Below are 576,716 nucleotides of genomic sequence, written 5' to 3'. Positions count from 1 at the left end.
GCGGCGGTCTGGCATTCAGGGTTTCAACGGGGGACAGAGGGGTTGCGATTCTAATCCGGAGAGGGCTCCCCTTTACCCTGGTTAAGGCATTCACAGACCCGCAAGGGCGCTATGTGGCGATATCTGGCCTGGTGGAAGGATGCCCTCTGAACATCCTGAACCTCTATGTCCCGCCTGCCCTCCTGTCCCCGACGCTTCGGTGCCTCACGCAGATTATTTCCTCCTTCCCACACGGTCTTACGGTGGTGGGCTGAGACTTCATCGCCGTCCTGCAGCCCCAGCGAGACGCGACTGGGACCCGGTCTGCGTCCCGAACCTCCTCTGCAGCGACCTTAACGAGCTGGGTTTCAGCTCTGGGGCTCTGCGATGTGTGGCGCGTCTGGAATCCTCGCACGTCACAGTACACCCACACGTCTGCTTCCCACCACACCCACTCCTGCATTGACCTTCTGCTCCTTCCGGCTACTGACTGCCATCTGGTCTCCGGTGCGACTATCCTGCCCAGGGGACTCTCCGATCATTCCCCTGTCTCCCTCCGCCTCGGATTTGCCCCGACGGCCCACGACCGATCTGGCGCCTTAACGCATGGTTCCTGCAAGACTCCGTACTGGTGGATACGTTGGAGCAGGAGCTCACCCATTACTTCGTCACCAATGAGGGATCGGTTTCCTCGCCTGGCACCCTATGGGAGGCTGGCAAGGCTGTGATACGTGGGGTGGCTAGGGGGCTTGTCCACGCCAAGCGGACGGACCGGCTGGTGGAGTTGGAGTCCCAAGCTGCCCAACTAGAGGCTGCGCTGGCTCTCGCTGGCCGTGAGGACCCCACTCACAAACTGGCGTTGATTCGAGAGGAGATCCGCCAAATCTCTCTGGACTCGGCCCAAATGCTGTGGCGCTCATCGGTGGCGCGAGTGTACGGCTGGGGTGATAAAAATGGCAAGCTCCTCCACAACCTGGTCTCCTACCCCAAGATCCATCGAATTATTCCAGAAATCCATGCCTCGAATGGCACCCTTAAGGTAACCTCCGCGGCCATAGCCGACGCCTTTGCGGCATTCTACGCTCGCCTCTACGCAAGGCGACCGGCTGAAGCGTCCCTAACTTCCCTCTTGGGTGGTGCTGATGTCCGCCTCCCCTCCCTCCCTCGCTCCTGAAGCTGCAGAGGCCCTGGAGAAGCCTTTCACCCTCGACGAAGTCCGAGAGGCTATCCCCCTCCTTCATTCCGGTAGGACACCAGGCCCGGATGGGTTTCCGCAGGAGTACTACGCCACCTTCCGAGATATCCTAGCCCCTCAACTGTTGAACCTGTTCCGACAGGCGGTAGACACTGGCTCCTTTCCCCCCAAATCGGATTTGGCCACGATCGTGGTCATCCCCAAGACCCAACCGCCTTCCACGAACTGTGCAGACTTTCGTCCCATCTCTCTTATCAACAATGAAATTAAACTCTTCGCCACAATGCAGGCCCAGAGGCTCAAAACCCACCTTCAAGACCTGGTCCTCCCGGACCAATGCGGCTTTATGCCGGCCAGAGGCACTCGCCATTGTATCAGCCGCCTTCACCTCGCCTTAGCCCACCGTGCCCGCCTAACCCCATACTTGGCCCTCCTCTTCATAGATTTCGAGAAGGCCTTTGACACGGTGGGGTGGGCATACTTACAAGACGTGTTGGAGGCGATGGGCTTCGGACCGATGTTCCGCCGATACATTGGGGTCCTTTATGCCCACCCTAGGGCCCGAGTGCTGGTCAATGGGGCGCTCTCGGAGGCATTCCCGATCTGTAGGGGTACGCACCAGGGGTGTCCTCTCTCCCCACTCATATTCGCATTAGCAATGGAGCCACTGGTGACGCTCATACGACAGGACCCCCTCGTCCAGGGCTGGGCCTGGAATGAAAGCCACGTAGACAAAATAGCTCTCTATGCTGACGACGTGCTCCTGTATCTCGCGGACCTGGCGACCTCGGGCCCCAAATGCCTGCACATCCTCATGGAATTAGAGAGGGTCTCTGGCCTTCGCCTCAACGCGGCCAAGTCCACCCTACTTCCGCTGCATCCTTCCCGTGACTGTTATGACTGGCAGTCGACCATCCCCCTCAGACATCATTCGGTGAAATACTTGGGGATCTGGGTGGCCCTGCTGCCGGAGCTGGAATGGGCACTGAATATTACCCCCCTGGTGACTCGGATGAGGTCAGACCTTAAAAGATGGCAAACCCTCCCCCTCAACCCCTTGGGCGTAGCGCATTGTTTAAAATGATGGTCCTCCCCCCGCTTCCCTTATGTCATGCAAAACGTTTCCAATCCCCTCTCCCACTCCTGGTTCCGTGAACTCGATGGGGCCCTGTCCCGATTCCTTTGGGGCAGCGGACGGCCGGGGATCTCCCTAGCACACACTCATTCCCTCCTTCGACGGAGGTTTGGGGGTGACTTATCTCTACCTTTACTACCTCGCCACCAAGCTGATAGTTATACACGACTAATACACGGGCGGCTGGTCCGACCCAGCGTACCGCGTGGAACTGGAGGATGTGGACTTCTCTCAGATCCAGGCATTCCTGTATGGTAGCCCGGTGCCCCAAACGATGGCACCCATCACCAGGGCGGTCCTCCTGGCATGGCGGGCCGCCTAGCGTCACACGGAATGGGACCGTAAACTTACTCGCCTGACGCCACTCTGGCACGGCACTTGGCTCCGAGAGGTGTCGTCCTTGGCCGGGTTTCGCCGATGGGACCCCATTGGGGTGTCGGTCCTTGGAGATGTCTGGGTGGGGGACCATATCCTTGCCTTTGATGACCTGCAACAGCGCCATGCCATCCCACATGCCCAACACTATCGATACCTGCAGCTGCGCCATGTCCTCCACTCGCACCTCCCCTCACCGACCACCCTCACAGAGTTTAGCCCGCTGGAAGTGCAGCTGATGATGGGGAATCTGGGTAGGGGGGGCGTCTCCCGCATATATCGCTCCCTTGTAAATAACGGCCCTGCGTCCTTGGACCAGCTTCGCACCCGGTGAAAGGGATGGGTGGGCCCCTTGGAAGAGGCAGACTGGAGGGACGCCCTGATGGCTCCACGCACTTTGACCACGTCCTCCAAACTGCGCCTAGTCCAGACATATTTTCTACATGTGGCTTACCTCACCCCGGAGCGCCTCTTCCGCGCTCGCCTGCGCCCTTCCCTGGATTGGCCGCGATGTGGCTTCTCCCCTGCTGACTTCTACCACATGACATGGCTGTGCCCGATACTGGAGAGGTTCTGGAGGGGGGTGGAGCGGTTACTCACACAAACCCTGGGATGGGAGGTGCCCCATGATCCACTGAGACTACTGCTGGGGATCTTTGACGGCCTGGATGGGTCAAGGATGGATAAACGTCTACTGGGAACGGTGGTGGCCGTGGCTAAGCGGGATATAGCGCACCAATGGTCCCGACCCGATGCTCCCACGGAGGGCAGGAGGAGGAGGGGGGTGGACTGGTGTGGCACCCAGGAGGAGGCCTTGTTCGAATCCAGAGGCTGCCCAGAAATGTTCCTCAAAATATGGGGGAAATGGTTCACTGTGACCCCGCCTTAGGTCCAGGGGTAATGACTGCCCTACGGTGCATTACCATTGTCGCACAAGATGAACTGCTAGACTGGAGTGGACTGATCCCATCTGTATGTGTCGATGCTTATGTACCATTGTCTTTATTGATTTGCGAGCTGCCCTTAATGTATTTCTTGCTGGTTTCTATGCCTAATAAAGTTGATTATCAAAAAAAAATCATGAAGAAATGCTTTTCTTCGTTTTGTTGATCCCGGTATGACCACCAATAAGAGACAAATGAAATACAGTAAAAAATATTCGGGCAGAATCAGCACCAAAGACAACTTTAGTATTCGTATCTTTACCAGTGTAGAACAAACACCCATCTATCAACAGAGAAACAAAAACAGAATTATAAAAAAAACTGTATTTTAGGAAAATTTGCATGTCAAAATGGATTACATTATCCGAGAACATGCCTTTTCGAAACAAGCCTTAACACATTGCAATGATAAATCAATACTCAGAAAATTATACTACCTTCAACTGTGAATTTTTTAGACAGTCTAAGCAAACCATGCTTCTGGACTTTACTGAAACCATCAGGATACACATTACGGCTTAAATAATCCAGAAGCTCTTGGTACTTAGTGGGATCCATTTCTATTGAAAATGAAGATAAACGGGCAAAAAAGTTAAAGGTATAGCATTATAGATGTAAAGAAATGTTTTTACATGCTCACATTCAATTACAAAGACAAAAATAACTATAAAGGTGTGTGAATACACAATTAGTAAAACAACTGTCACCCCCATCTTCACAGCTCAATATGTCAACAAACTTTAAGCGAGGAACAGAGAGTACAGTCCATAAAAAGGGAAGGGTAAGGCCTACCAAATGGATGCAATTTGAAAACATGGCAGTTTAAAAAAGGGCGCCCAGGCACTGCAGTGCAAGGCCCGACTTCTCTCTTTAGGGTTACTTGTGTGGGTGGCACAATTACTGCAGCAGGCCCACTAGTAGCATTTACATGAGCACCCCTGGTATACATAGTACACTTTACTATCAAGACTAACATATCAATCATGGACAAACAATTACCATTACACTTTCAAAAGGGAGCAATTGCACTTAAACACTGATCATGAAGTGGCGAAGTGTCCAAAACATCTATTTTGGCGAAAGCATGTCATAAAAAGATGTAGGACAGAAGTAAAAATGGTTAGGGAACCTAAGCCAAAGATCAGCCAAGTACAACACCATTGTACCAAGGTTACAATCCAGCAACTAAGCAGCCAACAGACAGGATTAAAAAACACAGGCATTAAATAGGCCACACTCTGGGACAAACAGAAAAGAGTAAGGAAATTAAGAAGATCCACAGGGCATAACCATGCAGGCGTGACGGTGAGGCACTACAAACAGTTGTCACAGATTAACGTACCACCTTTGAGCACAGGACTGGGGTCCCACAAATGCACAAATGCTTATTAATTATTATCAATTAAGACTATGCGACTCTCATGAAGCAAAACTTTCGTCGGACAACTAGACCACATTAAAAAAAAAAATAATAACTATAGGCCTCGTGAGGCAGCAAGAACTATTAAAAGTCACGGAAGGATTACGAGGGAGCACATATGATGAAGCACAAACCACGTGCCGCACAAAAATAAAGCACAACAGAGCTGGCAGGGCCATGTGATGCTAAATAAAAATATTACCATCAAGCACCCACAATGAATAAGAATAGAGGCCAAAGCACGTGGCGCACCAAAAAAAATGCGACACGGAAAATCATGCACGCACAATTTATAAGAAAAGAGACCTGGGAGGGCCCTGTGACGCAGAAGGAAATATTAGCATCATGCACGCACAATTTAAAACTAATTAAGGGCTGGGAGGGCCACGTGACGCAGAAAAAAAATATATTACCATCATGCATGCGCAATGTATAAGATTAGAGGCCAAAGCAGGTGGCACACCCAAAAAAATGACACAAATTCAGGCACGCACTATTTATAAGAAAAGAAGCCTTGGAGGGCCCCGTGAACCAGAAGGAACTATTACGATCATGCACGCACGATCTATAACAATAGAGGCCTGGGAAGGCCATGTGAGGCAGCAAAAAATATTTAAAGTCGCAGGAAGATTAGGAGGGAGCATATAAGATAAAGCACAAAGCATGTCGTGCACACAAAGAAAGCAAACCAAAGCTGGGAGGGCCACATGATGCAGCAAAAGATATTACCATCACGCACAATGAATAAAAATAGAGGCCGGGGCGTGGCCAAGATGGCGGCGGAGTAGGACGTGATTTTGAGTTCCTCTGGCGCCAAAGTCTCTAAGCCTTGTTCAGCACCCTCTTGGGACATCCATATACCCGCAATCTTCGCCGCTTAGTGTCCTGCGGCTACAGAGACGCGATTGGCGGTTCTACTTGGCCCGCCGGCTCCGGAATCCATTGCAGCTGGCTGGGACGCCTGCGGTGCGGCGGGGCCCGGAGGCCGGTGCGGGCCTTAACTGAAAGAGAGCCGATAGCGGAGAGGGCAGGGGGCGGTGGAGCTGCCAGCTAGGGCCATCGGAGCCGGTGCTCCAACTCTCGCTGAAACCAGAGCAAGTGCCAGGTGACACAGAGGCGGCGATCCCCAGCGCCCGTGAGTGCCAGTAGCGGGAGCCGGGCCTGGTGAGATGAAGTGCGGCGGCGTTGGAAATCTAGCTCTGGAATTCAGGGCCTGTGAGGGCCTACCACCCGGCTGTGGCACTTGGGCTCCCCCCGCATCGCTGATTTGGATTCAGGCTGACTGGGGATCGGAGCTAAGTGTGCGGCAGTAGAGAAGGGGACCCCGAGTAGGATCTTCGAGCCAATTGGTGACGCCAGTGGAGTGTGCTGCAGTCACCAAGAGCGGAGGCCCACGTTGGAGTAGTCTGTGGCCTAGTGCGGCCTAGGGTGGCCTGCTCAAGTGGAAGGAGATCAAGTCCGGCCTACGGAGGTGAGCGCCAGCCTACGGAGGTGAGCGCCAGCCTACGGAGGTGAGCGCCAGTGGGAACGGGCGAGCCTTGCGACCAGCGGAGGGGGAGTAGCTGGTGCCCCTATGCGTCCCACCTGGTGATACTGCCCCGCCTGTGCGTCTAGATTGGAGCGGGGCCTCTGGAGGACAAGCAACAAGACCTAGCTAAGTGGGGGCGGTGGGGTGCCGCGCGGCACCCCCCCGTCCGTGGGCACCCCCCTGCGTGGCTGGACCATCTGGGGGAGAGAGAGTTCCCCACATGTGCGGAGAGCGAACTTTACTGGAAGGAGCGCCCTGGCCTGCGGAATCCCCACCATATTGCCTTATTGCCTGACGGACAGCATTGACGAGCGGGCCCCAACCAGCACGACAGCGATGAAGCGCAGCGGAGCCACCGGGCGCGATAGGGTAGGCCCCTGAACCCTGCCTGCGGCGCCTGTTGTTGACCCTCAGTGGGGGAAGACATTGCCCAAGGCCCCCCCCCCCTCCCTGAGCCTCTGAGAGATGGCATAAGACCACAGGAATTGTGGCTTGTGGGCAAACAGCATTGACACAACCGTGGCATACAACAGGGTGCCTGTGCTAAAAATCTGACTTTGGGTGTGAGTGCCTGCAGTTAGAAATAGCTTTGGGGTGCGTGACGGCAATCATGGCGTCCAACAGGATGAAAAAGGATAAGCCTGGGAAGGATGGGATCCTGAAAGGAGCGGCGCAGTCTGCCTCGCCTATCCCCGACAAATCCCCAAAAAAGGGTGAGAATGAAGAACCCGCGACCAAGGCCTTTATGATTGAACTTTTCGCGGCCATTAAAGAAGACATATCGGAGCTGCGCCCACAACTGGCCTCGGACCTGCGCGAAGTGAGGAGAGATGTGGACGGTGTGGGGGAACGGGTCGCGACGCTGGAGGAGCACGACGTGGGAACAGCAGAGGACATTCACCGTCTTCAACAAGACGTGATTCGCCTGACGGAGCAAAACCTTGACCTGCAGGCCCATACAGAGGACTTGGAGAATAGGTCACGTCGCAACAATATTCGTATTCGCTCAGTGCCCTGGACAGGAGAGGGGGCGGACTTGCGTGAATATGTAGAGGCGCTATTCAAACACATCCTTGAGAAGGAGGACATCCAGACCATACGAATGGACCGAGTGCACCGTGTTGGACTGCCGCGAGGACCCCAAGCACCACCCCTGACATTCTGGTGTGTGTACATGATTTCCAGCTGAAGGAAAGGATCCTTAGGAAAGCACAAGATCTGGCTCCCCTCCAATTCTGGGATCATCGCCCCCTGCTGTATCAAGATTTAGCGGCTTCTACACTGCAAAAGCGCAGGGACTTTAAGCCCGTTACCACATACCTACAGGAGCAAAAAGTGCCCTATACCTGGGGGCACCCCTTCCGTCTCATCTTCCGTTGGCAGAACAAGTTGGTTCAGTTGCGTTCATTGGAGGTAGCAATGGATCTCCTGGGCTTGGAGCGCCAGGACCCGGCGTCCAGGGACAGCGGCTCAACTGGCAGGCGACGACGGCGCTCTGCAGAGTGGCAGAGAGTGGGCAAGCCTATGCAGGTGGGGGGGCCAGACCTGTCGGCAAGGATGCAAGAGCGGGGTGCAGCGGTCGCTTCTGTGGCCCAGGTCACTGACGCGGCAACGGATCACGGTGAGGCGGCCTCATGAAGCCATCTGCAGGCGCCGGAGGGGGCCACCACTGTGAGGTAACACTTGTGCTTTCTCTCCATGATCGTGAGGGTGCCCAACGACACGAACGAAGAAAAGTGACTGGTGCCATGTCCCCCTGTCCTTATGAATTCTCTTTTTTTGTTCTATGTACTGTGTTTTTCTTCTAGGGGCGTTGGGGAGGGGGGGGGTGGGAGGGGTGTGTTAGGGTGGGTAGTGGTGGTAGCAGGGGCATGCTCTTAGATCGGCTTCAGGGGTACTTACGAGCGGGATGGGTCGGCGCAGGAGAGGAGGGGAGGAGGGGAGTTCGTGGCGGGGAAGTCCTGCAAAGCGGGTTGGGCCTGACATGAGCGGGTGGTTGCATGCTACACCCGGGTCCTGGCGGGGAGCTGGGGTTAGGGTAATCGTTAACTCGGCCGCTCACCATGGTGGGCTGGGGCAGACGGCCTTTGCGGAGCTGTACCGTAGGAACTTCCAATGCTGCCTCTAACCTTAGGAACATGGAATGTTAAAGGGCTGAATTCTCCCCAGAAGTTCCAAAAGATCTGGAAGTATATCATTGATCATCATCTAGATATAGTGGGCCTTCAGGATACTCATCTGGCTAAAACGGAGGACTCACGCCTTAAGCACAAAATGTTCCCATTAATCTATAGATCCTCCGCCGCCACGAAACAGAGGGGTGTGGCCCTTATGTTCCGCTCGATCCTACAATTCCAACCCCTGGGTGTACAGAGTGATAGGGAGGGTCGATGGATCATGGTTAAGGGCCTCTTGCGGGGTAGACTGCACATTTCTTGTACTGTACGCACCTAACACTGGGCAAAATGCCTTTCTACATACCCTGCTGAGGACCGTTGTTGATTTTGTGGAGGGGCCGCTGATTGTCATGTGGGACTTTAATTTGGTGTGGCAGAAAGATCTAGATAGCGCGCACTCACAGAGGTCAGACATGGGCACGTTCTCCCCCGACAACAACAGATTTCTGACTTGGGCCTTTTTGATGCTTGGCGCTTCCTATACCCCCAGTCCAGAGATTTCACCTTCTTCTCCCACGTCCACCGCTCCTATTCCCAAATTGACCACTTCTTCCTGAGACAGTCCCTTCGGGGGGATCTACGGGAGGCCAAGATCTTCCCACTATCTGTTTCTGATCATAGCCTACTCGCAGTGGGTCTCCAATGCGGTGTGAAGAGTAGGGATAGTTTCAGGTGGTATTTCCCAGCTTCCCTGGTTCGGGACAAACCCTCTTGTACCAAATTGCGAGGCCTTATCACCGAGTTTGTCACACTCAATGATCCAGGGGACACCTCGGTCTTCACCACATGGGATGCCTTCAAGGCGTACCTTCGTGGACATTGCATAGCACTGAACGCTGCTCTTAATCGGCAGCGCGGTCGGGAGCGAGAGCAACTAGAGGGGGAGCTCTCCTCCTTAGAAAAGGTACATAAGGAGAACCCCTCCAGATTGGGACTAAAGCAGCTAACCGTCGTCAGAGGTAAACTCTGACCCCACTATAATAATAGGGCCGAATATACCCTGCTAAAACTGCGGCGCCTCTCTTACTCCCAGGGCAACAAGGTGGGGAGACACCTTGCCAGGCAGCTATGGGACAAAAGGGAGCGGAAGTACGTAGGGGGAATTCAAGATGCACAGGGAGGAGTGACACATCAAGACGAGGCGAAGGCTGAGCTATTTGGGGCCTTCTACAAGACCCTTTATACAGGGGATCACCTAGACGCTACCGCTCAAGCCGAATACCTACAAGGACTAACACTGCCCCAGGTCTCAGCGGAATGGAATGAGGTACTCTCTGCCCCCTTCGACAGGGAAGACGTGCTGGCTGCCATTAAAGCTCTAAAACCCCACGAGGCTCCGGGGGTAGATGGGTATACGGCCATCTTCTATAAAGCTTTCGCCTCTGAACTATGCCCATACCTAGTCCAGCTGTTTAACGGCATGGCGGAAGAGGGCGAGACTTCCCGCACAATGGCAGAGGCACTAATATCCATCATTCCCAAACCCGGTAAAGACTCTAGTAAATGCGCTTCCTATAGGCCGATTGCCCTCCTGAATTTAGGTGCGAAGCTCTACTCCTCCATCATCGCCCAGCGGCTCAATGACCTGATGCCGGCCCTCATAGATCCGGATCAGTCAGGGTTCATCCAAGGGCGCCAGACCCATGATAACACAAGGTGGGTGGTACACCTAATTGAGAAAGCCAATAAGTTTAAAATTCCAGCGGTTCTGGTAGGCCTGGATGCAGAGAAGGCGTTCCACAGGGTGGACTGGGGATTCCTGTTCCGCCCGCTGGCCGCCTTCGGCTCCTCATCCAAATTTTTAACAATGATTTGAGCGAATTACCTCTCCCCCCAATCCCCAGTGGCAGTGAATGGTCAGTTATCTCCCTTTTTTTTAGCATTCCCGGGGCACAAGGCAGGGATGCCCTCAGTCGCCGCTGCTGTTTGCCCTTAGCATTGAACCACTGGCGATAGCGGTGAGAGCCAACCCCGACATTCGCGGACTGCCTTTCACTGGGGAGTCCCACAAGATTACTCTCTTTGCAGACGATGTACTCCTCTCCCTCTCTGACCCGGCCCACTCTCTTCCTTATGTGCAAGCCACACTGGAGCGCTATGAAGCGGTGGCGGGGTTCAAAATTAACTATGACAAATCTTATGTCCTCAACCTCATGATCCCCCAGTCGGAACTTCCCCATCTTAAGTCGCTAACTCCTCTGCTGTGGACTGATTCCTCTATTCAATACCTGGGGATCCACCTGACCCCCACACTGGGGAAACTGTACTCAGCTAACTTCCCTCCACTCCTTGCTAGGATCCAGTCCGACCTGGCCCGATGGAAACCCATGTTAATTTCCTGGCTAGGGAGGATCCACGCGATCAAAATGACCCTCCTCCCCAAGCTCCTATACCTGTTCCAGGCCCTTCCTATAGATTTTGACGGAGAATTTTTCAGGCGAGTGAAGTCCATGATGCTGCGGTTCATCTGGCAGGGAGGCCGGGCACGCTTCTCCTTTGCCGTCCTACGCAAACCAAGGAAAGAGGGAGGCGTGGGGCTGCCTGACATTCATTTGTATTATAAAGCTGCACAACTCCGTATACTAGTTGAGTGGTCACAACAAGAATCAGAAAAACACTGGCTACATATGGATAGGAGCGTGGCTGGGAGAACGATTTAGGACTTGGTGTGGCGGTCTAAGTGCGATAGACCCAAGAATGCATATGTCAGTACCCCCACTGGCACCACCCTGAAGGTTTGGGACTCTGTCTCTAAAGATGACAGGTGGACCACCTTCCCCTCCCCCTTCACGCCCATACACTTCAACCCCGCCTTCCCCCCAGCGTCACTCGAGGGCCCCTTCAGGGCTTGGAAGGAAGGAGGTTGCTTAGCGCTCACACACCTATTTCAAAATTTTGACCCACTCTCCTTTGAAAACTGTAGGAGGGACTACCGGGTGCTGGAGAGTGAGCGATATCATCACGCTCAACTGCTACACTGGGCGCTCTCCCCCCAGGTGAGGGAGGCGGCAACTCGACCCCTCACGAAGTTCGAGGCCTTCTTGACCAGGACTTCCTCCATGAAAGGGGCCATCACTTTCATCTATGGGCTCCTAATACCACTGCAGTTTCCCCTAGGCCCCGGTATATGAATATGTGGGAAGGGATCCTCCAACAGGGCATCTCAGACGCCCAGTGGACTCACCTATGGTCCGATATTGCCAAGTTTAATCACTCAGTGGAGCTTAGGGAGGCACATATGAAGACCATGATGGACTGGTACCTACACCCAGCCAAGCTGAAACTGATTTTCCCGGGCACCTCCGACAGATGTTGGAGGGGATGTGGGCTCTTAGGGGACTTCCAGCACATCTGGTGGGACTGCCCCATTATCCGGCCGTTCCGGGAGGAAATTCTAGCCCAAATTAAGGAAATATTGGGATACCCTATTCCTACCTCGATGGCTTCCACTCTGTTGGGTCTCCGTGATCCTGGTCTCGAACACCAGACCAGGGCGGACAAGAGGATCATGTGGCTCAGCATTGGTGCGGCCAAAATTACTTTGGCTGCAGCGTGGAAGAAGAAAGATGCTCCGGCCACCTCTCTTTGGCACTTGAGTCTTTGGAAGTTGCTCAGTATGGAAAGGATGGCGGATATAAATCTAGATGATTTTAACAATTTTGAATTTCGCTGGGGCCCGCTGGTCTCATTCCTCTCCAAGGGCCTGCCATCCGTGGTCTGTCCACCTAGCGTTCAAGCTCTCCACTTGTTTCAACTCTGAATCCCTGCCGCTACACATCCGGTCCCCTGTCCTGTGCTTATTGCTACCACCACTGGGGAGGCCGGTGAGAGGGGTGGGGAGAGGAGGGGGGAAGGAGGGGGGGGGGTTGTTCGTTCTTCTTTGTTCGTTATGACATCTCTCTTAATGCTCAATTATAGAAATGCATGCCAAGCCACATGCCAGCAGAAGGGTCTATTAGCACTACAGCAAGCTGTTTGTGATCAATTTTCCGGGAGGATTAGCCATTTGAATGCATTGTTATGACTCTGTACAACCGAGACTCTTAGCTGGACTCTTCCTCCATTGCATACCGAATGATGGTTTACATGTTGGTTGAGCGGCACTTCCTAGGACACTATGCTATGTGTATGCGGCTTGATCACAGGGACCCTTCCCCAGTCTTCCATGTTGTCTTCAGGCGACTGCTCTGGCTACCCCCTGTGTGGGATGAAGTGCGGGATTGTTGCATGTCTATTTCTACTGTTTTTTAATAAACTATCAATAAAAATACTTTTGACAAAAAAAAATGTGGGCCAAAGCACCTTGTGCACCACAAAAATATGACACAGAAATTCATGAACGCACAATTAAGAAAAAAAGAGGCCTGGGAGGGCCCCGTGACGCAGAAAGAAATATTACCACCATGCACGCTCGATCTATAACAATAGAGGCCTGGGAAGGCCACGTGAGGCAGGAAAAAAAATCACGGAAGAATTGGGAGGGCACACATATGATGAAGCACAACCATCATACACTCACAATTTATAAGAATAGAGGCCTAAGCACGTGGTGCACACCAAAAAGGCGACACAGAGAGGCATGCACGCACAATTTAAAAGAAAAGAGGCCTGGGAGGGTCCCATGACGCAGAGGGAAATATTACGATCAATCACGCACGATCTATAAGAATACAGAGGCCTGGGAAGGCCACGTGAGGCAGCAAAAAATGATCAAAGTCACGGGAAGATTAGGAGGGAGCACATACGATGAAGCACAAAGAACATGGTGCACAAAAATAAAGTAAACCAAAGCTGGGAGGGCCACATGACGCAGCAAAAGATATTACCATCACGCACAATGAATAAGAATAGAGGCCAAAGCACGTGGCGCACCACAAACATACGACACAGAAATTCATGCACGCACAATTAATAAAAAAAGATGCCTGGGAGGGCACAGTGACGCAGAAGGAAATAATACCATCATGCACGCACGATCTATAACAATAAAGGCCTGGGAATGCCACGTGAGGCAGGAATTTTTTTTTTTTAAGTCACAGGAGGATTAGGAGAGAACACATACGATGAAGCACAACCATCATACACGCACAATTTATATGAATAGACGCCTAAGAACATGGCGCACACCAAAAATGCGACACAAAGTCATGCACGCACAATTTAAAAGAAAAGAGGCCTGGGAAGGCCCTGTGACGCAGAGGGAAATATTACGATCATACATGCACGATCTATAACAGAGGCCTGGGAAGGCCACGTGAGGCAGCAATAAATATTAAAGGTCACGGGAGGATTAGGAGGGGGCACATACGATGAAGCACAAAGCATGTGGTGCACAAAAATAAAGCAAACCAAAGCGGGGAGGGCCACATGACGCAGCAAAAAATATTACCATCATGCATGCACAATGAATAAGAATAGAGGCCAAAGTACGTGGCGCACCACAAAAATACGACACAGAAATTCATGCACGCACAATTAATAAAAAAAGAGGCCTGCGAGAGCTCCGTGACGCCGAAATAGATATTACCAGCATGCACACACAATGAAAAAAATTGAGGGCTGGTAGGGCCAAGTGACTCAGAAAAAAATATTACCATCATGCATGCACAATCTATAATAGAGGCCAAAGCACGCGGTGAACCCCAAAAATGTGACACAGAAGTTATTGCACGCACAATTTATGAGAAAAGAGGCCTGGGAGGGCCCCGTGACGCAGAAGGAAATATTAGCATCATGCACGCACAATTTAAAACAATTGAGGGCTGGAAGGGCCACATGACGCAGAAAAGAAATATTACCATCATGCACGCACAATGTATAAGAATAGAGGCCAAAGCAAGTGGCGCTCCAAAAAAATGCGACACAAATTCAGGCACGCACTATTTATAAGTAAAGAAGCCTGGGAGGGCCCCGTGACCCAAAAGGAAATTTTTCGATCATGCACGCACGATCTATAACAATAGAGGCCTGGGAAGGCCATGTGAGGCAGGAAAAAATATTTAAAGTCACAGGAAGATTAGGAGGGAGCACATAAGAAAGCACAAAGCACGTGGTGCACAAAAATAAGGCAAACCAAATCCGGGAGGGCCACATGACGCAGCAAAAGATATTACCATCATGCACAACGAATAAGAATAGAGGCCAAAGCACGTGGCGCACCACAAACATACGACACAGAAATTCATGCACGCACAATTAATAAAAAAAGAGGCCTGGGAGGGCCCCGAGACGCAGAAAGAAATATTACCACCATGCACACACGATCTATAACAATAGAGGCCTGGGAAGGCCACGTGAGACAGGAAAAAAAAATCAATGAAGGATTAGGAGGGAGCACATACGATGAAGCACAACCATCTTACACGGACAATTTATAAGAATAGAGGCCTAAGCACTTGGCGCACACCAAAAAGGCGACACAGAGAGTCATGCACGCACAATTATTAAAAAAAGAGGCCTGGGAGGGCAGTGTGACGCCGAAGGAAATAATACCACCATGCACGCACGATCTATAACAATAGAGGCCTGGGAAGGCCATGTGAGGCAGAAAAAAAAATTCACAGGAGGATTAGGAGGGAGCACATACGATGAAGCACAAAGCACGTAGCGCACAAAAAATAAAACAAAACAGAGCTTCATGCACGCGCAATTTGTAACAAGAGAGGCCTGGGAGAGCCTTGTGACGCAGGACAAAAACATAGTTACAGTATAGTCAGTAACAAAACCTATACAAATTTCTCACCTTGCAAGGACAGGAAAAAGATGAACTCAAAGTTATGCACACGATGAACAGGACGAATGAGGTATACACTCAAGGAATCAGTTATGCGCTCGATGAAGACAACAATTTAATATCAGCACTATTCGCAGGACTGTCACTGCTGAATAGAAGAAGTTCTAGAAGGATGCGAGGTTACTTATAGCTTTACTTGTACAAGGATGGGAGGTTACTTATAACTTTGGATGACAGTCATTGGTTGAGCAATACGTATGAGGTTTTCAGAGCTGTGATTGGTCAAGCGGGATGTCAGATTGATGGATGGCCTTTTCTCAAAACACACGCATGCGCACAGTGCAGTTTCTCAAAAATACACACATGCGCACAGTGAGTGAGAACCGTTGGGGTACACACACCCAGACGGGGGCGGATATGGCACCTGCGCACACTACATGCACCGAAACACGCAGGCGCAACGCATGCGCAAAGCGTGGGGGGTACACAGTTAGATAGGGTACACAGCTCGATAGAACACCGGCGCTCAGCCCCACGTACAGATGGTGAGCCCTTGCCCCCCCTTGCTGTAGTGACGGCATCGTGCGGTTTGCCGTGTTGTGCTTTGGCTTCGTTTGCTTGGGGAGCAGTTTGGGCTCCAACGCCTGGCCTATGCAGTGGGCAATGCGCTGGGATCTTGCCTTAGCAGCGTGCACATAGGGAGGGGGGGGCAAATCCTGCTCATCTTAGTTGTCTGGCATGAGAGCGCTACTACCTTGCATGGGCCAGGCACCCCCACCGTGCCCGGAGGCCCTTGCATAGGAGTCGCTGTCCTTGACATGCTATATACTTTGTTGAGGCAGATGCGATCATGATTTAATGGTTATCCTCTGGAAGGGTTGGAGGTAATGAAGTGATGAAGTGACCTGCCCCCTTCGCGTGGGTATGTGTTACCCCCAGTTTTACTGCCTGTCTCTGACGTGGAGTCATCGTATTGAAACTTACGACTTGGGGCACTTTACTGTAGCCTGCACGCTTGACTAAGTGACAGCGCCCTGATGAGCGGGGCTGTCGGGCCCATTTGGAGCTGTTTCCGGGTGTGCAGCGAAAATGTTCTGGGGTTGGGCAGGCTTTTGCGGTTTACAGCCTAGATCCCATATCAGGGGAGGACCGGTACCACGGCGCTCCCTCGTGGGAGTAGTTGATCCAAAGTGGAAGACTGAGCTGTACGGTGTACACTCCAGTGCAAACACCCAATTCAGATAGTTTTATTTGTCTTGAGCACCGCTTAGGGACGCACTGTACGTAGTGTCACTCCTCAGTGTTTTGGCTGAAAAACAACAGCAGGGTTCAAGGATCCGTTTCCGCTGCGGTCCTTCGGGTCCGCTTGAAATGCCCAGTCCAGTGCACCAAAAGGTGTCATGCTGCGAAGACGATTTTATGGGGTTTGCCTTCTCGTGTACAGTGTTCACTTAATGTGATGCCATACATTGATGTGTTGCTGCACTTGCCGCCATCTTGGGATCGGGGGCCGCACCTGCATCTTCGGCGGTGGCAAGGGTTGATATAACAGCATGGGGTGTTTCGTAACCGTGTAATTTTATAAACGTCCGTAAAGCAGATGTTGGTGTTTTACAGCTCTTTGGTCTTCTCAGTGCCCTCGTGTGATGTTTTCAGTCGTGTGCATGTGTTCGTTCACTTGTGTGGTTGTCTCGCTAGGAGGCTTGAGGTTCCGTGACGGTTCCGTGACGACTTGAACCCGTGTTTTCAAGTTTGTCGGAAATACATAAAATTAGTATCAGCGAACCGCAAATGATCCATTTAGTATATCCTAGTGTTTTCGCTACGCTACGAGCAAGAGCACTCCTTCCACTGACACATTTCTGATATACACACGGCATCCATCTTAGATCATGGTCGCCATTTTGTGTTTCCTTGCCCTCACATATGCAATAGCCTCTGATCATTTCATTCACTTCACTTTGATTAAGGACACGTAGCCTTAGCCGGAGATTCACCTCTTACATGACACGTGCACCTTAAACCAGATCACGCTGAAGCTGCATGACTCGACAAAGGCTGCCTCCTCTGCCCGAGGCCAGCCCACCTGAACTGGTTTTCCTGTCCATTGTACCTGATCATGATTAGGCGGCCGAAGCCGGTAGCCTTGCCCATTTACAACCCACAAACATCTCTTATCCCGCTTTTCTATCTTCTGCACCTGGCTCTGCTCCTTTCCTTCTGGGCCTTTATTAGGGGGAGGTAACGAACTTTACGATGAGGCGGTCTGGGTCTTGAATGCAATATTGACAAGGGATTGTGATGGACTGGTGGGAACCCCTCTTCGTGATGTTTGGTATCAGATATTATCGACAGTTCCTGTGTAACGCCAAATATTTATTGTTTAGAGACACAAAGGTTTGGGAATGTACCGACATGTGAAATATTTGCCTAGAGCACAATTTTTAGTATATAAGGAGCAACCCACTTTGTACAAATCGAACAGTCTCCTAGATTCTGCCCGTGTGTAGATTCTGTGACTTCTGTGTCCCTGCAGTAATAAACCTTTGGTCTTTGACGCCACCATCGAGAAGCCCGTGTTTCTGTTCATTTGTGCACCAAGGCAGGTGGGACTCCGGGGTCTTTGGGTGTTGTACCCTGACACCTCTGGACGGAACCAAAAAGTCCAGAACTCCAATTGGCGCCCAACGTGGGGCGACGTCATTCGGTACCGGTCCAAAAGCCTGAAGAGTTCGAGAAGCTTCGTGTGAAGATTCCTGAGGGAGGCGCCCCACTTCATCGATCCCGGCATATCGCAAAAGTGGCCCTGAAGTTCTCTTCCACGAGGGTTCCCGTTCAGGACGGCTGCAGTGGGCCGTTGCCTTGACCGTCGCCCTGTCTTGGACCCGAAGTGGTGCAGTCCTTAGTACGGCGAAACGTGACGGGTTTCTCCTTGGTGACGTCTTCAGTGCCTCAGTTAAGTATTTAGTGATAGCTAGCTGGTTACTTTTGTGAGGATTGTTAAAAATCCTTGATCGGTTCTTGGTTTGGTTTGGTTTTGTAAGATTATCATTGGTTGTTCTGGTTACGATAATCTATTTGGTTCAGTTTTGGGTATCGATACATCAGTTCGTTTTGGTAGGCCTAAGTTCTTGGTTCAAGTGCACAATTTGTTTCGTGTTTTGTTTGTTTTGTGTTCCGGACTGAGAATGGTAAGTCGGAAAATGTTGTCTTGTTTTAGTTGCAACAGTGACTCACAATTAGAGGATTCCTGTCTGGTTCCTCCGATTGGGACTCCCCTATATGACCTATATTGTAAGTATGGTGTGGGTCCTATAACTTATAATGAGATATGGGTCCGTTATTGTAAGAAGGATGGTGTCCTTAGTTGGCCACTGCATGGTAGTTTTGAACAAGAGATTCTCGACAATTTAGAAGCGAAATTGTTTAGGAAGAAAGCCCGGCCGGCAATGTTTGACTCTTTTCGTTATTGGCGGAAAGAATCCAAACAGAGAGAAATGAAAAGGTTGAAGAAAGAGCAAAAAGAACTAGAAGAGTTAACTCTAGAGCAAGCGACTAAACAGTTGCAGGCTGACGAGTGTGAGAAAGCCATAGATGTAGCCATTAGAGAGCGTAACTTAGCGATTGACAAGTGCTATCCTGCCTTGCCATCGAAAATGGCTAAGATACTGGAGGATTCCGAAAACGATCCTCTGCTATCTTATCTGTTACGGTCGCCTCCACCGTATGCACAAGGTGCTGCGGCTCCACTTATACCGGATGTTCAATTGCCGGTTGCTGGACAACCTGGTGTTCTTGTTCCTCAGAATCAAGTTCCTTTACTTCCTGTGGTGAATGTAAATGTTCCTACAGCTCCTCCTCTTCCTGCACTGCCCGCTCCTATACCTACCACTGTACCTATTGGTCCTCAAACTATTTTCCTCGATACTCCTACTGTTTCGTCATCTATTCCTACCTCTACTGCGTTCTCTATGTCTGCGAGTGTACTAACTCCACTTTCTGTTCGTCGAAGAATTACTGATTCTGTTACTAATATGCTGTCTCCTATATATAAAACCTTGATTAAGACTCCTACTCCTGACTCTGTTCAGAGACGGAGTCAGCTTCCAAGTACTGAGGAACGGGGAGTTTTAGACTCCACGGCTCTCAGATGGATTACAAAAGTTAGAAGATATAGTACGAGAGATGTGTTAGAGACATTTATGCAATGGGGAGAGCCAACGCAACGATACGTCTTCGACGAGATGTGCTCGTTGTTACGTGAAGAGATAGAAGAAGACGATGTCGAATCAGATTTGGAAGATTTAATTAGGGTTCAAAAGGAGTTTGCTGCTGGAATGATAGTGGGCGATAATATAAAGGAAGCGATGGAACTCATTTTGAGTTTTAGGAATGATCCATCTCTTCGTTCGCCGAGAGATTTAGAGAAAGGTAGAATGAAGCCAAGTCGCCAATATCCTATGAGGGAAGTTCCTCCAATTTGGCGCGAAGCAGTACAACGTGATGATAATGCGGGTATTGCAGCTGCTCCAGCACAGTTCCAAAGAGTATGGATACATATTCCGTGGAAGCGAGCAGAAGTGTTAGCAGTGAAACAGGCCTTGCCAGATCCACGTAAGAATCCAGCCGGATATTACAAGGAATTGACACAGACAGTTGAGGCTTGTATAATGAACTTAGCCGACATTGATATGTTGTTTGGTAATGTAGTTCCACAAACAGTGTGGGCTAAAATTCGTAGAGAGGATCATCAGGCTGCTTTAGGTGGTGATTGGGCAGCTATCACTGCAGCAGATGCTCAACAAATAGGTGGTGCGAAACCCGAACCCCTAATTGCTAATCTTCCTGGCAGAATAATAGATTTAATGAAGACTCTGATGCCAGCATTGCGTGTTAATTGGGATAAATTATCCGCATGCAAGCAGAAGAAAGACGAAAGTGTCTCCGACTTCTTCACGAGGTTCGAAGAGACTTTTGTAGACCATAGTGGTCAGGATATGAGCACTGAAGGAGGACAGAGATTGTTTGTCGATAAATTTGTGCATAATTTGTTACCCGAATTATGCAATAAATTGAAAGACTCAGAAAGTGCGTGGGCTGTATCTACGACAGCGCAAATACTTGCGACTGCGCAGTACTACGAAAATAGGGATAAAGAGGAAAAGGAGAAATCAGAGAAGAAAACGAAAGATTTAATTTTATTCACTTCTTCAGACTCTTATGTCTTTACATGTTGTTTGTTCTAATTTTCACCCAAGCAGCTCACTGTCCAATGACAGTAATCTATCTGTTGAATGCTATGAATGTTTATATACTTTCCGGAAGTGTAAATGTCGCAAACCAGTAATGTCTTGTAATATGTAAGTGTCTGATTGTTGAAATGCTCCTGTAAAGCTCTCTGACACCCTATGCGGGGTCATGTTCGCGCTGTACAAAACATTAAATAAATAAAAATACACTCTGACAAGTCAGTCACAGTTCTTCACCTCTGGTCGTCCCGCAGGACCCCTCCTCCTCTGCTTCCCGCCTAGTGTACTTGACCGCGACTCATAACGCTGCCTGTCGCAGTTCTAGCTTCCCCGTTGCTTCGTAGATGCTGTCAGGCCAGCGTAAGCTAGTGACAGTCAATTCACTTTCTCTATAGTTTGCTGTCTTATTCAGTCTCCTCTTAACTGTAGACTCCATTGATCATAAGTTTACTCGCTCAATAAATAGACCACGCAGTATGGCAGCGTAAAAGGCCATTTTATTAGACCAGGCTGCGTAATCTTTACATAACAATAAACATCAAGAGGTAAATAACACCAACCCCCACTCACACTTCACCCTTTCCACCTCATCACAAACCCCTACATGCCCCATACCATACCTTATTCATACCCAGCAATCACCTGTCATCCAGCCCGCCCTTTATGTCCTTCCAGTCATGCCTCTATCCGCCATTCGAACCCCCCCCCCCCCCCCCCCCCCCCCCCAGGGATGGGTGTGCCCGCTCTTGACCCCCCTGTCCCTTCAAAGAACCGCCAATCAGGGAACCCCCTGTAGGGCGGTTTCCTGCCCCACCCCACCACCCCCAGTTCTGTAGATCCGCACCAGGCACACCGTCCGCACTCACTCACTGCAACACCAGATCCTCATTCCACAACTTGCTCACCACATCTCTCATTTCCATCATGTAATAGGCATTTCCCAATTGTGACAGGTGCACTCTGTCGTCCCTAAAAACTAAAGTCTCCTCCAGTCGAATCCCTCCGTGTGAGATCACTTTGATGTCCTTGTCCCCCGCAGAAAATTCTCATCGCCCTATTGAGTTTCCTTCGTGCCTTTTCAATTGCCCCATGCTTCATCGCCTCTCTCCATACTTTCCTGGGGACCAACTCCGTCCAGGCAATGCAGGTCCCTGCAAGACTAGACTTCAACACCTCCAGGTCCCTCTGCATAAGCTGTAAAAGCGCCAAACCTGACAGCTGTACCAAGTCATTTTCTCCTAGATGTATTATCAACAAATCCAGGCATCCTCTTTGCGGAATCATCTTCGTGAGCCAGGGCAGTAGTGCCCCCCATCGCATGCCACCTTTGCCCCACCATTGTACCTCATGCAAGTGTCCTTTCAGTCCCAGGTTACGGCCGTAAACCTGTTGCTCCACATATTTGGACGGCCAATGCACAAAGGAGTGCCCAACAATCCATGTCCCCGGTCCACCCACGCAACCTATGAAGAAAAAGATGTTAGAACAAGAACAGCAAAATTCCACGAATCACTCAACCGCCTACCTGAGACCATCTCATTTCCTCACATACCTCTCACAACATCGTGACTTCCACCGCCCAATCCGCCTAATCCTGTCCCAGGACCACCCCAACCGGGCCGCAGCTGTCGCAGCCCCAATCCTAAAGGAGTGAGTCCGGAAGCCAGACGCATCCAGGCCCAATCGTCGCAAAGCCTTGCGCAACACCGCCAATAATTGGCCAGCAGTCATTCGCGCGCCTGATGCGTGACAAAAAATCTCACCTTCCGACACACTTGCCATCCCCAGGAAAGTCCGCCATTCAACCACCGGGCATACCGCCCCACCCTCCGTCTCATTCAGCCACACCCACTTACCCCTGCCCAACTGATCAGTCTTCGAGCAACGCAACCAAATACTCATGCGAGCTCCATCCACCCGAATCTCCTCAAACAACCTGCCAGCCACCCTCCTTGTACCCAACAATTCAGACACCCTAAACGCCCCAAAAAACATCCACACCATACACAAACTGAAAAGGCCAGCCTCAAAAAGGTCGTAACAACATTCCGGCAACACCCCAACCAGCCGGACCAATAACTCAAATGTAACTGCCTCCCGCAGCCTGTCCCCCCCCACTCCTACATTCCCTGCCCCAACCCCGCAGCATCCTGTTCACAATCACCTCTTTAGTTGGATCAAAACCCAGAAACAAAGCACAGTAAAAGGAGATCCCCGCCAATTTACCAGAAATCGTAGCCGCAGTCAAAGTAAACCCTTGTCAATACAATACAGCACAAAACATCTCACTCCCCGTTCCACCGCAGACTTATCACCCACGTCAAAATCCTGATTCCAACCCATGAAAGCACCAAATTCAGACCATGCCAGACGATACGTCCTCCTTGTGGTCTCTGCAACAGAACTCTCCACCAGGCCAATCATCCTCACTCCCCCAAGGCCCAGATGCCGGCCGGCAGCTCGGTCTTGCATGTATCCGCTCCCGGTGCCAGGTGCCGGAACCGCTGCCACTGCGAACGAGACAAAGCATCTGCAATGTCATTATTCGCCCCAGGGACATGCTTCGCCCGAAACACCACATTCAGCCGCAGACAAGCCAACATGAATCTCCGCAACAGCCGCAGCACTCTCAGGTCCCTAGCTCTCGGATGATTCACCAGCTCCACCACCGTCATGTTATCCACGTGGAAGAGCACTGACCTATTCCGAAATTCCTCCCCCCACACCTCCAGTGCCACCAGTAAAGGGAAGAATTCCAAGAAAGCAATGCTCCTCCCTTGTTTGAGCCAGTGAGCAGGCCAGCTTTCAGCGCACCACCTTCCGTCCCAGAAGAGCCGCGACGCTGCCTCCTGATCGGGGTAGCACGAGAGCCACGGGGCCATCGCCTCCACCCTAACCGGTGTAGGCGCCCTTCTGTCCAGGGTGGCCCAGCCCCTTGGCGTTCCTCCACTGTTCTGAGGGAGTGGCAAGTGTAAGGCACTGGGTGAGGGCATGTTTCCGGCTGCACTTCGAGCATTCATGCTTGAACTTGCAGGGGTACCTGGAGCAGTACCCTCTATTGTATCTCCAACAGGCTCCCGTGGAATATCCCCCTGACTTGTTTGGCTGACCTGAGACGATGGTGTTGGGCACCGCACCTCCCCCTGCCCTGCCTTGGGCGGGACGCGGCGGAAAGGACCGATACACTACCGGCAAGCCGCTGGCCGTGTGCGTGGATGTGGTGGAATGCGTGGACGCCATCCACTGTACCCAGAGTTCCTGATCCACTTCCCCCCAACTCTTCTCAGGATTCGCACTAACCCGGGCCCTGAACTCCTCGTCATAACTCAACCAGGCAAAGCCCCCGAACTGCATCTGAGCCTTGCGAATGATGTCCATGTACTTGAACAACGCAATTGCCCTATCCAAATACTTCTCGCAATAAATGCTGGCATAAATCAAAAACGTGGATGTCCAGTTCTCCATCGTCACTGGCACCCTGGGGCGCCTCGTCAGCTCCCACTCTTCCTGCTTAGAACCCTCTTTAGCCTGCACCTCCATGTGCAGCAACTTAAACACATCCACAAATTCTTGCCTCCAAATCCGTGCCCTGAGTTTCTCAGAAAGATGCGAACCCAGAGGCATCGCCAAACCCATATATGGCAGTTTCTTCTGAACTTTCAGCCCTTTCTCCTCCTTACCGTCTCCCTTGTCCGTCTGCACCCCCGTAGTCACCGACTTACCGTCCACCTTCTCACCATCCTCCAGTGGACTGCCCAATGGCTTCTCCGACTCCCGGACTGAACCATCCCCCACACCCACCGACCTGCAAGTCCTCTTACGCCCCCCTCAGGACCGTCATCCCAGGCTGCCCACCAGGAGCCCTCGCCTGTGGGTTCCGAAGTCCATCCCCTGGGCCGTCCGCTGGGTGCCGCCACCTGGACCGCCGCCGTCCCGGCCTTGGTCTTCGTCGCCGCCGGGGCCTGTAAGACACAAATGTCTCTGTTGTCCGCAGCGCCCCCTAAGCCCTCTGTGTCATCCCGCACCTCCCCTTCTTCCAGCTCATCACTCTCCTCACCATAGTCCAATTCAAGCACCGGTTCCAGATCCACCCGTGCACTCACCACCTCATTCACCGCCCTCTTCACACCCTTTTGCACACCCCCAGGCACACGCGTTCCAGACTCTACACGTGCCGCAGTAGCCCGAGCCCTCAGAGGAGGGACAGCCGCCGTTGACTGCCCTGCTGCTTCTGTCCTGCGTTTTGGAGCCGTCTTGCGCCCCGCCAGGCACCCCCGGGCTCTGCCGACAGCTGCCGGCTTGGATCCCCTCCCGCCCCTCAGGTCGCTCCAGCCTGAGCGGGCCCCAGCACCATTGGGCCTCAAAGCCGCCCTGGTCGTCCCTACACCTGCCATCCCTCTCTGGGGGGGGTCTTCTACGGCCTTCTTGGCCCTAACTCGCCTCTGCGCCTCTTCCAGCTCTGCCTCCTGTTCCTCCTCAGAGGTCGGGGTAGGAGGCCTCTCAATCTCCTGCCCCCACACCGCCCCCACTCTGGCCCTGGTCTGCTCGGCCCATCTGACCTCGCGGATCTGCTCTAGGATCCGCTCCTCCCTGGCCCTATCCTCCCAGGACAGGGAACCCCAAATCTGAGGGGGCGGGGCGGGCAGTAGCCACAAAACTCGGCCCCCGGGGGTAAGAAACCCCCATGGACAGGCCCAGGGACCCACCCTCCCCCACCACCCAGGGGGACAAGGACAGCCAACCCACCAGGGCCTACTGGATCCCCGGCCGCCTCCCGCCCCGCCAGGGCAGGGGTGGGCGCCCTGGAGCTTGTGGACAGGTCGATGGGGGCGTCCTCCCATTGCCCAGCGTCCACAATCGCAGCCCCCTCCCTGCAGTCCTTCCCAGAGGAGAGGTCCTCAACCTGTCTCCCTGCCTCAGGGTCCCCGGCCTCCCCACCAGCTCCAGAAGGAAGCAATGGGGCCACTACCTGGCTATCCCCCAGATCCGCCCCACCCTCCGCACCATCCAGCGCAAACTCGGACTCCCGCAGCTGGCCAGGGGGGCCGCGCCCCTCACTGCAGCCCCAGATGCCCCAGGCAGGAAACTGAGCGGAGGGAAGACTCGCAGGGGCAGGCTCTTGCGCTTCCCGCCCCTCGCCGAGTCTCTGGGCGCTCCGCCCCCCCTCCGCTCCGTCACCTGCCCATGCGTGCCTGGCTCGTCCTCCTGGCACACCACCACAGCAGCCTTCACTCCGGCCGTGGCCGCGCGCGTGCCCCTCGTGGCCCCCACCCACGCTTGCCTCAACACACCTGGCTGCAGCAGGTCCTCCCTGCCCGCGCGGGCCAACAACTGCAAGGCCGCCCGGACCTCCTCGGAAGAAACGCCCGAAATTGTGCCGAACCGCGCGCTTCTAGCGTATAACAACTCGGCTGCCGTTAAACAGCCCCCGACGCTGACCACCGCTCAAAAGCGCTAAGAAAAAACCTGAGCTAACTCTACTAATTTCGCCCTACGCTAAGCTCTCTTTCTTGCTACCCTCCCGATGGTGCCAGGCGCAGGAAGAGGAAGTTCCCTTCCTCCCCCGCGCCTTATACCCACCCCCTAAACTCCTCCCCTTCCCCTGCCTGTCCTATCCCTGCGCGAAAGACCCCGGGGGAAGACTAGTCTGCGACTGTGCTTTCCCCGGGGCCCGGCATTGTGGTGTCTGACTATATGGCCTTAAACTTAATTTTACAGCTACCATAGACCGTCTAGCTCCTTCGCGAGATGATGCTTAAGCGGCCGTGAACTCGGTTGCTCTGTCCGTGTTTGAAACAGATCTGACTTGTGTTTTGCTTTCTCTAAGAACTTATTACGCTATTTTATTTATTTTGCCTGCACGGCCAGTTACTGGGCCGGTTGATGGGCAATGCCATTGGGCCGCCGTAGGGCGCTGCTAGGGTGCATTGCTCTAATAAGATTGGCAAAGTGATTTAGGCTTTATGCACAGAAAACGAAATAAGACAACTGTTGTGGCAGTGAGGTATATCGCCGATAGCGTTGCCCATAGCCGAGTTTGTGATGGGGACAGAAATCAGGCTTAGATGCTAAATACGCCGGCAACCGTAGGGAGGAGCCTGGGTTCCAGGGCGGAGGTTGTCGGGAGAAAGGTGGCCTAAGGGTGTGAGCCGCCAGCTATGGCACTGAGGCCTTTTACTCGCGCCTGCTTAGCCCGATAGGCAAAGCGTCTGTTTATATCAGTAAGTCCTGTGTTCGATCCCTGGGTATTCAGGAAGCGCGCACTTGTTGATTGCCCGTCCTCGATCACGCAGCGTGTTCAGGTTTGACGGTTTGAAAGTAAGCCGGTTTGGGAGGTCCGCGCTTACTTTTTAAGTAATACATTGTGCCTGCTGCCTAGCGTAATTCGAGACTAGGGTGAATGGTCGATGTATGACCCAGCGCACATGGGACCCCCATCCTCCTCAGCCGGGAAAATGGCTCAATAGGATCCCAGAGCTTGCAGATTCCCAGGGGGATCCCTTTGGAGCGTGGTTTTGCCCCACTTTAAGACTTGACTTTATTTAACGAGGTTTGGCTGTCTGGCAGGGTGCCCAGTGAATAGGGCTTTACCATGCATGTTCTTGTGTGGCTGGGATTTGCTTCCTTGTGTATTTCATAGGGATGGTGTACCGGATGCGGGGGTGGGGCGGAACAGTCTAGTTCGGCAAGAGCGAATACTGGTCACTTGAACCGAGTTATCCTGCGATGGTGCCACAATGGTCTAAAGCCACTGGTGGCACTGCTGCTCACCTTGGCTAAAGAGGAGAGAGCCTGTTGGTATGGTCTTTTATTTTTTCTTGATCTATGCGTTTGGTGCTGTCTTTCATATAACTAATATTCATACCTCAGCGTGCAGCTGGGACAAGACAGCAGATCCTCCAAATACGGTCGCCAGCGCCTCATGGGGACAGTACGCCCGCAGGTACAGTGAAAGGGATAGTCAATCAGCCCCTTAGAGAACGCTGCTCCGGCCCCCTACTGATGCAGACAATGTTTACACTGGAACAGGAGCATTTTCAGAGCTGGCTCCAGAAACCTATTTGAGGGCCAGCTGTGCTGGTCGGTGACTGGTGCAGACATAGGCCAAGGCACACTTCCTTGGTGCCATTTGCCACAAGTGATATTGCTGGAAGAGAAGGGCTGTTAATTTATTGCAGGGGTCTCCAAACCGGTCCTGGAGGGCCGGACCCATGCCAGATTTTTAAAATTACTACATGTATCTCAATGGGGATATCCAAAAGATCTGGCATGGATCCGGCCCTCCAGGACCGGTTTGGAGACACCTGATTTATTACATCGATCAAATACATAGCTTCTTGGCCAAAACGGCCTTGTAACTCCAGTTCCTATTCTTGTTGTCCTTTCATTTACGTACTGGGGAAAGGCTGCTGACACTGGAGCAAAACGGTTGTCTGCTCTGGCCTGAGCCGGCAGGTATGGATTAACCTTTCTCACTAGACACGTGATCGGGAAATATAAAGGATGGGCTGGTCCTTTTTAGGCCTCGCCTGTCAATGTGCATGCACATTGAGCTTGCAAGAGATATTGGGGCTTAACCGGAGCTTAACTATCGGGCGATATCATGCAGTTCACATGAACACAAGGACGCGCATTCTCGCAACATGCACTTTTTTTAAGTTCTTTCATTGGCTCTTCACTTTAAGTCCTCCCACCCTCTCCATGTCCAGCGCGCGCCTCCCCCAGCATGCGCTCGGCCTCAGACAGGCATTTCTCCTCCACTAATTATTCACTTCACTTCGCGTTTCTCCTCCCCCCTCCCAACTTTCACTTTCACGGCCGCCAGGCCGTGTCTCGCGTTTTTCCTTTTATTTTTTTTAACTTGTTCCTATTAACCTAGCTGTTGACATGGGGGTGATCCGATTTGCTTGTCGATTTGCTTGTGTGCTCATAGTCAAGCCCATCCAGGAAACATGCAATTTGGCAGCGGACAAGGATCACAATTCTGTCCATTCCCTTAACCTTTCAAGACAAACGTACTTCACTTGGGCTTGCTTCCTTACTTCTATTCCTCCCATTTGTATGTCCCGTCTGTATTTAATTAATCATTTGTGCCATATTGTGAGTTCTGGTCCCTGGAACCCTTTTGTATTGTTAACTTTCTGTACGCACGCGCTTTTCCCCCCACAGGCACCATCTGCGTCCAAATCAAAGCAATCAGCCTCCCTCCCACTGGCTTCTGAAGCTTCCCCCAGCATGCGCTCGCTCGGGCTCGTGCATTTCTCCTCCCCTAATTATTCACTGCCCACGGCCGGCCAGCGGTACTTTCTGTCTCGCATTTCTCCCCCCCTCTCCCCTGCTTCAAAAGAACGCTTGTTCTCAAGGCTGTTTCTTGGTTGTCCAATAATATGTCCATGTCCGTAATGAAGGATGCACATAGAGAAGGTTGTTCCCGAAATCCATGCCATGCATCTTTGGCCTTAACATTTCTTTAAAATATTTACACCGTTTTACGTACACTGCTTCGTGTATTCTTCAATGTACTGCATCAAGGATATAAAGTAAAAATGTTCCCAAATTGTATCCGTTCTACACGTTTGCACTGTACCAATCTCTTCAACAAAAGCCAAACCTCTCGGCTTTGCTCGTTTGAAATGACCCCCCTCCTGACTGGATACTAAAATAATGGTGGGATGCCACCACACTAAAACAATATCTGAGACTTAAAAGGATTCCTAGAGGCCTAAGAGCTCACATTTTACCAAAATATGATGAATTAGATGATGACTTATTATTAAAATGGGAGGACTCTTTGAATATAAATTATTTACATTGATGGACATATTAATTGAATCCTCTGAAAGTAAGGTCATCAAGTTACAATCAGAAATAGGTATTGTAGAAACAGAAATTAAAGATCTTAACTTGAAAGAGGCCACAGAGAAAAACTATGTTATCCTAAAAGACATACTTACCGCCCATCAGAAAGAAATAAAAGAGAGAAAAGTGAGGCAACTAAAGAGGGATGAGGTTGATTACAAAACAGGCAGAGTGTTTACATATGCCAGAAAATATGATGCAGTGAGAGTAGTAAACCCCAAAACCAACAGAACTACACGAAGTGAGTCTGCTTCTGTCTCATCAAGCTGCTCTTCTCTTAACGTACCTACCTTAAGTGAAAGTGAGAATGAAGGTTCAGTAGGGACCAACCAAGTAAGGTCTAGTTTTTTTTCAAGAGGTCAAAACAGCCAGGAGAGGCAACCGGCGCATTGGTACAAACCCTTCAGGAGGTACAAGACCAGGAGAGGTAACAGGGGCGGTAAACGACAATTACAGACAGAAACTAAGATCGGGCAAAGGGATGATGAAGTAACCATTAGAACAGATGATGTACAGGTAGTAAATTTGTCATCGAAGACATTGACTGAAGACATGATTGTCTTCTTAGCAGGGGGTTGAGCTTCAATCCAACTGAGGATGGTGACTTATGTAACCTGAAAATAGACCTGTACAAATGTATTCATACTTTAAAACATAAAAAGCATTTCCTGTGCAATCCAATGAATAATAAAACAGTGTGCAACAAGAATCTGGGTGCTGTGTGTGATGTACCAACTATCCAGGATGTGGAAGCTACAAGGATACTATTGTCCATTACAGAAAGAGAAGAAACACCTCACATAATGTCCCAGTTACTAGGAGAACTTGACATTGACACGGACCTAACACTATCAAGCGGTTTTAGAAATAAATCTAAGTGGACACCCACATTACCGGGGGGGAATGCTATTGATGATTTTCACAAAAGAGTCTTGGAAGACTTAGAACACATAGCACACAATAGATCCACCAGCAAGAGATACACCCAATTTAATCTAAGTGCAGGAGAAAGAAAGGCCCTCACTGAATTAGCCAAAGACCACACAATCATTATCAGGGAGGCGGGTAAGGGGGGTTATGTAGTGGTGATGAATTTAACTGATTACAATACAGAGATTGTGTCCCAACTGAATGATAGGACTTGCTATGAAGAGATAGGACACAATCCTATGGGACCACTCTGCATAAAAATCAACACAGAATTGACCAAATGGCACATGCAAGGGATTCTGGATGATGACGAACTGTCATATCTTAAAACCACACGACCCACATACCCTATCCTTTACACACTCCCCAAGATTCACAAACATAAGCCTTTCCCACCAGGCAGACCTATTGTTGCAAGAAAAGATGGACCAACCGAAAGGCTTTCAGAATATGTAGACCTATTCATAGGCCCAATTGTATGAACCATGGCAAGCTATATTCAAGACTCCAAACATATATTGAGTATTTTAGAAGACTTACAATGGCAACCAAACTTACTTCTAGCAACTTTAGACGTAGTGTCTCTATACACAAGCATAGAGATCGACAAGGGATTGGCAGCAATCACTCGTCTACTCAGCAACAGACCGGCCACTCAATGGTTGCACAATGAAATGCTCATCGGAATGATGAATTAATTCTCAGGAACAATTTCTTTTTGTTTGACAACAAATGGTACAAACAAAACAAAGGGGTGGCAATGGGATCAAAATTTTCACCTTCGTTTGCCAACCTATACATGGGCTGCCTTGAAACAGAATATATATGGGGTAGTGAGGGCGCAGGCTGGATTGATCGAATTGTGTATTGGGATCGGTACATTGACGACTGTCTACTCATTTGGTCGGGCTCGACCAATGAATTAAATGAGTTTAAAGAGTATCTAAATAAAAACAAATATGGCATGCAGTTTACCATGGAACAGAGTACGGAGAGAATACATTTCTTAGATATAGAACTGTATGTGAAAGATAACAAACTGAACAGCAGACTCTTTAGAAAAGATACTTCATGCAATTCCATATTACACCCATCCCAAACACCAAATCAGATCAATACCATATGGGGAATATCTACGAGCCAAACGTACCTGTAGCAATGACCTAGACTACAAAAATTGTGTCAGAGAGATGGAACAAAGATTTAAGAACCGAGGATATGACAACGTCATATTGCCAAGAGCAGCCACAAAAATAACAAAAGTTACCAGAACAGAAACACTAAAAAGCAGTACTACAACTAAACGAGGTAACACCATAGTACGCATGATCACAGAATTCCATGGAATGAACCAAACATTAAGGAAAAGTCTCAACAAACATTGGGGGATCCTTAAACGAGATAACATTTTGTCACAAGAAATACCAGCACGTCCGTTAATCACATTTAGAAAAGGGAGGACTTTACGCAACAGGCTTAGTCCATCACTACCCAGAACACAACAAAACAACACATGGCTAACACCACACACTAAAGGTTTCTACAAATGTGGGTTCTGTAGTATTTGTAAATGGGCCCAACATAAAGTCAAAACTTTTAAAGGACCGAACAACCAATGCTATGAAATCAGACAAAACATCAATTGCACCACCAGATATGTGGTATATCTACTGGTATGCAAATGCAACAAACAGTATGTGGGTAGTACTATCAGACCCTTAAAAGAACGCATCACAGAACATGTAAGAGCCTTGAAAAATGGGGACCCAAGATATCCTGCAGCGATCCATGCTTCACTTTACCCTGCCCAAAACACCCATAAGGAAATCTCATTCTTTGGAATAGAAGTAATAGAACAGAACACTAGAGGTGGCAACAGGGAACTGAGATTACGTAGAACAGAGGACCTATGGATAATGCGCTTGGAATCGGTGAAACGAGGTCTCAATTGTGATTCTGAAATGCAATTTTTCTTGGGATAGAATGCGTAATTATGACACAATATGAACAGTACTATGGTATTGCAATGCATGTAACCAACAGAGACATGTACTTATTGTAAAATAGGTTGACATTGGAGAGATATCAGATCAATATGTAGCAAAATGTATGTGCTTGTATCGAATGTCACTCAAGCGGTCACTAAGAAAGCACATTGGGGTGAGGTAAACAATCTCAACACACAAGTAGGTCTAAAATAATCAACATTATTATTAGATCTTTAAGTCAAGTTGGGGAACATACGTGGTGCATTAATATGCAACACAACAAATAGTTCACTAATATTGAGAGATTTGGGCATTTCTTCTATACCCTTCGTATCCTCACACTTCACAGATATGAAACGTTTTTTTTGGTCGCTTATAATGTGATTGGGCGTTGGTCAGCCTCTGACTGTCACTTCAGAGAAGTTAATTTTCTTTTATCTGGAAATCATTAACATGAACATAATAATCAATGCGGATATTAGCGATGAGTCTGTTTTCCCATTTTGCCGCACATGGATTCATGGTGTACACACTTCCGGGGGTACTACTTTCAGAACACGGAAGTAATCACAACAATCTAGTCGTTAAAATAATGCGGAGGGAGTGCCCCTTCAATATATACGCGGGTTAGTTTTCATGCTGCATTCGAAATCGCCATCACTTAGAAACGCCGGACTCGCGGCTAGGCGGAACAGGAGGTAATGAAGTCTATTTTCATTTTCATTTTCATTCCATAGTTGGTACAGGAACCCTAGCAATCAGGCGGTGGATGTTAAGTCACAACTGACAATAAAGTTTCCCCTTTGGGTGAACTTGAAAGCAAACCACAGTTTTATACAAGACAACAAGAATTGACCTACATTCACAAATGTGGAGCAAATAATGAAAAACATGCAATAGTCATACAAAAAGAATGTACATTTTATTTCAGTAAGTTAAAAAACAGATTTTAGTAAACACATAATAATACATCAGTAATTCATTACACAGAAAATGGGACAATATAAAAGGAAAATAATTCCTATTAAAAAGGAGAAAAAGAACACCAATATCAATGGTTCAATAAGATATGCTCCATGAAGATATGTCAGATTTCACAGTCACATGAGCTTCTTATTTCTATTGCAAAATGTTTCTCCACAAAAAAGTGCATCAACGCGTTTCGGTTATGGCAAACAGATATTCAAAGCCAAAAACCTTCCTCAGGATTAAAATTGATATCCCACTTAAAACAATATCTGAAAATGAAAATACATAAAATAAGATATACACCATATGACTATAACAATACTACATTACAGCATGTGATTACAGAACTGCTCCTACATTAAACACTCACAACATGAAGACTGAATATTTATAAAATTTCATAGTTATTTACTATATTCGAAGTGTCAGCCATAAGCACTTAAGGACACTAGTTATACATACATATATGTTCCTTTATAGATGAATCATTTTAATGATTCATACTTATTATACCCAACATTCAATCTATTGTGGATATGGGAATCAGAGAGACTCATTTGTTAACCAATGGATTCTAAAATCTTGCTCTATTAGGTATGCAAATTCTTTACCTTGACAAAATTCAAGCAGTGTTGCTTACAGTCAATAGCATTACAATGATCGGCCACCTTCACAGTGTACCTACAAGGGTTGATAAATGGTTAGGGGTGTGTTCTATATATCAACAACCACCAAGATAGATTACTTGTCACATTTCAGGGGTGGACTGTGATTGGTCCACATCACATCTTTAGCTGTTTATTAAACTATGCAATAAGTGGTACAGAACAATTAATGCCTTAAATGCATTAGATATTAGTCCTGTAATGGTTATGGTGATTATAGTAAGTGTGCCATAACAGATGCTGTGCGCTGGTTCTGCTGTTATTAAAAAACCACATATACAGAGCCAAAGTAAAGCGCACTATATTGTAAAGACAATTAGAAATGTTGTGAGTCTTTGCCACCTTGGTACTTCCAATTCTAGACCTATAGGCAACATTAAATTATTCTCTTGTGTAGACATATATAGTCCAACTAATGGTAACCTGCCTACTTTGTACTATGTCTAGGATCAGTTAGAGAATTTTCAACAGTGTCGGCCGATGTACAGCCTCGCATCGTATTTATCAGCAAACTATTAAAGCATAATGCTAGGAAAGTTTTTCACTAATCTAAATTACCTTTAAAAGCATTCTCTTGTGCGTATAAATATATACTACACAGGTCCAAAGACGTCCTCAATCACGTCCTACAAACGAACACGCCACCGGACTGTAATTATTTCCGATAGTCAGACCGCCCGCAGCCTAAAAAACGTTAGACAGAACACGGAGTTAAAGTCACACAATTCCGTGTAACGTAGACCAAAAACCAACGGTTTTACTCTAATAACATACCTGCTAATGTGGCGCCGAGGGCCGTAGCGTGGGGTTCTATTTTCTGTCCTCCAAAGATATTTGGCAGCTATGAGGACCGATGTTTTTATACAGTTTATGCGCGCGTATTTGCCTAACTCGCATCCGGGTATGAGATGACTTCCGGGTGATACGGCGCCTTTGAAAAAATTTTCAAAGACGGACTAAACTTCTTACGATAGCGGACTCGAACTACAACACTGAAGTGTGTGGCATGTATATCAAGCTCCTCCATATTTAAACATGTCCCTATAGAAAGACAGAAAATGAATGCTGTCTCCATTTATGTATATATAAACATACTTCAATACTCTTTTCAATTGATGCACAATACAAAGAACTAGCAAAAATACGAGCGCTTTTCACAGAAAAAGATTTTTATATTCATTCGAAATACAAGGTTTGCATATATTTGCAATATACACAATAGCTGTACAGATGCATGCAGATATTTATAAATTCATATCATTATATTATTTTCAATAGCTGTAGAGATGTATATAGATATCTTCAAATTACATCCTTATGTATAACATCAAAGTTTTACATCATATTCAGCATCGTGTTTTATGCAATACGAAACAATATCATTTATATTAAAAAAAAAAACAAATATTCATAAATCTATTATTGTTCGTGTCACATAACAAACCCCCTGTATCTATTTTTCCTTATACACAGCATACAGGAAATCATGGCTCACTTCTACATGAAGCCCCCTATATACATATTTATTTTGCACCTCAAAAAAACATTCCCCTGACACAATCCTATAAATTTCATGGGAAGTATCACCATAACATTAGTGTGGTCACTATTAAACGCCTAGCCCTATTTAAAAATTTCTCATGATGGCTCCATTACCTAACATTTAGCTCCCGCAAAGGTACTAAAACAGTTCTTATTACATCATGGGTACCTCAACAGTTATGATAGGCTACGTGGACCCTCTATGTATATATTTATATACACAGACTCAATTTTAGAAGATACAGATCAACACCCCTCTATAATATCAGCTATCAGATAGCTCCAATTAAGCACTCCCACTCTTCTTTCGAGTTCAGACCTTTTCTTACAGTATTTAAGAATGAAATATGCCATTGTTCACATAATTTGCGTTTTGTTTGCATATTTCCTCCTCTTTTGCCAATAACTACTTTCTCAAGAATAAACCATGTGAAATCATTTTCACCATGGCCTTCTTTAAGAAAATGTTCCACTAGGGGCGCAGTTAATTTCTTAGTCTTAATGGCAGATCTATGTTCTTGGAAACGTGTTCTCGCTTCTCTGCCAGTCTCACCAACATAGCCCAATCCGCACGGGCATTGCAATAAGTATACTATATTTTTACTCCTACAGTTGGTAAGACTCTTGGATTTTAATACATGGCCATTGAAATTAATCTCCTTTGCCTGTATACATTGTGGACAGATATTACAAGTACCGCATTTGTAATTCCCTAGTACTATTGTATTATTCAGAGTCCTTTGACATGACTGTGGTGCCTCTCTATAGGTATGAACAAGAAGGTCACGTAAATTTTTATTCTTTTTGAACGCGAACATGGGTCTCTCAAGTTTGTTCATTTCATCGTGATTTAAAATGTGCCAGTTCTTGTTTACAGCGTTTTTAATTTGATTACTTAAATTGGAGAACTGACTGACAAAAACCACCTTTTTGAAAGGTTCCCTCTTTTTGTTGGCATCACCATTGTTCCTGACCAATACCTCCCGGTCATAGAATCTCGCCCTTTTTAGGGAATGGGTTAAAAGTTTTTTAGGGTAGCCTCTATCTATGAATTTCTTTTTTAGGATTTCATAATGTTTGTAAAAATCATCTAAGTTAGAACAGTTCCGTCTAAGTCTAAGAAACTGGCTAAAAGGAATAGACTCTCTCTGGCCTTTGGGATGAAAACTTGTAAAGTGTAAGAGGGTATTCTTGGCGGAAGGTTTTGAATAAAGTTCTACCTCCAGAAAACCATCTACATCTTTAATGGTAATATCCAAAAAATCCACTTTGGATCTGCTATATGATGATGTAAATCTCAGGTTGGGATCCCCAAGGTTCAACCAACTGAGAAAATCATCTAGCATATCAGTTTCGCCGTTCCAAACAAAAAAGATATCATCAATGTAGCGGTACCAACCCGCTACATTTTCAAAAAAAGGCGCTAACTCATTATAAATGTGTTTGGTCTCAAATGCCCCTACATACAGGCATGCCAGACTGGGGGCACATGTGGCCTCCATGCTGGTGCCCTTCAGTTGTTTGAAGAGATCTTCCTTGAACAAAAAAATATTGTTCATCAAGATGAGTTCAATACATCTCACAATGAATAGTTTACTAGCTCCACCCAAATCAATAGGTTCAAGTAATTCCTCAATGACACATACAGTGTCCCTTTGGGGGATGTTAGTGTAGAGAGACTCAATGTCCAGAGTCACCAGACACTGAGTCTCTCCACAGAACTCCTTACCTTCTATCAGCGAGATCATATGGGCAGAGTCTCTCACATAAGACTTCAGACCACAGACCATAGGTTTTAAAAAATGATCCACATACTTGCTGATAGGTTCAAGAAGGGAACCAATGCTACTTACTATTGGTCGCATTGGGGGATCCCCTGGATCTTATGGACCTTTGGTAGGCCATATATTGCTGGGATTTTAGGTTCAATATTGTTAAGGAATTTGAACTCTTCTTCGCATATCCAGTTGTTATTTTTTGCCTCATTAAGAAGATCAAGGCAGTCTTTAGATATTTTGGAGATGCTGCTGCCAGTAGTGCGTATATAGTGTTCTTTAACTTCAAGGAGTTCATACATCCTTCTATCATAATCCACAGTATTAAAAAGGACAATTCCTCCACCCTTATCTGCTGGTTTTACAGTAAGGGAATTGTCATCTTTCAAGGAATTAAGGGCAAGTCTCTCCTGTATACTAATGTTGTACATATTAGGTTTTTTTGATTTGCTCACTATGTTATGGATATCGCTCTCAACTGCCTTTTCGAAAGCTTCTATATTCTTGCCAACCATCGCTAAAGTCGGGGTAAAGGATGATTTGGGTTTGAGGCCCGAATGATTGCTGCGTTCTCTGGGGTCCCTATCTTCAAAAAAACATCTAAGTCTGACCTTCCGAAAAAAGGAACGCATATCCTTTTCTAATTGGAACTGATCTATATGAGCACAAGGGACAAAGCTTAAGCCTCTGCTTAAGACACTTATTTCTATCTCACTAAGTGTCTTATCTGATAAATTTATTATTGGTATTCGGCCGGTCTCCAATATCGCTTGTTCCTGGTGCTCATATATTCCTGTTGTTGCTGAGGGACCCGGTTGTACTGGCCCCTCCCCGAGTTCCCATTGTAACGTTGTCCCCTCTTTGGGCGTGATCCCAAAAAAGACCCCTGATCTTTCTGGAAATTCCTACCTATCTGTTCCTCTTTTTGTGGGCACTCATCCTCACTGCTACTTCCTGATTATTCTGAGAAAGTAACTTGTTTCCTACCTCCCCTATTGTATATTTGTTTGTTATATGGTCTATCCCAATTGGGATCATTTTTCTGTTGGTAATAGTTTTCTTGAAGAAAGGGATAAACTTTCTCGGCAGAGAATTTCTCTATATCTTTTTTCAATTTATTGGTTTTTTTATTGATTAGGTATTCACTATACCCTTCCACGTCTCTGTTGATATCCTCTAACTTTCTTTTAGCTTCTTCTAAGGCTGGACATTTTTTCAATTCATTTTCTAGTTTTTCAATTTCTTCTTTTTCTAATATAATTAAACCTTGGGCAGTTTCAATAATTAACAGCATCCAATCGCCGCTGCATCTATTGGATATCAAAGTCAAGGTCTCTAAAAACTTTTTGTTTTCCAAAAAGAGGCCAGGTTCGTTTCGTACCTGTAAGCCTATTGGAATAGTGCTTGATTTGACATATTCACAAAGAAAGTCAGCATGAGCTTCGGTACGTATGAGTTTCTTTTTCAGATTGAGGAGTTTTCCCCAATTCTCTCTTTTACCAGTGAGTACTGTGATCTTATTGCCACTTTTGGTACTAATAATTTTAGTTAGTTGATCATCGCTGAACCCAAAGGTTCTAAACTGATCCATTTTTCTATATAGAAATGAGAGAAACTCTCCAGCCACAGTGGCCGTGCAATATGTCTCTAACAAAAGAGAGGGACCCAAACAAACCAAAGGGGTAGGGTACCAAAAGACACAACTGTCAATAAAGTTTCCCCTTTGGGTGAACTTGAAAGCAAACCACAGTTTTATACAAGACAACAAGAATTGACCTACATTCACAAATGTGGAGCAAATAATGAAAAACATGCAATAGTCATACAAAAAGAATGTACATTTTATTTCAGTAAGTTAAAAAACAGATTTTAGTAAACACATAACAATACATCAGTAATTCATTACACAGAAAATAGGACAATATAAAAGGAAAATAATTCCTATTAAAAAGGAGAAAAAGAACACCAATATCAATGGTTCAATAAGATATGCTCCATGAAGATATGTCAGATTTCACAGTCACATGAGCTTCTTATTTCTATTGCAAAATGTTTCTCCACAAAAAAGTGCATCGACGCGTTTCGGTTATGGCAAACAGATATTCAAAGCCATAAACCTTCCTCAGGATTAAAATTGATATCCCACTTAAAACAATATCTGAAAATGAAAATACATAAAATAAGATATACACCATATGACTATAACAATACTACATTACAGCATGTGATTACAGAACTGCTCCTACATTAAACACTCACAACATGAAGACTGAATATTTATAAAATTTCATAGTTATTTACTATATTCGAAGTGTCAGCCATAAGCACTTAAGGACACTAGTTATACATACATATATGTTCCTTTATAGATGAATTATTTCAATGATTCATACTTATTATACCCAACATTCAATCTATTGTGGATATGGGAATCAGAGAGACTCATTTGTTAACCAATGGATTCTAAAATATTGCTCTATTAGGTATGCAAATTCTTTACCTTGACAAAATTCAAGCAGTGTTGCTTACAGTCAACAGCATTACAATGATCGGCCACCTTCACAGTGTACCTACAAGGGTTGATAAATGGTTAGGGGTGTGTTCTATATATCAACAACCACTAAGATAGATTACTTGTCACATTTCAGGGGTGGACTGTGATTGGTCCACATCACATCTTTAGCTGTTTATTAAACTATGCAATAAGTGGTACAGAACAATTAATGCCTTAAATGCATTAGATATTAGTCCTGTAATGGTTATGGTGATTATAGTAAGTGTGCCATAACAGATGCTGAGCGCTGGTTCTGCTGGTATTAAAAAACCACATATACAGAGCCAAAGTAAAGCGCACTATATTGTAAAGACAATTAGAAATTTTGTGAGTCTTTGCCACCTTGGTACTTCCAATTCTAGACCTATAGGCAACATTAAATTATTCTCTCGTGTAGACATATATAGTCCAACTAATGGTAACCTGCCTACTTTGTACTATGTCTAGGATCAGTTAGAGAATTTTCAACAGTGTCGGCCGATGTACAGCCTCGCATCGTATTTATCAGCAAACTATTAAAGCATAATGCTAGGAAAGTTTTTCACTAATCTAAATTACCTTTAAAAGCATTCTCTTGTGCGTATAAATATATACTACACAGGTCCAAAGACGTCCTCAATCACGTCCTACAAACGAACACGCCACCGGACTGTAATTATTTCCGATAGTCAGACCGCCCGCAGCCTAAAAAACGTTAGACAGAACACGGAGTTAAAGTCACACAATTCCGTGTAACGTAGACCGAAAACCAACGGTTTTACTCTAATAACATACCTGCTAATGTGGCGCCAAGGGCCGTAGCGTGGGGTTCTATTTTCTGTCCTCCAAAGATATTTGGCAGCTATGAGGACCGATGTTTTTATACAGTTTATGCGCGCGTATTTGCCTAACTCGCATCCGGGTATGAGATGACTTCCGGGTGATACGGCGCCTTTGAAAAAATGTTCAAAGACGGACTAAACTTCTTACGATAGCGGACTCGAACTACAACACTGAAGTGTGTGGCATGTATATCAAGCTCCTACATATTTAAACATGTCCCTATAGAAAGACAGAAAATGAATGCTGTCTCCATTTATGTATATATAAACATACTTCAATACTCTTTTCAATTGATGCACAATACAAAGAACTAGCAAAAATACGAGCGCTTTTCACAGAAAAAGATTTTTATATTCATTCGAAATACAAGGTTTGCATATATTTGCAATATACACAATAGCTGTACGGATGCATGCAGATATTTATAAATTCATATCATTATATTATTTTCAATAGCTGTAGAGATGTATATAGATATCTTCAAATTACATCCTTATGTATAACATCAAAGTTTTACATCATATTCAGCATCGTGTTTTATGCAATACGAAACAATATCATTTATATTAAAAAAAAAACAAATATTCATAAATCTATTATTGTTCGTGTCACATAACAACCCCCTGTATCTATTTTTCCTTATACACAGCATACAGGAAATCATGGCTCACTTCTACATGAGGCCCCCTATATACATATTTATTTTGCACCTCATAAAAACATTCCTCTGACACAATCCTATAAATTTCATGGGAAGTATCACCATAACATTAGTGAGGTCACTATTAAACGCCTAGCCCTATTTAAAAATTTCTCATGAGGGCTCCATTACCTAACATTTAGCTCCCGCAAAGGTACTAAAACAGTTCTTATTACATCATGGGTACCTCAACAGTTATGATAGGCTATGTGGACCCTCTATGTATATATTTATATACACAGACTCAATTTTAGAAGATACAGATCAACACCCCTCTATAATATCAGCTATCAGATAGCTCCAATTAAGCACTCCCACTCTTCTTTCGAGTTCAGACCTTTTCTTACAGTATTTAAGAATGAAATATGCCATTGTTCACGTAATTTGCGTTTTGTTTGCATATTTCCTCCTCTTTTGCCAATAACTACTTTCTCAAGAATAAACCATGTGAAATCATTTTCACCATGGCCTTCTTTAAGAAAATGTTCCTCTAGGGGCGCAGTTAATTTCTTAGTCTTAATGGCAGATCTATGTTCTTGGAAACGTGTTCTCGCTTCTCTGCCAGTCTCACCAACATAGCCCAATCCGCACGGGCATTGCAATAAGTACACTATATTTTTACTCCTACAGTTGGTAAGACTCTTGGATTTTAATACATGGCCATTGAAATTAATCTCCTTTGCCTGTATACATTGTGGACAGATATTACAAGTACCGCATTTGTAATTCCCTAGTACTATTGTATTATTCAGAGTCCTTTGACATGACTGTGGTGCCTCTCTATAGGTATGAACAAGAAGGTCACGTAAATTTTTATTCTTTTTGAACGCGAACATGGGTCTCTCAAGTTTGTTCATTTCATCGTGATTTAAAATGTGCCAGTTCTTGTTTACAGCGTTTTTAATTTGATTACTTAAATTGGAGAACTGACTGACAAAAACCACCTTTTTGAAAGGTTCCCTCTTTTTGTTGGCATCACCATTGTTCCTGACCAATACCTCCCGGTCATAGAATCTCGCCCTTTTTAGGGAATGGGTTAAAAGTTTTTTAGGGTAGCCTCTATCTATGAATTTCTTTTTTAGGATTTCAGAATGTTTGTAAAAATCATCTAAGTTAGAATAGTTCCGTCTAAGTCTAAGAAACTGGCTAAAAGGAATAGACTCTCTCTGGCTTTTGGGATGAAAACTTGTAAAGTGTAAGAGGGTATTCTTGGCGGAAGGTTTTGAATAAAGTTCTACCTCCAGAAACAAGTTACTTTCTCAGAATCATCAGGAAGTAGCAGTGAGGATGAGTGCCCACAAAGAGAGGAACAGATAGGTAGGAATTTCCAGAAAGATCAGGGGTCTTTTTTGGGATCACGCCCAAAGAGGGGCCAACATTACAATGGGAACTCGGGGAGGGGCCAGTACAACCGGGTCCCTCAGCAACAACAGGAATATATGAGCACCATGAACAAGCGATATTGGAGACCGGCCGAATACCAATAATAAATTTATCAGATAAGACACTTAGTGAGATAGAAATAAGTGTCTTAAGCAGAGGCTTAAGCTTTGTCCCTTGTGCTCATATAGATCAGTTCCAATTAGAAAAGGATATGCGTTCCTTTTTTCGGAAGGTCAGACTTAGATGTTTTTTTGAAGATAGGGACCCCAGAGAACGCAGCAATCATTCGGGCTTAAAACCCAAATCATGCTTTACCCCGACTTTAGCGATGGTTGGCAAGAATATAGAAGCTTTCGAAAAGGCAGTTGAGAGCGATATCCATAACATAGTGAGCAAATCAAAAAAACCTAATATGTACAACATTAGTATACAGGAGAGACTTGCCCTTAATTCCTTGAAAGATGACAATTCCCTTACTGTAAAACCAGCAGATAAGGGTGGAGGAATTGTCCTTTTTAATACTGTGGATTATGATAGAAGGATGTATGAACTCCTTGAAGTTAAAGAACACTATATACGCACTACTGGCAGCAGCATCTCCAAAATATCTAAAGGCTGCCTTGATCTTCTTAATGAGGCAAAAAATAACAACTGGATATGCGAAGAAGAGTTCAAATTCCTTAACAATATTGAACCTAAAATCCCAGCAATATATGGCCTACCAAAGATCCATAAGGATCTAGGGGATCCCCCAATGCGACCAATAGTAAGTAGCATTGGTTCCCTTCTTGAACCTATCAGCAAGTATGTGGATCATTTTTTAAAACCTATGGTCTGTGGTCTGAAGTCTTATGTGAGAGACTCTGCCCATATGATCTCGCTGATAGAAGGTAAGGAGTTCTGTGGAGAGACTCAGTGTCTGGTGACTCTGGACATTGAGTCTCTCTACACTAACATCCCCCAAAGGGACACTGTATGTGTCATTGAGGAATTACTTGAACCTATTGATTTGGGTGGAGCTAGTAAAATATTCATTGTGAGATGTATTGAACTCATCTTGATGAACAATATTTTTTTGTTCAAGGAAGATCTCTTCAAACAACTGAAGGGCACCAGCATGGGGGCCACATGTGCCCCCAGTCTGGCATGCCTGTATGTAGGGGCATTTGAGACCAAACACATTTATAATGAGTTAGCGCCTTTTTTTGAAAATGTAGCGGGCTGGTACCGCTACATTGATGATATCTTTTTTGTTTGGAACGGCGAAACTGATATGCTAGATGATTTTCTCAGTTGGTTGAACCTTGGGGATCCCAACCTGAGATTTACATCATCATATAGCAGATCCAAAGTGGATTTTTTGGATATTACCATTAAAGATGTAGATGGTTTTCTGGAGGTAGAACTTTATTCAAAACCTTCCGCCAAGAATACCCTCTTACACTTTACAAGTTTTCATCCCAAAAGCCAGAGAGAGTCTATTCCTTTTAGCCAGTTTCTTAGACTTAGACGGAACTGTTCTAACTTAGATGATTTTTACAAACATTCTGAAATCCTAAAAAAGAAATTCATAGATAGAGGCTACCCTAAAAAACTTTTAACCCATTCCCTAAAAAGGGCGAGATTCTATGACCGGGAGGTATTGGTCAGGAACAATGGTGATGCCAACTAAAAGAGGGAACCTTTCAAAAAGGTGGTTTTTGTCAGTCAGTTCTCCAATTTAAGTAATCAAATCAAAAACGCTGTAAACAAGAACTGGCACATTTTAAATCACGATGAAATGAACAAACTTGAGAGACCCATGTTCGCGTTCAAAAAGAATAAAAATTTACGTGACCTTCTTGTTCATACCTATAGAGAGGCACCACAGTCATGTCAAAGGACTCTGAATAATACAATAGTACTAGGGAATTACAAATGCGGTACTTGTAATATCTGTCCACAATGTATACAGGCAAAGGAGATTAATTTCAATGGCCATGTATTAAAATCCAAGAGTCTTACCAACTGTAGGAGTAAAAATATAGTGTACTTATTGCAATGCCCGTGCGGATTGGGCTATGTTGGTGAGACTGGCAGAGAAGCGAGAACACGTTTCCAAGAACATAGATCTGCCATTAAGACTAAGAAATTAACTGCGCCCCTAGTGGAACATTTTCTTAAAGAAGGCCATGGTGAAAATGATTTCACATGGTTTATTCTTGAGAAAGTAGTTATTGGCAAAAGAGGAGGAAATATGCAAACAAAACGCAAATTACGTGAACAATGGCATATTTCATTCTTAAATACTGTAAGAAAAGGTCTGAACTCGAAAGAAGAGTGGGAGTGCTTAATTGGAGCTATCTGATAGCTGATATTATAGAGGGGTGTTGATCTGTATCTTCTAAAATTGAGTCTGTGTATATAAATATATACATAGAGGGTCCACGTAGCCTATCATAACTGTTGAGGTACCCATGATGTAATAAGAACTGTTTTAGTACCTTTGCGGGAGCTAAATGTTAGGTAAAGGAGCCCTCATGAGAAATTTTTAAATAGGGCTAGGCGTTTAATAGTGACCACACTAATGTTATGGTGATACTTCCCATGAAATTTATAGGATTGTGTCAGGGGAATGTTTTTATGAGGTGCAAAATAAATATGTATATAGGGGGCCTCACGTAGAAGTGAGCCATGATTTCCTGTATGCTGTGTATAAGGAAAAATAGATACAGGGGGTTTGTTATGTGACACGAACAATAATAGATTTATGAATATTTGTTTTTTTTTTAATATAAATGATATTGTTTCGTATTGCATAAAACACGATGCTGAATATGATGTAAAACTTTGATGTTATACATAAGGATGTAATTTGAAGATATCTATATACATCTCTACAGCTATTGAAAATAATATAATGATATGAATTTATAAATATCTGCATGCATCTGTACAGCTATTGTGTATATTGCAAATATATGCAAACCTTGTATTTCGAATGAATATAAAAATCTTTTTCTGTGAAAAGTGCTCTTATTTTTGCTAGTTCTTTGTATTGTGCATCAATTGAAAAGAGTATTGAAGTATGTTTATATATACATAAATGGAGACAGCATTCATTTTCTGTCTTTCTATAGGGACATGTTTAAATATGGAGGAGCTTGATATACATGCCACACACTTCAGTGTTGTAGTTCGAGTCCGCTATCGTAAGAAGTTTAGTCCGTCTTTGAACATTTTTTCAAAGGCGCCGTATCACCCGGAAGTCATCTCATACCCGGATGCGAGTTAGGCAAATACGCGCGCATAAACTGTATAAAAACATCGGTCCTCATAGCTGCCAAATATCTTTGGAGGACAGAAAATAGAACCCCACGCTACGGCCCTCGGCGCCACATTAGCAGGTATGTTATTAGAGTAAAACCGTTGGTTTTCGGTCTACGTTACACGGAATTGTGTGACTTTAACTCCGTGTTCTGTCTAACGTTTTTTAGGCTGCGGGCGGTCTGACTATCGGAAATAATTACAGTCCGGTGGCGTGTTCGTTTGTAGGACGTGATTGAGGACGTCTTTGGACCTGTGTAGTATATATTTATACGCACAAGAGAATGCTTTTAAAGGTAATTTAGATTAGTGAAAAACTTTCCTAGCATTATGCTTTAATAGTTTGCTGATAAATACGATGCGAGGCTGTACATCGGCCGACACTGTTGAAAATTCTCTAACTGATCCTAGACATAGTACAAAGTAGGCAGGTTACCATTAGTTGGACTATATATGTCTACACGAGAGAATAATTTAATGTTGCCTATAGGTCTAGCATTGGAAGTACCAAGGTGGCAAAGACTCACAAAATTTCTAATTGTCTTTACAATATAGTGCGCTTTACTTTGGCTCTGTATATGTGGTTTTTTAATACCAGCAGAACCAGCGCACAGCATCTGTTATGGCACACTTACTATAATCACCATAACCATTACAGGACTAATATCTAATGCATTTAAGGCATTAATTGTTCTGTACCACTTATTGCATAGTTTAATAAACAGCTAAAGATGTGATGTGGACCAATCACAGTCCACCCCTGAAATGTGACAAGTAATCTATCTTGGTGGTTGTTGATATATAGAACACACCCCTAACCATTTATCAACCCTTGTAGGTACACTGTGAAGGTGGCCGATCATTGTAATGCTGTTGACTGTAAGCAACACTGCTTGAATTTTGTCAAGGTAAAGAATTTGCATACCTAATAGAGCAAGATTTTAGAATCCATTGGTTAACAAATGAGTCTCTCTGATTCCCATATCCACAATAGATTGAATGTTGGGTATAATAAGTATGAATCATTAAAATGATTCATCTATAAAGGAACATATATGTATGTATAACTAGTGTCCTTAAGTGCTTATGGCTGACACTTCGAATATAGTAAATAACTATGAAATTTTATAAATATTCAGTCTTCATGTTGTGAGTGTTTAATGTAGGAGCAGTTCTGTAATCACATGCTGTAATGTAGTATTGTTATAGTCATATGGTGTATATCTTATTTTATGTATTTTCATTTTCAGATATTGTTTTAAGTGGGATATCAATTTTAATCCTGAGGAAAGTTTTTGGCTTTGAATATCTGTTTGCCATAACCGAAACGCGTCGATGCACTTTTTTGTGGAGAAACATTTTGCAATAGAAATAAGAAGCTCATGTGACTGTGAAATCTGACATATCTTCATGGAGCATATCTTATTGAACCATTGATATTGGTGTTCTTTTTCTCCTTTTTAATAGGAATTATTTTCCTTTTATATTGTCCCATTTTCTGTGTAATGAATTACTGATGTATTATTATGTGTTTACTAAAATCTGTTTTTTAACTTACTGAAATAAAATGTACATTCTTTTTGTATGACTATTGCATGTTTTTCATTATTTGCTCCACATTTGTGAATGTAGGTCAATTCTTGTTGTCTTGTATAAAACTATGGTTTGCTTTCAAGTTCACCCAAAGGGGAAACTTTATTGACAGTTGTGTCTTTTGGTACCCTAGCCCTTTGGTTTTTTTGGGTCCCTCTCTTCTGTTAGAGGGTGGATGTTAAGTTACATTTGGTTAAATTACAGGTCCAGGTATATTCGGACATTTTACTATAAACACCACGGAAACCAACGTAGCACGGATTTGAGAATCGGAAACCGGACAAGACAATAGTAAGCATGAGAACCTTATCAGGGTGTTTCTCGTTGTTTAGAGTGAATGTGAGAGATAGTTAACGTACCACAATGTTAAGTTATTTTTACGTATTTCTCTAGGCATTGACTTTGGTACACATGGACTGTTCCTGTTCCGTTATCGCGCAATAATACGGCGCATAGAACACGTTAATTGTTTGTATACAGGTGAGCAGGTTTCATTAATGGTGAACAAGGAGGCGGTGATTTCTTTTATGATAAGACCAGGCATGTGGCTAGAAGTGCTCAAGTATAGAGAAAATTTTGTCATAAGATGTCAAAAGGATTGAGTAATTATACTTTCTGGCATACATGTGGTTGAGCAGACTCAGTCTAACAAACAGGATACAAAGGAATCGAGATTAAAAAATGATTTTATTGGAGGTGTATTATTGGGTAGATAAGTCCGTCGAAGTGTTGTGCACAGGTTTTCATAACACTTTTTCAGGAACGTGTATAATAATTTTTGAAGGTTGAACTGCATGGGTAGAGACATCTGCTTACTGGGCGTTTTTTTACTATTATTTGCATATACCACTGTGGGTTATATACTACGACGAAGAAGACTCATGGGAAGATCCATATTCATTTGAAACAGAAAAGATACCCTTAGCGGGTTGGAATTATCACCGGTCAAGTGGTAAGTGGCAACGCATAGTCGTCTATTGATAAGTCTAGCGGACAGTGTCGACTTTAATCGCATTTTAAAATCACTCTTTGGTATTAATTTTTAATAGGGACTACAATACACGCCATTATTACAAGAAAGGTATGAATATGCATGCCTAATACAAAACATCATTTTATCTACACAACTAAAACAGTGGTGCAGGGTCTTTCCTATTCTACCGCGTCGAAAAAGATAAGCTTCACATCTTTTGTCTTGTAACATTCTTTTCACTTTTTTGAAACCACATCTTCGCACGATATTGCAGTACAACCGCGTGCATGATTGATTTCAATTGTTTTCATGTTTTCGTCTACAATACAGAGATATACGAATGAAGATACGTCGTTTGAGCTAATTTATTAGAAACCTAGTCGTGTTTTGGTCACTCAATCACTTTTCCACTGCATGTGCATGTCACTTACACGAGTGAAATGTACAGGGAAAATATGATCAAAGTTCTCTGCCTCATTGAGTAAAAAGCATTGCTGTAACTAAGTTTTGTGTGAGGTTTACAGTGGGTCCTTTCTTTATGGAGACCTAACATTTCCCCCTTTGTCCACCCCGCCCCAATAACTAAACCCCCCCCCGCTCGCTGTTTTCAGGGACATATATATCACGTACATGTAACCATGCAAAGAAATGAGTAATTATTATTTATGGCCACTACTATGCAAAACCGTATTATGTATTAGATATTATAATACTCAGTACTTTGTATATTTTGTTTTAATTCCAGCCCTGAAGAGTCAGAGCGATCTGCACTCTGACGAAACACGTGTCGGCTGGCGTGGCATAGCTTGAGCAGTAAAAAGAAAAAATTGCTCAGTCAAGAAGAAGTGGACATTAATTTTTATGAGGATACTGACCGTACAGACTATTACACCACTCTGTGTCTGAATTTATGTTTATGTTTATTAAATTTGTATTGCGCACAAATACCCGAAGGTGTCTCAGCGCAGAGGATTATACATTGATTGAAATAAATGAAAGGTGAAATTATTGATCAAATAGCCATTTTTAATAGTGTGTGTGCATAGGAATTTGTTTTTCATTTGGATACTAAAATAATTCCTTGTTCTGCATTATCAAATCACTCGTTTCTTAGTTAAGTTGGTTCAATTTAAGCCTACAAAAACTGCAAGTCCCAGAATTCATTGATTTGTTTAATGCAACTCAGAGCACGTGGTATTATGCCCCAGTCATATTGTTCAGGCACCTTGCCATGGTTGGATTCCTGTGAATCCCGCACCTTTTAATGGGGGCAAGGGCTCTCCTTGTGTAAAGCCTCTCTCTATGCCTCCACGCTTGCCTTGCTAACATCAGATGACGTGTTACCAGACATCCACAGCAACGAGCATATTCTCTAATAGCAGCACGCAAGAGTAATTAACATCTAGGGATTTACCAGCTGATATCAGCCTGTACTTACACTTGCTTGTCTTTTTACCATCTGCTTACATCACTGTGCACCTTGCCAGGGATTCTATTTTAGCCCTTCAATGCTGGCTTCTGAGTAGAGTATTCATTTTTCCTATTAACCTGGCTGTTGACATGGGGGTCATCCGGTTTGCTTGTCGATTCGCTTGTGTGCTCATAGTCAAGCCCATCCACAAAACATGCAATTTGGCAGCAGACAAGGATCCCAATTCTGTCCATTCCCTTAACCTTTCAAGACAAACATACTTCACTTGGACTTGCTTCCTTACTTCTATTCCTCCCATTTGTATGTCCTGTGTGTATTTAATTCATATACTCTATTTGCTTTCATCAAAGTGGTTGGGTGCTTTTTCTCTACTTTTGTATCTCATTCGTGCCATATTGTGAGTTCTGGTCCCTGGAACCCTTTTGTGTTGTTAACTTTCTGTGTGCTGTACTTATGAGTCCATATGCCACCTGGAAAGTCCTCATTGAATTTCCATGCCCTCTGTTAGACTCGTTTTTTGTTCCTTTCTGCCCTCTGCATCACCACATCATCACTCAGCGCAACCACAGCATCACTCAGCACAACCACAGCATCACTCAGCACCACCACAGCACCACCACAGCACCACTCAGCACCACCACAGCACCACTTAGCACCAGCACAGCATCCCTCAGCACCAGCACAGCATCACTCAGCACCAGCACAGCATCATTCAGCAGCAGCACAGCATAACTCAGCAGCACCACTAACCGCAACCACAGCATCACTCCGCACAACCACAGCATCACTCAGCACCACCACAGCATCACTCAGCACCACCACAGCACCACTCAGCGCCAGCACAGCATCACTCAGCAGCACCACTCAGCACGACCACAGCATCACCCAGTGCAACCCCAACATCACTCAGCACCACCACAGCACCACTCAGCACCACCACATTATCACTCAGCACCACCACATTATCACTCAGCACCACCACAGCATCACTCAGTACCACCACAACACCACTCAGCACCACCACAGGACCACTCAGCACCACCACAGCACCACCACAGCACCACCACAGCACCACTCAGCACTACCACAGCACCACTCAGCACTACAACAGCATCACTCAGCACCACCACATTATCACTCGGCACCACCACAGCACCACTTGTTCTAATATGTTCTCTCAATGTTTCAAGCTTTATTACAAATGTCACAAAAAGATGTTAAATAATGCTATAGGTGTCACATTTGCAAATTCTATACATATTGGCATTTACAATAACAAAATGAATACATTTGCTATTATAAAAACATAAACATAACTTTAAAAATTATTACATTTACAAGACCAATAGCTCCAACTTTTCTAATGCGAGACCTATTGCCTTTCCAATGCTTGTATTTTAAGGACACGTAACATAATTGGTGCACAAGGTGTTTGGACCACCAGGTGGCTCTGCTGCACTGTCCCTTCCTGTGGCAGAGTTTTTCATGTTCCAGTTGCGAACACTGCGATTAGGGCCAAACCTTAGTTGGTATATTTGTCCCATTATATTCACTGGGTCCACACAGCATCTCGACCCGAGTGGTACGGCAACTGGTGGAAGTGGACTGAGAGTGATTTTGATATGGCATTGTTTGGATGGTGTGCCCTGCGGGACGACACTATCTGGGGTGGGCTGAGGCATACATGGGGTTCTTAGAGCTGATGCACAGTTAGCCCAGGGGGAAACTGCAGCAGGTTCTATTTGGCTTTTAATGGAAACTGGGGCAGTCGAATGCTTGGGTTCGAACTCTTCTTGTGGCATGCCACGGGGGCATACTGCCGGGGTAGGGGGAGTGTAGGCAGGTCTCTAGCACATTTAATGTGAATAGGTCTTTGGTTTCCTCCACTGGTCTGGGAGGTCAATAAATATAAACCTATGCTTAGACAAACCAATTAGTATTTTCCTCCTGTGGAGTTCGGGCCAGTTGGGCGGACACACCTCTAAACTTCAATTACAGCAGACTGGTTACTCAGCAGCAGTTGTGTCGCCATGCAGTTTAGTTTCAAACACTGTTCGTGCTAAGAGCATGGAGATGTGTTAGTTCAGTTGGTAGAGGGCAAATAGGGAAGGAGGTGTATACTTTCAATGCAAGTGTTTCAGGTGGTCAAGAGGGGTGTTAACTGTTGCAATGTCAGAAGAGTATCTAAGGGCACCAAAGCTTCCCCTGTGTTCCTCAGTCAAAGCCCAACTATGTCCGATGAAAAGCTCTGGCTTTTGTTTACTGCTCAGCATTAGCAATAAAAAGCTGCTAGATAAATGGGCAAACATTTATTTAAATGTCAATTTGTGTTAAAGAAAGGAAGTAACTAGTGAGCCCTGCTCTGCTCGACTTTAAGAACATCTTTAATTTTAAAGACCTCTTGCATTAAATGTGTAAAATATGATAGTCTCTTCCGAATTCATGGAGTATTTAATTAACTTGCAGAACTTTTCATCATAGTATATGAGTGCATTGACAAGTATTATTTAAAGTGAGGGTTTCAATGTTAATTTCCAAACATTCATTTTTCCCTCCTCTCTGACAATAAGATCAGTGGTGAGCAAGAGGTAAATCAGTTGATATGTGCACTCTTTGGTTGACCTGGGTTCCTATTATAAATGAACAACATTGTGTACAAGGTCATTTGTTTTGAGGTCCTCTTAATTGTGATAAGGGAGACAGAATGCCTATCATCGACAGTTCTGATGGCTTAGGGAGTGGCGAAGGCTTGGTCCGCTCGCATTGGCAGGCGATTTATGCGTGGGGTTAGGTTTGCATGCTACCCTGCAGTGGCTTTACTGACCAGGGTTAGGCAGTGGATAGTGTTGCACTCAGAGATGTATCTTTTGATGCTATTATTAATCTCAAACTCGGTCAGTGTACAGGCCAAGGAATGGTGGATGATTTGTTGGTTGGCAGAAATTAAAATCGACAAAATTAAAATTTAACGGAGCATTTCCACTGCTGGTGATGCACAGGGTGTGCAGTGTGAACCCCCCTCTAATTTAGGAAGGATCTAGCTTGGGGGTAAAGTAGGATTTAGTCTATCCTGGATTTGAGGTACCATATTGCAGACAGTGCCTACGGGGGTGGCTGGCTAAATTTGATGGGCCAGTCCGAAATGTTTCACAGCAACTGCACGTGTGAATGTTTCAATTACCAGTGCATAGTTCATTCGGATACACAGTAGCATGTTAAGTTAAATAAGCACTGTAGTTACAAGTAGCTGCCTGGGGAGTCTGGGTGCAGCACCCCAGAGTAAACTGAACAGACAACAGTCCGGCACGAAAGGAGGGATGATGAATTGGCTGCCCACTTAGCAGTACGACTTGCACAGGAAGATGGAGGGTGATTCAAGGGACACAGGTGGTGTGACAGCAACGCAAGACTGTCAGCTTCTGCTGGGTGGGAGGTTCCTCTTCACCAACTAGAAGGGCACCAAGTGGCGAAAACCAGTAAATAGGTGTTATATATGTGTCTCTGGCCTTATATAGCTATGGTAAGAATACAGTTCCCTCTTGGGAGGCCATTGCATTCCTACAGGTAGGGAGATAGCGGTACTTCCTGGAGAAAGAGAAATGGCTTCGTATGGTTCTCCTGGATGCTATTTGTATGGAGGGAGTCCTGCTGAATGGGATTGAGCAGCTCCCAACAGATTGGATCAGAGACTGGCTGGCTGGGGGGGGGGGGGGATGTTTCCCTAGCATCTTGGCGATCCACTTAGGAGGCAATGACCTCAGTGCCATAGGTAAGGGGGCGTACTTGCAAGCGAGGAAGGCTGACTTAGGTGAGATCAGCAAAGACATGGTTCAATATAAGCTCTGGTGGTCTGAGATGATCCCCGCAGAGGTAGCACGGAGCTAAGTCAGAGGAGGCAGTTGAACATCCATGTAAGAGTGAACAGTTCATGGTGTAAGTTCGCAGACCAGAGAGGTCTTTGTTTCATCAGACACAAACTGATTCAGGCTAATGTTAAAGGCTACTTTGATAAAGATGTGGTCCATTGTCACCATTGACATCCAGGCGCACGCCTAGGTTAGGTTGACAAACATGGGGTGCATTTGTCACAGGTGGGCATGGACACTTTGCACTGGACATGCACAAGGTACTAGAAAGCAGGTTGCAGGTAAAAAAAGGAGCTGTTTTGGTGGGGGGGCTCTGGCGGCGACGGGGGCCGCCTCCAGAGCTGTGGCGGAGTTACAGGGTGATCTAGAAGCAGACTGTTACAGTAAGGGTACCTCTGCGGCAGACTGGTACAGTAAGGGTACCTCTGCGCGGCACAGTAGGGGTGCCAGAGTCAAAGACCAGGAGTCTCAGGGCAGGTTCCTGGAAAACTGCGATGGTGTCCATTTAGTCCTTCGGGCGGTTGGGGGCCTGACCAACCGGGGGTTTGCCCTGCTGTGCTACGCCCTGAAAAGGGCGTGAGTAATAAGAGACCAGCGTGTCCTGTGATACGGAGGAGGATCAAAAAAGGTGTAGCACTGATTGGGTGTCCCACAGTGCTTGCTTATTAGCCTGGCAGGGAAGCATAGGTTGGTACAACCTATGCTTTCCCTTGGATCGCCCCTAAGATAACCCACCATATTGCATTCCTTCGCCTTGGTGCACTAGGCGCGTCACTTCCGGTGCACAGAGGTCGGGGGAGGGTACTTATACTTCCCCCCCACCTCTCTGGCATCCTCTTTGTGCCAGACACGCCGTCTCCCACCCTACCACTTACCCGGCGTGGGGTTGGCAGGCAATGTACGTAGAATGTTGTAATGTTTTCTTTTTTCGTTGCAGGCGGAGTTACCGGGCGTTCTGGAAGCAGACTGGTACAGTAAGGGTACCTCTGCAGCAGACAGGTACAGTAAGGGTACCTCTGCACGGCACAGTAGGGGTGCCAAAGCCGAAGATCAGGAGCCTAAGGGTAGATTCCTGGAAAACCGCAACGGCGCCTCATTAGTTCTTCAGGCGGTCGGGGCCTGACCAACCGGGGGTTTGTCCTGCTACGCTCCGCCCTGAAAAGGGTGTGAGTAATAAGAGACCAATGGGTCACGTGATCTGGAGGAGGATCACAAAAAGGTGTAGCTCTGATTGGGTGTACCACAGTGTTGGCTCATCAGACCTTTTGAAGAGCTAGCCCCTTAACTAGAGGTGACGATTGGCCTTCTGAAACAGCCCCAGGTAACCTCATTCCCATGGTTTAGCTTCTTGAGAGATCTACTCAGGAGGCTAGGGATAGAGGCGTATTGGTTTAATCCTGAAAGGCTGTCTCTAACACCAAAGACCAGGGTTAAAGCAATATACTGAGAAACAATAGTGGAGAAGGAGATGACCAAATCATGGGGTTCTTTGACTCAGGATTTTATAAATTTTAAATTGGCTCCATTTATGAGGAAGCTATTGATGAAATTGCCTCCATTTGGGACGTAAACTATTTATACAATTTCGATATAAGATTTTACCCACCAAATTTTTTTGTAACAAGTAGCGCCGAAATGTTTCCTCTGACTCCCGTTGTCCTTTTTGCAAAGCCAGTTCGGAATCTATAGTTCACTTGTTACGTTTATTGTGCCCATTACAAAATTTTGAGGGGCAAGTAGATTATCCCTTGTGTAAACAAATTTGTCATGGCCATTATCTTATGGAACTGAGAATGTTATCTACTGACTAGCAGCCCGTCCCGACCTTGTCCAGGAGCATCCAGGCTTCCCCCACCCCTGCCTCCCCCAACATTGCCCAGCAGCCCGTGCCCTTGCCCGCCCGACCCCCGCCTGCCCCAACATTGCCTTTCCTCAGCCGATCTGTTTTCCCGCCTGACCCGACCCCCGCCTGCCCAGACATTGCCTTTCCTCAGCCGATCTGTTTTCCTGCCTGGCCCGACCCCCGCCTGTTGTGAGTCAATGGAGGTCGGACAGTAGTACATGGAAAATGTTCCACCCGTCACCTTGTTAGTCCCCGTCCCCCGCCTGCCCCGACCCCCGCCTGACCCCAAATTGCCTTTCCTTAGCCGATCTGTTCTGTTGTAACTCCCCGTGGACAGTAGTACGTGCAAAATGTTCCACCCGTCACCTTGTTAGTCCCCGTCCCCTGCCTACCCCGACCCCCGCCTGCCCCGACATTGCCTTTCCTCAGCCGATCTGTTGTGTTAAAACTCCCCGTCCCCCGCCTGGCCCGACACCCACCTGCCCCGACATTGTCCCCGGAGCCTTACCTCAGCCGCCGCTCCTCAGTTCACCGCTCCTCACCGCCCTGCTCCTCACCGCCTGTCCGCATCCGCTCCTCCCCGCGCCATGTCCGCCTCTCCGCTGCTCGCACCGCCGCTGGCCTGTCTGCTGCTCCTCACTTCACCGCTCCTCCCCCGAGCCATGTCCGCCGCTCCTCGGACGCCACTCCTCCACATGCTCCTGACGTGAGCACGCACGTCGCGGCCGGCGCTACTTTGGAAGGACTACTTTTTTTTTTAAATATAAAGATTGTAAATAACGTTTATTTTTTATGTTTATATAGCCTATAACCATCAACACATCCTGACGATTTCAACGGTGTATCGGGTGTGTAGATTGGCGCCGTGGTTCTCGAGTTTACCCGCCTCAAAGCCTGAAAGTTCTACTTTATTATATTAGTATAGATACATGTAGGATAATAGTTTTTGGCTTGGCCAAATACTGGCATGCACTATGGATTAAACGCTCAAAATGTATTGTACGAATTTTGTATTTCCCAAACTGTATTTTATGGTAGCCTTGTGCTCTTTTATTAATGTTTTTTATATTGTCTTAAGCCGTTGCGTGCCTATGACGGAACCACGCCTTCATGAGCCAATGGCGTCGTGTGCTCATGATGGCGTGGTTCCGTCATGCATTTGCCGCTCCGCCCACGCGGCATTAATTCCCCACCTGTGCGGGTGAATTAATGAGCGGGCGGGGCAGTGACGGAACCACACCGTCATGAGCACACCCCGCCCATGACTCTTGTTGGCGTGGTTATGTCATGAGCACCGCAGCCCCGCGCTCACCCCCTAGCCCCCCCCCGCAGCGAAAGTCACGCCGCAGCGAAGGGGTTAAACTTGTGCTGTACTATGTACTTTTTAAGATCTTTGTGAACGAAAATAAAGTTATATATGATATGATGTGATATTTGTGAGAATGTAGCCAGTAAATAGTTCACATGTGCTGTGTTTTGTAGAAAGTCACATAGGCATGCATGTGCGCTTTACAAGTAAAAGCTTTTATATGTTTGCATGACACTGGACTTTTGTCCATGACAACTGACACTCATTATCTCCAATGGTATCTGCAACATCATTAGTTCCAGTAAGATGTGGTCATTTTGAATACTCACACATTGGTGAGATACACTACAATCTAAGGTTATTCTCAGGTATGGTAGTTGGAGGTTTGTGTTCCAAACTTCACTGAGTTCCATTGGTTGTACACTTTGCTGCTGCACAACACAGCAAGACTGCTAGCTGTGGGCTCTGCATTGCTCAAGTACAAGGAGAGAGTAATGATCAATTTGGAAATTGAAATGGGGCATGCCCGGCCTGTGCTTTTAATGCAGTACACTGCTTCACATAGTGTTTCTATATATGTGCAAATGATAGATGTGAGGCATTGGCCCATGTTGCTCAACAGGTTGGATGACATGATTGTTACATTTTGAGACCTACTTGTAGTTGATGAGATGTGGGTGAGTTGATGTTTACTGGGACTGTGACATAAACGCCTACACAAATAATGGATTCAAGCATTTATTTCCATATTGAACCTTCCTATTACGTTTGGGCATTCTGTCCATCAAAGTACATGTAATTTAAGAGAAGAAATCTTGAACAATGTGGGTGCGTTGCCTATTCCCAGCCACTGCATACTGAATTCCTACTCATCCTCCAACGAGTCCTGATCATTATGTTCCACGTCTCGCTGAACATTTGTCCGGACACGGATGTTGTGGAGAATGGCACATACTAGTATGATCTTGCAAACTATAGCATCTGGACCAAGACTTCAGCACACCAAAGGCTCTCTCCAAAATGTACCACGTCTTGGTCAGTGTAGTAAACTGGACTTTTTGCAGATGTCCCCCCACTTTGTGCTGTTAGATGCTGTGATAATTGATCTGAAAGTGTGCTGGGTAATACTAACCAGGCCCCAGAAGCAATGCTCTTTTCCTTAAATTGTAAATTGGAATTGGTACACCCAATTGACAAGAACAAGTATAAGGCTCTAGTCTATTGTACCAGTGGTACCCAGGGCAGGGATGTGAAAGGAGTACTAGAGCTGCATCACTTATTGTGCCACCCTTAGGGACCTGAGTAAAACCGAAGTCTGCACATTTATCATATCAGCCCTACCAGAGCAGCATGCCCGCTCAAGTTCAACGCTGCACACACCGTGTGTGACAGGGCCACCTCACTGCTCCCAATATATGTCAGTTCCCCTAAGGCAGGTCTCCTGTAGCCCAGGAGGCAGGGTGCATTATATTATATGTGTGGGAATATATGTGCAAGCATACATTGCCCTGTGATAGCATTCTAAACATATTTCTACAGAAAGTGACTGGTGGTCCATCGGATAAAGTGGGCTAGCATATGGGCATTACCCATATGTCCAGCTCCATGATGACCCGGCCGATTTCTTTCGTGTTTGGTGTCAAACACCATGCTTTTCAACCCCTAACACAATAGTGGTGTTGAAGTTTAACCAGCATGTAGCGAGGTGGCACTTTAGACCTTGTCCACTTTTTATCCCAGTGTTCTTGTGTCATGGCGGGCAGTTTGAAAGTATGTTGCCAAGACAGAAGTCTGACCTCAGGCTGGGGAGTCTGTGCCACTCCCAGAGGCCAGAGACAAAGACCTGTGTGAGCAGGAGGTGCTACCTCCGCACACACAGGATGGTCAGTGATTAGACCAGTGCAACTGTGAGCATCAAAGGCGTCACTGGCACCACTGGATAAAGGAACTTTTTCCCCTTTGGAGGGTAAAGCCTCCCCCTGCCTCCAGGCACTGTTTTTCACAGGCAGGCGGGAAATTAGCTATTCAGGAGGTGTCCACCATCTTGCCATTGCTGCCACTGAGCCAGGCCCATGCAAAAACAACAAGTGATGGACCGAATGTGGATCAATGTCACACATTCCCCCAGTCAAGAGATCTGGGCCCAAATCCATCGTTTTTTTGCACTCCACACCACCCTGGGTTAGACAATGGCGATATGCAAATCAGCTCTGATCCTGTTGCCCCATGGGAACAGTCCAGTCCGAACTACAAAAGCCATGTCCTTCCCAGAACGGAATCAAGCATCCGAGGACCGGACCGGTTTCGAGGTAACACCTCTTATCAGCCCGGCTAGCTTGACTCCGAGTGGTGTGGAGTGCCTGGGACCCACGCCAGGCCCAGACAACTGCAGCGGGAACTTCAACACACACATACATCTCCGACCCCTGATGTGTCAGTGGCACCCAGTGATGCAGCCCCATCACCTTCGTACCCTGATGTGTCAGTTGCACCCAGTGATGCAGCCATTACCCTGCCACACACACCGTACACCGAAGAAGTATCAGAGGAGTAAGATGCGGATGGGATTTACTGTGTGAGGAAGGAGGTAACAGCATCCATCCCCTCCAGATGGCCTGTTCCTGCCTGGTTCAGCCCTATGCATCATGCCCTAGGACAACACCTCCCACTGTCCCCCAGAATACTCTGCCACATCCAACCGGACCCGACATGGACTGCCACATCTACACTGCTTGGCAATCCTGCTGCTGACTGCACTTTCCCTCTTCCCAATCACTTTTCAATCTCCAAAGGACTCTGGTTGTCCCACCACTGGGCTCCCATGTTTTTTTGTGTGAAATATTTGTATTAATATTTTCATAAGAGAAACGCATTGCATGGTAAACCATTAAGATTGACTTCATTTTGTGCGTTGTTAAACATTGGGAATTACAGTCATTTCTCTGAATTGTCATCTGTCTATTACATAGTACAATCTCTACCATAAACAATATCACCCTGGTTCACATGTCCTTTCCTAGGAAGAAAGATATATGGAGGATACATCTCCTTCCTGTTGCGTGTTGGTGTTTTAACTACCAGTTACGGTGCTAAACTCAGAACTGGGGAGTAAAACTGGGGTGGTGATCGTGAGGTCTAGGATATGTGAGTCAGACAGGGAATCAGGGCTACTGTGCTGCCTAACTGTGGGTGTGGATAATTTCTGCAAATTGGGGCTTGTCCTACCGTTACCGTCTGTCTAGCTGTCCCAGATTGTGTGTGGTTATGTTGCCATGTGTTGTTGCACAGTTGGAGCAGTTGGAGAAATAGTGTGCATACTTTTGGTCTGGACCTGTGATTGCGGATCTGCCGGGACTTGCGATGAAGTGTCTGAGTCACCACGCATCGGTTGTTGTTTGAATTGGTGTAACAGTACGGTCCGCTCCATGGATATGAGGTGTTTGCGTGTCCCTTTCACTTCATCCTCCCAAAGTGTTTCCTCCCCCGCTGCTGTCCATTTGTGCACTGCTCCTACCCATGATGCTATTGGAGGTCCTGTAGGGGCTTGCCAGTGCATTGCTATTCCCTTTTTTGGCTAATAGTATTGCCAGTAATGCATACAGATTAATACTTTGTGCTGTTTCCACCTTCAGAAGATTCTGAGTGCACAGGCCTCCCATGTGTCCATGTTAGTTAGACCCGCGAGGTCCCTGACTGTCTCGTGGATAGTGTGCCAGTATGGCTGTATTGTAGGGCAATTCCAAAACATGTGATAAAAGTCTGTGTCTGGCGATTGACATCTAGGGCACAGGAACTGGGTGGCTGGGTAAAACAGCTGGAGACGTGCTGGCGTTTGATACGCTCTTTATAAGATATACAATTGTATGTTTTTGAAGCACGTCTTTCGGGACACCTTCTTGGGGTATTCGAGTGCTGTCTCCCATTCTTTGTCGTGTAGTTGGTGCCCCAGTTCTTCCTCCCATGTTACTCGCAGTGCATCGAGGGGTTTGTTGAAAACCTCTTGAATGGCTTTATATAGCCAAGTGACCAGGTGTCAACCCAGCCCCATGTGCATGACTCTGTGGATGACCGGATGGGTTGCTGGTTCTCCTTCCGACAAATCATTGTATGGATGATAGCTCTCTATAAATTGCCTATGGAGTAAAAATTGGCCAGGGGGAAGTGTGAAGTCTTCCATTATCTGGTGATACTACCTTAACTGTCCGTCCTCGAATAGGGACTCTATCTCGGTTAGAGAGTGTTCTGTCTATATGCGAAGCATGCCAGTTGTATAGTAGGCCTCTCGTCTGGACCAGGCCACCAGTGATAGCAGTGGAGAATACAACAGTGCCCCCACCGACATATGGTGTATCCTCTGTATACATTTACGAACCACCGACACCTGCATTGGGTATGTGCGCCGTGGCTTTGTTCCCTGCAGTAGCAGGAGGCAGATGTCCAAGAATCTGCCTGCTGTCCAGAAGGACAGCCACTGCAGCTGCGCCGCCAGAAAGTATGATTCGCAGGAAGGTGCGTCTAGCCCTCCCTGGGTGGTGGGCAATTGTAATTTTGCGAGCGACATTTTATGTCTGCCCCTTTCACAGATTAGTGAGCTAAGGAGGGAGTCTAGGTCCCGGAAGAATGCTCGGGTGGGATTACTGGTAAATTTGTAAAGTGATACAATACCCGTGGGACTATGACTATGAGACCCTGAGAAGTCTTCACTGGCTCCCAGTGAGGAACAGAATTAAATTTAAGACACTGTGTATTGTCTATAAGTCACTTCACCACCAAGCGCCGCAATTTTTGAAAGACCATCTTGTCCCATATACTCCCTCCCGGACACTACGTTCAGCAAAACAAAATGACCTGGTTGTGCCACGGACCAGGCTGGTCAATTGGGGAGACAGACGTTTCTTAGTGGTAGGCCCTAAACTGTGGAACACTGTCCCGCAATCCATACGATCTAGCCCAAATCTGATATCATTTAGGAAAAAACTGAAAACCTGGTTATTTAATCTTTAAAAATTCCCACTTATCCATGATACCTTATAGGAGAGCATACATCAGTACAGCGCCGAGACGCCTGCGGGCAATTGTTCGCGCTTAACAAATGCTAAAAATAAATAAATAAATAAATGATCACCTTGGCTAAAGCAACACGTCCTATCGGGGCCAATGGGAGGTTCTTCCAGAAACCCGCCGCCGAACAAATCCAGCTAGCGCTCTGCAGTGATTGCCCTCAAACATGTTGGACGGGGAGTGGTACAGGCGAACCCCGAGATATCAGGAAGCATCTGCGCTATACACTAAGCTCTGCTCGCCGATTCTAATGTCCTGGGGGGGGTAAGATTTGGGTGCAGTGGATAAACCGTGGATTTATCCCAGTTCACTCCATATGGACATCAGATCTGCGGTGATGTCCCGTACGTATATTAAAAGGTCATCCGCGTACAAGGAGATGCTATGTTTGACATCTGCTATGGGGATGCCCCAGTTTTCCCCCTCTTGGCGTAATTGCATGGCAGGGGCTCTACGGCTAGGGCAAAGAGCAGGGTTGAGAGTCACTGGGCTCCCATGCTATGTGGACTTGGATGACCATGTACAGCTCCTGCTCCATCATTCACCAGAATGTGAATAAAACATTCGAAGTCACAGAGATGGGTCATGAATATGTTCACTCATGTATGAAAGTATTTCTGGATGTAGGGACAATGATTGCACAAGAAGGTATCCCCTGGTGAATGACATCAACGCGAATGTTTATCCCCGAGACACATGGCCAATTGGATGACTGTGAAGATGGGTACTAGCTGTGTCCCCATTGCACATCAACAACTATCCCACAACCCCCCAACGTAGGCACACGTCCATGTATTGAATAGCGTTGTGTGTAAGAATTACCACATCAGTAGCAGGCCAGGAGTGGTGTCCTACATCACATGTGACAACAGAACATCACGTCGCATACCTGTTCACACACGTGTGTGGACACATTCTGTTGTGTTTAATGACATTGCTCAACATGGTCAGAGGTTGGACACCATACTCACATTGCTGAAGACACGTAAGTGCACTGGTCTGCCAGCAACTATCCCAAAAGAATGTCTGGCTCACAGAGGTGGAGCTGTCGAAAGAAACCCACCCACGTTGTACATGCATCAGTCAGACCTTCTCTGTGTAGGGACGATGCTCATTGTGGCACACAAGTGGTCCACCTAATCAACACTCATCACAGTTAGACACCAGTGAAGTTGTGTAGACTTTATTGGCTTGTGCGTGTCAGTACGGGCAAGGTAACGGTCATTGTAGGCAGGGACATGCTTATGGGACTTGCAAGCAGCATGGGAACCTTTTGAGGAGCAGGAAATGGGGGCAGAGCTGAACACCAATCATTACGGATGGCAACGGTCTCAGCCCACCTTGCCTTCCTGGACGAGTCATGTGTTATTTGGTGTCTGCCCATTGCCCCGTGTGAAGGGGCATGACTTACAGGCCATGGGGTCTGCAAAGTTCCCTGCCACCTGTCTGCGCAGACTGTCTGCTCTGCTGACAGTGATCAGGTGAAAGGATGCGACAAGGTCACATGCCGTGCTACACTGCCATGTGTGTGCTCTCCCCCCAGCAGTGTGTCCGAATTTGTAACGTTGCCAAACGACGCTGTGCTGCTCCGACCAGGGAACTGCATCACCTTGCACAGGTGTGTGTACACACGCGTAGTTCAGCCAGGATGTTAGCAAGATTAAAGGTTTGTTTACCTGTAAAACTGACTACGTAGTGTATGTCTTACAATGTACTTTCCATCTTCAATACATTGGGAGCACTAAGCTCCAGGTTTTCAACCGTATCTTGCAGCATCTTCGGGCAATTGTTAACTCCAATCCCAGCTACCCTGTGGCGCATCATTTTAAATTAGTGCATCAAAATAATCCCAGTGATTTGAGTTATTTTGTGATTGACGCAGTCCTATTTTCTAAAAGGGGTGGGGATAGAGAGAGGAAACTCAGGCAGTTGGAGAGCCAATATATTTTACTTCTGAATACTAAGATCCCGAATGGTCTGAACACAGGGGAAGATTTGTATAATTTTCCATAAATATTTAATATTCCTTTTAAGTATTTATATGATGTATTTGAGCTGTTTGATCTCGTTATGGGGCAGGCTTGTCCCTAACACTCCTTCAATGTGATATTTGTAACCGACCACTGAAACGCTCAATTTCGCTGTTATATATGATGAATTTTAAGCTCTTTTTTGTACTAATGAATTTTATCCGTGTCTTTTTATGTCTGGTTTTGTGTAGTATTTTAACTGGTTTTACTAGTTTTTTAGTTTTACTGGTTTTAGTTCGGTGGAGATGAGGTGTAGGGTCCGGGTAGCTATTTATTGGGCAAACGTTGGCCTATGGCACTTTATATGATTACTTGACGATTTGATTGAGCCCTTTTTAAGATTTTATTCTGGGCTCACCATAATAATGTAAATTCTTTGTTCTGTTGCACTGAAAATCTAACCGTACTTTCTCCCTGCTAGTATAGATATAATCTAGGTTATATATTTGTGCGGGGATTAGTTTTTTAGTTCACTTAAGATGAACTCTTTATTACATTTTTTAAACTATGCACATGCACTTTTTTTGCACTTTGGCATCCGCTTTTATGAAAGCTGAACGAATCCCTCATGTATTAATAGGTGACTTGACTACACTTTTGCACTTTTTATGATGCTTATGTTTGTTCACATTATACATGAACATCTGCCTTATTGGTGACTATTATACTCCTTTTTAGCAATGATTATGGTACCACTTCAGGGATTGCAGTTTATGGGCACTTGACCCTGATTGACTCATCTCTGCTTATGACTCAAATATTGTTATTTATTATATATGAATATTCATGTATATTTTGTTATATGCAGTATGTCCCCATTATCTTATTTTGCTACACTGTTAGCTTGAATATTATTGAAGTGGATACCAATGTTAATTTATATGTGAGTATTTTTTCACTGTTAATGCTAAAATGGGAGAAGTATATGTGAATATTTTAGCATAAACTCGCTGGTTTTTGGCCATGTCATGTGATCAAGACCGGGTTTACCCGGTCGAAACGCGTCATGCTGCCATCAATGGAGGAATAAAGCACTTTCACTCTTCATCTCACTCGAGTGGTCTGTACCTGAATCTTGCGTGATTTGCATCTCGTCAGGATTCCTGTTTACATGCGTAGTTCCACGCACATGCATTCACAGTCCAGACAAAGGCAGACATGTCCTCTGTTGTGGTGGGATATGTGAGCATTCCACACGATGCAACAAGGTGCTGTGGGGACAATCCGAAGTGGCTGCAGGAACGTAGTTACTCGTCCATAAATGCCAGCGCAGCCTTATGTGCAATGTGTTCCAATAGTACGTCGTTGTCAGGTTCAAGGAACACCAAGGTGAGCCAATCCATTAACTGGTCTGGGCAGATGTGTGCAGTCCATGCCGTTTCCCCAATCGGCAACACAGCCCAATAGGGTATCGGCTAGATGTGTTCACTGCACACGGGGAGTTGTGCAATCGCAATGCACAACTGCCACATACGCCAAAGATCAGGGCATACCATGCACGACTATCCCAGTGACACTCCTGTTTGTGGGCAACAGGGGGCGTACTGTCAGGTCATAATCCAATTTAGCTACCGTTGCGTTGGATAGGCAGACCTCCAAGGGGCACTCGAATGTGCATGATCAACATTGGAACCAGGGCTGGAAGTAGGTGACATAGGCAGGACGGAAACTCAGATGGAAACTGATTTGCAACACTGCAATTGGCAGATCTCCCAGCAGATGCAGCATTCGTTCATGTTACAGTTCGACGTGACAGGGGTTGTGCATGTGCCCCGGAATGCCTGCCATTACGTTTGCTGGGCTCGTGGCACCGGCACTCCTCAGACCGGCGGAAGTTCGGTGGAAGATATGCCACAGCTCTGGGCAATGAGTAGTATGTGTGTGTGACGTTTAGCCGTATGGGTATTCTTTAACTTGTGTCAAGGCCATTCCTTGCAGGTGTGGGTCGTGCAGGGACAAGTGTGTGTGGGGACATTGGTGTTTCCTTGGCGCAGTTCATGGTGTGGGAGTTGTCGAAGGCTGCTATGGTATCTCTCGCAGGGTTTGCCAGCCGCATTCAGGACCAAGGTCGGGGGTTCTGTTGACCTTCAGCCTTGTGTGTTGAGACAAAGGGGCTTCAATTCCTGATATCAGTCTGACTACTGCTTGCATTTCTTGAATGTGATGTGGACTTTGCGCTGACTTTGATGCCAGACCTATTATTTGGGGTGCACAGATTTCGAAACAAATGCAGCTGTTGGCATGTTTGCATGTGCCAAGGGCCCGATGGGCCTTGCACTCCTTGTTCAGTCTCTCTCTTTCTTTCTCTCTCTCTCGGTCCTTTGCTGAGTGCCTGACACACCTTCTTTTCTTGGATATTGTCTTGCAGCCTGTGAGTCACTGATTGTCCAGGGATGCCCCGCCATGACACTTCAAAATGGTTGTTTGTTGGCAAATTAGGATATGACATTTTGTTTGGTCTTTCAATGGTGAATGTATGAATCAGAATTTCAGTGCTCACATGTATGTTGATTGTTGCAATTGTGTGACATCAGGCGTGTTCCTTTGTTCATGTTTTCATGCACTTGATGTGCACTGTCTTTGGGGAAGGGTGGTGGGTGCTCGGAGTGTGGCCCCGAGGGGGGTGGCGGTGGGTGTGGCTGCCCTCTTGGGGCTCCAGGATGCATGTTCTGTGGCTCCATGTCCTCTGTTGTTCTTCGGGTGTGCCTTATTCCATGTTTTGTGATCTTATCGGTGATCTGTCTGGTCGTTGAGAATGTTGTGGTGTGGTGTCGCAGAAAGGCCTACTCTGCATCTCATTAGCGATAGTTGCTGGGGTCATCCTTGGCGATGTTTTTTGCGGCTGCTATCACTGGAAAACTGGTGATATGAGCTGTTTGCACCAGCTTGTGAATGGGGTGGTAAGTTTATCGCAAATTTGGCTGTGTTAAGGTGCCAATAACTCAGCGATAGCTCCTTGAAAATATGGCCCAGAGTATTTTAATTGGTATTATTGCAGAGTACTTTTTAAAAATTGGTATTAATGTATTGCACTTTTGCATTTTTTCTTTGCATTGTAAGTGATTGTTGATATTTTATCTTAATAATGGTGAGGTTTTTATGGAAAATGCATCTGTTTATATTTTATGATGTGCTTTTATGGTTTGTTTTTAAGCCGAATAAAGCTTCATTGAACTTGAACTTGACCCCGTCATGGGATTGGCAATATGCTAGATTCCTTGGTGGTGTGCCCTAGACCACAATCAGATCTCTTCCATGCAATGGAGGTGAGACTCCACTCTCCCTTGCTTGTTGACGCACCACATTGCAGTTATGTTATCTGTCAAGATCTGGACAGACTGACCCAGGATGGAGGGGAGGAAGGGCTTGAGTGCCAGCCGAATTGACAGCATTTCCAGCAGGCTGTGAAGGACCTGTTCTTCTAGAAACCAGGGGCACCTGATCTCCAGATGGGATCCTCTCCTTATGGTGGAGGCATACAGCGTTACCATAGTGAAGGAAGGTAGCTCTTTATGTGATATATCAATACGTTAATATACCGAGGGTTACCTTATGAGTGGATAGGGGCTTGCTATGCAATCCCAAAGTGCTCTATTAGGGGGTAGTGTGGTTGAGCAGTCAAAGGCCTAGCACAGAGGATTGCAGGACATTTGAAAAATACACACAATGATTAATAAATGACAATACGACTCAAGAAGGAGACCCACACCAATTTATAAAAAATACCAAGGACCTTTATACATGATCTGGCGTAAGAGAAAAATTGTTCAGGTAAGTATGTTTTTGAATATAAATTATGTTCACTTTAGAAAGTGGACAAAGTGCATTTTCGGAGTTCTTCATTGTTATCCAATGGAAGGAAGAACAAGTTACTGTACACCGACTTACAGGACCAATCTCCTGCAGTTAAGGTGAGTAGTGGGTAAGGTCCAAGGCAGCACCAACAGTACACCACCAGCGACACGAGGGCGGATGGGTGCAGGGTGCAAATCAGCGTTGGGAACTCAATGCATTTCAATGGGGATCGGTCACTGTAAAAACAGCGTGCAGGCTGTAGCTAGGAACCCAGATGGACTGAACCAGCAAGTGAGCTCAGGCCTTGTAATGCTCGGGGGTGGGTGGACACCTTTGGTCCTCTTATCCAAGGCTTAGGAGTGACAAGTGCAGGGGTGTCTTAGACCTACAGATTTTCCTTACTGGAGCAGTCGCAGTTGAGGAGGCCTGCATGCAGAGATTGGACTCCATAAGGGGCGAAACCATGATGGACTTGAACTCTGAAGAACTGGGGATCCTAGTTTTTTTTTTAAGTTAACACAGAATTGTATTTGGAAAAACAACAACATATATGATATTTAACACCGACTGGAAGTCGAGCAAGAAGGCAGACTTGGAGTACAATCAAACAGACACACATTTTGACATTCAACCCAATGACAAGGCGTAACATACATCTATTGGATTATACATAATACAGGCAAGTTAAGGAAAAGATCCAACCAACTTTGTAAGTTCAACTTAATTTTTTTATTTATATTTTTATTAAGACAGAGCAGTGAGATAAGCATTGCATTAATATTATGAAAAAAACGACAGTAGATCATTACAGTATAATGTTGGTTGACCTCCGCCCACCGGGTGCTATCGTGAAATCTATTTGCTTTCATAAGATCTGTTACAGCTTTTAATTAGTATCCGGGTTAGAATGGGGATGTATTATCCCTCCCATGGGGGCAGTGCATAGATTCCCTCTATACACATTCCATTTATCCCATATTTTCCCCCATTTCGTTGGGCACCCTCTGTTCACATAAACTGATTTTTCTGCCACAATACACCAGTTCATGTCTCTCTTACAGTCTTGAAGGGTTGGTGGGGCGACTGCTCCCCAATAACAGGCTACGTTATGTCTCGCTAACATTAGACTTAAGGTAATCCAGGTTTTTATCTACTCACCCCAGATCTGTATCTTCCCAAACATTAAGGAGACACCATTTAGCAGAGAGTGTTAGCGCCTCTCCAACTATCCCTGACATGCAGGACACACCAGCCCCCTTGTACATGCCCACAGGGTATGGTAGAACAACCCCTTCTCACCACAACGTCTGTAACAAAGAGCGTCTACATTTCTTCCCATTTTAACCAACTTGACACAGGAGATGTAGGCTCTATGGAGGATTTTAAGCTGGACCAGTCTGAAGCGGGTTCTAATGGCTACTTCTCTTGGGGAAGCCAGGGCTTCCGGCCATTCTTCGTCTTGTAGGTCTGTGATGTCATGTCCCCAGCTGTCCCTCAAGGATATGAGTGTTGGGGGAGTTGTTAATGAGTTTCAGATATGTGAGTATGTTCATACTATGGGTTAAGGGTTCTTCTAGGAGCCTGCATTTCAATGGTGACGATTCAGGTAGGGTCGACCTCCGGGGCACTGCTGCCTGTATGGCATGTCGGATCTGTAGATAACGGAAAGACTCAGAGTTGTCCAATTCCTAGGTTTTTTGTAACTGTTCAAATAGTATAATCACTCTTGTATGTAGGTCTCCTACTCGCGAGAATCCGATCAGATCCTATTTGTCAAAGCCTTTTCTATTTCCCATTGTACCTAGTTGTTGGGATTCCCATAATTGTGTTGCCTTGGTAATTTTGTTCTTCCATCCTAGTTTGGAAAGGGTTGAGTGCCATAAGCGGATAGTTAGTGCCCGTGGACTCCTCAGCTATAGGCACAGTGGATCTGTGTGGAGTGCTTGTAGGTTTCCCCTCGGCTGGAGAACCCGTAAATGCATCCGATATGCCGGTTCCGATAGTGGCTGGTGAACCCATTGATTTATAGTTGCAAGTTGAGCTGCCCTATACTAAGTTTGAATGTGGGGCAATGCAATTCCTCACTCGTATTAGCTACGGGTTAGTTTGCGGAGTGTGATTTGTGGGGAGGCCCCATCCCATAAGAGGGTTCGGACAGCACTATCTATTGAGTTAAAGTATGTATTTGGAATCTGAAATGGTGTATTTTGTAGAATGTAGAGAAATCGCGGAGGTGCCATCATTTTAAACAGTGCCACTCTACCCAGGAGGGAGAGCTCTGCAGTGTTGGACATAATTTTTAAGTCGTATCAGGGGGGCTTGTAGATTGCAGGCCTAAAAGTGAGCCTGGTCAGTTGTGACATAGATGCCAAGATATCGGAATCCCTCTGTAGCTATTTGCGCCTCACATTCTGTGGGCAGCGCGGGCCTCTGGCCGCAGAGGACAAACACTACAGATTTATACCAGTTAATTGTGTACCTAGAGTACCTGCTGAAAGTGGTAAAAATGTTTAGGTATTCTTGTGATAAAGGAACGGGGATAGCAACGACTGCTTTCAAACTGGAAGCCAAAAGATTCCTAATGAACAAATTCTTAGCTTAATTGGGCTAGGTTCACCTGCTCGAAGTCACTGATTCTAGAACCATTGCACCATCATTTAATGGGGCTCTTCTTTACTGCATAGGATGCCCCCCTTCGTTGCCCGCTATATACCTGTTTACTTTATTACTCTCCTTGATTAATGTGTTTTGTAATTACGCGACTATTCCTGTTTGTATTATTATTTGATGTCGATATTGCATTTATATCCTTCCTTCCATCCTTTTGTAAAGCGCTTGGATATCCTTTTGGATCTTGTTCACGCTATATAAAACTTTGTAAATAAATATCAATAAATACATGTATAAAAGAATATCAGTGCAATTTTGTCTTCCCAGTCCTCTGTTAATGTTAATGTTAATGTTAGTATGTATTTGTTAAGCGCTCGTACGCCCGGGGGCTTCTTGGCGCTATAGGGAGGAACGTAGCGCATAGGTCACAGTGGAGAGTAAGCAGCTCAGCAATGCGCCTGAGAGAAGAGCCAGGTTTTTAGGGTAGGGAAGACCTCGTATTAGTGGATCCCTTTGGATCTAGGTTGCCACCGGTTGCAACCTTAACACAAATATTAAGGGGGATAGGGGGCAACCCTGCCTCATGCCCCATTGTAATGGAAACACACATGATGTCCTCCAATTGACTACTACCTGTCCTAGGGGCTCTGTGTATAAGAGGCTGAGCCAAGACAGAAAGCATAGTCCGAAGCCCATTCGCATAAACACCGGGAACATATAGGGCCACCAAATGGTGTCAAAAGTCATAGGTGTGTCAAAGGATTGAACCTCTGCATCCCCTCGGATCCTGTGGGTACGTCCTAGCACCCCGTGGAGGCACCTACAGTTTGTCTGTACTGCACCCTGGCATAAAGCCAGATTGGTCCAGATGAATTAAGGGTGAAAAGCATTGGAAGAAGTCGTAGGGCTAATAGTTTTGCTAGAATTTTTCCTACTGCATTGAGCAATGAGATAGGTTAGTAGGAGCTACATTGGTACCTTGGATTCCCCTCTTTATGTATTACTACTACTACTACTATAGTGCTTAGCCTTTGATCTATCGGGAGCCTGCCAATGGTCCTGCTTTCATCAAACATTGCCAGCAGATGTGATACATTTGCGGGTGCTGTGAGCTTATATAGTTCTAATGGGATACCATTCGGACCCAATGCCTTGCCCGAATTTAAAGCTCTGATTGCCTGCATTATTTTATCCTCAGTGAGGTCGTGTCTAGCAGCTACCTTTTTTTCACAGTTAAGGCAAGGAGCGGGATATCTGTTAGGAACTCTAGAGAGTCCTGTTTCAAAGAAACCATCCCTGTGGAGTAGATCTCAGCGTAATGGTCTGCGAAGGCCTCACCAATCTCTAGGTGGTCTTGGAGGATTGCCCCAGTAGTTGCGGAGATAAATGCAATCCAACGAGTTGTTATCTCACGCTGGTCGAACCATGCCAGCAGTTTTCCTGCTTTGTCGCCAATTTCATATACTCAGTGTTGCGTTGCTGTAAGTTTGTTCCTGGCCTCTTCCGTCACCCAATCTCTATAGTCTTGTTTAAGTTTTAGTGTATGTTGTAAGTTCTCATAATCCTTTTTCACTAATTGAAGTTCGAGATCCAGAATGTCTTGCTCAAGCTCAGTCACTTATGCTCTCTTCTCTTGTTTGTGACCTGAAATCAGGGAGACGGCATGACCACTGACCATTGCCTTATATGCCTCCCAGAGTACCTGTGCAGATGAAACTGAATGTGTATTTTCTTGAAAGTAGTGTTTAGTGGCCTAAATAAGTCCTTTCTTTATTGCTGGCACTTTAACATACCAGGGGTTAATATTCTTCCTTGAGGGGAATCTCTGTGCCCCTTGACCCACTGTGTACCCTGCATACATTTTCTTGTAATGAAGTGGAGTACTATGCCCAATTTGATTTTATTTTTATTCCCTATACCGTTCACATTCGAGGCCATTAATTTAAGTTCAGCTGGAGATTGTCCTGTCATGTGGTGGCTAGTATCCTAACTGTTTTAGCCTGGTTTTGTGGCCCTTTTGTATCCTTCCCCCCGTGGGTCACTGTAAAAATATCAGTGATGCAATGCTTGGATCGTAGTATTGGAGGTCCACTGCTCGTCACATTAAACATGAAAAAATATACAGCAAATCTGCTAAGAGAATCTGTAACCATCCCCCTCCCTTCCCTATTCCACCCCCACTCCGCATCCTTGACGGTGCCCTAGCTGCCCACCCCCCCAACTCAGCAGAGAGCCTGTGGACCCATCCCAACTTAACGAACATGGGCAATGTAGGCTTACCCTCCAACTCCTACCCCCCCTTTCCCCACTTCAGCCCTAAGAATATTCCCTATACAGAAAGGATGGATTTTGTGCTGTCATAAATCAGTAAGTTTCTCCACTTTAAGGCCGGTTTAGGCTTGAGTCCATTATGCAGTTCAGGTAGAGTACGTGCCCCTTCTCATTGTAATAAATGCAGAGGAGGTCGAAGGGGCCAGAGTTACTTTGTATGGGAGTGTTCCAGTTGGTTGATGAGGGTGCACCCTCCCGACCCGACCCCCAGTGACAGTCCGTATATCGATCTCTGACACTGCTATGCTTCTTCCCCAAGGTGGGTGTCCTCTGTTAGTTGATCACCAGGCCCCATTGTTGTTTTGCTCGGTCTCCCACAGTGGGCCCTAGCACCAAGGCCTTCCACTGTCCTCCAGCGTCCAGCCTTCAAGCCATTCCCACGCTGCCTCTGGTGTTGTGAAGAACCAAACCTTCCCTTTTGATTCCACTCATAGGCGTGCCAGAAAGAGCATTGAGTACTTTGCTCGAGAACCATGTTGACATGGTTGACCCACTTCAACTCTGGCTGGAGGCAGCTGGTGAAGTGGTTGCTTCAGGTGTCAGGTTTTGGTGTTTCCAGAGGCCTCAGAGACTTCTCCTCTGGTGTTCTTTAGAGCAAGTCCGCTGTTCACTGGAAGTCTTGAATCCGTGTTGAAGGCAGGCAGTCCTCACCAATTTCTGGAGTCGCAGCTGCAGGACGGGTTGACTTTGGTGTTGTTTTCAACAAGGGATGCAGACAGACCAGCAGGATTGATACCAGGTCAGCTGCTTCTTATCTCTTCTTGGATTTTGCGGCTCTTGGAGTCCTCTCTCTTCTTAGGTCATCAGGATCGGCTTCTCTGGTGCCAGGGACTCACCTAAATACTTAATTTAGGGGCGTTTGGGGTGGGGGGGAAGTGTAGGGTAGGAGCCAATGCGCTATTGACCTCGGGGGTCACTAAGTCCCCTCTATAAGCACTTTCTATGGTAAGCGGGCATAACCCTGTCCCAGAATTCCTAAGTATGCCATCACAAAGGTGGCTACTTCTGAAAAATCATGTCAATCTCACGGTAGACCACCTTAGGGGTGGTACTAGCCTGGAGGTGGCATACCAACCTCCCTAGCTACTTGTCAAACCTGTCAAGGTGCCAAGAGGGTCCTGGACAAAGAGGCCAGCTTCCTCTCCTGTTAGGGGGAGCCAAATATGCATTTCAAAAGTGTCTGCCCTTTGATGTTTGCTACCCAAGAAAGGCTAATCAGCAGGTTATCCCGCAGGATGGGGTGTCACACCCTCTTACCGGACAATCAATCAATCAATCAATCAGTGACACTTATAAAGCGCGCTACATACCCGTAGGGTCTCAAGGCGCTGGGGGGGGGGGGGGGGGGGGGGGTGCCGCTACTGCTTGAACAGCCAGGTCTTCAGCTTCTTCCTGAAGGAGAGGTGGTCTTGGGTCAGGCGCAGGTCGGACGGGAGGGAGTTCCAGGTCTTGGCGGCCAGGTAGGAGAAGGACCTTCCTCCTGTAGTCGCTCTTCGGATGCGGGGGACGGCGGCGAGGGCGTGGTTGGCTGATCGGAGGTGGCGTTTGGGAGCGTAGAATTTGACTCGGCTGTTGAGGTAGCTCGGGCCTTGGTCGTGTAGGGCTTTGTGTGCGTGGGTGAGGAGGCGGAAGGTGATTCTCTTGTTGACGGGGAGCCAGTGAAGGTCTCTCAGATGTCCGGAGATGTGGCTTGATCGTGGGATGTCGAGGATGAGTCTGGCTGAGGCGTTTTGGATCCGCTGGAGTCTCTTCTGGAGCTTGGCGGTGGTACCGGCGTAGAGGGCGTTGCCGTAGTCCAGTCGGCTGGTGACGAGGGCCTGGGTGACGGTCTTCCTGGTCTCGGTGGGGATCCACCAGAAGATCTTTCGTAGCATGCGTAGGATGTTGAAGCACGCCGAGGAGACGTTGTTGACTTGCCTGGTCATGGAGAGGGAGGAGTCGAGGATGAAGCCCAGGTTTCGTGCATGTTCTGTCGGTTTGGGTGCGGTGCCCAGGGCGGGAGGCCACCAGGAGTCGTCCCAGGCGGAGGGAGAGGAGCCCAGGATGAGGACCTCCGTCTTGTCCGAGTTCAGTTTCAGGCGGCTGGTCGTCATCCACTCGGCTACCTCTTTCATCCCTTCGTGCAGGTTGGCTCTGGCGGCGGCGGGGTCGTTGGTCAGGGAGAGGATCAGCTGGGTGTCGTCGGCGTAGGAGATTATGCTGAGGTGGTGTTTGCGTACGATGGCCGCGAGGGGGCTCATGTAGACGTTGAAGAGGGTGGGGCTCAGGGATGATCCTTGGGGGACGCCGCAGATGACTTCGGAGGCCTCTGACTTGTACGGTGGTAGGCGGACTCTCTGTGTTCTTCCGTCGAGGAAGGAGATGATCCATTCCAGCGCCTTGTCCTGGATTCCGATGTTGCTGAGGCGCCGTACTAGGGTGCGGTGGCAGACCGTGTCGAATGCCGCGGAGAGGTCTAGGAGGATGAGGGCCGCTGTTTCTCCATTGTCCATCAGGGCTCGGATGTCATCGGTGGCGGCGATGAGGGCGGTCTCGGTGCTGTGTTTGGCTCGGAAGCCGGACTGTGAGGGGTCGAGGGATCCGTTCGTCTCGAGGAAGGCGGCCATCTGCTTGTTGACGGTCTTCTCGATGACTTTGGCTGGAAACGGGAGAAGCGAGATGGGGCGGTAATTCTTGAGGTCGGTGGGGTCCGCTGTTGGTTTCTTGAGTAGGGCGCTGAGTTCGGCGTGTTTCCAGCTCTCAGGGAAGATGGCGGTTTCGAAGGAGGTGTTGATGATGTCTCGCAGGTGGGGTGCGATGACAGCGTCGGCCCTGTTGAAGACGTGGTGAGGGCAGGGGTCGGTTGGTGATCCGGAGTGGATGGAGTTCATCGTGCGGATGGTGTCTTCGGTGCTGATCGGGGTCCAGGCGTGGAGGGTGGTGGTGGGGGGGGGGTGGTTGGTCGGTCATGGTGTGCGTTGGTTGGTTGTTGAAACTGCTGTGTATGTCCGTGATCTTGTTGTGGAAGTATGAGGCGAGGGAGTTGCAGAGGTCTTGCGATGGGGTGATGTCGTTGTTTTCTGCGCTGGGGTTGGAGAGCTCTTTCACGATGTTGAAGAGTTCCTTGCAGTTGTGTGCGTTGTTGTCCAACCGGTCCTTGAATGCTGTTTTCTTGGCGGCGCGGATCAGCTGGTGGTGTTTCCGGGTGGCAAGTTTGTAGGAGGTCCTGTTGTCCGGTGTCGGTTCCCTTTTCCAGACTTTCTCGAGGGCTCGGCAGTTCTTCTTGGAGCTCTTGAGTTCGTCGGTGAACCACGGGGCCTTCTTGCTGCCGGGTCTGCTAGGCGGGGTCCTCAGCGGGGCGAGTTCGTCCGCGCAGTTGCTGATCCACTTCGTGAGGTTGTCGGCGGCCTGGCTGGGGTTCGCTGAGCTGGCAGGAGGGTGCTGGCTCAGGGAGGTGGCGAGCTGGTCTGCTGTGATCTTGTTCCAGCTTCTGCGGGCGGTCTGTTGCTGGTGATGGTGGGTCGTCGTTCTCTTGAAGGTGAAGTGGACGCAGCTGTGGTCCGTCCATTGAAGCTCTGTGGCGTGGCTGAAGTCGATGTCTGTGCTGGATGAGAAGACGGCGTCGAGTGTGTGTCCGGCGAGGTGGGTGGGGGTGGACACCAGTTGCTTGAGTCCCAGGTTGGCGAGGTTGTCAAGCAGGGTGCTGGTGTTGTGGTCGTTGTTGTTCTCCAGATGGAAGTTGAGGTCTCCCAGGAGGATGTAGTCAGCGGAGGGGAGGGCATGCGGGCTGATGAAGTCGGCGATGTCCTCGCTGAATTGCGTGCGTGGTCCAGGGGGTCGGTAGATCAGGGTGCCTCTGAGGGTGGTGTTCGGGTTGGTGTGGATCTGGAAATGCAGGTGTTCGGCGCTGGTCAGGGTGTTGTCGGTGCTGGTCGTGAGGCGGATGGTGTTCCTGTGGATGATGGCGAGAGGGGAGGGCGGAGGGGAGGCGGATGGTGTTCCTGTGGATGATGGCGAGAGGGGAGGGCGGAGGGGAGGGCATGCGGGCTGATGAAGTCGGCGATGTCCTCGCTGAATTGCGTGCGTGGTCCAGGGGGTCGGTAGATCAGGGTGCCTCTGAGGGTGGTGTTCGGGTTGGTGTGGATCTGGAAATGCAGGTGTTCGGCGCTGGTCAGGGTGTTGTCGGTGCTGGTCGTGAGGCGGATGGTGTTCCTGTGGATGATGGCGATGCCTCCTCCCATCTGGTTGGGGTTTCGGTCCCTCCGGACGATCTTGTAGCCCTCTGGGATAGCGATGGCGATGTCGGGCGCTGAGGAGGCGTTCATCCAGGTCTCCGTGAGGAAGGCAACGTCAGGGGCTGTGGCGTCTAGAAGGTTCCAGAGTTCGATGGCGTGTCTGTGGACGGAGCGGGTGTTGAGCAGGATGCACTTGAGGTGGGTGCTGCTGGTGTTCGACTTGGCGGGTGCTGGTGCGGGGCTGGTCCGGATGCAGGAGAACTTGCAGGCGTGGCAGCTGAAAGGTCCGTGGGTGCGTCGTGGAGTGGCTTGGTGGCATTCTGGGAGTCGGCCGGTGTTGAGTGCGATGAGGGTGGCGGCGGAGTACGTCAGGCGGGTAGGTCGGGGTCTTCGTGGGCCAGGGGTCCTGGCGCTGGTCGCGTTCCGGTCGCGGACGGGCGCAGACGGGCTTACCTTTGGCGCGCCTTCGGCGCACAATCGGCGCGCCCGCTGCGCGTGACCGCTGCGCGTTCGCACGGTCGCCATTTAAGGCGAAGTGCGCGGAGCAGCTGGGAGGCGGGAGCGGGGAGGGTTACAGAAGGCAAAAAAGGGGCGGGGACAAGCGGCGGTGGCGGGAAGGGAGGGCGGGGGGCGGCGAGGTAGGCGGACAACAAGGAAGGAGAGCAGACACGGGAAAAAATGCAATTACAGTAAAAACAGGCACAAAAAAACGGTAAAACAGGGGAAAAACAGAGTTTAGACCAAACAAGCACAAAGTACCGTAAAAACAAGGGCAAAAACACTCGCAGCGGCGGCAGCCGGCACACGAGGCAGCAGCGAGGCAGAGGTCGGCAAGGGGCACACGCAGCAGCTGGTGGCCGTGCGGCGCGGGGGTGTCCCACAAGGTTTTTGTTCTGGTTCTCCTGAGAGCAGAGGCTCTGACCCAAGGAGGTCATAACAGCGTCTTGGGTGGCAGGCTGACAGAAACCAGTCAACAAGCACACCAGAGGCTGGTAGGATTTCAGGGGGCACCTCTAAGGTGCCCTTAGGGTGCATGTTTTAGTAAATTCAACACTGGCATCAGGTTGGGTTTACCAATAATAGATGTTTGATACCACCATCCCTATATTCAGTTTTATGTAGCAGGTGAACTTGTTTTTACCAGCGTCCAGCACATGTTTTTAAAATGGCTTCTCTGTCCACTTGCACTAGCAATAATAAACCTGCCCTGCACAGCGGCATCTCTACTCCTGCAGGCATGCCCTCACAGGTAATATTGTTAGGCCAACTGTAGGGGTGACTTACAAATATGACATGGTACACAGGGATGTGTGAAAAGTCTTTCACTTTTTTCAACACCAAGACATGCAGCCTGCAATAGCAGTCTTGAATGTGCTTGGTGAGGAGTCCCTTAGCGTGGCACAATTCGTGCTGCAGCCCTTGAGGCCCTCTTTAGTACCTCAGGTCCTATGTACCAAGGTACCACTTACTAGTGACTTAAAGAGGGGGCTAAAGGTTTTGCCATTTGGGGGAACAATTGTAAAGTTTTGGGAAAGAGCTTTGGCACTGGGGACCTGGGCAGCAGAAACCTTGTGAGGAAGCCATACCGCAGCCGGTAGGAACCGAAGACCTTACATTAGAACACTTGCCCCTTTATCTTTCTCCATGTCCTCTCCTTTATTCGCAGACACCCCCTGTGGAACAAGAACTGGGATATCCCTTTAAGAGACTCTCCTTATGGGAACAGCCGTCCGATCACGTGGAGTCATATGACACTTGCAGCATGAAAGAGGAAGATGGGTTATGCTGGGGGCGCGCATCGCGTGCTCCGACACCAGAAGAGGGAAACCCAGTGAGGAAAGAAGCAGTACGGACCTTCATCGTAGCACCTGGGAACCAAGACACAGTGGAAACTCCAGTCAAGGAAGACGCCATACCGGACCCCGAAGGAAGAGCCGATAATAGGAGGGAGCCGGACCCTACTCGGAGGGACCTGGCTAGACAAGGTACGGGGAGACCTGGGGATCCTGTGGGGAAAAGGGACGGGTCTCAAAGGAGACGCTGGGTGGAGGAGCAGAGGGCAGCGCTAAACAAAGCCTGTTTTGGTGTAAATGCGCATAACGGCTGTCACGTAGCATAGACACAGAGAGCACTGGTGTTGGCAAGGTGATACCTCCCCTCACTCCTTTCCCCTGTACAAAACCAAATGGGTCAAAGCACATCCTGACATTCTTTTTTGTTTTTGTTTTATGGTTTAGCTTTTTGCTGGATTGGTTTCGGAGAGCCTGGCGTACCGAGACAGAGCCAGAAGGAGGGCCCAACAAGACGTTCTCTGATGAAAGAGAAAGGACTTACAGCCACCTAGGACCGGTATAAGAGAGGCAGTATCCCTAACATTAAGCCCCCTATGAGAGACTTAATAAAAATCACTACTGTGAATTCAAACACAAGTCCCTGTTAGCTTCTCCACCGCGCCACACGTGGTTTCAGAAGTGGGATCTCCTCCATAGACTGTAGGTATGGAGAACCTCAAACAGCAGCTAATACGCGGCCAGGAGAAACTGGAATGGGCCGTGGAAAAACAAATATTCTCCACCCAAGCCGAAAGGGACATGTTTAAGGGCACAACGCGTAATCATGCGGAACACCTAGAGAAAGTTGCCGACGACAGGCAGCAGTTGGCTGCCCAGCTTAGGCACGGCCAGGGACAGGACCAAACGTGTCCTTACAGAAATACCTCCCAGGGGAAGCCCCGGACACGTTTTTATTGAACTTTGAGAGGGCTGCCAGAGCCTAGGGATGGCCAGAAGCCAAATGGCCTTTCTTTTTGGCACCTCCCTCACAGGAGAAGCACAAGCTGCCTATCAGGTGGCTAATGCAAATGGCAACGCCCCTTATAGCGACATAAGAGAAATCATCCTCGACCACCTCGAGATGGATGCAGAGGCCTATAGGGTACGGTTCAGGAGGGAAAGAGGGACCTCCGCGGACAATCCCAAGACCCTCTTCTTCAAACTAAAAGCTGCTGCGGACAAGTGGCTGAAGCCTCAAACGAACACCAAAGAAGAGATTATGTCTTTGATTTATTTGGAGCAGTTTATTGAGGCGTTACCCTTTCCCAAGCAGAGATTGTTGAAGCAACAGACGTCCTCTGACCGTGGAGCAAGCGGTAGAAGTGGCCACCTCCTTCCACCGTGATCAGCCACGTTCCCTCCCATGGGACCCAGATAAACTCACATGCCCTTCCAGTCTCCCCGCTAAAACAGAGAAAAACCAGCGAAACCCTTGCCTGACCCCATACGCTCTTGCCAGTTATACCCTGAACCCCCCCCCCCCCCAACCAGAGAGAACCCCCACAATTGGTAGTGCCACGATCCTTCAGGGAACAAGTTCTGTTTTTTGCCCACTCACTTATTGGCGGGACAAAGGGAAGTTAAAAAAACAACACAGATACTGTTACGACACTTCTATTGGCCAGTGGTCTTTTCTCACGTCACCAAGTGCTGCCAGGAGTGTGAGGTGTGCCAGAATAAAAATCCATACAAACCCCCTCCTGTTCCCCTACAGCCACTACCTATTCTCAGAAAGCCGTTCGAGAGGATAGGCATGGACCTCATTCAGCCTTACCTCGAACAAAGAAGGGAAATAAATATATGCCTTAGTCATAGTGGATTACGACACCGGGTATCCCGAGGCGTATCCCGTACTCACTTCCACCACTGTGAACATCAGCGATAAGTGGATGGAACTATTCTCCCGGGTTGGTTTTCCCGTGAAATCCTCACGGACCAAGGTACTCCTTTTGTTTCCAAGTTAATGGCACGACTCTGTAAAACACTCAACATCTCCTATATAAAAACATCCGTGTACCACCCACAAACCAATGGTTTGTCCGAGAGGTACAATGCCACCCTTAAGCTCATGTTAAAAAAACTGTTGAGTGTAGAAGGCAAGGAATGGCACATGCTCCTCCCTCTGGCACTTTACGTTATTCCAATACAGACACAGTCCCCGTTCAAACTCTTGTATGGTCGAGAACCCCGTAGCCTCCTAGAGATGACCAAGGAGGTATGGGAACAGGAAGAACAAGACGTTCCTTGACTACACCCAGTCCTTACGCAACCATCTCCATAAGTTAAGGGAGTTCGCTGACGCTAATTTAGAACAGGCCCAAGTCAAACAACAAACCTTCTACGACAGAGGAAAGAAGTGGAGACATCTCAGAGCAGGGACTGGGTCTTTGTCCGCCTGCCTTCCAGCCACTCCAAAGCGAATGCTGAATGGCAAGGGCCATGTAAAATCTCAGACAAAATCGGCTTAACCTCCTACTGTATACAGGTCACTCCCAAAAAGACATAGCTCTACCACGTTACCCTGCTTAAGAAGTGGTTAGGACCACTCCCCAGAGACCTCCACACAGCTGCCCCTGTCCAGGAAAACCCTTCTACTCTAAGCCAGCTACTGGTTAATCTCGAGCTCACCCCAGATCAAAACGAGTCTCTACAACACACACTCCTCCCCTTTTCTCCTCAGTTCTCTGATCTCCCAGGAAGAACCACCCTAGCAGAACACACCATTGCCACACAACCAGGGGTAGTGGTAAAGCAGAAACCCTATTGTATACCCGCTGCCTGCAGAGAGGCAATAAAACAAGAAGTGGAGAACATGCTTGGTCTAGGGGTCATAAAACCGTCCCAAAGCGAGAGGTCTTCACCGATCGTACTCGTCCCAAAACCAGACGGGTCTGTCCGGTTCTGCATTGACTTTAGGGCCGTCAATGCCATATCCAAGTGTGACTCTTATCCCCTCCCTCGTGTGAATGAGCTTATTGAAGAACTGGGTGATTCTCAATATATCACCACCCTCAACCTCACGAAGGGATACTGGCTGGTACCCCTAAGTCCAGAGGACCAAGAGAAGACCGCCTTTTCAACCCCCACAGGCTTATAAGATTTCACGGTCTTACCCTTTGGTCTACACATGCCACGTTCCAGAGACTTATGAACAGGGTAATGTTGAGTTATCAGACGTATTCATCCGCATAACTTGACAATATAGTCATATATATCGCTCCACATAGGAACAACCTCTCCATCACGGTCATCAGGTCCTACAAGCTCTTCAAACCGCAGGCTTACACATTAATACAAAAAAAGTCAAGGGTAGGTTTCCAAAAGTCAAATACCTGGGGTATCTCCTTGGGAATGGACGCACAAAACCGCAACAGGTGAAGATAAAAGCAATTCTACACACTGCTTTCCCAAGTACAAAAAAGGAAGTCAGGGCTTTCCGTGGCCTTCTTGGTTATTATCAGAGGTTTATCCCTCAATACTCCAAATTGGCCTCTCCCCTCACCGATCTGTTAAAAAAGGAGACCAAGACCAAAGACCTACTTCATCCCTTTCCCGAGGCACTCACAGCCTTCAACAACTTGAAAGGGGCCATTACATCCTCTTCCATTTTGCGTTTTGACTTTACCCTGTCAATTTTACACAAAACGGACTCTTCTGAAAAGGGGCTGAGGCTGTTTTGTCACAAACATCCGAAGACGGCACTGAAAATCTCATCGTATTCATTAGTCGTAAACTGTTTCCACAGGAGCAGCGTTATCCCATCATAGAAAAGGAGTGTCTTGCGATAAAGTGGGCCGTAGACAAACTCCGGTACTACCTTGAGGGGTCCCACTTCCTCCTGTACACTGATCACGCCCGCTATTGTGGATGACCCGGAACAAAGGAAACAACCCGCAGGTCTTGCAATGGTTTCTGTCCTTGCAACACTTCTCTTTTGAGGTCAGACATCGCAAGGGCGCTGACAATGGGAATGCAGACTTTCTTTCCCACATTTCCCTGTTCCCTGATCAGGAAGAGTCCGGGGTAAGGGTGTGTGAGGAAGTGATACCGCAACAAGTAGGAACCGAAGACCTCATGTCAGAATACTTCCCCCTTTATCTTTCTCCGTGTCCTCTCCTTTATTCGCTGACACCCCCTGTGGAACAAGAACTGGGATATCCCTTTAAGAGACTCTCCCTATGGGAACAGCCGTCCGATCACATGATGGAGTCATATGACACTTGCAGCGTGAAAGAGGAAGGCGGGTTCTGCTGGGGGTGCACATCGCGAGCTCCAACACCGGAAGAGGGAAACCCAGCGAGAAGAGAAGCAGTACGGACCTTCATCGTAGCACCTGGGACCCAAGACATGGTGGAAGCTCCAGAAAACATGCCAAAGACCCCGACATGGGCTTAACTACAGCACCTCCATCCGACCTGTCCATTTCGGACTAACTGGACAAGGTCTTAAAGACCATGCATCCGATCTTAAACATCGACCGCTGCGTCACAGGAAGCCACTATAGCTCCTTCAAATGCATCGCCATGCTCCAGTAACTGTTTGTAACCATGTAACTTTTACCAAACTACCTACCCCCTACCCCTCCCCGCTCTACTCCTCTCCACTTTCCTGCTACTGACCTCTGCCCTCACCTGTCCTGGCCCTAGTCCCCACCCTGTTTACCTGTGAATTTTCCCTCGTCATTTGAGATCTAGCTATTTTGTCTGATGCACGATGGAGCCACATGGTTTAGCTATAGGGGAGACAGGTCGGAGATTCCCTCCTTGGACGTCACCTACCCAGTCGGTCTTTAGCTAGACTTCCTTTCGTCTCTCCTGTTGTCTCTTCCTGCATCCTCCCTCTATTTATGTCTCTCCTTCTCTCCTCTCTCAATGTATTGAGACCGAACTATTTTGTCTGATGCCCGATGGAGCTACCTGGTTTAGCTATAGGGGAGATGGGATGTGGACTCCCTCCTTGGTGGTCACCTACCCAGTCGGCCTTTAGACAGACTTCATTTCGTCTCTTCCTCTATCTTCCCTTTCTCACCTTCCCTGTCCCCTCCCCTCTACTCTCCATTTATTTTGCCCTCCATGTTCTTTAAATGTTTCCCATTGAGACCTAGCTATTTGGCCAAAGCCCGATGGAGCTACCTGATAGCTATAGAGGAGATGGGTTTTGGGACTTCCCCCTAGACCGTCACCTACCCAGCCGGACTTTGGGCAGACTTTCCTTCGTCTTTCTGCCGTATCTCCCTCCCACCCCTTTACCCTTACTCCCTTCCCCTCTACTCTTCACTTATCTCGTTTTCTATGCTCTTGTAATTGTTTGTTTAGCAACTGATGTAAATTGGAACTGATGTAATCTTGTAATTTTGTGGAACCTCATGTAAAGTGCTCTGATACCTACGGGTCTAGCCAGCGCTATATAAAATGAATAAATAAATAAGTCAAGGAAGATGCCATACCGGACCCGAAGGAAGAGCTGACACCTGGAGGGAGCCAAAGAGGGAGCCGGACCCTACTCGCATCACGCAGATGCCAGCCACGTTCCCTGAGGGACGTGGCTAAACAAGGTACGGGGCCGTCTGGGGATTCTGTGGGGAAAAGGGACGGGAGTCTCAAAGCACACGCCGGGTGGAGGATGCGGAGGGCAGCGCTAAACAAAGCCTGTTTTGGTGTAAACTCGCATAACGGCTGTCACGTAGCGTAGACACCGAGAGCACTGGTGCTGGCAAGGTGATACCTCCCCTCACTCCTTTCCCCTGTACAAAACTAAATGGGTCAAAGCACATCCTGACATTCTTCTTTTTTGTTTTATTGTTTATCTATTTGCTGGATTTATTCCGGACAGCCTGGCGTACCGAGACAGAGCCAGAAGACAGAAGGAGGGCCCAACAAGACGTTCTCTGGCGAAAGAGAAAGGACTTAACTGCTACCTAGGACTGGCCATAGAGTATAAGAGAGACAGCATCCGTAACATTAAGCCCCCTGTGAGAGACATAATAAAAGTCACTACTGTGAATTCAAACACGAGTCCCTGTTTGCTTCTCCACCGTGCCACAAACCTAGTGCACTTTTTAGTCTAAATAATCATTCACAATGCAAAAAAGTGGGGGTGACCATGACTCCATCATCGCACCCCAACTCCGCGATGTCATCAACAGCTCCTTCGCTTCAGCCACCTTCCCAGAGAGCTGGAAACATGCCGAACTCAGCGCCCTCCTGAAAAAACCTACCGCGGAGCCCACGGACCTCAAGAACTTCCGACCCATCTCGCTCCTCCCGTTTCCCGCCAAAGTCATCGAGAAGACGGTCAACAAGCAACTCTCCGCCTTCCTCGAGACAAACGGATCCCTCGACCCGTCACAGTCCGGCTTCCGAGCCAACCACAGCACTGAGACCGCCCTCATCGCAGCTACCGACGATATCAGGTCCATGCTCGACAACGGGGAAACCACCGCACTCATCCTCCTGGATCTCTCAGCAGCCTTTGACACGGTATGCCCCGTTGCAGTATTGCAAGTTAGTCTGGAGGGATGGCGTGAGAATGAGAGACCAGGACCAACGGGAAAGCTGATCTGCCTAAGGTACATTGACGGTCAGATTCAACTTGCTGGTTTGCTCCGCTGGAAGCCCAGCAGCGAAATAAGGTGTGTTTGGAAAGTAACGTGACTTAGTATGTTGTAAATTAGTTAAGTGATAAAGTCAAGTACTTATCTGGCTGTAGGTACTTCTTTGAATAGTAGATTGTGATTTAAGCTAATAGGAATATGGATGTTTGTTGACACATTTGGGGCGTTCCTTGGGCTGGCTCCTACTTAAGTTATGTATGCATATATTTTACTTTACCGTAATTCTGACATATTTTACAGATTATTTTTACATAATAAATAACCAATCATTGTAAAGGATCAATCATCGTCTGGGTCTTCTGTTTTAGTGAACTAAGTTGGGGCTCTGCTTTATATATAACCTGTGCAGATAAGAGATACTCCAAGAAGGTTGTGTGACTCCCAAATTCCCAGTCTAAAGGAGGATAACTCATTAGGAATGAAAGTCACCTTCAGTTCCAAAGAGGGGATGATATGTATGTTATCTCTTGGGGCTAAGTTTAACTAGTTAGGTGTGCCCTAAAGCACAAGTTACTACTTGTGTAACGATATATCTGTAAGAGACATTAGTTAGTGATAGATTCCTTACCTTAGAATATCCCCAGGCGTCAGACTGGATCCGGAAATTTTTGCGTAGCAATACCCCTGCGCGCTGGTAGGCGTCGTCTGCGGCTCCGCGTCCGTCGTCGGCGTCGTGAGCGCCGGGATGACGTCATCGGAGTATATAGACGGCGCCCATGCGCGCTGACGTCAGTTCTGATAACACAGCTTTTCCGCGCCAGATACGCAGAGCCATGATAGAACTAACACTGGTGCCATTGAAACTAGGGCCCTGAAAGGGGATGACCTTAACCCTAAATATCGGTTCGCAGAACGGGGAGGATGGGAGGGCGGTAAGGAATCTATCACTAACTAATGTCTCTTACAGATATATCGTTACACAAGTAGTAACTTGTGCATCTGAAAGAGACACGTTAGTGATAGATTCCTTACCTTAGAATAGATACCCCAGCAATACCAACCCCGGTGGTGGGTCTGCGAACCAATATCACACCAGAAAGTCCTGGAGGACGGAACGGCCAAAGAAGCCATCCCTCCGGACTTGACTGTCCAGGCAGTAGTGTCTTGCGAACGTGTGCAGCGAGGCCCACGTGGCTGCCTGACAGATGTCCTGCAGGGGGACACCGCGGCCCAGGGCAGTTGTCGTTGCCGTGGCCCGAGTGGAGTGAGCCCGCAATCCAGCCGGGGGCTCCTTCCTCGCCATGGAGTAGCATGCTTGGATGCACAAGATGATCCACCTGGAGATGGTCCTCTTGTGTACAGCCTTTCCCTTCTTCGCGCCCACGTAACCAACGAAGAGTTGGTCATCCACCCGGAATTGGCGAGTGCGGTCTAGGTAGTAGGAGAGCGCACGTTTTGGATCCAGACGGTGGAGCCTCTCCTCCTCTTTCGAGGGATGCGGAGGCGGAAAGAAGGTGGGCAAGGTGATGGACTGCCCGATGTGGAAGGCCGTGACAACCTTGGGCAGAAAGGAAGGTCGTGTACGCAACACCACCTTATCAGGATGAACAGACAGGAAAGGCGGAGAAGAAGAAAGAGCCTGGAGCTCACTCACCCTCCTGGCAGAGGTGATGGCAACCAGGAAGGCCGTCTTCAGCGTAAGGAGACGAAGAGGACAGTTATGAAGTGGCTCAAAGGGAGCACACATCAGATAGGTGAGAACAAGATTCAAGTCCCACTGGGGCATCACGAAGGGAACAGGAGGGAACATGTGCGTGATGCCCTTCAGAAATCTACTCACTATAGGGGACTTGAACAAAGAAGGCTGATCTGGAAGCCTCAAGAAGGCTGAAAGAGCAGAAAGGTACCCTTTAAGAGTGCCCAGAGCAGAGCCCTGCTGGGCAAGGGAAAGAAGAAAGAGCAGCACTTCCGAAAGGGGTGCAGAGAGGGGATCCACAGCCTTTGCTGCACACCATGCCACAAATCTATTCCACCGGCAGGCGTATACCGACTTTGTGGAGGGACGCCTGGCTGCCAGAATGATGTCACAGACTTCGGGAGGCAAGTCAAATGGCCTCAACTGCCGCCGCTCAATCTCCAAGCTTGTAGGTAGAGACTGGACAGGTTCGGGTGCAGGACCGTCCCCTGCTGCTGCGACAGAAGGTCCTCCCGAAGAGGCAGACGAATCGGGGGATCGACTGACATGCTGAGTAGCTCGGGATACCAGTATCTTCGAGCCCAGTCCGGAGCCACAAGGATAACTTGGGCCCGGTCGCGCCTGATCTTCTTCAGCACTCTGGGCAGAAGTGGTATAGGCGGAAAGGCGTACAACAGGCCGCAGCTCCACTCGCGACGAAAAGCGTCTCCGAGCGAGTGCCGCCTTGGAAACTCCAACGCGCAGAACTGCTGACATTGCGCGTTCTCTTCTGTGGCGAATAGATCTAACCAAGGCTCTCCCCACTGTCGAAAGAGACCTTGCGCCACGTCCGAGTTCAGACGCCATTCGTGATCCATCATGCACCGGCGGCTGAGTTCGTCCGCCCTGGCATTCAGAGAACCTGCCAGGTGTTGAACCACCAGAGTCACGCCCTGATGTTCCAGCCACTGCCAGAGGCGCAGAGCCTCCTGGCAAAGGGTCCACGACCCCACACCGCCCTGTTTGTTGCAGTACCACATGGCGGTGGTGTTGTCGGTGAACACTTGCACCACGCTCCCCCTGACAGAGGGGAGGAATGCCTTCAGTGCAAGACGAATCGCCCGCAGCTCCAGAAGGTTGATGTGGAGCCGGGACTCCGCCGGAGACCAGAGGCCTCTGATCTCCGCCTCTCCCATGTGGCCTCCCCAGCCCTGGAGGGACGCGTCCGTCACAACTACGTGCTCCGGCTGGGGTAGAGAGAGGGGTCTGCCACTGACCCAGTCGCGGTCCGTGAGCCACCACTGCAGTTGCTTCGCAGTGCCCTCCGAGATCAGGACATGATCGGACAGGTTGCCCTGATGCTGGGCCCACTGAAACTTCAGGTCCCACTGCAGAGCCCGCATCCGCCACCTGGCGTGACGCACCAGAAGGATGCAGGAGGCCATCAGTCCCAGAAGCCGCAGCGTCAACCTGACCGAGACCCGGGATAACGGCCCGAAGATAGGAATCAGAGCCTGAATATCCCGAACCCGCTGCTCGGGTGGATAAACCCGAAACTGCGCCGAGTCGAGAACCGCTCCGATGAAGAGGAGCTTCTGAGAGGGACACAGGTGTGACTTCGGCACATTGATGGAGAACCCCAGCAAGTGCAGGAGGTCGGCCGTAGTCTGGAGGTGGCTGACGACTGTCTGGGGCGAGCCCGCCTTCAACAACCAGTCGTCGAGGTAGGGGAAGACTGATACCCCTTGCCTGCGCAGATGGGCTGCGACCACCGCCATCACCTTCGTGAACACCCGTGGGGCGCTGGTAAGGCCGAAGGGGAGCACGGTAAACTGAAAGTGCTCTTGGCCTACCGTGAACCGCAGGTAACGCCGGTGGGCCGGCAGGACGGGGATGTGGAAATAGGCGTCCTGCAAGTCCAACGCTACCATCCAGTCTCCTGGGTCCAGGGCAGCCAGGACCTGAGCCAAAGTGAGCATCTTGAACTTCTCCGTCCGGAGGAAGCCGTTGACGTTCCGTAGATCCAAGATAGGGCGTAGGCCCCCTTTGCCCTTCTTGGGTACCAGAAAGTAGTGGGAATAACAGCCACGTCCTACTTCTGGCCCAGGAACGCGCTCGATGGCCCTCTTGGCCAAGAGGGCCGAAACCTCCTCTTGCAGAAGTTGCAAGTGATCCCCCGACACACGGTGGTATTGAGGTGGCATGGATGGAGGGGAAGACTCGAAGGGGAGGGAGAAACCCCTTCGGACAATTTGCAGCACCCACCTGTCCGAAGTGACTGTATGCCAGTGGGAGAGGTGATGGCGAACCCTGCCTCCCACAGGCGTCACATGGGCCTGAAAGCTCGGACTAGGAAGGTTTTGAGGCGGGGGCTGCTGAGGGAGGTGTGGACTGGCCTCGCCGCTGGCCCCGACCACCGCCACGGCGGTTCCCACGGCCGCCACCGCGTTGCTGAACATTCTGCGGCGTGTGGCTGACGGTCCGTGGTGGGGCGCCCCTTCCGTGGCCACGAAAGGAGCGAAAGGCACCCGATTGCTGGCGTGGGGCCGCAAGGCCCAAGGACTTGGCCGTGGCCCTGGAGTCCTTAAAACGTTCCAGCGCATGGTCTGCCTTGTCGCCGAAGAGGCGACGGCCATCAAACGGCATGTCCAGGAGAGTGGCCTGGACATCGGCCGAGAAATTGGCGGACCTCAACCAGGCGTGGCGTCGAACCGCCACCGTCGTTGCCATCGCCCTGCCCAGTGAGTCCGTGGTATCCAGCCCACACCGGATGGAAAAGCGTGCCGCATCTCGGCCGTCCGCAAGGGTTTGGCTGAGTTTAGCCCTGACCTCCTCAGGGCATTGTGGCAGCACCTCCGCAACCGTGTCCCACAGAGTGTGGGTGTAGCGGCCCAAGAGACAGTTGGTGTTCACTGACCGGAGCCCTAGGCTCACAGACGAGAAGACCTTCTTCCCGAACTGCTCATATCTCTTGGATTCCCTGTCGGGCGGGGCCGACGGGAATGCGGTCTGGGAGGTGGAGGCCTGGATGACCAGGCTCTCGGGGGTGGGGTGGGTGGACAAAAAGCAAGGGTCGCCCGGTGCCGGGCGGTAGCGTCTGGCCACGTTCCTATCCACAGGGGGACCTGTGGCGGGCTTGGACCAAGTGCCCAGCAGAACGTCACACAAGGCCTCATTAAACGGCAGAAGGGGCTCCGCGGAGCCGGACTGCTGTTTGAGTACCTCAGTGAGGAGATTAGTCCTCACGGCCGCGACGGGGAGCTCAAGGTGTAGGGCCTTAGCTGCCTTCGTCAACACTACACTGTAAGCAGAACCCGCCTCCGAAGCCACAGTCGGGGGCGACGTAAATCCAGTGTCTGGCGAGGTGTCAATACCACTGGCCTCCCCAAGCTCATATGTCCAGTCCTGATGAGACTGGCAATCACGTGCCAGAGGGTCCTCGGACCCCTCCCATTGCTCCTCGTCACCCGGCTCCTGGAGACCAGGATTAACAGCCAGGGCCTCCTCGTGGAGATAGAACTCTCCGAAGGCCGACGGAATCGGCGCCCCTCCGACACCTGAGCAGGACCGTAGGAAGCATTGGGGTCGGCAACCACGTCGGCTGCCGGGGACGACACCTGAAGGGACGTCGCCGGCGAGGTCGTAAGGTCGACCGGCGAGGTCCCGGATCCGGAGCCGGATCCAGTGAGGTCGCGCGGCGCCGGGACCGAAGCACCCGACGTCGTCGGGGCCGAAGCGCCCGACCCGGAAGGACCTCCAGACGGAGCCGATCGGCCCGAAGGCGCCACGGGAACCGACTGAGGAGGGAGGGCCCTCATGGCCATGAGGTACCTCTCGACCTCCTCCTGCGACGCGCCGTGCCCAGGGACCCGAAGGTGTGGGGCAGGCGGCGACGCTTGCGACTCCCGCGGAGCCGCGTGGGCGGTGTCGCCCGAATCCCCGGTCGCATCGAGCGAGCGACGGGGCGGGTCGGAGGACCGATGGTGTCGCTCCGACCTCTCATGCCTCTTACCTGAGGACTTGGAACCAGACGATCGGTGTCCACTCCCGGAACGTCGATGACTCCGACCTCGCGACCTGTCCCTCGACCTCCCGTGGGACCGGGACCGGGACCTGGAGCGGCGCGGGGCCGACTGCCTCAGCTCGAGACGCTTGCGGGACCGCTCCCGCCTAGCCTTCGACGTCAGGGCCCGGCAGTCGGAGCAGGTTCGATCGTCGTGGTCGAGGCCTAAGCACTTCAGGCACCGGCGATGGGGGTCCGTGACCGACATGAGTCGGCCGCACTTCGAGCAAGGCTTGAACCCGGGCATCCCTGGCACCGATAGTCGAGAATCGACTAACTAGAGGATCAAAAAAGATCAAAAAAAGTTTTCAGTCAAAAAGTGACTGGGGGTAGAGCTTCTTCCGGATCTGCGCTAGCTGGCGCGGAAAAAAGAAGAACTGACGTCAGCGCGCATGGGCGCCGTCTATATACTCCGATGACGTCATCCCGGCGCTCACGACGCCGACGACGGACGCGGAGCCGCAGACGACGCCTACCAGCGCGCAGGGGTATTGCTACGCAAAAATTTCCGGATCCAGTCTGACGCCTGGGGATATTCTAAGGTAAGGAATCTATCACTAACGTGTCTCTTTCAGATGTGGGAGTTTCATGACACAAGCTTTCTAACCTCTTCTACATACAAGCAAGGAGGAGGAATCTCTGCAAAGGGTGGATCTCAGGCGTGTCATGCCCTGCTACATCGACTGTGCACAATAGGACAGTCTAAGACCAACTTTTGCGGACAGAGAAAGACAGTCTGCTAATTCCACCAAAACAAGGAGTGCTTCCACAACTGTTTTGAGAGGAGTCCTGGTTGCCCACATCTGCCAAGCAGCTTTGTGGTTATCACTGCATACTTTTGCAAAACACAACAGCATTACATTTCAGATACATCGTAATAGGATTTCTGCCCAAACTGAGTTCCATGATTTCGTTGGTTAACCAGAACTAATGAAATCCACTTCCAAGGGCAGTATTGCTTTGGATCTCATCCATAAGGTAAGCAATCTGCAGATAGCTGTTTCAATCAGAAGAAACAAAATGGTTACCTACCAGGAGTAGTTTTGCAGCTTGAAGAATTTTCTGGATTCACATGCTGTGCATTATTCCGCCATTTGGTGGTTGGGTCCGGAATAGTCTATTTTTTTTGGGTCGCTGTCAATCAATCAAGGAATTTGTAAAGCGCGCTACTCACCCGTTAGGGTCTCAAGGCGCTGGGGAGTGGGGGGACGCTACTGCTCGAACAGCCAGGTCTTGAGCTGCTTCCTGAAGGCGAGATGGTCCTGTGTCACCCGGAGGTGGGTGGGGAGGGAGTTCCATGTCTTGGCTGCCAGGTAGGAGAAGGATCTTCCTCCGGCGGTGGCTTTGCGAATGAGTGGGATGGTGGCTGGAGCGGAGCTGGCGGGTTGGCGTGTAGAATGAGAGGCGGTTGTTAAGGTACGTCGGGACCGCGTCATGGAGAGCCTTGTGTGCGTGGGTGAGGAGTCGGAATGTTACTCTCTTGCTGATGGGGAGCCAGTGCAGATTTCTCAGATGGGCAGAGATGTGGCTGTGGCATGGGATGTCCAGGATGAGCCTTGCTGAGGCGTTCTGTATGCGCTGTAATCTTTTCTGGAGCTTGGCTGTGGTTCCGGCGTAGAGGGTGTTTCCGTAGTCTAGGCGGCTGGTGACGAGGGCTTGGGTGACCGTTTTCCTGGTTGCGGTGGGGATCCATCGGAAGATTTTTCGGAGCATGCGCAGGGTGTTGAAACAGGAAGATGAGACGGCGTTGACTTGCTTGGTCATCGTGAGGGAGGAGTCCAAGATGAAGCCCAGGTTGCGTGCGTGGTCTGTGGGTTTGGGGTCGATGCCCAGGGCAGGTGGCCACCAGGATTCATCCCAGGCGGAGGGCGATGGTCCGAGGATGAGCACTTCCGTCTTGTCTGAGTTCAGCTTCAGACGGCTGAGCTTCATCCATTCCGCGACGTCCTTCATTCCTTCCTGGAGGATGGCTCTGGCGGTGGCCGGGTCGTTGGTGAGGGAGAGGATCAACTGTGTGTCGTCGGCGTAGGAGATGATGTTGAGGTTGTGTTTGCGTGTGGTGGCCGCGAGGGGGCTCATGTAGACGTTGAAGAGGGTGGGGCTGAGCGAGGATCCCTGTGGGACGCCGCAGATGACTTTGGTAGCCGCGGAGCAGAACAGTGGGAGGCGGACTCTCTGGGTCCTGCCGGCGAGGAACAAGATGATCCATTCTAAGGCCGCGCCTTGGATTCCGGTGTCGCTGAGGCGATGTATCAGGGTGCGGGGCATACCGTGTCAAAGGCTGCTGAGAGATCCAGGAGGATGAGTGCGGTGGTTTCCCCGTTGTCGAGCATGGACCTGATGTCGTCGGTAGCTGCGATGAGGGCGGTCTCAGTGCTGTGGTTGGCTCGGAAGCCGGACTGTGACGGGTCGAGGGATCCGTTTGTCTCGAGGAAGGCGGAGAGTTGCTTGTTGACCGTCTTCTCGATGACTTTGGCGGGAAACGGGAGGAGCGAGATGGGTCGGAAGTTCTTGAGGTCCGTGGGCTCCGCGGTAGGTTTTTTCAGGAGGGCGCTGAGTTCGGCATGTTTCCAGCTCTCTGGGAAGGTGGCTGAAGCGAAGGAGCTGTTGATGACATCGCGGAGTTGGGGTGCGATGATGGAGTCGGCTTTGTTGAAGATGTGGTGTGGGCATGGGTCGGTGGGGGAGCCGGAGTGGATGGTGCTCATGGTGCGGGCGGTGTCTTCGGTGCTGACCGGGTTCCAGGTGCAGAGGGTGGCGGTTGGGTGCGCTGGTTCGGTGGTTGGTCTGTGCGCCGAAGCTGTCGTGTATGTCGGCGATCTTGCGGTGAAAGAACGAGGCGAGGGAGTCGCAGAGGTCTTGTGAGGGTGTGATGTCGTTGTTGCAGGCGCTGGGGTTGGAGAGCTCTCTAACGATGCTGAAGAGTTCCTTGCTGTTGTGGGTGTTGTTGTCCAGGCGCTGTTTGTAAGTGGTTCTCTTGGTGGTACGGATCAGTTGGTGGTGCTTGCCGGTGGCGTTCTTGACGGCTGTCATGTTCTCTTTTATTTGGTTCTGGCGCCAGGTTTTCTCCAGGGAGCGGCAGGTTTTCTTGGAGTTTATGAGGTCGTCCATGAACCACGAGGCTTTCTTGCTGTGGGGCCTGCTGGGTGGCTTCTTCAGTGGTGCAAGTTCGTCGGCGCAGTCGGTGATCCATTGTGCGAGGTTGCGGGCTGCGTCGTTGGGGTCAGTCGTGATGGTGGGAGGGTTCTGGCTGAGGGAGGTGATGAGCTGGTTGGCGGCGATCTTGCTTCAGCTTCTGCGGGGGACCTGTTGGGGTGGTGGTGGGTTGTGGTTTTCTTGAAGGAGAAGTGTACGCAGCTGTGGTCTGTCCAGTGGAGTCCGGTGTCGACCACCATTTGGTGCCAGGTACGTCCCATCTGTGACGTCAGATGGTATCCTGGAGGTCAACGTGCGTGGGAGCCATCTTCGGATTCTTTTTTCTGTTTTGTAGTCCTTGAGATGGTTGTTAAATAACTTGTTTACTCATTTGCTTCCACATCTGTTTGTTTTCCATGTAGGGTGAGTCGCATGTGAATCCAGAAAATTCTTCAAGCTGCAAAACTACACCTACTGGTAAATAGCCATTTCGTTTTGCAGGGTGAATCCTTCTCTGGATTCACATGCTGTGCATTACATTATGTAGCAGTTTCTCCCGTGTTTGGGAGGCTGTGCTGAAAGGTCAATTTTGCAAACAGGTGTTGAAGCACCCTTTGTCCATTTTGAGCTTCCTTACTCGTCTAAAGGTCCACACAGTAATGCTTTGCCAACATGTGTGGTGATGCCCATGTTGCTGCTGCACAAATAGAGTCAATGGGTACATTTGCCATGAAAGCCAAGGTTGCTACCTTCTTTCTTGTGGAGTGAGCTGTTGGCTGAATTGTTCGTTTTGTTTCGCATTGGCATAACATGATTGGATGGTTTGTACTATCCATCTTGCACCGGTTGCCTTTGTGTCTGGTGATCCTGTGTTGGTATGTGAGTAGGGGACAAACAATTGTTTTGTTTTCCTGATCTGTTCTGTTTTTTTGCAAATAATACAGGAACGCTCTTCTTACGGGGTATGGAGGCTTCTTTCGCCTTTAGTTTTTGGATTTTTGAAGAAAACTGGTAGGATGATATTTTGACCCAAATGTTATTTAGATACCACCTTTGGTAAGAAGTGTGGGTTTGTCTTTAGGATTACGTTATCCTTGTGTATTAGTAAATATGGTTCTAGTATTGTTAGAGCTTGCAGCTCACTTACTCTTCGTAGCGATGTGATAGTGATGAGAAAGCCTGTCTTTAGAGTAATATGCTTGAGGTCCGATGTATGCATGGGCTCGAAGGGTTGTGTCATAAGTTGTGATAGTGGTGTATTTAGGCTCCATGTAGGTACTGGAGCTGCTCTCGGTGGAGCAATTCTTTTTGCCCCTTCTAGAAACCTTTTGATCACAGGCCTTTTAAAACAAATCTTACAAGTATTTCCTCTTGTGTAGGCTTCTATGGCCGCCAGGTGTACCTTTATGCTTGAGTAGTTGATGTTACTATCCAGGAGGTAAATCAGGTATGTAATTACTGGTCCTTGAGAGTCTATTGAACCGATCTTATTGTTAGAGGTGCACCAGGTGGTATATCACTTCCATTTTGATGTATAGCATTTTCTTGTGGACTGCTTTCTTGCCTCTTTTAGAATTTCCATTGCTGCCGCTCGCAGCAGTTTCCGGATTTGGATTGCCCGCAGTTTTCTATTTCTTACCCGGACCCTTGGTGCCACGGAGGATCGTTTGGAACTTTGGTGCCTTCGCATTGTGGTGGCCTACAGAGCGGGAGGTCGGGACTGCGAGGACCAGCATTCCCTAATCACCTGCAGCTGGTGCCTCTTCCCATTCTCTCCCCGCCTACCGGTACCTGCCTGCTTTTAACTGCTCGCGGCCCCCGCTTCGCGGGAGCCGCTCGCAGCAGTTTCCGGATTTGGATTGCCCGCAGGTTTCTATTTCTTACCCGGACCCTTGGTGCCATTGAGGATCGTTTGGAACTTTGGTGCCTTCGCATTGTGGTGGCCTACAGAGCGGGAGGTCGGGACTGCGAGGACCAGCATTTCCTAATCACCTGCAGCTGGTGCCTCTTCCCGTTCTCTTCCAGCCTACCTGTGGTACTTATTTACGCCCCCCCCCCGCTCCGGCCAAGGGCGGGCCCGTTTTAGCCCGTTCAAGGCCGGTTGAGACCGGAACGGGCCACCCCCCTTGGCCTTTGCACCGGGATATTGTAAACATCCTGGTAAAGTATGGCGTGCCGAGAAACCAGGAGTAAAGTTGCAAACTCTGCTGCCCATACAGTTGGTGCTATGGATAATTTCTTTGTCAGAGCTAATTCCCTTCTGACACATGAGATCGCTTCCCTTGGCTATGTGGCCAAGGGAAGCGATCTTCCCTTGGCCACATAGCAAAAGCCCTGACTCCCACTAGACAGCCAGTTCCTGTGGAGACAAATGTGATAATTAGTACTCCATCAAACCTGGGGAGTGCCGCAGCACCACTAAGGGACCCTTTGTTGAAAGTTTCTGTTATCCGGGAGTCGGTTCCAACCTCTAGTATTACAGTAGCTTCACCTGTAACTGAGAATGTCAGGCAACAAAATCGACTGTCCCAAGGGTATAGGGAAGGAGCAATCCCCAAAAGGAAGCGTGACCCACATATATCAGGGGGCAAGAAGGCGAAGGTTGCCAAGCACCGTAACCCTATAGAGAACAACAGGGGGAGGAACGATGTAGAACAAACACCTATAGATACTAGTGCTCAATATAGTACTCAGGCAGATCATCAGCCTGTACATCTAGTTAATTCACTATCAGCTAGTGGTCTCCGGGGTGGTGGGTGTAGTTGTAACAGAGCACAACAATTTGGCTAGCTTGTTGGAGTCCTTAATCCATCGGCTAGAATCTAGACTTGTTAAAATGGAGGTTAGGTTGGCCAAAATAGAAGAGGTAACAGGGGCCACTATAGATTACCTTAAGTCAGCTAACCTCCAACAGGGGAACACGGGTAACAACTATGTGTCTGCCAAACCAGTGGGGCCGTCACTTACAACAGTGCCCCCTCCCCCGAGTATGCCAGAAACCGGTCCCCGGAAGCTTGTCTCCTTCCCAGTATAAGAATTGGCTTGGTAGTTTGGTTTGCCCTGTTCCCATCATGCACTGGGACAGGAAACAGACTAATTTGCATGTAACCAGGTTCTGAGCTGGGATGGTGCAGTGAGCTAAAAAACGGTGATGGATCAAGCCCTGATCTCTTGACTGGGTAGGAGTATTCTGCATCATTCAGAAACTCTGTCCATCACCTTTTCCAAAATCCCTCCCCCGAGTATTCCATCCCCATCCACCCAGCCCCCACCTCCTGTTATTCCTCCCATTAATTCTGCCACTGGTACAAATAGGACCACGGAGATAGAGGGGCGTAACGCTTTGGAGGAAAAGGCTCAATACAATAAGCGAGCAATACACCTTCCCCCTGAAGCAGCCCCGTTTGTGGTTGTTCTAAGTGGGGTTCCAAAGCTTGTTGGTTCTGTGAACGAAACATTCTTATCTCTAAAAAACAAGGTCCTAAGCTGGTTTAATAAATATAGACCCCTCCCCCCTGGGATTAACAGTGAAATTATTTTAGTCAGACGAGTACCGTGGGTGGGTTCTACAAAGAAAAATACCACTGGCGATTGTGTCCTAATAAACTTCAGGGACCCGAGGACGGTGGCCCACATTTGTAACTGGCCCTTACTAACCCCAGACACCTCTATTCAAGCCTGGCCATGGTCCGCTTTCTACCCTGACAAACTTGAGCGGTTTGGGGGTGAGGCGGATGAGGGCTGGTCCTGGGTAATACCCAGAAGACCACGTAGAGAGAACTGGTCTAGGCCGCCACCTAGAGTTTGTGGGAGGGGTGATTGGAATATCCCCTATCGCTGTGGTCTGTACAACCAATTTTCACATCCCAATAGGTTCAGTTGTCTGGATATGGTTGATTGACATCACAACAGGGCTGGGGTAGATCAGTGGCGGTCTATTACTCCACCTGAGCCTAGCAGAAGTGTATACACAAGGACGCCCACCTGTAACAACTCGAGTAAAGGCAAGTCCTGAGATGCTAATAGTGAATCGTTCAATCAAATAGGGGTTTGTGAACGACCGCTTTCTAGGTCTAATGACAGGAGTACTCACCCATGTGGTCTGAACTGTCCCAAAGCATCCCAGGCGCTACAAGACTTGGATGCAGCTAGGCCAACCACTTGTATTATGAGTGATAAGGGGGATTTGGGCTCAATCTCCATTGTTTCCCGGAATTTGGCTGGGTTACCGAACAAACTTGAGTCCCCGGAATGGGGGTCATTTATAGACATGCAAGACGTATGCCTCTTCCAGGAAACATGGGCTAGGGAAGATTACTGGCGTACAGGTTTTGTCACTTTCTCAACCCAGCGAAATGGGGTGGGAAGGGTCGTCCGTCTGGTGGACTCCATATTTGGTTGGGCTGTCACTTAGGGTGTAAAGAAAGATCCCTTGAGACAAACTCCCTAGATGTTCAATGTGTATTATTGGAGTGGCCAAATGCTCTCAAATTGGCACTGGTCAATGTATACTCTAGACCGGTGGGTTTAGCTAATGTCTCAGCTGCCACTGAGGAATTAGCCTTGTTTCTGAGTACCATCCCGCAAGGCACCTCCTACGTGGTAGGGGGTGACTTCAACTGCCAATTTGAGCCGCTATCATCGTTTTCGGAGGGTGTAACCATGGAGGAAGAAGACCATTGGGTAATTCCTCCGTTGGCAGGCCCCCCAGTGAAGTCTTGGACACCACTAGCCACCCAAATTATGTCCCTGACCCTTATTAATGCTTTAAGGGCCTGTAACGGGCGGGCTAATGGAAATATCCCTCCAAAACCCACCTTTAACAAATTAGGGCATAAATCCCGGTTGGATTACATTTTAGTGGAGATGCGTGATTGGGCTAGAGTCATGGGTTTTAATGTAATCTCTCGAGATGAAAGCGACCATAATGCGCTAATCCTAAAATTTTCAGTGCCAGGTGTCACTATTGATTCTCAGTGGGTTGATGACCTCCCGGACCCTAGAGCGATCCTATCTAGTAATAGACGCAGAGTTAGGTGGGCAAAAATAATAGGAAATCCCAAAGATATTCAGCGGCTCTATGCCAAAATAGTTCCAGCCTTATAAAAAGTTGAAATATCACGCAATCTCTGAGTGAGGAGTATTATAATAAATTGGGGGATATTTATTTGGAACTATCTGGCGCCCTGGCAGAGGTACTGAACCCCGTAGTGCATAAAAAGAAAGGCAAAGGGACGAGAGCCTCATGGTACAACGCTGCCTGTAGGAAGGCCAAAGCTGGCCTCCTGGATGCCACGAAGCAACAGGATAACACTGCAGTGGTTAGGGCTAAGAGGAAGGAATAATGCCAAGATCGAATGGGACAATGACAACTGGACCGACATGATGGGCGCTCTAAAATTCAAAGACGCCCGTAAATTCTGGCAGATTGTTAAAACCGGTTCTGCTGACCCGACCCCAGCAGTCGAAGCTAATATCGCACCGAGTGTGTGGGAGGCTCATTTTCGATCCTTGTATGTTAAAGCAGCTATTTATCTGTCAGGGGACTCAGGTAGTCCAGTAGTAGACCCTCCCTCTATTCCCTCAATGGAGTGGGATGAATTTACTGTGATGGAGGTTGAGGCAGCTATTTCCAGACTCAGTAGAAAAAGCTCCGGGACTGGATAAACTACCAGGGGATTTGTTCAAGCATGAACCCACGGTTTGGGCCCCATACTTTCAGGTGATATTCAATGCAATCCTGGGAGGGATGGCGGTGCCTAGTACTTGGCTGGGGGCAGAGATTGTTCCCATCTTCAAGAAGGGTTCTTCTCTGCTCCCAGCCAACTACAGGCCTATTAGCCTAATCGATGTCCCACAAAAGATCTTTTCGAGGCTGATTCTGTTTCGCCTATCAGTATGGATGCTTGATCATTCTGTCCTGAGCCCATATCAAGCTGGGTTCAGGAACAGAGTTTCAACTATAGATCAAGTTTTCCGCCTGGCTCTTATATTTTGGAAAACGGTAAAGTTGGAGGGTGGCAGCCTCTACACCGTTTTCTTGGATTTACGGGCGGCCTTCGACCTTGTACCCCGCAGAAAACTCTGGTCTGTCCTTTCAAATTTGGGGGTTCCGCAACACCTACTAAATATAGTTATAAGCTTACATACAGATAACTTTGCACAAGTCAGTTGTGGCAGGGGGGGAACCTTATCAAACAGATTCCCCGTTGACAGGGGGGTAAGACAGGGCTGTGTGCTAGCACCGACCCTGTTTTGCCTCTATGTCAACGGGGTCATTGCCCATCTGAATGGGGTGGAAAACAGTGATGCCCCTAAACTGGCAGGCAGCAGGGTGCCGGCGCTCATGTTCGCGGATGACACCCTGCTGCTGTCTAAATCGCCCATGGGAATCCAAAGAGTGCTTGACGGTTTTGAGGGGTTCTGTGGAGAACATGGTTTCGAGATCAATGCACTAAAAACCAAATTTATGGTTTTCAATCCACCATTGAAATCTCGCCCCAACCCGCATATTGGTGCTAACAGGCTAGAAAGGGTCCGAACCTTTGAGTATCTGGGGGTTACCCTAAATGAGAAAATGACCTGGGGGCACCATCAAACAAAATCACAATTAAAATTGGCCCAATTGGCGGGAGGAATCATTAGGCTTACAAACAGAAATAAATCTTCCACTAAGCCGATTGGGCCACCGTTAGAGATCTATAGAGTTCAGGCCAGGGGTGCGGTTATGTATGGAGGTGAGCTCTGGGGCCACATGTGTAAACGTGAACTAGTGGCAACAGAGAACAAATTTATTAGGCAGCTATTACTACTTCCCCTTAGCACTCCCCTGTTACCAATGAGACTTGATCTGGGTCCTAGCCTCATAGGAGCGTCGAATGTTCAGCGCCCAGTGCTGAACGTTCGAAGAACGAATGCTGGCCCGTCGGCCAACGGTCGTGCGCAGCACTGGCAAGGTAGTGCTTGCGACGACCGTTGGCCGACGGCAGCACTTAAGGGGTTAAACCCCTTGATGAAGATCTGGGTGATAGGCCTTTTGGCGCAGGCTATGGACTACACCAGAGCTAGTTAATTATAGGTCAGAGCTGCAGGAAATCTTGACCCTCCCAAATGTCGGGAAAATCCCCTGGTTCAATTACATAACGAATGGACTGGGACTGGCTTCCTTATGGTCAGACCCTTTGTCATCTTGCACCAGGGTATCACGGAAGCACCTGGTCACATTGTATTACGAAAGTAAACTTGAGGCACATATACATAATACAAATTCGGGCACCCTGACTGAATCATTTGTAAAGGCTAAGGACATGTACAAGTTTCAACCAGTTTTAGATATTATATTCCCAACCACCACCAGGAAATTGTACCTACAGTGGAGGTATGGCAGTTTGCCCATTCGAGCGTATACCAGCAAATGGTCTGAGACCTCCCCGAGTCACTGTCCCGGGTGCAAATTAGAGCAAGAAACTGAGCTGCACATACGGTTCTTCTGCCGTGCTTATGCGCGGGCAAGGAGGCATTGGATTGTCCCGGCCTGCAAAAATATAGGGTTTTCTCACTGTTTGCAGGCGTATAGGGTTTTTAAAACTGACTTATCCGGTATGATTGTTTTTGCCGTAGGCAAATTCTTAGAAAGTATATGGCATAAGAGAAGACATCTACTAATTGGGGATGCTGGATAATTGTCAAAATTGGAATATGCGTTGGTTTTATAATGCCTTGCAGATGTTTGTTTGTTTTTAATGGATAACGGTCAAACTGGAATATGCGTTGGTTTCACAATGTCTTGCAGATGTCTGTTTTTTATGTATTATTCATTATTTTATCAAGTTGCTATGTATCTTTTATGACAATATTTTGTCGAAATAAAGATTGCTGCTGATGATAATAACATGATTGGATGGTTTGTACTATCCATCTTGCACCGGTTGCCTTTGTGTCTGGTTGGTATGTGAGTAGGGGACAAACAATTGTTTTGTTTTCCTGATCTGTTCTGTTTTTTTGCAAATAATACAGGAACGCTCTTCTTACGGGGTATGGAGGCTTCTTTCGCCTTTAGTTTTTGGATTTTTGAAGAAAACTGGTAGGATGATATTTTGACCCAAATGTTATTTAGATACCACCTTTGGTAAGAAGTGTGGGTTTGTCTTTAGGATTACTTTATCCTTGTGTATTAGTAAATATGGTTCTAGTATTGTTAGAGCTTGCAGCTCACTTACTCTTCGTAGCGATGTGATAGCGATGAGAAAGCCTGTCTTTAGAGTAATATGCTTGAGGTCCGATGTATGCATGGGCTCGAAGGGTTGTGTCATAAGTTGTGATAGTGGTGTATTTAGGCTCCATGTAGGTACTGGAGCTGCTCTCGGTGGAGCAATTCTTTTTGCCCCTTCTAGAAACCTTTTGATCACAGGCCTTTTAAAACAAATCTTACAAGTATTTCCTCTTGTGTAGGATTCTATGGCCGCCAGGTGTACTTGTATGCTTGAGTAGTTGATGTTACTATCTAGGAGGTAAGTCAGGTATGTAATTACTGGCCCTTGAGAGTCTATTGAACCGATCTTATTGTTAGCGGTGCACCAGGTGGTATATCACTTCCATTTTGCTGTATAGCATTTTCTTATGGACTGCTTTCTTGCCTCTTTTAGAATTTCCATTGTTCATAAAGGCAGGTTGAGGTGGCCAAATTCTATGTAGTCAGATGTCAGGCTGCCAGATGCAGCGTTGCTGGTTCCGGGTGAAAGATTTGGCCTTCTTACATTGTTAGGTCTTTGTCTGCTTTGATCTTGAACCTCTCCCCTTTGTCTTGGCCATTGAAGGGCAATGATGATCATGTCTGTTCCTGAAGGGCAATGATGATCATGTCTGTTCCTAAATTCTTTGCTTTTTCTAACACTTTTTGCATCAGGGGTATTGGTGTAAAGGCATAAGCAAATGTCCATGACCGATTGAGTGAAAGTGCATTTCCCTTTGACTGGTGGTGTGGAAACCTCGAGGTAAATTACTGGCATTTCTTGTTGTGCATTGTTGCAAATAGATCTATCACTGGTGTACCCCAGATTTTGTAAAGATATTCTAGCTTCCATAACCAGGAAGCGAAAACAAAGGTCACCACCAGGGCACTTCAGGGTGAGACTGCCCTAGGTGCTTCTGATCCTGAATTTGACCGCGACTGAGTCAGAGCCTAAAAAGCAATCTTGTACTCCCTTATTCCTGTTGGAAGACACACGTATCATAATACTCGTATCAGCACAGGAGTGCTGGTGCAGAATTCTTTACATAACTCGCATCGGAGCGCACAGTTACAAGAGCAGAGAGCCTTGCAGAGCTAAAGCGCAGAAACCTTGTTTTAAGGCACGCGCAGGAGCGTGTTGCCTTTCCCTTTTCAAAAGATGAGAACTTGTGAAGCGCTTTCAAAACCTTGTTTTAAGGCACGCACAGGAGCACGTTGCCTTACCTTTGTTGTTTAATTTTACACCATCAGGCATTACGTACTACGGTCAGCGCAGGAGCGCTGGTATAGTTTTTCGTTGCCGTGGCTAGCACAGGTGCGCTTGGTCACAGAACCAGTCACTTAATCACTGAAGCAGCGCAGGAGCGCTCATGTATGTGTAAGGGCGGGTTGCCTTTCCAACTTTTGATAATTGGTGAGTGGTTTGTTCACAGCGCAGGAGCGCTCATGTATGTTTCAAACGGCCCACGCACAAGGATGGGCCGTCCCTCCTCTTGGTATTTCTTTCTGTGCAGGAGCGTTTGGTACTCCATTTTCCTTTAATTGGAATCCTCATTCTTGTACTTCCTCCACCATGTCCCACTGGTGTGCAAGGGCATACATCTCAACATATCAGAGCGCCACATCCCAGGTCACTATAGCTGTTTTCCGGATTGCTTGTCCCTAGCGTGTATGTATGTGTACTAGTGGGGGTGGTATTGATTATCTGTTGGTTTAAATTTACAGGCAGTATTCCATGAGGGGTTCTACATCTCAATTGGGTATATCCAACCAGGCCTGCACAATGACAATTAGGATTACTTTCCCCCGGCCTCCAACACCACCCCGGTTAAGTCTATACTAGGACAGGGGAGAGGTGGGAGACGGTGAAGGTTGATCATGTTCTCCCTGCGAGACGACTCCAAAAGCAGAAGGTAAGACTTCTGGGGTCCTGATTTGCTTCCCTTTCAACAATGTCATTGTAGAAAGCTATGTCATCTGGATGCGAAGCTTTTGAAGGGTAACTGCAGATCTCTTGTTCCAGCCTTTCGGTGTCGAGATCATTCCACGTATCTTCGTAATTTTCTGAGTTTTCCTCTTCATCAGGTACGTCTCTGTATCCTTCAGGTTCTTCGTCTCGAGGTTCAGGTGTTGGAGGGGAGTCGAAGATACCTTCTTCTTCTCCCTCAGCGTCTTCTGCTTCTTCGGCGTCCTCCTGTTTGGCAACCAGTGCCTTTGGGATGCGAAAATCTTTCAGCGAGGTGTCAAACTTCTTTTTCTCCTGTAGGAGCATCACCATTTCTTTCTCAAGTCTTCTACTTTTTCTTCCGACCTCGAGAGCCCTCTTGGCATAGGAGACCAGAGATTTTTCTCGGCGTCGACATTAGTCTTCGGCGGTGTTGTGCCCTTTTTCGCAGGTTCGTGCATGATTCTTGTTTTTGACAATTTTCCCTCCTCTGTAACATTTGGTTGGGTTCCGTGGGGTTCTTTTAATCGCGGCTGACCCTCGGTCGCCTTTTTGCTCGGTGTTGGGGTGCCTTATGTTCGTGGCCCTTCGGTTCCAACTGATTTTTATGGTGTCTTGCCGTCTCCATCTTCTTTTTCGGATCACTCGCCTTCTTCTCGGCATGGATTTTTTCGGAATCCCCTTCTTGAATTTTGACGTCTGATCCCTCATGCGTCGATTCCGCTGGTGCTCCATGTTCTTCCTCGTCGGTAGAGAAACCCAGGTCTCTGAGTCGTTTTCTTTGTTGTATGTAACATTGTGGCGTAGTGGGCCTTTCTTTGCTTTCAGCGTGTTCTCAGTGTCTAAGACAGGAACGCCACACAGACATCACAGTCCTTGTCCTGATGTTCCTCGGGGAGGCTGAGGTTGCAGACGTCATGTGAGTCGCGTTTAGCGTATTTGTGGTGGCACTTGGGGAAGAACTTGAAGGGGGTATTCGCCATGACCCCTACCTCGCCATATGTGGACCCAACAGGTCTTCTGTGGTGTTAACACCAAAGCTCTGCTCCTGTCTCCAGTTACGACGTCGATGATATTTCTCGGAAATCTTATTTTTTTAAGTTTTTGGGGAACAATCGACAATTTATTTGGAGCTTCCCGTCTTGCTTCCAGACCCAAAGGCGGAAAAAAGAATGGAAGATGGCTACCACGCACGTCGACCCCCAGGATACCGTCTGACATCACACAGGGCATGTACCTGGTACCAAATGGTGGCCGACAGCGACCAAAACAAAACAAAAAAAACAACAAAAATAGCCTATTCCGGACCCAACCACTAGATGGCGGAATAATGCACAGCATGTGAATCCAGAAAATGATTCACGCTTCAAAAATGCTTACTCCTTCTAAAACAATATTTCTGGCTAATAATCTTCCTTCAAATTCCTCACTAACCTCACTCATACCAGATAATCTAGTGTTGTAATTAATAAGATCCCCTGGTATCAAAATGTGTTGTGTGCTATATTTGTCACTTTCGTGGTTCTCTTGGTTCTTCTTGCACTTCTCATTGAGGAGCGTAAAAATATCAGGAGATATTATCAGCCCACTCGTAGTCGCCTAATATAATCTGCTGACATCAAGAAAGGAAGCGGGCTTGGGGATAGGACCATGTGATGCCAAACTGATGCCACTGGTGAGTTATTGTTGGGTAAAATGTTTTCCGGACTAAACTAAATCCTGGAATGAGTATTTCGAAAGTGAGGAATGTGCAAGAAGATTACAAAGGCCAACTTTTTCTTCTCCCTTGTTATGCAAATTGTACAACTGTATTCTTTCCTTCCAGAAAATACAAATGCTACTTGCATTTATTTGTAAACTGAAATGTCAATTAAATGTTTAAACATACACAGTGATTCAACCTGTCTGTAAGACTCATTCAGTCTTATGTTAGCTCTCAGTTATCTACGCACCTGAATATTCAGCAATGTTTGGACCATCACCAATCCAGTGTATGCCATTCCTATGGAACCAAGACCGTCCTGGTCACTAATCTAAATGAAAATCATCTTCAAGTGTTTTCAGGTAAAGAGGCAGCCTTAACTTGATCTTTTGACTGCATTCAACACCGTATTCCATCCAAGCCAATCTCCTGTTTTGCAGAAAATGTAGTGTTGGGGGTGGGGGAAGGGGGAAGGGGGGCGCTTTCTGGACTGTTATGTGTCCTTATCTGACTGCACTCAGTTGGTCATTCTCTTGCCATTTCAATCGAAGTTCAAATCTATATGTTGTGGTGTCCCCAATGGCTCTGCCCAGAGTCCCAAACTCTCTAACATGCCTAATCCGCTGTTTCAGACTGACTATATTTTTGTATGAAGACATGCAACCTAAACCGAAATCAGATGGAGACATTCTGTACCTCCAGGTCTAGTTTAAGGCTTGCACTTTAGGCTGCGTATGCCAGATGAGTCTTAATTCTCTACAATTGAACTTTTCTGTCCATGGACAAAATCCTTGTCCCCACCATCTGGGCCTCTAACTTGTGATCTGAGATAGGATCTGCACCTCCCCGTTTCAATTGCTTGACAGAGCAACACTTATGTTTAGAAACTACCCATGTTTAATAGAATGTAACTAATTTCTTCATCACTACAGTCCTTAAAACACGAGGGCATACTTGGCGCCTAGTTTTGCACATGGAACACATTTGTGTCATTCATTTCTATGTGTATTCAAAAAAAGTATTAAAAAAAAAGGAATTACGCTGTTCCTCAAGGGTCCGGGAATACAGAGTCTGGAAAGGCTGGAACCAACTATGCCCCAAACAGGGTCAATGTTGAGAATCCATATGTTGGATTATAATGCCCTCACACACCCTTGCAGGTGTCATGCTTCATCATCTGGGTTGCTCCTCGTTGGGTCGGCGGTGCAATACCAAAAGGGCTCCCTATAGAAGGGGTGCTTTATCGGAGATCTTTTATCCAACAGCCGTTTGGTGAAGTGTGGGGCCAGAACAGTGTAGATGTAGTGAGGTGATTTAAAATAGGGTTGGGAGTACCTAGAAGGACAACGTTTATTCTGGGGTTCTCCTACCCTAAGTAAAAACAGAGAAGACAAGGCACTAGCCCGAGTAGAATGTCTTGTGTAGTGGCGTCCTTGTCAGAAAGTGTGCGTCAACATGTTTCTCGCTTATAGTTAATTGCAATAGCGATTCTTCAGGACCGATTAGTTAGAACTATCTACACCTATGATTTAATGGGATATAATTTAACTCACAAATAAAGCTGTCTATTACTTAATGTACCTGTTATGACCTGGATCTACCTGTTGTGGGAGACAAAAAGTTGTAGGCATCATTCAGGTCGATGAAGTACAACACAAACATAGAAACAGTCTCGTGGTGACTCTGACTCCTGTATTTAATCTAAGTGAAGTGAACGCAATCGCGTTTTAGAGGACAATTAAAAAGAGTTTTAAAATCAAGTGGTGAGTCTCCACAGTGGGATATTGTGGCTAAATACTCCTGTCGAAAAACAATGATGACGCAGACATCCAAAGGTCAGAACTCACCCGATTAGTATAGTACCCAGGCTTCAATAGTGCCCGGTGGCTCCTGTATAAGGCTGCTCCTATGTGTGTTGGACTAGACAGGAGGAAACATTAACAGTACGTACAACCGAATAAAACTCTATATGCCGCAAGGTTAGTTTCTCCATCAGTGTTGGACGTCTTTGATAACGGCTATTGTTGTTGGTCCTGGAGGTACATGGTGGTCTCCTTTCTCTTAGATATATTAAAAAATTCACATCCAAATATTAGATCGTGGTGTTTGATAATAAAGTAAATGCGCTATAGTTAGTCTCTGCGCTATAGTTAGTATGTCTTGGAGGTGAGTGGTAGTCACCTTTGGCTAAAGTAGTGTTGTGGTCGTCTTATCCACGTAGTGGTGTGTGTTGTTGACGCAACTACAGTGTGGCTCTTAGTTATATCGGCGTGTGCAATCTGTTGCCTGCTTAAAAACAGATCTAGTTGCTCTGTGGCGTATACTGCCCTGCCCAATTGATTATGTATACCCAGTCAAGTAGGCTGCTCTCGGTGGTGTATGTAGGTTCCTTGCGGCAGCGCCAGCTGATAACTAATACGGCCTTAGTGGTGCTTAATCAGGTCTGCCCTCGTAGCAGGGCTGAAGTATGCGGTAAATCTAGTGAGCATTGGATTGCAGGCTCATAGTGGCGCGGCGGATGCAATATCTGCTGAGTGGTTAAACGGGTTCAGACTATGGCGCCAAGCGTTTAACCAATCGCTGCGTCGTATAAGAAAGTTACGTGAAGATGGGACTGGGACTGCAAGTCTTTCACTAATTTAAGAACTGATCTCTCAATAGTGCTCGCTATCCTCATGGGAGTGGGTGACTGATCCTCCATAATTATTATAGCTATTATAGCGTGTTACGCTCGCCCAGCATCAGGGTCAGGATAAGGCAGTGAAAAGACGGTTACAGGAAATGCTGGCGGAGTGTGTAAATTAAATGCTAGAGGCGCGTTCAAACAAAATGCTAGAGGCGCGTGTAAGCCAGACAAAACCCTACAGAATGGTTAGGCGTGCGTCGCGTTTGCAAACTACTCACGATTATAGCATATTATGCTTTGTCCAAGTCCTGCCCTCTCCACCGGGTCCGGGAGGTAGCAAGATCAATGACCACTATAGTTTTTATCTCCTCGAAGTGTCACGTGGTCGGGGGTGTGTTTAGCCAAGTCTGGTGTAAGGACGAAGGCGGGGGCCATCTTGAAACGGAGTATGCTAATACTGCTTTGGAGGACTAGACATGGGTGTGCAGCGTGTCGTGACTTGCACAATTGTGTGTGTATATTAGTGTCAGTCTTGTGAGTATATTTCGTAATGCATTTTAAGTAGTTGCCTGTATTGTCATAAATCCTTCTTGTTGGGGTAACATAAAAGAAGGAGCTGCCCCTTTAGACTCAAATGAAGTCCATTATTAAGTGGTGTAGTCGCTGTATAGCGGTGTTGTTGCAAGATATGCATCTCGCATACACCCTTGGTTATGCTGGTCACTGACTTCAATGAAAGGGGACACAGTTTAGGTGGTGTTTCACTGCATAATGTGGATCAGCGAGACTTGGGCCAGAATATAATTATAGAGCTAGTTAAATTCTAATAGCGCTCCATGGAATATCCTATTGAGCCCCCGGTCGTGTGTGGATAATCGAGGTATCCACCTCTGCTCTCTCACAAATAGGTTGTTATTCGATATGTTAGGAGCTGCTTCCAGGATTACCCATTTCAAGGAGTCTGGTGAGTGTTTTTTTTTAAGATAGTGGGCACACATTTTGGTATTGTTTTCGCAGCAACGAAAGTTGCTGCGGTGTTCTGAGATACATAATTTAATGGGGCGGTCGTCATTCCCACGTAGTACAGATCACATGGGCATGTGACTAGGTATATGCAATTTGCTGTGTTGCAGTTAGTGTGAGATCTCATCTCCCACCAGAAGGTATTGTTTAGTGTAATAGTTTTTTGTACAGAGGTAAAGGCGCAGGCAGTGCAGGTGCCACATTGATAGTGGCCTGTGACTGCTGGTAGTTGCCAGAGTGTCCCCTGTTGGTTGGTAGCTTTTGCCTTTGGTCCAGTGTGGATGAGCATATCTTTAAGGTTTTGCAAGCGTTTAAACGCAAAACGTGGTGGGTCTAGGTCAAGGGTACCTGTGTTCAGTATGTCCCAGTGTTTTCTTAACACTTTAGTTAGCTGGTTTGAAGTTGGTGTGAAGGTTGTCACACAGGTAAGCACCTCTGTCGCAGTTTTTTCTTGGTGTTCTAAGAGACTTTCCCTGTTGTTGTTGTGTGCTCTCTTCCTGGAGAGAGCGATTATCTTGGGAGGGTAGTCTCTTGCAGCCAAGTTTTCCCAAAGATCGCGGATTCCGATTTATACTCCTCCACTGTCCTACAATTTCTTAATACCCGTAGAAATTGTCCGAACAGCAGATTTTCTTTAAGCGATTTCGGGTGGTCGCTGCCGAAGAGTAGCAAGCTATTGCGGTCAGTGCTTTTTCTGTACAAGGTAGTAGTTAGTCTCCCCCCTTCCAATTTGATGGTGAGGTCAAGGAAGGCTATCTGGTTACACGCTCCTCTAGCATTTTGTTTGAACGCGCCTCTAGAATTTCATTTAGACACTCCGCCAGCATTTCCTGTAACCGTCTTTTCACTGCCTTATCGTGACCCTGATGCTGGGCGAGCGTAACACGCTATAACAATTATGGCTGATCAGTCACCCACTCCCATGAGGATAGCGAGCACTAGTGAGAGATTGGTTCTTAAATTAGTGAAAGACGGGCTGTCCCTGTCTCATCTTCACATAACTTTCTTATACGACGCAGCGATTGGCTAAACACTTGGTGCCCCGGTCTGAACCCGTTTAACCACTCGGCAGATATTGCATCCGCCGCACCACATACGGACATATGAATTCCCAACATTGACCCCGTTTGGGGCATAGTTGGTTACAGTCTTTCTGGACTCTGTATTCCCTGACCCTTGAGTAACAGCGTAATTCCTTTTTTAGAATACTTCTATTGGGGCCCCGTTACGCTGGACCTCCTACTCTAAAAAGAGTGGAGAAAGGCCCACCCCCCACCTCCCCCTTTTTGTATACACATTAATTTCTATGTGCCTCTCTGTTCGTTCATCCATCCAAATATATTTATACAGATATGCACATATCTGAAAGGCACAAGGTAGATTCCCCATTTCAAAGGAAGTCACATTTTACAACTGCTTCATTTAACCCAACCTGTGCAATTTGCAAACATGAAGGAAATGGTTTTTCACATCAGACTATCATTTCGGGCTCATATTCCTTCTCCTGAAAGTTCTTCAAAATATTCTACTTTTTCACTTTTGTAAGAAAGCGGTTAAAACCCAAATCTTAGCTCAGCTAGACTACTAAAACTCAATTCTCCTTGGCTTACTAAAATGTCTCTTACACTCTCCTCAGACTATTCAGAACTCAGCCGCCCGCCTGATACCAAACCTCAAAGATACTATCATATTTCCCTCACTTGCGAAGTAAGCACTGGAGGCCAGTAGAAAATACTGTCTCTTGCCCCCAAGCACCTGCTATAATGTGTCATGTATACATTCAAAAGCGTTTGGCACATCAGCCTCCAATGAGACATCTGCACTCAGCATCAGCCAATTTCTTACACATTCTGCCGTTAAGAGTTCAAGATTAGGTGACTGCTCTTTCAGCTAGTTTAATTCCAAAGCCTAGAACTCCCTTTCCTTCAGTTTCATTTAATCGCTTACTGTCTTTGGTAAACAGCTCAAAACTCATCTAACCTCCGTTTAGTTCACCCCTATCCTTTTCACCTAAGGTACTGGTTCCTTTCTACATAGTCTTCCAGCTTCAGGACAACAACCGAGCTCCAAAACAATGCTAGCTTTGTTTAACACAAAACAAGGTTAGCATCGGTGCAAGTTGCAATAGCTCACCAGGGCAAATGGTAATGGCAAATAAATAATATGGAGAACAAGTTTTGAAGTAATCTTAATTGAGCCACAATGAAACGACCAACTTGTTTGTAAGGTATGAAACTTGTCACTTCAGATGACAAATGTAACCTAAGTACACATTACAGAATGCAATAAACACACTACACTATTCAGTTTAAAAGGAGTTTTTTTTAAACACACATTTTTGAAAACTTGATACAAAAAAAATACAGCCTCCCTCCCCCCCAAAAAAAACAATCAGTAAAGAAATAGCAACTTCAAAAATCTAGTTTAAAAATATTTTCATCTGTTAAATTAACACCAACGCCCATATAAAAGATACAATTCACAATTGTAAATGTTTTACATTTGTTTTTACAAAAAAATATTTAAAAACTCAAGAGAAAAAACATATTTTTACATAAAAAAGGCAAAAGTTGTTAAAAAAAATGTTTTGACTCTATAGATGCCCAATAAAATGTACACTATATACAAACTGTTTACATTTTTTTTGCATAATCATTTATGTACATAACTATACGGCGAATGAGAATTTTGGTTAGGAATTGTTGCTTGATTACAGTAATATGACTAAAGCTGTTTTTTTTTTTTACTGTACACATTGAAAACTCCTATCACATATGCTGTTAGGTGGAAACTATAATAACCTACAGACAAAGGCCTTGCAGCTTGCACAGAAATGCGATGGACTACAGAGAGGAGATACTCCTTATCTCCTTAAAAGAATTCTTCTGGAAAATGACAACATTAAAGAAAATAAGCCCTTTTTTAACTACAATATTATAAAGACTCCTTTTATATGGAACAGGAAGTTCTTTTATACAATCAATTCTTATATTCGTACAATCCTCACCAGAATGAGTGGCCAGTGAATAGGATAAATCCATTTGTTAACTTCTTTTCAGCAAATACTAATTAACATGATCACTGGGACTTTTTATGTTTTAAACAAAAGATTAACCCCTCAAATCTACACTGTCATGTCAGCAAAGATTCTCTTATTGAAGTGAAAGAAATCAAGGCTTATGTTACTAGATCTGAGACACCAAATTTATGATGAACAATTTTCCTACCGACAAATTCTGGGCATGTAGAGCACACTGGCAGAATGACTGAGGCCAATTTTAATTGGGCGGAAAGCCTAGTAACAATTTGGTGTTCCACTTTTAAATTGAAATGTTTCTATTTGTTCACATGCCTGAAGTAGACCATTCTATGATCTAGAACCTTTGGCTCACTTGACTCAAATGAGGTATACACATTACACTAGTAAGGACAAAGTTCTTTTATGTCGTTGGACAGCTGTGAAAAATAAAGACAAAAAATGTCAGACAGTTCTCTAGTTTATCTGTTTTTTATGGGGTTCTTGCCAGGCAAATGTATGCTAATTTCCATGCCACGTGACAAGTCTTCTCTTCTAGCCCACTGCAAGTTGCTCCCATGCCCTTAGATTTCTTACAGTAAGAAGACAATGATTTGCTTCATAAACGAGCTGCCTAAGTTAAAGCACATTATCTATCAACTTATCTATGACAGACACATCCTTGAAATCATGATTTCAGACACAATTGCTAACTGAGTGATGACCAAGATGTGTGACAAGCTTCCCCAAACTGAAACCGTAGGGTAATCTGGAAAATGTGTGCCACTTAAGGGAAAAGGAAAGAAGCTAAAGAATAGTAGAACATCATAATATAGGCTGTCATCAAATGGAAAAACAATTACGGCCTTAACCTATACCCACTATCAAGTACTTGTCCCCAAATACATGATAACTGGAGCTAGAATAGTACATTAACCCAGTCCTAAACCATGTGACTGAATCTACGAATTAAGTGCAGGTTGAAGTTTTTGTATTATTTTTGTAAGCACAAAATTGTAGCCGTGTTACTTTTTGAGCAGATATTTTGTAAATGAGTTTTTGTAGATGATATTTTCATATGAACCCGAATAGCAAAATGGGAAAGTATCCATGTATTAATGTTCCCCGTGTGTAGTAAAAGAAGCAATGTTCAAGTATTGGTCAATTAGAGTTCTGCTTTACACCACATCAGTGTACATTTGCTAATGCTGTCCTACTAACCTTCTGACAAATATAATATTCTATTTTGCTGAGCATATAAGGAGGTAATTTACTAAATAAAATACTAATACACAAATCTGTCAACTAGAGTGCTTATTTTTAGTTGGTGTATTTTAGCTCAGTGCTGAGTAAAGGGTTGTGTTTTGAGAAAGATATGGGTTTAGAGGTGCACTACTTATAGTATATTCTTAAATAATATTGAGAATCTCTGATTTGTTAATGGTGATCTTTCTTTAGAGAAATTACAACATGACCTCACAATGTTTTTATCACACAACTATTAAAATATTTTAAGAAAACAATCAAGGTGGAACCTATTATGGATGTCTTACTTTCTACTGTGCATATATATATATAAAAATATAAAGTTTTACATCAAGAAATAGAAAATATACAAATGTCTTTTTTAAGTGCCTATATATTGGGAAAGAAGAAGGCTACCTCACGCAGATGGGGACCAGATAATACCACTCACCCACTGTATTGCACAGTCAGCAAATAATGACGCTCTTTATTCATTAAAGTTATTTTGCCCTGCAGCTAATGAATACCTTTTGTGCATTTTCCACTTTATTATATTTTATACCTAGTATTTTTGAAGAGCAGAACTCACCCTAAAGGCAGTGGAGCACTGTACAAGTCGCAACCAATTTAGACTTGTGACAGTAAGTGGTTAGCATAAACAAAGTGGTTACTTATAGGAGACAAAATCTAACAGGGAAGTATAGTATAAAAGGAGCAGTTTGCAGGTTATGTGCTAGATTATTTATTTATTTATTTAAACTTATAAGATTACTCTGACTTAACCATATCAGTAAGTTGGTAATAGTGTTTCTAACAGATCTACATAGTCAAGTGGTTCTGTCATAAGTCATACTAGGAACGGGTAGAAAATAGATATTGGAAAACATTCAGGACTGGTGTTAAACATGCCATTTTGAATATTTAATTTTTCCAACAGAGACTGGTCATTTTGGTCCTCAGTTACCCAGAGTGCTCTGTTCATGTGGTCTCTTGCTCCCTCAAATGTTTGCCTGATCCTGTAGCATCCCAATTCCAGTGTTGAAATCATGTTTGCAGAAAATATGCATTTCCCTATGCGAGTATCCTATTTTACCTCCTGAAGCTTCCAGTGCATTCTAACTGTGTAGACTAGAGGAATGGGCATGTAGAACAGTGAGTAATGTGTACTAATATCCTGAAACACTGACATAACAGACTCTAGCATAACATCTTCATAGCTGGACATGGAGAAACATTACGTATCTCTCTTTCACTGTACCTTCAATGCCACAAGATGCATTGTCGTTGCTTCCTGATGTCACAGATGGAGAAATCAGAGTGGAGAATGTTTGTGGGAAAACAACAGTAGAGCTCTGCTTGACCACAACCAATAACTCTCCTGATATTTTATCATCTCATTTAGAGCAAAGGCTTCAGATGTACATGATCTGCTCACAAATACTGATACATCAGAGTTCTGATATAGAAAATGCAAACATTGTTGTGGTTGTTTATACGGTTAATAAACAAAAAACACGGAGCATTCAACTCACAATACAGTAGTCCAAAGCAACGATATAACTGTTGATTGCCTCAAGATCAAAATGTCCCACAGCAACACAACCATATGTGTGGGGGTGTTCTTTTATCACAGATTATGGGGATGGTAAGGAGTTTTTCTTTTCCTAAAGGGCCCGAACTAAGACAGAAAAAGATCAAATTATTAGTTATTCCTTCAAATCTGCAACGGGGTTCATTTACACTGTCTGTTTCTCCTAGTTGGTTTTACCTAATTTCCTTATCAGGGCAAAATGCTAAAACCTCAATGTGTGAAGACAACAACAAACCCTGACACTAAAATGAGTTTATAAGTAAAACAAAATGGAGCACAGAGGAAGTCGTGGTAGTGAAATCCGAATGATAGTCCAGAATCACCCTAGAAGATTTGGGACAAAGCAACATGTCCTTGAAACATAGGTTATAAGCTTTTCGTCCCATGTAATAATGATGTTGTATTGCTGTTCCATCTATCAACTGGTTGACTTAGATCATTAGCAAAGGTTTTTCTGCCACTTGCCCCTCCCCAACAGCTGCAACTAATTTGTCAAAATGTCAGATCACCAGCACTAGATTTCTACAATTTCTGCTCAGCATATGGCTATTGTTTTGGTGCCCTGCAACTGATGCTTTCAAAACTATGAACTGACAAACTGCATTTCGACTAATCAACAACGTATAACCAAATGTTAAAGTTTCATACTGGCAAAATTTGACCATGTATATAAACATTTAGCCTACACTATCACATGCCTTGTAAACTGATGTAACAATAATCAGGTGAGGGCTTTGAGAGCAAACTGTCAATATCTTTCTCTGGTAGATAACAACTTATAGTATTTTTGCAATTATTGATATGTAATTAGATCCCTGTCTATCTTAGCCAATTGCACTCCTGTAAGGAGGCGAAGTAAAGAAAATAACTTGCATTGGGTGCACAGGTGGAAAAGCAACAATTTACCTTTTGATTACCATTTAAAAGGTGGTTAATAATTTTGTTAAAAGTTGAAAAGAAATTGGAAACAGACAATGTGGACTGTGAAAGACAGGAAAGGACACTAAAAAATTTGACAACTCAACGTCTGTTGGCGTAGGTCTTCTTGTGCTTGAGTAGAAGAGTAGCAGAATGGAGGAGGGAGTCAATAAGAGCTTCTTCATGCTGTCCAGGAAAATATTAAAAAACACTTTGCATGAACATTGAGAGAGGTATTTTGTTATTAGTTTTCTTTCATCTTAGTGTATACTCTCTGCTTCTGCTCCTTGGGTCTTGTCTTCTAAGCTGTTAGTTCGTTGTTGCAGTAGGCTTATATTGTGTCTACTACCATTCTATGGAGGAGATGTTCAGTGTGTATCGCCAAGTATCAAACTAAGCCATCCTAATATTAGAGATGGCCATTTGGAAAGGGACCAGGAGACGGCTGCAACAATAAGACTGCGTCCTATGCGATCATGTGAAAGTGCCTTCATGTGGATGTCCTTGATACATAAGAGGGGCAACAGCCTGCATGGGGGTGAAAGATGCCTTTCTAAATGATTCTTCGCCGACAACTTTTTGCTGGCCTTCCTGGTCCTTGTTGCCGGGTATTGGAGCGTCGATCGGTCTAGAAGAGAGAGAGAGACATCTTGAAATTAGAACATAAAATTTTGACACACAAGTGCAGTACAGAATGAATAAAAAAACGAAATAAACCATCACAGATTTGAAATGTGTCTTGAAAAAAACTGAAACCTACGCATAGTTCTAAAAACATTGTTGCATGTGTTGAGGTGTAGTCAAGATTTATGTGCAGCACACATTCTTGTGTATATTTAGCATACATATTTTTTAACTTACTTAGTAAAAAGGCTATTTCAAGTTGGATGTCACAAGAGGGGTTAGAGAAGAGATGTGAACATCCAGTGGTAACTGGGTGAGCATTGGAACCTCTTTCAGGGGCAAGTAGGAGCTACTGGGCCCAACTGTGGTGGTTGAAGCCTTTTACTCCTGATGTTCCGGGTTCCAACCTACTAGGGGCTCTGAGCAACTGGGCCAAGTACACCTAAGCACTCGACTCTCAGTAGTAAAACAGGTCAAGCACTCTAAGACTTCTCTGGGGATGGAGGGAGGAGGAGGTAAGTAAGCGCAAGGCCTACAAAGACTCACAACTCAAAAAACTAACAACCGTAACAATTACAGACCTATAACTAACCTCCCTCTCCTCGTCAAAGCAATACCCACTCACTCCGCAGAAACCCACCACACACCACCGCACCCAACAAATGCCACGCTGCAGCTGGGGCAAGATCACTGAGGACCAGCTAACCGCCGCCCTCACCCAGCTCCCACCCTCGAACCCGACCAACCCGGACGCCGCAGCCTCAGACAATGGATCAAACACCCTCGCCCGCTCAAGAAGCCCCCCAACACCCACACCAGCAAGAGAGCCAGCTGGTTCACCAAAGGCCTCCAAGCGAACCTGCCAAAAACTAGAAAAAAACTGGACCCCCGAAAGAACACCGGAAAGCTACACAGCCCACAGGAACGCCACCCGCCGACACCACAAACTCATCAGATCTGCCTTCAGAGAACTCTTCAGCATCATGAAGGAACTCTCCAACCCCAGCTCTAACACCAACGACATCTCACCGTCACAAGACCTGTGCGACTCACTGGCCACCTTCTTCCTACGCAAGATAGCAGACATCCACGACAGCTTCGATGCCGCCACCACCCCGGCAACCGCTGACACCCCCGCTCCCACGACCACCGCCCGCACCAACATCAACGACGAAGCCACCATCAAGATCATGAACACCATCCACTACGGATCCCCGGAAGACCCCTACCCACACCACATCTTCAACAAAGCCAGCAGCACCATTGCATCCCACCTCCGGAAAACCATCAACATCTCCTTCGTGACAGCGACCTTCCCGGAGAGCTGGAAGCACGCAGAGATCAACGCCCTACTAAAGAAACCCAAGGCGGACCCCAAGGACCTCAAGAACTTCTGACCCATCTCCCTGCTCTCGTTCCCGGCCAAGGTCATCGAAAAGGTCGTCAACAAACAACTGACCAGCTTCCTCGAAGAGAACATCCTGGACCCGTCCCAGTCCGGGTTTTTCAGCAACCACAGCACTGAAACTGCCCACATCGCCGCCACCGACATCAGGATCCTGCTTGACAATGGAGAAACCACGGCCCTCATCCTCCTGGACCTGTCAACCGCTTTCGACACAGTCTGCCACCGCACACTAAGAGCACGCCTCCACGATGCCGGAATCCAAGAGAAGGCCCTGGACTGGACCACCTCCTTCCTCACTGGTAGAACTCAGAGCGTCCGCCTCTCCCCCTTCCACTCCAAAGCCACCAAGATCATCTGGGGCGTACCCCAAGACTCTTACCTCAGCCCAAAGTTGGTCAACGTCTACATGACACTGCTCGCCCCCGTCGCCCGACAGCACTTCCTAAACATCATCTCCTACGCCGACGACACCCAGCTGATAGTGTCGCTCACCAAGGACCCCCACACCGCAAAAACCAACCTCCACAAAAGACTGAAGGCGGTCACTGACTGGATGAGGAACAGCCGAATGAAGCTGAACTCTGACAAGTCAGAGGTCCTCATCCTCGGTTCCTCCCCCTCGGCCTGGGACGACTCCTGGTGGCCGAAGGCACTAGGAGCACCCCCCACAAAAAATGTGAGAATGAAGATCATGCAAATGAGCTATGTATGTCATAGCACACAGATGATGTCAATTGACGCCTCTATATTTAATGCCTGAAACCAAAAAATATTTTGGAACTCTCGAAATTCTGGAAAAAAGATGGCCTATTGTCTTTAAATATATTGTGCTCATGCCAATATCAAGGAACTGATGTATCACTAAAGCAGAAAAACATTTGGTGGGTCAGACCTCTTGTGATGGTACAATGCACATGCCACCAAATAAATGAAGATTTGGGTAGTGCTCTTTCAGTTTGGTTGTGTGACAAATTGACTTGTAGTTATTAATCTGCTGGTCAAATGCTGATGAGTGACTGGAAAGAGCAGCTGCTTAATTGATAAAATCTAGATCAGTCAGAAACCATAGTGTCAAAGATATTGCTTGCAGCTATGGATCAATGAATTGGGGTCATTAAAAAAATGTATCTACATAGATAAACTACAAAAATGTAAATTGTAGGAGATATAAAAGCAGTTTTATGGCATGAAGTCAACCAGTTTACAATGTATCTTGCCAAACCGTACACAATATCAGCCTCTGCAATCCACTCAACAGAAGTATTAAGGATGGTAGGTCATGAAATCTCTGCATCTGTAGCATGCTGAGTAGACAACTTCTACTTACAAAGACAAATGGTCAACTGGTTGTTGCTTAGGCCAGCACTAAAATCTTTAAAATATCACAACAAAAGAATACCCTATACTTAATGAGTAAACAATTTAAGGATTGGTAACCCTTGCACTATGCAGCCCTCACAAACAGAAAAATAAATATTTCAATAAATTATTGGGCGTTGCATAGAAGCTGTCCTTCGGTTTCTGTCAAGAAGATATTGACCCCTTTCATTGGAACCCTCCATATGGTTAACCTCTTCGCCGCAGCTGACATACCGTCGTGGTGCGGCCGAATCTGACGCATGCGCAGATCGGACGGTCCCTGGCCGTCCTCTGCACACGCGCATACTTGTGTGCAGGTACCCTTTAAGTTACTTGGCTACCTGGCTGGCATGTAATTGGGGCTCGGAGCCTGTATAAGCACTTGACAGACTGGGGGCCGTCCGATGCATGGAAAAGGTTAAAACCATTTACATCGATGTATATAAAAGGAGGTCACATTTGGTTCTTATCTACATAGCGATAGGAGAGAGTGCTGGAGACTGCAATTCACCACTGAATGGCTAATGCCTTTCCATTTTTCTGTCCACCATTTCCATCCTGTTGCCTGGAGTGGTCCTGTTACAGTGTTATTACCTGTCTTCCTGGCTGTAGTCATTGTGATTGAACCAGCAACTTTATTGCCCAGATGAATATAGGGTCCTGAGTGGAGGGTTTATATTTCTTTTTGAGGCGAAGAGTCAATGTAAATGTAAATGTAGTTGAGCTTATATAGCGCACAGCTACCCGCAGTGGGTGTCCCGGCGCTTGCTTAGGGAACCCGTCCTGATATTCCCCTGTGTGATAGCCCCAGCGGGTATCCACAAGGTGAAAGTCAGGCATCCCGCCGCGAGGGGCCGTTGTGGAGATTAAGCAAGCTATTGCCCAGAGTCGCAGAGTGTGAACCCGTGAGTTGAGAAGGCACCGGAGCGAGAATTATCGAGTCCGTGGAATTTTTAGCCCAAGACCCGCCGAGGCGGGGAATTGAACCCTGGTCCAGGACCGATCTCAGCTTCCGGGTCTGCCGCCTCTAACCCCTGAGCCACACTTCTCCACGACTCCATGACTTCGATGATGCAGGTTCCTGAAATGCATCCTACCTTTGGTCAAGGGCACTAAGGAGCACTGGAAGAAACAAATTCTTCTGGGATGGCATGAGTGTTTCAAGAAGGAAGTGGGACTATAATTGTTCCTCCTCGAATTTATTATCATTGGTGTTTTATCAAAGAGTTGTATATCGTCTGCAGCGAAGGCGTCACAGGCTAGGAGCCACTCGCTTTCGGTCATTGTGGTCTTGCCAGCCCTCTTCTTGTGCAATCTGTTCTATGAAAGCAATATCCTCGACGTAGTTCTCATCTTCATAGAAGTTATTCCTGTTCTCATCGTAAAGTACGGGGGTAGACCGAGGATCGAGCTCCGTGAGCTATTCCTCAACGGTTTTGACTATGGTGGACTTATTGACTTTCAAAACCCCATCAATGCCTCATCAAAGTCCTTTTCTTCTGCAAAAGAGTTGCCATTTGGGCTTCGAGTCAATACTTCTTTGACTCTACTTCGAGAGATTGACGTTCGGCGTCCAGTGCTGGCATCTATTTCCTCTTCAGCCCTGTTAATTCTTACAACTTCGCCTCCTTTTCCCCATCACTGTTTTGCATCAAAGTAGACTCAAATGATTTGCCCTTGTGGTGCTCTAGGTCTTTGTAATAACAGTCAGGTAATAGTGTGACTCAAAGCCCTTGATTTGCTCTTGGTCTTTGTAATAACAGTGTGACTCAAATTAAGTTTATTTTTCTTATTACTTTATTCTGTATATATATATATATATATATATATATATATATATATATATATATATATATATATATATATATATATATATATATATATATATATATATATATATATATATATATATATTCTCTTTCATTAGGTCAATACTGAATTATTATTTCTTTTCTTCCTTTAGGTTATTTATTCATCCTGAAGTTCCAGAGGTCCAATGCCTTCTCTCCTCAAACAAAAAGAAGTAGCATGGTAAGTGTTTAGTTCATACTTGATTCTTTTTAAGAGAGGGTATGAAGGAGACCACTAATACAACTATAACCGCCACCAAGTGTAAGGTTCTTAGACCATTCTAAAATATAGAGCTTGCTGGGCTTTCAAAGCACAAACTAGATCTGCTTTTGGGCTATTTTACCCTTAATTGGTACTGATAGTACGTACTGCAACACACTTCAGTCAGTGGTATAGCCCGTCTCTAGATTCTCGGTTGGGGGACTCCAACGGCTCCCTCACTCCTCCCGGTTATACCCCGGATACGTGCACGTACCTGTGCAAGCCACACTCCTCCAGGAGTGTGGCCGGACGACTCGTGGGGACATTGGCCTCCTGGCGTCCTTGCACTTGGTCCCACTCACTCGGTATCCTCTGGAGTGCTGGTGACTCTTCCCTTCAGTCAGCTCGGGACTGGCGATAAACTCTTGTAAGCATCCATTGGATGGCATAGTCCAGTCTGTGTCCTCTTCAGCATGTCACGCATCATTGCTTTCCACTTCTTCCCATGATGAAGTCTTTCTTGAAAGCCTGGAAATTTTGGAGGCCTTTCCAGTTAAAGGAGCTACAAGGAAAAAATGCATTCTATACTTCTGCTGCCTTTCAATCGCCACGTGCATGCTGTTACCTTCTTTCAATGCCTTTCTTGCTGCTTACAGTCTCTCAAGGTCAATGACATTTTCATTGGCGTCAGAGCCATCTCCATGCGCTAAGTTAGATTCCTCTGTGTTTTCATCCTCGTCACTGGACAGGCCGATGCAATTGAGTAAAGTCTGATTTTGCTGAGACTGCCCCGTTGCATAGTGTGCCCACTTGTGTTCCTACTTGGCTTTCAGAGGTTTTGACTGGAACTTGTCGCCACGGTTTGCAACCCTGGGAGCTATGGTCTTTTGGTAGGTACAGGTTTCAGACATTGTTGGAATCTTTTTGTGCAATTTTATGATGGCACTTTAACAAAACTAAAAGGACGTGTTTGTTCTCTATATCCATTGATGGTCACAGTTACCTGGTTACACATTCTCCAACCCAGTGGTCCTCAATCCAGTGTTATTTGTTTTATTTGGGCAAAACTTGGTAGCCTGGCGTTTTAGCCTGATGGTGTCCTTTGATATTCCAAAACCGATTCTCATTTTTCCAAAGTTTTTCCCCTTTTCTGATTCTCCTGGACCTCCTCTGTCTTGTTTCCATACTCGCAGTCAGAAAATAGAATCTGAGGAAGAATCACTCTGTTACTGTCGCCCTCACAGAAAGGTTCCTGTAGTGTTAAAACTTGCAGTTCACTGATCTGTCTAATAGATGTATTGGCTACAAGGGAGGCAACCTTCCAGCAGAGGAACCGAAGAGCACAAGAATGCAATGACTCGAAAAGAGGCCCCATTAGCCTGGTGAGAATACCATTCAGACTGCAGCAGGAGGCATCCTATTGGGATTACACGCTTAAGGACCTACCCAATATCTTTAATAACTGGGATTTTAAAAAGTGAGTGGTATTCACTGTTCTGCATGTATGAGGTATAGTGGCTAGGTGTAACCTAATCAAAGCATAGGCTAATCCTGACTTTTATAGATGTAGAATGTAGCAAATAATATATGGTAATGTATGCATGAGAAGGTTTACATGGTTTGGGCGCTGTGTTACATCCCCATTTCTGTGCTATGTCTCTTTTGGCAGCCATAAATCCCATATGCACTAAGGTCTTCTGGTACTTCGTGAGAGCAGAGGGTTCCCACATGCCAGATAGGGCCCTCCGGGATGATAATTCGAGGGCTCATCCTAATGCTCCTTCAGAGATTTGTCCACTCGTGTCCAGAATGTGCGCACCGCAGAGCAATACAACCAGGTATGAATGAAACTACCCTCAGTGCCACACTTTTGAAGACAAAACATGGTTGTGGATTTCCAATTTTATGGAGTAATGTCATGGTGCACAAGTTATATAGATATATCTGTAAGAAACAGTAGTTAGTTTTAGATTCCTTACCTTAGAATATCCCCAGGTGTCAGGCTGGATCCGGAAAGTTTTCATCAGCAGTATCCTTGCGCGTCGGTAGGCGTCTTCTTCGGATCCGCGTCCGTCGTTGTGATCGCCGGGATGACATCGTCGGAGTACTTAGTCGACGCCCTCGCACACTAACGTCAGTTCTGTACATAGCTTTCCGCGCCAGGAACGCAGAGCCATGATAGAAACCGACACTGGTGCCATGAAACTAGGGCCCTCAAAGAGAGATACCTTAACCCTAGATATCGGTTCGCAGAACGGGGAGGATGGGTGGGGCGGTAAGGAATCGAACGCTAACTACTGTTTCTTACATATATATTGTTACCGAAGGTAAGTAACTTGTGCATCTGAAAGAAACAGGTTAGTGTTAGATTCCTTACCTTAGAATAGATACCCCAGCAATACCAACCCCGGTGGTGGGTCTGCAAACCAAGATCACACCAGAAAGTCCTGGAGAACGGAACGGCGGAAAAAGCCATCTCTCCGGACTTGGCTGTCCAGGCAGTAGTGCCTAGCAAATGTGTGCAGCGAGGCCCACGTAGCTGCCTGACAGATGTCCTGTAAGGGGACTCCCCAATCCAGGGCAGTAATAGCCACGGTGGCCCGAGTGGAATGGGCGCGCAGCCCCACAGGAGGCTCCTTTTTCGCCAAGGAATAACAGACCTTGATGCACAACACGACCCACCAAGAAATGGTCTGCTTGTGCACCGCCCGTCCCTTCTTAGCGCCTCAGTAACCAACAAAGAGCTGGTCGTCCACCCGGAACTGGCGTGTGCGGTCTAGATAGAAGGAGAGCGCACGTTTTGGGTCCAGACGGTGGAGCGTCTCTTCCTCTTTCGAGGGATGCAGAGGCGGAAAGAAGGTGGGCAAGGTGATGGACTGCCCGATATGAAAGGCTAGGACCACCTTGTGCAGTAAAGAAGGACGAGTCCTCAGAACAACTTTGTCCGGATGGACAGAGAGGAAAGGAGGCTTAGAAGATAGAGCCTGGAGCTCAATCACTCTCCTGGCAGAGGTGATGGCAACCAGGAATGAAGTTTTAAGAGACAGAAGACGAAGAGGATAATTATGAAGTGGCTCAAAGGGAGCGCACATCAGATAAGTCAGTGCAAGGTTCAAGTCCCACTGAGGTATCACGAAAGGAACAGGAGTCATGTGAGTGATGCCTTTCAAGAATCTATTTACAATAGGGGACTTGAAAAGAGAAGGCTGATCAGGAAGCCTTAAGAAGGCTAAAATGGCCGAGAGGTAGCCCTTGATAGTGCCCAGAGCAGAGCCCTGCTGGGCAAGAGAAATAAGAAAGAGGAAAACCTCTGAAATGGGGGCAGAGAGTGGATCCACAGCCTTTGCTGTGCACCATGCCACAAATTTGTTCCACCTGCAGGCATATACCGATTTTGTGGAGGGACGCCTGGCTGCCAGAATCACATCACAGACTTCAGGAGGCAAGTCAAATGGCCTCAACTGTCGCCGCTCAATCTTCACGCATGTAGGTGGAGACTGGACTGGTTCGGGTGGAGGACCGTCCCCTGCTGCTGCGACAGAAGGTCCTTCTGAAGAGGCAGACGAATCGGGGGATCGACTGACATGCTGAGTAGCTCGTGATACCAGTATCTTCGTGCCCAGTCCGGAGCCACAAGGATGACTTGGGCCCGGTCTCGCCTGATCTTCTTCAGCACTCTGGGCAGAAGTGGTATAGGCGGAAAGGCGTACAACAGACCGCAGCTCCACTCGCTACGAAAAGCGTCTCCGAGCGAGTGCCGCCTTGGAAATTCCAACGTGCAGAACTGATGACATTGCGCGTTCTTGTCGGTGGCGAATAGATCTAACCAAGGCTCTCCCCACTGCCGAAAGAGACCTTGCGCCACGTCAGAGTTCAGACGCCATTTGTGATCCATCATGCACCGGCAGATAAGTTCGTCCGCCCTGGCGTTCAGGGAACTTGCCAGGTGTTGAACCACCAGGGTGACGCTCTGGTGTTACAGCCATGTCCAGAGGCGCAGAGCCTCCTGACAAAGGGTCCACGACCCCACCCCGCCCTGTTTGATGCAGCACCACATGGCGGTGGTGTTGTCGGTGAACACCTGCACAACACTACCGCGGACAAAGGGAAGGAATGCCTTCAGTGCAAGACGGATCACACGCAGCTCCAAAAGGTGGATATGGAGCAGGGACTCCGCCGGAGTCCAGAGGCCTCTGATCTCCGCCTCTCCCATGTGGCCCCCCATCCCAGGAGGGACGCTTTCGTCACTACTACGTGCTCCGGTTGAGGTAGGGAGAGGGATCTGCCACTTGCTCAATCGCGGTTCGTGAGCCACCACTGCAACTGACTCGCAGTGCCCTCCGAGATCAGGACATGGTCGGACAGGTTGCCCTGATGCTGTGCCCACTGAAACTCCCACTGCAGAGCCCGCATCAGTCACCTGGCGTGAGGCACCAGAAGGATGCAGGAGGCCATCAGCCCCAGGAGCCGCAGCGTCAACCTGACCGAAACTCTGGATAAAGGCTGAAAGATCGGAATCAGAGCCTGAATATCCCGAACCCGCTGTTCGGGGGATAAACCCGAAACTGCGCTGAGTCCAGAACCGCTCCGATGAAAAGGAGTTTCTGAGAAGGGCACAGGTGTGACTTTCGCACGTTGATGGAGAACCCCAGTGAGTGCAGGAGGACGGTCGTAGTCTGGAGGTGGGAGACGACTGTCTGGGGCGATCCCGCCTTTAACAACCAGTCGTCGAGATAGGGGGGAGACTGGAACTCGTGATCTGCGTCACCGCCATCACTTTCGTGAACACCCAACGGGGGGGTAGGCCGAAGGGGAGCATGGTAAACTGAAAGTGCGCGTGGCCTACCGTGAACCGCATGTAGCGCCGGCAGGACGGGGATGTGGAAATATGCGTCCTGAAAATCCAACGCTACCATCCAGTCTCCAGGGTCTAGGGCAGCTAGGACCTGAGCTAAAGTTAGCATCTTGAACTTCTCCTTCCGGAGGAAGCCGTTGACGCTCTGGAGGTCCAAGATAGGGCGTAGGCCTCCTTTGCCCTTCTTGGGTACCAGAAAGTAGGGAGAGTAGCAACCATGTCCTAGTTCTGTGTCAGGAACGCGCTCGATGGCCCCCTTTAGTCAAGAGGGCCATAACTTCCTCCTGCAGAAGTTGCAAGTGATCCCCCGACATGCGGTGGCATTGCAGTGGCATGACTTGAGGGGTCGCCTTGAAGGGGAGGGAGTAACCACTTCGGACGATTTGCAGCACCCACCTGTCCAACGTGTTGGAGTGCCAGCGGAGGAGGTGATGGCGGACCCTGCCCCCTACTGGCGTCGAATGGGCCTGAAAGGTCAGACTAGGAAGGCTTTGAGGCAGATGCTGCGGGAGTGGATATTGAATTGCCTTGCCGTTGTCCCCCGGCACCGCCACGGCGGTTACCATGTCCGCGTTGAGGCTGGGTCTGCGGCCTGTGGCTGGCAGCACGTGTGGGGGTGCCCCTTCCTTGGCCACGAAAGGGGCGAAAAGCAGAAGTATGCTGGCGCTGGCCTGACAGGCCCAAGGAATTGGCCATAGCCCTGGAGTCCTTGAAACGCTCAAGCGCACTGTCTGCTTTGCCGCCAAAGAGGCCACGGCCATGTCCATGAGCGTGGCCTGGACATCGCCCAAGAAATTGGCAGACCTCAGCCAGGCGTGGCGGGGAAACCGCCACAGTGATGGAAATCGCCCTTTCCAGCGAGTCCGTGGTATCCAGTCCAGACCTGAAGAAATAACGTGCCACACCCAGCCCTTCTGCAAGGGCTTGGGCGAGCCGGGCCCGGGTCTCCTCCGGGCACTGGGGCAGCACGTCCACAACAGTGTCCCACAAAGAGTGGGTATAACGACCCAAAAGGCAAGCGGTGTTAATAGACCGCAACCCCAAGCTCAATGAGGAGAACAGTTTCTTTCCAAACTGATCAAAACTTTTGGATTCCTGATCCGTGGGAGCGGTCGGGAATGCGGTCTGGGATGTAGAGATTGGATCACCAGGCTCGCGGGGTGGGTTGCACGGACAGAAAGCTAGGGTCGCCCGGAGCCGGGCGATGGCGTCGGGCCACGTTCCGATCCACAGGGGGCACTGTAGAGGGCTTGGACCAGGTACCCAACAGAACGTCATTGAGGGCCTCATTGAACGACAGTAGAGGCTCCGAGGAGCTTACTGGCGGCTGAAGCACCTCGGTGAGGAGGTTAGTCCTCATGGACAAAGCAGGGAGCTCAAGAGTCAAGGACTTGGCTGCCCTGCGCAACACCACACCATAAGTGGTACCCTCCTCCATAGCCACAAATCCAGTTTCGGGCGAAGTGTCCAGACCACTGGCCTCCCCTAGCTCGTCTGCCCAGTCCTGGTTCAACTGGCACTTCTGTGCCAGAGGGTCCTCAGACGCCTCCCAGCACTCCCCTTCATCTGTGTCCTGGTAAACTGGCTGGAATGACGGAGCCGGGTCGTAGGTGAAGGCCTCACCCATCGACGGCGCGATGCCGGACCCGAACTGAAATTGGGGCAGGCGTCGTCAGAGGACGGCGCCGGGAGCGACACCATGGGGGTTGGCACCAGCGGAGGGGTCGTAAGGTCAACTGGCGTCGACCGGGATCCAGCAGCGTCAGGACCGAAGTTGACGACGGCGCCGGGGCCGAAGCACCGATGGCGCCGGAGTCACCGGCCTGCCTAGGCCCCAAGTTGGGTCTGCAGAGCCCGAAGGCGCACCGACAGGCTTTAACGGAGGGAAGTGAGTCCTCATGGCAACGAGGAAATCACAAATCTCCTCCAGCGTCACTTGCAGGCCAGGGACCGGAGGGTATGGGCCTGGAGGCAGCGCCAACGGAGCCGCGCGGCGGTGTCGCCCGAACCCTCAGCCGTGTCGCGCTAGCGGCGTCAGAAGAGCGATGTCGCCTCTTCGACTTCTTCTTGGAGTGCCTCGACTTACCAAAGGACTTGGAGCCCGACGAGTGCTGGCGATGACTTGACGAGCGATGACTGCGGCTCCGCGACCGGTCCCTCTATCTTCTCCTCGACCGGGATCTCGAGCGGCGCGGAGCCGACTGCCGGATCTCGATTAGATTGAGGGACCACTCCCGCTTAGCTTTCGAAGTCAAGGCCCGGCAGTCGGGGCACGACTTGTCGTCGTGGTCGGCCCCGAGGCAGTAGAGACACCAACGGTGGGGGTCGGTCACCGATATCAGGCGGTGACAGGCGTCGCACGGCTTGAAGCCAGGCATCCCTACGGCAGCAGGAGTCGAAGTCCACTCGAAAAAGAGATCCAAAATAGATCAAAAAGTTAGTAAAAAAATGACTACAAGTACTGCTCTTCCCGGATCTGCGGTAGCTGGCGCGGAAAAAAGAAGAACTGATGTCAGCGCGCGAGGGTGGCATCTAAGTACTCTACGACGACATCAAGACTATCACGACGCCGGACGCGGAGCTGCAGACGACTCCTACCGACGCGCAAGGGTACTGCTGACGAAAACATTCCGGATCCAGCCTGACGCCTGGGGATATTCTAAGGTAAGGAATCTAACACTAACACTAACCTGTTTCTTCCAAATGTAATATGTTCTGCATAACATTTTGAGTTGGATTTACTTAAAGCTAGCCTTGATGCCCCCTCTGCTAAGAAGTTCAGAATGTCTTGCCAGTCATCTTCATCAATTACCCCAGGTCGTGTTCCCAGCTTTATTTAAAGTGCGTCAGTGGTCCCTGAGTATTTCGCATCAGCGTGCCCGATTTCAATTCTATTAATTTATGCCATATCTGCCCATCTATTAGTCGCCTCTCCAATGGGGATTCCTCCTGAGTTTTCTCACTCGGGTCTATGCTGCACATTAGGGCATGTCGGAGCGTTCAATACTTTAAGTGTTCGGTATTCCCTCTGGAGATGTTCAAAGGGAAAACCCTGTTAGCGTCCCAGACCTTGGCGAGTGTACTGAGGCAGATTCTGTCTCACCCCGAGAAGCCCTGAAGACCTAGGCACCCAGTTTAGTCTAGCACCCTCTCAGAGGGCTACCTGGTGTGTTTCTCTTGTCCCACTTCATCTCTCTAAGGAGGCCGTTCCATGTGACCAGCACCGTAATTGTAGCTGGACATGCTTGCTCATGTAGGTGGCCACCATACAGCACATGCATATAACTATGATCTCCCATTCCCCATGTGTCTGCCCGCAATGCGGATCTTCTCTTTATGAATACACCAAGTCATTTACTACTGCAATCCACGCTCTTCATACTATTTCCGCAGGTTTGGGAATGCAATACCTTGGTCATATTTAGCTTGTTGCAGGGTCTGTAGTGCAATAATACTGGGTTGCCTACCCCTCCCCGGAAACAATGTCCTCAGTAAGTTATCTATGCGCTGGAAGTGTCTTTGATAATTTATATGGGCAATTCTGCAAAATGTTCAGGCACCTGGAAAGGGGAACCATTTTGCATGTGGCTGCTTTGCCCCACACAGTCATGAGCAGACTACTCCAATGTCTGGTGTCCCTTTCTAGTCTTTAAAGCAGTGGTTCAAGATTAGCTAGAGCATGAGAATCTGAGTCTCTGGTTATCCATATTTCCAGGTACTTAAACTATGAGGTTCCACCCGTCCTGGTAGAGGCATCAGGCCCATTAGTCTTCATCTCCCAATGAGAAACAGGATTGACTTTTCCCAATTAATGGCAAAGCCTGAGAGCTCTCCAAATATTTCACTAACTCGGGCGAGCGTTTGATCTGTGTGAATCAGGTAAATTAGGATGTTGTCTGCATATAGTGATATACATTGTTCCCATCCAGCCCTAGATTCGAGCATCTATCCTCATGAGGTTCCCCAATGGCTCTATTGTGAGGGCAAAGAACATTGGGGAGCGAGGGCATCCCTGTCTCGTTCCCCTTCCGATAGGGATATTCCCAGACATGCAGCCATTAATCTTTATTCTGGCACAAGGGTTCTGGTATAGCAGTCTAATCCAATTAAACTAACAGGGCCCAAATCCCATTCTTTCAAGGAGCAGAAACAGATAAAGCCATTCAACCGAATCATATGCCTTAACGGCATTCAGGGACAACACTGTCCACGGTTAACCCCCAGGATCTGTTTGCTCTATAACATTGTGGAAGTGCTGTAGGTTAAGCCTGGTAGAGCGGCAGGCATAAAGCCTGTCACGCCAAAATGGACAAGATCAGTCACCACCATACAAAGCCTGTTAGCCAGTACCTTTTCCAGAATTTTGGTATTGGTATTCAGCAGCAAAATTAGCCTATATGAATCACATATCTGCACTGGCCTCCCTGCCTTGGGTATGGCCACAAATGTGGGCGGTCAGGAATCTTCCGGCAAGGAATTTTGCCGCAGAGCATCTTGAAACATCAGGAGCATCGGTTTAACCATCCTGTCTGCCATTTTACAGAAGAATTCTATGGGTAGTCCGCTGGGACCTTGGGCCTTCCCAGCCTGCATCTTTGCTATTTTCATCTCTGATATGTTCGCTTCCAGCCTCTCCCTCTATTCTAGGGTCAGGGTCCTGCCTTGGCAGACTCTTACGAATCGCTTAATCTCCTCCATCCAGCTACCAGCCCTGGGTTTTTAAAAAGCAGCCATATACGTCGCAAAGGATTCTGCGTCTGTCTACTGCTCCATTCACCCTTCCAGGTTCCAGCTGAAGCTCCCTAACATGCATGAGTTCCCTTTCCCTGCTGCCTATCCAGGCAATAGTTTACCTGCTTTGTCTCCGGCCTCCTAAATATGTATTTGTTTGACCAATAAGGAATTTTTTACTTCGTGGCGTGCTAATTCCTTGTGTTCTGTGAGCTTATTTTCTTGCTTCTGAACCAGGGATTCAGCCGAGAGGGAGATACACTGATTGTCAAGGTCCCCAATCTATTGCTCTAATTGTTGTAAGCACTGCATTTGTACCCTCTTGCTCCTTACTTCACCTGCAATCAACACCCATCTATGTGTGGCCTTGTATGCCTCCTACACTACACTGGCATTAACCACTGAGCCTTCATTTTCACGAACATATAAATCAGTAGCCTTATCAAATGCCTTCACTACCTGCTTATTGACTATCCTCTAGGTGGTAATCTTCCAACCCTGGGGCTCTCTGCTCCTCCCAGAGTCTATGTTGACCTGTACAGGAGCGTGATACAAGATCCCCCTCGCCAAATATTTGGCGCCAGAGAACCTACCCATGGTGTCTCTAGGTGTCAGGATAAAGTCTAGTCTAGAGGCCATATTAAGTGGACATATTATGTGAATGTGGGTAAAAGGAGAAGGCCCGTTCCTTTCCATGCAAAGCCTTTCAGATATCAGTTAGTCCAAAGGCCTGCACAAAGCCTTTTAATATCCCAATCTTGCCTCCCACACCAACATGGTGCTCATTCTGTCTAGATGTGTATTGTGCACGATAGTAAAAGCCATTAGAAAGTCTACAAGTAACTGTCCCAAATTCTGCAGTGTCTGTGTTTGGAGACCTGGTGGCACATAGGCACTCAGAAGAATTACTGTTTCCCCCTCCCATTCACCCTGCACAGCCATGTCGGAACCCACAACATCAGACCAAGTGTGGAGGAAGTGGCTACCTGGGGTCTGGGTGTCTAACTTCGACCTGACTTTGTGTGTGAACGTTAAGCCTGTTGAAGAGCTTCTAATGTGGGGCAATGGAAATCTTAGGAGGTTTGAGAACAATGGTGGTCTGGCCCATATATGAGCCACCAGGATAAGGTTGACAGATGTTTGACTCAACCTCCCGACTACGTGCAGTAGAAGTGAGAGAGGAGGAAAAGTGTAAGCAAAGATCCCTGAAAAATTTATCCACAGATCACTGCCCATGGGCTTGGGGGATGGAACCTGGCAGTAAAGTTTGGGCATTTTGGGTTTTTGCATATGGCGAAAAAGTCTATGGGCAGATTTTGATCTTGGCTGACAGCCATCCTCTGGCAGGCCGAAAGAGTAAATTACCCCTTTGCCCTAATGGAGGAGCCATCCCCAAAATTGTGAAATGTCTATCGGCCTGGCAGATATTTCATTCATTGACAAGAACTGCTGGCAAGGCGGTTCATGCATATGTATTGTACCTTTGATGGATAGCTTTGTCAAACTCATGCATGATGGAGCCATCCGGTAAAGTGACAGTTTTTTTATTTTCTAAAAGAAGTTTCCTCCCATGGTTAGAGGGACATTGAACACTTTTCAATGCCCATTACAGCCAGATTTTTGTTAGTGTGAAAGGCACTGAAAATGGTTATATATCCATCCATCTAAATTAGGTGGGCAGACATATAGCCAATTCTCCACCGGTGACAAATTTTGATCTGGCCAAATCAAAATCAAGCCGACGGATCATAATGTTGACAGGGAGGGAACTCCACTGCCATTTAATGGAGTTCCCTCTTCACTGCCATTTATATCGGGCCCTATGTTTGGTGTGCCTCACCGATGAAAATAAGGGATTAGGAATTGCAGGTTTCCAATAGTTCCCACTCGTGGACTTATTGCTGCGTTCTTCTGAGTAGGTCTGCAAAGTCATTTTCTACCCCTGGAGGATACTCTGCCAGGAGATGTACTTGGTGATAGATTGCCCAGTGTCAGATTTGTTGAGCTAGTGCTGACAGCTGAAGGGAGTGTGTGCCACTTAACTTATGTAGGTAAAACATGACGGCCAAGTTGTCTGTGAGCACCAAAACAACCTTGCCCTTAATCTCCTGATGAAAGGCTTTGAGGGCTAGATGAATGCCTAAGAGTCACAGATGGTTGATGGGGTGGAGACCCCATTGAGGAGGTGGGCACACACTCTGGGCTGTAATGTTGTTCAGATGTGCTCCCCAGCTGGCAAAAGATGGGTCTGTGTAGATTGTTACTTGCAGAACTGCGTCTGTGAAGGGCCTGCCCCTCGACAAATTATTGCTATTCCACCACTGCAGAGAGCAATGGGTGCTGGCTCCTTTCAACACTCAATCTTCCAACTGATCTTCCTCTTGTGACTACTTAACCGTAAGGCATTCTTGAATCAGGCGCATATTAAGCCATTCGTAAGAGACTATGCTTATGAATGATGAGAGAATGAAGTGGCTGAAAAAGATGCAGAAGCTAATGGAATGCCTCTATGCTTTGAGCGCTGGGGTAACTTTTGCACACAACTGTGTTTAGGATTAACCCTAGAAATGGTTGAACTTGGAGTAGCTTGGAGACTTTGCAGCATTTACTGTGAACCTCAAGCTATGTAGGAAGGAAATTACAGCTTGAGTGTGGGCTTGGCAGTCTTATCTGCTTGCGCTGTGGCTAAGCCAGTCATCTAGTTACGGGAAAACACACGTTCCTCCCTCCTGAGGTGGGCGGCTACCACTGCTAGACATTTGGTGACTCCGAAGGGTAGGACTTTGAATTGGTAGTTTTGGCCACTTACCATGAAGTGCAGGCAGCGCTGATGAGCCGGTGAATTGGGGTGTGAAAGTAGGCATACCAACAGTTTAACAGGTCCAGGAAGTTGCCTTGCTGCAGCAGGAAAGTAAGATTCTGCAGTGCAACCATGTGAAAATGTTCTGATAGGATATACCTGTTGAGAGGCCTGATATCGAGGATTACCCTGAGGGAGCCATCCAATTTGGTAATGAGGAAGTAAATGCCTTTGGCCTGGTGTTTAGGGAGCACTGGCTCTATTGTTCCGTTGACTAGGAGCACCTGAACCTCCTCCTGCAGTAGTAAGAGATGTTCTGGTCTGAGGGTGTCCATGCTGGGGGGGATGTTCGATGTGGTTGAGATGAGTTTAGGCAGTAGCCCTTCTTGAGGATGGATACAACTCACCGGTCTGTGGTGATCTCCTACAAACGTGGAAGAAACCTTTAAGTTTCCCCAACAGGTGTAGTGTGATCGGGGGGAGGTGAGGAAAGTCAGTTCATGGTGGCAGAGGCTCTCTTAGTGGGGGGCCTCTGCCCCAACATTTTAAGCTGTTACCTTAGAAGGGGCCCCCATCTTGCTACCCGCTGGTGGGTGTTTTAGCCATGGGAAAGTGGCTGTGGACTCACCCTTTGCTTGTTGCCTTCAAAATGAGCCTATGACAGAAGAAATTTGAAGGGCATCCAAACCTAAGCGGTGTCAGTGTGCTTTATTCTTTTCTCCTGATCAAAATGAGAGGGAGAAGGAGGATACGGCTAGGTTCAACCTCCTAAATTTAACGTACAACACAAAAATCCATATATGATGGATCGTGGGAACCCAGCCAGAAGGAGTTGCAAGGTTTGTCTAGATTTTGGGCGTACCTTTGTAGAAAAGAAAAATTATTTTCTTGAGTTCCCTCACTCACCCAAGGTTCATCATTGGGGCATCCCAAGCATCTACTGCTTGGGGCGTGCTGCGACTTGCGAAGGAGACGTAGGTGCACGGATTTGTGAATCTATGTGTAGTGCAGTGTGGAGGTGGAGTGGAGAATAGTGATAGTTAAAAATACCTAACTAGTAAGCTAAAGTTTTATTCCTGCTCCTAGTCGGTATGATAAAAAGGGGTAGATAAAGGAAAAATAACTTATGTGGTCATGATCCCTAATATCCTGTCGACATGTTTCAAGGTGTCCCCTACACCTTTTCTTCAGGACAACTTGAGGGCCAACCTCAAGTGTACCACAGGAATGGTGATGCACCGGTAATGTCACTGATCCCTACCCTAGTCCTTTTTGTTTTTGCTACCAAACTCAAACCTATTAACTGCAGCATCATTGGGCTTGCTCTCCTTAATAAGAGAAAAGGCGTGGCCTGTGGCCTGGGCTGGTACTCTTTAACCGGAGGTAACGACCAGGGAGTCTGGTGGGACGAGACCCCTTATGCAAAGTGGATCTGAGGGTGCCAGCTTGAACTTTTTTTCAATCATGGATGTCGCCACTCAGGACTGAATCTGCTCTTTAAAAATCTCAGGGCCAAATTATACCTTCCAACTAAACATATGTAGAAACTGGAGGGAACGCTCAGTTTTAGAGAGCGTTTCAACCAAGAAGTCCTCATTACCTGGGATGACATACATTTCCACCTTAGGATAAGCTGCTGCGCATTGGATGACACTATGGTACGCCATGGTGTCATCTGGAAGTGAATCCTTAAGAGATACATGGTTGAAGTTTGGGTCCCCCTTAGGATCCACGTCAGAATTACCAAGGATCATCAGTGGGGTGCGTGAAAGTCTTCTGCTGAAAAGTAGGGGCCAGGGCTGCCTGTATCGGAGTACTAATTTGGTGACCCCTGATGAGAAATCGCAGGAAGTTAGGGAGAAGATGACAAAAGGGTGGAGGAGGAGGGAGGTGGAAGGTGGAGGAGGAGGGAGGGTGGAGGAGGAGGGGGGGTGAAGGTCGACAAGGAGGGAGAAATGGAAGGAGGCTTTTTGGAGGGTGATGGAGGCAGAGGAGTGTACGAAGATGGAGCATTTTAGAAGGTAAGCATGTGGTTCTTACGCAAAATCTTTTTCTACCCAGAGATCTTTCCTGTGCATGGATGGATGGTTTTCATCCAGCTCCTGATGCAGTTTCTAAAGGATAGACCTCTCCTCGCAGTTGATAGCCTCAGAGCTGATTACGTTTTTGGTGCCAATGACAGTTTTAGCCTCAACGGAGGTGTTTGCTCTTAAATATCAGTGCTGACATGTAGTCTCAGACTTGAGGGCCAAGGCTCTTCGCTAGATCCCTTATTAGCTCTAGTGTCTTACTTCGTTGACGACCAAGGTCTGTGGATTGTGGCGCACTTGATAGCAGCGACTTACGAACAGGGATTGACACCCTTCCCCCAGAGAGGCAGTGCTGGGCTATGACATGTGCCCACATATGGGTTTTTAAAAGAGGATAGGGTGTCAACCAGACTTGTGAGTCCCGGCATGGTCTTTAGATGAGGTCAGGGGCAATGGAGATAGATAGAACGTCCTCGGGCGCCTCTTCCTCCTTGAGAAGTTTTTCCTTCTTGGGATCCAACGATCTCAGGACTGGGTTGGTGGGCCGGAAGGTCAGGTGACTCACCTGATTCTTCTTCAGTGCTGAGTGGGTGAATGTCGCAAAAGATTTCCACCATCTCCGAGGATTTATTATTTATTAAGCAACTTGTATCGCGCAAACTAAACCCGAAGGTGTCAAGGATGAGCAATAAATCTTGTTGTGTGCCCACTCCCTGTTTCTTCACTGACGAGGAGTCTTCTTGCTTATGAATATCAAGCAAGAGTAGCAGCAGCACTCATCATGCTGTGGCGAGATGCACAGGTTAGAGGCAGCATGGAGATTGGCCCAAGAGTGCATGTTATTGCAATGAGGGCATCCTCTGAAGGGTGTCTGATCCATTATCTTCCCTTCTACTCGTCCCCTTTCTCTGATGTCAGTAAGGAAGCGGTGTGTCCCAAAGGAGTACATGGTCATCGAACAATGGTTGTTCGACGACTATGTACTCTGCAAATTAAGCGGATGCGGATGGAACTGAAACAGCTTTGGTACATCTTCTAGGCAATGAGAAGGAAAGACAATGGACTCAAGTGCCACAACAGTGATTGTCGAACACGTAAAGACCAAGAGCAAGACTGATACATGACCAAACCCAATGGTAGTGAAAGGCAAACAATGGAGTAGCTGCCCATGCGCATCCATGACCAGAGGAGGAGTCACCAAGACCTCATGACTGAACAGACTTCTGTGAAGAAAAACAAGTTGCAACAATCCTAGTCTAACACTAGATGGCAAGCATAAGCAGAGCATGTGAATCAATAGCCGCACAGGCTACAAATCTGTATTTAAAGTTAAGTAACTTGATTCTTATTGGTAACAAGTTGCATACATTATGAGCATTAGAAAAGACACCCAAGACAGTGTGGATACACATTCTGAAGTGAGGCACACAGACAGATTAAATGAACTTAAGGTGAAAGGTTTTCAGAAAGGGTTTCAAATAGTACCAGACTCTTACATTTGAAACATTGCCTGGATCAGCATTTCCCCATTTGGACGGAGGCCCATCAAGTCTTGTACTCATTCTTGGGATGCTGTGGAGAAGACATTAATAAAAAAAGAAATTAGACTTGGTGAGATAGAAGCACTAACAGGGATAACCTATCAGGAAAAGCACTTTTTAGATTACTCAAAATGCTTATTTTGCATGCAAACAACTTAAGAGTAACAGGCCAGAAGACAGGACAATGGACAAGAACTCGGCCTACCAATTACAAATATATGATCAGCGGTCTACGAAAGAGAGACCACACAGGGAAGCAGTTTAGGGCAGATCAGTGAGAAGTCAATTTGCGGCCACACCTATGTCAGAGAGGAAGAGAGGTTAGACAGATGGATGTTTGCAAATTTGATTTAAAAAAAAGCCCAAGGAATTTAAGTGACAATAATTAGTGAATTTGTGTCATGATTGGTAGGCACAACATAGATGGCTCATAAGGATACAGACAAATAGGGTATTAAAGACCTTAAATGAACAGGCACATAAGCAATAGGGATTCAAACGTCTATGTAAATAACTATGAAAACTACTGACATTCTTAAAGTCCCTTGCCTTCCATGTGCTAGGCTTCTGGGACCTTGCATTCAACAGGACCAGGTGTTATAGACAAACGTTCACGCTCCAGAGACAAATTGTTAAAGCAGCAGCTGTAAAATCTATATCACATTTATAGAAGGCACCCCAGAGGGAAAACTGTCACATTAGCTGAAATACTTACAGGCAGAACAGATTAAAAACAACTCCAAACATCGAGAATGAAATGCCTGCATGTGAAACATTTCTATTTTATATAGACTGTAGGTGCCCATTTTGTGACCAAGAACCTTTCAGGCAACCTTGCCACACAATGTTCACCTTCTAGCTTTCCCTATGGATTTAGGCCCAGATCTCTGTACTGGGGTGAATGTATGACATTGTTCTGCCTTCTGTCCATCAATTGTATTTTTTACATTGGTCAACCCGAGTGGGACGGCTTTGCCCAGACATGGGTCCTGTGCTTTCCATGCCACTGGAGTCAAGCTATCCTGGCTGATGAGGGCTGAAAGCCCGAAATCGGTCCTAGGATGTTTGTTTCCAGTCCAGGGAGGATCTGGCCTGGCAGTTCCGGCTGGACTGTTGCCATTGGGCGCAGGGTCAAGACTGATTTGCATATGGCTGAGTCCAAACTGGAATGGCATAGTGAGCAAAAAACGATGGATTTAGGCCCAGATCTCTGTACTGGGGTGAATGTATGACATTGTTCTGCATTCTGTCCATCAATTGTTCTTTTTGCATTTGTCACCCCGAGTGGGACGGTATGCCGACGTGGGTCCCGTGCTCTCCATGCCACTGGAGTCAAGCTATCATGGCTGATGAGGGCTGAAAGCCCGAAACCGTTCATAGGATGCTTGTTTCCAGTTTAGGGAGCCCTGGCCTGTTAGTTTGGGCTGGACTGTTCCCATTGGGCGCAGGGTCAAAACTGATTTGCATATGGCTGGGTCCAAACTGGAATGGCATGGTGATCAAAAAAACGATGGATTTAGGCCCAGATCTCTGTACTGTGGTGAATGTATGACATTGTTCTGCATTCTGTCCATCAATTGTTCTTTTTTCACCTTCTAGTTTCATCACAGGCAAAGGGGGTGTGATTCAGATCTAACACAGAATTTGCACACAATGCAGAGTAGGACTGTTGCTGTTTAGGGTATTTGTGATTTTAAATATGATTGTTTCTAGGGTCTGGGAACTGAACAGAAGATGCCTAAATGATTTTTGTAAAATCCATCAGATATGTGCATGGCATTATGACTTTCAACCGTAATTAACCTAGGTTTGCCACACCAATATGAAAAGGTTCTGTGATTCAAACATTTTATCTTTGCACTCTTAATGCAGACTCAGTAAAACAGTGGGACCATCGCCTCATGTGAAAAGCAGACTGTGATCACCTTACCACCACTACCCGTCTCCCCTCTCCCACCTTCAAAGGCATAGTGCTCAAGACATGAGTCTGTATTTGGTACCGACTGGAGGTGGTCAACTCTAGGGCACTTTGCGCTCCCAAAGCTTCTTATTCCCTTCCACCTTTGATGAAAGGCTCAACATAGGAGTCAGACTTTAGTACCCAATCAAGACAGGCAGCTTTAGGGTGTAAGATTTTCTACAGAAAAGAGATCAGAAGACATGATAGTGCTAACTAACAAACTTACATCAAAAAAGGGCATGTTTGGCTGAAACATCGAGCAATGCCTATAAACCTCACACTTACTTGGTGTTTTTTCTCCTTCCTCTTCTTGAAGGTTTTAGCTTCTCAGTATGCACCTGTGTGTTAAAACATGATAACTGTTATAACTTTAATGTTTGCCATCTTTCTAAAGGACCACTAGGCCTCATTAGAAACATTACTGATCTGTTCTAAACTGGCAGCAGAATAGTTTGTGGCATCTCATATTAAAGGGCCCTGCACACTCTAGACGTACACAGAGCTGTCAAGTACTGCCATCAGGAAACAAAGCATGCAAGAAAAGAGAAACAATGCTTTATCTCCTTTGCACCACCAAACAAGGGGCACCGGTATCAAACAGGACCAGTGCATGATGAAAATTCAAACTTGCTACAAAAAAGCGGGAAAATAACTAGAAGACAAACTAAGAGCAAACTTTACAAGAAAAAGGGAGCAATTCTGGCCTCCTAACTGACGTTTCCACCAAGGACATCCGTATGACAGCTAAGTGGTCCTCCATACACACCTTGACAAAAACACCACAGTGTAGATATACGAGAAAATGGAGAAGTCCGGGTGGAACAGAAAGTGTTAAATCATTTGTTGGCAAGTTTGAACTGGTGTCTGCCCACAATCCCTACGGAGAAACATACCAGCATGAAGGCAAAGCACAGCATGAGAATCCAGAAAAGGTCCAGACTGTAAAAAAGCATGGTTACTTACCTGTAATAGTAATTTTGCAGCGTAAAGAATTTTTTATGATTCACATGCAACCCGTCCGCCACTATGGACATGAGAGGAGATCAAACAGGTTAGCATCAAAAAACAGGACGTAAGGGGAAAAAAATCTTAAGATGGAAACCATGCACAGGAACTTCCGGGCTCATGTCTGATTGTCACAGAGGGATGGCCTACGACTATGCCCAGAGGGAAATAAAAAGAGAGAGAAAGAAACAACACAATTACGGACCTAACTGCTAAATGGCAGAATAAAGCACAGCATGTGAATCCAGAAAAGATTCACTCTGAAAAACCTGGAGATATGGTTATCTAAAGTTTCAATGCAGCTCGTAATGCAGCATCAATAAATATTTTTGGGTAAATTAACATAATGTCTATAGTAGTGAAAATAAAAGGTTTTAAATTAACTATTGGAAATGGTACAGAATCTATTAAAAATTGCTCTGATTTCTCGCTTTTACATTCCTATCTCCTTGTAACCTTGAGCTAGATGTCAAAAGGATTAGAACATGCATGGACAATTTCTATGCGAGTCGAATATGCACATGTGACCTTTGTCCATATATTGTAAGCAGCTTCATCCTCTACTAATTCTTTCTGACTAACCACTGCCATTTGTGTGTCTGTTCCAATTTGGACTGGCCAGTGGCTTTTCCATCTTCCATTTTTAAGTCTCGCACCTGGCGATTACAGCGCGAAAGCGCTATCTCGCCTGCGAGACCTATAGTCACCGGCTCTGCTTCCCAGTAGGCAGGAGATGGGCACGCGCAACATGCTGGATTCGGATCAGGTCACGCACGGACAGCATGGCGGAAACACGTGTGCACACGAACAGACACACGCACACAGACACACGCGCACACACACACCCCCTCCCCGGGCTCTTTCCGCTACAGGCTCCGTCACTCCGCCGCATCAGCGTACCACGCTGGTTGTCCCTCTCTCCCTCGTCAGCGGGTCAGTGTCGGCAGCAAGCGGGCCTCTCCACGAGCACGGAAGCCCCGCTAGCTCACGCGCTCAATTCCGGCTGGCTTCACGGGCACAGGAGCGCGGGGTAGGCTCCCGTCTGCTTCCTGTCTTTTTGCGGCCCCGCCCCAGTCCCAACACAGGTTGCCTGGCTTACTGTCCAAGCCGGGCTGCGGCGGTGAGTCTGTCAATTAATGTGCTTGTTAGTAATTTTGCTGATCACTTCTACGTAGCAAGCGGCTACTCTAGGATAGTGAATACACACTTCTATATTTCATTGCAAGCATTTTATTAATACGTAACCGTATCATAAATTCAGGAACGCGAGTGTGTGAAAGTGTAGAAAAGGAGTTGCCAAACCCCTAATGATACTATCTGTGCACATGGAAGGATCATACCAGCAGTAAACTGCTTGTCATAACGGAACATAGTTCTTAAAACAGTCACTCTCCTTGGAATGACAATGCAAATCTTCCCTGGAATGGAAATAGCAAAATTGGAATTCAGGAATCCCTGCTTCGCAACCGAGCATAACTCACTGAGGAGCTGGGATGAAACCAGTTGAACACAGACTAGGCGTGATGCTAGTTTTGTCTAAGAGTTTAAACACGTGCCGACACGGAGATCTTGAGATTACTTAATCTAATCTTGTTTTTTTTTAGGTTTGTGTGCAAGGGGCTAATGTCTTCTTCCATATCTTAGCATGGCGATGATGGTGAGCCTTTCTGCTTAAATAATTATTTATAGCCCTGCATTTCCCAGCAGGCAGCTGAGTATTTCTGAGAGGCAGGTTGTAGTACGCTACATGCTGGATATCCCGAAGACTCTGTATGGGAATTGGGTCTTGCAAACGTGTGATCAGTGAAATGCGTTACCGCTACAGAGATCCTCCTGTCCCAGTGCACATGATCATGTCTTTGCCAGAGTGCTGTCAGCGCGTCCTTTCTCAGTGTGCATGAAACAGTGCGTTGTCAAAATCCCTGCCACAGTGTGCTGCCAGTAGTGTCTCTATTCCTGTATGCTGCCCTAGTCTTGTGTACCAGTGTGCGTGTTAATATTGCCTGATCACACTGCAGTGCCTCTGTCTGCACCATTGAATTGCCAGCGTCTCCTATCGCAGTGTCGTGTCCCAGTGTGCGTCTCAGTATCTCCTGTCTTGGTGTGCATCAGTGTCGTCCTGCCGCGGTGCACGCTTTTCTCCTGTACCCTTGCTCTGTTAGTCCTGTTCCAGTGTCTCCCTGTGAAAGTATGCATAAGGGTCTCCCTTCTCCAGTGAGTGTATTGGTGCTTCCTTGTGCCATTGCCTGTCACTGTCCCTCTGTCTCTGCGTGCATTTCAGTTCCACCTGCCTCAGTGTGCGTCTGTGTCTCCATGGCACTGGCATGCCCTGTGGCAGAAAGAATGGAGACTCGAGTTTAATCTATAAGTATTGTAAATTACATGCTTTTTTTATGTTTTAAAAACAAAAACAAGACATTGTCATTTGCAAGGTCAATAGCTCAAAATCGTGTAAATGCGAGACCTATTGCATTGCAAATGCTTGTTATTTCATCTGCAGTGTAGTTTGCAGTCTCTGCTCAACAGACACATTTTGTTTGATTTTTGAAGTGGTTTAGCTGATGTAACAATATGCCTTTATTTTTCATTCTCTTTTTTCACTGATGCAGCATTTTCTTCATAATGAGCTATAAAAGAAGATTTTATCGGGGTCTCTTGGGAAGAATCATACACTATTCTAGCAACAGGAACTGATTGTTGACAGAGTAAATGTTAGATTTGTATTTTATTCTTTGAAGTTTGTGCTTTCCTTGGTCAATTGTAGGTCTTGCCCAGGCAGAGCATGCACAGTCTCAAAGAGCCATCTAGATGTGGGCTTCAAAACAAATTGGCTCCTGCTACTGTCCTTTGAAAATGGTAGGTTTTGATTGGTGAATAGGCTTAATAGTCCATCCTTAGTACAGCCTTTTCTCCTGGTGTAACCTCCCATGAGGACTGGGCCTCTTACATGTTTTGTTACATAGGATGTTTTAATTACAGTCTGTGAGCAATATTTTCTTAAATTACTTTCTGCTACCTGCTATTGCAGACAGGACACAGTCTCCTGCAATCCATCGCAGCTTGTTTATGGCAAGTTTTTTTCCACAGCCCTGGAACATTACAGCAAAACAACAATCACAATGACGCATATACGACACAACTTCTCATAAACTTTCTGTAACAATTCATTTTTACTAGTTAATTTACTATAATGGAAGTGTCTTCAAACGTTTTAATGCGGTGCCCCTCCTTGAGTGAAATATTTTAAGCTGTAACCAAAAAGATAAATATTTTTTCACAATTACTCAACAAAATATTAAATAGTGCACACAGATAAAGATTTTTAGTGAGGCTTTGGTTCCCGAGGCAACTTGGAGTCGGATTACAAGAAACTATTTACACACGATTTTAACTTCTGAAAATGATGGTTTTCGCTTCTGCCTTTCTATTTGCAGGAGGAGCCTTGCCTCCTGCAGGGGACACTTCAGAATAGCATCGCTTTCTGTCATAGCAGCAGAATTCAAAGGAGCTGTTGAGGCCAAATCCTTATGTTTGTTAACAACCCCTTTCATTCAGTCGCAGTAGGCGGGGCATTTGGGAATGCTTTCTGTTCGTTCTATTAGGTGAATTTGTGTTTTGCAGCACAAGGGGCTGAAGCGATTCTCGATTGAACCGAGGTATTGCACAATCAGGGATGCCTCTGATATGACCTCGGAAGAGGGCATTGACTGTTGTCATTCAAATTGGCATTTTAGGTATATTCCTAGTTGTAATTGCTCTCTCACCCACACCAGCTGATTTACCGGAGTGTGTGCCATTTCCAGTTTTCTTGCTCGGAGATGTTGCTAGTGCTGAAGAAGATATTTGCTTTTATTGGTGCATGTGTTTAAAGACTACAGGTTTGTGTTTTGCACAAAGCAGCATTCGCCAAATCGGAGCGCTTTGTAAAAAAAAAATGCAGAAATCCAAACACTATCCCATTTATAGAGCAGTGGATTGACCCTCTCAAAGAGATTGACTTTTAGCTTGTGATTTCTTCATGCCACTGGTAATTTAGGTGTAATACGCTTCTTCAGACCAAATTAACAACACATATTGGTGAAGCCAATAAGCTCACGTTTGAATAACGTTACCCAACCTTTAAGCATCAAATATCATGCCATTTCGAAAACTACCTCACACTACATACAAATATGTAGTAGTCTCAAGCCTTACATTTTGCCTCTGATTTCTGCATGCTGCTAATCACATGACAACCCAACAAATTCAACTCCACAAATTTCCACTCCTCTACATGCCACATAATTCCACTTCACATAAAACCACTCCATGGAACATAATTCCATTACACTCCATGCAACACAATTCAACTCCACATAATTCTGCTCCACAACACGCAATTCCACCACACACCACATACATCCATCCAAACACACCACAAAATTCCACATCATGCCACATAAATTCAACATTACACCACATAATTTCACTCAAAGCATAACACTCCACGACACACAATACCACTACATATAAATTTACACTTCTCTGCAAACCATGCCACACAATTCCACAACAAACCATTCCCCTCTAATCTACATGATTTCAAACCACATAATTGCAATCCACACAGTATATACGCAACTTAATTAAAATCCACTACATGCTACTCCACACCAAACAATGCCACTCCACGTAAATCCATGCTATGCAACATAGCTACACTTCACATAATTCCACTACACCATTTATTAACACCACACATATTTTTCCGTCCAGCTTTCTTGCAGCCTCGAACCTACACAGCTTAAAATCGCTGTTGAAAGCACAGTGCCGAAAGCTAACGAAATCTAAAAGGAGAGACCATTCAATCATAGCCCATGATATTGCCAGTTAGGGAGAGGCATCTTAACCTGCTCAGTCTCCCCCTTTATTTATGTATTTTCTTCAGTCCACAGATGGTTTTGTTTGTACTTATTATGCTGATATTCAGAACAATTCATTCATGTGCTGTGTCCAATTAAATGTCAGTTAGAATTCCCTGCCACACCCCCTAGATGTACGCTAACATTTTTAAAATGTACTTCTCCAAGATTTGCGCCCGAAATCGTTAAACAAATAAAAATATGTGTTGCAGCATGGCACACACATGCGAATACATGCCGACCCAGGAATGCTTATCATTAAGTTATGACAGGTATTTTTTTTTGCTTTTGATGACGTGGGACATAATCATTAAAACGCATTAGCATAGCCAATAGGTCTCGCCTTTGGGACCTAATAAGTGTTTAGCCAGAGCCATTGACTTTGCCAATGTCTTAAAGCTATGTTGTAGAGCATTGTGGCTACTGTGCAGCATGATAAAAAGTTATAATAAAAAAGTGTTATAGGCATTTTTGTTATCATATAAAAATAACCAATAAGACCACCTGCACAACTGAACAATCGTATTAAAAAAACTGAATTAACATAAAAATGTCTTTTAATTAAGTCCTGCCTAGGCAGAGCTTGCGCTGTCTCTACGAGACATGCTGTATTCAGGTATGTATTTTAAGCTCCGCCCATTGTCGGTCCATCTTTTCAATTGGCTCCTCTTAATATCCTTTGTAAATGTTGGCTTTTGATTCACGAATAGGCTTAGTAGTCCCTCCTTGGTACCTTCTTTTCTCCTGTTGTAACCTCCCATGAGGACTGCCCCAATAACGTGTTTTTATTCGGTATGTTTTATTTACAGTCTGTCAACACTATTTTCTTAAATTACTTTCTCCTATTGCACAGACAACATTCTCTCCAGCAACCGCTCGTGTTTTTTAAGCAGTGCGGCATGCCGTGCTTTTTCTTATGTTTTTGCTTCAACAATGGTTGGTACTCCATTAACGCTGCGCACACTCTAATATATTTTTTAAAAGCAGCTCGGCAGTCCGTGCTTCATCTTATGTTCTATTTAACCCCTTGCATGCTGATGACGGAGCGGTTCAGTCATCAGCTACGGGTGAGCTGTGCTGATGACGGAACCGTTCCGTCATGACTCCGCCCGCGCAAGGCGGAGTCAGCATGGGCGGGGAATTACCGCCGCACGCAAAGGGTTAAGCTGCGTTTTGTTATGCATTTTTACATCACCCCTATCTGCATCCCGTCCCTCTACACTAACTTAAATATGCACAGGCAACGCGCTTCACGTCTTAGCACTCCCATCACTTTTATTATTATTGTTTATATTAGCATGGCACGGGTTGCCGTGTGCATAATTTTATGTGCCATCCTTTAGGTTTTGGCATGGCACCTGCTGTCATATTCACAACACGGGTGCTGCGGTTTATGTTGCAGCACAGCGCCCACTTTTATATTTACAAATACAATAGTTTAAAGTCTTGCAAATGCATTATTATTTGCAACGCCAAAAGCTCCATCTTTCAGTAATGCAAGATCCATTTCATTGCAAATGCTCGTTATATTTTATTTCTGCTGCTCTGAACATCCATTCTCGAAAATGGAAGATAAACTGAAATATAATCCAACAACACTATGCATTTCACCTACCGTGATCATGAAAAAACAAGAGCATACAGAGAAATATAAAGTGTGTGAGTGTAGAAAGAAAGGTGTGTGTGTGTAAAAATAGAAAAGGTGTGTGTGTAAAAATAGAAAAGGTGTGTGTGTATCAATCAACCGATAAGCATTTGTAAAGTGCAGCAATGTCACCCCTAGATGTATCAGGGTGCTGAGGATGCCGTGACTCTGTCGAAAAGCCAGGTCTTGAGTCTCTTTCTGAAGTCCACCAGAGAGGGTGCTGTTCAGAGTTGGAGGGGCAGGTCGTTACACGACTTGTGGAGAAGTGTGGCTCACTGGTTAGAGGAGGCAGACCCAGAAGCAGAGGTCAGACCCGGGACCAGGGTTCAATTCCCGACACGGCAGGGTCTTGAGCCCAAATGTCCACGGACTCGATAATTCTCGCTTCGGTGCCCACTCGAATCATGGGTTCACACTCGGCAACTCTGGGCATTAGCTTGCTTAATCTCCACAACGACCCCCCGCGGCGGGATGCCTGGCTTTCACCTTGGGGATGCCAGTACGGGTTATCTCACAGGGAAAAGCCAGGACGGGTTCCCAAGGCAAGCGCCGAGATGCTCCAGGGTAAGTCGAGCGCTATATAAGACTGAACAATAATAATAATAATAATAACTTGTCACCAAAGTAGGCGAAGGAGCGACCCCCGCTATGGATGCGGGGTGGCGGCAAGTGAGGAGGAACACAGATGTCTGGAGGATTGATAGAATATCAGTTGATGTTTGATGTAGGAGCTGGACGGAGATGCTGGTGTAGGGAGTGTTGCCATAACAGAGGCGGCTGGTGGCAAAGGCCTCCGTGATGCTCTTTCTGCTGTTAATTGGGATTCATTGGAAGATTCTGCGAAGCATGCAAAGGGTGTGGCAGCAGGATGTGGCAAATGCTTTGGTTTATTGTTTCATGGCCCGTTTGTTGTCGAGGATGATCCTCCGATTGCGTGCATGGTCTGTTGGTGTATGGATTGGTCCAAGTTCAGCCGGCCACCAGCTGTGGGTACCAGGCAGAGGTGTTTTTTACCCGAAGATCAGTATTTCAGTTTTGTTGGAGTTCAGTTTGAGGCAGTTGTCTTCCATCCAGTTGGTTTTGACGTTGATGGGGTCCTTGGTGAGGGATAGGAAAAGTTGAGAGTCGTCAGCGTAGGAGATTATGTTGAGCCCATGGGATCCAACAACGTCTGCGAAGGAGGTCATGTAGGTTTTGAATAAGGTGGGGCTGAGTGATGATCTCGGGGTATGCCTCATATGATGTCTCTGGGTGCGGAGGTGAACGGAGACAGCAGGGTACTCTGTGTACGTCCTGTAATGAAGGAGGCAAGCTGCTTGAGGGTGTCTTGCTGTATACCGATGTTGTAGAATCTGTTGATAAGGGTGTTGTGGGAGACAGTGTTGAACGCTACAGAGAGGTAGAGGAGGATCAGGGCCACAGTTTCTCTGCGGACAAGGATGCTTCTGATGTCGTCTGTGGCAGCAATCAGTGCAATCTCCGTGCTCTGGTTGGTACTGAATCCTGATTGTGAGGTGTCCAGTAGGTTGCTATGTTCCAGGAATTCAGGGAGTTGATGGCTGATGGCTTTTTTGAGTACTCTGGCCAGATAGGGGAGCAGGGAGATTGATTGATCATTTTTGGGGTTACTGGGATCGGCAGAGGGTTTCTTGAGCAGGAGTCTGACCTCTGTGGGTTTCCAACTGTCCAGGAAGGTTGCTATGTTAATAGAGGTCTTGAGGATGCTAGTGAGTTCTGTGCTGATAGGGTTCGTTCCGAGGTTTAAGAGGTGGTGAGGCAGGGTTCAGTGGGCGCTCCGGAGTGGATGAAGGACATGATGGCTGCAGTGGTTTGTGTGGTGAGATGAGACCATGTGTTGAGTGTTTTGCTAGTTTTTGCTGGTTGGTTGCGGTTGGTGAGGTGGGTTGGGGTTCGAAATCATTGTAGATGGTGGCAATCTTGATGTGGAAGTAGTCTCAAAGGGTGTTGCAGAGTTTTTGGGCAGGGTGGATGATATTCTCTGTGGCTGTCGGGTTGCAGAATTCCTTGGCTATTTTGGAGAGTTCCTAAGTGTGGTTGGCTGCGGTGTCGATACAGGCGGTGACTGCTGCTTTCTTGGCTTCTTTATGTGCAGGTGATAGATGCTGAGGGCTGTTTTGTAAGCTGCTCTGTCGGCAGAGTTCGGTGTGGAAGTCGAGATCGCTGAGTAGGGCATAGTGGTGGGAGCTAATGAGGCTGGAGATGGCGTTGCTGAAAGTTAGTCAGGGTTCAGATGGTCTGTAGGCTAGGGTGCCTCTTATTGTGGTCATTGCTTCTGTCTGTAGTTGGAAGTTGATGTGGTCCATGAGAGGAGTGGGTGGGGTAATCGTTGGTGATGGTGCGTCCCATGGTTTCCTTGAAGATGATGGGAGATTCCTCCCCATTGTTTGTAGGTGTGGTATCGATACATCATCTTGTAGCCGTCGGGAATGGTGATGCCAGGGTTCATCTGGAATGGTGATGGTGGGTTTTGATGTGTATGTGTGTGCCTCTTTTTTGCTTCAGTATGGAATAAAACAACCAAGAGCACTGTCAGCCACAAGAATCTCATGTTGTTGACAGCAAATTCCTATCTACCTCCTTTGACATGATCAACAAGTTGGCAAAGATAAAAGTGGGCCGAGACCTCTGGGAGCAGTGTTTAGTATCGTAGAGAGCCTTGCTTGTTATTCAAAGTGTTCGCTTACCCCAGTTCTCCTGCACAACATTGGCTGAAGCAGACGTTATGCAGAACAGGTTCACCATAAATGGTTCATGGCACTGAGCCGTAACCTTCAATGTTGCATAAGCTATTTTTGGACAGAACATGAGGTGGTCTTCAACTGATTTCTAAAGGTCAAGACTTTGTGGCTGTTTGAAGAAAAGCTCATCACTCACATGATGCTTATGGGTTCTGCAGAGGGAGAAGAGTTCTTCTGGGTTCTGCAGAGGGAGAAGAGCTGTTTGGAGGACGAATGTAAGGATATCCTTGGGCAGTAAAGCCCCAATAGATGCATGAGGAAAAGATGACTTGTTATGAAAAAGGCCCTATGTGACAGATATGTATTGTCTCTGCTTTACCTATAGCCAGTGTACACCATGTACATAGCTGGCTCTTTATATAGTGAACCAAAAAGAGGGACACTTTGCAAACTCCAAAGGAATTAAAGAGGTGCAAAATGACACTCTTGTTCTCTTTTGTGGCAGTGTGAGCGAGCAGGTAGGCATATCAGAGTGTAGTGCTAAGTATTTATTGCACCCTCAATGGCAGTAAAGTGAGACACTCACTCAATAAAGAAACACAAAATGAATTTATACAAAATAACACATTTTTATATGAATTTAGATACCAAGATCATCAGAATCCGGTCATTACTTTTGAAGTGATTATTTTTTTATAGTTTTAAAAATTTGACAGAGCAATATTTGGAAGTGTTAATGTTATCCTATTGGGGAAAAACATGTACTCCATCCAGGTACCTAACAACGACGTACGGGGTCAATCTTCAGGAGTTAAGGTGAGTATTGGGCAAAACCAAGGCTGCACCTAAAGATCACCTCAGGGGACACTGTGGTGCTTTTCAGAGTCGGGTGGCCAATGTTATTCAAAGGGGGAAAAATATATACTGCATCCGGGCACTTCACAGCGACTTACAAGACCAATCTATTGGACTTAAGGTGAGTATGGCGCAAGGTCCACAGCCACACCAACAGGTCACCTCAGGAGGCTTCGGGCGTCCGGGTGCAGAGGTGTGTTACCGTGTCTGGTATCCCATTCACTTTAATGGGGAACGGTCTGGTTGCAAAAAGGTTGCAAGTTGGGACTGGGAGACCAGTCAAGTTGAACCAACAAGGGGCTTAGAACTCACAATACTCGGGGATGTGGGGACATCTTTGGTCCTCTTCTTTTTTGGCCACAGCGGTCAGTGGCAGAGGTGTTCTGAAGCATTGGGTTTTCATCACCGGAGATGCTTGCGATAGAGGGGGCCTGCACAAAGAGGTGCAGGCTGTGGGCAAACTCAAGGTGGATGTTGTCTCTGGAGGGTTGGAGGACCACGTGGGCACCATTGGCCCACTTCAAATTGGGCTAGGGGGCACATGAGCAGTGGTGCTTTCCAGTGTCTGTTTTGAGGTGGTCCGGAGTCCTCACAGTTCTTTTGGAGTGCCTGCATGATTACTGGGTCTTTGTTGAAGGCAAACTATCCTCCCAGGCTTTTGGGAGCATAGAAGGGAGAGGACTAAACAAATTAAGTGCAATCTGGCAGGTACAGCAAACAGGCCAGAGGGGTTGGCGCCACTTAAATTGCTTTTCCACAGTCCTTGCTTCTTCCAGCTCTTCAGTGTCCTTCTTTTTCTTAGGTCGGCAGCTATCTGATTTCCTGGTGCCTGCGCTTCCCTAAATACTAGATTTAGGTGTGTTAGGGGAGTGTAGGGTAGTAGCCAATTGGCTACTTACCCCTGGGGTCACTACACCCCGTATATGACCATTTCCTGAGAAAAGTGGGCATAACCCTGTCCTAGAGTTTCTAATTCTGCCATCACCAAGATAGTAGACTATACTTTTTTTTTTGTCACATCAGGTATCCTACCAAAGGGTGGAACTAGCCTGAGGGTGGACACACCTGTCCTGGTGCCAAATGGGCCCTGGTCCGGGGGGTTGGCATCCCCTCACCTCTGAGGAAAGCCAGATTCGTATACCACAGGTGGTGGGCTCTTTGAAGCTCCTTGGAACACTAAGTTACCAGCTTTCCTGGAACCTCCTGGGAGCGTGGACTCTCAGCCCTGGGGGTCAGAAACTCATTAGTGGTGGCAGGCTGGACCAGTCTGCTAGCACACTAGAGTTCCCATTGGTGGATCTTTTGTCTTTGACGACTGAGCAGATCTGCAATCTGATTGTTTACTCCTGGAAGGTGTTCTGCCAGGAGAAACATTCAGTGATGTATGGCGCATCTCCAGATGGTCTGTGCTAGTAGCGACAGCTGTAGAGTGTGTGTCCCCCGTTGTTTTTGTAAGTAGTACATTGCTGTCATGATGTCTGTACATATCAGGACAGCTTTGCCTACTAGATGAACTTGAAATGCTTTGAGCACTAGAAAAATCACTAGCACCTCTAGATGGTTTATGTGAAGCTGCTTTTGCTGCAGGCTCCACATGCCCTGAATGGTATGTGTCTGGAGATGAGCTCCCCAACCAGTGAGTGATGCGTTTGCTGTTAGCACCATCTGTGGAACCTGGTAGACGGAGGGGCGCCCTTTTGAAATATTTTGTGTATTCAACCACTGCAGAGAGAGGCCGTCCACCAACACTAGGTCTGATAACAGACCCTGAGCTTGGTTCCACTGACATGCTAAGCACTCCTGAAGGGGACACATGTGAAGTCTTGCGTAAGGGACTATTAGTATGCAAGACACCATCATCCCTAGTAGCTGCATGAACACTCGAGCTGGCTATGAGCGATGAGGCTGAAATTGGCAGAGCAGAGTCTGTATGTTGCAGACTCTGTCCGGATTGGGGTAGGCCAAAGCCCTTTGTGTATCTATTGTGGATCCCAGATACTCCTGTGTGTTGGATGGCTGTAGATCAGACTTGGACAGGTTTACTGTGAATTCAAGATCATGGAGCAACTGCACTGTTTTGTGAGTGTGACAGACAGCTTTTTTGCGAGCTGGCTTTTATGAGCCAGTCATCCAGATATGGGAAGACGTGAATGTGTTGTCTTCGAATGTGAGCTGCGACTGCTGCTAAACACTTGGTGAAAACTCTGGGTGCGGTAGTTACTCCGAATAGGAGCACCTTGAACTGAGAATGCTGTCCTGCTACTACGAACCTTAGGTAGTTGCGATGAGGAAATAGGAGTCCTTTAACACGTTGACTGCTAAGGGAATTCCCGCTGGGTGCTGTTACTCCAGATTTCCCATTGTTCATGACAAGGTCAGCTCGTCCTAAGCACAGCTCCAGTGTACTGCATGACGAGCTGACCTTGTCATGAGCATGGAAGGGGTTAAGTCCAGAGTGGACAAAGTCGTTTTGTTGAAGGAGCTAAAAAACTTGTTGGGAGAGTGACCATGTGAAAGTGGTCTGATTGAATGTATAGATTTAGTTCTCTGAGGTCTAGTATAGGCGTGAGAGAGCTGTCCTTCTTGGCAATTAAGAAGTACAGTGAGTATACCCCGGTCCCTTGATGCTTTAATGGGATGAGCTCTATTGCTCCTTTTCCTAACAGAGAGAGAACTTTTTTTTTCCAGAATGGTAAGATGTTCCTGTGACATTGCATGTGATCTTGGAAGAATGTTTGGGGGAGTATCTGCAGGTTCCAGCAGTAACCATATTGGATAATTTGTAAAAGTCATTTGTCTGAGGTGATGTAGTTCCAGACAGGCAGAAATTGAGAGACGTCCCCCCGACAGGAGTGGAAAGATCAGGGGTAGCGGAAGAAAGTAACTGTTTGTTAGCGGGGGAAGTGTGTGTGGAGTTGCCTCTGCCTCACCATTGTTTCCTCTAAAACCTCCTCTAAAATATCCTCTTGATGAGGGCAATTGTTGTTGCCCTTGTAGGAGGGGAGAGGGATTTTCTGTGGTAACATTTTTGGAGCCACCCCTGTAAAAGGAACGGCAAAAGGAACCGCTATTAGTAGGTAATTGTAAAGCCCCCATGGACTTTGCGACCTCAGTGTCTTTTTTTCATTTTTTTCCAGCGAGGGTCAACTGCTGGACCAAAGAGGTGTTTCTTATCAAAGGGTTGATTGAGGATGAAGGCCTGTACCTCAGGTTTGAAACCTGAAATTCTCAACCATGCGTGTCTGGGTAGCAATACGTTGTGTTTACTGCGCGTGTGGCTGTGTTTTCTGCATCTAATGCGCACTTGATGGAGGTATTGGTGATAAGTTTTCCCTCTTGGATCAGATCACTTGCATTAGATTTTTTTGCTCATCAGGCAGAAATTGCATACGTTTTTCCAGCACATCATCATGAGCCCTATTGTATCTGGCTAGCAAAGCCTGAGCGTTGGCGATGTGCCAGTGATTACCTGTCTGTGAGGCTACCCTTTTACCAGAGGCATCAATTAACTTGGACTCCTTATCAGGAGAAGGGGCGTCACCTGTGGTCTGTGAGTTTGCTCTCTTACGAGCATTAGAGACCACATAAGAGTCTAAGGGCAGCTAGGTGCTGGCTTATATTTTTTATCAACCCTGGGTGTGATGATTCTTACCATGACATAGTTCTTGAAAACCTCATCTGCATGCTAAAGCATCCCCTTAAGCATTGGTAATGTATGTGTACTTTTCTGAGTGGAGCTTAAGGTCTCAAACAAGAAGTCGTCCTCTAAAGCCTCCTTCTGTATTTCCACCCAAAGGAAATTAGCAGCCCTGTTAAGAAGCTCAATGTAAGCTATATTGTGGTCAGGAGGTGATTGCCTGGATGGATATTAGTCAGGATCAGTGTCTGTGTGTGGATCAGTGTCATAATCCTTCCATGGGTCAACATCTTGTGGCCTATCCTCATCCCCACCCCCTTCATTTTGTGGGTCAGGTGATAGTGAATACCTGAGTATTAGTAGGTGAAGGAGGTGGTGGTGATGGCTTTGCACCCATATTCCTATTATTCAGGGGTATGTGATGCTCATCCCGATGGGCCAATTTCCTTTTTTTCAGGTGATGTGGCATGAATATGTCCAGTATCTTGGTTAAAACCAGTTCTTTTTGTTTCGAATCTGAAGGTGGAACATCAGACTGAGGATCTTTTGTGAGAGCCTTTTTATCTTTACTGGCATGCTTCGGCGTTGAAAGTTTTGACTCCGCACTCTTCGGCACAGAAAATTAGGTTTCGACAAAGATGGAACATGGACGTGCTTGGATTTTGGAGTTGAGGATTTTGGCTCAGCACCGGCATGGAGCCGACTCGAGCCCAAGCAGGAAGGCTTTTCTTTGTGTTTCGGGGCCGGGCCCATGGGCGGGGTGCTTAAAACTTTTTCTCAGTGCCGACCTTGGCCCGCAGGCAGAGGAAGGACTGGAGCCTTTTTCGGTTTGGTTGTTGGGGCAAGGGGGTTTCTGTACTCACGGTACGCTGACCCGGGGTAACTTTCTCCTCTTCTTCCATGTAGGAGTCGTCCTTCTATACGGAGACATGTTCCTCTTCCTCTGCTCCTTGAGGGTGTGTTTCTTCTTGGTCGGAATCTTCGCCGAAGATGTCCGGTATGGAGCTGCCTTGGTGTTGCATCTTGTGACGTCGAGCCTGATGGTCATGAAGCGTCTTCTTTGATCGAAACAATTGGTGCGAGTCTCAGTCTTTCTCGTGTTCCGGGGACAAACAGAGATTGCACACTTTGTGCAGGTAGGTGCGCGTAAACTTGCCGCGACACACGGAACAGATCTTGAATGGAGTCTGTCCCATCGACTGCTAACAAGCCTGGCGCGGTTAGGTCAAACGGCCTTCCGCGAGTTTTCCGATCAAAGATTCTTGGTTCAAGACCATATGCGGAGAATGGGAAATACGATTAAGAAACAATACCGTCGAGGGTAGTGGATTGAATGTCGAAGGGAACCAGAGAAACGGAGCCGAACAAGAGCACAGCAATTCACATCGATGCCCATTCGCACTGCACCAAAACGAGGAGTCACCTACCTTGTGACTGTTTTTGTTCGAAGAAGTCTTTTTCAAAGTGCAAACATCCGGACCCAACACTAGATGGCAGGTTAAGCACAGCATGTGATCTACAGTTCACATGCCTCTAACACATATATACATACCCACAAACATATAAACATACCCACAAGAGAGAGAGGGGGGGGAGGGAGGGCAGGAGGGTGGGCGCATGTCAATCTACATCACGACAATGCCACAACCAGATGTTTATAAGGTAACATTTTCCGTTTGAGGCATGTGTGGCTATATATACACATGCTGTGCATGGACTGTAAAGCAGCCCTCCCAAAAAGCAGTGGCTAACATGTGTGTGTTTCAGAAAATTAAGAGTGTACAGAGAACTGCCTGACCAACATTAGATTGTTGGCGGGCTAGGACATCCACACAGTAATGTTTTTTAAAAGTGTGTGGCGTGGACCAGGTAGCAGCTCTGCATATATCAGCTATAGGGATATTCCCCAGGAAGGCCATAGAGGTGCCTTTCTTCTGACTAGAGTGTGCTGTAGGAGAAGTGGGCATGTGGAAACTGGCAGAGATCGCTGTTAGCATGAGCTGAAGCCATTTTGTTTGTGGCAGTCATTTTAGTTACCAATGTGCTCGCCACGTGCTCCCTCCTGTCATTGTGCATGCTCAGAAAAACTTGTAGCTGTTGGAATGCACATGTTACAAAGTTAACTGTCAGGCTATTTTAACTGATGTCAGCAGTTCTGTAGCTCCTCCCACTTTGTTGACTAAGCGATTCTCATGTACCCTTATATGTAGATGACTATTTGTGTGTACACTTGTACTGTCTCTTTTTGAGCTTCCAAGCTTACTCTGCAACTATCACAGTATATAAGCACCATGGTTTCTTTACTCCATGTGCTGCCTCATACATTGCCTGAGGGTTGTGTATCGACATAGTTCCACTCATGAGGTTTTAATAAACTATTTGTTTAATATTACAGCTTCTGTGCCAATTTCTATTTTGTCAGTCTAAAGGACCAGTGCGAAAAGAAGGGCAAACCCCTGCACCGGTGGGCTCGGTAAGGCCCACCCCACAAATTGGCGCCAGTCACGTGGGGCTCATCGGCGACTCGGATGCCCGAAGGCGTGGTCTCGGCGGAAGTTTGGAATCTCGTTGAGGATGTACACTGCATGAGGAGGCCCTTGTCTTTGCAGGCCGAAGTGCTTTTTCGATTTTCCCTATTTGACCCTCTAGGTGGTGCCGCTCTCCGACTGAGATTCCTTTTGGTGTTCGTCTTCCAGTGACCATTTGGTCGATTCAGAACTTGGCAGTTGGAGGCTGGAGACTTTTGTTTGGTAAGGTTGTTAGATGCGACACTTCTTGATTTAGTTGGCCAAAGATTCTGGTTTGATTTGGGTATATATAAATTGCAATTTATGTAGGCAGGCAATGAGGAGATTTTTATCTAATTTTTGAATTCTTGAACTGTACAATATTGGCGTTAAGTACTACTTTGCAATAATATTATATATACTATAATATTTTTGGCATGCCTGTTTCAAGCACGCTCCGAAGGATGTGTTGCTTTCTTGGAGGTACCAATATGAATTTAGAACAAAATCAGCCGGCTCCCCCCGAGGGGACACCGAATAGGGAAATGTACATTAAACATGGTATTTCTTCCATAATGTATAGTGCACTATGGAATAAATATACTAGGAAGAATTCTGATTTTTTTGTTTTTTTTGTTTTAAGTTTCAAAAACCTTTATTGTACATAGTAGCATGTTACACAGTACACCACATATTGTCAATCTTCAGGTCGAGCAATCGCCATACATACAATAACAGTGATGCACTTCGCCATTCTACCCTGTCCCATTCCCCCCGGCCCCTCAACTACCCGCCCTTCAGTCCCCCCCCCCCCCCAAACTCCCCATCGACTTCAACCAAAAAGACCAAGCTCGACAAATAAAAACATATATAGAGTTCCAAAACATGAAAGTCCTCTCACCAGACAATTCAATGTCTCTTGCAAAGTAGCAGGTGTTCAGATTCCGTCGCTAATTTTGCCAGTCCAGCAGCGACCCCCGCGCTCTCAATATCCTGTTACATATATCGACGGTTCTTGCACCATCCCATGCACACACTACATCCCCTCCATGTCCACCCCAGCTACCCCAGCACTCTCATCCTCTGAATGCTGAGTCAGGAGATAAGTCGTCAGGGGCCCCCAGATGTTCCAGGGCGAGATTTCATCGGCAATTGTTCCGCATATGCGTGGAGGTGTTCCTGCGAAGTGGATAAGTCATGGATCCAAGCCTTAAACTTAGGCGCCCTGCCTCTACCCCACCTACAGGCCACCTGCCTTCGTGCCAAAAGCACTTCCAGAGCTAGGAATTTTCGCTGTGGTGTTTTAATGTCTCCAGTCAGCCCCAACAGTGCCCTAAGGGGGGTGGGCTCGATCCGAGTACCTATCATGCGGGTCAGGCCCAAGAATACCTCCTCCCAATAAGTAGCCATCCGAGGACACCTCCATGCCAAATGCATGAAGTCCGCTCCTCTCTGACCGCAGCGCAGGCTTTTGCCATCATCCCTAAGGTGGAGCTTGTGCAACCTCGCCGGGGTATGGTAAAGCCGGTGTAGAAACTTATAGTGCAGTAAGCGCAGCCTGCTGCTGCTGGAGACAGCGTCTGTTTGGAGGCAGGCCGCCTTCCACTGATCGTCCGTTAGAGGGCTATCAAGATCCTCATCCCACTCTTGTCTGGCCCTTACTTGGTGAGGGGAGGTGGGCTTTAGACCCTCTTATATGGCAGTGAGATAATATGTTTGGGAGCATCCGCTTGTAACATTAGATGAAGCGACGTGACCTCTCTGGCTCTTTCGGGATCTCCGGGGTTTTAGCTCCAACACTCTGTCTAAGTCTGGGGTAAAGAAACACATCCATGAACAAGTGCTCGCTCTCACCAAAGAATTGGTCCTTCGTGCGGAATTCCCCCCGATATACAGATCTCCCATGTCCTATACTGCAGTTTATCTAGCAGGTTTTGGCATATCTTTTCGTAACTGACAGCAATGGGCAGTCTCGCAGCGACACCCTAGGGGAGTACATCAGTTGCACCCCCTTAACACACGCCAACCAGTTCCATGCCTTCACTGTACAGTCAACCGTGGATGGATCCCTGTCCCTCTCTTTGGTTGGTGTGAACACATATTCCTTCGGAGGAACAGCGTGATGTCATCTGCATATAGGGACACTAGTAACTGCCTGGATGGGTATATGAGGGCCCTGTGGTTATGGTGCTGTCTTAGTTTCACAGCTAGAGGTTCTATTGCTAAGGCAAATAGCACTGGGGAGAGAGGGCACCCCTGCCTCATTCCTCTGGTAACCGGAAAGGCCTCAGAACGTGAGCCATTAAGGAGAACCCTGGCACACGGTTGTGTATATAACAGTTTAATCCAATTTACAAAGGAGTCCGGCATACCCATATAGCTTAGTGTTCCCATCACATAGTCCCACTCTACACAGTTGAACGCTTTAGTGGCGTTCAAAAAGACCGTCACCGCGGAGCTATTCGGGTCAATACCCGGCAATACTACCAGGAGGGTCCGAAGGTTATGGGCTGTGGCTCGGTTTAGCACAACTCCTGCTTGGTCGGGCAAAACCAACCGGTCCAGGAGAAGATTGAGCCTCGTCGCTAATACTTTCGCCAAGATTTTTGTGTCACTGTTGAGGAGTGATAGAGGCCGATATGAATCGCAGTGGGCCGGGGGCTTGCAGGGTTTTAATAGTGACATTATCTGAGCTTCCCTCATTGTTGTAGGTAGTCTACCTTCTTCCAACGCCTCGTAGTATACTGCTTTCAATATCGGTGCTAATATGAACACATTCGCTTTATAGAAGTCTATTGGAAGTCCATTGGACCCCGGAGCCTTCCCCGATGACATGGACATAATTGCCTCCGTTATCTCATCTACCTCCAAGTCTAGAGCCAAAAATTTACGCTGTGTATCCCCCAGCCATGCCAATGCGGTGTCTTCAAAGTACCCCCGAAGATTTAAAGTAGGACCTCTCTGCGAGGTGTAAAGCTTGGTGCACAAGTTACTACTTGTGTAACGATATATCTGTAAGAGACATTAGTTAGTGATAGATTCCTTACCTTAGAATATCCCCAGGCGTCAGACTGGATCCGGAAACTTTTGCGTAGCAATACCCCTGCGCGCTGGTAGGCGTCGTCTGCGGCTCCGCGTCCGTCGTCGGCGTCGTGAGCGCCGGGATGACGTCGTCGGAGTACTTAGACGGCGCCCATGCGCGCTGACGTCAGTTCTGATAACACAGCTTTTCCGCGCCAGATACGCAGAGCCATGATAGAACTAACACTGGTGCCATGAAACTAGGGCCCTGAAAGGGGATGACCTTAACCCTAGATATCGGTTCGCAGAACGGGGAGGATGGGTGGGTCGGTAAGGAATCTATCACTAACTAATGTCTCTTACAGATATATCGTTACACAAGTAGTAACTTGTGCATCTGAAAGAGCACACATCAGATAGGTGAGAACCAGATTCAAGTCCCACTGGGGCATCACGAAGGGAACGGGAGGGAACATGTGCGTGATGCCCTTCAGAAATCTACTCACAATAGGGGACTTGAATAAAGAAGGCTGATCTGGTAGCCTCAAGAAGGCTGATAGAGCAGAAAGGTACCCTTTAAGAGTGCCCAGAGCAGAGCCCTGCTGGGCAAGGGAAAGAAGAAAGAGCAGCACTTCCGAAAGGGGTGCAGAGAGAGGATCCACAGCCTTTGCTGTGCACCATGCCACAAATCTGTTCCACCGGCAGGCGTATACCGACTTTGTGGAGGGACGCCTGGCTGCCAGAATGATATCACAGACTTCGGGAGGCAAGTCAAATGGCCTCAACTGCCGCCGCTCAATCTCCAAGCTTGTAGGTGGAGACTGGACAGGTTCGGGTGCAGGACCGTCCCCTGCTGCTGCGACAGAAGGTCCTCCCGAAGAGGCAGACGAATCGGGGGATCGACTGACATGCTGAGTAGCTCGGGATACCAGTATCTTCGTGCCCAGTCCGGAGCCACAAGGACGACCTGGGCCCGGTCGCGCCTGATCTTCTTCAGCACTCTGGGCAGAAGTGGTATAGGCGGAAAGGCGTACAACAGACCGCAGCTCCACTCGCGACGAAAAGCGTCTCCGAGCGAGTGCCGCCTTGGAAACTCCAACGCGCAGAACTGCTGACATTGCGCGTTCTCTTCTGTGGCGAATAGATCTAACCAAGGCTCTCCCCACTGTCGAAAGAGACCTTGCGCCACGTCCGAGTTCAGACGCCATTCGTGATCCATCATGCACCGGCGGCTGAGTTCGTTCGCCCTGGCATTCAGAGAGCCTGCCAGGTGTTGAACCACCAGGGTCACGCCCTGATGTTCCAGCCACTGCCAGAGGCGCAGAGCCTCCTGGCAGAGGGTCCACGACCCCACACCGCCCTGTTTGTTGCAGTACCACCTGGCGGTGGTGTTGTCGGTGAACACTTGCACTACGCTCCCCTTGACAGAGGGGAGGAATGCCTTCAGTGCAAGACGAATCGCCCGCAGCTCCAGAAGGTTGATGTGGAGCCGGGACTCCGCCGGAGACCAGAGGCCTCTGATCTCCGCCTCTCCCATGTGGCCTCCCCAGCCCTGGAGGGACGCGTCCGTCACAACTACGTGCTCCGGCTGGGGTAGGGAGAGGGGTCTGCCACTGACCCAGTCGCGGTCCGTGAGCCACCACTGCAGTTGCTTCGCAGTGCCCTCTGAGATCAGGACATGATCGGACAGGTTGCCCTGATGCTGGGCCCACTGAAACTTCAGGTCCCACTGCAGAGCCCGCATCCGCTACCTGGCGTGACGCACCAGAAGGATGCAGGAGGCCATCAGCCCCAGAAGCCGCAGCGTCAACCTGACCGAGACCCGGGATAACGGCCTGAAGACAGGAATCAGAGCCTGAATATCCCGAACCCGCTGTTCGGGTGGGTAAACCCGAAACTGCGCCGAGTCGAGAACCGCTCCGATGAAGAGGAGCTTTTGAGAGGGACACAGGTGTGACTTCGGCACATTGATGGAGAACCCCAGCAAGTGCAGGAGGTCGGCCGTAGTCTGGAGGTGGCTGACGACTGACTGGGGCGAGCCCGCCTTCAACAACCAGTCGTCGAGGTAGGGGAAGACTGATATCCCCTGCCTGCGCAGATGGGCTGCGACCACCGCCATCACCTTCGTGAACACCCGTGGGGCGCTGGCAAGGCCGAAGGGGAGCACGGTAAACTGAAAGTGCTCTTGGCCTACCATGAACCGTAGGTAACGCCGGTGGGCCGGCAGGACGGGGATGTGGAAATAGGCGTCCTGCAAGTCCAACGCTACCATCCAGTCTCCCGGGTCCAGGGCAGCCAGGACCTGAGCCAAAGTGAGCATCTTGAACTTCTCCGTCCGGAGGAAGCCGTTGACGTTCCGCAGATCCAAGATAGGGCGTAGGCCCCCTTTGCCCTTCTTGGGTACCAGAAAGTAGTGGGAGTAACAACCACGTCCTACTTCTGGCCCAGGAACGCGCTCGATGGCCCCCTTGGCCAAGAGGGCCGAAACCTCCTCTTGCAGAAGTTGCAAGTGATCCCCCGACACACGGTGGTATTGAGGTGGCATGGATGGAGGGGAAGACTCGAAGGGGAGGGAGAAACCCCTTCGGACAATTTGCAGCACCCACCTGTCCGAAGTGACTGAATGCCAGTGGGAGAGGTGATGGCGAACCCTGCCTCCCACAGGCGTCACATGGGCCTGAAAACTCGGACTAGGAAGGTTTTGAGGCGGGGGCTGCTGAGGGAGGTGTGGACTGGCCTCGCCGCTGGCCCCGACCACCGCCACGGCGGTTCCCACGGCCGCCACCGCGTTGCTGAACATTCTGCGGCGCGTGGCTGACGGTCCGTGGTGGGGCGCCCCTTCCGTGGCCACGAAAGGAGCGAAAGGCACCCGATTGCTGGCGTGGGGCCGTAAGGCCCAAGGACTTGGCTGTGGCCCTGGAGTCCTTGAAACGTTCCAGCGCATGGTCTGCCTTGTCGCCGAAGAGGCGACGGCCATCAAACGGCATGTCCAGAAGGGTGGCCTGGACATCGGCCGAGAAGTTGGCGGACCTCAACCAGGCGTGGCGTCGAACCGCCACCGTCGTTGCCATCGCCCTGCCCAGTGAGTCCGTGGTATGCAGCCCACACCGGATAGAGAAGCGTGCCGCATCTCGGCCGTCCGCAAGGGTTTGGCTGAGTTTAGCCCTGACCTCCTCAGGGCATTGTGGCAGCACCTCCGCAACCGTGTCCCACAGAGTGTGGGTGTAGCGGCCCAAGAGACAGTTGGTGTTCACAGACCGTAGCCCTAGGCTCACAGACGAGAAGACCTTCTTCCCGAACTGCTCATATCTCTTGGATTCCCTGTCGGGCGGGGCCGACGGGAATGCGGTTTGGGAGTTAGAGGCCTGGATGACCAGGCTCTCGGGGGTGGGATGGGTGGACAAAAAGCAAGGGTCGCCCGGTGCCGGGCGGTAGCGTCTGGCCACGTTCCTGTCCACAGGGGGGCCTGTGGCGGGCTTGGACCAAGTGCCCAGCAGAACGTCACACAAGGCCTCATTGAACGGCAGGAGGGGCTCCGCGGAGCCGGACTGCTGTTTGAGGACCTCAGTGAGGAGATTAGTCCTCACGGCCGCGACGGGGAGCTGAAGGTTTAAGGCCTTAGCTGCCTTCGTCAACACTACGCTGTAAGCAGAACCCGCCTCCGAAGCCACAGTCGGGGGCGACGTAAATCCAGTGTCTGGCGAGGTGTCAATACCACTGGCCTCCCCAAGCTCATATGTCCAGTCCTGATGCGACTGGCAATCACGTGCCAGAGGGTCCTCGGACCCCTCCCATTGCTCCTCGTCACCTGGCTCCTGGAGACCAGGATTAACAGCCAGGGCCTCCTCGTGGAGATAGAAGTCTCCAAAGGCCGACGGAATCGGCGCCCAGCGGCGCCCCTCCGACTCCTGAGTAGGACCGTAGGAAGCATTGGGGTCGGCAACCACATCGGCTGCCGGGGACGACACCTGAAGGGACGGCGCCGGCGAGGTCGTAAGGTTGACCGGCGAGGTCCCGGATCCGGAGCCGGATCCAGCGAGGTCGCGCGGCGCCGGGACCGAAGTCGCCAGCGGCGCCGGGCCCGAAGTACCCGACGTCGTCGGGGCCACAGCGCCCGACCCGGAAGGACCTCCAGACGGAGCCGATCGGCCCGAAGGCGCCACGGGAACCGACTGAGGAGGGAGGGCCCTCATGGCCATGAGGTACCTCTCGACCTCCTCCTGCGACGCGCCGTGCCCAGGGACCCGAAGGTGTGGGGCAGGCGGCGACGCTTGCGACTCCCGCGGAGCCGCGTGGGCGGTGTCGCCCGAGTCCCCGGCCGCATCGAGCGAGCGTCGGGGTGGGTCGGAGGACCGATGGTGTCGTTCCGACCTCTCATGCCTCTTACCTGAGGACTTGGAACCAGACGATCGGTGTCCACTTCCGGAACGTCGATGACTCCGACCTCGCGACCTGTCCCTCGACCTCCCGTGGGACCGGGACCTGGAGCGGCGCGGGGCCGAGTGCCTCAGCTCGAGACGCTTGCGGGACCGCTCCCGCCTAGCCTTCGACGTCAGGGCCCGGCAGTCGACGCAGGTTCGATCGTCGTGGTCGAGGCCTAAGCACTTCAGGCACCGGCGATGGGGGTCCGTGACCGACATGAGTCGGCCGCACTTCGTACAAGGCTTGAACCCGGGCATCCCTGGCACCGATAGTCGAGACAGTCGACTAAAAGAGATCAAAAAGGATCAAAAACTTTTCAGTCAAAAAGTGACTGGGGGTAGAGCTTCTTCCGGATCTGCGCTAGCTGGCGCGGAAAAAAGAAGAACTGACGTCAGCGCGCATGGGCGCCGTCTAAGTACTCCGACGACGTCATCCCGGCGCTCACGACGCCGACGACGGACGCGGAGCCGCAGACGACGCCTACCAGCGCGCAGGGGTATTGCTACGCAAAAGTTTCCGGATCCAGTCTGACGCCTGGGGATATTCTAAGGTAAGGAATCTATCACTAACGTGTCTCTTTCAGATATAATACGCTACTAAGGTAGTCATCTGTTCAGGGAGATTTCTGCGTGTTTGCGCCTGCTCATCCTGCAGTTCAGTTACATAGTTATGAAATTTAGGTGGTGGCACCGCGTTGGCCAACGCCCTCCCCGGCCTGTCTCCTTCACCGTATACCCGTGCCAAACAGTGCTTCCCCCGAAACTTATACTTTCTATCTGCCGCCTCCATATATCCTGTCATTTTCCCTCTCAGGCTATCCCGTGGTGTTCCAGGTCTCGCCGCCTCCTCTTATTTCCTGTTCTAGTGTTTTCAGCTCGCCTTCTAATTTGTATAGTTCTCTACAGAGGTCCTTTAGAATACCCCCTCCCTTGGAGATGCACCAGCCTCGCACTGTCACTTTGAACGCCTCCCAAACCGTTGTTAAACTTGCCACCGAGTCAATATTCCTAGCGAAGAAGTCCTGAATATCCTGTTCCACCTCCGTTCTAAACACAGCATCCTGTAAATGTAGGGGGTTCAGCCGCCAATTAAAATAGGGGGCTGATCTATCAGGGTCTGAATTGTCACCAGTATCGGGGAGTGTTCCGAGTATGTACGGGCCAGATGCGTCGCCCCACCGACCCAATGCGCCATACCCACCGCCACTAGAACATAGTCCAATCTGGCCCACGTGTTATGCACAGCTGAATAATGTGTTCCTTCCTTCCGGAAAGGATGCATGTGACGCCATGTGTCCAATAAATGAGTCTAGTATGTCATGCAGGGTGCGCTGGGCAGTGGTGTAGTGTGCTGCCATGGCATGAGAGCGATTGTGTTTGGGGTCTACCACAGTGTTAAAGTCCCCTCCCCAGAGAACATACATGGATCCAAGTGTGTGGAGTTTGCCTCTCAGCATGAGTAGGGGGTGCACGTCATCTGTATTGGTGCCATAGTAGTTCGCAATAGCGACGTCATGTGATTTCAATTTCCCCCAAAGTAGGCAATACCTCCCATTAGGGTCCGCCTCTATCCCTCCTAGCACAAACCGGAATCCCCGTTTAATAAGAATGGCCACCCCCCTGGAGTAGCTCGAATATGATGCAAAGCATCTATGGGAAGCCCATTTTGTCGCAAATTGGGGTGTGCTTCCTTGCTGAAAATTGATCTCTTTAGTAGAGCCACGTGGACATGGTGGCGATCTAAATATCCCAACACTTGCCTCTGTTTCCTCAGATCATTCAATCCTCTCACATTCCAGGAAATTATGAGTAGATCATTTCTATTACCTGTGACTTCAGTCATTGCATCTAACTATACCATTCTGACTTCTACTTGTGTCTCGCTTGCCTCGTTTAAACCCCTCCCCCTCCCACTCCGGCTCCCTCAAATTGCCGAGTATATCCACCCTCTACCTCCCCGACTCCATAAGCATACAGTTTAAATCTAACCTCTGGACAATCACTAGTACAATACAAAGCCCCACCCACACCGGCCTCTCCAACTCGCCGGATACGGCCTCCATCCCAGCATTATTTCCAAAGAACTGCATCCTTACCCCCTAATATTAAACAATATACGAAATAAGGGGATTGCCATCAGACAGGGGCCACTAGGGGCTCTCACCTTGCCCACTCAACCTCCCGATTTCACCCGTCCGCTAACCCACTTAACTAAGCGGGCCACAATAACGGGACGGGACGGAAGCGAGTGTCCGGACGGTAAAAATGTTATAACAACCAGTAAACATCAGTGATACATCACCCACTCTGTACAGTTCTCAGGAGTCTCTTTGCCTTGACTCTGCGGCGGGCCGTGCGTCGCAGGGATATAGAATCAGTCCGGATCCGACAGTGGCGACTGGTACCGGGTACGCCGGCGTGAAGCTCCTTCCTAGGATGCTGCTCTGCGGTCGCGCTTGAGGTACTCCTCCACCTGCTGAGGAGAATTGAAGAGATGTTGTTTTCCCAGGTGATGGATCTTTAATCTGGCAGGGTAAAGCATAGCATAAATAATTTCTTGTGTTTGCAGCTTCTTCTTCACGGCTGCAGATTTTCGGAGGGCTTCCTGTAAGGCCTGGTTGAAGTCAGGGTAGAAGGCCAAGGTGGTGTTCTCATGTCGCACTTCACCCTTCTTGAGAGCCAGGCGTAGTACAGTATCCCTATCGCGATAGTTAAAAAAGCGCACTATCACCGGGCGCGGTAGGGCTCGCGGGGGTGGACGCACCACCAGTGATCTATGGGCTCGCTTAATGGTCATGTGCGCAGAGAAGGAATCTTTACCAAATAGCTCCACCAGCAGCCTTTCCATGAAATTCTCCATCCTCCCGGTGTTTGTAGACTCCGACAGTCCCAGTATCCGCACATTATTCCTCTGAAAGCGGGCCTCTAACTCCTCATTTTTGTCCGCTATGACCTTCAGCAGCTTATCCATCTGGAGCATGTGCTGTTTGTTTGCCACCGCCCCGTCCTCCAATCCTGACACTCTTTGTTCCGCCTCCTTGAGCCGCTCATCATGCTGGTCAATCTTGCCAACCACGGCCTCAAGTCTACTATTCATAGCGTCCATCTTGGAGTCTAAGGAAGTGAGACTCTGTTGCATCCCCACCAGCAGCGCCTTCCAGTCTCCATCTGTTGACTCTGGTGGATACGGGTATGTACGCTCTTTGGAGCTCGAGCTGGGCGTCATCCGGGCTTCGAAGGACAGCTTCGCTTGCTTGGCCTCTGATCTCCCCATGCTCTTTGGCCGCGTGTCACGGGCGCACTGCGCGCAGGGCTGATATATGTGTCCCACTCTACAAGTTGCGCTACTGCACCGCTCTCTCCGCCACAGCTTGTGGCCTCTTCCTACACCTCCAGCCAGTAACACAGCACGAGATGGGTCAGCCAGTCAGCTTGCGCCGTCACAAAATGGATGCCGGGGAGCCCAGGGGGTTTCAGCAGTGAGTTTACGACCCAAAGCGTTCAGGATCCAGCAACTGGGGGCGATAAGGAACTTGTGGCCATCAAGTTGACAAAAGAAGCGCCCTCCGTGTTACAACCGACTCGCATGGGGCCAGTAGCTGATGCCCCCGCCAGCACCACACAAAATGTCGGCAAGGGGTCCACACCGCGCAGCGGTCTTCTCCTCGACCGGGCGCGTCCTCCCAAATTGCCGCTGTGCCCCCACGCCTCAGGGCCTTAATGTGAATGAGAGCACCTCCGTTGCCCCCAGGCTCTCCCGCTCCTCACAGCGCTTGAAGTCGGGCCGCAGGCCTCTCCGCCAGACTCTCCCCACCGCATACGGGCCTCTGACCTCACTTGCGGCGGCCTATCGGAGCCGCCGCCCGGCAGACACACCCGGTCACTTCAGGGCATCTCCGTTGCTCACCGAAGTGTTCAAGCAGCTCTGCCGCGTCCCGCAGTCGCCTTCAGCTGCTCAGTAACATGGTTGGCAGCGCGGCGGGGCCTACACAGCCTCGGCCTTGCCCAGCCGCCGAAGTCCTCTAGGCCGCACTCGTACCGCGCAGCACTCAGGCACCGCCGCCCGTCACTCCGCTCCCCGGCGGCCCCTCGCCAGCAAAGACGGGTCGCCAGAGCCAGCTCACTGTCCGCTGTCCAGTGGCACTTTTTATGGGCAGTTATGGCCAAAAGGATGAGGATTATGCATGGATTACTGCCTGGATTGGCGGGAGCCTCACCAAAGCACGGCCATTAGGGCCAAGCGCCACCTAGCGCCCCCAAGGATTCTGATTTACGATGGTCAATACATGGGTCATTTGATATTAGAAAAATTCAGTATGTGGAACAGTGTGTGTTTAAGCGCAAAAGTAGACAAGATATGTTTGACTGTGTACGAATGTGGGAGAAAGAAGCGCATGAGAGAGTGAAGAGAGAACATGCACTAGCAGAAAAAGAACAGTGCAAAAATATTAATGCAAAAGCGCTAGAGATGAAAAATAAAGAAATGAAGGACATAAAGGAGAAAGTGGATAGGGAATGTCGTTTACAGCTAAATGGCCAATACCCTGTCCGGCGCCCCCTTTATCCTCTACTTAATCAACCACATGATGATTCAATTTTATTAGATCGATCTCCGTCTCCATATACTTTTCCCTCTGCCCCGAAGATGATTCTGATGATGACAAATCTTCCCCAGGTCAGAAAGGGACAGAATTTGACCCTAAACGATACACTTGTTTAATTTTGCCGCTAACCGTGCAGCCGCTCTTAGATCTGCTGCTTGTAAAGCAGCTTGTGGTAACACTTCTGCTCCGGACATTATAGTAGAGGTACAGCAATGGCTGGAGTCAGAGCAGTTATATTTCACAGAGTCATTTACTGGAGAAGTAATTGGGAATTTTAGGAAACATTCCGACGAATTAGAGCCTGCTGATATAAAACATGATCATAAACAATTGAGTGACAGGCTTTTTCTCCCTTCCCAGGTGACCGATTTAATTAGACACGTGGTTAAACCACAAAATGATGCGTTCCGTTTGCGAGAGGAGAAAAAGGCAGCTGCTACCCCTGAACAAACAACTCAGACCCCCGTGTCGCAGGAGGCAGAACCAGGGACCGATAATGATAATCATAAGAAACCGATGCATGAAGCTGCGCCTTTGTATGTCCCTCCTAGGGGCCTGGGAAAGGATGACAGTAAAGAATCAGCTGATGCAAAGGAATATTTTGTTTACAATTTGGTTTATACTCCTTGGAGTAGAGCGGATGTCATGGCTCTTAAAGCTGCTTTGCCTGACCCGCGGAAAAATCAGGCTGCTTTTTATGAGGTAGACGAAGGAGCTATTAGTTCATGCACTATGACTTTGCCTGATATTGACACGTTTTTTGGGCTTATCGTACCCACTGATATGTGGAGATCTATCCGTAGAATAGACGATCATACCGCTTTTGGAGATATTTGGAAGGAAATAGAGAGAAAATATGCAGAAAGAGAGCCTGCGCAGAAACCGCTACAAGAGATATTAGACCTTTCAAAGGCTATCATAACTAAATTGAAAACCCTTATACCTCCTAAAAAGATAGATCGGACTATGTTAGCATATTGTAAGCAAAAGGCGGATGAGTCCGTTTCTGATTTCTTTACACTTTTTGAGGAGACATTCCATGTCTTAAGTGGGCCGTCATTGACTGATGACACAGGCAAGCATCTGTTCATTGACAAATTTGTCGCAAACTTGTCGCCAGGAATAGCCAGTCACCTAAAAGCCAGCGAGAGTTAATGGACTAAGTCTTCCTCCGTTTCTCTTTTGACTATGGCCCAGTACTATGAACGTCAGGAATTGGAAGAAAAAAGCAAGGAGGATAAAAAGACTAAGGATTTAAAAGCAAAGGTTATGTTAGCTCAGGTTTATGGTCCATCTTATAGAGGTGGTGGAAGAACATTCAATGTTTCGTCCTGGTGCTCCCTCTTTCCCTTGAGCTACTTTGTCTTCTGATCAATGTGCTTATTGTAAGGAGACTGGACATTGGTGTGTTGACTGTCTACTTTTGTGTAGTCAGTAGTATCAGCGCGGTAGAGGACAAATGAGAAGCCGCCCAGGGAACTCAGGAAATAGGGGAGGTATGGATAATCGTACTAGGTTTGAGGCAGTAGAACATACTCAAAATTCTTCCATGACTTTTGACAGATGAAATCAGTATCAGATGTCTGATTATGTGCTCGATGATTTGAAGGATTCTAATTATGCATAGGAATGCCTAGGATGGGGTAAGGAATCAGTTGAAATCCCAGTAGATCAGAAGGGTCCCTATGTAAATGCAAACATTTTGGGTTCTACTGATCGTTTTTTGGTTGATACAGGAGCTACTCGTAGTGCCCTATCTAAACAATTTGTTCCTAGGGCTCCCCTGTCTGGCTTAACAATAACATCAATAGGATTCGATGGGACACCTTCCCTTAGCCCACTGTCACAACCGCTTGCATTTCATGTTGATAAGTTTTCTACTGAATGTCCATTTTTGCTTTCTCCTAACACACCGGATAATATTGTGGGTCTCAATATGCTCAAACATTTTCGTGCCACAATATGCTGTTGTCCAGAAGGTGTGTGTGTTTTAAATGACAACTATCCTATGGCTGAGAGGTCTTGTCTCTTAAAGAAGATACTGCTTTGGCTTGACTCCCTAGTACTTAGTGGGCTACATCAGATACTAATGTGGGGCAAATGGTTATTCCACCAGTGCATATTCAAGTGAAGGAGGGCGCTTCATTGCCTCGACTGCCTCAATATAATATATCTTGAGGAGGCACTGATATGTATTGTTCAAGATTCGATTGCAGTAGGAGTTGTGGAAGAAGTCCCTTACAATGTTTGTAATAGCCCTATACTTCCAATTTTTAAGAAAGATACTGATACTAGAATACACAGGTTTATCATTGATTTGCGAGAGGTTAATAAGAATGTAGTGCCCCAATATCCAGTAGTCTCTGACATTATGACACTTCTTACTATGGTTCCTTCGACTGCAACTACTTTCAGTGTGATCGACTTGAAGAACACTTTCTTCTCAATACCTATTCATCATGACAGCCGTTATTTGTTCGGCTTCACTTTGAATAATCGATCATTCAGATTTTGTAGAGCTCCACAGAGGTATACAGAGAGTCCTAGCATTTATAGCCAGGCATTGAAAAGACAGCTTGATTCTTTCTCTGTGCCAAAAGAGGTGGCTCTCATACAATATGTCGATGACATCTTGTTGGCAGCGGATAACCCTGAACAGTGTGAAGAAGGAACACTGTCCTTGCTTTCCTTTCTTGCATCTCACCATCACAAGGTTTCCAGGAAGAAATCGCAATATTGTAGACAGCAGGTTACCTATTGAGGTCACATCCCGTCTAAGGAGGGACATGCACTCACACCAGATCGCATTCAAGCTATTTTAGACATGCCTGTGCCCTGCACTCAAAAGGAGGTTTGTGCGTTGATTGGCCTTACTTCTTTCTGTAGGCAGTTGATTACTAGCTTTTCACATATTGTTAAACCTTTGTTGGCCCTTTTGACTAAAGACACTCCAATGCCCCTCCCATAGACTAATGAATGCTAGAATGCTTTCCAGCAGTTGCGTAAAGCTTTATGTTCTGCACCAGTGTTAGGCACTCCAGACTACACTAAGGCCTTCACACTCTATGTACACGACAGGGATGGTTATGCTCTCTCGGTTGTAGTACAGACACACGATGAGAAGCAGCGTCCTTGTGCATATTTTTCAGCTGTCCTTGATCCAGTCGCTTGTGCGTTGCCTGAATGTTTTCGCTCTTTGACAGCGGCAGCTGTGTCCATACACCAGAGTGAGGGAATAGTCTTGTCACATAGATTGCTTGTGTTAGTACCCCATGCAATTGATGCCCTTTTGAACCACACCAAAACGCATTTAACTAGTGCCCGTTTGACAGGATATGAATTGAAACTTATGGCCCCTCATATCACCTTGAAAAGATGTCTGACTACTTTATTGCCATTCGTAGCTGCTCAGTCTTAGGAGTCCCATGATTGTATATTCCTTACTGAGGAACAGACAAAGGGTCGTATTGACTTACAAGATACGCCCCTTTCAAATGTTGATGGGGAATTATGGGTTGATGGGTCCTGTTTGAAACTACCAGATGGCACGACATCAGCTGCATATGCAATCACAACGCCTCACACGGTAGTTGAGACAGCTCTCATTCCACAGAAGTCAGCTCAGGCTGCTGAGCTGATGGCATTGACGAGGGCATGTGAACTTAGTACTGACTTGTCTGTTATCATCTACACCGATAGCCAATATGCTTTCGGAGTGGCACACGATTTTTGGTTACTCTGGAAGGAAAGAGGCTTTCTTACATCACATGGGGCACAAATACTGCATGGAGAATTAGTGCATAATCTCCTTACTGCTCTGACATATCCTAAGAAAATAGCGAATGCTAAATGTAGTGCACACAAGAAAGTGACTGATAAAATAGGACAAGGCAATGTTATCGCAGATCACACAGCTCGTGAAACAGCAATACAGCGAAGCACTACATCGATGTATGTGGTGAAGTCACAGGCTGAACGTTGGCATGATGCCAGACAAGAAGTGCTGGACAAACAGCGATCTGCCTCTGCAGATGTACTAGAGCAATGGGCTACGGAGGGAACCTTGGACGATGAGGGCTGTTGGAGAAATGAAAGACATGACTAAATGGAGATTGCCCGCAGCCTATTTACACCCTATGATTCACATGGCACATGGGCCGGCACATGTTGGAGCATCCTGAACAGCGAAGTTACTTATTCAAGTTTGGGATCATCCTGAAATTGCCAGAACAGCAAAAAATATATTTCAGTCTTGTCTGATTAGTCTCCAGTATAATCCTGGAAAGGGAACACAAACTCCAACAGGAGGGTTTGCCACACCAACTACAACTTTTGAGGTTCTGCAAATGGATTACATCCAGCTTGAACGCTGTAATAACTTAAAGTATGTTCTAGTAGTGGTATGTGCCTTCCGTAAATGGCTAGAGGCGTACCCTTCGAAAGATAATACAGCTCTTACTACAGCAAAGGTGCTTCTAAAGGAATTTTTCCCTCAATTTGGCGTTTGCTGACTCTTGTGGAGTGACAACGGACCCCATTTTATTGGGCAAGTTGTTGAGTATGTCCTGAAAGGATTAGGGATCAGGCAGAAGTTTCATGCTGCTTTCCACACATAATCAGCGGGGCTAGTGGAGCGATACAATTCCACCCTCAAACTTAAGTTAGCAAAAATCCAGGCTTCCACATCTCTGAAATGGCTAGATGCATTACCATTGGTGTTGCTATCGATTAGATCGGTGCCACATACACGATCTGGTCTCACACCGTATAAGGTGGTATTTGGAATGCCCATGAATATTTGGGGGATTTCTAAGCTACGTCTTATACATGATGTACCTTGTGTCTTGATGAGTGACTACCTATCACAGTTGACATACGAGCTACTTACCTTTGGTAACGATGTATCTGGTACAGACGATTCTAGCCGCAGATTCCTTAACATAGAATTATCCCCAGGCGTGAGACTGGATCCGGAAAACTTTTCTAACACAGGATCCCTGCGCGCCGGGGGGACGGCACCATGTGACTCCGCCCTGACGTCGTCCGTGTCAGTGACGTCAGCGAGGATACATAAGTCCCACCCCGGCGCGCCTACGTCAGTTTTCTTTGGGGGGCTTTTCCGCGCCACAACGCAGAGCCATCACACACAAAACTGTGAGAATCCTGGAACAGTGTGTAAAAACCCAGCTAAACAGAAGGGAAAGAAATGAATGGTGAGGAACAGTACCATCCAGAATAGGGCCAGGTACTAAGGCACCAAGTCACGGAATGAAAGCTACTGAAAGCAAGCCTGTAGACAAATACAACAGCCTCCCCGGGGGCAGGAACCATAAGAAAGAATGCGCAACAGACGAAGAAGTCTAAAACCACGGCCCAGAATAAGGAAAGGTTCCAGGGCCAGAAAGGTAGAGCAACACCATTCATCCCCAGACAACACCAGCAGGAAGGATCTCTTAAAAGAACTGAGGGTCGAGACCCAGCCAAGAGACCTCAACCTCAAGAACTGAGAGAGGCAGAAGTGCAAGTCACACAAGGAAGCAGAGCACGAGCAACCCCCTCATTGGAGACCAAGGTGCAGGGGCGCAGAAGTACCCAGAAATTCATCACCCGATCACCAGAAGGAAGGAATGGAGGCGAGCCTCCCCCTAGGGAGGGAGTAAGAATAGGGCACTCACAGAGGACAGCCGCCCTGAGGCAGGCGAGTGCAGAGACCAAGAAGGGTCCTCACAGAAACGGGGAGGAAGGGCGGTTCGGGAAGGAATTTGCGGCTAGAATAATCCAGATAAATCGTTACCGATTCCTTGACGTAGAATAGATACCCTAGCCATACCCGAAGGGGAGGAGGATCTGAAAGAGGACCCCCTGAGCCTGGAAGAATACAGGGCCTCACAGGGGACGAGTCATAGGGACAGGGAGAACTCCAGTCCCCCTCCAGGCAGAAGAAGACCTCACCAACCGAGAAAAATACAGAGCCCTTCAGAGGTTGTGTTAAAGAGAGGAGGTGAGAGGAGCGGCCCAACACCCACTAAGCAAGCAAGCAAGACAAGACAAAGGGAGAACAGTACACCCCAAGCCCTGTCAAGGCAACAGGAACCACCACCAGAAGTCCAGATGTATAGAGAACTGCAGAGGAATACTGAGGAAGAAGAATCACCCCAAAACTCCAAGAAGAAGAGGCAAAACGTAGGCAAAGCCCTCCACTGTAACACATACGCAGTGAAAGGGACAGTTGAACCTGACACTGCCCGTAGTAAATGAGCAAGGCAGGAATGACGCCTCAGTCAACAAGGCAGACGTGGGAAGAAAGGCGTAGTCTCGAAAAGACCCAGCGAAGACAAAGGAGGGGAGCACAAGAACCCACGTCAAGGTCCCCGGTCAAAGACCAGCAGAGCAAACGGTGCAGTTGACCGTAGACAAGCGCCTGAGCCAAGCGCCAGACCACATTGAGCTACAAACAAGGGCCAGGGAAATCTCGAACGGCCCCAATAATGGGACCATCCCAGACAGAATCCAACCCACGAAAAAAGTGGGACCAGTGAGAAGATAAGAGGAGGAACAAGTAGGACAGACCCAGCCATCAACACAGGAAATCATCCCCCCTGGAACATCAGACAGAGGACCAGGCCGAAATGGCAGACAGGAGGGTGAAACACCGCAGCCAAACGGCGAAGATGGCATACCAAGCCAGTTAATCTATACATCAGATACCTAGAAAGACAGAACTGAAGCAGCGCCGGCTACGCATAGGTAATGATCAAGAAACCGCACCAGCGGAATACGACGACACCAGGAGAGGCAATAACCCGCAAAGAGAGTCCACACTTTCCCAGCGAAAGACAGAGCTATGCAATAGCTACAAGTACGCCACATGGATTATGACATGCCTCAAGAAAATTCTGGGAACCACCCTTAAGGAAGAAATCCAGCATCAGATAACAAACTATAAACCTGCAGCAGAAACCACAGACAACTTAGAAAGCAGCCAAAAATATACTCTAGCCAAGAAAAAAAGGGGGGGGGGGAGGGGTTTGAACCTGCAGCCAACTAAAGAAGCGGGCCAACCAAGGGACTCCGAAGGCACAACAACCCTCACAGAAAGTGTAATGGCAACTCCAAACACCAAAGTACAGGAGCAGGTGGGATAACACCTCCCATCAAGTCACAGAGGATCAAGAAACCAGACTACGGAGGAGGAGGATAAAGGCCCGCAAGAAGACGCTGAATGGCGAATATTGATCTTACAAGACTTTGATGGGAATCCAAACAACTGGGGTGACTCACGGTTACAGGTGTTTCATATTTTGGCGATTTGGTCTGTCATTTATTTTTTTGTATTCCTATAGTACTTGTTAGGCATAGGACTTACATTAGCGAATACATATCTGGTTCCGCTCTCAGACCCCTAAGTTTATTGTGTATAGTTCAGTCCTTTGGGGGACATTACTTAGGCACTGGTCTTTAAACGTCCCTCTAGCCCTACAATACTGGTTGTTTTTTCATCTTGAAGGAAAGACAGACAGGGTCGTGCGGAGCGGGACGGTGGCGAAGCAGGAGCGCCTGGGGCACCAGATCGCCCGTGGCAGGATGCCCCCATAAGAGAATTGTGGAGTGACGCTTCAAAAGGAACAACTCCCGTCCACCAGAGCCCTGGTGGAGAACTTCCAAAAGGTTGTCCGTAGGAAACGGAGTGACAGGTTTACCCATTCGCAGAATACCTGCAGCTGTGGAGATAGCCTGTACAAAGGCAATGCTGGCCTCAGTAGGGCACCACGGAGGGGAAAGTAATTCCTCTGTGGGCGAGGCAGCAGGCTGAGCCGTCCATCCCCAATTCGAGAGGGGAGCGGACAGCCCAGGAATAGTGGAGGATCCACAGATGAATGGGGACCCTGAGGGGCCTCAGGGGACGGTGGAGAGGCTAGCGGAAAAAGCCTGCCGCGAGCCACGGAAAGAAGGGTTCGAGGATTTAGGGCGTGGGGACGTCGAGGAGCCTTCCATGGAAGATGCCTCTGAAAAGGCAACAATACGGCGTCCTGTCTCCGGGGAGGAACACACCAACAGACAAAAGACCTCTGGAGAAGAGGGGATCTCAGGAGATGAATCCAGAACCCGACGCCGGGGCGGCTCCATGGAATCCGCCACCGGCACCTCATCGACGTCGATCGGCGCTGGATTGGGCACTCATGGCGCCGACTTGACTTCTGCCACCATGTGCTCTCCAGGAGAATGACACGGGCTCGACGCTGGAAAGGCGAAGGAGCGGCGCCGAAAAGGTGCCATCCGCGTCGAGGACCGTGAGGGACTCGGGAAAGCACCCTAAGTCCCGGTCTCCACCCGTGACTCCACCGGAGCTGAGGGGGAAGGCCCCTGGTGCCAAAACGGCGCCGGCTCGACCTCTAGCAAGGCAGCCGCCTGCTCAGAGGACCGAGGGGGACTCGGGGCAAGCCCAGAATCCCGGCGATCTCCTGCGACGCCGCAGGGAGCCCCGTAGGGATTTGCAGCGAGGTAGCGATGCCAGGTGCCGAAGAGGGGAGCCCCGAAGGACCGCACCTCGACAAAACCACCCTCTTACGACCTGGCGCCGAAACCTTCGGTGCAGGGGCCGGCACTGCCGGCCACTCCGCGGAAGTCCCCGCGCGAGGCAAGGGATCCGCGGACTGTTCAGGAGGTGGAGGCAGGACCAAAGAAGCCTGCAACGCAGCAGCGTAGGCTTTCATTTGGGCCCTAGTCACCCTAGTGCCGGGAAATGGCAGGTAGGAAGGCGACAAGCAGGGCGCATGTCCCGAGGGTAGCTGGCGCCCATCGCGGAAGGAGGGAGGACAAGGCCTCGGAGACAAACTGAAGGACCTATCAGTCAGTGAGCCACGCCCTTGGGGTCGCGGCGAGAAACGATGTCGCAGACGAAACCGGCGGCTCCTTGCCTCCGAGGTAGGAGACGGATGCTGGGATGACACCGACCGGAACAGACGCGCCGAGAGCAACTTCATTTGGCGCTCTCGCCGATTTAGGTTTCAGGTGCTGGCAGGCGTCGCACTCCTCCGAGTCGTGGTGCTCACTCGAACACCACATGCAAATCGGGTGAGGGTCTATCGCCGACATGGCACGTGCACAGAAGGTACACGTCTTGAAGCCCAAAGGCATTCGCACACTGTTCCAATAACGCCAAAGCGTGAAAAAGAAGAGAAGGCCTGAAAAACAGGCCAGGACAGAAACCGGATCCGCGTTGCATGCGGAAAAGAGACGGACGCGGACAACGTCAGGGCAGAGTCACGTGGTGCCGTCCCCCCCCGGCGCGCGGGGATGGCTGTGGCAGAAAAGTTTTCCGGATCCAGTCTCAGACCTGGGGATAATTCTACGTTAAGGAATCTGCGGCTAGTAGTCTATCAAATTGACCGTTTGCTTTCTATTCATCAACAGGTTCGAGAAGCTCTTCCTGACAGGTCGCAAGGTGATGGCCATGATCTCTGGCCTGGCGACCAAGTAATGGTCAAACTCAAAGTCTTTCAGAAGTCGAAAAGGCTGAAACCGAGGTGGCGCGGCCCGGAACAAGTGCTTCTGGCAACCAGAACTACAGTCAAAGTTACCAATAGGAAAGCCTGGGTTCACTCCACCCACTGTAAGAGAGTGCCATCTGCCCTGGTGCCATATCACCTGAAGAACCTGAGGAAGTCTTCCCGGATCACACGATCCCTGGTGCATCTCAATATCAGCTGCAACCCCGGAGAGAAACTGCATTGCCGAAAAAGACTGGTTGAGCAACCGTCCTGGGTTAGTGAGAGACTGAGCCGAAAAGGGGGAGGGAATCGTTTTCTTAGTGACACCCATCTTAACTCTCAGTGAAGAAACCAACAGCGGCCCAGGACTTTAGAGCTCCATCTACTTTGTTGTTTCAATGTCGAGATAAACATGCCTATGGAAAAGATATCGACTACTTGCTTGTTCATTGCTGGGTTTATTTTCATTGTGATTATTATGGCAGTAATAACTTGGGTTGTAGAGGAAGTGGCTCCTGCTCCACACACACTGAATGCCATTACTCCAGCCCCCATTGAGCACCATTATTTTTCACTTCCCTATCGTGAGCAGCATCATAGAATGTCCTATCTCAATAATACGTTCATTTAGATGTTGCATCACACCCATAATGCTATGAACCTCACCAACTGTTGGGTGATCAGAAAAAGTGAGGAACACCTTTTATTTCTCTTCCATTCTCACACAATGGTTCTTGACAAGCCTGGTTCGCACTTTTGTGGGCTTCTGAGGTTGTTAATATTACTGATGCTGGTGTAGGGAGACTGAATTTTTATCTTAATAACGTGTGCTATCCTGATGAGGAAGGAGATCCACAAGCTAAAGTAACTGTATGGGAATTGGAGGAGTATCGCTATCTTTTCCCAAACACTCGAACATCCAAGGGTAATAGACCTCCTGTTAAAGCTGTTACTAGAGCCCGAGCAGACTTATGCGTGAACAGTGTTGGAAGAATTCCAGTGGGGAAAAGCTACTTTGGTGTTGAATATTAGTGGGGTAAACAACAGCAGTTTTACGACCTCACTTTTATATGCGGGAATAAAGGATACTACCATCTGCCCATTGGATGGTCAGGAACTTGCTATGTGTCCTTTTTGTTACCACCTGTGTTTTTGGCTCCTGCATCCTTTCATTAAGACTATAAACTGTATAATGACATTTCCAAGAACCGATTTAAGAGGACAATAAATCATGATGAGGTGGATCAGACTGACACTGCACTGCAGCAATATGTTGACTTTAATTTGGGATTGTTCTTCTTTGTTGGTGCCACTTTACACAGTAGGAAAATCAGACGCTCAACACGTGTTGTAGAGGCTGTGACCAACCAGACAGCTAAGGCACTTGGAAACATCACAGAAGAACTGCAAATTGAGAGGATTGTGGCGCTCCAAAATCAAATGGTCCTTGATGTTGTATTGGCTGATCTAGGTGGTGCATGCCGCATTATCAGGTGCAGTTGTTGTGTTTACATCCCTGATCACGCCCCTTCTGTTTTTGATGCAATCTCTAAACTGCATAAAATCGCTATTGAGATTCACCTTGATACTGGAACATGGACTTAAGCCGGTTGGCTGTGGACACTATTTGTTACTTGGGGCTGGAAACTGTTGACAGTACTATGTATATTCTTTGCGATCCTACTTTTATGTTGCTTATGTCTACAATGTGGTCCAATGTTTTGCTCCCTTTGTATCACTGCTTATATACCTACCAAACGCAACGTTAAGAATGTAAACACCCAATATATATTAGATCAAGAAGTTAATCAAATGATGCAAATTGACATACAAGATGTTTTCTTTGTTCCTTCTAGATCAAAAAAGTCTTCAGCTAAAAGGGTCGTCTGTGGAAACTGGCAGAGATCGCTGTTAGCATGAGCTGAAGCCATTTTGTTTGTAGCAGCCATTTTAGTTATCCATGTGCTCGCCACGTGATCCTCCCGTCCTCACTGTTGCCTGTCCTTGTATTTCGCTTGAGTCATCAACTATAATGAACTATTTCAGCACTGAGTCAGAACCTTGCGCATGCTCAGAAAGACTTGTAGCTGTTGGAATGCACCTGTTACAAAGTTAACAGTCAGGCTATTTTAACTGATGTCAGCAGTTGTGTAGCTCCTCCCACTTTGTTGACAAAGCGATTCTCATGTACCCTTATATGTAGAGGACTATTTGCGTGTACACTTGTACTGCCTCTTTTTGGGGTTCCATGCTTACTCTGCAACTATCACAGTATATAAGCACCATGGTTTCTTTACTCCATGTGCTGCCTCATGTATTGCCTGAGGATTGTGTATCGACGTAGTTCCAATCATGAGCTTTTAATAAACTATTTATTTAATATTACAGCTTCCGTGCCAATTTCTATTTTGTCAGTCTAAAGGACCAGTGCGAAAAGAAGGGTGAACCCCTGCACCGGTGGGCTCGGTAAGGCCCACCCCACAGGTAGAGTCCTCTTAGTTTTAGCATAGCATGTCTGGATGCATTTAACTATCCATCTGGCAATTCCTGACTTGGGTAGGACCTTTCTTTGTGGGGCTCAGAGAAACCAACAAAAAGTTGTTGGGTCTTTCTAAATGGTAATACATAAGGGCTCCTTTTATATCCAAAGTATGGAGAGCTCTTCCGCAACTGAATCAGGTTGTGGGGAAAGAAACAGTGCTCGACACTGCTGGCGGGTGGCACTTTTGATCAGCCAGTCATCCAGATATGGAAAACGTGGATGCCCAGTGTGTGGCCACCACTACAAGGCACTTGATAAACACCCATGGCACAGTAGTGACCCCAAAGGTGAGCCCTTTTTAAATTGGTAATGCTTTCGGCTGACTACAAAACTGAGATACCGGCGGTGAGCCGGATGCATTGGTTTGTAGAAGTAGGCATCCTTAAATTCAAGTGCAGCCATAAAGACTCCTTGCTGGAGAAGCAGAATTACATCCTGAAGGATGACCATATGTAAATGTTCTGACAGAATGTATTCGTTTAGAGGCATAAGCTCCAAAATGGCTCTGAGTGAGCAGCCTTTATTGGGTATTAGGAAGAACAGTGAGTACACTCCTGTGTCTTGCTGATGGCAGGGGATGGGTTCTATAACCCCTTTGAGGAGGAGCGCTTTGACCTACTTCTTAAGTAGCCTTTGGGGTTCTGGTGAGAGACTGTGCTTGTGAATTATGGGCAGTATGTAAATGAGCTCCAGACAATAATCATGTTGGATAATATCCAAACCCACTGGTCTAAGGGGATGGACTGCTGTGTGGGAAAGAAGCCTGGTAGGCGCCCCCTGAATATTGTTGTGTCGTTGGGGGAAAGAAGGGGCAAGTTAGGGTTTAGTGGTGGTTGTAGTTCCTTTTGGAGAACTACTGTTGCCTCTTCCTCTAAAACTGTTGCCCCTATAGGACCCTCTAAGAAAAAAACCCTGAGGGAGGACTGCTGGCCCTGGGTGTGTTGATAGGACACTGAGATTTCAGGGGAGGTGGCTTTTGAGCCTCCGCAGTAAGGGGTGCGGCAAAAGGAAGTGTGGGGAGAGGGTGTTTGAAGTACCCCATCACTCTGTCTGTTTCAGTATCTTTTTTTAATTTTCATAAGGTTTCGTCCACTTGTGGACCAAAGAGATGCTCACCATCAAAGGGCATGTCCAGCAGGTTCTGTTGAACTTCTAGCTGGAAGCCATAGATATGGAGCCAGGTGTATCTGTGTAGCAAAACACTAGATTTTACCCTCTGATGGCGATGTCTGCTGCATCTAGCTCACAGGGAATAGAAGTGCTAGAGATCAGCTTGCCCTTAGAAACTATCTCTTATCCTCCTTTATTATTCTCCCATGGGAGGTATTGGAGGAGCCTCCATTTCATCCCAACGGGCACAATCATATTTTGCTAGAAGGCCAACAGAATTGGCTATACACCATTGGTTGGCCGATTGTGTGGCCACCATTTTCCCTGCTGCATCTGTGTTTACTTTCCTCTGCTGGTGGCGGTCATCTCTGCTGGCCTGGGAGTTAGCGTTACAAGCATTAGTGACCACCAGAGTCAGGTGGGAGCTGGCAGTAAACATATATGGGATCAGAAGGGGAGGCTTTACATTTTTTTTCTACCTTAGCTTGGACTGGGTTCTCAAAAATGTCAGGAGTGTTTTGAAGCATGCCATTGAGTATGGGGAGGTACTGAGTTGAGCTGTGAGTGGAGGAGAGTGTTCCAAAGAGGAAGTCCTCCTTTAAGGGCTCAGGGTAGAGTTCTACCTTATGAAAGGAGGCAGCCTGACCAATAAATTCCTGATAGGATGTGGAATCATATGGAGGACAGGGGTGGGGTTGATAAAGGTCGGGTTGGGGTACCCTGGTGTGTCTACACCCTAGGAGTCCCAGGGGTCATGCCGTGTTGGAGTGCCAAATGTTCTCACCCCCTGCACGCTCATTTGTGCCAGAGTGTAGAGACCCCCTGAGGTGTGATGTTCAGAGGATCCCCTGGAGAAGGAGGCATGGAGGGCCAAGGCTGAGACTGAGACCAGGATGAGGAGATGGTTCTGCATGGGGATGGCAGCCTCATCTGCTTTCTTGCATTGTTTTTTCCTGAAGTGGAATGTCCAAGGCCTCCTCGAAAGACAGTGGACGTTTCGGGAGTGGAGCAGTAGGGCCCAAAGGACAAGCAAGGATGCGGCCCTTGTGGGGTGGATGACCAGATATTTCTGCCTTGACTCGAGCTCCTCTCGATGGTCGATAGTGAGGTCTTTGGCTCCGAGGGTTCCTTCAGTTTTGGTGCAGAGGCAGATGTGGTGTCAGAGTAGCCGGCGTCAAAGCGGTTGGTCTTCAAGGTTTCTTTGATGCCGAGCCGGAGCTGGGTGGGACGTCGGAAGGGATTTGTCAGTGTTGACCATGGCCTGAAGGCAGTTGTGGTCCTAAAGCCTGTTTATGGTGCTTCAGAGTGGCTGAGTGCCCTTTAACTGAAGGCTGCTCGGGTTGAGGGCAGTGCTGAGGGGAAGCTATACTGATGGACTGCTGGGCTGGCAGAAGGTCTTCAACCTCCAGATCAGAGCCAGAACTTTATTCAGGGGACAAAGCCTCTTCATCTGTTTCCCCTCAATTTTCTCAGGACCGCAGAGGTCTGGAGTGTTGTCTCTGCCCGTACGCAACATTTTTAGTCGACATGTGGGATGGTCATGAAGAATCTTCTTAAAGCAGAACCAGCGGCAAGTGTGGACGGTGGCCTCGTTGTGGTCCGGGTACAGGCACACATTACAGACCTGATGGAGATCTGTCCAAAGATGTTTTGCATGCCAGTGAGGACAATACCGGAATGGCGTCTGATTCATCAGTGCCGAGGCATGGTGGAGAGACGTGACAGGAGTACACCCGTAGGGTGATGCCAAGGAGGGGCCACGGTCGAGCCAGACACCGCTCAAAGGAAGTATTCATATGTCAGCCCAAGACCGAAAGGAAGGGAGATGCGATCGAAGTATAATACCAACAGTGGGAAGGAACCATAAGAATTGAAAAAAGCACTGCAAAGGTATTGACCAAGAGGACAGAAGAACATGTCCGATCCCGACAGTAAAAAGAAAACAATCTAACAATTGCATCAATGACAATGCACATTATCACTAAGAGGAGGAGTCAAAATACCTAGTGACTTGAAAAACTTCTTTGAAGAAAAGCAACACTAGATGGCAGGAGTATGCACAGCATGTATATCTACAGTTACTCTCCCAGGTTAATCGCTGAAAACAAGACTGCCACCAGCATGAACAGAGTTTCATTGCGTTTGCAACTCATTTTCCACTGTTACAACATCCAGGGATACCATTTATTGAAATGTCTATGCTCAATTAAACAGTTATGTTGTAGTTACACATGCGTTGTTTAAGAACTATTTTCTAGAAGCCATGTGTAGAGTACATGATTCTTCAGTAAAACCTGGAATTAGCCTGTGGAGCAATACATTTTTAGTCCTTTAAGCTTAATAACATTATTCTAGGCCATGGCCAATGGCCAATGGAAGGAGGCAGGTATCTATATTAACAGCTAGTGCATGTGTCCCTCCATTAAACCAAAACCCTTACTCCCTCCATAGTGATTCAAGGCCAGCATGGAAGAAACACCAGTGTGGGCTGGATTAGCATTAAACCTGTATATAGAGTTCATGGTCCTGTCATCGTCCTACTAAAGGTTCCCATAAGTGGGAACCTGAAGAGGCTTGTAGGTTAGTTACTGAGGTTCTTTCTAGTATGAAAAAATAACCGAATACATTATGCTGTTGAAAACATGGTTTTCACCTGACTTCACATCTAACAGAGATAGTATTGTAGGAATTAGAAATACAACGAGTCTTTCTCACATGATTTTTGTTTAAAAAATATTGCTTTTACAAGTGGAAGCTGCAAACTACAAGGTATAATCATTCCCCATGAGGTCACCCTGAAGAGTAAGGACTGCTGGTTAATACTGGCCAAAGCAGAGTTGGTACTGGTGAACAAATGTTGAGAGGAAATGCTTTTACTGTACAAAAAACAAAAAGGCATTCATTCTCCAGTACTGTATTAGTATGATATACTAGAGCTTGTTTGTCCTCATAATAAGCGCAGAAAACTGTATATCAAATAACATACCTCAGTTGCTTCTTCCTCCCTTTGACTTGCGTTTCTCTCAGTTTTGTCCATGAGAAAAGAGAGACTTGGGACGCCATCAGTTAGATCCATTTTCGATTCAATTGGGTGAAAAGGGTCTAGTATCCCTTCTGCTGTGCCACCTTTGGAGTCTGGAGACCCACCACCACTGCTTTGGAATAAGACTTCTCGGTTGCACCTCCAAAAGGCACTGGGCAGAGGTTCCGACAGATTCTCCACTCGTGAACACATTGTTACCCTATCATACTGACCGACCACTTGGCCATTGAAGTGTTTACTGGTATCCCATTCCCTTGCATGCTCTGTCCTTGTATGTCCACCCTGGTTAGGATGCTTTAAGGCATTCTGGGGGTGTAATTCATTCTCGGAAGGCCTGATGATGGGAGTTGGCTGCCTGTCCTCAATAGGAGGAGTATGGTCAGGCATTTCCCCATTCATCTCTTCAGTCATGTCTCCCACCTCAGTTGATCTTCTGCTTTTCTTAGATGGAGGTCTGACTGCCTCAGAACTTTGATTCTCCGATTCTATCGGTTCCTCTGTGTTTGGGCAGCCTCGGTCACACAACTGAACTGGCCCCACTGTCCGATCAATAGCATAGTTGAGGCTCTCATGGGATGGAAGAGAGTAATCCAATGGCTTGGAGGCAGGGCTGTAGTCTAAGGCACTTGAGGCATTCCCTGTCGGGGAAGGGTTGAGATGCGAGAGGCAAGACATCAGATCTTGAACTTTTCTGGAAGCATCCGTGCAAAAGGGAGAAAAGGCGGGAGTCGGTGGGTTGTTTTTTTCTGACAAGTTCTGCTCTGAAGAATGCTGGCTCACTGATGGGCTGGGAGAAGATGAGGCACTGGTTCCTTCAGTCTGTTGTGAGGGGTGGCCTTGCTTTTCCAAGCCTGGACTGGAATTAAGCTGTAGGTTGGTGGAGAATAAAAGGAAGAGAAAACAAACCACAACTTTTAAAAACAATTTGTTTAAAAATAGAAAAATGGTTGATGAATCATCATCATCATTATTACCAAGGGTGCCTAAAGGTCTCAAGGACAGAAGGCTGTTCAATATGACAGAGTCAGAAAGGCCAGTGACCACAGCTAAGAAAAATACAGGTAACAGACGGACCAACAGTGAAGACACCCAAAGAAGGGCATGAGGATGTCTTTGTCAGAATGTATAAAGGTGCAATTATTATTTACCATACAGTACTGAAATATTGCGGGGGATTAAAAAAAAGAGTCCTGGGAAGGCGAACATAAAACTGCACTAGACTGCACTCTTCCTGAACACGAAGTTCTTTCAAAAAAATTGGAAAGGACAGCAGAACTAGTGGCACAAGGGAGAAGGAGGAAGAGTGCAGATGACAGCACAGAAAAATAAAATGGCAAAAGTATTATTGATATAGGAGCAAGTCAAGAACACTTGTCCCATAACACCTTGGCTGCTAAACAGATCCCCCTCCTGTGCTGAAATTTACAGAATCCCCTTTTACATGACGAGCTGAGCTCGTCATGAGCACACGAGAGGTGTACCTCATGACGAGCTGAGCTCGTCATAAGCATCGAAGGGGTTAATCTAAAACTAGCAGACCACAACAATAATATATTTCTGAGTGAGTGGTCAGGAATTCTGCAGTAGTTACTATTCCCTAACCTAATTTGCAACTAAACTAATATTTGTAAGTGAAACTCTTAACAACAACAAAAAAATGGAGCTTGACTTTTCTTGATTGAACAGTAGACCTAAAATGAATTTCAAATATGGGAGAGCATAATTGGACACAATTATAACATGACTGGACTCTCCACATACGGTGTGGAATTGCTCAGTCCCACCTCTAAAGAGTATTTTCCCCATTCTGAACATCAGGTAAAAAGACTATAGCAGAATGTTTGGCAGAAGGGTCTTGGCATTCCTTATTTATCTCTTCCTAGTACAGAAATGCAGCATTTAACTATGCTTCATAAGAAGTTGACTGCAGACCGTGCTAGACACTTAACCCTCACTATATGCCTTTGCCGTACCCTGAAGGTTTGCTACCTAAAGGAAACTGGAATTCCAAAACGCAAACCAGGTAACTTAATTACATATGTAAATTAAACAATAATCTAGTAGCTCTTACAGGGACTGCTGATCAGAGGAGTTGAGATTATATGAAGAGGTCATGGGGAGCACTGCGAAGAAGCCACCAGTTTCAGAGAGTCTAGGAACTGGCTGGGCTATTATCCACCCCAACTCCTTTTACTTAGGATGTGGCAACATTACACCTTTCCCTTTTTGATGTGATGGTGTGATTTACTTGAAACACATGCTAAATTATGGGAGGCTGTGAATCAAAGACGCAGTTAATCTGCACCAATAAAGCCTCACAATGTAAACCTAGCTATTCAAATGACTTCAACTAGCTTTAAACATTGTTGCTGTGCCTCTTGGCTATTGCTGTACTAACCTACACATCATTACAAAAACATGTAAAACAAACAAATAATAAATGTGTACTAAGACAGGGGCTAGGTTTACTTTTTCACTGCTTCCTTCTCTTACCAAAACATACTTGAGTGTCGTTATAGCTCAGACCGCAAATCAAAGTGCTTATTTTGAGAAGTACAGGGTGGGTGGTAAGGGACCAGGGCAAAGCTCATAGGTAAGATGTCCACTTATGTTAAATAAACAGATCATATGATCATTGTCTTGTGGTTTTTAAATGCTCATTTCTTTGGCACCCTTGGCAAAAGAATAGCATACCTGGAGATTCTGGAGAAGATAGGTCAGTGGGTTGGAGCTGTGTAAGTGGCCCAACAGCAGTGATTGCCCATGAAAGAGCTGCAAACCCAAAGGGCTCTGGAGGGCCGGAAGCAGAGGTTGCTGGTTCTGTAGCAGCGGGTTGGTCCCCAGCAAGGCTTGTAGGCTCCCCAATGTTGAGTTGCTGGCGTTAGTGTTCAGTGCTGAAAGATCCCCTACAAGTCAGACAGAACAGAATCAAAACAAAAAAGTGCACAGCCCAGAGGCACAATTACTCATTTATCCTAAATTATACAAAATTACATTGTCAAATGTGATGGAGTTGCTACTTCTAGCCTATATCGGTCAACATTTAGGCTGCTTTAGAGAGCTCAGCAAAAGACACAAGCTCACAAATATAGGTTCTATCTCTCAGAAACTTTCAAGTTGGTTGCTGAATACTATTACCATTTTTGTTGGACTTATTTTCAGAGTTTCTACTTGGTGGAAGGTGTATTTCTGTGATGATTTGAAGGGCTGCTAAGTGTGGTCTTTGGTGTTATAACAGCTAATAAACGGACTATTTGTATCTCTGCATCTAGCCTCAACTTCCCAGATTAATTAAGACATGGGATAAAGGCATGTTGGTCAGAAGGAGGCTTCAGGGTTAAAGAAACGTTATTAGTAGGCTGGCCCTATATGACTAAGCCACTCAATGTGATATCAATTTTATAAATAATTGTGCAAGTCTAAAACAAATTGTAACATTTTAAAAAGTGTTCTAGGAAGGTTGTGAAAAGTCCATGCTTTCCTAGAGGACTCCTGGGAAACTTGTGAATGCCAATTTACTTCAGTGATGTGTATTTGAGGTCCTCATCTAGAAGATAGATGAGGTTTAAAATGACTGTACTGTCCTGTGTTCTAATGTCCATAATTCCTTGCCTGTTGCACCAGAGAACATATCTGTCCCACTGTGCTGCATTGCATTTTGTGTGCTTGCTCTGCTGGCTTCTCTTAGACCTCCAATATACATGCTTCTCTGTGGTAGACCCAGATGTCCGAATTCTAAGTCTGGAGGAGAAGCCACTAGGTTAAGCCTAACTGGTTCTCCGTGGCAGACTTGTTTCTTCTGCATTGTCATCAGGTTTTGTGAGGCGTATAGCTTTATTATAGCTCCCTTTAGGATCTCCACAAAGTCTGAGAAACACTTCTGTCTTGCCCAATCTCGTGCACCATGAGCGTCTGATTGCACGTGTTAATCAGCAATGGGATTTGAGGTACAGGGCAATCGTTTATGCAAATTTCCCTGACTAGACTATTGATAGGACATTCCAGTCATAGATGGTATGGGTACCTGGACACAAAGTCATGGCATTTTGCATTTTCTGTTGCTGCGGATTGCAAATGCTACTTACCAGTATGCATCTGTTCTTGGAATGTAGGGCTGCTGACATTCATATCTGTGCATAGATCGCCGCCTAGTGTTGGGTCCGGATGATTGCACATTGTTGTCCTGGAAGAGTCTTCGAAGTATCACGAGATAGGTGGCTCCTCCCCTGGACTACAGTGCGCATGGGCATCGCCTCCATCCCCAGATTGTTTTTAGCCATTGTGGCCGAGATCGAGTGAACTATGTGAGTGATGACCATGCTATGAGCATATACATGAATACTGCAGCTGCTACAGGCGCCGGGGAGGAGGGCGGGCGATATGAATGTCAGCAGCCCTACATGCCAAGAACAGATGCATACTGGTAAGTAGCATTTGCAGTTCGGGGCATGTGGGCTGCTGAATTCATATCTGTGCATAGAATACATAGCAGTCCTCCTATTATTGGCGGCCGCCCGTGCCAGCTGCAGCAGTTTGGAAAAGTGTTTTGAGAACAGCCTGACCAACAGCTGCCTGCTGTTTAGAGTGCACGTCTACACAGTAATGTTTAGTAAATGTATGTGTGGTAGACCATGTGGCTGCTCTACATATATCCTCTAAGGGAATGTTCCCAAGGAAAGCCATAGAGGGCCCCAACTTTCTGGTGGAGTGGGCTCTTGGTGGAAATGTAAGAGTGCGTTTAGCCTTAGCGTAACAGATCTGAATACATTTCACGATCCACCTAGCGATACCAGCTTTGGAAATAGCGTTACCCTTGTGGTGTGATGCGAAGGCAACGAAAAGCTGCTTAGTCTTTCGAAAATCCTTTGTCCTGTCAATGTAGTACATTAGGGCTCTTTTAACGTCAAGGGTGTGGAGCATCCGCTCCGCCAGCGACTCAGGGTTTTGAAAAAACACTGGCAACTCAATTGTCTGGTTTATGTGGAATTGAGATACAACCTTGGGTAGAAATTTAGGGTTAGTGCGGAGCACCACCCTGTTAGCATGGACTTGGAAAAAGGGTTCTTGGATGGTGAGGGCCTGCAACTCACTAACCCTCCGTAGCGATGTAATTGCTACTAAGAAAGCCACTTTCCAAGTTAGAAACTGAAGCTCACAGGAGTGTAGTGGCTCGAAAGGAGGACCCATCAGCCTTGTAAGAACCACATTGAGGTTCCATTCTGGAGCTGGTGGTGTCCGTGGTGGAATGACCCTTTTGAGTCCTTCCAGAAATGCCTTGATAGCAGGAACCTTGAAAAGTGATAGGTGTTGCCTATTCTGGAGGTATGCGGCCATCGCAGACAGGTGAATGCGGATGGAAGAATACGCCAAATTGCATTGGTACAGATGGAACAGGTAACATATGATGTTCTGAACGGAAGCATCCAGCGGGTTAATGTCGTGGTTTGCACAATAAATGACAAACCGCTTCCATTTAGCCGCATAACATGCTCTAGTAGTGGGCTTTCTTGCCTCCCGAATGATGTCCATGCAATCGGGGGGAAGATTGAGGTAGCCAAACTCTAGGACTTCAGGAGCCAGATCGCCAGGTTGAGCTGTTGCGGATCTGGGTGCTGAATGTCGCCATGGCTCTGCGTCAGAAGGCTGGGTGTGAGATGAAGCCTTTGATGCGGTACCACGGAAAGTTCCAGAAACGTGGTGTACCATGGTTGGCGAGCCCACGTTGGAGCAACCAGGATGAGAGTCATCGAGTGCTGCCTGAGCTTGCGTGCCACCAGCGGTATCAGAGGTGCTGGGGGAAAAGCGTACGCAAATCTGCCTGACCAGTTCATCCACATCGCATTGCCCTGCGATTGCGGGTGTGGGAACCTGGCGGCGAAGCTTTGGCATTTTGCGTTCTCTCTTGTGGCGAACAGGTCTATCTCTGGATGACCCCACCTTTGGAAGTACGGTTGGAGTACTGATGGATGTATCTCCCACTCGTGCATTTGGTGGCTGTGCCTGCTGAGCAGGTCCGCCAACTGATTGTCTTTGCCTGGGAGATGTTCTGCCATCAGGAAAATGTTCCTCTGAATGGCCCACTTCCACATGCTCTGAGCCAAATGAGACAGCTGCGGAGAGTGTGTGCCCCCCTGTTTCTGAATGTAGTACATGGCCGTCATGTTGTCCGTCCGGATCAACACGACCTTGTTGCACAGATGTACTTTGAATGCCTTTAAGGCCATGAAGATCGCCATCAGTTCCAATACATTGATGTGCATCTTCCTTTGCTGTAGTGTCCATAGTCCCTGCACTGTGTAGTGGAGTACATGCGCTCCCCATCCCTGGAGAGAAGCGTCCGTCGTCAGGATAATCTGTGGCACAGGCTCTTGGAACGGTCGGCCCTTGCAAAGGTTTTGTGGATTCCACCAATGCAGAGAGTTGTACGCCCGACCGCTCACCAACACTAGGTCTGTTAGTTGCCCGTGAGCCTGAGTCCACTGACGTGCTAGGCACTCCTGGAGCGGACGCATATGTAACCTCGCGTGCGGGACAATGGAGATGCAGGAGGCCATCATGCCTATCAACTGCATGAACACCTTCGCTGGAAGCGAGTGCTGAGGTCTGAATCGTTGGATCAGCGTCTGAATACTGGCGACTCTCACTGAATTTGGCCGCGCAGTGGCTGCCAGAGTGTTTATTGTCACGCCCAGATACTGCCGTATGTGGGCGGGCTGGAGATGGGATTTTGGGTAATTCAGTGAGAATCCCAGATCGTGCAGGAGATGAATGGTGCGGGACAGGTGGTCGGCGCACTGCTGTTCTGACTTTGCCTGAATGAGCCAGTCGTCCAGATAGGGGTAGACGTGGATGTTTTAACGTCTTAGATGCACCGCCACAGTCGCCAGGCACTTTGTAAAGACCCTGGGCGCTGTGGTGACCCCGAAAGGCAGAACCCTGAACTGGTAGTTCTGGTCTTGAATGGTGAACCTGAGGTACTTCCTGTGTGAAGGATGCAGGGGAATGTGAAAGTATGCATCCTTGAGATCCAGAGTAGCCAGGAAGTCCCCCTGCCGAAGCAGAGGGAAAACCTGCTGCAACGTGAGCATATGGAAATGTTCTGACAGAATGTACCAGTTGAGGGGCCTGAGGTCCAGGATGGGCCTGAGGGATCCGTCCTTTTTGGGGATTAGAAAGTACAGAGAGTAAACCCCTGTTCCCCTTTCTTGCAGTGGAACGAGCTCTATTGCCCCTTTTTGCAGCATGACTTGGACCTCCTGCTGCAACAAGTGCAAGTGCTCGCCGGACATAGGACGGTTTCTTGGAGGTATGTTTGGTGGAGTGGAAGTGAGTTCCAGACAGTAACCGTATTGGATAAGAGATTTGACCCACCTGTCCGTGGTGATGGATTTCCACGCGGGCAGGAACTGCTGGAGTCTCCCCCCGACTGGTGTTGTGTGGTCGGGGGGCAGCGACAAGGCGTCACTGTTTGTTGGTGGTGGAGGACCTGGAGCTAGGTTTCCACATCCCCTGCCTTTGACGTTGTTGCCCCTGTAACCACCTCTACCCTTGTTGGTGTATGAGGTCTGGGTGTTGCTTTTATAGTATTGCGTGGATTGTGATGCCTGACCCCTTGAGGTGCCTCTGTTATTGGAGCGGCGAAAGGAACCACCCCGAAACTGCTGGGACTGTAGGGCCCCCATAGACTTAGCAGTGTCAGTGTCTTTTTTCATTTTTTCGAGGGTTGCATCCACTTCTGGCCCAAACAGGTGGTCTGGATTAACTGTTTGATTTAAGATGGTTGTCTGTATGTTTGGTTTAAAGCCTGATATCCTAAGCCATGCATGCCTACGCAGTAGCACGCTAGTGTTTATAGCTCTGGAGGCGGTATCAGCCACGTCCAGTGCGCACTTAATGGAAGCATTGGTGATAAGCTTCCCCTCCTGAATTAACATTTCAGCTCCCTCTTTGTACTGATCAGGTAAGTGCTGTAGAACGGTTTCTAGGGTGTCATAGTGTGCCCTATCGTAGCGTGCAAGTAGGGCTTGCGTGTTTGAAATGCGCCAAATATTAGCTGCCTGCGCAGCAATACGTTTTCCTGAGGCTTCAAAGACCTTCGATTCTTTGTCTGGGGGAGGAGCATCACCCGTGGTCTGCGAGTTTGCCCGCTTGCGTGCGTTGGATACAACCAAAGAGTCCAGTGGCAAGTGTCCTTTGATGTACGTTGGATCAGTGGGCGCTGCCTTGTATTTTTTGTCAATACGAGGATTGATGACTCGCGCCCGGGTGGGCTCCCTGAAAACCTCAGGCGCGTGCTTTAGCACTCCTTTGAGCATTGGCAATGTCTTGACAGTCTTTTCAGCCACCGAGAAAGTGTCAAACAGAAAATCGACATCCACTGGGTCCGCATGGAGGTCGACATCATGATTGGCCGCAGCTCTCTCAATTAGAGCGTTGAAGGCTGCAGAGTCCTCTGTTGGAGAAGTTTTTGCAGCAAAAAGCTGCGGCTCGTGTCCTGACTGAGGGTCCTCAGGGTCGCCTCCAGCAGACCATGGCTCATTGACCTCCTCTGGATCCGAGTACGCTGGATAATTGTACTCCTCCTCCTCGTCTCCGTCACCCTCCCCAGCGTTAGAGTGAGTGGGTGAGAGTTCCAGACCTTGTGGAGATGCAGGCTCCATAGGGGCAGAAGTACCCGCAGAGTCCAACTTCTTTTTGAGTGGAATACGAAAATGTTCCAACACTGGCTCCGGGGTGATCTTCCTTTTAAGGAGAGAGAGCGTGCCTGTGTTGGCGTCGATGACAACCTCTCGACGCTCCTCGTCCGCGAGTGGCTGGAGCCGAGGCTTCGGCACCACCAATGATGCTTTAGGCGTAGACACCAGCTTCAAGGGCACCCCGGCCCCATGTTTCGGAGCGAAAGCCTTCCGCGTCGTCTTTGGCGGAAGCGTGAAGTGGATCGGCGTCTGCGCCTTCGCCGGTTTTGTGGAGGCTTCGGCGCCACATCCTTCGGTTCGGGAGCCACTGCTTCCTTCCGAATACGTTGAAGGGACTCCGTGACCTTCTTGGTAAAGGACGGTGAGGGCTGGACCGGCTCGAGCGAGTCCTCCGAGTCCGGAGTCGGGTCGGCGATCAAAGGCACGGTCTTCGGAGCCGACACATCACCCCTCTTGGCTTTGTCGACCGGGATCGGCGCAGCCAGAGCTTTGGGGTCGTCCTGACGCTTCTTCGAGGCTTTTTTAGGGTCATCGACCTTTTTGGCGTCGACGCGGCTCTTCAGAGCGTCGACCATCTTCGGCGCCGACGCAGCCGCGTCGGGCGTCTTCGCCTTCGGCTTCGACACCGGGGTCTTCGGGTCGGCCATCTTGGCGTGGCTCTTGATCTCGGCGGCCATTTTGGACTTCTTTGGCGCCGAGGCCTCTGGAGCCTTTGGTCCCACCAGTGCGACTTTCACTTTCGGTTTCGATACGGATGGTGCGGACCCTGATGGCTTCACTTTCGGTTTCTGTACCGGGAGTGGCGCATCACCAATGTCCGTGGCCGGGCCCGGAGGCGGGGCCGTGGGACGAGTATTGAGGTCTTGGGTGAGGCCCGAAGGCGATCCCTCGACCTGGGCCTTATGCTGGGGTTCGGCCCCAGAGTCAATAAGAGGATGCTCTTCTTCCGAGCTATCCTCCACGGTGGCAATGGCCCCGTCGTCGTCCCCTACCTCCTCGACGACTTCCTCGAACTCTTCATCTCCCGCGTCGTAGTTCTCATCGTCCGACGCTGGGTCAGAGTCCCAAACTTGTAGGACGGTGTCGTCTTCAACGTCTTCTTCAAAGATGTTGGCTGGAGGGGGTGCCGATAACTGGGCCTGCAGTCTCGCGGCCCGACGTAGCTTGAGAGTCTTCTTCGACCGAAACTTGGAGCAGGCCATACACCTGGCCTCGTCGTGGTCTGGCGACAAGCATCTGTTGCACAATGGAGTTCGTTCCATGTTGAAGTAGTCTGGAGCGTCGTGTAGGCCCGTCCGCGCCGACAGCACGCGGAAGGGCAGCAAGTGTTCGGAGCCGATGAATAAACCAACCCGAACGATGGACAATACCGACGCGAGTCCTAAAGACCTTTTGGTCTCAAGTTAGGAAAGTTAAACAACTATCGATTCCGACAGAGGGAACCGAAGCACATCCGAACCCAATGGCGGAAAAAAACAATCTGGGGATGGAGGCGATGCCCATGCGCACTGTAGTCCAGGGGAGGAGCCACCTATCTCGTGATACTTCGAAGACTCTTCCAGGACAACAATGTGCAATCATCCGGACCCAACACTAGGCGGCGATCTATGCACAGATATGAATTCAGCAGCCCACATGCCTCGAACATGTCCATATCTTGTGTACCCCATTTGCGAAACACCCCCTACAGTACCCGGTTTTTAAGCTCCCATTCGTGCAGGGCACTTATTTGCCGACTCAGCCAGCCTGCCTCCAGCGTTTGTACTGCTGGTTGGGGTAAATGTCACTTGTGTTATGTGTTATCTCTGTAAGGCCCATCTCTAAAGTTCCCTGTTTTCACTTGTACTTGGGTGTTAAAGCTTTTAGGGGACCCAGGAAGACAGGCTTGAGTTCCAACACATTTATGTAAGTCAAAGAATGCTTTATTCGACAGTTTGTGTCATGAAAGCGTTACAGATAAATGGTTTAAAACAATCACAAAAAGTTAAAAAGCTGGAGTAAAAACACTTTATGCAAAATAGCAAGATACGCATCAGAAATCCCGAATAATACCAATACAGTGGTTCATGATAAAACAAATATATAAATATAGATTTCAGATGAACTCACTTAATTTCAAAAAAGCGTGTAAAAGATTATTGGACCCCACACATAATTTTAGTCTGAATACTCGATCGTAATTGGAAACGACTTACAGTTTCATTTTTTAGCCGTAATTTTTTTGTGAACTGATACACAACATCCACCTTAAAATGTTGCCATTGGAGCAGCGTACTTGGGTAATGGGTTTGTGCAGAGTATTCGAAGAGCTGTGCTGCATAATCTAGTGCCCATATTCCTGCATATTTACATCAACCAGACCTTAAGCAGACCAGAATAGGTAGGGCAGACAAACAGCACATGTGCTAAAGTTTCTACTTGATCTGTACATATTATACATTTATTGGTGCTTGTGTGCTTTACATACTTCACAGACCCTTGAAGCTCAGGTTTCTCATTTCCACTCAAACCTCAGTGTGTGAAAGATTCATGGTAATGGTCACTGAGGGAATTGTGAACCTGAAGAGTCTGCCTAAGGTGATTTTTCCATATTCCACCACTGCATCTCCTTCTTCCTTCCCTTTGTAACAACCTTTAGAGCCTCCAAACTCGCAGTGGCCTGTGACAATTTGCTCTATATCCATTCTTGGATGGGGATCATGCCTAACCTGATGTGTTGAAGGATGTTATCATGCCCTTTGGTCTCATTACAGCGCTCATTGTCAGAGACTACCCCTTCTGGTAGAGGTAAGTTTTCTCTGTCAATGACGGTGGTCATTTTGGTACTGGGAATGATTTTGATTCTTTCGAATTTAGTGTTGTGCCCACATAATTTCTTTTCTTGCTCGGAGTTTGGGGATGAGGTTTCTAAAATTATGGTGAATCCAAGCTGGTGAAGTGTTATCATCACTGTCTGAATTTTTCTCTGGCATTGTGCTTGCAAGCTCACTTTTACCTGCTAGTCATTCAAATAGGGGAAATACATGTATTCCCATTCTTTGCAAGCAAACGGCTACTACAGCCAAACACTTCATGAAGACCCCGAGTGCAAAGTTTATCACAAATGACCTGATAATGTACCTTGTCTGAGGAACTACATGTGCCTGTGGTTAATTGGAATGTGCAAGTAGATCTCCTTGAGGTCCATGGTAGCCATGAAGACCTCATTCTTCAGAAATTGTATGATCTCTTGCAGCGTGATACATTTTAACCTCTGTGTCCTATGTGGTTGTATGTTGGAACGACGAGTTCCACAACGAGTACCCTAACAACAAGGTCGTTACCACAAACTCGTCTAAACTGCGATTTTCTTTCCTTTACCACGATTTTTTGTTGTAAAGGCGTGGATGTTAAAAAAAAATGCATCCCAACTACTACCCCGATCCCCCAACCTCCCCCATCCTCTAAAAACTAACCCCCACCCCCTGAAGCTAAACATGATCCCTCTAAATACTAACACAACTCGTTTTTAACTACTCCCAACCTCTCAACCCCTGAAAACTAACCTCAAACCCCCACCCCTGAACACTAAACCCCACCCCTTAAAAACGAATCCTGCAACCCTCAAAACTAACCCCAACCCCTTCACCTCCTATCCACCTCTGAAAACTAATCCCAAACACCACATACCCCCTAAAAACTAACCCCAAACCCTCTAAATACTAATCACAAACCCCTCTTGCCTGTTCCTGTGCGACGCTCCTCCAAACTCCGCCCTGCCTGAACACTAGACTGAATCAGCCTTTACCATGCACATGCGTGATTAAGGCTGAGTCATTGTTAGGGCAAGTCGTTCGGCTTGCATTATTCCGGAACTCGTCGTTCTGGAGTCATGGCAAAGGTTGTTTCTTGTCTTACGCATCAATTGAGGCCTGGTATTGGTCATAAGGGCTGCTCTGGCTTTGGTACAAGGAAGTACCCAGAGCATACTCTCTGGTTTAGTTCTCTTTTGGGGATCTTTGCTATGGCTTGCTTTAAAAAAAGTTTTTACTTCTTGCTTAGAATTTGTCCTCTCGGTGGCACAGTTGGGAATTGTTGAGCAACTTGCTGCAAGATGTTTAATAGTGACCAGTATGCACTTGTTTAAGGTAATTGCCTCCCATTAGTGGATGAATCCTCCTATTCTTGCTCCCACTGGTGTTGCATTGTTGGGGGTAAAAGGCAGGTGATTCACTTTGCTGCAGATCCAATGCCTTTCGGGGTTTGTCCTCTTTCCCTTGCTTTGCACAGAAATACTGCCACTGTGGCACTGTTCCATGTGAGCTGCCTGGTTAAGTGAAGGCTGCCTGATTGAGTGAAGGGTGCCTGGGAGGTGCTTGGCTGAAAACATTTTTTGCCTGAAAGTCTACGGGTTGGTGCAATGCTTCTCTTAAAAGCCCACCAAAACAGCAAAGTCCCCATTGCCTTTGCGATTTCATTTATCTTTTTAATCTCTTACACCAACGTCTAATTCACTGCAAAGCAGGGCAGAACAGGTATTATCCTGTAAAAGGAAAATTTATGATCGCAATCTGCACCTCTGACTTAAAGCCCGCTATTCAGAGCAAGGCATGGCTCTTTAACCTTGTCCCCGGGCACATCTGCCTGCTCACTGTGTCTGCAGAGTCCAAAGCCAATTTGAGGCATGTGCTGGTGGCCGAAGCAGTTGTGAGTGTGCTGGAGTTCGCAATTCTCCAATGAGTGGCTACTGCGCTCTTCTTTTTTCTGCCCACCATATACCCTCAGTTGCTCTAGTCTGGCGATGCCCTGATGATATAGGGTTTTTGACTCTCTTCCTGACTGTAGCCATGTTGATCCTGAAGAACATAGGGTCCATAGAGGAGTGTTTAGATTTCCTTTCTTTGTAAGAAGTCACTGACCCCGAGGACACAGGTTTTTGAAAAGCATCCTTCCACTGGTCACAAATGCTTGGGAGCATGGGTAGGAACAAATTCTTCTTCTAGGATGGCATTGAGGTAAGGAGAAGGGAGCAGGATTATGCTTTCGTCCTTCTCGAGTTGCACACCCTAGATGTCTGCTGCCCGTTTTATGAGGGAATTATGGACCAGTAGGTCAGCTGACAACAAAGGTCTCAAAGGATACAAGTCCACTACCTCCTCTGGAGCGTCGCATGGAGGTCTTGCCAATCCTGTTCTTGTGTGCCCTATTCTTCAAAGGCGAGGTCTTCGATGTTATTCTCATCTTCACAGAAGAGTTCTTCCTGTCCCTCGTCATGCGGTTCAGATGTGGTTGGGGATTCAAGCTCTGTGTTCTCTTCTTCTACAGGTTTTGACTCTGCTGGTCTTGTTGGGATTTGAAATCTTTTCAGTGACTCTTCCTTTTCCTTCCTTTTTCAAAAGAGCTCGCATGTCAGCTTATAGTCAACATTTCTTTCACTTGACCTCAGCACCTATTTAACAGGGTTGGAGAGACATAATGGAGGTCTTGCCAATCCTGTTCTTGTACACCCTATTCTTTAAAGGTGAGCTCTTTGATCTTGCCGTCATCTACATAGAAGAATTCTTCGTGTCCCACACCTTGCAGTTCAGTTGTAGTCATGGGTTCAAGATTCGTGTGCTCTTCTTTAACAGGTTACAACTGCTGATGCTGCTGCAATTTGAAACCCCTTCAACAGCTCCTCAAGAGCTGGCATTTCGGCTTCTGGTCAACTTTCTTTCACTTGACCTCCAGCACCCATTGTTCAGGGTTGACTTCTACTTCAGCGCCAACTGTTCTTTGCCTACTTCCCCTCAACCTGTTCCGATCGACATTTGTTGTCAAAGTACATTCGAATAGCATGCCTCCTGCAGTGTCAAAACTTGCAAGGGGGGGCATGGACATCATGGGTGTGGGTGTGTGTCTGTGTTGACTTCTACTTCAGCGCCAACTGCTCTTTGCCTACTTTTCCCTCAACCTCTTCTGATCCAAAATACATTCGAATGATATGTCTCCTGATGTCAGAACTTGCAAGGGTTGCATGGACATCATGGGGGAGAGGGAAGGGGGGTGGTGGGGTGGGGGGGCTTGAGGTTTGTGTGTGTTTGTTTTTCTTGCGGCTTCCAGTCTCTCCGGGTGACTGTTCCTTTCTTGAACATCAAAGCCCTTTCTCTGCATCAACTCAATCTCCTTGGTGTTGGCTTCCTCGTCACCAGACAAGCATATGTTCTTGAGCGATGTCTGCATCTGCGTCAGCTGCATTATAGCATAATGTGTCCACCACTGTTTCTTCAAGACTTTAACAGTTTTTGGCAGGAACTTGGCACACGCATCACAATCTTCCGCAATTTAGTACACAGCAGGCACAAGTTGCAGAACGTCGTTTGGGAATAGTTTTGCACAAATCTGTGACAACACTTGGGATAAAATCTGAAGGGAGTGTTGTCCATCTCTCCAGGGTATCCACTGGATGGCAAATTAATACACAGCATGTGAATCCAGAAACAATTCATCCTGCAAACTGGAGCCCCAATTAAGGTGTAACGAACCTAGAAAACCAGAATCTGTGTATAATTCCCTACAAGGCAAAGTAAACCCCAAGTGCAGATTCTTTGATATTAACAACAAAGACTCACCTAGCAAGCTGGCACATAACATAGGATTTATCAGAGGCGGTATCAAAGCGTTGAACTTCCCAGGAGCTGCTGCATTTTGAAGAAAGGAGGCAGATGTTTCCGTAGGGCAGCCTGCAGACTTCCCTTCGGTGGAAGAGGCAGTGGCAGAGGTTGGAGTATTGGTGGTGGAGGTAGATCCTAAGGAGGAGACCTTTAATGGAAACAAGGTGGACAGAGTTAAGTGTTACAGAAACTAATCATACGTCACTTACAATGTCTTAGTGGGCAAAGGCAAATATTCTAAGAAAGTGCATCTTGCAATAAAATAGTCATAAAAATCTATAAAGAAAACAATAACTAAATAAATAAAAAATAAGCAGATCTGCATCTCACTTGAGTTTGACAGATGCCAGAATCAGTTGCTCCGAGGCTGGCTGCCAGAAGAGCAGAGTTCAAAGCCAGAAGCGCCGGAGGGAGAGAGAGAGCTGGGAAAAGAAGAGACTGCAAAACATCAGCTGCTGGAAATGCAGAAAAAGCATCGTCCATCGCGCCAGTCATTGGTGTCTCCCCTCGGTCCACGCCATCGGGTGAGGAACTTGTCAGTGGATCTTGCAAGGGGGGCATCGACATCAAGGCAGAAAGGAGTTGGCTCTGTTGCTGAAGAAAATCCAAGGGTGGCACCAAGGAGGGCTGAGAAGGATTGTGAAGCAGTGATGCCATCAGCAAGCTCTGCAGTGCCTGGGCCTCCAGTTCACCAAGGCTGGCCTGTGGTGCTGGGCTTGTTGTATTGCTCTGGAGGCCCAAAGCCACATCGTTCTGTCCAACGAGGGATGTTGAGAGCAGGTTTAGCAGGGTCTGGTTTAAAAGATGCTGCCTCTGGGAGAGAGCCAGTGAAAGAGGAAGCGAGGCCAGGAAACTTTGTGTGAGGAGGTTGGGAAAGCTGGAGGTATTGGCAGAGGACAGGACCTCGTCCTGGTTTAGGAATGGAAAGACATCCCCTGGAGGCAACTGGCATGGGAGCCCACCAGTATTCTCTGAGCCAGCACTCACTGCAGGACTGGAAATAGAAGCGGTTTTCGGGCAAGCTGCCAAATGAGTCGAGGCACCTGAAATTCAAACGCAGCATATGAAATTAAATCATCAGATAAGATTGGTCTTATATGGTTACATGACTAAATCCTTCACACATTTTATGCACCAAACTAATTAAGGGAGAGGTTTAATAATGTTGGATGTATCACAATGTACTAAGTGAAGATTTACACTTGGACACATTTATTTTGAAGACATTCATAAAAAAGGCAACAAATATTTTTCTCTTTGTCCCCACCTGTAAAATACTTTACAAGCTTGCTTACCTGCTCCTAGTGCACAGTAGAGGGTTCTGCAACTCCCCTTTAAAATGGTCTAAAACCTGGCAGGTTTTCTTTCTACTTAAGCAGAACTTTCTAATGCACCTTCCATTGTATTGTATATGTTTACAAAAAAAGGGGGTAAAGAACTTCACTTGGCAACACATTATTAACTTTTAGTTTGAGGGAAAACAGTGATTCACCTTAGCTGAGATTCTGTGTCTGAAAGGGGAGCATTTTGCCACAAGGTGCATGCTGTTCGATGCAGCACCATATGATTTAGTGAGCTGTAGAACAAAGCTATATTCCTAACAATTATGACTGGTAAAAAAGCAGAGAGGATCCAAGGTTTAAGTAAAGGTATGGTAAGAAAGAGGGTCTTGTCTGATGAGAATTACTGAAGGCAAATGATTCATAGGCAGGGTCTGTTTTGCTTAAGTTAGGAACCTATATAACATCAACTAATAAAGACTTTAATGGGCATGATTGGTTCCTATTTATTACAAACCATGGACTAGATCTAATATAGAAAAATGCATGGGCTAAATAATAATTTTGCCTGTGCACTTTTGCAAAGTTGATAAAAACAGATATTTCAATCAAAAAAGATTTATAAAGCGGGGCTAATCACCTGATACAGGATACAGGTGCTTGCAGGTCCCAGAGGCTAATTTGATCGACTAGGTCTTGAGGGCCATTCGGAATTCTGCAAGTGAGTTGATGGTCCGGAGGCGTGTGGGGAGTCTGTTCCAGATCTTTGCTGTGAGGACAGTCTGCCATTTCTACTTTGGAAGATGCAGGGAGTATGGGCAAGTGAAAGGGAGACGGAGCGTAGTCTTCTCAACGGTTGGTGGAAATTCAGGAAGTGTCTAATGTATGCGCGTCCTTGGTTGTGTAGAGCCTTGTGTGTGTGGGACAGCAGCTTGAATTAGCATTTCTTCTGTACGGGGAGCCAGTGAAGTTGCCAGAGATGGGGTGTGATGTGGGTTCTTCGGGAAGGTGGAGGATAAGTCTGGCTGCGGCATTCTGCGTGGTTCGAAGTTCATGTTGGTGTGGAAAGTTTTGCTGTAGTCCAGTCGGCTGGTGATGAAAGCCTGTGTCACAATGCATCTCGTGTGTAGGGGTAGCCACTTGTAGATCTTACGTAGCATGTGGAGGGGAAGCAGGGGGAAAAGGGATTTCATCTGTTATTTCATGGTGAGCTTGTTGTCAATGATGATGCCGAGGCTTCTTGCGTGGTCGGAGAGAGTGGGCGCAGGCCTAGGTCTGATGGCCAAAGGGAGTCATTGCTTCTGTCTTGTCTAAGTTCAGGTGCAGGCAGTCGTTCTTCATCCAGTCGGCGATGTTTGTCATGTATCTAGGGAAGTTGGTTCTGGTGGAGATGGGGTTGTCGGTGAGTAAGAGGAAGAGTTGGGTGCTTTCTGAGTAGAAAATTATGTTGAGTCGTGGGATCTGACGATGCTGGCCAGTGGGTTCATATATGTGGTGAATGTGTAGGGTCGAGGGATGAGTCCCGGAGTACCCCGCAGGTGATCTCCTTGGGTTCAGAGGTGAAAGGTGGCAGGTGGATCTTCTGGGTTCTTCAGGTGAGAAAGGAGGCCATCCATTTGAGTGCCGATGTGGTGAAGTCTTTTGATCAGCGTGTAGTGGGATAAGGTGTCAAAGGATGCCGAGAGGTCAAGCAAGATCTAAGCTGCTGTTTCTCCTCGGTTGGTGCTGGTTTCGATGGGTGCGGCAAGTGCAGGCTTCTTTGATACCCTCAGCAGACGGCGGCAGAGGTAGCGGGAGATCTTGAAGGTTGCCCTGTCGGAGATGCTCTTGATAGTGCGCCCTCTCCTCTCCCACTGTCTGCAGTCCAGTTTCACTGTTCTGAGTTCTTGGTTGTACCAGCTGGCCTTTTTGGAGGATTTTCTTTGGATGTTGCTCTTGATGGGGACGATGCGGTCTGCACAATTGGTGATTCAGGCATTGAAGTTTTTCACTCCCTGTTCGAGGCTGGTGGTGATAGCAGGATTGGAGGTGTTGAGGGCATTCGCCCAGCTGGACTCTGAGATTTTATTCCACCTCCGGTGGGGGGTGTTTGCCATCTGAGGTTCTGCAATGCAAGGTCTGGAGATGCTGAAATGGACGATGGAATGATCAGTCCACGTGCGTTCTGTGACATGGCTGTGTTTGACACGGTTGCTGGAGGTCAAAATTGGGTCCAGCTTGTGCCTGCGGTGTGTGTAGGGTCATGGATGATCTGGGTCAATCCGAGGCTGCCCATGTTGTCAAGAAGGAGTGCAGTGTTTTTGTCGTCGATGTGGAAACTGAGGTTGCTTAGAAAGAAGCAGTCCTTGCAGTCTAAGGATAGGGGTGCAATGAACTCTACGATGGTCTTACAGAAGTTGGAGCACTGGCCTGCGGGTCAGAAAGAGAGAGTGCCTAGGATGGCCGTTTTTGTCGTCCGTGTGGAGCTTGAAGTTTAGATTTTCCATGGGGGTGGCATTATTGTCAGTGGTAGTGGTACACTGTATGGTCTCTTTGTGGATGATGGCTGGTCCTCTTCCCGTCTTTTTGGTGCAGTCCTGGTGAGTGATTTTGTATCTGTCAGGGATCGCTGTGGCAATGTCTGGGGAGGTTGGTGATTAGGCCCCATAATTCAGTGGAATGCTTGCATAGTAAGCATGTTTTTAGAAGGGCGCATGAGGGTTGTTTTTTTTGTTCAGGTGGTGTCTGTGGTGCGGGGCTAGTCGGTGGGCTGATGTGCGTGCAGTGGCAGTGCGTGCAGATGAAAGGTCCTACTGTGGAGCATGGGTCGGCACAGTGGCAGGGTTTGTTGAGGCGTCCGGGGTTGAGGGTGTAGAGCTCGGAAATGGTGTATCTTTATGGGGCGGGAGGGCCAGGGGTCACAGCACTGGGTGCAGTCCAGGCGTGGACGGTGTAGGGTGGCTTGACTTTGGCACGCCAGAGGTGCAGTTGCACTGTGGCCTGCATTAAGTAGGTCTTGGTGTGAGAGGGGCTTCTGTTGGCGGGAAGAATGGTGAGTGGGAAACCCCAGTCAAGAAAACCTCAGTTGGAATACACAGGCAGCTGTTGTGTCACTGGATCGGTTTGGAACAAGCAGGAACTGGAGGCCACAGGCATATGGCAAGCTTGGTGTCCAGGTGCCTAATGATGTTTGATAAGTTTAAAACTGAATATTTCTCCAAAAAAGAGAATTCTCCTGTACTCCTCCAGGGATTTGTCATTTTAGTCATTAGCAATGAACTGCCAAGCCTACATGGGGGATCCAGGGAACGTTTCAGAAAATGTATTATAAGACTCTTTAAATTCAAAAACAACAATTAAAATATAAAAAAAAATGTAAATCTACATTTTTAACAAGTTAATGCTGGATTTATATGCCAAATGTTACTCATGAAATAAAAATTTCTTATATAAAAATACTAATTTTAAAAGATGAAAGTTGCTGTTTAAAGACAAGAAGAACAAGTTACTTACCTTCGGTAACGCTTTTTCTGGTGGATACAGTATCTGCCTGTGGATTCCTCACCTTGTGAATATCCCCTGCGTCAGCAACATTCGGAAATTCTTTTGTAGCTCCACGCCGAAGTGGACGACGTCACAGAAGCCCGGCATCACGCGCAGCTCCGCTGACGTCACCGACACCATAATAGACCCACGTCGGCGTGATGACATCAGTTCCGCCCTTTTTTCCGTGCCTTCGAGGCACACGGACGGACCAACAACAGTAGATATATATACAGTGTACACAGTACAATATAATCAAGGAAACACACACAGTGTGAAGACAATGTAGGAAATCAAGTAGAATAACCCACTTCTTTTGAAAGTAACATATATACATTAAAAGATTACATTATCGTAGGTATAGAAGAGTGAACAATGGGGAGGCGGGTGGGCATGTGAGGAATCCACAGGCAGATACTGTATCCACCAGAAAAAGCATTACCGAAGGTAAGTAACTCGTTCTGCTGATGGATACATCTGCCAGTGGATTCCTCACCTTGTGAATAGATTCCCACAGCAGTCCCACTGCCAGAGGAGGGTGTCCACCCTTCTATACCAAGAAATCCTGAATGACAGGGCGCGCAAAGTGACCATCCCTCCTCACCTTGGAATCTAAGCAGTAATGCTTCGCAAAGGTGTGGAGGGAAGCCCAAGTTGCCGCTTTACAAATGTCCTCTACAGGAACACCCCTAGACAAAGCAGATGTAGACGACTTTGCTCTAGTGGAATGAGCTCTTCAACCTTCAGGAGCTTCCTTACCGGCCAGAGAGTAGCATATCTTGATACACAAGACAATCCATCTTGACAGCGTACGCTTGTGCTCTGCTTTGCCTCTTCTGGCACCAACAAAACCCAAGAAGAGCTGGTTATCAACTCTGAACTCTCTAGTTCTGTCAAGGTAGAAGCTCTTTATGTCCAAGCGGTGAAACCGGTCCTCCTCCTTGGAAGGATGAGGGGGAGGATAGAAGGTAGGGAGGGTAATGGACTGCCCCAGATGGAAGAAAGGTACCACCTTAGGCAGAAAAGCAGCCCTGGTCCTTTTCTTTCAGCATGAATGGTCAAGAACGGGGGTTTTGAACTTAGAGCTTGAAGCTCACTTACCCTCCTTGCCGAGGTAATCGCAATCAGAAAGACCATTTTTAAAGATAACAACCTCAAGGGACACCTGTGCAAGGGCTCGAAAAGGTGAAACTATTAAGAAAGTAAGGACAGGATTCAAGTTCCATTGATGCACAATAAAAGGAGTGGGAGGAAATTTATTCATAAGGCCTTTTAAGAACCTTAAAACAATAGGTGACTTAAATAAGGACGGTTGATCCGGCAGGCAAAGAAATGCTGACAAGGCCGAAAGGTAACCCTTCACTGTCGCTACAGCAAATCTTTGCTGAGCCAAAGAGAGTGCAAACTGAAGAATGTCAGATAAGCGAGCCTTCAAGGGGTCAATGGACTTCTCTCCACATCAAGAGACAAATTTGGACCACCTATAAGAGTAGATAGACTTGGTGGAATGATGCCTGGCTGATAAAATGACATCCACCACGTCATGGGGGAGAGAAAAAGAATTCCGGTTGCCCCGTTCAATCTCCACTCGTGGTCGGCCGAGAACTGCCGACTGAGACGGTCTGCACGTACGTTCAGAACTCTGGCCAGATGATTTGCCATCAGACAAATCAGATGGTCCTGAACCCAGGACCAGAGACGCAGAGCCTCTCTGCAAAGGCAATGCGATCCCACTCCTCCCTGCTTGTTGACATACCACATCGCTGTAGTGTTGTCCGTCAGGACTTGCACCGACCGACCGCGAAGGGAAGGGAGAAAGGCCTTGATCGCCAAACGTATCGCCCGTAACTCCAGAAGGTTCATGTGAAGCAACTTTTCCTCTGGAGACCAAAGACCCTTGATCTCCAGATGAGCACCCCACCCTAGGGTGGATGCATTCGTTATCACTGTGGCCACTGATGGAGGCAGATGAAAGCGCTTTCCTTGAGACAGATTGCCTTCCACGCTCCACCAAGATAGATCCGTCGCAGCTTCCCTGGAGATCCTCACTGACTCCCTGAGATCTCCGTTGTGTTGATACCACTGCCTGCGGAGGCACCACTGGAATGCCCTCATGTGCCAGCGTGCATGGTTGACCAACAGAATGCAGGAAGCCATCAGACCGAGCAGACGAAGGACCTTCAGGACTGGAACGACCGCTCCATTGTAAAATAAAGGAATAATTTCCTGTATGTCAAGAATCCTTTGTGGAGGAGGGAATGCCCGACACACAGTGGTATCCAGTACCGCACCTATGAACAGGCTGCGCTGGGAGGCACCAGGTGAGATTTGGGTACATTTATCAAAAAGCCCAACCTGTACAACAACTGCATTGTGACCTACAGATGATGGAGCACCTTCTCTGGAGACTCTGCTTTGATCCGCTAATCGTCCAGATAAGGGAATACTGGTATACCTGACCTTCTGAGATGTGCTGCCACCACCGCCATCACCTTGGTGAAGATTCGAGGTGCAGTAGTAAGACCAAAAGGAAGGACTGCAAACTGGTAATGTTGCGACCCCACCGTGAAACGGAGATACATCCTTCCAAGTCGATCGACATCATCCAGTCTTTTTCCAGCAGCGCTTGAAGAACCTGTGCAAGGGTGAGCATCTTGAACTTCTCCTGTTTCAGAAAGAGATTCAAGACCCTGAGGTCCAGGATTGGACGAAGTCTGCCATCCTTCTTGGGTATTGGGAAATACCGGGAGTTGCATCTCGGACCCTCTTCCTGCACCTTTCCTTAGTAACGCCAGGACTGTAGGGAAGAAGGTGGTCCTCTGTGCAAAACCTTTGGCAAGGAGGGTAATTTGGGGGGAATTCCCGAAAGGGAAGAGCATACCCATTCTCCACGAGATTGAGAACCCAAAGGTCCGATGTAACTGATTCCCAATCCCGTAGAAAATGAGTAAGCCGACCCCCTACAGGACCAGCATGATCCGGAATGGCGGATCTAGGGTTGCTTTGCTGTGGTTGGAGTGGGGGTTGGAAGAGGAGGAAGCTTGACGACCTCTTGGGCGGCCTCTGTTTCTACCCCTGTATGGCTTGTACAGAGGATTCTGCTGCTGTTGCTGCTGCTGTGGCTGCTTGTAAGAGCGAAAGGAAGATCTCCCAAATCCTCTGTATCTCTTACCCAATGTACCTCTGGTCTGAAGGCCAAGAAGCTCTAATGGTGGCAACAGATGATCCCATGACCCTTGCCACAGAGTCAGCCGTATCCAAACCGCTCTGGATCACCTGGCGAGCAGCATCCTGAGTGTCCTCAAGAACCTCATTGAAGTTCTGTCTATCCTCTTCCGTTATCTTTGGTACCAACTGTTTTGCAGAGTCCATCAAAGCGTGTATATAGCGTCCTAGAAGGCACGTGGCATTTGTGGACTAGAGAGCCATGCTAGCTGAAGAGAATACCTTCTTAGCTGATTGGTCCAGCTTTTTACACTACTTATCAGCAGGTACCTGCGGAAAAAGCTCGAGTTGATGGCTTGGAACAGGCAGCCTGTACAACTAAACTCTCTGGAGACGGATGAGTTGAGAGAAAGTCAGGATCTCCAGGAGCCACCCTATATCTCCTAGCCACAGCCCTTGATACAGCAGGTGATGAGAAGGGATTTTTCCACACTTCCAAGACAGGCTCTGTAATTGCCTCATTAAAAGGCAGCATAGGTTCGACCACTGAAGAGGGAGAAATTAAATACCTCAGTCAAAATGTTCGACTTAAAGTCCGCAGTGGGCAGATTGAGATCCAATAGTTCAGCTGCCTTTCTGATCACCATGTGATATGGCGCAACATCCTTCGAAGGGACGTCAGGAGTTGAGGAAAGTTCCCACTCTGGAGATAATTCCAGACCACTAGCCTCCTTAAGTTCTTCAAAGAAGTCATCGGAGTCTTGCAGCTCACCTTCTTCAATCGTCTGTGCTCTATATCTACACTCCTCCAAAAGCCTTTGGGCCACCTGCCTAGACCTCATCTTCGGGGTCGGCGTCGACGGAGCCACAACCGACTCAGACGGAGCCAGTGCCTAACTCGGAGCCGGTGGATCAGTATGGAGTGCACGAGGTCGGACCAGAGCCAGTGAAGATGGAATCGGCGTCGATGACCTCGGCGCCGGATAATGCCAAGCCGGAGCCGGCGTCGGCATAAAAGGCGCCGGTGCATATGCCTGAGGGACGCCCACGTTAAAGGCCATCGGACCCATGGGACCAGTCGGTGCTCCAGAGGGGTACATGGCTCTCGAGAAGACACCATACATAGCATTTAAATAATGCGTAGGGTCTTGTCCTGGGCCTGGAAATGGAGGGTATTAACCCTCAGACCGCTCCTGCCGAGGTGCAGGAACTGTGTCAGCCAAATCCTCTGGCTGATGCTCCGTACTCGAAGACCGTTCTGGCAATGGAGCCTCTTCCTCTTCTCAAGGTGGAGAATGGGACGATGCCGGAGACGGATTTGATGCCGGAGAATGCTCCGGAGACTCTACAGGCGAAGTCTCAACTTCCGGATCCGAAACAATAGGGGAAGGAGACACATAATCCTTCCGATATCTTCTTCCTGGAGACTTCGACTTCGTGTCCGAATCCTTCTCAGAATGGCGTTGAGACCCATGCTTCCTCTTCCTGTGCTTCTTCTTGGATCGAGAAGCATGTCCCGAAGACGACCTCGAGTGGGACCTCGAACGCGACCTCGACCACCTCGAGTGCAACCTCGAAATCTTCCTATCTTTCTTGCCTTTCATCTTCGCTAAAAGAAGCTTCGCCTCTCTTTCTCTCAGCGCCTTGGGTTCATTTTCTTGCAGCATGGACACCCTTGGACATCATGGTCAGAAGAAAAGCACCATACGCAGTCTTCATGCGGATCCGTTATGGACATCATCTTCCCGCACTCTCCGCACGGCTTGAACCCAGTCTTCTTCGAAGACATTTCGACAGGAAACAAAGAAACAAGAAAGCACTAGAAATAATCAACAGTAACAGTTACCACGTAGCTACTTAGGATCCCTAGAAAAACCGTTAGCGTCGATGACGCGGAAAAAAGGGAACTGATTTCATCCCGCCGACGGGGGCCTATTATGGATTCGGTGACGTCAGCGGAGCCGCGCACGATGCCGTGCTTCTGAGACGTCGTCCACGTCGGCGTGGAGCTACAGAAGAATTTCCGAATGTTGAAGATGCAGGGGATATTCACAAGGTGAGGAATCCACTGTCAGATGTATCCATCAGAAACTTCTTTCTCAAACCGTTTGAAAGGAAAATGAGGGAAAAAAGAAGGAAAAGGTGTTGCCCTAGAGGAAAACTAGGAGTAATGGTCAATTAATATTTATTCTGCAGGATGCAATTTATTTCGTTTTTTTTAATGCACAACGTTTGTAAGGTGAGCAAAGTTTTGAAAAAAAAATCATGAATGTGTAGAGTAACTCTACATACTCTTGTATGCATTTGAGTACCTTTTCTTTCTCCATCTGAATCTTCCTTGGTTTTCACAACAATGGATGAACAGTCTGCCTTAGAGTGAGGTGCTGCAGGTTACCAATACATGATCTGTGCTGAGCTTTACCTGGGAGACTCCGCAAGTAATGATATCAAAAGTCTGAAGCTGTCTCAAAGAATAAAATTAGATCTTCTCACCCTTCATGAAACTCTACTCCAGAAAGGAATATGTTGCTTTTCGTGTAAGCATCTGTTATGGCATGTAGTGCTGTAAATTCACATGCTGTGCATACTCCTGCCATCTGGTGTTGGGCTAGTGTTGGGCTCGGATGTATGCAAGTTTTTTTCTTTGAATTTTTATTTCGAGTCACGAGGCACTACGCGCATGATCATCAACTCAATTGTTTGATTTCCCGCTCCCGCCGGGTGAGGATGGAGTGTAAAGCAAAGGGTAGTCTAGAGATATATCTACACAAGGGAGCGAAAAGAGATAGTAGGGGACACTGCAACTGCCATACTTGCCCTGGGAGGAGGATAGGCGCATGAGAATCTACAGAGGTACATGCGACAAACAGATGCTTACAGGTAACGTAACAATGCCCATTCGAAGCATGTGTGGCAGAATATACACATGATGTGCATAAACTGTAAAGCAGTCCACCCAAAGCAATGGCTAGCTTGTGGGTGTTGCAGTATATTGAAGAAGTGTATGGAGTAGTGCCAGGCCACTTTTTGGAGTGCTAGCACATCCACACAGTAATATTTTGCAGAAGTGTGTAGTGTGGACCAGGTGCATGCGTCAGCTATTGGAATTTTCCATACGAAGGCCAAAGAGGCTCTTTTTTCCCGAGTGTAGTGGGCTCTGGGACGAATAGGCAGAGTTCTCTTAGCTTTAGCATAGCATGTCTGGATTAATCTCATGAGCCATCTTGCAATGCATGATTTAGAAGGAGCCTTCCCTTTATGGGGCTTGGAGACAACAACAAAGAGTTATGTTTTTCTACATGGTTTAGTTCTGTCAATATAATATATCTGGGCTGGTTTCACGTCCAAAGTATGGAAAGCCTGTTCTGCAACAGAGTCAGGCTGCGGGGAAAAGCAGGAAGTTAATTCGACTGGTTAAGGTGGAACTGGGAGCAGAACCACCAGTACCGAACTGCCAGCCAACCCCGGAACATGCACAGACCCAGTGAACAAGATCAAACACGCGCCTCACGGCTCTTCAGCCGCATTCACTACAGGGAAGAACATCTCTAGCCAGTGAAACAGGTGGCCCGGTCCCTAGCACTGCTGAATCAACGAGAGCGCCAACGGAGCACAGACTTGCTCATATACCGAACCATGGGGGCCCCATTCACCTGAAGACAGCTGCCCCTAAACTCAGACGTGCTTGCCTGTTGACCAAACCGGCTATTACCACACCATGGGATGGCCTAAAAGAAAGCTGCCAGTTGCAACCACCACGAACACGCAATAGCTGGAGGACACAGACAACACCACCCAAACTCCTCTACTAAGCTGCATCCCACCAACAAACATGGACTTAGCTGGACTTAACCCTACAAAAGGTCAGAGACTCACGAAAAGCAATAGAGCAACAAATAGGCTCACTGACCACCGGCTTTAGCCTCCTAAAAGCAGACCATAACAAATTGTCAACTACAGTAAAGTCCAACAAGCTAACCCTGTCAGAAATGCTGCCACAACACAAAGAGCATACGGAGCAAATAGGACAGCTACAGTGGCAAGTAACAGGGTTACAGGATAGGGTTGAAGACACCGAAGGAAGAACAAGAAGGAACAATATTTGTGTAATTGGTCTTCCGGAGCGCTGTGAGGGCCTTAACGCCACCAGATTCATGGAGCAGTGTTAACGTGAGCACGTAGCCCCCTGAGGGCCTTTCTGACCTCTTCTGTGTTAAAAGGGCATACAGGATCCCCACTGGAAATCTGGTGGCGGGTGCCCCGCCACGTCCCATTATCGCCGGAAAACTAAGCTACAGGGACCAGGACACTCTGTTGCAGATGGCCAGGTAGAAATCTCCAATTCAGTACGAGCATCATCGGATCTCGCTGTATCCAGACTATACTAGTCCATCGCAGAAGATCTTTGTACCAAACGACAAAAAAAGAAGCTCAGAGCCCTAGACCTCAAATACGCTCAGCTGTTTCCCGCCTGCCTGAAGGTCATCTATGACCAAAAGACATACTTATCTGACACCCCAAAAGAAGCGGATGAATGGATAGAAGTCGCATTACCCCCTGCAACATCAGAAAACTCGTCACAAAGCGCACACCTGAGCCTGAAGATTGCGAAAGGATGACGAACACCAAATCGAGCCTTAAAACGCACGCAAAGAACCCCACACCGGAGCAGGCCCTAAAAGACAGAAATCAGCACTTGCAGAGGCGGCCACTTTCAGGGATTGCAACCCTTCTTCCACATCAGAATCGTCAGAATAAAACTCTGTGCACTCAGACTCTGCAAACAGTATCCCCTTGTTCCGCTCTGTTACCCCCCAAACAGCAGATGACTTCCTGGTCTAATGGGGCGCCCGGCCGGAGTGCCCCATCTTGACAGAACTGTCTACAAACTCTACAATGGAGGTAGCTGTTGCCAGCAGCACTCACCTTCCCCTCAGCTCCGCCAAACTCCTAGCATAAGAACATGGTCCGGACACCCAGTGACTAACATATTGCCTAACGCTTAATGCAAGGCATAGGAGGCACCCCCCTCATTGCGAAAGCAACGTTAACACAGTTGTTTTTTGTTTGGACCAGCATAGTTCCAGAGCTGGACCTAGTTATAAGGGTTTCTGGGTTTACCCCCACCACACTGAACACACCATCGACCTTGCAACCTCAGGCAGCCCTAGAAACCACACACAGAACCACAAGCAAATGATGAGCATGTACAACATTATAACCTGGAACGTCAGGGGACTGGGTTCAAGCCACAAGCGCCACAGGATACTTGCGCAATTAATAGGTGTAGAGCACAGGTAGCACTGCTGCAGGAACCTCACCTCACAGGCTCTTAAGTGGCCAAACTCCGCAAAAAGTGGAGAGGGCAGGTGTTCGATACGTCATACACAGCCTGTGCTAGAGGTGCAACAATATGGATCAGACACAGGTCCCATTAGTAGCACTAGAGCAGTGCGTAGACCCACAGGAAAGATACATCTTGGTACACGGCACGCTAGACGGCGCACACATAATAGGCAGCATATATGCCCCGAAATTCGAGCAGGAAAAATTCCTTACAAGCCTCAACACAACATTATCAGACTGGGTGAGCTACCCATGGGTACTGGGTGGAGACTACAATGCGGTGCTGGACACCCAACTGGACAGCTATCACCCCTCCCCCTCCATTCAGGGTGCAGCTTCAATTAGACAAACTGAGGCCTTGCGAAGATGGACGAGAGGCTGGGCGATGTGAGACGTTTGGCATCTAAAGAACCCGATCAGTGGAGAAAACTCCCGACTCACCAACTCCACACTCGGATAGACAAAATACTTTGCTCCCTCTCACTACACAAGTGACTCGCACAACTTACCTGGGGAAGACTTTCTCAGATCACAACCAATTAGAGGTCACCGTAGCATGGGGCAGGATCCCCACCCCGGTCCCCACCTAAAATATGTGGTCTGAGTCACTTAAAGATGCGGTCTTCCGCGACACTATGGCTTCGGCCATCACCAATTACATCATGTAGAACACCAATTCGGCCTCCTCGCGCCTCATATAGTGGGACTTGTTCAAAACAGTAATACAGGGCACTGCTATCAGTACTACAGGGTATAGAGACAAAATATCGACTCCAAAATATCGACTGGACATAATATCGAGTTTTAAATATAGACTGGACAAAATATCGACTGGACATAATATCGACTACAAAAATATCGTTTTTCAGGTAAGTGAAGTAATATCGACTGTATAAAATATAGATAGCAAAAATATCGATTTTTTAATAATATATAATATTTTATAGTGTATTTTTATGTAATAATATGTGTGAATAGTGTGTATTAATGTTATAAAATATTTTATTACATGAATTTTGTTTTTATAATAATTGTGTAATGTAATTCTGTAGCGGGTTGTGGGTTTATAGGGGAATAGGGTGGGAAGTAATTTAATAATAATTAATTAATTAATATATGTTTGTTAATATTTTTAATTAATAATTAATTGATAATTAATTAATATTAATTAGTTAATTAATTAATATAATTTTGAACATATTTTGTATTAGTAAATAATTGTTAATTAATTAATTGTAATTAGTTAATTACATGAATTAGAGTACATTTTTAATATATATAATTTTGTGTTATTTTTAAGTAATTAATTTGGAAAAAATAATATTAATTATTACAATAATTACAGCTAATGTTCTAATATATTTACTTTATTGTTATTGTTAATTAATAATTAATTGTTAATTAAATAATATTGATAAATTTTGGGTAAAGGAGCATTTTTAGGGTTCAGGGTCAGTTTTCAGTTCATGGGTAAAGGGGTATTTTTAGGGTTCAGGGTCAGTTTTCAGTTCATGGGTAAAGGGGTATTTTTAGGGTTCAGGGTCAGTTTTCAGTTCATGGGTAAAGGGGTATTTTTAGGGTTCAGGGTCAGTTTTCAGTTCATGGGTAAAGGGGTATTTTTAGGGTTCAGGGTCAGTTTTCAGTTCATGGGTAAAGGGGTATTTTTAGGGTTCAGGGTCAGTTTTCAGTTCATGGGTAAAGGGGTATTTTTAGGGTTCAGGGTCAGTTTTCAGTTTTTGGGTAAAGGGGTATTTTTAGGGTTCAGGGTCAGTTTTCAGTTTTTGGGTAAAGGGGTATTTTTAGGGTTCAGGGTCAGTTTTGGGTTTTTGGGTAAAGGGGTATTTTTAGGGTTCAGGGTCCGTTTTGGGTTTTTGGGTAAAGGGGTATTTTTAGGGTTCAGGGTCAACAAATAAGATTGTAAAAAATTATTTTTATTATTTTCATTTATTATTTAATTATTATAATTTAATTTAAGTCGTTTTAAGTATATTTTAGTAATTAAAATTTAATATTAATTTAATTTAACACTGTTTTTAATAAAGTCGATATTTTTTACATCTATATTTTTGTTAACGATATTTTGTACTCGATATTTTTGTACTTACCTGTTTGTAGATACAAACTCGATATTTTGACTGTCGATATTTTGTCCACGATATTTTGGCAAGTCGATATTTTGTCCCTCGATATTATTTCAGTGATCCGTACTACAGTAGGAGTGAAACAAGAAATACACACAAACCTTAAATCTGTTGAAGACAGCATGAACAAGTTAGAGCAAGAAGCAGCAAGAGACCCTTCTAAGAAGGCACTGCTGTAGGAGGCCCGCATTCAGCACGCTGATCTGCTGGAGCGCCTCCGGATAATGGACTACAGATCCTACACCCAGATAAAATATGCAGAGGCAGACAGGTCAGGAGCGCTCCTTCCACGAATACTACAAGATGCCCCCGCACTCCAATACACGAAATAGCTACGCCTGGAGAAATTACAGTGAACACACAGCAGGAAATAAAAGATGCACTCTGTGTATACTACGAGACACTATAACGAGCCGCTCTAAAAATAACGAGCAAACCCTAGGACGTCTTCCTGGGAGACGTAACTTACCCCCAACACACACGAACGGCCCAGGATGACTTATCAAGTCCTGTCACCAGAGGTGAAATTAAGGAGGCCATCGGGAATTACCACGCAATGAGACCCCAGGCCTTGATAGTCTGCCAATGGAGTTTTTGACACATTCTCAGACAAACTGATCCCCCACCTATAACGATTATACCAAACAGCCCTCGATACTGGAAACCTCCTTCTCTCTACCATGTAGGCCCTGGTTGTGTCCCTCCCTAAACCGGGTAGAGCACCCACGGATATCGCGGGGTACCACCCACTTTCACTCCTCGCCACAGAATACAAGATACTAAGCAAGATATTACCCCGCCGGTTACTCCCCTTCCTGCCAAAATTAATCCACCGGACCAATGCGGCTCTGTCCCAGCCCGCAGTACATCGCTGAACATTAGACGCATGTACCATGCCATGGAGGCCACTCCAAGAGAACGCCTGAATGCTGGGTGCATCTCCCAAATGGGAATACATGGTAAAGGCAATGGAAATGTTTGGCATCCCACCCACGTACCTGAAGTGGGTCAAGCTCCTGTATAAGGCCCCTACCGCGCGCGCTCGCACCGGAGTCCACATTTCACACTTGTATCCATTGGGTAGGGTCACACGCCAAGGCTGCCCCCTGTCACCACTGCTCTTTGTGCTGGCGCTCGAACCTCTAGCTATCAAACTGCGGAGGGAAGCAGAGCAGATAGGAATTCGAGTGGGAAACGTACACATGTATTATCAGTATATGCAGATAACCTCATAGCATATACTCATGATCTGACTAGTGGTTTAGAGTAGATGCCAAGCATCTTTCAGCAATTTGAACACATCTCAGGCCTCACCATAAACAAGACAAAATCTCAGGCGTTCTTCTTTCACCCTAGAGAGCATCCGGAAACGATCCGGTTTGGGCAGCTCTCTCTTTCAGTGGCCAAAAACACATTCAAATACTTAGGCATTCAAATTTATAGGGATCCGCAGGATCTACTTGAGGGCAATCTGACCAGAGCAGTGAGGGCACTACGCTCCCAGACGACCTTCTGGACCTCACTACCGCTCTCCCTTATGGGCCGTATAGCCATCTCTAAGATGGTCGAACTTCCAAGCCTGCTGTACTTCTTTACAAACCTGCCAGTATTCTTTCCTGTCTCCCTTTTAAAAACACTAGACACACTCCTATCGGATCTCATCCGGGGTAAAGGCTGCAGAAGGATGGGACTAACTAAACTACAGCTGGAGCCGCACAGAGGGGGGTTTGGTGTGCCGGATTCCCGCGCGTACTGTTTTGCAAGCCAACTTCAATGGCTATCGTACTGGCTAGCTGGGTGCAACCTGCACGAATTGGGGTTACACTGCGCAAGCCATCAACCGAGGCGCCCTGCACACCCTACTACTCCCCCGGAGCATGACCTCCCAAGGAGCCCCAAAGCTTTTACGTACAGCACTTCCATATTGGAAAAAGGAATTGCAATACACGTGCCAGAAACCCCATATGCCAATAACACTACCCTACTAGGAATCCCCACACCCACTGGCTTGATTATTAAATGGAGCATTGTTATCTGGTCTGAAGAGGGGGTCACCACAGTAAGGGTGCTGTTTACTAACGGCGTCCTGATGGACCACGAGAACTTTGCTCAAGAAAATGGGGTCTCAGGCAATCGATACATGCCGCCATAACCCGATACGTGAAGAAAACACTGGACACCAGACTGGGAAGAACCACTAACACACAAGCTCATTCACGCAATGTATTTAATGGGCAAAGGGCGCCACCTCATAAAATGGTTATACAAGGGAACCCGGGCACACACAGGAACCTCCCTCACTGGACTACGTGGCAAATGGTCTAGAGACCCGGAGAAGGAGTTGACAGATAAGGAATGGGCCACTATCCTGGAATACCCCAAAAAGGTGTCACGCAATGCCATATTTAAATTAATACAGTACATGATTCTCCACAGGGCTTACTTCACCGCACACCGCCTAAGCGCATGTAACCAAATACACAGTTCTGCTGCCCCAGATGCCAGGCAGCCATCTTGCAAATGCAATGGTTCTGCCCACGCCTCGGAAGTCACACAATTCATAGGATACATTACAGGCCTCACCACATGGGACACAGCTAAAAGCTACATACTACCCATAATAATTGGGTCTGGAAAATGTAAAGGTTCAGTAAATAAATCCTCCAACGGACTAGTATCATCCTGATTCGGACCATTATACCCAATTAGTGTATATTTCTGTTAATAATTATTTACCTTAACCACCAACATCTGCCTGCTATATTTGATATGTTACTCTCAACAGAAATGATCATACCTTGTTTAACCAGGATAGCCACTTCTTTTGTAACTATCGTCTGTTTATTATTACGGCAGGTGATTTTAATGCGGTTTTAGATCATAAAATAGATGGGTCCCTGAACAGCAGAGCAGTAGTTAACCCCAAGATATCGAAATTGCTAAGATTAATTATGACCCAAATGGGACTTAGTGACATTTGGCGTCTTAAGGCAGGAATTCAGAAAGGCTTTACGTTTTACAACAAAAAATATAGACATCACTCATGTATTGACTACTTTCTGTTACATGATAAAATAAGGGATCAAGTTTTAGATGTAAAACATGTAGGAGTGCACCTGTCTGACCACTCAGCAATTCTATTACATTTGAAGGTGGTTGAGGGGTCTGTTCAATCTAGGTGGACACTAGATCGCTCGATATTACTAGAAGAAGGAGTCTTAGATATTCAAAAGGAAGAGACAAAGGATTTTTTTTGTATTAATCAGGGTTCTTCTACGTTAGGATTAGTATAGAATGCATACAAGGCCTTTCTTTTTTTAATTCAAATCATTTTTATTTTATAATAATAGAAATGAAAAGCACAAGACAATACAATAAGGAGCAAAGAAGCATTAAAGACAATAAAAGCAATTCTCCAAGTACAAGGTTCTGATTAAGATAAAGAAAAAATGGTAATTGAATCACTAGACTCACTAGCGTAGCAAACATAAAGAAAGAAAAGGGAACGCTAACATATACGGTGGTCATACATTTACATATACAAATACAATTGCAGTTGCATAGCCGTCTTATATCTAGTATAGGTTCTCATCTTGATGACATCTAGGACAATCTCTCGGTGAAGGGTATTACACAGGGACTCGTGTTAGCTGACTTAAGCTATGTGGTCTGGCAATAGCTCTGAGGTCTAAGGGGGGGTCAAACGAGAAAGAGGAAGCATCAAGGGCATTCCAAAGTTTTTTGTGAGAGACACGCCCTGGAGATGAGTGCAGTGCTGGGTTATCGGCACCTCTTAGGAAGGACAACCACTCTTGCCACATTTTGAATGATACCTCAGAAGCATTTTTCCACTTGCATAGTACAACTTTGCATGCTAAGGTTAGAAGGAGATCAAGTAGTTGGCGGTCAAACGCATTCGGCAAGTTCGGTTCCTGTACCCCCAGCAGAACATAGACAAACTCTCTTGTAGGTTTGATACAGAAAATGTGCTCAATGCAATCAAATATTCTATCCCAGTATCCCTTCAATAAGGGGCAATTAAATAACATGTGGGCCAAGTCCCCCACCTCTGCCTCACAATTCCAGCACATAGGGCAATCTCTTAATTGAAGTCTAAAGAGCTTCTCAGGTGTGCAATATGTTCTGTTAATTAACATGAACTTAGTTTGTGACAATATAGGGGAGACCTTATTCCTAAATGCAGTAGTGTATATTATATCCTAGTCGAAGGTCATACCCGTTGCATTGGACTCTGCTTCCCATCCCTTCTCATTTCTTCTGTGTGATTTCTGAGGAAGGGGGAGGAGCATTTTATAGACCTTCGAAACGAAATGTCCTGCTTTATTGATGTGTGGGACAGAACTCCAGAGCCATGGCTCAGAGGGAGTCAAGGAGCGCGCAGACAGGAGTGCTTTTAGTTTCAAAAAATCGTAGAAGTCTATTGGTGTGAGGGCGTGTGTGGCTTGTAGTGACGAGAACAGTAGAGGTTCAGTACCCTTGAAGAGATCACATGCCATGTTGATACCTTTCGCGGACCAGTGTTCCCACTGGAGCAGTGCCCCGTTGATTTTCAGTAAAGGGTTATGCCAAAGGGCTATGAAAGTGGACTTTTTGCGCTTTAGGCCTTTATGGTTTGACTGGTCGAGTTTCAGGAGAGCCCTTCTTGTGTTTAGTAGAATATATTTAGAATGCGGTATGTGTGCAAGGTCCATGGTGAGTAGGGCCGGGAGTGGAATAGTGCCCAGTATAGCCTTTTCGATGTCTATCCATAGTGGGGTATAGTATGATTCTTTGTTTAGCCACAGGGCGCCCTGTTGGAACGCTCTTTGATAGTGTCTGAAGTTTGGGAGACCCAGGCCGCCTTTTTCTTTAGCTAGTTGTAGCTTTTTTATTGATATCCTGGGCTTCTTCCCTTGCCACAGAAACGTACCAAACAGCTTCTCCACCTTGTGAATGAAATCTTCGGAGAAGGTCATTGGCAGCATACTTGCTAAGTAATTTACCAGAGGTGTTACCATCATCTTCAGGGTTTCAGCCCTGCCCCACCAGGATAAGTGTTTAGGCGACCAGCCTTCTAGAAGCTTGTTTATTTTGGCCAGAACGATGTTCTCATTAATTAGTGTTGTAGAGATTAGGTCGCTATCAAAATATAACCCCAAATATTTAAAACAGCCTGGCTGCCATGTTAATCCCGAATCTCCTATAATATCTTTGTTCCCTAAGTTATTGAGTGATTTGACCTTTGTCTTGTCTTTGTTTAATTTATAGCCGGATACCTTTGAAAATTCTTCGATAGTGGTGAAGAGAGCCGGTATAGCTTCACCCGCTTTCTCTGAGATTACCAGTACATCATCCGCATATGCCGTTAATTTTACGATACAGTCGTTGAAGGGGATTCCTGGTATATTTTGGTTGTGCCTAATCTGGTAAAGGAATGGTTTGATAGCCAATACGAATAGTGACGGGGAAAGGGGGCATCCCTGCCTCGTACCTTGATGTAGTTGAAAAGGTGACGAGAGCGAACCTCCTGCTCTGACTCTCGCTACCGGGCAGAAATAAAGGGACATGATCATCTTTATGATTGGTGATCCCAAATTAAATTTACTAAGCACAGCCTCCAAGTAATTCCAATCTACTTTATTGAATGCTTTTTCAGCATCTAGTGTTATTGCTGCTGAAGGAGTGGAAAGGAGCTTCGCTTTTTCTAGTACATGCGCATAAGTCCTGGTGTTATCGCTGGACAGCCTGTTTTTCAGAAACCCCGCTTGTGATGGATGAATGAGTTTTGGTAATATTTTCTCGAGGCGTGCCGCTAGGATGGAGGCGAAGACCTTACAGTCAAGGTTTATAAGGGAAATGGGCCTATAATTCTTGGGAAATGTGGGGTCCTTTCCTTCCTTCGGAATGACCGCGATAGTGGCTTCTGACAGAGTGCCTTTAGCTTCACCTGTCTCACTTATTTCTTCGAACATGTTAAGCAGTGGTTGTGTGACCACCGGGGAGAAACATTTATAGAATTTTGCTTAGAAACCATCTGGTCCGGGGGCTTTTCCGCACTTTAGTGATTTAATGGCGGTTTGGACTTCCTGGAACGAAACTGGACCGTTTATGTCTGCTTGCTCATCTAGGGATAGAGATGGGAGGTTGCAATTACTCAAGTAATCATTTATCTTATGACTTTCCACGTCTGTGTTCTTGGCATAGAGTTTCTCGTAAAATTCCTTAAAAAGGTCTACTATTTTAGTCGGGTCGGAATGAGCTACACCACGGTTGTCAACTATGGAGTTTATCGTGTTCTTCTGTAATTTAAATTTGAGGTAAGCTGCCAGGCTTTTACCTGCCTTGTTCGATTCACACAGCTTGAACCTTTTCCTCCTATCTAGCCAAACACCAGCCCTTTCACTTACGATTTTAATGTATTCGTATTTTTTGTTGGCCAACTTATTCAGTGACTCTACTTTCCTGTCTTGCAAGTGTTTAGCTTCTAGAATTGATATTTCCTTTTCTAGATCCTCTAATTTCCTATTATGGTTTTTATTCATGGCAGATTTAATCTTAATGATTACTCCTCTTATAGTGCTTTTAAGTGCTTCCCACCTAGTTAAGTCAGAGGTTTCACCCCTGGTATTATGGCTCAGGTATTCTTTGATGGCGGCTTCAATGGTTACCCGGTGTTGTTCATGTTCAAGTACTTCATCATTAAGGCGCCATACGGAATGGCGGGTGGATGGTGTTATGTCAGAGATGGTGAGTGGGACGCAGGAGTGGTCGGACACGAGCCTCGGCTCTATTGATGTCTCTACAATTCTGGGTATAGCGTTCTGTGTGATAAATAAGTAATCAATTCGCGAGAACGAATCGTGGGGTGAGGAGTAGAATGAGTTGTCCCTTCCGTCCGGGTTTTGCAGGCGCCATGAGTCCACTAGGTGGAATTGTTCACAAAGATTTTTGAAGGCTATATGTGACCTAATGCTAGGGAAGGGGCATCGGGAGTCTCTGTCCAGGGTCGGGTCCACGAGGAGATTAAAGTCACCCGCAAGAATGTGTACTGCCGAATCCGGGATATTTTCAATTTGTTTCGTTAGATCCGACCAGAATTTCAAGTCGCATGTGTTTGGAGCGTAGACGTTTGTGATATAGAAGTCTGTACAATCTTTTAGCAATTTTGTTGTAACCCATCTCCCTTTGGTGTCAGTCGTGGAGGAGAGGTTGGTGGGTAAGACCCAGTGTTTGGTAATTCCCCTCCTAGCCGGTCTATCGGCGATTGTTAGAGAACTATTGAGAACTAGCAGTACAGTTGTGACTTCCCCAGCGTAAGTAGGTACTAAGACGGGAGCTGTACTGGCTGTAAGCAAGACATTCAGAGATATGAGTTTCCTAACCAAGTTGAGGATTTCACATATATTAAGATAACCCACTTCTGTGTCAGTGTGTTGAAAGTGCGCATAGATTGACGGTGATATGCAACCACTAAACAATATTAGGACAGTAAACAAAAGAAAATGAAACACCCCACATGTACCCCAACCCATCCCCCTGCCCCCCCACCGCCCCTCCCCAAAAATATGCAATAGGCATGGTGACTTGAGAAAAATAACAACAGCATTATCCCCCCATGGATAACAATGCACTTTATAAATGTTGGAACTGGATCGCTGTGCGGATCTTTAACAAATATAACAACGGATGTGACCGTATATTTTGAGGTTTTTGCAGCTAGAGGTTAGAACAGTGACCATTCCAGGTCTAATATAGTAACAGGTTAACATAATACATCAGGCTTGTGCTAAAAGCTGTAAATATTAGTTGTCCTCCTGACAGATCTTGTATGCGGTGTGCCAGTGTCAACAACACTACGGGTCTAACGTGCATTCAACAATATCCATCTTCTCCATCTTTTCGCCCTTTTTAGTCCGTTACATTAAACTTAAGGGATTGTGAAGAAAAGGAATAATATTTGTTAGTCTATTAAGTAGTGGCTTAGGCAAGCATGAGTTTTTGAGCATTATCGTTATCAAAAACATGGGTACAACATATTGAAAACATGGTGGCATCCTCTCTATGCTGGCTGGCAACAAGCCAATAACAAGCTAATTGGGAGGTGCCATCATGATGCCAACAAGGCACCAGTAGCCTCAATTAACTAGCACATATTGTTGTATGTGGTTATACACACGATTGTTAGAGAACTATTGAGAACTAGCAGTACAGTTGTGACTTCCCCAGCGTAAGTAGGTACTAAGACGGGAGCTGTACTGGCTGTAAGCAAGACATTCAGAGATATGAGTTTCCTAACCAAGTTGAGGATTTCACATATATTAAGATAACCCACTTCTGTGTCAGTGTGTTGAAAGTGCGCATAGATTGACGGTGATATGCAACCACTAAACAATATTAGGACAGTAAACAAAAGAAAATGAAACACCCCACATGTACCCCAACCCATCCCCCTGCCCCCCCACCGCCCCTCCCCAAAAATATGCAATAGGCATGGTGACTTGAGAAAAATAACAACAGCATTATCCCCCCATGGATAACAATGCACTTTATAAATGTTGGAACTGGATCGCTGTGCGGATCTTTAACAAATATAACAACGGATGTGACCGTATATTTTGAGGTTTTTGCAGCTAGAGGTTAGAACAGTGACCATTCCAGGTCTAATATAGTAACAGGTTAACATAATACATCAGGCTTGTGCTAAAAGCTGTAAATATTAGTTGTCCTCCTGACAGATCTTGTATGCGGTGTGCCAGTGTCAACAACACTACGGGTCTAACGTGCATTCAACAATATCCATCTTCTCCATCTTTTCGCCCTTTTTAGTCCGTTACATTAAACTTAAGGGATTGTGAAGAAAAGGAATAATATTTGTTAGTCTATTAAGTAGTGGCTTAGGCAAGCATGAGTTTTTGAGCATTATCGTTATCAAAAACATGGGTACAACATATTGAAAACATGGTGGCATCCTCTCTATGCTGGCTGGCAACAAGCCAATAACAAGCTAATTGGGAGGTGCCATCATGATGCCAACAAGGCACCAGTAGCCTCAATTAACTAGCACATATTGTTGTATGTGGTTATACACAGAGAGATCTCAATGGAGGCCAACAGGATCACATATTAATGCCCCATATGTACGCCACTCATTAGTATCTCAGTATTCTAGGCACAGGTATTTTCCGAAAGGTAACTAAATGAAGCCAAGTAAGGCAAAGGATACTCAATGTAGATCGGGAGCCGAAGCAGAGTCAGAAGCAGTCCCAGAAGCAGTCGCTGAGTTTGAAGCTGAAGCTGAAGCTGAGGCAGTCTCGGTGTTTGGCCCGTTAGTGTCCATATCCTGTATGTCTTGAGTGCCCAGTATTCTTTTGCGCTTTAGTGGGTCCGTGAATATCTGTGGAGATCCAACAGACGACATTCGAACTCTGCTGGACAATGGAGACACAGTCGCCCTCATCCTCCTCGACCTCTCTGCAGCCTTCGACACAGTCTGCCACAGCACCCTTTTACAACGCCTCAGAAACATCGGAATCCAAGGAAAGGCACTGGAATGGATCACTTCGTTCCTCACCGGAAGAACCCAGAGAGTCCGCCTCCCACCTTTCAAGTCCGAGGCCACCGAAGTCATCTGCGGCGTACCACAAGGATCCTCACTCAGTCCCACCCTCTTCAACGTATACATGAGCCCCCTCGCGGCCATCGCCCGCCAACACAACCTCAACATCATCTCTTACGCGGATGACACTCAACTGATCCTATCTCTCACCAAGGACCCCAGCACCGCCAAAACTAACCTACACGAAGGAATGAAAGAAGTCGCCGAATGGATGAAACAAAGCCGTCTGAAACTGAACTCAGACAAAACAGAAGTCCTCATCTTAGGTAAATCCCCCTCTGCATGGGACGACTCCTGGTGGCCGGAAGCCCTCGGAAATGCACCCATCCCGACAGACCACGCACGGAACCTTGGCGTCATCCTGGATTCTTCACTCTCAATGAACAAACAAGTCAGCGCCGTATCCTCTTCCTGCTTTAACATTCTTCGCATGCTCAGAAAAACATTTCGCTGGATCCCCTCCGAAACAAGGAAAACAGTCACCCACGCTCTAGTCACGAGCCGACTGGACTACGGAAACACCCTCTACGCAGGTACCACCGCTAAACTCCAGAAGAAACTACAACGAATCCAAAACGCCTCAGCCAGGCTCATATTAGACATCCCACGCAACGAACACATCTCTGGTCACCTTAAAGACCTCCACTGGCTACCCGTCAATAAGAGGATTACTTTCCGACTGCTTACCCACGCACACAAATCACTCTACGACATCGGACCAGATTGCCTCAACTCTCGACTGTCCTTTTACACCCCCTCCCGACAACTTCGCTCTTCCAGCCAAGCCTTCGCCACTGTACCTCGCATCAACAAGACCACCATGGGAGGCAGATCCTTCTCATACCTGGCTGCCAAAACATGGAACTCACTCCCCGCTTACCTTCGCCTCATCCAGAATCACCTAGCGTTCAGAAAGCAGCTTAAAACGTGGATATTTGACAAATAATCCTCCTCCCCTTCCTAAGCGCCTTGAAACCCTCTGGGTACGTAGTGCGCTATATAAATGCTATGACTTGACTTGACTTGACTTTGTACTTAGATGGCCCCACAAATCCGTATTGGTATCCTTTTCATTGAAGCTGAGGAGGGAGAGCCAGGAATGCCTTTCGAATTTCGACCGTTTGCTTGCTGTAATCATGCGAGATGTAGACTTTTGTATTTCTCCATAGTATGTGATTGCATTTCCGAATGAATGCCAGAATCTGTTCCACGTGCTGGTATCTCAATGGTTTACAGACGATAGGTCTGGGACCTTTTTGGTTTTTGGTAATCCTACCTGGAACACTATGAGCTCTGTCGAACTCAGCGGCTGGTGGAAGGTGATATTGGTGGCCTGTGTAAACCACGATTCCAGAAACTGCACGCAGGAGCTGTGAGACTCTTCAGAACCCTCTGGAATTCCGAAAATGCAGAGGTTCCCCCTCCGATTTCTATCCTCCAGCTCGGACAGTCTCTTTGTGGTTTGATCTGAGCCTATGGACAGGCGTTTGAGAGCCCCGCATGTTGTGGTTTGAGCATACTCCAATCGACTGATCCTTGACTCAGTCTCGGCAAGCCTCGTATTAGTGTCCCTTATGTCCTGCCTGATGGCAACAACCTCGTCCCTAGTTGACTTTGCTAGATCTCTTACTTCATCTAATCTGCTCAATATGATGTCAATGGTGTCACCTTTTTCCTGTCTGCCTTTAATTGGACTCGGTTGATCAGCCTTGAGTCTCTTTAGGTTCTTCGAGTGTTCTTTATCTCCCATATTGATGACTGTAGTGTATAGGGGTTGTGTGTTCGTTAATGATTAGGCCCTGAGCAAACAAGTCGTGTAGGACTGGAGATGGTGCCAATCGCGAAATATATATTGTACATGCGTGTTATGGAGTGTTCCGCAGTTTACATAGGCAGTGAGGCAGAGACAGCAAGCATGTGAGTGGCGCGGTAGTGCGATGATAGCTTGAGACCACGAATGCTGACCCTTCATTATCACGTCTCATTCGCCCCAAGGAGGTGCTTTATCTTCTTAGGCTGCGCTGTCTGGTCGTTGCATCATGTGCCTCGCATTTCCCAGTTCACAGGTACAGCAGTATATGTTTACAACGTGGGACCGTCCAGTCTCAGTGTTTTGAGCGTGGGACCGTCTCGCCTCCGTGTTATGAGCCCTGTAGGTCTTGCTCTTTATGTGGGTCAACTCTATTGATGTGGAGAAGCAGTGCACAAGTAGGCGCTGACCTTCTGGGCAAAAGCGAATTGTTATTGCACATCTAGCTCGCAGAATGCATTTACCGGCTTAATGTTTGGGCAAAGCGGAGAGCGTGCGCCCGCCATTTTAGGAGACCAGTTCACTGTGTAGACGATCGAGTGAATCATAGGATCTGCAAGGACTGCGCTGCCCCCTCAATGAAAGCAAATAAGTGCTTGAGTGTTCCGGTTTTTCGCTACATAAATAAAACACCGCTTTTCAGATCGCTGCCTGCTTCCTATCGTCCGTATCTTTATGATAATTACTGGCGCCCGCCATTTTGTGTGCGCTCCTTGCCGGTCGTGAGACGGGACCTAAGGCCGATGTGCAGTGCTTCGGAGGACAGACTGTACTCACTCGTTTGTCTAGAGTCATCAGAGGTGAGTCCGGTGCAGGAATCTACGCGAATGCAGGTTGCTCCACTATGCCGAAAGCGCCGCTGGCTATCCGCTCTTTTCCGATGCCGGGCACAGCTCGATCAGGGGGTCCACATGTTTGATGACTTCTGGTTCGTCTACGGACCTGCAAGACCACTCTGTGTAATCCCCTTGGTTTCCGATGTTCAGATCTTCTGCAAGCTCCAGCTTTAAATCAGTGTAAAGGGTTCCAATCTCGGGTTACGATCTATACCACGGGAGGAACAACGCGCTATGCCGCCATTTCTCTCGGCGTCCAAACCACGACCCCATACAAGGCCTTTCTAAGAGGTAGATTAGGTTCTCTTGCTGCAGAGAAAAAGCGGGCATACCATATAGAGGTGCTAGAGTTAGAGGAGCAAATTCGGAGTTTAGAAGAGAAACTGATTGCTTCAAGAACTCAGATGGACCGGGAAAAGATTCTTGGTCAAATAACTAAAATAAAAATAAATCTAACCAGAATTTTGCAGGACAGGGTCAGAAAGACATGGGAGTTCAGTCGATTATCTCATTTTGAGTATGGGGAAGGCTGTGACAAATTGTTAGCCTGGAAGGCTAAGAATGACCAAGCCAGTAATACGATTAAAGGAATTAGGTGTGAACAATCGTGTAACCTTACTGAAGATAGTCAGGGTATCAGATCGGTTTTCTTTAGTCACTTTAAGAAAGTATATGAAGACGATCTGAATGTGACAGAATTAGAAGCACTGACGTGGCTAGGTCAAGAGCATTTCGACCCCTTACCAGTTACAAAGAGGGAACGGCTGAATGATAAGATAAAATGCAGAGAGGTGGAAGAGACAATTGGGGAGGGCACCAGGACCGGATGGTCTTCCTCATGAAGTTTATAAAGCCCAGGCTGGTGTATTAAGCCCCGAATTATGCGATCTGTTTAACACAATATTCCTGACAGATGTGGTAGTGCCGGAATCCTGGAAAGAGGCCATTATAACCTTAATACCCAAACCAGGAAAATGCCCACAAAAAGTGTGATGCTTATAGGCCTATATCACTTCTAAATTGTGACTATAAGCTTTTTGCAAAGGTTCTAGCTGAAAAAATGAATGAGGATATGTCACAATTGGTACATGAGGACCAGAAGGGGTTCATTAGAGGCAGATTGTTAAAAGAGCTTGCATACGCACTTATAGGGTCTATTGACTTGGCCTCTACATATGAGTTTCCCTTGGCGGTCTGGCCAAGGCATTTGATCGGGTGAATTGGGTTTATTTGCAGGCAGTGGTCAAATCTCTCAATTCTGGACCCTCATTTTTGAGGGGAATATATTCTGCACCTGAAGCTAGGATTTTGGTCCATGGGGGACTGACAAAAGCTGTCCAGAGTACAAGGGGTACCAGGCAGGGTTGCCACCTGTCGCCTTTGTTGTTCGATTTTTACATTGAACCGTTGGCCAGGAAAATTAGAAAGAATAGAACATCTCCCCTTTTGATTTTAATGGCTGGAGCAAGAAAGTAGGATTATATGCAGACGATATTTTAATTTTTATGACCAACTTAAAAAGATTTCCCGATGGCCTGGTATACAGAGGTTGGAGAGACAAAGTGTAAGCAGGAAATGAGATACCTTGGTGTTAAAATTATTCACGATATCACAATACTGCCCAAAGAAAACTTTTTAACATTGCTTGGTCGAGTTGATCTCGTAAAAATGATAATTCTGCCAAAGTTTACTTTCTTGTTCGACTCAATCCCTCTGCCATTTAAGAAAGAGTGGTTTGTTAAAATGCAAGGGCAAATTAGCACTTTTGTTTGAGCATGCAAAGGAGCACTGATCTCTTGGAAGAAACTTGGAAGGAGGCTGTTGAAAGGGGGGCTAGCTTTGGCAGATCTTCTTCTGTATTCCTGGGCTTTCTTATTGAAGAATGGCAGAATGTTACTGAATAGTCCTACAAATACAAAGATTGGTAAAATGTTTGCGGTGATGTTAAAGAAAGAGAAAGGAGCAGACTGTGGCTTTATGTATAAATATGCAGACCCTAAATATTTTTTTAAAAGTCAGGTTGTAGATTTTAAGGGCTATTACTGAGACATGGTATACGATTAGAAAGGTCACAAAACTGCCATACTTTAGCTATTTAGCCCCTATATGGGAAGCTCCGTGCTCTCCGGAAAGGACAAAATACGTCTTGGCACTGCTATTGAAAGAGGCTGGTATATTGAGATGAAAACAATTACTCAAGGACAGCGACCTGAGTACCTGGGAATGGTGTGTACAGGAAACGGCCCGAAACATTTCAAGATTTAAGTTCTTGCAAATACAAAGTTGGTATCAAGCGGAAAACATAAAAATAGGAGAACTCAATGAATTTGAGGAGAAGTTGCTGTTTGGGATCGTACCAAATAAAGGGACTGCGATGTGGTATTAGTCTAAGGTGGAGATGGAGATGGAGGACAGGGCTTTCACCCTGCCACAAGATCTTTGGGAAGGATGCTTGCCCGAGACTACACTGGAAGACGAATGGCAAGTATCTATGTGTATGTTATACAAAGTAGTCAAACCTGTATACCGGAGAAGGAATTATCTCTTTACCATTCATAGGGCTTACTGGACCCCCCAAAGGTTATCTAAATTTGGGTCTTGGGGTGATGTGGCTTGCCCAAAGTGTGGCAGAAAGAAGGAAGACTATTTGTACATGTTTGTATACTGTCCAAAGATTCAGCCATTCTGGGAATCCGTGAGTAATGTGTTAACTAATGTTTTGAACTTACAAGTCAAGGTAAGCGTCTTATTGGTTATTTTTGGGAGCTTTGATTTGCAAACTACAGCCAGCAACGATTTTGCTAAACTTATTTTTTATGCCATACTTTTGGTGCGTAGAGAGATCTGCAAACAATGGGTATCACAGACTCCTCCAAGTTGTGCTGATTGGCTAAAAGCTGTGAAAAATGTGGCCATGTTAGACATCTCAGATAAGGGGAAGAAGAGGTATGAATTTTGGGCTCCATTCTTACGCTGGCGTGAGCAATAAGTAAGAATGAAGATCTAGGGCCCAATTTAAGCCTCTCGCCACCTTGGCTGGCTCCATGCTTCATCGAGCAGTGAAGCTTGTGTAGTTTGGTGTATATTGGAAATAAGGGAGAATGGATCTCGCTATCCAAGGGTATTTCAGTTGCAAATTAAAGAGTGAGTCCCCTTTTCTTTTTCCAGTAAATGAGGATTGGGACACCGAGTGGTGGAAACGTTGGCAGAAAGGTGTTAAGGAGGCAAATAGGACAAAGGAAAAAAAAGCTGCATACTAGGGCAGCATCACTGTCCTAAGGCACAGAAAGTGCAGCTTTGCTTCACTGACCTAGCCTTACTCATAGCGAAATACTCCATAACAATGCAATGGAAATTGGCCCGCCCCTCAACAGTTTACACCAGGCATGGGAAGGTGGTTCAGAAGGGGGGAGCATAAAGTGCAGTCATGAGACGAGAGGAGTTTCGGGAACTGCGGAAAAATTTGATCTCCATGGAATGGGACCTTATGTTAGAAACATTTAAAGCCACTGACCCCCCCCCCTTACAACACACAGCACATAAAAAGGTTTCTTTGCATAACACCAAACGGAACATTCCCATCTAGCATTAAGACCAATGCACAATACGATCCCCTGCCAATCACGGGCCCCTACATGTCACATAAAGGCAACCAAGGCAGAACCATGTGTCAGTATCATCCAAACGGGGGTGCGCCTGAGCCAGGTTGGGGGGTGTTGGGAGGGAGGAATGGAACGGTTCTGTTGCCACTTTGACATTCTCTCTAGATATATTAAGCCAGCACCAATACGAAGAAAAAGCAGACTGCCAAACTTGTCAACTCATGTAAGATAATAACCACCTATCGGCTGTAAATTGTAAGTATTAAACCACTCATATCAAAACGTGTTTTCTAACCTATCTATGTATCAATTGTACTAATGATTGCACAAGGCTTGACAAAATATAAAATCAATAAAGTGTGTTTAAAATAAATTTAGAAAAGGGTGAAACTGGGAGACTATCTTTGCGAGGAATTGGGGTTGGTGCCAAAGACAACCCTATCCCTATGAACGTGGAAGAAAGGTTCTTCTACGGTTAATGCTTGTAGCTCACTAACACACCTAAATGAAGTGATAGCAACTAAGAATGCCATTTTCAAGAAAGGAACTGAAGGGAGGAGGAGAGGAGTTGCGCGAACGGAGGACCCATCAGTCTTGTCAGTACCGCGTTGAGATTTCAGGAGAAGGCTTGTGGGACCCAAGGGGAAATTAACCTTTTGAGCCCCTCCATAAAAGCTTTAATGACTGGAATTCTGAAGAGAGGTGTGTATTCTATTCAGATGGTAGGGGCCACAGCAGCTAAGTGTAGTCATATTGAGGTGAAGCCTGGGCTGGAAGTCTGCAAATGAAGAAGTTCGCAGACAATGTCCGGCACTGTGGCGTTTAAGGGATCAATCAATAGGTTTTGAGTGACAATAGTAGAAAAGCCTCTTCCACTTGAATGCATGGCATGCTCAGTGGTAGGTCTGTGTGCTTCTCCAAGAATGCTCATACATTCAGGTGAAAGATTAAGGCATCCAAAGTCTATGACCTCAGGAGCGAGATAGAAAGGTTGATCGAACTGATGTCTGGGAGTCTGAATTCCCCATGGTTCAGTGTGAGAAGATCCAGCCTGCTTGGGAGCCTCTTGTGTGGAACAAAAGAGAGTTCTAGCGAAGTCGTAAACCAAGGCTGGTGGGCCCATGTGGGAGCCATCAGGACAAGAGTAAGAGATATCTGAAGGAGCCTCTGAACCACAAATGGATGTAGGCGGGGAGGAGGAAAAGGGTAGGCAAATATCCCTGACCTACTCATTCATGGTCTTTGGGTGTTGGTGTGAGAACATGGAGGTGAAGTTTGGGCATTTTGCATTCTCTGCTGTGGCAAAAAGGTCTATTTCTGAGAAGCGCCGAAACCTGAAGCACTGATAGAGGACTTGTGGGTGGAGTTTCCCATTTGAGGACTTGTTGCCACATCCTGCTGAGGAGTGAGGCAAAGTCGTCTGTTCCCGATAGGTAATCCACTAGAAGATGAGCTTTGTGGCAGAGAGCTCACCTCCAAATGCTCTGTGCTAACTGCGAGAGTGGGAGAGACAGGATGCCATCCTGTTTCTGAAGGGAATACATGGCTGGCATGTTGTCCACCTGGACGAAAACAATCTTACCCGCCAGTTGAAGTGGGAAAGCCTTCAACACTAGGTTAGCGGCTAGACGTTCCGGATAGCTGATATGGAGGCCCTGGTGTTTGGCTTCCCATTGGCCTCAGACAGTCGGATCCTTCAAGTTTGTGCCCCACTCCGTAAGGGAGGCGTCTGCTGTACTGGTCCCCTGCAGAACTGGGTCGAGAAAAGGCCGACCCTACAACCGGTCTTTTGTGTTCCACCACTGCAGAGAGTGAAAAGTGTGGCGGCTGATCAACACTAAATCACACCAATGAACCTCTCCTTGAGACCATTATTGCGCTAGGCGTTCCTGTAATGGACACATGCGTCCAGGTAGGGGAACACAAACACCCTGTGTGCGCAGTTAAGCAGCCACCACCGGAAGACACTTGGCGAACACATAGGCTGCAGTGGTGACCCCGAGAGGGAGCACTCTGAACTGGTAATGCTTTCCGCTGACCACATATCGGAGATAAACAGTGATGCGCCTGGTGTATTGGTATGTGGAAATAAGCATCTTTCAGGCCAAGAGCAGTCATGAAGTCGACCTTGATGCAGAAGCAGACAAAAAAGTAACCATATGAAAGTGTTCTGAGAGGATGTATTTGTTGAGGGGCCTGAGGTTCAGAATGGGCTTGAGGGACATGTTTTTGGGGGTAATTAGTAAGTGCAGAGAGTATACTCCCATGCCCAGTTGATGATGGGGTACGGGCACTATAGTCCCTTTAAGAAGTTGTGCTTCCTTAATAACATTTGGTGTTCCAGGAACAGTTTGTGCTAGCGAGGTGAAAAGGTGGAAGGTGTGGAAATGAGCTCCAGGCAATAACCATGTTGAATAATGTCCAGCACCAACTGGTTGGAGGTGATGTTTTGCCAAGTGGGAAAGAATCGTTGAAGACGCCCTTGGACAAGTGTAATCGAGGGGAGGTGAGTCAAGTTAGGGTTTGGTGGCGGCAGCTCCTTTGAGGGAGCCACCTTTACTTCAATCATTAGAATTGGTGCCTTTGTAGGATCCCCCAAAGTAGCCTCTGGGATAGGGCTGCTGGGCCTGTGGACATTAGTAGGATGTGGAGGCGTCAGCGGAGGTAGTCTATGGACCTCCATGTTAGGGTGTGTGACGAAAGGTACTGATGTTTGAAAATAGATGCTGACCATCAAACAGCATGTTAAGCAGACCCTGCTAAACCTCCGACTTGAAGTTGGAAATACGAGCCAAGGATGTCTGCGCAGGAGAAGACTGGAGTTCACTCCTCTGGCAGCTGTGTCACAGGCATCCAATGCACAGCTGATAGTGGTGTTAGAGAACTGTTAAACCTCTGAGACAATCTCATAATCTCGTTACCTGTTCTCCTCTGGGAGAAGCATGAGGAGCTCTTGCATTTCGTCCAAGTGGGTGCAGTCATACCCAGACAGTAGCCCAATGGAATTAGCAATGCGCCAACAATTGGCTGACTGCGCAGCTACCCTCCTTCCAGCAGCATTTACACGCTTACTCTACTTGTCTGGCGGAGGGACATCACCAGTGGCTTGAGAGGTGGCCCTCTTACGGGCTGTGGTAACAACTTGGGAGTCAGGTGAAAGCTGCAACAAATGAAAACTGGGTCAGTAGGGGAGGCCTTGTACTTCTTTGTTCACCCTGGAAGTTATGACCCTAGCACAGACAGAGCCTTAAATATGTCAATCGTTCGGCGGAGCATGCCTTTGAGCATGGAAGGTACTGGGTTTAGCAGTGGGTGGAGGATAGGGTTTTGAAGAGAAGTCCTCTTTGAAAGGCTCTGTGCGAAGATCCATCTTATGGAGTAGTCAGCACTACTAAGAAGTTCCTGTTAAGACGTTGGAATCGTCTGGCAGGGAGGGGTGAGCAAGGGTATAAGTCGCTGTCTGTATCCCCTGGTGGGGTCTGTCATAGCATGGGTTGCCCTGCGGAGGAGTGTCAAATGTGTCCCCCCATCCCTATGACTACCTGTATAAGAATGAGGTGACCCCTGAGGTGTAATGTCAAGGGAATCCACTGGAGAAGAAGGTGGGGAAAGTGAAGGTTTAGGAAGAGGTTGGGGTGATGTATGTGTAAAGGGTAAGGGGCTAGCAGCTTTGTCCACTTTCTTGCGCTGCTTTGGTTGTGTTGGAATGTCCAAGGCCTCCTCGAAAGACAGCTGGCATTTGGAGGGTTGAGCTGTTGCAGACACCAAAGTGCGGGTGAGGATCTGACCCGTGTGGGAATGGATGACCAAGGGGCTTTGCCGAACATCAATCTCCTCTTGAAGTTTGTTGTTGCAAGGTGAAAGTATTATGTGGTATGGCAGGGATGCCTTACCATGCTTTACTAGCACAATACACAAAGATGGACTCCCGGTATTCTCTTGTACACCTTCTCTCAATACGGATAGAGTGGCAAAGAGCTGACAGGCTACTAGGAGCAACATGTAACAAGCATTGGCAATGCAATAGGTCTTGCATTAATGAGAATTTAAGCTATTGGCAATGCATAGCTTAAACTCTCGCAAATGTGAGACCTATTGCATTGCAAATATTTGTTTTTTTACTAGCACCCATGCGGCGCTTTTAAATTCATGAAAGCAGTACCCCTTTCTTTAGACAAGCTGCGTCTAAAGAAAGGGGTGTGTCCGACATTAAAGTGAAACCGCGGCATGTGGGCTTTGACAAAAAAAGACATCTGTTTGTCAAGTTGACAAATAGATTATTTTTTGGGGTGGTAAAAGCGCCCATGCCGCGCTTTCACTTTAATGTCGGCCGCGTACCTTTCTTTAGACTCGGTTTATGTAAAGAAAGGGGCGCAGTCTCTATGAATGTGAAAGCGCAGCAAAGGCGTTAGTAAACAAAATAAACGAATAAACAAGTAACCGCGAACGCTAAATGCGGACCGCACTGCTAAAATAAATAAATTTTAAAAAACGCAGCCGCTATAGTTGAAGCAGATCCATTAGTAAAAATTAAAATAAAAGCGGGTGGTGTGCTTCCACGTAGTGGGTGGAATAGGGGAAGAGCATTAAATAAAATAGCGCTCACCGACTTATAAAGCAGACCATGTAACAACAGCAGTAAAAGGTCCAGTCATTACCAGGGAGGGAATAACAAGCTGAATAACGACTCGGAAGCCACCGTTCATGAAGGAAAATTACACAAGCCAATTAAAAATATGGGTGAAGAGTGCGGGGCTTCAAAGCCATACTCCCCTATTGCATGCCTCGCAGCAGCGCATGCTCTGCCCATGCTCGACCTAAAAAGCATTTTACATCGCCAACATGGATGATCTGTAATTGACACGACTCAAGAGAAATCCTACACCAATTTATAAAAATAGCTCTGATTTTTATATATTTTTAGACACCAAAACGAAGTATTAAATAAATCAGTACTTTGCTGTGTAAAACATTAACATTGCGGTATATGGGAAAAATGCACATATACAATTGGACACTTAGAGAATGATTTCAATAGAACCTACTCTGAGTTCAGGTATCGGGAGCCACTTGACCAGTTCACGAAAGCTAGCACAATTTGACATGGCTCAGGGGAGCAGGGTGCAGAGGTACATTTTAGCTGTCAAACGGAGCTGTCATTCACGTTTGCAGTATGTAAATGGCTACCTTAGCAACAAGTGTTGCATGGCTAAACCCTTATAAGGTCCCAAAGGCGAGACCTATTGGCTATACCAATGCTTGTTAAATTTGGTAACACTGTATGGGATTTGGTTCAACCTCATTAGTACCAGTTTAACACCCAGATATAGCAATAAGCAAACAAAAGGCGACCAGTCCAGCTTTGCAAAGGGTGTTCCAATAAACGGCAACACGTCACTGCATTTTTAGCAACTTTTTATACACAAAATTATTTTTTTGTTAAAATATGGAGATTATGCGGCAGATAATCAAATGTGTGGCAAATGCGGCACATCTGAAAACTTGATAGGAATGTTTCAGAAGCCACTCTAACCACAAAAGGAAATAAGGAAGATTATGACAGGAGCACCGATGAGGAAAACCAGAGCAAGACTCAACGCTCCGCAGTTGAAACTGTGGCAACAAATACTTTGTCAAGAAGCCATTCTCTTATCAGCAGCACAGATGATGTTCCGGATGTTGCTTCAACCAGAAAATGGAGAAATGGTTAAAACAAATCTTGGCCAAGAAGCTGCGTGTGCCACACAAAAACCGGCGGTTCAACAGAAGCAACGGAGTACTCCAGTTCCGCCAGAGAAAGCCGTCAGAAAACCCTCCTCAGGAAAAAGGTCCTTGGAGGTAATGGAAAGCACTGAAGATCCAGATGATCTATTCAATGACATGTAAATTGTTGATTGCGTATATTTTGATAATAAATCAAGGCATGGCTACTAAAAAAGCACGTCACGTATTTATTTTGGGAATTTTTTGTCTAGTATCAGAATTCTGTCTTTCAGCCCCTTGAATGCTTCGCGATTATTAGAAGAACGTACACCAAGATAGCGAAATTTGGGAAGGCGAGGAAAAGAAGCAGATGTAAACCTTGCCATTAAGGAGAATAGTGTAAGGACAGGAAGAGGGGACAGAGGAATGTCTGGAAATGAAAGCAGAAATAGCAGATGGACGGTCTTCAGTGAAAGTTTTCAAGGAAACCTCTATCCGTTTTGATATTTCTGGCTTCAGCATATGGAATAGTGGACAGTCTGAGCTCCTTGAAGTACTGTAAACGTGCTGAAATAAACAAACGCCACGCAGCAGTGAAAGCGAAAGTGATCGCGGTGTAAGCGAAAGTGATCGTGATGACGTGCTCTGTGCTCAGCACGCGAGCAGCAACGTTGATGGCCAGGCGCGCGTGCGCGCTTTGCGCATAACCGAAAGCTGGTGGCCGGCAAAAGCCTTTGGAAGCATTTCCAAAAGCCACTGACTAAATGTCTCTCAGAGCAGCACATGCGCTGACTCAGTGAGACCTAAAAAGGTACTTGTGGGGAGAGTTGAGCAAAACCCTTTGGAACTTAAGCAAGGAGCTGGCATTGGACCAAGAGACTCCAGGCATATCGGATCTACCTGGTTCGGGGGACTCGGGTGCAGCGGTGCTCAGGGCTATCCCTGGGGCTGAACAGGATCCATGGCAAAACAAGTGCTGACAGACGTACCTAGAGAGGGTGAAAACAAATGCACAATCTTTACGATGGAGCCACTGGGGTGGATGGTCGCGAGTGTAGGTGGAACCCTCCTCCTGGAACATTAAATAAAGCAGGCAGTAGTCAGACTGATCACCAACAAGCCTTTGTACCTGCAAGCACTGCAGTTTATGAAATCGTCTTTCAGAGGACCAGGGGAACGTGCAGAAGGCTGAGCCTCGATGAAGGTCGGGACTACAGTTACCATAAGCCACCTGCCCAGTCACTTTAAAGTGGCCACGCTGGGTGGCTCAGTGGACAGTACTTCAAGGTTGTGGATTTAACGCTTTGTGCCTGCCAACCACAAGGGGCTAGTTCCTCTAGCCCAAGGGAGAATTTGTGAAGTCTGGAAAATGCAGAGAGTCCACATTCCTGTTGAGACTAGCCTCTTGCCTTGGTCGAGTCGAAATCAGGCAGGTTCAGAGTGGCTAACACATGTGTAGAGCTGAGCGCCTCTCTTCGTGGAGTCCTGCCTTGTTGTGAAAATGGGTCTCTTCTTAGTATCACATTGAATCTAACTTTCTGGTGGCCTTAAATCCTTGATTTAGGGGGTGTTATTGGGTGTGAGAACTGGTAGCCAATGGGCATCTAGTCCAGCGGCTAATCTGCAACTTCAGTGACCACATCCAGTGTGTGTATGTCACTAAATTAGTCATAACATACCCTTTAAATTCAAGATGCCCAAATTCATCCTTGATTGTACACTTCAGCTGCAGCACCCTAGAGGTGTGGTCAGCCTTAGGGAAGTGTATGCCTCCTGAATTTTTAATTTTACCACCTGCCTGTGAAGAACAGTGCCTGGGGCAGCTTTGTCCCCGCTTGGGGAAGAAGTTCCTTTGTCCAGCAGCGGAGGCGAAGCCTTTGAGGCATACCACCGTGATGGTTCCATTCACAAGCCGTCCTGTGAGGGCAGAGGTTTTAGTCTCCTGTACTCACAGGCCTTTGTTTCCGACCTCAGGGAGAGGCACACACTTCCCAGCATGAGGTCAGATCTCTGTCTTGGCAGCAAACCTTTGAAAATACCTGCCATAGCACAAGAACACTGGCTTAACTTGGTGGGTACTGTTTAAACTGGCACCTAGGTACATGCCGGTTAAACCTCGACATGACCATCGTGTCAAGGGTTAAAAAGCACGGTGCTTGACATCAAATACGAAGGAAATCGCCTGTTTCATAATGGAGATGGACAGCTGGGGAAGCACAGTGTCCAGACCAAGTTATCCTATGGAGGGTCAGTCACTTGCAGTAGAATTATGCTTAAAATGCTAACACAGAGTAATATATACGCTTGCACATATATTTACACACATATAACATAATGCAATCAGAAGAGATGTCTGTTTATATTAATCAAATCCAGTGAAGAGGATAATAATTTCCAAGATTCAAAGTTCAAGTGTGCTTTAAGCAGCATATGTTGTTTTAATTGGTCATTCCAACAGTACAATCAAGCAAAGAACAGCCGACACGTGTTTCGCCCGATTGGCCAGCCAGCCAATGGCTTTTTCAAGGCTGACATTAACAATACACCACAGTGTTTTAATGTGAGACAGAAGTAGGACCAAGGTGCAAGTGAGTAATAGGCAAATCATTGTAGATTATATACAAAGTGAATGGGAACAGGTATTATAGATCATAGGACATGAAGAAAAAGAAAATTAGTTGGATGAGAACATAAGTGGACAGACCAAAAGTTGCACAAAAAAAAGAGAAGGAAGAGAGAAAAGAAGGAAATGAAAATGTAGAAAATAACGCAAAATATTAACAAAATGTAACCTCAAACACAAATATCATAACAGGTTAAGTAAGAAATGGCAGTTATTCTACAACTTGAATGTTAGATTGGCTATTGAAGACATATATAGTATCTTACCGATCCTATTAGTCAGTTCATGGAGAGGAAGACAACCCTAAATCCTTAATATCATCAGTATTTAGCCAAGTCGAATACACGAATCATATTATGTCATGCAGTGATGTCACAGCAACAAACAAGGGGGGGGGGGCAGGGGGCGCTCCAGGTAGAAGCAACCAAATTGATAATTTTGGTTCAAGGTTTAAGGAAGGTTTTCGTGTGATGTAACTGTGTGAAGAAACAATAGTACTTACCAAGGGAATCTAGTTGCAGTCCTATAACCAAAATCGGGATAGAAAAATATATTATATGGCACCCTGCCTCCTGGGCTATAGGAGGCCTACTTTAGGGGTGACTGACATATTAGATGCAGTGAGGTGATCTTGTGAAACATGGTGTGTGCAGTGTTGAACTCGAGTAGGCAAGCTGCTCGTGCAGGGCTGATATGGCAATCTGCACACTTTGGTTTAGCTCGTGTCACTTAGGGTGGTACAATAAGTGCTACAACCCTGGTGTCCCTTTTACATCCATGCCCTGGGTACCAATGGTTCCATAGAATAGGGCCTCACAGGGGTGTACAAGTACTTTCCAATTGGTACCAATTCACATCTACAGTTTGATGGAAAGAGCACTAGTTCTGGGGCCTAGCTAACAGGGCCCAGCACACTTTCAGATCAATTACTACCGCATCCAGCAGCAATACGCGGGGGATGTTCATCCAAAAAGGACACTTTAGAACATTTGCGGAAAATCAGTTCCACAGGTCCGTAGCCATGGATTGACTTGCTGGTCGAAACAAAGGGTTTCAGCAACGAAGTTGGCTTAGGTTTCAGCTCCGATGGCCGGGTAGCCACTGAGGTGGAAGTAGTTGGTGCCGAAGGTCAAGCCCATGCAGGTGTGGTCACCACTGAGATGGTAGGCCTCACTGATTTCTTCGGCACCAAGCCAGAGTTGGACGATACCTCTGAAAAGGATTGTCGGTGCAGGCCATGACCTGAAGGCAGTGATGGCCCTGTAGCTTGTCTCTGGTGTTCCAGCATGGCTGGATGGCCCTTGGCCGAGGGTTGTACTGATTGGGAGCAGTGGGAAGGGGGTAACAAAGTCATACTGGTTAATCTGGCAGAAGGGCCTCGATCTCCAAATCAGAGTTGGAGCTGTCCTCTGGGGAAAAGACTGTGGGTGATGCTCCACCTCGATGTCCTCTGGGCCAAACAGGTCCAGAATGTTGTCTCCGATGCAATAATATGAGACGCCGAACCAGACAGTCTCAAAGGGTCTTTTGGAGTGGAACGCATGGGAAGCAGCCTCTTTGAACTTGGGCAAAAGACACAAATTGCAGACATAATGGAGATAGGTGCCTTGAAACTTTGTGTGGCAAAGAGGGCAATATCTAAATGGTGTCTGTTGCATCAATGTTGATGTTTGTTAGAGACATGCAACAGAGGTAGAAATAGACCCTGAAGGGCGAGGTCCTGGAGGGACTACAGTCGACCAGAACTTGTCTCAAGCAAAGTCATAAATGTCGACCCGAGACAGAGAAACAAAGGGAGACGCAATCGATTGCGATACTGAGGGAGGGAAAGGGAGAAAAGGAACCTGTGTGGACCAAAAATAGCACCAGAACGGTGTTGAACCAGAGCCCAGAAGAACATGTCCGAAAGCAATTGCAGAAAGAAAACAATCTAATAATTGTATCCATCATGCACAATACCAGCAAGAGGAGGAGTCACAGTACCTCGACACTTGAAGAAGATGTCAAAGCAAAACAAATCTTACACATCCAAGGCCAACACTAGACGTCAGGAGTATGCACAGTATGTGTATCTCTGTACCAAACCTCCTTCGAACAAAGGTATTTCTTCATGCTCTAACCTGTATAAACACCAGTACTCATACAAACCTTGCCCACTGAAAGAGCTTCTCTAAGTTTGACTCTTTCCACTACTCTTGCACCTCATGCTAAATCCCTTGGATCTATTCTGTCCTCACACTTCACACAACAAAAGAACACATCAAAGACTGACAAACACACCTCTAAATATGGTTTACACTGGGTTCCCTGAAAAAGAAATCTCATCAATTAAAGAGATAGAATCACATGACTAGGTGCTGAACTTCAAGAATCAAGATAACATAATCCCCGCTATTAGCATCTCCGGGTGTTGATAATAGAGGCTACTTCTAGATGCTAAAGCATTCTAGGTGCCATCAAGCAACTTTATGTTGACCCAGGTACAGACCATTTTAATAAGAAATATAAACAACAGACACTGGGGAGGACCCTAGGAATACAGGGCACCAAAGTCTTGAATTCTCTTGATCATATCATTGAAACACAATAGATATACCTAAAATATACAGGTAAAGCAGGGCTGCCAGACTGATTCTGACCCACAATACACAAGTCCAACTGTCAGAGCTGTTAAGACATAAATGTAGTCACATCTCCATATTCCTCCCTGAAAAATCAATACAACTTCTGTTGGCAAGAGGGTCTGTATCGCTGAAGTCAATGCGGGCTTTACAGAAACCATATCTTAACACCAACTCTTACACGAGAATATGTACACTTCACTATCAACAAACCCAAGGCACCCAAACCAGCCCCACGAAGGAACTGGAGCATGGTTACAAATGAGCAACTTAACTCCACCCTCACCCGAGACAACCACACCTGGGCACCCGACACAAACGACGCAGCCAGAGAACTCCACACCTGGATCGCCGACTGCGCAGACGAGCTCGCTGGTTGACCACTGCTCTCCAAGAAGCCAGACGCACCTGCAGATGCCTGGAGAAGAACTGGAGAAACACCAAAACAACCGAAAACCACACCAAATACAAGGATGCCATGACGGACTAAAACAAACAGAAAAGGAGCCATCAATAGGAGCTTCATCCACAACCAAATCCTGGCCAACTCCACCAACTCCAAGGAACTTTTCAGTGTCATTCAAGAATTCACCAATCCATGCAGTGATGCCACAGACATCACCCAATCCCAAGAACTCTGCGACATGCTTGAAACCTATTTCCACCTCAAGAGCAAAAACCTCTACGACAACTTCATCGACCATCCACCAGGCGGTACAGGCGGCCCCCGCCCCCCAGAAACACCAGCCAGCCCACCATCTCCAACTGGACACCGATCACGGTCGAAGACACTGCCTCGATCATGAAAAGCATCCACAAGTGGGCCCTCACGGACTCCTGCCCCCTCACATCTACCACAGAGCAGCTGTCATTATTGCACCCAAACTACAATGCACCATCTACAAAAAAGGCTTAACAGACACCTTCCCAGATGACTGGAAGCGCGCAGAAGTCAGACCTCTGCTCAAGAAGCCCACAGCTGACCCCACCGACCTCAAGAACTATCGGCCCATCTCGCTCCTCCCCTTTGCAGCCAAAGTTGCAGAGAAAACAGTCAACAGGAAACTGAGCACTGCTGTTTTGGAGGAGGAGCCGCTGTGAGGTGTGAGCTGCAAGCTAAGCCGTGCAGCGCGGACCGAGGGCTGCGGTCCGTTATTTGGAAAGACTGAAAAAACGCAAAAAAGCCAAAGCAAAGCCAAGAAAAGGCACAAGTCACAAGGCATCAGGCGGCATCGGGCGGCAAGCAACAATGCCAGTGAGTGCTCGAGAAAAGCCTGCATTTGCCTCCACCCGGCTGAAGCCTCCGCCCCCCGCTCTCTGCCTCGGTCCCCCTGCCACAGACACGGACCCTGCGTTGGCGTTTCCTGCCAGAAAGCAATGGACTGATGGCAGAGGGAACAGAGCATCAGGGACACGGCTGCACCAGCTACACCGCACATGAGAAGCCCGGCCCCCGGCTTTTGGGGATTGTGCTGAGAGCTGGAGCACAGGAGCACAGGAGGAGGGTCGGAGGACCAGTGCCGTTAGAGGAGCATCTGAGGAGCAACGGAGGAGCACCAGAGGAGGCGCAGAGCAGCGCAAGGAAGAGCAGGGAAGAGCAGAGGAAGAACTGCACCCCCGGTGTGCAGAGGGTTGAGAGTTGGGAGCAGTGGTGGGTGTGCTGGCGCGCTGGTGTGCTGGTGTCGTGCGCGGGAACACACTGTTTAAGGTGATCTGAGGTGAGCCATTCCATCAGCCCACCTCTGCCCCACACCGGTCTCCATCACTTTGGCGACCCCCCAGCCGCTCCACCAGCCGCCCCACCTACTTCACTTACCTACTTCACTTCTCCACCTGCAACCGGCCACCGCTCACTCAGCAATGAAACAAGCGCTTGAGCGCAGCCCAAGATCAAGAGCACAAATATCAAAGCCCAGGAGCCAGCCAGCCACAGCCTTACCAGCCTTACCGGGTTCAACGTGACTCCACCACTCGAAAACTGCGACTCACACGGGGGAATCAACAAAGAGCAGCAATTAAAGAGCGACGAGCCGTGTACCCCCATTTTCGTGATAAATAGGCAAATAAGAAGAGCACAACTCCTCCGGTCGGCTTAAAACCAGCCACTAGGACAAAATCAACTGCGAAAATAGTTCAACTCAATCAAGTTCCAATCCCGGACAGCACTTGCATTTGATATACCCGCCGCCTATCTAACATCGCAAAAACACCGGTCACCCGTCACCATCCTTTGCTATCCTGTCAAGCTTCCAAGGGGGTGCAAGGATGGACTGACGGATTGACGGACCAAACCGGGTTGAGTAGCGGCCACCATTCTCGAGGCAGATAGGCGAGTCCTTTGGCCGTCTCTACATCCGCTTATTTTAAATCCTGTAATCCTTAAATCCTGTAACCAGCATCTCCAGCGCTCCCTCAAACATGAGGATCAGAAACTCAAATTTGATCCAACATCAGAAGAAGCCCCGGCCTCACAAGTCAGCAAGGAGACAAAAGGCAAAGTTATTTTATCCACCTGGAAGAGGGAGCTTCAACCTAGGACTAGGGCCCAAGGATGACAAACTAATGGGAGCACCCGGAGCCACACCAATATCACCGATATCACCGGCATCAACGGCTCCGGTATTAGTAGCTTCATCAGGGATAATCTCCAGCCCGCCTGATGACACGGCCCACCAGCCTAATCCCAGTATTACAAAAATAATTCCTGGGATAGGTGGAAAAAGAGACATAAGAGACTTCTTGTTCACCAAAGCACCCACATCAATTGAACCAGGTGGGACCTCGAATCCCCTATCCACCATACGCTCTGGAAAATTCCCTGGTGTTACCGACACGTTAACGGAGGACGGGAAGACTCCAAACCCTACACCTCTACGGCGGCCAGCCATCCCACTTTCACCTGAAATACTCACGCTTCATGAAGGGAGACCTCTTGAACATCCGGTATCAAACATGGATGAAATAAGACCTATCCAAACAAGCCCACCTATTGTGATCCCTAAACAGCCAGAGGACCCTAATTTGAGCTTCATTACAGATGGAATGACTATGGTCAATGAACCCAACAGGCCCCTTGAAGCTAATAGAGTAAAAACATCTATACCCCCCCGCCACCTTGCAAATCCAGCCCGCAAACTTGCCAAAACTTCGGGCCCCGGAACACGACAAAGATAAAGAGGCGCAGTCTTTAAGCTTCGAGAGCGGTGGGGCGGACAAGGTCGAGAAGCCCCCATTGATTGTAAACCACCTAACACTGAATAACGAGGCCCTCATCTCAATGGCAAGTTCAGCTATAATGCATGCTGACAAGCTTGACGCTCAAATTAACATCCTACAAGTCGTCGCGGGGCTGATCTACGGGATAGACATCAAACTGGACCACATGAACTCACTAATACACAGAGCGCAGGATAGCACAACCTTAATACCGAAGCCAGAGACATGTGTTTGCAGCCCCATACGGCTCAACTTGGAAAAATTACCAAACATAATGAATACAGTAATTGAGGATCTCAAGCATGAAGTTAGCAAGCACCAGACCAACTTACCTGCACAGCAAAATGCCAACTCGCTTTCCATACCAAATGACAATATAAACCCACAAATTGGCGGCACAGACTGCCCTCAAGAAGAGATGAACTTGTGCACTGAGCCTTCGGCGATGGACAATGTGACTGAAACAAAATCCAGCCTCACCCGTGTCAACAATCAAGAACCTCACCACACCCTCAAACTGGTTACCCCAGAAATGGAAGATCTTTCCAGAAAAATCTAAGAAAACTTAACAAGCAGATGAAAAATAAATTCCACACCAACAGCTTAATCAGGCAATGGCTGCTGCCCAATAACCAGATGACCATTGGTCATATTGACACCCAAAACGCGACCTGTCTGGCAGCCACCACTAAAATGACAGGGAACACCGCAGAAGTTACAGAAGCTACACACACAACCAACTCTGCCACCAGCTTGAGCACAGTGGACCCCCCTGCAACCCTTCAGCTAGCAGCGGCACTGAACAAACAAAAACAAGTACCGAACACACAGGGACAACATACCGGGGAAGCAACTTGGGCCTCACCAAGAGACCATGAAGTCTGTCCTAAAAGCTACCAGCCTTGTGAAAACTTGACGACAACAATGAGTGGAATGACCCAAGTGTCTCGAGACATTAAAAAACCAACTAATCCTCTCACAACTTCGGAACAAACTCCGAGTGCCCCACAAGGTACCCTCGAGTCTAACTCTGAGATCACTAGGGACTGGGCTTCGAATCCTAGGCCACTCAGCCCACTTTATCAGCTTTCATCACAGCAGACAACAGGCTTATCAAATCAGGGCCAAGCCCGCTTGACCAGCCCGGCACAGGCAACCTCTTTTTGGACGTAGGCTAAAGACTTGAAGGACGTACATCCTGTACACAATTCCATCCACACAACTCTCCAGGACCGGAAAATATTGCTGTACCCTGAAAACTTCTCACAGGGAAAGTGGGACATTTTCAACAGCAGCTATCTCTTAACACTCTGCGCAAATATCCCTGGGCTGGAAGGGATAAAAACTACAGATATGGAGTCAGTTTCTTTCCTTACTCCAGACCCTAATGAGATAAAAGAAACCACAGAGATAACCTTTACTAGCTCACTTATGGTAGAGGCCTTGAAGAGAAACGGCACGCTACTGGAAACCTGGGGCATAAAAATAAAGACTCCGCCTGCACTAAAATACCCTTCAATTCTAAAAACCAGCTATTCAACAACCGGCACGGACATCCAAGAACAGACCACAGGGAGGAACTCGCACATGAATGCTCCGCCTGATCGCGCTCCACATGTAGGGTCCATACTCCAGGGGACCAAAGGTGGCACGAGTATAGGCCTAACTAATGAAACCCCCATCAAAATAACAACAAACGTGGGTCACGGCAAAAGCTCCTGCACAATAAGAGGGCGCCCGAGCAAAGATTGGTCCTGGCTGCCGCAAGCTCTAAATCCCAGCTCCTAACATTCATCAACCTGAAAATAAGGACCGAACCCACCATCGGTCGACAAATTGCCAATAGATACACCCAAACCAAACCTCGACCAGCAGCAGATTGAACATCATGACCTGGAATGTCGCAGGAGCCATAAAGCTGTTCCAAAATTACGCCGCAATGACATTCCTGGAAGAGGCGGACATAATCTGCATATAAGAAACCTGGGTGACAAAACCGATCTCAATAAGAGGGTACGCAGAATATGGCAAACCAGCAGCAGATTGAACATCATGACCTGGAATGTCGCAGGAGCCATAAAGCTGTTCCAAAATTACACCGCAATGACATTCCGGGAAGAGGCGGACATAATCTGCATACAAGAAACCTGGGTGACAAAACCGATCTCAATAAGAGGGTACGCAGAATATGGCAAACCAGCCACAAAGACCAACATATTTGGAAGACACTCAGGCGGGTTATGCATTTACATCAAGCACACGCTCAATCTTCAATTCACGGAAATAAAAAAATTATCAAATATGTTCCTGGCGGGCATTCTGAAAGGCCTCCACTCGACCAACGGGCCAGTTCCAATTCTGGTGATTAACATCTATCACAACCCGCATGGGTCTGTGGCTAAGGACAACTTGCCCACGCTAATAAACCAACTAGAAGACCTGCTACTACAATACCCTCTACTGGACTGTATTATTCTTGGTGACCTCAACATACACAACATAAGGATCATGGCCACACAAAACCATCATCCCGGGGCCACTAATGCATTGAACGCTTTAATAAAATCTTACAACCTGTCAACAGCTCATTCCGTCCACCTAAAGAACAAACCTGGGGCTTTTGTTGCCCCCACATACAATAACCAAACAAAGATCGATTATATCATTCTAAGTGACAAACTACAACCTTTGATGTCAGATTACTCAGTGCATCAGCGAAACGAAAGCGATCACGCTGCCCTAACACAAACACTTAATCTGTCTGCAGAAATTCGGCAGAGGACACAATGCATCAGGGCCCCAAACGGCGACGAATTGCTAAAGCTAACGAGAAGAATCAAATGGGGGCCGGTATCAATCACCAAGCTCAATGATTGGATAAATACCTGGGCAGGCTGGCCACCGAGTGCCCACAAGAAGGGGGCAATAGAAGCATGGATCAGAATCGCCGGGAAACTGGCTTCTCTACTTCGAGGAAACTCAGCCAGCATAAATCGCTGGCACCCACCGTCCACACTTGGATTTATTCCGGCAATTAAAGAAACCGCCAAACATCTGAGGGCAAAACGAAAAGCATACCGGAAAAATGGTATAGCATCGGAAAAAGAACAACTACAAGAAGCAGCAAAAAACCATTTAAAGAAAGTGTGGGCGGCGAAACGTGAATATTGCGAGGGTCAATGGTTGAAAATCTTTGATTTGCTGAGACCTTGCAAATTGCAAGAGTTTTGGAGCCACTTAAACCACCTAACTCGAGGAACAGACCACAGAGAGAACTCCCTCGATGCACATACCTGGGTTGCCCATGTCAAAGCCGTATATAAAGAGGTTTCCACCAGACCTAACTTAAAGAAAGCAGCTGTAGTAATGGAGGAGCCAGACCTTACAGCTGACATGAAGGCCGCTCCTGGAAAAATTCTAGTATCAAAAAAAAATTCAAAAATCAGACAAAACGGATCACCGGGTCCGAACGGCCTCCCAGGCTCCTTGTTCAAGGCGAACGTAGCTTTTTGATCTGAAAATCTGACCCACCTATACACAGAATGCTGGCTCCGGGGGGACGTCCCAGACTCATTGAGAGGGTTGCTCTTGCACCCAATACACAAGAAAGGGCCTAAATCAGATCCGTCCAATTATCGCATGATTGCCCTTCTGGACATCGAGGGCAAGGCCTACGCGAGCACCATCTTGGCGGAACTAGCAAATTGGGCAAGCACAGAAGGACTCCTGCCCCTCCTCCAAACAGGATTCAGACCCGGGTCTTCAACCGTGGACAATATAACAGCACTTTCTTATCTAGTCCACCAAGCACGGCCGCCCAAAAGTCTACCCCTATTCACCTGCTTCATTGACTACTCTGCAGCGTTTGATGGGGTAGACCGCGCCATTCTCTGGAAGAAGCTGGCACTCTGGAACATCAACCCCGCCCTATTGAAAGCAATTCAGTCGCTGTATCAATGCACGTGGGTCAGAATCAAACTTTCAGCAACACCGCATCAGAGAAGATTGAAACGGACCGAGGTTTAAAGCAGGGGTGCGTTCTAGCACCACTGCTGTTTAACCTATATACAGCGGACATGGATCAAGCCTTGGCCGGAGCAGCTTTAGCCACACCAAGGATCGGAGGTACCAAAATTCAGTTTATGCAACACGCCAATTACTTGGTACTTCTGGATCATACCAAAATAGGCCTACAAAAGGCGCTGACGGCCTTGGCAAAATACAATGAAAAAAACAGGCTGGTGGCCAACCCATCCAAATCAAAAATCGTAATTTTTGGGCATTATCCGAAAAAAATTCTACTATCAAATTTTTTTTTTTTAAATCAGACAAAACGGATCACCGGGTCCGAACGGCCTCCCAGGCTCCATGTTCAAGGCGAACGTAGCTTTTTGGTCTGAAAATCTTACCCACCTATACACAGAATGCTGGCTCCGGGGGGGGACGTCCCAGACTCATTGAGAGGGTCGCTCTTGCACCCAATACACAAGAAAGGGCCTAAATCAGATCCGTCCAATTATCGCATGATTGCCCTTCTGGACATCGAGGGCAAGGCCTACGCGAGCACCATCTTGGCGGAACTAGCAAATTGGGCAAGCACAGAAGGACTCCTGCCCCTCCTCCAAACAGGATTCAGACCTGAGTCTTCAACCGTGGACAATATAACAGCACTTTCTTATCTAGTCCACCAAGCACAGCCGCCCAAAAGTCTACCCCTATTCGCCTGCTTCATTGACTACTCTGCAGCGTTTGATGGGGTAGACCGCGCCATTCTCTGGAAGAAGCTGGCACTCTGGAACATCAACCCCGCCCTATTGAAAGCAATTCAGTCGCTGTATCAATGCACGTGGGTCAGAATCAAACTTTCGAGCAACACCGCATCAGAGAAGATTGAAACGGACCGAGGTTTAAAGCAGGGGTGCGTTCTAGCACCACTGCTGTTTAACCTATATACAGCGGACATGGATCAAGCCTTGGCCGGAGCAGCTTTAGCCACACCAAGGATCGGAGGTACCAAAATTCAGTTTATGCAATACGCCAATTACTTGGTACTTCTGGATCATACCAAAATAGGCCTACAAAAGGCGCTGACAGCCTTGGCAAAATACAACGAAAAAAACAGGCTGGTGGCCAACCCAACCAAATCAAAAATCTTAATTTTTGGGCATTATCCGAAACAAAAAATACTCAAATGGAGGCTAGGCCACTTGGTCCTGGGATGCACGCAGCAATATAACTACCTGGGCATTTGGTACCATGAATCGGGACTACCTGGTGTACATTTAAAGAAAATTCAAGGCAAAGGGAAAACAATCACCTATGCCCGTTGGAAATTACAATTCACCTTACACAGCCCTACCACAACGCCTATCCAAAGAGTACTAAAGGCCAAACTAATGCCAGCCTTTAATTACGCCCAACAAGCATTTCCCGGAAAACTAAATAAGGAACTGGAAAAAATTAACTGTAGAGCGTATAAGAGACTGTTCCATCTCCCCGCGTGCACCAGAAACACTCTCGTACGACTAGAATTTTCTGTGAATCAACAAAAGCTGGAAGAGATGGCTGCCTTGTGTAAAAATTACTACCTTACAACAGCGGCAAAAGAGAAGACATTGAAGGCAGTCTTAAAAAACATCTTCCTGGAACCTGGGAACCCTTGGTCAGTGACTTTCAATTCGGCAAAGTATCTCCTTTAGCCATGGAGAACTGGGGCTCTGAGTTAGCCAATTATGCTACCATTAAAAATGCAATAAAAAAACAAGTCCGCATCTGCTCTCGCGCATCGGATTTGGAGTCATTGGCTAAAAGAGGCCTCCACGAGTCCCAAAGTCTGCTACACACAGTGCATAACTCTAAATTTCATCTCACTCAGGCAGTAGGCCGCCCAGCCCTACTAAGATTTTAGCCTACAGATTACATCCCCTGCCCCTTAAAGAATTATACACCACCAAACTGGCAGGTCTCACGAGCAACGAATGCAGGCTCTGCAAATATAAACGGGAGTCCTTGGCACACCTCCTATTTTGCTGCCCGGCCCTGCGCACAGCTCGCAGCCTTTATCTTAGGCCCATTATCTTACAGCTGGGGACACGCACAGCAAAGGAGGCGGTTTTCCGACTATACACACTGAACTCAGTAAAACAGATGGCCACATTTGGCAAATTCATCCATCAGACTCGCACCAAGCTGATGGCCATCTCGAGTTAAAACGTCCAGAGATGCAGCCGAGGTATGCTGGCCTGTAAGACTTTGGACATCATTCTTCTAGTCCATAAGCACTTAGATTTTAATCACACAGACTTGCCTTAAAGAATAACACTACTTTTTTAACTTTTGTAATTTTGCACTTGGTTTTAATGTAATGGTTTTGAGTAACCAAACAATATTCCTTCCAGGCAACAGGAAACTGAGACGATTCATTGAAGAGAACGCCGTCCTCGACCCATCCCAATCTGGACTCCGGAGCAACCACAGCACAGAGACCGCCCTACTCGCCGCCACAGATGACATAAGCACCCTCCTGGACCAAGGCCACTCCGCAGCCCTCATCATACTCAACCTATTAGCGGCCTTCAACACCATCTCCCACCGCAAACTAGTCGCCAGACTACACGATGCAGGCAAACAAGAAACAGCCCTGGTCTGGATCCAATCATTCTTCACCGGACGAAGCCAAAGGATCAGGCTCCCACCCTTCCTCTTCGACCCCACGAACATCACCTGCGGAGTCCCACAGGGTTCATCCCTGAGCCCCACCCTATTTAACATCTACATGGCCCCCCTCGCAGCCATCGTCCGACAACACAGCCTCGACATCGTATCCTACGCCGACGACACCCAGCTCATCCTCTCCTTCACCAAAGACCCCACCACTGCCAAACTCAACTTCCATAAAGGAATGCAAGACGTCGCAGTCTGGATGACCAACAGCTGCCTGAAGCTCAACGCCGAGAAGACAGAAGTCCTCGTCCTCGGTACCACCCCTTCTGCATGGGGCAGCACCTGGTGGCCGACCGCTCTCAGAAGCCCACCTACCCCCTCAGACCATGCCAAGAACCTCGGCATCGTACTCGACTCATCACTCACCATGAACCGACAGGTCAATGCCGTCACCTCCATCTGCTTCAACACCCTCCGCAAGACCTTCAAGTGGGTCCCCCCTGAGTCGAGGAAGAGAGTCACCCAGGCACTCCTCACCCGCAGACTGGACTATGAAAACGCACTCTACGCTGGCATCAACAAGTCCCTACTCTGCAAACTCCAGACAATACAGAACACCGACGCCAGACTCGTCCTCGGCATCCCTTGACACGAACACATCAGTCAACACCTACGAAGTCTCCACTGGCTCACTGTGGAGAAAAGAGTCACTTTAAAAATCCTCACTCACGCCTTCAAATGCCTACATAACAACAGACCCAAATACCTCAACGACAGAATCAACTTCCACATACCCAAAAGAAACCTCAGATCTTCCAACACACTGGCCGAAACCCCGCACATCCACAGAGCCAGAGCAGGCGGAGGATCCTTCTCTCACATTGTAGCCAAGACCTGGAACGAGCTACCGGCAGACATCAGACGCGCCGCCTCCCTGAACACCTTCAGAAAGACCTTCAAGACCTGGCTCTTCGGCTAAACAGATCAGCTCCCCCGCACCTTGAGACCCTCACGGGTGAGTAGCACGCTTACAATTCCCTGATTGATTGATTGAAATGTAGCTGTATACATGTACACAAAGTATAATAGGGTGCCTGAAGTTGCCACAGATGACACATTTGTTGACATAGAAAATCACCAAGTATATAAACCTAAATCATTTCTGTACTGCTGTGCATAGGCTAGCGCTATCGGAAAATAGAGACAACACCATTCTCTTATAAATACTCAGCTCTGCACATCCTCCCCATAAAAAATGGAGTTGCTCAATTGATTTGGAGACCTCAATTAAGCCATCATACCTTTGCTGCAATATAAAATAGGTTGCAAATACTGCAACATCAACCACTGGAAGCTGGTATGTAATGTTAAATATGCTGGATGACATCAAGGTGCTCCATTCCCCTTAAGACATAAAAACTCAAGACCTTAATTTCTGGTCAGATATTCTAAAAGCTATTATGGACAAAAGAGCCATGAGTCTGGAACCCCTTTTATTCGCACATTCTTGTGACTCTCTTGCTTCGGTCTTTCCAAAGAAAAATCTTCTCTTCATGCCCAAGTTCCCAGCAAACTGCAGTTCCGTTAGCCTCTCTCTCTCTTTCACTCACTAATACTACACTGGTTGATATTTTGGTTCACTTTTTGTAACATTTGGTTATGTTAAGAAATAAATAGGTACCCAAGCCACAATAATACAAAGCCATGTATTTGGTAGACCGATACAGCAAAAGACCTTCTTCAGCAACTACCTGTTAGAGCTGGATGCTTGTCTATAAACAGACATTTGAGTAAAATATATTGTTTATGCCAACACTTGTGCTACAAATACATGTATGGTACTCAACTGTTCAGCTTAAATCTAAGATGGTGTGAAGTAGCAAAATGGTAACTTACCTGTAGGAATAGTTTTGAAGCTTGAAGAGTTGTCTGAATTCACATGCTGTGAATTATTCTGCCATCTAGTGCTTGGTTCTTGGATTATCTCTCTTTGTCTCCCTTTTTTGTGCCCTGGAAGTTCTTGTGCGTGATCCCAATCTTCAGATTCATTTTGCCACACAGCTTAGCACTTGAACTTCTGTTTCCTTCTGCTGTGTTGTTGGCCTCACCTGTTTAACCCATCTCATTTCTGGGGAGGTGGACAGGTCGCATCTGAATCCAGGAAAGGAAAGTTTTCAAACTGCAAAACTATTGCTCAAGGTAAGTAACCATCTTGTTTTACAGCGTGATTTTTTCTGAATTCACAAGTTGTGCAATAATTGGATAGCAGTATTCTCCTCCCTGTGGGGTGGGGGGAAATGAGTGTGTGTTGACAAACAGGTGTTTTTTTTAAACGTCTGTCTCACTTATGCGTCGCCTGCGACTTGGATGTCTACACAATATAGTTTTGTGAAAGTATGTATAGAGAACCATGTTGCTGCCTTGCATCAAGATGTTTGACAGGAAGGAAAGCATTGCTTCTTTTTTCCTTGTGGAAGGGGCCCATATCCTCTCCTCTAATGCTACTCCTGCTCCTTTGTAACATGGCTGTATTACTAGCACTATCCATCGTGCCATTAGACATAGGAAAATCCCCGTTAGATGGGTTAGGGGCTAAAAAAAAGAGCCGTCTTACTAATTGGTTTTGTTTCTTGTAAGTAGTACATCACTGTGCTCTTTTTGTCCAGTGTTTAAGTACCTTTCGGCTTGCGTCTTCTGATGTTTGAAGAACCTAGTAACTTAAGGGACAGATTGGCATTAAAGTGAAATGTCCTTTGGGAGGAAGTGTAGGCTGGTTCTCATGACCACCCTGTCTTTGTGTATCTGCATGTAGGGCTCCTCTGTAGTCAGGGGTTGTAGCTCACTGACTCTGAGTAGGGAAATTATTACCACTAAAAAAATGGACTTTAGGGTCAAATAACTGAGCTCAGTCCTTTGCAGGCGTTTGAAAGGTACCTTCATCAGTTCACTGAACACCAAGTTTAGGTTCCACATTGGTGCGGATACAAGCCGTGGTAGGGCTATACTTTTTACTTTCTTTAGGTATCTATTGATTATGGGTGTAGTAAGGAATATGCTACTTATCAGTATGCATCTGTTCTTGGCATGTAGGGCTGCTGACATTCATATCTGTGCATATATCGCCGCCTAGTGTTGGGTCCGGATGATTGCACATTGTTGTCCTGGAAGAGTCTTCGAAGTATCACGAGATAGGTGGCTCCTCCCCCCGGACTACAGTGCGCATGGGCATCCTCAGATTGTTTTTCGCCATTGTGGCAGGGATGGAGTATGATACAGTAAGTGATGCCCATGCTATAGAATAATTCTGAGTGCTACAGCTGCGACAGGAACCGGGGAGGAGGGAGGGCGATATGAATGTGAGCAGCCCTACATTCCAAGAACAGATGCATACTGGTAAGTAGCATATTCCGTTCGAGGCATGTGGGCTGCTGAATTCATATCTGTGCATAGAATGTATAGCAGTCTCCCCCTTAGCGGTGGTTGCCCTTGCCAGCTGCAGCAGCCTGAAAAAGAGTCTTGAGTACAGCCTGTCCTACAGCTGCTTGCTGTTTGGAGTGTACATCTACGCAGTAGTGTTTGGTAAATTTATGTATGGTAGTCCATGTGGCTGCTCTAAATATGTCTTCTAGAGGAATGTTTCCCAGGAAAGCCATGGATGCCCCTAACTTGCATGTGGAATGCGCTCTTGGGGGAACTGTTAATGTGCGTTTAGCTTTCTGATAACAAATTTGTATGCACTTAACAATCCATCTGGCTATACCTGATTTTGAAATGGGGTTGCCTTTGTGCTTTGGTGAAAAGGCAACAAACAGTTGCTTAGTTTTCCGGAAAGGTTTTGTTCTGTCTATATAGTATAGAGAGCTCTTTTAACATCCAGGGTATGTAGAGCTCTTTCTGCCACTGAATCTGGATTTGGGAAGAACACTGGCAGTTCGATAGTCTGATTGATGTGAAACTGGGATACCACCTTTGGCATAAATTTAGGGTTTGTAAGTAGCACTACCCTATTTGCATGAATTTGTATGAATGGCTCCTGAAAAGTTAGGGCTTGTAGCTCACTAACTCTCCTAAATGATGTAATCGCCACTAAGAAAGCCACTTTCCACGTTAGGAATTGAATCTCACACGAGTGTAGAGGTTCAAAAGGTGGTCCCATCAGTCTGGTTAGAACCACGTTGAGGTTCCAGACAGGTGAAGGTGGGTGTCTTGGAGGAATCACTTGTTTGAGTCCTTCCATAAAAGCTTTAATAGCAGGTACTCTGAAGAGTGAAAGGTGTTGCCTGTTCTGAAGATAAGCTGCCACCGCAGCTAAATGTATACGTATGGAACTTTAGGCTAGATTGCATCTATGTAAATGTAACAGGTAACATATGGTGTTTTGAGTAGATGCATCTAGCGGATTTATGTCATTATTGGTACAATAGATGACAAATCGTTTCCACTTCGCCGCATAGCATGCTCTGGTTGTAGGTCTTCTTGCCTCTTTGATAATATTCATACAGTCAGGAGGCAAGTTCAGGTAACCAAACTCTATGACTTCAGAAGTCAGATCGCAAGGTTCAACTGTTGCGGATCTGGGTGCTGAATGTCTCCATGGCTCTGCATTAAAAGACTGGGTGTTAATTGCATCCTTTGATGAGGCACCACAGAAAGTTCTAGGAACGTGGTGCACCATGGTTGCCTGGCCCATGTTGGAGCAACTAGGATGAGTGTCCTGGAGTGTTGTCGCAGTTTGCGTGCCACTAGTGGTATGAGCGGGGCTGGGGGAAAAGCGTACGCAACCTGCCTGACCAGTTCATCCATATCGCATTGCCCTGAGACTGCGGATGTGGAAACCTGGCGGAGAAGCTTTGGCATTTTGCGTTTTCCCTTGTGGCGAACAAGTCTATCTCTGGGTGACCCCACTGCTGGAAGTACGGTTGTAGCACTGAGGGATGCATCTCCCACTCGTGCATCTGGTGGCTGTGTCTGCTGAGCAGATCCGCCATCTGGTTGTCCCTGCCTGGTAGGTGTTCAGCTATGAGGAATATGTTCCTCTGAATGGCCCACTTCCACATGCTTTGCGCTAGATGTGACAACTGTGGAGAGTGTGTCCCTCCCTGCTTCTGTATGTAGTACATGGCAGTCATGTTGTCCGTCAGGATCAACACGACTTTGTTGCACAAATGTACCTTGAACGCCTTCATTACCATGAAGATTGCCATCAGTTCCAACAGGTTGATGTGCATCTTCTTTTGCTGTGTCGTCCATAGTCCCTGTACTGTGTAATGGAGGACATGCGCTCCCCAGCCCAGGAGAGATGCGTCCGTCGTCAGCACTATTTGTGGTACAGGCTCTTGGAACGGTCGTCCCCTGCAAAGGTTTTGTGTGTTCCACCAATGCAAAGAGTGGTATGCGCGACCGGTCACCAACACTTGGTCTTTTAATTGTCCTTGAGCCTGGTTCCACTGCCGTGCTAAGCACTCCTGAAGTGGACGCATGTGTAGTCTTGCGTGAGGGACTATGAAGATGCAGGAGGCCATCATGCCTATCAACTGCATGAACACCCGTGCTGGGAGCGAGTGTTGGGGTCTAAATTTCTGAATCAGTAATTGAATACTGTTGATTCTTGTTGAGTTTGGCTGTGCCTTTGCTACCAGAGTGTCTATTGTCGCTCCTAGGTACTGTTGTACGTGAGCGGGTTGGAGATGAGACTTTGCGTAGTTTAATGAGAATCCGAGGCTGTGCAGGAGGTGAATAGTGTGATACATGTGGCTGGCACATTGCTGGACTGACTTTGCTTGGATGAGCCAGTCGTCCAGATAGGGGTAGACGTGGACATGGTTTCTCCTCAGGTGCGCCGCTACCGTCGCTAGGCACTTGGTAAACACCCTGGGGGCTGTTGTCACCCCGAAAGGTAGTACCTTGAACTGGCAGTGCTGATTTTGTATGGTAAACCTGAGATACTTCCTGTGTGCAGGATGTATTGGTATGTGGAAGTATGCGTCTTTTAGGTCTAGTGTTGCAAGGAAGTCTCCCTGAGTGAGCAATGGCAGAACCTGTTGTAAAGTGAGCATGTGAAAATGTTCTGATAAGATGTATTGGTTTAGGGGCCTGAGATCCAGTACTGGCCTGAGAGACCCGTCCTTTTGGGTATTAAGAAGTACAGCGAGTATACCCCTGTACCCTGTTCCTGTATGGGGACGAGTTCTATGGCCCCTTTTTACAGCATGCTGATAACTTCTTACTTCAATAAGTCTATGTGCTCTGCGGACATAGGACGGTGTCTTGGGGGTATGTTGGGTGGAGTGGAAGTTAGCTCTAGACAATAGCCGTACTGGATAAGTTGTCTCACCCACCTGTCTGTGGTAATGCTCTCCTAGACTGGCAGGAACTGTTGTAATCGCCCCGACCGGTGTTACATGGTCCGGGGGCAGTGACAAGGCGTCCCTGTTTAGTATTGGCGGAGGATCTGGTGTTGTTATTCCCTCGTCCTCTGCCTTTGCTGCTGTTGCCACAGTATCCACCTCTATTGTTTTTATTATAGGTGGTCTGCGTGCTCCCTTTATTGTATGGAATCTGTTGTGATGCCTAACTTCGTGTAGCTCCTCTGTTACTAAAGCGACGAAAGGAACCTCCTCTGAACTGTTGGGACTGCAAGGCACCCATAGACTTGGCTGTCTCTGTGCCTTTTTTAATCTTTTCTAAGATCGTGTCCACATCAGAACCAAATAAAAAATCAGGGTTCACAGGCTGATTCAATAATGTGGTTTGAATTTTAGGTTTGAACCCAGAGATGCGCAACCAAGCATGTCTCCTGAGCATGACACTTGTGTTAATGGCCCTGGCTGCGGTGTCTGCTGCGTCTAGCGCACATTTAATGGATGCGTTGGATATAAGTTTCCCCTCCTGGATTAGCATTTCTGCTCCCTCCATGTAGGCCTCAGGCAAATGTTGCAGCAGTTGCTCTAGAGTGTCATAATGCGCCCTATCGTTTCTGGCTAATAGGGCCTGTGTATTAGAAATTCTCCAGATATTAGCTGCTTAAGCAGCCACCCTTTTCCCCAGAATCTTCTAATACTTTAGGATCCTTGTCTGGAGGAGGAGCATCACCTGTAGTTTGTGAGTTGCCGTGCTTACAAGCATTTGAGACCACCAAAGAGTCTAATGGCAGCTGTCCCTTAATATATGTAGGGTCCACAGGCGCCGGTCTGTATTTTCTTTCAATTCTGGGGTTAATAACCCTTGCTCTAGTGGTTTCTTTGAAAATGTCCCCTGCGTGTTTAAGGACACCTTTTAGCATTGGCAAAGTTTTGACACTTTCTCCACTTCAGAGAAATCTGTTAAACAGGACGTCCTCTTCAAATGGGTCAGCATGCATGTCCACATCATGATTTTGTGCTGCCCTTTCAATCAAAGCGTTGAACACAGCTGTATTTTCTGTTGGTGAAGTTTTAACAGGATAAGAAGTAGTATCAGGAATAGTCTGTGACTCCCCCTGGTCAGCAGGGTCTGTCCAGGCTTGAGTCTGGTCATCCTGATCCGTGTCCGCAGGGTAATTATATTGTTCATCATCGTCATACCCCATATCCTCAGTAGTGGGTGTGGGTGAGTATGCAGAAGTGTCCTGGCCATGGTACCTCACAGTCTCAAAAAGGACAGGCGATGTTGAAGAATCACTTTTCTTCTTGAGTGGAATTTTGTATGATTCCAGAGGATTTTCTGACCTGATCTTCCTTTGATAAATAGTAAGTCTACCAGATTCGGAGTCGATAAGTAGCTTCGACTGGTCATCATATGAGGGCTCTTGGTACATAACGTCCTCTTCTAGAGGATGAGTCCTTTTTCCCAATGACACCTTTTTGGGTGTTTCGACCCCAGGTTTTGGATCGAGCGCCTTAGGGCGTGCAGTCGGGGGCAGTCCGAATTTTATCGGTGGCATAGTGTCTTTAGACAGACTGACCTTCTTCAGGGCCGGCGTCGATGGAGGCCCGACCGATTTGGCCTTTTCGCCAGTAAGTTTTTGTCCCTGCGTCGACTTCGGTGCTTGTGGCGTCGGAGGCGCGCTTTTCTGCCTCGACTCGACGTGGTCCTTCGAGGCGCTTTTGGATTTCGACTCGAGGCCTTTGACGAGCTGGGGCCTGTCGACTTGATGCTTCGGATCGAGAAGCTTCCGAGACTCGAGTCCTTTGTTTGAGTCACTGTCCGTCGACGTTGACTTAGTCGGTTCGACGTGCTTGGTTTTAATGGTGGACTTCAGCGCACCGATATTCGGTTCGACACTCTTTACTTTTGTCCCCGCAGGGTCGTCGACACCTTTTTTCTTCTCCGATGGGTTCGAGCTTTTCGATCCCAACACTGTTTTCAGCAGTTTAGGTGTTGTGTTCGACTCGATGGCTTTCGGTTTAGTTTTAAGTAGTTGGACCGATGGCTCATGTGATATATTCTTAGCCGGGCCTTGACGCGGGGCTATAGAATGTTCTTCATGATCTTGGCTAAGGCCTTCTGGCGATGCCTCGACCTGAGCCCTTGGAAGTCTTTGAGTGTCTGTTTCAGGGCCCGTACCCACTGTTGGGCCTTGATCGCTTGAGTCGTCATCAACGGCTCCGATGGGGGATACCTCGTCCCTTACCTCGACGACGTTTTCATATTAGATGTTCTCTTCATCATCTCCATAATAGTTGGAGTCATGCTCCGAACTGGGATCCGACTGCTGTTCTGGATCCTCAGTCTCGACGACCTCATCGTCCTCTTCGTCGAAGATATTCACCGGGTCGGGCGCTGGCTTCGACATAGTTTGCCTCGCTGCACATCGGAGTCTAAGCGTCTTCTTCGACCTGAATCGAGCTTAAGCTAGACAATTGTCCTCATAGTGCTCTGGTGATAAGCACTTGTTGCACACCGGGTAAACATCGATGTGCGGGTACTTAGAGTTACAAAGTGGGCATTGTTTGAACGGGCTACGTTCCATCGACGATTGGCCTCCAGTGTCGAAAAGGCCACGCGGCTCTCTTCGACGTCCTGCTCAAGAATAACTGGAACAAGAACTCGGCACTGATCAAAACAATACCGACGACCCCAAAGGCCTTTTGGCCTTTAGATAAGTTTCCGAACTTGAGTAAAGAAAAGTACATACGAACCCAATGGCGGAAAAAAACAATCTGAGGATGGAGAGGATGCCCATGCGCACTGTAGTCCGGGGGAGGAGCCACCTACCTTGTGATACTTCGAAGACTCTTCCAGGACAACAATGTGCAATCATCCGGACCCAACACTAGGCGGCGATCTATGCACAGATATGAATTCAGCAGCCCATATGCCTCGAACAGAGGCTTTTACCCATTTGTCCTCTCGTGTAAGCGACACTGCCCACCAGGTGTACTTTAAAGAATGCATAGGTAAGCTTATTCCTCAACAGGTATGTTAGGTAGCCAATATCCCACCTGCTTTTTGAGGCAGAACATAGTAGTCATGTTGTCCATCTGCACTAGGACAGTTCTCCCATCGATGTGTGCACGAAGAACACCATCATTGGCTCTAGCACATCTATCTGTTTCAATGCATTTGTATGGCTCTACGTCCCACTTATGCTGAGATGCCCCATGTGTGCTCCCCACCCCATGAGGAATCCATCCAGTGAGCTGTTACTGTGGGAGTTGGTGTCCTGAATATTCTCCTATTATGTTCTCTAGGTGCTACCATTTAATCTCTTGCTGTACTTTCTGTGTGACAACCACTAGAACCTCCCAACATCCTGTAGCAGGTAACCTTTTGTTGAGAGCCAATTCAGTATGGGTCACATGTGTAACATGGCTCGTGGAAAAGAAAGACGTTACCAAGCTCACGAGTATGCATCATAGTCCTCACTGTCAAAGTCTGTCCCCTCTGTTAGAGGAGAGTTTGGTCTTCCAGTGTAAGGCCTAGTTTGTATACCAATGCTGCTTTTGACTACCTAGATAGAGATAGCAGCTAACACTCCCAGGAGTTTTGTGAATACAATGGATGAGGGTGTTATCACAAAAGGTAAGACATTGAATTGGTAATGTACCTTGTCCATAGAACCTGAGGAACAGCTTGTGTTGCTGATACATTGGTATGTGCAGGTAGAGGTCCTTCACATCCACTGCGGCCATATAATCTTCCTTTTTGAACAGAGATATAATGTACGGGAATTTGGTCATTTTGAAGCACTCCATCTTTGTATACCTCCTTAATATCAGTAAGTCAGGTATTGGACTTAGTGACTGATCTGGTTTTGTCACCGGAATGTATCCACAGGATACGCTCTTGTTCATCTGGACTTTGGGTGCTTTTTTAAAGGTCTATTTTTTTTAAACCTCTGTTGTACTTCATGTTTTAATTGAGAAAGTTCTTTTGAGGTTAGCATTTTCTCTTGCAAGGGCACCCTTTGTGGTCTTTTTGTCAGCATTCGTGTCACACTATATTTAGTATGCATCTGTCAAAGGTGACTGCATCACATTAGTCTAGGACTCCCCCTTTCCTTTCCCACTGCTTTTTATGCAGGGGGCCTTAGTTGCCAAGTCACTTGGTAGTAGTCCCTAAACCCCTTGGTGTTTGCCCTCTTCCTCCAAACGCTATTTTGTGTGGGTGCCTGAAGGCTTCCCTGTTAGCTGAATGTTGAATGGGGCCTGTTTGTCTGGAGAGCGCCTGTAATAACCAGACTTCGTGCAAACATGTCCCCATTGCTCTTACCGTCTCGCCGTCTTTTTTGATTTGTTGGAGGACCTTGTTGAAAGCCGGCCCAAAAAGACACTCTACTGCGAATGGCACGTTGATCACTGATGCCTGCACCACTAGCCTGAAACTACCCACTGTGAGTCAGGCATGCCTCCTTAGTGTTTTACCTGTTAACATCTGGCTTTCTGCGGTGTCATCATTGTTAGAGAACATATCGATTTAGGAGGATATTCAAGTGTGGAATCCGCCACTAGATAGCTGCACCTCTTTCTATCTTCCAGTCGACCACCTCCGTCTCTCACACGCTCACGGTCTAGGGGTAGGTCTGAAGATGTGTGGTAGTTATTTAACTGACTCTGTAGATAACAGTTCCCCGAACAAAAATCGTCAAAAGCACTAATTGAGAGATTCTGCCTTGTCACCCCATACGAAATTTTGGAACATGATTTCATTCACTTGTCTATCAGCTTGAATGAAATTAAATCTTCTAGGTCTTTGACCCTCCTCGCATAGAGAGCAGCTTTATTACTGAACACTCTGTGGTAACTTGGCATCTTTTGAATTTGGTAAATCCTTCTCTTAATTGGAAGGTCGAGGTACCACCGGTGATGTCGGCTCATTTTCCTGCCTTTCATCCCACCAAAAGTGGAGCAGGAAAGGGGGCTTTGCTTCCCCCACTATCTAGAGGTTCCTGGTTTGGATTTCAAAGGTGGCATCACCTTTGAAGCTTCCTGCCCAGGAAGGCTATCCTGACCCGTAGAAGGTGTGATGTACCTACACCCAGAGCAGCCTTTGTCTCTGTTCTCTGAGATCACTGGCTCTCATCTCATGAGGTCAGAAAAATGTCAGTTGGTGGCAGACTGGCAAAATAAGGCAGAGACCACAACAGTGCTTGTTAGGTTTTCAGGAGATCCTCTAAATGGGTCTCCTGTGTGAATGTATTAATAAATACACCACTGGCATCAGTGAGGAATTATTAACACAGTATGGTTGGTACCCAACACCTTAGAAACGAGTGAAGCCATCATGGAGCTAGGAAACTCATTTTGACAAGTATCCACCCATGTGCTCCTTATGTCTTCCCTGTGCACTTACAACATCTCAGAATAGAGTGGACATTATGCGGGCATATCTGATATGCCGTAGGCTTGACCACAGTAGGGAGCAACAAACTTAAGGTACAGGAACGACCTCACTGGGACGTTAAAGAAAGCCCTCACTCACCACCTAGTGATGACATGTTTCATCATCGTGCTGCACCAAAGAGACAGAGTGTCTCTTTGGTGTGCTACAACGCCAGATCTACTGCGCAGTGGGATAGTGAGTTCAGGACGTGTTGTGCAAAAATAAACTAACGAGTGGTGAGGGTATTAAAATAGTCAGTAGTGTATCAAAAGTCATTTTTTATTCTATGATCACTAAAGACAGCATTTAAAATTTTATGTGTATGGAAGCAGTCCACATTAAGTTGAGTGGTAGATTCCTATATATCAGTCGACATGTTTCTTGCCATAGAAACGGTGTAATTTTACCCGGCAATTCTTCAGGACTATAAGTGTTCTATACCCTGGCGGTATGGACACGCTAAGGCCCACCCTTACCTAGGGGCGTGAAAGTGAAAATGAACAAAAAAGTGAAAAAGTGCAAAAAATTAGGAAGAATAAATGTCTTCCTAATAACTCCTGGTTTAGGAGGCTTCAACTTTGCGGTTTCTGCACTTTTCTGGTATTTAAATAAATCACCATGGGTCTCAGGAGGAGGGGGGGGGGGGGGGGGAGCGTATTCGGCACACCGCCCTTGACGCTCGGCACCCTTAGTCTACCTGCATCGCCCTCGGATTGGACCCTCTTGTTTATTGATGAATAACCGGGGATAAGAGTGTCATACTACTCTCCCTAGCTCTCTTCTTGGTGAAGTATGCATGCTGATATGCCCTCACACAGGATACAATGCACCCTGCCTTAGGGCTAAAGGTCTGCAGTAAGGGTAACTTACCTGTATCTTATGCAGTGTATGGGTGGCATGGCACACAGGGTTGTGTGCCATTTCGGCTCTTCCGATTTCTCTGCATTAGGACATGCAACCTGCGATGACTGAGTGCCCAACCTTGGTGAGGGGTCCCTTGGCTGGCACAACCAGTGCTGCAGCCCCAGAGAACCCTCTTCAGTACCCATGCCCTAGCTCCCAGGTGTACCATTTACTAAAGACTTACAAGGGTGGCTGAAGTGGTGCCAATTGTGGTACACTTTTAGGGAAAGAACACTGGTACTGGGACCATGGTTAGCAGGGACCCAGTACTCGTCAGTCAAAGTTGCATCAAAAACTGGCAAAAAGTTGGGGGGGGGGGGGGGGGAGGGAGGGGTGTATCTGCAACAGACACCCAGTTTCTCACAATGATGGAGCTGCTTTTTCCCCTTTTGTAGATACCGATCAGATTTGGATCAGTGACTAAAAAGTAAAAAAAAAAAAAAAAAGCTTTTGTGCATTTTTGTTAAGTGTGAGGATTCAATGTGGGGGGGCAGAAGCAACATGGGGGAGCAGTTTGGGTACAGAAGCAATACAAGGGAGAAGTTGAGGGGCACATGGAGAGCGCATGCAAGGGGGAAAGCAGAGCAACAAAGAAAGAGCAAAGTGGGACACTAGGTGGAGAACACAAGCAAATGAGAGCAGCATGGAGTGGGCGGAGGAGAAGCACATGGGTGAGAAAGCAACAATAAGGAGTGCAGAAGGCCGAGCACAAGATGGGGGTGGCGTGGAGTAGCACACGAGCGACAAACAGCAACAGAGTGCAGGTAGTAGGGCAGTACATGAGGAAGACAGCTGGAAAGCACACGCACTCCCATGGAGGGCTTAACCCAAAACACTAAAATTAGTACTTGAAAACCAAGCACTGGAAGCATCCAAGCAAGCCAATGAAAACAGATGGCAAAGTCACAATGTGTCATAGGAAGGACACACCCAAGATTGACAAGAAGGGACACAAATAATAAACAAGCAAATGAGAGTGACACAAAAACCCCATCAATTGTAAGTAATGGGTTGACTAAAAGTCCCTCTTTGTTCTTAATAAGTCTAGCAACAGATAGTTCATCCTTTATGTAGCAGGCAGGCTAGACCTAAAAATCAGCAAAAGCAAACAAACCTTTTGTAGGAAATTAAGATATTTCTAAGCCACACTAAGTCAAATAAATGCTCTCATGGAATTAATAATGGTGAAGTGCCTGCGGTTAACAAAGATGACCTCTTCGTATGGAGTTTCCTCTTTATTTATGTTGAGACACCTATGTTACTCTGTAAACGAAGCAGATATTTTGGTTTGAAAAAGTGTTTCCGTTAATGTCTCACAGGTAACCAGAGTTGGAGCTCTTTGTCTAAAACGGTGCATAAGATTGATAAGAACAACTGAAACAAAAGGTTAACTACTACACTCACAAGTCAGTTTCATTCGACTCTGCCTAAATGCCCTTTAATCCCATAAAGCCATGGTATAAAGAGGTGATAATAATGGGAAATAAAAGGTATAAAGCTGCTGAATAAGGCAAACCCTGTGCGGTGTAGATCAAACATAAGATAACTTTTCAGTGAGGTAAAGTCTAGCTTAATGAGCATGATCACCAAAGTGAATATGGTTGGGAAAAAAGTATGCAAATTTCCACCCATTATTCATTCTAAAATATTGATAACGTTTTATAAAATACATGTTTTATCTTCGATAACGTCTTCATATAATAACTTAGGGGGTATTACTAAAAGTGAACCCAGCAGCAAAAGTAAAGATTTGCTCTCTGCACTTATAATTCAGACAAGGCACACCTCACAGCAGAAGGGTTGCTTTTGACATCTGAAACTGAGATCTTAACTTCCTTCCCAAAATAAACCATACTTAGGCATTGGAATCAGTTAGCCTAAATCCAGAGGAATGTCTCAATTCACAAATAGCCTAATTTCCCCCCTAAATTCTGTCATTTGAAATACATAAATTTGGTCTTCTGGGCATTGACTTCCAATTTATCCATGCGTATTACAAAAAGTAGAAAACTTGTGAAGGACGGTTTGAAATCCCTCTGGGTTTTGGAAATGAGCAGGGAATAGTCAACATACAGTACAGCCAGGACCCTCTCTCCAGCTAGAGTTTGTGCATCATTTCACAATTCGTCAAAAAGCTAATAACATTGATAAAAAGAAGGAATAGGGTAGGGGCAAGGCAGGCACCAATGGCAGACACCTTTATCAACCCTGATTTTGCCTGTCAAGTCACCCTTTGAGCCCCACATGACTCGAGTGACATTGTTTTTGAAGGTTCATTATAATTTTTAAAAGCTCAGAAGGAACTCCATTTTCAGCTAGATGTTCTCAGAGCCTAGTTTAAGAGACCAGGTCAAATGCGCCTCCACGATCAGAGAAGCCAAAATAGAGGTTCCACCCGCCAATGTATACCATCTTCCACTTAGTTACTGGAAATGTAAAGGCCTGATCCACAGTTCCTGTTTTCTCCCAGAAGCCTGCTTGATAATGGCTTAGAGCATCATTTTTATCTGATTCAGCCAAGGACTTTTTTAGAAAAGATATTTTGGATGTTATTTAGGCACTAAGAAGGTGATTATTTCCTGGCAAGTTTCTACAGCCATTTTTAAAGATGGGTACAGTTTCAGCACCCTTTCAAGAGGAGAGGATCGGCGCCCGCAGCTATGGCTTTAAAGATAAGACTTATGTAGGGCACCCAGATTTTGGGCTTCAAATAGAACAAGTCCTCAGAAACCATATCCAAATCAGAGGCCTTCCATTTCCTATAGTAAAATGCCTTCTCAGTGTCTTACAGAGAGTAGGTGATAGCTTGACTAATACCATTTGCTCAGGAGGGGTTGATTTCATAAAAGGATTCTGGGAAAGTGGACACGCTTGCACTAGCATGAAGTGGTTAAAATGGTTCACCCAATCATCAGGCTGGATGTGTGCTTAAGGTCTCATGAAGAAATTACGACTGCCATGGCTCAATATGTGCCAGAGGCTCCTCAAATCATTAGTCTTGGCTCCTTCTAATAATTCTTACCACATTACCAATTTTACTCCATTATAGCTGAGCACTCCATAGCTTTATAAATAGCTCTGGCTTCCAATATCTTAGCCCTGTCTCCTTGCTGAATAGTCGCCAAGAGTGCAGTTTTGGTAGTTCTACAGGTCAGTGTGATCCATTCTCGAAGCCTAGGAACTTTGGTAACAGATTTGTATTCTTTCTGAAACAAATCTTTCAGTTTACCAAAGAGGTTGCTGTGAATCTCTAGGATTAGGCTTGTCAATGTTATCCTTCATCAGACTTAATGCAGTACCTTAGGTATCATAGAACTGTGGCATGGCATCATCGAAATGTAGATGGTATTACATCTGAGAGCCTGAGATAGTTGCCAATTGTCAAGGCATCATAACTGCTACAGGGGTTACATGCCTAATCATCAAGGAGTAAACTATGTATTGTAAGAGATAATGGTCACTCTCTTCCTTAGGAATAACCATCATGTTTACCATAGCACTCTAAAAACTTATATCCAAAAGAATATAGTCTATATTGCTTTGGTAAAGCCCCCTATGAGATGATGGAGAAGCAATGACATTGGATGGAGAATGACCTTTGCATGCAATTAAGCCATAAGTAAGTGTTTTGTCAACCAGCTGGAGAGTCGACCTAGTCAGCAGCTTATATCAGACCCTTCGGCCTGATCCCTACTGATGGGTTACTGGCTATTGGGGTTGGCACTCGCATCCCCACTTCCTGGAGTCCCTTTCAGTATAATAGCTATATAAATGCACTTAGAATGAATTGTGCTGTGTGGGTTAAAGTCAGTTGGTGGCAGTCAGTCGTTCTTCTGCAACTCCAACAATACGGAGAATTGTTACAGGTGGGAACGGGTATGGGAGGAGCAATTATATGTGGACATAGGAGAAAGCCCTGTACTGCCAGGTACAAAAGCCTGTAGAAAATGTCCAATGCGAGGAGCCTCACTGAACCTGAATAGTTGGAGTCCTGGTGGAAATGGTATAGAAGGGATTTAGGGACATTAGGGTTCTTAAGATTCACAATTACACAATTGACAGAAAAACATTTTGTCAATGCCCCACCCCCAAACCCTATGTACCAGAAAAATATAATCAAACAAGTGAGTATTGTACTTTTGGTTCTTATGGAACCAATGGATAACCATGTTTCTTAACTGTTCTGGTAATCCTAAAGCATATGGATGAAGGGGAGGAACATTTACTAAACCCATTACCTTAGGGCATGCCTCTGGGTGTAGATGAGTTGTAGGACCAGGTAAGCTGGATAATGGTCTACTTATCTATGTCCTATTCCCACTAGATCTCCTCGTGCCCCCACCCAGGACGAGCTGGGCTGGCAATGACGGCGTCAGTGAAGACGCACATGATTTACAATTTAATCCCCAGTGTTGTTTAGTGGATCCTTCCCCCCACCCTCCTCCGCATTACCGGAGAAGACAAAGGGAGAGGGCTATCTTGGAACTCTGGGTTGAGGACAGATGTATGGTGCCCCCTGCAACGTCAGACACCACCCCTAATTTCCCCACATGTCTTTCAATTGAGTACAGACGAACATGAATGAAGCAAAAAGTGTTGACTGATATGGAAGAAAATTTAGAGCTTAACAATTCTATAAAAAAATGACATCATCAGTCATTATAGGTCCATTTGCATCTGGCAGCGTAGCTTAGATTTGTATGGAGATTGATTAATGATTTTGCCACTTGGCCGACAGGTCCACAACCTTGTGGGAGGAGTGAACAGTCTTGGTAGTGCTGCAGAACTAAGAATTGGTCCTTCTGGGTTGTCCTTTTGATTTACAATCATGGAAGTAGGCAGCTGCTCTGATGTGACGGGCGCCTATCTGCGAGTTCGATCTCTCTAGATATTACCCGCACAGCCCTTGCAAGAAAGCCATCAATAGTCAAAGTAGCCGAAATGGTTTTAGGCACCTTTGGTTGAATAGTTCCTATCTTCCACTTCCCCACTGTTAGGCAGACAGGGCTAAAGATCAAGATCAGAAAAATGCCTCAGAGAAGACTCTAGTCTGAGAGAACAGTAAAACTGTTAAAACAAATAAAAACAACTGTAGTGCAGGCAGCATGGGGTATGTGTGGGGATCTGTGTGCAACCCAACCCCTCGACACTGCTATCTCAATACCTCTCGCAGCTCTTTAGTTCACATGCAATACCAACAGATTTTACAGGCTGAAAGTGCCAATTCAAATGCTTGGTTCAGTTTGTTAGACCTGAAAAGGGTGAAAAGGGACAACAGCCATATTGAATAGGATGAGTTATGAACACTACAAGAATAATTAGGAACAAATGTATAAAGTAATTAAGGTTAAATGGGTTCAATACTATGCAACCTTCTAGAGACATGTTAAAAGTTTATCTGAGGTTAGGGATTATGTGTTGGATCAAACTTTCTTTAAGTCACCCTCAGCTTATAATGTAAAGAAAGTGATAATGATAATGAAAATTAATTATACAGCCAGTCCAGAAAATATACCAGCAGCCATTGATATTGATTTGTCAACTGACCCGTTTACTGTTTAGTACGGTTTGGATATGTCGTAGTTTTAGAACGATGGAAAGGATTAATGGTAAAACATATTTTGAAGAAGAGAGATTCAGCATATCCCTCTATCAAGTTGCCTAATGGACTAATTGCTTAAGTCTGTCACACTTTTTTGTGTGCTTTTCAAAGTGGGTCCTTGCTAATAATCTGATCCCCATTGAGAAAGAGGATTTAGGGAAGGCCCCTCCATTATGGACCACAGGTTGTCTTTATGAGGCCTTCTGTACAGAGTTCGATGGAGTCTAATGGAGCTTTGTTCTATTGCTTTTTCAATTTTCATGAGGCTTTTGATTTGGTAGATAAAGAGCTGGGATATTCCACCTTGTAAAGACCTCTATTCTATGGATTTGGCAAACAGGTAATTGGGCTTGGGTGGGAGTGGACTCCCAAAACCATCTCACAAAGCAAACAGAGGTACCTAATGGATTCATCTGGGCTGCCTTGTTGCTCCTGTGTTTTAACTATATTTAGCAGATCTTCCAAAAGCATTGAGTGATGCTCTCTCTCTCTCTCCTAAGATGATTAGAAGCCATATCCGTGCCTATTGTATGCAGATGACCTAGTTCCTATTGATCTGTCCGGGAAGTATTAGTGTAGATAAGATCAACATATTCATTTTCAAAAAGGAAATATCTAAATTCTCCCAAAACAGAATGGTTTGACTGGAGAACCAGTTGGCAATATTAAATATCTAGGTGCTATATTTTCGTAAAATTTGAGCGGGTATAACAATTCATTTTCCCTCCCTTTTAACTCAGGCCCTTACTTTTATTGCCGGGTTACTTACATTTAATTGTGAATATACAGAAATAACCCTTGTGCCTTAACTTACTGCTTTATGGGGAAACCAGGTCTCTTGTGTTTAATGGGGCTGAACTAGTCAACTTGGATTAAAAAATACCTTGAGATTCACTGGACAGTAGTTGCTTCAAGCATTTAATCAATGCACCATTTTGTTCCATGATACAAACCATTCAGAGACAACTGAACTTTACCGCTCAATCATAATCTTTGGGCATACAGTCTTCACATTTAATAGATTTAATTAGCATGTTTTAGGTAATATGTTTGCACTCTGCTTGCAGGGGCTTTACTGTAGTGAACTATCATTGGCTGGTAAGAAGGACTATATCGGTTAAGAATTTCTAGAGAAAGTTAGCAAATATTAGCTCATTAGAGACAGACTTTTCACAATAATGAATAAGTCCATATAGTCAATGTTGCCATCCTCAGTGAGTGCAGAGGTTTTTGCAACCCCAGTCATGAAAATGAAGACGAGTGATATTTCTGTTGAGTACAGGCGTGTGTCCTTGGGGGTAACAACTCTAAACTTTATTATTTGAGGAATGCAAATAATAGTAACTGCGTAATTTGTTGAAAAATGCTTTTTCCACTTGATTTTTCTCTATTTTTAAGAAAGCGGCATATATAGGATTCCCCCTTTTAAAAAAAATAATAATCTGGTACTCTCATTCCTACATATCCAATTCAAAATTAATAAAACAATTGTTTTTTAAATGTTGCTCTTGGGCTGGGTCATTATTTATGTTCCCTGGATTCAGCTTTCATGTAAATGTTAGTGTATAGCTATATGCTGAAATGTTTTTTTTTGTTTATTGTACTAATTGTTTATAGACTATGTGCAATAATTATTGAATTACAAAAATAAGCAGGTTATAGAATAGCACACATCCTTCCCAATGCTTTCTTCAGTTTATGGTGAAGGGTAGCTTAGGAATCATATTCTAAATGAGATGTGAGTAAGATTTCTGTGTGAACCCTCGATCAATGGCGAGGAGCTATAATTTTAATATAAGATTCAGCAGCCCAGCTAATGAAGAGGGGTGGGTCTGACATCAGTTATCCCAGTAAATATTACTACCCTAGGGCCAGATGTAGGTCGCCAATTACCGGTCGGTAACGTCCGATTTCGGCCGTTACCGACCAGTAATTGGTTTTTGAGATGTAGGGGCCATTATTTTACAGAATCTGTAAATTTACCGATTCGGTAAATTTACTGATTCTGTAAAATACCGAATCGGTAATTTTACCGATTCGCTAAATCCCAGATGTAGGTAGCACTGTTTACAATGCTACAGGCCTTCAGAATTCTGTATTTTATCACCCAATACAATTGAGTGGTAAAATACCAAATTCAGGTGTACATGCACATCTGTGCATGTACACCTGTGCCATGTAACACACAGACATGCCCTTAGGGCATGTATGTGTGCCACATGGCACACAAGCCTGGAATTGGGGTGCTACAGGGTGTCAAAGTGACACCCCGTTCACCCTTGCAGGATTCGGTATTTACCGATGCGGTAAATACCAAATCGGTATTTTCCAGTGATTCCTATGGGCTTCAAGGCCCATAAGAATCCATAGGAAATACCGATTCGGTATTTACCGAATCGGTAAATACCGAATCATACCAATTTGGTTATTCTAAAATAAGAATTACCTACATCTGCCCCCTTCCTATTTACCTACTCTTAAATACTGAATCGGTATGATTCGGTATTTAAGAGTAGGTAAGGAATATGCTACTTACCAGTATGCATCTGTTCTTGGCATAGAGGGCTGCAGAGTGGTACATTATGAATAGATCGCCATCTGGTGTTGGGCTCGGATGATTGCACTTGTTTTTCTCTTGGAGAAGTCTTTTGTCGTCACAAGGCTGGGGACTCCTCCTTTGGGTGCTAGTGCGCATGGGCATCGGCTCCATCCTTAGATTGCTTTGTCATAGTAGGGTTAGATGGAGTAGTATGATAGAATACAGATAGAAATGCCCATGTAAGTGTATCTAAATAAGATAGTGTTGGAACACACACAGGTTTCCGGGGAGGCTGGGAGGGCATGTACCACTCTGCAGCCCTCTATGCCAAGAACAGATGCATACTGGTAAGTAGCATATTCCGTTCGAGGCATATGGGCTGCAGATGGTACATTATGAATAGACTATACAGCAGTAATCTCCCTAGCGGTGGCCACCAGTGTCTGTTGCAACAGTCTGAAATAAAGTCTTTAGTACAGCTTGTCTCACTCTAGCTTGTTGTGTTGCCTGCACATCTACACAGTAGTGTTTTGTGAAGGTATGCGGTGTAACCCAGGTAGCTGCTTTGCATATGTCATCTAGGGGAATGTTTCCTAAGAATGCCATAGATGCTCCTAGTTTACGTGTAGAGTGAGCTCTAGGAGGAACGGTTAATGTCCTCTTTGCTTTTAAGTAGCATATTTGTATACATTTTACAATCCACCTGGCAATGCCTGCTTTAGAGATAGGATTGCCCTTATGTGTAGGAGAAAACGCTACAAATAGTTGTTTTGTCTTTCTGAAAGTTTGTGTTCTTTCTATGTAGTACAATATTGCCCTTCTGACATCTAATGTATGTAGGGCTCTTTCTGCTACCGTCTGTGGTTTTGGAAAGAAGACTGGTAGTTCCACTGGCTGATTGATGTGGAATGCTGAAATTACTTTAGGCAAGAATTTTGGGTTTGTTCTAAGAACCACTTTATTTTGGTGTAGTTGCATAAATGGTTCTTGTATTGTAAATGCTTGTAGTTCACTTACTCTTCTGAGTGAAGTAATAGCTATAAGAAATGCCACCTTCCATGTGAGGAATTGTATTTCACACCTATGCATAGGTTCGAAAGGTGGTCCCATTAGTCTGGTAAGTACTATGTTGAGATTCCAGACTGGGGCAGGCGGTAGTCTTGGTGGAATGACTCTCTTGAGGCCTTCCATACAGGCTTTTATTGCTGGTACTTTAAACAGGGAAAGATGTTGTCTATTTTGTAGGTACGCCGCTATAGCTGCAAGATGTACTCTAATAGAGGTGTAGGCAAGGTTACATTGCTGCAAGTGTAGTAAATAGCAAATAATCTGTTTAGTGGATGCGTCCAGAGGGTTGATGTTGTTACTGCTACAGTATACAGCAAACCTTTTCCACTTTGCTGCATAGCATGCTCTGGTGGTAGGACGTCTTGCTTGCTTAATGATTTCCATACAGTCTGGAGGTAAATCTAAGTATCCAAATTCTATGACCTCAGGAGCCAAATCGCTAGGTTCAATTGTTTGGGATATGGGTGCATTATTTCTCCATGGTTCTGTGTAAGGTGCATGGGTAATAATCTCAGTTTGTGATGTGGCACCCGTGAGAGTTGCAGTAGCGTGGTGAACCACGGTTGTCTTGCCCACGTGGGTGCTACTAGTATCATTGTCATTGAATGTTGTTGCAGTTTCCGAACCACTAATGGAATTAGCGGGAGAGGGGGAAAAGCATAAGCAAATTTGTTGGACCAATTTATCCATAGCGCATTGCCCTGGGACAGGTGGTGTGGGTACCTGGATGCGAAGCTTTGGCATTTTGCGTTCTGATGAGTGGCAAAGAGATCTATCTCTGGTTGTCCCCATCTTTGGAAGAATGGCTGCAGTATTTGGTTGTGCAGTTCCCATTCGTGTATTTGTTCTGACTCTCTGCTTAGGATGTCTGCTATCTGATTTTGAACTCCTGGTAGGTGTTCGGCTATTAGATAGATCTTTTGAGGAATGGCCCATCTCCAAATGTCCTGTGCCAGTCTGGATAGTTTGAGAGTGTCCCCCTCCCCCCCCCCTGTTTTTGAATATAATACATTGCAGTCATGTTGTCTGTTCTGATCAGGACTGCTTTGTTGAGGATTTGTATTTGGAAAGCTTTTAATGCTAGAAACACTGCTAGTAGTTCCAGATAATTGATGTGCAGTCTTTTTTGCTGTACACTCCATTTTCCCTGTACTGTATATTTCTCCATATGCGCTCCCCATCCGGTGAGCGATGCATCCGCTGTTATTATTACTTGTGGAATCGGTTCTAGGAACGACCGTCCCTTGGAAATGTTTGTTGTGTTCCACCACTTCAGAGAGCGATGTGTGTGGTCGTCTACCAACACCAGATCTGTAATCTGACCTTGAGCCTGATTCCACTGTGTCGCTAGACACTCCTGCAGTGGACGCATTTGTAATCTATCATATGGTATAAGCAGTATGCAGGAGGACATCATCTCTAACAGCTGCATGAACACTCAAGCTGTTAGTGATTGTTGTGGTTGAAATTTTTGGATCAACGTGGTCATTTTTTGGATCCTGATTGGATTGGGGTATACTTTGGCTTTTTCTGTGTCTATAGTAGCCCCTAGGTATTGTTGAATCTTGTTTGGTTGTAGGTGGGATTTTGTGTAGTTCACCGTAAACCCTAGCTGGTGCAGCAATTGAATGGTCTTCTGTGTGTTTTGAAGACATTCTTCCTGTGACTTGGCTTTTATTAGCCAATCGTCCAAGTACGGGAAGACATGTATTTCTTGTCTTCTTAGGTGTGCTGCAACTACTGCTAGGCATTTTGTGAACACCCTTGGTGCTGTTGTGACCCCAAATGGAAGGACTTTGAACTGATAATGTTGTCCTTCTACTACAAACCTGAGGTATTTTCTGTGGGCTTTGTGAATTGGGATGTGAAAGTAAGCGTCTTTTAGATGCAGTGTAGAAAGAAAGTCCCCTTTCTTCAGTAAAGGAAGTACTTGTTGGAGCATGACCATGTGGAAATGTTCCGAGTTTATGTATGCATTGAGAGGTCTGAGGTCTAAGATTGGTCTTAGAGACCAGTCTTTTTTGGGGATTAGGAAGTATAGAAAGTATACTCCTGTCCCTTGCTGATGTTTTGGAACCTTCTCTATGGCCTGCTTTTGTAGCAGTGATAGTACTTCTTGTTTTAACAATGTTAGATGATCTTGACTCATTGGATTCTGTCTGGGGGGGGGGATATTTGGTATTCCAGGCAATAACCATGTTGGATAATCTGTCTCACCCACCTGTCTGATGTGATGTTTTCCCAGACAGGTAAGAACTGTGATAAACGTCCCCCGACCGGTGTTATATGGTCTGGGGGGAGTTGTATTAAGTCACTGTTTTGGGGTTGGGGAGTTGCGGTTGTTATTATTTCCGCAACCTCTACCTTTGTTGTTGTTACCTCTGTAACTGCCTCTTGAATTACCTCTGGGTGATGTTGGTGTAAAAGAGGTAGATTGTTGGCTTGTGCCTGTATTTTTTTACCCCCCTCTATAGGTGGACCTACGAAAGGAACCCCTTTGAGTTGGCTGTTGTAATGCTCCCATTGATTTAGCCGTTTCTGTGTCCTTTTTCATCTTTTCTAAAGTCTCATCTGTTCCTGAGCCGAAAAGTGTTTTTTGGTCAAAAGGTTGGTTCAATAAAGATGTTTGTACTTCTTGTTTGAACCCTGAGACCCTAAGCCATGCATGTCTTCTTAGCATGACACTGGTGTTGATTGATCTTGCTGCAGTGTCTGCTGCGTCTAATGCGCACTTAATGGAAGTGTTAGTTATTATCTTCCCTTCCTGTATAAGCTGGTCTGCCCTTTTTTGATGTTCCTTAGGGAGATGTGTGATGAGTTTTTCTAACTCATCATAATGCGCTCTATCATAGCGTGCCAGTAGCGCTTGTGTATTAGCTATGCGCCAGCTGTTTGCTGCTTGAGATGCTACCCTTTTGCCTGATGCATCTATTAGCTTGGACTCCTTATCAGGAGGAGGAGCTTCTCCTGTAGATAATGAATTTGCTCTTTTACGAGCGTTTGTAACTACAAGCGAGTCCAGAGGTACTTGTCCTTTGATAAATATTGGGTCCTTTGGGGCTGCCTTATATTTTTTATCAATTTTTGGGTTTAATACCCTAGCCCTCACGGGGTCTTTGAATATGTCTGTTGTGTGATTGAGAAGACCCTTTAGCATAGGTAGTGTGCCTGATGTTCTTTGTGCAGCAGGTAGCGTTTCTAAAAGGAAGTCCTCTTTTTGAGGTTCTGTATGTAAATCTACCTTATGATATTTAGCTGCTCTATTAATCAACTGCACAAAACCTGTATTATCATCAGGTGGTGAAGGTTTTGAGGGGTATAATTGTGGGTCGTTATCATCGTCTGACCCTGCATCATAATTTTCCCATGGGTCTTCCTCATCTGGGATAGTGTCGTCATCTCCATGAGGTTCTCCCTCCCCTGCATCACTGTCTACATCTGTTTGAGGTGTAGATGGTCTTGGTGTAGAAGGTGGAGAAATAGCTATCCTATTGTGAGGAATAGGAGAAGAGGGTATGTCTCTGGGCTGAGGAGAAAGGGGAGGAGTTGTATTTGTCCCCATTGTTCTCTTTTTAGGAGGAAGAGCTTTGTCATCTAGTTCATTCTTTCTCTTTTTCGGTGATTTTGTCACCACTTTGCCAGTTTGCGGATCGATAAACAAAGTCTTTTGTTTTGGATCTGTCTGCTGCTCTTGTGTCGGTACCGAAGTCTTTGGTTCCGAAAGGTGCCTTTGCTTCTGACCGTCAATGTTCTGTGTTTTCGGCACCGAGAATTTGCTCGATTCCAATTTTTCCGGTGTCGAGTAAGTCTTCGACGTCGAAGCATGTTTCAGTTTCGACATGGAATGTTTCGATTCCGAGCTTTCCTTTGTATGGAGCTTCGGTGTCGAAGTCGATGTCGACCGTTTCTCGGATCCGACATGGTGGGAGGCCGAGAGTTTCGGTTTCTGTTTCGGTTTCGTTGCCGGGCCCGAAGGCGGGGCATCGGAAACTTTTTTCAGTGGTCTGACCGGGCTCGAAGGCGGGGTCGGTACCACACGGGGTCGGTTTTTTGGTAAGGGGACGTCGTCACTCACGTTTGTTGAACGTCTATTTCCTCGACATCAGACTCGTCCCCTTCCGACCCCGACTCTTCATGTTCTTCTTCTTCTTCTTCAAGGTGCTGGTCTTCGAACAGCTACGGGATTGCCTCCAACTGCATTCTTGAAACCTCGTGTCTTCGGGCTCAACGGTTTCTAATCGTCGACTTGGAGAACGCTGTGCAGGCTTCGCAGTCCATGGATTCGTGTTCAGGCGATAGGCAGAGATTGCACACCTCGTGTAGGTCCTTGTGTGGGAACTTAGCACCACACGTTGGACATCTTTTAAATGGAGTCCTTTCCATGGACTCCGGGCTGGACTACGTCGAGAAAGGCCTCCCGGTCTCGTCGACGTAGAAGAAAAGGTTTATTGTTGGAGTCGAAACGCGTCGGAATGGAAATGAAATCGCGTTCGATAACAATACCGTCGAATTGGAAAGGGAATACGCGCCGAAATATCGTTTTTTCTCGAAGTCGATCTGGAGCGCTTCGATCCTCATCCGAACCCGATGGCGGAAAAAAACAATCTAAGGATGGAGCCGATGCCCATGCGCACTAGCACCCAAAGGAGGAGTCACCAGCCTTGTGACAACAAAAGACTTCTCCAAGAGAAAAACAAGTGCAATCATCCGAGCCCAACACCAGATGGCGATCTATTCATAATGTACCATCTGCAGCCCATATGCCTCGAACATAGGAATTACCTACATCTGGCCCCTAGTCTCTTAATCCATACATGTTTGCTAGACACTGCACATGAACCAGTTTCCGGCAGTAATTCTGCTTAATTTATCACTTTTGACAATGTAGACTGTTTAGTCCTTCTGGTCATCTTATATTCACATCTCCATAATTCCTTCCATCAACCCTCAAGGGATTTTTTTATTTATTTCTTATATTACAAATTTTAACACAACTTTTTCTTCCAACGTCATTCAGCACACACTTCCTAACATGCTATACCAAAGAGTCATTGTTCTCAACATAATTTGTACATTTAGCCCATCTTTGATATGATCAGAAGGCCTGGAGTCAACAGCCAGTACTAGGCAGATGATACCACTTATACAACTTTCAAGGACAAACAACCAATGGGTCATTGCTACTAGGAACTTGGGGCCAACACAATTAAAAAAGGACTGATGCAGTGTACTAACTAGAGAAAACTTGTTTTATGCACATTGTTACTTGAAATGTTTAGTAGTACCTGTTGCACTGCCTTGTGCGTTGCTGCCAACGCTGCTGGAAGTGGACAACGAAGACGGCAGTTGGAATTTCAGTTGTGATGGACTCCCTGAGGTCTGTTCGGAAGACGCTGAGGAAAGCTGCCCAAAGAGGTTGAGGAGCTGGGTGTTAAAGTCCTGAAAGACAGGCCAAGGATTGGAGTTTGTGCTTTGGCTGACTGTCCCCTCTGCTGTTGAACCTAGAGGCATGGGTAGGAAAGGAAGGTTGGGCACTGTAGAGCTGTTCAAGTGTGTGGGAGAGGCGCCAACATTCCCATTTGAATGGGGTTGTGTGAATGACAAATTGGCCGTATGGCTGTTAGTGTTTCCACCACTCTGAGAACTTAATAAAGTCAAAAGAGAAGATAAAGGTTGGTTAGTGGCCAATGGATGGTTTCCTTTCAGTTTTGCTAGTTCTTCTTCAGGTTTGATAGGGCTGACATCTGGTGGCCTGGGCACCCCTGTGACGGCCGCAATGTTGGGGACACGTGGATTATTTTTTGCTGCAGGCAACTGCACTTGGCTCCGTTGGCTAGTCTTGGTTTGTGTTCTTTTTGGGGATGCCTCTTCAAGGCCAGCGTGGTTCAAATGAGATTCCTTAATTAAGCGCAGTGCTGTGGGTGATCGCCTCTGTCTCCGCCGCTTGGTGTGGTCTTTAGGAGGTGCCGAAAGCCGGTCGCCCAATGCCACTCCCCCCTGAGTGTTCATCATTGAAAGCAACATGTTGGAATTGGCGAGGCGGTTCTGTAAAGTGCTTTGGCCATCTGATTGAGCACCACCTCCATCCACATTCTTTTGGCTTGCTAGTTGGGCTTTTGCCGCAGCTGACAGAAGGCTGCTTGCTGGGAATGAGGCAGTATTCTGCTGGTTTAGGAGTTGACCGAGAGGCAATCCCAGAAAGCCGGGTTGGTTCTTCTTTTCATGCATAGCTCCAGAAGACACTGGTGGCAAATTATTGCTTTGGTGGATTAAGGCATTGCTAACTGAGATTAAGGAGCCAGGATCCATCTTGCCTTGATGAAGTAACCCTTCAAGTATTGCTTTAGGACTCTGTGGTATGGAAAGCTTCGGTGAACTTGGCGGCATGGGGGATCTGGGTACAGTTCTACCAGCGTTGGAAGAGGAGCAGGAAGAGTAATGTGCTCCTAGTAGGAAGCTGCCATGCTCAGAGGACGCAGACGAATGCCTAGAGCGTTGAGGAGATGGTTCAATACTGCCTCCCGGAGAAGAGATGGAGGACAGGGTTGTGGAAGGCGAACCCAGGGTGTTAGTCCTTGACAAAGAAGAGCCCTTTTGGGAGTCATGCCCCACACGGACCAAGGGGGAGGAACGACAGCTGGATACAGATGTGGATTCGGGAGGCGTGTTTAAGTTAGAAACTGGAACCTGCGCATGAAGGGGTGATGGGGCATTCATACAAGGGTAGCGCTGCATAGGTGTTTTATTGCTTATGGAGTTCAAAATTCCCAGTGGGTCTTTCTCTGGGCACATCATTGTATTCTGAGAATCGTGTGACTGTTCTTCTAAAGGCCTAGAGAAACTGGTGGAGAAAACAGGTCCCTGTCCATAATTACAAGAGTTGACAGAAACAGATTTAGGGGATGGGTCCCAGACATCCTGATTGGGAAAAGAATATGAAGGTTGCATATCGGAAGACTGGTTGAAGTTCCGGTGGTGCGGAAACGTATTGGAGTAATACTCCGGGTGGAAATTAGACTCAGATCTTTGAAATAAGTCATAATTTCTGTTTGGTGGGACGGAAGAAGGGTTCCTAGGTGGGTAGGCTTCTCTGAAGGAGCCTCCATGATGTCTGGGATAGGGGGGCTGCTGTCCATGCCTGAAGTTTTCGTACCTTTCTCCAGAGCAGGAAGGGTAGGGATCTTGCTTCTGTTCAGGGGCACGTTCTACACACTGTGGCCTTGATAAAGTGTTGGCTTTCTCCATCATCAATCTGGCGAAGATGTCATTGTCCAAAGGAGAGGGCTTACTATATGCGGTGGAATGCTGCAGTCGGTTCATTACACCAGGAGCATGATACAACTGGCTGGATCCACACCCTGAAACAAAGAATTAACACAATGCATTAGTGATCAGCGGCAAAGTCTTGCAGCAGGGTTTTTTATTACTTTTTACATTACTGGTATAACAAAACACTGACATTCCCTCATGTGATTGTTCCGCATTAGACTTTATCCACATGGTCAAAGGACTGAGAGTCAATCCAGACTAACCCTAACAACTGGACCAACAAAACCCTGAATGTAATTTCCAGTGAACAACAGTGTACTGATGTCTATATAGTGCATCATCTTTACACAACAATTTTGCATACTTCTAAAATAAGACTTCAGTGCCAAAATGTGACACACGGACTGCTTTGTAAGTGCACTTTAAGCAAGATAAATAATTACAAGTTTCAAGTTTATAATAAACATGCTAGAAAAGCAAACACAGTTAACAAATAGTTTCTTACCTGTCGGTGTAGTTTTGCAGCTTGAAGATCTTTTTGGATTCACTATGCTGTGCATTATTCCGCGGTCTTGTGGTTGGGTCCGGAATCGTAGTCTTTTCTTTGTTGTTTTTTTTTTTCCGTAGCCCAGGTGGGCGTCGACGTCCCACCTTTTGGTGTATTTCCGGTGACGTCGGCGCGCTCCCTGCAGAAGCACCCACTCTTGGGCGCGATTTTCGGATTCTTTTTTCTCGTGTTTGTTCTGTTACCGAAGTAATGGCAATGTTCTAGTAAGTCATTCACCACTTTAACCTTCAAGGTTTGTTTGTTCAAGTAATTGTCCATGTTTTCAACCCCCTTCCTCTCCAGCCTCAACTTTCTGGCGGAGTTGGGTGGGTTCGCTAGTGAATCCAGAAAGATCTTCAAGCTACAAAACTACACCGACAGGTAAGAAACTATTCGTTTTGCAGCGTGAATCTTTCTGGATTCACCATGCTGGGCATAGACTTTGTAGCGGTTTCTCATTTTTGTGGCGGCTGGGTGGAAGATGAGCGTTGGTTATTGAATATGTGTTGAAGCACCTTTTGTCCGACTTGTGCTTCCTTGTTCATCTGTATATCCACGCAGTAGTGCTTTGTGAACGTGTGCACTGAAGCCCATGTTGCCGCCAGGCATATGTCCTGAATGGGTGTGTTGGCCAGGAAAGCTATTGTAGCTCCCTTTCCCCTGGTAGAGTGGGCCTGTGTCCCTCCTGCCAGTTCTTCCCCTGCCTGTTTGTGGCAGAATTGTATCGTCTGTGCGATCCATCTCGCAATAGTTCCTTTAGTTACTGGCTTTCACATGAAGCTTTTTGCAAAGGAAACAAAGAATTGCTTTGTTTTCCTGTGATCCTTAGACCTTTCAATGTAGTGCATGACAGCCCTTCTGGCGTCTAGGGTGTGAAGAGCTCGTTCAGCGCTTGTTGTCGGTTTCTGGAAGAAACTTGGTATTTGTATAGTTTGATTCATGTGGAACCCTGACACCACCTTCAGCATGAAGTGCGGGTCCGTTCTCATTACCACCCTATCATTGTGAATTTGGATGTAGGGTTCCTGTAACATTAACGCCTGAAGTTCGCTTACCCTGCGCAGCGAGGTGATTGCTACCAGGAAAGCTGTTTTCACTGTTAGCCTCTCTAGGGATGCTTTGTGAATTGGTTTGAAAGGATGTTTCATCAGTTCTGTTAGGACCAGGTTAAGGTTCCATGCAGGTGGTGGCACCCTCTTTGGAGGCGCAATCCTCTTAGCTCCTTCCAGGAATCTTTTAACCACTTGTGAGGTGAAGAAACTCTTACACGTCTCCTCTCTTGTGTAAGCGACTATTGCTGCTAAGTGAACTCTCAAGGAGGATGAGCTTAGTTTCTTGTCTAGTAGGTGCGTGAGGTATCTAAGCACCGTTGAGTCCCTTTGCATCTTATTGTGCAGCTTCTCTCTCCTGCACCATAGAGTGGATCTCTTCCATTTTGATACATAGCACTTTCGCGTGCTGGGCCTCCGTGCCTCCTGAAGTACCCTCAGGGTGCTCTCTGTTAGTTTCAGATGCGCAAATTCTATGTCCTCAGGAGCCACGCTACCAGGCTCAGGCTCTCTGGCTCTGGGTGTAGCACCTGCCCGTTTTGCATGGGAGCAGGTCCTTTCTCCTTCCGAATCTGTGGGGTGCGCTTTGTGCCATCTCCATGATCTGCGAATACCATGTCTGCCTGGCCCACTGTGGTGCGACCAGTATCAGTATCATGTTGCTCGCTCTGCACTTGCTGAGGACCTTGTGCATCAGCGGTATCAGGGGGAAAAGTGTAGGCAAATGTCCTCGACCAGTCTATCCATTTTGCATTTTGCATTTTGGCGTGTTGCAAATAGGTCCACCGACTGTGTCACCCACCTGTCGAACAGCCTTTTCGTCTCCTGTGCATTGAGCTCCCATTCGTGAGTTGCCGATGTCTGTCTGCTGAGCCAATCTGCTTCTACGTTGTCCTTCCCTGGCAGATGAATGGCTAGCAGGTCTATGTTGAGAGGGATGGCCCAAGTCCATATCTCCTGCGCCAGCTTCGAAGCATGGCCGATTGTGTTCCACCCTGCTTGTTGATGTAGAACATCGCTGTCGTGTTGTCCGTCTGCATCAACACCCTCTGGTTGTACAGTTTTGTCTGGAAGGCTTTTATAGCAAGGAAAACTGTCTTCAACTCCAGGAAATTATTGTGTTTTACCGCATCTGCTGGTGTCCACAGACCCCTCACTTTGAGTTTCTCCATGTGAGCTCCCCATCCCTTCTGGGATGCATCTGTGGTGATGGTCACCGTTGGCGGCGTTAGAGGCTTTCCCCTTGTCAGGTTCTCCATGTTCCACCATGCCATTTCTTTCTGCACTGCATGCGTTACAACCACTAGATCGTCCCAACACCCTGTTGCTTGTGACCATTGCTCTTGTAACCACTCCTGCATGGGTCTCATGTGCAGCCGCACATTTGGCACTAGGTGAATGCATGATGCCATCCCCATGATCTTGCTCGCTGTTCTCACTGTCCGAGCTTGCCCCCTCTGGTAGAGCTTCGTCTCCTTCACCAGTGCAACTGACCTCTTCTCGCTTGGGAACACCTTGCTCTGTACGGTGTCATTCTGAGCTCCCAGGAAGATCTTTATTTGTTCTGGTTCCATTGAGGATTTCCCCCCGTGTATGGAGAATCCCAGGTCCATCAGTGTTCTTGTCACTCTCTGTGCATGCTCCTTGCATAGCTGGTATGACCTTGCTTTTATTAGCCAGTCGTCCAGGGAAGGGTATACGTGTATTCCCTCCCTTCTTAGGTGTGCTGCAACTGTTGCTAGGCACTTTGTGAAGACCCTTGGCGCCGACTTTAGACCGAACGCTAGGGTTTTGAACCGACAGTGGTGTTCCCCTATGGCAAATCTGAGCAGATGTTTGTGACTTCTGTTCATTGGTATGTGCAGGTAGGCATCCTTAGGTCTATGGTGACCATGAAGTCTCCTTTTTGCAATTGAGGGAGCACCTCTTGCAGGGATGTAATTTTGAATGTTTGCGTTCTTATGAATTTGTTTAAGAACCTTAGGTCCAGGATGGGTCTCATTGTTTCGTCTACCTTTGGCACCAGGAAGTACGTAGAATACACCCCTCTGTTCCTTTCTCTGTAAGGTACTGGTTCTATGGCTTGTTTTTGCAGGAGCTCTCTCGCTTCCTCTTGGAGTAGCTGCAGCTCTTTCCTTGCTAGTTGCTTTCTCTTTGGCTTTCTGCTTGTTGGTGTCTTTTCCAGTTCTATGCAGTATCCGAACTGCATGATGTTTAGAACCCATTTGTCTGAAGTTATTGCCTTCCACTGGTCTCACATGCACGCAGGTACTTAGTGTGCCTGACCCCTGCATGTTGTCCTTGTGCCTCACCCTGGGAGTTCTTATTCGGGTGGGCACACGTTGCCTGACCAAGTCACTTGGGGGGGGGGTGAGGGGGGGGGGGGGGGGTTGCTGACCTCCCCTCCTATTCTGGCCCTGTCCATTGCCTCTCCCGCGAAAGGACTGGCCCCTCTGCTGGTATTGCCAGGACTGCTTTTGTTGGCCTTGCTGTGTTTGGTTCTCCGCCTGGTGGGGTTGTTGGAACGCCTGGTGCGATTTTCCTGGCTGGCTACCACCCTTGTCGTTGGGCCTTCGTTATGGGGTGCCCCTTTTCGACCCACTGAACTGCAATGCCCCCATGGACCTTGCGGTCTCATTGTCTTTCTTTAGTTGGTTGAGATTTTCATCTACTGGGGCCCCGAACAAGGTCTGTCCGTTGAACAGGTGTTCAGGATGTTGTGTTGTACTTCTGGCTTGAAGCCTGACACCCTGAGCCAGGCTTGTCTTCTTTCCGTGATGCCCATCATCAGGAGCCTACTGGAGGTGTCCGCTCCGTCCAGAGCTGTCTTGATGCAAGAGGTTGCCACATTCTTCCCCTCTTCGACTAGGTTTTCAGCTCTGTCTCTGAATTCCTGAGGCATATTCTTTATCAACTTGCCCAGTTCCTCCATGGTTTGGTACCGATGCCTGTTTAGTAGTGCGTTGGAATTGGCCATTCGCCAGTGCATTACAGCATTCCTTTAAATTCTTCTCCCTACCAAGTCCATCCTCTTGCTCTCCTTGTCTGGAGGTGGCCTGAGGTAGTAGGCACATTAGCCCTCTTCCTTGCTGTGGCAGCAATGATTGAGTCAGCTGAGACCGTGCCCTGGATATAGGCTGGGTCCTTGGATGAATGTTTATACTTCTTTTCAGTCCTTGGGGTGACTGCCTTGCATGTAGCCGGCTCCTTGAAGGCTTCTTTCCCTTGTACCATGACACTTTCCAGCATTGGCAGGTACTGGCTCTTGGTCTGTGTGGGGAGCAATGTCTCGAGGAAGAAGTCAGCCTTCTGCTGCTCTTCGTCGAGTTTCACCTTGAAGACAGCCGCTGCTTTCCTGATGACTGTGTTGTACACCCCAATGTCATCTGGCCTCGAAGGATACATGTCGATGCTTTCTTCAGGACTCTCTGTGTCGACATTTTGCCAGTCACTTGACTTTCCGAGGTCGCCGAACCCAGGAGCGTCCTGCAGTCGTCGTCCTCCTCATAGTAGTCGAAGGCCTCGTCTTCGTCCGGTTCGTCAAATGTTTCAACATTCTCTGACTGTTCGTCGACTTCATCCTCTTCCTCCTCGACCACCTCATGCACCTGTGGCTTGGGCTTCGTCAGGATTATGAAGTCTTTCATCCTGGCGTCGAAATCCTTTTTTCGTTGCAGGATGTTTTCCATTTTGGCTTCGAGACGCCTCTTCTTCTTCTCCATTTCGGCAGCCAGATCTCGTCCAATGGGTCGGCCGGCCTCTTCGGCGGTAAATTCGCCGAACCTATTTTCGGCGTTGAAGGTTTCGGCCCGAGCTTATCTTCGGCGTCGCTGCTGGGGCCTTTTTTGGGTCCTTCTCCCTCTGCGTCTGACGTTCCTTTACGGAGACGTTTTTCGACGGCTTTAGCTGTTCTTCAGCTCTCGGCGCCGGGGACTCCTTCTCAGAGGATACGCTGGACCTGGGTTTAGGTGCGGGCGTCGAAACTTTCGGCGCTGGCACTTTCGAGGATTTTCCCTCGATCTTTCGAGACTCTTGGTCTCTCGGGGCTTTAGGGGCCATAGAGTCTCCTACTCTCTTTGGAGTCTTCGTAATATCGGTCTCTACAACCGTGTAGCTGTCGTCTTCGGCGGCGTTGTTGTTGTCTTCTTCGTCTGAAGATAGGCCCAGGTCTCGAAGGGATGGAGGCTGGCCCTTGCCCTGCATTGTGGCGTTGGCTACTCTCTGTCTTGCTCGAAATCAAAGAGTTTTCGGCGTAAAGGCGGAGCAGGCGTAGCAGTCGCTGCTTTCGTGGTCTATCGGTAGGCAGAGGTTGCAAACCGGGTGCTGGTCCTTCTGTGCGTACTTGTGGTGGCAATTTGCGCAGAACTTGAAAGGAGTCTTGTATATCTCATGCGTTCAGGGGGGCCCCTGCGCTCGCATTCCTCGATGGAAAATCGAAGTTCTTGAACTTCCTTCCCTCTTTTGTCGATCTTCTCGATGATGTAGCCTCCTGAAGTCTTCTCCAATGTTTTTCGTCCAAAAACTGCGTGTTTTCTTCTTTTTTCTCCAAAAATGTCTGCAGCCCTCTGGGGAACGATCCAGATCCAACCGCGGAAAAAAGAATCTGAAGATGGCGCCCAAGAGTGGGTGCTTCCGCAGGAAGCGCGCTGACGTCACCGGAAATGCACCAGAAGGTGGGACGTCGACGCTCACATGGGCTACGAAAACAAAAAGAAAAAAACAAAGAAAAGACTATGATTCCGGACCCAACCACAAGACCGCGGAATAATGCACAGCATAGTGAATCCAGAAAGATTCACGCTGCAAAACTGTGAATGTCACAGAAGTGTGCAATTCATCAGAATGAAAGACACTGCAGGTAACCAGCAAATACTAGAATCTGTAGAACACAATACTTTGAGGAGGTAAACACACCCATGCATAATGGAAAACAGATGCTTTAAGACAAGAAGGCAGTAGGTTTTGAGCATATGTAATTTGAATGAAAGCTGGCAGCAAACTATAGTACTAGACCAAATGGAATTTGTAACAATGCAACAGCTGAATAAAAGCTGAAGAGGCACCATAGTGTAGAAAGCATATTGTACATATTTAAATTATGCAACAATAACCTTTTTCTTTACCCAATGTCTTCTAGGTTATCTTTTGCATCACAACAGTATAACATGCAGAATACATTCTAGTATGTTTGTATTCAACTTTTGAGATCCCTCTGTACTTACATTTTACATGTTTCATTGCTTTTACAGAAAACCCTTTTAGTGCTCAGTAAATGCTAGAAAGTGCACAGATGCCTTGGAATTTCATTGCTAAGTGGGTGCGGTATACATTTGAACAATGGCTGATGTGTTCATAAAGGCACATATTGTAGGAATCAGGCAAGAATGTCACCTGTTTTACCTGTAGCTTGGTTCTGTAGTGTAAGGGGTGAGTCTTCCATGCTTTTGTACAGAGTTGCCATGGCCACGATTTTCCTGCGGTGGTTACAGAGCTTAGTCATGTCTTCTTCTGCACGAAGGTCCTCTGCACTCCTCTGTTTCACAGCAACAGTGGGATCAAAGTTAAAAACCTGTACAGAGGGTGGAAAGATGCACAAACAGCTGAACTCATTACTGGGATTTTAGCGATAAGTAGGGCATTAGTTATTTATTTAAGCTTTAAAATTCAAATGTCCTTAGAAACAAATGAGGTTTTTAGGTTTGGGCGTTGATAATGGATGGAACAAGTATGAATCACTAAGAGTTCAAGTGTAAATCCATAACTCCACAGCAGTCAGGAGTCATCTTTAGATATTTTTGGGTCTATTACTTGGGCTGAACGAGTTATGTTATTACACTTATTATTTCAACACTACGCAGTAAGTCTCCTCTACTTCAACCTGGAGATGGAAGGGCCACACATGAATCTAGAACAGAGTAAGGCTGCATACCTACTGTTAAATGTACGTAAATAGTGTATTTTTGTGGCATGAACTTATTCTAGAGTCACACCTAGTCCATAGATAGTATGAGTATTACTCAAATGGGGAGAAGGAAGTGAAGTGTGGCTAGTGACAAATGTGAAATGTGATTAGTGTCAAACAAATGAATTAAAATTGTCTGAGCTACTTAAGCTTCTCCTCGAGTTATAGTGCTTCAGTTAACTATAACAGGTGAATTTAAGTGATGTTTTGAGTTTAAACTTTACATTTTGACTGGCATTTTCAACTAGCTTTAAAGTCACTTTAACCTTTGTTTTCTCCAGTGAACTTCTAAAGGTCTTTTAATGTAAAATAACAGTATTAATAGATGTCATTATAAAAGGGTCAGAACACCAACATATTAATGGCTGGTCTATTGACTTTGTCAAGGTGTCATCACAGCAACTTGTATAAACCAATTGCCACAATAATTTATCATTGCCCATGTTCCAAAGTAATCTTTATAAATACACGCAGAGAGTAGGAAAGTGGGCTATTGGTAGGTGGGGGTATTCACCCTCAGCTTGTTGTAGAACATTTTAGGACCCTAGTGTAATTTTCCTGATTCATGCCCTTATATAGGTATAAATCACCATGTCCATATATAGGCATAGAAATCATAACCATATTTAGACATAGCTCATACAGTCCAAATACGGCATGGCTACTTCCACTAGTTCCGAAAATCCACAATGATTTCTTGGAAAACTCAGCTTCCGCAGCTAGGGACTTCCTTCCCCTTGGTTGAATATTGATTTATCCAAGAACCCATGGAGTTTTCAAAGAACTGAGACTCTTTGATGACGTTATTATGTCCACCTTTACGTCAATCTCGGCACCTTCAAGGTATAAATATGCCCACACTTGCCTAAGCAAACACACAGTGGTTTGGAGCAGTTCAACTATCTACTTGCCCGACGCATCCTGCTACAGCAAGTGCCGAAGAAAGCCGACCCCCCCAGCAGACGCACTGAGAGAGACGCTGTCTTTTCTCTGGCAGAGAAATCCAGCTCTAGTGTTTCCAAGCTACCCTTGCGGGTTGTTGGGAAATAGAGTCCTGAGACTGACCTTCATTCTAAAACCAAGGTACGGAGCTGATTAGACCCTAAGAGAAATCTTGGATAGATTCTTGGCAAAAAGAATACTAAATTTATGCTACACCTCACTTACTTCTCCCCTCGTACTAGACTCAGGTTGGGTACATCGGGGTAGGGGTATTTTAGAAGCACCAGTTGAGTACTTTTTAGCCTTTGTTATTTATGTATGTATTTATCTATGGTCTAGGAACCATGCAATGCTTTAACAGTATTATGGTATCCTACTCTTCTTACTGTACGCATTATACTTTGCAACAAGTCTTACGATTGTAGCAGTTCATTTCTTCTGCATGAGAAAGAAGACTGTTCAATAAATACTTTTATTGAAAACACCCCTCTCTCTATTTCTCTGCACCTCTGGTGAAACGAAGCATGGACGAATGGCTGAGTAAAATATCTATCTATTGTTTCCCCGACTCTGAAGATCAGTTTTATCTTGGGTACACAAAGTTGTCATGTTTATGCGGTTGTCAGAAACGAAGTCCCTTCTTGTGAATTCGAGAAAGTTTCTAGTGACCTCTGAGGTAGCTGGCACTAATAAGTCTAATATATTTGATAGCGACCTAGTAGACATAAGTCCTACGTCACATCTATAGGACATAATATTCCAATGCGCAGAGCCTATTGGGAATATAGGAACTACACTACAAGCTAGTAATAAACCAAAATCATTAATAGGTTCAGTCAAGTCTCAGTAAATGAATATTTTGTCAATCCTTGGTAGCTTATCAAACAAGCAGTCAGGCTTAACTTAGTAGACAGAATGTGTAAATATTGTAATACCACCAAAACAGTAACTAAGTAAAAGACAAAACACAATAACAATCCAACACAAATTATAAAAATAGGGAATATTTTTAAAACAACTAAATCCAGTTTAGGGAACCGGCGATATGAATTTTTAAAGATTAAATCATAAATTGTGCATTCTAGTGCCAAAAAGCTTAAAGAGCCACTGGCAGCTATCTGATTGCAGTGGACCAGGACAAAGTCAAAGTTTTACGCTGACCACAATGGAGCACGGACCGGATAGGCTGAGGGCTTAGACCCGGTCGAATGTATACCTTCAGACTGTCTTTTTTTTTAAAGCTTTTCTCTGGATTTGGAGTCCTAGTGTTCCTCAGATCCAGGGTTCGAGTCAATGACGGCAGTCTGCTGTATCTTGATGGGCCAGTAAAAAGATGGGCATTAGATTCTTTGGCATCAATGGCGAGAAGGGTCTCGAAGCAGTAGTCAATGGCTTCCCTCTCAACATCAAGTTAGGCTCCGCCTGGAGCTTTTCAGCTGGATGAGCCAGCAAGGTCAATCCGATCGGAGAGTCAATGTCAGTGGCTTGGCTCGATATTGAGCAGATCTCCTCTTGTAGGTTTTTTACAAAACTTTGCAGAAAGTTTTCAAACTTTTAAATCTTGTCATTTCTTGGTTCCTTTGAAGGAAAAATAGTCGAGTAGCTCCAGACTTGGGTTCAGAGACTTTGGATTGCTTCTTGGTAGCTAGGACTCAATTTCCCACAATGCACCTGCAAAGTCCAGGAAAAATCTGGTTTCAACTGGACAGTAGTGGTGAGCCTCTCTTTGGCTGATGAGGGAGTCCTCTAGTTTCCCTTTGAGTCAGGCACGGTCCTTTCTTTGTGGAGCCTTCTGAGTGCAGCAGGTGCAGTCCCCCTGAGTGCAAGCCTTCTTGGGTGCAGGCCAAGGGTCCAGCTGGGCTGCTCTTTTTCTCGATGTTCCAGGCATTGTTGCTACTCCCCTAACCCCTTGACCACTTCATGTGAATTGTGGCATATTTGTGACCCAGCATGCAGTGTCCTCCCAAAAATCAAAATGGAGAAAATTTCTTCTTGGTGTGTGTCTGTGTAACCCAATCCAAAGGCGTGGCTAACAATGGACTACACTCCCCTTCCAGCCCCTCTCCTAACCTAATTAGGGAGACTCCCATCTGTCTACAGATCAAGAAGTGGGGGTGGTGTGGGCCCTGTGACATCTGTTTTCTGCAGTGTCTTCTTCCTTTGAAATCCAGGATATCTGCCAAGCCCCTTTCCTCTCCCTGGCTCCTCAGGAAGCAAATCTCCTCCCACCAAACGGTTGTATTGTTGCAGCCCTATGCCTCTTCACACCTACTCGGGAGCAGCTTGGCTCAGGGTATCAAAGGCTGACCAATCTAAATCACCTAAGTTATAAAACTACTCTCTTGTAATAGTTACAATAAATCAAACCTAGGCAAGTTGTTGGATTTATTGTAACCATTTTTTGGATACTTTGAATGACATGTCTAGCTAGCTCCAATCAAAAGGTATTCTTTATTAATTTTAATAAAGCCTTCCCATGTTACCCTATGGGGCTTGAAGCTCAACAATAGGGGTAAACGACTTTTGCTATTCCTCACCAGGGCATATATAACATCTTTAATTTTGTCCCTGCTCGTTATGACAATGCACCCTAACCTTGGAGCACCTAGGACAGACCTTAGGGGTGACTTATAAGTTATAAAAGGTAGTATTGGTCTTTGTAAGTACTTTTAATTTCAAAATCGCATTTGGACATAGTTCTGTTTTCAAGACAGCCTGCAAGGCAGGCCTGGCTTTAAAATGACACTAGACACCATCAAAGTGCATACCTAAGTGTTTTACTTTCACTGGGGTCTCTACAACCTACATGCCATACCATGTACTAGGGAATTTCAGGTAGTTTGTCTTTGCCAATCAGAATTATACAAACTTCCATAAACCTTTAGAGGACAATAGCACTGGCCCTGGACCTGCTTAGCAGAGTCCGGGGACTTTTCATAGTCAGTAAAATTCCAGCATCAGTAAAAAGAGTGAGCGTGATCAGGGCAAAAAGGATAACTTTCTCACACATAGCAATGCACAATAATTTTTGTCACAAAAAAATAAAATAAAGCATTTTTTGTCAAAGCGTTAAAATTTGTCTTCAAGAGAAGTTAACCGTAATGAACAGCTTCAACAGCTAAGCTTTTTTTTTTAATGCTGATCATGTTTGGTGCTAACTGGGGCACATTAAGCTGGCTTTTTTTAAAATATATAAATAGCATCTGGAAGACCACTTCAATGCTGTACGTTTCGATTTTCTTTTAGAAACACATTTTTTTTAAGTAGGTGCCCTGGTCCCTCCCAGGGCACCTACAACTTCCATAAAAGGCGGAGGGCACAAAAAGAAGAGTTTTAGTTAATGGTTTGGAAACAAAGAGCATTAATCTACTAGAGTAAGGTATTGAACTACTTTTTTTCCTATTTTTCTTTCTTTCGTTGTGTTACTTTACACCCTGTAGCTGTGGTTCCAGGACAGTAATAGGGAACAGAAGTTAAAGACAATTATACATTTCACAAGTTAAATGTAAACATTTAAAATCAGCCATAATACTTATTTTGATCAATACCTAACATATGGCCAAATATTTGTCAATCATTTATTTGCTCCAAATGCCTTCTCTGCAACCAAACGTTATTATTTGCTAGGAATGGCGTTATCTTTCTGTGGAAACTTGTATCATGTTCCATAACTTCCAATAATGTACCCACTGCTATGTAAACTCATTTAAACTGAAGTGATAGAAATAAAGCTGGCCATAAAATAAGAAAAACAATCAAACCAAGACAGGAAAACAGGTTCTCTGAGAATTTAGCAGAAGAAAGGATTGATTCTGTGAAAGTTACAGAATATGTGATATGTCTGTGAAATTAGAAAGATAAATAAAGGTTGAAGATACAACAAAATGGGGCAGAGAAGTAGCAAACAATTTGTACTAGTACTGGGTTTAAATAGTAGTGTACTAGTTCAACAAAACAATCAAACAATCAGGGAGTTGTAAGCATGCTACTCACCCATGAGGGTCTAAAAGCGCTGAGGGGGGGTCCGCAGATCTGTTTAGCCGAAGAGCCAGGTCTTGAGGGTCTCCATGAAGGTGTTCAGGGAGGGGGCACGTCTGATGTCTGCTGGTAGCTCGTTCCAGATCTTGGCTGCAATGTGAGAGAAGGATCTTCTGCCTGCTCTGGCTCTGTGGATGTGTGGGGTTTCGGCCAGTGCGAGGTTGGAAGATCGGAGGTTTCTGTTGGGTACGTGGAAGTTGATTCTGTCGTTGAGGTATTTGGGTCCGTTGTTGTGTAGGCATTTGTAGGTGTGAGTGAGGATTTTGAAAGTGACTCTTTTCTCCACGGTCAACCAGTGGAGACTTCGTAGGTGTTGACTGATGTGTTTGAGTCGAGGGATGACAAGGATGAGTCTGGCGGTGATGTTCTGTTTTGCCAGGAGTTTGCGGAGTAGGGACTTGTTGATGCCGGCGTAGAGTGCGTTTCCGTAGTCCAGTCTGCTGGTGATGAGTGCGTGGGTGACTGTCTTTCTAGACTCAGAGGGGATCTACTTGAAGGTCTTGCGGAGGAAGAGGAGGGTGTTGAAGCAGCTGGAGGTGACAGCGTTGACCTGTCGGTCCATGGTGAGTGATGAGTCAAATACGATGACGAGGTTCTTGGTGTGATCTGAGGGGGTAGGTGGGCTTCCGAGGGCGGTCGGCCACCAGGTGCTGTCCCATGCAGAAGGGGTGGTACCGAGGACGAGGACTTCTGTCTTCTCTGCGTTTAGCTTCAGGCAGCTGTTGGCCATCCAGACTGCAACTTCTTGCATTCCTTTCTGGAAGTTGAGTTTGGCAGTGGTGGGGGTTTCTGGTGAGGGAGAGGATGAGCTGGGTGTCATCAGCGTAGGATACGATGTTGAGGCCATGCTATCGGACGATGGCTGCGAGTGGGGCCATGTAGATGTTGAAGAGGGTGGGCTCAGGGATGAACCCTGTGAGACTCCGCAGGTGATTTTCGTGGGGTCGGGGAGGAAGGGTAAGAGTCTGATCCTTTGGCTTCTTCCGGTGTGGAATGATCGGATCCAGTCCAGGGCTGTTCCTTATATGCCTGTGTCGTGTAGTTTGACCACTAGTGTGCGGTAGGAGACAGTTGGGGAATTCTTGAATGACACTGAAAAGTTCCTTGAAGTTGGTGGAGTTGGCCAGGATTTTGTTGTGGATGAAGTTCCTCTTGGTGGCTCTGAGCTGGTTGTGGTAGTCCATCATGGCGTCCTTGTAGGTGGTGTGATTTTCGGTTGACTTGGTGTTTCTCCAGTTCTTCTCCAGGCGTCTGCAGGTGAGTCTGGCTTCTTGGAGAACGGTGGTGAACCAGGCGGCTTTCCTGGGGCGTTGTCTGTCGGGGTTGCATAGCGGGGCGAGCTTGTCTGCACAGTCAGAGATCCAAGTGTGGAGTTCTCTGGCTGCGTCATTTGCATCGGGTGCCCAGGTGTGGTTCACTCGGGTGAAGGTGGAGTTAAGTTGCTCGTCGGTAACCTTGCTCCAATTCCTTCGTGGTGGGCGTGGGGCTGGTTTGGGTGCCTTGGGTTTGTTGATGGCAAAGTGTACGTAGTGGTGGTAAGTCCATGGCTGCTGCGTTGTGTGGCTGAATTGGACGCTGTTCCCTGCCGCGAAAATGGGGTCGAGGGTGTGTCCTGCTCTGTGGGTCGGTGTGCTGACAAGTTGTTCAAGTCCGATGTTGGCGAGGTTGTCGCGAAGGATAGTGGAGTTGGGGTCTCTGTGGTTGTTGAGTTGGAAGTACAGGTCTCCAATGAGTATGTAGTTTGTTGAGGTGATGGCGTGGGGTGCGATGAAATCAGTGATGGTGGCAGTGAAGGGTGTTCGGGGGCCGGGGGGTCTGTAGACGAGGGTTCCTCGGAGTGTGGCTTAGGGGGTGGTCTGGATCTGGAAGTCCAGGTGTTCGGCGGAGGGGAAGGTTTTGCTGGAGGTGGTGAGGCGGAGGGTGCTCTTGTGGGCGATGGTGAAGCCTCCCCCCTGGGTGGTTGGGGCGGTCTTTCCTCTGGATCTTGTATCCGTCTGGGATGGCGGTGCTGATGTCGGGGGGGAGGATGCTTTGGTCCAGGTCTCTGTGAAGATGGGGATGTCTGGTGAGAGAGAGTCGAGTAGGTTCCAGATTTCCGTGTTTGTGTACGAAGCCTACGTTGAGCAGGACACATTTTAGGGTGTCGCCGGTGCTGGCATTGGCGGTGTTGGAGGCTGGGGTGGCGGTGTTGGAGGCTGGGGTGGCGGGGAGGGTCTGTTGGTAGCGGAGGCAGGAGACCTGGCTGTGGGTCGTGTTCGGCGAGGCCTGTTGGCATTATTTAAGTCTTCCAGGGTTAAATGTGAGGAGGGTGATGGTGTCGTAGCGATGGAGTGGGAGGTCCAGGGTTCTTGGCGCTGGCCGCAGTCGGGTCGAGTAACGGGCACAGACGGGCCTACCTTTGGCGCACCAGTGGCGCACCCCCTGAGCGGCAGTGCAGCGGCTGCCATTAACTAGGGGAGGTAGGAAGGAGGAGAGGCTGGGAGGCGGGAGCTGGGGAATTCTGCGGGGGAATTCCAGGGAGGAATTCCCAAGTGGGAGGGGCCACAGGGGCAGCAGCGGCAAAAGGCTCAGGCAGGCACGAGAAAATAAAAACAGTGATGGAATTAGAGCAAGACACAGATGGGCACAATAACAGTGGCACAACAGGGAAAAATTAAGAAAAAAAACGGCTGAGAAAGGTTACAGTGGTTGCAGGCAGTCTGGTCCCAGTTGGAGTGGGCAGCAGGCGCAGGAGCAGACAGCATCCTCGAACCTCCCAAGGAGGAGGTCGGGTCTGGAGGCCAGAGACGGCACAGCAGAGCTGCGTGGAGAGAGTGGACCTAGACCGAGGGTCAGTAAGGATGGAGGGTAGATAAGAAGCTAAGAAAAAGTGGCTAAACTTCAGCTCATCCCTGCATTACAGATTTATTAAATATTGTAACATGCTGCGATAGCTTTCAATTACAGTAACCATCAATGCATTATCTGGAAACATGAATGTATAAAAAAAGAATGTCGGAATACATCAAAAGCCAAAGCAGTCACCTCAGGATGAAGTGATTTAACACCATTTTTATGTGAAATTTAACAAGTACATACATTTTCCTCTTGTGTCCCGCAAAAAATACTGTAAATTAAAAAAGTAAACTCTACTCGAAAGAAACGAGAGTGATACCAAATAAAGTGTATCACCAGATTAACATGGAAACTAGTTTGTGGCTTTGAAGGCATGACCAGTGATTTCAAAGTTCTTAGAGAACTTTTTGTAAATTACCTTTTCCTGTGACAGCTAACCTGGAATATCCTCAACACTGCCCACACCTCAAGCATTTCTACCAGTGTGCACCTTAATGTTCCCCTCCAATCTCTACACCACAATAAACTCTAGGCCCAGAGAAAGAATAAGATCAATTGATCATAGCTATTTATGGAAACAGAACCCAAGTTAACCCAGGGTGCAGTATAAGCTCACCTTGTGGATGTTCAGGGGGCATTCCAGGCCACACTTGCAGGTTCCGTCCGTCAGCAAGTAGTTCCTGATCTGCTCTAATGAGGTAAGAGTTGTACCACTAGGGCTAGAGATGAGAAAAAGAAAGGAGTTACCTCGATTTTTACAATTTTTGATATTCACACAAACGTGTCTACAAAAAAGTATTGATACCAGCTACCAGCATATTAAAACGAGCAGGTGTCACAAAAAATTTGAGAAAAAACAATTTCATCAGGTGCTAATCACTCTACAAATTCTTTGGGTCAAACAGCCCAGTCACAGGCTGAGACCCATACATCCTTTTGACGCTTTGACAGCACTGCAGGCACTGCTTACCTCCCTAGTGTCATACTGGCATTGAGCCACATTGACCGAATGGAACAACATTATTCGGCATAAATGCTGCCACTGTATCTTAATGACTCTACACTCTTCTCCGCCATGGGTGTTTGGGGCCTCCCAAACATACACTTGAGCCACGCCCAATGGTTCCAACACTCACAAAATTTAACACTGTATCAATTTTTCTTTGTTCTTCCCAATGTGAGCAAGAAGACATTTATTAGAAGAGCTGAACTAAGTGCAAAAGGCTGCCACAAACAGACTTTATGAAAGTTCTATGTTGTAGTTATGGGTTCACATCACAGCCATATTAACAATGCTTTCCTCAGCATGAACTTGAAAGGATTGCAGCACTACGGAAAGAATATTAATGGCGGAGGCAAGTTTGCCTCTGAAAAATGTAGGCCGTCTGCAAACAGGAAGCTGTTTGCTACCTCCATTTTTAGGAAAGAGACTCCCACTAAAAGGACAAAGGCAAAAATATTATGAAATTAAAATGGCCAGATCTTGAAGTGAACCCTGAACCTTCCTGACACAAAGAATCTTCTTAGGAGAATAAGACTCCTTCCCCGATCGAGAAGACAAACTAGAGCCAGTTATATAATCCAGTGAGCAAAATATTTGGTGAGTTGATTTGGAATCTGACCTCAATAGGCCAAGTATGGAGTCCTTACCTCTAGTTTATTCCTCAACGTTTCATCCTATAATGCTTGTAATGGAGCTTAGCGCACTCATGGATGTTCCACTGAATCAGACGCAGAAGCATTAATGCACATGCTTCCAAAAATAAGGCATCTAAAATTCTGTTAGATAAAGAGATCTCACAACCCAAGAGCAAAAGTACAGATGAAAGCTCTTACCATTCTGATGAATATTTTAACATTAGAATTGGGGGACGCACACCGAGTCAAACCAGGAGGACCTGATGTAGGATGTGTGCTAGATTGCAGGGACACTTCTCTTTAAAAATGATTTAGCAAGGAAATCCTTACTATTCGTAAATGAATACACTTCATACATTAAGCTTGTGTGAAAAGCTTGATTTTCTTTGGATTTGAAACCTTCCGTGGAAGAGGAGGTTTGTGCAAGACCAAGTAGCAAGCATCCTGCACATAGGACTCAAATATGACAAAATATGTTTGCCCTTTGCAAAAATCTGTAGCCAACATATGAAAGACGTTCAAGATCATCGATTTAGAAGCACTTCGAGAGCTGTTTGTAGACAAAGTGGTCCCCACCTCGGAAAGTTATAGAATCCAGGCAGAAAGTTAAACAAGCAGGCTTTTCAGCATTTCCAAAGCCATTTTACAGAGTTCAGCAATATCAATCGATGTCTTAAACTCCTCATTAAAGATCCCACTTTGCAGTGGTCTCCTCAGAGGAACCGGCGTATAAAAGATCTCCTGGATGCAGCAGACAAGTGAAACAAAAGAAAACACACCAGGCCACAGCCTCCAGGACTTCTACGACACACACAAAGACACTTACATAACCATTTTAGATCATGGTAACTCAAAGCATAACCTTAAAGCGGGGGGTAGGGGGGTTCAATAGAACATCAAAAATGGGGGCAGTGGTGAGCTAGGAGGGCGTTGGTTGAGCTTTGTGAAACTTCTTTCAAAGTTCCCTCCCCTAGATATGCTAAAAAAGAGAAATTAAGATAAAGAATTACAGGAGTGGTAAGTCAAATGAAATAGATCATGCCATCAAAGAAAGACTATTGGAAGATTCGTATGCTAGGCTTAGTTTCTGATCATTTCTTATAAGCAAAAAGTAAACCGGAAAACTCAAACCCATATAAAACCTAGAAGTCTTCAACACATAATTTGAAAAATGAAACTATGGAGGATGTCTCTGGCACAAATCCCAATGCTGCTGCTGGATGGAATTGATGGTACTTCACAAACTACCGATATCCCAGCCAGAACATAAAAATAACTTGCATGGAAGGGAGGTACTCGCAATTCAGAGACCTTCTATATGGTCTCACGCCTGCCCCTTAAGCTATCACACATCAGGTGGCCATGTTAGCAGCAGTATGTTTGAGACTACAGCAAGTGTACTTTTTTTGTACCTAGACAATGGGCCCCTGAAAGCTATGCCCCAGAAAAGGTTTACGGTACTTCACAAAACAGTAATAATCCTTTACTATTCAGAGCTTTCGTTCTACTTCGAAAAATCAGATCTGGAGCCCACATGATGTTCACCTTATTAGAGGCTTTTCAGATCCAGAGCGGGCCCAGCATATGAAGCAGATAATACTCTTTTTCAAGCCATATAAGACATGGGGCTAGGCCTGATAGGGTCTCTCCAGTGGCTATTAAGCAGCCGCAGCCCTTGCAGGTAAGAGCGGTGAGGCCAGGCTGAGGGGGATTCGACCGACGACCATGAGGGAAAATTAATTAAATAATGAATTTTCCCTCATCGTCTGTCGAAATCCACCGCCCCGCCATCCGGCCCCACTGCCCTTACTTACATGGGCCGCTGCTGCTATTAAGTACTGCATTTGGCAGACAATGTTGGTGAACACGAAGGTGTGCAACGATCCATTATGTTGGGAACAGTGCAAAAATCTGTTGAGAGGCCAGAATTTTGCTCTGCTGAATGCCTCAAATGGAAAATCTGAATGCGATCAGCATTTGGTTGGAGATTGGGAGACAGTTCGAGATCTAACAGTTGTATATCTGGGGAAGCCAAGCGGGCTGAGTTGGCTACATCGCTCAGGAGCATGAGAAGCAGGTGTGTTACAAAAAGCACCGATCTGCACAATAGCCATCTGTCCCAAAGGGTTTAGACAGGATTCTCAATAGGTTCAGAAAACGTTTAAGGCAACCATGAGGGTAATGGTCCCAAATTGGCCAAGGAAAGCATGGGGCACAAAAATCTTGTTCCTCGGTTAGAAGGATGTATAAAGGTAGCCCGTATTTTCTACCCAATCAACTGATCAGCCTGCACTTACTTACCAGGTCACTAAAAGTTTAGGCTTTTCGAATGGTCTGAAAAAGCAGTCAACATCATGGCGAGTTGAAGATGGAAATGACAAGACGTATTTATGTGCTGCCATTGGTGAGATCAACAACTTTTACCTCCAGTGACGTACTGGGATTTGCCCAACTACCCGGTAAAATGAGGATTCGGTACTCTGCGATTGGGCGTACATATAGTGGGTTTGTATAGTTTCATTAGGAACTCTAATGCAACATCATTATTTCAGACCCCAGACGTCTTTCAATTCCTGAAGAGCTGGGTTCTCTCTTTCATAAAGCATGCAGCGTCATTTAAAACATGGCATCCCCAGTGATGACAGAAAGAGCAGCATTCGGTAATAGAAGCAGGCGGTGCTTAGTTCTTAAATAAAGTGTGCAGTGGTTTGGTAAAGCTCTGTGATTAAACAACACTGAGGGACAGAATAATAAACTAAGCAAAGTTAAGTGATGCAGTAAGCGGAGTCAACCCTGGTGATGGCTAGCGCCTCATCCATACCTGATATAGACCACGGTGTTCTGCACTTCCCGCCGATGCCACCCGACGGGCACCTGAATCGCCTGGCACCCTGCCTCAGTATCTCCTCCTCCACTCTCAGTGGCTCCATTCATTTTGCTCTATCTTCTTTCTTGTACCTGTAAAAAGAGTGGGCACATTTTTGGCGCTTCATGGGTTTACCTTCTCTGTCGTCTCCCCTGCTGCTTCACAGCCCCCCCCTCGGCACTGCCAGCTGATTGCTCTTCAGCAGGGACAGGTGTTGAAGCCGTTGCATCGCCAGCGCAAATAGTTTTTCACAGGCCTCTTGTCTCTGAACCCACCCACTCGCTCACACCTCCCTGAGCAAACAGCAACTGAGCTCGGGGACAAATATAGAAAGAAAACGGCCTAGAAATCTGAAAACATGGCGCCGTTTGGCCTGCTGCTATCTATCAAAAATACAAACCTCAAGAAAGCTGAAAACATGGCGCCGTTTGGCCTGCTGCTCTCAAAAATACAGAACTCAACTGGATTGATGGCCAGGCAACAAATGACGCCTAAGCAGGGCACACTCCAAACGCTGCAAGGCTAACAACGAACTGTTTACATCCTTGGTGTGCAGCGAGGTCTGGTACTCTAACTACAAACAGAATCAATGGACATTCGCAGCATGCGCTTTCCTTATAAGTCTACCTGTTCATTTCTGCAAAGATCCTTCGCGTTAAGTCTGTAAAAGATCCCTGGTGAGGCACATGTTGGGGGCGGGCCTGGGCAGAGAAGTCTCGGCGGGAGCTTCCTTCTGAACCGTTGGCCTCCAGAGTCCACCCCCCCTTCAACAAGTGTTACAGAGCCATTGCCACGACCATCTAAACGGAAAAAACGACATGAAACAAAAATTTTAATCATTTCAATTAGAGAGGGGAGGCTACAGAGGAGAACATGAGAAAAGAGAGGACGGAAGTGAGGGAAAGTGAAAGAAGATGCGGAATGGAGGCGGGAGAGAGAAACAAGGAAGGCTGGATAGGATGGAGACAGAGCCACTCACTACAGAGCTGCGAGTAGTATATCAGAGAATGAGGGTAGGATGGCAGGAAACAAGGAAGGGAGGCATGAACCCAGGAGCGTTTAAGAAAGAAAGCTCGAGATGAGGGAACGAGGGGACAAAATGTGCCAATGGAGAGATGGGCGGATGAATAACGAGAGAGGACAAACAGGCGAACCAAAGCACGAGTGAAAAGGAAGGAAAGTAGGAGAGGAACGTGGGTAAGTAATAGGGGCAGAGAGAAGGAAGGGAGGTAAGAGTTACAAGAAAGAGGGAGGGAAGGAAGGCAAGAGGGAGGGAAGGAAGGCAAGAGCGACGGAATGAGCAGAATGGCAAGGAAAGAAGGCAAGAAAGAAAGCAAAGAAGAGAGAGGGTAGGAAAGAATGAAAGCAGAAAAGGAGGATGAGAAAGGACCCAACACGTGGCAAGGAAGACTAACGGAAGACGAAAGAGGTAAAGCAAGGTAAGAAGGCAAGAGCAGAGGAATAAGCAACACAGGAACACAAGAGGAATCTGAATGAATTTAGAATAATGCTGAGGGAGAAAAAGGGGAAAAAGCAGGAGAATAAAGTGATGCAAGAGACGAAAAATAGCAGGAGTAGAAGTCAAGCCAATGACGCAGTAGGAAGAAAGGAAAAGCAGAAATGAAGAAAGGGTGCAATATAAAGAACCAATGAATGAGGAGAAAGGTGCATCTGAATAGCTACCTATTTAATGGCGGGGTCGATGCATTCGACTCAAATACATTACAAATAAATAATGTTGAATTAATCAGCCAAGAACAATATAATAAAAACAATGAACAAACATACAGCATGACACACAGGTTATCTTGCCTCTACCACCCAAACAGTATAGAGTCCCTCTTCCAACTGCCTTCATTACACAGCTTTATCCTGAAGCAGTACATATTTCCAACCACCTAGAATGCTCTACCTTTAGACATACATAAAGCTATTGCTAAGAAACATCCATGATTATCCAGCAGGTACTCATCCAAATGGTCGAGTACTGCTGGTTAATGTTTCAAACATTAATCTGCAGAGGAAGTGTACCATTCAGCAGAGAATGTTACCTTTAATTCAATTTGGTATGGTACGTACTTGCATTTTTGAGCCAAGCGGAAGCTGAAAATATCAGGCATTGAAGGGGTGGGCAGAGCAATACATTTCAAGGTGTCATCACACCCAATCATTGTTACGTGAGGCAGGGGAGACATCATGGGACGCAAGTGGCAATAATCAACTCCATGACAGCACGATTAAAAAGGTTTCTGAAGTCCCATGCCAGTGGATGCACTACTTCAGAGATAGCACATCAGCAGAGTGAACAATTATCAATGAGAACTAACATTATTGAAGGTACAAGTTTGTCATTAACTGCCTTTTGGATGGACCAAGTGGGCAGGGTACTCTACAGGAGGGCATGGTCTGGGAGTTTCTTGAAGGAGACAATGCCACATCTTCTGAAGTCAGACGCCGTTTGGTGGGGAGTGGAGCAGAGTGAGTGGCAAGCTTCGAGCCTCGGGCTCCGGGGCTTTTTGAGTGTCTGCCCTCTGTGTTTCCGGGCTCCAAGAAAGGATTTTGGGCAGAGCAAAGCAGAGCAGAGGAAGAAGGGTGGGTTCTACATTCTTATGGGCTTCGAGCCCCATACCCAGTATCCTGCTCTACGCTTTGTGCTACTGTGTACCCCCCAAGTCTGTGTCTGCTTAGTGTCCGAATTCCATCTGGGACAGAGGAGTTCCAGTGGGGCGCCCTGGCCAGTCTTCTGGGGTGTTGAAGCTCTTTCGGCCTCTAGGGAAGATGGGTCCCTGCTTGCCCTTGATCACTGCAGTCCTTGAGCCTGCGAGCAACACACGCCACAAGCCAGCGATTGTACAAGCCTCGAGCCAGCTAGTCTCAGCATACAGTTCTCCCTCTAGGTGCCCAGAAGGGGAGTTTGTCTGTGTAGGGGGGTTCCCCTCTTTTCCTGAAACTTTCTTCTTTGCCCAGTTGCAGCACTCTTTTTCCCCCACATCCAGAAGGCAGGAGGCTGATGCTGGAACAGTACAGCAGTACAGACAGTGGTGTTGATGATCCTAACGGCAATGGTGTGCTGATGAGCTGAGGAACTGGGCTTTGAGATTTTGTGTTGCAGTGGCTTTACAGAGTGCAGAAGAGGCTTAGGTCGTAGGCAACCCTGATGGGAATGGAGTCGGCTGGCATTTGGTTGGTGCAGCCTGTGCCCCTTGAGGAGAGCATATTTTCTGCGCATATTTTCGACCATTGTTAGACCACTTCATGTCTCTTGGATGCCTCTTGGAAACCTGGACTTGGACTCCAACCGCTGCCTGAGGGTGGTTGTGTAAGTTGCATGACAGTACGATGACTTTGAAGGAATTGCGTTCTGAGCGAGTAATTTCTTCATCCCCTCGACAAAACCCATAAGCAAGTAAATCTTCTTGCACCACTAGAAGCTCTCAGCAACAATGTTTTAAATCCCATTCAGCTGTTACTGGGTTTGTCAGAAAATGCCCAAGACTGCCTCCGAAGCGGTGACAGAGGATTCTAGGCATAGTTCTGCTGCTTCATCACTTTTAGCTATGTCCTCTTCTCTGAGCCACAAATGTCTTAAGAAGGACTATGTTGACACAGGGGCTCTGATGGTTGGGGGTGTTCAGGACGGTTTGGTACATCTGCCTCTTACCTTTCTTTCAGCAACCGCTGTGGAATCCTCTGCTGCTGTTCAGTCATTGCCCCGCAACCTCACCAAGAGGTTTTTGTAAGACTGTTGTCTTCGAAGTTCATCTCTGGAGGGAGGTGACAGTGGGGGCTATGTGTAGTCTCAGTTCCTGATTATCCTCTGAAAAGTGAAATCAGTGCTGGCGTAGTGCCAGTTGCCTGCAAAGAGGCGGTGATGAGGGAAGATTTCACTCACACGGTCAGTGACACTGATGTGCATATGGAGGGTAGGGGGTCCAGCTCTCTGTGTCCATCTCTGCCTCCATTAGTTCTACTCGCTAGGAGGGTTCTCTTTTTGAGCTAGATAATGGCGCCTTCCTTCCGAGCAAGTAAATGAATACTGTCAATGGAGGGGAGGGCTCTCCATCTGATATTTTATTTTGCAATGAAAAGGTCATATTTTCAATTTTGTCTTTATTAGAAAAAAACGTGCTAAATTACGACCATGTATTGGAAATTATGTCTGAAATTTAATCTGAAGAGTAGAATGTAAACAAGTTTGGCCTCTGCAAGTCAAAATCAGTAGTGAATCCCTTTAAGGTTAATGTTGTGAAATAAAAGTCCAATTTATATTTCCGAGTTGCACGAGAGGAATACCACGTTAGCCTTCCCCGTCACTCTTTGTGTGGATGGGTCATGATACTTGGTGTATGGTGCCCCTAATGTGAATGAGATAGTGGCATTAATAAAGAATGCCAGAACTTCAGGTGCCTTGGGGCACGATGAAGTTCCCATGGTCGTTATCAAAAAGGAGGTTGTAGCCTGGGGATCTTTCCTCACCCCGCTGTTTAATTATTGTTAACGTTCTGGGAAAATACCCCAGTCACAGAAGTTGAGTGTCATTGTCCCACTGTATAAGGGCACTAAATCCTCTCCAGCACGTTTTAGTCAGATAGCCTTGCTGGACGCTTCTGGCAAATTATTTGCCAAGAGCATACTCTGCCATTTACAGAAGTGGGCTCAAGTCTACTCCCCCCTCGTAATTGTAATCCATCCAGATCCCCTTCTATTCATTCATTGGGATCCTTGGCATTTATTGAGTGCGGGGCTGTCAACAATTGCTTCACCACCCCCAGCCCTGATGAAGACCTGCCTCTGACACACAATTAGCTGCGCGTCCACCTAGGGTCGAAACGTCGTCGTTGCTGTCACGCTAGTACATGCAGCATCCCTGACCCTACTCTAAAGTCATATTGGGTCCTAGGATTAATGCTTAAAAGACTGGACAGTTCAACACATCTGTTATTTGTTTGTATATTATATGCATCCCCATAAGTCAAGTTTTCAAGTTCAAGTTTTTTATTTTATGATTTGGAACTCGTGAGAGGTCCACATAAAAAGTACAGCTACAAAACAGTACAAGTATATAAAATCATGCAGTAGTGACAAGGTAAAAAGTAACAGACCAGAAATTAATATAAGTTCAAAAAACATTTTAAAAAGTTAAATATTCTAGAACAAAACATTTCATTAGGGGGGCTTAGAATCGCTTCAGTAAATGCATTAACAGATAAGATACCTAGTTTCAAACAAATTGGTCTTATCCACTTACGCCGCAAATATAACAAAGCTGGGCAAATAAACAGAACATGAAAGAGGTCTTGAATCGAATGGTTACACAAGGTACATATGTTGGAAGAACCATACAATTTGGATAGAAGATTATTCAAGGGTAACATATCTTGTCTTAGCAAGTACCAAAAGCGCCTAATGCCGTGTGGAAGATTCCAAGATGCGTAACATTGCATAGTTTTAAAAACATAGGAATTAATCACCGGCAGACTACTTTTCCTTGATACAATAAAGTCTCTATCCAGCATAAAACTTAACCTCCATGAAGCTGTTTTTAATAATGCCTTTAATTGGTATGAAAAGAGTGAAAACAAAGAAGATTCCTCCAGTCGCAACAAAGAGACCGCCTTTCTAAAGTTTTTTACGATTGGAGAAAGTTCTTTTAAAGGGCCCAATAATTCTTTTTGAATGAAATGTCTTAGCGTGGAGGGTTCACATTTAGCTAGGAAGAAGACCCATCTGACTATCCCAGCTAGTCCTTGGACCCAGCTACTTCTTGGGCCAAACTCAAGCCTAAGAGAGGCCACAGAACAAGAGGAATTAACAGAGGATAATTGTCGCAAGAGTCTACCTTCAATAATATGGAGAAAACCCCAGTTACTCACATCAATGAGTTCAGTTCCGTACAGTAATGAGGCGGGGATTTTTGCTCGGAAAGCTTCTAGCAGGAAGGGAAAATGACGTTTTCCTTTGGCTTTATAAAGAGCGTTTAGACCCTTGCCCTGTATCAGAGCTTTACGCTTATTGTTCTCAATATGGGCCTTATCACTCATATTACCGCAAATTATTTTCCCCAAAAATAGGTAAGAATTTACGATTTCCAGCTTTTGGCCAGCTAATGTCCATATGAAGCTCCCATGAGCAGATTTTCTCTTCCCCGATATGCACATAACTTTACTTTTAGAGATGTTTATCTGAAGAAAGTGCGCCTCTGCGAAAGTATGTAATGCCTGTAGACGCTTGTTCAATCCTTTGGGTGTCAAATCTAACAATATTATGTCATCGGCATACATTAAACACACAATAGCATTATCCCCCAATACAGGAGCAATTCCGCCACTCAAAGTTACAGCTTGAGGAAGACCATGAACATAAAGAGAGAACAATATTGGTGCCAGCAAACAGCCCTGTTTAAGTCCATTGGTCGAGGGAATAGGATCTGACAAACCTCTTTCTCCTCCCAACAATATTCTGCACCAGGTATCCGTATGGAGATCCCGAATTTAATCTAACAGTAAGGGGGGGGGGGGATACCTAAAAATAATAGTTTCCTCCACAGCAGATGCCGGTCAACCTTATCAAAGGCCGTGGAAAAATCTATAAAGGCAGCATATACCTTTCCACCCCATACTCTGATGTATTTGTCCATAATCACTTGTAAAGCTGTTAGATTATCCATAGTTCCATGTCCTTTACGGAAACCCGTTTGCTCAAAGGGGAGAATATTGTTCTGGACTACCCATTCAGATAATAATTTCAAAAGGCATTTGGCAAAGACCTTGTCGACGGCATCCAGGAGGGCAATCTGGCGGTAATTTGGAGGCAGAAGTCGATCACCCTTCTTGAAGAGGGGAACCAAAATACTCCCCTTCCAAGATGGGGGAACAGCCCTATTCAAAAAGCAGCGAGCAAATACAGGGAATAAGATTTTACTCCACTTTGTGCTACTCTGCTTTAAGACAGAAATAGGCAACTCATCTGGGCCCATGGCCCCAGATGTACGCATTTCACGGATGGCCAACTCAATGGATTTTTCCGAACGAGGTTCCACATGAGCTAAATGCACCACGTTGTATCTTCCCTGATGTGAATAATCCCCATTGCTTGCATACAGATTTTTAATATGCTCAACCCAGATTCGTTCCTCTATAGGAATTGGAGAGGGACTCAACCTTGCCCCACAACCCTTACCAATTAAAGACCAAAATGTTCTTACTCGGCCATGAAAGGCTGCCTCTCTCAATTGTATCCAGATTTGGTCTTCCCTCTCCTTACACATTCTAAGCTTTAGCCTTTTCGTTCTCCTTTTTAATAAAGCTATTCTGCGAGATCTTTCAGGTATGTTTTTTAAATATTGGTCCCTTACCAATTTATTTATATCTTTATTTAATAAACGGATGGAACTGGGAAGGGGGGCTGGGAGCCTAGTTCTTTTAGGGTGTCTTGCTATAGAGGTCACATTCAGCAATAAATCTAAGAAATTATCAATTTCAGAACCATCCCAATTCGGTAGATCAGCTATTGTCGCATCAAGGATACTATCCAGCCCGCTAAGGGACTTTTTATCCCAAAAACATCTCCCCGATGAACCACCAAAGCTTACCAAATCCCTGCTTAGCGACCATCGGTCAGACATAGGGGGGCAAATCTTTAGTACAATAGCCAGAAGAGAATGATCACTTAATGGAGTTTGAGATCTCAAGGTCATTTAGTAACATAAAGGCGGAATTATCCACCAATACATAATCCAAAATAGATTCTCCCTGGTATGAGTCGTGTGTATATTTCGCCGGCGAATCGGAAGGAAGTCTTCCATTCGCCACGATTCCATCCATCTCAAATAACTCTTCCAAAAGTATTTTCCCTCTTTTGTTGGTTTTAGTGTTCGCAGGAAACACGGCTTGGGGGATGTGCAGAGATTCTTCCCTATATTTATTCCTAAATAGGGATAAACTTAAGTTGGAAATTTTGCTATTAAAATCCCCTACCAAGATTATATTTGAGGACGGCATTTCCTCTCTGGCTTTTTTTGCATAGGAGAAAACTTTCTTTAGAATAGGATTAAAGCATACATAAGTCACTTTTTATGCACTTTATTCACGTTATTACCGGATATTGTATTGCCTCATTGACAGCCATATGAATTGACATGTATATATCATAATCTTACAATACAATCGTAATTTTTGGAAAAAACAATTTTTCCTTCTGTAGTGTGTTCTAGTTACCCTAATTTGGTTCTTGAAAAGTGTAGTTGAACCATCTTCGGCAATTCCTACATATAGTTTGTAAGGTTTGTGATTTATAAGTTTATGATACATTAGTTATATTGAGAAAAAGGAATTGCCACGCCCCGACAGAACCACTCCTATACATATCGCAAGCTTCCCATGAGGCACAGCTGAGACACCGGCCCTGTTCAGGGATGCATTTTGCATTATCTGGGAAGAGTTACGAGCCCGAACAATATCAGATTTGTTCCAAGCAGGAGAATATAAAAGCTTTGTTAGCCTTAAACGGAATTCAGACTCTCCAACTCAGAATTTTCAAATACTTACTGATTAAAAATTACTTCAGCAAACTATCTTAGAATTAAAAATAAGTTATGTTATTGGTGTCACCACTACTCAACCCTTTTTGGGCAAACATCGCCAATTATAACGGAGTCTTATAATAATCACGCAAAGGCCGAAAGATTTGATAAAATGGCCAAAGAAATGGTCTAGCTAAACTGGCCTCCCAAATTACCTTGCACTTATTCAGAAATCCCTTATTTCTCAGAAGGTGCACAGCTCTGTACAACTATGAGCATTGCTGTATCAGACTACCTTTGATTTTTGTATGATACATGCCAGAAGTGCTGCATCGAAAACTGAGGACCAAGGACTATGCCCTAGGTAGTGTGAAAAATCTGTGTATTGGATTCACATGTTTTTCAACCGTCAAAGTCTTCGAAAGTACAGGGAAGACAGGCTGAAACCTCCAAGCATATATTAGCGCAGTAATGTTCAGCGATAAGGAACTTCCAATGGCACAGTATACAGTAAGCAAAACCAGTAAATTAATAGCCAATGATTGAAGGATCAAGGATGCCCCTTGCATAATGGTGGGGCTGGGGGGATTTACTTAAGCACAAGTATTAGAATGGCAGGTTTCACTGGCTAGAGGGTGTGTGGAGAAGCACAGTAAGAGATGGGAGCATACATTCAAGGCTTACACATACCCATTGTCTCTAAATAACCTTTCATTTAGGAGTGGAGTAAATTCATGACGTGAAATGGTGGTATGTGTTATAATTATTCTTTGTGCAGTAGTTTATCAAGATGCCATATCCATATTTTGCATAGCGTTTAGAATTGTTTTTTTCTGATGTACGGTCGATGTCTATCAATCCCATAAAATAAAAAAAAGAATTTCACCCTTGCCACCGAAAGTTGCAATTCAGAAAGTGCCCAAATCCGAAAAGGCCTAGGATGCTACTCCTGTTACTTATAATGTTAAAGTAGGGTATGGATTGAATCTGATCTAACACCTACTTCTCCTCAATAAATTCTTAAAAAACAAACTTTTCAGGAGGAATATTTGGTCTGCATTCTACAAGGTGCATCACTAGAAGCTATACCTCAATTTACAAGATTTGCACATATCACAACCAAATTAGCTATCAGTAGCTCATGTAGAGGGGAGCCTGAATGTGAGTGACGGCCAATCCACAAATGGGAGTTACATCTTGAGGTGCTGGTGCTTCTTTTCCAGAAAGAGGAAGCCCCAGTCCTAGACCTCTTTGCAGTCAATACCAACAGAAAATGGCACTGATTCTGCTCCACAGATCGTTGGTCCCCAGGATCAACGTGGGCAGTCTCTCTCCAGTCTAGACTTTTCATCTTTGTCTATTTCTTAGTTGGTAATGTACAAAATATAACAGAAAAGGCGTGTAATTCTTAATGATCCAGATTGGATAAGAAGGATATGGTTCCCAGATGTCTCCATGTTATTATAGAACCACGGTCTCATTTTCTGCTTTGGACGCAATTCTTATAATAGGACCCCAGGTTTTCTCCCAAATACACCCGTTTCCAAGTTGAAACTTCTAGCATTGAATTTGGAAGGTTAACTCTGAATTATTAAAACTCCTTTTGGAGGTATCAGATGTAATTTGTGTGCTTGGCGTCCTTCTAACAGAGCTATAATAGTGACTAGATAAACTCAAAGGTGAAATTAAATGTCTGCAAATTGATCATGACGAAACTAGAAATCTCTCCCTGCCGTCCACTATTCAAAAGAACCTGGAAGAATTCTGTGATACTGCCAACCAAAAAATTCTGTATTTAGGGAAACAAGCACAGGTTTGAGCCTTTAGAGAAGGGGATCAGCCAGGTAGGGCAGTAGTGGGTATGAAACACACACAAATAGTGAGTATACAAGGCCATATGGGGACAATGCAAACGTCCACTGGAGACATCTCAGTTGCATTTTGCGAATACTATAAAGCTCTATATGCCTCTAGAGCACGTTATACACAACAAGAAATTGCTAGATACCTTGATAATGTTCCGATGGCATGAATGGAGGAAGACATCCGTGAGCTGCTTAACTCCCCCAACGTATTAGAAGATGTAAAATTAGTTATAGCAGCATTGGCTAACAGCAAAACCCCTGGAAGGGGGAGGGGCAGGGGGGCGGATGATGACTTCATGTTGGAATTTTATAAAGAATATGTGGGCCTGCTAGCATTGTGGTTCAGAGGGTATACAACAAAGCTATACAGAGGGGCACATTGCCACAGTCTACACCTCGGTGCCATGAAGCCTGATTAGGACCCGGGGCTGTGCTCCTTGTACCGATCATTATCATTATTAAATGTTGATAATATGATCATTGCCAAGATACTGGCTCAAAGACTACAGCCATGAATGCAGCTGTTGGTACTGGTGGACCAGGCAGGCTTCGTACATCAGAGCTCCACAGCACCTAATCTGTGTTCAGTGATGGCACTATTGCATAGAGTAGATCCGGATTTGCCAGCAGCCGCAATCCTACTAGATGCTGAAAAAGCCTTTGACTCGTCGGAGTGGAACTTCATGCGAGAGGTTCTTCGGCGACTGGGGCTTGGGACACATTTCTTGAAAAGGATTGACCAGTTACATACAGGCCCGCCTAGATGGATGCAAGTTAACGGAGTGCTGTCAGATCTATTGCAGATTACTAGAGGACCCCAACAAGGCTGTCCGTTGTTGCCCTGATCTTTGCCTTGGCGGTGGAGCTATTGTCATGCTGGTTAAGAGAATTCCACTCCCATAGAGGAATACGGGTGGGGCCAGCCCAGTGTTACTGTCCTTATATGCAGATGACTTGATCTTCTACCTCCAACATCCAGAACATAATGTAAATCCTGTCCTTAGACATATCATACCATTTGGAGACTACTCAGGCCAACAAATGAATTGGGACAAGTCGGAAATATTCCAGTTAACAGAAATGGTATCTATTTGGCAAGTGGAATACCAACCGCGCTGGATGACAGATGTTGTTAAATATTTGAGAATCCATGTGACTTGAGATGTGGGAGAACCTCCTAGGTGAAACCTAAGGACAACACTTGAATCATTTAAAATGAAAGTGGAATGGTCTACCAATATCAATGCTGGGGAGGATATCCACAATAAAAATGGTTATTCTACCGAAATCCCTTTATCTAACTGTTAATATTCCCATCAACCTGCCTAGGAGTTTTTTCCATCAATTACAGAAGTTGCTCACCAAACTCATCTGGGTGGGAGGCGTGGGGGGAAGCACCTCTGCATTCGATGGTCAGTGCTGACACAACCATTTGATGGGGCGGAAAACGGTTCCGAACCTGTATCTTTATTACCTGGTAGCACAGGTCCACCACGCATAGTGCTGGTATTATGACACTGATAGACTCACGCTCATTAAAGTGGAGAGTACTCTTATACAGTCATACTCTTTGGCTACGGTAATAGTCCGCAAATCAAACCACATCGGGAGGAGGTAAATATAATACCCAATACAACTAGGGTATGGTGACAAATTGCAAAGTTTCTAGGTATAGACAGAGTATACTCCCCGGTCTTATCTATGGACAATAACCCCTTCCTCACACCACGGCTTGAACTCTTCTCAAGTTAGGTAGTCTTTTACTAGCCATCAAGTTAATTTAGATTTGCCACCTGAGGCAACACCATATGTTATTGGCTTAAAAAATGTTAGAACCCAATCAGTTGGTGTCCTGGGACAATCTTAATAGATCTATCCAATGGGCTGGGCAGAAAACAGGTCTGACAAGAGAAGTCTTTAATGAGCTTATCATGGACCACAGGGTAAGTTGAATGGGCAAGGGCATAAACAAGCTTTGGATGGGCAGGAGCATAAACAAGCATTGGCAAAGCCAATAGGTCTTGCCTATGTAAGAGCTATTGGCTTTGGCAATGTGTTTTAGCTATTATGTACACCAGTGTGGCTGCTGTTCAGCATGGCTAAAAGTTGGAGCCTTGCGGTGGGGTAGATTGGAGTTGGGTAGAGTGGAAATGTGAAAATTGGGGTAGAGCGGATTGGGGTAGAATAGGGTAAAATAGAGTGTGTGGATTGGGGTAGATTGGAGTGGAGGGGGTATATTGGGTGGATTACAGTAGGGTAGAATGGAGTGGGGGGTGATTGCGGTAGTTTGAAGGGGTGGTGAAGTGGGGTAGATTGGAGTGGGATCTATTGGGATGGGGTAGATTGGAGTGGAGTAGGTTGGAATGAGGTAGAGTGGGGTTGATTGGAGTGGGGTAAATTGGAGCGGGAGTGGTGTAGATTGGAATGGGGTGGACTGGGTAGAATGAAGTGAAGTGGGGTAGATCGGAGAGGAGTGGGGTAGATCGGCGAGGGGTAGATCGGGATAGAGTGGAGTGGGATATTTTAGAGTAGATTGGAGTGGGGTATATTCTGTTAGAGTGTATTGCAGTGGAATGGGGTTGGAGTGGGGGAGATTAGGGTGGAGAGGGGTACATTGGAGGGGGATAGATTGAGTGGATCAAGGTAGGGGAGATTTGAGTGAAGTAGGGTAGATTGGGGTAGGGTAGAGTGGTGTGGGGGAAAAGTTGAGTAGCATGGAGTGGAGTGGAGCGGATTGGATGGGGTGGTTATAGAAGGGTAGTTTGGGGTAGAGTGTGGTAGGGTAGACTGGAGTGGGATGGAGTGAGTTAGAATTAGCTGGAGTGGGGTAGATTTAGTGGCATGTGGTAGATTGGCCTGAAATGGAGTAAATTGGATACAGTGGAATATAGTGTGGTAGATTAGGGTAGAGTGGGGTAGATAGGGTGGATTGGAGTGGGTAGATTGAGGTGAATTGGAGTTGGATAGATTGGAGTGGAGTCAAGATTGGAGTGGAGTAAGATATATTGGGGAAGAGAGGAGTGTGTTAGATTGCAGTAGAGCGAGTAGATTAGGGTGGAGTGGGGTAGACAGGGTGGATTAGAGTAAGGTAGATTGGAATGGAGTGGGGTAGACTGAAGAGGGATAATTGAAGTGAGGTAGATTGGAGTGGAGTGGGGTGGGGTAAAGTAGGCTGGGATAGATTGGGGAGGGGTAGATTGCATTAGAGTGTGGTAGATTTTAGTGGAGAGGATTGGATTGGAGGGGTAGATTGGGGAGGGGTAGTTTAGGGCAGAGTGGAGTACGTAAGATTGGGTTAGAGTGGGGTAGATTGAACTGGGATGGGTCGGTTGGATTGGGGTAGATTGGAGTGGGTAAATTGGGATGAGGTAGATTGGAGTGAGGTAGACTGAAGTGGAGTGAGGTAGACTTAAGTGGAGTGGGGTAGAGTTGAGTGGGATAGATTGTAGAGAAGCGGCGTGAGGTGGGGCAGACTGGGGTACATTGGAGTGGAGTGGAATACAACGGAGTGGAGCGGGGGAAGAGTGGAGGGGAGTGGAGTGCTTGGTGTGGAGTGAGTGGCATAGATTGGAGTGGCGTGGAGTATGAGAGTAGAGGGGCGTAGAGTGGAGTGGCATGTCGTAGAGTTGAGTGAAGTGGAGTGTCGTAGAATGGAGTAGGCGTGGCACACAGTATAAGGGCATAGAGTGGAGTTGAGTGGTGTGGTGTGGAGTATGCATGGGTTGGCAGTGCACTGACAATAAACACAACACATTTTCAATTAAATGACCATTACATTTGCACTGAAAAATGGTTTTACTGCACCCAAACAATTATGTGTGCAAATGGCATCACCTAGTGTATGGATGTGTTTTGACCACACTTCAGATTTTTTTTTAAATGTGCTTAATTTCCACTAATTCTGATATATTCTGAAACATCAGCACAGTTCATTTTTTGCGTGCTTGGAAAAAAAATCTTAGACCCTCTCCTCTTACATGGATACTCAGCAGGATTGTCACATAAATGTTCTCACTTTGAAGTCAGAAAAAGAAAAGGTAAAACTAAGCAACCTTGGAAGAGGAAGGCTGACATTTGACCTCTGTCTTTGAATGCACAGCAAATGTGACAAGACAAGAACAAGAATGAAATGCCTGTTCACAGAAAGCGAGTTGGTGGAAGAATAGAGTAAGAAAGCAAGGAGAGGGACAAACTCAATCTAGATTGCCTAAAGTAAATAAAGCCAGAAAATTGAAAGCAGATAATGTGAGTCACAAACCACAAAGCCAATGGTAAGCAATGGGTGGAATACATTCCTAGGTCAGATTTCTGAATGTCCCAAAGACGTCTTTAGCAAATCAGACAACTGTGCTGTCTGGTAGGCTTTGACCTAAAAAGGGCCCAGGGTATTGCATTGTGATGAATTTTAGGTCTCCCAATTTGACCAGGCTAGTCTTCCACAAATTGTTAATGCTATAGTACTCCAGAACAAAAATGAATGTTGTCCCGCTGAGTTATTGTTACTTGCCCCAAGAATATATTGACCCTTGTATAACATGAGCATCCGATTTGGGGTGTAACTGGGGTATGTTTTTAACATTCCTATATCGAATCATTTCAATGCACTACGTTCAATGAATGATAATGATTGATTACTGGTTTACTATACGGCTATTGGGCCCACAGTATGGTCTCACATGGGTGTATTTAGCACATGTCCTGTTAAGGATCATTCTGAGTTTTCTAGTTTTTCTATAGAAGTAGTACCTAGTACTGGTTCTCAATTCCATACACTGTATTGATCCTGCTAGTTCTTGGTCATGCAGTACTAGACCCTGTGTCCAAAGTAATTCTGATGTTATCTCTTATTAGGGCTATAAATTCATCTTCTTACATAATCAAGATTGGCTATCTTTTGTCAAACAGTTTCATGTGATTATACTTCAGGAGACATAGGTCAATGATTGTCTCCATATTGCTGGATATACTACATTTCAAACTCTGGCGGTACCTCCTATTGTGGGCAGGGAAAAGGGGGCTTTGTCACGTTTGTTTCTACTTTGTCTCCAATGGGTGTAATTAGTTAAAAGTTGGACTCCCTATCAGGTAATTGGTCTTAAAATGTCAAGGAGTTCACATATTGACATGTTTCATTTTTATAATAATATTTTTTCTGGAGACAAGGGCTCTGTGTTAGAAACTTTAGAAAAAAGATCTAGGAAATATCTGCTCCACAACTGGAGTGGTCAATTACATGATATGGGGGTGAGAGGACGATTTTAATATTAATCTTTGTTCTTTGCCAGCAAGAGAAGTGTGTGTTTATGTGGAAGGAACTGACCAAGGTATAAATCCTTTTAGCCATAATGGGTATGGTGAAAGATTAAACAACATACTTTTTAAATACAATCTGGTCTTTGCCAATGAGGCCAGTGCTCCACAAGCCCCTTTCATCTATTCCTTGCTGGTCAGAGAGTTCAGATCGACAAATGACTTTATGCTAGCCACAAATACTCTTAGTGCATTGATTTTGAACTTTAAAGCACATTCTACTTTGTTAAGCGACCATAGAAGTGTTCAGAGCATAGCTATTATCTCACCAGATCCTGCTTCAATGATTAGAGGCTGTTAGATCTGGCATCATTTGCATAGGTCTCCCTCCCCCTGCTACTCTTCCTGTCTTGTATGTTGGCTGGATATAAAGGTCCTGGGCGCCGTGTCACTGCTACTCAGAGTGCCACAGTGCGAATGCTCCATGTATATAAATGACTGTGTGTTTTAGGATAACTCTGATGCTTACATTAGTATAGGGAGGGGTGACTTTGATCCAAGCAGGGTCGCGCCTGGCAAGGTGAATGATGGCTCCACCTCCCACTGGGTGTCTGATAGCAGACCCCCTCATTCCGAAAGAGCAGGATGTCGCCTCGTAAACCAAGTGCTCCCCGACCCCATCGATCTGGTTCTGACTGGAGTCAGTGATTTGCAACCTTAGAGAACAAAGACTTGTTCGGTATAAAATGCTGCGCTGGAACTTTAGCCAAGTGTGTTCCTTCTGGATGTCAAGACGAAACTCTGTCCGAGTAAACAAAGAAAAGGACTTTGCAACTTTAACCCATCTTGCCGAAAAAAACTACCCGAGGGCCCAAATCAAGGGAGCCTCCTGCCGAAGTCTCAGGGACATTAGACTTCACCCAGTCGGCCGTGGGAATTCCCGTGCGGGGAGTACCGCTTGCAGGTGACGCCCCCATCGAGTAATCCGGACTCTCTAGGTCTACAGTAAGGGCAGCGGACTGGACCTCTTTTGAACCTTTCTTTGCTGAACCTGTGCGGGCCGCTGCAGCTCAGAGGGAACTGCCGCTGCTGAGCGCCTACCTAACTCTGAACCTCTGAACCTTCCGATGCTAAATTTGTGCGGGACGCAGCAGCTAAGACGAGAGCCGCCTGCCCTGAGAGCCCGCCTAAATCTGCCCCCTCCTACCTTCCGCAGAATCCGTGTGGGCCGCCGCAGCTGAAGGAGAGCTGTCGCCGCTAAGAGCCACCATTGTGATTTGTCCCGTGGGCCGACACAGTCGAGAGAGAGCTGTAGCCGCTGAGTACCCACACCTTTTGCTACTGTGCACCACTGTGATTTGTCCCGTGGGCCGCCGCAGCCAAGAGACAGCTGTAGCAGCTGAGTGTCACACATTTTGCTACTGTGCACCATTGTGATTTGTCATGTGGGCCGACGCAGCCGAGAGAGAGCTGTAGCCGCTGAGTGCCCACACCTTTTGCTACTGTGCACCTTTGTGATTTGTGCCGTGGGCCGCCGAGAACGAGCTGTCGCCGCTAAATGCCCACACCTTCTGTTACTGTGCACATACGTGCATTGTCCCATGGGCACCCACAGCCGGAGGAGAGCTGTAGCTGCTGAGTGCCCACAGCCCTGGCCACCGTGCATCCCCGTGAGCTGTGCCTTGGGCCGCCGCAGCCAGAGGAGGGCAGTAGCCGCTGAGCGCACGCACCCTTGACATCTTTGACTACTTTGCATCCCCCTTTGGAATTGTCCCACGGGCCGCCGCAGCTGAGAGAGGGCTGTAGCCGCTGAGTGCCCACACCCTAGAAAACTTTGCAGCCCCCCTGAAATTGTCCTGTGAGCGGCCGCAGCCAGGAGAGCTGCTGCTGCTGTGCGCCCACCACGGAGCAACACGACGAGAGTCCTTGCCTCCCCCAATCCGGGCCGCCGCAGCTGCGTGCTGCTACTGCGGAGAGCCTGCCTGTCCCCGAGTGCCCAAGTCAGTGGGGATGCACGCTGCAGACCTCTGCCACCCATATTGTGGTCGCTGGGGGTCCGCCTGTCACTGTCTCCGCCTCTTTGAGAAGCTGCGTGCTGTCCCCCCTTTCAACAACAGGTACCTGGTGCGCAACGGGTCACGTAGGCCCTGTCCCTGAACTCAGTCCATGTTACGATTTGGTTGATAGGTTGTCATATCTTTGAGTCCCTACGGGTTGACGTGAATTGTTATTGTTGAAGCGCTTTGAGAGTTGAGTTAAATTGTTAGATAAAGACATTATTTTTCTATAACTACCTGAGTTGTGTCCTTTTGTGGTGTCATTACTGCCTTATTGTACGTGGCCATAAACACTTCACACACTGCCTCTGAGATAGGCCTAACTGCTCGTGCTACGTTACCACAGGGTTGAGCAGGGGTTATCGAAAGGGGTGACCCACTTGCCCTGACTCAGGAAGAAGAGTCCCTATTTGGACAGTGGCGCCAGCCAGTGCCAACTAGAGTCCCCCCTTTCTGACACTGGCGGTCAGCGGTGAGGATCAGAACTTGCCTTTTTGATCCACGTACAATAATTGGTAAACACCACTGGTGAGTGTAGACAAGCGCAGCCACACATTTTGTTTTTGTGTTTGATTGGTTGGTTGTCTTAGTAGTGACTTGTTGATAGCAGCCATGAGTACTGCTAGTAGAGGAAAGCCAACGTCCAATGCTTTAGAGGATCTCACCTTTGAGGAAGAAAGATTAGATACCTATACTGCCAAACAGCTGAAGTCCATTTGTAGGCAATTTGCAGTCCCTGTAATAGGCCTCTCTAGGAAGGAGGAGTACCAGAAGGCACTAAAGGTCTGGTGGGAAGGGAGAGAGTCCGCGGGGGATGAGGAGGAGAACGCTGGAGGACAGCCAGATGATGCAGTAGAGGGGGGTGGGGATAGAGCACCCTCCAATCCAGGTACTAGTGTATCCCAAAGGAGTCTGACCCCAGAAGAGCTGGAGGACAGGGAGAGAGATAGGAGGCATAGTTTGGAGATGGCTAAATTAGAAGGTCAGAAGGACATGGAGAGTAAAAAGTTAGACATTGAAAAGGATCAATTGTCAATTGAACTTGAGAAAATGAAAATGGAGCATGAAAGAATGTTGAGGGAAATAGAGATCAGGGCGAGGGGCGTTCCGGTCCCCCCCTCTGGTGGCAACATACCCTTAGTAACTCCTGGGTCCTGCGAAGGATTGGGGAGCGGGGTTGTGGGGACGCTTTGTGAGAGATGGTAGGGATACCCTGTTGGACCTGCATGAGGAGAGCAGGATGATGTATGTCCATATGAAGGAAACCCTGATGACCCGGTATGGTTTGACCCCAGAAATGTACAGGCAGAGGTTTAGGACCTGTAAGAAGTTAGAGGGTACCACGTGGGTCGAATATGTGTCATTTCTGTAGAGCAATGGATCGCTGGGTAAAAGGTAGCAAGGTGGAAACTTTTGAGCAGTTGTACGATGTTTTTGCATGGAGCATTTCTCTAGTAACTGTTTTCCGGAGCTACGCCAGCACCTGATGGAAAGCAAGCTGACCAATCCTAGGAAGCTTGCTGAGGAGGCTGTACCCGGGTCCACAAAGGTTTTGTGGGAGACTGCGCCAAAGGTGGGCAGGGTCCCCAGCAGAGAAGTGGGGGGACAAGGGTAAACCGAGGGAGTTCCAGAAAGGGACCCAAAGTAATTCCTCAGGGAACCAAACAGTGGTGTCCTAGCCTCCCCGGAGAAGAAGCTAGTGTCCCCGACAGGTAGGCCTGTTCAGAGGGGGCCACTCACTTGTTTCAAGTGTGGTCAAGTGGGCCACCGGCATTTTGATCCCCAGTGACCCGTGTCCCCAGAGGGACCCCAACACACCCCCTCGTGCACCACCCCGAGCACCATTCCGCCAGATTGCCAGCGTAGCTCGGGGGGGGGGGGGAGGGGGGGAGATGGAGGTCCAAGGTATATGGGATCCATAGAGTTGACCCTTGTCTCGCTAGGAGACTTTGAGTAGGTCCCTAACCCCACATTGCCTCATAACACTAAGAAGTACCGGGAGTGGGTAACTATCAATGGCCATAGGGTGGAGGCTCTCAGGGACACAGGAGCTAGTGTGACTGTTGTCAGCTCCAGGTTGGTGTCCAAAGAGCAGATTGTCCCCCATGCGTTCTGACCAGTCGTTTCAGCCGGCAACTCAGAGAGCCAGTGTGAGGTGGCTCAGGTTCCCTTCCAGTGGGGGGGTCTCAGGAACTCTCCAAGTGGCTGTGAGACCCACCATGCCGGTAAACTGTCTGTTGGGCAATGATCTAGAGAACTTCCCTTGGGCTATGGTGGAGAGAAAGTCTAATTTGGAAATGTTGGGCCTGCCTGAATGGGCGTGTGCAACCATGCGGTTCATTACAGCTCAGAAGGTTGGGCAGGAGGTTCTGGAGCCCGAAATTTTGGCCCAAATCCCGGCCTCAAAGAGAAAAAGGAGGGGGCACGGGAAACCCCCCCCCCCTACGATTCCCACAGTCCAGGAGGGGGCAGACCCTGGGAAGGATTCCCTAGGACCTACAGGGGAACAGGTGGCTGAACTGGGGGACCAACCCGAGCAGACCCATTGGCAGCAGGAAGGGGGGCCCTCCAGGGAGGTATTTTGTGAGCAACAGAGAACCTGCCCTTCTCTGGAGGGAGTGCAGCGACAGGCCACCGCCCAGGCCGCAGGTGATCAGACGGGGTCACATTGGATCTATTGGGAGAATGACCTCCTTTACAGCGAGCTTAAGGTTGCTGAACCTGGGGCAGCCTGTGTGCTGGTGGAACCCCAGCGCTTACGAATCTTCCTCCTGGGGTGGCTCATGATGTGCCATTGGACGGACATCTGGGGCAGATCAGGACCTTTGAGAGGCTGGTCACCCACTTCTATTGGCCCCAGATGCGCAGGAGCTCAGATGCTCACTGCAGGACGTGTGAGACTTGCCAGGCAAGTCGGAAGAGTGGGAGGAAGCTTAAGGTCCCCCTGCAGCCCTTCCCTGTTGTTAGCACCCCATTTGAGAGAAGCATCGATATTGTGGGGCCTCTGGATCCCAAGACAGCCATGGGCAACAGGTTCATCCTGGTCTTGGTGGGCCATGCCACCCGATACCCTGAGGCCATCCCGCTCAGGACAGTGACGCCCCCCGTGGTGAGACAGGGACTGATGCGGATTTTCTCCCGCGTGGGATTCCCCAGAGAGGCGGTGTCCGATAGGGGAACTAATTTCATCTCCAAGTACAAGAAGTCTCTGTGGAAGGAGTGTGGGGTGGCCTATAAGTTCACCACTCCTTACCACCCCCAGGGTAACGGGCTGGTTGAGAGATTCAACCGGACACTTAAGGGCATGATTATGGGCCTAGGTGAGCCCATGAGGCGTATGTGGGATGTCCTCTTGCCATGCTTGTTGTTTGCCTACTGTGAGGTGCCACAGAAATCCTTAGGGTTCAGTCCCTTTGAGCCGCTCTATGGTCACCCGGTAAGAGTCGGTCAAGGTCAAGGAAGCCTGGTCAAGGAAGGCTGGGAGCAATATCCCAATAAACCTCCCCAGGATGTGTTCAGTTACATGCTGGCCTTCAGAAACCAGACTCGGCATTTCAGGAAACTTGCTGAGGTAAATCTGGAAGCCAGCCAGGAGGAGTTGAAATGCTGGCACGATCCGAATGCCACTCTGATCGAGTTTCAGCCTGGACAAAAGGTTTGGGTCATGGCCCCCGTGGAGCCTTGCGCGCTCCAAGTGACCGGACCCTTTGAGGTGGTGGAGCACAAAAGTCCTGTTACCTACATGGCGGAATTGCAGTCTCCTAGGAACCCCTTACGGGTTCTCCATGTTACCCGTCTGAAGCCCCACTTTGAGAGGTTGGAGGTGAGCATGGTTCTGGCCACCAATGCTGAGATGGAGGAGGACAGCGAGCCCCTCCCTGACCTCTTATGTGCAGGGGAGTGAGATGGGTCAGTGGAAGGTGTGGTCCTATCCCTCGCACTGACCCCTGAGCAGCAGGGTGATTGTCACCAACTGTTGGGACAATTTGGTGATCTGTTCTCCCTCGTGCCTAGTGTCACTGATTGGTGTGTCCATGACGTGGACACCGGGGACAGTCCTCCCAATAAGCATAAGGCTTACCGAGTGACTGACCGGGTAAGGGCCTACATTAAGGAGAAGGTCACCAAAATGTTTGCCCTTAGGGTGATTGAGTCCTCGAGCAGCCTGTAGTCATGCCCAGTGGTTCTGGTCCCGAAAGCTGCCGCACCTGGTTTTTAAGAGGATTTTATTCGGGCACTAATGCCAGAGTTAGGTTTGGGATTAATGGGTAGTGTACACATCAGTTTACTATTGGCCACAGACTACGTCAGGGCTGGGTCCTGGCGCCCTTTCTCTTTACACTTTAGATCACTATCTTGAGCAGGGTTCTTGAGAAAGTAAGCATGAATGTTTGACACATTAGCCAGAGTTCAGTTCCATCACCTCTTTATGCAGATGATGCAGCACTCATGCTCATACGCCCATGGGTCTCCAATCTTTGATTGATTAAGTTGTAAAATATATGGCTTCCTTAAACTGGAGAGTGAATCTGTCAAACACCTTAATTATAAAATGAGGTCCGAAGGCGGATCAGTCTTACCAGTTTAAAGTAGGGGCTACTAAGCTTGCAATGACATCCATTTTCTCCTACCTGGGACTGTTTGATGCCCGAGGCACGTGGAGGTAGTTGGTCACAGTTAGAACAATGCAGATGAATAAATCAATTGCTGCATTAAATACAATTCCAGCATAGCTAGGGAGAAAGGCGCTTAAACAGCTGTCTATTAAATACAGAGCAAAATGTACCTCCCTAGCCCAATATGGAGCAGGCGTTTGGCACTATACCAATTTAGAACAAGCATTTGCAATGCAATAGGTCTCGCATTTATGTGAGTTTGAGCTATTGACATTGCAAATAGCAATGCCTTTTATTTTTGTTTTTAAAACCTAAATAAAAGGCATTGTCATTTACATTGCCAATAGCTTAAACTCTCATAAATTCGAGACCTATTGCAGTGCAAATGCTTATTTATTACATGGGCCTCTGCCACACTCCCCGCATCTGCGTCTCTCTACATAGATTGGAACTTAATTTGACCGTGGCTGCAACCCCAGGCCGCCATTCTATTGATCTGCTGGGTGCTACATGGGAGAGCTGCATAAGGTAGGCATTTAATGAACACTGTCAGTGCAAATAGAATCACGAGAGCTGAAGACAACGAAAATCAATTAAAACAAAGTCAGCAGGGCTCCTACAGAATTGTTCATGAAAGCTATTGGGTATAATGTAGTTAATATTTTCAGTCGGCCAAATTAACACAATTTCTTTCACCTTGCATGTACAGCTGAACAATGAAGTCTCTGGGGACCTGTTTCGAGAGTCAAAGTGATACAATATTTGTCCTGCGATTAATTTCAAGCGTAGAATCACTTGGCCATTGACTTCTGAGAACCAGATAGCTTCCTAAAGAAATGAGAGGTGTGCTAAACACGGGGTTGTTCGGGATTAGTGCTGGCATTCTTCTGTCAGAAATAGGCTGCTTCCTATTACAATCACCCTTCGGGGAAAAAGAACGGCCTCTCAACAGTGGGTGGTCCAGCCCACGAAGACTTCATTAAGAGTGCCACCGTATGCCACGAAGCTTGATACTGGCACACCCCTGTTTTCACTCTCTCGTACTACATGTTTTTACTAGCTCAGCCAATTGCACCCGGCGCAACCAACTCAATGGGCAACTTTGTTATCTCCATGTAGCAGAACGCGACAAGTGCACTAGCAAGCCACCCTTTACCCGTGGTCAGACAAGGGTCAGGAAGAAGGAAGGGCAGAAAGAATGGCGAGAATACCACAGCTGCCAAGTTTTCAGCTTACCCTTAGTGCTGCTGATGCAGAGCAAGTCGGTCTCTGGCAGAGCTGTGTGCATGAGGCGCCACTTGAGTCCTCTAGTGGTAGGCGCGGAAATAAAACAAGACGTGCGCGTGCACTGCTGAAAACAAAACCTGTCGTGGGGCGGGACTTCCATTTTCTGCGAAAAGCCCGCGCCGACAGAATGCCTGGCCAGAGAAGCAGTGGTGACGCGGGGCTCCCATGCCCGAGGGAGAGCCCCGCGGTGGTGGCAGAAGTCCGGAATGGCGCCGATGCGGTGAGTGGGGCTTGAGGGGAGGAGGGGGCGGGGGTGTCTCTGTGCGCCTGTGTGTGTATGTGTATGTGTATGTGTATGTGCGCGCGCGGCGGCGGGGTGGGTGTGTGGGTGTGTGTCTCTATGTGTGCGTGTGTGTATGTGCGCGCGTGTGTGTGTGTGTCTCTGTGTGTGCGCTCATGTGCGTCTGCTTACAAGGAGCTAAAAGGGAGACAGGAGATGGTGAACGTGCGCGCAACATGATTGAATTCCGCAAGGCTGCGCGTGCACATCTCTTGAGCTGACAACAATAGGTCTTGCTGCGACGGGGCTTCGCCCTGTATCGCAGCGCGAGACCTAAAAACTAGACTGCGCCAAAAGAGCCTGCCTAAGAAAGTACCTTTCCGTTCCACAAAGTGTTTCTACCTATGTTTGTCACAGGGAATTGGGTTTCTAGTTTCTTTAAGATCTGATTAAGATATTCCCTATCATACTTTGGCACAGAATTTGGACCCAGCCTGAGTCATGTTCAAATAGAAAGCTTATTACTGAAAGTTTAACTTTGGATCAGGCAGTTAAAATTCCATAGTTCAAAAATGTTAAGGCCTTTTGTGGCAGATTGTGTACACCAGATTTTTTTTATTGACTCCGCCACCCTATATGGTGTTCCAAAGGCAGACATAAAACACATCTCAATTAATTTGTTGGAAGACAAAAGATTTTACCAGGAGTGTGGAAAGCCTAGGGTTTTAACTCGTGACCTGGTGTTAACCAATGAGGGCATACAATTTTATCTGGAACAGGTGTATACCCCTCAGCATAGCTTTATTTTAATCCGATTCAGATGTAACATCAACCATCGCTTTGTGTCCTTCCTAGAGTAAATGACTGGTCACCCACTCTTGTCAGGTGCTGTGTGATGGTGTAAGTAAACAGTACACATTACTTTTTTGTTGTAAATGTTATGAGGTACCCCCAACACAATTCTTAAAGGTGATATTGTGACGCTCCAAATTTATACAATGCCGAGCAGCTTTGCTTTTTTATTTTTTACAATTGTACTAATTGGAAATTTGCTCAGCTGTGTCAAATTTTTAATGGAAGGCTACAATAATATGTAAGAATATTAGTGGTTAATCGATTAAAGTGAGTTTTGTATGTTTATATATTTTTCTGTACCAATATCTTTAAAAATAAATGTGTTATATCGATATTTTACATACTGTTTTTAACACAGGAAGGTTTACGATGCATTTAGTTATTGATTTCGATTTCCTTTTGATTAAATATATCTTTTTATTGTTGTGATTTTATGGTTTTATGTCTGAAACTGAATAAAGCTTATTGGAATTGCCATTGGACAAGGAGGTGGGGGTCATTCCACACGAAGAACACTAATCTAGATGATCTGGCCCATCCAAGGGGAAGCTAAGTTTTGAAGTATGTATTGATACCTTTAATGATTACCAAGTGGTTTTCAATTTGGATGTTTGCATGCTTGCAGTTTAAAAGTAGTGCACGATAAAGAAAAGGGAAGTTACGTGGGATGAGGTGACTGCTTGTTTCTAATGACAAAGGTGTGGAGGGGAAATAGGAATAAATTGTGAAGATTAATGAGTAATTCTCGATTCTGTGTCCTTAATAGAACTGAAACTTGCAACCTTGATAGCTACATTTTACACTTCCATCATTCACACTAATGGCGAGAATGCAGATTTTCACAATTCTGAACAGACATATTTTTCTATAGCACCATTCTCTGGCTTCCAGCTGAAATTGAGGACCTACACACACAGTGGTTCAAATTAGATAAAGACACATGCATTGTTGGGAGAAAAAAACATTAACACATCAAGGTTCTTATTTAAAAAATAAATAAATGCAACTCTCCGGCTTTCAGTCCAAATTACACAAACATCCACCCCATGCTACTATGAATGATGAAATATGTATTTTTCCCATAGTTTATAAGGGGCTTCCAGTCCAAAAACCCAATTTTCTGGCGTCTAAACACCAGGACTGGACTGTGTGACACGTGACATTCTGCTACTTGTCAACTGCGCGCAAGCAATTCTAATGGGTCCCTGGAAATCTGCAGGTAGAAAAGCAGCTGCACCGTTCCTAGATTGTAAAATGGATTTTTTTATTACCGTATGAAGAAAGCATCAAAGTCATCTCCCAAGTCTGCAGGATGACATCAGGAGCGAAGAATGCCTGGGCTGACTGTGGGGGAGGGGCGAGGGATGCTGCTGTCATAAAGATTCCTTTTCACTGCCTATGCCTTCTGCAAACGGGAGACAAAGCGAAGGCTCCCAACACGGGGGGAGAAAAGGCCCTGGGAGACACTAGACCCGCTTGGCACGGTCCCAGATGAACAATGTAGGGAAAGTGGTATTATTTCACCCATGACAACGCACACGCACAAAAGGCGATACTGTGGGACCCAGAATCCCCGACTGCGAGGGCGTAACAACTTAAGTGGAGAAAACGATTTCCTCCAAAGGCCTAACCACACTCCCACGTAGTCGCCTCGAGGGGCTTCATATTACCTATGCTGCATTCTCCCTACTAACCTGTTTCTACCCTTTTTTTTTACACAAATCATGACAGGGTTTATAAAATACATTTTGTCAACGTTAATTCCCCTGTTAATTATCCGCAGCGATGCAACTCAAAAACAATCAAGCATATCTCCGCAAAACAGATATATAGGTCAACTGTCTAAAATGAAGGATGAAAAGGCGAATGGTGTTGCTTTCACTGTCCCTACGGTTATAATTGGAAGGGACATTCATCGCCAGACGAAACAAAACGAACCTGTGAAGAGCTTTTTTTCAAATGAATTCCTACCTCAGACTACATGAAATGTTACATTTAACTTGAAAATGAGGCTGAAATGGAGGAATAGAAACACACATCTGCACTTAAATATCATATTGAAATATATATATATATATATATGATAACAGGTACAGAATGGGATTCTACCACCAGGATGGGGAATTACTGGAACACAAAAAATCATGATTTTCATTGGTCTTCCTAACAAGTTGCCTTTGTGCTATCTTGATAGTTATAGGTCTCAAAGCCCAGTATCGGTCTTTTTACATTATTCATAAGAACGTATGTATATTTTAAACACACAGTATACTCTACTTAATATTGCTGATAATTAAAAATATTGCCTTTTCACTTATGGTCTTTTATGTTGTGGTTTTAAGGGTTGTCTGGCATTGCAGCGCAAAGCGCTGCTCGCTGGGCGAGAGATATTGTAAGAGAGTAGATGTGAAAAGGGGACTTGAAGCCCCGCCCCTCATTTTCATTGGCTGACATCACCTTTTATGCTAAACGGTGACCTTCCATTGGAAATGAGGTTTTTAGGCCACTGCCCTTTCTCCCTTTAGTCCGGCTGATCCGGACAGGTTTGTCTGCTTTGCTACTGTCGCAAAGCAATTTCTTATCTTCATGGGGGCCATCTGTTCTCATTCAGCCCCGGGTTTATTTTTGCATCACGCTTTCACTTAACATCAAGGTCGAAATTCCCTTGCCCGACCACAATATGGCTGACACAGTGGTCCCTACCATGCTATGCTATTACTTTAGGACAAAAACCTTTCATCGAATTGACTTTCACCTATCCCCCATCAAGACGTAGAACATGCTGAACTTACCTCCGACCGCGGAGACCTAGCTATCTGGCCGACGCCTGGTGGAGCTACCTGATAACTATAAAGGAGATGGGTTGTGGACTTCCTCTCTCTGTCGTAAGACCCTCTCACCTCTTTACCCTCACCCCCTTCCCCTCTACGCTCCTTTCATCTAATCTTCTATGCTCTTTAAATGTTTTTCCATGGAGACCTAGCCATTTTGCCGATGTCCGGTGGAGCTACTGGATAGCTATAGAGGAGATGGGCTGTGGACTTCCTCCTCGGCCCTCACCTTCCCAGCCGGACCCTGGGCAGATTTTCCCTTTGTCTCTCTGTCGTATCTCCCTCCTACCCCTTTTACCCTACCCCTTTCCCTTTCTTCTCTCCATTTCCTAGTCTTCTATGCTCCTTAAATGTTTCTGTCTGTGACTAGTGACCGTGGAGACCTAGTTTTCTGGCCGACGCCCGGTGGAGTTACCTGATAGCTAAAGAGGAGATGGGCTGTGGACTTTCCCCCTTGGCCGTCACCTACGCAGCTAAACGTTGGGCAGATTTTCCTGCTTCTCTTTGTCATATACTCCCTCCTACTCCTTTACCCTACCCCATTACCCCCATGCTCCATTTATTTCGTCCTCTATGTTCTTTAAATGTTTTCCCATTGAGACCTAGCTAATTGGCCAATGCCCGGTGGAGCTACCTGATTGCTATAGAGGAGATGGGTTTTGGGACTTCCCCCTTGACCGTCACCTACCCAGCCGGACTTTGGTCAGTCTTTCCTTCGTCTCTCTACCTTATCTCCCTCCTACCCCTAACCCTAACCCCCTTCCCCTCTACACTTTCACTTATCTCGTCTTCCATGCTCGTGTAATGTTTGTCTAGCAACTGATGTAAATTGTAACTGATGTAATTTTGTAATTTTGTGGAACCTCATGTAAAACGCTCCGATACCTCTGGGTCTAGGCAGAACTATATGAAACTCTTAAAATAAAACTCTTAAAATAAAGTTACAAGATTTTTTACATCAAATTTTCTGTTAAAAAACCCAATACGTGCTAGAATAATAAAACGCAAAGAAAACTAAAGATAATAAATGTTTCGTTTAGTTAACAATCATGCATGGCTCAAGACTTCCGACAAGATTCCAGGTGCCCAGTAAAAAATAAATTGCCATTTTTTATCACTTACACTCCACTTAACCCCCACATTCCCCAACCAATCTAAAAGCAGTAGTACTGAAGGAATAAGGTCATGGTAAACTCTACAATTATCATCCAAACTTGACTGTCCATACTAGAGTCTCGTTCCAACAATTAATAGTTTTTCCAGTCTTTCAAGGTTAATGCTCCCTCCCACCAAGGCCTCCAGCAACCACCTCCTCTTCCTCACTCTCCACCACACAGTGCAAGAGAAGATCCTTTGGGAAATCAACACTAACACACCTCGAGGCTTCAACGAAGACAAATAAGACAATGACTTCTACCTTGCTCTGCCTTTCTCTTTGACCTCATTTCATTCAGCTCACTATTCTGCAGTACATGGAATGTTCTTCTTCCGCTATCACCAAATAGAGAATAAATCACCTTGCAGCAGTGATTTGCGCTAAGTGATACAAAATGGTTAAGATATACACCTTCCCCATCAGTTTCAGCACAGGCCACTGCTGTCCCTGTATCCACATTACTGACTTCTGTAGGAAGTTTAACAGCTTAAAGGAGCCAAAGGGCTATCCTACTATGTGGAAGTGGGTGCAACGTTACCTTTACTATTTCATTGCATGGAAAAAGAAGTGAGGGTTCCTCCCTCTGGAAAAAACGCCTCTAGTAATGCCTGAAAGTGGGGCATGCTAGCAGATGCAAATAGTTGTCCTTGTAGGTTTGGGCACCAGCCAATTCCCTGTGTTCAGGGCCAGCAGGTCCTTGCTTGGGGAAAGCATTTGGAAATTGTTCCTACTGAGTGAAAACATACAAGAGGTGAAGGTCCAACATGCGTCTCAGGCCTCCATCCTTGGGGACCAAGTAGTAAAGGGAGTAAAATCGCAAGCTCTTCTCCTCCAAGGGTGCCACTTATATGCCCCCTTTTTCAGTACGGCATGAATCTCTGCCTCCATGATCTAGGATTGTGCTAAAGAGCACATTGTGATGGAAGGGGGCAGTTCACAGGGTGAGTATAAAATAGCCCTTGTGAATATGTGGAATGACCAGCAGTCTGTCTTAATCGTTTCCCAATATATTGAGGAAAAGAGGACCCCCCCACCATGGACGCTGGTGATGTAAATAGTGGGAGGGGAGCACCAAACAGCTTTTTAGACCACAGGGCCAGCAGAGAATGGATGGAACTGGAGCTTTAGTTGCTGTTGATGGAACCCCTAGATCCTACCCTGCCAGAATGGAATGATGTATCTGATGGGGTGTTTGGATCAGTTGCTACACTTGCTGCTGACAGCGTTGTTATGCCCTGGAGAAGCCCTGCAACCTCATTTAGAGTGCACCTAGGTATGAAGCTGCAGGGTAGCAGCCTTGATCATAGACCGAGCGGCTATATCAGCACGCTCCAAGTCACACTTTGAAAATGTTTGGATGCATCCAGACTGCCGTTTACCGGTTCCAAAACATCTTTTTATGTGGTCATGAAAGTACATAATGGTCATTTTGATTAGCTCCCATAGGGCGTGAACATAGTAGCCTATAAGTCATATGGTTAAGCTGTGCAGAGAGCCAAACAGCCAGAGACAAAGGCTTCTCGGCCACAGAGTAAAGCCTCTTTGACTCTTGGTCTGGAGGGTCCCTAGGAAAGGCATTTGGGTTCAGTTTAGTGGAAGAGGCTTGAACGACCAAGCTTTCCAGAGAAAGATGTGTTGACAGAAACTTTGTATCCGAAGGTGGTGGCCTGTGCCACTGTGCATTTTGTGGGCAGCAGGCCCAAAAGGGTTTCTCCTTGGCAGCCACAAACCAGCACCAAAAGTCTTTTATTGAAAGGAATCAGAAGCTTTGGCACAACAGATGATGGCTGCAACATTTCAGACGAAATGCTGGCCTTTGCCTCGTGGTGGGTAAAGACAATCTAATCAGTACTTTATATGTCGTATTGTTATCACATTCTGGGTGGATTAGAGAGGAGATGACACTGAAGCTGCATGGTGCCACTTGGTGGAACTGGAGAGCTGATGCAGAAGGAAAGATTTCCAGATCTATTGTTCCAACTGGAAGGTATCCATAAGGTGAGGAATTTGCAGGAAGATGCAATATCCACCAAAATATGGTTATCAAAGATAAGTCACTTTTTCTGAGATAATTAACCAAAAGCTAAAGCCAGATAGTTTTTTATCAAAAACGTCTCTAAAAACAAAGGACGATTTCTGCCAAAACCACAATGTGTGTTATTAGCACTCCAGATTGGATATCTATATTTATAAAAACTAAAAGTCAGGTTCCGGCAATTACAGAGCAAAATATGTAATGTGTTGTAATAAAACACCTTTAATAAGCACTACATAGTAGTTAATAGTAATATAATGATGCCTAATTGACCTAGTGAGTACAGTAGAATTGGAATAGCAAAGTATATATTTTATGGAGCACTGGCAGTGCAAAACAAAAGATCATTGTTAAAAACATATTAAAGCCAATTTTGAATCTTAATTTTTTTTAAATAACTGCAATCATACAACATAACAATACAATACTTAAAACGCAAAGTTTAATTTTTGTTTATTTAAATGTTAACTATTAAAATGAAATGTAATATTTAATATAATAATTTAACTAAATATTACCTCCATCTGCACATATTACATATATTCTTTCTAAACATTTTTAACACTTCAACCAATAGAAAGTAAAGAGTGGATCCTAAAGTAGCTGTAATGACCTAAGTAAATTCCTGGTACAATTAACTGAAAAAACAAGGAGGCAGGCACATATTCAAATACCCTTTACCATCACACAAAACAGTTAAGCTAACACATAATGTTTACTGTTCTACATTCCTAAGGAAAGGGGACAGGAAAATAAAATAATAATTGAACAACCCCCTTGAGAATTAATGCTCTGTTTCTAAACTTCTAAAGAAATAATTTTCCCCAATAGTGAAAGCAGAATACAATGAATGGCATTGTTTTTAAAATACATTTTCTCACTAATCGAAACTACGTTTGACCGAATAGCGCTCTTATTCCTAAACAGTTATATTACTTTTAAAGTCTGATGAATTTTCTTCATTTTCCAATCTATAAATTGACAGTAATTTTGGACTAACTCTTATTTCGAGAATAGTTATTAAGGTCAAAATATCTTCCAATTATGTTTCAGGTCTTTCAGGTATCATTATGAATTACCGAACACAAAACACATTTTTCGCTGTCAAGAACAATCCAATGATGATCAAAAGTCTCAGTTACAACTTCAGGTCTCCCACCTTTTTAATCCTTTTGTAAGCATAACCAACGGGCATCCACCCTCAAAACTCGAACTGTAATCCCCATTGCTCTGTATTATACACAATGGCCTCGGTACAGCCTGTGTATCATAAATCTTTTTAAACAGTCTCCTCACCTTTCCATAGGCATTCAAGAAATCTTAATGCAAGGTCTTCGAAGGATGATGTAAGAAAAGACCAATATGTAAACAGACACCATCTGGTGTAGATTAAAACACCCCAATAACTCCCAGCTTGTCAACATCTTACCACTTATCTTTTAGGAAAACAGATTATTTTCTAGTGCTTTTAAATGAAACGCCTCTCCTGACAGATGCACTTCTCCTTCTTTCCTAACAACTAAACAGTTAGTCATGGAGTTCACATTTTGTAGACATGTATTTAATATTTGTACAGTTCTGTACTAGTTATCTAGTGAGTAAAGGGGACTAAAACACAAGGTTTATCTCTTTGAATTTTCTGATAGCTGCCAGGGTTTGGTGCAGCACTTAGCAGTAATAATAATTACCAATACAAACCAAAATCGGTATGATTTACTAACCACCGTCCCAAAAGCAGTCCCAAAGTAAAGCCCAAGATTACATACACCAACTTTTGACATACTGTCATAATGTGTCTTTAGTCTTTCTTTACCCTCTACATTTGTGTCATGTCATCCTAGGGAATGTTATCCCCTGACTTCGTGGGGGTTCGAATTCAGTTGTTAGAGTACTTGATATAATGTGCCTCTTTAGCATGGGTTTCCTGTTACTAATAAACTTGGAACAAGTTTACTCCGTTTCTACTGCTTCATTGGATGGATGAGTTTACAACAATTTTGGCGATGAGGATGGGATGGATCTACTACCCTTGCCTTGCCTCATCCAATTTCCTGCTTTTGGTGCTTTTCCCAAACAGAATCGGCTTCAGCCATGTGAAAAGGGAAATCCTTAGCAACACCTCGCCCCAATTTCAACCTTTTCTCAGAGTTTTTGCAAGGAAGGCATTTCTCAACCCAGTCTTTGACATCAGATTCCATTCTGGGCCACCAAAACTTTTCCTTGACCCTCTTGGAAGTAAATGTTTGGCCCATGTGACCCTCATGCGCCAAGGTAATGAGTCTGGGCCTCAAGGTGACAGGAGGAAATAATCGCTCACCTTCAAGAATTATGCCATCAGAATTTACAGAGAGCTCTTCTACAATTTTACAATAAGGTCTGACATTGTGAGGATAAACACTCTCCCTCAAGACACCTTGGTTAATCATTTTGTGAAGAGCAAAGAGTTCAAAATCCTTGGCAGAAGCATCCAACCACTCCCATTTAGAAATGGAACTATGTGCCGCAGACAAAATTTCTTCAATGCTCACAACCACCTCTTCTGTAGGAACCTCACCATCATCACACATTTTATCCAGCAGTCTCGAAAGACAATCTGCAACCTTGTTTTTCCAATCAGGTGCATACTCAATCGAAAAATCACACTCCTGTAACTTAACAGACAACCTGGCAAGACGGGCAGAGCAATTGTCGTAACCACAAGGTGCAAACACTTTTAGAAGGGGTTTATGATCGGTCCTCAAGGTGACCCTGGATCCCCAAATGAAAGTGCAAGGGTGGGAAGTGGCACAGACTGCCGCAAACGCCCCGCTCAATCACAGAATACTTTCTCTCGGTGGAAGAGAGGGAGCGGGAAGCAAACGCTACAGTCTTTTTTCGGTACCTGAGAAAGTACAGCACCCAGTCCGACAGAACTGATATCGACGTACCAGTTACTTACCTTCGGTAACGATGTATCTGGTAGAGACGATTCTAGCCACAGATTTCTTCATGCAGAATTATCCCCAGGTGTGAGACTGGATCCGGAAAATCTTTTGCTTAGCATCCCTGCACGCCGGGGGAAGGCATCACGTGACTCCGCCCAGGCGTTGTCCGCATACGTGACGTCAGCGAGGTCACATAAGTCTCACCCCGGCGCACCTTTGTCAGTTTTCTTCAGAGAACTTCTCTGCGCCACAACGGGGAGCCATCAGACAAACTGTGAGAGTATAGGAACAGTGTGCGAAGAACAGAAAAGGAATGGTGAGGAACAACACCATAAAGAACAGTGCCAGGCACTGCAGTACCCAAAGGCAGGGAAAGAATAAAGAACAGCGCCCAGCCCTGAGCAGCAACCCTGCCAGTACAGAGATAGCCTCCCCTGGAGACAAAGGACATATGTAAAAATGACATGGCAACATGTGGCAGGACTACAACCGCAACCAAAAGCAACGAAGGGGAACCAGTCCGGGACAGACAAGGAACGGCAAAACTCCAAGACCGCCCCATCACAGAGTGTGACAACACCCACAAGGAACAAAGGGCAGAGGCACAGCCAAAAGACCCAAACTTAGAGGACAGCAGAGGGCCCGGAACCCTAGTAATAAAGGGGGGAGGGAGGGAGGGGAGGGGCGGGATGGAAGGTAGGCCCCAACCTGGAGCAACCAGAGCATAAGGGCACAGAAGCACCCACAAACCTATCCTCCTATTTGCCAAAAGGGGAGGAAAGGAACAATTAAACAGGACGAACATCCTGCCAGAAAGAGGGAAAGAATGTACTCATAGAAGACACAGCCACCCACAGGGAGGCAAGTGCAGAAGACCAAAGCAAAAGTCCTCGCGGAACGGGGAGGAAGGGCGGGCTGTGAAGGAATCTGTGGCTAGAATCGTCTCTACCAGATACATTGTTACCGAAGGTAAGTAACTCATACATCTGATAGAGACTACTAACCACAGATTCCTTCACGTAGAATAGATGCCCTAGCCATACCCAAGGGGAAGGAGGGTCTGCGAAAGGACCCCACCCGCCTGGCCATAGCAGAGGGTCCCACAGGGGCAGGGACCCAAGACAGTACAAGGATCCCCGTCCCCCCAGGCAAGGGGAACCCCCGTCAGCAGGAGACCCACAACCCCAAAGGGGATGCGGAAAAATGAAAGAAGAGGCAGCCTGTCCTTCACCCAGCAGAGGAAGCAAGGCAAAAGGAGGCTAAGCACCCCACGCCCATACAAGGCAACAAACCTCCACCCAAGACCAAGGCTACGAAGAGGAGCACCGAAAGAGAAGAGTAACCTAGAGACTCCAAGGAGAAGAGGCAGAGCAAAGGCAATCCCATACAGAACGGCGACGCCAGCAATAAACAGGCGGAAGCCTAAAAGCTTAACCTAAGGTCAACCAGGAAGAACCTTCCAACGGCCCGCAGGGACGGACTGCGCCCGCAAAAAGGGACAAGACGTCAGGGATCAACTCCTCCCACAGGAAGAAGAGGTAAAACCGGGTGCAAGGCCCACTGGAAGAAGCAATCAGAGCAAGCCAGACTTCTGCCGAAGAAGAAGAATCTGGACAGACCCCAGGGTGGAGACCGCACACACGCCCCAAAAAGAAGTGGGACCGGACAGGGCCATGACGCCAGGCCACGGCCAGACCAGGCAAAACAGCGCAGCGACCCCAGAGAAGAACACCCTTGGGCGGAACACACGCTAGACCAAGACATCAGCAAGAAGATTGCATTTGCAAAATACTATAACGCCACGGAGAGCAGAAGCCCCCACGCAACCACAGCTCCACAGCACATAACAGGGCTATATAACAGCCACCAGTACCCCACCTAGGGCAGGTCACGTCCCAAGACATGAGAACCTCTTAGGAAAACACTTCCGCAGCAGAGGACAACAGAAAAGACCTGTCGCCCAATCTCAGGGCCAGCATGGTACAGAAAACCCAAAGCAAAAACAAACAGTCAAGAAGGGCTGGCAAGCAGCCAACAGAACCACAGTCCCAACAAGGAGGACTCGAGTTTCCATGAAGCACACAGAATAGACAACCGGGGCGACCCGCCCCAATGGAAGAACACCTCCAAGAACCAGATCAACTCGCAGGTCACTGAGGGGGCAGAGGAGGAGGAGGAGGAGGAGGGAGGAGGGAGGAGGGAGGAGGGAGGAGGGAGGAGGAGGGAGGAGGGAGGAGGGAGGAGGGAGGAGGGAGGAGGGAGGAGGGAGGAGGAGGAAGGAGGAGGAGGGAGGAGGAGGAGGGAGGAGGAGGAGGAGGGAGGAGGGGGGGGGAGGAGGGGGGAGGAGGAGGAGGAGGGAGGAGGAGGAGGGAGGAGGAGGAGGGAGGAGGAGGGAGGAGGAGGGAGGAGGCGGAGGGAGGAGGCGGAGGGAGGAGGCGGAGGGAGGAGGAGGAGGGAGGAGGAGGAGGAGGAGGACGAAGCCCTGCCAAGAACCTCTGGATGGCCGAGTCCGCAGGGGCATGGAACAAAAGAGCACCATCGGAGGGAAGGTCCACCAACCGTTCTCGAACGTGCTTTGGGAACACACTGTCCCGAAGCCAGGCATGGAGACGAAGGGCAACCAAAGAAGCCAGGACACGACCCAGCACCTCCGAGATGTCCAACGCGGAATGAAGAATAAACGCCGCCAGCTCCTGGCCATCCAACACATGGTGTCTAAAATCAACACAGACAACCTCCTGTGAAGCAGTAGACATAAGGGACTCCGACGAGTCCCACAAACAAGAAGTGGCCCGAGCCAAAACACACAGCGTGTTAAGGGCCTGCTGAGACGAACATATTGCGCCCCCAGGAGTCCAGCCGGCGGGACTCCCGCAATGGGAGAGACAACAGCGGCGGCAGAGAAGGAAAGGCAGTCTGCAAAAGGGGGCTCCTGGTGGAGGGGTGAAGGGAAAGACACACCAGATCACGCGGCGCAGGATGAGGGCGGTGTAGAAGGTGTTGGGGTACCGGGTCCCCCGTGGCGGGACGGCCCCAAGTCCCCAAGAGAGAAGAATGGAGTGAACCCTCGAAGAGAAGCAACAGCTCCCTGCCACCAGACTCCTGATGGAGAACCTCCAGAAGATGATCCGCGGGGAAATGGTTATCTGGGTCCCCCATGCGCAAAATTCCCACAGCTGTGGAAAAAGCACAATCGAAAGCCACACCCGTCTCCGTAGGGCCCACGGAGGGGAAAGCAGCTCCTCGTTAGGTGACGGCTGCAAGCTAAGGCGGTCATCCCCCAAGCCAACCGAAGGAGGGAAGAGCCAGGTCCGGAAAGAAGGAAGAGGGACCGAGGAGTGGGGAACCTGCAGCTCCTCTGGCGAAGACCATGGCCGCGGAGATGGCGAGGAGCCGCCCTTCGACGGCTTCAGTGAAAAAGCCATGACGCGTCGACCCTCCTCCAGCGAGGATGACACCAGCAAACGCCAAACCTCTGGAGAAGAGGAGGCGTCAGAAAACGAGTCAACGGCACGACGTCGGCTTGGCGCTGTAGAGTCCACAGTCTGATGTAGAACATCGTCGTCGTCCGGCGCCGGGGCGGCCTCCGACACGGCACACAGGACCGGGGCTGGGCCGGAGCCGGGGCGGCGAGGGAACGGCGCCAACCCGACCTCAGACAAGGCAGGATGGATCTGGCGAGGGACAAGGAGTCCCCCGCCAGCCTCGACCCCTGACTGGGCGAGAGGGGTCCTCCGCCCACCCCTGTGGCACCGCCAGGGCCAGCAGCCGCCGGCGCCGAAGCGGCGTCACCTCGGACAAGACCAGAGGACCGACAGGGGCTACAGGGGCTCGAGGGTGCGTCCCGAGCCCCGGTGATCTCCCGCAATACCACAGGGACTTCCTTGGAAGTTGGTGGCAAAGCAGAGGTGCCGTGGTCCGAAGGAGGGAACCCGGAAGGGCTGCATCCCAATGGCATCATATCCTCCGAACCTGGATCCGAGCCAGTCGGCGCCGGGGCCGGAGTCGCCCGCGACGCCGCGGAGGGCCCCGCACACTGCAAGGGATCCGCTGACGTCCCAGGGGGGAAAGGAGGAGGGGGAGAAGCCAGCGAGGCCTGCAAAGCCGCCGCATATGTCTCCATCTGGGCTCTAGTCGCCTCCACACCGGGAAACAGCGAATAAGGGGACGACACACGGGCCGGACCACCCGCGGAGAGCCCACGCCCCCGACAGGCCGGAAACCAACCCTCGGGGACAAACTGTGACACTTACCGACAGGCAAACAACACTCTTGCGACCTGGGAGAAGGACGCTGTCGACGAGGGAAGCAGCAGGTTCAAGAACCCTCCGCAGGGGCCGGTCGAGATGATGCCACTGACCTGGATATGCGAGCCAAGAGAAGTTTCATCCGGCGCTCCCGCCAGGACTTCGGCTTCATCTGCTGGCACGCCTCACAATCAGTGGAATCGTGGTATTCCCCCAAACACCACATTCAGATGGGGTGAGGCTCTGTCGCCGACATCAGGCGTCCACAAGACGAGCACGTCTTAAAGCCTGAAGGCATTCGCACACAGTTCCCACTCACACACAATAGCGAAAGGGAAAGAGCTAAACAGGCCCAGAGCACAAACAGGATCCGCGCTGCACACGGAAAAGGAAAAAACTGACGTGGGCGCGCCGGGGTGGGACTTATGTGACCTCGCTGTCGTCACGTAACCCCAGTGCGCAGGGATGCTGCGCAAAAGATTTTCTGGGTCCAGTCTCACGCCTGAGGATAATTCTAAGTGAAGTAATCTGCGGCTAGTAGTCTCTATCAGATGGTGAGTATAGTTTGCAGGTTGCACTTGAAAGGCACCAAAATTGCCGGGAGCTTGTTTCCTTCCCAGTGTAAGAATTGGCTTTTGTAGTTTGGTTTGCCCTGTTCCCATCATGCACTGGGACAGGAACAGACTAATTTGCATACAGCCAGGTTCTGAAACTGGGATGGTGCAGTGAGCTAAAAAACGGTGTTGGATCTAGCCCTGATCTCTTGACTGGGTGAGAGCTTTCTGCTTAATTCAGAGACTCTGTCCCTCACCACCCCTTGTTGTAAATATGTTTGTCCACCCTAAGCGTGGAAGGGTATTCTCAGATGTGAGACCCTTGCTCATTGCACCATCAGGATTCAAGCAAACCGGGCCGAAGACGGCTGTAATGCCAGAAACCGGTCCCCGGGAGCTTGTTTCCTTCCCAGTGTAAGAATTGGCTTTTGTAGTTTGGTTTGCCCTGTTCCCATCATGCACTGGGACAGGAACAGACTAATTTGCATACAGCCAGGTTCTGAAACTGGGATGGTGCAGTGAGCTAAAAAACGGTGTTGGATCTAGCCCTGATCTCTTGACTGGGTGAGAGCTTTCTGCTTAATTCAGAGACTCTGTCCCTCACCACCCCTTGTTGTAAATATACAGGTTGCACTTGAAAGGCACCAACATTTTTGCATTAGAAATCTTACTTTTAATGGTGCAATATGCATCTTCTTGAGATACACCCCACTCAAATGTCCACCCCTTTCTAAGTAAAACTCGTAAAGGTTCAGATATTGTAGCAAAGTCCTTAACAAATTTCGAGTAGTACTCGAAAATACCCATATAGGAGCGCAGCATGTCTTTGGCAATGGGTGTTTGCGCATTCCCAATGGCACTTACGAGGTTGAGTTTTGGCCTGACCCCCTCAATCGAAATGAGATAGCCCAGAAACTTCACCTCAGTAACCAAAAATGTGCACTTTTCTCTGCGCAAAGTGAGACCAGCTTCCAGTAACCTGTGCAGGACAATTCACAAAGTTTCTTTGTGTGACTCAATGATGTCACCGAAAATCACAATAACGTCCAGGAAGGAAATAACGTTGACACCACCTAGGACTTTGGAGATGAGCCTTTGAAACACGCTAGCTGGGGATGACAAGCCAAAGGGCAATCTATGGAAATGAAAAACACCCTCGGCAGTGACAAAGGCAGTGAAGTGTTTCGAGTCAGGGAGCAACATGAACTGGTGGTATGCACTCCTGAGATCGAGTTTTGAGAAGAACCTCCCACCCGCCAAGAGGAAAACAAACTCTGTAATATTTGGAAGAGGGAAAAGGTCCATGACAACATTCTGAGTGAGGCTGCGCAGATCAACACAGAACCTTAAAGACCCATCAGCCTTCTTGGTGATTACAGCTGGGGATAACCTTTGAGTGGATTTGACAGCTTCAATGACCCCATCGGCAACTATTTGATCAATAAGTTTCTTCAACTCTCTCTAATGGCAAAGGGAATTTTCCTAGAGGTGTGCATAACAGGGATGTCATTCTTTTTTTAAATGATTTTGTGGGTGTAATGTTTAGCCATACCCAGCTTGTTGTAAAAAACAACAGCAAATTGCTCCAGTGCACGGTTGATGTCATCTTCACACACAACCATCACTTGTTCCTCAGCCCTAGGGTTGACTACAATATGTAAATCATACTGATGAGACCACCCCAAAATGTCTGGACCCTCAGTGGCAACAAAAATCTTCCCCTTTGTATGATGTTCATGGAAGGAAATATTAGCCTCAAAGTAGCCTATAACGCCTATGTAGGCCCCTTGTTGTTTCAGTATAACATACGTGTTATTCAATGTTCTAGAGGGCCATACAGTTTCAAATACGTTTTTGGCAATGACGGTGTATAAGGACCCCGAGTCAACCATCAGAGTCACAAACTTTCCATCAATAAGAAAATCTGCTTTGGGACGAGTGTGTCTCTTGAAGTCTTCAGTATCTGCACATTGTAGAGTGGAGTCCGAGTCCACCATCATGACTTTATGCTGAAAGAGTTCTTCTGACTCTTCGACGACAGCAACTTTAGGTTTGTTGGAGACGGTCCTACACTTGTGGGCAAAATGTCCTCTTCTACCACACAGGCGACAGTTCTGGCCCAGTGCGAAACATAAGTTGGAGTTGGCAAGATGTGAGTTCCTGCCACAACGGAAACAGAACAGAGTGCTGCATCTAGCTTGAGAAGGAACACGAGATCTAGATGAAGAATATCGGACACTTGAAGGAGTGGTCGGCTTCTTCTTTACAAAATGAATAGAACTGGTATCGCTATTTACTTCGGAAACTTCAACGTGCTCCCTATTGCCCATTTGTTGCATTTCTTTCATGCATTTTTGAGACTCCTCCACCACCTTTTCTAATTTGATGGCTTCTTTCAACGAGGGATCGTCAGCTGCCAACAAGCGCTAAAGGATTTTCTTGTTGCGGCATTGTACAATTAGCTGGTCACGTATGAGTTCTTCTGTCATCGGGCCAAATTTGCATTTGATGGCCAACTCTCTAAGTCTTGCCACAAATTCATCAATAGATAAATTGGGCTTCTGGGCTTGGGTATAGAATTTGTGACGTTGCATTACAATGTTAAGCGTTTTTGCAAAACGCTTGTGTATACGTAGTTTTGCTTCCTTGTAAATATCCTCCATGGTGTCTCCATTGTCTTCATAGACCTATGGTAAGTATTTAAATACATGTTGCCCTTCAGTGCCTAGATATCCTATTTTGTAAGGATGGGGATGTGTTATACTGTGCCTTTAGTCTTTCTTACCCTCTACCCTAGGTGTCATGTCATCTTGTGAAATGTTACCCTCGGACATTGTGGGGGTTCGAATTCAGGTGTTAGAGTACTTGCTATACTGTGCCTTTTGGCATGGGGTTCCTGTTACTAATAAACTTGGAACTAGTTTACTCCATTTCTACTTCTTCATTTGATGGATGAGTTTACAACACATACTATACCACTTTTCTGCTCCCATATTATCCAAGACAAACTACAAACTGTCCTCTACAAACTTACTACATCTCAATTTTATAGAATAGCAAGAAAACAGAATTACAAACATAATTTTCAGCAGGCTGTTCAATGCAACAACAGTTTCCAACAAATATAATTTCCTAGAACAACTTCCCACTACATTGTATTTTCTGACTGAAGTCATGAATAAGCAAAATATTCTGAACATTTTGAGGTGCATCCATATGTATAGACTGCCACTGGCTTAATTATCGTAACTACACACTACACATAGTAAAATCAATTTAGATTTATTCGACTGGACAACATATTTACGTTCTAAGGAGGATTCGACTGGACAACCTATTTACGTTCTAAGGAAAAAGGCGGGAATTTTATAAACTTTCTTAGGATTGTTCTGAACTACGTCGCATGGCTCTATATGTTCAGTGCCAGTCGCAGACTTCTTATCATGTAGGCTGGTCCTGGCCGGTAATAAGACAGTATTGGAAATCATCAACATGGAGATAAATGGGGTGCTGGCTACATTGTGGACTTGTCTCCTAAAGTGGCTCTGTAGTGTATTCTGGAGGACCTGGGAGGGGGGGACCTAGCGGGTACCACACATTGGTGGGAATCGCCACGATACTAGCTAAAAGAGAAATTGCAAAAAACTTGAACGTTAAATAGCCACCCACCATTGCTGCATGACATGACGCCATGGACTGGTGTGCGAAGAAGGAAGAGCCTGCGAAGAAGGAAGAGCCTATCTACTGTGTCAGAGGTTGCCCTCATAAACATAACATAATATGGAGGTGCTGGTAGAGTTATTCTGGCCTAGCTGATTAACAATACAGTGATTGATGAGGCACTGTAGTTTCTGGCCCCTTAAGATGGGGATATTGTATGCTGGAGTTTGGATAGGCGGTTTTGTTTTTTCGGCTTTATTGGCCTGAAATGAAGAAAAAAATGTATAAAAAATTAAAAAAGAATTGTTCTGTACAGGTACAGACAACTGCCATCACTGCAAATATTAAGAAAGAAAAAAGACATGCCAGTCTCACCCCCCACAAGAACAGCAGCTTAGACCCGTTTTGCCATTTCCAAAGCTGATTTTGATTAGTAAAATGTGTTTAATATTTTTTACATTGTGAAAACTTCTGCACTGAAACTACAACATTGCACTTGACAGACTGTATTTTTCTGTGCTGGTCATGACTAGGTCCGAACCAGGCCTCCGCTCCATTTTTTTCTAATACAGCCACAATAATTAATGTTTTAATTCTTCCGTTCACCGACTGTAAACAAAATTTGAACTTGTATAGGTAATGCGCCTAGCGAGGCCTGACTTCATTCACCAGTGACCGGGATACAGCCCACATTGGAGGGAGATATAACTGCTACCATGATTTGTTGGAAATTCGAGAGTCAGGGAAGGTGGGGGGGGGGGGGTTTCGATAGGAGGGGGGAATTGTTTGATACCGGTGCAAGGATGGAGTTGCCAGTATTACCTGTATTGCACAACCTATGGTGAACTATGCTTATTCAAAATATTTTACTGATGTGGACGCCGTGCAAGCGCTGTCATCCTTTTGGATTATTACTGTCTCGATAATTGACCCACCTGCACAGTATATTGTTGTGCTGTCGTACAACAGTAAAAACGGGTTTAAAAAAAAATTATGTGCACTTGTATAGACATGGTGTCTTGAAAAATCACGGTGGAAGCCATTGCAACATTCAAGGTTTTTCCTGCCAGTAGCATTGACTTGTGTGACAACTATTGCTGTGCAACTAGTTTGTATTGCCACATCCAATGATATTTGGTTAGAATACGGCACATCAATATTCAAGTTAGGGACTGATGTTAGAATGGTGGCATTTGATGACTGTATATTCTGTATTGCGATTTGTCAATTCATTGCTATGTTTGAATATGGCACATTAATACTCTTTTAAAGGGCTACGGTTAGAATGGTGCCATTAGATGACATGTATAATTCTGTACAGTGATTTGTCAATTTCAATTTATTTTATTATGTTTTGGCTCTCAACGAGGGCCACATAAAATTCACACTACAAATACAAAACAAGTACATACCAAATAATAACATTGAATAAACACTTTTAAATCAAGTAACATCCATTGACAGATATACAAACAAAAAGCAATGTCAGACCTCTCCAATAACATATTAATAAATAGCTGGAAAACCTTTAAAAAAATTAAAAATATGGAAGCAGAACATTTCATTAGGAGGCCAATATAAAGATTGAAGAAAAATATTCACATTAGAGATACCTAGACGGAGACATATTGGTTTTAACCATTTGAGCCGCAATGTACGGAGTGCAGGGCAAATCAGCAAGACATGCATACGGTCCTGAATACTCAGATTACAGAGATTGCACATAGGAGACGATCCATACCATTTGGATAAAAGTAGATTTAAGGGTAATAGATCATAACGTAAAAGGAACCATAATCTACGAATGCCATGTGGCAAATTCCATATAGCATAGGGTTGGGCCAACTTAATGGAATAAGAATTAAGGAGAAGATCACAACCCCCTTTTCCTTGTATTGTATTCTTATCTGTCTGAAAGCATAGTTCTCACGAAGCCTGTTTTAACAGGAGTTTTAGCTGTGTTGGTGAGTGCAGGAACAGAATACTTTCATCTAACTTTAAAAGAGTCACAGCTCTTCTAAAGTTCCTTACAAGTTGTGAAAACTCTTTGAAATTGCCCAATAATTCATTTTTGAGGAGGGCTCTCATCGTACCCGGTTCAGCTCTAGCCAGGCAAACCACCCATCTTACCAGGGCACATAGAGCCTGTACCCAGCTGCTCCTGAGACCGAAATCGAGCCTACAAGCGGCCAGAGAGCACGCGGTATTTAGGGAAGATAGGGATCTTAAAAGTTTCCCTTCAATTTTATGACAAAAGTCCCAATGTTTCAACTCTATAAGTTCGATACCATATAGTATCGTGGCGGGAATCTTAGCCCTATACATCTCCAGTAAACAGGCGAAGTGCCTTTTTCCGGTGGCAAGATAAAGGGAATTTAAACCTTTGCCATGGGCGAGGGCTTTGCGTGAAGTATGCTCGATGTGAGGCCTCTCACTCAGATTGGCCGCAATGATTTTCCCCAAAAAAGTGTAAGATTTAACAACCTCTAGTTTTTGGCCACCGATGTACCATCCAAAATTTTCAGAACGGCACTTCTTTTTCCCGGCTATGCACATAATTTTGCTTTTAGATATATTAATCTTCATGAAATGGGAAACAGCAAAAGCATGAAGAACTTGCAGCCGATTTGCGAGACCTTTGGGAGTTAAATCTAAAACAAGAATATCATCGGCATACATCAAGCAAGAGATAGGGGTCCCCCCTATCACGGAAGCAATACCCTCACAGACAGACATGGCAGCAGGCAGGTCTACAGTGTATAAGGAAAACAAGAGAGGAGCCAAGAGACAGCCTTGTTTGAGGCCGTTCAAAGATGGGATACGGTGGGAGAGACCCCTTTCGCCCCCTTGAAGAACACTGCACCAGGTTTCCGTATGAAGTGTACGAACAAGATCTAATAGGTAAGATGGTACACCGAGAGCTGCTAATTTTCTCCACAGCGATCTACGATCCACTTTATCGAACGCTGTGGAGAAATCTATAAAAGCAGCGTACACCACCCCCCCTCTCACCTGCGTGTTTTTATCAGATATCACATGTAGGGTGGTGAGGTTGTCTAGGGTGCCGTGCCCCCTACGGAAACCAGTTTGTTCAAATGGCAGGATATTGTTCTCCTCAACCCAGTCGGAAAGTAAATTTAAAAGACATTTCGCAAAAACCTTTCCGATTGAGTCGAGGAGAGCTATCAGACGATAATTACTGGGGCTATCCCTAGTTCCCTTCTTGAAAATAGGGACCAGAATACTTCCCCTCCAGGATGCGGGTACCGTTTTAGAGTCAAAGCAGGATTTAAACAATGGATAAAGGATTTTACTCCACAGATAAGGTTCCTGCTTCAGAACCGTCATGGGGAGTTCGTCAGGACCCATTGCGCCGGAAGAGTGCATATTCTTTATGGCCATTTCTATTGTTTCCTCTGTGGGATAGTTAATCAGTCCTTCAGATGTTATATCGGGATCACTATCTTCAGCTGAAATACCATTCCCTGCATAAAGCTCCCGAATGTAAGAGGTCCATACCTCTTCAGCTATAGGGATGGGGCAGGGACTTATTCTAGTGCCACATCCCTTCCCAATTATGGACCAAAATTCTCTAGTCTTGCCATGCGCAACGGATTCCCTCAGGTTAATCCAAACTGTATCTTCCTTCTCCTTTTTTATTTTCGCTTTTAGTCTAAGTCTCTTTCTTTTTAACCTTGATATTTCTTTTTCCCGTTCACCTGATCTACCTAAGAATTGCTCTCGGACTAATTTATTTATTTCCTTATTCAGGATGCGCAATGCACTAGGAAAAACTACCCTTTTCCTAGGACAGCTAGCCTTTTTTACATATAAGATGATATTCCGCATAAATTTTTCAAAATTAACAATTTCCGAACCATGCCAGTCATTTAGTTCTAATATACTTTTACATAGAATAGCATGCACACCTATAATGGCAGTTGGGTTCCAAAAACATCTGCCCGAGGATGCATGGAAAGCAGCGTCATTACTATTGAGGGACCATGACGCAGTGGGCGGAGGTTTTAAAGAAATAGTTATAAGGATTATGTTATGATCACTCAAAGTTGTGGGGACTATCATGAGATCCTGGATACAAGGGAAAATGTCATAGTCCGAGATCGCATAATCAAGAATAGAGGCCCTAAAAGGGGACTTATGAGTAAATTCCGCAGGCACATCAGAAGGGAATCTCCCATTTAGAATAAGCCCCTCAACTGCCGATAATTCTTCGAGCAGAATCTTCCCTCTTTTATTAGTTACTATTTTGTCTGGAAAGAGGGATTGTGGTATAAAATGCGCCTCTTCTTTGGATTTATTTCTAAAGAGATTCAGACTAGCATTAGAAATTTTACAGTTCAAATCTCCTACTAGGATAACTTCTGGTGGGGGTGAGGCATTTTTAATCTGATCAATATATTGGAATACATGCTTCAATAAAATGTTAAAACGCTCTTCTGGAGGAATGTACACATTAATAATTACAACAGAGGGCTTCTTTAGATAACTGGGGAAATTTGCTATTGTTATAGCTTGAAAGAGGTTACTTGGGTCAATATAGTGGGAGAATCTCCAGCGCAATTTATTAGATAATAAACAAGCAATTCCCCCTTTGGCATGACCTTTCTTGGATGGGGCAGCCGGCGCTTCCAACACATAGTAATCCTTCCTGACATCAATATTATCAGTGCACCATGTTTCTTGGATGCAAATCACATTTGCTCCTAGCGAAAATAGAAACTCAAGTTTCTCTGGACTACTATGTATCCCAGCTGCATTCCAAGAAATAATTTTCAATTGATTGTTAAAGATGGTGAAACAATTTGGGGTTATCTGTGGTCTTAGTAGATAAGGCACTATGCAGCCAATTCCACCGATTATTGTCCTCTGTTAGAGAAGAGTTCTGAGTCAGTGGGAGTGGCATTACCTGGGAGACCGAGCGTTTCCCTTTCGAGACCCAAATCTTTAGATCTTTGAATGGAGAAGGTACCCCATTTTGTTTATCACCCTTTTATGTCATCCTATGGGGAGAGTGGATATTACCAGAACTAAAGATAGGCAGGACATCAATACCTGTACATTGGAAATTCTCAGCTTGCTGAAGTATCAAATTTACAATAATTTTAGAATAAAATTTGACCCTTATGCGTGACACACTATCTCCACCTAGCAAAGAGACTAGCTCAATGTCACTTGATTGAATAAGGTGGAGACTTTCCACATCACTGAAACATTTAAGTAACCATGCTCTGTTTAAGGGTAAGTCTGCATCAAATAGGGGTAGAAAATCCAAAACAAAAGTGTCCACATAAGACATTGAGTTTTTTGGCTGAATAGGGGGGAGTGGGCGATCGCCAACCCCGGCTGTAAGAGAGAAAGGAGAGGCCAAAGGGTTGAGAGACCCGCGTTTATCTAGAATAGAGCTCCTTATCTCTATCATTGGGGAGGTACTTGGACCAAGACCACCCTTCTGCGGTGGATCTTCCATAGTCGTAGGCAAAGTATTGCAAATGATCTCTGAGCCGCGATATGGAGGGTTGGATTCACTAGCCACCTTTAAGGTCATCGGGATTGGATCAGTGGCTTTATCTTCATTATCAGTCAAGACTATAGAGTTTTGGAAGATTATCCGCCTTTGTCTTTTCTTCCTGTATTTGCGGACCGGTTTCCTTTTAATCCCTTTATTATTTCTATGTTTTCCGTTTTTTCCTTTACTTCTTGCTTATCCTCAGATTGCTCTTTTTTATCTTCCGAAATGAAAATTGGGAATAGTTCTTGTACCACTTTACAGCCGGAGATAGATTTATTTTCTTCCTCTATCTCCAGATCAGAATTCTTTACGCAGTTAGACGCTGCTGTTACTGGCAGGACCGTGGCATTGATTTCATGAACTGATACTGGTGCCTTTATACCGGAATTCTCTATGAGCGCATTTGTTTTCCCCTTTGCCAAGCTAATATCGGCCGTGGGGGAAGGAACACTCCTCGTTTCAGGGGCTTTTTGTAGCAATGCATTCAGTATTTGAGTAACAGAGTCTAAGATGCAATCAGAACTACCTACAAATTTCCCCAGAAGAAGTAATATGGAGGCTAACAAATGTTCCAGAGCAATCAGAGATTCCGATATAGGTTTATCGCCAGCCCCAACAGGAGGACAGATTCCGGAAAGATTGAGAACCGGGCTCCTGGAGAAATTTAACAACTCAGACATATCCTGTCCATTTAAAGAAGGAGTACTGCTATATAACAATAGCCCAGATGGAGTAGCACCCCCAGAAGGCTTAATAATTTCTAAAGCCTCCAAACTAGCTGCCTTTACATAACGGCCGCAGAGTTCAAGGTCAATGGATAGCAGTGAGGAGTCCCCACCTAACCGAACATTCGGGGAAGAAGCTTGAGGAGCTGATGGATTGTTCGCTTGTTTTCCTTCCATGGAAAGAGCGAGAGGCTCAGTATCCCCATCCTCTTCAGAATGCACAAGGCAGGACCTCGCAATGGTTTCTACTTGAAGTGGCTCTGTCATCAAGGAGAGGGGTGTCGAATTATCAACCACTTGTGTATGACCCTCCTGAACACCAGAGAATAAAGCTTCCTTTCCAGCAGCAGTTAATTTCTTATCCACTGGTTTTTCCCATAACTCAAAAAGCTGACATTGTCCCTTTAGAAGGTGATTATTCACTGATTTATTTCGAAGGGGGTTGGATTTAGTTTTAGCACAGGTTCTTCCCCCCACTAATCTCCCAGAGCGAAGTTTTTTAGTCATCTTCTGCAGAATTTTCCCACAATACGTCGTTTATAAAGTAATGTTCTTCCAGAAAGAGTGAGCTTAAAAATATACAAGTACCATAAAATAGATTAGTTAATGGAGATGCGACTGTGACTGGCTTACAATCAATGTCAATGGAGCAGGAACAGCTCTTTAACTTCACGAGGAATTGCTTCGTCTTGGCCACCAGACATATACTGGACAACAAATGAAAATAACCGGGCCCAGCCCAGCCTACCTCAGTCACCGAGGGCCACAGAGGGCCCGCCCTTTGCCCGGGCTTAGCCCGGCGCCGCCCGCGCGCGTCCCGCGGTGCGGGGGAAGCGCCGTTGATTTAAGCGCCTCCGTGCGCGTCACCTGGCGTGTGTGGGCGTGTCCGCCGGGAACTCTGGGGGATGTAGTCCCCCCGCTCGGCGGCCGCGAGTTTGTAGGCGGCGGCGGGGGGGACCAGGTACCCAGGAAAGAAGCGCTCGTTTAGCGCGACGGCAGGCCAGGAAATGAGCGCTCGCCCAGCGCTGCAGCAGATTCTGGACAGTTTCTCCAGCGCAGTAAGGCTTTAGTTTTCCTCCTCGTTTGTGCAACAATTCATTGCTTCATTTGATCACCTTATGCTGACTTTGCGATTTCCATTGACTTCTATTGTAAATGGGCTTATGTAAGCTATACAATCTGAAGGTGAGTCAGTGTAGTCTTTGGGCTGCCAGACTTTAGAGGCAGAACCCTTGTTGGTTTGTTTTATGATTTGGACTAAGAATATTTGTCTTAACTATGTCATTTACAGCTGCATTTGTTTAAGCCTTATGTTAATTCTCTATATTGATTATTATGCATATTCTATTTTTCTTTCTGTATTGCACCCAAGTTATTTAAATAAACCTTTCTGGTTTTCTTTTTACTTCCAACTCCTGATGATTTATTTCCTTGAAATGCTACTTCATTTATTTTGTGTTTGGGTGCTGCTTAAGGACACTTTGCCTCATACATGCTTGAGGACTACCACTGCCCCCAAACCTGCATAGTCGCTTTGGTGAAGAATGCTAAAATTAAGCATCATACGAAAATCAAGCAAACTAAAATGAGATACTACATAATTCTTGCTAAAATTGATTATTTCTAGTGTTCCAGAACTGTTTATGAGGGAAGGAGAGTGAGTATCACAGCTGAATTTGAGCCGGTGGTTTCCAGTCAGCGGCCCCAGTACTTAATTGAAAACAACAGCACATGTTACAATCAAAGACATGGTGGTGCTGTTTGTCTAATTTCTATATGAGCACAAAAGTTGTTTATTAATTTAATAAACAGGCCCACAAAATATTCCCGACTGGACTATATATTTGTCCCTGATGGTGAGGTGGGAGACGTGGTTCATGCAGATTATCTAGCCCGGAGACCATCTAATCATTCCACTCACCCGGTTAGACGGGCGCAAAGCCTAGGCATCAAAACACAGGAAAACGTAATACTTGGGACTGCAAGATGGAGAGGTGAAAAGAGGTCTCGGGTAGACACCAAACTCTTTTTGTTGAAAATAAGGAGACAGTTATCCCCAGAGTCACATAGTGGGAAGCATAGAAAACCGTTCTGAGAGCAAGTGTTTAAAACTTGATCTCCTGGATAAAGAATCGGATTTCGCGAAACCAGAGGACGTAGAACGTCAAATACTTAATCTACAGGGACAGTCCATTGCCATATTAGACCCTCTAGTTATTAGACAGCGTGAGACCCTACACACAGAGTATCATGACCTGGCGCAAGACAATGCCAAAATGCAGAGGTTGGCAATGTTGCACTGACTATAGGAGGTTGTTGATTAGGCTAGGAAACTCCTTGTCTGGCTTAGCAAAAATGGAAATGGTAGCCAGGTGGGTGTGGACTGTCAGGGACAGCAAGAAGGTGATTCATACCACAGAAAAGACAGATCCTTCATGAAATTGGCTGAATATTATAGATCATTCAATGAGGCCCACCCTCCAAGCAATTCATCAGATATTACTCAATAGTAGGCCACCATCCCGACCCCAGTACTTGGGGTGGAGATTGTAGAAGAGTTGGAAGGCGATCTGATGTTGGCTGAAGAGCAGGCTGCCATTTCTTAGCCAAGGGCAGGCAAATCCCCAGGCCCCAACGTCATCTCCCTGCCGACTTCTATAACGGGTACTTAGATTTACTGGGACCCTACATGTTGAATCTCTAACAAGATGCAGGTAAAGTAGGTTTTCCCGTCCCCCCCATTACCCCAACCCCCCCGACCACCATGATCACTGTTTTGCATAAAAGGCAAACCCGAAGATAGATGTGAGTCATATCGCTCTATCTCGCTATTAAATACTGAAGTTAAATTTCTGCCCACAATACTGGCAACACGTCTGTTGAAGGTCATCTCATCCCTCATTCACAGGTTTAATCTACGTCGAACCCTTAACTGGATGGTGGAGGTCAAATATCAAACAGCCCCCCCCCCCCACACGTTTTCCAGCCGTTAAAGCCCCCCCCCAGTTTTTCTGTCGTTAGTCGTGGAGATACGTTTGATGCAGTACACTGGCCTTTTCTCAACTGAACACAAATCAAATTCGGATTTGGGCTGAAATTTCAAAAATGGGAAGCGCTACTTTACCATGACCAGATAGTGACCATAAAGGTCAATGGAAAACTGTCACCATTCAAAGGGGCACCTGGTAGTGTTGCATGCTGTCTCCCCGCCTTTTTGCATTCACCGTAGAATCCCTGGCATGTAACTTTCGTACATACCCTGGCATCAAGGAAGTCAGGATTACTTCCAAGGACTACATAGAGGAGATGATATCCTTCTATGTGGACAACATCCTTTTATAAGTCACTGAACCCATGAGAACTATCTCCACCCTCTTTCACACCATAGTGTTGTGTAGTTCCTATAAACCCTATACAGGATCTGTGCGTTTAGACAACATACACTGTAGGATTGGTGTTTAGACTGATTCTAGACACCCCCACCGGGTATGTTGGCCTGTGTACCAGCTAGCTCACAGTGCCACTAGAATCTCCTTTTATCAGGGAGAGAATAGTTCTTGGCAACTATCGAACATGACAACCCTGATCCCTAAGGACCGTGGAAACAGGGTACTACTTTTCGCTCAGTCACTTGTGCTCACTTAGTCTCAGAGAGTTACACAGAATAATCGGTAGGGGTATTTTTCAAAAAGTATTTATTGAACATTCGTTATTGTAGTGTAAAATAGATGTGCTGAAACAGCCATTAGACAGTAAAAGATATAAATGATTAGAAGCACTAAGAACGTAAAAGGATGGTAGATTTCTACCATTTTGCTATAACCATTGATACAGACAGGTATATAAAATACATGACAATAAAATGCGTACTCCTACGATGCTACCCAAACTAGATGTACCTAAGTGTATCTAGCATGTATGTAGGTGTTAAGCCAAAAATCCCTCTAGGATAAAGTCAACCCCATTACCTGAAGTGAGAGACTGTGGGACCCCATATTGGTTTCGAGTTGGACACCCCGCAAGGGATGTTAGACCACTGCGAGCTTGAGTATCTGCATGCAGGAACCTCAGCGTCTCGCGTCATTGTGGGTCGTGAGGAAAATTCTGATCATCTCTCCTTGTCTCAGCAATATGTGATGTTTATATACCCAAAGGTCTCCACGGGGGTTTAACCGCGCTGTGCCACTTGTCGGACTAAGGAGGATGTCGGGAATGAACTTTATACATAGATATTATACAGGAGATGGTAGTCCTGCTGAGTTTCCAAGAAGCCTCATGCATAATGTATGAGGCCTTTACCAGGGAAAATCCTGCGTTCTATGTGCAGTGTTGTAGCTAGGTAAAAGCTCAGTCATGAAGAACCTTTATGTATGTAATGTAGGGAAGAATATATGTGAAGGGTTATGATGGACCTGAACCTATATTGGGGTACCTATATGGAATATAACACCCACTCCTCATCCGACTGGATGACATAATTAAAGTCTAACGTACTACTAGGCCTGTCTAGGCACTGGTACGCAAACAACTATAGTAAGACAATAGTTCTGCTGAGAAGTGTTAAAATGTTTTACAAAATTAAAAATGGAAAAAGTTGTCACTCAAGCAAAAGCTCTAATGTGTCCGTATATATAGTTCGAACAACTACAAGCTTCGGAAAGCCATGCAGGACATCAAAAATGTCTACTGTTTTGGAGTTACAATTGTGACTTTGTTTAAAAAAGGTGAATTCTTCCCAACACACGATGAGCCAAATGTTTATGTGTCCTGGCAGGTAGATGCAACATCGCTGTTGCCTGCCATCGCATACGACAACCCTCGTAACGCCTTGCAGATCACGTCAATTGAGCACAGATGATCTTCCGTAAGGCCTGGGTGTCAGTGAAGGAGCCGGTATCCATTCCAACAAGAGCAGAGTCTTCCTGTGGAGGTTCTAAGAATGCCGCCATCAACATAGGAATATGCTGGGGACACTGCAGAACATGGGCCGTTATCGGGTCCAGTAAAGCATCAACGTCCTGTTGCGCAACTGATTGAAGTGTCAGACAGAGATCCAACACACACTCTTCTCCGCAGAACAGGCATCATAGAACAGGTAGGATGCATACCATCCAGACTGGTCTAAATGACAGGAACCTACCATTCCTTCATATCTGCCTGCCTCTTGTTCTAGGCAATAATGAAATTGGAAAGTTGTGACCGGTAATGTTATATGGCCATGGATCAGCCATTCTGTGGACGGTGATTCAGCCACAGTAAAAGATAATCTGTCAAGTTTTTCAATACGCAGCATTGTATATTTTGTTCCGCTCTGTGCCATTTTCCTCGGTTTTTCTGTTAGATTGTATGCAGAAAACAGTGATGCACTGTTGACAAAATGCCAAGGCACATGGTACAGAACGGGAATATTGTCGCAAAAATATCGACTAACATAAATATCGCTGCAAAAATATTTACAGGAAGAAATATCAATGACAAAAATATAGTCTGACCAGAATATCGACAGACAGGTAAGTCAATCAATCAATCAATCAGTGACACTTATAGAGCGCGCTACATACCCGTAGGGTCTCAAGGCGCTGGGGGGGGGGGGGGGGGGGGGGGTGCCGCTACTGCTCGAACAGCCAGGTCTTCAGCTTCTTCCTGAAGGAGAGGTGGTCTTGGGTCAGGCGCAGGTCGGTCGGGAGGGAGTTCCAGGTCTTGGCGGCCAGGTAGGAGAAGGACCTTCCTCCTGTAGTCGCTCTTCGGATGCGGGGGACGGCGGCGAGGGCGTGGTTGGCTGATCGGAGGTGGCGTTTGGGAGCGTAGAAGTTGATCCGGCTGTTGAGGTAGCTCGGGCCTTGGTCGTGTAGGGCTTTGTGTGCGTGGGTGAGGAGGCGGAAGGTGATTCTTTTGTTGACGGGGAGCCAGTGAAGGTCTCTCAGGTGTCCGGTGATGTGGCTGGTTCGTGGGATGTCGAGGATGAGTAAGTAATATCGATAACATTAATATAGTTGTAATAAATATCGTTTACAAAAACATAGTTTACAAAAATATCGTTTTTTAAATAATTATAAGTAATGTAGTGTTTTTAATGAGTATTTGTTGTCAAAGTAGTATTTTTTGTAGTATTTTATTAGCTAATAATGTATTTTATGTTGAATTTAGTATTAATAGTTCCGTAGCGGGTTGTGGGTTTATAGGGGAGTAGGGTGGGAAGTAATTTAAATATAATAAAATAATAGATTAATTAATGTTTTAAATGAATATAAATAGTGTAATAAATAATAGTTAATTAATTTCAATTAGTTAATTGATTAATAATTATGTAATTAATTATGTTAATTGTTTAATTAATTTTAGGTGTGTACTGGAATTTTTTAGTGAAAATGTAGTAAATTAATTACATTTTGATTGAATAATTATTTAATTAATGATTAATCAAATAAAAATAAAGATTTGTTATTTTATAAATGACTAAATACATTTAGTAATTTTTACACCTACACTATCCAACGCTTTCCCTACTGTTGCACCTTCTGGAGTGGGAATAGTAATTTTTACCCCAACGCTATCCAACGCTTTCCCTACTGTTGCACCCTCTGGAGTGGGAATAGTAATTTTTACCCCTACGCTATCCAACGCTTTCCCTACTGTTGCACCCTCTGGAGTGGGAATAGTAATTTTTACTCCTACGCTATCCAACGCTTTCCCTACTGTTGCACCCTCTGGAGTGGGAATAGTAATTTTTACCCCTACGCTATCCAACGCTTTCCCTACTGTTGCACCCTCTGGAGTGGGAATAGTAATTTTTACCCTTACGCTATCCAACGCTTTCCCTACTGTTGCACCCGCTGGAGTGGGAATAGTAATTTTTAAACCTACGCTATCAAATGTTTTAACTAATAATATATTGTATATTTTAATTATATGTATGTATTATTGTTGTTATATAAAGTAATGTCTTAAATATATGTATATGTACACATTTATTAAGTTTATAATGAAAAAGTGTAGTTAATTTGTTTTAAATAGTTAAAAAATAAAAGTAATGTAATTTATTTTGTTAATAGTACTTATATTTATTTATTATTTAATGTAATTTTAATTAATTTAAAAGGTCGATATTTTTCACATCTATATTTATTACAACGATATTTTTGAGTAGATATTTATGTACTTACCTGTTTAAGTATAGGGTGTCGATATTTTTGTAAACGATATTTTTACAACTATATTTATGTCAACTATATTTTAGTCATCGATATTTCAACACCCTACCAAGGCACCTACCCTGCGCGCAATGTTTGCAGCATCCAGCTCAGTAACATAATAGAACGTAATTGTCTTTGCCTGTGCTGTAGTATGGACAAATCTTGTTCTAGTACATCAATAGCAGAAGATACAATGTTGCCCAGTGAATAAACCCTGGAAGTTAACGTAGTCATGCCATTGTCAACAACGGCTAACGCCTTTTCCAAGTTAATCCTATTTATTTCTCGTAGTCTCTCCACTGCTTCTTGTTGGGAGTTTTTCCAAATTTCATAATAGACAGCATTATAGAAACGTTTTTAACGTGGCTTTCTGGGACCCCCCCAAAAAATCCCTTAGGTCCACATCCTCTGTAAGTAAGGATACGTGTTGTTTTACCTGTGTTAGTGTTGAGGTTTTTAGCCAATCGAGGCATAACTTCCCAACACTGTATGATGTCACCACCCCTGGATATTCTCTTTGTACATACCATGGGTCTGGCCTGTGGATACTGAATCCTTCGGTAATACCCCAGAATCTTTCCTGACATCTATTAGTGTCTGTGGCCCAAACCACCCATCCCTTCCGATTGGGGTCTGATCTATCGTATTGTAAAATGTCATCTAAAGTAACCCCTTTCAGTGATGTAAAATTACACTCAGCCTATGATGCTGTTGGTCCCTGAGGCAAGTTAAAATCCTTATTCTTGGTTATTCCAAGACAGAAAGTCTGTTGCACAGTATCGTTTAGAAATAGCATCTGCTGAGGAATGAGCCATGCTCTAAATAGCGCTTCTGTTCCCTGGATTTGCCAATCCTTAGAACCTCAGACTGATTTTAAGTCTACAGTGTCTTTCCAGAAGTCCAAACCCTGTTCAGACAGTTGGGTAATAAAGGACGCAGAGTAAATCTATTTGGTGTTAGTCAGCATATTTTTCTGTGCGGATGTCGGTGCAAACCTATAGTAATATGAGGTTGGGTCTGAAACGTTAAACCCTGAAAAATATGAACATTTTTGTGCAAACATTTTCAAACTACTTTTCGGTGGTGTAGGGCAATGTTCCCATTGGTGATATGGGAAAAGATTTCTAGGGGTGCTAGATTTGTGTAGAAAATGATGACCACAATGTTGATAACAGCACATTGTGTTAAAATCTGAAATGTCCTCTAACATTTCATTGCGAGAAAATGTAGAAGATTGTTCTAAATCAGACAACATATTATTTACAGTTTCAAAATCCAGATCATCGGAAAATGTACTTGAGGTAATGATATAATTTAAGGACATTTTAAATTAATGTGGTATCTTTAAAAGTGTGGTCGGTCCAAATGTATCATAATCCACATTGTTCCACACTATACTATCAGGTATAGTAACTGCGGTAATGTTTACTGATGACAAGTCTCTTTTCTCACGGTGTCATGAAACATGCTGTTTTAAAATCAAATTCACTTTGGATGCTGCAGAACTTTGGCGAAGGTAAGTTCCATTAACAAGCAGAATACAGTTACTAAGCCTATCAGAAAAGAAAGAAAAGTATCCCGGTGCTTATCTAAAGTTCTAGCCAAGGTGACAGCAGGTAAGTCTTTTTAAGAAAGGAGAATACATCTTTGATTTGTTGTTGATGAAATATTGGGACTGGCGTCGTTTTAGATTCACTTGGATCCAAAGAAAAGGTATCAAAGTCGATGAAATAGCCAGATGCAGTTCGATCTATTCTAGGTAGTTCTGCAGGTTTTGTTGAACTTGTAGATGGCTCTTATTGAGGCATATTCATGTACACATCAGTGTTAGGTTGCATTGATATTTGTCTTTCATTTTAACCTTGAATATCAGTTTCAAGAGGAACGAGTTCCATGGCATTGTTACATAGTCCATCATTCCGTATGGGAGACTCTTCAAAGGTAACAACCCTTTCCATCTGAACTTCCTGTATGGTAGCGTGAGGAGGGCATCTGCTACTCAGGAGCCCACGAGGTCTACTATTCAGTACCGGACACATAGTGTGGTTTTATCAGATCAATGGAGACAAATCTTTTCTCTTTTTTCCCGGCATGAGGTGGCAGAAGTACAGTTCTTGTTCCTTTGACTGCCAGGACAGGTACAGGCTTTCTGTATGATGGTCCAAATTCTTTTTGTCCGTTAGCTTTTCTCTAACCAGATCCCCGACTTTAGGAATCCAGACAGGTCTTGCAGTGACTGACTTGACTTACCCAGTGGCAAACTGTTTTACTTGAACATTGCTCTGTAGTGCTCTGGATTTATTCAGATCCTGTAAAACAGCTAAAAGTTTATTGATGTTAAAAGGTTTTTCTTCCACCACTGTGCCTCCACAATCGAGATCGGATACCCACATTCTTGTCCCAAATAGGACCTCACAAGGAGTGATACCCCCTAGAAAACTTCTTGGCATGTTGTTCAAGGCCCTCCGAACCCCATATAAATGATTGATTCAACTACCACCCGTGCCTAATACGCTAGCTGTTAATGATTGCTTTAAGTCCCGGTTCTTCCTCTCCACAATCTATTTCCCTCAGGATGGTACGGAGAGGAGTACCACAATGCTACACCCAAACCTCCCATGGCTTCCTTGTAAGCACGAGAGCTAAATGCGGGGCCACCGTCGGAATGTAATGTGCCAACTGCGTATGTCCCTATAAAGATTTGCAAATCTTTGATAACAGTTCGAGCGGTAACCGGGCGCGGAGGTCATACCCATAGGAATCTCAAGCAGGAATCAACTGCAAGCATTATATATTTGTAAGCCCCATCTGATCGTAAGGGGCCGCAGTGGTCCAAATAGACGCCGGAGAGTTGCCGGTCTGATATTCGCAATGCTGTCTGCGCTGGACGTGTTATGGTTGAGCCCTTCATCTTCTGACAGACGTTGCTCTTTAAAACATGGTCTTTGGTCTGCTTTGTTAACCCTGGCCACCAATAGCGTTGTTTTAGTAAAGATACAGTTGCCGTAACTCCTGTGTGTGCAGAACCCACACCCTTGTGTGCAGCTAATATTAAGCCTAATCTGCGATCCATGTTTGGTATTACTCTATACCCCACTCCAGGAATCTGAGCAAATACAATGTTGTTTGCATCCAACTTGTAGGAGTACTCGAGTGGAAGTTCATTTGGTACAGCAGAGTTATTGTGTGTAGCAATGATAGCAACCATAATCTCTCCGGCTACGTTTTTTGAACAAGTGATTGCAACTACGGAAGCCGTATGTACAGCCCCCTTTGTGGCTTTATCAGCCAACGAATTCCCTTCAGCATGCACGCCATCACGTTGATGACTCAATGAGTGTGTGTATCACTTGAGCTCTTGGTAGTTCGTTTTTCAACTCTGCTACCTGTTTCCATAGCAAGCCCCATCTGATCGTAAGGGGCCGCAGTGGTCCAAATAGACGCCGGAGAGTTGCCGGTCTGATATTCGCAATGCTGTCTGCGCTGGACGTGTTATGGTTGAGCCCTTCATCTTCTGACAGACGTTGCTCTTTAAAACATAATCTTTGGTCTGCTTTGTTAACCCTGGCCACCAATAGCGTTGTTTTAGTAAAGATACAGTTGCCGTAACTCCTGTGTGTGCAGAACCCACACCCTTGTGTGCAGCTAATATTAAGCCTAATCTGCGATCCATGTTTGGTATTACTCTATACCCCACTCCAGGAATCTGAGCAAATACAATGTTGTTTGCATCCAACTTGTAGGAGTACTCGAGTGGAAGTTCATTTGGTACAGCAGAGTTATTGTGTGTAGCAATGATAGCAACCATAATCTCTCCGGCTATTTTCGTTTTTTGAACAAGTGATTGCAACTACGGAAGCCGTATGTACAGCCCCCTTTGTGGCTTTATCAGCCAACGAATTCCCTTCAGCATGCACGCCATCACGTTGATGACTCAATGAGTGTGTGTATCACTTGAGCTCTTGGTAGTTCGTTTTTCAACTCTGCTACCTGTTTCCATAGCATTTTGTGCTTAATTGTGCCATCTTTTGAGTCCTTAAACCCATTCTGACCCCAGTAGTGAAGATATTCATTATATGACTGTACACAGTCAAAGGAATCACACACGATTAGTGTTGGGAATTCTCGATCCGTATTTATCAGTGCCAGTACTAGAGCTTTCAATTCTGCCAACTGTGCCGCACACAGCTTGGATGGAATTTTCCGTCCTGCATTGACCTTTAACAATCGCACATGCGGCACTGCATTGTTGTTTACTTCCAAAGGCCGGCTGAACAGATCCATCAGTGTAAATTATGTATTCATACTGATCCAGAGGCATTATTTCATTTGGGAAAGGAAATTCTCGTTCATATTGCAGAAATGCTCGTGTTTTTAGATTTGGATCAAATCTGTATTCCACATCTGTTGCAGTGAGAGAATTAGCCCACTGTATCTATCTCGGATGTAAGGCTTTAGCATTTGGAATACTTGCCTTTGTCACAGCTTTAAAGTCCGGTACCGGGGTCACGACAATTATTCTTTATTCCTGAGCCAGTGCTCTTTCTACCACTACAGCAGTCTGTACTGCTGTCATAATTTATTGCGTACAAATGATTTGCATGGTATGGGTACCGTTCTGCCTTCATTATATGTCAGGTAGGTGTACCCAGATTGACCCGCAACTACACCGATCACTAGATTGCAAATATTTACACATGTCTGTAAGTGTTTTGAAGCGATCATGGCAGTTTGTAGGGAATGAAGGGTATCTGTATGTCCCGGTGTCCCCTGCCTAACTGAAAAATCAGGTCTTATGAGGTCGTAGAAAGGTTTAATCCTTTCTGCCTAATCCAAAATGTATGTACTGTCAAAGTTCAGGAATCCCAGTATGGATTGTACATTTTTCAATGATTTTGGGGGTTGGTGCAGCGTGCATTTTTCTAAGTTGGCTGCCAAGCTTTTTCCTTCACTTGAAAGCTCATATTCCAAAAATAGGACACAGAGGTGGGCTATTTTTCATTTTTTGAAGTTGAATTTGTAGCCCTGAGAGGTGAATTCCAAAATGATGGTGCTCACCCTGCTCAAGTGATCCTCTAGGTCATCATCCGTCAGATAAATATCATCCATATAGGACAATGCCTCTTTGTCCAGATTCTGAAGTAACTCAGTTACTCTAGCGGAAAACAACCTCGAGCTGTTCTTATACCCTTGGGGGAGTCTACAAAATTGAATCTGCGACCCCAGCGCTTAGAATGCTGTCAAATATCTGCTCTCAGGCACTATATTCTGGTAGAAGAATCCATTTGAGATATCTAGTGTTGTTTTGTATTATTTCCGCACAATGCTGTTCATCAATGCGGCACAGTGTGCGTTTTGTGCTGCAAAAATGTTTGTGCATGAGTGTAGATGCCTATAATCTAAAACTAGACGCTATGAGTTATCTGGCTTCATTACAGGAAACAAAGGATTATTCATTGAAGCTGTGCAAGTTTCAATCACACCCTGATATTCAAGTTGATCTAAGATCTCCCTGACCTGTTTTTTCGCTTCCTGTTTTTTTGGATATTGTCTTCGTGCAGTTGGAGTAGATTTTAATGGTATCACGTGGTGGGTTGTTTCTTCATCCCATCCAACATGGTTGCGATATAATGCTGGAGCAAGGGCTACCGCCCACTCCAGCGCGTACATGTGTTTTAAATATTGATAAACACACGGATTATGATTTGCCTCCCCCAGATGCGAGTGCAATCATGGACTGCTCTGATCATTGCAATGTCTTTCCTCTGGATACCTCTTTATGTTATGGGTTCTTTTTGAAAACGTCAATAAACACATTTAAACATAAATATTGATAAACGAGGTCAGAAAAAGTTGGCATAATTACCGTTTCTCCCTTTGGCAAACCATAACAATAGTAGGGGGCCAATCTCATTCAGCTAAAAGAATGTTGTAGACAAAAGTCAGGTTCTCCCAAAAGAGACCTTTAAGTTGTCTGGGCTTGTCCCCCTCCATTTGGAGCATTATTTCATATACCATATGTGGGACACTTACCCTAGTATCAGGTGTTTCCAATGTGATATGTTCACTCAACTCCACTGTCACCAGAAATTCCTTAATGTTCTGGAGAGCTATTGTTATTTCTGCTGCACTGTCTAGCATTGTCAGAGCCCATTCCTCGTTCAGTAGTTGAGTCCTCAGAATTCTGGACATGTCTAAATTTGAGATCTGATACTTTCGTCTTTTTAAATTGAGGATTTGCTTTAGGTTTCTCTCTTTTTTGGAAACGTAGTCTGAAAGGCGTTGTGCGTTTCTGGACTTTGTACACTCTTCTTGACTGTGTTCTGACCTTCCTTCCCTCTCTGAATTTTTTGATGAACCCTGAAAGGAACAAGAGTAACGTGTATACGTGTCCTGATACCCGTCAGGTTTCCTAATGTTGTCCCTGTCCCTTAGGTAATACCTCCTTTTGAGGACTCCTATTGAGGAGACCTACCTCTGGATTGAGATCCATTGTCTTAATTTTTTGACGTTTGTTATTATCCCATTTCTTCTTTGAAGAAGCAGGTGCTTGCTTAAAGGTATCCTTCTCGGGACTACCCATTAGTTGACATTTTATTGCTCTACCCCCCAAACTGTCTCTGCCTAATTCTGCATAAGCAGTTTCAATTATTTTGGGTAATTCATGTTCCTGTTGTAGAGGAAAGAACTCCCTTAGGCGTTGGCGTATCGCAGCCGATGCTGCTGCTCTAATATTTGCTATCATAGCTGATACCTAGGAACTACATCCCTAAGTTCATAGCAGGTTCTGCTCCATACTCGTTCTGTATTTGTCTTAATACATTTGGTATTACTGCTAATGACGGGATACCATGATTTCTGGTATATATGACAGCGAAAACTGTCCTCCAAGAGGTACAATCTTCTATCTCCATCTATATATTATCCCCACGGGACCACTGCGAGCTGGAGTATCTGCATGCAGGAACCTCAGCGTCTCGCGTCATTGTGGGTCATGAGGGAAATTCTGATCTCCTCTCCTTGTCTCAGCAATATGTGATGTTTATATACCCAAAGGTCTCCACGGGGGTTCAACCGCGCTGTGCCACTTGTCAGACTTAGGAGGACGTTGAGAATGAACTTTATACATAGATATTATACAGGAGATGGTAGTCCTGCTGAGTTTCCAAGAATCCTCATATAATGTAGGAGCCTTTACCAGGGAAAATCCTGCATTCTGTGTGCAGTGTCGTATCTAGGTAAAAGGTCAGTACCTAAGAACCACTATGAACTTAATGTAGGGAAGAATATAGGTGAAGGGTTATGATGTTACCTGAACCTATATTGGAATATAGAATATAACAATAGAAGAATACGGCAATGTTCAAAATATAAAATTAATTGGGACACACATGCTCTCCAGGACCCGCACAGGACTAGCCTTCCGTACCTTGAAGCATTTGAGGGTAGCACCTGATGGTTTTAAATACCTTAGAATATTTGTGACACCTCACATCGAAATCTGCCATCACTACAACCATGGGAAGTTAGTGTTTAATTTCAAGAGGGATGCGGAATGGTGGAAAGATCTCCCCCTCTTCTTACTAGGACAGGCTGGCCTCTTTAAAATGATTACCTAACCACAACTGTTATACGCCCTCCAAAACACATACTACGCGCTCCCAAGGGCCATGTTCACCGGCATTAGTGGGGAAGTGCAATCTCGGTTATATCACGGTGGACATCGTGCCGGTGCTTAGGACTTTACAACGTACCCCATACAATGGTGGGATCGCACTTTCCGACATCAGCCTACTATTGGGTAACGCACCTAATCCCACTTAGCGATTGGTACATGCATTGCAGGACCACCCTACATACAGGTTGGAGCAGATTATTTTGGAGCTGTGCTCCCACTTACCCTACCTTTATGGTGGCAAAGGCATCTGCAAGATACTTGCAATGAACCAAGTGGCTTGGGGGTATGGGAGCGGGGCAACAAGAACTATTGGGTGGGCCCGTAAAATCACTAAATGAACACCACTTTGGAAAGGGACATGGCTCAGAGAGATAGGCACACTACAAGGTTTTGGGGCCTGGTATATGCTTGGAATCTACACTACTGGAGAAAGCGGAGAGCCCAAACCCCTAGCAACTTTATGCTAAAAATACAATTTGCACAGGTCCAAGTTTTTTAAATACGCACAATTGAGGTGTGCATGTTTGCAGTGTAGGCACTCTTTAGAGGGGAGACTGCTACAAGAAAAGTTCTCTAAGGGGGCTGTATCCCTTACCTATAAGACACTGAATATTAATATGCCTGACAACCTTGGTCAGCTCAGGGAGCGTGGGAGCGGGATGTGGAAGACATTGGGAAGTGCCCTTCATGCAGCCCAGAATGGCAGCCATTAAAGCCCGACCGTGCCTAATCCAGTATAAAACCCTGCATGGGGTATATTAGGACAGAGATAGGCTCCACACAATGAGTACACAGGCGAACTGGACTGAGATCATAGAGGAGCTTAGCTTAGACCTGGAAATCCCGCTCCCGGTAGATCCCAAATATGTTTTACCAACACCTGGACCTGTTGTAGTAGAAAATTAGAAAGAGAGCGTCCTCTGGGATTTCTTCAAAAACACTTTTATACACACCTCAATCATATCAACCCCGCTACATACACACCACAGTCATTCAAAAAGATCACCGCGTACCTGGTGGCTACAGTATATTGGCACAAACACTCACTTAACATCAATGGTGTTTTGCGATTTCCTAGGACAATTTATTATATATATTTTTTTAAAACAGGGAAAAATTCAATAAAAACATTTGTATTCAGAACTAATCACAGGCATCATATTTCATAATGAACACAGTTGGTCACATAAACAACAATTTAAAAACAAATTATAAATAAAAAAACACGAGAGATAAAACAGACCGTTATCTGTGTCATTGGCAGCCACAACCCCGATAAACAATCCTATACACAAGCCCTGATCTCTTGTCGTCCCTCAACTTCTAGGGCGGTGTCCGTGCAGCCGGGTTTATGGCAATAAAAAAAGACGCGTTTCGAAGGCTTTGTCTTATTCCACCTTCTTTAGCAAGACTCAAATATTAAAAACCTTCCGTTCTTTGTGAATTATAAACATAAACACACAAATAGGTCATGGATCGAACACCCTCATTCCGAAAAGTATTCCAAAGAACACAAATAAATGTCCCGAAATTTACATTTGCAAGTCGTTTATAAAAAGACCTACATTTAAATACCTCACAGTCAATTGTCAATAAACCCCAGTTTCCACAGCAAAATTATCTTTGTGCCAATATACTGTAGCCACCAGGTTGGCGGAGACCTTTTTGAATGACTGTGGTATGTATGTAGCGGGGTTGGTATGATTGAGGTGTGTATAAAAGTGTTTTTGAAAAAATCCCAGAGGACGCTCTCTTTTTAATTTTCAGTTTAACCCTAGTCCTTTGGGTGAGCAAGGGTTCCTCTCTTTTATTGAAATAGCCTGTTGTAGTAGCGCTTATCTTTGGGTTAGCGATGAGAGTACCAAAACCGCAATAGCAATATTCATAAGAGACCCAGGCTCAAATCCCCAATGCCACAGTCAAACTATCAATCACACTACAAACATACCATTCAAATCACATTTCAGTCATCCATAAATATACAACGCAAATTCAATAGAATCAAGTAGAATTGTTATGAAAGTAACATGGGCCAAAATAAGAGTCTTTATTCTGTTTATGGACAAACTTATTTCAAATACAGGTCATACATAGACCCTAGATTCTGTATTATACATTGGGTCACTCAATTCATGAATGATAGAATTAATTACGAATCCTGGTCCTTGTGTTCCAGTCCCTTTTTTTACACATTGGCTCCCTGGGGTCTATAATGGCTCATGGAGGGTGGGCGTGTGCCCTCTCCCCTTATGTAATGCTTCAGAAAAACTTCAGGACGTGGGATTAAGTCCCAGAGTCCTGTAATGGCGAGCAGTAAAATGTTCTCATATTCTGGCAGCAAATCAGAGCACTTGCTCCTGAGGGAAACAATTTTTGGCCCACGTTAAAAAAAGCTTACTGGGCTAACCAGAAGGCTCTAATTTCTAAAACTGGGTTTGAGGAACTCTCATGAGAATCCCTTGAACCCAACAGTCCGGATATACAAATATTTTTTAACCTGAATTACTCAAAACCTACTTAACAGATTTACACCAAATCGTAAATAAAAGACCAAGATCTAACTTCCTGATAAAATTGGTGTAATTTCGTTCAGCAAACTTTGCAGTAGCATGGTCTTAAAAAAAGTCGATCGAAAATGCATGGGGATTATGCGTTTTGGGACACCCCTTTTCTCTCGGCCTTGCCAGAAGGATCACCCTGAAACTTTGCGTGCACAAAGTAAGCAAAAAAGGTCCCCTTTTTTAGGTCTTGCTGAGCTATTGCGTTAGCAATGCTTGCGAGATATAAAGTAAGGGCTTTGAAAAGTGCTCCTAAAATGTGGATTGGGTACAGTGCATGTGAGCAAAACCATGCGCATTGTGCACAGCTTCCATTTGCCACCAGACACTTCGTTCGTGCCCGCCGCGCTCCGCCTCTGCTGCCACACGCATTCAGCTCACCAGGCTGCACACCCCCTCACTCCCATATGCTCGCTCGCCAATGTCCCTCCCGCCCTTCCTTTGATCCCCGTTTTTCTTTGAACTTTCAGCGCAAGTTCTCACAGGCCCCTCTCTGCCCCCTTCCTTTATTGGCCCTACCGCTCCCCTAGCACATAGCGTGCATCGCTTGTTGTTTTCTCCCTGCCTGCTTCTACACAGCCCCTGTTATTGCCTTTCGTTCACTCAGGTGGTCACCCCTCACAGCTTTTCTCTAATACATGTTCTTTTCGGTGATTGTCCAGCGCTCAGATTCTATAATACTCTGTTTGAACCCGGACCCCTGCTCAGTCCACGGTGTGCTTAAATGCTTGAAGTTTTACCCGATTTCTAAATTTCTGTGCTGCTACTTATATCAATAACTTTCCTGTGCTGGACTTCACAAATTGCTTTTTTTTTTGCACGTTATTTAAGCCACTCCCTTTATTACATTACCCACACTGCTGGCGTTATCCTTTCAATGCACTTTTTGCTGCTGTACTGTCCCTCACATTTTAGCAAATTAAGGCGTTATGTGGGCCTGTAAGGGCAGGGCGATGGTAGGTGGTATTGTAAGTTATTTAACCCTTCACCCCCTCTCAACTCATTGTAACCTCCTTCAGCGCTGTGCACCCCTTCACACACTCGCACATAGCTGACCATCGCTGTGTGCTCTCTTCAGAGAGGCCAGGTATTGGATGGGCGTACATCAGCCATGTGATGTGACTACAGGCCAGGTAATGTCCCCAAAGTGTCTTGTGTTCCAACTATCTTTCCGCAGCCTGCGCCTGTTTAGTCCTCCCTTGCACCCAAATGTGCTGCATTATACCGCATAATTTGGCCTTTTTTTATTTTAATTTTTTTATACCCAACCCTGCCGCATACTATAGCCCAAGCCATCTTTGCTGCTTATTTATCTTATGCAACTAACAACCATTGACAAAGCCAATAGACCTGACTTATTGTCAGTATGCTGCTACTCGTTGTATCATATATCTGGATGCAATGACAGAAACAGCCAAAATACAAATGGGGCAGCACACTAAGCTAAATATGATTTTTTATTTTTTTTGGCACGTTATTTAAGCCACTCCCTTTATTACATTAGCCACGATGCAGGCGTTATCCTTTCAATCCACTTTTTGCTGCTGTACTGTCCCTCACATTGTAGCAAATTAAGGCGTTATGTGGGGCTGTTAGGGCGGGACGATGGTATGTGGTATTGCAAGTTATTTCACCCTTCACCCCCTCTCAACTCATTGTAACCTCCTTCAGCGCTGTGCACCCCTTCACACACACGCACATAGCTGACCATCGCTGCGTGCTCTCTTCAGAGAGGGCAGGTATAGGATGGGCGTGTTTCCTGTTAAGGGGCCACATTCATTCCAGTTACCTTACACAAGGTCACATTCATTTTTATTGTCCCGGGATTATTAGCTTATTCGTCTAGAACTATAGGATGTTGGGCGACTCCGTGACTCGAACCAGATTCCCAGTTCTAAAGTCAGCAGGTCTGGCCATTACACCGCATCCTGGGGTAAGGGGAGAGGGGCAGGCAATGCCACATGGAGGCCCAGCTTGTCATGGGCTCGAGGTGCCAACAGGACCTCGGGCTGAGCCAGACCCAGGCATCTCCCCCCCCCCCCCCCCCCCCCATACTCCCCTCCAGTATTCAGGGAGCTGAGCCGAGTCAGCCAGGGCCTCTCTACAGGCCTCTGCTCTGCTGATGTGGACGGCATTAAACGAAGTTGTACTGTAGGGTGATGCCACGAGTCCTCCTCTCTTTCTTCCTGATGGCTCTGCACACAAGGCATCTCTTCTCCTTCTCTGTACATCTATCTCCCGTGAGCTTCTAGCTCATAAAAGCCTCACTAAAGCTTGACGATGAGTTCAAGCACAGTGGAAGACCTTTTACAATAGTTGACTAGTTTTCTTTTATTTGTTTATTGGTGCATTTGGATGTTAAACAGGTACTGCTAATAAGGTGAAATCTTTGCCCAGATGGTGTTACCGTTAGTAAAAAAAAATAAAAAATAGTTAAGTAATATAACAAAATGTGTTGCATTATGTCGCATAATTTGCCTTTTCTTGCCATATAATTTAGCAGCATACTATGGTCCGTCACTGCCACAAAATCCCAGTAGTCCTAGATCTAATGTTCTAGTTAGACCACTATATCTATGTCAGGAGAGTTTAAAAGCTCAGAAATAGACATGTGCATGCTTTTGTAATCGTCTAGCGTAGGGTCGGCGTGTCGGGGTCTTGCACATTACCTATTTTGCATCTATTTTCTCACATTTCTGTAGTTTTTGTAAATACAGCTGGGTAATTTAGGTGGCTTCTGGACATGTCACAGCAGCTTCTTTGGCGTCTCAGGTATAATCACCCTTGGATCTCAAGAGGCTAACTCCCGGGTCTTTACCGGAGGGACACTTTATTATCTCACGTGAAGGTCATTTGAGGATATAATGTGAGGGTCACTTTAAGAGCTAACATGAGGGTTATTTTATTAAATGCTTTAGATTTCACAGGAGTGTCTCCATCAGCCGGCCGATTAATCAATGTACTGGTACACTGCTGCTTCCCAGTGGCGATAGATACAAAGCGGAAGTGTGCCTGGGATTTATTGAGGCTTAACAGCAGTTCAAGGTATAACTCGGACCGACCGTCAAGGGGGAGCAGGGAGTCTGGAAGCACATGCTTCAGAATAGGAGCATAAACTGTGTGCTCCTCAGAGCTGACAACATTACGCTTATATGCCCCCTCACCCGCCACACACACACACAACCACACACACAACCACACATACAACCACACACAACCACCACACACACACACAACCACACAGAACCAACCGTCAGTGCACACTTTCACCAAGCACAGACACCATCAGTCATCAGTGCACGCTTTCACCGGGCACAACCACCACCAGTCATCAGTGCACGCTTTCACCGGGCACAACCACCACCAGCCATCAGTGCACACTTTCACCGGACACAAAAACCACTAGTCCTTAGTGCACGCTCCCACCAGGCACACACCACCAGACGTCAGTGCGCGCTTTCACAAGGCACACACACACCACCAGCAGTCAGTGCATGCTTTCACCAGGCACACACACACCACCAGCCGTCAGTGCATGCTTTCACCAGGCACACACACACCACCAGCCGTCAGTGCATGCGTTCACCAGGCACACACACACCACCAGCCGTCAGTGCACGCTTTCACCAGGCAAACACACACCACCAGCAGTCAGTGCACGCTTTTACCAGGCACACACACACCACCAGCCGTCAGTGCATGCTTTCACCAGGCGCACACACCACCAGCCGTCAGTGCACGCTTTTACCAAGCACACACACACACCACCAGCCATCAGTGCACGCATTCATCAGACACACACCACCAGCCGTCAGTGCACGCTTTCACCAGGCACACACACCATCAGCCGTCAGTGCACGCTTCCACCAGGCACACACACCACCAGCCGGCAGTGCACACTTCCACCAGGCACACACACTACCAGCCATCAGTGCACAATTTCTACAGACACACACACCACCAGCCATCAGTGCACACATCAATTGTTAAGGCATCCACAATTAACTATTGTAACAATAGCAGTATGGCGCACTGTACTTTTAAGCATATTAATTTAAAGCGCAGCATGCCACCATTGCTAACAAAATAAATACACATTTTTTTGGCCTACAATTTATAGACTTTTGTTGCAATTGGTGTTGCAATATTTAGCAATGCCAATAGCTCAAACTTAATAAATGCGAGACCTATTGCATTATAAACGCTTGTTTTATTAGGTGGAAGGGGTGTGCCTCGCCCCCGCCCCAGCCCTCATCAGGAACTGGGGATCCCATCCCCAGGGCAGTATTTCTTTTAAAGGGGAGGAGGGCTGCGCAGCTCTTCAACTTGAGCCTATTATGGCCTTGGGGACTCCAGGCCATGTGGAGATATAGATAGATAGGATAGATTGGAGAGATAGATAGACAGATATTCTTTTTTATGGAAGCGGTAACAGGGACATCATAGTTAGGTTCACATTTTACACACACAAAACAACAGAAATTCAGCAGTTATAATTATACTGATCTCTAGAAACTATAACTCGTGCCTTGAGGTAACTATAACTCATGCCCACACCGTTCAGTTTTCTTATCAGTGATCTTATTGCAAATGTTGCAGTGATAATATCAATGATGGCACAGAAGATGTCATGACTAATGTAAAATGTGGATTAATTATTGAATGGGGAGTGTCATAGTTACCTTAGGAGTGCCACGAGTGCCGCTCCCCTAAAAGTGTCATCCTCCCAGGGGCTGGCCCACCACTGGAGGTTTAAAAAGAGAAGTGAGGAGATCATTAAAAAAAAACCTAAAAAAACGGTGACACCACCACCAGAATTAGGTGGTCACAGTCCCATTAATGCCTATTTTTTAAACTTTTTTTTTAGGACTTGGGACAGAGTCCCGAGTATTAAAATGGCTACCACCACTTCCTGGTTGTGGTAGCCACTCAGATCTCAATTTGAGATTTGTCGGCTCCGCTGCGAGAAATATAAAACATTTTAGAACCCTAATGTCTCCAAAACTTCAGAACGGATTTTCACCAAAATACAAAAAGCACTCTTTCTGGGTCAAGATCTAGCTGCCTGTCAAATTTGGTGTAATTCTGTTCACCGGTTTGGGCTGTGGCAGGGCCTAATGTTCCTATGGAAAATGAATGGGGAAAATGCATTATGGGAACCCCCTTTTTCTTGTCCCCCGCTTGACAGATCATCCTAAAACTTTCTATGTAAAAACAAGTGAAAAAGTAGCACTTTTTTAAATTGTTTTGTGGCGATTCGTCTTTATATTCCCACTGGTCGGGTACCAGTGATCTGAGAATAAGCGCTGGGCATTTTACCAGAAACCAAACTAGTACATATCTCATTTGCATACAGGGAAAACACTGCCCAAAGGCATTGTAGCCCTTTACATTAGCATCAAATTACATTATTTAAGGTGTGACTCGTGCCTAACTCCCCAGCATGGGACACCCTCCTTGACCACTTCCTTACTCTTACTAAAGATGACACGCAACCTCCATGAACCAGGTGACATATCCCTCCAGTACTCTGCCTCCCTCTTACCTAACCGAGCCCTGACACTATGCACCCACCTTCTTCCTGTGTGTTCTATGTTTGCCCTTAGTCCCACCTCTGTTTTCGCGACCCCGCCCGATAGTAATCATGCACCCAAATACTTATCCTTCCTCTAGCAACGCCCTAGTTTTTAACCCTATTCCCCCACCAATCTTTTATACCTCATTTTAACACAAGATTAGTCATGTGGAAATTCCTGCTGATACTTTGTAACTCTTGTCCAGTCAAAATGTCAGTGGTTATAAAACTCAATAAACATACTTGTTAAAAAAAAAAATATATATATATATGGTGTGATTCATTTTGTTTTAAGCAAAGAAGATTAGGTTATCCCTGAGACTCAAACCTGGTTACCCAGATCCAAAGTCAGCAGCTCTAGCCCTTAGGCAGCATCCATATTTCCCAGTTTATGTGTGAAAGCCATGCACAAGTGGGATTATTGTGTATGATTATAGAGTGCACATTCTACGTTGAAAAAAAACACAGCAACAAAAATTACTGGAAGGTTAACCAATTTTGATTGGGAATAATTAAAAAATGTTGCTTTAAATCTTGACTTAGTGACATCGTTCAGCACCTTTGCACCAGTGGTGCAGGAAAAAATTTCAGAGTGGGGGTGCCGAAATCAATGTTACATCACTGAAGTCAGAGATTGTGTAAAATCCTAGCTTCACACATAGTGTATCAAATGTATTCAGCAGGAGAGTGGTAACGGTGTAGTATGTAGCTGGTGCTGAATTTTAGAACACACTATAGCTAATATTTTACTAAAGCATGGGGATAGTCTGTCATTTACAGACAGCACATGTTCCAATTAAATGGGCACCACATTTTCACAGACATACACTTTTGCTGATTAAACGACCTAGTTCACAAATGTTAATGTGTAGAAATCAGGTTTCAGTAAATATTTATAATTTGTGCATAACCAATTAAATATGTCTTGATTTATCACAATTCAGAATTACAAAAAAAGAGCTTAATTTTTGCTTTCCATACTGCTGATATATATTGAAATGTGTGTACAGGTCATTTAAAGGTATTGAATTTTTGTGTGCTATAAAAAATAACATCCTTCACACTCCATGTACCTCATGTGTCATATAGTTCACTTTAAAACCTCGCCTTACTTTGCACTCAGAGAAAGGAAAGGAAACACCAATCTCCAAGTTAAAAGAATAAGCAACAATTTGTCAGGAGACACAGCCTGAAATTTGACTTTTGTCTTTGAAGCAAAGCAAATGTAACTAGATAAATACAAAATTTAAAGAAATCTTTATTTATTGCTCTTTTGCAGTCAACCAGAAATCGGCTGGTGACCCACAGTTTTGGAAATGCTAGCATGAAGGTGATTATGTACATGTTTCTTTGCAGAGACCTGATTCTCCTGCATTAAAACCAACTTTACAAGGCATAGAGGGGAACCAGAAAAGTGGTACATGGCAGCTGATAGATTAGTGTCAATTTCAAAGAGCTTTGGGTTGATTTGAAAACGTTGCTTGAAATTGTAATTCCAAAACAACTTTAAGGCAGGGTGTATAGCAACCATAAATTGGCTAACAGAGGAGCATCCAAAGATACTTCCTTTCTAATACCCCAGCTGAATTAGTCATGGGTAAGTACAAGGAAGTAATTGCAAGTTTAAAACAAAATGCCCCAGAGAAAGAGGTGAACTAGTTGAAGATCATGAGACCTACTTAAAAGCCGAAGGAGACAGTGCATGTACATTTTTAGATGCTTATGCAGATCAATCAGAAATTCAGTAGAGTCTGATCCCCAACAAAAGAAAGCAGAGGTTTCGAGTCTGCTTCAATTTTGGGTTTGTGAGATTAGTCCTTACCTTCAGTAGAGTGATGTATTTGTAGGTTAAAAGTTTCAATGAAATACTGAAATACGCAAAGTGTTGCAGTGACTGTTTTGATACAGTGGAAATTCGGGAGAAACTATAGATTGTTCAGGCAGAGAATTTCTAACGAGTTGCTAGAAATCAGCAAGTGGATATGGTTGGATCGATTCTGTTGGTGGTGTAAATCCTAGTGCAAATTCTGATATGTGGGATGTAAGTGTGCAGGGAAATAAAATTTAGAATGCACAATTTGTTACTCAAGGTAGAAGTACAGGTTTTGGGAATAGTTCAAATAGTAGTATGAATATAATTTTTTTGAAAAAGAGCACCCTTGCCACTATTTTGGGCGTTTTAAGCTCTGGAAGCAGGAACGCAGATCAAAACCAGATGGAATTTAAATAAATATTAAATGATTTTGTCCTCCAAATGCTGCAAAATCAAAATCAGTTATCACAGAAAGGACCGCAACATTCAGTCATTCCAGCCCAATTTGCTCCTGTGCAAAATGTACAGAATCAAGAGTTATTCATTACAAATATGCCTGTAGCTTCAGTAACGCAGTAGATTATGGAAAATAAAATGGCATCCACCAAATGTCTTTTGATTAGCAAAGATGATCGTTTCCCGTGGTGTACAGAGAGTGTGATTAATTCACAACAATGGTGCCTGAGTGGGGATGAAGATTGCATGCTTGGTGCAGTCTTAAACGTAGGTCTAAGTGGCCCATATGTGGATGGTGAAGTTAATGGCCAACCTGTATCATTTTTGAGCGATACAGGTACTACCCACTCCACAGTTCGCCTGACTGAATTTCCAAACCGACACCGTAAGACGTACAGTTAAAGAGGAAGTAGGGAGTTTTACAGGTAAAGAAATTGGGCTGATTAAAAGTGTAGAACCAGTCAAAAAAATGACCAATAAAACCAACTGCAGTTTACCCTTGAACTCCTCAGTACAAATTTACATGGGAAGCAGAGTAGGTCATTAAACCCATAATTGAGAAAATGATAGAACAGGGAATTCTGAGAGAAGTGCTAAGCAGCCCGTGCAACTCACTGTAACGGGCATTTAAAAAAAAAAGTTGAAAATGGAGGGTGCTCCCAGACCTGAAAAAGATCAATAAAATGGAAGCTCCGTGTTGTCCTGTAGAACCAAATTCTGCTGTTATTTTACTCCGATCCCAGCAGATGCTGAACAGAACACAGTCATTGTGTGCCAAGCATTCTTCTCGATTCCTCTTCATGAGGATAGCTATCTTTTAATGTTCAGATTCCTCAATAAAATCCTCGTTTACTATCGTATCCCACAAGGGTATATGGAAACCCCTCAATCTTTAGTCAGATACTAAAGAAAGATTTGGAAAGTCTGCAGCTGTCTTGTATTTCAGGGTTGATGCAATACATCGATGAGCTGATGGCTGCAAGTTGACCCGTCTTGCTGACAATGATCATATGGTGTTTCCCACAAAAATACAGTAATAAATTAAATAAATGATCCATTTTGTTCACTATATCGAAAAAGGGATAAGAAAAGTTTCAAAAGAAAATGTTTTTGTAATTATGAGAATGAGTCTTCCAACTGCCCAAAGGGAAGTGAGGATGTTCTTGGGAATGGTTGCCTACAATAGATAGTGTATTTTAAACTTATCACTGCGAGTAAGCCTCTGTAAAAGCTTTCCAATGAGATAAGTTTCTGATCCTGTGACATTCGGTGACAAATGCATGAGTAACTTTCTCAAGCTCAGAGATAAACTCTGACGCTCTTTCTCTTGCTGCCGTTTTTTTTAAATTGTTGCCATCGCCCTATATTTTTGCTGCTGCCTGGGAGACTTTGGATCCTGGACTCACCATCGCCATTTACAGCTCCCAATCGCGGACCGCCGCATCCAGAGGGCAGCGCGGTCTCGCGAGAGGAGCGGTGTCATCAGGGACTAGAAGAGACGTAGGGAGCTCCAGCGGTGCAGGATGCTCTTTCTGCCGTTTTTATTTAAATTGTTGCCATCGCCCTATATTTGTGCTGCTGCCTGGGAGACTTTGGATTCGGGACTCCCAATCGCGTTTTACTGCTTCCAATCGCGGACCGCCGACTGCATTGACTGCACCATCCAGAAGGCAGAGTGGTTTCGCTAGAGGAGAGGCGTCATCAGGGACTAGAAGAGACGAAGGGAGCTCCTGCGGCGTGGGACGCACGCGGGTTCGCCCGGGCCAAGGGCGGGCCCGTCCGTGCCTAAATGAGGCTGGGCTGGGCTGGGCCCCCCCCCCCTCTGGGATTCTGATTGAACTTACAGGATAAAAAGTCTGACAGTAAGAGTCCGAATTAATTATTAACTGAGTGGATAGGCTCAAAAACTAGAAGTGACTTTGGGCTGTGTTAAGCGAAGTTTCCCACATTCACTTACCATATTACTTTGATTGTGATTCTGTTGGCCAGGATGTAGTGAAACTATAAGTATACTGATCACACTTGGTTTTTATCGTACTAAGTACAGATAACTCAGTTAACTATGGGTAAGAGGAAAATGCCAAGCCCTAAGCCCCGTGTAGAAAAAAAGAGTCCCTAGTGACACCCAACAAACGCTACTGAGTTATTTAACAGGGGCAATGGGGGCCCTGGATAAGCAAATCTCCTCGGTAGAAGAGTCATTGGAGGTAGGAACATCACGTCCAAACTCTGAATCCGAAAGGTCTAAAGTTTTGGATACCCCGGGGCTTAACGTAAGGCAATATTATTGATCTAAATGGTTGCGTCCAACAGATCTCGGAGGAGATTTTAGTGAGTGACTCAGATTCCACACCTCAACCTCCTCAGAAGAAACAAAAGAATCCTGCCTGCGCAGACAGAATAGTAGTTGTACACAATACAGCGGATGAGGATAAAAAATCATTAAAATTCAGCGTGCTTCCTAGGATGAAGCCAGGTCATCAAGGGAAAAAAAGGACAGGATTGAGAAAAGTCCTTAGTAAAACTAAAGAGAATGTAAATAGTAGGCCTGATATGCAAAGCAATGATTTAAAGAGTTTACTAACCCTAGTTGAAAGATTAGATCTTTTCGTAAGAGACTCCCTACATCAAATAGGAGTCCATTTGATGATTAACCATCATTGAAGACCTCATCACTAGTAATAGGAAACAAGGTAGTGTTATAGATCAGGGAATGGCGAAGAGGGATTCAATTATTAAGGGTGGGCAATTAGCCACGCCAGAATCAAGCCTTCCAAAAAAAAAGGAAATGAGCTTTTAACGGCAGGAGTGACAAACCTTAAAGACGCGGTAACCGTCCTTCCCCTACAAACCAGGACGAGTAACCTACATATCAGTGCAGCGCCTGAGGATACGAATAGGGATATTATGAGACCAAAAGAAAATACATGGTCGGATCCCCTTCTATTTGTCCCACAGACTTACCAAAACTCAGAGCCTAATCGCCTAGACCAAATCTTCCTGGATTGGATCAACATCTTGACCTACCACCGGAAGCAACTCCATATATACTTATTTTGGCAAATGTACCAAAAAAGGTTCCATCGGAATTTGAAACTTGGGAATCATTAAGAAATAAGTCGCTTCATTTGCTAGGTAGGAGGACAGGCCTAACAGAACAACTTTTTGCTGAATTTAAAATGGCGAGAAGGGTTCAGTGGGTTGGGAAACGAGGAAAAATATTCCCTGGTGACTGTATTGTTCTGACATTTAAAACACCTTTGCTTGTTAGAAAAACTCTCTGGTCAGGAGGAAACAACTCGGTAATGGCGGATGGAATAAAGATATTACCGCTTGGTTTCTTTTACTCACCTCATATTAGAGATATGAGTGAATTTAATAGCAGAAATGCCGAACAAGCTCAAGATTACTACTATAATGTCTCAACTTTTAACAGGTACCACATGTTATCTGGTTTAGAGGAGATAGATTGACTGGTCAAGTCAAGGCCCAAATGTAAAGAAACACAGGAAGACCGCACGCAATTAGGTTTGCTCCCATTAGAACGTGCCTCAACTCATACTTCAAGGCATTGTATTATGGCTAATAGTAATATTCCTGTTTACCCTATCTGTCATTATTGCACTGTAACAGGGAGCTTGGGCTTAGCCCCTGATTGTAATATCGCATTTAAAGAGGGAAGAACAGGTAATATGCCAAATCCCCGACCCCCCTGAAGGATTCATTGAACTAAGTACTGCTCAGGCAAGAATTCCAAGTGCACCTGGACTTAATATCGTTTTCTGGAACGTAGCTGGTCTGCATTCCAAAATTGTAAACGATGAATAGTTCAGTTTCGCTTGGAAATTCAATGTACTTTGTCTCCAAGAGACGTGAACTGTATCAGCTATCCACATTAATAGATTTAAAACTTATTTTTCGACTGTGATTCCTTCCCCATCGGGGCGAGCTAAAGGAGGCTTGATCACGTTCATCTCTAATCTTTCAGAGATTGGGGAAATAGTTCCTTTGAAGCTGGAACCCAATTTTCAAATAATTCTTCTTGATATAAATACATTTGACATTTTTGTTCTAGTTAATTTTTATAATAACCTGCACAAGGTCCAGTTGATAGCCACCTTGAAAGATATTGGCTGTACCTTAATGGAGTTTAATAATAAGAACACTAAAAGAAATGTTTCTGTAATTTGGTGGGCTGATTTTAATTTAACACCTTGTGGGCAACATGACAATTTAACTTGTGGTTTGCAAGATGAGAATGTTAATAATTAAACACATTCTCCTCATACAATGAGTGGGGATTGTCTGAATGAGACATTATTCATTTTGGAACTTGGTGAGCTGATTTTAATTTAACACCATGTGGGCAAAATGACAATTTAACTTGTGGTTTGCAAGATGAGAATGTTAATAATTTAACACATTCTCCTCATACAATGAGTGGGGATTGTCTGAATGAGACATTATTCAATTTGGAACTTGGTTTATTTATTTGGGAACTCCATTTCCACTCACTCAGACTTTTAATGGCAGAGGAGCTTCCACTTCTATAGATTTTATATTTTCGTCAAGTAATGCTGCGTTCCGCATCTTGAGTTTTAAAACACATGACAATGCTACCAGTGATCACTTTCCTAATAGTGTTATACTGTCTTTCCCCACCAATCGTGATAAGATTAACCGAGTGAGAACATATGGTCAGAAAAATCTGATCTTGGATAGCTTAAATGGGTACTCACTCAAGTGGGACCGAGTTGATCCACTTGAGATTACAACAGAGGTAGTGAAGAACTCTTTTAAGGCTACAGAAAAATGCTTAGACACAACCTCTTCTCATCAAGAGATCTTAAATAGTTTTGCGGTCATAATAAATGCAGTAAAGGAAGCCCTGTGTATTCATCCGAAAGGGAATAAGAGAAAAACTAAGGGTTGGTTTAATAATGCTTGTACCAAAGCATATTCCAACTTAAAATTCGCCCTTCATAAAACAGAAAGGGACAAACAAGAAATTATTCTCCTAAGAAAGATATATAATCGTGCAATAAAAACAAGAAAAACTGAATTGAAGCATGTATTATGGGCAGACTTACATAAGAGCTGCATGATGAAGGATAGTACCGCTTTTTGGAAAATAATTAAATCTCCATTTCTGTCTGAACCTAGGAATAATGATAAAATAGAAATAGCTATAGACGAATCATTATGGGTGGAACACTTTTCGCACATCTTTGAATCAACTGCCAAGGAAGAGAGAGATCCAAAAGAAATAGAGAGGATAAGCCCCCATCAAAACCTCACAATCTTCCCCATTGCACTTGATTTTACCCAGTTAGAAGTGGAACTTGCCTTAATGGCAAGTAAAGGGGGAAAGGCGCCAGGCCCTGATGGGGTCCCAGTAGATCTTTTTAAATATAATATGAATCTGTGGACGCCAATATTGTTTCGGGTACTGGAAGCCTCATGTACAGTGGGGTTTGTTGAATCGTGGTCAGACTCAATCCTGGTCCCGGTATTTAAAAAAGGAGATAGTCAAAGCCAATCGTGTTATCGTCCCATATCACTATTAGACTCCTTGGGCAAAGTAGCAAGACGTATTATTCTCGATCGCCTACAACAATGGGCTGACGGTAACAAAATATTGTCAGACCTCCAATTCGGGTTCAGGGAGGGTCTGGGTACCACGGAGCAAGCCCTCAATTTGAATCTTCTAATGGGTAAATATGTGAATGTAAAGGAGGGGAATTTGTATATGGCTTACGTAGATTTAACTGCAGCCTTTGACTGCGTAAACCATTCAAAACTGGGGAGTATTTTAATGGAGATGGGAGTAGAGCTTTCCTTGGTTAACTTTTTGCGTGAATTGTATTCAAATGCCACAGCCAGGGTAAGGTTTGGATTAGGCGGGGAATTGACGGCTCCGATTAGAGTGGAGAGGGGTGTAAGGCAGGGCTGTGTCCTGGCGCCCTTCCTTTTTACACTCTATACTAATGGCCTAGAACAAGCCATGTAGGAAGGGTGCCAGGACCTACCCTTACTGCATAAATGCCTGATACCCGCTCTACTCTATGCGGACGATGCCGTAATTATTGCACGTACTCCCCTCGAACTCCAACGTGAACTCAATAGGTATAATAGCTATATGACTAACCTAGATTTAAGAATTAACATTAAACAAACAATAATGAACTCAGGCCCTAGACATAAGAAAAGGAGAGATATTTATATTGAAAACACCAAGGTGGAGAACACTAAGACGTATCCCTATTTAGGAATTTTAATAGACGATAAGTGTACATAGAGACAAGCATTTGAGGCTAGAAAGTTGCTGTTTATAAAGGCCACTTCTGCATTAGTTAGTTTTGCGCAGAGGATTGGTAAAAGGTCACCGGCGGAGATGATCCAAATCTGAGATGATCCAAATCTATCAATCTAAATGCATTAGTACAGCGATTTACGGAGTTGGGGTGTGGGGTTATGGATAGGTGGAAGCCCTTCAAAAAGTGGAGAACAGTTTTTTGAGGTTCCTCCTCATGGTTCGGCAAGGCACCTCGACCGTTAGCTGTCATTTAGAATTAGGTTTGCCATATATTACGGATATTGTAAAACTGGAACCGATCCTATTGTGGCATCGCCTTCTACAAAGACAGCTTTTAATCAAGGCACATTGAATGACTGTCTCTCATTTGAAAACTCATATAAGATTGGTTGGCTCTTATATGTTAAAAAGTTTTTGTATGATTTGGGTTTAGAAAGATACTAAGGTAAAAACAAATTTTCCCTTTTGGTTGCTGGTCATCAAAGAACGCTAACAACATCCTGATCTGTTCCAACCAATGTTGGAGACTAACGCATACATCCATGAAACATTTGTAAAAGAAAAAAAGTAATTAATTCAACATTTGTATACACAGCTGGCTGTTTTATTATAATATTAAAAAACATTAAAAACACATTCTACTCAATGTGAATAAAATAAACAATTAAAAACACATTACAGTACATAATTCATACAGTTGTATTGGAGAAGAACAACCCAACGACAATACAATTTGTCTTTAAAATGTTAATCAAGGTTTTTTGTGGTACAACATTAGGTTGGATCTCATAACCAATATCCTCATTAGTGTTGACCCTTCCTGATTTAACTGTCAATGTAGCGTTGACGCGTTTCGGCGGTTAAATTGGTCTACAACCACCTTCTTCAGGACCAAACAATTTACTTCTCCTTAGTACAGCATCACCTGTGCATTCGCACGGCGGTAAGGAACTAGTATCCCAATTCTTTCTGTGTAGTATTCTTAGGCGGTTTTTGCACTGAGATTATTGTCAAACTTCTAATGATTGTCTTCTATCACCATCGCTACTTCTTCATCAATTGATGTGTATATATTCCTTATTCTTACTCCACCATTGGCAGGTATTTCTGGTGGAGACCCTTAATCGATGTGTCCGATGGTTGTGATGTCCTCTATTTTTCGGACCCGCTGTGACACGAACGCGCCGGAAAGGAATCCCTACAGGGAAGTGCGCCGTAGGACTGAATAGCCACGAGCATTTTAATACCTGAGGACATCACAACCATCGGACACATCGATTAAGGGTCTCCACCAGAAATACCAGCCAATGGTGGAGTAAGAATAAGGAATATATACACATCAATTGATGAAGAAGTAGCAATGGTGATAGAAGACAATCATTAGAAGTTTGACAATAATCCCAGTGCAAAAACCGCCTAAGAATACTACACAGTAAGAATTGGGATACTAGTTCCTTACCGCTGTGCAAATGCACAGGTGATGCTGTACTAAGGAGAAGTAAATTGTTTGGTCCTAAAGAAGGTGGTTGTAGACCAATTTAACCGGCGAAACGCTTTAACGCTACATTGACAGTTAAATCAGGAAGGGTCAACACTAGTGAGGATAATGGTTATGAGATCCAGCCTAATGTTGTATCACAAAAAACCTTGATTATCATTTTAAAGACAAATTGTATTGTCGTTGGGTTGTTCTGTTCCAATACAACTGTATGAATTATGTACTGTAATGTGTTTTTAATGGTTTATTTTATTCACATTGAGTAGAATGCGTTTTTAATGTGTTTTAATATTATAATAAAACAGCCAGCTGTGTATACAAATGTTGAATTAATTACTTTTTTTCTTTTACAAATGTTTCATGGATGTATGTGTTAGTCTCCAACATTGGTTGGAACAGATCTTGATGTTGTTAGCGTTCTTTGATGACCAGCAACCAAAAGGGAAAATTTGTTTTTACCTTAAGTAACTTAGTGCTCCATTCCCTCTTGGTGAATATAGAGCCGCTCTCATTTCTTTTGAGTTTAGAAAGATACTACCATAACCCCCCACTTATTGCAGAGATATCGAGAAAAGGGCTGAAAAAACTATGCTTGACCCATTTGGAAGAACTGTGCCTGGTTACTGAGGCAAAGAAAAGCTCAGTTCAACATTAATTATTGATTCAAACTACCATGGCCATACAGCCCTATCTAACCTTTAACTTGAGTGGTTACGAAAAGTTCTTGCTGACTCCTTTTAGGATGAGTATTTGTCATCGCCTGGAAACTTTTCCCAGAATCAATGATTGGTCGAAGCTGTTAAAAACCTGCCCCTGCGATGATGCATCTACTCAATCGTTAATTCATGTGGTCTTTTTTTGTACATTTTATAAAGAACCGAGAAAGCATTGGATAACACCGATTTTAAAAACTTTGGGTTTACGTCAATGTCGTCCTGCTTTCATTGTGTTGCAACTTATGGAGCCAGAATGCCTGGGTAAATACATTGTCCAATTTCTGAAGTTTTGAATCAGACATAGGACAAACATAATAGGATTAGTGTTGTATATATTCTGTTAGGCTATACTGTCTTCTTAACTTGTACTCCAATGATCACTAGAATGTTTTTTTTAATATTATCCTAGAATCTTGAGATATATTATTGATGATATGCTTATCATTGATTTGAATCATGTAATTTTGTATAATTATTTATTAATATTTGAAGATGTGATTTTTAATTATAAACTTTTATGTTTTTTCTAAATACGAAAACCGAATAAAGGAATTTTGATTTGATTTGAACTCTGTAGTGCACCTACTCTAGGAATGAGAAGGGCGTGCTTTACCAGTATTGATCCAAGAGCTTAGTGAAGTTAAGAGACATGTGGCCTCTTTTTCTGCCACATTAGATCCAATTGCTATGAGCAAATAAAAGAGGCAACTGACAATTGTTTCAATTATAAGAAAAAATACTCTGAATACTGAATACTCTGAATCCTGCAACACCTTTGCCTACTGCAAACAGAGATGAGAAAAATGAGGATAGGGAGGAGGACTGTGACCATGACACGATCAATGTAACAGAATTGTGTACCGAGCCAAGACCAGACAAAGAAGATGTTCCACTTGAACAGGCTGATCGAATTTTATTTGTGGATGGGTCTTGCATAAGAGGCCATTATGGTGCACTAGGACCAGCATACACAGTTTGCACCATGTCAAATATCATGGAAGCATCATACTGGTCTAATGATTGCTCTTACAAGAGCATGTTGCTCATCTAACGGACTGGGTGTTGTAATCTACACTGACAGCCAGGTTTTGGCGTGGTCCATGATTTTGAGCAGCAAAGGGGTTTTATGACTTCTTCAAGTAGTCAAATTTAGAATGGAACATATATTCCAAGTTTACTGGAATTATTGAAATTATCTAAAGAAATGAGACAATATTCATGAGGTCAGCAAAAGAGTGCCTTGTAGGAAATATTCAGGTCCAAAGTAGAATTATTTTGTAGGTGCTAAAACAGAAGATGAAGATGATGATTTAGAAGTTTATAATCTAATAGGTTGTTGTTAATTTTTTAAAGGAAAAACCCCTGAGAACCTATGCTAAAAGAAACTTTGAAGATCAATACAGAATTTTTGTGACACATTTTTTAGGGAGATTTTGACTTCTGTGCACAGCGCGGTTCAAAAGCTAGATCTGTTTTGTATTGTTCTTTAGATATCAGACTAAGATTTCAGGATTTACTTAAAATACTGATATACTGACTGAACTTAAAATTAAAATCATGAAAAATAATTGGCCTATTTTTGTGTCTAATCACACCAGTTGGATAGGATTCTCCAATAATTAGGAATTTAGTGTTAACCATTACAGATAAAATAGCTTACTAGATGGAAAGTTGATAAATAATAATAGGTTGTTAGGGAAATTTAAAGAGAATGTGTATTCAAATGTATTGTCTGAGTATGCAAAAACCATAAAAATTATGGACTGCTATGTTTCCACTTTCGAGCCAGCCTCTGAAGCAGAAGGAGTAACATATCTTCATCTTCTGTTATCTTCTGTTATCGTACACGCTGCCCTGTGGATCACTTTTGTTAGTGTTTTCTTAGATCAGGAGTTTTTCATCTTATATCATGTGGACTACATTATCTCTTTGGAAATTCTTCCTGAAACTTTGGGGTTCTATCTCTATTTCTAGTCACTTGGGAATAAATATACACTCCAACCTGAGATCTAAAAGCATGAACAATGGATTTGCATGCATACTGAGTGATGGTGAGCATATGTTTATACGAGAGTATAATGAGAGAAAGGTAAAAATTAGAAGAGATTGGGGAAAAAAAGAGGAACAGTGAATTGAAAGAGAAAACTCAAGAGGAATTCAGTAATTCGAAAATGAATCTAGATTGAGAATCGTGCAGGAACAGTGCAGAGTAATTTATATGCTGTGTGAATAGTCTAAAGGTTCCGAATCAGTTGAGTTTGTTGGTAAGAGGGAGGGTAATGTGATTTACAATCAGCATTTATATGGCACAGCTTATCGCTCGGGGAGTGGGGGTATCCAGATGCTGGGGTGCGGTGTTCCTCAGTCGAAGAGCCAAGTTTTGAGTCCCTTCTTGAAGTTGGCCAGTGTATGTGAGGTTCAGAGGTTGGGTGGATGGTAGTTCCAGGACTTGGCGGTGAGGTAGAAGAGACAGAACAACCTCTACTGCAGATGCGAGAGATGTGTGTGAGGACGAGGAAGGTGTATTGGAGTTGTCTGGTTGGTTGGTGGAAGGTCAAGTGGTGTTTGATGTAGGCAGGTCCGGCGTTGTGGAGGGCCTTCTAGGCGAGGGTCAGCAGTTTGAACTGGCATCTCTTCGGGACAGGGAGCCAATGGAGGCTTCTGAGGTGGGGGTGATGGTGGTCCATTTGGGGAGGATGAGTCTGGCTGTGGTGTTCTGTATTTCTGCTGTCGTTTCAGGAGATGGGTAGCAGTTACAGCGCATAGTGCATTCCCACACTCCATTCGGATGGTGGGGAAGCGCTGGGTGGCGCGCAAGCAGTATGACCGCACTCTAGTGAGGCTCCTGCAGCCTGGTGCTTTTATCCGGCATTTATCCTGTGTAAAAGCTTGAATAAACGGGTGATCTTGCAGTAAACGGATGACGAAGGTGCAAGGGAGCTCCTCTACAAGTTTCGTTAAATTTGGGACTGTGCTGGCCAGGAAACACCCCGAAGAAGACTTCACCGGGAGCGAGGAAGTTGTGGGGGCGGAGCGCTGCGGCGGCTCGGAGCACTAGGAGAGCCCGCGGCCTGCCACGAGGAGTCCAGGCCCTGGGAAGTGATCAGACGAGCCACGGCAGAGGAAACTGGCGCACGCGAAGATACGGCTGGGCCTGCAAGAAAGGTTGGTGCAGAGAGACCAAGATTGTCGGCTGCACAACAAGGAAAGTGCCTGATCTTTTAATATTTGCTGGCGCGGGGAAGGACGGACTGCAGAGCGACACTGCCAAGGCCTCTGACTGGGCGGCAGCGGAGGCCATCACAGACCCACAACCGGCTGCCCAAACATCAGCACAAGGAGACCGGGAGCGGGAACCGGCCCGTGCTTCAAAGAGTGTAAATACCCAGAGTCAGGGCGGGGCCGCGGCTGTTCGCTGAGGGCCTGGACGGCGGGCGATTGATGCACGTTGCAAAGCTACGCACAGGGAAGACCGGACCCCCCGGACAGCTACTGCTAGACCTGGTCGGAGGCGCTGTTATGTACGAATCTAGGACCCTAGTGTAATTTTCCCGATTCATGCCCATATATAGGTATAAATCACCCGATCCTTATATAGGCATAGAAATCATACCCTTATTTAGACTGAGTCTATGCAGCCCAAATACGGCATAGCTACTTCCACTAAGTTCCGAGAATCCACAACGATTTCTTGGAAAAACCCGCCTTCAGCAACTAGGGACTTCCCCTTGCCTGAATTCTAATTTATCTAGGAAATCATGGAGTTTTCACAGAACGGAGTCTTTAATGACGTTATTATGTCCAATCATACGTCAAACTCGGCACCTTCAAAGTATAAATATGCCTACATTTGCCCAGACAAACACACGGTGGTTTGGAGCAGTTAGACTATCTACTTGCCCGACACCCTGCAGCAGCAAGTGCCGAAGGAAGCCGACCCTCCAGCTGACGCACTGAGAGATGCTGTCTTTTCTCTTGCCGAGAAATCCAGCTCCAGTGTTTCCAGGCTACCGTTGCGGGTTGCAGGGAAATCGAGTCCTAAGAGAGAGATACAAGAACTCCTTCATTCTAAACCAAGGTACGGAGCTGATTAGACCCTTAGAGAATTCTTGGAACAGATTCTTGGCAAAGAACAGAAAGCTACACCTCACTTACTTCTTCCCTTGTACTAGACTCAGGTTAGGTACACTGGGGTAGGCGTATTTTAGAAGCACCAGATGATTACTTTTAGTCATTATTTTATCACTGTATGTATTTTAGGTATTTTATGGCTTAGAAACCATATCTACCAGTACAGTAGTACTGTAAAACCATATTTTACAGTACTACTTTATAATACTTATCGTATTATATACTTTGTACTTTATAACCAGTATTACGATTGTAGCAGTACATTTCTTATGCTTGAGAAAGAAGACTGTTCAATAAATACTTTTTATTGAAAACGCCCGTCTCTCTATTCTCTCAGCACCTCTGGTGAAACGAAGCATGCACAATTGACTGAGTAAAATAGTTATCTATTGTTTCCGTGACTCTAGAGATTGATTTCGTATTCTTGGGAAACAAAGTTGTCATGTTTATGCGGTTGTCAGAAACTAATCCCTTCTTGTGAATTCGAGAAAGTTTGTAGTGACCTGTGAGCTAGCTGGCACTCACAATTAAGTTTAATATATTCGATAGAGACCTAGTCGACCTCAGTCCTACGTCTAAACTATAGTATATATTATTCCAATGCACAGAGACTTTTGGGAATATAGGATCTACACTACAGCGCGAGTGAGTACATATCGCTGCACCCGCGAATCGGAGGTAGGGACACTAGCTGGGCCGGGCCCTGGGATAGAGGGCGAGGAACGGGAGGCTGCCTGCCAGCCTCTGAGAGTGACTTGCTGGGAAGGCCTGCCCCTAACAAGTGAGGAACTGTCCAAGGCCCACACTGTCTTTGAGAAAGGGCACAGTGCAGGGGCCCTAGACTTTCCCACTGTACACTCATTCTAAAACCGCCACCAGCGCCCGGAGAGGGACCTGGACACCTTTGAGAAGGAGGCGCATCAAGAGGCTGAGGCCTGGCTAGGGAAACGAAGGGCACAACATTTGCTGTTGGTGTAGGCCTGACCTGGTGGAAGGCGGGGGCCTTTGCTGATACCATTGGACCTGCCGGAAGGGCTGAAGCTGCCCCTTGGCTCATAATAAATCAGCGCGCTGTGCGAAGATACTGCACCTGCCGCTGCACGCGCCTACTCCTAAGCGCCTGCACGCGTTGGACGGCAGGTATCCTAGAGTGAGGTTGACTGAGGGGAATCGAGGAGTATCACAGAGTCAACATGGGCAAGCCAGACACCCGACAACCCAAATTGAATTTTGAAACGGCGAAGCGCAATGCCAAAAACCTGCAGGAGGATCAAGATAGTGACAGAAGAGAGGAAGCCCAGGCGAGTGGGACGACGCAAGCATCGGACGTGCAGAGTATCCTACAAGAGGGGCACCAGGGATTCGTCACCATTGTTGATAAGGTAGATAGGATGTCCTCGCCGATGGACGCCATCGCGCATATGTTAGAGGGACATGAGGACCGTCTGACGGAGGCGGAAAGGCACATTTCGGACACAGAAGATACGACAGCCAGAACCACGTCGCAGCTTGCTCAGATGGATAAGCTCGTGAAACTAATAGCTGCCAAGAACGAGGACTTGGAAACGCGCAGTAGGCGCAATAATATACACATAGTGGGAATTCCCGAGTCGACCAACAAGGGCAGGATGGAAGACTACGTGGAGCAACTGCTGCTGTCCTCGATAGGAGCGGAATCTTTATCCAACCACTTCATAGAAGAAAGAGCCCATCGATCGCTGGGACCACGACCGGTGCATGGCAATACACTGCGGCCTATCATTGCAAGACTTTTGAATTACAGGGACAGGGATGTGGCACTGAGAGTGGCACGGAGTAAGCAACAACTGAAGTATGAGGGAAATAAGTTCTCTATCTACCCAGACTTCACCCCTGTTGTTCAGGAGGAACGGCACAAATTCATGGCTGTCAAAAACAAATTGAGACTGGCTCAAATCGATTATGCGTTGCTATATCCTGCTCGCCTTAGGGTCACCCACCAAGGGAAACAACGCTTTTTTACCAAGCCGGAGCAGGTGGAGGATTTCTCAAACATGTGAAGCGAACAAACCGCTCTTCAGGAGCCGCACCGGCGTCGCAACAATCCTCCACGACGGGAGCGGAAGATGACTCACAGTGACTGTTGTCCCTTTCATGCACTTTGATTTTATTTGACATTTATAATTGTTGGAAAGAGACTACACATTGAGACGGATCTGTACCAATCGGACCTGCTTCAAGGACTGCGTATCCCGTGTAACTGGTAGGACATGCCGAGCTGATTTATTGTACACCAGGCACCTTCTACATCACCGGGCCCAGACATACCACCGTCTGTGAAGGGCTCCGGGATGGAGGTGCAGTTGTGCTGTCACCTGGGGACGGCCCCTAATGGGTATTCCCCCACTGTTGTTCACCGCAGACTTTGGCGGGGGCAGTTGGTTGTTGTTGCTTAAGATGGGACATGGGGAGGGGGGAGGGACAATCTTTCTGGCAAGTTGAGGTTGCTTCAGTGGGAGGGGGTGGATGCTGGGGGGAATTAGAAACATCAAGTTTGTACCTCACACATGATGGGGATAGTTTTCCTTGGCTGGTAGGGTCGACATGGCAGTTACAAGCAGGATTCTGGACATGTAACATGGCACAATGCAATGCACATATCTGGCTACGGGCAGTGCAGCCCAGAGGCTCGATCCGACTTTAATTAATGCATGGGCACATGGCTTGCACTGACCCTGCACTATTGAATGTAATTACGTGGAATGTCCGGGGTCTGGGAACCCCAGGAAAAAGAGACAAGTCCTGGCCTACCTAGATAGGCAACAGACGAACATAGCTATGCTGCAAGAAACTCACCTTGCACCCCAGAGGACCAATACATTTGCGAATAGACGGGCGATACATAGAATCTTTTCCTCCTACTCATCCTATGCTAGAGGCGCTGCCATACTGATTAGGAAGCAGGTCCCCTTTCACCTGGCCGGAACCTCCTGTGATACCCAGGGACAATATTGCCTTGAATGGAGGCGACTGGGGGTAGAATCAATAGCTCTGGCCTGCTGCTATGGGCCTAATATGGATGCCCCGGCATTTTTTACTGCTTTATGGGTTGAAATTAACGTGCAGGGCTCTAATCATGTCATCTGGGGCGGGGATTTTAATGTTACGTATGACTTTGCCATGGATAGATCTCACCCTGCACCCCTCCATTATACCAAGGCGCGCCTTATTTTACAAGCTACACTCGCTGACTACCACTTACTAGATGTGTGGAGACACACCAACCCCTCGAGGCGCGAGGGGACACATTACACAGCACAAGCTGTGTCATGGGCGCGACTAGATTATTGGATTGTATCTAGGGGGCTGGGCCCAGTCATACAAAAGGTGCAGCACTTAGCTAGGACATACTCAGATCATGCCAACACTAAACTCTGCAGAATTTAGTCCCCTGCTCTGTGCATGGAGACTCAGTGCGCGTATACTATTAGATATAGTTTTCCAGGAGGAGCTGCGGGAGGAGATCCGTGATTTTTTTGAGCGGAATAAAGGCACTGTAAAGAGCGTGGAGACCGTGTGGGAGGCCTTCAAAGTCACACTCCGAGGGTTTTGCATCTCTAAGGGAGCTGGGGAACTGAAAGACATCACCACACTTCGCTGGCTTGACTCAGAACTCAAGGTGTTGGACGAAGCGTTGACAAGGGGCCCAGACAGTGCTACGCAACACAAGTTTAGAGAGCCACTTACAGAATACATGGACATGGCGCAGAGGGGAAGCAAGATTTAGGGGCAAGCATTGGGTGGCTCGCAGATACGGAGCGGGTGAAAGGCCTGGCAAAGCGTTAGCCGACACAATTAGAAAACCGCGCTATTCCAATTACGTAATAGAGGTAGAGGGCCAGGGGGGTACTACTTGGCGAGACACAGAACACATCCTTCAAGCCTTCACACATCACTATACTGATCTATATGCCACGACTAGAGAGGATGACTTGGACCTGGAGGCGTACTTGGGGGACGTGACCTTGGGGTGGTTAAGCGACGTGTACCGGGAACTTCTGTGTGCTCCCTTTGAGTTGGACGAGGTCAGGGAAGCCATTATGCAACTACAATCTGGAAAGGCAGCTGGCATGGACGGCATCCCGATAGAGTTTTACAAAACCTATATGGATTTGATGGCCCCCATTTTGAGTGAAGTCTACGAGGAGTCTCTGGAAGTAGGCTGCCTCCCACCATCCATGAGAGAAGCTCTCATAATCTCTCTTCTGAAACCGGAGAAGCCACCCCAACAATGCGGGTCTTACAGACCGCTGTCGCTTCTAAATTGTGTTGCCAAGATCTTGGCCAAACTGATTGTTAATAGGCTTCGATTATTATTAGAGCACCTGGTCCTCCCGGATCAGTCGGGATTTGTCCCAGGAAGGGCTACTTCCCACAATTTGAGAACATTATTTACCATTTTGAACAACAAGTGTCCCCTGACTTACCCTTTGCGGCGGTCTTTCTAGATGCCACCAAGGTTTTTGATTCCATAGAATGGGACTATATCTTTGGAATAATGTTACGGATGGAATTCCCGCCCCTTTTTTTGTCCTGGATCCGATTGTTGTACCACCGACCAGGAGCTAAGGTACTCATGAATGGACACACATCTCAGACTTTTCCGATCACCAGGGGTACTCGACAGGGGTGCCCCCTGTCCCCCTTATTTTTTGCCTTAGCGACGGAACCATTAGCGGCAAGGTTGCCACAACGATAAAGCCCTGAGATGTAACATGAGGCAGATATTGATCTTGTTATATGCTGACGATAACACTTTATATGTCAGGGACCCCGAGCACAATTTGAACACACTTCTTAGAGAATTTATTCTCTTTGGGAAACTATCCGGGATCCAAATAAACTGGGAAAATCTTGTCTATTCCCGCATACCACATCAGTAAAAACATTCGCACTGGACTACCCATTGGAGTGGTGTGAGGACGAATTGCGCTATCTGGGCATCGGAGTTACCAGGGATAGGGAGGAACTGAAGCGTCTTAATAATAGAACTGCGCTGAATCGCATAGAGGATTGTGTCACCCGCTGGATTGCACTACCGCTCTCGACGGCTGGTCGGGCATCTCTAATTAAAATGGTGATACTCCCCCATTTGCTATACCTTTTCCTAAACATACCATATTCTCTAGCGGGGCACTTCTTTAAGGCTCTCAAGACGGAGCGGACACGTCTAGTGTGGGGGGGTAAGCAACCAAGGTTGGAATGTTCTGATAAGACCCTATTCGAAGGGGGGGTTTGGAATCCCAGACTTCGAACTTTATTACATTAGCGCACAGGCCCACTATTTGTACTTTTGGGTGAACCAACCGAAATATATGCCACAAGTAGCAGCTGAACATTGGCTAGCACACCCGGTGCACTCTATGCAGCTCTGTGCGCCCAAGAGAGGACGCAGACTACTGTCAATGCCACTATCACGGCATGGCCGCACATTGAACAGCTGCTAAATGCCCCCATGGCCTACTCCCCGCTCTTGCCCCAGGCGTTTCATCCGGACATGGCCCTTCTTCAGGAAACAGTATTTCATAAATTCAGAGAGCGGACTGGAATTAATACCTGGGGGGACCTGTACCAATGCGGACAGTTTAGGGACTCGGGAAGTGTATTTCAGGACAAGCGACAGACCCTGCTTGACGCTTTTTTTTAACATAAGGCTTAGACAGGGAGTCCGATCTCTGACTCAGGAATTCCCAGCTGAACCCCCAACACTGGCACCTTTGCACTTGGTTCTCCAGAATACGTCCGCTAAACGCCTGGTCTCAGTGATATATCGGTATGGAAAGGATATAGCTAGAAGAACTATTAATAAGAATACCTCTCTATGTGTATGATATATAAACAATCTGTTTAAAAGGCACCCTATATTAACAATGTGTACACATGAAGGAAAATGGTGTCATGATACATTTAATTATTTATTTTTTGTATAAAGTTTATATTTCCTTTCTCATTTCAACAATTAAGGATGCATTATTCAAATTGATCATTTCAAACAATTAATTTCAACAGTCAGCATAAATATATACAAATCCACATGATAGACGGAGCGTTGATTCAGGCAGATGTCTACCAGTGATATATCGCACAGTTCACACACAAAGGGAAGTACTGACTACGTCGTAACGCGCACACGCTGAGGCGAAGAACTAGGCTTCACACGGACTGATGAGCACTGGGAATATAGTTGTGCACAAACTGAAAGTTTCGGAGAGCAGCAGGTTGCGAATAATTAATTATAGATACCTGCATAGGTTATATTACACACCAATGAGGATGCATAAATATCGGCTGCGGGACTCAGACAGATGTGAAAGGTGTGAAACTCCGCGTGCTGATTTTCTGCACCTGGCCTGGGACTGCCCGACGGTGGAACATACATAAAGAAATCCTAAAAACATTCCAAGAGTTCTATTAAGAACTCTACAAAAAAGACCAGGCCCTAGACCAGGAAGGGTGTGCAAAATACCTAGACAGACTAGACCTCCCAAAGATAACGAATGAAGAAGCTCTGATGCTAGGACAGGAAATAAGCTCGGCAGAGATAGAGATGGCGGTCAAGTCCCTAAAAGACGACATCCTCATAGTGACAGAGCAACCTAAGACCTCCATCGCGGCCCTCATAGAAACCCTAGGAACATACTCAAATCACTCAGGGTATAAACTCAACAAGAACAAGTCTGAGTGCAAACCCCTCCATATCCATACCACTAAGGACACATTGAGAGGATCGGGCCTGGCATGGCAAACGGGATTCATCAAATACCTGGGGTAGACTTGGGCAACGACCTTAAATCCACACTAGACAAAAATGAGAAGCTACTGCTAGAGAAGACAAAGACACTTCTAGAGTCCTGGTCCCCCAATATTTATAACATGGAGGGGTAGAATAGAAACAGTCAAGATGATTATCACCCCAATGATTAACTACCTGCTGAGCATGCTACCACTCCTACTCACTGACGACTTCCACCGCAAGATAGACAAGATGATTAATACATTTCTACGACAGGGCATAAAAGCGAGAATAAGCATAAAAATTTAAGACTAGACAAAAAACTGGGCGGATTAAACCTAGCAGACTATAGAACCTTCAAAACCGCATTCCTAGCAAAACAAGGAGCCTACTGGTTGTCACCCCTTCTGGGATATACACCGGTATGGCTATTAATCGAGCAAACACTGGAAACTCATCAATTCAGGTACCAGAGACTGGGAGACCCCATGTTTTGCATTCAAACGTGCGAACAACCTCAGAGACAAATTGGTATTCACACGTCCCCGTGCCAGTCCAAAACCCATGGAAAATATAGTCATCAGTTCCTGGGGACTCCCTAAAGTCACAGGCCACTATCCCTGCAACAACTGCAGTATGTGCCACCTCACAAAACCAACCAAAACACTCAACCTTGAACCAGGCAAATCAGGACACAACGCTAACACACCAACTGTAACTCCTGCAATTTGGTGTACCTGATAACATGCCCCTGCGTTCTCCGCTATGTGGGCATGACCACCCACAAAGTCAGGACGAGAATCGTCGAACACAGAAGCACAATCAGATGTGGCAAAAATATCAGCAAACTGACAGAGCATTAAGTCACTAAACATCACACTCCCAATGACATGTCTTGGACTTTCATAGAGCACTTTGAAACAAACCAACCTAAAAATGACCAGACCCTGCTTACTAAAGAACAAAGGTGGATCTACCTCCTCTCAACACAGCTGCAGGATCTGAATGACTCCATACCTTGGAGCTCACTGAAAACATGACATTCCCTTGGAGCTCATTGAAATCATGACATTTACCATGTATGTATCTCCACCCTTGATTCCCTTCTCCCCGTGTTAGTTGTCTCATCGCTGTTGTAACGTGTGAGCTATAGCCAGGATCTATATATCTGGCCTTCTCAAGCATGCTCCACTTCTATCTATTTTAATTAACTTTCTACCTTTGGCAATTCACAAATGCAGGCAATACACTTTTCATTACCTTTCTACACTTGGCAATTCACAAATGCAGCCAGGATCCACGCCCGATACTACTTCAGGCATAACACGCAGTGCCCAGGCGCCAAACTGATGGCACCGTGCACTATTTATTAACCTTCTTGCAGCCCAAAAAAAGCCCTTCTTCCAACCCCAATGCGGAGGCGCCGACTACCAGGCAACGCGCATGCGCACACTAGGAAGACACTTCCCCATCAATCAATCAATCAATCAGTACATTTATAGAGCGCGCTACTCACCCGTGAGGGTCTCAAGGCGCTGGAGGGGGGGGGCCGCCACTGCTCAAAAAGACAGGTCTTGAGGTGTTTCCTGAAGGTGAGATGGTCCTCGGTAAGCATGGGCGAATTTTGCGAATCTCGCGTTCGCGAATTTTGCGGATTTGCGAACTTGCAATCCGCAAAATCCGCGAATTCTCGCAAATTTGCGGATTTTTTTTTTTTGTGTTCGCACGGGTTTCTGCCAGGTCGCGAGGGTTTTGTACAATTTCGCAAACGCGAACTTACCTGTCGGGTCGCAAGTTTTGCGAACTTGTTGTTTCTACGTGTCCAGCCTGTTTGGGACACTCTTCTTCATCACTGCCACTCTCTGTCACCACTGCCACTCTCTGACTACTCATGCCACCCTCTGGCCCACCCATGCCACCCTCTGTTTCATCACAGCACCCTCAGTGTACATTATTGTGGCAAAGCAAAGCACACCTTCCCTGCCTCAAGTGACCTGAATTAATTTGGGGCTGATTAATGTGTCACAGAATATTTTTTTAGCTGGCACCTGCTTCCTTAGTGCTTCCTGATTAGTGATCTTTTGCACTTGCTAAGTGCTTTCATTGTTGCAAAATTAGTTACAACACCTTCCCTGCCCCAACTGACAATAATGAATTAGGGGCTGATTAATGGATTTGAACTTCCAGCCTGGCTCCTGCTTGTCTCCCTTAGCTGTAATTCAGGACCTTTGTGGCATATGTGTAACTATTCTGAGGTTCAGAGCAGGGTCACATAATAGTTGCAACTGGCAACTGAACTCTGGAGGGGCCCCTCAGGAAGCACTACAGGAAATGGCTACTAATGATGAGCCTGAACTTTTGAACCTGGTAAGTAGTTTCAGTTTTGCTAAGATCGTATTTCTGCAATTTAGCGCTTATTCGCGGGGCGCGAAGTTGTACTGGGAAGCCGCGAACTCACGCGAACAGTGCGAGCAAGCCATAAAATCCGCTGCTCGCGGATTTGCGGATTTTGCGGGAGATTCGCGAATCTCGCGGATTGCGAATTTACCGAAAATCCGCAAAATCCGCGAGCGAAACGGATTTTCCGCCCATGCTTAGTCCTCGGTTAGTCGTAGGTGTGTGGGGAGGGAGTTCCATTGTTTGGCTGCCAGGTAGGAGAACGATCTTCCTTCGGTGGTGGTTCTGCGGATCCGTGGGACGGTGGCGAGAGCGAAGCTGGCAGAGCGTAGCTGGCGGGTGGGGGTGTAGAATGAGAGGCGGTGTTGAGGTATTCGGGCCATTGTCGTGGAGTGCTTTGTGTGCGTGGGTGAGAAGCCAGAACGTGATCCTCTTGCTGACAGGGAGCCAGTGCAGGTTTCTCAGGTGGGCGGATATGTGGCTGTGGCGGGGGATGTCGAGGATGAGTTGTGCAGAGGCGTTTTGGATGCGCTGGAGTTGTTTCTGAAGTTTGGCTGTGCTTCCTGCGTATAAGGCGTTTCCGTAGTCCAGTCGGCTGGTGACGAGGGCCTGTGTGAGGGTCTTTCTGGTTTCGGTGGGGATCCACCGAAAGATCTTACGGAGCATGCGCAGGGTGTTGAAGCAAGATGAGCAGGGCAGACATGACTCAGCGCCGCCAGCATAGTCTCCCCTCTGTGTCTTCACCCACACAGGTGATCCACATTTTCTGGCTAACACTTAAGGCATGAACACAATCCGTGGCATTCTTACGGAGGTCCCAAAGACAGCAAGAGGTTCACCGCAGATGCCGACCGAAAGTATCGTGAGTGAACTGATACTTCAGCAACGGCTCGGGTAAGCACTTCCTTTGCGGGTCACTAACCTCCCGAGGACCCTTTATCTTTCTAGAGCCAATAGCACTGCCAGGACTACTCCATGGGGCATTTATGGCAAATAGCCAACGTGAGGATAACATTCCCTTTATGCACCTACCACTCCTTGCTTGGGTTGATGTGCTGACGATGCCTAGCCCACCACAAAACTTTAATGATTATACGATAACATTCACTCTGGCCATACCACCAATATGGCTACACTATTTGCCGCTTTTTTACCGTCTACACTGTACAATAGAAATCTGCAATAAGTCTGTTTTGGGAATATGTACTACCATCCTAAGACTTTCTTTTGTATGTTTGTATTGTCATACATGTTGTATATCCAGTGATGCTTTGAGAGGGAATCCCCCTCGCACACATAGAGCACCTTAGCAAGTGCTTCACATTTTTCAATCACACACACACTTAAATTAAGATAATTGCACCACCACTTTTTTGGTCCTGAGAAAAGCCAGTTTTAATCACAAGCCTGGCTGAAACATGTAGACCACACTTGGATGCACGAGACCCTAATATATACTCCTAATACATTCAGCAGCCTTCGTTTTAATGCTAACAGTGACCCAGTTATTAAAGTATAATTTACCCTCGGGTACTGGGATCCCTGTATAGCTTTTAAACTTTCTCCTTCACTTCACCACACTGCACTCTCAGAAACATACCTGCTCCGCTGTATCCAGGTGTCGCAGCACACCTGGGACACACTCAGTGTTACTGGGTGGGCCCGATGATGAAGCATGCCACCAACCAGGTTGGTGGGTGAGGGCTTCTTGAACAAACATAAGGGTTTGCATTCTGTCATACAGTTTTTGAGTCTATGTTAAATTACAAATAGACTAGTCCTTATTGATTCTACATATTAATCAAGCGAACCATCCTAAACAACCTAGAACCACTGGTACTCCTAACAGCCAATAAACACACACCTCCAACCCAATATTCAAAAACACAAAAATGGCCCTGCTCAAAACAGACAAGAAAATGGAGTACAGTGTAAAGAACTCAAAATGGCAATCCTCGTGGGCAAACACCAAGATAAAGTATAGGGGGAAACCCCTATCCATAGAGACATGGAAGACGATAGGAATCTCCTACCCGGCCCAACTGGAAGAGGGTGGCAACCCCATCACGTTCACCACGCTAAAAGAGAAACATAACCTGCCAGACGCCGAGCTATACAACTTCCTAAAAACCAGAACAGCCCTGACAAAAGCAAAGTTAGCACAACACAATCCATCAATTATACAATGCATGACGAAACTCAACAGAATAGGCCATCAGGTATCACATCTTTAGAAGCTACTATGTCCTAGCGCCACCAAAATCAATGATAAGCCAGCGGGCTACTGGGCAAAACAACTTGGCACCACACTTAGCGAGCGAGAACTGAATCTCCTCTGGGCCCCTCCCTCATGGAACAAAATCGCCCCAGTACTAGCTCAGACAACATTCTGGCTACTACACAAGACTTACTGGACCCAGGCTCGCCTTGAGGCGCTGGGCTTCAGGGCAAACGACCTGTGCTGGAACTGCAACAACGAAAAGGGGGACCTAGAACACCTCATCTTCTACTGCCCCAAAATTAAAGGGTTCTGGGAGAAAATATTCACTTTCATAAAACTAGCATTGAAAATGCAATAGGTCTCGTCTTTGATTAAGTTAAAGCAATTTGCTTTGCTAATGGTATTGTATAGCAAAGCAAATGGCTTTAATTTAATGAAAGGGGAGACCTATTGCATTTTTAGTACTTGTTTTTAAGGTGGTCTCTTTTAATGCCAACGGGCTTGACAATAAGAAGTAATTGTGTGCAATACAATCCTGGGATACAGTGGAGAACTCTTTGGCGAATTTACTGCAGGAAACTCATATTCCAGCCAGAAAGATTTTGAAGTTTTCTGTGTTTAAAAGCTGGGCCAGCTATAGAGGCTTCTCGTCTGCCCAGTCTTCACATCGTGGTACTGCAATATTTTGGGTCAAGAGACTACTCGCGGAAGTCCTGTATTGTGCTAGGGGTAAATATGGATGTTGTGTTTGGTGAATTGTTTGCCGCTTTCTAAACTGCTCACGTTTGTGAGCCTGTATGCCCCAGTAGAAGATAATGCTCGGCCTTATGAGGAACTTTTTCAGTCAGTATTGCAAGTCCCAGGGGGAGATTATTATGGGAGGGGATTTTAATTTTTTACAGAACCCTAGAATAGATTCCTCAGTAAAGTTGAAAATGCAGTTCAAGCCTAAAGTTGCAAAGGTTTTACAGAATTATCGAAAAACCCTGGCACTGACTGATCATTGGAAGGTCTTTCCAACAAAAATAGAATATACATGTTTTCTGGACGATCCCATGGTTCTTAGTGTATTTATTTATTTTTACTTTCAAAAGCTCTACATTTTAAGGGCCAGTGAATGCTCCCTAATGGTGTTTTCAGCTCATGCAATTTTTGCCCTAGAGGTATTGGTGGAGAAAGGTACCCTCCAAATCAGGAGATGGATTTTTAATAAACAATACTTACAGGAGGAAGGATGGGTCTGGATATGTAAAGAAGAAATAAAGGAATTTCTGATTAGGAATCATCAGTCCACTCCCCCAAGTGTGATGTGTGATGTGGGATGCCTTAAAAGCGTATTTATGGGGGCTTATGATAGTGAAAGATACGGAAAATACTAGAGCCAGGCAGCAAAAGCAGATTTTGGAAAAGACTGTTCAGGATAGACAAGAAAACACAAAGTGCTGTTCGCTTATTTCTTTGAGGTGGGCTCTGCGCTGAATGCTGTGTCTGGTCATATCAGGGACCAGTTTGGTTCTGTCTAACAAAGCAAGAGTTTTAGGAGCCCTGGCAGTTCTTTGGTGTGCTTACTATGAGCCCCTAGGCCATTAGCTCTGTTTAGAAGTTGTGAACAGCCAAACGTCACCCTTTCATAGCTTTTCTACATACTGACGCAGTGTCGGCAAGTACCCTGTCCTGTGAGGTGCCTGTTTGTTCTCCCTTACCTACAGTCTATCCCTTTACTGATGTCATGGAGGATGGCATGGAATCAGTTGGTCAAGAGTTGAAGGCAAAAGAACATTGTACAAATCCATGTTCACCAGGATTCCTATCCAGTCTTTGTTTACCACTAAATGTTCTTATTTAGCAACCTCATCAAACACCCAGTGCCCTTATTTAACACACACTACTACCTGAAAGGAAACTCTGTAATACATTTATGCTATGAAACGTTTGCAGAGCTGCCTGCTGTACCAAGGCCCAAAGTCCAGAGGGTTTGTTGGAGAGTTCTCTTCTTTACCACAACTCTGAGGCTTTACAGCAGAACCCCATATGAATAGACAGCAAAGAGGCTCAATGAGTTGTACAGCTGCTGCTGAAATATGATCCGTAAGTCGCACATTTGAATACTGCCAGTTCCGCTCTGGCTTCCTCCCTTTCACATTCATTACGTTGAGTATCATACTTGACGTAATTGTGACACCTTTTGTTTGATGCACATAATATCTGCAGACATGTTTTTTAAATCCATGTATAAAAACAGTTCACTGTACCCTAGCTCTGTAAACACTGTAGGGGCATCTAGCGGCCAAGTGACCCCCATGTCGTTTGAGACATGTTCCGCCGTCTTAGAGTTTTTAGCTGATGGCAAAAGGTGTGCAAAGAGACAGAGCGAGCACATTACACCAAAGGTAGAGAATTCACCTGAGGCGGCGACAATGTTTTGCTTCTAAAAAAGAAAAACACTTTGAACCAGAGGTAGCGCTGTAGCGCAGTGCACGCTCTCGGACGTCATTACTATTGCGTGATGCTCCCCAGAACTCCAGCGCCGTTTGAGACGCTGAGTAAAACCAGCTGGGGACATGACTTAGTAGAAGTTAGGTTGCGCCGCATAGAGCCTGATGCCAACAGGACACTGCCCAGCAAAACATTAGGCGAGGAAGGATGTCGAAGACCCTCGCGGTAAATGGCCGGCAGGGAGGAGGGCACACTCGTAGGGAATCGTTCCACAGCATACTAAAGGGGCGACAAAGCGGTGTCCCGCATTTCACAGAAAAGGTGCCACATGCTCGTTTTTTTAGGGGGGGGGGAGAGTAGTAGCAAATAGCAGTTACGTCTTGGGGTGGGTGGTGACGTATGAGCGCTCCCCTGAGGTTTCGAGGGTGTCTTTCTTGGCGGGGAGTTGAGAAGAAGCAGCAGCGCTTGCTGTCGGATCGGAGCAAGGGAAAAAGCAACGCCGTCCTGCGACTCCGAGGAAGTCCAACCCACGGATAGAGCTGAGGTGGTGCCCGGGGGAGGGCCCCTTGTAGAACACCGGAAAGTACACTCTCCGGGCACCTCCCTATCTCAGAGCCCAAACCACTCTACATCATTGCAACTTCCAGCGCATGGCAAACGCAGCGCAAGAAAAGCAAACAAGGGTAACAAACCCCCCCTCTCTTCCCCCTCCCCCTCACTCAGCACAGTTGCCGATGGTGACGTGAGAAGCAGCCGGGCTCACGCTGCTGATGCTGTGCACAGGCACAGGCAGCGAGAGCTCCCAGGCCCCTCCCACCGACCCGCCCACCTACGCCTTGGCTGAGGTCGCGGGCGGAGTGCAGGGAAACAAGGGCGTCTCAGAAGCGCGCCCACAGACCGGTGTCTGCTCGTGCACGGGCTGTGCCACTTGGTGAGGGAAGACAACGACAATAAGGCTCGCTGGCGGCAGCGCTTCGCGCTGCAACGCCAGGTGAGTCCTAAAAAGCACATGGGTGCACACTAAAACCAGAATTCTCTACCCTAGCCACCACGTTTATGACCGCGAGCTAGATTCACAGCACGACAGGGACCTGTTAGTCCTTCTAACAGCGGCAGTGAAAATGGTACTTTCCAAATGGAAGGATACAGCTAAGGCGACATTCAAAGGTTGGCTCAACTGGGTGACGTACCTCAGAGGCGCAGACAGCACCGCCCTGCGGAACTCACCCTGGAGACCAGCAACCCGGGGAATGTGGGGATCACTGGACGAGTACCAGGACCCCTACAAATCCCAGTGAACTCGGCTGGAGAAGGGCGTTTGCCCACAAGCATATCCCCACAGGCCCAGAACAGACCCAGGACTGAAGTAATCTTCTTGTATACTATCTCCTCCTTTCTCTCTTTTATTCTCTATCTTTCCCCTTTTCATCCATTCTTATTCTTTTCTAGCAAGAGAGGGGAAAGGGGACAACCAAACATATACACCACTTACCTGTATCGTTGACAAGGACAGCCAGTTTGGGATGTTATCTTGTAATGGTAAAGCGATGATAACTGTATGTATTAAAAAATGTAATAAAATACTTTGAAATCAACAAAAATAAAAAAGGGAGATGGATTCTCTTAAAATGTTTCTCCAAAGTTTGTCATCCATGCAAAACCTGATCTCAGTTATATAAGCCACCCTCAACGAACACCCCACAGATATTAAACTTCAATCTCAGCTACAATGGGAAATTCAACTTGGTTTCACATTAGATGAGAAACAGCAGCAGCAGATTTTATTAGAGCAAATAATTTTGCAAAGCACACAAGTGGAAAGGAGATGAAATCAAATAGTCTTCTGGACAGAGATTATAGCGATATGCTATGAAAGAGATCCATGAAACAATGGGTGTTGCCTTGGCCAAAAGCCCTAAGATAGGTTTGGGCAGACCAGTCCAAAGTTTATACCCACTTCACTCCATTAGTTGGGAAGTCAATATCACATCTATAAAAAGCTGCTGAAATAACAATCTTAGCCCTAGAGAGGGAAGAGCAGACATCAATCTATAGAAAGTATATCCAGAGACCCATGGCCTTGATAGGATACAGAAAAAACTAGCATATAATACTTTGGGTTTAGATTGCATTTATAAAAACCTTTGGGGTCTGATATTATAGTACCTAATCATGACTTTAGACGACTCACTTGCCTGTCGTGGCTGAAGATTCTGGAAATCTTGAGTGAAAAGATTTAACTTAAGCGCACACCAAAATCAAAATTGATACTTAAAAACAGTTGTAAAGTCATTTTAGTTACCAGATTTTCCACTAGGGATTTAAAGCTGAGAAATGTACAACTTAGTAGGGTTAAAATGAGTTAATTTGGATAGAGGAGGAGTTAGAAGAGAATTATGATAAAGTGGATATTTCCACCTGGTGTGTGGTAGACTTTAAAAAAAAAAAAAAAAAAAAAAAAAAGAGAGGGCGTGGCTAGGCAAGATGGCAGATCAGACGTGATCCTTATCTGCTCCATCGCCACGTAGCTGTCCAAGCCCGTATTAGTCCACCCTCCGGGTGTGCAGAAAGGTCTGCGCGGAGCAGAAACCCAGGAGCAGCCAAGATGACCGGGAGAATCGGACAATCCGCAGGAGAAGGCTGGATGCAAGACTCATGCCGGGGACAACAGTAAGGAGCGGCCCGCCCAGAATTTATCTTGCCGTCGGTTGGAGGGAGAGGTGACTCCAGGAGGGCCCGGCCCAGCAGCTGAATGATGAAGAGCAGCTGCAAACGAAAAGGAGAGGCACTGCGGCGGTGAGTGTGGGTACCGCGAGCTAATCAGTTTGTCCCACAAATTACTCTGGGGTGGTCAGGGCCCCCACAGGCTCCCTGAAGGTGATCCCAGCAGGAGATCTACACTGGGCCCCGGTCCTGTCTGATTCCAACATGGGTCCCATAATGTTATAGCCAAGAAAGGTTCTAAGGCAACCTGCTGCAGCCGGAGACACACCTCCTGATCCACTGGGGCAGTCCCTAGAGTGCTTGGAGTCACGACCCGAGGGGATGATTTGACGCCTATAACCAGAGTCACTAGTATTTCACGTGCCTGACCCTAAGATGGCAGCCACGGCTCCGATGTAAGTGGAAGAGGAGGCATTCTGGCTGGTTTTATTTGACTTCGCGAGGCCCCAAGCCAAATACTCTCTGAGAAAGGTACCAGAGGGGGTGGCCAAGAAGATCGGAGGCCGTTTGGAGGCCCTGGGTTCATTGTGCATACACAGGAGCGGGGGGACACATCTATGCCACCAAAAAAGCTGCACCCAAAGCCTCAATTTTTTTTACACCTACGGACAAAAAGCAGCCGCAAGACCGACAAAACACAGAGTTGGAAAGGTCGGGGAATATATTCAAGGGAGGATGGTGGAGAAGCAAGGGGAGTTGACAGGTTCAAATTTTAACTCTGAAGGGGTGGGTGGGCAGACAATGAGGGAGGGTGGAGAACATGCAAGCCGATGAAGGGGAGAAAAGATGAGCGAACTAGTGTGACCATTCCTTGAGGGAGATATGCTTAACTTGGAGGAATGTTTATTGTAACTTCGCGGAACGTAAAGGGTCTGAATTCCCCACTCAAGTTCCACAAAACACGGAAAATTTCTAGTTGATTAGCAAGTCGATGTGGTGGCGTTCCAGGAAACGCATTTAAAGAGATCTGAGGAGCTCAGGCTTCGGCATAAAAACTACTCCCTTATATACAGGTCTTCAGCCGGTACTAAACTTAATGGTGTTGCGTTACTGTTTCACAATTACACCAAATTTCAGCTGGAGGGCATAAAAACGGCAAAGAGGGAAGGGTGGTGATGGGGAAGCTGAGGGGGAGACTGGTCACCTTTGTGTCAGCCTATACCCCGAACATAAGCCAAGCGGCGTTTGTGACTTCTTTCCTATATGTTGGGGGGCTTTGCAGAGGGATAGATAATACTCTTGGGGGTCTTTAAACTTACATGGAACCCAGAAGAGGAAAGCACCCGCAGACACAGATCCAAGGAGGGAAGTTTTTCCAAGGCCCTAAAACACAGGTTTCAATCTATGGGACTCAAGGATGCTTGGAGGACCCTCAACCGAGACGTAAGGGACTTCTCCTTCTTTTCACACGTCCACCAGTCGTACTCAAGAATAGATTATATTTTTGTCAACCAGGGGCTTATGGGGTTCATCCAGGATGCCAAGATACACCCTATAACGCTTTCAGACCACAGCCCGGTCTCAGTTTGTTTGAATTGGGGAGGCATGGTTCAAGGGTCACTAAGATGGTTCTTTCCGGTCTCTATTACGTGGGACAGGTTGTTTTTGAGACGGGCTACGGGCGGCAATCAGGGAATTCTTCCTATTAAATGATCCGCTTGCAACCTCGCCATTGAATAATTGGGACGCTTTCAAGGCGGTGGTACGAGGCAAATGCATCAAGCTCATGGCCACAATGAATAAACAGAGAGCTGCGGAGCAAACAGTGCTAGAGGCAGAACTGGTTCAGATAGAAACTGAACATAAAAAAAGTCCTCCCGAATTTTAAAGTGTCAACTCAGTGCATTAAAGGAGAAACTCAACGCAATATACACTAACAGAGCCGAACTTTCTCTCCAGCGTATACGCCGTGCCGCATATTCCCAGGGAAACAAGGTGGGCTCGCACTTGGCTCAGCAACTTCGGGAAAAAAGAGAAAAGGAATATATTGAAGGAATTAGCAGGGAGGGCGGGGGCTATAATACTCCAATCCAGACAAGGGGAACTGCTTCGGGGATTTCTATAAGGACCTTTATCGGGTAAACCCCTTAGAAACTAACGCCCACCTCAGATACTTGGACTCTCTGATGTTGCCCCGAGTTCCTCCATTCTGGAACGAACAGCTGAACCTCCAAATCTCTGAGGAGGAAGTGAGACAGGCAACCTCGGCCTTAAAACCTCATAAGTCGCCAGGCCCGGACTGGTTGATGGCCGACATTTATAAAAAAAAGTACGTCCCAGAGATAGTTCTCCCACCTGACCTCACTCTTTAAAACAATAGCCGAGGGCCAACAGATGTCTCCATCCATGGCGGAGGCCGTGATTACAGTGATTCCCAGAACGGGGAAGGACCCTCAGCACTGCGCCACCTATCAGCCAATTGCACTCTTGAGGCTAAATTATATTCAGCAATCTTGGAGCCCAGGTTGGAAAACTTTATGCTGGATATAAAAAATCTTATACTGTGTGAGGCCCCGTTCCAATGGGCTTAACAAAAACTCATGTATCTGGGGATCCGAATTACACCGCATCTGGAGGGTCTATTAGGGGCCAACTTTCCTGCCCTACTTCTCTAACTCCAACAGGATCTTAAGCTGTGGAAACCTTCGTTTGTGTCATGGTTGGGGCGTATACAAGGGGTCAAGATGTCGGTTCTGCCTAAACTCCTCTATTTGTTTCAGGCGCTGTCGATAGACCTGGAGAGGGACTTCCTTCGAGGCTTTACGGTCTCTCATCACACGCTATATATGGCAAAAGGGCAGAGCACGACTGCTGTTCCACGTGCTAAGACGACCGAGGAGGAAGGGGTGTGTGGTATTACCAGATTTTGGCCTCTACTATAGGACAGCACAACTGAGGGTGGTGGTGGAATGGTCCATGAGAGAGTCGAACAAGCACTGGCTCCACATGGACCGGGCAATAGTGGGAAGGACAACTTGGGATGTTCTGTGAAAGCCTAAGAAAGACAGACAGCTCATGCCTACCTGAGCACACCCACTCGGCCTACCCTTATGGGATGACGTCACTAGGGGTCTGGGTTGGACGACATTCCCTTCCCCGGATACGGCGATACATTTTAATCCTGAATTTCCCCCGGCTTTGCGGGCAGGCCCGTTCGACGCTGGGAGGGAGGGGGGTTGCCAGGTGCTCTCAGATTTATTCCATAATTACGACATCCTCACATTCGAACACTGTCAGAGGGATTTCCACCTTCCATCTTCTGAACACTTCCGCTACCTTCAACTCAAACACTGGGCATTACACCCCCTTACCAGGGAGGCCGCCACATGAGAGCTGACACCAATTGAGTCCTTTGTCAGAAGGGTGGGTTCCATGAGGAGATTGATATCTTTCCTGTACAGTCTGCTGGTATTCACAACACATGCCAAAAGCCACGCAACTCCCAATATTGGGAACATATGCCGGGGATGGAGGTGACGGAGAAGGACTGGAAACACCTGTGGTCCGATATCGCTAAGAACAACCACTCACTTGAGCTAAGGAAAACCTCCTATAAGATCATTTTTGACTGGTACCTTGTCCCCACCAAGCTTAAACAGATTTTCCTTCAGATCTCAGATCTCTGCTGTAGGGGATGTGGAGTCCTAGGGGATTTTCATCACATCTGGTGGGACTGCCCAGTTATTAGACCATTCTGGGAAGAGCTATTGGCCTAAATGAAAGAGATGTTAGGATACCCTATTCCGACTTCAGCGACCATGGTTCTTCTAGGCCTTGGAGACCCGGCCGTGTAAACACCAAACTAGAGCGGATAGGGCAATTGTGTGTTCATGCCTGGGGGCGGCTAAAAACGCTATTGCGGCCTCTTGGAAGAAGAAAACAGCGCCAATCCAGGCTCAGTGGCACTCTCGTCTGTGGAAGATACTCACCAAGGAAAGAATGGCGGACATCTTTAGAGATGACTACAAGAACTTCGAATATACATAGGGCCCAATGGTGTCTTTTCTCACCAAAGGCTTGCCGCTTGCGGTGTGTCCACCTATGATGAGAGACTTGCATCTGTTTCAGTTCTAGAATTCAGGTAGGCCAGCCCACGGGAAGTGACTAACACCACGACTCCTAAGATGCCCTCCTGAGGGGTCCTCGCCCCAACACCCACCATGGCAGAGTTTCCGAATAGCGTTAGTTAGGGCTTCTCTACCATAGGGGAGGGGCGAGGGTTAGGGGGTAGTAGGGTTGTTATATAGGTTTTGAGATTTGATGTGCGGACGGGGGGGGTTAGTCTGTGATAGCTGCTATAATTTTGAAGCTCCCAAGTGTTAAGACACTGAGTATCTAGTAGCGGTGGTGGCGGGGAGGGGGGGGGGGAGAATGGAGTGGACGGTGTGATGTACTGCCTCTCTGTGAATGCAAATTTTCTACAAAAAGATGTTTGACAAAAAAAAAAAGAATAAAAACAACTATAACCTAGAAATGGCCCAAGATGGCAGGTTTTGAAAAAATATTTTCCAGTTTACCAGGCTCTGGTCTCAAAGCTATATAATCAAAATAGGTTATTCCCAGATCCTTCCTGACTAAAATATTTATTTTAGTAAGTAAGACAGAGCCAAGTCAGGAAGCATAGGAACTGGCGGAAGAGTACTATTGAAGGCTTCAGAGAATAGCAAAGAAAAGGTAGGGAGGAGCCAAGATGGTCAACTGAGTGGATGTGCCCGATCGGCACTCCGCCTCATTACAGTTGTGGGACCCCCTCGGCCGCATACACTGTTCCCCGGAGCCTGGAGTGCTTGATATCACACCTCTCCACCCTGCAAGTTTATTAGTGGGGACCTGGAGTTTGGGTCTGGCCTGAACGAGACTACTGAGGAGAGACGTGGTACACACGGCCTGGCGGTGCATGTAAAGGAAGAGGTGGCAAGACTGGGATGTAGTGGTCGCCTGTTGCCAGTTGAGGTGCTGGAGGACAAGCCACGTGGTGCTGTGCCTCAGTGAGAGTACAGTGGAGGACGGCAGCCGATGAGGGCAGGGGGCCCCAATGAGAGGTGAGCGGCTGGCAGGCCCTGTTGGTGCCGCAAGGCTGCGCACGCTTGTCCTTGGAGCATCCTGAGCTGCACTCCCATCCAGACTCTAGGATGCCTGGAATTGACTCCTGAGGTGGAGTAGGGCTGTACACTGTCCCTTTCAGCCTCTCTTCTAGTTGACCGGGCTTTGTGGTGGAGGTGAAACAGGTGTCACACCAGCCCCCATTAACTCCATATTGTGCACAAGGCTGTTTGATCAAGGTGCCTTTCAGCTGGAGGGGCAGTGGAGCGGACTGCGACAGCAGTGTCTGGTGGTTTCCTGAAAAGAAAGCAGTGGGTCCCTCGTGGGCCCCGACTACATTTCCTTGTGACGGTGCCCCACCCCTCTAAAATATAGAGCAGCTGCGCAACCCTGAGCTCCTAACTATGGCGCATTGACCAACACCTTGCATGGAATAATTACATGTGCATTGGGTTGCTGAAAATGCCTTGGTGTATCGTCTGCTAAGCAGTGGAGACGGGCCTGGTTGAAGCTATCAAACTGGGGGGGTCACAAACAGAGAGCTGCCCTTGCACACATGCTGCCAAAAGCAAAGCGCGGCCTTGGCACAGCCTCGAAATTCCACAACAATATTGAGGAAGGCATCGCCAGGATGGCACAGAGTGGGGCTACTGGTGAGGAGCGCGCAGCAGGTAAGATTATACCGCCATTCACCCTAGACACTAAAAACGTAATATTGAAGCATAATAAAGAAATCTTGGACAAAATAGATGGAGTGGCAGTCACAGTGGTGATGCTCTGCCTGGACATGGGTAAGAAGAGGGACAGGGTAAAAGAATTGAGCACCAGGGCTGATGATACGAAGGACATTTTGGGGGCTCACATTACTCAGCTTGCAGACCAAGAGTATTAATTACAACAGCAAAAAAACAAACTGGCTGATTTGGAAGATCGACTAGGCATAACAACATGCTCATTCTGGGGCTGCCGGAGGGCACGGAAACAGTACCAATGGAGTTATTCTTGGAGACCTGGCTCCCTGTAGTGCTGCCAGGATTGAACATGGAGGGACAACTGCATGTGGATAGGGCACATAGAACTCATGGGCCTAACCCTGGCGCACCTCCGCGCATGTTGATTGCCCGCATGCTGCAGTACAGAGATAAAGTGGTCATATTGGCAGCGGCTCGCACAGAGGGTGATATGGAATACAATGGCAATAGAATTTCCTTCTACCCTGATTATGGCATGGCTACCCAAAAAAGATGCAGAACCTTCAGGGAAGTTAAGAGCAAACTTAGAGACCATTGGTTAGTCTATGCTTTGTTGACCCCGGCACGTTTAAGGGTGAACTTGCAGGGGAAACATCACTTTTTTGACCATGCTGAGGAAGCTATGCAATTTCTTGAAAGTCACTGATTTCTTATACAGTGATTACTGATGTTTATGTTTAGCCCTGTAATGTTGATGGGGGGGGGGGGGGTTTATAGGGAGGAACAAGGTGAGTTAGTGACTGAGAGCTTTTTGCTATCAACTCTGGTTCTGTTACTTCTGATGGGGTCCTATGGTAGGCCTTTAAGGGGACTATTAGGGGCTAGGGTATGACCTCCACCTATGGGGTGGATCATTCATTGACACGTAGAGTGACAAATCTGAAGCGCTAAATAGGGGAGACAGAATGCCAGGCTCTGTACACGGAACAGGTCTGGGAGGCATGGCATAGACTACAGGGCAAGTAAGATGAGGTGTGTGAAACTCTTGGTCATCATGATTATAAGACATACACAAAAGTCCAACAGGGAGATATGCCGGGCAGGCTACTGGCTGGTTAATAGAGAGAAGGGGAGAATGCAGAAGTTACGCTTAAAGACGCACAGGGAGCGACACTCACAACCCATGAAGAGATCTTAGGCCATTTTGCACAGTTCTACTCTGCGTTGTATATACAACAGGATAGGCACGATCAGCAGTGTATAACGATATACTGGAAAAGGTGCAGCAACTCGTAGCAGATTAAGAAAATGAAGGAGACCTTGAATGCCCTGATAGATGAGTCAGACATTAAGTGGGCTATAAAATAAATTAACACACGAAAGACACCAGGGAACGATGGTCTGCCCGTTTTATCAGGAACATGTAGACTTATTGTGTGTACCATTGTTAGCCATGTATAGGAAAGCCATTGACCGTGGGGTGTCGCCAGCCATACTGAGGGAGGTGAATGCAGTGGTTTTACCCAAACCAGGGAGGGACCTAGAAGAATGAGAGAGTCATATCGTTGTTCGTCGATAATTAACGTGGACGCAATAATATCGAAGAAGATCCAGGCTCACCGTTTGGCAAAAGTGGATGGAGGAGCTAATACACTTGAATCAGGCAGGCTTTTTGGGGCACCACACTACTACCACCAATATCAGGAAGGTATTCCTCATTACAGAGAAGATTATGAAAGGGGAAGAACCTTGTGCATTTTCCTGTTTTGATGCCTATAAAACATTTGACACTGTTGATTGGCTATTTATTAATCACACGCTGAGACGCTATGGCCTGGGTGACACCTATCTAAAATGGCCGATGAGGGCAGGGGGCCCCAATGAGAGGTGAGCGGCTGGCAGGCCCTGTTGGTGCCGCAAGGCTGCGCACGCTTGTCCTTGGAGCATCCTGAGCTGCACTCCCATCCAGACTCTAGGATGCCTGGAATTGACTCCTGAGGTGGAGTAGGGCTGTACACTGTCCCTTTCAGCCTCTCTTCTAGTTGACCGGGCTTTGTGGTGGAGGTGAAACAGGTGTCACACCAGCCCCCATTAACTCCATATTGTGCACAAGGCTGTTTGATCAAGGTGCCTTTCAGCTGGAGGGGCAGTGGAGCGGACTGCGACAGCAGTGTCTGGTGGTTTCCTGAAAAGAAAGCAGTGGGTCCCTCGTGGGCCCCGACTACATTTCCTTGTGACGGTGCCCCACCCCTCTAAAATATAGAGCAGCTGCGCAACCCTGAGCTCCTAACTATGGCGCATTGACCAACACCTTGCATGGAATAATTACATGTGCATTGGGTTGCTGAAAATGCCTTGGTGTATCGTCTGCTAAGCAGTGGAGACGGGCCTGGTTGAAGCTATCAAACTGGGGGGGTCACAAACAGAGAGCTGCCCTTGCACACATGCTGCCAAAAGCAAAGCGCGGCCTTGGCACAGCCTCGAAATTCCACAACAATATTGAGGAAGGCATCGCCAGGATGGCACAGAGTGGGGCTACTGGTGAGGAGCGCGCAGCAGGTAAGATTATACCGCCATTCACCCTAGACACTAAAAACGTAATATTGAAGCATAATAAAGAAATCTTGGACAAAATAGATGGAGTGGCAGTCACAGTGGCGATGCTCTGCCTGGACATGGGTAAGAAGAGGGACAGGGTAAAAGAATTGAGCACCAGGGCTGATGATACGAAGGACATTTTGGGGGCTCACATTACTCAGCTTGCAGACCAAGAGTATTAATTACAACAGCAAAAAAACAAACTGGCTGATTTGGAAGATCGACTAGGCATAACAACATGCTCATTCTGGGGCTGCCGGAGGGCACGGAAACAGTACCAATGGAGTTATTCTTGGAGACCTGGCTCCCTGTAGTGCTGCCAGGATTGAACATGGAGGGACAACTGCATGTGGATAGGGCACATAGAACTCATGGGCCTAACCCTGGCGCACCTCCGCGCATGTTGATTGCCCGCATGCTGCAGTACAGAGATAAAGTGGTCATATTGGCAGCGGCTCGCACAGAGGGTGATATGGAATACAATGGCAATAGAATTTCCTTCTACCCTGATTATGGCATGGCTACCCAAAAAAGATGCAGAACCTTCAGGGAAGTTAAGAGCAAACTTAGAGACCATTGGTTAGTCTATGCTTTGTTGACCCCGGCACGTTTAAGGGTGAACTTGCAGGGGAAACATCACTTTTTTGACCATGCTGTGGAAGCTATGCAATTTCTTGAAAGTCACTGATTTCTTATACAGTGATTACTGATGTTTATGTTTAGCCCTGTAATGTTGATGGGGGGGGGGGGGGGTTTATAGGGAGGAACAAGGTGAGTTAGTGACTGAGAGCTTTTTGCTATCAACTCTGGTTCCGTTACTTCTGATGGGGTCCTATGGTAGGCCTTTAAGGGGACTATTAGGGGCTAGGGTATGACCTCCACCTATGGGGTGGATCATTCATTGACACGTAGAGTGACAAATCTGAAGCGCTAAATAGGGGAGACAGAATGCCAGGCTCTGTACACGGAACAGGTCTGGGAGGCATGGCATAGACTACAGGGCAAGTAAGATGAGGTGTGTGAAACTCTTGGTCATCATGATTATAAGACATACACAGAAGTCCAACAGGGAGATATGCCGGGCAGGCTACTGGCTGGTTAATAGAGAGAAGGGGAGAATGCAGAAGTTACGCTTAAAGACGCACAGGGAGCGACACTCACAACCCATGAAGAGATCTTAGGCCATTTTGCACAGTTCTACTCTGCGTTGTATATACAACAGGATAGGCACGATCAGCAGTGTATAACGATATACTGGAAAAGGTGCAGCAACTCGTAGCAGATTAAGAAAATGAAGGAGACCTTGAATGCCCTGATAGATGAGTCAGACATTAAGTGGGCTATAAAATAAATTAACACACGAAAGACACCAGGGAACGATGGTCTGCCCGTTTTATCAGGAACATGTAGACTTATTGTGTGTACCATTGTTAGCCATGTATAGGAAAGCCATTGACCGTGGGGTGTCGCCAGCCATACTGAGGGAGGCGAATGCAGTGGTTTTACCCAAACCAGGGAGGGACCTAGAAGAATGAGAGAGTCATATCGTTGTTCGTCGATAATTAACGTGGACGCAATAATATCGAAGAAGATCCAGGCTCACCGTTTGGCAAAAGTGGATGGAGGAGCTAATACACTTGAATCAGGCAGGCTTTTTGGGGCACCACACTACTACCACCAATATCAGGAAGGTATTCCTCATTACAGAGAAGATTATGAAAGGGGAAGAACCTTGTGCATTTTCCTGTTTTGATGCCTATAAAACATTTGACACTGTTGATTGGCTATTTATTAATCACACGCTGAGACGCTATGGCCTGGGTGACACCTATCTAAAATGGGTACAACTACTATACACAGATAGTAAAGCCAGAGTGAGGATAGGCAATAGATTATCGGTTAGTTGGATGGTGGCAAGAAGCACGAGACAGGGGTGCCTCCAGTCACTGTTGATCTTCACTCTGGTCATTGAGCCCCTAGCACGACTGAGGTTATGGAGAGCGGTTACTGAAGGTGAATTGATCACTCGCTAGGCACCAAACCACTGTTTTAGATCAGTATTTTAGATCAGAAGTTCTTAGCACCTTATTTTTAAAATGATCATCAAATTACTGTTATTGGGGGAGCTGTGTTAAAGCTCTGTGGGAAAGTTGTGTCTTTCTTACACTGCACTCGTCCACGCCCAACCGGGACCAGCGGCCAGACCCCCTGCATCACCTTCCCAAAATATTTATCGCTATACCGGTGAGCAGCTGAGACAGCTAAATGAGACTTTAGGAGGAAATTGCCCCCATTCCATCTACCTCAGCAACTTGCCCTTGGCTGTTCATATTGTCCGTTTAAGCTCTTGCCTTCTCTTCCTACCCCCCCCCCCCCGCGCTCCCATTAACTATACAGTATGCTGCTACTAAATTGCAGGTCTCTGGCCTGGCACACTGCGGAGATTTTCCTTCTTTTAAAAGATTTAGGTCCAGAAGTGTTGTTTCTCAAAGAAACTTGGCTTAATCCAGGCTCAGAGCCAGATATTGTTAAAACTCTCCCCCCCCTCTGGATATCTAATTCCCCCTATGAACCGGGAATCGTTCCAGGCTATTTGAACACTGGTTAAGAGTGGGTCGCCATGTGACCTGGTTCCACCCAATATTCTGTAGCAGGCAGCCAACACAGTTGTCCCAACCATTGTTGACATGATCAATGCCTCGGTCTCCAGGGGTATAGTTCCTCCCCTGTGGAAAAGGGCAATGGTAAAATCTCTCCTGAAGAAACCTAACTTGGACCCGGATTCTTTGAGCAACTATCGTCCCATCCCGCTCTTTCCGGGGATCAGCAAGATAACGGAGAAACATGTTAACTTCATACTCTCCACATACCTGGAATCCCATAAACTCCTCCACTCCTCTCAAACGGACTTTCGTCCGCACCAAGGCACGGAAACTGTGTTACTATCAGTAGTCGAAGAATTCAGAAAGATCCTTGATGCTGGGGGATCTTCAGCAGTGAATCTCTTCGACCTTAGCGCAGCTTTCGATACGGTCAACCACCAAATCTTGGTTCACACACTCAGAGGGTTTGGGGTTAACTGGCACAGCCTTATTGTGTCTGCAGTCTTTCCTGGAAGAAAGATCTTTCCAGGTGTTTAGGAGCGAGGTTATCTCAAAAGCTCTGCCCCTTCATTGTGGAGTTCCTGAGGGATCGGCCCTGAGCCCCACTCTCTTTAATGTTTATATGGCTCGGCTGGCGGATATTGTGCTTCCTTTTGGGGTTCACATAGTTACCTATGCTGATGACACCCAATTGGTTGTGGCACTGAATCATCCTGATCAAGTGTCCATGGGCCTTCACCCCTGCCTTGAGAAAGTCGCCAAGTGGATGAGCCTGTCGCATTGGCGACAAGACAGAGCTTATGGTTCTTGGGGATCCTATCTGCTTTAAAGCAAGCACAATGTGGCCAGTCTGTATGGGCCCGATCCCTGCTCCAAAGTCAGAGATAAAGAGTCTGGGTGTCTGGCTGGACCAGGACCTCAGTTTTAAAGTTCAGGACAGGAAGGTTGCAGCCTTTTGCTATGGCATCCTTAGGATGCTCCGTAAAGTGCTCCCCCTTCGCCCCTTCTTATCTAGAAAGCTGATGTTTCAGGCACTCATTTGGTCTCGCAATGACTATGGCAATGCCTTATATCTAGGCGCGCCAAGCTCTGCAATCTCAAAACTCCAAATAGTGCAGAATTCCGTAGCAAGAATGCTCATGGGGATCCAGAGTTTTCGCTATGCGAGGCCCGCCTCACGGTCCCTCCACTGGCTTCCTATTCAGGAGAGAATCAGCTTCCAGGCCCTGTGCATCGTTCACAGGTCGCTTGGAGGGAATGGTCCTCCAATTAATCACTCCTTGGTCCAGCCCTATCAGGCTATCAGGCAGCTGCGTTCAGATGAGCTTTTTCTAGCAGTTGTTCCCAGGATCAAGAAGGCCAGAAGTGGCGGCAGCTCTTTTCTTACAATGCCGCCAGACTGTGGAACTCGCTCCCTCCGCCTTCCTCAAACAGCTAAAGACCTGGCTTTTCCTCTAGGTCCTCCCTTCTGCTTCTATGAACCACTTCAGCGCTGGGATGCCTTTGGGTAGCTACGCACTTTAGAAGTGCTTTTTCATTCATTCAGGAGGAGCTGGGTGTCGGTGTATGAGATAATGCAGATTCCATGAGTTTGAACGATGATGGCGAAAAGTGCCAGGTAGGCATTGACCAGTATGACTCCACAGAGTAGGCTAGCAGTAGCAGAGGTATATGGGGCCCAGCTGACTGACTAGGTATTTATAGTGAGCAAGGAGCCGATTCATTGGAGAGCGAGTCCTCGTATGCAAGGTTTTATAGAGGCACTAAATGAGGATGGTGTGGGCGACAGTGTTGAAGGTAACAAAGAGTTCTAGGAAGCTAAAGAGTGTGCAGTCCTCTTCCTTCTATTATCTCTCACCCTCTATTCCCCCCATCAATGTTGTAAGCCCCTTAGTTCCGGCTCATCAGCACCCTCTTGCTTCCCAACCATTTCCTCTATATTTTACTCAGCTCTCTCATCCTAACGCTGCATTCTATTCCCAGTCCCCTGTGCCTCACTCTGTTGCTTTTAGAGTATATATATATATACACAAATACACACACGCAGACAGGTTCTGCAAAGTGGCCATCACTTCAAAGATTTTAAGAGAATGATTCACCATCCCAGGGTTGCACACCTGCCTTCAACAGACCTAGTAGTTCCTCTTCCGATAATGGCTTCTTAGTTTTCTATCTTACAAAGGATAAAGTAGAAGCTGCAGGTGGGGGGAGGGTGGCGTTCTTCCCAACGGGCCTCCCACGCTGTTTGAAAAAGATGCACATTGGTGCGGGCCTTTTTGTGGGAGCAGCCTCACTCATATTATCCCTCCTATCCTTGTGTTGGCCTGATTAATGCCATTTCTTTGGTGTTTTCAAGCTCCTGTTGTGCTCTTGGTGGTGTTTATGTTGGACAAGAAGTTTATCCTGCGAATTTCAATCTTCATTAGATTTTTACTAGTCGGAGTATACACTGTGGTGGTAGCCCTTGAATATACTGCTTTCTCCTTAGAAGTGTGGTCTTCATGTCTGTGAGATTTGAAAGCAGATATCTCTCCCCTTTTATCGTCAACGGTTGGTTCTCAGTCTCCTCAGCTAACAAACTTCAACACCTGTGACTTAATTCCTTGGCAATGATGGGGACTCCCTTCTCTTACACCAGGTTGGTCTTTCTCTTTTTGGTAGTCGGTGAAATTATGGCACAGGTTTTGGAATGTGCGAGCCTTCAGGTTTTTTTGGGTCTGTTTTTGGATCACCCGGCCTACTATGTGGGCATTCTTCTCTAGCCATCTCCACAAAACTGTCATTGATGTTTGGGATATACAAGTACAGGAACAACAATAGTGAGCAACTTCTACTTCGTCCAGATTGTCTCTTTAAAATTTAAATCACAATGCTAAATTTGTGCAACTGAAAGCATGTGATGGGCACCTGCTCTCATGTTAGGACTTGTTGTTTATCACTGGACTTTGACACACAGCAACAGAGAAAAGGGGGAAGAGAAAGGCAGAACAAAAGTGATGAAAAGGAGAAAGCTAAGAAGAAGAATAACCTACAAGAGCGAGGAGAAGGAAACAGGAAGTGGAAGGCTGTGAAAGAGAGAGGTATAAATTGAAGTCAAAAGTAGCCAACTGTGATGTTGTAGCTATGCCTGCATAGAGCACCAACGACAATCAGGAAAACTCTAGACCACTGCACATTTTAGACTTTTTTCAAACACATTAAACACTGTCACTATGAATAATTATTCATTGCATCTAAAGTTAATTCCTGCTTATTCCTTCCATACATATTCCACTATGTATCCTTTAAAATCAGAACATAGTGCAGATCTGTTCTTCTGAACTCAATACAAAATGCTGCTACTTTCTTGGAAAATCAGCATGGACTCAAGTTTGGCTCTTGTAATGTCAGTTCATACTGCTCTGTCTCTTGCAATACTAGTGCATATCCTTTCCAATCTTGTGAAAAGTAAGTGCTTATTCAATATAGTCTCCTGTAAAGTGAGAACATGTTCTTGTCCATCTCTTATCCAATCAGTACACAGTCATACCTGTCTACAATGGAACCAATGCATACTCCCAATTTCCCCTTGTAAAGCTGTAAGTACTCTAGAAATGTTGCATACAATCTGTATGAAGTCGGGGCATAATCCGCCTTGCATTTGTAACATCAATTTATACTACTTCTATCTGCCTTGTCTTGCAAAACCAATAAGTACTTCTCCCTGTCTCTTGTAAAGTCAGCATCTACTTTTCCACATTCCAAAGTCAATAAACAAGCATTGGAAAGTAGGCATATATTCCAGTTTATTTCTTTGGAAACTACTATGAACAACAGCTTTTTCTCTTGTAAAGTAAATTCTTAATACATTTTAGACCTCACAAAAAATCATTATTTGCTCCTAATTGTCACTTATAAAAATCACTTCTTACCCCTGCCTTTCTCTTTTGTCGTCAGTGTACATTCATGCTGGTCTCGAGGACTTTTGCTTAGTCACAGTAGGCACAAGTACTCACAATAATCTTGTCTTTTTTCGCCTTCAGCATATTTTTTTAATTGAGCCAGTAAAACAAATACCTACCATTTACACAGCACATAACATAATCTGAAATCCCTCTTGGAACTTAAATAACGTGTTATTATTACCCAACACAACTGTATTATCTTTATTGAACTCGTAAGGGTGCAAGACTCAGTAGGTCACTGGTCGATGCAAACTCTTTGATTGTGATGGTTACATATGGATGCCAAGTGGTCAATGAAGCCCATGATCCATCTATTAACATTACTGCATTTACTGGATTAAAACATGTATCACATTACATGTACCAGAATCAATGTGGAGGGAAAGAGGAATTTGTGATCCAACCAATTTCCTCGAGTTATATATTCTGATCAGGGGGGGGGAAAGGATCACTTGTCCTGCATAACTTTGGGTATGCCGTAACTGTTCCGAGTAGTCCCAATGTTAACCCTCATGCACGTGCTGGTAAATGATGTGGTATTAAGCGGTATATCTTGTTTCTCCGCCGTCCCTCGCACGTGTGTGTATAATCATTGGGTTGTTTTTTCATGCAACCTCTATCCAGGAGGCATTACCCATTGTTAAAAACAGTAGTGATGAGTGATTGTGACGTGAAAAAGTGATAGAATAAAATTGTCTCTCTTGATCAGAAAAATTCTTTATTAGTTCTGTATAGAGGAGGCAATGGATTTAAAAATTAAATCGGTGAACGTGAGTGATTATGACTCGTTCACACTAAGTGAAAAAGGTCGACATGTTTCAGCCCTTTCTTATGCCTGGTAGGTCATTTGGGCTTTCTTCAGGACCGTGGTGTGAAATAGAGACCTCTCACGTCTCTACTAGTGATAAGAAAATAATTTATTTAATGGAACATATCATTATGTTGCTCCATAGGAGGTCAATTATACCTGCAAAGAGAGAGGGCATAGTAGACACAGGGTAAAGGGTGAAGGGAAACATATAAGACTATACGACTGGTTAAATTCACCAGGAACACATAAATCGCACTGTGGCGTAGCAACTAAAAAATGGCAATACTTTGCACTGACTGCCCCACTCAAAGAATAGGGTCGACTGTCTCTTAATTGGCCTGGGAGTTCTAATGATTCAATTGGTTTTTCAGAAATGGCAAGTGATGGGAGTATGGTGAGGGTGGCGTATGGTTACAGGTGCCGGTTTTCAGGCGCATTCGTGCATTTTCTCAAACGCGCTCACTCCACACCAAACATTTTGTGTCATTCGGCAGCGTGATCATACTGTGCTGCCTCAACTGTTTAAGCTAGAGGACATCTTATTCTCTCTGCACATAGTTACATAACATACCTCCGTTCTTGGCTACATTAAGCCTCTTCGGTATCAGGGTGGGTCAGGGAGGCACTCTATAATGGTAAACATTCGATCAGAACAGGGTGTTTTTGTTTAGTAATACTTTACGGTTTCGCCGCTTTGTGGTCCTCGTGGTACCTCTGGCTCTCCATTCATTCCTTGTGCTGACTCTGCCACCTCTGTCCCGGAATACGAGAAGCGTTTCCGGGCTATTGTTTTTATAGGTAGTGAAGGCAATGGAGGTAGAGGAAAGACTCTAGTTATTGCTCGAAATGTTCTATTTACTTAGATAGGACGTTAACTAAATCGTCGATTTGAGATTCAAGTAAATTAAGCTTTTATTATCTTGTGGGCGAATTCAATAATCCGAGTTTTATTTTGGCTCAGTCATAGACCAAATGTTGAATCAGTAATCTGAATGGTGATTTTTAATTTGGTTATTTCCATAGTCATGTTGTTTGGTATTAGGCTCTATACTGAGAGATTTCGATCAAAATAGTGTGATTGTTCATATGTCTCATCCACTGAAAATAGTGCCCCACGGTATGTTATCATTCAAACCATTAACATCAGTGCCGAGTCTGTGCACCCATCGTTGCTCTTTTTCAAAGAGGATTTTTTCTGCGTTGTGGTCTTTATTGCGCAGTGTTTCTAAAATAACCCACTGTAGATCTTTTACATCTCATGTCAACCGACAACAGTGAATTCACCACTGGACATGAGTGTAACTGGTCATTACCCATGTGGAACCTGTTCAGTTTGTCCCCTCACAAAAGCGACAAAAGAGATACAACTACTCCCTGATTTGAATTGGAGAATTCTACACCACACCAACTGCAACACAAGTCATGCCATCTACATGATCACATGCCCCTGCAAGAAAAACTATATAGGCATGACATGTAGGAAGGTAAAACAACGACTGTGTGAACATCGCAGTAATGTGAAATGTAAGAAGGCGACCACTAAGATGTCAAGCCACTATTTGGAAGCTGGCCACACTGTAAAAGATCTACAGTGGGTTATTTTAGAAACACTGCGCAATAAAGACCACAACGCAGAAAAAATCCTCTTTGAAAAAGAGCAACGATGGGTGCACAGACTCGGCACTGATGTTAATGGTTTGAATGATAACATACCGTGGGGCACTATTTTCAGTGGATGAGACATATGAACAATCACACTATTTTGATCGAAATCTCTCAGTATAGAGCCTAATACCAAACAACATGACTATGGAAATAACCAAATTAAAAATCACCATTCAGATTACGGATTCAACATTTGGTCTATGACTGAGCCAAAATAAAACTCGGATTATTGAATTCGCCCACAAGATAATAAAAGCTTAATTTACTTGAATCTCAAATCGACGATTTAGTTAACGTCCTATAAGTAAATAGAACATTTCGAGCAATAACTAGAGTCTTTCCTCTACCTCCATTGCTTTCACTACCTATAAAAACAATAGGCCGGAAACGCTTCTCGTATTCCGGGACAGAGGTGGCAGAGTCAGCACAAGGAATGAATGGAGAGCCAGAGGTACCACGAGGACCACAAAGCGGCGAAACCGTAAAGTATTACTAAACAAAAACACCCTGTTCTGATCGAATGTTTACCATTATAGAGTGCCTCCCTGACCCACCCTGATACCGAAGAGGCTTAATGTAGCCAAGAACGGAGGTATGTTATGTAACTATGTGCAGAGAGAATAAGATGTCCTCTAGCTTAAACAGTTGAGGCAGCACAGTATGATCACGCTGCCGAATGACACAAAATGTTTGGTGTGGAGTGAGCGCGTTTGAGAAAATGCACGAATGCGCCTGAAAACCGGCACCTTTAACCATACGCCACCCTCACCATACTCCCATCACTTGCCATTTCTGAAAAACCAATTGAATCATTAGAACTCCCAGGCCAATTAAGAGACAGTCAACCCTATTCTTTGAGTGGGGCAGTCAGTGCAAAGTATTGCCATTTTTTAGTTGCTACGCCACAGTGCGATTTATGTGTTCCTGGTGAATTTAACCAGTCGTATAGTCTTATATGTTTCCCTTCACCCTTTACCCTGTGTCTACTATGTCCTCTCTCTTTGCAGGTATAATTGACCTCCTATGGAGCAACATAATGATATGTTCCATTAAATAAATTATTTTCTTATCACTAATAGAGACGTGAGAGGTCTCTATTTCACACCACGGTCCTGAAGAAAGCCCAAATGACCTACCAGGCATAAGAAAGGGCTGAAACATGTCGACCTTTTTCACTTAGTGTGAACGAGTCATAATCACTCACGTTCACCGATTTAATTTTTAAATCCATTGCCTCCTCTATACAGAACTAATAAAGAATTTTTCTGATCAAGAGAGACAATTTTATTCTATCACTTTTTCACGTCACAATCACTCATCACTACTGTTTTTAACAATGGGTAATGCCTCCTGGATGGAGGTTGCATGAAAAACCAACCTAATGATTATACACACACGTGCGAGGGACGGCGGAGAAACAAGATATACCGCTTAATACCACATCATTTACCAGCACGTGCATGAGGGTTAACATTGGGACTACTCGGAACAGTTACGGCATACCCAAAGTTATGCAGGACAAGTTATCCTTCCCCCCCCTGATCAGATCACATTACATGTATACATTCTTCTGCTATCTTCAGTGATAGCAATAGAAACGTATGCTCTCTTGTGACATCAGTGCATTCTAACACATACCTTGATAAAGGAGACCGGGTTGCACACTTATGCAACCTCAATACCTCCTTCAACTGTCTCTTGCAACTTCAGCACATACTACTCGCCAGGGGCAGCTTATTTTCGTTAAGGTGACAGGGCGTAAGTTCTCCTTCTCGAATCCGCTCCTACTAAAAGTACTACCCGTCACTGCACATATCCGCAAAATGCAAAGCTTCAAAAGCAGACATTAAGAAAGCTGTATGCAAGAAGTATTGCTTCCAAAAACACATCATCTTAAAATGGGAAATAGTTTTTCCCAATAAGGAAAATGAACAGTTTTCCTTGGAATTCTACCTCTTTAAAATCTGTGAGAACGTTCCCCATTCCTGCAGAGCACCACCATCAGAATGGGCAGAATTCTACTGAATTAGGCTTTTTGAACATGTGACGAACCAAACTAGTGGCTCTTTACCGCTGTAGAATTAAAGAATATAATTATATTAGCCTGCTCTGCCTTCAATAGAATAGCCTACACTGCAAGTAGAAAGGATTTGGGTAATTTATCACACACCTCTATAAAACGCGAATATTTTCTCACTTTTTCCTTTTTTTGATCTAACTTTGGAGATTTTTTCTACAACCATGCTTGGTGAATCAACGTTCCTGTCCACGGTGGCTATCAGTATTCACTGACAGTAAAACACATCTAATTTACACAGCTATGAGAGTATGCAAGAACACAATTTTTTTTTAAAAAGAAGTAATTTATCTGGATGTCAACCATTCCTCTGAAAGTAAGTCAATACATTAAATGTGCGGACATACACAACACAACAACCAACAACATACCGTCAAGCAACTTTTTTATCCATTCCTTAGAAGAAAAACAATGATCATTTTTAAACTTAGCTTTTTAAAAAATCGAAATACATATCAAAGACCCCATTTACTAAACAAAAAAAGGCTCTCCTGACAGGGCACAGATAACAAGCTTCACCTAAGGTGAATAATCTAAAAAAATGAAAAAAACAACAACTGACATATCCTGCTAACCTTGACAGCAGAGAAACGTAAAAGCATCTGAAGTTTTTGAACTAACAAAGGAACAGATGGGTCCGGCTACGGCTTTATCTGCAACATGGTATCTATCATTAGGAAGAGATAGAAAGCCAAACGGTATATGAATGAAAATAAAAACTTTCTTGTGAGGTTTTTTAAAATCTTTCCAAGCATTTTTTTTTAAAAACACATCGCAAGTTAAAATTATACAACCACTAACAATCCCCTAAAGCTATTTTTAAAGACAAGCATGTACGACGTTAATCAGCATACTATTAAAAGATCAAGACTGATAGAGCAGAAATGAGCACACCCTCTAGTATTAGCAATCCATAAAGGTTCTGGATAACAAAAAGTATAGTTCCTTTGTGTCCAATGTTGTGTATATATATATATCTTGAACAGTTATTAATCAACAAGACGTTCCAGCAGCATACAGACCGTATAATCAAACTCGCTAAACCGTTTGCTGTATTTGATGATAGGGGGTCATGATACATTGTTGTGCGTGACCCAAAAGTCCAACGCTCCAGGAGTCACCCATTAACTCTGAAGTCAGTTGTGTTGCATTATGAACGCTGGTCCCTCATGGCTGTACTGGTTCACTGAAGCAAAGAAATCAGAGAACTGTCCTCGGCAGTTATTTTGGCAGTAGAACTTATCAAGGCTTCCATATCTGCAGACTCCGAAACATAGGGAGTTCTCTTTATTTTGATCTTGGGATACAGTACAGCCATGAGGGTCCGCCATTCATAATGCAACACAACTGACTTCAGATTTAGGGGATGACTCCTGGAGCGTTGGACTTTTGGGTCGAACACAACAACAACGGATCATAACCACCTATCATCAAATACAACAAACGGTTTAGCATTTTTTATTGCACTGTCGCTTCCATTATCAAAAGATTGTGGTGGTATATACATCTTCTGAGAGAAGCTTCTCAGTGATCGGAATCGTAGTTCGTTTAGGGTCAACTTTGTGAACACCGCCTTGAAAAAGTCTACGGGCAGACGAAACATGTGTTGGCGTAGGCACATTGGCAGGTTTTATCCAGAACCCTTTTGAATTGCTAATACTAGAGGGTGTGCTTATTAGAGTCAGTCCCGGTTGTTTGTACACATTTTTTTTGTGTGTGATTAGCATCTCCTGGTAGTAAGTGCGTTGGAGCCACTAGGACCCCAAAAATAATTGTTTTTCTAAAAACTTGTTTTTCACACTCTACTACAGTATATGAGCTACAATTGTTCTACTTTTCTCACCCGGTGGGAGCCATTACTACCAGTTTAATTATAATTACTATTAAAAGATGTATCAATTTAGACTGATAGCAATGAGCCAAAGGACATTTCTAATGTATACTGGTTGCAGCAAGGCAGGTTCTAAGGTATTCTATCAAATGCATCTTGGCAAGTTTCCCTATTGACAAGAAGCTATCTAGCAGTGCTTTAACAGTGATATAAAGTGCCCTGTGCTAGTGCTCTGTGCTAGTGCAATTATGAGTAAGCCTGCTTGGCAGTTGACTAGCTAGGTACCCTGCTATGTAATCTTGGCCAAGGGACACTAGGCATTATGATACACACTTACAGCTTTGCAGGACCTAAAAGTAAAAATGTCACATCTTAAGCAAGAAGCAAAAAAGCCAATAGACTCCGGGAATTGTGGCAAGCACTTGCAACTTTGCTAGACCAAACGATCAAACAGGTAGTAAAAAAGACAAATATGCTCTAGGAATTGTGGCCAGCACTTACACCTTTGCTGGACCTAAAGATAAAGGGATTCACATTTCAGGAAGGTAGTTAGAGCCAATAGGCATTTCTGGCTTGTTCAAGGTACGAAAGATCAGATTTGAAGGCTGTTGTATAAAGTACCAAAATGCTAGTACCGGTTGGTGTGCAAAGTGCCCTGTTAACTGAATCCAGGACCACTGTCTCAAAACAGTGCAATAAAGTACCACATGCTAATATAATAAAGAGAAAACATGCTGGGCAATCAGCTAATGAAGTGGTCTGTTGTCTAATCTTAGTCAAAATATTCTGGTTAATGATGTCCCTAGCTCAGGGTCCATGTTCTTAAGAGACAGTCGTGTTTGGTCATCTTGCATTCTGTAGCAGCCTTCTAGCTTTCGAGAAGAATTTGCCAATTTGGACTAGGTCCTTTGGTACTGCTGAAGTATTGATGAATGTCAACGCCTTTTTGCTTATTCTTATCCCATTTTGCAAAAACAAAATTGGCTTCAGATAAATTTGCCTCTGAGGTAGCACACCCAATCAACAGTACACAATGTGTGCTGCAGATTCAGAATGCCCTGGAGCAGGATTCTTCCAGTGGGACCTTAATTCCCATATAGGCTTTGTTAAGAGCCTGGTCAGCAGTATATTTTTTAGCACTTTATAGCCCAAGGAAGCCTTCAAATATGGTTTTGTATTTACCAACAGGAGTATAACCCATAAACCACGTTGAGAATTGGGTAGGTACATTCTTTTTGTGTAACGTATTTTACATACAAGTCTAACTGTCCTTTCTAATGATACGAGTAGAGATATTGTTGCTCTATTTCAAATATGGTTGGCAGGAGTTGGCTTCATGAGATGTAGTAAGAGCCGCTACTCCTGGAAAATTTCGGATTTGTTTTTTATTGCAGTCTCTTGAAACCTGTTTGCCTTTCTCTATTAAGGTTCTCTATTAGTGATCAAGTGTTATACTTGAATCTACTAAGTCAATCGGGCCAGGTTTAAGGAGGCTTTAGCATTGTCAGGGTACTTTGACTAACTACTTCTTTTCTCTAGAAATATGGCGTTCAGAACACCTAAAAAGAAATCCGAATCTTCCCTGGTCACCCGATGATGGAACTTAATGATATCCTTTTTCAATTCAATGTCCATATTCACCAGGTCGAATTCTAGATGAATCAATGTGCGCCAGGTGCTTTTAGGGATGTTAAATATTTTCTTTTATGATGCTGTGTGACAACGCTCTAATGGCTTGGTGATCCTGCCTAAAGCTCATTGCAGGTAGCAGTTTAGCCCATATGGCTGTTCGGATGGCCTCATCCGAGCAGCTTTATAAGTAGTGATTTTGTTTGGATAAAGCATAGGTTATTTTAGATGCTTTTTCTGTCGCTGTTGCAGCCTGCTACGAGGTTGTACCCATATCCGACAGCCAGACACCAAGATAGTTATATTTACGGATTGTGCATATTTTTAAAGGGCCTAGTTGCTAATCCAATTGCTGCTTCTTACTACTTTGGCCAAAAATCTGAACTTTTGTGTTGGTAATGTTTGGGTGCAGAGCGCTGTGTGTATTATATACGTAGAGTGTGTTCAAAGCCCGCTTCATCCCCACGCGGGTTTGGTCCTGTATATTCCGAAGTTTCATCTGACCTAGTTTCGATGGCAATAAGTTTCCTTTCGGCTGTTCCCCAACGAGGTAGCGGTATATAAATAAAATAAAGTGGGGGCGATAACACAGCCCTGCTTGAGCCCTCGGTTGGTATGAATATTTTCTGTTACGTGGGCCGGCATTATTTTGATTCAAACCCAGGTGTCAGAGTACAACAAAGTGATAGCCCGCAAAAGTTGCCTGGGCCTGCCTCACTCCACCAGTTTTTTCCAGAGGATATTGTAATTAATTCGGTTGAACACTGCACTATAATCTAATAAGAAGCAGGCATATAATGGGGGGTGGTAGCTTCAATGGCCTTTTCGTTCAGATAGGAGAAAGCGATCAAGTTGTCCATCATAGAGGCGTTTGGCTGGAAGCTCATCTGATAGTTTGGTAAAAAAAAAATATTGATCCAATCTTCCAGTTTGTGTACCAAATGGTATATTCCCATTCCACCCTACTATGTAACAACTTTACATCTTGCAGCCCTTTCAGCATGGACCTCCCAAAAAAAACATAAAAACAGTCTTATTCACTTTTTCTTGCTTTGATCCTTTCTGGAATCAAGAGCTCAACATTCTTCAAAGGGGTCTTTCAGAGCCTCTGTCAATTAAGCCAAATGTCCCTTAATTTTTCCTTTCTCTACCCAGGGTAGCCATATAGTGGGTTTTTTTAACAACAATTTTTAATTTTGTCAATAGTCACATACAATGCAGAGCTCTGTAACCCAGAGACATCCAGCCATCTTGTTGGGTCTTGACCTCTGGGAAAGCTGGGGTGGACGTTAGAAACCCATAATAAGAGCTAAAGTGCAATGTATTCTAGGTGCAATCATAAAAAAACAGACTGAAATGTCAGACTATTGGGAAAAGTGTAATGAGCAGGTAGTCTTAACAAAGTGAGGGAGCACCATAATGACAAGCGGCTGACAGTAACGCAAATGGCACACCGTGGATACACATACATGGTGCACATAGAGAAATTTGGTATTTGGACATGACAGTTTGAGGACATAACTTGAAGTCTACTTGTTTGGTCTACAATCCCCCTGACGAAAAACCCTTTAGGCCTGAAATTCACTGGGAATTGGGGGAAGTGCTGGAATGTAAAACGATATGCTAATGATAGAATTTAAGAAATGAAGTGGTTACACACACCTGGAAGTTTGTCATACTGTGGTAACGAAATAGTAATAAAATGAATTATTCACGAAAATCAGAACTTTTTGGTTATTAAGACGGATGAAATGGAACTATGATAATATTGACTAAGGAAGTGGAAACACCTCGCAATTAAGGTGAAGCGTATCGTTTTCTATACGTGCATATGGTGGTTGCACTCAGAGAAAAACAGGGTTGGTCCTTATGCCTGATGAAACCAAAGTAGTCAACTTTGTACAGGGGTACAAGACATATTATTGAGGCAGAGGTTGAGATAGGTAGGCGGACAAAGTACATTTAGCAATTAACTCTAAAAGGAGTGGGTCTGGGAGGACTGTTTTATTTTCGGTTTTAAACATACATTTTTAATCTAATATAAAAAAGGCAAAACGTGGTTATAAACAGCACGTGAAGTACAGATGGCACATGGGGTTGAGCTTTGATTACTGTCGAAAGTGCAAAATAATTTGTTAGGTCAATGCGGGGACAGAAAGTGTGACACCTGTTCGAGCGATGATACTCGATCTGCAAATTTTCTTAGTTCAAAGAATGACCAATGGAACTCGAATGGTCTTCCTACCAAATACAACATTGCATTGTTTTGTAACCAGAAAGTGATCAATGAACTGGAAGAGTTCCAGAAAACCACATAAAAAAGAAAATGTGACGTCAGCTGGTAGAATGGGATGTACAATAAGGCTGACATGGAATCCTTGCCTTACTTACACTTTGGACTTCAGGAAGCTAGTAATGGAGAAAACCCAGAGGTGGAATAAATGAATGGTAGAAGCCATACTAACTATTAATTATGAATAAATTATAAAATTAAGTATATATGTAAACCTTTGGAATTCATAAGTATATGTATGTCCCATCAAATCAACGGAAAATCAAAATCCTATCTGAATAGCTTAGATTCAAGAGCAAGTAATGGCTGTGTTCACGTACAAAAGGGGCAAGTTGCGTTTTGCAGCTGTGAGGAGTAGACGATTTGATCTGAGTTGTACATCACCAAAATTGGTACTTTAATGTATGATGGAATAATCAACAACACGAAAATGGTTTGTATGACATATGTTAATGGTCCTAAACGTCCAAAAGACATTGGACAAAATAACAATAACCATCCAATGCAACTCATTATAAGAAAAAACACACACATCCAGCACAGCATAAATATGAAATATTGTTAGTTATTTTCAGGCTCACAAAATCATGCAACCACACCAATACAAGAAACACCAACCAACTAAAGAGTGGGTAAATAGAAAACCAATCATGCACTGTACACAGTCAGGGTAGGTCATGGATATCACTGCTTGTTAACATGACCTGCTGACTCCAGTTAGCGCACACTCGCATAACACCATGCCGGACAGTATGCAAGCTAAATATTTAGGTACCACCAAGCTTTTTGGAAAGCACTCTGTCCACATCCATCAAACCTTCTAATTAGCAATGAGCAGCACGCCCCAAATGTAAACAATAACAAAACTACAAATATGCTATATGACACCTCATAAACCAAATTAGACTTTGATCTGTAACGAAACCCTCAAAACCAGGTTTGTAAAGAAGCAGGCTGTTAGAGCTGTGAGGCCATACCAATGGCAGCACACACGCTATAAGAATACAAGCAACATAACAACTGTTATTACACAGGCAGAAGGAGACAGTGTCCACAGACGAATTACACCCAAAGAGTGTGCGTATTCTTACGCACACAATGTCCAGACAGTGAAACTGAGAGTAACACTGCAAAATTAATAAATGAAATGATTGCAGAGTACTATTAAACGTACTGTACTTTCAATGTATTATCACTTTCACCGCCTATTTACCAACAATTTCAGGTGATAGAGATCTAATGTACCATCGTGTTAAGGAGCACAGTGTTTCCAGTAGAGGTTCTTCATTAATAAATAAATAAAAACATATACTACAAATAGACAGAAACACTCAAGGTGCACAGCAGAAATACAGAGCATGAACAGATTGACACGTTGACTGTTTAAAGAGATAGGAACCCAGAGAGTACAGCAGACACATAGAAAGTACAACATAACACAGACAGTGACAAACAGAAAACGCACAAAAAAACACAAGAAGAAAATACTGAAAAAAAGCACTCATTAAGAAGATACTGAAACAGAAAGCAGACAGGGACAACACTCAGACTGCATACAATGACACGCAAAGGATGCAAAGATTGACACACACCAAGAACACAAAAGATGCACACGCTCAGTTCAGACTGGGACCAGAGAAACTTAAAAGCATTGTTGGTGATTGTGACATACACGGGGTACAAATATTAACACACAGAGAATAAAGACAATGACCCACAAGGGAGCATACACTAAAACAATATGTTTAACAAGTAACATACAGGGCACAATGAAATACAAAACAAATCTCACAAGTTGGAGAATAGCAAATCCGTAGTCTGCACAGCAATTACACATACATGGATAAACAATATGTGCAGAGAGCCTCAGTTTGCATGCCCATACTACCAAAGTATCAAGATTTGGGTGAACAGAGGACTGACTCAATGTCACTTGGCAACGGTTTTTCAGTACGGCGATGTAAACAGATTGGTGCATTGTGGCTAGATGACTGGTTTGACTCCAATAAACCAACTAAGGTAACATACCTGAAAAAAATTACTGTCTAAAGGAAAATCCGTGACTGGCGAACTGGTGATACACATAGCCGTTATAATGACACACGCAAGGCGCTGTCAGTGACACACGCACGTGGCACATATACTGAGTGCACTGTGTTCACATCATATAAACGGAGGATGACCACTAACACATTCAATGTAAGACAGTAACACCCAGGGTACATATACATGGGAGTCCAATACAAAGACAGGCTGGTTGCACGTACAGGATGGAGACAGGGACACACAAATTGCAGATGCTATATTACAAACACATCGGATGCACACACTGAAACATCCAAATCCACGCACTTAGTCGAAAGTGAAGACAAGTATATATACATGTGGTGCAGTCAATCAAATGCATGGGTGTTGACATAAACATGGTGAAGAACGGTGAGCTACAGGACCCTGGATCTCAGTACCCCATGGCTGCCCGTACTTGTGGCATCCCTTACAACTCTGTTAGTGGCTGCTAGTGGCACACTTGCACTCACCTCTACCGCCCTGGGAGAGATGTTAAGGGCCTTGCAGGGGTCTTCTTCTTCCTTCTCCTCCCCCCTCCTCTTATGGCCTTTAAAAACAAAGGGCAGTAAAGGCTGTGCCAGGGCTGCTTCTGCCCCTGGGGAGGGAGGCGGGGGCTTGATTCCTCTGTAGGAGATACACGAGTCCAGCACGAATCCCAGGAAAAATGCAGATCATCAGTATACCCCCGGCTGCTGTTTTCTTTTTTTCCCTTTTCCTGGGATCCACAGCCCACAAAATCATGGAGTTTCCTCTTGCGCATGCGTACTGTCTACCGAGCAAAAAGGGGCAGCCCTGGGGATTCCTTACCCACCATGCAACGCGAGCGACTCTTGGGAGCCACAGGGAGAATGAGGAAAGAGGAGGAGGAAGAGGTAAAACAGCAAGAAGACATAGCCAATGTTAAGCTTACATAGTCAGCTGTGCGGGAGGAACACTGCAACTTGCAAAGCAAATGTGACACCCTTGTTACGTTGCAACAGAATAAGCGACAGAACAATGAATTAAATGGTAATTGAATAAGGGCACTCGGTAATTAAGAAACATACTACTAGTACTTTAAAGTTTTTTTGTGTATCCCAGTTGTATATTATTTTTTGTATCTTAATTGTAGCTAGTTTAGTCTTTGAACATTGTGTTTTCATCGTGACAAAGTATAATTCGCAATCTGTTTTTAAGACACTCGTTTAATTTCAGTCGACTTCGTGGACTTGAAGTAATATGATCTGTCATCCACTGGAAGTGTGATATTTCAAAGATGGCAGACATATTTTCCACACTAAGGCTAATCCTTCGTCCACATTTAATTACTCGCTTAGTTTGTGTTTTACATGGAGTTTTACATCCAAGCAAAAAACAATGAGAAAGGTGTATACCTCAAAACGATTCTTTTCGCAATTAAAAACGGGAATGTGAAAATGTTCATTAAATGTCTGATAAACAAACTTTTTTATACATGTCTTTTTAATCAGTCAATACATGGCATAAACTGATAAGGCGTTTTTAATCAGTCAAACTATTTTAAAGTGGCTCTAAACATAAAAATTGTTTACGTGTTTTATTTGGTTATGTTCCTTTACTATTGTCCCTGTTATGAAAAGAGCCGTCGTGGTTACGCGCGCGGAGGACGGAAGAGGTCATTACGTGTCTACGGCAATGGAAGGGCCAGTTGGGCATAAACACTGCGGAAGGATTGAGATGACAGGGGGCAATATAAAAAGGCAACCATCTTGTATTGGACATTACTCGTGTACATTTGATGACAACTCCGTCTTTTCAAGGAAAAATATTAGTTTCTCGTGTCATGTTTTTTTTTTTTTACGATACTATGCGACAGAAATATAAATATAAAAGCAATGTGTTCTTTTACACGGCAACTTTAACAAACTAACTCAATGACGTATATAATTATCACCAAGATGATAGTTTAATCATTGAGGGAAACGCAAACAAGTAGGACAACTCAAGAGGATAAATATCCCAAAGATGTGCAAAATTTCAGTAGTCGAAGATGTTCGAGGTGCTCATTTTCGGCAGACACGACGATACAATAGTGACATTTGTTAGTCCGTCGTCTATTTCTAAAGTAATAGGATAATAAAGCTAGGGGCCATCTCTTCAAGACGGGTATACGACAGTAACCTGGGCAATACACTCAACACTTTGACAAAAGAGTGTCCCTTTGAGAATCTAGCCTGATTTATTCAATAAAGGTGCATACTCCATATAAACTTACACCACAGTATTTCTTTCTAGCATGATTTCCCCTATTTCCCTAATCCTCTTCTCACTTATTACAAGTGAGGTGGTTTCACCTCATGACAGAAACAGAGCAGAAGGTTCTTGGATGCTAGCCCCACCCAACCAGCCTGGGTGTCATAAAGAGAGCTTCCATCCCTGGTTTCTCCTATTTTATCTTCCTGTGTTGACTGGAGGAAGGACACCGGAGGTTCTCGTAGGGATCTGGACTTTAGTGGGACATTGTTTACCTCCCATGCTGGACCTGTGGGGCTCCTGCATCCATTGCGGGAGAAACATTCGGTTAAAGGTTCTTTTGGTGCTTCTTTTCCCTGAGATGGCATTTGTAGTGTCTTCCCCAAGTCTGGAGCATGCAAATACATCACACCACACAGAAGCTGTGGTTAAACACTTCTTTATTCCTCTGCATACACTCAGCACTGTGCATTATCTCCTACTCCAGCCACACTCTCCACCTTTCCGCATAGGACGTAGTTCCTTTTTAGAGTCCGCCCCAGAATCACAAGGGTCCCTATGTTACATCTTCTTAAAGTGGTGGGCATTATGAAAATCACATTTCTTCAATCAATCAGCGAGATGATCACACTTGTCGGTCGGACCGAGTGATTCAAGATAATCAAGGTCCACCCTGATCGGTCAACGGGGGCATAGGCTAAGGTGCTAGAGCCTGACTTGCTAGCAGGGCTGCCTTGCACATGATTTCAGGATTTGACTAGCATTGTGGTGGGTGTTTGAACTGTGATGTGTCCTGAGTGATAGATTGTCCGGGACGATGTGCTGTTATACGTCCCTTGCACGCCACAACCTGCAGAGGATCAGCGTCAAAAGGAGTGTCTGTTTTCCGTCTTCATTTCTGTTTAACCAATACCCAATCTCCTTTGTCAAAGACTGTCTCCTGGGCATGACAACCTTGATCCCCACGTTTTGGCTTTACTTTTTAGGTCGAGCCAAGCGCAGCGTGCTTGCGCTGCTCTAGGGGATGACCTTTTGGAATCAGTTTGCACTTTTTTGACACTCGTTCTTGTGGCGCCATCCACCTTGCGGGAGCGAGCAGTGGCGCGCAGGGCGCCATGTGGTCTGTATCCTGTTTCATTTTTGCGGGCTCGTGTTCATGTTTTTTTTTGCAATGGCACGTAGGCAGCATGCTACAAATTCAACACACCTCCACAGTTCTCAAGCCATCAGCCACATCCAACTAACATACGAAAAAAAGCCCACCAGCACTGCAAAAATCAATCCGACTCCATTGCTAGATCACCCGCAATTTTCTGCTATTTTTACACGGACTCAGCTAGCACAGGGAGAGCACGCCAAACCCCGACCACTGCTCCCCATCCAACGGTCGACCGCCCCAGACGTCACCCCACATCCCCTTCCCAGAGCATTATGCCCCCCTTCACTCATATCCTTTCAATACACCAAAAACAAGCATTGGAAATGCAATAGGGCTCGCATTAGGAAAGTTTGATCTATTGGTCCTATAAATGATTTTTTTTTATTTGTGTTATTTTTTTAAAATAGCTAAATTAATAGCTTTGTCATTTACAATGCCAATAGTTATAACTTTCGCAAATGTGACAACTATAGCATTTGTAATGCAACATGTTTTGTATTTACGTGACTTAGATGTATTGATATTACAAATAATGGCTTTTAATTTTTTAAAATAATTAATACTTAAATAATTTATTTAATTTGTAATGGCAATAGCATAATCTTTTGTGAAGATTATGTTCAGTGTTTTTTATTGTTACGAAAATCCAAGAACAGAAGTGAAATATTAACATTTTTTTGTTATATGTAATGAAGCGTGAAAGCTAGAAAACAGCTTGAAACATTGAAAGAACATATTTGAACCAGTGATGCTGTGGTTGCGCTGAGTGATGCTGTGGTTGCGCTGAGTGATGCTGTGGTTGCGCTGAGTGATGCTGTGGTTGCGCTGAGTGATGCTGTGGTTGCGCTGAGTGATGCTGTGGTTGCGCTGAGTGATGCTGTGGTTGCGCTGAGTGATGCTGTGGTTGCGCTGAGTGATGCTGTGGTTGCGCTGAGTGATGCTGTGGTTGCGCTGAGTGATGCTGTGGTTGCGCTGAGTGAAGCTGTGGTTGCGCTGAGTGAAGCTGTGGTTGCGCTGAGTGAAGCTGTGGTTGCGCTGAGTGAAGCTGTGGTTGCGCTGAGTGAAGCTGTGGTTGCGCTGAGTGAAGCTGTGGTTGCGCTGAGTGGTGTGTGCATCGGTGGAGCTTAGTGGGTGCATTGGTGGAGCTGTGTGGTGGGTGCATTGGTGGAGCTTAGTGGGTGCATCGGTGGAGCTGTGTGGTGGGTGCATCGGTGGAGCTGTGTCGGTGGAGCTGGGTGGTGGGTGCATCGGTGGAGCTGGGTGGTGGGTGCATTGGTGGAGCTTAGTGGGTGCATCGGTGGAGCTGTGGTGGGTGCATCGGTGGAGCTGTGTCGGTGGAGCTGGGTGGTGGGTGCATCGTGGAGCTGGGTGGTGGGTGCATCGGTGGAGCTGTGTAGGTGGAGCTGTGTGGTGGGTGCATCGGGTGGTGGGTGCATCGGTGGAGCTGGGTGGTGGGTGCATCGGTGGAGCTGTGTAGGTGGAGCTGTGTGGTGGGTGCATCGGTGGAGCTGTGTGGTGGGTGCATCGGTGGAGCTTAGTGGGTGTATCGGTGGAGCTTAGTGGGTGTATCGGTGGAGCTGTGTGGTGGGTGCATCGGTGGAGCTGTGTGGTGGGTGCATCGGCGGAGCTGTGTGGTGGGTGCATCGGCGGAGCTGTGTGGTGGGTGCATCGGCGGAGCTGTGTGGTGGGTGCATCGGTGGAGATGTGTGGTGGGTGCATCGGTGGAGCTGTGTGGTGGGTGCATCGGTGGAGCTGTGTGGTGGGTGCCTCGGCAGAGCTGTGTGGTGGGTGCATCGGCAAAGCTGCGTGGTGGGTGCCTCGGTGGAGCTGTGTGGTGGGTGCCTCGGTGGAGCTGTGTGGTGGGTGCATCAGTGGAGCTGTGTGGTGGGTGCATCAGTGGAGCTGCGTGGTGGGTGCCGGTGGAGCTGCGTGGTGGGTGCCGGTGGAGCTGTGTGGTGGGTGCCTCGGTGGAGCTGTGTGGTGGGTGCATCAGTGGAGCTGTGTAGGTGGAGCTGTGTGGTGGGTGCCTCGGTGGAGCTGTGTGGTGGGTGCCTCGGTGGAGCTGTGTGGTGGGTGCATCGGTGGAGCTGTGTGATGGGTTCATCGGTGGAACTGGGGGGTGGGTGCATCGGTGGAACTGGGGGGTGGGTGCATCGGTGGAACTGGGGGTGGGTGCATCGGTGGAGCTGGGGGGTGGGTGCATCGGTGGAGCTGGGGGGTGGGTGCATCTGTGGAGCTGTGTGGTGGGTGCATCGGTGGAGCTGTGTGGTGGGTGCATCGGTGGAGCTGGGTGGTGGGTGTATCGGTAGAGCTGTGTGGTGGGTGCATCGGTAGAGCTGTGTGGTGGGTGCATCGGTAGAGCTGTGTGGTGGGTGCATCGGTAGAGCTGTGTGGTGGGTGCATCGGTAGAGCTGTGTGGTGGGTGCCTCGGCGGAGCTGTGTGGTGGGTGCATCGGTGGAGCTGGGTGGTGGCAGGGTATGCTCAGACGTGAGTCCCTTGCTCACTTTGCCACTGGATTCAAGCAAGCCGGGCTGAAGACGGCTGGAATGCCAGAAACCGGTCCTCGGAAGCTTGTTTCCGGTCCAGGCAAGACATAGCTTGGCAGTTCGGGCTGGACTGTTCCCATGAGGCACAGGGTCAGACTGATTTGCATATAGCCATGTCTGAACTGGGGTGGCAGAGTGGGCTAAAGAACGGTGATGGATTAAACCCAGATCTTTTGACTGGGTGTGAGTGTTTGATTGATTCAGATGCTCCGTCCATCACCACCCCCTTTTGTACCGCTTTTGGCAGCCACAAGTGTGGCAGGGTATGCTCAGACGTGAGTCCCTTGCTCGCTTTGCCACTGGATCCAAGCAAGCCAGGCTGAAGACGGCTGGAATGCCAGAAACCGGTCCTCGGAAGCTTGTTTCCGGTCCAGGGAAGACATGGCTTGGCAGTTCGGGCTGGACTGTTCCCATGAGGCACAGGGTCAGACTGATTTGCATATAGCCATGTCTGAACTGGGGTGGCAGAGTGGGCTAAAGAACGGTGATGGATTAAACCCAGATCTTTTGACTGGGTGTGAGTGTTTGATTGATTCAGATGCTCCGTCCATCACCACCTCCTTTTGTACCACTAGAAGCTCCAGACACTTGATATGTAAAGAGAGTTCCACCTAGGACCAGCATACCCCAGTGGAGATCTGTCCGCAAGGGGTCCCCAACCGCAACGGCTGGCATCCAACTTGATCACTACCTCCGGAGTGGAACCAAAGATGGCTCTGCCGTTCCAAGCCTCCATGAGGTCTAACCACCACAGCATCTCCAACCTATCCTCCTTCGAAAGAGGGAACTGTTCTGCATACCCGAGGCATTTCCGGAGATGCAGAATTTTTAATCTTTGAAGTGCCCGATAGTGAAGGGGGCCCAGGAAGATCGCTTGTTACGAAGAGGCCAGAAGACCAACCACTCGGGCTGCTGATCTCAATAATACAATCTGCTTGTACAGAATCAATCTCCACTCTCTCTTGATTGATCTTACCTGTAGCTGGCAGAGACAGAACTCGATCTGAAATCCTAAAAACTCTATTGACTGCGCCTGAGTCAGATTCGACTTCTGTGAGTTCACAATGAACCCCAGACACTGCAAGAAGCTGATTGCCCAGTCGAGATGGGCCACTACTAGTTGTGGGCAACGTACCATGATAATGATGTTGTCTAAGTAGATGATTAGACAAACTCCTTGAGCTCTCAATGACTCTACCACTGGGTGAAGGGGTTTCGTGAAGTTCCACTGTGCCGATGAAAGACCAAAGGGGAGAACCTTATATTCACAGAAAACTCCTTGCCAGCGGAACTGTAGGAAGTGCCGATGTGGCGCGAAGATGGGGACGGACAAGTATGCGTCCTTGAGCTCCAAACGGACATCCAATCCCCTTCTTGGAGAAGATCGCGAAGAAGATGGATGCCCTTCATCTTGAAATATCGATGACTACCCATCTGTTGAAGTCTTTGAGGTTAAAACACAAGTCTGGATACACCCCCTTTCTTCTTGACTAAGAAGATACTGCTGATAAACCCTCTGGGGTGAGGGTCTGTGACTACTATGGCCCCTTTCTTAAGCAGAGATAATATTTTGGCTGAGATGAAGTCCTGCTCTTGTCAGGAAAAAGACATCTGTGGGGGGAGGAGAACTTTGGCGGGGGGAGCAGTACAGCTCTAACTTGTAACCCTGCACTGTCTCTAGAACCCAAGCTCTGATTATAACCTCAGCCGAACGACCGCCCGTGTTATCGCCCGGCCCTGCCGAAAACCGGTCAGAAGGCACGTATTAGGGATCCCTGTACCTTATCCATCCCACTGAATGTGGCAACAAATTTGGTGAGCTCTTTGAGGAAGGGCTGACCAAAGAGAAGGCCCTGAGCTAAGGGGCCAGATCCTGAAGAAGAAAGTTCAGCCAACTTGGGGGTCCAGCTTCAGCAGAATAGAGCATCTTCTCTTACTGGACATTGCGCAATTTACGTTTCCTAACTGGCAAACCGCCCGTTGAGCCCATCTAAGTAGCTCCTCAGGATCAATAGCCATAGCAGACTCCTTGGCCTTAAAGCCCAACTCCAAAATCTTGGTCAAAGAACCCGTAATGTCTAGAAGTTTGTCTTGGCATGATCGCCATGCCTGGTCTATACCCTTCATAGGATCTTTAGAGTACTTTTAAAAATATGTCAGCATAGGGGCGTGGCCTAGATGGCGACCTGGTATGGCGCATCTCTGCGACTCTCCGCTCCCGCCTGGTGCATCTCTGCTGAATCAGTGACGGAGGAGGCCCCTCTGTAGTTGGAGACCCCCCCCCCCCCCCGGGGGGTCGCGTGGCAGAAGAGGGAACTATCGGCAAGAGTCGGACTAGCGTGGTGGGCAACTGCCCGGGGCTGTCGCAACGTGATACGCAGTCGGCCATGGCGGAGCAACGGGTGATGTGGAGACTCCATTAGAGGCCGCGCAGGCTGCCAGAGGGCACGTGTAGATGATAGCAGATGAGGTGCGGCTCAGAGACGCTTTTGAGCTCCCGCAGCAGGCGAGAGACAAGTGCCTGTGGTGATCAGCAGAGGCCCCCTACAGCGAAACCCCGCAGACGAAGGCCCCGGGAGGAGCTGAGCCAGAGTTGCTGAACAACGCAAAGCCATGGCTGCTCCAACTAACACAGGCCCATCATGGCTGAGGTCTTCAAGGTTGGTGTCGCCGTTCTGATGGCTAGGCAGATATCTAAACTGTTTGATGGCTAGGCGGATATCTAAACTGTTTGTACCTACCACAGAGCCTGAGCAACCTTGGCCAATGCCCGGTGGAGCTGTCCTAGGCAGCAATAGAGGAGTCTGGCTCTGGTTCACCCCCGTGGCCGTCACCTACCCAGCCGATCATCTGACATTGTTTTCCTCATCTCCTTGTCTGTGTTTCCTTCCCTCCCCCTCCTCTCTCTGTGATTCTTTGATTTTACTGATCTATGTAACCTGTAACATGCTGATCCTTATGTAAAGCGCTCTGACACCTCTGGGTCTAGCCAGCGCTATATAAAACTTTGCAAATAAACAAACAAATAAAAAATAAAACCCCCAGGGAAAATCCGGACCATCCAGGCTGAAGACATGTTGCATCCCCTCAGCAGGTGGTGAGAGGCAATAATTGCACCCATCGTATAGCAAGGAGGCAGGGGGCGGCGGCTCATAACCTCATTGTGCCGGCGAAGGAAGACACCCCCCCCCCCCCCGGTGCGAACAATGGCGGCTACTTTGTAGGGCCCTCAGAGGTGCAGTGTACAGAGGCCCAGTGCTGCGGCGGACCTCATCAGTTTGTGGCAGCGCTCTGAGGTGCAGCTCTGTGGCACCCGAGGCCAGCTATGCGGTGAAGGAGGGTGAGTATTCCAAGCATGAGGCAAGATGCAGCGGCCACGCCACTGTAGAAGCAGAGTGATTGGCGGCAGCGGGCCACAACCCTACTGCGCCAGTGAGAGTGAGGACTGCCCGCCATGGCCATGGAAGCGCCGGCGAGGAGTGAGGGAGCTCTGCTGACTTTGTTTAGCCAACTAAGTGGGATTCCCCCTGGTTAGTCAACACGCTTGGGGTGTGAGCTGGCTGGAAGATAGTGCAGGGACGGAACGACTGCGGTCCCCCCTACTGGAGGCCTTGTAGCACTTGTGTTCCACTCTGTGCAAGTGCGGGGGGAGCCAGTGTGAGCCTTTGGTAGGCCCGGACACGTGCCTGAGGTGCCCCGGTTAGAGCTACGTCTCGCTTGGGCTGGGAGACCAACAACAGAGATTGCGCCTTACGGAGGCGTCCCCTGATGGGGCTTCTGGAACCTAGAACCTTCTTCCTAGATGCACAGGCCTGAATCTGCAGGCTGGAAGATCCGTACCATTTGCTGGAGTCCGGGCCCATTAGTAGGAGGTCGTAGAGTTCCCCGCGGAGGGAGTAAGCATGCAGGCCAGAGGGGCCCAGGGATTGCGGCAGAGGGAGCAGGGGACAGCAGCATCTATCCCAGTCAGAGAGCACCGCTGGTCGAGATGGTGGCCCCAAAAGGCCAGAAAGACCGCTCAGAGAAGGATCTGCTGCTCAAGTCATTAAGCACACAGCCTGAGGGCCAAGCAGCCTCAAAGGCCAGAGAGGAGTCTAAGGGCATGAATGGTGCTGAGGCGCCAATCAGCCGCTCATTTTTTGAGTCCCTCTTCTTCTCCCTCCATGAAGATTTGTCTGCCATGAAGCGCAACCTCTCGGCCAACCTGCGGGAGGTGCCTCAGGATGTGACTCCCTGGGAGAGAGGGTTAACATTCTGGAAGAACGGGACATGGGTCACGAGAAAGAGCTGGAGAGCCTTCAGCAGGAAATCCTCAAGCTGCAGGAACAAAACATTGACTTTTAGGTTCACACGGAGGACTTCGAGAACAGATCCCGGCGCAATAACATCTGCATCCGAGGCTTGGCATTTGACACAGATGACCCTGATGTTTAAACTTTGGTGGCTGGTCTCTTCCGCTTGCTCCTGGGCAAGGATCAGGACTTCCTGGTCAGGCTCAACCGCACCCATAGAGTTGGCCACCGGAGGGCTGCCCTGGCTCCCCCTGGGGACATCCTGACATGTGTGCATGATTACCAATTAAAAGAAAGCATACTCCGAGTGGCCAGGGTTAACCCCGCTTTCCAATATAAGGGCCAGAAGGCGGCACTCTATCAGGACTTGGCTGTGTCTACTCTTGTGAAGCGCAAAGCTTTCCATCCCATTACCTCACATCTCCGGGCGAATGGCATCTCTTACTCTTGGGGGCATCCTTTTCGTTTTGTCTTCACCTTTCCGGGGGGATTCAAGCAGATACGCTCCCTCACATTGGCCTGCAAATTGCTGGGTATTGATGAACCCTCAACCAATTAGCCGCAACAAAGCAGCTCATGCAGACAACGCCGCAGTGGTCACGGCTACACCACCACCAAACCCCCAAGCCCTTTTTCGCGACCCGACTTGGACACCAGGGCCAAGGAAAGACAGGCGGTCCTAGCGTCCTTGGCCTTGGCCTCAGGGGAGTAGCCCTCATTGGTTGCAGAACTATACTTGCGACTATTGGTATGCTCCTCCTCTCCTTCTCCAGGGACTCACTGCTCTAAACTAGGGCCTGCGTTTGGGGGGAGCAGGGAGGTAGCAGGCCGCTGGTATCCAACATCTTTTTCTCCAGGAGTTGATAGCTCCGGACATTGATTTACTACATGACTTTCTTCTTGTTTTGCATGTTTGCTTCTGTTTGAGGTATCTTTTTTCTTATGGGACTCCTCCCATTCTTACTATTGCATTGGGCCCTACTAAAGGCAGCACACCTGGGTCAGTCTTGCTCCTAAACCCACTAAGATTGCTCATGTGGCGAGACTCCTCATGTCTGCAACTGGACTATTAAAGTTCTAACCCTAAATGTGAAAGGGCTCAACAGTCCTAACAAGAGAAGGGCTGTCTCATCCTACCTGGAGAACTCGAGTACTCACCTTTTGTCTACTCCCAGAGACACACCTTTTGGCTAGGGACACTCACAGACTCTGATCCAAAGCCTTCCCATTGCAATACTTCTCTGCTCTCCCCTCCAAAAGGGCTGGAGTCGCTATCCTGCTCTCTCGCACCTTTAAGGAGAAAATAGGAGCATGGGTCTCTGAGATCAGGGGATGGCTTTTCGCCTTTTCTGTTTCTGTCAGAGCGTACACCTTCACATTAGCCACTATTTATGTACCCAGTGAAGGCCTGGAGGGTTCCTTCATAGAGCGGTCACAGACCTCACGACTTCTCCAGACCAGCAATTGGTGTTAGGGGGAGCCATTAACACCGTGTCTAATAATCAGCTTGACTGTTCTTCTCAGAGACAAGGCCAAACTGGGGCACTGCCTGAGAGCGGGAGGGAATACCTACAAGATCTAGGTTTGGTTGACATTTGGTGCGCTCTTTACCCATGCGAAACTGACTTTAGATTTTACTCCCATGCCCGCAAGACCTACGCAGGATAGATTACTTCATAGGTTCCCAATCTCTGTTCCTGCTGGCGCATTGCTCAGACATAGAGCCTCGCGCTCTGTCAGACCACGCAGCCTTGACACTAATGCTAGCTCTCCATCCCATAGATAGACCACCATACTCTTGGCGGCTGCGCAATACTCTTCTCCACCGCACAGAGGTTGTGCAGCGCCTCATCAAGACCCTGGAGGAATTCTTAGTAATCAACGATACGCCGGACACCTCGATAGGGACCTTATGGGAAACACTTAAACTCGTGGTAAAGGGGAGCTGTGTCCTCAGCGGACCATAGAATTTGCTGGGGAAAGAGGGAGGAACTCTCCAGACAGATGTCGAAATTGGAAGGCATTCATAAGCGGACCGGTGCGCCGCGAGTGTGGCGGCAGTTGGAGGCAGTTAGGTTGCAGTTGCCTAGCCTTGATCTCGACAGAGCGGACTACCCTGCCCTCCATTTAAAGCACTCATTCTACATCGGGGGGGATAGAATGTGTCACCTGTTGGCCCATAAACTACGCGCCCGTTGGCTCCGATACAGACGATTTGCGATGCCGGGGCACTGAACTCACTCGAGACGTGGATATCTCCCGGGCATTTCGGGACTTTTACGCTGACCTGTACACTGAACAGCAACTGCCCGAACAAGACTCTCTCGACTACCTCCGGGGGCTAACCCACTCCCGGCTGTCACCGGATCAGGCCTCCTCTTTGGATAGCCCGATCCGCACAGAGGAGGTTATCTCAGCCATAGCCAGACTTAAACACCAAAAATCCCCGGGGCTGACGGATTTACCACTATTTTTTTATAAGACTCTTTTAGCTCCGGTATTAACGCGACTTTTTAATGCAATCGGGGATACCTCTGATATCCTGCCTACAATGCTCCTCGGTGGTGGTCCTTCCTAAACCCGGTAAGGATGGCCGATTATGTGCCTCCTACCGACCAATCTCCTTGCTGAATACCGACTTGAAACTCTTCACAGGGATTCTAGCAGCCAGGCTAGGTCCACTGATGCCAGGTCTGATAGACCCAGACGAAGCTGGGTTTGTCGCAAACAGACAATTCAGTGATAATACATGGAGATTACTCCATCTCCTGGACAAATCCCACCGACAGTCCATTGAGTGAGTGATGTTGTCTATCGACGCTGAAAAAGCGCTTGACTGGGTGCACTGGCCATTCCTGGAGGCTACCCTGTGGGGTTTCGGGGTTGGAGACCGATTCTGCAAATGGGTGTTCTGTGGCTACAGCCGCTCGTCTGCCATTGTCGGGGTGAATGGACACACCTCTGAGTCGTTTCCTATAACACGAGAAACAAGGCAGGGCTGCCCGCTCTCGCCCTATACATGGAGCCTTTGGCTCAAAGGGTGCGGGAGAATCCCCAGATTACCGGGATTTAATTTGAGGGAGAACGCCACACAATAAGTCTGTACGCGGATTATATTATTGCCAAACTGGAAGCCCCCAGGACATTGGTTCCAGCCTTTCTTGCGGAATTGGAGGCGTTTTTGGCAGCCTCTGGCTTTCAGGTCAATGTATCCAAATCGCAGGCCTTGGGGTTCTCCTTGCAGCCTTCCACCAGAGACGACCTCCACCAGATATGACCAATCCGTTGTGACACGTAGGTTATACCATACCGGAGACTAAAATTGGCAACTTCGGTTCGGGATATAGTCTTCTTGAATTACAATCATCTCCTGGTATAATGGCTGAGACCTTCAACGCTGGCGCCTATTTGGCCTTTTGTGGCTGGGTTGTGTGGCAGCGCTTAAAATTAATGTGCTCCCGAAAACACTATATCTCTTCCAAACGCTTCCGGCAGAGCCTCCCCCTGGTATGCTAGGGTTTCTCCAGCGTGAGTTTCTCTCATTCGTCTGGGCGGACAAAAAGCCCAGGATGAACAGGGGCCTAAGTTATAGACCCCCAGGGGAAGGCCGTCTTGGGATTCCCAATATCAAGCAACATTATCGGGCCGTCCAGCTACGGATTTTATTGGAATGGTCCCAGAAAGAGTCTTAAAAGCATTGACTCTTTATGGAATGAGCCCTGGCAGGCCAGCCCCTATGTAGAATTCCTTTTATGCGCAAAACCCAATGCCCAACAGGGCTCTATGGGTCACTGGTCACCAAGGCGACCCTGAAGGCTTGGGATGTGACAGCTGTTTGTTGCGGCCTCACCACATTTCCGTCTCCAATCACAACTATAACTAACAATCCTGAGTTCACCCCCGGTCTGGATCTGGTGGCCTTCAAGCGCTGGACAGAGGAAGGGTACAGATCTATTGGCCACTTTTTTGACATAGAGGGTCCCCTGAGTTTTGAAGACTTTCGCTCTGATTTTCAATTCCCAGAGACAGAGCGATCTCATTTTCAGCAGATACGCCACTGGGTTATGCACCCATCCATACACGAGGGGGACAAAGGACACTCACCCCATATGAGAAGTGATTACACACTAAAAAGTCAAGTAAGCGCCTCATCACAGAGCTTTACCATCTTCTGAGACCCCCGGAACAGTTGACTAAGTCAGCGGGGCAGTGGGAGGCAGAATTGGGACGCTCATTATTGCAGAAAGAATGGGGGGAAATTCTTTACAGATCCAGACACTCTGCTCGCAATGTCTCCAGCCTAGAAACAACCACTAAGATAGCAACTTATTGGTACCTTACCCCTTCCAGACTACATACGATCTACCCTGACCGTTCCCCGAGTTGCTGGAGGGGCTGTGAGACCAAAGTCACACTGACACATTTGTTGTGGGAATTCCCAAAACTCACGCTATATTGGGAGCAAATTCTTGATGAGATAGACCAACACTTTAATACGCAAATACCGCGCTTCCCTGCGTATATCCTCATGAGCCTACCCAACGTGCTTACTTTCCCCCTCCGGTCCCGCAGAGGTAGGCAGATGGGTATTGCTTTAGGCGCAGCCTTGCAGAATATTTTGTCTCACTGGGGCACGGAGAGCATTCCCACGTTCCACGGGTGGCTACACAGGGTATGGCCCGTAATAGGGATGGAACTTCCTTTGCAGATTTGTGGCGTCCCTTCATGACTTTGTTAGGTGCCAACTTTCGAGAGCTCACATGTCCCAGATATATGCGATTACTACATCTCCCTGCGTTGACACGGGACCAGGCTCATCCCGCACAGATATAAAGATACTAGGTGGCTACTTGCTCTTCCCCCTTGTTGTTTGAAGGGGTGGGGGGGGCGGAAGGTGGTACCAAGGGTGAGGGGCTGGGGGAGGGTCAGGGAGGGGACCGGGGGGTGGGTAGGAGTTGGGGGTTTGTTTCCTTTCTTGCCATATTGTTGGCCTACACGTATGCTTTTAAACCAATGGCATTGTAATGTTTTATTGCAATATTGTTGTACCAATAAAAAGATTTAAACCTAAATATGTCAGCATAGATGGATCTACCTCTGAGTCTCTGCCACCTTACCCAGAAGGTCTGGCCTTGGGCACTCGGATCGCAGCCATACCCTGACATCCTTTTCGTACGCTTGTTGAAGGTGGGATTGGACATAATCTGTCACCTCCTGAGGTGGCAACCAAGCCGTGGAGTTTGGGTGGACAATCTCTGCCGGTTTGAATGTGGGCAGTTTGGGCTGGTGAGGGATGTCCATGTGCCGCTCCTTTTTTGAGCGCTTAGAGGGTCTAGGGACCTCCTCTTGATCTGACGTATGGCATGAGGAGCTTTCCTCATCATCAGCATGGTGAGATTCAGTAGGTGCCGCCTCAGGAGGGGGGACATTATAGTCATGGTCACTTGGCATGGCCTTGGCCAGTTTGGCAAAATTGACAGCGTGTGGGTTTTTGGTACCTTTCCCACTAGGTCCAGGTTGAATGCCAGGGGTGGGGAGCCAGCCTTGCTGTTGGGCATAACTGCAAAGGTGTCGTTTTAAAGGCTGTAAGGCTCTCACCAGGGCTTTATTTACAAAATGCTGTACCCCTGCATCAAATGCCTCCACAACATCTTGATTCAAGGACCCAGAGGGTTTCCTCAAATTATTCCTCCTCATAAAAGTATTCAGCCATAATGATACACTGCAGTGCCGGAGGATTACAGACCCAACCACGAGGGTAAACCCAATCAAGAACAATTATATATATATATATATATATATATATATATATATATATATATATGTGCCCACAGATTCTTCCAGACGAAAGAAACACAGCGACCCAGGAGGAAACGGTGGAAACACTGGTTTTAATGGCACAGATGCGAATGCATTTCGGCAGCGATTCTGCCTTCCTCAGCGCCCAAAGCGTCCTACCAGCGAGGTGTCATGCTGCAGGTGAGTCCCTCCTTTAAACGCCTGCTGATGCAAGCCAGCTCCGCCCCTAGGGTAAGTACCCACACCTGTGTAGTCCCGCTTGTGGTGCAAAACTACAGATCCCAGGATGCAACTCAGTGGTGCCTGGAGCCTAGGTGCAGGAATGTTACCAATAATGGTGAAATGTCAAAGGCGGCGGGGCAGGGAACAGCATGAGCTTCTGGAGTATGCTGTAGTGGAAATACCGCTTTGGTGTGCCAGTCATCCGGTGCCTCCTCCGGTCCCCCAATACCGTCACAGCCACGAACACCAAAGAGTCATTGAAGCAGGGGATGAACCGCAATGTGTTCTACCCAGCATGAAATTATCAATTCCAAAACTGCTCGCTTTTCTCCTCGGCTTCGATGGCGGGCTTCCAGCCAGTCCAACAAACGCTGGCAAAATAAACCGGACTGCAAGAGTCCGAAAGTTCCAGTGTCGCTGGTCGCCCAAAACGTGACGGGGGTCATCTGTATAAGCGCCTCTGGATAGCGCTGTAATATGTGCCCACAGATTCTTCCAGACGAAAGAAACACAGCGACCCAGGAGGAAACGGTGGAAACACTGGTTTTAATGGCACAGATGCGAATGCATTTCGGCAGCGATTCTGCCTTCCTCAGCGCCCAAAGCGTCCTACCAGCGAGGTGTCATGCTGCAGGTGAGTCCCTCCTTTAAACGCCTGCTGATGCAAGCCAGCTCCGCCCCTAGGGTAAGTACCCACACCTGTGTAGTCCCGCTTGTGGTGCAAAACTACAGATCCCAGGATGCAACTCAGTGGTGCCTGGAGCCTAGGTGCAGGAATGTTACCAATAATGGTGAAATGTCAAAGGCGGCGGGGCAGGGAACAGCATGAGCTTCTGGAGTATGCTGTAGTGGAAATACCGCTTTGGTGTGCCAGTCATCCGGTGCCTCCTCCGGTCCCCCAATACCGTCACAGCCACGAACACCAAAGAGTCATTGAAGCAGGGGATGAACCGCAATGTGTTCTACCCAGCATGAAATTATCAATTCCAAAACTGCTCGCTTTTCTCCTCGGCTTCGATGGCGGGCTTCCAGCCAGTCCAACAAACGCTGGCAAAATAAACCGGACTGCAAGAGTCCGAAAGTTCCAGTGTCGCTGGTCGCCCAAAACGTGACGGGGGTCATCTGTATAAGCGCCTCTGGATAGCGCTGTAATATGTGCCCACAGATTCTTCCAGACGAAAGAAACACAGCGACCCAGGAGGAAACGGTGGAAACACTGGTTTTAATGGCACAGATGCGAATGCATTTCGGCAGCGATTCTGCCTTCCTCAGCGCCCAAAGCGTCCTACCAGCGAGGTGTCATGCTGCAGGTGAGTCCCTCCTTTAAACGCCTGCTGATGCAAGCCAGCTCCGCCCCTAGGGTAAGTACCCACACCTGTGTAGTCCCGCTTGTGGTGCAAAACTACAGATCCCAGGATGCAACTCAGTGGTGCCTGGAGCCTAGGTGCAGGAATGTTACCAATAATGGTGAAATGTCAAAGGCGGCGGGGCAGGGAACAGCATGAGCTTCTGGAGTATGCTGTAGTGGAAATACCGCTTTGGTGTGCCAGTCATCCGGTGCCTCCTCCGGTCCCCCAATACCGTCACAGCCACGAACACCAAAGAGTCATTGAAGCAGGGGATGAACCGCAATGTGTTCTACCCAGCATGAAATTATCAATTCCAAAACTGCTCGCTTTTCTCCTCGGCTTCGATGGCGGGCTTCCAGCCAGTCCAACAAACGCTGGCAAAATAAACCGGACTGCAAGAGTCCGAAAGTTCCAGTGTCGCTGGTCGCCCAAAACGTGACGGGGGTCATCTGTATAAGCGCCTCTGGATAGCGCTGTAATATGTGCCCACAGATTCTTCCAGACGAAAGAAACACAGCGACCCAGGAGGAAACGGTGGAAACACTGGTTTTAATGGCACAGATGCGAATGCATTTCGGCAGCGATTCTGCCTTCCTCAGCGCCCAAAGCGTCCTACCAGCGAGGTGTCATGCTGCAGGTGAGTCCCTCCTTTAAACGCCTGCTGATGCAAGCCAGCTCCGCCCCTAGGGTAAGTACCCACACCTGTGTAGTCCCGCTTGTGGTGCAAAACTACAGATCCCAGGATGCAACTCAGTGGTGCCTGGAGCCTAGGTGCAGGAATGTTACCAATAATGGTGAAATGTCAAAGGCGGCGGGGCAGGGAACAGCATGAGCTTCTGGAGTATGCTGTAGTGGAAATACCGCTTTGGTGTGCCAGTCATCCGGTGCCTCCTCCGGTCCCCCAATACCGTCACAGCCACGAACACCAAAGAGTCATTGAAGCAGGGGATGAACCGCAATGTGTTCTACCCAGCATGAAATTATCAATTCCAAAACTGCTCGCTTTTCTCCTCGGCTTCGATGGCGGGCTTCCAGCCAGTCCAACAAACGCTGGCAAAATAAACCGGACTGCAAGAGTCCGAAAGTTCCAGTGTCGCTGGTCGCCCAAAACGTGACGGGGGTCATCTGTATAAGCGCCTCTGGATAGCGCTGTAATATGTGCCCACAGATTCTTCCAGACGAAAGAAACACAGCGACCCAGGAGGAAACGGTGGAAACACTGGTTTTAATGGCACAGATGCGAATGCATTTCGGCAGCGATTCTGCCTTCCTCAGCGCCCAAAGCGTCCTACCAGCGAGGTGTCATGCTGCAGGTGAGTCCCTCCTTTAAACGCCTGCTGATGCAAGCCAGCTCCGCCCCTAGGGTAAGTACCCACACCTGTGTAGTCCCGCTTGTGGTGCAAAACTACAGATCCCAGGATGCAACTCAGTGGTGCCTGGAGCCTAGGTGCAGGAATGTTACCAATAATGGTGAAATGTCAAAGGCGGCGGGGCAGGGAACAGCATGAGCTTCTGGAGTATGCTGTAGTGGAAATACCGCTTTGGTGTGCCAGTCATCCGGTGCCTCCTCCGGTCCCCCAATACCGTCACAGCCACGAACACCAAAGAGTCATTGAAGCAGGGGATGAACCGCAATGTGTTCTACCCAGCATGAAATTATCAATTCCAAAACTGCTCGCTTTTCTCCTCGGCTTCGATGGCGGGCTTCCAGCCAGTCCAACAAACGCTGGCAAAATAAACCGGACTGCAAGAGTCCGAAAGTTCCAGTGTCGCTGGTCGCCCAAAACGTGACGGGGGTCATCTGTATAAGCGCCTCTGGATAGCGCTGTAATATGTGCCCACAGATTCTTCCAGACGAAAGAAACACAGCGACCCAGGAGGAAACGGTGGAAACACTGGTTTTAATGGCACAGATGCGAATGCATTTCGGCAGCGATTCTGCCTTCCTCAGCGCCCAAAGCGTCCTACCAGCGAGGTGTCATGCTGCAGGTGAGTCCCTCCTTTAAACGCCTGCTGATGCAAGCCAGCTCCGCCCCTAGGGTAAGTACCCACACCTGTGTAGTCCCGCTTGTGGTGCAAAACTACAGATCCCAGGATGCAACTCAGTGGTGCCTGGAGCCTAGGTGCAGGAATGTTACCAATAATGGTGAAATGTCAAAGGCGGCGGGGCAGGGAACAGCATGAGCTTCTGGAGTATGCTGTAGTGGAAATACCGCTTTGGTGTGCCAGTCATCCGGTGCCTCCTCCGGTCCCCCAATACCGTCACAGCCACGAACACCAAAGAGTCATTGAAGCAGGGGATGAACCGCAATGTGTTCTACCCAGCATGAAATTATCAATTCCAAAACTGCTCGCTTTTCTCCTCGGCTTCGATGGCGGGCTTCCAGCCAGTCCAACAAACGCTGGCAAAATAAACCGGACTGCAAGAGTCCGAAAGTTCCAGTGTCGCTGGTCGCCCAAAACGTGACGGGGGTCATCTGTATAAGCGCCTCTGGATAGCGCTGTAATATGTGCCCACAGATTCTTCCAGACGAAAGAAACACAGCGACCCAGGAGGAAACGGTGGAAACACTGGTTTTAATGGCACAGATGCGAATGCATTTCGGCAGCGATTCTGCCTTCCTCAGCGCCCAAAGCGTCCTACCAGCGAGGTGTCATGCTGCAGGTGAGTCCCTCCTTTAAACGCCTGCTGATGCAAGCCAGCTCCGCCCCTAGGGTAAGTACCCACACCTGTGTAGTCCCGCTTGTGGTGCAAAACTACAGATCCCAGGATGCAACTCAGTGGTGCCTGGAGCCTAGGTGCAGGAATGTTACCAATAATGGTGAAATGTCAAAGGCGGCGGGGCAGGGAACAGCATGAGCTTCTGGAGTATGCTGTAGTGGAAATACCGCTTTGGTGTGCCAGTCATCCGGTGCCTCCTCCGGTCCCCCAATACCGTCACAGCCACGAACACCAAAGAGTCATTGAAGCAGGGGATGAACCGCAATGTGTTCTACCCAGCATGAAATTATCAATTCCAAAACTGCTCGCTTTTCTCCTCGGCTTCGATGGCGGGCTTCCAGCCAGTCCAACAAACGCTGGCAAAATAAACCGGACTGCAAGAGTCCGAAAGTTCCAGTGTCGCTGGTCGCCCAAAACGTGACGGGGGTCATCTGTATAAGCGCCTCTGGATAGCGCTGTAATATGTGCCCACAGATTCTTCCAGACGAAAGAAACACAGCGACCCAGGAGGAAACGGTGGAAACACTGGTTTTAATGGCACAGATGCGAATGCATTTCGGCAGCGATTCTGCCTTCCTCAGCGCCCAAAGCGTCCTACCAGCGAGGTGTCATGCTGCAGGTGAGTCCCTCCTTTAAACGCCTGCTGATGCAAGCCAGCTCCGCCCCTAGGGTAAGTACCCACACCTGTGTAGTCCCGCTTGTGGTGCAAAACTACAGATCCCAGGATGCAACTCAGTGGTGCCTGGAGCCTAGGTGCAGGAATGTTACCAATAATGGTGAAATGTCAAAGGCGGCGGGGCAGGGAACAGCATGAGCTTCTGGAGTATGCTGTAGTGGAAATACCGCTTTGGTGTGCCAGTCATCCGGTGCCTCCTCCGGTCCCCCAATACCGTCACAGCCACGAACACCAAAGAGTCATTGAAGCAGGGGATGAACCGCAATGTGTTCTACCCAGCATGAAATTATCAATTCCAAAACTGCTCGCTTTTCTCCTCGGCTTCGATGGCGGGCTTCCAGCCAGTTATATATATAAGAATCAAGGGGGAGTGGAGCAACCCCAAGCAAGCCAACTCAATAGCAATATATTATTACTAGGTTGAGGGAGGGCTTGCTAACACCCACTCTTGGCAGTGCCTATGCAAATTATCCAGCCCGGCAGATAACACTTGCTGGGCGTCATTGGGAGCAAATCCAACACACATGAGCTAACCGGGATACACAAGCAGTAAAACGCTGCTCCTGCGCTCGTTCAAGCTTTCCCATTCGGAGGAAAGCACCCAAAATGGCTGCTTCACATGCGTGATGTGTGCTGCTCATGAGGATATCAAAAGTGGACTGCGCTTCTAACCGGCACGCTTCCTCGCTCCCTTCTCCCACTCCACCAGGCAACGACGCGGGCATGAAGCTCCCGGTCGGCGAGGCAGAGCACTCACAGGAGATAGTACACACGAGCAAAACCCTACAGAAAATAAATGCGGACTATCAACATACTGTGTGAAAATGCCACATTGCTAGCAGAGGTTAACAATACAGTGCGAATCAACCTGATAATCTAGCAAAGTACACAGTCCTGGAAGCAGATATTAACAATACACAATCAATAAATGTATAAGGGAGAATGCACTTAATTGACTGAGGAGCAGCAAAGAAAGAGGACACTGTTGCCTTGTTTGAAGCTTATATAGGGTTATATTCTATGGTTGGTCGTGGCCATGTGTCATAAGAGCGTTCATGGGTAATGTAGTGTTTATAAAACTTTTTCTTTCATTGGCTGCTGTGAATAAACAGTAAGGAATTGAGAAACCTAATCAGAGCCTCCGGTCCTGATATAGAATTGCCCCTAGCCCTACCGGGCTTGCATCAACCGTCATTTCATTGTGTAACTTGAGTTCGAAGTAGGCCATTTCAGGTCCTTTTTCAAAGCCTTTGAAACTCCTGTCGCATTCCACAGACCATTGAAACTGTACATTTTGCTTTGTCAAGCCTCTTAATGGGGTGTTCACTGTAGCAAAGTAGCAAATTTATCTTAAGCAATAACCGAACATGTCATAGAAAAGCTCATAGCATGGTGACATCTTGAGGTGTGGGTGGGGCAAGTGAGTGATATTGCTTGCACCATGTCTGGGTCTGGAGTTATTCCCCCATCAGAGAATATGTGCCCAAAATATTTTAGTTTGGTTTTGTGGAACTTGCACTTTCCAGCATTCTGAGTGAGACTGCCATCAACAAATAACTGTCACACTTGGTTAATGGCTTTATCATGTTCCTCTTGTGGTATCCCAAAGACCAGTATGTCATCACAGTCATTGAAAGCATGGGCAGCAAGCTGGATTACTCAGCAAATAATGCCCTGAAATATCTCTGCAGCTGAAGATACTCCAAAACCCAGTCTCTTATATATGAACAAACCAACATGAGTCGAAAATGTATTAACGTGCCTGCAGTTCTCTTTCAGCTTTAGTTGATGATATCCTTTATTCAGGTCTAGATGGGAAAACACTTTGGCTCTGTTCAACTGCATAATCATGTCTGCTATGAGCGGTCCAGGGTGTCTCTCCCTCTTAATGGTTTGTTTGCCTGGCACATATTAACTAAAAAATGCACCATTCTGTTATTGCCTTTTTTGGTACTGCTACTATGGGCAAAGCCCATGGCGTGGGGCCAGAGAAGCGTTCAATTATGTCCTGTTTTTAAAACTGCTTTCAACTCTTTCTCTACAGACACTTGTAGATGAACAGCAACTCTACAGGCTCGCTGAGAAACAGGGCAAATGTCTTCATTGATATGAAGCTCTACTTTAATTTTCTTGAGTTTTCCCAGGCCATGGAACAACGATGGGAATCGTCTTGTGATCTCAGACTGAGCACAGAGATTGTAGTTAATGGATATCAACCCCATGTCAGCAGCGGTGGCAAGCAGGCACTTGGCGAAGTCCCTTGTAGACCATGAATGAACATGAATCACACCAAATAATTTTTGTGTCGCATTGTCACTGTGAATCACCCTTGGCTTTTCAATGACTTAGAAACGTGGCAGGTATAAACCTTTGTGCCTTATAGAGTGAGGCACAGGGAATAGGCTGTTAAACTTTTCCGCTGGCATGATGTTAATCGACGCATCACTGTCGATGATGAAAGTTATTGGGTGATCGTTCCCTTTCAAAGCGATTTTAGGACACTGTTCAAATGAATGTGTTCACTTTATTTGGTAAGCGGTCTTTGAATTGTGACTTTTCTTACAGGCAGCTAACCCCACATGTGCGTGCTGTTCTTTGACTGACATCAGCACACACCCATCTTCTTCCCTGGCACTTAATAACAACGTTGAGGACCCTTTGTACGATGAGATTGACGACAATTGATTTTGCCTGCTTTCTATTGGTAGCTAATGTTGCCTTTTGGTTTTGTAGTCGTGGTGCGAATGCTTCTGAAACGCTCTTGCACCCATCTTTTTTTTCTATTGTGACACATTTGATTGTTCCTTAGTTTGGCACACAGTTATGAAATGATTTTTTTCCACAACCTTTGCAGACCTGCCCAATGGCTGGACATTTACCTTTATGGGAAAATTAAAATCCACATCTGAAATATATCTATATTTTTTTTAAACGTCAACTTCAGTTTAACTTCTTTATGCTTGTACTTGCTTTTCACAATCAGCGCCGATGATTGTGTGCTGTTCCGGCTTCCATGTCAGCAGCTTGTCGGTCTGCTCTTCTTCTGCTCTGGCATCCATCAGCATTTTTCTCCAAGTCTTGTGTTTCTCTCAACATGCGCCTTCTAAACAAATCTGAAAGGCAGCCATCAATTACTGAGTTGCATGGCTTGTCTATCAGTGAAATCGCAGAATTTGCAATGTTTAATGAGCTTATCAAGTCTTTCAACAAATGCATCCACTTTTTCACCAACCTGTTGTCGTACTTGGTTGAAGATATACCTTTTATAGTCGGCATTCAGCATTGGGTTTAACTTGGCTTCCTACATTTCTTTTATCTTTTAGTATAATTATGCATCAGTCTGTGAAACTGTCTTTAGCACTCCTTTCACTCCATTGCCAGGAAGGATTTTCACATATTTGATAATTTTCTTCTAGTGCATCTAAGTCATCAAATATGTCCATCCAGGCAGCCCACCTTACAGCATTGTTATGCTTTTTAGAAGTGTTGAAAGGCGTGTTGGCTTCAGGAACACATCTGCATTGTATTTTGCACTCTCTTTTTCTGCCATTGAGAGCCCATGCTGTTCAGACAGCTATCGCTGTAACCTGCTGCTTGTAGCTTCTGCAAGCACAACCCTCCTGCTAGAAGTTGGGTAACCAGCCCTGATCCGAGGTCGTAGAATGCTTTACTTTTCGTTGCAGGTGAGTAAATTCTCTGTTTCTTGTACCTGGTTGTCGCTGCCGTTATATTTTGGCTTTGTTTGAGTAATTGTTCCATGTTCGTGGCATACCCCAGCGTCTCCGTCGAACGCTTCATTGGCGGTTTTGGCAGGCGTTTTGAATGTGCTCCTCTGCTGGGCCTTCATTTCTTCTTTGGCCGTGCATGGGCTGGAGCAGGGCTTTGACTCCAAATGTATGTCCAGGACCGTGGTTGGGTTGCAGAGACTGATGGATTCATTTGCACATTTGATGGTTTCTAGTAAACTTTAAAAATAAATAAGGTTAGACATTTGTAATGCACTGAGGGAAAACACCTAAAAAAACGGAATCATGTTACCTCAATAGTGTCCAGATATCTGCTGTTAAATCCTTTTGCTACTTGGGAGTTCTTTTTTCTGGCAAGGGTTCCTGGGTTATACACCTTTTAGTTTTAATCTTGCATCGTTTATTTGTTAAGCTATTTGCACTAGGAAAAGAATACCTTAATATGTATGGCTCTGTATTGCTAATTCTCAATCATGCTGGGAGTGTTCCTTTTATATCCAATTGTCTCATGATGTGTTATTTAATGCTTATACTACGTGCTTTTATGGCCTATGCTGAAAGTGCAGAAATAAAGATATTTTCGAATTGACTCCACATATACCAGTCACAGACTGCTTTGCATCAATTTGAGACACACTTGGTATGCACGAGCAGTTTGCTGTACCTTTGCAAACTCTCAGCGAGAGCAGCCTTGTTTTCTTCGGGGCATGTATCCCATCCTGGTTGCCAGATGTAGTGTATTCACCAGCCCCGGAGCATGCAAATAAATTACACCACATAGGAGCTGCAGTTAAACATTTCTTTATTCCTCAGCATACACTCCCGCACTGTGCTACATCTCATACCCTCTCGAGGTGAAAGAGATTATCCCGGTGCTATGGTCAGACCATCGGCTAGCCAAACTTTCGATTAGAGGCACAGCTAAACCTTCTAATTCTGTGTCACAGCAGCAGGGACGAGTTCCTAGGGCATACCATCGAGTGACCCCTGCTATGCTAGCCCAGGCTGCCCTGGATCACCCTTGCCCCCTTTCAGGCGACCTGGAGAATGACCTGGAGTCTTTGCAAGCATGGCTTTTAGAGAGGCTGGACGATCTTGCCCCGGTGTTGGCCCCCCGCCTAACATCGAAACGGGTTTCGGCTCCCTGGTTCACTGCGGCACTGTCAGCTGCTCGGCAGCAGTGTAAGGCAGCCGAAAGAGCCTGGCGTTCACAATACGACTCTGTGGCTAGGCTGTCCTATAAGCTGGCGGTTAAGGCCTATCACCGGGACATTCGCCTTGGAAAAAAAGCCTACCTTGCAGAGAGGATAGAAGCCGCCTCCAACTCCTGTAAGGAGATTTTCACCATAGTGAGGGAATTTATGGCTCCGCGGTCCAATACATCTCAAGATATGCCCTCGAAATCCTGGGCTGCGGATCTTGCTAACTTTTTCACCAGCAAGATTAAACGTATCCAGGATTCCTTTTCACCGGTGGCGCCCGCGGGGCTGACCATTCCCGAGGATGACCTGCACCTTCCGGCCCCGCTAGGTCCGATGTTGGCCGTTTTTCCACCTATCTCAGCCCCTGCTTCCTTAGCGCTTATGGGCAATCTCAAATCTGGGTTGCCTTTGGACCCTTGCCCGGCCAAATTCTTGGCAAAAATGGCGGAAGTGATAAATCCGCTGGCGAATCCACTCCTGAATCTCTCGCTGAGCCAGGGAGTGGATCCGCAGGCCTGGAAGCAGGCAATGGTCATCCCTTTGCTGAAGAAGCCTGGCCTCGACCCTAAGGCTCCGGTCAATTACAGGCCTATTTCTCTGCTGCCTGCTCTGACGAAAATTTTGGAGAAGCATGTACATACGGTGCTCTCCAATTTTTTGGAAACGCACGAGATTCTGCATGCCACACAATCTGGCTTCCGTCCAAACCTCAGTACAGAGACCGCGCTCCTAGAGGTCTCAGAAACCATCAAAGGGGTTCTGGACACTGGGGGCAAAGCCATGCGGGTGATGTTGGATTTGTCGGCGGCTTTTGACACCGTCCCCCATGATGACCTTCTCGCAAGACTCTATGAGATTGGCCTACGGTGGACGGTGTTCAGCTGTTTTTCATCTTTCCTAGCTGCCCGCCGGCAAACGGTCTGGGCCTCCCCAGATTCCGCCGTGATGCCGCCTTTGGGAGTCGGGGTTCCACGGAGCTCTATACTGAGCCCAACCCTTTTTAACATCTTCATGACCCCTTTGGCGGCACTGGCAGAGTCGTTCGGGGCCAAGATCGTATCCTACGCCGACGACACCCAGCTCCTCTTCTCTTGCAAGAGGGGAGGAGACTTTGATGGAGAGAGTATCCGGGATTGCCGTGGGGCTGTTTTTAAATGGTTCCAGCTGAACAGCCTCAAGTGCAATTCCGATAAGTCAGAGGTACTCTTCTTCGGGTGTGCTACGGAGCCAGACTGGCAAGCTTGGTGGCCCAATCACATGTTCCCTCCGTCTTGCTCATCCCAAATTGCTAAGAATTTGGGGGTCAAGATGGACAATGGTCTGACGTTAAGATCCCAGATCCTTGGTGTGACGGGCACTTGCTTCGGCCTCCTTAAGATGCTGCGGAGGTTTTTACCTCTTCTGTCTGAGGAACATAGGAAGCTGACTGTGCAGGCTCTGATCAGCTCTAGGTTAGATTATTCCAATGCTCTCTACCTGGGCCTGCCAGAGTACTTGCTGCAGCAGCTCCAAGTTGTGCAGAACGCGGCCGTGAGGGCCATTTTTGGCCTTAACAGGCGAGCCAGTGCTGCTGGCTTGCTGCAGACTTTACATTGGCTGCCCATCCGTAAACGGATTGTTTTTAAGACATTAACTCTGGCCTACAAAGCTCTTCATGCGGTGGGAGCGAAGTACCTGCAAAGGAGACTTGCCTTTTACCATCCGGCTCGTTCTCTCAGGTCAGAATCTCTGTTCCTGGCGGCTGTGCCACGAGTGAAGAGAGCCCGCATTGGAGGCCGCTCCTTCGGACTGCTGGCGCCACAGTTGTGGAACACCTTGCCACTAGCACTCCGGGGAGCCACCAGCCTACTTGCATTTAGGAAAGGCCTTAAAACCTGGCTGTTTACCCTTTAGGCTGTTCTGTTGTCCTTTTTGTTTTTTTCTGTATTTTACCTTGCTTTTATTACTGTTGTTGTGTTATTTTGTTGTAGGTCTCCTTGTTTAAAGCGCCGGGACACTCTTTTTGAGTAGCCGTGCGCTATATAAAAACAATTATAACATAACATAACATAACATACTCCACATTAGCCACACCTTAACACCTCCCCGCGTATGATGTAGTTCCTGTTCAGAGTCCGCCCCAAAACCACAAGGGTCCCAGTGCCTATAATATCAAAATGCTACAGCACTGTCCTGACCCCTGCCGTGTTGAGGACAGAAGATATCTCGTATTGGAAATCCCTTCTGTGCCTCCCGGCCTGGTCACCCACACGCTCCTGGGCCTCTCGCCACCCCAGCCACCGAGGGCCGCCGAGCCCCCTGCCTCTCGCCACCCCAGACACCGAGGGCCACCGAGCCCCCTGCCTCTCGCCACCCCAGCCACCGAGGGCCGCCGAGCCCCCTGCCTCCCGCCACCCCAGCCACCCGAGGACCGCGCCAGATTTTCCTGCCGCCCCAGCCCGAGGCCCCGCCCCCCGCCAGCCGATTGGCTCCTGCTACCGCCCCCCCCCCCGCAGACCCTCCCTCCCGGCTCCCTCTTAAGGGGAGCCCGACCAGAGCCAGGGAGTGACCACTGCGCCTCCCGGCCTGGTCACCCACACGCTCCTGGGCCTCCCGCCACCCCAGCCACCGAGGGCCGCCGAGCCCCCTGCCTCTCGCCACCCCAGCCATTGAGGGCCGCCGAGCCCCCTGCCTCTCGCCACCCCAGCCACCGAGGGCCGCCGAGCCCCCTGCCTCCCGCCACCCCAGCCACCCGAGGACCGCGCCAGATTTTCCCCCCGCCCCAGCCCGAGGCCCCGCCCCCCGCCAGCCGATTGGCCCCCGCAGACCCTCCCTCCCGGCTCCCTTCTTGTGACGTCCCCAGAGCGACCGCACAGCGGACGCGCGCAGCGGGAGCACCGATTGAGCGCCGAAGGTGCGCCAAAGGTAAGCCCGTCTGCGCCCGTCCGCGCCTGGACCGCGCCCAGCGCCAGGTCCCCTGGCCCTTGCAGACCCCAGCCCACCCGCCGGACGTACGACGCCGCAACCCTCAACGCACTCAACACCGGCCGGGTCCCGGGCTGCTACCGAGCCACCCCGAGATGCACCCACGGACCCTTCTGCTGCATCTTGCAAGTTCACCTGCATCCGGACCTGCACTACAACTACACCAACCAAGACGAGCAACAGCAGCAGCACCTGAAATGCATCCTGCTCAACACCCGCTCCATCCACAGGCACGCCATCGAGGTCTGGAACCTGCTCGACACCACAGCCCCAGACGTCGCCTTCTTCACGGAAACCTGGATGAACGCCTCCTCAGCGCCTGACATCGCCATCGCCATCCCAGACGGCTACAAGATCATCCGAAGGGACCGCATCAACCACACCGGAGGAGGCATCGCCATCATCCACAGGAACACCATCCGCATCACGACCAACACCGATGACACCCTCGCAACCGCCGAGCACCTGCACTTCCAAGTCCACATCAACCCCAAGACCACCCTCGGAGGCACCCTCATCTACAGACCCCCTGGACAACGCACACAATTCAGCGAAGACATCGCATGAACCCTCCTACCAGCACAACGAACCCTAGCCAGGCGGCCACCAACCTCACGAAGTGGATCAGCGACTGCGCAGACGAGCTCGCCCCCCTGAGGACCCCGCCCAGCAGACCCGGCAGCAATAAAGCCCCATGGTTCACCGACGAACTCAAGAGCTCCAAGAAGAACTGCCGAGCCCTCGAGAGAACCTGGCGCAGAGACCCAACACCGGACAACATGACTGCCCTCAAGCTCGCCACCCGAAAACACCACCAACTCATCCGCGCCACCAAGAAAACTGCATTCAAGGAACGACTGGACAACAACGCACACAACAGCAAAGAACTCTTCAACATTGTCAAAGAGCTCTCCAACCCCAATGCCGGAAACCACGACATCACCCCTTCGCAAGACCTCTGCATCTCCCTCGCCTCCTACTTCCACAACAAGATCGCGGACATACACAACAGCTTCAGCACTCAACCGACGAACACCACGACCGAACCACCGCCCCCCCACCACCACTCACCGCGCCTGGACTCCGATCAGCACCGAAGACACCGTCCGCACGATGAACTCCATCCACTCCGGATCTTCGACCGACCCCTGCCCTCACCACGTCTTCAACAAGGCCGACGCTATCATCGCACCCCACCTGCGGGACATCTTTAACACCTCCTTCGACACCGCTACCTTCCCGGAGAGCTGGAAGCACGCCGAACTCAGCGCTCTACTCCAGAAGCCATCGGCTGACCCCACCGACCTCAAAAACTACCGCCCCATCTCGCTGCTCCCGTTTCCTGCAAAAGTCATCGAGAAGACCGTCAACAAGCAGCTGGCCGCCTTCCTCGAGACGAACGGATCCCTCGACCCCTCGCAGTCTGGCTTCCGGGCCAACCACAGCACCGAGACCGCCCTGATCGCAGTCACCGATGACATCCGAGCGCTGCTCGACAACGGAGATACAGCGGCCCTCATCCTCCTCGAACTCTCCACGGCCTTCGACACTGTCTGCCATCGTACCCTAGTACAACGCCTCAGCAACGTCGGAGTCCAGGAGAAGGCACTGGAGTGGATCATCTCCTTCCTCGCCGGAAGGACACAGAGAGTCCGCCTCCCTCCGTTCAGATCTGAAGCCACGGAAGTCATCTGCGGCGTCCCTCAAGGCTCCTCGCTCAGTCCAACCCTCTTCAACATCTACATGAGCCCCCTCGCAGACATCGCATGCCAGCACAACCTCAACATCATCTCCTACGCCGACGACACCCAGCTGATCCTCTCCCTTACCAACGACCCCGCCACCGCCAGAGCCAACCTTCACGAAGGGATGAAAGAGGTAGCCGAATGGATGAAGAACAGCCGCCTGAAACTGAACTCAGATAAGACGGAAGTCCTCATCCTGGGATCCTCACCCGCCGCTTGGGACGACTCCTGGTGGCCCCCGCCCTAGGCAGCGCACCCAAACCAACAGACCACGCACGCAACCTGGGCTTCATCCTGGACTCCTCCCTCTCCATGACCAGACAAGTCAACGCCGTCTCCTCGTCGTGCTTCAACATCCTGCGCATGCTACGTAAGATCTTCCGTGGATCCCCACCGAGACCAGGAAGACGGTCACCCAGGCCCTCGTCACCAGCCGTCTGGACTACGGCAACACCCTCTACGCCGGAACCACCGCCAAACTCCAGAAGAGACTCCAGCGGATCCAGAACGCCTCAGCACGACTCATCCTGGACACCCCCCGTCGCAGCCACATCTCCGGACACCTGAGAGATCTGCATTGGCTCCCGGTCAACAAGAGAATCACCTTCCGTCTCCTCACCCACGCACACAAAGCCCTACACAGCCAAGGCCCAGGATACCTCAACAGCCGCCTCAACTTCTACGCTCCCAAACGCCAGCTTCGATCGACCAGCCACACCCTCGCCGCCGTCCCCCGCATCCGTAGAGCCACCACAGGGGGACGGTCCTTCTCCTACCTCGCCGCCAAGACATGGAACTCCCTCCCCACCCACCTCCGCCTGACCCAGGACCACCTCGCCTTCAGGAAACAACTCAAGACCTGGCTGTTCGAGCAGTAGCAGATCCCACCCCCCCCCCCCCCCCCCCAGCGCCTTGAGACACTCTGGGTAAGTAGTGCGCTATATAAATGCAATGATTGATTGATTGATTGAGTGATTTCCAGCTGATAGAGTTCCTGCTTTGCCTTGCACATGTGCGTTGGAGTCTGATTTGCGCATGTGCTGTGGGTGGAGGCCTGTCTGTACATGCACACCCTTTTATTTAGGAGGCAAGAAGCCAGCGAGCTTTTTTTCTTCTGCTATTAAAAGTGTACGAATGCATTTTTTTCAATGTGGCAAGCAGATTTAGGAACGTTTATTTGTTTTCAGTAGCGTTTTTGTTAGTGAGCAGACTCATTTATAGTGGGCAAGCATTCTTCAAAAAGAGGCATGTTTCCCCATCACCGTCTTCATCATTTCAATCCCCTGCCCACTCTCTTTCTCTTAAGCACAATGACATGGAAGAGGGAGGAGTAGAGTATCAGAAAATTGTCCTCCAGACTTTGGCTGCATATAAGGATGAAGCTGCAAGAGATGTCAGAGGCGGCCTCTGATACAGGAGATTCAGACATTGCTGATGAAGACCCATTGCCACAGATTAAAGGGCAACTGCATTGCCAAAGGCATGATAACCGAGTTATTGCCTCATATCCGGGAGAATATGAATTTTCCTCCAGTAGGAAAGCTGTGAACTTCAGATGAATCGCTCCTAAGGCAATTAAAACAACCTTCTAATGTTGGATACCAATTCAGCAAGTCGATATGGATGTGGTAAAACAGGAATGGGAAGATCCTGACAGAATCATTTTACCAAGGCTCTTGGCCAAACTTTAGCTTCTTGAGAAGGACCCGTTAGATAAAATGGTGGACTCTGCTTTGAAAAATGTCTTTTCAGGAACTCATTTGGCCTTGAGAACAGGACGTTATAGTGCTTATACAGCCCAATGTCTAATTTCAGATTTCAAGAACCTGTTTACAGTAATTCAAAATGAGTCAGATTGCCTTCGTTTACTGAAAGAGTTTGTAGCTGATATTTTATTTGACAACGTCTGATCAGCAGCTCTTGCAGGAAGATCTTCCATAGCAGCCAAAAAGAATCTAGATCTTAAAGACTGCAACACTGAGGCAGTTCATAGGGCAACAGCACTCTAAATGACATTTGAATGTTCCAGATTACTTGGCGCCAAACTAGAGGATGAGCTCCATTGAATTTTTAAGGAGAGAAAGCATTGTTCGACCATTTAGCTTAAGTCCTCTGGAAGTTCAAGTACTTTAAAGTCAAAATGTTCTATTTGCCAACCACGAAGGAGACAATGGGGCCAGGATCAGCGCTTCAAGCTTCAAAGAAAATCATCCTTCAAGTCCTACAAAAAGCAGCAGCAGGACACAGGTACCAAGAGTAGCGATTCGCCTAACTATTATGCCAAGAGAATCCAGATTGGTATGGGCACAACAGGAAAACCAAAGAACACCTCAAATAACAAAGAAGCTGTGTTGCACAGCCATCGAAAGAAGGCACTCCATTCGCAGAGTTTTCTAGGTGATGGAAGTCCATTTAGAGTCAAACTGCTGGGTATTATCTGAAATTATAGAGGAATGTTAGTACATCTCTACAGTCAAATGTGTAAAACGCCCCAAAGGTTAATAGTACAAACAGATTCAATGCACATAATATAAATTATAACTGTGTAAAACTTAAAAATTCAGTAACCTTTTTTTTTTCCTTATCAAAACACTTCCTTCAACTCCAGGGATCGGACTGTGGGCTAATGTTGGCCTCCCTGTTTTTAATGAAATTCAGATTCTCTTGGCATAATTTAATAATTTCTATTTAATTAGAAGACCGAAAGATACCATTATGCATGTTGGAAGTTCTGCAAAACCACATCTGACATGTGCTCAATCGGTTTACAATAATGGTTTGCAAAGGTATTAGAGTTTGACCAATCAGCCATAGTGCCTCTCATGAAGTGGGCTTGAAACTTGTACGGTCAACGCATACTAATTGCATAGTCCATTGAACCCATCTCACTATTGTCGCACAGGTAACTGATCTAAAAGGTTTTACAAAAGAAATGAGAAGTTGATTACCACCATCTGGGTGATGGTCACTCATGCTGGAATCATACTCCTTCATACAATCAACCACACACAATCACTTGCAAGAGTCAAAAGTGGGATAAAACATTGTATCAGACATTGGTTTAGTCCTTTTAATGGTCTCAAAGTTTACTCCAAAGACATCATAAACTCTGCTGCTTTCCTCTAAAGATTTTACATCCGACACACGCCGACATGAAATCGGGCAGAATAAAGAAGCTAGCTTCATGGAAAGCTTGTTCTTACTTGGAAATGTATTACTTGTCCGAGAAGTGATAAGATTCACATCCCAAAGAGTCTATTATTTAGGTCTAGGGGTCTTCTTAATCTGATACTTTTATGGAGTACACATCATGATGTGTTTTCCAATCACATCTTTCATTTACCAAGGCATGACCAGCTGGGACTGCAGACCTATAGCAATTAAGAGTTCTGTAGCTAAGTCCCATATCAAATTGTCCTATCAGAAAATTAGCCACTTACGTGATCCAAATCCCTCTTCAAGCGCCAACGTACCCATTTTTTCCGTATTCCTTTTGTATCTATTGCGGGTACCTGGAGCCCAGGACTCTTCTAGGAGCTCTCCAGCTCTTCCTGAAAGTCCTGACATCTCCTTAGACATCCTGGTACCTTTGAGGCAAGTAAATTCAGAGTCCTTGTCAAAACTAGAGGATTCTCCCTTCCATGTCTCTTAAGAGACCTTCCTCTCCAAGCAGAAGAAAGGGTATGTCGCAGGCAAGTTCAAAAATCGTTTGAAACCATGCCTGAGATGGCCAAAAGAGTTATCAAGACCAGAGAGCATACCTCCTGCTTCACTTTCTGAAGAACCCTCTGAATCATTGCGAAAGAAGGGAAGGCGTAAGCCTGAGTTCCTTTCTAGGATTGCAAGAATGCGTTCACCACCAGAGCACCTGGGTCTGGCATCCAGCTGAAATACCTCTTCAGCTGAAAGTGTCAGGCTATGAACAGATGTGCTTGCATTATAACATAATGTGTATTTGTAAAGCGCAAGTTGACCACTATGGGTATCTTGGCGCTGAATAACAGATGTTTGTTGTTACCCAACTCAATGGTACTCATTTTATCGACCTTAGATGGATGAAAGGCTGAGTGGATCCGCCGGGATTTGAACCTGTGACCAAGAGGTCGAACACAGGCCCATGCAGTACACCCATTAATCCACTGAGCCACCAGACGGACAGCAGGACTACATCTCCCAGAAGGCCGTCCTTCTGGGAGGAGCCAAGTACATTTAAATTAACAGCAACAGCACAGAGCGTTGTGGGTAATTCCAACTGAGTATCGGGAGTTTCTTCATCAGGGCGGCTGCTCTGTTTATGGTTCTCCTTCGTGTGCAGGACTTCGGAGTGCACCCTGGATTTTTTTGCCGGTCCTTCCGAGAAGGGTCGGAGTGCCTGTATCCCGGGAATCTCCTGAGCCGGTTAGGCTTGTGGCTCTGCTTTTTTCGAAGTGCGATGCCACTCGGAGGAGCAGGTGAAGCATGAGTTATACTTCCTGTCCCGCGGCTGTGGGAGGAAAGACTGCAGGAGTTCCTTGTCAGCTGGCGAAGACGTCTTCCATTCACTACGGGCGGAAGAGCACGCAGTCGTCTGGTTTCCCTGGGGGAGCAGGTTTGTTTTTTGTTTAGTTGGTGTCCCAATTGGGGAGGCAGGCCTTTCTTTGTACTTGACATTTAATTCCTCTCTGAGTGAGAGGCAATACTTTTCAATGCACAAAACCTTAATTTTGGCCCAAAGTACTTTGACATTGCATTCCTTTCGGAGAGGAAGGCAACCTTTTTGCATTCCGTATTTTTGCCTCATTTAACTTTCAGGAATATATTTTGAAGGAGGAAGGATCGGAGCCACAGTTCCTTTTGGCTCTATTGGGTTCAGCCTTCATTTTGGGATACAAGACTATTCAATTGGGTTAGGTGGTTACCAGCGCCTACACAAAACTACCAAAGGAGACATTATTCTTTCTTTTCTGTTATTCTCCTTTTCTTGGTTTATTGGAATGAAAGAAGGGTATGTAAGAGGCTGTTTTGTTCCTTATGGTAGAAGGACAACATGGGTGAGTGGATTTGTAACTACCCTGTTTTGTTTATTCGTAGAGATTCTTGAAGATGAGAGAAGTATCTTATCTAGTTAGGCAGACACCCACGTAGCTGCTGGAGTTGGATAACAGGTACTGGTTCATCTAGTGAGATTCTTTGAGAGTAGCCAGTGTTGTAGTACATTATTAACCCTGTGTTTATTGTTGCAAGTATCCCATTCCCCCACTGCTCCTAACCCAATTCCTATCCCTCGTTGATCGCCTCAAAACTCTGTGCATACTAAGTCAGAGTTGGGGATGTCAAGAGGTGGACCCCTTTGTGCATCGCCCAGATCCTGAGGAGTTCCTGTAATTGTGTTAGAAAGGTGAGTCTGCTTGCAAAAAAATCCATTCTAGGTGGCACTTGTTTTTGAAGAGGGAATACTGTAGAAATCTGGAATTCCAATTGGCCAATATATTGGCCTCCCCTGGTAGGCATTCTGCCTTGAGGTTGATCTTGTGTTCAAGGCAGAACATCCAAAGTCTCTTGGCCAATTCTGATAGGTCTAAAGGCTTACAATGCTTGCTTAATACTTTTCACTCTTATTGCAGGGGAAAAGGCCTAATGATAAACACTAGTAAGACAAACTACATGTCCATAAATCCCCACAGTTCATTTAGGGGAAACCTGGTCTTAGGAAATCAAAAGCTGGAACATTTACAAAATGCTAGTTACCTGGGCATTTCCCTTGATTCTAAAATGCAGTGGAAATCGCAAATTGAAAAAAGTAAGCTACTGCTAACACAGAATAGTCGCCCAATCTTAAAAAGGCATGGGGAAAGCCAGAATAAAACAGTGCTACCAGCACTTGGTGTTCCGAGCCAAAGCCTAAGCGGCAGCCTTATATGGGGCAGAATTGTGGGGCCCGACCTGCAAAAAGACTTTCGAGGTGAAAGAGAATATATTTTATAGAACTCTTTTAAAAATACCTGTGCGCACCCCTACAATTCCGATGATGTCTGACCTTAACATGAAGCGCACAGATCATTATGCAATACTTAGGCCTTTAATGTTTTGGGTCAGGATTTGGACCACACCTGAGCTCCATCACTACAGAGCAGCACTAGTGGAGATAAAAGACCTTGATGTTTCCAACTGTATCACATGGTTTAAACATATCAGAGTGTGGTTATAGAGGGTTGGGTTATTACATTTTTGGAAAAATCCTACTGTATTGATTTCTAGTTCGAAAAAGATTTTAAAAGTTACCTTTTGGGCCTACATGAATGAACATAGAACGAATAATATAGCAAATGGCTCCCTCACCAAAGAATTTCTTGCGTTTAAATCAGACCCCTACTTCGAACCTTTTTTGAATGAAGTAAACCCACCCTTAGCTAAAACACTGTACTTAAAGTTTAGATATGGTACATTGATGTTAAAAAGTTGTTTAGCAAGGTGGCACAAAAGTTCTGATGATAAATGTACTATGTGTAGCGAGACAGCGAGGGAGGACATTACGCATGTGTTTTTTTGTCCAGCTTACGTGGCTCCAAGGAGAAAATGGATCAAACCCCTCTGTATCAATATTGGTGTGTGGAAGTATAAAGTAGCTGAAAGAATTTATATATCTGATACGCGCCAGGTTTTAGTATTTGGTATCAGTAGTTTCCTCCTTGCAGTATACTTTTTAAGTAGAAAAGTGGGAGAAAAATTCTGATCAATTACAAATTTAGTGAAGGATGGTGAAAATTACTGGGTTTTAAGGAATTATCTTTTATTGTGCCTTTTTAAATAGTTTAATCATGTTTAAAATATGAATATTTCTCCTCTGCGAGATACACTATCGTCTGTATTTATGGCTACCCGCTGTTTTGCACAATGTAATGGTTTTCCAAATATTTTTTAAATACTTGTCTTGTTATTGTAACGCTTATGATAATTTGTATCGAAATAAAGATCAATTGAATTGAATTGATACGTCTGAGGATTTCGTGCCAACCAAACGATTTATGTAAGCCACTGACGAAACTTTGTCTATCTTCATTAGTACAGTTCTGCCCTGTAAAGAATGTTTGAAACTCATCAGAGCATAAAGCCCTGCGCTTAGCTCCAGAAAGTTTTTATATGATGGGACCTCTGTATGTGGGACCACAGTGTCAAATTCCTACTCAAAGTTCCGCAGGAACGCCATGCGAAAGTGAAAGGTCCCTAACCTCTTCTGGTCACTTATTGCACCCAACTAAGTCAAAGTATCAACAGTAACCAGGGTAAGAAGGGGAAACAAGGAAGAGAAACAAATGCCCCACAACCTACCCCACTCTAGGACAGGACCAGACAGCCAGAAGAAATCTGTCAAACAAAAGACAGAAAAGGTAAGTATACAGGGAAATGCTAATCCTATAAGTCTGTACAAGAAAAGATTTGTGAGTCTAAATTAACTGAATAGTTCCCTCCTTCTGTTAATACTTGTGTTTTTGTCTAAAAGGATATAAGGAAGAGTTCAGAGAATAGAAATGAGAAGAAGAAAATTAAAAGATGAGCACACTGAAACCCACCTATGGAGGCACAATGACTGGCTTTGTAACTCCAGAACCAATATCCTAATGTAAAGCTACAGTAGAATATGTGTTGTGTAAAACAATATCAAACTATATGATGTCCACCTTAATGTCAGGTAGAAGAAAAAAGGAATCAGCACACATCAAGTTGCAGTATATCTCTTAATGTACATAAGATCAAATTGTCCATGACGACTTAAGGAAAAAGGTAGGTCCTAATTATTCTTTGTAAATAAAGATGAAATCTTTATTGAAAAACGAAGCAATCATTCAAATCCAATGTTCACAAAATTTGTGTTTATTTAGTAAACATGTTTTGTCACCGAAGAGACTTCTTCAGGGCTAAAGAAAAATATAGAAAGATATGATTTAAAATAAAACAAAAATAAGATAAAACATAAACAATAAATAGTAAATAGAATCATATTATATTATGAATAGAGCAACAATTTCTATCTACAAAATTTATTCCATTTATTCGGTCTGTTACGATAACAAATACTGTAGATTGTGATAACTTCATCTATATAAGCTTCTCTTCTAGTGATCTGTTTTTCCTTATTAGATATAGTTTGAGTAACATAGCAAATAATTGCTCAGCCAAATACAAGGAGCCTTTTTTTAAATACATTTTTTTCTTTTATAGAATAAATACCTTCAACACACAAACAACGCCACATTTCTTTTTAAAATCTTCTATACATTGGATATTTGGATATTATATAACGCTACAATTTAAAGGTATGTCGAAGACCAAATCTGATATACTATTGATATTAGGCAATTTGTTCTCAATAATATGCCGTCATGGCTCGCATAAATTTGAAAATCTGATAAATCGCACAATGGTTTTGTAGATCGAAATTGTTCAATTCATAATTGAGATTTTTCGCCCTGTTTCTCTCCACTGGCTTTCCTCATTGTTTGAATATTTTAAATACAATTCAACTGATATTTATTATTAGGTGTTTAGAACCAATGGTTCAGCTACTGTGCTGTGGTCAGCTCTTTAATATATAATATATAATATGATTGTATTTACTATTTAATGTTTATGTTTTATCTTATCTTTGTTGTATTTTAAATCATATCTATCTATGTTTTTCTTTAGCCCTGAAGAAGTCTCTTCGGAGACGAAACGCGTTGGCTAAATAACACGAGAAATTTTGTGAACATTGGATTTTAATGATTGCATTGTTTTTCAATAAAGATTTTCAACTTCATTTACAAAGAATAATCTGGACCTACCATTTTTCCTCAAGTCGTCATGGACAATTTGATCTTATGTACATTAAGAGATATACTGTTACTTGATGTGTACTGATTCCTTTTTTCTTCTGTTGCTTTTGGGATTTTTCCCAAAGGGAGGTGTAGAGGGGTGCACTTTCGGGATGTAATCTGGGGAGGACCCAAAGATTGCACGTTCGTTCAAGTTGTCCGGCCACCAACCCAACTCCAATCTGGCCTCCTGATCCATGGAAACCCTGTCCCAATACCACAAACCTGCTCAAAGCGCTCTTTTATTTATTCTCTGTAGAGCACGATCGTGTAGAGGGCCCAGAAATATAGCCTGATGGAAGAGAAGAGGAGGCCCAGAAGTCTGACAAGTTCTTGCAAGGCTAGGGAGTCTTGTCTTAGGACGAATCTAATTCTGTGCGGATATTGGAAACCTTCTTCAATGGTAAGAGCATCACAGCCTTTACTATGTCTGTAGTGAAGCCCAAAAACTCTAGGGAATCAGAATACATTTCTCCCTGTTTATAATGAAACCCAAGCTCTCCAAGAGAGCTGCAAACATATTCAAGTCCTTGAGAATCTGTGATTGACACTGGGACAGTATGAGGATGTCGTCCAGATAGATAATGAGATGTACTCCCCTCTCCCTGAGAAAGGACATGAGTGTTCTTATCACCTTGTTAAAACACCAGGGAGCCGAAGAGAGTCTGAAGGGAAATGCCTGGACTTGAAAGAGATGGTGTTCCCAGAAAAACTGGAGGTAACACTGGCACCCTTTGGCTAAAACCTTCTTATCTAAAGGAACCTCTATTATAGGCCTTTTTAGGTCTCGCTGAGCAGTGCGTAAGCATTGCGGCGAGATTCTAGTAAGCAGTCCGAAAAGTCTACCCAAACTGCGGATTAGACACAGTTCATGTGAGACAGGCGCATGCACAACACCAGCCACGTCACACACCACCATTTGTCTGTGCATCAGCATCAGACTTCAAAGGCTGCCGCTCCCCCGCCCCCCCTGTGTGCACATCGCGCACCACCATTTGTCTGTGCCTCGGCATCAGACTTCAAAGGCTGCCAGCACCCCGCCCCCCCCATCAGACTTCAAAGGAAGCCGCTCCCGCGCCACGCAATGCCAGAGCTTGTTTTTAAATATATTTTCATTCCTGCTGCACTCTTTTCTCTTTTTGTTTTCCCTCCGCTTGTATATTAGCACAGCGTCTGCTTCACGGACACAGTGTTTCATGTTTTAGACACCTTTATATTACGTCCGCCTTATCTTTCCTTTCCGCCGCTGCCTGAATTTCTGGCTTTCTCTCGCCTTCCTCGCAATAGGAGCCCTCGCCCCCACCCTCTGAACAGCTGAGGGTTTCTTATACATGTGCGAGAGCGAACGCCTAGAGTTTGAATAGGAAATATGCTATCAGAACAAAATAAACAAAGGAAAGAAAACTAAAAATGCTGAGCATACTAGGAGAAAATTCCTAGTATGATCAGCATTTGTAATTTTGTTTCCATTGTTTAATTTGATAAAAAAAAATTGTAGGCACGGGGTAGAGCCGATACTTGAACTGATTCCTTGCTCATGGAGTCAGCAGCTCTGTAGCTTACATTACACCTTCTGAAAAGTATAGCGGACACTGAACCACCACCACCAGTATAGCTGCACCAAAATGCTGATATATGTAGGTGACTAAAGAAAAACAGCAACGCAACAGAATATGAAAGAGTAGTCTGGGCCATTGGTACACTACCGCTAGCTCATTCCAGTAAGCACATGTTTGTGGAGGGAGAAAGCAGTGCGAGCAGGGGCTGAATATGTACAGCAGCCTAGGAGAGGTGAGTGCAGGCTGCTACTGCTTCCCATTCACTGCTTCCAGGTCTTAATGTTTGGTCCTATTCTTCGTGCACATTTCTCCTCCTGCATAGTGGTATTCTCTGTGCCCGTTACTTTTCTCTTCAATGTTTGTTGCTTCCCCACTCTGTGTTGATTACCCCTTCCCCCTGTTGCTTCCTCCCCTTCCACCTTCCTATGTTGCTTCCAAGTACCCCCACCCTCTGTGTTTCTTCAGTGTCCCCTTGCCACCTCCCATGGAGCTTGCGTCCTATGATGCATGCGCCCCCGTTCCTTCTGCCCTAAGTTGCTTCCGCTCACCCTCACACACCCTCACACACCATCACCCTCACACACCCCCTCACACCCCCTCACCCTCACACACCCCCTCACACCCCCTCACCCTCACACACCCACACCTTCCCACCCTCACACCCCTCACCCTCACACCCCCTAACCCTCACACACCCTCACCCTCACACCCCATCACCCTCGGACATCCCTTTAACCTCTCACCCCCTCACAGACACCCTCACCTTCACACCCTCTCCCCCTTACACACCCTCTCACCCCCTCACCCTCACACCCCCTCACCCTCACACCCCCTCACCCTCACACCCCCTCACCCCCTCTCACACCCCCACACCATCATATCCCTCACACCATCATATCCCCTCACCCTCACACACCCTCTCTCACCCTCACACACCCTCTCTCACCCTCACACACCCTCTCTCACCCTCACACACCCTCCCTCACCCTTACACCCCTCGCCCTCATACCCCCTCACCCTCACACACCCTTACATACCCTCACCCTCACACACCCTCTCACCCTCACACACCCTCTCACCCACCCTCACACCCCCTCACCCTCACCCTCACACCCCTCACCCTCACACCCCTCACCCTCACATCCCTCACCCTCACACCTCACACCCCCCACCCTCACACCCCTTCTCACCCTCACACCCCTTCTCACCCTCACACCCCCTCTCATCCGCACACCCCCTCACACCCCCTCACACCCTCACACACCCTCACCCTCATACACCCCCTCACCCACCATCACACCCCCTCACACCCTCACACACACCCTCACCCTCACACACACCCTCACCATCACACCCCCTTACCCTCACACCCCCTTACCCTCACACCCCCTTACCCTCACACCCCCTTACCCTCACATCCCCTTACCCTCACACACCCCCTCACACACACCCTCACCCACCCTCACACCCCTTCACCCTCACACCCCCTCACCCTCACACCCCTTCACCCTTACACCCCCCACCTTCACACCCCTCACTCTCTCACCCCCTCACCCTCACACCGCCTCACTCACCCTCTCACCCTCACACACCCACACCCTCACACCCCCCACCCTCACACACCCTCACCCTGTCACCCTCACTCCTGTCACCCTCACCCCCACCCCCCTCACCCTCACCCTCACCCCCCTCACCCTCACAACCTCACACCCCCTCACCACCCTCACCCCCACACACACTCACTTACCCCCTCGCCCTCACATCCCCTCACCCTCACACCCTCACACACTTCCTCACCTTCAAACCCCCTCACCTTCAAACCCCCTCATCTTCACTCACCCTCACACCCCCACACCCTCACACACCCCCACACCCTCACACACCCTCTCACACACCCTTATACCCCCTCCCCCTCATACCCTTTCCCCCTCACACTCCCTCCCCTCACACCCCCACCCCTCACACACCCACACCCCACCTTCATACCCCCTCACTCTCACACCCTCTCACTCTTACACCCCCCACCCCTCACACCCCCACACCCCACCCTCATACCCCTCACTCTCACACCCCCTCACTCTTATACCCTCTCTCACCCTCACACCCCCTCACATCCTCACCCTCACACCCAGTCACCATCACCACCCTCACCATCACCCCCGTCACTCTCACCCTCACACCCCCTCACCCTCATACCCCCTCACCCTCACACACCCTTACACCCTCACACACCCTTACACCCTCACACACCCCCTCACCCTCACACACCCACACCCTCACCCCCCCACACCCTCACCTTCACACACCCTCACACCCCTCACCTTCACACACCCTCACACCCCTCACCCTCACACACCCTCACACCCCTCACCCTCACACCCCCTCACCCTCACACCCCCTCACCCTCACACCCCCTCACCCTCACACCCCCTCACCCTCACACCCTCACACCCGTCACCCTCACACCCTCACCTTCCACCCCCCTAACACACCCTCACCCTCACACACCCTCACACCCCCTCACCCTCCCTCACACCCACACCCCCTCACCCTCACCCCCTCACCCCCTCACCCTCACACCCCTTCACCCTCACACCCCTTCACCCTCACACCCCTTCACCTTCACACCCCTTCACCTTCACACCCCTTCACCTTCACACCCCTTCACCTTCACACCCCTTCACCTTCACACCCCTTCACCTTCACACCCCTTCACCTTCACACCCCTTCACCTTCACACCCCTTCACCCTCATACACCCCTTCACCCTCATACACCCCTTCACCCTCATACACCCCTTCGCCCTCATACACCCCTTCGCCCTCATACACCCACTCGCCCTCATACACCCACTCGCCCTCACACTCCCTCACCCTCGCACCATCACACCCCCTCACCCTCACACTCCCTCACCCTCGCACCATCACACCCCCTCACCCTCACCCTCACCCCCTCACCCTCACACACACCCTCACCCTCACACACCCTCACACCCCCTCACCCCCTCACCTACACCCTCACACACACCCTCACCCCCCCTCACCCTCACCCTCACCCCCCTCCCCTCACCCTCACTCCCCTCACCCTCCCTCACCCTCCCTCACCCTCCCTCACCCTCCCTCACCCTCACTTACACTCACACACCCGCACCAGCATAGCATAACAAAACACAGCATATCATAGCATAAAAAGACACATCATAGCATAGCATAACAAAACACAGCATAGCATAACAAAATGAAGCATAGCATAGCAAAACATAGCATAACAAAGCAAAGCATAGGATAGCAAAAAAAAGCATAGCAAAACAAAACAAAGCATAGCAAAACACAACAAAGCATAGCATAGCATAACAAAACACAACAAAACATAGCATAGCATAACAAAGCATAGCAAAACAAAACAGCATAGTATAACAAAGCATAGCAAAACAAGACATAGCATAGTATAACAAAACATAGCGTAGCAGAAGAAAACCTAGCAGAAGAAAACCTAGAAGAAGAAAACCTAGCAGAAGAAAACCTAGCAGAAGAAAACCTAGCAGAAGAAAACCTAGCAGAAGAAAACCTAGCAGAAGAAAACCCAGCAGAACAAAACCTAGCAAAACACAACAAAACATAGCATAGCATAACAAAACACAACAAAACATAGCATAGCATACCAAAACACAACACAACAAAACATAGCATAGCATAGCATAACTAAGCAAAGCATAGCATAACAAAGCATAGCAAAACAAGACATAGCATAGTACAACAAAACCTAGCAGAACCAAACCTAGCAGAACCAAACCTAGCAGAACCAAACCTAGCAGAACCAAACCTAGCAGAACCAAACCTAGCAGAACCAAACCTAGCAGAACCAAACCTAGCAGAACCAAACCTAGCAGAACCAAACCTAGCAGAACAAAACAAAACACAACAAAACATAGCATACATAACAAAGCATTGCAAAGCAAAACATAGCATAGCGTAACAAAACACAACATAGTATAGCATAAAAAAACAAAGCATAGCATAACATAACATAACAAAACAAAGCATAACAAAGCATAGGATAGCATAACAAAGCATAGGATAGCAAAACTAAGCATAGCATAGCATAACAAAACATAGCATAACATAACAAAACATAGCATAACAGAACACAACAACACATAGCATAACAAAACATAGCAAAACACAACAAAACATAGCATAGCTTAACAAAACACAACAAAGCATAGCAAAACAAAACATATAATAGCATAGCATACCAAACACAACAAAACATAGCATAAAATAACATAGCATAGCATAATAAAACACAACATAGCATATCATAACAAAACATAGCAAAACATAGCATAGCATAACAAAACCTAGCATAGCATAACAAATCAAAGCATAGGATAGCAAAGCATAGCATAGCATAGCAATGCAAAACATAGGATAGCAAAACAAAACATAGCATAGCATACAGCATCACTCAGCACCACCACAGCATCACCACAGCATCTCTCAGGGGCACCACAACACTACTATGTGCTACCACAGCATCACTGAACGCCACAGCATCACTCGTTCGCCATCACAACATCACTCAGAGCCACCACAGCATCAATCTGTGCAACCATTCAACAACAACTGGTTCAAATATGTTCTCTCAATGTTTAAAGCTTTATTACAAATGTAACAAAAAGATGTTAATATTTCACTTCTGTTCCTGGATTTTCGTCACAATAAAATACACTGAACATAATCTTCACAAAATTATTTACAAAAGTTTAAGCTATTGCCATTATAAATTACAATAACTTTTATTTAAGTATTCATTATTAAAAAAAATTAAAAGCCATTGTTATTTGTAATATCAATACATGTAAGTCACGTAAATACAACACATATTGCATTACAAATGCTATAGGTGTCCCATTTGCAAAAGTTATAACTATTGCCATTGTGAATGACCAAGCTATTAATTTTGCTATTTTCAAAAACAAAACATAAATAAAAAATTTGTCATTTACAATACCAATAGCTCAAACTTTCCTAATGCGAGACCTATTGCATTGCAAATGCTTGTTTAATTATGGAGCACACCTCTTCCTCCACCACCTTCCGTTAGTCTAAAGATGGATTTAATTCTCTCGGGAATGAACTTGATATGGCAGCTTGAAGAAGTCTATTTTCAAACCCTGGATGGTTTTCAAAACCCTAGAATCCTGAGTAATTGTTTCCTAAGTCTGGGAAAAAAACCTGAGGCAACCCATCCCCCCCCCCCCCCACCCCACCCACACTTTTCTCCGAGAGAAGGAACAAGAATTTACAATGCAATGGTTTTGCCTTTGTTAAAGTTAGAGCTATTGGCATTGCTCTTGACATTATTTTTATTTATGTTTTTTTAACATAAATAAATGGCATTGTCATTTACAATGCCACTAGCTTTATCTCTCGCAAATGACACACACAAACACACACAGAGCCCCCCCACACCCACCCACACTTAGCCCCCCCACACACACAGCCACACAGAGCCCCCCACACACACAGCCACACAAAGCCCCCCACACACACAGCCACACAAAGCTTCCCACACACACAGCCACACAAAGCTTCCCAAACACACAGCCACACAGAGCCCTCCACACACACCCACACAGCACAAGCAGGCAACAGGGGCACACGGAGGCACAAGCAGGCAACAGGGGCACACGGAGGCACAAGCAGGCAACAGGGGCACACGGAGGCACAAGCAGGCAACATGGTCATGAAAACAAGCACAAGCAGGCAAAAGGGTCACAAGCATGAATTGTAATTTAGACGGGGCAGAAGTGGAGAACGGTCAGTAGGGAAGTAGTGCGGCTGGTGCAGTGGTACCAGGCCGAAAGGTGAGAGGGGCTGTCTGCACCCCAGTTTCGACAGTTTCCACTACCTAACAGGGATTGGTGGGAGGGGGGCGTACTTCTTGCTTGCTTTAGGGCTGTTACTTCGGGGACGCAGTGCACGCTGCTGCCTGCTGCCGCCGGGACACGACAACAGGCAGGGAGAGGACAGGCTAGGAGAGGGCAGGGAGGGGACAGGCTGGGAGAGGGCAGGCTGGGAGAGGGCAGGGAGGGGACAGTCTGGGAGAGGGCAGGTTGGGAGAGGGCAGGTTGGGAGAGGGCAGGCTGGAGGTGGAAAGGCTGGAAGTGGAAAGGCTGGGAGAGGACCGGCTGGGAAAGGGCAGGCTGGAAGCAGAAGAGAGAGAGTCAGTGAGCAAAGGAGAGTGTGGTGAAAGGGAAGAGCGAGTGACGGGATGAGAGTATGAGCAGAAGAGAGAGAGGCAGTGAGAGAAGGAGAGTGTGGTGAAAGGGAAGAGTGAGTGACGGGATGAGAGTATGAGCAGAAGAGAGAGAGGCAGTGAGAGAAGGAGAGTGTGGTGAAAGGGAAGAGTGAGTGACGGGATGAGAGTATGAGCAGAAGAGAGAGAGGCAGTGAGAGAAGGAGAGTGTGGTGAAAGGGAAGAGTGAGTGACGGGCTGCCGAAGATCACACGCGGTCCCTCGCCTCATGATTGGTTTCCCTGTGGCTCACATTACCCAGAGCAGGGCAGCTCCCCAGTGTGAGGGATCGCGGATTGCAGTGGTGCTGGGGGTGGGCGTCTGGGGCCCCTCCCCGCCTGCTGCCCCCCTCCCTGATGTGTATGCATCTCAGCTGGAGCCGCAGCTTGTCAAACTTCACTCCCCCTCCCTCCTGCACCCCCGCCCCAGGCCCTCTCAGTTGGCTCTCAACCCCTTCCCGCCCCTGAGGTGCTACTTGTACACACTCACGGGAGCCAGAAAACCCTCCTCTCAGTTCTCCATTTATTTGTATTTTTTCAGTTTTATATAGCATGAACTCCGCTGTATTAGAGCGCTCTGTGCATGTGCCTACACAAGGCCAGTGTTTGTTTTAAAGGTAACGGGGAAATTAAATGATGTGCCCAGAATCACGGGCTGCAGAGCCGGCGCCGAGACTCAAGCCTGGCTGGCTCCACAGTTCTCAATAGCTCTATCGTCATGCCTCATCTTCTCCAGTTTTGTTCCCGATATTGGTGATAATTCTGGCTTTCAGGATGAGTGCAGATGTGCTACCGTGTGCTTTGTCTGTGACCCGCCCCGCGGCCACCGATCTAAAAACAGAAAGTGCTACACCGGGTCAAGGTACTGCCTGAAAAAACATCTTTAATACTAGTATAAGCATCAGAACATTTAGAGAGCATGATTTGTAACTCGAGAAGAATGTGTTGCTCACCAAACCGCTTAGCACGCTGGGACTTGTAGTTTAGTATGACAAAAGTAGACCAATGACGTGAAGGTGGAGAAAAAAATAAATCGAGGACAGGGCTGGATTAGCTGTTGGCGACTGAACCGGCCTAACTTCAGAGCTTTGCCTAAAATTATATTTGGACACGGACAGCGGGAGGGGGAGGCGGGAACGGACAGCGGGAGGGGGGGTAACGGACAGCGGGAGGGGGGGTAACGGACAGCGGGAGGGGGGGTAACGGACAGCGGGAGGGGGGGTAACGGACAGCGGGAGGGGGGGTAACGGACAGCGGGAGGGGGGGTAACGGGAGGGGGGGGTAACGGACAGCGGGAGGGGGGGCAACGGACAGCGGGAGGGGGGGGCAACGGACAGCGGAGGGGGGGCAACGGACAGCGGAGGGGGGGCAACGGACAGCGGAGGGGGGGCAACGGACAGCGGAGGGGGGCAACGGAAAGCGGGAGGCAGGGCAACAGACAGCGGTAGGGGGGGCAACAGACAGCGGTAGGGGGGGCAACAGACAGCGGGAGGGGGGCAACAGACAGCGGGAGGGGGGGCGGGAACCTAACGCTCTGCGCTGAAAACCACATTTCGTGCAAGCAGAGGCTGCCTTCCATTTCCCTCTCCCCTGCATCTGCCCTGCTTCCCCCGGGGCTCGCTGCGTAACAAACTTGAATGCCTCTGCTATTCAATGAAAGGCATGCTTGTCAGCTAAAGGGAGTTAAAATCCTCCAGCGAACTGAAAGAATAGAAGGTAATGTAACGATTTCAGTTACATCCAACAGTGCTCGCCTCGGAAGCAAAAAAGCACAACACCACGAAGGCATCCCTTAAAGACACGAAATTCCAATGGCAGCAGAATATCGTTTTATGTAAAGAGTGTGTGCGAGGACTTGGCACGGGGAGTTGTTGCGGGAGCTGGTTATTAAAGAGCAGGACTGAAGATGTTCTAATGTAAATGAGGTGGGACAGACGGCCGGAGACACGGACAGCGGGAGGGGGGGTGGGGGGGTGCGGGAAGGAACGGGAACACGGACATTATGGAGCTGGGGGGCCAGGGTCGAGTCTCGGCGTCGACAACATAATCTGTTAGGATAGTAAAGAGGCCATTGTGCAGGGGAGAGAGAATCATGAATCTTAACATTTCAAACAAATACCTTTATATCTATAAATCTCAGAAAGCGAGCATGCAAGCATGTATCTGACAGCTGATCACTTACAAGACAGCGTGCCTTTGGAGGCTAATAATACTTCTCAGCAGGAACCTCTAAAACGAAGACATTCTCGAATGGATCGCGGATTGGAATGTTTGCAGCACTATTTTTGGCTAGACATGCCTGCTAATAGACAGAAATAGTCATCTTATTTATTATTTTAAAAAAAGCCAAAGACACGTACACATTGGCAACCCCCCCAGGCCATGTGCAGAATCCCTCTAGTAATGGTGAACCGGAGTGGCTCCAGGGTGCCCCTGTTGCACTGCACAAAACAATCCTTATTGCATGCACCCCCTCATTCTTGTCCCTTCTCACGCAGGACCCTGCCTTAAATAATCCTATAACGTATGATTCTCAAATCCAGATTCATCCACATACCAGGCCTTCCTGTTAATTCACAGACCATCCACGTTCAGCGATTCCAGCGCCATTAAATACCACGGGTTACTAACTAGCCGCCCTCGGCCATTAACCAGCTCCGTTGTCATTAAAACGCACTTACTGAGCTGAGCACACGGCACTGGTCGCCGCCGCCGGCCCTGGAGGAGTGTCACTGGGCTCGGGGATGCCACATTAGGCCACACTCACGCAGCTCATTCGCAGGCGGTGAAGACGGATGCATCATCCATGCACCGAGGCCCTCGCGCGAGCTTCTTGAAGCTGCATTAGGAAAATGACAAATCTGCGGGGAGGGGGCAACGGGAGGCGGGGCAACAGACAGCGGGAGGCGGGGCAACAGACAGCGGGGGGGGGCAACAGACAGCGGGGGGGGCAACAGACAGCGGGGGGCAACAGACAGCGGGGGGGCAACTGGCAGCGGGGGGGCAACAGACATCAGGACGGGGGCAACAGACAGCGGGGGGGGCAACAGGCAGCGGGGGGCAACAGACATCGGGACGGGGGCAACAGACAGCGGGAGGGGGGGCGGGAACCTAACGCTCTGTGCTGAAAACCACATTTCGTGCAAGCAGAGGCTGCCTTCCATCTCCCTCTCCCCTGCATCTGCCCTGCTTCCCCCGGGGCTCGCTGCGTAACAAACTTGAATGCCTCTGCTATTCAATGAAAACCAATGGTTTCAGGTAATAATAAACAATAGGACATCATGTTCTAAATTGGTTTCATTTACTACCGGAATTAGTACGGGCCATCCTTCACAGAAGACAAGAGGTTGCACTGAAAAAACTGAACTTTTAAACCACAGTTTCGCTCACATTAGTGCCTCAAAATCTATGGACTATTGCACGCTATTCTTCTTTAAGTTATGTTAGTAAGCACAAGTGTGTGGCTTTCACCAGTGTCCACGTGGCGGGCGTCATCATTCACGGTGTGCTTCCAAGCACTTCAGTGTCTAAGAGATGGCGTGTCTAGTCTACGTGTCACGAGGGTGCTTTGCATTGTGCCTGCGAAAGGGATGTAGTCGGGCATGTGCTCCTACGGAAACGGTTCTTCGCATGTATATTCTGGCTTCTTCTGTAAAGGTGATCGCTGTTGGTCCTTCTTCGAGGCTGTAGCCAATGGATGCGCCGCTCTCAGGCCGAGCCTCCGATGGTGGCGAAGCTGCGGCCAATCGCAGCTCGGCTCCAGCGATGACGCGGTGGCTCGAGAACCACTCCTAGCGCGGCGGCACTGAGGGGGCTCGACCGCCTCAGCCAATGGGAGGGCAGCTCCTTCGTTCTTGCTCTCTGCGGCCCCGGCGAGGTCCTAAAGTTATTCTCGGCCCGGGCAGCGGCGGCAATCAGGGAGGCAGCGTTTGCACCGTAGTAGGAGGCGGCAGAGCGCTCGGGGTGCCATTAGTGCCTTACCAGATTCGGGGGCGTTCCCGAGGGCTTTTGGCTGACGTAGCGTGACGTCGCCAAAAGCCAAAAATTCTCGGGAACGCCCGCGAATCTGGTCCGGCATTGACGGACAGGCCCGTCTCCCAATGGCTAGCCTCCATTTATGGAGCTAGCCAATGAGAGAGTGGGGACGGTCCAGTCCTCGCACACAGACAACATTAAGTTTTTCCTAGCCATGCGTACTTCATACGCATTGGCTAGGCAAAACCTAAAAAGGATGAATCTGTGTACTTACTGTGAAAAGTTGCTTGTACTTTGTCCACGGGCCCGGAAGTATCTTGCCCCAAGAATCTCGTCCATGCTGGGGGTAGAAGGATGGACATTCCTGGTTGAAAGCCCCTACCGGAGACTCTTTGTCGGAAATAGGACCTGTAAGAAGCTCGGCCGGCAGAAAGGCCCCTTCATCCAGCCCGTCTAAAATCACCTTGCTTGGTTGAAGACTTTCCTCATATTAGTTTGAGCTTTACCTAGGGGCACAATAGTAGCAACATATTTCCCTAAAGATTAATCACTCCTTCCCCAATGACAAGACACTTGGGGTTCTCAGAAGGCTCCTTAACATCCAGGTCACCCAATTTAGGGTTTATCTTTGTTAAAAAAAAGCCTACCCAATCGGGAATTATTGCTAGTGTTGACATTGCCCAAAAGGATTAAGGACCTCTGGCTTCAACCCCTGAGAACAAAAAACCACCACTGGGTCTGGGCTCCCAACGGCACAGCTTGCCACAAGCTTATAATGAACAGAATAAGTGCATGTGCCGCTACCAAGTTATCCTGACATCTTTTTAGTCAAAAACATACGACAGAAACACTATGTTTAATGGATTAAATTCAATTATTTAATTTGCTTCTTATTTTATTCAATACTCTTATATTGGATCAAATACTTTATCAAATTTTGCATATGTTTAAAAAAACCTTATGTACACAACAGAAATCACATTCCTATTTTCAAAAAACATTCCTATTTACAATACTGCATTCCTAACATTTCATCATTCAAACATCAGTCATCCATCAATCATACAAATACAAACTTTTTTTTTACAAAAACAGACAAAACAAAGATGCATCAATGATTCAATAAGTGCTGGAATCAAAGTATTCACAAACCAAGCCAATGACTGTTTTTTTATATACTAAACACAAATTTGTGGTTTACTGAATCCTATTACTTTTTAATTTTTGGCTTTTTTGAAAGTCTACGCGTTTTGAACTCGCATCAAGTGTGAGTTCAATTCATGTTCTAAAGAAAGCTTTTGTTCTTTATTACAGATTATGGTCCTGATGAGACCTCACAATTGGCAGGCCTTAAGGGATCTCCCCATCCCTTTCCTAGGAGCTCTGCCTAGTCTGAATAAAAATGAAATTAACTCTGGGACTAGATTGAGAGTTAGGCACAAAAAATCCTGCAAGCAGAATTTTTAGCAAAGGGGGCTCCTTGCCTCCCACTGCAGCTAAAGCATTTCAGCTGTAAGAATTAACCAGGATAGCCCCCCCCCCAAACCCAGTGTGTGGCAGCCTGATGAGACCGCTTCCCAGCGCGCACACAGCCCGAGTATTTCACAGGTCTTTAAAAGACCTTTTTCTTGCTGATGAGGATTTGCTGGCTTTCAGATCTTCTTAGGGCCCCTGCAGCTCCTCTCTGCCGTTTGTTAGAGGACAAAGGTGAGATTTTAGTGTGGAGTGCGCGCCCCCCCTGAGACGGTGTTGCGCCCCCCAGATTGAAGAACTCTGTTATAATGGGACCAAACAAGAAGATCTATGATGAGCGTTTGAGAAATGTAATGAGAATCCTACAGAATAAGGGTGTCACTGTAGAACCCTCAAAATGTAAATTTGCGGAAAAGAGTGTCACTTACCTTGGGCATGAGGTTAGTTCTTCTAGGATAAGACCAAAATCTAGTCTGGTAAGTGCTATCAGAGACGCCCCTGCACCAAAGTCCAAAGAGGATCTCAGATCATTCTTGGGACTCGCAAAATTTTATGCGACGTTTGTAGATACATTTTTTGGAAAGACCCACATCATGAGATCTCTACTTAAAAACAAAACACAATTTAATTGGTGTGTTCTATGCCAGGAATCTTTTGAGGAGATAAAAAAGGCCATTGCCCAAGCACCCAGTTTGCATGGTTTTTATCCTCGTGCTAGTACCATTGTCACAACTGACGCCAGCAGCAAGGGTTTAGGTAGTGTTCTTACCCAAATTAGTGACAACAACAAAGAAGTTATTATAGCCTTTGCTTCTTGTTCACTCACTCCCACAGAAGAACGTTATTCTGTGGTTGAGAGAGAAACACTTGCTGCGGTATAAGCCTTGGAGCATTTTAGGACATTTTTATGAGGAAGGAAATTTATGGTTCGGTGTGACCATAAACCCTTGACTAAATTACTTACAACGGATGGTCTCACCCATGCTACAGCTAGGATAGCAAGGTTGTCCATGAGGTTACAAGGCTTTATGTATGACTTTCAATATGTGCCAGGGCCAAAAAACTTCACTGTTGATTTTTTAAGTCGCATGTCTTTGCCGTTTATTGAATTAGATAAAAATCTGTGGAATAATTTTTCAGTCGCACATATTTCTTTTGATAAGACTCAAAGTAGTTTTAGCAAAGATGAGTGGCTTGAAGCAGAAAATTCCGATCAGATCTTACTTGTTTTGAAACAGTTAACAGTTAACAGTTAACAGCAACCTGGGAATTCCCCATGCTTTTGTTTTGATTTGTCCTAGAACTCCTGCGAGCACTGAAAGAACGGCCAGTTCTTAGTGACATCTTTTATTGACGTCCTATGTCCAACCTTACGTCAAACACGGCACCTTCCAGGTATAAATATACCAGCGTTTGCCTTAAGCAACACACGGTGGTGTGCAGCAGAACGGCTATCTACTTATCCGAAGCCCAGCTGATGCGAGTGCCGAAGGAAGCCGTCCCTCCCATTTGACGCACTGAGAAAGACGCTGTCTTTTTCTCCTGCCGAGAAAATCCAGCTCAGTGTTTCCAGTCACCCTTCGGGGTTACTGGGAGATCGAGTCCTGAGAGCGAGATACAAGACCTCCTCCATTCTAAAACCAAGGTACGGAGCTGAAGAGATCCTTAGAGAATTCTTGAGTCGGATTCTTGGCAAAAACTAACTTAACTTAAACTGCAGCTCATTTACTCTTTCGCACATACTAGGCTTAGATTAGGTACATCGGGGTAGGCATATTTAGAAGCACCAGTTGAGTACATTTAGTCAAACTTTTATCATTGTATGTAACTGTATATATTTTATACCTTAAGTATCATCTGGCTCAGAAACCATATCAATGCTTTTACAGTATTCTTTCATAATACTCCTTTTACTGTACGCACTTTACTTTATAACAAGTATTGCAATTGTGGCAATTCATTTCTCTTGCATGAGAAAGAAGACTGCTCAATAAATTAACACCTTTTATTGAAAACGCCCGTCTCTCTATTTCTCTGCACTCTGGTGAAACTAAGTATGCACGATTGACTGAGTGAAATAGCTATCTATTGTTTTCACACGACTCTGGAGATATACTCCTTATTGTGGGGGAGCAAAGTTGTCATGTTTATGCAGTTGTCAGAAGCTGAATCCCTTCTTGTCTAATCAGGGAAGTTCACTCCTCCCTGTTCATTCGAGAAAGTTTCTAGTGACCTCTGAGCTAGCTGGCAAATCTAAATTAAGTCTAGCATATTCAATAGAGACCTAGTCGACCTCAGTCCTACATCTAAACTATCGTTTATGTTATTCCAATGCGCAGAGCCTATTGGGGAAATAGGAACTACACTACAATATTTTGTCTGACAATGGCGTGCAATTTAAATCCCTTGAAATGAAACATTATTTGATGGCTTCTGGAATACAACAAAGATTTACTGCTCTTTACCATCCGAGTGGAAATGGTATTGTGGAGAGAGTCAACCGTAGTATTAAGGGAGTTTTGCAGCTGGTAAATAAAGGTAACTTATCGTGGGATGATGAATTAAAAAAATTGATTTGGGCTTACAGAAGTACTATCCATGGTTCAACTAGACAAAGTCCTTTTTCATTAATGAGAGGCAGAATCCCGCATTCAAAGATCTATCCAAGTGGTATGACTAAATGCGATTCATCTAAAGTTAGAGAGTGCATTAGGGATTCTCCTACAAAGAATGAAATCTATTATAACTCGAAACATGGAGCTAAACCGGTTAATCTTAGTAGTGGTCAATGGGTTCGGGTTAAGAGTGCTAGAAAGACCACAAAAGGTGAGAGTAAGTTTAGTGAACCTAGAATTGTTATCAAGGTTATGAACAACACTGCTTTGTCACAAAATGGCGAAGTATGGCATTTTAGCCATCTTGCACCAGTGCCATATAGTAATGAAAGTGAAACAAAAGCAAAAACTCCACATCTTGGTGGTGGGATACATTGAATGGTACACAGGAACTTGATGTCTCCAGTGATGATACATCACCCGAGGTTTCTCATGATTTTATTCTTAGGTGTGGGAATGAAAATTCAGTAATTTCTGCCAGTATTTCTTTATCTGAATGTAATTCGCAGGTTAAAGAAAATTTGCAATACAACCAACATCGTTCCTGATGAGTGCATTGTTAAGATTTCAAGTGGAAGAATTGTTAAAAAACCTAAAGGTCTTGAAATGTTTGATTGTACTTAGTTTGCATTACTGTTTTTTAAAAAATATTTATTTATTTATTTCATTTTCCTTTAAGAAGGGGGATTGTGTAGCATGTCACTTTAAGATGGAATTCTAGTGATGATCTAGAAATGTTTATGTGTGTGTTGGTGGAACATTCTTGGGTTAGCTGTTACATGAAAGAGCTCCTGTCAGCTGTACAACCAATACTCCTGTGCTGGGGGTTTAAATAAAGAACCTACTACCAAGAAGTTTTCCGTTGATTCTTTTGATGCTACATGTGCCCAACCATCAGAAATTATGGACTCACGCAAATGCTTTAAGTTGCGCCAGACTATTGCCCACTAGTTTCATGCCGTCTCTGCTCGTTAGGAGAAATGCGGCCTAGATGAAAAGCAAACGCCAGACCATCCGAGCACTTGCAAAGCAGCCCAAAACTAAGGAACATCGCAAAGCTGAAGGAGTTGGACCTCGGCCAAATCAGAATGAGGCGGAGTGCAAGCTAAGCTTGTGCTCCCTGGTGCCACCTGCGGCCCCCGGGGCAAAGGCACATCCAAAGACACTGGGCCTTGCTGAGATTCCAAGAAAAATAAGGGGAAGAATCTCCCAAGGGTGTGAAAGCCCCAAAGACGATGAAAATGAACAGGATACGCTCAACAGAGAGCGCTCAACACATGAAGGGGGCAAAAAGGTTACTGTAAATTGGAAACCAAAAGTGAATTAAACGAGGTAAAGAATAGTCATAACAAAACAGTTCAACGTGTTATAAGCACACCAAAGAATTCCTATATGGTATGAACCGCTTACCAAAGCAGTTTAGAAGGTATGACCTGCACACTAAAGGAGATATTTATCTGTGTGGAGCCGCATTTAAAAGAGGCAGATTGCACTGTGTGCGTGCCTATTATGGTTTAGCGATTGTTATCATATACGGGGTGACCCAATGGAAGTCCTAGGACCTGGGTATCAAGTGTTACAGATAAAAGTGGTCCTAGATGTTGATTCTGAATACGATTATTGGTACTTTTTAACACAACATACTTCAATTTTTATTTCACATGCGATTTAATCCTGCAATGAAAAAACTTTTATAAAGACAAAAGAGAAAACAATAGCCCAAAAACAGTTAAATGTCCAACAGACCACACAATAAATTTCGAAATGTCTTTAAAAGTAGAGAAAGGACTCCACTATTTATTTTTCTAAAAAATCCTCATCATTGTTCAATATACAAATATACAATTTGAAGAAACCGAAGGGGTTACCATCAAGTAACGTGCACAGGATAGAGTGAAAGTTTTATGTGCTCGTGTGAAATAGAGTTAGACCAAGAGGGTCTGGAAAAAAAATTTGTTCTGAATTTTGTGGGTCTAAGATTAACTAATCCTTAGACCGATTTACAGAGCCTGCCCTGAAAGTTTTATTTGCAAAATGTTTTATTCTTTCTTGCTGTATCACGGTGGGTGATTCATCCATGCTCTTATTTATGGAGAGAGAGGGGACAAAGGCACACAAAGATGCAGGCTCGAAATGGGGGGTAGTTGTCGACGTTTCGACCCAAGGATAAGAAGGGCAGTTGATATCCTCATGAGCGGGTCTTCATTAGGACAGATAGGTCGGTTTGGGGGGGGGGCTTAGTTACATTGAAGTCATGTAACTCCAGTCGTGTGGTTGGACACCTGTAAAAACAAATATACGGGCTAAGTATCTCAAACCGACAGCATGCCGGTCAATAGGCTATTGGTACTCCAAAGGCACTCACCCTTTAATGGTGTGCCACGTATGTAAAATCAATTAGGTAAGAAAGCCGTCCAAGCGTGCTCTCTAGTACTGGAGGAAAAGAAGAAACGCATAGCCATCAGTGCTATGTACACAAAACTTCAAAGTTACATAAAATATACATAAAACAGAACAAAACTAAAAGATTGTGCGTGAAACCACGAGTCTCACTCACCCACGCTGTCAATGGCGGCGGGTGAAATCCGATTACTTGTTCAAACAATTTTACGCAATGTGTCTGTGAAAAAGATATATATTATTAAGTAACTGTACTCTTTCTTTAAAGAGCCTTGTCTCAAACTGACGGGTCAGTATCTCTAACTAACGGGTCAGTGTCTCTAAACATACCTCAATTGTCAGACTGCGCGAGCTGTCAATGGGGCTCTGTCTGCAAACGACCGCTGAGTCATGCTCTGACTCATGCCGTATTAGTAGTATACGTGACGTAAGCGTGCACGCCTCTATCACTCACGTTAGAAAAGGATGGTTGCCTGGCAACACCCGAAGCTTAAAGTGTAGAAAGACTCCGGACAGGTAGTGGAGTTTTTGGAGGAAATAGATGTTAGAAAAAACGTGACTTAGGTTAGAATCGCTCAAACCATTTGTATTAGCAGTGTACAAATAGTAGTTCACAGCATATATTACATAAATGTGAAGTGTGGACCAAGTTTATACATATATATTTCAAAAACGTTTGTACAAAAATACAATGTATAGCGTGGTCATACATTCCGAGGGGTTGCACAACAACCATTTCTAAAATGAAGTGAAAGATATTGTCAAAATCACAGAGATCAAATCAACCATTATACAAAGTAGCCATTTGTCTGGTTGTTTCCTCATATTCATTAAGGCCCCGGTTCACAGTGTCAAAAATATGCATCCACTTGCATTCTCTGACACTGAGCGTACTGGCAAAGTTGCCACCCCTTATATTCACGTGTACTTTTTCCAATGCCCACCACTTCAAACTCTCAGGTGGGTGATCAAAACTTGAAAAAGGCTCCACAAGAGGGGCTCCCTGTACCTTGCAGCGTATCCTGCTAACATGCTGCAAAATCCGGGTTTTAACCTTCTGTATGGTCTGGCCCACATACATAAATCCACAAGGGGATGCAATTGCATATATGACACCAGCGGAATTACAGTTGGTATGTTGCCCCATAGTGTGTGTGTGTAGTTGTTGTGCGTACACTGCTTTAGCTCCAGAGTCATGGGACAAGCTTTACACATACCACACTTATAGTGTCCAAGTACCGGTGGGGTGTTCCAAAGAGTCGTTTGGGTGCTGTTTGGTTTACTTGGAAGTAATGATTGGACTACGTAATCCCTCACACTTCTCCCTTTTCTGAACGCATGCATTGGTGGTTCAGGGATACCAATCTCATCTGCCACTAGGTGTAGAGTGGCCATTAATAACTTTTTTAATGTCACTACTCCTGGTGTTAAAGGTAGTGACACAGGTCATTCTTTCATTGTTAATATTGTCTTTGGATTTGGGCTCTAAAAGGAACTCTCTATGGGAAAACCACACTTTTTTTCTTGCCTTTTTCAGTAATCTACATGGGTAGCCCCTGTCAGCTAGGCGTTCTATCAGTAGCGCCGATTCCTTAAAAAAAATCCACCTTTCGGCTGCAATTGCGGCGCAACCTCAAAAACTGCCCGAAGGGTAGGTCGTCCCTTAGGTTGCGTGGATGGTGGCTCGAGTAACGAAGCAGGGTGTTTCTCTCACTGGGTTTTCTGTATAATGCAGTGTGCAAATGTCCTCCTTCCTCTATTATACTAATGTCAAGGAAGTTAATCTTCTTTGTACTAAAGTCAATTGAAAATTTTATGTCATCTGATTGATTGTTAAGCCAGTTATGAAAGTTTTTTAGAAGTTCCTCACTACCCTGCCATAACATTAGAGCATCGTCTATGTAGCGACGCCATATCATGATGTTATCTCGGTAGGGGTTGGCCTCATTGAGTACAAATTTATGTTCATATGAATTCATGAAGATTATGGCCAAATCCGGGGCAAAACTTGCCCCCATGGCTACACCCATGGTTTAGCAGTATTCTGTTTTAGAACAGTTTTATTTGTGATGTAATACTTCAAAGTAGCTGTGTAGAATTTGCATTAAAGGAAAAGTGCATAATGGTAGTGTTAAGTATCTCTCCTTCCAATCCTTATGGAACAAATGAAGATGGAAACCAAGTATGTGTAGAGAAGTTTATTTTAGATCCGATACAAGTCCGGTACAGAAGAAGAATACCGGTAACCGCCACCCACCACGCATATATCTCTAGCTCACCATTCAAACAGATACATGTCACGCGGCTATCGGCAGCTATCCAAGGTGCACCACAAACGCGGCAACATTCAAAACTAATCATGCCACGAGAATATTATTCTAAGTTGACATGCGTGCGTGTGCGCTCATGTCAACTTCAAATAACAACATACCACAGGTAGCCTCCGGTCTTGTAATGAAATCAGCTTTCCTGACTACGTAGAGAGAAAGCAGTTTGCCTTGAGTGTTGGAGGACAAATTCAGCGATTCACTTCAGAATGAGGAAAAAACAACAGATTGTTGTGTTCTGCAAGTTGTCTGTAAGGGGTACCTGATAGAATTGTTGTTGGGCCCAATTCCTACAGGGACCATTCATACTCCACTGCCTCGAGATCCAGTCAAAAGGGGGGCTTTATTGATTGGCGTATAAGCTTATCCGAGAAAGAGAGCAATTATATTGGTTCCCAAGGAAGGGACAGAGCAGGGAGTATACTCCCATTGTCTTTCTAGTTCCAAAGTGATTGGGAGACTTTCAACTAGTAATTGACTTTGACAACCTCAATAAAATATCAAATGGAAGCCCTACAGAAATGTTTCCTCTAATAATTTCCTGATAACCTTGGAACTCCTGGATGCGTACCTGCATATTTCAATTGACAGCTCTCACCACAAGTACTTGATGTTTGTGGTGGTAGACCAACATTGGCACTTCAAACTCCTGCCTTGAAGCCTGAAGTCCGCTCCAAGAGTGTTTACGGTATGATGGCACCAGTAATGGCACATCTTCATCTGTTAGGGATCCCGGTATTCCCTTAACTGGACAGTTGGTTTCTGCTTGCATAGACCTTGGACCAAATCCACCTGTTTTGGGAACAAATGAGAGCAACCATCTTTCACCTGCGTCTGCGTCTCCTGCTCAATATTTCGACGTGTCATATCATATCCAATGTTCCCTCTAATTTTTTTCCTCTGTGTGCAGCAGTGGAGGGTCTCTGTGCGCTGCAACCATGGCTATGTGCGCCAGGAACCAAACCGCGCATGTCTGCGGCCACAAATGGCACTCAAAGCGTTTACTTTAAAAAGTGAAAAGATGGTGCATTTTCACACATACAGAGCCACAATAAGGGTCTTAAGGGAAGTTTGCAAATTTATTGTATTGCCTGTATTTTCATTTTTGTGTCTCTGACTGCTGTTGTCTTTCTTTCCCGCTGTCTGTACATGGTCCATGCCCTGTTTTCTTCCCCCTGTTCCCCTCGCTGTCCCTGTGCTCTCTCTGCTCGGTCTTTCCTTCTGTGCCCCTCACTGCCCGTGTCTCTGCCCAGTTTTCCCTTCTGTTCCCCTCGCTGCCCCCGGGCCTCTCTGCCCGTCTGCCTTCTGTTCTTAGCTGCCCCTATATTTCTGTATTCTGTATTTTGCCTCTGTGCCATTAGTTTTTTGTGCCCGTCTGCCCTCTGTGCCACTCGTTTATGTGCCTTTTAGCCCTCTGTTCCACTTTGTTTTCCCCTCGTTTTTTGTGCCCTTCTGCCCTCTGTTCCACTCGTTTTTTGTGCGTTTTGGCCCTCTGTTCCACTTTCTTTTCCCCTCATGTTTTGTGCCATTCTGCCCTCTATTCCACTCGTTTTTTTGTGCCTTTCTGCCCTCTGTCCCACTCGTTTTTTTGTGCCCTTCTGCCCTCTGTTCCATCTGTTTTTGTGCCCTTCTGCCCTCTGTTCCACTCGTTTTTGTGCCCTTCTCGTTTTTGTGCCCTTCTGCCCTCTGTTCCACTCGTTTTTGTGCCCTTCTGCCCTCTGTGCCACTCGTTTTTTGTGCCTTTTAGTCCTCTGTTGCACTTCATTTTCCCCTTGTTTTTTGTGCCCTTCGGTCCTCTGTTCCACTCGTTTTTTGTGCCCTTTAGCCCTCTGTCCCACTTCGTTTTCCCATCGTTTTTTGTGCCCTTCTGCCCTCTGTTCCACTCGTTTTTTTGTGCCTTTCTGCCCACTGTCCCACTCGTTTTTTGTGCCCTTCTGCCCACTGTCCCACTCGTTTTTTGTGCCCTTCTGCCCTCTGTCCCACTCGTTTTTTGTGCCCTTCTGCCCACTGTTCCACTTGTTTTTGTGCCCTTCTGCCCTCTGTGCCTCTCGTTTTTTGTTCCCTTCTGCCCTCTGTTCCACTCGTTTTTTTGTGGCTTTCTGCCCTCTGTGCCACTTGGTTTTTTCCTTGTTTTTGTGCCCCTTTTGCCTTCTGTTCCGCTTGTTTCCCCAGCCGCTGTGCCCCCTGCGGCCCTGCCCCCCTGACTGCCCACTGTGGCCTTTTGTTTAAGTATTGCTGTTAATCAGAGCCCCTTCACGGGCTCCGATTAACAGCAATACTTAATCAAAAGGCCACAGTCTGCCCCGCGCTTTTCTAACAAGTGTAGAGACAGTTTCCAAACACAGCGTGTGCTAAAGTACGCGCTGTGTTTGGAAACTGACTACGCTTTTGTTAGTAAAGCGCGGGGCAGACTGTGGCCTTTTGTTTAAGTACTGCTGTTAATCGGAGCCCGTGAAGGGGCTCTGATTAACAGCAATACTTAAATAAAAGGCTACAGTCTGCCCCGCGCTCCCACATTATAGCCACCAGCCCCCCTGCCTCCTTACCTGCACTCTTCACGAATCAGTGCCTCATGTTCGCGCCGCTCGCTTCTTTTAAGCGGCCAGCGGCGCGACTCTCTCACCCGACGTCCTGTGTGCGCGCTCCACGAGAGGCGGTGCGCACTATCGTAAGGGGAGATATCTCTCCATCCAAAGATCTAGTGTTAATTGGGGCACAGTTCAGGACAGATTTTGGGAAAGAGTTTCCATAAGACAAGAGTCATTTGTCTGCAATCAGCAGTGCTTGACGTTCTATCCGGAGTTCAGGATTCATCATTGTCCTCTTCTGTAGTATTCCAGTGATCGGTAATCACCAAAACAAGGGACTCCTTGGGCAAGATGGTTTCTGTAACGTCAGAGGTCAAAGTCAACCTTCTTTGGCAGCTAGATACCCACAATGTTTCCAATGGAATAAGAATCCACAGAGAATCCTCAGTGGTTTTAAATATGGATGCTATCAGTCTTGGATGGGGAGCAACGCTACTAAACAAACTATATCAGTTCAAAGGGTCATTCCCGGAGAATCGCAAGTCATTGTACTGGAGATAACTCATGGCAGCCCACTGAACCTTGAAACATTTTCATCACCTAGTGTTCCGAAAGAATGTTTTATTCAAGATTGACAACAGGGTTGGATTTCTTGCATGAGTTATCAGGGGAGCACTCGATTCAGGAGCCAAAATGAGATAGACAAGTTGGGCAGAAAAGGGTCCATCATCAATGAATCCATCTATTCATTGATGCCCAACATTTATAAAAGGAACTATTAAAAGCCAATTGTTAGCCTGGATTCCCATACTGAATTGCGAACCTCAGTCAACCTTTTCCATATTGCACAAAGGTCCCAAAGTGCATAGTGGAAAATATTTCTTTATTAAAAGTTGATTTCAACATTCATGGGAAGTTCCACCTTCGACCTTTCCCTTATTACACCAGAATCCCAAAGTGCTTATTGCAAGATGTTTGTGTTAACACGCACAGAAGACTTCCCCTCCACGCAATTTTCTTAGTAAACTAAAGACCACCAGTCTGCTCGGATGTTGTCCGGCCTCCTGGTTTATGTCAGCCAAGTAAGCCCAAAGTGCATAGTGCCAAGTTTATGTCTTAAGGCTATATCTTAAAGAGTTTAAAGAGGGCTCAAGGCAGAATTTCTGATGTTCTGCTCCCAAGTTTGTTACCCGTTAGGCCTTTGGAAATTAGATGCCAATTCATTTGATAATTTGGGAGAAAGGGTGTGGAATGTACTATGGGCCAATTGCATAAGTGCCAAGTGGCTGCCTTAATCTACCTTATGTAGTTCTTCTGCCTCCTCTTTCTTAAATTTTAGGAAGCACCCTTATAGCTGGCACGATTCCCCCTTTAGGCAGCAAAGAACCACAGGATCTCACATTTAATACTCGGAACCAGAACTGCCTCTGAGGTTTTCGTCTTTCACAGATGCATAACACGTGGATCAGTGACTCATCTGCTTGATCACATAAACTGCATCGTTTCTTGATTTCTCCCTTCTTATGTCCATGCCAGTAGCATCTTAATGGGATTAGGCATAAAAAGAAATCTCATAAAATGTTATTTGGCCTTATTAGGGAGCAGCTGACTCAGATAGCCTGGAATGTTGCTGTTAGTTTGCTGAGGAGATGACCTCTTATTATCTCCTCCTCATTCAGGACTCTAACAGAGTTTGCTAGTTAGAACCCCCACACTGGCTTTAGCTACTGGATTTTCTCCCAAAGGAGTGGGTTCAATGTGTCACTACCAAGGAATTTAAATAGTGTGATACATACTAAGCCCAAATATTGTGAACTCCAGCCTGATTTGTGCTCGGTTGGTACAATCCAGGAGGGCAAATAGTCGGCGATAACAAGTACATTGTTGTATATCTAGTCATTCAAATAGCTGATCTTTAAACATGGTCATCTCCATAAGAGATTGAAGGCATCAGTTTGCACATGACTACCATCAATAGGGCTCTGGTGTTTTGGCAGGTCAAGTTTTTTTTTTAAGTGTCCCATTATTCACATCATATTTTTAACTATTGGCTTTAGAGCATCTTCTTGTGCCCCTTTACCACCCCTGTCATCCAGGTGCACACCCAAGTATTTAAAGTGTTTACCTCTGTCTAAGATTGAGACCCCAATAAACCAAGCACCCTATTTGATCAACTTTCTGCCAAAAAATTCTTGTTTTCATTTAAGCAAGATTAATGATGATGGCAATGCCTGAGCACTAGCAAGAAAAAGCATTGAGTGACCTCTGAAGGTCCAGTCAGGTGCGATCTAATAAAACCATGTCATCTGCATATTGCAGGATTTGTATTTTCCTCCTGGCTAAACATGGGCAGCAAGCTCTGGGTACGTCAAGGCTACTTTCCATACTTACTGGGGTGAGTATACCCACGGTATTGTTACCACAGACAATAGAGTTGGCGATTCCTTCTCTAAGATGGCCACATAATCATTCAAGTCGAGACAACTATTGAGCTCAGCACGCAGCTGTCACGTTCTTCCGGATATATCATGTTTTCGTTCATGTTCGCCCCTCTGCTGGTCCGTCGTGTAGTCTGTCCCAAGGATCCTTTCATCACTCCAAAAACCGGTAAACATTTCAACTGTATAGATGTTCCCGCATGGATAAATTGTTACGGGAAAACTACCGGCTGCCCGACTAACTTTCTATTTTGTCAGTGGATTCTTCTTTCTAGACTTGATGTAACACTGTAGACGGGCTAATACCGCTTTGCCACTAGGTATGGATACCCATATCTTCTGTTATGTTATATAAATTTATAAAGCGTGCGGCTACTCAGAAGAGTGTCCTGGCGCTGGCATAGGGGAGAAACGGGCCGGCCGAGGGGTATTAGCTGTTAAAAAGGCAGGTTTTTAGCTTTTTTTTAAACAGATCGAGGCTGTCTATCAACCGCAAGTCAGGTGGAGTCTGTTCCAAGATAGAGGTCCTAGATGGGAAAAGGATCTCCCACCCATTCTGAGACGATTCATTTGGGGCACCTTTGCCATGCCTTCTGAAGGAGAATGGAGAGTGCGGGCGGGGGTGTAAGTGCTGATTCTCTTGTTAAGATATGATCCCCCTGTCCCATTCAAGGTCTTGTACGCGAGGACCATAGCTTTAAACACCACCCTCTGTTTCACTGGGAGCCAGTGCAGGGCCCTTAGGTGAGGAGTCATGTGGGACCTGGGAGGAAGTCTGAGCAGCAACCTTGCTGTGGAGGTCTGTACCACCTGTAATCTATGGAGGAGGTAGTCAGGGAGGCCCAAGTGCAGTGCATTCCCATAGTCTAGTCTAGACGTTATCAGGGCCTGCACTACCTTTCTGCCCGAGCCTCAGATAGAAGCAGAAGACATTTTTTCAGCATACGAAGCACGCTGAAGCACGACCCAACCAGAGATTGATTCTGCGACAGGAAGGAGAGGGCGCTATCAATTTTAATTCCTAGATCCTTAACACAGTTTTGCGGGGGGCCACGGTGCGGCAGATTGTGCGGCCAGCAAACTTCCACAAAGTTATGCGGAACAGCTCCAAAGGTCACAATCCCTTTTTATTCGGGTTGCATCTCAGATAGTCATATAACTACATAATATGGCCCGTATTCCTAACATCTAACTGTTGTTCTTTTTCTAGGCACGCTCCTGGTCTCATGTTTTCCATTCTTTTGAGCATATGTACTACCTGTGTGCACCGTGAGTACCCTGTGTTTCAGACGTTGTCGGACTCAATTACTTAGTGATTTATACGTTTTTCACTAGCCGTTTTTAAGTGGAGGGCATTTAAATACAGTTTCTTTCCTTTTAAGTATCAATTTAAGGACAAAACAGGGGAACACTCGTATAATTGATGTTTAAGTGTACCTAGTTCTTTAGAGCATGACCAACATAGTGGAGAGGAAGTTGGGGAAAACTTATGAATACTTACAGGAGTAATAACAACTCTATGATAAATGAAAAACAAAGATTGAGTAATAGGAGCAGAAATTGATACTTTAAACAATTTGGACCATAACCGATCCCACAACGAGACAGAAAGGGAGATAGCAAGATCAATTTCCCAAGCAGTCTCTGTATTTGATTTAAGGCGATCCTTAACATTAGATAGCAAAATTGTATAAACAAGAGCAGCTTTAGGCAGTTGAGTTGAAAATAAAGGGTACAGTTGAGTGGTAGGAGTGTAAATGGGAAAGACATCAGGTAATAAAAGAGAGGATATGTGTGATTGAATGGCATACGTTATAATATTATATTCAGTAAGAGACGATGAAGGCAGGTGATATAAATTTTGCAGCACATGGAAAGGAATGATAGAGTTACCATCAAAAAACTGATGAACAAACAAAATATCTTTCTCTTTCCAATATATAAAACGATTTGCCTTTATATTTAAGGAATTTGTTATACCACACAACAGAGGATAAGAAACATTGGAGAGGAGAGAGGTTGGAAGAGAAAGTATTATAAAGCAATGTTTGGTAGTATTTTAAAATAGGGAATTTAGACAAAAAGAACAGTTTGTCATAAAAATAATATGAGGGAATGAAAAACCTTTTAATAGAGATCGTTCTAGGAGAACCCATTTAGGCACAGGATTATCTAAAAAATCATAGGCTAATGAAAAGGACTGTTTAATCAAGAAGGCGGAATGATATAATTTAAAGTTGGGGAAACGAACACCACCCTCAGTTTTAGGACGAATCAGTTTATGTTAAGCAATACGAGGGTGTTTGTCATTTCACAAGAATTTAGTACAAAGAGAGCTAATGCGGGAAAAGTGTGAGTTGGGGATTTTAAAAGGTAGCATAGAGACAGTATAGAGGACATGGGGAGTAATCCTCATTCTAATCTTGTCCAATCTACCCCACCAGGAAAGAAATAAGGGGGACCAAATTTGAAGAAGGGATTGGATTTTCTTTAAGAGGGAGTCAAAAGTAAATTTAAGGGTATCAACTAAGGATGACGAGAACCATATACCAAGGTATTTAATTTTGGAAGGACACCATGTTTCATTGTTCCACCTCATTATCACTATTGAATGTTTTTCTAGGTTCTTTATCAGCTGATATTGATATTGTATCTTCTTCCGCTAGACTGTTGGACCTGTTTATTGCTCCTGCATTTAAAGTTATTTTATCGTGTTGGAAGGATAATTCAAAACTTTCTGTACATACATGGTGGAATTTCATTTGTGATGAACATAGGATCGCTATTGCTTCCTCCTCTTCTATTCCCCTAAAAATCAAATCTGATCTCCTTTGGCTCCCCTTTACTACATATCTTTCTTCCAACTCTCCTAGTTGATTGCTTTAATTTACTCCCACACGTTTACTCTTATAGCCTATCATTCTTCCCTTTTCCTCCTTCTTTCCTTCTTTCCTATGCTCTTCTCTCTTTTCTCTTCCCCCTGTTTCTTTTTCCCTCCCCCCTTCTCCTTCTCAATACTTACTTCTCTTTTATTGCATATGTTTTGGATTTCATGTTCTTTTGTGATTCCTCCTCATATATATGACATATGTATGGTTTTCTTTTTTTTAAAAAAATTATCAATAAAAATTTCTTAAACAAAAGTATCAATTTAAGCTCAAATGGGGGTCTTATTTTTGTTTCATACATTGCTTCCTTGGCATTGTTTCACTTTCTGGTCTTAAGCACTAACGTCACTGTTTTGATACCCACCACAAATGAATTTGCACTAGGCATGGCAACACTGAAGCTAACTACACTTTATGTTGTACAAATGTATTTCGAACAAGCGTGGTTATCTAGAAGTTGACATTATTACAGTTAACACATTTTGTGTATATCAACCACTCTGATGCATAAGAAAATGTTATTTTGTTTTTATTTTAGATTTTTCCTCTGAAGAAGGGACCGTAGTCCCGAAATGCATTTGGCATATTGTCTGAAACTTCATGTGAAGATCTACGGAATGTTATGATATGCGTTTTGTTAAAATCATACATATAAAAAAATCATACATAGGATTCTTTGCCTACATTGTATATTCTCAAAAACTGTTTCTTGTTGAGATAAACTATTCTTGAAAGATTGAATGCAACAGTGGTTGATTGCCTAAAAATTAATTTGATATATCGTTATATTGTCTATATATTTTTCTAGTTGTGCACACCTTGTCCATGTGACACACAACAGCTTGGTCCAAATTTTGTACTTTCGATATCTGACATATACAGAAAGGGGGCAAGAATACATCCTTATTCTAATCCTTTGTAGAACCTTTCCTGGGTGTCCAAGTTTGATGCTATGTTAATATTTACCCACATCTCACGACTCAATAGCTTTTAACAGTCGAGTTGGAGATTCCTGCCTACTTAGCTTTGTCCATAGCAGGCCTCTTGGTATGTTGACAAATGCGTTCATAAAATCGATAAATCTGCATAAAGAGGAAGAGATTTTGGTAATGAGGCTTCAGCAATTAAACATTTCAACGTTAGCAAATTATTGTCAGTTAGAATTCCTTTGAAACCCAGTTTGAAACCATGGGATCAGCTGCTTATCTTTAGCCCAAGCTTTTAGCTCCTCACTTCCCCCTCGGTGTCCAAAAATGCTATAATTCGATAATTCTACCGGAGACTGTCTGCTTCCCTTTTTAGGTTTCGGTCTAGCGATACACTGAGCAGCAGTGTTTGCGCAGCCGAAATGTTATGATTTGGAGTATGGGGGCTTAAACCCACCCCTCTTCTCCATTGGCTGGCTTCCTAAATGGAGGCCAGCCATTGGAGGAGAGGGGCGTCACTCCGTTTAAGCCCAATTCCTTTTCGGATTCGGGGGCGGGTTTTTTCGTTTCTTTGGCCGTCACTCAACAACAAAAAAACACGCCCAGATTCCGAAAATATCGGCGCTGTGCTCGCTTAAATGCTCTATAAAGCCTGAACATGTATTATTGTTCCAAGTGTTAACATGTTACTGCTGTATCTACCCCAGTGCTCCTAGCAGCATCCCCTGGAGTGTGCGCTCCGCTCTGTAGAAGTCCACCTGCTGCCCCAATGCAGGGGTTGTAGCGCCTTGTGCACCAGACACCGGAGGCGAAAGCACGGCGATCCACAGTCCAGGAGTGCAGAGCACACTGGGCGAAGTTTGGGACACTCAACCTCCGTGTCTTCAGATCAGCAGAGACAACTTCAGACTCTGGCACTGTATGGAGAACCGACGTCAGTGCACACCAGTATAGAATGGACCCTTGGAACGTCCTGATGCTTGAAGCACCGAGGGTGAGTGCCTGCTGGTAGATGAGATGAGCTCAGACTGCAGCAGCCTCCGGGTCCGGGCACTGGAAGGTCTGAAAAGCAGCAAACCCAATCAATCAATCAATCAATCAGTGACACTTATAAAGCGCGCTACATACCCGTAGGGTCTCAAGGCGCTGGGGAGGGGGGGGGGTGCCGCTACTGCTCGAACAGCCAGGTCTTCAGCTTCTTCCTGAAGGAGAGGTGGTCTTGGGTCAGGCGCAGGTCGGTCGGGAGGGAGTTCCAGGTCTTGGCGGCCAGGTAGGAGAAGGACCTTCCTCCTGTAGTCGCTCTTCGGATGCGGGGGACGCCGTGAGGGCATGGTTGGCTGATCGGAGGTGGCGTTTGGGAGCGTAGAAGTTGACTCGGCTGTTGAGGTAGCTCGGGCCTTGGTCGTGTAGGGCTTTGTGTGCGTGGGTGAGGAGGCGGAAGGTGATTCTTTTGTTGACGGGGAGCCAGTGAAGGTCTCTCAGATGTCCGGAGATGTGGCTGGTTCGTGGGATGTCGAGGATGAGTCTGGCTGAGGCGTTCTGGATCCGCTGGAGTCTCTTCTGGAGCTTGGCGGTGGTACCGGCGTAGAGGGCGTTGCCGTAGTCCAGTCGGCTGGTGACGAGGGCCTGGGTGACGGTCTTCCTGGTCTCGGTGGGGATCCACCAGAAGATCTTACGTAGCATGCGTAGGATGTTGAAGCACGCCGAGGAGACGTTGTTGACTTGCCTGGTCATGGAGAGGGAGGAGTCCAGGATGAAGCCCAGGTTGCGTGCATGGTCTGTCGGTTTGGGTGCGGTGCCCAGGGCGGGAGGCCACCAGGAGTCGTCCCAGGCGGAGGGTGAGGAGCCCAGGATGAGGACCTCCGTCTTGTCCGAGTTCAGTTTCAGGCGGCTGGTCGTCATCCACTCGGCTACCTCTTTCATCCCTTCGTGCAGGTTGGCTCTGGCGGCGGCGGGGTCGTTGGTCAGGGAGAGGATCAGCTGGGTGTCGTCGGCGTAGGAGATTATGCTGAGGTTGTGTTTGCGTACGATGGCCGCGAGGGGGCTCATGTAGACGTTGAAGAGGGTGGGGCTCAGAGATGATCCTTGGGGGACGCCGCAGATGACTTCGGAGGCCTCTGACTTGTACGGTGGTAGGCGGACTCTCTGTGTTCTTCCGTCAAGGAAGGAGATGATCCATTCCAGCGCCTTGTCCTGGATTCCGATGTTGCTGAGGCGCCGTACTAGGGTGCGGTGGCAGACCATGTCGAATGCCGCGGAGAGGTCTAGGAGGATGAGGGCCGCTGTTTCTCCATTGTCCATCAGGGCTCGGATGTTATCGGTGGCGGCGATGAGGGCGGTCTCGGTGCTGTGGTTGGCTCGGAAGCCGGACTGTGAGGGGTCGAGGGATCCGTTCGTCTCGAGGAAGGCGGCCATCTGCTTGTTGACGGTCTTCTCGATGACTTTGGCTGGAAACGGGAGGAGCGAGATGGGGCGGTAATTCTTGAGGTCGGTGGGGTCCGCTGTTGGTTTCTTGAGTAGAGCGCTGAGTTCGGCGTGTTTCCAGCTCTCAGGGAAGATGGTGGTGTCGAAGGATGTGTTGATGATGACGCTTTAGCCTCCCAGCACTTCAATGGTTTAGAGGGTTAGTGTACTGTTGGAGAAACTGAGAACTTCGGAGCATCCCGGTGCTTAAAGTGCCTAGAGGACGAGTGCTCCCTAGGGAGTGCCTGGGAACACTTTAGCCTCCGGCTCCGCCACCAGAACCATCTGCATACACAGGCTGAGAGACGCTGGGAGCATCGGAGCCTTCGGCGCTTTAAAGGTGCAAGGATGTGGGGTAGACAGGGTGGAACTGAGACATGCAGCCCACGCGCTTCAAAGGAGCAGGGGCGAGGTGCGGACTGACGCGTGACTCTTAGTGCCTTCCAGGGCTCGAGATGCAGGTCACACAAGATGGGTGTAAGCGGACTTGAGCCCCTGGCACTGCAGCTGCACAGACGCGATCCTAAGCACTTCCAAGTAAGTGCCGGTGAAACTGTGCACACTGGATACTCAAGCACTTCCGAGATGTTGCACCCACTGCACTGTGCACAGTGAGTACACGCTCACTTCCCATGTGTTGCACGCACTACGCTCCGCACACTTGATTCTTTTGAGATGTAGGACACGCTGCACTGTGCACGCTGGATACTTATTTTATTTTTTTTAAATGCGATTTTATATAGCGTGAACATTACCCGAAGGTGTCAGAGCGCTTTACATAAGAACCTGTTACATTACATAAGGACTTTGGATTATATGAGTTACATAAAAGGTAAAAACAATAACTTTAACTGCAGCCTCACTCTATCACAACTGAACACACTGGTATCACTGACAGCTACTTTTCTGGCTTTAAGAGCGACACAATGATTCCACAAACACACATCTGTAGACCATGCCTGGCAGCAGTGACATCAGGCTTCCACAAACACACATCTGCAGACCATACCTGGCAGCAGTGACTTCAATCTTCCACAGATACATGTCTGTAGACCATGCCTGGCAGCCTTGACGTCAGTCTTCCACAGATACACATCTGTAGACCATGCCTGGCAGCAGTGATGTCATGTCTCTGCAATACACACATCTGTAGACAATGCCTGGAGGCAGTGACGTCATGTCTCTGCTATACACACATCTGTAGACTATGCCTGGCAACAGTTACGTCAGTCTTCCACAGATACACATCTGTAGACCATTACACATCTGTAGACCATGCTGGCAACAGTGACGTCATGTCCCCCACATATTTCTTCATAAGCTCACGGACGGTTCTATCAGACCTCGGGCCTCTTTAATCCACCAGCTGCCCCCTGCCTCTTCATCTCACTCTTTCCTGTTCTTTTCATCCCTGATTTCCCCTTTTATAACTTTTTTACCCCTCTTCCTCGTTTGCTCTTTTTGTATATCTCTCTCTCTTACTGTGGATAAATGTATGCTGAGGAAAAGTAAGGTCCGCTCCTGACAAATGAGTGCCGGTGGGTGCCACCTGCAACCACGAGTTCACTTTTACCAGTGTGTGTGGTGTCAGTGCTATGGTGTTGTGTGCCTGCACGTAGTGTGTGCTAAGGAATGCACGCTTGCATTGGTTGTTTTACTATTGTGTTAGGGTTGTTTGGGATTTTGAAATGCTTTTACGTGCATGAGCGCGGTTCCTTATGCCAACGATGGTGCATGTGAACCCATATGTTGAAAGGTGTGCTTGTTGAAGTTTCTGTGTGTTTCCTCTGCCTGCGTGTGTATCTCTGTTTCTCTTCCTCCTTCTTTGTTTTAAAAACAAAAACATAAATAAAAATAATGTCCTGAGCAATGCCAATAGCTCTAACTTTAACAATGCTGAAACCATTGCATTGTAAATGCTTGTTATATAGTGGGACCCAGGTGGACCCTCTCCAGCATACCGGGACTGTGCTGGTGAGAAAACGGTTTGCTAAGACTGATGTTAGGATCAGCATACAGAAGCAGGGGTTGGATTTTAATAGAGCAGCCAGGAGGCCATTTGGACCTGGAACACCTGCTGCTCTTAATGTCTTGCCCACTCTTGATTTATTGGGCCATGAATTTTACTCCAGATGGTTAATTTGGCTTCAATTTTACAAGGGTTGGGAAAGCTGCGGCCAATTGAAAGAATCCCATGGCAGTTTCTGGTGTAACTGACAAGTCCTTAGAACCGGAGGCTCCCGGAACATTTAATTGGCTTTCGGCTTTATCCGCCAGTTGATTATTGTCATGTAGCGGCTTTCCGCCGCGTTCCGGGCACCACGGGACACATGCAGGATCGGGATACTCACTTCCGGCCAGAAGTGGTGTCCCGGTCTAGTCCTCCCGTCTCATCAAGCACTTCCGGGGAAATATGCTTAAATGCGTGTTGCACCGCCGGTTCGGTGCTTCTGATTCGGAGTCAATTACGGAGCCCAGCAGACGTCGGAGGACTGGTTCTCCGCTCCTCGAGTCTCCTGAGGGTTCGCTGCTCTTCTGGTCACGGTAACGCTGCCCTGAGTCTTCTCGCGTTACGTGACATTTTTTAGTTACAGTTTGCTTTCCTTCATATGACACAGCCGCGCAGGAGCGCTGCTGTTTGTACTTTAGGGCTGAGCGCCGAGAGCGCTAGGTTTCCTTGTTGGGACAGGACTGACTTTGTCCTTGGCAGCCGCGCGGGCACCCTGCTGCCTGTTCATTACTTTTGTACTCCCCATTGGGCCGTGGCGCAGGAGAGTTGCTGCCTGTTCATACCGGAAGCGCTGGAGCGCAGTGACATTCTTTTCCTTGGATTACCTTTCATTTGGCTGTGGCGCAGGAGCGCTGCTGCTAGTTTCAACGCGCATGACGCGTGGGAGCACTGTTGTGTTACTGCATGTGGCGCAGGAGCGTATCACAAACATGCACTGGGCCGCGCTATAGCGCTTACCCTGGAGTTCCAGTTATAAGTACCCCTACGCGCAGAAGCGCCTCTTTTTGTTGTTAGGTGCTTTGGTGGTTCTTGCGCAGGAGCGTCTTCTTCCATTCCTACCCCGAGGCATCAAGCTCCTGGACGCTACGTTGTGGGCCTCTTCCTTGGATCAGCACGAACAGCGTGTCTTGGTGAGTACTGGAGACAGGGGCTCCCTCCCGCGTGTGTTTTGTGGGGTGTTGCGGCGCAGGAGTAGTACCTCGTCCTAATTGGGTCTTTTCATGTTCCCTCAGCTGGCACAAGACCCACCCCACGTCCCTTCCACCAAAGGCCACTCCTCTTACTTATTTGGCCCCTTCCCTGGGTCCATCTTATCCTTGTCGGGTGTTACTCCCCGCGGGGGTTGGTTGGGACCAGGGGCGGTGGTTCGTGTCGTCTCTGCAGAATTACTTCAGAAGCCCAGGTGAGTCTTGTGGGGTGTCTGACAATTATTCAGCTATACAGTTGCTCCCGGGGGCTTGTTTGGCCTCAAGCTTACAGTTATTAAATCTGTTACCGTTTGCACTGGATCCACATGATCTAATTGCTTTATGCATTCTTTCCACTGCTTGGGGGAAATGTTACAGCTCATGTTTTTTTTATTTTGTGTAAGTCTGTTTGTTAGGCCCCAGAATTTCCTTGGATCTTTTGACTTGAGTGCAGCATGAAGTTTAGCCCAGTTCTTCTCATCCTTGTTTAGTTTATCGGTCCATTTCTGCTTTTTGTGCGCTCGTCTCCAAGTAACTTCTTCTTTTAATCTTTTTGAATCTAAACGTGTGTTACTATAACTTCATAGTGCTTTATTTAGCTCTTTTCTTAATCCCTGGGCTTCATGTCCCCACTGGATTGAGGACTCTACTCTGTAGATAGTTTTGGGATAGTCTCTCTTACAGCTTCCCTCTTCACTGCTTTTTAATGCTCTTATCAACTTGTGTCAGACCTTGTTGGCATCACTAGTGTACCCAAATTCCTCCCCCAATTAATTCAATTCATTTTCTCACTTGCTTTTACTTGTGAGAGACTCTTCTAGCTTCCAGCCAATCTGTTTGATGGGGGCAATATAACTTTCTTGGCCCAGAGTTTAATTTTAAGGCATCACTCTTAAGCTTATGATGATCTTACACAATCGTGCTGCATGATCACTTGAGATTTTTGGGCATTGAGGAAATCCTTTATGCTGTGGAAACATTCTATAGAGGTCCATATATAATCTAGCGTGGCCAGTCTGAGTGGGTAGATTTGTGTATAAGCTGCAGGGCTGTCGCTTTTGAACCTGGCATCGCCTTCACAGAGCGTCTAACAAGTTTACAAATTAATCTCCAAAACCTATTTTTTCTGGGATTGCAGCATCAACAGGGACATATTCCAAAATGCATTCTTTATATATTTCCACTCTTCACAGTTTCTAGACCCAGTAGATTCATACTAAAGTCCCCTGCAATCAACATTAGAACATTACTGTAGTCCATCTTTAGACCTTCTAGGTCACCACCAAGATCCTGGCGGAATCACTTTTCCACGTTGTGGACGGATGTAAATAAATATTTCCAATAATTAACATTGCTGCATTCACTTGGGCTGACTCTTGATGAACTGTATTTTGAAAGAAATAACATCACCATTTCATGCCCAGATTTTTGATGCATTAACCATCAAGTCATTTTTTATTTGGATGGAGACCCCGCCACTCAGGTGGCCTCCATACAGAGAGAGAGAAGAGGTGGAGCAGCAAATTCTATATAGTCTTTGAGGAGCTCTGAGTCCAACTGCCAGGTCTCTTGCAGGCAAATAACATCATTCACGACTAGTTCGTCTAAGTCCCTTTCTTTATCATTACCCCCAGAGATCCCTGTTGCATTCCAGAAACCGGCCTTTATCTCCTTAGCTGTTGGTGGATCTCCTTTTCCATTATTAGGAGTGCTAGTTCAGTTATCTTGCTAGCCCTTCCCAGATAGTGTGTTGGTGTAGTTCCTGATCTATACTTTTCGCAACCCTCGAGCATCTGTACGGTTCATCCCACTTTGCTTGAGTTAGTACCGGCATATCTTTTTGCTGCCCGCTTATTTTTGTTCCTGCGGGCTATATATCATCTTCTTGTGCACCTTTGTGGTTGTCCGACCCGGGGGAAGTTAATTCCTTCAAATCACTGGATCAGGCACTGCCCTTTTTCTCTTCCTCTCTCTGCAATTGAGGTGAGTCTATCACATCATTTTTTTTGGGCCCATTTTTCGGGGTTGGTCTAATTCTATGCCGTCTTCTCATGCCCCTTTGGCGTTCTCAGCACACAGGTGGTTTGCGTGCACAATGCCTTCCTCAGAGGGCAGTGCCATGCATATTGGAGGAGCGGTTTAAGTATCAAAGGATATCTATCAGATTGGTTGCTGATCAAGTTGATGCCCCATGTTGACAGTTGTGTTTTATTTTGTTCAAATCTCTGGGCTATATTTTCCTCCTTAAGGCCTATCTCACATCACTTATTAATTTCACCACGACCCAGAGCCTTAAAAGCGTCATATTCAATGTCATTAGACAACACATTTTCCAATCCCAGGAGTTTTGAGGCTTGTCTGATTATATTCTGTTTATTTAATATATCACATTTTCCACTGGATATATACGCCAGGGGGTGCTGTTGTTGCTTTGTGGGGGCATTGCTGTACTTTTTTCCTGCTGGCTGGCTGACCATATTCCCCATCGTGACTGCCCTGTAGCTCTCCTGCCGCCGCACGTTCCATCACAGCGGCCGCCGAGAGACTACACTTCCCAGGCACACTAGCGGTGGGAGCCGCCCACGTCATTTCCCGCGCCCGGAGGCGCTGTAAAATCGCGCACAGCCCCGGCATCGCGGGAACGCGCGCGGGACGCGCCAGGAGAAGCCCGGGACAAGGGCGGGACCTTCTGCGGCCGGAGGAGGCTGGGCCGGGCCACCCCCCTAACTTTTTCAACTCGGACTGTATCTTCTGCTGAGACTGTGGGTTAGTTTAGGTTTTTTTTCTAGTTCTAATAAGTAGTGTCATAGGCGCCTCTGCTAGCTGTGGTCTGTGTGGGAGTTTTAATGCTGTTGCCCTTAAGTTTACAGGCATTAAGGTTGTCGTATTGCATTATCCTATTGCTTGTCTGTATTCACTGGATCACTTGTGGTGGACTTAATACGATGTCTACTACAGGGAAAGGGAAAAAAAGCACGACTAGTAGCACTGGTGGGTCTATTACTAGGACCATGGACCAGTTCATAACAAGGGCTGCAGTCGTGCTGGAACGCGAGATAGCTTTAACTGAGAAGAGACTGTCACTAGAACCTATCTTTTCTAAGCGTTCTTCACTGGGCACCATTAGGGACGCTGTCACCCTTGAGCAGTTATCTGTCAATTCACCCAAGGTCTTTATCCGGTTGGATACAAGTCGGGATTTGGAGGCTACCAACGTATCTGATGCTTGCTCTACAGTGGCTTCTACCATCTTGAGATCTTTACCAGAGGACAGCTTTAAAAAAGCCTCTGCTCCACCTACTAAACGTGTGAAAAGGAAGCGAAGGGGGGGGTGCTCAAAAGGGTAGGTGCCCCAAAGCTATTAAAACTACTACTACAGGGTGTGGCTAGCAGCCTAAGATGGAGGCAGCTTAGAGGGCGAGCTCCGCAGTTGAAGCGGCCTCTGGACAGATCCGACCAGCTATCCGATACTGAAAATTACCCTGCGGGCAGGGGCTGAGGCCCGGGACCGGGCGGCGCGCCCGACAGCAACCAGAGTGCAAATCCGACTACGGGAAGCGGAGTTAGCCGCATAGCCCGCTCAGGCTGCAGGACAAAACTGGAGCCGGAGACCTGCCGGACGCAAAGGGGCCGACAGGAAGTGCTGCGGGCTGGGCGAGAAGGAGCCGGAAGCGGTCGCTCGCAACGGAGCACCGGGAAGGAGAGGGGCTCGCAGCCCAGCTCGACCGCCGGAGCCTCTGTGACCTGTGCCCGAGAGACTGGCCGCCATTGACTGCTGCCCGGTGAGTGCAGGAAACGATCCAAGCCTCTGCACGTCGGCGGCCGGACCCGTTTCATCTGGGCCCGGGGCCGCCATCTTGACCCCCGACCACCGGAGAACCGGGGCGCAAATCTGCAGGGGTGCCGCGGAGAGTATCGCGGCACCCTGTCTGATACTCCGAGGTCGGGAGCTGCCATCGATCGGGCCACGGGGGGCCTGGCGCGTGGGGCGCCGACAGTTCGAGGAGTGACGCAGGGGCGGCCATTAGCACACCGGAGCGCGATCCCACCGCAGAGGCAGCCACATAACCGCTTTCCTGCGTAGCAGATCTGGCCATCCTGGGCACCCACGCCCCATCCTCGGCGCACCATGTTCTAGACTTGCCTGCTGGGACACGGCGCAGTTGGACCCCTGACACTACAGGGGGGGGTCCTGCTCCGCTACTGGGCATAGCTATATCCCCATTGGCACTGCAGATCGGTGGGCGCATCCCTGTGTGCGGCTGGAGTAAACCTGGCTGGGACCTGGAGGCATCAGGGACTGCACCAGCCATCCGGGGTCTAACAGAGGACCAGTGTAGGCAACCACCAAAGGCATCAAACACACACGCCACCCCGGACACGGGATACCTCCACTCCTTCAGCGGCGCGGGTCTATGGGCCCGGCGGATCACTTGGCGACACAGCCTCACCTGCTAGACTCACCAGCGGGCAAAGAGACGAGGACGAAGACAATAGCTCCTTTAGACGTCTGAGAGGCCCAACCACATCCAGGGACTACTGACGAAGCGGCGGGCCTCCACCGGGGTTCCTTCTGGAGAGACCCACCTTCCTGAGAACTCTGTCCACGGCGACCACTTTCTTGCGACAACAGCTGCCATGGTGGGTAAAGGGCCGAAGGGAGGCAACTCGCAGTCGCGACTCGAAAGGTACGCATATGACAAAACGACCTCTTCCCCACCAGACGCCAAAGCGCAAGCAAGCAAGACGACTGATCCGGCGGGAGGTAAAAAAGCAACCCTGGAGGACGTGATGCGAGCCCTGACGCAAGTACAGGCAACGGTGGGATCGATCTCGACAGAAATAACACTAATAAGAGCCGACTTCCACAAGATGTCGGAAAAAGTTTCCTCGATGGAGGTTGTGAGCAAATCCTTAGTGGAGGATGTTTCGGAGCTCCAGATTAGTGTGGAACGGATCTCGAAAGAAAATAAAGACCTGCGTGCAAAGCTGGACGAGCAAGAAGGGCGCTCGAGACGGAACAACATCCGCATTATAGGAGTTCCAGAGTCGGAGGACACGAGGGCGATGGACCTCTATGTGGAAAAACTGATCGAACAAGAACTCAAACCCAAGGGTCTTTCCGCCTTTTTCTCTGTGGAAAGAGCGCATCGAGTCCCGGGGGGTCGTCCGAAACAAGGCGTATCCCCACGGCCGATCATTGCACGACTCTTCAACTTTAGAGACAGGGATCCGATCTTGCAAGCGGCAAGAAATTCGCCCCCAGTTAGAATTCAAAATTCTACCCTGGCGTTCTTTCCAGACTATAAGGCAGAGGTCGCACGCAGGAGGAGGACATTCTTTGAAGTCAAGAAGGAACTTAGGGCGAGAGAAATTCCCTATGCCATGCTGTTCCCAGCCAAGTTGAGAGTAGTGGCGGATAACAAAACTTGGTTCTTCGACACTCCGGAGGCTGCACACGACTGGCTAGAAGGATGGAGACAGACAGGCCTGCCTCGCCGCTCCACTCGACCAAACAAGTACCGCACTAATGGATTCCGTTCAGGCTCCCAAGCATCCGGCGGAGACGTGGATCCACATTCCCCCCTGAGCGAGGCTCACGAAACTGAGAATAACGATTAACAATGACTTCCCGGGCTTACTAGGATAGACTAAATGCAATGTTGGCCGGGCGAGCCGTCAAGGACACCGGGCGGAGGCCCTCCGTGGACATGGAGGGAGGCCGCCGACTCCGGAGAGTCCTTCACCCCAACGAGCAAGTACTGTGTTTGGGGTTTGGATCAGGCACTCTGCTAAGTTGGGGGGGCGGGCAGTTCTGGGTCCGTCTAGCAGGGGGACAGGGAGGGGGGGAGTTGGGAGTGGGGGGGGTTTGGTTTTTTCGAATTGTTTTTCAGGTGTAGATTGGAATCGCGAGGCACACACACAAAGTATGGCGAGCTCCTGTCAAAGTACTAGTTCGCATTTCCTATGGTACATAGATACTCTCAACCACAGACGCTATGGCACACAACACACGGAATGACGCAGGGGGGGGGCCTGAGACCGGGCCAGTGGCACCTCTGCAACTTTTGTCCTGGAATGTGAGAGGTCTGGGGGACAAGGTCAAACGAGGTTTGGTGATCCACAGTATGAAGAGATTCAACCCGGCCCTGGTCCTGCTGCAGGAGACGCACCTCACAGGCACAGCCACACATGCTTTAGACAGAAAAGGTTACCGTATGGTCGCCCATTCGGAATTCACGAGAGGGTCCCGTGGGACAGGGATACTAATACATCGATCCTCCAGGTTCATTCTCCAATCTACGAAGGTAGACACGCAGGGGCGCTTCGCAGCGGCACTTGGACAGTGGGAAGGTAGACAGCTGAATGTAGTCTCGGTATACATTCCACCGGCGCTGCACTCGGTAGCTCTCCCAGAACTGGGGAAATTTCTGTTGGAACTCCCAGAAGGAGATCTCATAATAGGGGGGGATTTTAATGCAGTGGTGCACAATGCACTAGACAGGTTCCCGACACGAACACAGGCTCCAGGGTCCTCCCGGCTGAATGACTTCCTAGAAGCGCAGGGCCTGGTAGACCTTTGGAGGCGCCTACACCCAACTGACCGACAGTACACCTACCACTCAGCGGTACATGACAGTCTGTCACGGATCGACTATTTCCTGACACCGGGGCACGGGCTGCTCACTGTCGATGATGTACAGATTAAGCCGAGGGGTGTCTCGGATCATTCCCCATTGACGCTGATTCTTTCCAACCCGGAACGGTCCCAAAAGCGCATATACCCGATATTCCCAGGTTACCTTTGGGTCCCACAGGTGAACAAAGCTCTTAAAACAGCGACGAGGTGTTACCTCGTGGAGAACAAAAGCTCGGTCTCATCCCCATCGATCCTATGGGAAGCCTACAAAACGGTTCTCCGAGGACAAGCCATTTCCACTATAACGAGCTATAAGCGCACCCAGAAGCAGGAACTGCTAGACCTAGAGGACAGACTCGCTAGGGCAAATGAGGTTCATATGACTGACCCGACCGGGGACACGCTGCACACACTTCAGCTGTGTCAGCAGCGTCATACTGATCTTCTGCGCCGTAGAGTGGTGGAAAATATAGCGGCCACAACGAATAGGATATACGATGTAGGGGACAAGGCGAGCAAGCTCCTAGCCTGGCTAGAGAAGAAACGAGAGGGGCAGAGGACTATCTTGCAGCTGAAAGACTCTACGGGGGCGATGCACACTCGCCCCGCCCTGATAGTCGAACTCCTGGCTGATCACTTCCAGGCGGTATATACCTCTGAAATAGAGGTGACACAGGAGATGGCGGAGACAGCGCTCGTGGGAGTACCCACCCGCACCCTGTCGCAGGAAAATGTAGAAGACCTAGAATCAGACCTGACGGCTGAGGAGTTGCAATCAGCTATCGCAGCGCTGCATTCAGGAAAAGCTTTGGGCCCCAACGGAATCCCGATTGAGTGGTACAAAACCATGTCGGAAACGCTTACTACACCGCTACTCAACATGTACATAGACAGTTTAGAACTGGGACATCTGCCACCTGACCAGTGCATGGCTACTATTGTGGCGATCCCAAAACCTGGCAAGCCCCCTGAGGAATGCGGCTCCTACCGACCGATTTCCCTCCTCAATGCCGAAAGCAAAATCTTGGCGAAATTATTAGCCAATAGGCTGCTGCCTCACCTCGGACACCTAATTCATCCAGACCAATCGGGATTTATGCCGCACAGGAGTACGGCACTGAATCTCAGGCGCCTGCATGGTGTTATGGCGAGGGCTCCGTTATTGACAGCCGATGCAGCAATCCTCTCGTTGGACGCCAAAATGGCGTTTGACTTGGTGGAGTGGCGGTACCTCTTTGCAGTCTTACAACATATGGGCTTCGGCCCAAAATTCATAGCGTGGATTAGGCTGCTGTATAAGAATCCTGTGGCGCGAGTGACAGCAAACGGCCACATCTCGAGAGTCATTTCGTTAGCAAGGGGCACGAGACAAGGTTGCCCGCTCTCACCGCTACTGTTCGCCCTGGTATTGGAACCCTTGGCAACTATCATTAGGACCACTCCGCTACTGCGGGGCATAACCTGGGGAGATGGCTGGGAGGACAGAGTGTCATTATACGCTGATGACATGTTAATATACCTAGCGGATCCGGCAGAGGGGATTCCAGTATTATTGGCATTGTGTGAGCGGCAGGGGATTGCCTCAGGTTACAAGATCAATTGGATGAAATCGGTGCTTTACATGCTGCATGGGACCCCGCCACGCCTGGAGGTGGACTTCCCTTTGCTGGTGGAGGCCGTTTCCTTTAGATACTTAGGGATTCAGATTACACAAGACCACGTGGCCTTTCAGGATATGAATCTAAGGCCGCTGCTCGACAGATTGAAAGCGGACGTGCGCCACTGGAAGACACTCCCGCTGACATTGTTGGGCAGAGCGTCGCTTTTCAAAATGATGGCGCTGCCCCGGTTCCTTTATGTTTTGGAAAATACGCCGGCACTGGTCCCGCCTTCCTTTTTTAGACAGATAGCAGGGCAGCTGTCGGGCCTGTTGTGGGGAGATCGACCGGCGAGGGTTGCGCAGGTGAAAATGGTTAGAGACTGGTACAGTGGGGGGATTGCGCTCCCAAACCTGGAGTTGTACTATTGGGCGGCGCACCTCAAGGTGATTAACCAATGGGTGCACGCACCACAGGAGGACCCGGCGTACTTAGCGGACAGACGGCAGCTTGGCACTAATACACTTTTGGCCCCGCTTTATCACAAAGGCCTGACGGCGAAATTGATCGGCCCGACTAAGCACACTGTAACATTATGGCATAAAGCTCAATCTCGTCTGAAGTGGGGAGGGGTGATTACACAGCTTACACCCTTGTGGGATTCTAGGTCACTGGGAAACCTAAGACGCAGTAAAGGATTCGACCACTGGGACAATATAGGGATTTCCACGGTGGGTGATTTGTGAACCAGGGATGGGGTGGTTCCGTTCGATACTCTGAGGGAGCAGTATGAGTTGAGCACAACTGAGACATACCGATATATACAGATTAGACATGCATTGCTGGCTGTACTGACACCGGGTACTAAGGTCCCAGAATCGGCTCCTTTAGAGGACCGACTACTCACCGACTACATGGAGGCTAGCACTACATCCCTCACATATCGCAAATTAGTAAACAACCTGCCTGACCCATTGCAGAAATTGAAAGAAAAATGGGAGGATGATATTGGTGACCTAGATGAGGCAAGCTGGAATTCCGCAATGGCGTCGCCTAGAGAAGCGGGAATTTCGGCGAAATTCCGACTGTTACAATTCAAGATACTACACCGGGTGTACTACACACGCACCACCCTACACAAACTCCAAAGGGCAGACCACCCGTATTGTTTAAGAAACTGTGGGGAAGAGGGAACGCTGTTTCACACCCTGTGGTCTTGTCCAAGCATGATAGACTACTGGAAGCGAGTGACGCGCACGGTCGCCCAGACTCTGCAACTCCCGGTCACTCCTGACCCTAGAATTTGTCTGTTAAATGTATGGGGCCCGACTGACATGACACCACATGGGCGGCAGTGGGTGATTATTGGGATGATGCTGGCAAAGCGAGATATAGCGCAAAAATGGGGGGTGTCAGCGACACCGACGTTGGCACAATGGTGCAGAAACATGGACATGCTCATGATGGTGGAGCGGGCGGTATACCAGCAGAGGGTGAATCCACGTAAATGGAATAAAATATGGTTGCCATGGAACGTCTACAGGGGGGAGCCTTGTGACCCGCTACCGGAGGAAGACGATATAGATAGTTCAGAGGAGGATGATGATATGGAGTAAGAGTGGGAAGAGCGGGAGGGGTGGGATTGCGTGAGCACAGGCTGATTTAGGATCTCCCGTGCCCTTCTGGCATGGACAACGGATAGACTACCTGGGGGTTGTGAACTCTGGTCCGCTGTACTGACGCTAATAAGTATGATGATGTATAATTAACTTGCTTCTGATATGCCAATCTATAAACCTGAAAGTTGACTGTTATATAACTAAAGAAAACGTTGCGATTCTGATGGGATGTGGCTGAATGTTGACGCCGCACCTCTTAATGCTTGCATTGCTGAATGTGTTAACTTGATGCAACAATAAAAACAAATTAAAAAAAAAAAAAACTACTACTACAGGAGGGGCTTCTGCCACATTGTTTCATTCCGTAATTGATAACACGCCGCCTACTATTGAAGATCCAGAGAAGCGCTTGCCTATGACAGCACAGCTATCCGATAATATTTTTGGCCAGATAGAGCATCTGATGAAGTCGTTGATGCTTCCCCTATTCGAAAGAATTAAATTAGTTCTTGAAAATCTGGGGAAGTTGGAAAAAATTGTTTTAGCTAATACTACTGCCTTAGAAAAGGGTGTGGGTTGCTCTATGGTCCCTAATTGTTTAGCTAAAGGTGGATTAGAGACAGTACCGAGTGGTACCATTGCAGTTAGCCCCAACAAATCACTCCCTAAATTTCCCCTGCATCCAAGTCAACATGATAGTAGGGGCATTACAGGGGCAAATAAGAAAAGTCTCCCTAACAGTAAGAGAGTTGAAGTGCTGGGGTGTGAGGGCAGAAAGGAGCTAGAACTTGCTAAAGTGGTGGTAGGGGTAATCGCTAAAGAGAAGGAGGATGTAGGACCAGAAGGTAGGAAGAGGAAACATCCCTGTATTGACATCCCCCCTGACTCTGCGCCTTATACTGTGATATTGTCAGGTGTACCGGAGATTCAACAGGATAAACTGGAAAATCACAGGGAGCTGAAAAATAAAGTAATTGTTTGGCTCAGCAACTTTAGACCACTCCCTGGCCATATCAATGGTGAAATTGTATATGTAAGGAGGGTGAGTTGGTTGGGTAGCAGATGTAAGGACCAGGTAGGGGATTGTATAATTGTAAACTTTAGAAACCCCAGAGCAGTAAGGTTCATCTGTGAAGGGAGGGAATTTAGAAGAGAGGGTGGGATCCAAACGCTTGATCTAGGTTACTTTTATCCTCAATCAACCTCAGGTATCCCACTGTTTTCGCAGAATTGGTTTGAATTGCCCTCTAGACACTCTAACTCTGCATTTAGGGAGGAGTGCCATCTCCCACGGGTCCATCAATTTGATACTCTGTACAATCACCCCATCTCTATTCTTAACCAATTTGCCCCCTATCCACCCTAGAGGAAAATGATTGACTTGGGGATGGTAAGGATCTGTTTTGGTTACCGTCACATGGGAGTCTGATTCAAATTCCTGGGGTAATTGGTTGTAGTTCTGTATCACCGTCTCATGATTTTATCCCCTCCTAGCCCTCCTCTTTTATTAACAGCAGTACTGTTACGGGGAGTCCTGTTTCTCGCCACACGGTGGGTTGCCCGGAGGTGATTCCTAGTCCCGTTATTCCCTCAGTGAAGGTTTCTTCATGGAACAATGCGGGCCTGGAAACCAAATTACACTTACCAGACTGGGCTAGTTTTATGGATGAGTCTTATATTTGGTCCTTTCAGGAAACGTGGGCATTAGTCCCTTTCTTCCGTGCTGGCTATCTGAATTTTTCAAAACCAGCAGTTAAGGGTATTAGGGGCAGACCAGTGGGTGGGTTGTTGATCTGGGTACGTCAACGCAAGGGTGTGTCAGTGGTGGAGATCCCGATAGATAGCCCTGACATTATGGCTATTAGGGTTAGCTCCACAAAGGGATTTAACATTATTATTATTAATATATATTTAAGGGGGAGATGTTCTCCAGTAGCCCTTTTATTAGAGGAATTTCTAAGTACTGTAACTAAGAATGTAAATAGGATTTTGGTTGGGGACTTCAACACCTGCTTTGAGCCCCTTGGTATGGATGACGGGAAGCTTTCAGAGGTAGAAGACTCTATGTGGGGCATTCCCCAGTTGGAGTTGACACCCATTAAAAAATGGACGCAAGCGGCCCTGTTTATAAGGGGTTTGTGTCTTGATAAGGGCATGCGGGCTGTTAATGGCAGAACGAAGTCAGACAGGTCTGGGGCAGTGAATTTTGATAACGGAAGATCTGGGTCTCGCATTGATTATATATTGGTTCATTTGGAGTTGTGGTCGGTTATCGCCGATATGGTTACGTGTAGACCAGAAAGCGACCATATTCCCCTAGGCTTGTCTTTGACAGATAACAGTTTCATTGATACTGTCATGGTTGACATCCCTATTGTACAGGGAAAAGTAACCCTAGCTAATGATGAAAGAAGGGTACGTTGGCCAAAAATAGCCATGAACCAGGGCTCACTATCTACAATTAGGAATTTGCTTAGCAAAACAGTGGACAAACTCAACAGCTTTGAGTCCCAGGTTGAGATCAATGAAAATATTCCTGGTATCCATAACGGTTTATTTTCAGAGCTTAAATCTTTTTTTGTTAAGAGTTTACCCCCTAACACTAAAAACAAAGAGTTGAGATCCTATAATGGTTGTAGACTGGCACAAAGAGCTTTGCTTATAGCCATTAAATCTAGATTACCAGTTGTCATTCGTAGCTGTAGGGCTACCTATAAACACGCCCCACTAACAGCTAAGAGGAATTTGGACGAGGATCGTTGGAGGGGGTTCTTCAGGCTTGTGACCGGCGGAATATGACACAATTCTGGTACCTCCTCAAATGGGGTAACCACCCACAAGATATGGCACCCACAACTCATGTTGAGCCACAGCAGTGGGTTCGTATTTCGAAAACCAGTTTAAACTTAAGAGCAGGTCCACAGTTGTGACACCAACCCCAATGTGTGAGGAATCCTTGGTATTTGTCCCCAGTGAGGTGAAAGCTGTCCTAAAGGGTATTCCGAGTGGCAAAGCGCCGGGGCCCGATTGTATTCCTGCTGACTTACTCAAACATGAGCAAGAGTTTTGGGTCCCATATCTGACAATGTTAGCCAATGCCCTTGCCAGGGGAGCATCGGTTCCCGATTCTTGGCTAGGGGCAGAGATATTGCCAATCTATAAAAAAGGTGATCGCTCTGCCCCGGCCAATTATCGCCCAATTAGCCTCATAGACGCGGTACAAAAGATTGTGGCCCATCTACTCTTGGGTCGTATACAGGGCTGGATGGCCGATTTTGACATATTAACCCCGCTTCAGGCGGGTTTTCGGTCGCACATTGGTACCCTAGATCAAGCATTTAGGGTTATGCTCCTGTATTGGAAAGAGGTTTTGATCGGGGGTGGCATGCTCTTTGCGGCCTTCGTGGACCTTAGGTCTGCATTTGATCTTGTTCCAAGGATCAAGTTGTGGAAAGTTTTATTGGGGATGGGCATGCCCAAAGAGCTGGTGGCTCTTCTCATTAACATGCATGAACACACGCATGCTAAAATTCGATGGGGCAAACCTGGGAAGGTGACTGAGAGGTTCGAGGTCTCCAAAGGGGTTAGACAAGGGTGTGTGTTAGCTCCTACCTTGTTTTCCTTGTTCATTAACGGGGTCACAAATTATTTTTCTAACTACCCGACTGACGCACCCTCCCTCGCCGGCATAAAGTCCCCCTGCTCATGTTCGCGGACGATACGCTCTTAATTTCTAAGACGAGACAGGGGTTACAGCTTGTAATGAGGAAATATAAATTTTATGGTCAAGTTGTGTTCCCTATCGTGTACCCCACCGTCTCCATGTACCAGCTTAAAGTGCATGTAACTTCCCTCCTGTGTCAGCTATGAAGACGCAAATACATTTGCGTCCAACGTTAACATGTCCTCTTTCAGACCCACCCTGAATGGGTTGAATGGTCCGTTCCTAAGTATGCTATGCCAACGTCTTTTTGTAGTGTACTTTACACGTTTTTCAGCTCTGGCAAAGTAGGCCCCGAATTCTGCCATCGAGCCTTTTTTTCTTGCCTTCTGACTCTGAAAGCCTCAGCCCAGGCTGCCTCTGTACCCGTGAACTCTGACTTACTTCCAGCGCGGCCCACCGTGCTTAGCTCAGCCTGCTGCCTGCCAAGACTGACTACAACCTTCGAATTATCTGTTCCGCTCCTCGAAAATACATTCCTGCCTACTAGTTTAAGTAAACATCCCCCCAGCTGCAGAGCCGAAGGGCCGGCCTCACTGTCTCCGTGCAAGTAATTCATAGCCTCTGTTACCATGCTCCCATGGAAGGCCCATGCCCCCACGCTCCTCATGCAGACACTTAGGCGCTTATACACGCACTCACAGTCAGTATAGAATAGCTTCTGCCCCAGAGACCTTTTCCGTTCAGATAATATGGTTCCCAAACATCAGATATCAGATATGATAGAAGTACGAGTTGATCTGACATGCCAGACTTCTGTCTCTTTCCGCTAGTGTAAATGTCAAGTCCCCTGCACCCTCCAGTTTCACGTCAATCACACGTCATGCAGCTGCGCGCGCATCCAAGCCTCCGATTTCTGCTGACATTGCAACATTTCTGTTTTGTGCCACCCACTTATGACACCTACCTGTGACGTTTCTAGCACACACCTCTAGTTCACGCCTAGTTCACGCCTTCTGATTACGTACTCCTAACACGTGGATGCTGTTATCTTGTCTTCTCTCAGCTGTTACGCCTACTATATTGGTTTCTATGATGTGCTTTAAGTATATAAGCTATGTATTGTCAATAAAATATTGCTCTATCCCTTCCTGAACCCCTTGTGGTTGCAGGAACATGATATCCAGTTCCGGAACGATTCCTTTTTAAGGAATAAAACCCCTAAGAACTCTAACACCACGGACTCTGTTTTTTTCTTTCCGATTGAGTTATTATTGATTAAGTACTTACCTGCATAGAAATTAAGATGGTAAATTAAATATTTACGACACTGTCTCGCTTTGAGCTTTTCTGCTGCGAACATGAGCTGGAAGTCAACGTAGGGAAGACCAAATTTATGGTCCTCCGTGGTCCTAGACCAGTCAAAGCAAGGGTTAAAATGGGTGGGGCCATTCTCGACCAGACAGCTGTTTTCACTTATTTGGGAGTTACCTTTAGTGAAAACCTAAGTTGGAAACCCCAGATAGACCTCCTCACCCTCAAGCATGCCCAACTTGGTGGAGCTCTGTTTAAGGAATTTAGAAACTCCTTAACCAAACAATTGGCCCCCCTGATTAAAATGTATGGTTCTAAAATTTTACCGCCCATTATGTATGGAGCGGAACTGTGGGGCTTTAGTGATACGTCCCAACTTAGGGTTGCAAAGAACAAATTCCTTAGGTCTACAATAGGGTTACCTCAATCAACACCTCGTATTCCCCTATTATATGACCTAGGTTGTAACCCTGTTGAGGATATGGTACAGTATAGACCACTGGCGTTTTGGCGGCGTCTGTGGACGACTCCGGAACTGTCCATGTATGCCGAGGCCCTCTTGGAAGTAAAAAGGCTACGGGGCTCATCTAGGATTCCTTGGTTATCTGAAATAAAGGCCTCTTTGATAGATATGGGGTTGGGGTCCTTATGCGTTGACCCTGTGACTGCCGTTTTCCCCTCGAAGAAGCTTTTTAAGTAAACTTATTGGAGTAGGATTAAGGAAAAGAGATTAGCATCTGTTCTGGGTAGTTCTATGACAGCATTATTCCTTGTTATCAAGGATGTTCCCATTTATGAGGAATAATGGGACATTATAACAAAGCCATTAGATCGTAAACTGTATCATCAGTTAAGAGTAGGCTCTCTCCCGCTTCGTGGGTTACGAGCTTCTGGAATCTACTTGCCACAGATAAATGTCCCATTTGTATGGAAGAGGTAGAAACTGTTGACCATTTCCTCTTTTGCTATCCAATGTACACACAACCTAGACGAGTATGGCTAAGGCCCGTATGCCGTTTATTGGGAACCAGATCCGCACAGGTCGCTAGTAGAATCCTGAAATCTGACACCTCGAAATATATCGTTATAGGTGTAACCAAATTTGTCATTTGGGCCTGGATAATACGAATCAGGAACTTGAGTCTTTAATATACTGTGTACATAATGTAGTTTGGTGGTTTAGCATGATTGTCTAATCCATAAGAATTCAGTTTTTACTTTTTATGGTTTATTGATTGTATCAGTCGTGTGTCTTTGTATATACATTTAATAACTTTTTAATCCTGGTTTTAGTATGCATTGTATTTATGGATTTTATTAGGATATTTTACTTAGGGACAGTGCTGTATATGTATAGTATGTCTTTTATGATGTAAATCGAAATAAAGACCTTTTTGACTGACTGACTGACGCCAGGTATAGTGTTATACTATATGGTCACTTTATGGGTCCCCAAATACTGTTCTCAGATTGTACCTCTATGACCCTTATTATCTGGTCCTCATCCTCTGCACAAGTTGGTGCACTTATAGAAGGACCTGCTGATGATGGGTGCCAATGTTCTCTGGTTTACCACCTGAATTGGTGGCGCCTTCAAGGCAGGTGGTTGGTACTCACACTATTCTCCTGAATCCCTTCCAGACTCCGGGCTTGTGGCCGACCCGTTCATTATTGCGGTTTGCTTTGGTTTATGTACTCCACGCACTGTAGGGTATACTTCAGTGGCTTGAGTTACTTTGTCGGAAATGATCAGTACCTCTGGTTCCATTTATTTAGTTACTGCTCGGGTCTTTTGACCTTTCGGAGTTCCAGATTCTACAGCTCCCAGCCTCACTTGGCTCTGTTCGGTTGTTAAAGTAGAACGTTCCTTTTATTTTTACTGTTTCCCGGTTGACAGGTGGTACACTGTTGTTTTCTTGGCTTCACATTTTTGTAAATACTGGGTAGGGTGGATTTGGCACAGTGAATAAGGTGAGTATATAGCTTGCAAGATAATACCAATATATAAAGAAAAATATGCCTATGTATGTTACCATGTGTTCACCAAAAGGAGCAATAAAGATCCTTGGAGACGATCAGGAACCAACCTTCGGAAGCACAGACAAAGCCGTCCTCACCGGACACTCAGCAAGCTAATTGTAAGAAATTGGTTTATTAGTTACGAAGGATGTAAGTCCTATGCAAGTAATAGGTCCACAATCAACTTATTACTGGAAAAAGAAGTACCCAATTTTAGCACTTAACTCTTTCAGGGTAGCATAGCAGAGCAGTTTAAGGCCTACTCGAGGGGGTGGTGTGGGCTAGCAATCCAAATTCGTAGGCACACAACAGCAACACTCAATTTATTGTCCAGACAATGCTTTTTCTTTTTAGAAGGGGATGTACTTCTATTGCACACACACTACTAAATATCATGCATTCAATTCCAAATATGTTCATCTGGTAGATGGAAGTAACTTGGGTGACACTCTTAAATCACATTTCATCTCTGGTGAGTCCTGAACCCCTTAATCACAATGCTCCTCAACAATACTAGATGCTCCATCAAACTATAAGGGGTTGTCATTACATATGAGGCAGGCCTACTGGCTTTATAAAGGAGTCACCACATTTGTGTGTATATATAAGGCAAGTCTACTGGCTTTGAGAAGGGGGTCTACCACAATAATGACACAGTAGTCTCATGTTCGACTTTACCCACAAACCCAATGGATTCAATACGCATATTGAAAAGCATTCAGTACTGATGTAAGCATTGCCTTGTTTATAAATAATATTTGTCAATATGTATGATAAATACAGCATTTCAAGTCCAGCTGAAACCTGTGTGTCACAGTCTTTCTTTTACTTCAATTATGTAGGCCACATAATACGTTCATGGAACCATCTACTAGTGGTCCCCACACTACAAAGCCAAGGAACAAAAGCTTGAAATAATGATGAACTTCTCCAGAGGCCATGTGCTCTGTAACCCAAGAGACTTTTGGGGAAGTATCTTTAAAGGCATTAACTGGGTCTTTTGCAATCCTGCAGCCCCCCCCACGCGCCTCATGAACCGTTGGTGGTGTACTATCCCTCCGTGGGGTACCATGAAAAATTATGCACATTTTCAGGCCTCTCACAGGGCATTATGGGTTGTTTCTTGCCGAGAAATAATGGATATTAAAATGGCGCCATATCCTCCAAGTTTTTGCTGGGGTGTGGCTGGGGCCCCCATGAGTTGCTGTGGTTTGTTGGGAGTCTGTAGGGGAAGCCTGAATGGCCCTGTGACCCTATCGGCTCCCTGCAATCCGCAGAAGTAGGGCTCAAGTAAGTGTTGCTCCCCCGCGCTGCCTCTTGCAGTTGGAAGCAGAAGTTAGTATTCCCCCTGCCATGTGGAGCATGTGCTGGAGGTTTGTAGTGCAAGGTGCACCTGCTCCACCCTGTCATGGACACAAGGGATGGGTGAACACCCTGCGGGCCCTAAACCATGGCATCAGGAATCAGATGCTGGGGTCCCAGGTCCCTTTAAGTACTGCACAGGGCCTCAGGATTTGTACAATTTGTCAGGAGTGTTAAAAAGAGAGGCACTGAACTAGCATCTTTGTAGGGACAAAGAGTGTTTAACAGTAACATACTCAGAAAAGGCTTTATTCGATTTTAGGTTTAAAATCATAAAAGCATACAAACAAAAAAAATACAAGACATTTTAAAATAAACCTCATATTGGCTTTAAATTACACAGTTAAAAGATTAAAAAAGGACTTTAGCCCTCCTTTTAAGCTTAACAAACTTTGGTAATAACATGCTTTACACAACCTTTAGACAACATTGGAGGTAACAGTGTTCTAAGAGATTTAGTAGTTACAATACATAAAACTGTTGTACGACGGTTTGAGACAATTAAAAGCCACTGAAAAACTACTGCCATTACTTAAATGGGTTCCTCTACCCACTGGGTTGTCGCCAATGCCCCGGGGTCTAGGGGAAAGCATGTAGGACGTATTAGGGTAAAAGTCATGTAAATTCCAAGTAAAAATAAGTCCATCGCCGTTTTGAGATAGCCATGTCTGCATGTATGGCACAATGTGTCTGCTCCTAAATCGTATCAGGATCAGATCGCCCAAGATGTCTTTTTTGAGGGGTCCAAGCCAGCCCACCCTCCGGACGCTTATTATTCGGCCATCAAGGCAGTAGGGCAGAGGTCTGTTATTAGATAGCCAGAACTTGACCTTGTTCATAAGGTCATGTTGTCTCTCAGCTTTACCTTGTGTTAGTTCAGGGACTCCCGAGAGGACAATTACAAAAGGTGCTGCTTCTGGAGGTAAGTGTATATGGGTGGTGCGCACATGTTTAGATGAAATGTGACACGCTGTTGTCGGTTTCGGGAGGGCTTTGGGAATGATAGGCAGCAAGGAGGTGGGGGTTGGTAATTGAGTAAGCACCGCTTCATAAGGTGTAGTCAGTTTGGGTAGGTCTGAATAAGCGGTTGTCGGCGGGCATAGAGTTGTTGCAACATGGGTTTAGGGTTTCAGGAGAGATTTAATTGAGTTCTCCAGCCCCGTCAGCCTCTCCCCCAACGTAGTGATTTTTTCAATCAAGGGGTGTATTAGGGATTTGATCAGATGTTCGATCATAGGCAAAACAGCCTGATGGGAGGATGGTGATAAGTCGTCCAGGTTATCAACAGGTGGTGGGATGAAGGCCGAATTAATTACAGGTGGTATAGGACTTAGAGATGGTTTATCAAGTTTTTGTGTTTTAGATAGACTCCCATTTTCTTTGTCCCCATCGTGCTTCCTTTTGGCAGGTGTAGCCCTGGGAGGTATTGCGCTAAGGATGTTGGTTTTATGGGTTTCAGGAAAGGTTTTCAGCTCCCTTGAACATGGTGATAAGCTGCTGCATTTTAACGTGGGGGAAAGTTCTGCTGAAACGTAATTAGCCTTACACAGGCTATTTAAGTCATCCAGCCAAGAAAGGCTAGATGGTGGATGTGCAATTAAATCATCCCTGGGAGACCCAACCGAGAATAGACGAGGAGCATTTTTTCCCATGTCTCTGAACAGGGGGAACAGTTGGCTAGTTGTGGTAAGGGGGGTTTTATTGAACATATCCCCTGTTTGGGGCTTACGCATAGTTGGGGAAATTACAAGTCAGGAATTTACCTCCAGTATTGGTGCTGTACGAACAAAGGGGGTGGCCGTCCCCGTCCTCCTCAGTCCGATGAGGGCCGTAGAGGGCCCGCCCTTTGCCCGGGCTTAGCCCCGGGCGCTTCCGCGACGCTGGGGCCGACTGTGGTTTTATGGACGCCTCCTGGCGCTCCGCCGTCCCTTCCGGTTCTGGGGCAGCTGGGATATGGAGTCTCCCTCCACTCGGCGGCCGCGTTGGACTCTGCAGCGGCGGCGGGAGGGAGACAGGACGATGAGCAGCAGCCCTGCTGCTATGCCAATGCAGGTAGAGGAAAGTTAAAGTGACCCCCGTGTCAGCAGCGGCCCCCGCTCCACCGGGGCCGACTGTGATTTTATGGACGCCTCCTGGCGCTCCGCCGTCCCTTCCGGTTCTGGGGCAGCTGGGATATGGAGTCTCCCTCCGCTCGGCGGCCGCGTTGGACTCTGCAGCGGCGGCGGGAGGGAGACAGGACGATGAGCAGCAGCCCTGCTGCTATGCCAATGCAGGTAAAGGAAAGTTAAAGTGGCCCCCGTGTCAGCAGCGGCCCCCGGTTAACAGTAACATAATATAAAGCCCTCAGGTCTAAACTGGAAACACAAGAAAGAGGCAACACATCCAGGAAAAGTCTTTAACGTCCCATAGGTGACCCCTTTATTAAGACAAAATCCCTCACCCACCATAGGTGGCATGCTTCATCATTGGGATTCTCCTCGTGACAGGAAGGCCTAGTCCCGCCACGGGCTTCAACCCCTCTCTGAGAGGGAGGAGCTCAGGGATGTTTTCCTTCCTAGTTTAAGGATATACTAAATACAACAATGAGGAGTGGTAAGCTTGGTTGGATAAAGTACGCAGCGCAAATAAAAGATAATAGTGAGGAATGTGAATAAAAACTAGCTACCAGGTATGTAATCTACCTTTATTTGCACGTCCTGGGCCAGCGTTAAAACAGGGGGTGAATATTTTGGCTGTTTCTGCCCTCCTTGGGGGCAGATTGGCCTTGTGCTTTTAGGCCCACCTCCCCCCAGCTTGGCTGGTGGATTGTGTGTGGACTTGTGCAATATATGCTTATGGGATTGTAATGTTTTATTTCTCCTTTTTATTCTAGTGCAAACCTTTTGGTTCTTGTTTGCGATTTCAACAGTGGTTGAGCTACAGAGCTACAGTTTTGCGTAGTTACATTTATTTGGTAAGAAAAACATTTTTTGTTGAAATTCTTTTTGATGTCTTTTGTGTTGTCATATGTGTAATTTTCTTTTCTTTTTCTTTTTTAGTGGGATATTGGTGGTCCTTGCTGTGTCTGCAGAGTAGGTGGTTGTGAGTATAGCTGCTTCTGACAAGTGAGTGGTATAGTTTTGGAGTATATAGGTCTTTGTGATAGTCTCATTTTGTTTATTACTTATTTTACAAAGTGTTTGTTGTTGTTGACAAGTTACCTTTGTTAGTAAGTATTATGGCTAGCCGCAAAATTCCTCTGACCATGATTATGAGACTGACAAAGCGTCTGAGGGAGAGGTGGAAGGGCAACATTCTGGCAGTGAGTTTTCTGTCCACGAGGAATCATTTGATGATGAAGCTACTCTCAGTGCGGATGAAGCTACTCTCAGTGCAGATGAAGCGCCTGTTTTGGAGGAGTACTCTGATGTGTCGATATTGCAGCAAGAAGCATCTGGATTGCAGCCTGGTGCTGCAATGCTTCCTATTGGAAGTGCCGGACTCTGGGTTGATCCAAACATGGTGTAGCCTGTGTTGCCTGCCTTTAGTGGTGATGCAGGGTGTAGAGTGAATTGTGAAAATCTTTTGCCTATACAGTTTTTTCAGTTGTTTATGCGTGATATATTTTTGGCTGAGATTGTTGAGCAGACTATTTTGTATGCTGAACAGTATTTGAGGGACAACAGTGACAGACTTAGACCCCACTCTAGAGCTACCCGGTGGACTCACACGAATCTGGATGAGATAAAGAAGTTTTTGGGTTTGACTTTTTAGATGGGATTGATGAGGAAGCCAGCCATGGCTTCATCTTGGTCTTCCAGTCCACTGATGGCAACAGCCATATTTCCTTCAATTATGAGTTGTGATCGGTATTTACTTGTGCTTCGTATGCTGCATTTTGTTGCTAAAGCTTCGGCGTTGCCACAGAATCACCCTGACTGGGGAGATATTGTTTACAACGAATGCGATACATCGCATTCCATTACAACGCGGTCGTTACAATGCAAACCATTACAACGCAAGTCGTTACAACGACTTGGTGTAGCAGACAGAATGTGTTGGCTTTAAAATCCAAACTGGAGTTGGGATAGTAAATTCTACTATTCCAACATCCAGCACCCCCTACAGAAAGTATTTGTAACGACTTGCGTTGTAATGGTATACTATGTAACAACGCTGTTATTGGTACAACCGCTTTGTTAATGGCATGCGATGTATCGAATGCGTTGTAACATCGCATATTCCCCTGACTGTGACCATCTTTTTAAGATTCGGCATGTTCTTGATCACTTTGAAGATCGATTTTTAGAGATCTATACTCCAGGGAAAGAAATAGCTGTTGCTGAGTCTTTGGTCCTGTTCAAGGGTCGTTTGGTTTTTAGACAGTACATTCCTAGCAAGAGGGTATGTTATGGAATTAAGATGTATATGTTGTCTGAGAGTAGTACAGGATATGTCTATAATTTCCGGGTGTACACTGGTAAGGATTCCACTATTGTCCTCCTTGGTTGTCCGTCCACTTTGGGAGTTTCAGAGAAAATTATGTGGAAACTTGCTAGAGGACTTTGTAACAAAGGTCACCATTTGTACCTAAATAACTTCTACACTGCTGTACAATTGTTTAAGGAATTGTTCAAAGTTGATACTCTAGCTTGTGGCACATTCATCTCTAAGTGTAATGGTTACCCAAAAGAGCTTGTTTGCAAAAAGCTTCAGAGGGGACAGTGCAGTGCCTTGCGTAGTGATAAACGGCTAGCTGTGACATTTGTGAACAGGAGGGTTGTGTACATGCTGACTACCATCCATGATTAAAGTACTTCACCTGTGGCTGTTTGCGGTCAGGTGATTGAGGTGCGTATACATGTGTGCATTGTAGACTACAATAAGCACATGGGTGGTGTCAATAGAGTAGATCAGAGGTTGGAACCTTACACTGCTATTCGTAAGGCTTACATTTGGTATAAAATGTTGGCCATCCTTCTTTTCAATTTAGCAATTTTAATGCTTTTGTTGTGTTCAAGGAGTGTGTTCCAACTTCTTCAAAGATGACTTTTGTTCAGTTTCAGGAGTCTGTGATAGGCAGCCTTGTTGTATTGGAACAGGCAAGTGTTCCTAGAGTTGGAGTGGTGGAGGATGTGGCTAGATTGAAAGATGGTCCCTTTCCCAATTTAATTCCTCCCATGCTAAAAAAAAAAACATCCCTGTAAGAGATGTAGTCTGTTTGCGAAGAGGTATGTGGAAGGAGAGTCGTATGCACTGTGCTGATTGTCCTTCTAATCATGGGCTGTGTGTGCTCACATGTTTCAGATTGTATCACACTCAAAAGAGATTTTGGGAACAACAGTGAGTCTAATAGTGTAGTGCCTGGTCTGTTGATTTTATATTTGTTGTTAAGTTTAACGGTTGGCATTAGAATGATGTCTTTAGTTACCGCTGTTGTGTTTGTAGTTATAGTTTAGTACCCAGTTCCAATTGGTTTGTGTTTTCTTTCTTGTTAAAAAACAATTTGATGACCGTGTGCTTGGACTGGCACTTGGCTGGCGGTGTGCGTGGGCCAGCGTTTGGATGGCGATGTGGGCGGGCTAGTGCTTGGCTTGTGATGTGCGTGGGCAGGCGCTTGCCTGGCGGTATGCATGGGCTGGCGCTTGGCTGGCTGTCTGGGTGGGCTGGTGCTTGGCTGGCAGTGTGCGTGGACTGGCATTTGGCTGACTGTGTGTGAGTAGTGACTTGCTGCTGGTCATTGAACACTCTGCTAGCCAAACACCACTGCACACACTATGTCAAGAACCAGCCTGTGTGATTGGTCTGTCAGTCATGTGGGCGTATGAAAGTGAGGGGCCCTTGACTGGCGCTCTCTGTTGATGTTACTGTTGTAATGTGCTGGGCCTGTGGTTGGCGGTGTGAATAGTCTTGTGTGTCACGTATGAAAGGTGTGTGAATGGCCAGTAAAGAGGTTGGTACCTTGCTGTGGCTTTACAGCTCACAAGCTGTGAGTAATAGGTTCAAGTTTTTACCGTTTTAGTTATTAACAGTGCATTTCCTCTTTGTGAAATCTCTTGTTAATAGAATTTTACGCTTTGAACCTTCACTCACCCTCGTGCCAAATCTAACCAGTATGGGTGTGTACTTGAGAAACAGATGGATAAGCAGTCATATTTGTCTCATCTGTCTTTCTGTGCTAAGGTGTAGTCTGTCTCTAGGGAAAATGTATCAACTTTAGATGTTTTTGTAAACCCGAAAAAAATGGGGAGTGCTGGGTGGTGTGCCTCTCATGGATCCCAGCAAGGTATTTTACTCACAATGCCATGCAAACCTCAAAATGTGATTATAGACATTCATTTTGCTTGCATTACTGTGCCATAATATTCTGGTATCACAAAAACAACTATTTTCCTACCATCCAGCATTCCCCCAGGTCTCCTGATAAAAAATGGTACCTCATTTGTGTGGGTGGGCAAAGTACCTGCAACAGACAAGAGCCTAAAACGTATTGCGGAGACATCAGAATTACCTATCACAAAACAACATGTTTTTGCAAGGGGTAGGGGGGGGGAGGCGGGGGGGGGGGGTCACCTGGGTTTTTGGCCCCGGGCTCGGCGGCCATCTATGGATACCCACACATACACTGAGTTCAGAAAAAACTCTTGAGAAACGTGAGGAAAGATTAGAGGGACCAGTGCAAATTGGTGCATTTCGTGGGCCTCTTTCGAAAGAAGAAAAAGAACAAAGAGAACATAAAAAAATTGTGTTTTTACTGTGGGGCTATGGGATGTTTTGTTAAAGAGTGTCCCGAAAACCTAAGTATTCAAAGAAGGAAAAAGTTCAGCGCCATCAGTAGAAGGAGTAGCTCTGATGGTTGTGAATCCAGAAACAACTACACAGACTCACTGCTTTATGAACACCTTGCAGTACTGTCAGAACCCCAAGGCTCAGAAATTGCATAGCCTCAGTGATGGCAGGGAAGTCGCTGATTTCCATGCCTCAAAACAATCCAGGTTGCAACCATTGGAGGTTGCATGTCCAGTCGCAGAATTTCAAGATGGCCACCAAACCCGAGTATGGGTTAGCGGTCTAGTTTTCTGAGAATCTTCAGGTGCTAGAATTACGGTGAAGCGCGCGAGCCTAACGGTCAGCGCACTTCACCTGAAGAGTTACGGAGTGTGGAAGCCTTTTCTTGGACTCTTTTGTATAGAGTCATTTCTTGACGAATTTTGAGGCGCGTTTCTAGCTCGTTTTGAAGAGCCTAAGTCCGCTAATGTGAGGAAGGAGAAAGCGAACAAGAATAGTTTGGAGCAGAACTTACCCTGAGTAGCGGAGTGTCCAGTCTTGCTTCAGAGACCTCTTACTTGACAAAGAAGCCAGTTGACACGACGGGAGGAAGTCTGCAGAAGACACAGATAAGTGTAAAGCAATGATAAAAGAGAGGTTGGAGACAAAGAGAACTGTATTGACTATTAACAGAAATAATCTTCGTACTCACCTGAGTTTCAACGGAGAATTCACCTAGAAAAGAAAGAAGACAAATTGTTAGAGACTGAATGCAATATATATATATATATATTTCAATATTCAAAACAAACAGAAATAATGTTAGTACTTACATGAGTTTCATCTGGGAATTCACCTAGAAAGGAAAGAAGACAAGTAGTTCTAGATTAAATACAATGCATATATAAATAGACGTTATCCTTAGGAAAACACATAATAAGAGTATTAGTTTGCAGGTAGGGTACTAATAGGTACACATTAGTTAGGACTAGTAAGTAGAGTAGGAACCATTAGGTACAGAATCCATATACAAGGACTATAACAAGTGAGATAAGGTAAGAAATACATATATAATACAAATCTCTACTGAATAGGATATTTAAGTCAGGAGAAAAACACGAGTAAGAATATTGTTTAAATCTATTCCAATGCAGATATCCACATAGTTGAAGAGCAAGAGATAAAATGCAAATAAGGAGAGAAGCAAAGGCTTGTGGTGACTAGGTAAGAAACACCAGAAGTAGGCAGAATATAGAAGTCAGAGTAGTATAGGGGTTTTGAAGTAATTCCTTGTTATTGTAATTTAGGTTAACTCTGAATTGGAGTTTGCAGGCCGGACCACCTGAAGAGAGGGCTCAGTAAGAAAACCCAGGCAGTCTCTTCTTTGTCTGTTTATTATTTTATCCACTTCCCCTTTCCCCCGTGGGGGTCTTCCGGAGCCAATTTTTATAACGGGCTCGGGGGGAGCCTTGAGGGGGTGTTGGGAACTACCAACTTCTGCTCCTGCGCAAGATCTTCAGCGGTAAGATTTATTTGGGTTCTGACAGAGTGAACTGCCCACGTTGACATTCGTGCGCCCGAGCAGAAAATGACTGAAGGAATGAATTTACAAACTTTGGGAACAGTGTTAGAAGTAGTTCAGAAGGAATTAGTAGCGGTTAGGGAGGAAAATCAGAGTCTTAGGCAAGAAATGTTAAACTTGGGGGGAGGAGCCAAGCAGGCATTCGAAATGGCCGCATAGTCACTCGGCTCCGTGAGCCCTTTCGCCCCACACGTCTATCCTGATGTCTATCCTGAGCCACGAAGGCATACTCTGATAGGAGAAGGAAAACGAGCACCTACCGTTTGTTCCCGGAGCTTCGGTGTGCAGCGGATCCTGAGAACTGTCCCCGTCTGCTCCGCGGCCTACGCGGTGATGAGACCGGGGCGTTGACTCAGCGGGTCCTCCGGCCGCAGCTGTAGCATCAACGGCCGCTGATGGCGGTAAGGGGCCTGCCGGTGGGTGACGTTGACGTGAAAGACCGCTTCTGGCGGTGAAGACCCGGTCCGCTCGTCGGCGACCCTTGAGGAGCAGTGGGGTGGCACTGGATCGGAGGGGGTGCATGATTCCTGCCCCCCCCTCCCCAAACTTTGTTGCCCGGGCATAGCCAAGGACTGCCCCCGATATAGGCGGGCAACTCCCGGGGCCCGGCCGGGACTCTAGCCTTTTGGTGGCTCTCCTTTCTGGAGCCTGCCCCACAGTTTGTTTGCCCTGGAGACGCATCCTGTGGCGCCCTCGTGGTGAGGCCTAGTCCCTGAGTGTGGTGAAGAGGGACGGGCCGGCTGGATCAAGATGGCGGCTGGTGCCCTCCTCTACGGCCCGAGTCCAAGTCGGACGGCTGATGTACGGATGGAGCCGAGATGCTCGCAACACACAAAGGAGTTCACTTCCCGAGACGTGATAGCTGCCTTAACAGTTTTGCACGAGACTATGCTTTGCCATGCTCGAGACTTGGGCGGAAGAATGGACGCCATTGCTGTTTCGCCGTCCTTAGCGGCCACGCCCCGATTCCAGGGGACTGCCGGTGAACTTGCTGCTGAGCCTATGGAGGAAGTTTCGGCTCCGCGGGGGCACTGGGGGCCGCTTGAGGACCGGGCTCCCGTGCGGGCCGACTCGATTGCTCGTCTGGATGTCTCCTTGGGACACTTGTCCGGCTGGCGGCTGGGGGTGGAGCGCTGTTTTTCCTCTTGGACTGGCCTGGTCGTGTCGTAGCGGTGGCTGGACTGTGTGACTTTCCTCTCCTTGATGGCGTTGTTGTCTGTGAGCTTTGGGAGGTTCCCGGGACCGGCGTTGCTATTGTCTGATCTTTGCTGTTTATACTTTGATGGGCTTGGATTATTGTACTCTTCCATGGCTGCGCCCCAACCGGACCTGCTCATACTGTTTGGACCCTCAGGCGTGTGCTCTAAATTGATTAACGTGAGGACTTCTGGCGGTACCACTGCCAGACAGGGTCAGGGATGATGTGGTTAATGGTCTATTGGTAATATTATTGACAGACGGTGCAGTGGGTATGTTCGATCGATATTTCATCGTGCTTATACTCGGGGTTTGTTATTCTCCATTACAGTATTACTTCCATTCTGGGATTTCCGTGGTGTAGGGGTGAAGGGCGGGGCCGGGCGGCACGATGAGGGCCCTCCTCCGCTTACTTTCTTCGCTTTCTTCCTCTATCTTTCTATATTTCGGGTCTCTATTAGGGCGACAGGCACGCTGCTGTGGGGATAGGCCATGGCCTTCTGCGGGTGTGCAGGGATGGGTGTTTGATCGGTATTTGTTTCTATGGCCCTTTAGTCTTTCTCTCCTTTTAGTGTCGTCGTCGCTCATGCTCTTTGCGGTATGTTTGGTGTTGAGGGGCGGGGGTTAGACTTGCTACCCGATGGGGCTGTGCCTACCTTTCTCCTGCTTTGTGTATCTTACCCCCCGATGATTCCTTCATATCACTATTGTTTGCTGATATCCTGATTTGCACATTATTGCGGGACTGTGTGCGATTGTGCGACACCTTTCCTTAGTTTCTTATTTGAAAAATGAACCTCTCGAATCCTGATTTTCAGCTGTTGTGTATGATTACAAGCTACGCACTGTTATTTTCTTATCCCGGGTTTCGAACTGCTATAACTACGCAAAGTGCTTGCTTTCCTCCAGCTCTGTTTAGCGGCCGGCCGGGATGGTTGTAGGCCCATACCCATACCTGTAACTGCATGTACTACAAATAAAGGTTAAAAAAAAAAAAGAAATGTTAAACTTAAGGAAGGAAACCACAGAGTTGGCACAGAGAAGGGGTCAGACCATAAGTGCAAGTAGAGAGAGTGCTCTCACTGAAGGTTCCAGCAGATCAACCACCCAAGTGATTCATTCCTTGTCCCCAGTTATTCCCTTGGCGCCTCCAGAGAGGTTTAGTGGAGATCCACAAAAGGCCCAAGTATTCCTAACCCAATGTTCCCTCCATTTTATGTGCCGTCCTACCATTTTCCCCGATGCGCAGTCAAGAGTAGCATTTGCTTTATCATATTTAAGTGGTGACGCAGCGTCATGGTCAATGCCATTAGTCTCAAGAGATGACCCAATATTACAGAACTATGATGAATTCAAAAAAGATTTTCTACGGATCTTTGATCGATGGAGAATATCCCAGGCAGTGGACAATGAATTATTAGAATTGCGACAAGGCAATCGTGATTTATTGGCATATTTGGCCCAATTTAATAAATTGGTGGTGGAGACTAATTGGCCCGAGAGTTAGAGAGCTGCAGTGTTTACAGTGGACTGCGAGATGAGCTTAAAGATGTATTAGCTCAAATACCAAATCGACCCACAGAAATTTCTGAATTAATTGACTTAGTATTAGAATTTGATTTTCGTCAAGGAGAAAGGAAAAGAGAGAAAAGGAGACATTTTCGGCCAGTAATTCGAAGGTTTGATAGAGTAAAAATTGAAAATACTCGAACAACAGACGGAACATCAAACCCAGAGCCAATGCAAATTGGCACAATCCGAGGACCCTTGACAAAAGAAGAAAAGGAGAAAAGGAGAGCTGGGAATCTATGCATGTATTGTGGCTCCAATGGTCATTATGTTAGGAACTGCCCAGGAAAACCCAAGACACCATTCAAGCCGATGGAAAACTCGCAGCACCACCTGTAGTTCGAGTTGAACGGGTGGATGCGAGTTTAAATGCAACTCCACAAGAGCATCAATTAGCAAATACATTGCAGTCCTCTTCTCCCCATCTGAATTTATCAATAACAATAAAATTCCGAGGCACTACCTTAACAGAGGGGTTAGTGATGGTGGACTCAGGAGCAACAGGAAATTTCTGCGATTTAAAATTTGCTGCTAAAATTGGATTAAGGTCTATACAGAAGACTAAGAGCGAACCAGTTCGAGCCGTAGATGGCACCAGTCTTTCATAAGTCACACAGAGCCTTTGCAAATAGTTTCTATAAATGGACATGAGGAGATAATTCAATTTAATTTAATCGACGCCCCACAGTTTCAACTTATATTGGGTCTACCATGGTTAACAGAGCATAACCCCACCATTAATTGGAGCACACAAACTATCACCATGGATTCTATGTATTGCAAAGAAAACTGTTTTGGAGGCTGTGAAAAAGGAGTTGAAGATAATCCAGCTCTCTCCCTGTGTATGGCTGATGTGACCATATGTGTTATTGACTCTCAGGAAATACCGTTTGAATATCAAGAATATGCTGACGTCTTTGACGAAAAAGAAGCTGAGCAGTTACCGCCTCATCGAATTTGATTGTTCCATTGAACTAGAGCCAGGGGCTAACCTGCCATGCAGTCGGGTGTACGCATTAACAGAAAAAGAGCATCAACACTTGAGAGAGTACTTAGATAAGTATCTGGCGAATGGCTTCATACGGCCTTCGCAATCCCCAGTATCCTCCCCTTTGTTTTTTATACCTAAGAAAGAAGGGGATCTGAGAACTTGTATGGATTACCGTGCCATCAATAAAATCACAAAGAAAAATTGATACCCACTCCCTCTTATTTCGGTGCTGTTAGATCAAGTTAAGGGAGCACAAATCTACACAAACCTGGATTTAAGAGGCGCGTACCATCTAGTGTGGATGAAGGAAGGCGACGAATGGAAGACTGTGTTCAGAACAAAATTTGGTCTGCATGAGTATCAAGTCATGCCATACGGTTTGTGTAATGCCCCAGCTGCCTTTCAACACTTCATAAACGAGGTTCTCAGAGATTTTATCGACCAATGTGCGATAGTATATATCGACGACACTCTTATTTATTCAGAAGATAAAAGCAAGCATCCAGAACAAGTAAAAGGAGTCTTACAAAAGCTCTGAGAGCATTGTCTATTTGTAAAATTAGAGAAATGTGCTTTTGGAGTTTCTGAGGTAGATTTTTTGGGATTTATCCTTTCGCCAAGTGGAATGAAAATGGATGAACGAAAGATCTAGGCGGTGGTGAATTGGAAGTCTCCAGCTAATGTGAAGGAAGTGCAGGGATTTATCGGATTTGCAAATTTCTACAGACGATTTATCTGTGAGTTCTCACGAAAGATATTACCCCTCACTAAACTGTTAAGGAAAGGAGTACGATTTCAGTGGACAACAGAGGCGGAAGAGGCCTTTCAGCTGCTTAACCCCTTGGATGCTAATGACAAGGGTAACTCGTCATGCACTGCCCATTCATTTCAATGGAAATTAGCAAATAATAGTAATATTGCCTTAGCACTAAAGGGGTTAAAAGAAGTTTTGCCACTGCACCTATATTGTTGCATGCTGATCCAACTGAACCATTCTACGTGGAAACTGATGCCTCTGACCAGGCAGTAGGGGGAATACTCTTGCAGCGACATAAACAAACTAGGCAATTGCATCCTGTGGCTTATCGATCTAGGAAACTAACTCCAGCAGAATCTAACTATACCATCACAGACAAAGAGTTGTTGGCAATAAAGGATGCTTTCAAAGAATGGCGTCATTATCTGATGGGGGCACAACATCAAGTGACCGTATTTACTGATCATCGGAATTTAAAGTTCTTGAAGTCTGCTAAAACCTTGACACCCCGACAATTAAGGTGGTCGTTGTACTTTGCAGAATATGATTTTGTGATTACATTCCGACCTGGGGCAAAAAATGGGAAGGCTGATGCTTTATCAAGGATCGGTATTGACTCGCACAAGACCTTGGAAGAAGTTCAGTCGATTATCCCTGAATCAATTATCGTTGGAGCAGGTGTACCAGTGAACCTGAATGAACAAATAGCCCAAGCTATGAGTATGGAGGAAATGCAAGAATGGGCCAAAGAGGACCCAGTTCTAAAGATTCAACATCGTTTACCTTATCATAAAGATGCCTTGTACATCCCTACTAAGGAGTTGCAGCAGCAGATTTTGTATGAATGTCATGATAACCCCCTTGCTGGTCCTAAGGGAGAAGCCAAGACAGAAGAGTTAGTTAAGAGACATTATTGGTGGCCGCGAATGACTACTGACATTGAAAACTATGTGAAAACATGTGAGATATGCGCACAGGGAAAATCAGAGAGGCAGGCCCCAAAGGGATTTTTGCAGCCTTTACCCACTCTTCCTGGTCCTTGGCATACTATCACACTAGACCTGATTGTGGATTTGCCCCTGAGTCAAGGTTATAATACTATTTTAGTCATTGTGGACTCCTTTTCCAAAATGGCTCATTTTGTAGCATTAAAAGGTGTCCGCACTGCCAAAAAGCTTGCCCTTCATTTCAGTACACATGTGGTCAAACTTCATGGAATCCCAAAGGTAATAGTCTCGGATAGGGGCTCTCAGTTTCTTTCTCGTTTTTGGAAGGCCTTTCTGTTGGGATTGGGAGTTGAGGCGAGATACTCCACCAGTTACCATCCTGAAACGGACGGTCAAACCGAGAGAGTGAATCAGGAACTGGAGCAATATTTGAGACTATTTCTCTTAAAACCAGGAGGGGACTGGTCTGATCTCTTATGGGCGGCAGAGTTTGCACATAATAACGCCATTAATGTATCTACTGGCTATACACCATTCTATTTGAACTATGGCAAACACCCAAATTCCACATTAGCTGAGGTCGAGATCCCAATTCCAGCAGTAAATGATTTGGTGAATCAATTAAAAGAAACCCATCAAATGGCAGTGCACAATTTAGAGCAAGCAAAAAAAAAGTATAAGAATTATGCAGACAAGAAACGAAGACCAGGTCCTAGTCTACAAAAAGGAGATGCAGTATGGTTAAGTACAAAGAATTTGAGTCTAAAAGGAAATGGGAAGTTCCTACCCCGATTCATAGGACCATATCCAATAGAGAAACAAATAAATTCTGTAACCTATAAATTAAAACTGCCTGACTTTTGGAAAATACATCTTGTTTTCCATGTGTCATTGCTACAAAAGGCATCACCAAATTTGCGAAAATAATTGTCTCCACAACCCATTCAATTTGAATCTGGAGTAGAATATAAAGTGAAGGAAATTCTAGAGTCCAAAAATGTGAAAGGGCAATTGTATTATTTGGTGGACTGGAAGGGTTATGGTCCAGAGGAACGCTCTTGGGAGAGTAGTTTAGATGTCCACGCTCCCAGGCTTGTGAAGGTTTTTCATTGAAAATTTCCAACTAAACCCAAAATGGAAGGACCCGCTATGTTGGGGGGTACTGTCAGAACCCCAAGGCTCAGAAATTGCATAGCCTCAGTGATGGCAGGGAAGTCGCTGATTTCCATGCCTCAAAACAATCCAGGTTGCAACCATTGGAGGTTGCATGTCCAGTCACGGAATTTCAAGATGGCCGCAAAACCCGAGTATGGGTTAGCGGTCAAGTTTTCTGAGAATCTTCAGGTGCTGGAGTTACGGTGAAGCGCGCGAGTCTAACGGTCAGCGCACTTCACCTGAAGAGTTACCAAGTGTGGAAGCCTTTTCTTGGACTCTTGTATAGAGTCATTTCTTGACGAATTTTGAGGCGCAATTCTAGCGCGTTTTGAAGAGCCTAAGTCCGCGAGTGTGAGGAAGGAGAAAGCGAACAAGAATAGTTTGGAGCAGAACTTACACTGAGTAGCGGAGTGTCCAGTCTTGCTTCAGAGACCTCTTACTTGACAAAGAAGCACGACGGGAGGAAGTCTGCAAAAGACACAGATAAGTGTAAAGCAATGATAAATGAGAGGTTGGAGACAAAGAGAACTGTATTGACTATTAACAGAAATAATCTGCGTACTCACCTGAGTTTCAACTGAGAATTCACCTAGAAAAGAAAGAAGACAAATTGTTAGAGACTGAATGCAATATATATATATATTTCAATATTGAAAACAAACAGAAATAATCTTCGGACTTACATGAGTTTCATCTGGGAATTCACCTAGAAAGGAAAGAAGACAAGTAGTTCTAGATTAAATACAATGCATATATAAATAGACGTTATCCTTAGGAAAACACATAATAAGAGTATTAGTTTGCAGGTAGGGTACTAATAGGTACACATTAGTTAGGACTAGTAAGTAGAGTAGGAACCATTAGGTACAGAATCCATATACAAGGACTATAACTAGTGAGATAAGGTAAGAAATACATATATAATACAAATCTCTACTGAATAGGATATTTAAGTCAGGAGAAGAACACAAGTAAGAATATTGTTTAAATCTATTCCAATGCAGATATCCACATAGTTGAAGAGCAAGAGCTAAAAGGCAAATAAGGAGAGAAGCAAAGGCTTGTGGTGACTAGGTAAGAAACACCAGAAGTAGGTAGAATATAGAAGTCAGAGTAGTATAGGGGTTTTGCAGTAATTCCTTGTTATTGTAATTTAGGTTATCTCTGAATTGGAGTCTGCAGGCCGGACCACCTCAAGAGAGGGCCCAGGAAGAAAACCCAGGCAGTCTCTTCTTTGTCCGTTTATTATTTTATCCACTTCCCCTTTCCCCTGTGGGGGTCTTCCGGAGCCAAGTTTTATAACTGGCTTGGGGGGAGCCTTGAGGGGGTGTTGGGAACTACCAACTTCTGCTCCTGCGCAAGATCTTCAGCGGTAAGATTTATTTGGGTTCTGACAAGTCCTCAGTCTCTTATCTGGTGTTGCACATGACAATAAGATTTTGATGGGAGTAGTAGTGATGTTAATTTATTCGGGCGCAACGGGATATTTTTGTGACATCAGATACTTCAAAAGAATTGGTTTAAGAGCTATTCAGAAAAAAAGAGTTTGAGCAGTTGATGGCACAAAGGTGTATTCTGGACCTATTACTTGTCACACAGAGCAATTGGAATTAATCAGGAATGATGGTAATAGAGAAATAATCCAATTTAATTTGATTGACACCCCTCAATTTTAAACTATTCTAAGTCCACCCTGGCTTATGGAACATTATCCAACTGTTAATTAGAACAAAAGAACAATTTCTATGACTTCAGATTATTGTTTGGAACATTGCTATTAGCATTTTAAACAACATTCAGGATTGTCTCAGGCTACCCTACTCTCTCAAGGAGGAGCTTCAATTTGTGTTATTAACACCTTGACAAAACCACCCAAATATCATGAGTATTAGGAAGTCTTCAATGTGATAGAGGGCGAGAAATTACCTCCAAATCATCATTAGAATTGTAAGATTGAGTTAGAATCAGGAGCAATGTTATCCTGCAGTTGAATCTATGCTCTCAGAGAAGACGAAAATCAACACCTAAAGAAATATATTGACAATTATCTAGCTTATGGCTTCATAAGACCCTTTCGATCCTCAGTTTCCTTTCCACTTTCTTTGTTTCAAAAAAGGAGCGTTCCAAAAAAGGAGTGTTGAGAACTTGCATTGATTATAGAGCCCTTAATCAGGTAACAATTAATAATCAATATCTAATCTCAGACTTATTGGATCAGATTAGGATCTATTTGAAGCTGCAGTTAAGAGGGGCGTACTGCACAAGAGTGAGAGAAGGCGATGAGGGGAACACTGCATTTTGGAAGAAGTGTGAATTGTTTGAATATCAAGTAATGCCATATGGCCTCTCTGATGTCCCAGTTGCTTTCCAGCATTTCATAAACCATGTGGTGAGCTATGTTACCAATAAAATAGCTGTGGTAATTTTAGATGACATCCTGATATTTTTTTTCCAGAATCACCAGAAGAACATACAGAGCATGTTCGGACAGTGTTGAATTGACTTGAACAAATATTTTATGCCAAGCTGGAAAATTTCTCTTCCAGTGTGAAGACTGTGGAATTTCTTGGATTCATATTATCTCCTAAGGGAGCACCCCTATTATCCATCTGGGGGGGGGGGCTATGGTGGGTTCTCTTTTACTAATTATCCCCTATATCCAGCATCAGGTCAAAATAGAAGCTTCTTGCCTTATGGGATGGACCGTGCCTATTGACATGTGGATAATTGCCCACTTGTTCTGTCCCAAAATGAAGTTGCTATGGATTCACCAATTGGCACTAGGTCGCTCGTGGACAAACATTGGATCCCAGGCACTAACGAAAGTGTTTTTAGCAGGAATAGTGATTTCTGTATTCTAGGATTATCTACAGAATTTAGGATTACAAGCAGCAGTTGCGGGAGAGGGAGTAAATCGTGGGGGACTGTTATTAGGATCGAACCCAGTGGCATCCACGGCCCAGGTGTAGAAGAACATGAAAGGATTGCAATCCCGTTAGACCAATCTATTGGGGTGGGGAGCTTTCCAAGCCCACAAGCAGCCAACCTGTTGTGCAATGCAGTTGATCCTAGTAAGACAGGAGTCGGTCCTTCTATAGCGCCACCCAACATATCTGGGAACATAGTTATGGCTGAACCTCCTATAAAGATTCTGTCCTGGAATGTAGCGGGTATCGCCAGAAAATTAGATCTCCCAGATTGGAACGCCTTGGTTGAGGCCCATTCAATTTGTATCTTCCAGGAGATGTGGAGCCTTGTGCCCCATTGTAAAGTATGTTATACTACTTTCTTCTTACCAGCGCTCCCCTCCCGTACAGGGAGAGGCCGACCTTCAGGTGGACTCTTAGTCTGGGTGAGCATCACATTGGGATGCAGCTTCAAACAAATTCACTGCAATTCGCCAGACATTCTGAGAATCTCAGCAGGAGGTGTACGGAAAGGGAAAGCTATGGAGATATTAAATGTATATGCCCACGGTAAGCAAGGGGGCATTCCATCCCCCACTGTTGCCCTCCTGGAAGTCGAACTCAGGTGATGCCATCAGAGTGCCCATGTCCTCATTGCCGGGGACTTCAATTGTACATTCGAGCCCCTGGCAGTGGAGGACATACCAGGAGGGGCATACCCATACTCGCTATCCAACCGATACCGAGATGGTCTCAACAGGCTATACAGCTGAACATGCTCAGAATGGAATTTGGTATGAGGGCTGTAAATGGTAGAACTCGTGCTGACCCGCTTGGGGCGCATACTTATAATAGGGTAAACCACTCCACAAGGATCGACTATATTCTCCTTGCCTTCAAGCTTTGGAGTTTTATGGAGGATATGGAAGTTCATCCGACCACTTACAGTGATCACAATCCTCTTTCCCTGCGCATTTGCACTCTGTGGCCGCAGGCCCATGGAATTACACCACTACCTGCACCCATGCTGACTAAAGAGGTGCGCCTCTCAAATTGCGGTAGGCGCTTAAAATGGTGTAAAATTGCTTTGGACGAGAGGAAAGTTGAAAATATTGAGACTATTCTTCAAACTGCACAGGCTAAGCTGAGGGAAAACTCCTTAGACCAATCGGGCCTATTGAGGGTCTCGGATATCTTCCAGAGACCATTGAAGTATTAGGTAGCCTATTCCTTGTCCAAAGCCGAGGTCCTATGCAGAGAGTGCCCGACTCACATAAGGGGAAAGAAGGGTGGTATACAACCAAATGCCGCCACTTGAAATCTGCACTAATAAAGGCAGTAAAGAGCAAATGTCCAGGGCCTATTCGGATGGCAAGGAAGGATTACAAGCGGGCTGTTATAGAGGCAAAGAAGGAGTGGGAAGACCAGTATTGGCAATTACTTAAAGAGGCTAGCCTCGGGAGAGATGCTGGCCGTTTTTGGAGTATCATAAGGACAAATAAAAAACCTATGGATGACCTGATAACCTGTAACATAACAGGCCAAACATAGTTGACCACTTTTTTAAACTTTACTCTTGTGTACAGGGTGGCCAAAATGAGTATACTCCTAATATATTTTTGCAAATCCAGGGAGATACGGATAGCTTCCCATTTTCAGATAAAGAAGTTGAATACGCAATTAAGTGTATTGTCCCACATAAAGCAGCAGGGCCTGATGGCATTCCTGGTGACCTCCTTTTCTTTGGCCCGCAAAAATGGGCAAAGATTATTTCCACTCTTTTAAATGCCATCGCAAATGGGGCTTCTATCCCTGAGTCGTGGAAGGGGGCAGAGGTTGTCCCGATCTTCAAAAAGGGAGATAGGGGCAACCCTGCCAATTATCACCCAATAAGCCTTATCGACTCCACCCAGAAGGTTGTAGGGAAAGTGATACTCGAGAGAATTTTACAATGGGCAGAGGAAAATAAAATTCTCTCGGACTATCAAGCAGGTTTTCGTTCTGGAACAGGGACAATAGAGCAGGCCTTTAGGCTGTTATTGATTTACTGGAAAACAGTTCTCATAGGCAAAGGCAGTCTTTACCTCGCATTTATTGATCTAAGGACTGCCTTTGATTTGGTGCCTCGTGAACGCCTGTGGGGATACTGACTGAAATGGGGATTCCATCAAACATTCTGTCATTACTAGTGAGACTCCATGATGGAAACTTTGCTCAAGTGAGGTGGGGCTCTCGGGGCCAGAAGACTAGTAGAATTCCGGTGAACAGGGGTGTCCACCAGGAATGTGTTCTTGCCCCCACACTGTTCTCACTTTATGTGAATGGTGTGGTGGAGCATCCTTTAAAAAGTCCATCTGATGCTCCATCCCTGGCGGGCGAGCGTATTCCAACTCTCCTGTTCGCCGACAACACTCTCCTCCTTTCTAAATCCCCAGCAGGTCTCCAAAGCCTTTTGGATAGTTTCCAGTCTTTTTGTACCCTGAGGGGGCTCGTGATAAATACAGAAAAGACCAAGTATTTGATATTGAACCCCCTGAAAAAACTTGGCAGGGCCCCAGTTCTGAACTCTGTATTATTAGAAAGGGTTATTGAATTCGACTATCTTGGAATACGTATCTCGGATTCCATGAAGTGGAACCCTCACATGCAAAAAATGCTCTTAGGACATAAAAGGGTAGTGGGGGCCATTCTCAAAGAACAGCACTCTGCATCAACCAGACCAATTGGTCCAGTAATTGAAATTTACAAGGCCAGAGCTGTAAATTCAGCCCTATATGGAGCTGAACTCTGGGGTTCCAGCAACATGGAGCTGCTGTGTAAATCTGAAAACAGCTTCTTCAAAGATCTAAAGGCACTCCCCCAGAGTACTCCTTTAGTTCCTTTGTTACTGGACCTGGGTTGCCATTCAATAAATGATGTGGCAATGCTCCGATCACTTCTATTATGGGCTTGGCTATGGCGAGCACCGGAGCTAGCAAAGTACGCGGAAGGTTTGTCGAAGTGATGTCTATGTTGGGATGGGATAGAATCAAGTGGCTTAAAGATGTTAAATCTCTTTTATGTGATCTGGGTCTTCGTGAGGCATGGGAGAACAAATCCGTCCCACCTAAAGCAGTATTAAAGAAACTTTACTGGACCTGGGCAGTAAACAAGTGTAACTCTGATCCCAAACTGGGGAAAATATCGGACAACTTTTTGAGGATCAAGGACGTAATTTACTTTGAGCCTTATCTCGATACCATCCCCAAATCCTATGACAGGGCACTGTATTTCAAATTCAGGATTGGTACATTACCAATACGGGAATTCACTGCCCGTTGGAAAGACCCCTTCCAAACATGTCTTTCTTGCCCCAATTGCGATTCAGGAGTGGAGTCAATGGCGCACTTTTTGTTTGCATGCCCGGCATACAAAGCACCTAGGAGCCACTGGCTCAAGCCATTGTGCAGAAAACAGGGCACTAGAGATCACTCTGTGGCGCTGCGTATTCTTAAATCTGATACTAGTTTGTTGTATGCATGTGGACTTCCAAAATTCCTGAGATGGGCCTGGTCCATCAGATTAAAAAGGCTGAGAGAAATTGTTTAATTCTATGTTTTACTCGCTGATGCAAATACGTTTAATCTTACTTTTCTGAAATGCGACTGTCTCTGTTGCAGAAATGTATATTTTTTACAAAAATGTGAATATGAAATAAGCTGACAGATGTGTTTTAATCTTGATGTAAGGAGCTGTTACTCCTAAATGTTGATTTTATGCTTGTGCTTTTAAGATATGTTTTTATCGAAATAAAGCCTTTTCATACTCATACTCAATATTTTTGGTGGCAAGATATGGCTTCACACATTCAGCAATATGTCACTACCTGTGAGAATTGTGTCAGAGGAAAATTAAGTAGACCGGGTCCACAAGACCCTTTACTAACCCTTCCCACAGCTCCCATCCTTGCCATCCAAAAACCCTGGATCTGATAGTGGATTTGCTTTCTAGTCAAGACTACAATAATGTCTTTGTATTCATAGACACCTTTACTAATTTGACCTTTGAAAATCATTCTTAATGCTAAGGTGTTAGCTCAGTTATTCAGCCAACATATAGTTACGGGTCAGGTAATTCCCACGGTGGTGATCTCAGACAGCAAGGTCCAATTCCTTTCACATTTTTGGAATGCTGTCATGCAAGGTTTAGGAGCTGAGGTCCAACATTTCACCAGTTAGCACCAGAGACATATGGTGAGACTGGAGGGAGAAAGCAAAAACTAGAACAATATTTAAAGTTGTTTCTCTTAGAGCAAAAGGAGTGATCTATGTTGTTATGGACAGCTGAATTTCCACTCAATAATGCTACAAATGATTCTACTGGGATTTTCCATTTCTTCTTAAATTGTGGGAGATATCCCAGTGTCTTCATTGGTCAAGAACGCATTGAAGTTCCAGCAGTCCAAGAATTGGTTCAGCACCTAAATATTACCCATCATTTAGCTAAAGTAAATTTGGAAAAAGCTAAAAAAGACTTGTGAAAAACATAAGACATAAGAAACAGGCTCCAGTGTTCAAGGTGGATTACAAGTGCGGTTATCCTCTCGATACTTGCGTTGAAAGGAAAACAGAACATTTTAACCATGATATGTGTGTCCTTACACAACTGAAAAGATGATGGGTCCAGTAACGGTATGTTTTACACTACCTCAAAAATCTGAAATTCATTCACTATTCCATTTTTTATTTTAAAAAAAGACTCCACCCACCATGAGAACGATCAAGCTTCCAATTCCTCTATGTATTGATGGGCACACTGAGTACGAAATTTAGATAATTCTAGATCTAAAAAAACTTAAAGGAATGATCCATTCATTGGTAGATAGGACAGGTTATGTGCCAGATGAGAGATCCTGGGAGCCTTCTGCAAAGGTTTATTCCCCTAGATTAATAAGGTCCCTTCACAGTCAAAATGCATCAAAAACAAAGCCGTGGACTAGCCTATGAGAGCGGCAACTGTCAGCACTGTTAGGAAGAGAGACACTGTACTAGCATCATTGTTAGTACAAGGAGTGTTTTGCCATAGTTTGACCTACAAATTAGAGTTCAGAAACCCTGTTAAAGGCTTTTGCAGAAAGCTCAGGAAGAAGTGGCATCAGAACTTCTTCCAAGATGGCTGCCAATTTCTCCATTGAAAGATCTTAATTTCGATGTGACTTCTTGCAAGGTCGAGTTGTATAAGCTGGAAGCACGACTTCTTTATTTCGCACTTCAACTGAAGAATTCCTGATGGAGAGTAGTGTTCCATGTATGCGCTGTCTCAAATACATTTCAAAGAGCTTTCTGATTTTTACCCCTGTCGGTAGTTCTCAATCTTACCCCTTACCCTTTCGTTCCCTTAGGATATGCCAAGTTCAGAACATTTCTTGAGGAACACATGAGGAGAGCATCAAAGGAGTGGCATTCATTTCTTCGGTTACGTGACACAATTATACTGAAGAGTCCTGGAATTAAGGTGAACTGTTTAAAATCGTAGCGGTGCTTGCAATGGACAGAAGAGCTTCATTTTTTACTATGGCTATTACTATGAACATGACCTGATTTTGAGAGAGAGAAGATTGGACATTGAGAACTCTTTTTCAAAAAGAGCGTGACTTATATTCTCTGAAGAGTATTTTACTATTTAAGGTCATTTGGGAAATATAGAAGAAGAGCGAATGCCTCTCAATCTTAGCGTTGTTGAATCATTTCAAATTTGTTTTGGTTATAAGCATTTCTATATTAAGTGCTAAAAGAAAGACAAATTTAGTACTGAATGTCCTAGTAATAGTATGATTGTAATTTGTATGGATCAACAGCAGTATACCATGAGAAAGACAAGAGAAGGAGTAATGAATGAGTGATACACAAAGATCAGAGTGAAGGAGAAACCAAGAGAGATAGAAACTTTAGACGACTGGAAGAAGTCTCTTCTTTGCCACATTTCACCCTCCTCACCCAAACTCTTGTACACTGGTTCAATTAAAATACCTTGAGGTAGTCTGCAGGGGTAGGGAGGCATTAGAAACTTATGTTGATCTGTTCCTGTGGGAACCTAGGTTCCTAACGTGTTGGCCCGCAGTGAGATGGGCCCCCAATTACATAAACAGTACGAGGAGTGGGTCCCATGCACACCCACTCCTCCTCTGATGGGAATATTTGATCAAGTACATCTACATTGTGCTGACCCCCAGGCCCTGGCCGACCCTAGGGTTTTGAAGACCACAGACGCCAGAGCATCACACACTTGTTTCTTGGTTAAAATTGGCAAATCTTTCAAGCTGCATAACTCTAGCTCCCATTAATTGATTTTTATGCAGTTTGTCTCATTTTATTTCTGGTGGCTAGGGCTTGCCACCAGCACCATTTTTAACAGGACTCTTGGGCTTTAAGGGGGATGACCTTGCAGGGAGCTAAGTGGGCCTGGGCTGTCCAGGTGCAGTGCGACTAGCTAATTATCAGATGTAGATTTCCCCACACCCCTTTTCTCCCCAGGAACTTGGTCGATATCTGATCATTACTGCTTTTGTGTGTGCAGGCCTTTGTTTTCTCTGCTGGGGAGCACAGTTATTAATGTAGCCCAATAGGGTGGGACAAAAGCCTGGAATCTAATTGTGAGCTGAGCCTCAGAAATCTGTCAATTCCTGAAGTCCCATAAGATGTTGGTTTAGTGTTTTAGGAACTGCAAAATCAAACTTGTCATGCATGTTTTAACCCAGTGTGACGCTTTGCTTGCCTTTGTAGACCTGAGTGGTGCAGAACTGCACTTTAGGGCAGATTTTGCCTATATTTATAATATAGTGAAGCAGTGCAGATTTTTCAGTAAACCTTTGGATCTATCTATGAATGCCTACTCATATTGTAAGGCATACCACAGGCCAGTACCAATCCTTGCAGAGTCCCTTCTGTGCCAGGCTACCTGGGCACAATTACTGGGCTGTGCACAACAGTAGGGTCACATGCACTGCCCGCACACATGCTCAGGTATGCTCACGTATTAGCCCAGTGTCTCTTACCATAGCTGCACAACAGCAGCCTTATCTTAAAAGGCAGACACAATGGTGGTAAACACACTCAGTCCAATTATGGTGAATTCACCGCAAGTGAGACTCAGGTAGTGAGACTTACCCACAGTAAAGGCTTTAAAACCAGCTAGTTATAGTAAAAAATCCAAGTGAACTAAATGCCGAGAGCCATTTTTTACACGAATGCACACAAGATAGGAACAGAACATGCTTAACTAAAGTCAGGGAAAATGTAGCCTATAACAGAGAAAGTCAAGGAAGAAAGAATTAACCGGTATGGAGAAGACCTGGTCTGAACTAAATGAGCCTGTGAGTAACTTTTGCAAACGTTACAGGTACCAAACAAAGTTACCATTATGACTCTTGGGTAATTATGGCCACTGCATTTTCCACCCTTGAAATGAATCCAGGTCACCTGGAAGTGATGGTTCTGAAAACCTTAAGGACATCAAACCACTCTTAATCTTTTCCTTGTCAAACAACTCCCAGTCTTCCACATGTGCCATGTTTGGTGGCTTAGGAACTGTAGATCTTTCTTTACTTTTCCCCTCATTCTTCCCGACGCATGGTTTCTGGTCAGCTTGATTGGTAACTGCATCACTATCCTTTTGAGCTCCTTAATCTTTCCATTCAGTTTACCCATCCCTTGTGTTGGATTTTTTTCCATATAATATTACATAACCCTCGAACAATCTTACTTGTGAGTAAAAGTACTGGCACCTGTTACGCCACTTTTTGTGAATACCTTGCCTGTGTAGATTCAATCATTTTCAGTTACATAAGTAGTTTTATGCGTCTGTGTATCAGGCACATTGCAATATTCCTGCTGAACTAAGTATTTTTTAACTGCTTTTTCTCCGATCCAGTCTGAATCTAGGTTCCGTGTTAGTTTGAGATCCATAGCCAATTCTCTATGACTGATTTTTGACATTGGAGTTGAGAAATGTCAAAGAGTACTTGGTAATAGGTCTATGGGCCTCATTTATTGTTGGTGGCACAGAGCACTGCTGTAAATTGGTGCTGCTTCCCCCTGTCCAAACTCATGGATCCCTGACACTATTTACGGCCATGGGGAACATCAATTTGACACCCATGGGACCTTTCCTGGTTCCACCGGCGGAAACCTTTGACAGGGCAGCCTGCAACACCATATCGAAGGTGAGACAATCATCACTGATAATTCCTGTCTGTGTCCGCCATGGATGACATTTCCATGTTTCCATGGGGACATGGGCAGGCAAAATGTAGAATGGCCCCAAATGCAGGGAGAAAACACCATGCATGTGTGTGCATGATTTGTTTTTGTTCTTCAAGTTTCTGTTAGTTTCGTTATACAGCAGATCTGCCATTTTTAAAATGGTGTCTCTGCCGCGTTTTTCAAATCAATGCTCTTTTGAACAGGTTCCTCCGGTGGTGGGGGGGGGGGGGGGGGGGTGCGGTTCGAGAGGCTCTAGCAACATGTGTTCAATCTAAGTACTGCAGTGGGATAGCTGCGGCTGACGTTCGGGCATACTATTGGGCTTAGCACCTTCTAGTGAACGATTAGTGGTATTGCTCTCAGGCAGACCCAGCTTATGCGGTGGAGAGACTCTTCATGGCGGAAACCCCGCTGCTCCACCTCTTCTATAGTTCCTCACCTCTGACGGATCTCCCCCCAGCCTGTCTGACAGTCATTCAGATATGGAGATGTGTGGTCCGCCAGATGGGCTGGTGGGGTAAGCTGACGTGCGCAACACCTCTTTGGCAGGGTTCCCATCTCCGGCCGGTCTCATCCCTGCTAGGGTTCCGTCGGTGTGACGACATAGGGATCTCCACGATGGGGGACATAATGCAGGGGTCCACGCTCAAAACATTCCAGAAGCTGCAGGAAGACTTCCAGCTTCATAAAACGCAATTTCAAAGATATCTGCAGTTCCGTCACGCCGTGTCTCCCCTAATCAAGTTCAAGTTCAAGTTCAGGGATTTATATAGCGTACTACTCACCCAGAGGGTCTCAAGGCGCTTGGGGAAGGGGGGGTTCAATTTTTGTCGAATAGCCAGGTTTTAAGTTCTTTTGATGTGGTTTTGAGTAAGGTTTTGAGTAAGGTGGAGGTGAGTGGGGAGTGAGTTACAGGTCCTGGCCGCCAGGAAGGAGAAGGATCTGCCACCCATGGTGGATCTTCGGATGCGCGGGACTGCGGCGAGGGCTTGATTGGACGATCTAAGTTGGCGGGTGGGTGTGTAGAAGGACAGTCGAGTGCTGAGGCATTCGGGTCCTAGTTTGTAGAGGGCCTTGTGTGCGTGGGTGAGAAGACGGAATGTAATTCTCTTGTTGACGGGGAGCCAGTGGAGGTCTTTTAGGTGTCCGGTGATGTGATCATGGCGAGGGATGTCCAATATGAGTCTCGCTGATGCGTTGGATTTTTTCTGTAATTTTGCTGTGATTCCGGCGTATAGTGTGTTACCATAATCCAGTCGACTCGTGACCAGTGCGTGGGTGACAGTCTTTCTTGTTTCAAGGGGGATCCAGCGGAAGATCTTTTTGAGAATACGAAGTACGTTGAAGCAGGAGGATGAGACTGCATTGACTTGTCTGGACATCGAGAGGGAGGAGTCTAGGATGAAGCCCAGGTTGCGTGCGTGGTCTGTGGGTGTGGGTGCTGTGTCCAGAGCGGAAGGCCACCAAGAGTTGTCCCAGGCAGAGGGGGATGATCCTAGGAGGAGCACCTCCATTTTGTCTGAGTTGAGTTTTAGGCGGCTATGTTTCATCCATTCGGCTACTTCTTTCATGCCTTCGTGAAGATTGGTTTTGGCGGTGTTAGGGTCTTTGGTGAGGGAAAGGATTAACTGGGTGTCGTCGGCGTAAGAGATGATGTTAAGGTTGTGTTGACGCGCGATGGAGGCGAGTGGACTCATGTAAACATTGAAGAGGGTGGGACTGAGTGATGATCCTTGTGGTACTCCACAGATGACTTCAGTGGCCTTTGAGTTGAATGGGGGGAGTCAGACTCTTTGAGTTCTCCCGGCGAGGAATGAGATGATCCAGTCCAAGGCTTTTCCTTGTATGCCGATGTTGCTGAGGCGTTGTATGAGGGTGCTGTGGCAGACTGTGTCGAAAGCGGCCGAGAGGTCGAGTAGAATGAGGGCCGCTGTTTCTCCGTTATCCAGTAGTGTTCGGATGTCGTCTGTTGCTGCAATGAGGGCGGTTTAGGTGCTGTGTTTGGCTCGAAATCCGGACTGAGAGGGATCGAGGGAGTTGTTGGATTCAAGGAAGGCGGCGAGCTGGCTGTTGACGACTTTCTCAATGACTTTGGCGGGGAAGGGGAGGAGGGATATGGGTCGGTAGTTTTTAAGTTCAGAGGGGTCTGCTGTGGGTTTCTTCAAGAGGGCGCTGAGTTCGGCGTGTTTCCAGCTTTCTGGGAAGGTGGCAGAGTTGAACGAGCAGTTGATGACATCACGGAGATAGGGTGCGATGATGGAGTCAGCTTTGTTGAAGATGTGGTGGGGGCAGGGGTCGGTTGGTGAGCCAGAGTGGATTGAGTTCATTAGGCGGATGGTGTCTTCGGTGGTGATTGGGTTCCAGGCGCTGAGGTTGTTAGTTGGCGGTGTGGGATCTGAGGGGGGTGGGGAGGGTTGTTCGCAGGGAGTGTTCTCGAAGCTGTTGTGAATGTCTGCAATTTTGTTGTAGAAGAAGGAGGATAATGCATCGCAGAGGTCTTGGGAGGGAGTGATGTCGTTAGATGCTGCGGCGGGTTGGTGAATTCTTTGACGATGTTGAAAAGTTCCTTGCTGTTGTGGGCGTTGTTGTCGAGACGATCCCTGAAAGCTGATTTCTTGGTGGATCGAATCCGTTGGTGGTGTTTGCGGGTGGCCGCCTTGAGGGTGGCCATGTTGTCGGTGGTTGGGTTTTTTCTCCATGTTTTCTCTAGGGTGCGGCATAGCTTCTTGGATTTTTTAAGGTCATCATTAAACCAGGGAGCCTTTTTGCTGCCTGAAATGATCTGGTTCTTTTTCAGGAGTGCTAATTCGTCAGCGCTGTGGGTGATCCATTGCTTGAGTTTGGTGGCTGCTTGGTTTGGGTCCAATGAGAGGGTGGGAGGGTTTTGGTTGAGTGATGTGAGGAGTTGGTCGGTGGTGATTTTGTTCCAGTTTCTCTGAGGAATAGGTTGTGGGCGGTTGTGGGTCAAGGTAGTTTTGTAGCTGAAGTGAACACAGCTGTGGTCCGTCCAATGGAGACCTGTGGTGCGGTCGAAGAAAATGTACTTGCTGGAGGTGAAGATAGGGTCGAGCGTGTGCCCGGCTACATGGGTGGGGGTGTCCACAAGTTGTTTGAGTCCGAGATTGGCCAGGTTGTCCAGAAGGGAGTTGGTGTTGCTGTCGGGTTTGTTTTCAAGGTGGAAGTTGAGGTCTCCTAATAGAATGTAGTTCTCGGAGGCGAGGGCATGTGGGCTGACGAAGTCAGTGATGTCATCGCTGAATTGAGTGTGGGTTCCTGGAGGTCTGTAGATGAGGGTGCCTCTAAGTGTGGTCCTAGGGTCAGTGTGGATCTGGAAGTGGAGATGTTCGGCGGTTGCAAGATTATCGTCGATGCTGGTCGTGATTTTGATGGTGTTCCTGTGGATGATGGCGATGCCTCCTCCTGTTTGGTTGGTGCGATCTTTCCGGATGATCTTGTAAGCGTCCGGTATGGCTATAGCGATGTCGGGTGCTGATGATGTGTTCATCCATGTTTCAGTGAGGAAGGCGATGTCCGGTGATGCAGTGTTGAGTAGGTCCCAGAGTTCAGTGGCGTGTCTGTGGACCGAGCGGGTGTTCAGCAGGATGCACTTCAGGTGGTTAGAGTCGGAGCTATGTTTGGAGGGAGTGGATTTGGTGAGGGTCCTGAAGCAGGTGAACTTGCAGGTGTGACAGGCGAATGGGCCGTGGGTACGTCCTGGGGTGGCTACGCAGCATTGTAGTGTGCGTCCGGGGTTGAGGGCGGGGAGAGTTGCGGCATCGTATGTGAATCTAGTGGGCTGGGTACGGCGGGGGCCAGGGGGTCTGGCGCTGGGCGCGGTCCAGGCGCGAACGGGCGTAGACGGGCTTACCTTTGGCGCACCTTCGGCGCGGCCGCAGCGCGTGGACGCTGCGCGTAAATCCATCTGTCTTAAATGAGGAGTGGAGGGGGGCGGAGCGTGGGAGGGGCAGCTGGGAGGCGGGGAGCGGGGAGGAGACACGGTCCACGAGTGACCAAACAACAAAATGGACGGACGGAAAACGAAACTGGGGCAAAGTTACACGACCACAATGAAGACAATAAATAAACAAGGCAATGCAGCGCAATATGCAATAAATGTAAATACAAACAAACGATACCAGGCGCTATGTTAGCTTCGAGGCGCTTTGGAAATGCAGGCGATGTCGGAGCGCGATCACAGAGGCAGGTGATGGGAGTCAGGAGCAATCACTGGGGCAGGCCATGGGCAATGCGACCAAATTCAGCAGGAGGAGGGGAGCAGTCAGCCAGGGGATCGAGGCGGGGAGCGTGGAGGAGCGACCGCTATGGAACTAGTCCAGCTGGTCACAGAGGAGTGTAGGGAGGATCGAGCTACTCTACCAGTGGGTGGGAGGGGCAGCTGGGAGGCGGGGAGCGGGGAGGAGACACGGTCCACGAGTGACCAAACAACAAAATGGACGGACGGAACACGAAACTGGGGCAAAGTTACACGACCATAATGAAGACAATAAATAAACAAGGCAATGCAGCGCAATATGCAATAAATGTAAATACAAACAAATGATACCAGGCGCTATGTTAGCTTCGAGGTGCTTTGGAAATGCAGGCGATGTCGGAGCGCGATCACAGAGGCAGGTGATGGGAGTCAGGAGCAATCACTGGGGCAGGCAGTGGGCAATGCGACCAAATTCAGCAGGAGGAGGGGAGCAGTCAGCCAGGGGATCGAGGCGGGGAGCGTGGAGGAGCGACCGCTATGGAACTAGTCCAGCTGGTCACTAATCAGAGAACTCACAACTCTACTTGAGTTTCACCCGCTCGAAGGCCGGTTGCTTATGGGGGATCTGGAGGCCCATAAAATTAGGCAAGTTTATCACACAATCACTACACACTCCACAACCACTATTCACCAGACTTGGGCGGCTTAGGAGGCGGATGTACCCACCCTGACCGATGATGACTGGGCCGAGGCATTGGCTAGCCCTCGGTACTGGAGTTCTGGACTTTTTTGGTTCCGTCCAGAGGTGTCAGGGAACAACACCCAAAGACCCCGGAGTTCCACCTGCCTTGGTGCACAAATGAACAGAAACACGGGCTTCTCGATGGTGGCGTCAAAGACCAAAGGTTTATTACTGCAGGGACACAGAAGTCACAGATACTACACACGGGCAGTAACTAGGAGCCTGTTCGATTTGTACAAAGAGGGTTGCTCCTTATATACTGAATTTTAAGCTAGGGGCAAATTCTTTACATGTAATACATTCCCAAAACCTTTGTGTCTAAAACAATAAATATTTGGCGTTACACAGGAACCGTCGATAATATCTGAGGCCAAACATTGCGAAGAGAGGGGTTCCCACTAGTTTGTCACAATTCTCTGTCAATATTGCATTCAGGACCCGGACCGCCTCATCGTAAAGTTCGTTACCTCCCCCTAATAAAGATTCAGAAAGAAAGAAACAGAGCCAGGTGTGGAAGATAGAAAAGTGGGATAAGGGATGTTTGTGGGCTGTAAATGGGCAAGGCTACCGGCTTCGGCCGCCTAATCATGATCAGGACAATGGACACGAAGACCAGTTTGGCAGGACTGGCCTCGGGCAGAGGAGGCAGCCTTTGTCGAGTCATGCAGCTACAGCGTGATCTGGTTTAAGGTGCACGTGTCATGAAAGAGGTGAATCTCCGGCTAAGGCTACGTGTCCTTAATCGAAATGAAGTGATCAAAGGTTATTGCGTATGTGAGGGCAAGAAACACAAAATGGCGGCCATGATCTAAGATGGATGCCGTGGGTAGATCAGAAATGTGTTTATAAAAGGAGTGCTCTTGCTCGTAGCGTAGCGAAAACACCAGGATATACTAAATGGATCATTTGCGGTTCGCTGATACCAATATTATGTATTTCCGACAAACTTGAAAACACGGGTTCAAATCGTCACGGAACCTCAGACCCTCCTTTTGCCCTTACATAGGCAATTACTTAGTCTATGTCAGAATCTAATTCTATGCTCATCAGGTCAGTGACATGCTGTTGTATCATCATCCTTTCTCGTGTCTTTTCTCCAAACGCAGGTGGTTTTCTGAGACAAGTTGCAGCACAAAGATTACACAGAGCAGGACCACACTGGATAATCAGACAACATGAGAATAGGAATACTAAGATGACACCAATGACCATCAGAACCTTCCATCCCCACGCTGATATCAGAGTCCAAAACCACTCCATGAGGGACCAGTTTCCCTTGTCTACATGTATGGAGTCGGAAATCTTGTGTAGCTTAGAGATCGCCTCATAGACTGTTGGAGCATTATTAGGAATAAAGACACAGCAGCTCGATTGGATCATTCTGCATACCCCACCTCGATCTGCAAGTATAACGTCTAGAACCATACGGTTCTGCAACGTCATGAGTCTATCCGCCTGAAGCTCAGCTGTCAAGTTGCTAAGGGCACCAGCAGTTTCGGTAATAGTAGATTCAACTACCCGTGTTAGCTGACGTATGTTTCTACTATTGGCCATAGGCCCCCAGAACGGAAGGAAGCCTTTGAAGAAGTCTCCAGCTTCCTGACCAGCGGTATCTTCCTTGCTGAAGACACCTCTCGCTATTCTGGTTCTGTGGTAATCAGATGAAGCAGTGTATGTCGGAGGCAACAATCGAGCAATATAACATGATCCTGAAAAGTCGGCAGGCAACCATGTATAAGCTCTGTCTCGACAAATGAAGTAGGTACCCCTAGCAGTGAGAAAGGCAGGGGAAGAGTTAGCCGGAAACACATAAGTCTCTACGCACTCACTCCTCCCTAGCTGAGCTCTCGGATTTCTCCCATTACCTTGCAAACAGACCTGACCTCGGTGAGGTACGACCCAGATTGGAGTTGAGCTTTTACGCTTGCTTTCTCCTAAACTAAGGCGATACTCTGAAGTATTCCAACTTAAATATACTCGCAATTCGTCTCTAGGGTAAGATGGAGTATTATTGACGTCCTTGACCATGTCAATAATTCCCTGGACTAAGGCTTTGTTGGCAGAGTTATATTTAGTGGAACGCGGTGGGCGTGGAGGATAGGTTTCAAGGGCATAAGCAAAGATGGTTTGGAGGGCCTGAAATGATCCATTGTAGCTGTAAGGCAAAACCAGATAGGGAATACCTTTATCCATAGTGTGGGGTATCAAGCCACACACCCAGCAGTTTGTAGTGTTAACTACCAGTTGGTGTTGGTGCAAGAGCTGTACAAAAGTGTTGTTGGTGAATTCTGAGCGTCGGGCTTGCTCATGTTCAGGAAACGAGTGAAAAGAGTGTATAGAAGAAACAGTAGAAATGGCAGGATCAAGGGGAGGTACTGTAGTAACTGGCACAAAAATCAAATTTATACTAAAGACGATTCCACCCACCAATGTTGCTAAAATAATCAAGAATGTAATGGCACATTGCATCAAAAAGCATTTGCTATGAAGAATTCTATTAAGTCTGTTTCTGCGAACATAAATCACATTTTCTCGTTGCAGCGCAGGAAGCTCCATCTTCTACAATCCGCTCGCGACCACTGATGATGTGTACGTAGATGAAAATGCCTCTATCAGCCCTGGGAGTTCCCAGAACCAACAGAAAGATCGACCTTGTGTCAGACCCCTGCAGATTCAAACTAGGCACACAGCCACGACCCTACGGCTACCCAGACGGCAAGGCAATTTTAAAAACAATAAACAATAGCAAACTTCCTGGCTGAAGGCAAAAGTTCAATATATCAAAATCACAATATGCAGTTGCCTGCTTTATTTGTCCATTTTACGGCTTCTTAAGTTATATCTCTGTTTCGCTGGTACTGTCTGATCGGAAAATAGTGTATCACTAGCAGCTGTTGCAGTGTTTAAGTTCGCAGATAGCAAAGTTTCTTCTGATGCTGGAGACAAATGTTCAGTGTTCAAAGGAGTCTTTTCAGGAGGAGAGTCAGGTTTTGACGTGTCAGTAATCAATTCGGCATCGCTGAAAGAGATGAACTTCGGTGTGCTTTCAGATTCGGAGGCACCAATTCCCTTCTTTACCCAGTCGTCGTAAGGGAGCGGCAAAGGGACACGCTTAACATGTGACGCGTGTACCCAGTGCTTGCGGCCAGCTACACGAACTGCTGTCCTCGTTGCCAGTAGGATTTGGTAGGGCCCCACAAATCTCGGCTGAAGGTTCTTCGTCCTCGCGAAGTTCTTGATGACAACGAAGTCTCCCGGTTTCAGCTGATGCCCTGGACTCTCCGGAGGTTTTGGCAAAGCATCGAAAACCTGTTGATGAATAAGACTCAATTTAGCAGTCAAGTCGTAAAGGTAGTCTATCAACATAGGGTATTCTATGGAGCAAAATTCTTTAGGCCTTGGCACACCCCAGATATTTGCCAGGCGACCAAAAACTATTTCATACGGACTAAGCCCTATTCTAGAATGTACCGTTGCTCTCGTTGATAACAAGGCCAAAGGAAGTGCGTCTGGCCAGGCTAAACCTGTGGATGCTTGTATTTTAGCTATTTTCAGCTTGAGGGTGCCATTGTAACCCTCCACTAAACCAGCAGACTGGGGATGGTTTGCACTGTGAAATTTTTGTTTCAGTCCTAGGCCGGCACACACACTCTGCATAACTTTCCCTATAAACTCACTTCCATTATCTGGCCATACAATCCGTGGCATTCCAAATCTAGGGAAAAATTCTTTGAGAAGAATTTTGGCAGTCGATAGGGCAGTGTTGTCCTTTAGTGGATATGCTTCGATCCACCTGGAAAAAGCACAAACTACCACCAGGACATACTTCAAATTATTGCAGCGCTCCATGTGAATGAAGCCTAACTGAATCACTTCAAAGGGGCAGGAAGGAGGAGCGAAATGACCAGCTGGAGTTGGAGTTCCCTTGCCAGGATTATGCATCAAGCACACCATACAATTTTTCACCACTCTCTCTGCACACTTACTGATTCCCTCATTCTTCCAGACCGGAGCTAACATCTTACATATCCCTTTAGAACTTATATGCGCTACTCCATGCGCCATCGTCACTACTGCAAGCACATACGCATCGGGCAACATCCAACGCTGCTGTTCTGTCAAATCAATCCAACATCCATTCGAGTCCAACTTGCCCGTACTTTCTCTCCATACACGTTTCTCTTCCTCAGTTGCTTCTTTCTGAATCTCTTTCACACTTTCCATAGTATCCTCACACATTCCAGACTCAGCAATCCATCTTGCAGACGTAGCAACATACATTCTGCTCATCGTGTCTCTAGCTGTCTGTTTAGCAATTTCATCAGCAAAAGCATTCCCACGACCAACATCATCCGTGATTGCTTTATGAGCACTGCACTTCACAATCGCAACTTCAGTCGGCAAGGTTAGAGATTCCAACAAGTCATTAACTAGCTGACCATGTTGGATCTTAGTCCCATGGGACGTAATGAAACCTCTTTCTCTCCACAACCGGCCAAAACTATGGGCCACGCCAAATGCGTACTGACTATCTGTAAACACATTCACTCTCTTTCCCTCAGCTAAAGCACACGCTCTCGTTAGAGCTATTAATTCTGCAGCTTGGGCAGAATTCTGACTCACTCTTGCAGTCTCCACAATCGTCTTCAAAGTCGTTACTGCGTAAGCAGCAGTCACATCACCATTCTCCAATTTAAAACATGACCCGTCCACATACAGCGTACCATCCGGATCGGATAACGGAGTATCTTTCAAGTCAATGCGTCCTTTTGTCTCTTCCTCCGTTTTAAAACAGCAATCATGTGGCTCGGAATCACTCGACTCTTGATCAGTCGGCAACAGTGTTGCTGGATTCAATACATTACATCTTTTGATCTGAATATGACTCGATAGTAATGTCAGCTCGTAACCAGATAATCTCGCACTAGTAAGGTGTTGAGTCTTTGTTCGGTTCATGAGTGTATCCACTGCATGAGGAACCATAACCACTAGCATGTTGTTCATCACCAAACCAGCAGATTGTCGAATGGAAGCCGCAGCTGCCGCTGTAGCTCTCAAACAACTAGGCAACGCTCTGGCTACCGGATCTAATGTTGATGAGAAATACGCACAAGGGCGTTGTTTATCACCAAATTTCTGTGTCAAAACACTCAACGCGCAACCTTCTCTCTCGTGAACGTAGAGCGTGAATGGTTTGCTGTAATCAGGTGTACCCAATACAGGAGCTGAACACAAAGCTTTTCGTAATTCAGTAAAACTCTCTTGACATTCATCAGACCATGGCACTGGACTCGGAACATTTTTCCCAGTCAAAGCTACCAATGGTTTTGCTAAAAGAGAAAAATTTGGGATCCACTGCCTACAGTAAGAGGTAATACCTAGAAAGGCACGTACTTCTCTCTGTGTGCGTGGAACACTCATCTGTGTAATTGCTTTTATTCTTTCTGGGGTCAACTTCCTTCCCTCCTTTGACAAGAGATGACCTAGGTAGGTCACTTCTTGGCAGCAATATTGCATTTTGGAAGGAGACACCTTGTGATTCAAATTAGACAAATGATGCAATAGGGAAATTGTAGCTGCTTTGCAAGTTTCCTTGTCATCGGCAGCCACTAGAAGATCGTCTACATACTGTACTAGGGCAGAACCTGGAGGAAGGACAAAGGAATCTAACTGGCTTTTTAATGCTTGACTATAAATGGATGGGCTCTCACAATATCCTTGTGGAGCGCGTTTAAATCTGAAACTGCGACCTCTATCAGAATGCTGAAAAAGGCATTCTTTAAGTCAATAACTGAGAACCATGTGGCTGTAGCAGGAATCAATGTTAACAAGGCAGTAATATCCGGAACTACAGGAAACTGCGGAACTACAATCTTATTAACTTCTCTAAGGTCTATGACAAACCTATAAACTGGAGGTTTTGTAGGATCAGTTCGTTTCAGAATCGGCAATACAGGACTGTTACAGACATTTCCTCTAGTTTCTTCAACCACACCTTTCTTAATCAAATCTTGCACAATCAATAGAAGTGCACGCTCACCTTCACTAGATATTTTATATTGGGGAATTCTTGGAAATTTTACATTTGTTTTCAAAGTTACCACATACGGTGGAATTTCTAAGAGACCTACATCATTAGGACCAGTCGCCCAAAGAGAATCAGGGAGTGAGCGTAGCTCTGGCGGGAGTGCGTCCATTGACAAGTACATCGGAGAAGTGATATTTTTACCCAATGTAAGCTGTACTCCTTCCGGAGAACAGTACAATGTCGCATATAGTCGTTTTAACAAATCTAAACCAAGCAGATTTTCATTACAACCTGTCGTCAAAATCAGGGGTGCTTTCAATTGGCACGGTCCAACAGAAATAGACAAAGGACCAGATATCGGGTTGTAAACAGGGGCGCCTGAAAAACCTACGGAAACATTTGTTGAGCCGGACAAAGGTGCGCCAGGGAGTTTCGCATGAATGATAGAACTTTTTGCGGCACCAGTATCCAACAGAAACGGTTCGACTACACCTGATGTTGCTACTGCGACATAAGGCCCACTCTGATCCACTGGAACTGATACTACTCCCTCTCTCTGTCCATGGCTGTCCTAGTACCCATTTTGCTGAAAACCCTCATCTATTTCATTATAGTCCTCAACAAGATATTGTTGAGATCTATTCTGCTGAGTAGATTGTCCATTTCGTTGATCAAAGTGATTGGAGGGACGATCATTCGTTTGTGGAGGCATAGCACCTCGTCCTCGACCTCTAGAATTCTGCACAAAACCACCACGACCTCTCTGAGCTGCTGCTGCATTATTTTGCGCTAAGATCGGACATTCATTTTTATAGCGACCCTCTTTCTTACAGTACGCACACTGGTTCCACTGGTATTGAGGTCTTGATGAGCTATAATCTGTCCTTTGGTACGAACCTTGTTGCGTATTAGATTGATTTGTGCGAGGCGGATACGCCTGCTGCAAAAGAACTTTAGTTTTTAAATCTTTCGTTTTCTTCTCTGATTTTTCCTTTTCCTCTTTATCCCTATTTTCGTAGTACTGTGCAGTCGCAAGTATTTGCGCTGTTGTAGATACAGCCCACGCACTTTCTGAATCTTTTAATTTATTGCATAATTCAGGTAACAAATTATGCACAAATTTATCGACAAACAGTCTTTGTCCTCCTTCTGTACTCATGTCCTGACCACTATGATCTACAAAAGTCTCTTCAAACCTCGTGAAGAAGTCGGAGACACTTTCGTCTTTCTTCTGCCTGCATGCTGACAGCTTGTCCCAATTTACACGCAATGCTGGCATCAGAGTCTTCATTAGATCAATTATTCTACCTGGAAGATTAGCAATTAGAGGTTCGGGTTTCGCGCCACCTATTTGCTGACCATCTGCTGCAGTGATAGCTGCCCAATCACCACCTAAGGCAGCTTGATGATCCTCTCTACGAATTTTAGCCCACACTGGTTGCGGGACTACATTGCCAAATAACATATCGATGTCGGCTAAGTTCATTATACAAGCCTCGACTGTCTGTGTTAATTCCTTGTAATATCCAGCAGGATTCTTGCGTGGATCTGGCAAGGCCTGTTTCACCGCTAGCACTTCAGCTCGCTTCCATGGAATGTGTATCCACACTCTTTGGAACTGTGCTGGAGCAGCTGCAATACCAGCATTATCATCACGTGCTATTGCTTCGCGCCAGATTGGAGGAACTTCTCTCATAGGATATTGGCGACTTATCTTCATTTTTCCCTTTTCTAAATCTCTTGGCGAACGAAGAGATGGATCATTCCTAAAACTTAAAATAAGTTCCATCGCTTCTTTTATATTATCACCCACTATCATTCCAGCAGCGAACTCTTTTTGAACTTTAATTAAATCTTCCAAATCTGATTCAACATCATCTTCTTCTATTTCTTCACGTAACAACGAGCACATCTCATCAAAGACATACCGTTGCGTTGGTTCCCCCCACTGCATAAATGTGTCTAGCACATCTCTCGTACTATATCTTCTACTCTTCGAAATCCATCTGAGAGCCGTGGAATCTAAAATTCCCCGTTCCTCAGTACTTGGAAGCTGACTACGTCTCTGAACTGAATCAGGAGTAGGAGTCTTAATTAAAGTTTTATATAAAGGAGACAGTATATTAGTAACAGAATCAGTGATTCTTCGACGAACAGAAAGTGGAGTTAGCACACTCGCAGACGTAGAGAACGCAGTAGAGGTAGGAATAGATAACGGAACAGTAGGAGTATCGAGAAAAATAGTTTGTGGAACAGTAGGTACAGAGGTAGGTATAGAGGCTGGCAGTGCAGGAAGAGGAGGAGCTGTAGGAACATTCACATTCATCACAGGAGGTACGGGAACTTGATTCTGGGGGACAGGAGCAGGAACACCAGGTTGTCCAGCAACCGGTAATTGAACATTCGGGACAAGTGGAGCCGCAGCACCTTGTGCGTACGGTGGAGGTGACCGTAACAGATAAGATAACAGAGGATCGTTTTCGGAATCCTCCAGTATCTTAGCCATTTTCGATGGCAAGGCAGGATAGCACTTGTCAATCGCTAAGTTATGCTCTCTAATGGCTACATCTATGGCCTTCTCACACTCGTTAGCCTGCAACTGTTTAGCCGCTTGCTCTAGAGTCAACTCTTCTTGTTCTTTCTGTTCTTTCTTCAACCTTTTCATTTCTCTCTGTTTGGATTCTTTTCGCCAATAACGGAAAGAATCAAACATTGCCGGCCGGGCTTTCTTCCTAAACAATTTCGCTTCTAAGTTGTCGAGAATCTCGGGTTCAAAACTACCATGCAGTGGCCAACTAAGGACACCATCCTTCTTACAGTAACGGACCCATACCTCATTATAAGATATAGGACCCACACCAAATTTACAATATAAATCATATAGGGGAGTCCCAATCGGAGGAACCAGACATGAGTCCTCCAATCGTGAATCACTGTTGCAACCAAAACAAGACAACATACAGTTTTTCCGACTTACCATTTTCAGTCCGGAACACAAAACAAACAAAACACGGAACAAATATGTGCACTCGAACCAAGAACTTAGGCCTACCAAAACGAACTGATGTGTCGATACCCAAACTAAACCAAATAGATTATCGTAACTAGAACAACCAGTGATAATCTTACAAAACCAAACCAAACCAAGAACCGATCAAGGATTTTAACAATCCTCACAAAGTAACCAGCTAGCTATCACTAAATACTTAACTGAGTCACTGAAGACGTCACCAAGGAGAAACCCGTCACGTTTCGCCGTACTAAGGACTGCACCTCGGGTCCAAGACAGGGCGACGGTCAAGGCAACGGCCCACTGCAGCCGTCCTGAACGGGAAACCCTCGTGGAAGAGAACTTCGGGCCGGCTTTAGCTCAGCGGTTCCTTCTGACTTTACATGAATTTCGTGTTCAATCCTTCGGGGTTCGAGCCCCACGTTGGGCGCCAATTGGAGTTCTGGACTTTTTTGGTTCCGTCCAGAGGTGTCAGGGAACAACACCCAAAGACCCCGGAGTTCCACCTGCCTTGGTGCACAAATGAACAGAAACACGGGCTTCTCGATGGTGGCGTCAAAGACCAAAGGTTTATTACTGCAGGGACACAGAAGTCACAGATACTACACACGGGCAGTAACTAGGAGCCTGTTCGATTTGTACAAAGAGGGTTGCTCCTTATATACTGAATTTTAAGCTAGGGGCAAATTCTTTACATGTAATACATTCCCAAAACCTTTGTGTCTAAAACAATAAATATTTGGCGTTACACAGGAACCGTCGATAATATCTGAGGCCAAACATTGCGAAGAGAGGGGTTCCCACTAGTTTGTCACAATTCTCTGTCAATATTGCATTCAGGACCCGGACCGCCTCATCGTAAAGTTCGTTACCTCCCCCTAATAAAGATTCAGAAAGAAAGAAACAGAGCCAGGTGTGGAAGATAGAAAAGTGGGATAAGGGATGTTTGTGGGCTGTAAATGGGCAAGGCTACCGGCTTCGGCCGCCTAATCATGATCAGGACAATGGACACGAAGACCAGTTTGGCAGGACTGGCCTCGGGCAGAGGAGGCAGCCTTTGTCGAGTCATGCAGCTACAGCGTGATCTGGTTTAAGGTGCACGTGTCATGAAAGAGGTGAATCTCCGGCTAAGGCTACGTGTCCTTAATCGAAATGAAGTGATCAAAGGTTATTGCGTATGTGAGGGCAAGAAACACAAAATGGCGGCCATGATCTAAGATGGATGCCGTGGGTAGATCAGAAATGTGTTTATAAAAGGAGTGCTCTTGCTCGTAGCGTAGCGAAAACACCAGGATATACTAAATGGATCATTTGCGGTTCGCTGATACCAATATTATGTATTTCCGACAAACTTGAAAACACGGGTTCAAATCGTCACGGAACCTCAGTACTCCGCTGTATCTGCCCAGTACAGGTTGATCCAATTTAAGTTCCTTTACAGGGTCGGGGCATGGCTTAGCCGGCTGCTAGATGGCTGCACCTTAAGTGGGCTCTGCCGGCCAAGCCTAATTTCTGTAAGATATCCTTCAGACTCCCTCATCGCACTCACCTGATACCATGTCATCCTGATCCGCCTTGTTCTGGGGCACCACCTGATTCGTCTCCAGGCCTCCCATGCTGCAGCTGAGCTGAGATCCGCCGCTGGGCCTAAGCCCCGAGTACGGGTCCATCAGTCCGGCCCTCCTGTTCCTCCTGCACTGCGGCTTCCTGCGCCCGTGTCCCCGGCCTGAGGACTGCCATCACCTCCTGTCAGCCGGAACTGGTGAGTGCAGCCGCCTCTGGGGTTAGCTCGAGGCAGAATTGGGGGCGACCACCCCACCGTCCGGCCAGGGCCTTCTCTCTGTGCGGGCACCATTTTACTACTACTGGTGCCCGCTCCGGTGTCCCACCCACACCGGACCTGACAACGTGGGCAGCGCGCCCTCCGCGACTCCCTGTTGCCCTCCTCTGGTGCGGCCTCCCGGCTCCCCACGGTGCATTGTTCCTGATAGGGGCATCTCTACCCTCCTTAAGACCCGGCCTCCCAGCTGCCTACCCGCTAACTCCACACAGTGGTGGGCCCTCCAGAGCCGCTCTTCAGTCCAGTGCCAGGCCCTCTGCCTCCTTATTACGGAGACACTTGCTCGGCCTGCATGCACCTGAGGGCCGCGCCTGGCGTCTGCTGCGGCCCTCCTGTTGACTCCGGTGCTGGTAGGGGGTTGTCCTGGTGGGCTCCCCGGCCCTCGGGCACTTGTGTGTGACTTTGGCGGCCAACAGTGACCCATGCCGCTCTTCCAGGGTCAGATCTTCTGAGGGCCCTTCTCCTGCTTTTCTCCCCGTTGGGGTTGGGTTTGTGCATGCCATACGGAGGGGCTTGTTCTCCACCGGGTTCACTGGAATATCTCTTTTGTGCCTGCACTTGCTGGCCCCTCTGCTCTGGCCCCGCGTCGAAAGCCGCTCGCTACCCCGCTGCTACTGCCCCCGTGGCTGCGCCACCCTCTACGGTGACTACATGTGGACAGCCTCTACCAAGCCCACTACTCACTGGAGTGTACCCGCCTCAGCGGACTCTCTGAACATCCTCAATAGCTCAGTGACGCTGCCCTGCTGCCTTCCTTGCCACCCCTCTGCTGGGACCGGCCAACCTACTGGGGTATCCGCGGTGGCTTGTCATCATGAGGGGCGCTGCCCACAGCTTCCCCGCCGCCCTCGGCATCCGGTCTGGCCGTAGCCTACTTATTGACAGCCTGCATCACCGCCTCTTCGCCTTGCCTGCTGATCCTCCCGGCTCACACCTGGTTGTTCTCCCCGTGCCTGAGGGCTCTACCAGCTTGCCCCCCCTACCTTCCTACCGTGGCCCTCCCCTGCTGAGTGGTGGGTTCCATTGCCTGCCCCTGTCCAGCCATGGGGAAGACTGACCCCAAACAGCCTAAGATCGCCTTTGACCAGCGCCGGCAGATGCACCAGGATGGCGCTGTCGGAGAAAGGGGTGACCCTGCTTCTCCCTCGGAGATGGCCTTGTCGTGGGAGGACAACCTCAAGTCCATCATGCTAGAAGTCAAATCCGCAGTCACGGGTATTGCAGCCCAGCTTGAACAGTTGTCATCCCATCTGGACATAGTCAAGGCCTGTGCTGATTTTCATGATGCTGGCCTGCTGCACGTGGAGGTGATTGTCTCTGACGCTGAGGATGCGGCCACTCATGATCGCCAAAAGCTCCTCCAGATGGATAAGATCCTGGATCTTATACAAAATAAAAACGAGGATTTGTAGGAGCGTTCCCGTAGGAGCAACCTCCGCATCACGGGCGTGCCTGAATCCACAAATAACTCTCGTATGGAGGACTTCGTTGAACAACTCATCTGTGAACTTTTTGGCGACATCCTTTCTCCTGTTTTTATTGCTGAGCGTGCACATCACTCCCTTGGCATATCCTGCTAAACTACGTGTCAGATGCTAGTCTTCCCGGATCCCAAGGACGCTTTGGCCTTGCATCGATCCTCTCCAACGAACTCTCAAGCCACTGCAGAATGTCACCTAAGCGACAATGACTGACTCAAAGAGTACCATAAAATTACCTGTTGACTCTCTCTCATGTTGCTCGATTACCTGATTGGTCTTGGCCTACATTTCCTCTTCCACAGGACTCTTGTCCCCCATTGCTATACTTCGGACTGGGTGCCCTTGTTCCCCTGGTTTTTTTTTATATTGTTGTCCGTTACTTTAAGTGGCTTAGCCACCCTGCCTCCTCGGCAGGGGTGTACGCTGAGCGACGCCATGCCTCCACAGGATGATTCCTTCCTTGGACATAGACATTCCCCTTCCCAGTTGTGGGTCCCTGGGGTGGGTGTGGGTGGATTCTCAGCCTGTTTGGGGGGATGGTGTGCGTGGAAGGGTGGGTGGTTATTTGGGTCTCCCTCTGAGGCCGATTTTGTTTGTTGAAAAAAATACACACGTGCACACAAAACAAATACTCAAAGTACTAAGGATTTTGGGACCAGACGTACGACCATTTAATTTAGCGCATTGCAATTGGCGACACATTGCGAGTGGCAATTGTGAGTCGCTAAATGAAGTGTACAACAGGGTGTTTAACACTGTTTGGGATTCCAATGGGGTCGCAAATTGCGAGGTTCATTATTATTAATGAGCCTCTCTCAATTTTCAAGCCCATTGGGAATGCCAGCTCTCCCAGGGATGGTGGCCGGCTGGGCTCAGCAGGCCACCATGTCTCGGACTGCTTTTAAATAAAGCAGTTTAAAAAAAAAATGCACCCTGTTTACCATGCATTGAAAAAAAAAAAGAAAATGAAACGTTTTCGTTTAATTTTCTAAGGGCAGGCAGAGGTCCCTAGGACCACCGCCTGCCCTTAAAAAATAATTTTGCATGCATTTGCAAAGGGGAAGGGGTCCCCTGGGGACCCCTTCCCATTTGTGAATGCATTACAATCTACTTGAAGTAGGTGGTAATTGCGACTGGTTTGCGACCGCAAAACATTTGTACATGGTTTTGAGACTCCCTATTTGGAAGGGAGTGTCCCTTCCAAATAGAAAGTTGCCAAACCTATTTAATGAGTCGCAAACAAATTGCGACTCGCGAAATAGGCTAAGTACATGGCTCAATAGGTTTTTGCATGCATAAACGGGTTCGCGAACCCGTTCGCACATATAAAAACAGATTGTACATCTGGCGCGTAGTATTTTATATTGAAGTAATAGCCCCTCTGTCACATGTATTTCATTTGTTTTATAGCATCTCTCATACCATTGTAGGATGTCAGAGCACTTTACATCACACACATATAGAGACATTGAATCATACATGTAAATCAGTGTGTATATAAAATGTTTAAAGAGTGTCCGGTCTGGAAAAGCACAAACTCAGGATTCAGAACATAACACAGTGGCTAGCATTGACTTTAACATTAAAAATGTATTTCCACCCAAATAAATCTTTTTAGCAGCATCAGGATAATGAATACCTGGGAAAAAATATAAGTTACTAACTGGTACCATGCAGTATGCAAGCAGCTCTTTGATGACAGTTTATATGTCCCTCTGCTAGATTACGATTGTCACTTATGAAGTGCACAGTAACAAAATAATCTCTGTGACAAAAGCAGTAACCACAAACCTATGCACAAAAATACGGCTTTTTAAGATGCATGATACACGTTCTTTGCAGTAGGCACATTAACCCTCTGTGCTACATTAGTTCAATCAAAGCTGCAACTGAACAAAACTCTCCTCAGCTCCAGCAGGTACATTAATCACTGGCATTCTCTTGACACTTTTATTGTTGCTGGAAAGCTTCTAATTATACAAGAAATGTTTCTGTGCTTTTAAAACTGTTGCCTACGGACCCCCTGGGAATGTGTCACGGCCCATAAGTAGCTCGTCCCCTGCCCTTACTCCCCCCAGCTTCTTCTATCTCTTTCCCTCGGATATGGTGCTGTAGAAAATAGAAACCTTCTCAGGGGTCTCACTGATACTTGGTCCTTTTAAACCAAAAAAGAAGAAATTGGCACAGAAGCTGAAATATAAAAAGAATGCATTTATTCACCTCAGATGAGGGAGACTACGTCACACAGAAGCCTTAGCAACTGAATGAGGCAGTCTAAGGAGTACAGAAAACTGGGGCCTTATATATGCTTAGGGTTACATAGTCCGCATAAGACCAAGGGGCAGTCCTGGCTCAAGTAAGCATTCAAAATGACTAATCTGGGCATACAAGACCTGCTTGCTCAACAAAGTGGGAGGAGCTAACAGTTGCTAATTCTGGTGAACACATCCTAACATTTACAGACTAGAAACAGCTGCAAGGACAGCTGCAAGCTCAACTGAGCATGTGCGAAGGTGGAAGATGCTAAATATAGTTTGTTTCTAGGCAGATAACAAGAGCAGTCAACACTGAGGGTGGACAGAGCACATGGCGAGCACGTGGCAAACAAGATGGCTGCCAGAAATACAAAATGGCTTTCAGCTCATGCTAACAAATCCCTTCAATCTTTAACAGTGCCTCTCACTGTCACTCGTCACACTGTCCTGGTGCTCTTACACTATATCTGTTATGCTTTGCTCTTCAACGATATGTATTCTATTCTAGGTTCACCTGGCTAAATTTAATTGCATTCCTGGACATGGTGCTCTGATATGGTCGGATTTTGTAACTTTCATATGCAATTTCGTTCAATAAAGGTTTTTGAAAAAAAAAAAAGTACTTACACAGGGTCTACTACACACGCTTACGGCTGTACAGGATGGGGGCTATTCAGTCTTCCATGTGCCTTCGCTGGGACTCGGAGGAGGGGTAGTTCTTACACACGGTATGGAGCTGTGGTGTGCTGCAACATTTCTGGTCTGGCATTAGGTCTTGCAAGGGGCGGGTCCTTAGTTGGAACATCCCTACAGATCCGAGACTGATTCTCCTCTATGGCACAGAAGACATCGGGGGAACAGATACAAACAACACCTGCTATTCTTGGGTCTTACACATGCAAAGCGGGACATTGCACAACCCTGGAAGGCGGCGTCCCCACCTAGTATAGGTAATTAGAAGAAAGCAATGGATTGATGCCTGCCGGCGGAAGTGGCAGTGTTTCAGGCACGGGGATGTCCGCGAAAGCATGGGAAAATATGGGCCTGGCTGGGCCACGTACAGAGGCATTGATCTGTTGCTCTTGGGGCCTCCGGTTTCCCGGGACCCGATCGACAGACTAGTCGTGAGCAACTCACCAGTTTGACGCAACGGGGTGGCGCGTGGGCGTGGAGCATAATTACATAATGTTATTATATGATGACTACAGGGTGTGTTGTGTGGGGTTGGGGGGCTCTGGTCGGATGTTTTGCCGACATTCGTTGTGGTTAATGTTGGGTGCCGAAAATTTCTATAATGTGCCTGTTACATGTATAATGCTTGCTGGCTTTGCTCCTTTGGCACTATTGAAAACCAATAAAATCTGTTGTTAAAAAAAAAAAAAGTTTCTCGTAGTTTGCTTCCTCTGAACAAAAAAGTTTGCTGAACAGTCAGTTTAAGTATGGCACCTGCTTGCCAAACCTTCAGTATATGTCAGCAGTTTGTTTACTGCAACATGGATCACAACTAGCCAGTCAAGGATCACTAAATATGGTAATACGCCCTCTGCCAGAGTGGCAGAAGTCATTACCCCCACCTTCCTCTTGGACTGTCAGACCATTTGGCGGAGTCTAAATAAGGTACTTTGCCTTTCGGCTTGTTAATTTACATTTGGGATGGACTGCATATTTATCAAAGATCCCCCACAAGAAAGCTTTGAGAACAACCCACACTACAAAAACATGAGTAGAATCTCAATTCCTAAAAGAAAATCTGTGGTTTGGGTAAGAAAATGGGAAAGATAATCAAGCTTTAATTTCAGTTAAAAGTTTTTAGTTGATTACTTAAAATCTTAGCAATATATAGATTGAACATAAAAGTGACATAAAATCATTTTCAATAAAATTGAGTAATAAAACTAAGTTAGATAAGCACGACCCTCAATACTGAAGCCTTAAAGAGTTAGTGTTCCAGGCAGCAGTTACTTGCCTATAGTTTGCTGAATTAGCATAAATAAACCCAGCCATGGTATCATAGCATATCATAGCAAGGTTCATCATTTTTACAAGGCAACCTGCCATTTCAGGGATCTCCATGCTAACAATGAACATCATAGAAATTCCAGATCCATCAATAATTTATGATCTAAAGTCCACTGCCTCTTTTTTCATCTTTGGCTTGCAATTTTATGGTGACCACAAAAGGATCATCTATGTTCCTCTGACCTATTTTGATTCTCACCCTCTAATGAATTTCAAATGACAAAAACGAATTTTCGTCAAATGAGTTAGACCGCTTAGAGAAGTGTGTGTGCGTGTGTGTGTGTATTCATATATTGACACATATCCTGACTGCTTCATGTATCTATGGGCTAGACAGAGTCAAGCATTTTGCTGATCTATCAGTTGCAAGTTCGGTATTCTAGTCCCCACTCCCTGCCAAGAAGTAAGTCTTTCCTACTAACGCAGTCACAGTTTCCTGAATGACTAATGGCTCATCTGAGTTAGGCTTAAATTCAATGGCTGTTATGGCACACCCTGATCCACTCCCAAGGCATTAACAGTCCATATACCTTAAATAGCTGCTTCAGTATTTGCAGTAATCAATTGAGAAGAATTTAAATTTAATATATTCCGTCCCCCGAATAGATTTTTCTTGAAATGAGGTACCAGAGGTGGTCCACAATGTTTTTTAATACATTTATTTATGCAATTTTAGATATCACAAACATGACCCAAATGTGTTTGAGGGCTTTACAGTGGAAAGTCATACAACAAAATGCAGTGACAAAAAGAAAACACATCCAATTGTGAAGAAATGATTAGACCGAATAGATGAAACTAAGATTTGCTAAGCAATAGGTCTCAAATTTGTTAAAGTTAGAGCTGTTGGCGTTCAAAATAACAATGTATATACATTTGTTTGTTTATTTGCAGTGGCGTTATTATATTTGCATATTACTATTGCCAATGGTATAAAAAACAAAAAGTAAAAAACATCGTCATTTTCAATGCCAACAGCTCTAACTTTAACAAAGGCGAGACCTGTTGCCATTGGAAATGCAATCTGTCTCGCATTTGTTGGAGTTAGAGTTATTGGCATTATAAATGCTAATGTTTTTTACATAGCCATGTTGCAGAGTGCCTTACCATATGTGTATTGGAAAAAAGGAGTACACCGGGCAAAGCGTTAACTAATTGAATGTGCAGCAGTCATATCTATGATATGTAATCAAATACCAGATTTGTATCAAAAACATATCTTTTTTATTTCATATTTTCAATATTTTATACTTGCGATGCATCATTTGAAAAATATCATCAAGTAGCTTAAATATGCAAGAATTGCAAACTCATGTGTATACATTAAAAAAAGACAATACAAATCTGATTTTTTTTAATACAATTCTAACCACAAAGACAAAGGCAAAAAATAAACAAATAAGTGCAGATCAAAAGATGATTGATATTCAATTAGAGGAATGACACATTTTGCAATTTTAGGCTAAACACATGTTGTCAACACAAAAACACTGGTTACTGAATGTTTATTGTCACCAACGCGTTTCGGGTTTGAGCCTTCCTCAAGTGTTGTGACCAGTGGTATACTAAAAATAGAAAAAAACATTTATTTACAAACCATACCATGATAAGACTGTGTGTGTGTAGTGTAGTTCTTATTTTGCCTATAGGCCCTGCGCATTGGAATAACATAAACAGTAGTATAGACGTAGAAGTATGGTCTTCCAGGTCTCCACTGACTATGCTAAACTTAATTGGGTTTGTTACCAACTAGCTCAGAGGTCACTGGAAACTTTCTTGACTGAATAGGAAGTGATCAGCTTCCCTGGTACAGACAAGAAGGGATTCAGTTTTCCAACAACCGCATAAACATGACAACTTTGCTCCTTAGAATAAGAGTCAATCTCTAGAGTTGTGTGAAACAATAGACCGTTATTTTACTCAGTCAGTTGTGCAGATTACTTTCACCAAGATGCAGAGAATAGAGAGACGGGCGTTTTCAATAAAAGGTATTATTTATTGAACAGTCTTTCTTCTCATGCAAGAGAAATGAATTGCCACAATTGCAAGACTAGTTATTATAAAAAGTGCGTACAGTAAAATGAGGATTGCGAAATAATACTGTAAAAGCATTGATATTGTTTCTTAGCCATACAATGGGTAAAATGAATAAAATATATACATTCATATATACATTCAGCTAACGTACTCAACTGGTGCTTCTAACGACGCCTACCCCAGTGTACCTGACCTAAGCCTAATACTTGGGAGGGAGTAAGTAAGTAGCAGTTTTAGTTAAGTTGGTTTTGCCAAGGTTTGCTTCAAGAATTCTCTCTAAGGGGTTAGTCAACACCATACCTCTGGAATAGAATGTTGGAGGTCTTGTATCTCCTCTCAGGACTCGATATCCCAGTCACTCGCAAGAGTAGGCTGGAAACGCCGGAGCTGGATTTTCTCGGCAAGAGAAAAGACAGCGTCTCTCTCAGAGCGTCAAGGAGGAGGAGGGGCAGCGTCCGTGGGCTGCTTGCATCTGCTGGGCTCTGCAAGGGACAGCTGTTCTGCTCCTGTATTCACCACACCATCGCTATCTTCGATGTCGTCGCGGCAGCGTTTGCCTAGCCCCTTAAGTGCTGCCTCGGTGCATTGGCCGACGCCAGCACTACCTCCCCAGTGCTGCGCACGACCATTGGACGTCCATTCAGCACTAGTTCCAATGGACAGCGCAGCACTGGGGAGGAATGTTTAATAGCATCTATGAGGTTAAGGCAACGTTGGTAATATTTATACCTGAAAGGTGCCTTGTTTGACGTAAGTTTTTGGACATAAGACGTCAATAAAGATGTCACTAGGAAGTGATCGTCTCTCAGTGCTCATTAGAGTTCTATTACTAATCAAAACATAGCAAGCGGGGCTTTCCCAGGTTGCTGAGTTTTATCTTGTTGAAGAACTCGGAGTGTAATCTAGGAATCTAAGATAGTGGCTTCTGCTGTGTCATCTGCTGTAATGAGCTGCAGAGGAAGAGATTCTGAAATGTGGCTCTGATCGTGTTAGGCCAGAGACGAGTTTCTGAAATATCGCTCTTGATCGTTTATGCCATCATAGGGGTATGAATGGATTATAGCCGTATAGGGGCATAATGTCACAGTATTGATCGGGGTCCTAGATTAGAACACGACACCCACTCCACAAATTTATGTCCATCAAATTACTAAAAACTAAAGCAATAAGATGCATGTGTAACATTACCCACCCCAAAATACATATCTGCATTTGAAATGGCGTATTTGAAATACATGGTAATATTGGTACTGTACGTTTTTAAGCATAGAAATCATTCAAAATTATAGCATATGTGATCAATGAACGATTTTGCGAAAAAATTACACATGAAATATCTCTTTATACAGAAAAGAAGGGCGAGATAATTTCATCACATAGAAATGCAATTGCTGTAACATGTGCTAGAGGCTGAAGTAAAGTTATTATGTCTCTAGATCTACCTAAAAATAGAAGTTCTGTTCTTTATGAATAGGTCTACTTTAAGCAAAGAATTTCGTGACAGAAAAAGGTAAATATTTTGAAAAATAGTTCAATTAAAAAAAAAAATTCATAGTGAACGGGGGAATAGAGTTCCAACGCTTTTCAGTAGTTTTTGTTGATCAAAACTGAAGGCCGAATTCAGAGTTCATGGGAACGCTGTGTGTCGGAATGCTTTTCTAAAATTATTGTTTCTGTTCAGGGGAGAACATCATATCAGACAGGCTCTCAAAGAATTGGTCTACAAAATCAGGTGACAGTTCGACCAAGTTCGATAGTGCTGTAACTTGGCAGGTGTGAGAATGATTGCTATCATCAAAGTCTGGATCAGCAATGCTCACAGAAGGTCGTACCTGGGTGATGTTGCTTTTATTTCTCGCTCCACCCTCACCACCTAGTCGTAGCACAGGAGTCTCAATGAATGCCGTCATCAGGATTGGTTGCCGCTGGGGACAAGACAATGCGTGAGCCGT

The 576,716-nt window shown here is 46.5% G+C and overlaps 1 protein-coding gene across 1 annotated transcript; it reads right to left on the bottom strand.

Annotated features, from left to right (window-relative positions):
• Positions 1-112,371: 112,371 nt before the first annotated feature.
• Positions 112,372-433,060, bottom strand: MBD6 (methyl-CpG binding domain protein 6). Its single transcript, XM_086966652.1, has 13 exons — positions 432,753-433,060; positions 302,840-303,012; positions 302,168-302,304; positions 298,325-298,427; positions 289,332-289,500; positions 280,352-282,424; positions 201,339-202,051; positions 200,967-201,156; positions 188,375-188,586; positions 185,624-186,547; positions 140,485-140,537; positions 138,195-138,270; positions 112,372-117,467 (listed from the first exon to the last, which is right to left on the bottom strand). Exons 3-13 carry the CDS (start codon positions 302,278-302,280, stop codon positions 117,393-117,395), a joined length of 4,701 nt encoding a protein of 1,566 aa, XP_086822778.1. The 5' UTR covers positions 302,281-302,304; positions 302,840-303,012; positions 432,753-433,060; the 3' UTR covers positions 112,372-117,392.
• Between the last annotated feature and the right edge of the window lie 143,656 nt (positions 433,061-576,716).

This window comes from Lissotriton vulgaris, chromosome 1_1, assembly GCF_964263255.1.
Source record: "Lissotriton vulgaris chromosome 1_1, aLisVul1.2, whole genome shotgun sequence".
Lineage (NCBI taxonomy): Eukaryota > Metazoa > Chordata > Amphibia > Caudata > Salamandridae > Lissotriton > Lissotriton vulgaris.
This window is presented reverse-complemented; position numbering and strand designations above follow the sequence as displayed.

Excerpts from the sequence above, each read along its gene's own strand:
- MBD6 (XM_086966652.1), bottom strand. The coding sequence starts at position 302,280 with ATGAATGGAGCCACTGAGAGTGGAGGAGGAGATACTGAGGCAGGGTGC. Across the intron at positions 298,428-302,167 it reads AACACCGTGGTCTATATCAG|CCCTAGTGGTACAACTCTTA; the intron begins GTATGGATGAGG and ends TCTCATCTCTAG. Across the intron at positions 201,157-201,338 it reads CTGGCATCTGTCAAACTCAA|GTCTCCTCCTTAGGATCTAC; the intron begins GTGAGATGCAGA and ends TTTCCATTAAAG.